This window comes from Podarcis tiliguerta, assembly GCF_965153285.1.
Source record: "Podarcis tiliguerta genome assembly, chromosome: 1".
NCBI lineage: Eukaryota > Metazoa > Chordata > Lepidosauria > Squamata > Lacertidae > Podarcis > Podarcis tiliguerta.
Genome location: NC_139534.1, coordinates 56,417,022 through 56,986,681, shown reverse-complemented (window position 1 = coordinate 56,986,681; position 569,660 = coordinate 56,417,022). Strand labels below are relative to the sequence as shown.

The 569,660-nt window shown below is 44.4% G+C and overlaps 15 protein-coding genes and 6 long non-coding RNA genes across 53 annotated transcripts; 9 read left to right on the top strand and 12 right to left on the bottom strand.

The window, feature by feature from the left end:
- Window positions 1–18,063: 18,063 nt before the first annotated feature.
- LOC310666520 lies at window positions 18,064–59,065 on the bottom strand. The gene is made up of 3 exons (XR_014505946.1): window positions 58,966–59,065; window positions 49,493–49,596; window positions 18,064–18,155 (listed from the first exon to the last, which is right to left on the bottom strand). It is a non-coding gene; the product is annotated as an uncharacterized lncRNA (long non-coding RNA).
- A 3,248-nt stretch (window positions 59,066–62,313) lies between these two features.
- Window positions 62,314–67,423, top strand: LOC310666569. The gene is made up of 2 exons (XR_014505966.1): window positions 62,314–62,416; window positions 66,974–67,423. It is a non-coding gene; the product is annotated as an uncharacterized lncRNA (long non-coding RNA).
- A 28,939-nt stretch (window positions 67,424–96,362) lies between these two features.
- On the top strand, window positions 96,363–321,397 carry SYT7 (synaptotagmin 7). 5 transcript variants are annotated; one of them, XM_083416931.1, is made up of 13 exons: window positions 96,363–97,153; window positions 218,660–218,763; window positions 243,860–243,939; window positions 249,840–249,971; window positions 251,098–251,313; window positions 256,526–256,888; window positions 278,006–278,128; window positions 285,697–285,832; window positions 302,159–302,429; window positions 304,042–304,211; window positions 304,450–304,564; window positions 307,502–307,701; window positions 318,769–321,397. In XM_083416931.1, the coding sequence occupies exons 1-13, from the start codon at window positions 97,126–97,128 to the stop codon at window positions 318,871–318,873; spliced, it is 2,043 nt and encodes a 680-aa protein (XP_083273057.1). In that variant the 5' UTR covers window positions 96,363–97,125; the 3' UTR covers window positions 318,874–321,397. The 5 variants fall into 5 exon arrangements, with proteins under 5 accessions (XP_083273057.1, XP_083273061.1, XP_083273058.1 ...); XM_083416932.1 differs by lacking the exons at window positions 96,363–97,153; window positions 251,098–251,313 and adding an exon at window positions 215,821–215,872; XM_083416933.1 differs by lacking the exons at window positions 96,363–97,153; window positions 251,098–251,313; window positions 256,526–256,888 and adding an exon at window positions 215,821–215,872.
- On the bottom strand, window positions 144,089–146,257 carry LOC310672149. The gene is made up of 3 exons (XR_014508437.1): window positions 145,890–146,257; window positions 144,617–144,690; window positions 144,089–144,481 (listed from the first exon to the last, which is right to left on the bottom strand). It is a non-coding gene; the product is annotated as an uncharacterized lncRNA (long non-coding RNA).
- Window positions 300,233–302,144, bottom strand: LOC310666559. Its single transcript, XR_014505957.1, has 2 exons — window positions 302,024–302,144; window positions 300,233–301,141 (listed from the first exon to the last, which is right to left on the bottom strand). It is a non-coding gene; the product is annotated as an uncharacterized lncRNA (long non-coding RNA).
- Window positions 321,398–323,081: 1,684 nt separating the features above from the next.
- On the bottom strand, window positions 323,082–329,714 carry LOC310666539. Its single transcript, XR_014505952.1, has 2 exons — window positions 323,385–329,714; window positions 323,082–323,324 (listed from the first exon to the last, which is right to left on the bottom strand). It is a non-coding gene; the product is annotated as an uncharacterized lncRNA (long non-coding RNA).
- An 11,672-nt stretch (window positions 329,715–341,386) lies between these two features.
- LRRC10B (leucine rich repeat containing 10B) lies at window positions 341,387–344,213 on the bottom strand. Its single transcript, XM_083417264.1, has one exon. The coding sequence runs from the start codon at window positions 343,544–343,546 to the stop codon at window positions 342,656–342,658; it is 891 nt and encodes a 296-aa protein (XP_083273390.1). The 5' UTR covers window positions 343,547–344,213; the 3' UTR covers window positions 341,387–342,655.
- A 5,123-nt stretch (window positions 344,214–349,336) lies between these two features.
- Window positions 349,337–369,178, bottom strand: SAXO4 (stabilizer of axonemal microtubules 4). The gene is made up of 14 exons (XM_083417016.1): window positions 369,023–369,178; window positions 364,129–364,278; window positions 362,431–362,548; window positions 361,578–361,731; window positions 359,593–359,721; window positions 357,195–357,258; window positions 353,559–353,647; window positions 352,393–352,452; window positions 352,144–352,224; window positions 351,437–351,553; window positions 351,232–351,326; window positions 350,499–350,663; window positions 350,288–350,375; window positions 349,337–349,487 (listed from the first exon to the last, which is right to left on the bottom strand). The coding sequence occupies exons 1-13, from the start codon at window positions 369,096–369,098 to the stop codon at window positions 350,288–350,290; spliced, it is 1,386 nt and encodes a 461-aa protein (XP_083273142.1). The 5' UTR covers window positions 369,099–369,178; the 3' UTR covers window positions 349,337–349,487.
- Window positions 369,179–373,461: 4,283 nt separating this feature from the next.
- SDHAF2 (succinate dehydrogenase complex assembly factor 2) lies at window positions 373,462–377,151 on the bottom strand. Its single transcript, XM_083417372.1, has 4 exons — window positions 376,997–377,151; window positions 376,453–376,658; window positions 375,541–375,650; window positions 373,462–373,751 (listed from the first exon to the last, which is right to left on the bottom strand). The coding sequence occupies exons 1-4, from the start codon at window positions 377,015–377,017 to the stop codon at window positions 373,621–373,623; spliced, it is 468 nt and encodes a 155-aa protein (XP_083273498.1). The 5' UTR covers window positions 377,018–377,151; the 3' UTR covers window positions 373,462–373,620.
- Window positions 377,152–377,244: 93 nt separating this feature from the next.
- CPSF7 (cleavage and polyadenylation specific factor 7) lies at window positions 377,245–399,870 on the top strand. Of its 5 annotated transcripts, none has more exons than XM_083417031.1 (10): window positions 377,245–377,287; window positions 377,801–377,910; window positions 387,466–387,684; window positions 388,605–388,708; window positions 389,939–390,084; window positions 394,187–394,589; window positions 394,998–395,116; window positions 395,205–395,373; window positions 395,561–395,734; window positions 397,901–399,870. In XM_083417031.1, exons 2-9 carry the CDS (start codon window positions 377,857–377,859, stop codon window positions 395,727–395,729), a joined length of 1,383 nt encoding a protein of 460 aa, XP_083273157.1. In that variant the 5' UTR covers window positions 377,245–377,287; window positions 377,801–377,856; the 3' UTR covers window positions 395,730–395,734; window positions 397,901–399,870. The 5 variants fall into 5 exon arrangements, with proteins under 5 accessions (XP_083273157.1, XP_083273159.1, XP_083273156.1 ...); XM_083417033.1 differs by having other exon boundaries at window positions 377,249–377,287; window positions 377,801–378,073; XM_083417030.1 differs by having other exon boundaries at window positions 377,264–377,443.
- LOC310666510 lies at window positions 384,659–386,392 on the top strand. The gene is made up of 2 exons (XR_014505936.1): window positions 384,659–384,782; window positions 385,543–386,392. It is a non-coding gene; the product is annotated as an uncharacterized lncRNA (long non-coding RNA).
- Window positions 391,208–413,834, bottom strand: TMEM216 (transmembrane protein 216). Of its 5 annotated transcripts, XR_014505924.1 has the most exons (6): window positions 413,713–413,834; window positions 412,542–412,643; window positions 412,219–412,311; window positions 411,085–411,286; window positions 409,840–410,017; window positions 408,165–408,233 (listed from the first exon to the last, which is right to left on the bottom strand). XR_014505924.1 is itself a non-coding variant. In XM_083417379.1 (5 exons), the coding sequence occupies exons 1-5, from the start codon at window positions 413,723–413,725 to the stop codon at window positions 410,002–410,004; spliced, it is 426 nt and encodes a 141-aa protein (XP_083273505.1). In that variant the 5' UTR covers window positions 413,726–413,834; the 3' UTR covers window positions 409,375–410,001. The 5 variants fall into 5 exon arrangements, 2 of the variants coding, with proteins under 2 accessions (XP_083273505.1, XP_083273504.1); XR_014505925.1 differs by lacking the exons at window positions 408,165–408,233; window positions 413,713–413,834 and adding an exon at window positions 391,208–393,313 and having other exon boundaries at window positions 412,542–412,680; XR_014505926.1 differs by lacking the exon at window positions 413,713–413,834 and having other exon boundaries at window positions 408,213–408,233; window positions 412,542–412,680.
- Window positions 400,971–409,016, top strand: LOC310666331 (fascin-like). 2 transcript variants are annotated; one of them, XM_083416997.1, is made up of 8 exons: window positions 400,971–401,398; window positions 402,178–402,427; window positions 403,044–403,091; window positions 403,943–404,224; window positions 405,135–405,253; window positions 406,893–407,046; window positions 408,002–408,175; window positions 408,766–409,016. In XM_083416997.1, exons 1-8 carry the CDS (start codon window positions 401,093–401,095, stop codon window positions 408,963–408,965), a joined length of 1,533 nt encoding a protein of 510 aa, XP_083273123.1. In that variant the 5' UTR covers window positions 400,971–401,092; the 3' UTR covers window positions 408,966–409,016. The 2 variants fall into 2 exon arrangements, with proteins under 2 accessions (XP_083273123.1, XP_083273124.1); XM_083416998.1 differs by lacking the exon at window positions 403,044–403,091 and having other exon boundaries at window positions 400,976–401,398.
- A 904-nt stretch (window positions 413,835–414,738) lies between the features above and the next one.
- On the bottom strand, window positions 414,739–423,130 carry TMEM138 (transmembrane protein 138). 4 transcript variants are annotated; one of them, XM_083417335.1, is made up of 5 exons: window positions 423,007–423,130; window positions 420,931–421,181; window positions 419,383–419,554; window positions 415,667–415,742; window positions 414,739–415,440 (listed from the first exon to the last, which is right to left on the bottom strand). In XM_083417335.1, the coding sequence occupies exons 2-5, from the start codon at window positions 421,056–421,058 to the stop codon at window positions 415,328–415,330; spliced, it is 489 nt and encodes a 162-aa protein (XP_083273461.1). In that variant the 5' UTR covers window positions 421,059–421,181; window positions 423,007–423,130; the 3' UTR covers window positions 414,739–415,327. The 4 variants fall into 4 exon arrangements, with proteins under 4 accessions (XP_083273461.1, XP_083273462.1, XP_083273460.1 ...); XM_083417336.1 differs by lacking the exon at window positions 423,007–423,130 and adding an exon at window positions 422,540–422,564; XM_083417334.1 differs by lacking the exon at window positions 423,007–423,130 and adding an exon at window positions 421,750–421,900.
- A 131-nt stretch (window positions 423,131–423,261) lies between these two features.
- Window positions 423,262–431,922, top strand: CYB561A3 (cytochrome b561 family member A3). Of its 8 annotated transcripts, none has more exons than XM_083417183.1 (6): window positions 423,262–423,399; window positions 426,979–427,185; window positions 427,714–427,922; window positions 429,064–429,218; window positions 429,876–430,032; window positions 431,565–431,922. In XM_083417183.1, exons 1-6 carry the CDS (start codon window positions 423,315–423,317, stop codon window positions 431,586–431,588), a joined length of 837 nt encoding a protein of 278 aa, XP_083273309.1. In that variant the 5' UTR covers window positions 423,262–423,314; the 3' UTR covers window positions 431,589–431,922. The 8 variants fall into 8 exon arrangements, with proteins under 8 accessions (XP_083273309.1, XP_083273313.1, XP_083273308.1 ...); XM_083417187.1 differs by having other exon boundaries at window positions 423,385–423,888; XM_083417182.1 differs by lacking the exon at window positions 423,262–423,399 and adding an exon at window positions 423,930–424,203.
- Window positions 431,923–437,183: 5,261 nt separating this feature from the next.
- On the bottom strand, window positions 437,184–451,830 carry TKFC (triokinase and FMN cyclase). Of its 5 annotated transcripts, XM_083416937.1 has the most exons (20): window positions 451,715–451,766; window positions 451,095–451,179; window positions 449,662–449,792; window positions 448,537–448,726; window positions 448,145–448,255; window positions 447,884–448,065; window positions 447,475–447,553; window positions 446,591–446,680; window positions 446,164–446,198; window positions 446,008–446,092; window positions 445,572–445,661; window positions 444,721–444,837; window positions 444,068–444,190; window positions 443,123–443,260; window positions 441,526–441,632; window positions 440,312–440,415; window positions 440,133–440,166; window positions 439,151–439,240; window positions 438,529–438,675; window positions 437,184–437,404 (listed from the first exon to the last, which is right to left on the bottom strand). In XM_083416937.1, exons 4-20 carry the CDS (start codon window positions 448,640–448,642, stop codon window positions 437,363–437,365), a joined length of 1,680 nt encoding a protein of 559 aa, XP_083273063.1. In that variant the 5' UTR covers window positions 448,643–448,726; window positions 449,662–449,792; window positions 451,095–451,179; window positions 451,715–451,766; the 3' UTR covers window positions 437,184–437,362. The 5 variants fall into 5 exon arrangements, 4 of the variants coding, with proteins under 4 accessions (XP_083273063.1, XP_083273062.1, XP_083273065.1 ...); XR_014505873.1 differs by lacking the exon at window positions 449,662–449,792 and having other exon boundaries at window positions 437,184–437,865; window positions 438,132–438,675; window positions 451,715–451,830; XM_083416936.1 differs by lacking the exon at window positions 449,662–449,792 and having other exon boundaries at window positions 451,715–451,830.
- On the top strand, window positions 451,601–475,599 carry DDB1 (damage specific DNA binding protein 1). The gene is made up of 27 exons (XM_083416901.1): window positions 451,601–451,823; window positions 452,039–452,187; window positions 453,371–453,487; window positions 455,005–455,226; window positions 456,973–457,087; window positions 459,314–459,411; window positions 460,193–460,351; window positions 461,089–461,172; window positions 461,377–461,493; window positions 462,463–462,565; window positions 463,136–463,211; window positions 463,309–463,417; window positions 463,707–463,885; window positions 463,967–464,130; window positions 464,217–464,324; window positions 465,624–465,831; window positions 467,388–467,483; window positions 467,669–467,780; window positions 468,441–468,564; window positions 468,777–468,941; window positions 470,054–470,148; window positions 470,278–470,448; window positions 472,244–472,353; window positions 472,470–472,639; window positions 473,119–473,221; window positions 474,550–474,673; window positions 474,903–475,599. Exons 1-27 carry the CDS (start codon window positions 451,763–451,765, stop codon window positions 474,984–474,986), a joined length of 3,423 nt encoding a protein of 1,140 aa, XP_083273027.1. The 5' UTR covers window positions 451,601–451,762; the 3' UTR covers window positions 474,987–475,599.
- A 5,341-nt stretch (window positions 475,600–480,940) lies between these two features.
- On the top strand, window positions 480,941–503,653 carry VWCE (von Willebrand factor C and EGF domains). 4 transcript variants are annotated; one of them, XM_083432182.1, is made up of 20 exons: window positions 480,941–481,283; window positions 482,863–482,957; window positions 485,429–485,518; window positions 488,212–488,340; window positions 488,533–488,649; window positions 488,779–488,895; window positions 489,590–489,718; window positions 490,395–490,861; window positions 490,957–491,050; window positions 491,844–491,926; window positions 492,267–492,354; window positions 494,220–494,305; window positions 495,036–495,153; window positions 495,380–495,445; window positions 496,380–496,472; window positions 497,602–497,684; window positions 499,357–499,447; window positions 499,868–499,950; window positions 500,932–501,037; window positions 501,599–503,653. In XM_083432182.1, exons 1-20 carry the CDS (start codon window positions 481,174–481,176, stop codon window positions 502,357–502,359), a joined length of 3,006 nt encoding a protein of 1,001 aa, XP_083288308.1. In that variant the 5' UTR covers window positions 480,941–481,173; the 3' UTR covers window positions 502,360–503,653. The 4 variants fall into 4 exon arrangements, with proteins under 4 accessions (XP_083288308.1, XP_083288307.1, XP_083288309.1 ...); XM_083432181.1 differs by having other exon boundaries at window positions 495,380–495,465; window positions 496,376–496,472; XM_083432184.1 differs by having other exon boundaries at window positions 481,094–481,283; window positions 482,331–482,957; window positions 495,380–495,465; window positions 496,376–496,472.
- A 963-nt stretch (window positions 503,654–504,616) lies between these two features.
- Window positions 504,617–513,972, bottom strand: LOC310673622 (pepsin A-like). The gene is made up of 9 exons (XM_083432166.1): window positions 513,812–513,972; window positions 513,076–513,232; window positions 511,878–511,995; window positions 510,206–510,324; window positions 508,468–508,667; window positions 507,457–507,573; window positions 507,063–507,198; window positions 505,795–505,887; window positions 504,617–504,901 (listed from the first exon to the last, which is right to left on the bottom strand). The coding sequence occupies exons 1-9, from the start codon at window positions 513,865–513,867 to the stop codon at window positions 504,749–504,751; spliced, it is 1,149 nt and encodes a 382-aa protein (XP_083288292.1). The 5' UTR covers window positions 513,868–513,972; the 3' UTR covers window positions 504,617–504,748.
- Window positions 513,973–520,973: 7,001 nt separating this feature from the next.
- VPS37C (VPS37C subunit of ESCRT-I) lies at window positions 520,974–531,440 on the top strand. 2 transcript variants are annotated; one of them, XM_083455134.1, is made up of 6 exons: window positions 520,974–521,219; window positions 523,471–523,545; window positions 527,388–527,504; window positions 527,602–527,773; window positions 528,351–528,433; window positions 529,126–531,440. In XM_083455134.1, exons 3-6 carry the CDS (start codon window positions 527,409–527,411, stop codon window positions 529,873–529,875), a joined length of 1,101 nt encoding a protein of 366 aa, XP_083311260.1. In that variant the 5' UTR covers window positions 520,974–521,219; window positions 523,471–523,545; window positions 527,388–527,408; the 3' UTR covers window positions 529,876–531,440. The 2 variants fall into 2 exon arrangements, with proteins under 2 accessions (XP_083311260.1, XP_083311261.1); XM_083455135.1 differs by lacking the exon at window positions 520,974–521,219 and adding an exon at window positions 521,307–521,533.
- A 1,391-nt stretch (window positions 531,441–532,831) lies between these two features.
- CD5 (CD5 molecule) lies at window positions 532,832–557,482 on the bottom strand. Of its 2 annotated transcripts, none has more exons than XM_083455111.1 (10): window positions 557,263–557,482; window positions 546,843–546,881; window positions 545,116–545,406; window positions 543,751–543,819; window positions 542,267–542,560; window positions 541,113–541,232; window positions 539,140–539,193; window positions 537,241–537,357; window positions 534,343–534,441; window positions 532,832–533,684 (listed from the first exon to the last, which is right to left on the bottom strand). In XM_083455111.1, exons 1-9 carry the CDS (start codon window positions 557,465–557,467, stop codon window positions 534,353–534,355), a joined length of 1,278 nt encoding a protein of 425 aa, XP_083311237.1. In that variant the 5' UTR covers window positions 557,468–557,482; the 3' UTR covers window positions 532,832–533,684; window positions 534,343–534,352. The 2 variants fall into 2 exon arrangements, with proteins under 2 accessions (XP_083311237.1, XP_083311238.1); XM_083455112.1 differs by having other exon boundaries at window positions 533,548–533,684; window positions 542,342–542,560.
- Between the last annotated feature and the right edge of the window lie 12,178 nt (window positions 557,483–569,660).

The following is a 569,660-nucleotide window of genomic DNA, read 5'->3' as shown; positions in this document are numbered from 1 at the left end:
AGAGGAGGGCAACCAAAATGGTCAAAGGCCTGGAAAAGATGCCTTATGAGGAACGGCTAAGGGAGCTGGGCATGTTTAGCCTGGAGAAGAGGAGGTTAAGGGGTGATATGATAGCCATGTTCAAATATATAAAAGGATGTCACATAGAGGAGGGAGAAAGGTTGTTTTCTGCTGCTCCAGAGAAGCGGACACGGAGCAATGGATCCAAACTACAAGAAAGAAGATTCCACCTAAACATTAGGAAGAACTTCCTGACAGTAAGAGCTGTTCGACAGTGGAATTTGCTGCCAAGGAGTGTGGTGGAGTCTCCTTCTTTAGAGGTCTTTAAGCAGAGGCTTGACAACCATATGTCAGGAGTGCTCTGATGGTGTTTCCTGCTTGGCAGGGGGTTGGACTCGATGGCCCTTGTGGTCTCTTCCAACTCTATGATTCTATGATTCTTTACCACAAGTGTATGAGCCTCAATCTCTATGTGGCTTTCGCCACATGCTTTGTATCCTCCTGGACCAGCTCCAAGGAATGGGAATTAGGGGCCTCTGCTACTGTGGTTCTAATCCTACTTACATGACTAGGCCCAAAGAATAGCATCGGGAGAGTACTACTATTCAGCCTCCCCAATGCTTTGGAATATCTATATGAAACTTTTGGAAGAGGTCACTGGGAAATCTGGGGCATGGCCCATCCCTATAGAAGGAAGAAGCCACCGCCAAAGAAGATTGGTAGAATAATCCAGTGAACTATGCAGGGCACATTAGACAATTTGAAACCCAAAAAGATGTTGGTTTTTTTTCCTTTCTTTTTTCTTTTATATAAGGGGAATGTTGAAAGCATAATCTTGTGAGCTTTGTTGATAGGCTTTTACATTAGTTGAACTTTTAAAAGTCACTTGTAATAAGAAGAAGGTGGTTTAAAATTTAGATTGTTAAGAATATAAGATTTTAAGGACATGCATGAATAAGAGTAAAATAATGGAACCAGGAGGGGGAGTGGAGGGAAGCCAATTAAGATTTATGGCTGAAATTGTGTAAAGTGAATTTATTTGTTTTTTTGTTATTTTTGGAAAATTAATAAAATGTTATCCAAAAAAGAACAACAACACGGAAATCTGGGGCATGGTCCTTTCTGTATGCTGATGATACTCAGCTCTGCTTCTCCACAACATCTGAATCAGGAGACACTGTGCAGTGGGATGGATGAGAGAAAATAAGCCAAGGAAGATGAAGGTGCTGTGCGGGGGGGGGGGGTAACTTAAGACATTTGCCTGCCTTGGATGGGGTTGCAGAAGCAGATATGCCATCTGCGGGTGCTTTGGGATCTAGCAATGTAACTGGAGGCCCAGATGACCTTAATGGCTAGACCAAGGGTAGTCAAACATTTTATACCTACCACCCACTAATGCATCTTTCTTGATGGTAAAATTTCACCAGTGCTTGATGGTGGGAGCGATTCAGTTTGTGTCGTAGAACCCCCTACCACCCACCTAGAATCCTGAAACGCCCACTAGTGGGCGGAAGGGACCAGGTTGACAACCCCTGGGCTAGGACTACCTATTACTAACTTCGGATGGTACAAGAGCATTGACTCTTCCTGGACTAGGATAGCTTGATCACAGTAGTCTTGGCACCCATGATTTCAAGACTGGATTGCTGCCCTGATGCTTGGTCCAGAAACTGCAGTTATTGCAGAACGCTGCAGCACAATTGCTAACAGGAGCAAGGTCCTGTCAGCACGTTGCATTTGCATATTATACCTGGCTCCTGATTTAGATCCTGTGAAAAAGTAAACACACATACACACACAACGTGTCCACAGGAGGGCAACCAAAATGGTCAAAGGCCTGGAAACGATGCCTTATGAGGAACGGCTAAGGGAGCTGGGCATGTTTAGCCTGGAGAAGAGGAGGTTAAGGGGTGATATGATGGCCATGTTCAAATATATAAAAGGATGTCATATAGAGGAGGGAGAAAGGTTGTTTTCTGCTGCTCCAGAGAAGCGGACACGGAGCAATGGATCCAAACTACAAGAAAGAAGATTCCACCTAAACATTAGGAAGAACTTCCTGACAGTAAGAGCTGTTCGACAGTGGAATTTGCTGCCAAGGAGTGTGGTGGAGTCTCCTTCTTTGGAGGTCTTTAAGCAGAGGCTTGACAGCCATATGTCAGGAGTGCTCTGATGATGTTTCCTGCTTGGCAGGGGGTTGGACTCGATGGCCCTTGTGGTCTCTTCCAAATCTATGATTCTATTCTATGATTCTAAATACATTGGGATTACACAAATAAATAACAAATGAAATGAAATATTATTTTACTATTTATTCCTAGAACAGGGGCAGGGGCAGTCCTAAACTCTCTGTTGTAAATAGTGTTAGGAAAAAGGAAGTGCATGTATGTTTCAAGTCAATTTCACATACCGGTATGTGCCAAATTAGGTGGCTTTACTCTGTCTCTCTCTCTCTCTCAACCACCTTCTGTCTCTTAAACTCTCTCAATTTGCAACACAGACCACAATTTGCAACACTTACACAGCTGATGCAAGAATTACCCCAATATATTATATGTAAAGTGCTGCAAATAACGCCCACCCCAAAAAAAAAAATCCTGTACAAATGCTGTGTTGTTATCAATTTGTCACGCATATGAAGATCAGCTCATCTGACTACTAACACAGTATCATCTTAAAGGAAACAAATATGGAAACAGGACTGATTATGCATACCTAATAAATGAGGCCTTGTTTGACATGAGGCTCCCAGAATTCCTCTCAGTGCTGGCTGGTCATTTTCACAGCGGAATGTGAGGCAGTCACAAGACTGCAATGTTGCTTGTCAGTTGAATGGAGTCATGGCCATTTTCGCTAGCAACACAATAGGTTTTTTGCATACTGTTTAGCAAATGAAAATGCTATATTGACTAGAAGAGTCATTTGATTTCTTAATTATTATCTGGTTAGAAAGTTATAATAAAGGTACAGTAACTTATAAAATGTTCCGTTCTTGAAAAATTTCTGCAGTTTCGGTTCTTGAACCTATACAGTGGTACCTCAGGTAAAGTACGGTACTTAATTTGTTCCGGAGCTCCGTTCTTAACCTGAAACTGTTCTTAACCTGAAGCATTACTTTAGCTAATGGGGCCTCCAGCTGCCGCCGCACGATTTCTGTTCTCATCCTGAAGCAAAGTTCTTAACCTGAGGTACTATTTCTGGGTTAGCGGAATCTGTAACCTGAAGCGTATGTACCCTGAAGCATATGTAACCCGAGGTACCACTGTAATGGGTCTTGAACTGATGGTGTCAGGTGGAGCTATTCTGCTTGTACATCACCAGCTAGCTCTGACGAAGAGAGGAAACTGGAGGAAGAACAACCTAATCAACAGAGGGAACCGCCTTCCTTTAGAAAGCTGCAGCAAACCAGATGATACTGACTCCTAAAAAGGATTTCAGAACAGGCTAGCTTGATAGTCTAAGCAACTAGAAAACCAGCTCTTAAATTCCACAGGAGCAGGTGCTGATGCCCCTTTCCCCCTTTTGCATATGTCTGACATTGGTTGTGGCTTTTATTCCTGTTTCACGGATATTATGCCAGCCTTGTATTTAAGCGCTAGCCTGGTAACCATAGGTGACAAGAAATTGCATGCAAGGAAGTGAAGGGGCTGGTAGAAGTAGGAGAGATCATTCTGTTTCTCCTCTGGGCCCAGCACAGAACCAAGTGAGTTGCTAGGGGAGGGAAGACCCCCTACTTTGTACCCAGTATAACAACAACAACAACAACAACAACAACAACATATTTATTATTTATACCCTGCCCATCTGGCTGGGTTTCCCCAGCCACTCTGGGCAGCTTCCAACAAAATATTAAAAATACAATACGACATCAGACATAAAAAAACTTCCTGAAACAAGGCTGCCTTCAGATGTCTTCTAAAAGTCAGATAGTTGTTTATTTCCTTGACATCTGGTGGGAGGGCATTCCACAGGGTGGTCGCCACTACTGAGAAGGCCCTCTGCCTACTTCCCTGTAACTTCGCTTCTTGCAGTAAGGGAACCGCCAGAAGGCCCTCGGAGCTGGACCTCCTAAGTGTCCGGGCTGAATGATGGGAGTGGAGACGTTCCTTCAGGTATAGAAATACAGTGGATTACTGCAGGAGGGGAGGAACACGCTATCATTCCTCTGCCAGTCCCCTGCAGGCTAGTAAGTTTTGTGGCCTTATTTACAATAAGGCTGTGTGTATCATACTATGTAACAGCATAATACAGAGACTATGGTAGAATTTTGTGGTGTACTCAGCCATCAACTGGACCTATGGTGGGGGTCCTTTTTCTGTGCATTGACATAGTAGTTACAACCCAGCCACCTCCTGCTTCCCAAGCTTCTTTGCACTCTTGGTCCACTTTGAATTGTTCCTCATACTGAGACAGGAAAACACATTCAAAAACAAAATGGATACACACAGACACACAAAAACAACAACCTTTAAAACACATTTTAAAATATGGCTGAGACAAAGAACAAATTGGAGAGCTTTGTGAAATGCCTCCCCTCCTGCCAAACAAAGTGTCACCCTCTATAAGAAATCCCCTGTATTTTTATTTTGCCTTTTATATTCCCTCCTCCGCTTTCTACCTTTTGCTTTGAAATGCTCCTTTCCCCTTTAACATCACATTAATAACACCCACAAGTGATGGCGCCAAAACACAATGCAAGCAGCCCAATCCTGTGCATGTCTACACAGGCAGGCAAATCCTATTGAGTTCAATGGAGCTTACTCCCAAGTAAGCATGCTGAAGGCATGCTGGGTGTCACTGCTGAAAATGCCACCTTCACCTGGTTTCTGTGCTAAGAGGCAAGGCTGTATTTGCAGTATGTCCTGACAACACGTTGACATCCATTTGAAGGGCAGCACAAGCACGAGGCTTGCTCTCTGATCGTTCCCGGGAGCATTCTTTAGCCTGCACTGACCTTCACTTAAGGAGGAGCCTGCTTGCCAGTCATCCTCCTTCAAGTCGCGTCTAAAGCTGTCGTGAGCAGGGAGTGGGAGGGGCACGAACCCTCCAGGCTTCCTTAGGACAGCCCAGCTAGCTCAAACTGATGTGTGCCTATTGCATTATTCAGTGGAAACTGGAGCTGAAGTAAAAGCACATTGAAATAGCTCTTGCCTGGCCACTGGGGCCACATTACCAGTGACACTGACTGACTCACTCTCCGAAACACTCCAACTGCCAGTTTTACTTCAGATCATATCTGCCAGTAATTTGATCATGTCTTCTGTGCGCGCGCACATGCACACACGCACACACACACCAACTCTGTGGTTACTTTCCCCATCAGGCTTCTTCATCTTCCCAGCTAGAAAGCTCAGGAGCCCCGTGTCAGCTTATTTCTGGCAGAATAAATCACATTTTTCTTCTTACCAGACATCAGCAGGTGGCAGAGAAATTGGCTGGTGGCACAAAATGATTTCAAGGGAAGGGTACGGAACAGGAAGGCCACAAAGGTTTATTGTGTGTGTGAAAATACATAATCCCCCAGCTCTAATAATTAGGTTCCCTGTAGCTATGTGGCTGATGAGATGCTTTCTTTGTAGGATTTACAGCAGTGATGGGGAACCTACAATCCACGGGTCTAATTAAGCCTGCGAAGCCTCAGAGGTTAGTTCTCCAGTCCATTTTGGGCAAACCTGTACATGCCCTCGATATTTTTGAAGTTGTAAAGCAAAGGTGGGCAACCTGAAGGCAGGGACTGTCTTATTATTAATTTTTTGAGTCCCTCTCTGGGAGTCTTTTCAGGAAAAAGAAATGCTCTAAATAATGAATAAATAGGTATTTGGGTAACAGATGATACAATTAACACCAATGCTAGATCAGCTGTTGGCTCTTTGTGGCCTAATAATGCTGGCTTGTTTACACTAGTGCTTTATTTTACTTTTCATCCACAGTTCATGAGGACATTTCCCTCAAATTAGCCAATAGAGATTGGAACCTCTGCCTGTCTGACAAAGAACAGAAGTTGTGCATTTATGGTGGTCAAGCATTGGGGAAAGAACGGCAGGCTTGATGATGTTGTTGTTGCTGTGCTGCTTTAAAAAGTGTTCTTGTATTTAAACATTTCTAGTAAACCTCAATTTTCATTGAGAGCTGAAGGTGAAGCAGGGAGGGTGTGTGTGTGTGTTACGTTTTATTGAAAATGAGAAATTCACATTTCCACTTTAAAGGAGAGCCAAAGCCACATACAAAACATTTTATGCTGTCTCTACTTTTTGATTCAAATAAATGAAAGTGTGAACGTATTCACATTTTGTCAGAAGCTTCCAGTTTGGTCAATCTTGTAGAGCAGCATAATCATCATCATCATCATCTTTATCTTCATCTTACCCAAGCTACTGTGACTGATGTTATCTTACAAAGCTTTTGACTTGAACTTTCCTCCCTCCCTGCGATGCTTCATAGTAACCCCAAGAGGAAGATTCACTAGGCTTTTGATGCTTTGCCTTGCCTCCTTTTGCTAAGGAGTCTTACTAACTGTACAATCCTAACCCCATTTACCTGGGAGCAAACCCCATTGACTTGCTTCTGAATAGATAGGCTTTCCCTGTAATATATCTCTAGGTGGGAGATTTCTCTTACAGTCAGCTGCCTGCCACCAATCTTAATCTGTTTCTCTGCTGTTGCTGCCCCCTTGTGACTTCTGCCGGGTTTACCAGTAGAAGCCCTTTATATAACTTGTGCTTAAACTGCCATCTCCCCGCCTTCTTCCCATGTTCATAATACAAATGGAACTCAAAACTGGCTCTGTTTTCATCTGCTGCCATGCAGTAACAATGTCCACAGTGTTTAAAGGTGTTCTTAATCATCCATTGTGAAATGACACCAGGTCCAGATCTCTCAAAGCAATCACTGTAGAGTTATAATCCTCCTTATCTCAGTAAATCAACCTTCAGACTTCTGGAGGGTGGTGACATTCAGTGACTAAGATCCAGGCTAGAGGAATTCACCCATGAGGGCAGCCCCACCGTGGGTGAGCAGCACAGCCTCTTGACTATTCTGCCTGCGAAGCCATGCTGGAGGAGGGAGGCACAAGTCACACATTCTGAAAGAGAAGCTTCTGGTTGCCTTTCTCCCTTTCTTGTTTATATCTCCTTATCTCTCTTCCTACATACTTAGGCTGTGTATACCCACCACCTATTTAAAGCACACCCCTCCCCCAAAAAATGAAATTAAAAAATCCTAGGAACCGTAGTTTACCCATTCACATAGCTACAATTCCCAGCACCCATAACAAACTTCAGTTCTCAGGATTATTTGGGTGTGTGTGCTTTAAATGAATGATGCATATGCATCCTAATTTTCCTTAGGAGTTGGGAAAGGGCAGAGCAGGGCAAATGAAATGCCTAAAAGCGCAGTCCTACACAGGTCTACAAAAAGTACATTTTGTTGAATTCAAAGGAACTCGCTTCCTGCTAAGTGGGTATACAGTTGCAGCCTAAAAGAGACAAACAATGGAAGGAGAGTCTCTCCCTCACTCTAGGTATGATTTATCTGGCATCGTCTCCTGGTAGGTGGGGTAGCCCTCATTTTGCAGAGATTTTACTGAGTGGGGGTCCATGTCGCCCATGAAATATCCCAGTGCTCACCAGTGCACACGTGTGTGTGTGTGTGTGTGTGTGTGCGTGCGTGCACACGCATGCACCCACCCACCCACCACAGACCACCAGCTGCTTTTACCATTTCAGCATTTCTCCCCTGGTTTTAAAAAGTATTAGTCCAAACAGTCCTCTTTGAAATTTAACTGGAGACAAGATGCTTTAGGTCAGGACAAAAGAAGACTGCAAATGGGACAGTGTTCTATAAAAAGAAACTTGCTGCTGCTGCTTTTAAGATTTGGTATTGATTTTTCCTTGTGTGTGCTATATCTGTTGTTACGCACAGAGCAAAGCAGGACAGGGAGATGTCTTCAGCATTCTTCTTTGAGACGCTGCCTGCACTGCAGTTCATTAAGCCAGATAAAGATGACTGGATGTGCCAACTCAGGCAGGAATTGGGTAATATTGCCCACTATTTCCTGCCTCACAGTGTAATGGTGCCTTGTGCCTGCTAATTCCCTCAACTGACACATTCAGACATCTTCATCTGGCTTATCTGACACATTTAGATACTATAGGATATAAATTAAACTTGTTCTGCACTGTACTTGACACTCTTTTAAGCAAGAGTGATCAGTAGAGCGGCCTCCATTTGTTCTCAAAACTTGGTTCTGGCAGGAAATGCTACATTATGTCTAGCAGAGGAAATGGGAATCTCAGGCCCAGGGAGACAAATGGGGCCAGATTCTCAGGACACTCCCCTCGGAACACTTCCATTTTGGACATGCTCAGGTGCTACTTGCTTTCACCCTTTAGAGCGCAATCCTACTGCTGTGTTGGTGGAGGAGTTAGGATGGCACGATGTTGCTTCTCTGCCAGCCCCCACCAATTGAAAGGACCATTACTGGAGGGAGTGGGCTCTACTATGGAAGAGGCCCCAGTTGCACCCAGGCAGGTTGGCAGCTACTATTAGAAGTTCTTCTCCCAGCAATAGGAAGCAGGAAGTCCCCAAATGGGATGGGGTGGGGTATTCAATCCTCGAGCCCCTTAGATATGCCAGCCTGGAACTGGTGTAGCAAAGAGTGGGCTGCCTCCCCTTATTTTGCCCTGGCTAGTGAGAGAAGACAGGGCTTGAGATGTGGTGGCAGATGCACCACTCTGCTCTTTCTTGGTTAGGATTCCCCTGTTAGTTGCTCAAGGAACTTTCCGCTGCTGACACATCTTCAGGATGCTTTATAGCCAAAGATGCTATAATCAATGGAAGTGTTCGTTGCTGCTTCTGCCACCTGTTTCCCCCCAGCTGCCTCTTTCCCTTGCAGCTCTATGTCAGTCTGGCTGGCATGTAAACAAAAACTCACAGAACAACAGCCAATCGGAGGATGACACATCATGACAAACGGGTGGGAACAGAAGGGGCTCCTGCAGACTGCAACATGCCACTGGTGCAATAAAACTTCATTAGTGGTAGATTTACGTTGGAGCACCTACGCACCATTCTGCTTTATTCATTGTTCTGTGCTACTTCCCCAGCTTTGATGCACTGTTGCTGTCTGGAGGGGCAACCTCGAGCTATAGCGCAACAAAAGCAGGACATACCCTTTATTCCTTGAGCATATCAGACACAGCATGTGTGACACAAACTGTAGTCTTCTTCTCAGGATGTTCCTGCTCTGTTCATAGGCAATTGCTTGCTTTCTGACAGTGACACATGTAAGGATGGGCGAATCTGTTCATTTCAGTTTCTCTCAATTTCTCATTTTTCCAGTCTTAAATTTGGTTCTCCACATTTCCACATCAGTTTGATGATGATGATTTTTAAAGTCCTCATGCAAATTCACCAGCATTTTGGGTGAATTTCTCTTAATATACATATATTTGTATGCAACTTTGCCTAACATACACATTTTTGCAAGCAATTTTCCTGAATGTAATTAATTTTGGGGTATATTAGAAGAGTTTGGATTTGATATCCCACTTTATCACTACCCGAAGGAGTCTCAAAGCGGCTAACAGTCTCCTTTCCCTTCCTCCCCCACAACAAACACTCTGTGAGGTGAGTGGGGCTGAGAGACTTCAGAGAAGCGTGACTAGCCCAAGGTCACCCAGGAGCTGCATGTGGAGGAGCGGGGACGCGAACCTGGTTCCCCAGATTACGAGTCCACCGCTCTTAAGCACTACACCACATTGGCTCTATGTTATTGTTACCAACATATGCATTTCTAAGGCACATTTTACGCAAGTAAATGGACAAATTGCTTGGTTGGAAAGGTGCACTGCAAAATTCAGAGAAATGCAAATTTTGAAGGACAGTTGCATATTGTTTCAGAAAGCATGTATTGAATAAGTTCACCTTCAAATGCAAACTGAGCCAAATTTCTCCCCTAATCCTAGACACAGGCAATATTTGGATAGTTTTGATCAGGGCGCGAGGTGCAATATGTGTGGATCGTGTTAGTTGGCGGCAAAGGGACATGTAAGCACGTGCAGTACACCAGATGAACTGAGCATTTTCTGTGGGCTCTGCCTCCTGACCTGCAAGGCTCATCCACTTGACCAACCTGGCTCCACTGTGGAACTTGCTTGACCACGTGGATGGAACTTGTAGTATCTCACTGCCTTCGTCTGCTCTCCATCACTAAGGAATGGGAGTAAGGTAAAGGTAAAGGTACCCCTGCCCGTACGGGCCAGTCTTGACAGACTCTAGGGTTGTATGCCCATCTCACTCAAAGAGGCCGGGGGCCAGCGCTGTCCGAAGACACTTCTGGGTCACGTGGCCAGCGTGACATCGCTGCTCTGGCGAGCCAGAGCCGCACACGGAAACGCTGTTTACCTTCCTGCTAATAAGCGGTCCCTATTTATCTACTCGCACCTGAGAGTGCTTTCGAACTGCTAGGTTGGCAGGCGCTGGGACCGAACAACGGGAGCGCACCCCGCCGCGGGGATTCGAACAGCCGACCTTTCGATCGGCAAGCCCTAGGCGCTGAGGCTTTAACCCACAGCACCACCCGCGTCCCTTATCAGGGAAGGGAGGAATGGGAGTAAAATTGTGCAAATGGCTGAGTGATGCAGCTGGGCACCTGGTCGTGCTCTGACTCTTGCGTTTTGATCTTCCCCTAGATTCTCTCAAAGGAGCAACTGGGTATCACTGAGCAGGAGAGAGACAAGCCATAATGGAGCAGGCCCTGCCCCTGAATGAAGGTCACCCGGCAGGCTACAGAGCCACAGCCACCTGCATGTCCTTGCACGACAGAGTGCTTGGTTTTCCTGGCACGTTGGAGCAAAGTTCTGAAATGTAACTGAGCTCAGCCCTGGCGGCACTAATTGTTCAACTTTCAGATTTTGGAGTTTTTTAATCAGCTTGTGCCAACGGGAACAAAATTGCTGCTACCAGCAGAAGTGGTTTTTGTACGCACAGTTCCAGCCTCTCCCCCCCCCCCTTGCCGCCCAACTGCGACTGAAAATCATACTCCATGCATTGACTTAATGTCTCCCTGCAAGCAGCCAGAAACCTTAGCCTTGTGACGCAATTCACGTGGGGTTATTTTGGGGCAGAGATGGAAGCTGTTTATAGAGATGCCTGCAGCCATAAGTCAATTGCAGCTCGCAGATCTGTTGGTCTCTCTGCACCACCTATCAGATTACACATGGCAGGGCAATTGGGGTTGCAAGAGCCAGCACTGGCGTGACGGTCTCTCTGTCTCTCTCAGATATTATCTCTACCAGCTGGTTTGGTAGTTATATTCTCAAAAATGGAGGCAGACTCTTCACACAGTGGCAACATGCAGCACAGAGCCAACAAGAAAAGGGATCTGTCCCCCTTGCATCCACTGGGTTCACCCACTCGAGACAGGTAGCTCTATGCCTCTAAAAATGATATTTGCCAACTAAAATGGAGGCTTCTGTAGCAAAATGCTAATCAGCTTGTAACAGACCTGATGGAACACACTTTTTATTTTTATTTATTTAAAATACACATACACATATATATGTACACACACATTTATACACACACACACACACACGCCCTGCTCTTTTGACTTCACCTTTGAACTTCCTTTTTACCAATCTTCTTGTTTGGGGGGAAGCTTCCTCTTCTGAAATCCAATGTGACCAGGTTGGATTTTCTTGGCAAGCGGCTGTCTACATGTATTTTTAATTTAATAGCACCGTGGTCATTTCACCCAGTTGATTCAACAACCCTTGCATCTCGCACGAGGTCCTGGATGCCACTTGAGGTTAAATCCAGGGAGGCTGTTCCATGTGGCTATTCTAGAGCACAGTATTGGAGGACATCTAGGAAATTTACCTCTTTGTCATAAGCGATGCACATGTCACCAGTCTATGTCAGGGTAATTGAAGTCCCCATTACTGCAACATTTTCTCTTTGGGATGCTACTTTGATTCCACTCTTCCTCTCAACATCTGAAGCATCATTATCTGAAGAAAGGTAGATCTAGACTCTAAATGCATTTCTGTTTTGACCACAAAGACCATCAACATCACAGACAGAGCAAGCAACAGTCCATCTCCACAAAGAGGCTAGCTTTTACTTGTCTCAGATTCACATTAAAATGTTAGACTTCACCTGTAATCTTTGTATTTTGGAACCATCCCACCAAGTGACCAAATATGCCTTCGCTAAGAAATCTGCAATAATCTCTGCACATGCTCTGAAATCCAGGACTCTGTTCAAGCAGGTAGCATGCTGCTAGTTAAGTTAGGCAGACTTTAAATTTTTCATTTGCAAGTATGTGTGTGTGATAGTTGCCTTTTCTATTTTCCTCTTTTTCTCCCTTTTACCAAACAAAGTTCTTCTTCTTTAATACTTGGTATATTTGCCTTCCTGGGTTTAAAACAAAATTTCTCACTAATATCTTTCCCGTGTTCTAAGAGTGCACACAGAACGTGCCCCTTTATGTTCTAAGGATGTGTTTAAAGTTTCCGTAGGGTTTTATGTTTATGCCATGGGCTTTGGTGAAATAAATCAAAAGCATCTTTTTAATATTTTCCTAGAGCTGGGCTGGAGGGAAGGGTCCACTTCAGTAGGGCTTAGAAATACCCTATGCAGCTGGGAATTCCCCCCCCCCCCCAGGTAGGTGAGAGTGCATTGTGATTCTTTTTTAGGAAACATTTGCAAAAATAGAAGAGGTCTGCCAGTAGGGAAAGTCTCCTCCCTTTCCCCCGCTGATCCGTCACAATGTAATTGGGCAATTTGGGCATTGAAGGAAGTTGTCCTCATTCTTTCATGCTCCATGTGTCTCATGTCATATGGGATTATCTCACACACTGTGCAACAATAAGGAGACCAGATTTACAGCATACCTTCCCCTTTTGCTTTCACAGGGTACATCCAGGACAGCTGATCCCTCACATCAGACTCCTTTCCTGAAGCCAAGGGCAGAGCGGGAAGTGCAGGCAGACAGAAGCACCCATTATGGAAATGGGCCGTGCCAGGGGTGTCTCTTGATGTCAGATGCTATGCGACTCAACAGAGGGTAATCAAATCAAACGCTGAATATCTGCTCTCATTAATCAGATGGATTAAAAAAATGCAGACTTGGGGGCAAAAGCATGAATATGGAGATGAATCAGCATAATAGAAGGGGCTGCTCCAGGCCTCATCTTCCTCAGGTCACCAGGAGAGCAGGGAGCAAGGAAGGGCTCTGTGCGGAATGAGCAAGGAGGCTGAAATCATGCCTTGGGCACTGCTAGAGCCTGTGGGGGCCAGGGCTGCTTGTCACGCTAAGGATGCATCTGAGGGGTGAAACAGTCAAACTGGCCTTGATCCTCAGGGTTGCAAATAGCCCATTCCCCCCTCCCCAGCCTTCGCAACCTAATTCTCAAATTAATTATGTGAAATTGGCAGATCTGGTTCAGGCTGGCGTCTACCAAGAACCAGGGACAGTGAAAGGAAGGGGAAGGCTATCTTACTGAGGGGCTATTAGTCCTCACTGCTAGGGCAGCAGGGCTTCGAGACACCATTTTCTGAAGGCAAACGCTCATTAGGACCAGGGTGGGAGGCTATTTTCATCCCAAGAGCCACAAGCCCTTCTGGGCAACCTCTTGGGGGCTGCATGCTAGAGGTGGACAGTTGGAGCAGTGAATATGCACATTCATTGGAGCAATAATATGAATATTACCTTTGTGGAGTAGGCTAGTTTCTGTACACACTCACCCACACCGCTCTCTAGCATCCACCCAAGAGGCATTATTGGAGTTCAAGGACACATTCTAGCCAAGCAAACTCAACAAGGGTGTAAAGCACAGCTGAGCAGGGGGGAGGAGAGTTATATGGAGCTACAAAAACTTGGATGGACACATCTGGCCCCCAAGCCTGAGGTGCCCCCCACTCTACTTTAGGGGGTGGGATTGACCGCTCTCCCATCAACCGGAGGGTGCCCTTTGCGTGGCTGTGCACAGCACCCCATCCCTGAGAACCCTGCTCCCACCTACTCTCTCTCCCCTGCCCCCCCCCCCGCCGGAGCATGAAGCTCTGCCACTGGAGAGGTGGAGCTCTTCGTGTAGTTAAAAGGGGCAGAGCCTACCTGAGAGCGCACAGTCGGCTCCAGAGCTTCACCCTCCCTACCCTCCCTTTGTTTAATGCTCTTTTATTACAGGTTAACTTTTTTTTACAGGTATTCAGGAGCTGCTACGGTCTTAAGATGGTTGCTGTTAAGGGACAGGAAGGAAATACCCTGCATTGGCAAGTTTTGCCTTCCTTGTAGCAGATGTCACAACTTTGGCAGTTTTAGGCCTTGGGCGGAATCCTTTAGTCTATCTTCTCTAAATGGGGGGGGGGGGGGGTTGAAGTGGTGATGCCCCCCCCCAGGGCAGCAATCCCAGGGTTCCCCGTTAAAGGGGCTGAGTCGGAGGGGAGTCACTGGTCATACGCTGAAAGGTTGTCAGTGCACTCCCCAGTGTTGCGGTGAAATGACGGCGGACACTTTGCGTAAACAAATGTCTTCCAGAGCCAGCCCACTTCTCAGACAGACCTGATTACCCTGATGTGCTCCAGATCCCCAGCTGGGGACTGGGAGGGATACACCCTCAATGCCGAGGCCAGGGTCTTCCTACATCTGAAAGTTTAAATAAAGTTGTGGCCAATTTAATCCCATAACACGTTGTCATGCATCATTCATTTCTTCTGGGTGGCTCTTGGGGTTGGGGGTCTCTGCCTGGGCACGCAAAAAACACTGTGACAATCTACGGAGATATTAGTGTAGACTTTCCATTATGCTTTCTTACAGCTGCTGCCCTTCTAGCTTATCATTCCAGGAAGTGTCACCTGTTCTACTAGTTCATCCCAGAGGTTTGCTGGCTCAGACGATCACTGATGGTCCAAATCCTAGAGTGTTCATCCAAAGTAGCACTATGTCTCTTTTTCCATGAGCACAAGGATTCCCCCAACCCTCAGGAGCAGATTTGGGGAGGGTGCAAGAGAGGAACGGGTGTGTGTAATTACGTTGCGCTAACAAAATAAGGGTGTTGGAAACTGCCCATTGCCAACAGAGTCCATTGAAATGTGGGGGTTTTTAAGATAGATTTCCCCCCCTTCTTATCTCTGTAGCATCCATCTCTCCAGCAGCCTGCTTGCAGAGTGGCACCCTTTGAATTTCTCCTGCAGGCTCAGAGAGTGTCCTGGGTCTAAGCTGCTCACGAAAACTGCCCACGGGAGCTACTGCAGGCAGATACAGCGCCATGTCACATCTTGCTGCGGTCTGCACGGCATGCATTGCGTAGCCCACCCTGCTTTGCTGGGTGACTCAGAGGTGGAAGAGAGTGGACATTAATCATTAATCCTCCATTTCCACGGCAGGTTCCTCCAGGGCAGATGTCCTGAATGCAGAATTCAGCAATGGCCGCAAGGTGACCCAGAGTTGCTACTCTCCATACATCTCAATTTTCAGGATCTCTACCTTGCCCTGGCCCACACCATATCTACCAACCCATTTTTTTTCTCTTAGTACATTTGCACTGATATGCACCCCCCCCCCCAAAACCCCCCACCCCTATTGCGTATGTAAGGAGAGATCCAGCAATCCATATAGCCAAACATATGCAGACACCCAAAGCCCACCTGATAACTAGGTGAGGCTAAAAGTCCCATCAGCAGGCACAACCTCTTCAGACCACACCAGCTTCTCCTTCCTACTGTCAACTTATCTGTTGCTGTCCTCCTAACAAATAAAACGCAGAAACCTTGAACCAATAAGGCACTCTGGGTCCTCCTTAGCAGGGTGCTTGTTTATCGTGTGTGGGAAAGGGCCTCGGCTAAGTTCTGTGACACGATTATGGCACCCACATCATTGCCATGGGCTGACTGGCTTCTTTTCTGAGCGATACCATGAGGACGTTGTTCGTACACAATGTCATCTACTGCTTAGGAAGTGGACACGCACACTATGGGTGTGGCTGTCATTGTTGCTATGTTGTTTTCCAGCCATGTGGGCTTTATTATAACAGCTGAAGTTGACACATTCTCAAGATGATAAATTCCGTGCCCAGTACCAAAAATTCTGCACCTGGAATTGTCGAGTTCACACAGTCCTTCTAAAGAACAATTTTTTGGCACTACATTACATTTCCCTTCTATTACAACTGAATCTGATAATGGTGCTGGATCTACTCATTCACTGCAAAACACATCCACAGGTACTGTATTTCAGATTTTCAGTCGGAGTGTAAATATCCAAGAAATTACTGTTCTGAGAACAGCCAGGATCACTTGCAAGGATTGATTCAAACATCCATGACTCCTTGAGAAGTTCCCCAAAATGTCCAGCAGGGGGAGCGTTTAGATTGCTCCTAGTGCTTGGTCTGACACACCAATACTGCAAGCGGCTGCTGCTTCCCATCAAGTAGGAGAGTTTGGGGGACATTATAAAACCCACCAATTTATTTAACCTATTTCCCCAGGGGTTTCCTTTACAACAGTGCCCTAGAGTAGAAAAGGAAAGTTTCACAGAGAAGAAATTATGATTCCAAGTTGCATTTTTCTACCTGCTGTGGCTCACCATTTCCTTTGTTTACCATGGAGTCAAATGCAAAAGAGGCAGGACTCAAGACAGCCACTGGATGCCATTGCCTTTATTATGTGCTCACTATTCTTCCATTGATTTTGAGCACCAGCCTCTCTTGACCTGACTTGATTATATTGAAAAGGCTGGACCCAGGTTTGTGTATTACTGTGTTGAAAACTGAGCCAGTTTGAGCCATGTACATCTCCCAGCTTCAGCCTGTCATTCACCATGCTGTATGCTCAGGAACTCAACAGATCAAAGGTCACAAAATATAATGTTTGGGCAGAGTAAAGCATACGCATCTTCTCCATCTCCGTTGCTCGGTTTGCAGGACTGCTTCCCACCCACCATGCCATGGTCCAACCCCTGGCATGAAACATTTGCATGCTTGAGAAACACCCATCTCACAAAAGCCACCTGTCTGGAAGCACCCTGAAGTCCTCCTTCCTAAGTCCTCCTTCAAACAATGACCCAAATGCACTGCCATTTTGCACATCCTTTCCATAGTGAATAAGATGTTCAATGTATGGCAAGTCTCTCTTTGCTGTACCAGCCTCTGGACTGTCTCACTAACACATTGCCACTAGCAGAGAGAAGAAGGCATGGTCCTTCTTGGGAGACAAGGCTGCACTTTGGGTGTCTTTCCTTCTCCTTTCTTCAGCTCCCTACAAAGTTGTGTTTTCATCATGATGTTGTCACAGCTCTGTTAGAGAGAGCTGAGTTCCCAACACCAATTTTGGTGGGGGTGGGGCAATGTTGCTGTAGAGATTATGAAAAGTAGGTTTCCCGAAAAATAATTTTCTTTGAATGAATAACCTCTAGACAGGGCAGAGCTTGAAGCATGAAAACTGGGAGATGTCGGAGCTTTTATTCCAACATAGCACTTTGCACTTACCCAGCGGATGTTGTCCCTGTGTGAGCAATATGCCTGGAAAGGCCAGGCGTATTTGTAAGAGATTTGGGAAAGTAGAAGCGCAGATAGATGACTAAGGATAAAATGAATATTAGACTTATGTGTATAAGGCCTGACAGCCAGTTAAAAGACTGCTTTAATTAATTTAGCCAATTAATTGATTTAATTAATCAATTAAATGTAAATAAATGTGCAGATGGCTGAAACCTCAACAGAGGTGCCTTTTTGAGATAATGGAGGAAATGCAAGTTAAATTAGAAAGAAACAAAAACTTACCACTCATGGTCAGAAGAAATGGCCATCTCTAATGGGTTCTTTTTCATTCCTCCTTACAGTAGCATATCAGACTCAAACTGGCCTAAAATCAAACAAACGAACAAGTATGCATTGAACTTGCAACCTTCCTGGTTTAAAATGTCTTCCTACTGATTTAAATGGAATAGCCAAGACCTTAAATTATTGCTGGAAATGTCTATGGGAAATCCATTCTGAGCTGGCCCATGCAGGGAAAACAGAAGAGTCTAGGGGTGCTGCTGCCAGTGCACTCTCTCCTCCTTTCCCAGTGATGGAAACATTTGGCACCAGCTCTTATTATGGCAATATTGGATTAAATATGTTTTCCTAGTAGGTGAGGATATTGAGGCTGGGCTGCAAAATAAAGCAATCATTTCATTTTCAGTTGGCATGAATTTAAATAAATTAATATGTTCACATTAGCAATATTTCCCTCTGGATGGTCCAAATGATTTTCAATATCCTACAAAGGGGAGAGCAGAAAAGGACATGTGTGTGTGTGTGTGTAGTGAAGGACTTATAATCAATGCAAAGGGGCAGGATGAAGACAGTTGTGACATAGGAGAGCCAACTGGTCATTTAAAAAACACAATTACTTTTTTAAAAGTGGCACCTTGAGCCCTTCAATCGCAGAAAACCTCCAGTATGAGCAAATTATGAGCACTGGAAGGGTCACTACAGAGTGGGACCCTAGCATGGGGTAGGGGACTTTGCCTTGCTGGTGATCCCAATTTGGATTGTTGCCCCACCCCACCCGGCACTAGCAATTTGCATGGGGGGGGGGGAGAGCTTCCCATTCATTTTAATGGGAGCTTTCTTCCTATACAAGTTGTCAGTGCAAGAAGCCCAGTCTGAATTGGAACCATTTTTTAAAATAATAATAAAAAACCTGACCCCCAATCTAGGGTCTGAAACTGCCCCAAGACCACCAAGTTGGCAATTTGTGTTCAGAAAGGTACAGCTACGGCTCTCATATGTCATCTTCTTTGGCCTGTGATTTGAAGAGCCCTTAAAGCAGCAGCTATGTCAAAAGTCACACCAAGAAAGAAAGAAAGAAAGAAAGAAAAGAAAAGAAAAGAGGCTGTGGCTCCACAGTTTAGTCAGAAGAAAGACTATCTGCCATATGCCTCTTATGAAAGTAGGAGTGTTTGCAACACGCTGTTAGAAGTACTGTATTTCTCATAACAGTTTCCTTGTTTGCTTAGACAAAGGGAAGCAAAATGCACCCAGCTGCGTTCACATATAAAGATCAGCACACACTATCATTAACATGCGTTCAGGACTTCAGGGGCTCCAATTGTCCACAAAAAGATTGCCTTAAGACACCAGCAGCAGAATGTCTCTTCAGCAACCAAAAAGGAGAGTCATAGACACATCAGGCCTGTTGCCCCACACCTACCAGTCCGTCAAGCCACCTTTCTCCCTTCCAGCTTTCCCTCTTGTTTATGCCACAACACTTCCAGGTGCTGTTTCCCCTTCTAGGATGATAGGTGTGGCCAGTTTCAGCAGGAGGCAGAGCAGCTACCCCTAAGCAGCAGGATTACGGGACAGCAACGTCAGCCATTCACAATTTAACCGAGCAGAGCTAGGCCGGGCCATGAGAAAGGAAACATCTCCACCTTTTTGCTGCAAATTGAAGATACAAACTCGTTGAGAAAGAGTCCAGCTGTAGCTGTTTGCAAAGACAAGGTCAGATCTTATGGGATGTATTGCCCATTTTTAAAAAAATGGGTAAATTGACAATGTCTGGAGATAGAACAGAAGAGGCAACCAAAATAGCCAAAGTAACTGGTTTCTTTCCAATAATTTATTCCTTGCTTGTGGGTCAGTGCTATGTTTTTCAGCCTGTGTCAGGGCATACCTTTCTAAAATCATACTTCCTAAACTTGGAATGAGGCTCAGTGTGAACTAAAACAAAAGAAGAGCAATGCTGATCAGGCTCCATCCAGCCTAGGCTTTGCCAATATGGTGCTTTCCAGATGTTTTGGACTACAATTCCCATCAGCTCAGCTGTGCTGGGTGGAACTGATGGAAGTTGTAGCCCAAAACAGCAGGAGGACACCAGATTGGTGAAAAAGGATCTACTCTAGTAACCTGCTTCAAATAGTAGACACCCAGAAGCTTTTGCTTAGCCCACACACAGTGCATGAAAGCTACAGTCATAGTTTAGCAGCCCCAGAAATTGATTCTCAGAGCTATTTTGCCTCTGAACATAGACCCATAGAGCCAGGAGGTACTTCAAATGTCATCTAGTCAAACCCCCATGCAGTAAAACTGCTGCTACAGCATCCAGCCTCTGCTAAAAACCTCTTGAAAGATACTTGGAGTCGAGTGTGGATTTCATGCTCTTTATTCAGCTCAGTGAGGAATGGGAGTTCCACCGAAATGTCTGCTTTATATACATTATTTACACAATGGGCCCCACGTGATTGGCTGATTCCAAGATTCTCCTGCAGGCCAATCTGGTTGAGGATTCACTTCCACCTGGAGTTGGATTGGGTGGCTCCTGCATTCTGGATCCTATTGTTCTAGGACCAATCAGACTGCTGCATTCTGAATCCTATTGTTCTAGGACCAATCTGACTGCTGCATTCTGAATCCTATTGTTCTAGGACCAATCAGACTGCTGCATTTTGGATCCTATTCAACTCAGTACATAACACCTCTACAGAAAGTTGACGACCTTCTGAGCTGATCTGTTCCACTTTTAAGCAGCTTGAGCAATATTTAGTTAAACTCCCCCAATCAAACCTAAAAGTCATTGATAGACCTACCAATCCTACAGGAGTCTAATTACATTTTAAAGTCATCTAACCTAATGGCTGTCACCACACCTTGTAGGAGTGTGAATTCCATAAGTTTAATTGTTCCATAAGTACGTTATGGCCTTCAGACCTCTGGGTATAGGGCGGTATATAGATATAATAAATATAAATAAAAATAAATAATCTTTATTGAATCTATTGTGGACAATTTCTACAGGTAACCCTGAATTCTTATGAGATAACTTAATCAAATTATGAGTTGTGTGAAGGAGATGATTCTCTCTATACATTTTCTTCACACAACACATTTTATTAAGTAATCTTATATGCTACTCATATCTTCTTCCTCTAAACCTGCATTATTTTTGTGCATACCTTCCTACACCTTTTCCAGTTCTCTTTAACAGCCTTCGCATTAAATTTGCCTCTTTACCTGGCCCCCGCCTTGTACACACTGAGACTGCACCCGCATCACGCACTTAAAACACATTTTAAGCACTTTTTCCCCTCCCACGAAGAATCTTTGGAGTTGATGTTTGTTAAAAGCGCTGGGAACTGTAGCATTAAATGTGCTTTAATGGTGTGCATTCAGCTTTGATGTAAATGCTTTCATTGAGCTAGCAACCATGACCGCAAGATCTTTCCTTGGAAAATCACTGCCAGTTCAGGACCTGCCACTGCATATGTGAAGGCTTTCCAGAACGCATCGCTTTATGCTTACATTGAACCTCATCTGCTGCCCATTCACTCAGCTTAGAGAGCTGCTTTGGCATTTCTTCACTGGTTGCTTGGGTTCCCCACCCCACCCCACCCCCATATATATTTTGGGGTTTTATGTTTTAGCACGCGTTTTGGAACCCTGGAGAAATCAAGGACGCAGGGAAACGCCCAGCTTCAAACAGCAGCCCGTGGAGGGCAAGAGGAGTGGCGACGTGGGGCGGAGCTTATGGGCTCTCCCCCGCAGTCTCCTCCCATTGGTTTAGTTAACTGGTTTACAGAGCGCTCGAAAAGGGTTTAAGATTCACGTGAAACTCTGGATTTAGTGGTTTTCCACGCCGGCTTTAGACGGTCGTGTGCATTACAGTAGTGGACTTCCTTCGAAATGTGGTGTTTCTGGCTGGCTGCACCCCAGGGCCCCCCTGCTCACTGGACTTCTGCCCCAGAGCCCTACACAGAGGAAGAGAAACGGGTCTCTTTGCATCTCGTCTGGAAAAAATAATAGCCGAGAAGGAGCAGGCTGCGGACTGATAGGGAAGCTCTAGAGAGGGACTGGTTTTTGCAAATGTGAGGCATGGGATCCGCGACACTTCCGCCTACGATCTCCCCTTCACTTAAAAACAAACAAACCCTTCCCTCCAGCCCCACGGAAGCCGTGTAGGGAAAGGGGCAGTGGAGGGCTGTCTGAGCCCCGCAGCTTGTTGTCGCTTTTGCAGTGCGTGGGGGAATCTGCTCCTTGGGCAATGGTGCTTCCCGGCACTTGAGAGCAACTTGGCAGGCGGAGGGAGCGGGGCGCTAATTACCTTTGTCACCAGCTCCTTTTCTACCCTTAAAGTGAGCAGGAAGCATATAATCTGCCCTGTCAGAGAGGAGGCTGCGGAGGGTGAAAGCCCCGCCCCCGCCCGCCCCCGGCCTCCTGCAGCCCCACATGCCTCCAGTCGCAGGGCTGTCATGGCCAAAACACAGGCTTGGCTGACAACAAACATTGGCGAGGAAAAGCGAGGTGGGCGGGGTGGGGGAGAAGCTGATTAAAGGGGGCGGGGCCGCGTGATTCACAGGATTAACGGGCAGTTTTGAGCTGGAACGGAGAAAAAGCAGCTCTCGGGAGTAGCTGCTGCTGCAGCAGCAGCCCTTAATAGGCAGCTTCTGCCTATGTGGTGCCTGTGGGGTAGGAGTTGTGGGACAAAAGGCTGGAGCCCCAGTCAGAAAAATGAGCAGGCGGGCCCCCCAAGCACAGAATGACCTGTTTATCACATTTTAAGTAAGGGAAGCAATGCCCATTTCCATATAAAGAGGGAGGGAAAGGAAGACCCTTAAATCCAGTCTGAATTGCCTGATTGCATCACTGCCTGCCTAACAAAGTGCCCATGGTGGTAGGTGATTCTGCAAGAGGGACACTTAAATCTCTGGACACTGCGATACATAGTTAAGTCTACAGAGAGCCAGTGTGGCATAATGAGTAGTGCGTTGGCCTTGAGTTGAGGAAACGCTTGTTTAAGCCCCATGCAGACAGAACACTCACTGGGTGACTTTGTGTCTGTCTTTAAAACAAATGCAAAGCTACAGGGAGGCTAGCCATGTTTTTCTGCCCCTGGTGAAGCCTCCAGAGGGGCACCATGGAGGCTTGCAGCCTGTGTGTGTGTGTGTATGTGTGTGTACACAAATGTGTGTGGGGGGTGCCAAACTGGGTTTTGACCCAGGTAGGGGGGAAGCCTAGTTTCGCTCCTGCCAAATACTATGTTCAATGTACCGTATTTTACGTTCTCATTATCTACTTTTATTAGTATGAACAAAAACATGCAGATCAGACAGAATTCTAACTTAGGTAAGATAGGCCCCCATCCTCACTTAGAGACGTCATGTGCATTGTAAAAGTGTCCATCTCATTTGAGTCACTGTCCTCCTGAGGGGCAATGCCCTTAGGTCAAGTGCATTTGATAACGTTATTGTGCTGCAGCCTTCATGACCAAAGTCATGTCTACAAGAAAAAAAACACTTCAGCTTTAACAAATCCTTAGTGTTATGCAGATCGTGTGCCTGGGGAAACACACAGTCTATTCTAGACTATTGTAAAATGGAAATAACTGCACTAACTCAGGAGGGCGCCATGTTGGCTATCCCTGCCCTAGCAAGTAGGTCCAGATCTTTCTGTTGCTTCCTTCGCTGTGATTTCTCCCTCATACACTCAGAGTGTTTATCTTCAGTATTTACCATATTTATTAATAAAACAAATGGATAAGTTTGTTGGGAAACTTATTTCTTAAGTTTGGGGGAAACATATATCTAAAAATAAAATGCTTTAATTGGAATGGAGACTCTAGATTCACCTTGAGTGAATGGTCATTCAGATGGAAAAGATTAAAACCTCTTCCACTTTCTGACCAACAGCTCAAATCCTCTGACCTGAATGTACAAGTAAGAGCTTCTAGATCTGATACTGCAGATGTCCATTCCAGTCATCACTGGCATTTGTCAAGAGCTCACATAGGTCAGCATCATGAAAGTCAATGGTGTAAAAAAGCTGACAATGGCAAGAAGAGCATATGGAGCTATATAGAACTCCTTTATTTCTTCTTCCAAGTGCATTTGTTGAAATTTCACTGGCAGGGCCAAAATAAAATTAGAGGAATAATTCCAAACTTCACGATTGATTTTACGGTCAGTCCTCAGGTATTTTATCCAATGTGCACTTCACAGTCAATTTTAAAGTTATTGTGAGCTACCAATTTGTTACAGTTGCACAGAAAACAAATGAAGTCTTAGATGTATTAGGGTACTGGCAAGTATTAACACAGGGCATTTCCAGAGTGTCACTATTTTTGGGTGGGATTCAATCACACTCTGCCAGAATCAGGTTATGCAATGAAACCCACTTCACCAGAATATCAGACTTCTTGTGATATGGAAAGTGATGCAGAAATGCATTGGAAAGTGGGGGGATATTTGCTTGAAACAATATAATAGAATCATAGAATTGTAGAGTTCCAAGCCTTTTGAGTTGGTGAGGAACATTGAGACAGAGGAAGTAAGAAGGAAGGACAAAGCTAGGAATAGAACCTAGTCCGACCTGAGGCTAGTCTTGTGCAGACCAGGATTCAGAAGTGGACATACAGTAGCTTATGAGTTTGGTGACCACAGTGGAGGGGTTTTCCCCAGAAACAAGGTACCGTACCTAGAGTACCAGCGGGATCCAAATCTCCCTGCCATAGATGCTGAGTACAAAAGGGTATGCTGTGCAAGGACTCCTCCATGTGCATAGTTGGAGTGCAAGTTCCTAACTCTGATGGATGCTAGTGAGTGTCACAAAGGCGTAGCATGGGGGGGGGCACTGGGCGGCACTTACTGCAGGGCCTACAGCACACCTGAGCTACGCGTGTCTCCTGGGAGTGACGCAGTGGCTCAGGCACCTACAGGCTCCACGCTGCCCAAAAGGGCAGCATGGGGCTTGCGTCTGCCCACTGCCTCTCCCTCAGTCGCCCTACAGCGGAAGGGGAGGCAGCAGGTGGACTTCCTGCAGGCTCCTCGTTGCTCAAAAAAGTAACACAGGCCTGCAGAGCGCCAGAGTGAAATGTGGCTCAGGCACTAGGATTCTGGCGTGCCCTGCCCCACCCTACGGTTACCTTGCCCAGTCCCCTATGCGCAGGGCATGCACTACCACGGGTAGCTAGTGCATGCTAGTTACATTGCAGCTAGTTACATTGCTGGAGAGTCAGTAGGTATACCAGTGCCTCAGGCAGGGCCCAAAGTAAGCCGATTAAGGATGTGCCTTGGATGGATTGATTCTGTGAGAGATCAGGTACAGAGGAAGTCATTTGCATTTTCTAGAGGTCTCATACTGCTGTGTATAATTGGCAAGAGTGCCTTCTTATAGATTCATGTAAGCACAGGTCAGAAACACCCAGCAGCTTTCTTGCCTTGCAGGGCAAAGCTCTCGCTTTGCAAACTTTCCCAAACCACTTGGGAGATTTCACAGTCAAGGTGCAAAGGGTATACATTAAATGACAGTGACATGCTCCTCGGTAATAATTGCAGGCTAAGTGTCAAAGGTCTAAATTCTGGCTTCGGGTCTAATGTCTGAGGAATACAGTAGGCCCTAAAACCTCCCTACACTTGATGACCTTCAGATCCTAGTTTCTTCTATACGCAAAAACAAATCTTTTCGCTGCTAAACATCTGTCCTGGCCGAAATGCAGACAGTGATTGAAGATGAGCCAGAAGGTCAAAGACAAGGAACTAATCAGGTATCAAAGCTGAGGACAAAGCGGGAATTAGGATCAAGGCACAATCCTGAAGCCTGCACCAAAGCCTGCACTGACAGAAACACACCAGTGCTCAGGAAGACCTTGTTCTCATGAAAGGCTCAGCTGCAACAGAAAGCTCTTTTATAGTTCTTCCTGTTCAAGCAGGTCCAATGGCCAGCCTGTATAGGCGGGACAAGTCAAAGGCTTGAGGGTACCTAGTTGCCTAGGAAACTGCTTCAACTTTCTGGCTCACTGGGTGTGGGGCAGCCACACACTGATATGAAGGCTCCTAGTTTGAGTCCTGACAGAATTCTCTCAAGCACCCCCATTTTCCCCCCTGCAGGATCCCTCTCATAGCACTATGTGATGGTGCAGGGTTTTCCCATGAGGATAATAAAATGGATGACCCGTTGTCACTGCATGGAGCTTCAGTACTTCCGCTGCTTTCCCCCCCAAGCATTTGTGAATAGTTGTTTATAGTTTGCTGTTGCATTTTAAAACTTGCAATACACTTTGAGCATTAGTAATGGGAAAGTAGGACAGGAATATTTTAAAGATGGGATTTCATAAATATGAGTGTTCATTGGTTCTGCGGGGCACATTAAATACACATGAGGGCACGATCAAATGGCAATATTCACCAAGTGACACGGATGTGGTACAAGTTAAACCATCTCCTGGTACTTTACCACATCAAAAACTGACAAATGACTTGGTCCTAGATCCACCATTTTAGTTGGCTCACTCTCCCACCCCACCTTCCTCCGAGTGCTCCACTGGCATCTTTAAGAAGATGGAATCGTTTTCTTGGAGGGCGTCTCCTCCTCTGTCAAAGCTCTTGAAGGAAACGGATTACTAGAATGAGACATCAGCCCATCTTTCAGTACCTGGGGGTGTCCAAGCCCTCCCTGCCACTGTCAATAACTAGATTCTAAATCTGTCTCTGACTTTTGTGGGGTGGGAGGATTTGCGTCAGTGGGTGACTTTTATAGCTGAGAGACTGGAAAGGGGGAGACTCCTGGAATGTGAAACAGCTGGTGCTTGAGTCATGGGCTAAGGAGGGCCTCCTCACTAGTAGTTTGGAGATGGGGAGCAGGCGGCATTTATTGTAGTCAATTTTGGACACAATGAAGGGTTCGGTGGGTGGACTTGTCACCTTTGCTGGGTGTGGGCAGGAGGCACTTTCCTGGAATTTGCCTATGTAGGTTCCCTGCAATGTTCACTTAGGTAGTGTGCCCCAAGGTATGTCTGGCATGCTGGGGTGGAAAATGTGTGACTCAGAATTTCCCATCCTTTCCCAGTTCTTCCTTTTCTACCAGAATCCAGGAAGCTGTAGTGAGGGTTCAACCTGCAGAGGGCAATCCTCCTCTGAGAAGCACTGCCTTGGGAGATATTTTGAACAGATTTTGGGACAGCACAGGCTATGCTTGGTGGAGAAGAGGGTGGGGGGTTCCATTGCACTAGTGCTTATCCTTGTACTAGTGCAAGAGTTTAATTAAACACCTCCCTATTCAGAGCATTGCTACAGGAGGACTAGCTGGGTTTTTTGCCCTGGGTGAAGCCTCCAGAGGGGCGCCATTGAGGCTCCAAGTCTGTTTGTGTGTGTACGCAAATGTGGGTGGTGGTTTTTGGGGTTTTTTTTTGCCAAATTGGGTCTTTGACCCGGGCAAAATAAAGCCTAATTTGAAGCTGTTGTGCAACAAACCCACTCCCAAATCATACCTTTTGTGATAAGGAAAGTGAAGGGGAAACGCATCAGAAAGTAGGGGATAAGGATTGCTTGATGCAACATCATCTCACCTCCCTGCAAACCCATCAGAAGGAGTAAGTAACAGAAGTTGTCTAATTTCCCTGCAAGCCAATCAGAGTGAATGCTCAATAAACAGGTTGTCTGAAAGCAGTCCCAGTCTCCACGTCCTTTCCTTGCGCAATGCCCCTTAATTTACATAAGTTCTACTAACAGAAAAGGCTGCCTTATATCATTGGTCCATCTATTTCAGTACTGTACATTCTGGCAGCAGCTCTCCAGGGTTTCAAACAAGGAAGCTCTCCCAGCCTATCTGGAGATGCTGGGGATTGAGCCTGGGACCTTCTGCATGCAAAGCAGATGCTCTGTTCTTGAGTTATGGACCTTCTGATTGCAGAACTGAGATCTCCTTGAGGCAGAATTTTTATTTCTCATCCCTCCATTGAGCGCATACAGCCCAGGAACATACGCTGAAATCCTTGTGTTGAAAGATATACAGAGACTTGCTTTAAATGTACATAGAACATTTCTCAGCACCAAAAAAATGTAAGCTGCCTTTAGTGGAGCCTTCTGCTTATTCCCTACCCCCCCCCCACCCCGAGCGAGGCTCATTTGGACTCTTTAAACCCATCCTACCCTATCTCAGCAGCTGTCGTACACTTATCCACCTCGTTAATTTTTAGTGGGCCTGTCTTATTTCGGTATTGTAGCAAAGACTAGAGCAGGGGTCAGCAAACTCTTTCAGCTGTGGGACGGTCCACTGTCCCTCAGATCTTGGGGGGGGGCGGACTCTATTTTGGGGAGGGGACGAACGAATTCCTATGCCCCACAAATAACCCAGAGATGCATTTTAAATAAAGGGACACATTCTACTCATGTAAAAACAGGCTGATTCCCATGCTGATGTCCGCAGGCTGGATTTAGAAAGCGATTGGGCCAGATCCGGCCCCCAGGCCTTAGTTTGCTGCCCATGGACTAGAGGATCCAGCTGGAATCAAGAACCGGCAAAAGAATGAAAGGATGCCCCTCCCAACTTGTGCTCCTAGCCTCAGGTTATTTTCTTTCCCTTCCAGCAGGTATCATATGGAGCCTTTGCACTTCACTAGGAAGAAAACAGGCACATAAGGAGGGTGTGCTTTAAATTAGAAAGATCAGGTACTCTAAATCTGCATGCATGCATGCATTTAGACACCTGGCCACTTTGTACTTGGCTGAAGGAGAAAGGGGTGGTAGATGGTGGGGCAAGGACAGAAAATGAGGGGGAGAGCCTGGTTTGGCAAATGCTGTGACATTTAAAAATAAAGAGAGATGAGTGTTGAAGGTGGGATATCATTGCGTGGGTGTGCAAACGCATTAATTTTTTCCCCTTTGGCCCAATATCGTCATAGAAGCTGCCCTATACTGAGTCAGAACCTTGGTCCATCTAGCTCAGAACTGTCTTCGCCAACAGCCCTACCTGGAGATGCTGGGTGCTGAACATAAGCCCCTCTGCATTCAAAACAGGTGCTCTCCAACTACACTATGACCCTTTCTCTGTCTGGACAGATCTTGCAGGTTTCAAAGCTCCAGCTTGGGGCACACAAAACAGCATACCGGCTTACTGAGCCCCCAGACCAGAGGTCCCCTCCACATCCACCTCAACTAATTCTGCGGTTTGCCAGCAGCATGTGGAGTCGGTGGCTTGCTCTCTCCCACTGCTGCACTCGGCCAGCTCTTCACCCTTTCTCTCCCATCTGTCCTGTGCATCTGTCATTCTGGCTCATGGAAAGCAACAACGGCATCAGCGAGAGTCTGAAGGCATGCACACCTTCACTTTTTCTGTGGCTTTTGAAAGGCTGTACTTTCCACACTGCAGTGGAGTGGGAGATATCAGCAGTTATTCACTCCATGTGGTGTCAGGAGGACATGAAAACTCCTCAGGCTGAATCCACTGTGTTGAAACAAGCAGCCGTTTGCCTCAGTCGATAGATATAAGAGCCATCAGACTTGTGTAGATTGCTGGGACTTGGTTCCAGATCATCCACACTCCAAGCTGCTCATCAGCACCCTGGGATGGGTGGATCTTGAGTGAGTGAGAACTCGTACCTAGCTATAGATCTACGTAGAGGCAATGTGATATAGTGGTCAGCGTGTCAGACTAAGAACGGGGTGTCCCAGGCTCAAATTTACCCACAATCAGGAAGCTCACTGGGTGATGTTGGATCAGTCACAATTACCTTCATCTATAAAATGGGCGCACATGCTCTCTTTCTGAAAGAATGCAAAACTGTTTGCAAGGATGCAGTGTCTGAAGAAGAGAAAAGGCATTCCCTTCGCAGAGGCAGCCAAGCCTCATCCTAATCCAGTTGTACAACACTGACTCTTTGGAGTAGAATAGGAATGTGCATTTCATTGAGAATCTGAATGCTCATCCCCACTCCCAATCTGGCCCGGTTTTTAAATTATTATTATTATTTTCCTGAGAACTGTAATTTGCTATGGTTACTGGGAATTGTAGCTCTCTGAGGGGTAAGATGCAATTCTGTACAATGTGCACAAAGTTCATAGCAAATTAGAAAACTATTTCAAATTAAGTTCCATGGGAGCAAAGGAAAGAAAAAGCACAGAGGTTGAGTCAAAGGCCCATGTGCTTTCAGGCAGGCTACTGCCATTTCCTTTTGGCACAAAGGTTTGTCTAGAAGAGGGGTGAGGAGCCTGTGGTCCTCCAGATGCAGCTGGACTACAACTTCCATCATCACTTACAACTGGCTATGATAGCTGGGGCTGATGGGATCTGGAGTCCAACAACATCCAGAGAAGAACCAGTTCCCCACTTACAATCTAGCAAGGGTTCCTACCTGCATAGAATCTGGGTCAAAAAAGTCTATTGTGTGGTTCATCCCTGCACAGTAGAACTGAGCAGAAGGAAGTTTAAAAAAGGAGTCCTGGTCACACATCACATGAGCAGCCTCCATCCATCTGGACCTTCTGTGTGGAGGAGACAATCTGTGTAGGAAAGAGAACAGAAGTTGGAAAGGGGTGCCGGAAATTATTGAAAAGGGCTTAAACTAGTAGAATAGTTTTATGGGGATGGAAAGCCCTCAAAAGCACTTTCAGGTTATTTTATTTTATTTTATTTTATTGGTCAAACAAAAAAAAGGTTGAATCACTTAACAGCAATAGAAGCGCATCTAATTATCAACAGTAACTTTTTAAAAAATGCTTTCATTAGTTGCCTAAACAAGGATTTAAACCATATATGCAAGCCTAAATTTGTTTGTAGTTTTTATATCCCATCTCTTTTACCCAAATATCGCAGGGTGGGTCACAACTAGGAAAGGGCAACTCTGTTAATTTCAGTTTCTCGGTTTTCCAGTCCTAAGTTCAGATCTCCCCATTTCCACATCAGTTTACAATTTTGTCAAAAAAAGTCCTCAAAGTTAATCAGCATTTTTGTATGAATTTCTCTTACCGTGGGATCTGTTTCCATTATTATGGCATGAGTATGAAGAGAAGATGCTTGCCATAATTTAAAAGAGTGCCTCTCCCAATATCTGATGACCCTTGCCTTGAGACCTGTAGGGAAGACCTGTCCCATAATTTTGTCACCAGGTGTAGCTCACTATGTGGTGACACGGGACAGGGCTTTCTCAGATGTGGCTCCCTGGTTGAGAATATTCTTTCCTGTGCAGCTATCCTCCTTGTTGAAACTTTCTGTTATCAATTTTGAGGTGCAATTGTTCCCATGTTTGAGGGAGATGATTGCTTTCTGGAGCCCAATGGTTAGCATTTTGTTTGCACTGCTCTGGATTTCTCTATAGCTGTAGTTTTATATGAATAATTATTCCACAATATGCCATATTTTATGTTGTATCTTATTTGATTATTTTTGTAAGCCTCCCTGGAATCCCATGAAATGATGGGCATTTAAAAAAATGAAATATCATAATTGATAATGGTGGTGATGATGATTGTGATAATATAGCCTCAGATGTGGTCTGTTTTCCTCGCTATCGGAGTAAAGGAGGCAAGGTTATTTTAAAAAAGCAGTGTTTAGAGTGGCATTTGATTGGAGCACACAGTGGAGTACTAGGAAATGATTGTGGCTTATGTTTTTATTATGGCATAATACTGCTTCTGATCTATGATGTTTGTATTCAGCATTTTATTGGGGTTTTATGCTGTTTTACTTGGCTGTTATGCTTTAAATACTGATAGTTAGATGCCCTGAGGGTCCTATTACAGAGAAAAAGGCAGGCTATAAATAGTTAAATAAACACATGAATAAATAACTTTGAACAAGAATAACCACAATGGTTCTGTTCAGATACTATTAGAGATGGGATATGGTGGTGCATCTACATGTCGTGTCAGTTCTTATAGGGCATTTTTCTGTGAAAATAAGGAGCTTGTTAAGTATGTTGGCTGTATGCATTTAAATGCTGACAAAAATAGGTTTCTTTATAACTTTTGCATTGCATAAATTGGATTGCATTCAGCATTAGTTAAGGGTAGAGCTTAATGGGCACAACTCACTTAGGCCCATTAATTCCAATGGGTCTACTCTGAGCAGGGCTAACATTGACTACAGTGGACAAGCATTGCACCAAGTTAAGGCAGAAAATCTTCTAGATAAGTTATAACTATATCTGTTCTAAATGGAGGGGGAATAAGCATCAAGAAGGATTGGTTTGATGATTTTTTTTGTAGATTTTTTTAAAGGCAGAGCACTGATATGGTATAGAAAAATGAGTTGGCAATTAAGGAATGTTATACTGCACAGGTCAAAGGATATAGGAATAAAGTAAAAATTGCTGAAAGATAAAAGCACCTGGACTGATGCCTAAACTATTACAAAAGGTGAAAGGTTTTGAAGTCACATCAATAAAAGGAAAACATTAAACAGAATGCATGAGGGAGCTCCCTACTGAAGATGCACGATACAGCCAAGGCAAGGAACAAATAATTAATGCATTCTTTGGACTCAGTTTTTCATTAAAAAAAAATATTGACAAGGGTCATACTGGAAGGAAAACGGACATAAGGTGAAGGCAGGGAGGTTAATGCACCTCAAGACCATGCACCCAATATTAGAAATCATGTGGAAATTACAAGAAGTACCTACTATTGCAGAGTGGCAGACGAAGATGATGGACTTTGCAGAGTTGGCCAAACTGACTTTCAGGATCTGAGACCAGGAAGATCAGAATTCCAAAGAGACTGGAGTAAATTCATTGTATATTTGAATGACAATTGCAAAAATTTAAAGACACTAGCAGGATTGGAAAAAAATCCTACAATGAGGACAAATAGTAAAGATTTAAATTGCGTGATTGGATTTGATATGGGATACCTGTTGAAGGGAAGGAAGGAAGTTGTAAGCTCGGCAGAGCAAAAAGGTTATGTTTGTTTGTGTAATGTTGGAAATGTTGTTTAAAGGAAAATAATAAAAAATTATATACAGAATATTAGAAATCATGCAGGATGAGGCTATCAGTAGCTACTAACCATGATGTCTATGCTCTACCTACAGTGTCAAGAGGCAGTGGGTCTCTGAATAGCAGTTGCTGGGGAACACAAACAGGAGAGTGTTATTGAGCTCATAGCCTGCTTGTGGACTTCCCATATGTATCTGCTTAGCTGCTGTGGGGACAGAATGCTTGGCTATAGGCCTTTGATCTGACTGAGCAGGGCTCCCTTGTGTCCTAGAGTTATTGGAATTTACTCCCACAGTAAGTAGGCGCTGCAGTCTTGTATTCTGAGGTTCAGGTACCTTTGACATGTGAACACCAGAAGGTCCACACGAAGGAGCGGGTCCAGCTGTAATAAATCTTTTAAAAATCCAATGGCCCTCTGACGGTACCAGGCAACCAGAAATTTGCTGCTGATATTTTAAGAAAAAGAAAACGAAGGAACCCTAATGACTTCTATAACTGAGTGTTTAAAATTAAACTATGATATGCCAGGTCTAGCATGAATATTAAAGGAAAGAATAATTAAATTTATTACAGAAAAGGGCAAATTGGATATAATGTAGCATATGCTGATCAAAGGCAAGGCAAGCCGGATTACTCTGCTATCCTTCTTGGAGAAGGTGGTTGATGTCTCCCCCACACCCTTTGGTCCAAGGGAAATGCAGTTGATCTAATCAATTTAGATCTTAGTGAAGTATTAGATGCAGTGCCATGTGGGAAATTATTATTGAAATGGGGAATGTTGGCTATTATGCAAGCCATAAAGCAAAAAAAGGAGTAAGGAACTGGTTAAATGGAAGGTTTGTGCTGAAAGGCAAGCCCACAGTTTCTAGAGAGATGAAACAAGTGGAATTTCTCATAAGGGCCTATATTATTGAATACACATTTGTTGCTCAGGGATATGAGATCTGCTGATGACACTAAATTGGGAAGCATTGTCGATACAAATAAAGATTCTGTTATTCAGGTGGAATTGAATGGCCTTGTGACCCGTTGGAAGAATTTTCAATGGAAGGTTTGCCACTGCTTGCATTTTAAGCATTTTTGTTATCTTGACATGTGAACTGGGAAAAAAATAGAAATGAAGGCTTTGGTTAATTACACAAAAATGGATTTGCATTGTCACTGCATTTCTGCTTATGATGGTGGTGAATAATCTTGCACCAGGCCCTGTTAAGACTGCAGTGGTGGTAATATTTGGAATGGAAGCAAATGACCCAGTACCAAAAACCAAAAGAGGAAATGGAAGTCCTCAAAATGGTATTTAAAAAGCCAATCTTTATTTAAATGGCACAGCCCTTATAAAATACTGAAAGCACCAACATATTTGGGTTGAAGGCAAACTTCATCTAATCCTGCGGAAAGCCATCTAATTAGATTTTAATTTGATCCTGACTTGTTTTTAGGAGGTAATTTAATTATTGTTTTATACCAATGTTATATATTTTATGTTAGCCGCCCTGAGCCCGGTTTTGGCCGGGGAGGATGGGATACAAATAAAAGTAGTAATAGTAGTAGTAGTTATTATTATTCATCAGGGGCATTGTCTGGGCTGGACATTTGGAAGAAAAAATAATTTGAAAAAAAGAAGCATTTTTATAGAAGAGAAACGTGAATGATTTCAAGAATGTTTCCTATGAGGAAAGGTTGATATAACTTTGCTATTGTAAAGGTAAAGGTAAAGGGACCCCTGACTGTTAGGTCCAGTCGCGGACGACTCTGGGATTGCGGCGCTCATCTCACTTTGTTGGCCAAGGGAGCCGGCGTACAGCTTCCGGGTCATGTGGCCAGCATGACTAAGCCGCTTCTGGCGAACCAGAGCAGTGCATGGAAACGCCATTTACCTTCCCGCCGGAGCGGTACCTATTTATCTACTTGCACTTTGACGTGCTTTCAAACTGCTAGATTGGCAGGAGCAGGGACTGGGCAACGGGAGCTCACGCTGTCTCAGGGATTTGAACCGCCAACCTTCCAATCGGCAAGCCCTAGGCTCTGTGGTTTAGACCACAGCGCCACCCGCGTCCCTCCCACCACCCATGTCCCTATTGTAGCTCTGCATAAAACAGGCTGAGAGAGAACGTAGCTGAAGGAGTGCCGTCTAAAGTGCAATTGAGGTTAACAGAAATTGTGGGTGCAAAATAATTTTTAAAAGCTTGTCCAAGGTAAAGCCCTCAGACAGGTGGGACAAATGGCACCTCAGCCAAACCCCAAAGAGGCAGTTTCTGTCAGCCATGATGGAGTGTACAGGGATGGGTACATCTCATGAGAGGATGGCTGCCCTCAAAGAATCCTGGGAACTGTAATCTGTTACGGGTTGTGGGAGATGTTAGGAGACCTCTTGCTGCCTTCACAGAGCTACAATTTGCCGAGTGGTTTAACAATCAATCCCACTTCACAGGGAACTCTGGGAACTGTAACTCTGTGAGGGGGTCACCTAACAACTCTCAGAATCCTTATCTAAGGATCCTTTGGAGTAGGTTCTGACCATTTAAAGTGGCACGATGCTGCTTTAAATGTAAAGTGCAGATGGGGGAGTGTCTTTGAGAGCTCAGATATACTGCTGTCAATATTCCTCATGTCTTTCTATTACGCTCCATCCTCCTCTGCCTGCAAATCCTTTGGCAGATCGAGCTCAATTTCATGGGTCTTATGGATTCTCCTGCAACTCCATGTGGGTGGACACGGAGATGCCACAAAAATGGCAGTCTCCCTCCTGCAGCGACACTGGGACACAATATGCTAACTGTTTACAGGGAAAAGACAACTTATGCCCTTATGACAGAAGAGGAGATAGCAAGGTGGAAGGTAGGGGAGAAGATGTATATGAATACAGGTATAAATAAAGGGGTGAGTTGGTGGAGCAGGGGATGCATGAAGAGAGATGGAGATTGGGAAAGTGGTACAGAGAAGGAAAGTAGCTCTTTCTCACCAGCTGTGAGGTTGGCAAAGCATCCCTCCCTCCCACGGAGAGCTAATGGGACTGTACAAGCAAGGCGAAGACCTGGATGGAGTTCTCCCCCCACCTCTCTCCTCTTCATGCCCCAGGCAACATTGACTGCAAATCCCCCTGGCCTGCCAGAAAGGAAACCTTCTCTATCTGTGACTCAAGCAGCAGCTGTTTCGCATTCCAGGAGTCTCCCCCTTCCTTCTCCTTCAGCTATAAAAGTCACCCACTGACGCAAATCCTCCCACCCCCCAAATCTGAGAGACAGATTTAGAATCCTGTTATTGACAGTGACAAGGAGGAACTGGATGCCCCCAAATGCTGGAGATGGGCTGTTGCCTCATTTCACTAATCCCATCCCCAGAGGAAGGAAAATTCCCCAGTCCCACTCTTGGAGCTGAGATGATAAGATTTTCCCAGATGGAGATGGTAGGCAGTGGAGGAGCAATGTGTGATTGATTGATTGATTGATTGACTGACTGACTGATACAGCAGAGGTGCCTGTTGCCCAGTGCTTGGAAAGGATGTTGCATAGAACTGTGCACCGTGGGCTTCTAGCTCTGCTTTAGAGCATGAAAAGTGGTGCACTTCTGGAGACAGTTTTTGAACACATTATTTGATATAATAATGTGTAGATGCTCTAGAATGGAGGCTTTCCCAGAGAAGTATTTATGCATTATACTTATATACTTATAGAAAATGCATCCCACACATTTAACGCTGTTAGGTGACTAGCAGTAGCTAAAAATGACAGGGTTGTGTCTACTCCCTTGGAAAGGTGGTGGACACTCATTCATTGGAGGTTTTAAAGCACAGGTTGGCTGGCCATCCATCCTGGATGCTTTAGCTGAGATTCCTGCACTGCAAGGAAAAGACTAGATGACCCTTGGGGTCCCTTCCAACTCTACAATTCTATTATTCTAATGCTAATCCTGCTCAGAGTAGCCCCAGTGATGTTAATGAGCATGACTCAGAGTATAACTTGGTTGGATACAATGCACAATATCAGAATAAAATGACAGTATCAAACAAAGCACAGCGGAGGCAGGCATATAGCAGATGAGTTTTCAGAGAAAATATGCTCTAGTTGGCAAGGCAAAAGAGACGGGGCCACAGGTCTCTTACCTAATGCTTTTCCTGTAAATCTCTAGTAAACAGCAAGGGAATTCCACATAAAGCACCTGTGGGAATAGTTTCTTGGGGAAAGGATATCTAATCTAATGCATGCATAAGATCAAATAAGCAATAGCAGAGAGGTAGGGAGAATGGGAAACAGGTGCCTGGAGAGATGCAGTTTCCACTTGCTTCCTTGCCTTATTTGTGTTTAGCTCGTCTCCTGATGTGCTGAACCTCTTGCTTTCATTGATTGCGTACAACCTTTGTGAAGGCCTCCTGCTGCTTCATTCTCTCTAGGAAACGGAATCAAAGCTCACTGAAGTCAATGGGAGCTTTTTCATTCCCTTCTGTGGACTTCAGCTCACAGTCCAAATCAATGCAGGTTCATTCTTTCCTCTTGGGTTTCCTGCTTCTCTCCAGTATTTGCATCATTATCAAACCCTGTACTAGAAGAAATATTTGCTGTAAAGATGAAATAGGTATTGGAGGGTGGGTGGAAATCTTGACCGTTGCTTTGCTGATTGAAAATCTTTCACACAGACTTCCAGACTAATCTTTTGAAGGGGACAAGGTGATGTCCTAGCTTTGGAGCAGAACATTATCAATCATGTACAAGTACTTTAGAAATCACAAGCTCTCTTGACCTTTCCAGATAATCAGTTGTAATGCATAAAATTCTCTGCTACTTTATTTGTTGTGCAAAATAAAACCCAGATTGCTTCCTTCTTTCTTTGCAGGGATATTTCATTTCCCTACTTTCAAAATGCAAAAGGTTTGTTGCTGAGAATATATGATTTACCATTCAAGGACCCAGGAAGTGTTTTCAACGGGAGGGTTCAGACAGGTCAATATTCAATTCAAAATGAAATTCAGAAGGGATTCGAAGTGCACTGCAAAGACTCAATTCATAAATAGCATATAGAATAGTATACACACCGTTAAGACCATGTTCATGGAAGACAATCTTTCTTGGCTACAAGCGATCACCAAAGAAGAAAATGACTATGAATAGTATACAAAATGGCATAAGAATTGGAAACAGGACTCAACCTCTTCACTTTCACCTTCCTCTCCACACATTAGAGCTCAGCTCAGCTACTTCTTCAATAGTAAAGCTCTGCTCCCAAGGCATAGCCAGCAAGACGGTGCAGTCAGTTGTTGGGTCCTAGAAAACAGGATGTATTGGAAGACATAGCCTGGCTTGAAACAAGATGGCTCCCTGAAGCATTGGCTCCATTGGCGCCTGAGACTTCTGCTCAATGAGCATTCTCTCCCCTAGAAATATTGAACAGGTTACAGTGCCTGCTTTTAAGACAAAAATGGGCAACCTTACTTTGTTTTCTAAGCCAAGAGATAGACACAGAGAAAAAGCGGGAAAGGAGAGTGAGGAAGGAGACAAGATGGCACTCATTCTTTCTAGAATGATAGAGATTACAGATGAAAATCTTAAAGAACAATTTGCAGCTCAGCTTGCATCACTGAAAGCAGTGTTAATAGATGTATGGCATCTCCATTGGCACACACTAGGGATATGTTTTTGAAATTAATCCACCACTGGTATTTAACCCCAAGTCACTTCTCTTTTGTGGCCTTGGTCTCCTCTCCTGAATGTCCTGGGATGTCAAGTGGTTGGTTCATACAAACACATGTGATGGGACTGTATGGTTACTACAAGTAAAAGGATTCTTGAATCTTTCAGAAAATATATTTCATTACTAACCAAACCATCGAGTTCACCCCATCCCTCGGTTGGCCCAATGAAACCTTTTTGCAACCGAACCCCTAGCCATCACTACTACGGAATTAGTTTCTCACCTGCTAGTGGCAGCCCATGCCATGACTGGGAAATTTTGGTAAGCATTCTCTTAGGGCAATTGGTAGGACAGTTCATGCTACTGGAAATGATTTATTCTAAATTCAGGGCAGCCAGGGAGCAATGTAAAGCTGGAAAGTTTTATGCCACTTGGTTTCACAAACAGGGCAGTCCATGATTATCCTCTTCCTTCTGTTGATAGGTCCCTGTGGTTTCACTGATTGTAGCCTTGTAATGTCTCCTTAGTTGTACACCCAGATGCATCAAAATTATTTATTTAATGTATTGCTGCACTTAGTTATGTGACAATTATTTTCACGATTGCACTATTGCACTATTGGTTTTCTCTTATGCTTTATTCTTTCACTAATTTGTATTACTCTCTACAGTTTTTATCTATATGCAATTATTGTATTATAAAATCAATTTTCAGAATTGCTGAGAAAAAAACAGGCTGCACCTCTCATTCTTCCTTTTCAATAAGGGTTTTTTAGGTTGTGGGGGGAGCTCTAGCTTCTTCCTCCCTCTTCTGGCAAGATAACACAATTCCCTCCAAGTCCCTAATAACTTTTAAAGTTGCATTGGGGTTTTTTTAAAAAAAATGTTATGCCTGTAGTGATTCTGCCCTTCCACTCCATGTTATCACACCTGGGGTGGGTGGGACTCCAGCACATTGGTTTCTCATTGGGTCAATGCAAGTAGGCTAGGCGCATAGCTACTGAAACTACCTTTGAGCAGGGATGCAGAAGCTGTGACCTTCCAGATGTTGTCAGACTACAACTCCCATTAACCCTGATCATTGGGCCAATGAGGGTTTGGCTTCAATGATATCTGAGAGGGAGGTAGTTTTCTCAACCCTGCTATAGGAGGTGCCTTGTATTGCCTGAAATGGCAAATGCAAGCCATGCTGGCAGAGGCTGATGGGAGTTGTAGTTTAGCAACAGTTGCTGGGAATTGCAGGTGGGCAGAGTGCTGCTGCACTCATGTCCAGCTTGCAGGCTTCCCACTGGCATCTGGTCATCAACTGTGAGGACAGGATGCTGGACTAGATGGGCCATTGGCCTGATCCAGCAGGCTCTCCTTATGTTCTTAACATCTGGAGGGCACCAGTTCCCCATCTAAGGCAGGACCCTTAAATTATGCTTATTACATTAGCAGAGCATTTTACATGTTTTTTAAAAAAACTTTCCCCTTTCTCTAGTAAACCGTGGAATGGAGAAACGTATACAACAAAAGAAGAGGGGTAGGGAGTAAATGTGATCTTATGAATATTTACATTATTGACTAAATAAGAAATTAGTCAAACCATTAATCTCAGCAGAAGAAGTGTAGTCAATAATGCAAATGTTCAAGAGAAAGGCTTTGCATAGAACAACATCGGCTTTATGTTACTTTTTTTTAAGGTTGTAACATAGCAAAACTCACTGACTTTTACTGTGTAATGGTCACATCCAACACTTGACAAGGCTAGTTGTTCCCAGATGGTTACATGGACCAAAACGTCTGCATAGATTTCAACCTCATATTCCTAATGGGATGCCCTGCTTTGACACCCAACATTGCACAAAGGGTCATATTCTATGGGCTGAAATTGAACAATTTTTCCTAGAATGGGTGGGAAAGCAGCCCTTGCTGGGGATTAACAAGAAAGTCTCTCAAGTGGGAGCTACTGGGAGGAAATTGCCAGCGACAGAGTTAACAGAAAGCTCTTAATTTACAAGGCTGCTGTTTTGGAGTGCTCCTCCATAGGCAGATATGCTGCAAATCTTGGTTTTATGACTCTTTAGAGGTTTTCTGAATGGACCTTTGGCAGAGAAACAAGTGTGGCAGCACTGAAGTTCACTGGTGGGAGGTGAACCTCAGGCTTGGTGCAAAGCACTTCCTTAATGAGGTGCCTCGCAACCACCTCCTTACACATTCATTGCCTGGGAGACACGTTGCTGGTCAGCTCAGCCCAGTGATCTGCAGCCTTTGAGTAATAACGGATTATTAAAGCTCTCTGAAGTGTCTCGTTTTTCCATTATTGCTCAACTGCAGAGTCATTACCATTTAATAACCGTTAATCCTCTCATTACCGGTTATCGCTGCTCAGTGGGTACTTGGCCATCCCCAAAGCTATACCATACCTGCACCCCCACACCTGATTACATTGCAGAGAATACACATCTGTGCCCCATGGAAAAACCCAGCCCATTGTTCTGGCCCAGCTCTCCCAAAGCAGAAAACAACAAATCTGCCTCATCAGTCTAGAAATGCCAATCTGCCTTAGAAGTTTTCCGCTGTCGTTTTCCGCTTGGGGAGAGATTACACCTTGCTGGATGGGAAAGGGCCCTACAGCTCAGAGTCTGAATCAGCCTACAGCTGATACGTCAGTGCACATCTGCTTTGCCTGTTTAGATTCCTCGCAAACCAGCTCAGAGTTGTGAGCTCAGGCACACATGGTCGTTCAACTTGAGCGCCTGTTTCTCCTGGGCTGTCAGCTCTACGTTCTGCCATTTTACAAAGAACAGCTCTCTATTTGAAGGGCTGTCAGAGGAGAGTCCTCTGTTGGAATGGCTGTCATTCAAACCAAGTGTGGTTTGAAGATAAGGATCCACAAGAAAGAAAAGCCAAAGCCTTCACATTGGCCATGAGCAGTGAGTACCCAGCACACTGAGCAAACACACCAGTGCCTAATCACAGTCTTCACCACCATTCTGAGATACACTGCGTTTCTATTTAAATCCTATCAGTTATATCTATGCATATAAATCAGGATATGTAAATGCTATGCAAATTGGTGTCCTTTTGTGCCCGCTTTTTTGGTGACACGTAAGTGGCCACCTTATTCTTGATTCACCAAACTGAATGCAGCTGACTAGCCACATCAACTGTAGATCTGCCAGGTGCTTGACAACTCCTGCCATGGCCTCATTTTTGTAATACCAGGCAGGTAGCAAAAACAGAAGAAGGATAATAAGCCACTAGTGAGTGGTCATGCATGAAAAGTGAGCTGCACTTCGCTTGGGAGGTTTCCAGTGTGGTGTAGTGCTTAAGAGCAGTGGACTCTTAATCTGGTGAACCGGGTTCGCGTCTCCGCTCCTCCACATGCAGCTGCTGGGTGACCTTGGGCTAGTCACACTTCTCTGAAGTCTCTCAGCCTCACTCACCTCACAGAGTATTTGTTGTGGGGGAGGAAGGGAAAATGAGATTGTTAGCCACTTTGAGACTCCTTAGGGTAGTGATAAAGCAGGATATCAAATCCAAACTCTTCTTCTTCTTCATGTTGCTCAGGCCTGCCCTAGGTTACTGGCATGCAGCTGGACCTCACCAATACTGAGATGGGTACACACAGGCAGAATGGATGGGTGGGTGGATGAAGGAAGGAGCAAGACTGTGCCTGCCAGCCCCACCCACACTACTGGTGTTACTGCTGGCCACCTTCCCCAAGCAGCCACATGTTCAGCTCTAGGGTATGAGTGTAGGGCTCCTCCACACTAGTCCAGGGTCCCCACTCATGTGGCAAAACCCTGCGCACATAAATCTGTATTTGCATAGCCCCCCTCCAAACTAACTCCAAACATGCAACCCCTGGAGGCCATCACCAGTGGGCATGTTGGCATCGAGGGTGCAGCTAGTGGGAACAATATTGTTCTTTCCTCCGTGCATTTGCTGTACATGCAGAGGAAAGCTAAGCCAGAGCAGCTTATGGCCCACGGGGCTATGATTTGGTGGGTCACAAGTTGTGTTTGGCTGGATAAGGCAAGGGGTTTGTGGGTTCCTCACCATGATGCCACCCAACATCACTGATGGCAGCCTGTTCATCTGCCTCTTGCTACAAGTGAACGCAGCAGCCTCTTATCCCCTTGATATTCATGCAACTCTTTGTTGTCTCTCTAATGTGACACTGGAACAATAGCCTAAGTGAAATCCACATAGGCTTTCTGTGCTTCATTCCATTTATCAGCAAGATCAGTGATTACTTTAAGAAGGCTATTAGCTGGCTTTGGCCCAGCCTTTTAAAAAAACATAAAGCCCATTGGCTATGAGAAAAGCCTTTCTCTTGAACATTTGCATTATTGACTATGCTTTTTCTGTGGACAGCTATTTTCTGCTCAGGCTAATTGGTTCGGCTAATTTCTTATTTAGTTCTTAGTGCAAATATATTACAGCGAACTCTCTTTTTTTCTCCTCCCCCTTTCTCCTATGCCTTTCTCCACAGTCCCATGACTTACTAAAGATAGATTTCCACCCCCCCCCCCAAAAAAAACACACACTTGCTTTTTTTAAAAACAAAACAAAACACAAAACCCCTCTCTCGTGTACATTCCAGACAGGCCTTCAGATTTACGTCAATCTCAATGATTCCATTATGCCATCTCTGTGCCTGGTCTGCCAAAAAGCTCTGGCTTCATGAGCTCAGACATATGAATAAGAAGTTCAGACAAGTTCCTGGGCTGGACTTCCTTTTAAATCTCACTCCTTATAACCAGAAGCATTAGTGCAAAAGCATTTTATCCGTATTGGGGGGGGGGGCATTTGTTCATCTGCCCAGATTTTTTGCTGGGCTTACCCTGAAGACTCAAGACTGGTAAATTATGTGTAAATCCCCACTCCCCAAAATAGATAAAATCCAGTAAATAGATCTTGATCCTCATCCCCATTCAGTGCTTAACTCTGGCCCAAAATCAGACTGGTGAGTTTCCAGTGGGAAAAAGACTTCTGTGGTTATATATTCACCTAAAATTGCCCACTGATGCCAGGCAGTGGGTGAGGATTGGCCATGAGACTGGCATTCCTCACAGCGGCTGAAATAATCATCCACGGTCAGTGCAACTGGACACCTTCCAAGGGTCTAGAGGTGGGCATGGGCAGAGGCAAAAGCAGGTGGAACAACAAATGCAGATTTTACCTATGTAATTTGTACACACACTTACACACCCCTCTCTAATCTCTAGCTGGACAAGCAAGAGGCATTATCCGCCTTTTAAATCCACATTCCAGCCTGGCAAAAAGTATATGGGATATGAAACAGAACTAGTCAGAGGTGTGATCAGGGGAAATGGGGTGAGTTTTGTGGGCCAGATAGAGAGGGCTAGAGGACTGAATTTGGCTCCTGTGCATGATGTTCCCCACCCCTACTCTGCGTTCTAAGATGCACATCTAGTTTCAGCAGGAAGCCAGCCAGATGTGCCCTGCTCTCCCCACCCCTCCTCATCCCAGCCCGCAACTGGCTGGCTATTTTCTCCGCAGAAAGAACACTCATTGCTGCCAGCACGACACGAGTGAAGATATGGTTGCTGCCGCCTCAGAGTGAGGGATCCCTCTTCCCATAGTGGTAGCAGCTGTATCACTACTGACTGAAAGCCTTTATGAGTGTGCAAGCATAGATTACAGTATATTCTACTTGCAGGCTTACTGTTCCTAGGGCCAGATCAAGACATTTCAGCACTGGAGGTGAACTACAAAATGGTGCTGCTGCCCCCTGCCAAGGAGGAAGGTGTGAGTGAAGATCTACATCAGGAATGGGGGGGGGGAGAGAATAAAGATCTATGTTAAGGGAAAGGGTGGGAGGAGACCAGAAGCGCTCCTATTGGCGAAAAGGCTGCAAGGCAGGAGCTGCCAAAGAGGTGACAGTTCTGGCCTCCAAGGAGAGTGCCACAGCTGTTGCTGCCACTGCCGCTGGCGGAGGAAGAGGAGTGTGGGGGGAGCACACCGCCCCTGGCAGCACGATCCTAGTGGGGTGCCATCATGACTGTCCCCCTGCCCGTGCTGGGCGCCACGCCCCTGCAGGTGGCACGCCGGCCCTGCCCCCACCTGCTCTCTGCCCCCCCCCCGGTGCCGGAGTATGAAACTCCGCCACTGGCCACTGCAGCAGCAGTAGAGAGCAATGCATTCCTTGGAGGCTAGATCTGCTGCCCTTGTGGATCCTGCCACCAAAGCAACCACCTGACCTTGTGTCATGGGTGGGCCAGCCCTGGCTGTGAACCTGTTGCCACCCCGGAGTGACTATGGACAGGAGGAAGGAAAAAGCTCTGCCATGGCTCCTGTGTGCTCCTTGCTGTAGCGTGATGGCTAGTGGCCGACAGGTCTTTGAAGGCTCCCTTGCTGGTGTATAGTTTTCATACAAGGCTTCTAGTGTGTGGATTCCTGCAGGACAGGAGGCTGCCCTACAGGACACCTGAAGTGCAGTGTGGCTAATGAACAGAAACTAGTGGACTGGATTTTACGCCTGGTTGGTTGTTTCTCAAGCAGTTGCCCAATTTGGCAGTATTTGTCTAACTGGGCATTTCTCCATGAATTTTTAGAATGCCATACCAAGTTTTAAAAGGAATTCCTATAAGGCTGACAGGCAAAACAAGAACAAAGACACAGCATTACCGTAATAGATTTCAGGCGGAAGGCTGTGTTATTCTGTCATAGCAAAAAACAACAGAGTGCTAACGGAATGGGTGACAAACTCTGGGGACACCTCTTCTTTTCTGGCATACAGCAGCCCACTGCTATGTAAATACTGCCACCGCTTCTTATTTTGCAAAGGAATAAATGGTCAGATGCACAGGCAGTTCAAACCCTAGGACCTTAACAGAGTGGATCTGAGCCATAGTAAGCTGTAGCATAAACAAGTCACTAAGCATCTCCAACTGAGCAGCCTGCCTTTGTTTTGCCTTGAGGCTTGAATAATTTTCTTCTCTAACCGGGGAGATGAGATGTGATGAAGTTTCAAGAATCCATGTCCTGGAGGGCTGATTTATTCAGTTACTTGGGCTAGATAGCACATGATGCTAAGTGTGCTGTAGAGGAGGGCTCCAGAAAAATGTGTAAGTGTCTGCCTGTCCCATGTGACGTTATTGTGGGATTTGGAAAGTGTGCATCCTCTGTTGCATTTGCTGCCCCTCCATCACATGGTGAAAAGAACAGCAGCCATTGCTGGCCATCTCTTCCATCATTAAAAGGGACATTACAAATGGGTAACCATTTTAAAAACAAACTTTCTGCAACATATTTCATAGTCAACACTCTGGAAGGAAGAAGGACATTGGCAAAGTTGATATATATGCATTATCATGTGGGGCAACGTGGAGACATGTTCCTAGCTGAATATGACTTAGCACAAAGAGCCCCTTATATCTTCATCTGACTATGTTAGGCAGGTGCACGCCTCTCAAACGTCCATGCTTTGTTGCAACAAAACGCAAGCCTTAGCTTGTCATGTAGTCCAAAACCAAGCTTGCAGTTTGTTTCTCTTCAAACAAACCACAAGTCATAAACTGAGATTTATTCTGACTTACCCCTCATTGTTTGCTTGTGGGGGGAAACAAACCATGAGTCTGGGTATAGACATAACAACAAGCCAAGCCTTGTGGTCCGTTGTTCCCAGCACAGCATGTCCAGGAGTGAAGTGGGGACTTCTGAGCATCGTGTATTAGCACATGACTAATTTGAATTAAACTCCAGTGAAACATTAATTATGGTTTAACATGATGTGCAAACACAGCCTTTGGCATCATCTCTGTGATGGATATTCATTCCTTTTTGTATGCTTCTGAGCCTTTCCATAATAAGAAGGTACTCTGAATTGACTCTTGGTTTGGTGTTTAATGACCCTCTGTGCTTTTCCCTACACCCACCTCTTCCAGTTATTGAATTTCCCACCCGTACATAGTTTTTCTTCTGAATTGGAGCTGCCACAGTTTATTTCTGCCTCTATGGCTCATTTCTTATACACCACATCTCGGGAGTTCAATCACTCCCCAAAAACCACCACTGGAAGCCCATGGACATTTAAATATTTCAGCCTATTACTTGAGGCCAATTTGTTTAACCAAATATTGACCCACAGTATGTCTAGTGCCTGCTACTCTGTGCATATATGATGCAGCAGTTGTAATAACATTTATACACCATTTGACCTAGATGTCCTCTAAATACGCCACATTCCATCATGGAAACACCCTTGTAAGGTAAGCCACTATCTTTATTGCTGATTATTTCATGGGCGAGATGAGATTTGAACCAGGGATTTCCCAGATCACAGTTTAGGCTCTCAGTCGTGACATTTAATTATTGTGTCATTTGATTGTTCTGCCCTGCACCCAGATGGCTATTCAGTGGAACAGGAGGCGAGTAATTTCCCCCACTTGTCTCATTACATATTGTATTCAAAGACATCTGAAGCAACTTCACTTGGGATCAGAACTGCACTATGAACCTGCTCATGGGCTTTTAGCCCTTGAAAATGCTACACTGCTGTGACCATTGTGTGCTGGCCCACTTCTGCAGCAGCATTAGCCCTGTTTGAGCGTTCTGACTAGCCCGGTTACAATCACATGCGTGGGAGAGGGGGAATCACACTTCCTGTCCCCAGTTGTTCTGTCAAATCCTCAGTGCCCAGTCCACACATCTTAAACACATGTAAGTTTTGCAGCAGGGAGCCGCTCTGACTGTCAATATTTCCCACATTATTTAGAAAGATCAGACTATAGATAGATAGCAACATGGTTCCTCCATCAGTACTGCCTGTGTGCATATACATTTTTTGAGAAGGTCACATGAATGCATGGGAGGGCAGGGCACAATCACACACTCCTAAGTAAACATTGATGCGGCTATGTCATCTGTACAGGGCATCTTCTTCAGGCTAATTTAAATTAACAAAGATTCATCCATTACATTATAAGGCCCTGTGTGGATTCTCTGCATAGATCTGGTACAAGCTGTTCTGATCAGAGAGTTAATCAGACAGTAATTATTATGGTAACAGCAGCACCTGGTAGCCCCAGTTGAGACCAGTTCCTCAATCTGCTGCATTCTGCGCAAACACAAATTGACAGCTCTAATGCAGAGACCTTCCTATACAAATAAGCACAAGGCCTTTTGACTGTTCACAACCTACACTATCCATAAAGTCTACCACCATATCATTTACTCTCCCACCTTCTCTCCCCCATATTGCCAATTATAAATATAAAGCATGGTAATGATATTGTCCACAAGGGGAAAACTGAGGTAGAGAAGATTTACAGGATCTAACCAGGAGGATCTAGTGTGTGACACCACTTGGATCACCGCATGGCAGGGTTTGGGTCATGCGAGGGTAGAAGAAAGGACAGGGAAATCAGGGAACAGGAAGAGAAAGTGAGTAACAGAATGGTTGAAGCACCAGCAGTAGTTACCTAGTCCAAAACGAGAAGCAGTAGAGATGAGGTGAATTTTTGAGACTTGGGATATTGCACACTATACTTTTAAAGAACATTCGAAGCACCTTCTTTCCTTCCCTCAAAGAATCTTGGGTACTGTGGTTTATTCCCTCAGAAGTTACAATTCCCAGCAACCCTGAATATACTACAATTTGCAGGATTCCTGGGTGTTTTGTTTTTGTTTTTGCTATTATCTGGTTTGCCTCAGAGAGCAAAATGTATTGGGCTAGCCCTGGGTTCAGAACAAATGCCTCTCCACTTCCATGGCAGAAATCTGGGACTTCGAAGTTACATAGCATGCATGGAGTCCTAGCCCTGTCTTTGCAGCCCCTAACGTGAATGTGGGGCTAAAAAGGGAATGTACAAGTGGAAAGTGGCTAGCAGGAGAGTGGTGTTTAAATCTCCCATCCCCACAATCCTGCTCCCTAAGAATTTTTTTCCTCCTAGCCAGGCTTATTTCCAGTTTCCAGTCTCAGATGGGGGGGAAGAAGACAGGGAAGAGAGTTTGCAAGGGGGAGACTGGTGGACTGAGGCAATGTGTGTAGAGCAACACATGCCTGCCTGCCAGCCGCTTCTCCCCTGCAAACATGGGATTTTGGAATCCCCTCGAGGCATTATGAGGCCATTCTTTTCAGAAGGCACTTGAGGGAAACAATTACCGGTAAACATAAAGGTATTCAGGAGTCTATTAACAGCAGCAAAAATGTTGATTGCAAAAATTTGGGGTGAGCCTTCCCATCCTTCATTGAAGGAATGGCTGCCTAAAACATGGATTCTGATAAAGAGACAACAGTCAATGTTTAGAGGGCTTTTTGGAACTGAATGTTCCCCTTTCCATTGACTTTATGAAGAAAGGGTAGAAATCAATGAGTATGTAAGAGGTTTTCTACATTACAAATAATTTTTATATACTTTGTTGTGATTACACTTTTTAATAAGTTTTTAATGAAGTTAAGAAAGAAAAGAAAAACCTCCATTGGGCTTCACACTCAAACTAATTCTCTTTTTCCTGTTCTTCTTCTCACATGTTGCATATTCTGATGACCAAACACATAAATATCAAAGGGTGCCACACAGTGTCCACTTTATTCATTGCGAATCTCCCACTGGTTTTAATGAGTAGGTCTGCACATTAGATATTGTTATGCATTTCTCAGTCTCTGAACACCATGATGTTTCATGGGTCCCAGCACATGCTGGCTCCTTTGGATTGAAGATCAATGGAGAATGATAGCATTTTGTGATCTAAAGTTGATTTACACCTATGGACAGGCTGAGCATATGATTGGGGGGGGGCAGCTTATACATTAGCAACAGATCCTGCCCTTTCAGGCAGTCTCTGTGACATCGCCTCCAGACATGGTAGAAGAGTGAGCAGAACAACATGCCTCCTTTCAGAAAGCCCTCTAGCTATTTCTGTGCCTCTTCTTGGCCATCTCTTTAGTTATGCAAAGGTCCAGTTTCTTAGCAAAAAGGTTATCTGTCCAGCCCAGCCTGCCAATGCAGTTTGACCTCTTAAACGTCCTCTCCCTCCCTGCAGAATCCAATCCTAAAATATAAAATCACAGGGACTGGAGAGCATCCCCAAATCCCATTTAATCTAAAATCAGTCTTATTAAAATATTAAAGTCCTTAGCCACTATGCACCAGGCAAAACAAAAACAAAACTGAAGCACATAAGCAATTGAAATAACGTCATTGAGGGTGATTACTGGCCTGTGGAACTGGAACAGCTCTGGCAGCAGACACCTCCAGCCATACTAGATCACTTGCTGGTTGAAGCATTGATGGACTCCCGTGTTTTCCTGGTTTTCAACAGGCTAGAAAACAAATTAGTTCCTTTGTGAAACACAGCAGCTCTCTCTGCTTTGTGTTGGACTAAGTGCTTAGAAATATCTTGAAAGAAAAGGTGGCTAATGGCATCTACCTTGCTCTTTCAAAGTTGGCTCACCTTTAGCCCCTTTCAGCGATTTTCCTACCTCAGACAATGCAAGAGTCGCTGCCTTTTGCAAATGCGAAAACAACCAATGATTTAAAGATGCAATTATTTTGCAGGGGGTGGGAGAGAGAGGTGGAGGAGCAGAAAAAATTAATATGAATTAATTTGGAAAGCTAGCAAGATGTGAGAGCTGCCTTTAGCCCCACTAGATTTCACAAGGGGGAGCACTGGGGACTCAATGGAGGCTCCACTCTTCCTCACCTCATGGGGAGGAGTAGGCAGGAGAAGTAGCAGTGCATATGCTCGCCTTTTGCAGAACTTCCATGTCCTCTTCTGTGAACATGCTCTCCTGCTAGGTAGCTTGGGCCATCATTGCCACTTGCTCTGCTAGCTGACCCCCCTCTTCCTTTCTCACACACAAGAAGCTCAGAGCTTGGCCTGCCTCATCCCAGCAAGTCCTCTGCTCTCGAAATGCACTAGCCTAACAACCCTCTAGGACGCGGGTGGTGCTGTGGGTAAAACCTCAGCGCCTAGGACTTGCCGATTGCATGGTCGGCGGTTCGAATCCCCGCGGCGGGGTGCGCTCTTGTTGCTCGGTCCCAGCGCCTGCCAACCTAGCAGTTCGAAAGCACCCTTAAGTGCAAGTAGATAAATAGGGACCGCTTTATAGCGGGAAGGTAAACGGCGTTCTGTGTGCTGCTCTGGTGCCGGTTCACCGGAGCAGCTTCGTCACGCTGGCCACGTGACCCGGAAGTGTCTGCGGACAGTGCTGGCCCCCCGGCCTCTTAAGTGAGATGGGCGCACAACCCTAGAGTCTGTCAAGACTGGCCCGTACGGGAAAGGGGTACCTTTACCTTTACCTTTAACAACCCTCTACTGTTTGCTCCTTTATAGGCCTTTACACCCTCCAAGTCAATGTCTGTTCACAGAAGCATTGTAGCAAACAATAGTCTAGTATGAGGCCTTTACACCCTCCAAGTCAATGTCTGTTCACAGAAACATTCTAGCAAACAATAGTCTAGTATGAGCATGTGGATCCAATCTGATAAGTCACACACACACACACACACACACACACACACACACACACACTTACACACACCACACACACAGAGAGAGAGAGTGGGCAGTAGATTATCACAATTCTAGTTTTTAACTAAGCCTTAAGCAGCCAGAGGCAACCCCTCCATTGCTTACTTGCTAGGTGGCAAACAACACGCAGGCATATTGCACAACACATCTTACATTAGTGAATTAAATTGCTGGACAGGACAGTCCTGCCTTCCAGCAAGCTCCTGAACCATCACCTGACCTAATCACAATGGCCACATTCACACCATACATTTAAAGTACTATGATACCACTTTAAGCAGTCATGGGGTCCCCTCGAGAATTCTGGAAGCTGTAGTTTGTTAAGGGTGCTTCCCTTAGAAATCTAACGAGTGATTTAGCAATCAATCCCTCGTCACTGGAAACTGTCACTCTGGGAGGCCATGAAGCTGCCCTGCCCCAATCAATAAACAAACATGCCCCCTCCTCAACAAAAATATTGGCTATTTCCATGCTGAGATGGGAAGAGGGGCTTCCTAACAACTCTCAGCACCAATTACAAACTACAGCTCTCAGAACTCTTTGGGGCAAGTCATGACTTTAAATGCATGATGAGAAAGTGGCCTTTTTCTTCCAGAGAACACAACCGTGCTCCTCTCCCAGTCACTCCCTGTGCATGGAGAGTGTGCTAAAAAAATACAAGGTCCTAAAAGTTGGATACTAGTACTACCAAGAGCAGGAAAAAAAGGTGTAGTGCTAATCCCTTCCGTGCCAGGGGACACTTGGGCCCACAGTCAACACTCTCGGGGCCACATGAAACCAGTGCTGCTGAAGTGGACATTACATATTTGGAGGAAGGCACCAAAAACATTTTGTGGGAGCTTTATGCATCCCATGGCCTGTAGGTCAGCCACCCTCAGGCCTAGGGCAGTGATGGTTGGAAGGGAAGAGTCAAAAGATCAATCCAATGGCTGATTGGAGAATCTGGCTAGGCCTTGGGCTATGTAATAATCCTTACACTTTCCCTCTTCCTACTCAGTGCTGTCCATTTCACTCTTCTAGGGGCATTGTCTTCATGTTTGCCTCCCATCCCATCATTGCTGTTCATAATTTACCTCCCCCGTCTGCACAAACTGCTTCTCTTAATTTGCCAACATGGGCGCTAATCGTGCATTTGTTCTGCCAAAGCTGGCTGTCTTTCGATCTGGGAAGCAGGGGGTGGGGGAGCAAAACACATGCAGGCTGCAAATGTCTGATGAGACGAGTAGCATACTGAAGCCTCTCCCCTCCTACACGCCCACAATAATCCATGTTCTGTAAATCATACAGGAATCGGAAAACAACAGCAAATCGCTCATGTCTTTGAATAAGCAAACCTCTCAGGACCAAGAGATTCAAATGACAGCCCCTTCTGGGAAAAAGGGAAAGCAAGAGTGGCGACTGACAGTCATTGGCGACTGACAAAGCATTGCCTTTACCTTGGCATTGTTGGGGTACAAAGGGACAGTGCTTTGTACACGCCTTTAGTGGCAAGCCGCCCCCCACCCCACCCCTGCCAAAGCACTAAAGCTCTGGTTAGGGGTGGGGGAGGCTTGGGATTAGATTGAATTCTATTTGAAATCAATGGAAAAACCCCATTGACTTTAATGACCTTTGGATGAAGCACAAAGAGAAGATCAAGGCTGGCCAGTGTAAAGTCAGTAAGCCCATATGGTGACTCTTCCAAGCTTTTAATGTCCCCGGCAACAGAGTCTGTGAACTTAAATCTCCTAAGGTAAGCTCTTGATCCAAAAATAACCTGCCTTACAATGCAAAGGTTTGATCCTGTAAGCCTTTTTCTGACATGAATAATGGCTTGTGGGATCTGACTCTAGAAAAAGGACACCAGGAATGGAGAATAATAGCATGCATCCCATGTGCATTTAAGTTTGAAATATGCCTTCGAATGTTTGCTTATCCTCTTTCAAGTTGCAAACGAGTGGTGGGAATATTTATAGACATACAGAGCGCTACTAGCAATCTGATCTGATGAAGCCAAAAAGATATGAACAGAGTTGTAGGAAGTAGATATCACAGAGGAGGAAAATGTAGCGTTACAGGCCACCCCAATCTCTGCCAGGAGGTAGCAAGAGATTTCAGGGGTCTTGGCACTTAATCAGGTTTGTGTTCAAAGAAACACAAATGAGGCACAGCAGAGATGAGTGCCTTTAAGAAATATGGTTTATTTTATACATATTTTGCACCTGAAGCCTTCAGTGGTGGGGGTGCAGAACATCACACCCCAGGAGTGTCTCTCATTGGCTTGCCTCATAGCTTCGGCAACTTGGGTCCAAAGCAGCAGCCAATCATGGCCCCCTGTCTCTCAGTGCAGCCTCTCCCAGCCAGTGCGCATGGAGTAAGGAAAATAGCCAGGGGCTATCGGATGACTTCTAGTAAAGAGGCAAATACAAAAAGGTAGTGACTGCCACGTGTGAGGCAGCTGCCTTTCCTCAGCACCTGTATTGGGAACTAGGTGGGAAGGATGTGACTTGTCCACCAGGAGGTAATGGAGAAACTAGGGAGACTGGGCATTGTTAAAGTGACAGTTGTGTTTGCACTGCATTCCTCTCCTTAATTGTTGTGAGGGTACGTGAGACACAGAGTGTAAAGCAATTCAACACAGTGAAACAAAGAAGTGATGAAAAGTGGCTCTGGTAAATAATTCTTTTTTTATTTGCAGAAGCTGTTGAGGCAAACTACTGTTGCACGGTCTCTTAATCTCCTCTTCTCTATTCTGGACATGCCCTGTGATATTTTTTAAAGCAGCACATCTTAAGCCACATATTGCAGGTAGGAAAACAGATGCCCAGTCCGTGAAGTACATTTGAACAGGTCCCTGAAGACTTGCTAATGGAATAAATCACTCTGCCTTCCATAGAATATACTTTTAACACGTGGCTCTCAAGCTGCTCGGCCACTTAGTTAAAGCACCTATGATCAAGACTAAGGCAAAGGTAAAGGACCCCTGGATGGTTAAGTCCAGTCAAAGGCTACTATGGGGTTTCAGGCTGGGGGAGCCAGCGGTGGTCCTCGGGCAGCTTTCCGGGTCATGTGGCTAGCATGACTAAACTGCTTCTGGTAAAACGGAACACCATGACGGAAACCAGAGCACATGGAAACGCCACTTACCTTCCTGCCACAGCAGTACCTATTTATCTACTTGCACTGGCGTGCTTTCAAACTGCTAGGTTGACAGGAGCTGGGACAGAGTAACAGGAGCTCACTCTGTTGCGGGGATTCAAGCTGCCGCCCTTCCGATTGACAAGCCCAAGTTGTTTAGACCACAGCACCACCAGTGTCCTTGATCAAGTCTAGAGTGTGGGGGAAGGGGCAGTCCTGTGGTTAAGGCCATGCCTAATCATTTTCCTTAGCTCAGTGGAATGGGTAGTTCTCAGTTCATCTACACTTAAAGGCTAAGGGCAATCACTACGAATGGCATGAGAAGCTATTCCATGGAGCCTTCAATTGTTCCAGCACTGCGGGAACACAAATCTTTCTAGAATCTTTATGCCCATTGAACCCATCCTATAGTTACTGCTACATGCATTTCCCTGGCCTTGGACATTTAAGAGATCCAACAAGCTGATAGCCACTCCTTCTATGGACAGCTCTGTGCTCCTGGTGCCTTCATTATACACCTTTAGGTGCCAGACAAAAATGTTCCTTTTTAACCAGGCCTTTAGTTGATTTGATTGACACCCTATGCCCTTTTAAATTGTGGCGGGTTTTGGGGGGGTTATTGGGTTGTTGCTTTTATTTTGATTATGTATTTTGTGGTTTTATATTTTGATTTTATTCTGTGAACCACCCTGAGATCTCCAGGTATAGGTCGGTATATAAATACTACTACTACTACTACTACTACTAATAATAATAATAATAATAATAACAGGTATTCCAGTCATGCGTTAGATCCCACCAGGTCTCTGAAATACCAAGCACACCATAATGGCATTCATGCATGAGAAACACCATTTTTTCCTGCTTATTTCTCCTAGTTTCCTAACATGATCTATGCAACAATGTGCTGTGCTCCCCTTTCCTTCCTTTCTTAATTTTGATCTGCATGACAACAGGGCTGTTAACCTTGCATTGCATAACTGCAGTCACTTGTTGCTTCTCAGCTTCAGCCAATCAACTGTGCAAGCTTTTCTCTTATATCTCTCAGTGCTGGGTACTCAAGAGAACAGATACCGCATCAACGCATATTGACAGTTCAATTAAAAAAATAAAAAAAGGTTTCCATAGGGTGAGATTAAATACTTACAGAGGGTTTGGTGGGTGGGGCTTGCCTGAAAAATCTCTTCTCTTCCCGCATATATTAACTGCTTTACCTGCTTTTGGGGGGCTCAAAGGCTCAGGACAGACATGACAAGATGTTACATATCTTTTGCTTTATCCTGGCCACAACCAGGTTCAGAAGCAGATGAGGCTGAAATCTACTTGCCTTATTACATGCGGGGAGCTCATAACAACTAGCATACCAAACACAACTGCACACTGCATCACACTGCCACACCCACCCATCCATGTCACCGTTAAAATGTGCCATTGTATAGACAGAATACCTATCTCGCTTTTCCTATTTGTTTGGTTCTTGGTACTGTAAATTTCTTACCTCTAGGAACTTGGCCAATGCCCCTCTGTTTACATAATAAAATGTGTGGGATTTTCAGCAGAACATGGTGAGTGTACTTGATTCTGGGTATGCTGTGATTATGTGCAGGTGCAGGAAAAGCACAAGATGTGGTATCAAGCACAAAATCAACTTCCCAAGAGCCTCAGCTTTCACTGAAGAAGGAAAAAACTAGTTTATTTTAGTCCACTTGTCTGCAAAGATAAACTAGAAAGTGGTAAAGCCTAGTAAAATCTCAGAAAGCAGGCAAGGACTGCTGAATAACATCAACAGTGGCCAAGGGCCACTTCCCCGTAACCAGCTGAAGCAGAACTGTTGTTGTTGATGATGACGACAATGACTAAATTAAAACATAGGAAGTTGCCTTATGCCAGGCTTCATTGTTCTCGAAGCTACAAACATGAGTCTGACCAAACTGCGGGAGGCAGTGGAAGACAGGACTGCCTGGCGTGCTCTGGTCCATGGGGTCACAAAGAGTCGGACACGACTAAACGACTAAACAACAAAATTGTCTATTCTGCCCCTAGCTCTATAGGGTCTCAGGTGGAGGTCTTGCACATCACCTGCTGTCTGACCCTTTTAACTGAAGGTGCCAGGAAATGATCCCAAGATCTACCCCTTTTGAAATCCTTACATTACTACGGTAATCACAGACATTAGTTTTTATTGATGCAGAATTTGAGTTGCCTTGACGCAGAAAGTTGACCTTTTTCAGCACAGGGACACCAGCTTTGAGTATGCTCTCCAGAAATCTTCCCAATACACTATCTGATGTGTGTCCCTCTACTTAAAACATATTTAAATGGGGACCCCGCAGTACAACATAATCAAGAGCATTATTCTTCAAGGTGCAAATCAGTGTCTTCATTGGCCACTGGCGTCTTGCACCCAAAAGTGCACAGTATCCTGAATGTTCTGTCCAGTGACTTCCACTTTTGAGAGCACCAAGTCACGCTTACAGAAGCCCACCCACCCCCAGATGTATGGGAAAGGCTCTATGAACACAGGATCCTAAAACACAGGGAAAGCAGAGGCAGAGTCAACAGGTGTGACCCAACTCATAATTCTTCACTTTTGGAACACAAGAAGATCCCTGCTAGATGAGGCCAAAGGTCCATCTGGTGCAGCATCTGCTGCTTCTAGTGGCAAACCAAACATATGTTTCCATAGCAAAAATGGAAACAACCCAGCCCAAATCAAAGTGAAGAAGCAAATTGTGAAACCAAGCAAGACAAAAAGCAAGAACATCACTACATCTTATGATAGCAAATTCCATAGTTTAACTATGTGCTATGCTCTTGTCTATCCTAAATCTTCCAAAAATTAACTTTTTTTGATGGCCGCAGATTCTATTATGAGAAAAGGAGAAAAGCCTCTCTCATACCCATTTTTCTCTTCATTGTGCATAGTCTTATACACCTCCATCCTGCTGTTCCTCACTCACCTTTTTCCTAAAACCAAAAGCCCCAAGTGTTGAAACCTTTCTTTGTAGGGGAATCCCTCCAACCTTATTATCATTTTCTTTTCCCTCTTCTGAACCTTTTCCAGCTCTACACCATAGATTTATATAGTGACATTATGATATTAGCAGTTTTATATTTAAACCTTTTCCAGCTCTACACCATAGATTTATATAGTGACATTATGATATTAGCAGTTTTATATTTAATCCTTTTCCTAATGATCCCTAATATGGATTTTTTCCCTTTTCACTGCTGCTGTGCACTGGGTAAACATTTTCAACCACCTATCCATAACAACCCCAATATCTCCTTCCTGGTCAATCACCACCATTCATAGGTTCACCAAATGCCTGAACAAAGATAGTGTAATGGTGGTTTCAGTCCTTAGGTTTGAAAGAACCAATTCCAGTTGTTCTACTTAGCTATGTTATCCAAGCGATCAGCTGAAGTTCTTTTGTTTTACTACACTGCCTTAGAAAACCTTGGCCTTTGCACTAGCGCCATGTTTTCTCCCTAGCCTTTCTCCCTTTATTGGACTGCTATTGAATTCTCTATAATGTCAACATTTGCATCCATTTCAGACAAAGTCTAAGCTACTGGGAAGGGAAATTATGGATCTATGAAATCCAGTATTTGGAACTGACTAAATAAATTTAACAGCAGCTGCAGACTGAGAGGAAAATTGAACCGGTTCCTCAGGTAGTATAAATTACAGCTGTATCATGTGCAAGTTTACCCAGGAGTAAGTCCCTCTGAAATAACAGGCCTTCCAAAAACAAAGCTGCAAAGCAATGCACACTTCCTGGAGAGTAAGACCTGTTTAACTCAGTAAAAGATTTCTTAGTTTACAAAAAATATGTGCATTGTCTCTTTTTTCAGTTTACTTTTTCTACAGATCAATTTCATTTGTTGTGATACATTAGTATTACATACAGTGTTAGGTTAGAAAGAAAAGGGGGAAAGAGGTGGAGTGGGAAATGGTGGGTGGGGTGGAGTCGGGTGACAATGCTTCTATTCTTCTACTTAGTGTATGTGTGGGATTTTGTGTCAGCGTCACTTGTGTGGGTTTTCTTACTATTCGCTTGTTTTATTTCTTTGGTGGTGAGAGAGGTTGGGGGTGGCCTAGGGTGTGGTTGGTTGTCTTTGATTGGCTGTAGTGAAATTTGGTTTTTTGTGTGTGTTTTTGGATCAGGTTAGCTGGATTGATTCGTATGATTTTGGTGGATTCTTGTCGTTGTCATGTTGGGCTGTGTATGTTACAAAAGGGGAACCATACCAGGGTGAAGGCATCTTCTTCAATTTGTCACTGTGTCAAAATGAAACATAAGGAAATGTACATAGGGTTGGGAAGCAGGTGTGTGCAGAATTGCAGCCTTTAAGCTGAAGGCAACCATCGGGCAGCTGAATCTGTGTGAAGAAAGGGGATTGTCTGAGTTAGTTAGGCACTCAGTTGCCAGTGCCTCTTACAAAGATCTCCGCAGTTCTTGTGTTGGCTGGGAGCGCAATTCATAGTTGAATGGAAAAAGCAGAGTGGAATAAAGAAACGGGTGGGTTTATTAAGGAAATGTGCAAGGCAGGCGGACACTGATTATTCAGGAGAATGACTGGAAAACAACCCTGAGGCTCTCTGGAGTGTCTTTCTTCAACCTCCAACCAACCAACCAACCCCCCCCCCCCCAGTATGTTATAGTTGAAGGACTTAACACTAATGGACAGAAATGCCACAAATGTGTTTATATTTACTGTGAACGCTTTGGTAAGCAGGCAAGGCTCCCGCTTTCTCCTCAAAAGCAAGACAGAACTAGGCCGAACTGTGCATGTGGCCTAGTGGTCGCCTATCTTTTCACACGGAAAGAAAGAACTGAGGTTTTTGTGGGGTTTCTAGTGCTAAAAATGAGGGGGAAAGTAACCCACAAGCAGGAAATATAGAACAACTGCACGAAGCATTTGAAACCCAGCCTTCTCTTCTGAATAGCTGTGGCTAACTCTCTTTATTTAACATTTCCGCTGCACCCAAGTTCAATCCAGTGCCTTTGCATTTCTATAAAAGAAAAAGAAAAACCTTTTAAGTGATGACAAAGCTCTTCTTGCTCATCAGGGTGCTGTGCTGTGCTCTTCTCCTCAGATCCTTATCCTGAGAGGCCTGCTTCTTTCCTCCCATGTATAGTTAGCTATGTGGGCACCTAATGGCATAAATGACAACAGGTTTGCTACAAGGGGAAGGAGGCAATGCTTAAAGCGGTATATTTTACTACCTGTGGGGTTGGGGAAAGATTTCACTCGTCGGGTAATTGGCAATAGACAAAAGCACCACTCAGAGAGCACCCAAGTGGGTGGGTGGAATTGTTCCAGTCAGTCGGTGCAATCTATTATTTAGAGAGAAGTATCAGAATATGCTAAACTAGCCTTCATAATTAGTTCTTCTGTAGGTTCTCAGCGCGGGCAGCGCTGTGGGTAAAACCTCAGTGCCTAGGACTTGCCGATCGCATGGTCGGCGGTTCGAATCCCCGCGGCGGGGTGCGCTCCCGTCGTTCGGTTCCAGCGCCTGCCAACCTAGCAGTTCGAAAGCACCTCTGGGTGCAAGTAGATAAATAGGGACCGCTTACTAGCGGGAAGCTAAACGGCGTTCCGTGTGCTGCGCTGCCTCGCCAGATGCAGCTTGTCACGCTGGCCACGTGACCCGGAAGTGTCTGCGGACAGCGCTGGCTCCCGGCCTCTTAAGCGAGATGAGCACGCAACCCCAGAGTCGGACACGACTGGCCCGTACGGGCAGGGGTACCTTTACCTTTTAGGTTCTCACGGGCCTCTTACCACAGAAGAGAAGGCTTCCTAAAATGTGACAGTATCTATTTATATGCTCCCCAAAACTAAATTAACCCAGGCTACACACAAACCTATTAAATTCCACCCCCTTCTTTCGCTCTCCGTGATTCCCTCCCCACAGAGGCTCATTGCTTTCCTTTGTGCTGTCCTCTCTATATTTGCCAGCTTCTAGCCCCTGCTGAGCAAGTTGTTAGTCATTATTATCTTCCCCTCAGAATTCATATCTGATACATTTGGAACAGTTCTTCCTGAGACGTATACTGTAAATTGTTTTTGTAGAAAATTATTTCCTGAGGACGAGAGGACTGCCATAGCACAGGAATATATTCTAATCCATGGGTTTCCCATACACAGATGTCATTTGTCTATCTACAGTCTCTCTATTGAAACATCTAGAAAATGAATTCCCTTGGCATGAGATGTAATTTCAAACGTCATATTAGCATGTCTAGATTTGACCCAGGGTAAAAATAAAAAATAAAAATGCCAGTTCTTCTATATTCCTATGCCGTTTTATAAAATTTTTGTCGATTTATAGAAATAGATTTGCAAATTTGTCCCTGAAGTCTACCACATAAATGTGGTTTTTTGGGGGGCGGGGGAGCATGAATTCCCCATGATCACTTCCTTTACCAGCCATATTAAGTTGTTCTGAAAAATGAAAACATTTGTGGTCAGTTACTTCAGCTGGACTAACAGGGATGGTTGGTTGGTTTTGCTAACACTCTTCTATGATTTGGGTAAGTGCATCCAGTTGTGGGGAGCTCCTGCATATAAGCAATAAAAATAACTAGCAGATCATTTTCATGCATTTTATACAAACTCTGCAGTTTTGGATGTAGTCACCAAAATCATGAAATGTAATTTATTTGAGGTGGAAAGGACTTAAAGAAAAGCCCAGAATTTTAGAACAATGGATGTCCTTATCAAGAGGAAAGCATTCTTATTAATCTAAGCAAGTAACCCGTATGATAGTGGTATTTGGGGCAAGTTCTTATTAAAAACTGATAGTATTTTATGCCTTGTTTTTCTTCATTTGAGAGCTACTCAAATTTCTGATTGCTACAGGGCTATACTTTAATGGCTAAATGAATAATAAGAAGAAAAAGACACAAGACTGGTACTTCTGTGAAAATCACAGGGCATTTTTTTTGTTGAATATTGTATTTATTGAGTACTGTATTGTTTATATGTTTTGAAGGCTTGGAAATAAATTGTTATTATCATTTCTGTATTTTATTGGGTGTTACACAAAGGGTACAGGCTGTGTGATTGCACAATTGTCATTCCACCTCTGCCACATTATTCTTTTCTGTTCATAATTACTACAACTCTGCCTTTGTCAGCCCCCATAATAATTATACTGGTATAATTAGCTAGATTCTGTAAAAAATCTCATTCAGAATTGCTTATATTGTTTCATACCTAAGAAGGATTTTGTTCCCATTTCTGAAGATCTTTCAAAATTAATTCCCAGAAATAATGGGTGGCTAGAGTTACAGGGCCTAGTGGAATAAAAGCTGGCTTTGATCAAAAAAGCATCTTTGTAGGATCAAAGTGTTTCTAAGAGGGTATTTCAATATAAGGATTCTTCTAAACTGGAAAAAACACTAAGCATTGATACTGGTTTGTGTTTCAGAGTGGGAAAAACAACAATTCTTATTTAAAACACCCCACTCCATGTGTATATGTTGTCTGCTGAATAGGTTGTAGCTTAAAATCTCATTGAAGAGAAGAAGAGTTTGGATTTGATATCCCGCTTTTCACTCCCCTTCAGGAGTCTCAAAGCGGCTAACATTCTCCTTTCCCTTCCTCCCCCACAACAAACACTCTGTGAGGTGAGTGGGGCTGAGAGACTTCAGAGAAGTGTGACTGGCCCAAGGTCACCCAGCAGCTGCATGTGGAGGAGCAGGGACGCAAACCCGGTTCCCCAGATTACGAGTCCACCACTCTTAACCACTATACTGGCTCTCTCACATTGACTTCCATTGACTTTACATGCTTTTTGCACACTAGCAGGTAGGGAGAGGCTGCTGAACCATATATTTAAAAGATAAAAGGGGAACTATTATGACAATCTTTGACTGTGTACATATTGCCAGCTTAACGTGCAGCAAGGTTGCTGTTGTTGTATTTTCTTCTGCATTTCAAATCCTTCATGCTCCTCTTACATTCCAAGTGTTTCCAAGTCACTTTGTTTGGCTTATGTTTTCAAATCAGATTGAAGCTGGGTTTTTTATGCGGGTGTGTGTGTGTGTGTGTGTGTGCCTCAAAACACAGTATTTTTCAAGAAACTACAGGCTAACGGCATGTTCACAAACCAGCAGTGGAAACACACCAGATGCAGAGTAAATATGAGTGTGTACACAGCTCAAGTTGCTTTTATCTATGACGTATCCCAGACGGTCCAATCCAAATGTTGAGTGCCTGAGACAGCAAATGAAATATTTTTTACTGGCAGATTTCTCTATGTCAAGTGTATACTGTTTTAAATATATATACATATTGTCTCTCATTGGGGTTTTAATTTTTTCTGCTATTTGCTTCCCTTCTAAACTCCTTTAATTCTTTTAATTCCTTTAATTTCCAGGTCCGATAATTTATGATCCTGTTGAAGTCCAGCATCCCTTGTATTTTCCTGCCAATTGACAGTATTTTTCTCTCAACTGTCATGTCCAAGTCTATGAGAGGTATCAATAATAAATAATGATTGAATCCAAGGAACACTTGTTGAGTGCTGCATGCCATCTGCTTATAAATTCCTCATTGGTTCTAAATTTCCCCCAGCCTTTTGTTAATTTGTATTCCTTGAGAGGAATATATTCAGATCTACTATGCTCCAGTAGAGTACCAGTATATAAATCTAATCTGGCTTTCTTTTTCTGTAATTTTACAGACTCATTCCAGTCCTCTGTTGGGCTTGTAAGAAAAATGGATGTCTTTCTGCAGTAATTCCACAACTAGGCAGTTGAACAGAACCGAGATGTTTATTAGAACCAAGCCCATTTCTTGGAGGCCTATGTATAGGGAAGTGTTGTTGTTTTTGGTTATTCTGGACTGAAGATGGGCATAATGAACATATTTAGCAGATGCAGCGCTGGGGTGCAAATATCCACCCAGCGCCCCCAAATTACCACGGATAGTGTTGTGGTGGCCGTAGCTGCGCACCACCAGTTATCCTGGGGGGGGGGGGGACTCTCCCCCATTCCGCTGTGGGAGAGTGATCCTCACAGAGGCTTAGGAGTGAAGTTGCGCCCCTCCCAAGCCTCCGTGGGAGGAGAGCGCAGCTTCCCTCCCAAGCCTCCTCGGGAGGAGAGCGATCCCCGCAGAAGCTTGGGAGGGAAGTTGCATGCCCGCTAGCCTTATGGTTGGCGGGGCGTAGCTGGCTGGCATGCAGTGAAAGGGGAGGCCTCCAGCAAAGCCGCACAGCTCCCCCACTCGCTCGGGCACCCCTGAGGGGCCAGCGCCTTGGTGCAACGCACTACTAAGTCCTATGGGAAAGACGGCTCTGATAATGAAGTCATAGGAGTGCACCACCATGTAAGTAAACAAGTGTGTAATCAAGCAATGTATGTGCATGAGTGACTTGGACCTAAGAGTGCTTGTGGTGGTACTACAGATCTGTGACTGTGGTGATAATACAGTATAGTACTTGCTGCACCATCACGCTGTTAATATCTGGACTGACAAAACAAGCAACCTCCTCCCACCTGCAAACTGACAAGAATCCCCAGAAATGGTTGCGTGAATCAGCTTTCCATGTGGGGGTATGAACTAGACAGAAATGATGGCTCTACACATCAGTTTCCTTTTAATTCTGTTGCTAATGTCGCTGCAGGAGGTGCTGGCTTCAGGAAAGCCAAAATCTCAGCAATAAGTATTTTTAGTTAAAATTGCTCCCAGAGAGACAATGATGCATTTTGCCCTAAGAGCAAAGGTGTGCAAACAGGGCTGTGCAACTAAGGAAAAGAGAGACAGGTTAGCAGCCAGTCAGATAATAGGAAAAGAACAGCGAGGCAATGCAGGAGCAGAAATGATGTGCCTGCTGCCAAGGCAGTGGCAGCCATTAATGTTTTCAATGTTTTCAATGCGAGTCAATAGAAGATAGCAGTTAAGCACATCATAGACCTGTTTAAACAAGAAGCAGAATCAAGATGTAAAGCTTGGGTGTGGATGGGTGGGTTTAAATGATAGAGATTATAATTTACAGCGAGGTATGCGTGTTCTCTCTTCAGGACAAGCAGATGGGCAGCTATATTGTCTTATAAAATAGAATCATAGAATCATAGAGTTGGAAGAGACCACAAGGGTCATCGAGTCCAACCCCCTGCCAAGCAGGAAACACCATCAGAGCACTCCTGACATATGGTTGTCAAGCCTCTGCTTAAAGACCTCCAAAGAAGGAGACTCCACCACACTCCTTGGCAGCAAATTCCACTGTCGAACAGCTCTTACTGTCAGGAAGTTCTTCCTAATGTTTAGGTGGAATCTTCTTTCTTGTAGTTTGGATCCATTGCTCCGTGTCCGCTTCTCTGGAGCAGCAGAAAACAACTTTTCTCCCTCCTCTATGTGACATCCTTTTATATATTTGAACATGGCTATCATATCACCCCTTAACCTCCTCTTCTCCAGGCTAAACATGCCCAGCTCCCTTAGCCGTTCCTCATAAGGCATCGTTTCCAGGCCTTTGTTTGCATGTAGAAAAATAGCACATCAGGGATAAGATTTTTGCCTAACCTTCTCCCTGACATGCTGTTTTCCTGTGTTCACTGGATGGGGTATTTGAGCATTCAAACATACAACCCATCCACCTACAGCCTGATTCTGCTGTGTGTATGGACTGGTCCAGACAGTACCGTATTTTCCGTCCCATAGGACGCACCGGCACATAGGACGCACCTAGTTTTTTTGGGGGGAAATAAAGGGAAAAAAATTTATTTCCCCCCAAAAACCAGGTCGGGGAACAGTGGTATGGCGGCGCTGCACCTCCCAGCTGTCCCCTGAGCTTGTGGGGCTGCCCGATGTCTGCCCGAAGCATGGGACGCTCTGCTTTAGGGCGCCCCGTGCTCCAGGCAAGCAGGCTGCTATCCGCAGCCTGGGGAGCCCTGCGGGAACTCCCGCGGGCTCCCCAGGCTTGCTGATAGCTTCCTGAAGCCTGGAGAGCGAGAGGGGTTGGTGCGCACTGACCCCTCTCACTCTCCAAGCTTCAGTGAAAGCCTGCATTCGCCCCATAGGACGCACACACATTTCCCCTTCATTTTTGGAAGGGAAAAAGTGCGTCCTATAGGGCGAAAAATACGGTAGCAGTAAGAAACCCTCTTGTGCTTTGGAACTAGGTAATCAATGACAGAAAATCCCACTTCACAGCTGCCTGTAATGTCATGTAATATATCAAGTATTACTATGATTTCAAGGCTAGTTGCATTCTGTCAGTCTGGAAACCTGTCAAGGGAATCACCTGAGCTGCTCTTCCTTCCCTGTAGTCTACCTTTCAGTGGTTCCGTAATGTGCTATAATTCTTGTATGTGTACAAGGATCAAGGGCCTCCATATCAGAAACAAGACCTTTAGTAAATGAGAACCCAAGATTGCTCAGTATGGCACCAGCCTGTACTGGCGGAGGAAGAGGGTGCGGGGGATGCGGTCCGCCCTGGGTGTCATCCCTGAGGGGGGGGGTGACATCGCCCCCCCCCCGCCCCCATAGGACACTCACCACAGGCAGCACCGCTCCCATGGGACACTCACAGAGCCTCCCCCGTGGGCGGCTCGCCCCGCCCCTATGTGCACAGCATGTGCGCCGCTCCGGGTGCCAGAGCAGCTAGCTCCGCCTCTGCCAGCTTGTGCAGCAGAAATGCCCTTTAGAAGCTGTGTGGGAGCCACTTCTCCATGAGCAGCTCCCATGAGACTGAATTTTTAAATGACTCAGCCACATGAAACCAGGGTCTTTCCTATAAACCAGCACCTTCAGTTCAGTGGGAATGGCCTATATGATTCCCACTACCATGTTGCTAGGTCTCCCACCCCAAATATTTTGATTGGCATTTTCATAAACTGCTGGGTCTCTTAAAGGCTGTTATTCAAGCATTCTCCCAGCTGCTCATTGACAAGAGGTTACTGTATGCCTTAGAGAACCTCCAAAGAACAGTACAACAGTAGCCCCTAAGGCAATCTCAAGTAGGACTCAAATTATGGGGGGTGGGGAATAGGGGAGCTCTTAAAACCATTCACACCCTGTATCCCTCGATTCCTTCCAGTTTTAGCCAGATCATGCCTCCTCCCTCCCCGTTAGCCTTTTAAAATGGTTGTGAATGAGGCTTCACAACAGAGAATGGGCCCCAGCCCCCTCTGCCCCCCTCTGTAATTTGAGCACTGGCCAAATTGAGAAGGGTAGATGTGGGTAACTGAGGCTGCGGCATTCTGCTCATGAGGATTCTGTCTCAACTTGGAAGTGAGAAGTGAATGGCCCAGAAGAAGCAGAGAGAGGGAAGCTAGACAAGAGAGGCAAAATAAAAATGTAAGGTGCTGCTTGGAAAGAAAGTGTAAGGCAGGTGTGGGGAACCTGTGGCTCTCCAGATGTGACTGAACTACAACTCCCATCAGCCCCAGCAAGCATTGCCAATGGCCTAGGGTGATGAGAGTTGTAGTTCAGCAACACTGGAGGGCCTAAGATTCCCCACTCCTGAGGTAAGACTTTTTACTAATTAGAAATAGGAGCAACAAGTAGCACTGAAAGAGATTCTAGTTAAAGGCCTTATTATTTTGCCTTGATTGATATTTCATTTTCCCTAAACTCCCTCGTTCTGGGAGGTGTTGAGAATTATTCCCCTTTTGTTCCTGTCAGAGGGGAATGAAACACACTCCCAAGGACAGGGCTTTAATTGGGTTTTTCTGCGCGTTTCTTCAGGTTTCATTGTGTTGCTGTTCAGGCAAAGCAACAATTGAACTAACACCTGGCAAGCCAAACCTGACTGGAATGGAGAGGAGGGGAGGTTTCAGCATTCCTGTCATGAAACCATCACGCTGCCTCCCCCATTTCCCAGACAGCCCAGGTGGAAAAAAGCCCTGGAGCCGCTTTGCTCCTTGGATGCTCTGCTCAGCCAGGTTTGAGTGGAGTATTTCTAAGTAGCAGGAGTGCTCTAGGGCATGATGTGCAGGGTTCCACTCAATGTGCTCTCTCTCTCTCTCTCTCTCTCTCTCTCTCTCTCTCTCTTCCCATCCCCAACAGCTCATTATTTCTCCTCCTCCCAGGCAGCGAATGTTATTAAAATAACAGAAGGAGCCCAACTAGAATCATAAAGTGATAATTAACATGAATACTGGACTAGGAGCCACAATGGAAAAGGGAATTAAAGAGGCAGATAAAGGGTGGCAAAACAGCGACAAAAGCTACTGGAAGGTCAGGTGAACAGTAGCACCCTTTCACCCCATCCACTAATGGCCACGCGTCAAAAAAGCCAATGTGGTAATGTTTAGAATGATGGACCAGTACCTGTGAGACCACAGTTCAAATCCCTACTCAGCTGCAAAACTGACTGGGTGATCCCGAACCAGTCACAATCTCCCAGCCTAACCTACCTCACAGGGTTGTTGTGAGGAGAAAAAGCCAAGGGGAAGAGAACTGTGTATGCCACCTTGAGTTCCTTGGACAAAAGATGGTTTAGAAATGTATTAAGAAATAAACAATCCCCTCCAAGTAAAGTTGCCACTTCTTCTGACCTTACTTCCTGTGCCTTTAACCGTAGCTTCAGATGCAAAAAATATTCAGTGACGCTTTACCTGGCGTGGGTGTCAGTTGATGGACATCTGCTTAATGTTCTCAGGCCAGGAGGAGCCAGTGTAAAAACTGGCAACCAGAAGGAAGCCTGGCTGGCCCATGAAATCCTCTTGCAATAAAGATTTGACAGCCAATGCTGCACAGATGGCAATGAGACAGTGCCACTTAGATTGTTCCTAGGCTACAGCACAAGGCTCAACCAGTAGCCCCTCTCTCACATACTCTCATCATAAAATGGTTCCATAAAAAGGTAAGGCAATAACAGCAGAGGACAAATTAGGATTGGCTTAAGATCCAGTCGGTGTGAAGCTGGTTTAAGAAACAATGCATCAAATGGTAGTATTTTAACAACAAAATAAAGGATACGTATACATTTTAGATCAAAACCCCAGGTTTGGAAAGGCAGTGAGCACACAGTACAGTATAAGGAAGTGTGAACACAGCCCAGGCTTTGCTGCCTAGCAGATTGGATTGTCAAACCGAGCACTCCCCAAGTCTATTTATCATCATTGAGTACAACCAGTTTGCTTATTCAAATAAGGTATATTTGATATGGGTATTTGGAAGAAATCTTCTCTTCCTGGTCCTCTTTGACCCATATCAGAAATCTGGAATAGGCAGTATCTGCCCTAGTCCTCCTTTCACCTCATAAGAAGTGATAATTCCCACAAGCACATTGAGGTGTTGAGAATGTAAGTTTAGTGGATCGGTGAAGACTTCAATGTATGATGCAGCTGTCGCATGATTGTTTCACCATGTCTCCGCTTACATAATTGTACACAACACGGTTCACATAATCCTTGTCATCACTTTCAGCAATGCCTGTTTTCTCCTTCTTTGTGCTCAAAGACTGAGTACACATTATACTTTTAAGCACATTCAGAGCACATTTCTCCCCCTCAAAGAATTCTGGGAACTGTAGTTTTTTCAGGGCTGTTGGGAATTGAAAACTTGTGAAGTATAAACGACAATGCCCTGAATTCTTTTTAAGGAAAATAATGTATTTGCAAGTGTGCTTTCAATATATGCTGTAGACACAGCATGACTCAGTCTGGGAACCCACCCTACACTTTACAAGGCCTTGTACATCACAAAACCCACAGCAGCTTCATATATTGATCTGTATTTATTATATTTATCCCCCATCCTGTCTGGCAGGATGAAGAAAGCTTGCAATCAAGTTCATCAATTGATCATCATATCTAACAACATCCTCATATGACTTGAGAAAACAAATGAAGGAAAAATAGCAATAATTACAAGTGGAACCCACAACAAAAAGTTGCCACATGGAGCGCTTTTGTTCTGATCACTCAGTTCAGTTCCCCCTCCCTCTGGATGGTGCTCTTTTGGTTACATAAGCAACAGCACTTACCTCTGAAAACGAAGGAGGAGGAATTATATCTGGTCCCCAAGTAGTCTGCTATCAGGTGGAGGAACTCAATTCCATATCGTAGAACAACACCTAGTGGAGGAGATTGCAGTGGCAACAGTTCATCTTGCCTGTTTATATACCTTTCCAGCTTACAGGTCATCTGGCAGTTTATTTATGCCTCTGAATTTCATTTCCGTCTCATGCCAGGTAACCACTGGACAGCTCTACCAGTGCACTGCCAAGCATCCTCATGCATGCTATGATGAAAAATATATGTGCTTGGGGCTCTGTTGAACTAGGTGTCTTGATTTAGAATGAGGGCATGTAATGACTGGCAATATGAAGAAAAAGGGAGTAGTACAGATGATTAATATGGTGCCCAGTGATGAAAACTGTGATGGTTATAATGAGAGCAAAGTCATCAGTACATGGAAACACAAGGGAGGGGGTGCTTAGATGGGACTCAAATGCTAACAATTTTTGATAAATTAGAGACAGGGACTGAGATCAATTAGATCAACTTCAGCAAGAACATGCGCAACATGATTTATGTGAGGAGAAATATCCATAAGCAGCACATGTATAAAATAGGATGCACTAGTGAGGCAGCCAGCCTGTAGAGATGGGAAGGGATGACAAATTGAAGAGCCCACAATGTGATGCACTCCCAAAAGCCTCAGGCGCCCCATTGGGCTGTATTCACAGGGAAGTCACGTGCACAGCTAGATTGTTTCACTCCCGAGGAAGGAAGGACACAGTTGGAAGCCTTCATTTTTTTAGCACTGTTGTTCAAAAATGAGAAGAGATGAAAGAGGTCAGAGGACAGCAAGGAAAATCATAAAGGCTGTTTAGAGAGCTAAGCCCCCAGAGAAAAGGTTAAGGGAAACCAGTTTAATATTGGCCTTCTGAGGAAAAGGCAGCTGAGGAGATCCAGCTCATATAAAGAGATTGATTCTCACCAGCTGAGGACAGAATGAAAGCGGGGTGGGGAAGAGAAAAAAGGAAATAACTGGCTGAAGCTGCACTTGGGAACACTTAGGTTCAGTTACCAAAATATCAGAGCTTCATCTTGCGTTAAGTCTCAGTAGCCATTGCCAAGCATGGCCTAGGAACGCAGGAAGCTGCCTTCTATTTAGACCATTGGTCTATCTAGCTCAGGACGGTCTACACTGACTGGCAGCAGCTCTCCAGAATTTCAGATGGGGTCACTCTCCCAGCCCTCTGCCACTGAGCTATAGCCCTTCCACAGCTGCTTGCCTAACAAAGTTGAGAGGAATGCTTGTCCAGTCCAAAGAGGCTTTCACGTAACACAGCATTTTAGACCAGCGTTGAAGCATCGCAAAGGGCTGGCAGGAGAAGGAGCCACGAAGGCCGGGGGTGAGGACCTTTTGATTCAGCCAGGCCTTTTAAGTAAATGGTGGGCTCTTACTGTTTCAGTGTGGTTTTTAATGTGAGCTGTAAATTGTTTTATTCCACTCAGGAGAAAGTGTCGTGATGTGTTTTTACGTTTTTGTGGGTTTTAATTATTTGTATTTTAAACATTGTGGTCTGTACTTATTTTCGTAAATAAGTATTTATTGATGGGTGGCCATATACATTTAATAAATAATAATTCTACTTGGTTAATGGATGAAAAAATGGAAAGTCTGCTAAAGGAAGTGGGATGCTTGCCCCCCACAGAGGTCTTTTTTATTGCACATTCATCACAACTTGTGTTCATGATGCTATCGGGGCAGCCACATGCTATCCCACTTTGAATACTGTTTCCACTTGCAAACATTTTGGGGCAGCCACTCTGCTTCATTTTCAGTTAGTGCATATCCTGTAACTTCCTGCTGAAATCCCATAACTTTCTATGCCACAAACATTCCTGTTTATTTCTGCTTTCGTTGGACTGTAGCCCCTCCAGAAAGCAATAATGTGGTAGGAGAAGCCTCACAGAAGAAAAAAAGTGCAGAATAAACCCATCATGAATGCACTACATTATGTCAAGAACATGTTGCAGAATACATCCACAATAAAACATCCATCTGGAGGAGCCATTAAAAGGGTGATCGGCACCCTTCCTTGCAGCCCCCAGGAAGAACATGTCAAAGAACACCGAATCTCCTTGGAAGTGTAAGAACTAGTGAATAAATGTGGCTACTGCTGCAATCCTAAACACCTCGGAGCAGCAGTGGCTAATCTGAGGCCCTACACATACTGTATTGTTGATCTTTAACTCCCATTACCCTGACTATTGGCCAGGCAGGCTGGGGCCAATGGGAATTAGAGTCCAACAACATTTGGACGGTCACAGGTTCTCCATACTTGCAACCCCAGACCCTCCAAGTGTCCCTATTTTCCAGGGACAGTCCCAGATTTACAGAAGCCATCCTTGTTTATTATTTGATCCTGGAATGTCCAGTTTTTCCTTAGGACGTTCCTGTTTTCATTGGATAAATGATGGAGGTTATGCATCCCTAGCTATGCACTGCCTCCCCAGTTGGAGGCAATAATGCTTCTGAATAGCAGTACAGCCGTACCTTGGTTTTCGAATAGCTTAGTTCTTGAACGTTTTGGCTCCCAAACACCGCAAACCCAGATGTGACTGTTTCGGTTTGCAAACTATTTTGGGAAGCCGAACATCTGATGGGGCTTCCGTAGCTTCCAGCTTTCCAGTTGGCTGCAGAAGCTTCCTGCAGCCAATCAGAAGCTACGCTTTGGTTTCCGAACGGATTCTGTTCGGCTTCCAAGGTACAACTGTAGATGGAAACCACAGGAAGGGTGAGTGCTGTTGTACTCAAATTCTGCTTGCAGGTTTCCCATAGGTGTCTAGTTGACCAGTGAGAGAACAGAATGCTGAACTAGATGAATCACTGGCCTGATGCGACTGGCTCTTCTTATGTTCTTAATCCCATTAAAGTAAATGAGATTTCTTCATGAGCACGTACGTTCAGGATTGTGCTGTTAAGGCACTTAATTCTGACTGGATTATCATGCTAGAGTCGTGGGGTTGTGCGGTGGTAAAGTTGCAGTGACTAGATTGAGTGGGATTTAACCAAAATAAAGCAGTATTTGCTTGCTGGATTTCAGGACAATAACTATGGCCAGCTCTAAAGAAAGATATGTTTTATTTTGAATTTATTTATATTTTTTTAATTGATGGAACTATACTCTTAGGATAAAAAAGGTAAAGGACCCCTGGATGGTTAAGCCCAGTCAAAGGCGACTATGGGGTTGCAGCGCTCATCTCACTTTCAGGCCAAGGGAGCTGGCGTTTGTCCGTAGACAGCTTTCCAGGTCATGTGGCCAGCATGACTAAACCACTTCTAGTGCAATGGAACACCATGACGGAAACCAGAACACATGGAAAAGCCACTTACCTTTCTGCTGCAGCGGTCCCTATTTATCTACTTGCGCTGGTGTGCTTTCAAACTGCTAGGTTGGCAGGATCTGGGACAGAGCAACAGGAGCTCACCCCGTTGTGGGGATTCGAACTGCCAACCTTTCGATCGGCAAGCCCAAGAGGCTCAGTGGTTTAGACCACAGCGCCACCCACATCCCACTCTTAGGATATTTAGCCTGTGAAACCAAGTGCCTTGAAGTATGGATGGAGAGATTATTCATCTGGCCACTCCCAGAATGACACACACACACAATTTTGTATGACTGTAGATGAAAGATGGCGACTAGAAAGCGGGAGGATCTGAACCAGCTCGGTTAAAGGTCTATCTGTCTCTTTTCGCATTCCAGCAGCTGCCAGGTGGCTGCTTGTTCACAGAGACTGATTTCTGGAAGAGATAAGCAATCTCATCTGGCATATGTTGTTTCATTTTTGTGCAAATCGCCAGGAACTTAACAGCAGTGGTGGTGTAAGAGTCCTGTTTAGCCAGTCACCCTGTCATCAAATGCTGGTGGTTTACCCTTTTATGGAGAACACACACCTGTGGAATGTGCTGGTCTTTATTAGGGACTTAGATGCTTTTTACAGCATCTGAGGAGTTGTCCACAGCAGCTGTGAAGCTAGACTCAAAGGCATATTTGCCAAGGCGTCATTGGAAGGATACCTTCGCTGTGTCAAAGTGACCACACTGGAGGAAGTCCCAGAGATTAGTACCACAAAACTGACATCAGAGTCACCTGGGGGTGTTAAGGGATGAGGCCTGGCCTGAAATCTGAAACCACAATAATTGCCAATCACCATGAATGTGGATGATCAGCAGCTATGAATTATCCAGAGGGCAAACAGCAAAACTGGCAGCCATCTTGTAAGGTTTGCCTGTCTCAGGAGGCCAATTATTTGGATGTCATATACTGATTCACTTAGCTTTCAGTCTTCTGCAGGAAATGTCATTTGTTTTGTCCTCAAGGCTAGCTTCATATTACTATGAATATGACAACGGAAGGACAGCATGGTAGCAGGGAGGCCTGGAAATAAAGGCTTTTGTACTCAAGATGAGGCAATGTGCAGGTGTGTCCATTGCAACCTGACTCATCTTTATGCTCCTCATTCACAAGTAAGATTGTTTCTTTTAACTACCGATCTAAGTGATGCCACGCAAATAGCCAGCCCATATCTAGCGTAAATAATCAGAACTGGAAAGGAAAAAGGCAATCCAAACCCAAGTTCAGATTCGATTGATGCAAGGAACACCTGTTGGCATTTGAGAAATCGGGGGTGTTCTCCAATATGCGTTTTGGCATGTTCCCTTAAGCCAAACCAGATGCTCAGGGCAGGGGTGCCAACTTGAATAAATGAATAAAATATTGTGGGGCCCAGGTAAGCTCCGCCCTGCATAACTGATCACATGACGCAGGGCACACACACCATATGAATGGGAATGCCCATCAACTTTGTGGGGGCCTGGTCCCCTCAAATATTTTACTGTGGGGGGCCGAAACCCCCACAGTCCTAGGAGTTGGCTCTTATGGCTCGGGTTCACTTTCCAGTCTCTTTGTTAGGTGTTGTTAGTTATGCCCAGGCAAAAAAATAAATAAATCAGAAGAAGCCTTGTCTTGGCTCTAATAAAGTTCTCAGCCCTGTTCCGCTGTGTGTGTTTTTTGTAGAATTATTGCATTTATAAATACGCGAGCATGTTCAGGCAAACAAAGTGAGAGATTGTCTCTGCCATTGGAAGGGTGCGGCGGCAAGGATGATTGATGCTGCCCTTGTAATTAAAATACACGCTGAGCTTTCAGTCATCACCAACACGATTCCTCAAGTGTTAAAGAATATAACAAAGGCTGGCTTCTTTATCAAAAGATGGAAAGAGATGACCATTGCTCCTGCAGATGCTCAGAAATCTTGGGAAGGATGGATCAGGGCGTAACTGCCTGCTGACTCACCACATGGTGTTGTTTGCCATATGTGATTATAGCATTTTTAGGCCACCTTTCAGGGCAGAATCCTCTCAAGGTGGTCTACAACAGCATAAACAAAACTGAAACCATCTAAAGATTTTAAATTACAAAGAATTTAAAATAAAATAAGGATCTTTTAAAATAGAATACAACAAAATTGTTATCAGAAACCATTCACAGAAAGAGAACAAATTAGTAATATAGCCAACAAAATCACATCAGTGAAAAGCCACTAGGAACATTGGTCTTCACCTCCTTTTTGATGGGCCAACTCTGAAAGGACCAGTCATACATCCCTTGGGAGGAAGTTCTACAGAGCAGGAGTCACTACTGAGAAGGCCCTGGCCCTGGTGACACATAGTCTGCAAGTGTCCCGGAAAAAATGGAACACCTTGTTTCCTTGTGCAAGAGCATGACAGCCATTTTGGGTGCTGTGATTTTTCCCTGAAAAAGAATGAGGGCCACAGTCTTGCAGTGCCCAAAAACACACTTTTTTGGGCGCCATGCAAGCATAGCCCCCCAAAAGCACATCTTTTGGGCTCCGTGATCTCACATGGGTCATATGACTTGAGCAGGAGCACGTGCCGGTTTGGGGACTCAAAATGCTGGAGGGTATGTGACTACAAGGTTAATTAATATTAAACTGGGTCTAGCAAGGAAGGTGTCAGTGCTTATCTTAAGGTATGGTAGGTTCATACAGGCACAAGCAGCAGCCTCAGTCTGGTGGGGCAGAGTTCCCTCCTGATACCACTGCAGCAGGGTGGAGTGACAATGAGGTTGGAACTGCAAGGATGCACTGGTGGAGCTAATACGTTGTTTCCTTGGCTGTCTCTCTATCCCACCCCAGATCTGTCCAGGTAAGCTGCAGTGAAACTGGTGCTGGGAGGGTGGCTTTGCAGCTCTGCCACACCAAACTGGCCACCAAGCGACACAAGCCATTCTAAACCACATGTGCTGGTTAAAGCCATCAAATTGAAGTTTAAAGTGGTACCCGCCCATACAATAAGTGGCTGCAGTCTGTTGACAGCTAGTGTTGTGACTTCAGCTAACAATGCACATTCCCTAATCTTTCTTGGCCAGGACATACACAGAATAAACAGACCCTTCCTGATTATGGGATAAGCTGAACCACACATGAGTCTTCCAGGATGTGGCCAGGGGCTCAGTCAGCAGCACTACATTTTGCAGAAGATTCCTTTACATATCAATGGAAAACCTTTATGCATATGGAATCTCAATTTCCTTTTGGAAAATTGTTTGGTCCACATTAGGGTACAAGCTTGCCTTCAAACCATCTGCAGACAACCCCCAATTTGGAGGTTAAGGGCTTTGATCATCTTGACCTAAATCTCTTAACCATCAAGGTTATCCTCGAGTGTACTACACATGTCTCGGTTTCAGATGTTGAAGGCAAGGAAACTTTTCAGTAAGACAATATCACAACACTGTAGCTGTAGGAGCACTGGTATAATTTGCTCCATTGCCGCAACCAACCTTTTCTAGACTTAAAGCATCCTATTCCACACTAGGGACAAGCAGATCTATACCCAGGTTGTCTATGTTTACAGAGGGCTGAGGTTATTAACTTTCCAGGAAGATACCTCACACCAAAGCTGTGCTTGGTTAGGAGGATTTCCGCGACTTGTCATAATGTTTGTTTTCGTCATGAATGGCCCATGACCTCAGAGAAACCTTCAGTTCCTTTATTTATCCCTTATGTCAGCCCACATCCTTGAATATATGTTTGGAGTGTGAGGAAATGACACCAAGTATCCAACCACAATTTCTGCATCTTGTTGTATATTCTATTACAACCTGTTTACACAGTGGGACACGTTGCTGCTGTTAATCATTGACAGATGGCTGCAGGTATTTCCAAGGATTGTGACTGCTGCATTTCCCCCATCTGCTCTTACCATAGAGCAGGGGAAGCCAAGATGGTTGGAACACAACTTGGAATCAAAGAACTGGAAGGGACCACAAAGGTCATCTGCACCAATCTTTTGCCCAACGTGGAGCTCATACCCATGATTGGGAGATTAAGAGTCGCGTGCTCTACCAACTGAGCTAGTCCACCTTGCATATACCTTGACCACAGGTCCTGCTTGCTAGGGATAGGGCGCTACATTGGGTACCCCTGTCATAGACCACCATTCCCCAGTTCACACTAACATTTCTCCTAATGGCCATGCATACCTCTGTGATTATGTGGAGGTTAAAAAGAGAGAGCTGCGTACAGATGAGATGTTGGCATGTAAGTCAGTGTTCTGGTATAAATGCCATGCTGAGGAGAGTGCTGGAGTCTTGCTTATTTGCTTTAAGGACAGTTGTACCTAATGGGTGCAAGAGCCTATCAGTGGTTCCCAACCTTTTTTTGGCCATGTCCCAACTAAGCATCTTTAAAATCCTGGTGCCTGCCCCCTGTGACATATAATTCTTATTATTCAAAAAGTGAATTCCTATTCATCTGGAGGAAGCCTAAAAGGCCATTAACTTGGTCTAAACAAGCTTCCAAATTGCCCCCCTTAAAAATCAAATTGCCCCCCTGTGAGGCGTGTGCCCCCCATTGGGAACCACGGGCCAAGATCAAGGATGGGGGATCTGTGGTGTTACAGACATTGTTGCACTCAGACTCCTGTCATCCCTAACAGCTGTGGTTGATGGGAGTTGGAGTCCAACAACACCTGGAAGGTCATTGGTTTATCATCTCTACACTATGTATTTTTTTCTCAGAGCATTAATAAGCATTTCCCATTGATTTTAGTAAGCTTTGGGTCATCATCACACTTCCTTTAGGAGGTCTCTGAGTATGTGGCTGCAGAGATGCTTTTTTGTGTGCACTGATGGGGAGAATGTGCCTTCCATGCCTGCAATGCAAGAAATGCCCATGGCTCCATTTTACTTACTCTCCTTCTTCTTTACTTGGTATATCATCGTGACATCTGAGGTTGTGCATCTGGCGGAGCTCCCCTACAGAAACAGTGAAAGAAGGAAAAAGTCTGGAGTTGGGCTGTCAGCTAAATCTCTCTTTCACTCTTGTTCTCAGGCTTTGCCAAGCAGAACCAGGATCCAGTGGGCCCACCTAGAGATGATAGCTTGTGGGTTAGCTTCCAGCTTTCTTTCTTTCTTTCTTGGAAGAGTTATTGGTTGCTAGTTGTGCTTTCGGCAGCACATATGTGCTATTTCACTGCTGTAGGTTCAGTTGGCGAGGAGCAGGGAGAGACTTGCTGATGAGAGAATTTTGCAAACTGAGATAATCAACTAAGCAGAGATGACTGTGTTCCCAGGGGCAGTATATGCTCCTGTGCTTCCTCTCTTTAGGCCCCGCAAAAAATGTTCTTCAAAGATCTATATGACTGTTGATGCTGAACCCATGAATTAACCAGTGCTCTGGACAGACAGCTGGAACGAATGAACAAATGAATGGATGGATGGACGGACAGACGGACGGACGGACGCGCGCGCACACACACACACACAAATCCCTCTGATCATGCAAGTTAAACAATGCTTAATTCCATTTAGCCACCAGACCGGTTCTACTCCAAGCAGAGTGTTTGCACAGAAAAGCAAACAAAACGCTTTGTCACAAAGTATGATTCAATTCCCATCCGTAGAGTAGGAAACTCCATAGCCAGGCTTATCCTCCCCTGCATGATGTACATGCTCCCACAGCCATTGGAGGTAGGAGGAATGGGATGTTACATGGCCTACAGGCTAGACAGTGTTCTGCCACACTGGACACAATTCCCTGAGGAAGTACAGGGAGGCAGAAAGGGAGCCAGAAGCTGTCAAATGTCAGCAAATCTTTGGCACAGCTGGACTGAACAGCTCCCTGCCACCAGTGTAAGATCCAGCGCGATGTAGTAGGATTCCAGAAACATGAATGAAATAAACTCTCTCACAATCTGCCTGAGTAGTCACGGACCTTTTTGGTTTGTGCACAGTATCCATACATGCATACAGACAGTATCAGACAAGATTCAAATGTGGTATTGGAGTCATGTGTGCAAAATGTCCTTAGATTGTCCAGCATTCTAGCTTTAAGCAAATAGAGGCACTGGAACTTCACCAAAGGTTTGGAAGAAGCTAACCACAGACTTCCCTGCCTCTCTATACTTTTTGAGTGGGGTGGATATCTCCCCATCTCCACCTACATAGACGCCAACTTCTTGGGGCTCTGGGTGCCCAAGCACCCACAAAATTCCCTATGAGGGGGCGGGTCACCCACATATTTTGGTGCCAGGACCATGCATGCTGCATGGCACCCACAGCCCCGGGCACCCATAGTCGTGGGACCAAGCTGTCACTCCTGTCCATTTCACCTTCATTCTACCTGTTCCGCTGCTGGCTCCTTCCTCCATCCTTTCCATCACCTTCTGTATTCATTGACCCTCCTGTCTGAAGCAACACGTTGGTGTTATTTAGTGCAACCCACTAGACAATTTAAAACTGGCCATGTGACACTCCACCCTCCACCCCGGAAAAAACCTGGAAACATTTCCCAGCCCCAGATATAGCGAGATATGCAAATGAAAAGTATATCCCAGGGTAATTATCTTTCTGAAAAATATTGTGCGCTCAGGAAGCCTTATCTGCATCTGAGTCCCTATCTGAAATTGGAAGCAGCCAACAGTTCTTTCCTTTGCCGTATCTCTTTAGACTGCAAGTTGTTCGGAGCAGGGGCTATCGCCGGCTTCCCGCGTGCGCACCAGAGTGGCATCTAGCACATGCAGCTTACAAATTTGGCTGATTTGGTTGTGTCACCATAATAAAAGTTAATACCAATAAAGGGAACGCTGTAAGTGAATGGATTTACAATGTGCCGAAAAATACCAACAGGGGCTGCTGTGCAAGGATGTCAAAAGTGCTGCGGCAACATCAGCTGATTAAGCTAAATATTACCTTGTGTGCTGCAGGAGGGCGTAATGAAGAGGGGGGATGGGCTGCTTTCGATTCCGCACAGCAGAGAATCTGAACAAAGAGCTAACCCGTTTCTTCTGCTTCCCCAACCCCTTTGGTAATCAGAGGCAGGCAAAACATTCCATTTGTGGCGAAAATTCCTCTCCTTTTCTTCTTCCAACTGCTCGCATTTCTCCCCCTCTTAATAATTGTTAAGTAATAGCACTTTCCATCTCAGAAGCACCGTTCAAATGTTAATGTGTCCATAAGCAGTAGGTGGCTATTGTATTAATTCCTGCCCAAGGAACATTCAACCCACATGGGCTAGATAGCAAGGAAGCCTGATTGCTTACAAAGCTTTCAGAGGTCTCCCCTTTGGCTCCCAGGTCACCGAGTTGGCTGGGAAAGAAGCTTCTGTAAAGAACAGCGAGAAAGTCATGTTGATAAATTATGAACCTCTGCAAATGGCTACACATTATGTGGCTGCAGTCATTAGGGCCTGCAGAAGAGAAGGGTGAATGAGCTGGTATAGAAAGCGGGGCAGGGGCGGGGGGGGGGGAGAGTTGCCCACCCTGACACATCTCTGCTGCAATCCTTCATGTTCTGCTTCTTCCCATTTTCCTTGTCACTCTGCAAGATGCGCTATTATCCTTGCACACTGTACCCAGTTAATGGTGCACATGGTGCGCTCTTCCCATAACTACGGGATAGTTCTTTTTAATGCCAGCTCTGGCGCCAAAGCTACGTGTTCCTTAGCTATATAAAGATCAGGTTATTTTAATGCATCCTCTGTGCATTGAGATGCTTCTGCAGACATGACATTCAGAAACTTTGGCTGGTTTCAGATCCAACCGTGATTCTTCTGACTGGGGCCAGTTAGTCAAAGCATGGATTTCCTCTTTGTACTGCCTTCTTTTCTTCCAGGCTCAATTAAAAATGCCGGTTATTACACTTAAAGCCCTAAAGTAGGGGTGGCTAACCATATTTTTTGCCCAAGGGCTGCTTTCACCCTTTATTTTGTTTTTAATCTGTTGGGAGCTGCCCAGAGTGGCTGGGGAAACACAGCCGGATGGGTGGGGTATAAATAATATTTTATTCATTCATTCATTCATTCATTCATTCATTCATTCCAATGGTGAGTGTGACCAAAATGGGTACACAAAAGCAGACATACATACAGTGCCCCCCAAAAGAGGGGTGCTGTCACTCCTTGGTGACTAGGATGGAGGCAGTTTGCATCTCCATCAGGATGCTGGTCTCTACCCACCTCTTTTTTATTTTTGACATCACTGCCCAAATGAGTTGGGCTTTGGAGGGAATCAGAACAAAATATGCATGAAAGGGGCCTGAGCTCAAGTTGCCAGTGAGTGGAGCTTAGCAGGTTCCTAGCACCCTTCGCTTCCCCCGCTTTCTCTCTCTCTCTCCTGCTTCCTATGCAGAACAAGCAGCTATGTGGCATGGCTCCTAGCCAAAGAAAACCCAAATGACTTGAATATCTCTAAAAGGAAATTTTTACATCTTTGCTGACGCCAAGGCTGCATGATCTTTTTTGTAAAGAAACCAAGTAAAAGTCTTCTTAAAGTCGTTTGGAACCATTTTTCTTCTTCATTTTACTGCCAACGGATGGAGACTTGTTTGCTGTAACTTCTGAAGCTCACTTATTTGCAAAGCTAAGTGTCTGTGATTTATTGTATTCTAAGTATTTGGTGAGGAATGTTTGTTTAAAGGTGGATAAGAGCTGATGTAAACCTAACCAAGTTTTAACGTGCTTGGAGAGATCGCCATTTTGCTAACTCTGCTACGAGAGAGTAAAGAATCTCTCTCCTGAACCCCTTTTCCAACACTTTTCACTATGTTATATTGCAACAGTAATGGCTTTGGGCAATGGAAGCCCACAGGATCCTAAGAGAGATACAGTCCTCTTGCTCCATGAAGCTGAGTGCTGGTTGTGAGCCAGAGCCCAGCTAATGAAGCTGACCAGTGGCTGCAAGGATGTTTGAAAGTCTTTTTGCTTGCCAGTTCACTAATGCGAAAGGTGGATGCAAATTCCTAGAAAAATAAAGGAGCAAGCAGAATTTCTGCCGCTACGTCTCTTCCTGGTATGGAGAGTGCAGCCAAGAGAGAGCTCTTTTAAAATACGGAATTCCCTGGTGTTGTGATGCCTGAACTAAGTGCCATACATAATGTTTAATAGGGGCTGGTCTTCTAAAATGAAAGATAATGATTCTGTTCGGAGGTGGTAATGTTCTGCAACAAGGAGCACTCTTCTGAAACAATGCATAACCTGCAGCATGGTTCACTCCTTTGCCATACTACTGATGTCTTTATGTTCTAGTCTACACCATCCTTTTATGCTTCAAAGCACTCCAGCCTATTAAATTGTTACAGATGCTGGAGAAACGCACTTGATCCAATTGCCTGAAACGTTAATGTTGTAACTCTTCCCTGAATGGGTAGAAAACTGCCTTAAAAAATGAGTTTTTAGTTTGCTTGTTCCAAATTTATTTTTCTTTAAAAGGGGGAAAAAGCAACCATGAACCTGGTAACAGAAAAATCTGGCTTGCTGCGTTTACTTTTATGCCTTTTTAACATGTATACTTTGCCCTAACAAGTAAAGTGAATGTTTAATTCTTAAAATTAAAACTTAATCACATGAAAATGAGTTTATAGCATCCAGGTAAATTATTCCAAGTTTCAGTATGTTTTTTAAAGAGTGTTTTCAGACAACTGCCCTTCCCTTTATAAATTTACTGCTTTGAAATACCCACTGCTTGTTCTCAAACCAGAAGGAAGTTGGGTTTTCAGTGTGTACAGTTTGAAGGAAACTTGGCCAGATAACTGATTTCTGAGTCATCTGACTGTTTGACCGAGAGAGGGGCGAGAGCCCTTAGTAATTATCACTCATTAAAAATTGTCAGAAGCTTCCTGCCTCTTTCCAATCTCTCTTTCCCTGCTTGCCCTCACTTAACATCAAATGGACTGTTCTCAGCCTGCATGTAGCCCTCAGTTGTTGCTTTTTAAAAATGCACACTCACCCCAATTGTCAACCTGATTTTAAACATGTTTAGCCAGGTGCCTGGTCTAGGCATGCAAGAGCATAAGATGGGAGTCAGCTGTTAAGAGTGGCTGCAAGTGTGTGAGGGGGATCCAATTTTGACAGTTCCTCTATGCAAAATAAACAAACAAAACCCTTCCTGGAAATAGAAATGTCTTTTACTGTGCCGATTTTCTATATGCAGAGTTGTTTTTTTAATGGTATTATGATTATGATTGCCATTCAGGGTATCAGGCATGTCATCTACCTGTAGCCTTAAGTGATACAGCCCACTCTGTCATCTCCACATTCTATCACCTCCTTTGACTTTCTGTGTGTCCACTGGGCCTGACATTAGTAGACTTTCTTCCTGGTTAAAGGTCAACCTGGTTTTGAGCCTGTGCAGCACAGCACACCCCTAAGTATGTTTCCTCAGAAGTCAGTCCAGCTGTGCTCCATTATATATACAGTGGTACCTCGGGTTAAGAACTTAATTCGTTCCGGAGGTCCATTCTTAACCTGAAACTGTTCTTAACCTGAGGTACCACTTTAGCTAATGGGGCCTCCTGCTGCTGACGCACTGCCGCTGCACGATTTCTGTGGTAAATTTCTTAACCCAAGGTACTACTTCTGAGTTAGTGGAGTCTGTAACCTGAAGCGTTTGTAACCCGAAGTGTTTGTAACCCGAGGTACCACTGTACTTAGTACAAGTATGACAGCAGCCTTGAAAATTCTTGGTTTTGATTAACTGAGAACCAATGGACCTAGCCCACATTTCAAAGGGTCTCGAGGAAACAGTGAACAGAGACGTTGCAGAGCAGAGGCAAGGCTCTCACAGCCAAAAGATCAACACAAACTGTTTTACCACATCATTGCCATGTGCAAAATGTTGTATGTTAAGGCCAGACCAAAAATGTACTTAGTAGAAGACTGATTTATTTGCTTAGCACCAGGGTCAAAACTAGCCTGTACAAATGGTTAGATTATATTGTACCAGCATACACAGTAACCCTATGGACCTACCTGAAATTTTCTTCATGAAAAGATGATACCTTGTAAAAACCTTCCTAAATCTGCAGGATCAGGCTGGAGGAGCAGATGGGAGATGCTGTGTGGGTGATATTGGGCCAGTTGCTTTCTCACTCAGCATTACCAACCTAGCAACTAGTTTTCAGAGCAGAGCTACACTTCACCTCTGGTGCTAACGGTAATATCTAGCCATCATGACTATTAGCCTTGTCCTCCTTGAATTTGTCCCATTTTCTTTTAAAACCTACCTGCTGCCTCGTGGGACATCTTTGGGACAATAAAAGGCTAAGGAGTACTGTAAACCCTAAACAAATCCAGAGTGGAATCCCTAAGGTGGCTGGATGGCCCCTTGTCTGGGAGTTGGATGGCACCTCCTTCCAGCAACTCCTGCAGCCCAGCTGGTGCCAAATGTATTGCTCTGCTTTCCTTTGGACCACATCAGTAAGGCCAAGAGGGAGGTCTTGTAGTCTGGGAAGCCTAGGACCTCCATACACACTGCCCAGGCTTGCACCCAAGAGGTCGCTAACGCAGCAACAATGTGGGAGGCAGCAGTTATGAGTTACTGGTCTCTGCAGCCACAGCAGGTGCTGTGATTCTCCGGTGGTTTGACTTCATCCTCTGAGACGCACTCCATTGTCTCTCGAGACAGACGGATGCCAACGACGACAACTTTTTTAAAGCCATTCAGATTGGCAGCCATCACTAGGTCTTGTGGGAACGAATTCCACAGTTTTCACTCTGCATCACTGTACAAAGAAATTCTCTCTTTAATCTGTCCTGAAACATTTAACTTTGCTGTATGATCCCAGGTTCTGTTATGATAGAGCAAGAAAGAAAATTCTCTTTCCATTTTCTCCACACCATTCACAGCTCTATCATGCTTCCCTACATACTGTTTTTTCCAAACTGGAAAGCCATTGTAACCTTTCCTCCTAGTGGAGTCGCTCCAGCCCTTTGATCACTTTGGTTGCCTTTTTTCTGCACTATTCCTGGAGGAGTGGGGGCACTTCACACACTCTGTTCACGTAGCACTTTTTGTGTGTGCGCGCACAGGCTTTAGGTGAAGAGTGCCATATGCTCAATCAGCCAGTGTTTAAGAAAGAAGGGGAATCTGTGGTGTAGCAGGAGAATGAATCATAACTGAATAGCTAAAGAGTCAGGATACAGTTAGGAAGCAAGTCAGAATATAGCTGAATATAGTGTTGAGATTCTATGTGGGAGAGAATTAGACCCTGCTCAGAAGTAATGGGAAACCCTTGTTTCCTGCTTTGTAAATGAGACTTGCATCTCCCTGCCCCTCCTCTTTCACACACCAGAAGAGAAGAGTGGAAGCTTCTGTTTCCAGTCTTCCATAAGCCACAGTTCCCTGTGAGGTCCTAACTAAGGGCACTGTGGTTTGCTCAAGGGGTGCAGGACATTTTTTCCCCCAGTTAACAGCTGTATTCCCTTGTGGGTAATATGTTGGGCCTTTTACTGCACCACACACTTTTTTGCCCATTTCCCTACCCAATGGGACTGCTAGGGGAGGCATAAAGTGTTGTTGCTGGCAGTCTGAACTGATCTCTTGCAGAGGTTGTCCACTTTTGGTTTAAAGTCTAGTTAGATAACAAACCAGGACAGCTTACACTAACTAAAATTTAAACAAATAACAAGATAAATCGGAAGCAAAAGCTATACCAGATGAAACAGGAAGGCGCATAGGAGTTCAAGGTTTACTATAACTCACTTGTGTAGTTTAAAAACACATCTTATTACGTCTGAAAACAGTCTTAGATAGAGGAAATATTGAAAAGATAAGATGCCAAAGCTCATAATTTTGTCACAACGTCTATGGCCATGCCCAGATCTTATGTATCAGCCTAAAAGGTCAGTTTTTAAGGGAGCTGAATACCCAAGATACTGTGCTTCAGAGCTGGATGCTTCAGAGAGAGCTGAGCTGATTGGAAAGCTCTCCCCTCTTCACCGCTGCTTCTCCTCGACAAAAGAGTAATAATATCCCTTTCTTCTTTTCATCTTTCACAGGTTTTATCTGTTAAACTGCTCAAACCCTTTTTGGCAAAATAATAAGAGTGAAAAATGGACCATTGGATACATTTTTAAAATTAAAATTGTTTATGTAAGTCTCTCTCTTTTTCATATTCATACACGCCAAGGGCAAAATCTCAGCTCAGTTTAACCTAGCAATTGCTTTGGCACAAATTTCAGTGAGCCATAGTGTAACCTTTGTGCTGGGAGGGAAAATCCATTTCCTGTTAGAATATGTATTTTTTTAAAAACACCCTTACTATAAAAAGCTAGCAACTAATCTTTTCCCACCCCTGTGCACCCACCCCTTCACAAGCACATGCACATGCACACACACACATACACACACACATCATATAGATAGCAACAGGAGAGCTTTGTTTGCACCCTCAGATTTGCCTTGCTGGGTTGCAGCTGCTCCATGTGAATGATTTCCGCTGATGTTAATCAAACTTGTTTGTATGTTACGTGTTTGGAGTGGGTGTTCAAATTCAGTGACATAAAACTCTGAAATAAGGGGACTCACACTGCAGTACAAAGTCAGGAAATGTATAGTTTCGTTAATACTAACCTTGACAACCATCAGTTTAACTCTGTTGTGTGACATGAAGTGCGACAACCACACAAACAGATTGCAATGAGCCAGCTGTTCAGTCTCGGTGCTTATTATTTGTATTATTAGTCACATGCTCAGCCTAACAGTGGCAGGTTGTACCTCAGCTGTAGAGCACATACTTTGAATCCAGAAGGTCCCAAGTTCAATCCTTGCCATATCCATTCCCTGGCATACAGAGGTGTACCCAGGCTCCCTTGCACCCTTGGCAAGGAGATGTTGACCATCCAATGGGCAGACAGGCTCCTAGCCACTCCGAGCCAGAGTGGAGAGGTGCAATTTTGTGCCTTCCTGGATCCACACCCTTGGCAGGGGCTAACCTAAAGAACCCCTAGGTATACCCCTACTGGCATATCTACCGGTAGTTAAAAGCATCGGGTAGCAAGCAACGAGAGAGAGATCTGCCGGAAGACCTGGAGGACTACTGTTTGACTATGGAGAGAGTCCAATGGGTAACACAATATACTTATCCAAAGTGTTGGAGAGTAATTACCCTGTCAAGATGGAACAGCTTTCATTCTGCAGTCACATTAGGGTGATTTAAAGGGATTCCCTTGAAGGTGCACTGGCGTCAGGGATGGACAGCCAGCTGTGGAAATCCTGGAATACCTGGTGCTGCTGGAAAGTTTGTATAGGCGCCAAAGATAGAAATTCATAGTGAAGTAGCTGGGGATTGGAGGGAAAAGAATATATTGGTCTTCCTATTGCCAACTCAGATTTATAGATCATATTCAGTCTAGCCAGCTTCCCAGTTGCAGTCCTGTCAATTCAAAAGGAACGGGCCAAATTCCATATGGCTGACTGCCAGTTCAATCTAGAGCAACAAAAGTTGGGTGGAAAGAAAAGAAAAAGCTGGTTGCCAATTTTGACTTCAAAACACCAAGTAAAATTATGAATATATGTAGCAACATGCTTTCTTTTTGTAATCTTCTGTTGTCTGTTAGCACCGCTGTAGTGTTGAAGGCTGGTTGTGATGATCTTGCTTCTTGCTTTCCGTTATTTTATTTTATCTTTTGTACCAGAGATGGCCCTTGGAAAACAAAGACTTTGTGTACAGAATAACTAGCTTTTGCAAAACTCTCATTTTCCATATCTTCTGGACTATATCTCTAATCATACCCAGCCAGCATAGCTATGCGGCTGGGGTTGATGGGAGTAGTAGCCCCAAAATTCTGGAGGGCGCTAGGTTTGCAAAGGTTGGAGGAGACAGTTGGAGAGGCAGCTTCTGGTGCTCCTATGTAACACAAAATGGCAATGTAGAGACTGTACACTTAGGTGCAAGACCATTGAACACAATGAGGTGAGTAAAAGACTGAACTGCCTATCAATGAAAATCCAAAGCTACTATTCTGTAGACACTATTGCACCCAAATCTCAATTTATTTCGGTGGAACTGAGATGGAGTTCTGTGTATGCCTCACTGTAATGAATGGGTGTTGCTTGGTAGCAGGGCTCAGTGAATTGCCACCCAGCCCAGAATATCAGGCCTCGGTTTTATCTTCATTTTCCAGATTTGCTTAACCAATTCCATCTTCCACATTGCAGGGGAGTCCTATACACACTGTTTGGGAATCAGTCTCAGTGAACTCAGGAGGACTAGCTTCCAAATGGTGAGCATGCATAGGGTTTGACCGTCATGTCGCTATACACCCAACATTTACATCTCCCTCCCATGTAGTGCTAAATGTTTTTGGATCACTGCATTGCATGTTTACTGTCAGCATTTGTATTATTTGGATCGGCAAACAGCATCAGCGAGACAGGTGGAGAATGAAACAAAGCAGTACTTGATGGCTGGCTCTTTCCATGCTTTGGCACTTGGGCCGGAAGGGTTTACAGCTTGACAGGTGCCACTCAGTGAGATGGACTGGAAAAAAGCAGACATTAGCCCTGAGGCTGGAATGAAGCCTGTCACTTTGTTAGATGAGGGAGGGGAAAATTGCCCTTTCTCACCTATAAGCCTTAGGGAATGCTAGCACTCGAATGGGTAGCCACCTAGTGGTGGGAAACCGACACTGCCTGCAGAATTGACCGCACGGACAGACAAGGAAACCTATGAAGTTGGGCGGGGCTTATTTGCATATTTTGCTGCAGGGGTGTTTGAGAAGCAAAGCTGCAAGCGGTGCAGTTAGGCTTTATCAGACTATAGACTTTATCAGCGGAAAACAGATCTCTGTGTGATTAGCAGTAGATAAACAAGGGTTGTTGACTCACAACTGTTTTAAGGCTAGGGACACAACAAAAAAGTCCCCTCCCCTCATCTTCCCCTTTCAAAATTAGCTAAAGAAACCAGGAGTGAAATTCTGTGCGGCAGGATTGTGAGCTGAGCTCAGATACTGCAAAATGAATCCCTGAATGGAGCATGGGCTGAGCCTGTTCCTAACTTCTATGTTTTCCCCAATCCCAAGCCAGAATTTCACTCTGATTGGTGGGTCTCAGGATTCTAGGAAAAACAAAGCCGGCCCCTGCAGCCTGAAATCTGCTCACCCTTAGACTTTATGGTCACCCACACAGTGTCTTTGGATGGCAGTGTGCATTCACTTCAAAATGTGCCATGCCAGCCCTGCTAGATTTGGGACCCTTCTGCTGAGTGGAGCCCTGGGCTTCTGCCCCCAAGTCCTGCCCTGATAGAATCAGTGATAGGGTGACAGCCTTTGTTACCACCATGTAACCGCCTTTCTTTACCGCCTTAACACCATGTAAAACTTTGTTGACTTTTGGCCATATATTTCTTGTTTAGTTCTCAACATTGTACAGATAAAAATTGTACATTAACAAAAGACAACAACATATCCCAATAGTCATTCCCTCCCTCCTAAATGGAATGAGGCAGTATTATTAATTAAATATTCCTGAGGATCATTCTAGTCCAACCCACTGCAATGCAGGAATCTCAACTAGATCATACATGACTAGATCATACATGACAGATGGCCATCTAACCTCAGAGGATGCCACACTGTAGGATTATCAGCTGACCAGGTCATGAAGGAGGGCCAAGTTTCTATAAAGTCATTTGTGTCTTGTTCCCAGAGCTTTCATGTGTTTAGTAGGCTTTTCACTTACTGCTATTGTCCATACTTCCATTTCTACAGAGATAGATGTAGATTTTCCATATTTTTCTAGAATTTGGCTCACTTTCTGTGATTGTGCAAAGTTCCTTAAATGAAGCAGCAGGTGTGGTTAAACCACTTCATCCTGCTCACAAGGTGCTTGGCCAACACTTCTGCCTTGAATTTCTTTCGGGGGTGGGGTGGGTATTCAAAGAATGAACCAACTGGAAGCAGCTGCAATATCAGCAGGAAGCAGAATTATTTGATAAGACCAGTTTTACTCAGAGAACACTTGATGTTATCCTCAGAGGAACACAGTAATCCTGTGCACACATGTAGAGGGCACAGCAGAGGCAAAGATGAGGGACTTTCCTCCTTTTTCATAAATCAAGCCCTAGTTTCCCACCCCAGTAGTTGGTAGCTGCACAGCTTAAGATGCTAATGGTTGCAAACTAGGGACTGTCAGCAAGGCTGTCCTATCAGGGCTTGCTGGAGCATCAGAAGATGCTTTGAGTGCCCTGCTTGAAGAAATTAGACCCATATTGAGATTGTGGCAAAGAATTCCTGGCTCAATTTATTATTTGCAGTCACTGGGCCAAGAAAGGACAATAGTTAGTTGCTCTCTCTCCCGGCAGGGCCTCACCCTTATGATGGGAACTGGTATATATTAATTATATTCAATCCTCTAGATACCGACATGTGTGGAATAAGAAAGAAAGATGGCTGGTGCAAGGCTTTGAGGTCTCTCCAGTGGCAGAAAGTGACCTACCAGAATTTAATTCCCATCATTAAGCAGTTTAGTGAAGTGTAACAACATAGTCTATTAAACCTTATTTATTCTCTTCAGCTGCATGAAGCAGCTGACCCCCTTTTACACCTTTTTCAATTAACAGACCAGATTGCAAAGTAAGTTTAAAAGTATTTACTTACAGTTTCTAGGTCTCAAACATAAGTTTTCCTTATGAGTAGCAATAAAATAATGCAGGTGAAATACCGTAAAAATATGGGAGTTAAGTTGAGGCACGTCTTCTCTATGGCTTGCAGCAAAGAGAGAGAGGAAGAAGAAACAGGCTTTATTCCTTCCTCTCAGGAGAAAAGGGAGTGTGACCTCACAGAGCCAACTCTAGCAATTACAACTCTCTGGTCCTTAACCCCTTTGTATACTAACTAGCAAATATGCACCATATATATGACTTCCAATAAAGAATCCTGGGAACTGTAGTTTGTTAAGGGTGCTGGGAATTATTTGAAGGAAGCCATGTGCTTTAAATATGTGGTGTGTATGCAGTCTAAAAGTAGCAGCCACCTTCCCGGCCCCTACCTCCTTTTCATTCCTGTCTCACTCCACTCGCTCTTTCTTGGACTCTTTCCCTTCCTTCACAACCCCCAGCTTCTCTCCTTCCTATTTTTCCTTACAGTCTTTGTGTCATGATTGCTTTCTTGCAGCCGCCCTCAAGTGATATTGCTGTGTTCCAGCCCATCCCAGATCCAAGCTGTCAACAGGCCAAGTGATCAAACTTGAACCTGTTGAGCCTCATTCATGCTAATGCATCTCTTCTCAGAAGTAAGTCCCATTGAAGTTACCCCCAGGTAAGTGGGTTTTGGAATGCAACCCAAGTCTCTGCACCACCACTTTGCTGACACACATTCTTGTTTTGCGGCCCTGGAATGACCACGTGGACCTCTTGAGTCAGGAGGCATGCGAAGTAAACATTCAGCATTGTTCTTACTTTGACTGCAACCTCACTTGTTTGAGCCCCTTTTCCCATCAAAGACTATTGTACACATAATAACCTGGCTATCATTTGCAAGAGAGTAAGACATGCATTAATCAAAGTCTTAGTAATAGACTCCTCATGTAACAGTTCTCATAATATTAGGGCGAACTGATTCTTCATCATTTCAGGATATCCACACTTTACGGTTTTATTTTGTTTCAACAGGCTTTTACCTAGGTTGCTGGTGTTTTTTCACCAGCCTTTTCTAAACAATGCATTAAATTGCAAGTTTATTATTGCACACCGCCCTGAAATCTATTTGGATGACAGGCACCTTAAAGCTTTAATAAATAAACATTGCTGGCATCAGGGTAAGCAAGACAACCTCTGTACAATGTAAGTTTGAACAAAGCTCAGCTTCCTCCCCACAAGAGCTCACCTTCATGGGTTAAGTTAATTAGCATAAGCAAGAAACATTTCCCAGCACTTTTTGGAACTTAGAAACACCATAGACCCGCAACAGAAAATACCTATTTTTAAGTCTTAATATATGATGCAAATGGAAGCTATTAACATTTCTTAGATTTAACATACCTTAGAGCTTGCCTTCTTCATTGCAGTTGCATCTATTAATGGCTGCCAGTTATCTTGTGTAATCAGCCAAGATCCATGTCTCCTTTCCTTTTTGTTCCCAGCTGATAAAAGAAAAATGTTTCTCTGTCCCTAGATGTATGACCTTCAACTTTGATTCCATTGAATTTAAGCCTGTTTTTATTACACCAGTTCTTCATAAGGTTATCCTGTTCATCCTGCAGAACTTCCTGCTGCTGTTAGCCACCGTTTTTCACCCTGGCTGCATCCTTAGGTCATCATGGGTTAATTATCTTGACATCTGCTTTGTGCATGCAGGTGCTAAAGGACTTTGATATCCAGAACAAATTACAGCATTTTAATGCTTCACACAAGGAGCCTCGTGTGACTGATCCTTGCAAATGACATTGGATGGTGAAAATAATGTTATGGGTTGCAAAGCAGCGGAAATTATGTGCATTTCGGAAGAGCTGTGTGGAGAGTCTGGGGTGAAATGTAGTATAATTTGGCTGTTGCAAGGTGTGTGGGAGTGAAGCCAGTTTATAAAATGTGGTGAAAAGAATGGTGCACTGATTTTCTTACCAATAGTTTAATGAAAGGTTCCCACAAAAAGGACTCATGCACCAGCAATGTGAGCAGGCACCACATGGAGGGTAAAGACTGGGCAAGCTATTCATTTGCCTTCCCCATTTAAACAAGACTGTTTTCTCATAGCCCCAGGGAAGCAAGTAAGATCAATTGGCAAACAAACTTCTATTAAGTGCACTTGCTGGAAATGTTTATACGTTGTTCCTGAAAAATACTGAGTTTGCTGAAACTCCAGCCCAGTGTTTAACAACTCGTGTTATATTAAATGCTCTGTGTGCGCATGTTTGGGCACCTGCTGTGTGTAGCAGAACCTAGCCTGCTCCAGTCCTTCCTGCCTGCCACCCATTTATTGGCATATGGCAAACCTATTTGAGGAAGGAAGGCAGATCATCTGGTTTCAAGCCAGCACAAAAATAAAATATCTGCAGAAAGGGCACCAAATGCTTGTTCCAAACCAGACTGGAAACACAAGATGAAAGAAAGACCCCTACAGTGTGTATGTTTACTTCTAAGAAAAGAGCATATCTCAGTCCATCCTGGTCCACTTTCTATCATTTAACTCCCCCCACTCCCCGACAATGTGAGCTTCTAGGCTGCTTCTATTTGGGGGTGGATTAAAATGTGTTTTAGTGCTCATGTGCAGTAAACACACTTTGCCCCCTGCCACCGTATATAGACTTTTGTGGTAAGGAGAGTGATGGGAAAATTCACTGGAAAGTGTAGCATAACACTTGCTTGATGCAGCACTTCCTAACCTCCTTGCAAATCGGAATGAATGCTCACTAAGCCATTTTGGGGTGTGCAATGTACTTGACCATTTATCTCATTGTATCCTTGCAACAACCTTTATGGATTTGGTTAGTCAGAGAGCTAGTTAGTTAGATAGTGCCTTGGCTGCAACTTCCAGAGGACCAGCTACCTTACTCTGTCACACAGAAATCCACTTCTGGTTTGTCCCCCTCAGCTTTCTTCATTTCAGCAGTAACATTTTTGGAATATGTGTCATTTTTTGCCATTATTTAGCAGTTGGGAGTCAGAGATCATTGCCAATCTACCTTTGGCCCACCACTGACCTAGAAGAACCAAATATACAATGCACAGCTTTTAGGACCTGAAAGAAAAAACACTATATTTCACATTTATCTGTCATGGAAATCCTATGTAGTGCTAATTTTAAAAACCCAACCTCATTCTCTGATTGTGGATCCTTATGCAAACAACACAGCATCACCCCCCACAAGAAGCGAGATATTAGCAGGCTTGGGCAAACCTTAAAGTTTGCAGAGGTACAAAAATGTATGGAAACAAAACTAAGGGGATCTCAACAAGGATTGAGCATGCCCAGTGGGGTTAGGCTCCAGCTTGAGAAAGACACATACTTACTTGGGAGAAAGTCCCTACTGACTTCAATGGGTTTCCCTTGCAGTTAATGTGCACAGAATTGGGCTATAAAGCTATGTACACATAAGTGGTTTGAAACACAGTAAGTTCATCTCCCGCACCCCATGTTTCAAGTTGCATTCTTACATATCTGTACAAACCAGAGAGTGGGCAGAGATGCCTTCACCATTTCCTGATTTGTTTCCCTGCATTAGATCCCAATTTACTGAAGCTATCATCTGCACATGTGCAACAACTGCCTGAAATATACACACCTCAGCTTAACCGCAGCTTCCATTTTCAAGTCGGGTGGAAGCTGGTTTGAAGGAAAGCATGTGAAACAGGAGTATTTCTAAATAAACTATATAATAGATATGGAATGTGGCTAACGTCATGTGTGCTCGACTTCAAACACCAGCAGCAGGAGTACGCTGGAGTCAGAGTACATGGTAATGTGTACACAGCCTCAGCCTATGGAGATAAGAGGGACTGATTTTTGAATAAATATACACAGGACTGGGCTACATACGTACAGTCCTACATACAGGTTCCTTAACTTGAATTGACTTCAGTAGCTTGCATTGACTTTAAACAGATCCACTGTGTGCGGAATTGCAGCCCAAGGGTCCATTCAGACTAGCAGTCTTGTCAGATCTCATTTTAGCTATGTCTTTCACTGCCTCCCCTGCTGTTTCTTGGTACACAGGGCTTTCACCTCCCGGAACCACACAACTAATGGTTTCCCAATGAAAATAATTTGTGCATTTGCACCCATGCTTGCCCACAAACCATCATAAATTTGATGCAGTGTGGTCAGAAATAAAACGAGTGGTGAGGGGAAGTAGCCAGGTTCCAGGGACAAAAAGATGTCATGGTAAAGTGAAAAGAAATTAGGATAATACTGGTCCTGAATTAGGTGTATGGTAGTAGAGCAAATTCAGTGGATGTGGATGTGTTTCATAAAACGACTCCAGCAGTGGAGTGTGGGTGGGGAAATGGCCAAAGAAAGACACGATATACTTTTTTCTGGAGTAGGGGTTACCAGACTGTGGATGACCAGTGGCCTGTGAGCTTCATGCAAATGTTCCACGATATGTCAGTGGATTTGTGGTTCAAGGCAGGAGATGGCGCATTCCCGCCGCTCTATGGAGTTCAAAATGTAAAACAATAAAATACAATATGTATAAGAAATAAAAGAAGCAATTAAAATACAATTAACATCATCCAGCATCCAGCACAGGTGCGTTATAATTGCTACAACAGGCAGGAAAAAAATCATTAAGTGGTCTGCCAAGACCCTCAGCAATTTTCAAGTTTTTCAGGGGGAGGAAACTTTTGAAGACCATCTGCTCTGCATCATGTAGCTTTTGGCCCAATTTCATCCCTGTGGAGGGGAGTCTGGAGTGGCAGGAGAGGAAAGGGTGAGAAATTGGGGGGATGGGGATGACAACCAAAATGGATGGAGCAATGGAAGAAGTGGAAATATCAAGGATAACTGAAGAGTTATCTGTCCCACCCTGAACAGCTCACCAGGCAGGGAAGAAGAAAGAGTGAGAGAATGGGGGGTAGCCCTGTTTATTTCAGATTCTGGGCATGCCCACATGCCACCACCAGTATTTGGCCACTGAGATATAATAATATCCAGTTCCCCAGGGGAAATTCTAGTCCTGGATGGTAAAAACATTATGTACACCTTTTTTTAACACAAACCCTTTCTTATGAAAAGCATGGATGGCTAAACAGTGACTGATTGCAGGATGTGGAGCTGACTGTGACTCATGTGATTATTATTAATTACTGTTTACACAGTGATCAAATCACAAGTTCACATACATTATTTCAGTGCTCTTTTGCTCACTCTGTCAAGTAATCAGTATTGTTATCCCAGTCTCAGGCTGGCAGCATTGGTGGGGCTGCGACTGACAAACAGTGTCTTGTTTAAGGCCACCAGGTGAGTTTTCCGTGGGATAAGCTGGCATGTGAACCGAGCACTAAACGTCCAAGGATACTTGAAATGTGAACCAAGGATCAAAAGGTTAGAGATAAAAGTCTGCAACCTCAGCCAAATGGATCGAAGACAAATTGAAATAAGAGGACTTACTTCCAAACAGAAAGTTCAGAATGGATTGAAACAGAAGTACCAAGGGAATATGGGGGTAAGTCCCCAGTCCTCAAGGCCGCCTTCTCTGCTATGTCGGCTCTCATGGCATTGTACTTTTAACTTGCATGTCAGTTTGTATAGGATGTAGGGCCTGCAGACTGGGTTTCCTTTTGGTTTTGACCGTTTGTTCCCCACCCCCACCCACCCCACTCGAAATGCCTTTGGCGAATGTCAAAGCAGTAGTAAAAGAGAGAGGAAGCCGCGTGTGTTTCTTTGCTCTAGGAATGGTGGCACTGTGTTCAATGCTAACCCAACAGAGAGCGCTAGAATTCATCCATCCACATCAAGGCGCGAAAATCCAGTCCTGGTCTTGACCGAGATTCCGCCCGCCCAGGAAACCTGCTCTTATTATTATGAAGTCTGGGAGACGATGCTTTCTCTTAATTTACTAGAAGAATAAAACAAAAACAAACCCTGAACTGGAGCTGCGTGCGCACTGGAGCAGATTATCGGCTCAAAAGCGAGCTCGCGTTTCCAGTGCTCGTTTCAGCCGCTTAAGCGCAGGGGGAGGGGAGGCTCGATCGGGAATCCACGTCCACAGGAGTGGATCCACCCTAGGTTAGGGCGTGAAAGGGAAATGCAAACCTCCCGGGGAGCAACATGTGTGTCGGGGGGTGTGTGTGGATGAAACTTGATCACAACTGTCTTTGAAGGTCGGCCACTGTGTGTGTGGCGTGGACCACAGGAGAAAGTGGATCTTACCGCTTCCTGGAGCAGCTTTTTCTGGACAGGATGCGACCCATTTTTGGTGTCAACTCCTCCAGAAATGGACGATCGAGACGTTTTGGAGAAGGATCAGACCTGGATTCTACCACCCCTGTTGGGCCGGACTCTCCCCGAGCCACGTTTCCTAGCGCAGTCGAGTCACCCCACTCTCGCTTCCGAGGAAGCTCCCGCCCTTTTCTTTGCTGGAGGCGTGTATGCGCGCAAAACACCTGCTCCGAGGCGCATTTAGCATGCTACTGGTTTACAGAACACCCTCACCCAGCCCCCCTTCCAGTGTAGCAGCAGAAACAATCCCACCCCAACCCTTTCTCTTTCCTTCTTTTAATCGAAGTGCTTTTCGTGTGTGCCATCGGGTGAGCGGGGAGCACGACGGCATCCGCTAAGGACGCGCACGCAATCGAAAGGAGCATCCGTCTCTCGCGCCGCTTGCTGTGGCTTGCCGCTGCTCCGCGCTGCGCCTTGCCAGCCACCCGCCTTGCAATTCCCTCTCCCACCAGCAGCAAGCAGCAAGTGGACGCGAGTTGAGGGGAGGCGAGCGCAAGACGCGCGCGCAATCAGCCTCGCAGGCTCGTGGCGCGCGCGAGACGGAGAGCGCGCGCGCGCACACACCACACACACATCGAGGGGAGGGGAAGGGCTCCGGAGGCTTGGCATGTTCCTGTGTGGACGAGAATCAGTCCGCGAGCCCAGGAGCGGGAGGGCGAGCCCCTGCCACTAAGGCGCCTCCCTCCCTCGCTCCATTCATTCGCCTGCTCTCCTCATGCCGGCGGCTCCCGCTCTTTCGCCGCCCGTCGCCTGGGACTCCAACCTGTTTGTGGAGGTCACTCTTGGGCCGCCAGCAGCCTGTGGCTTCTTCCCTCCGCCGCCTCCTTGCAGCGTCTGATGGTCTTTGCTCCGGGGAGGCGAGTCGGAGCTGGGCAGTGAGCGAGGAGGAAGCAGCAGCAGCAGCAGCAGCAGCCCCGTCGCCCTCGCACGATCTGGGACTTACAAGCCAGGCAGCCATCCCCGCCCCATCTCTCACACCCACCGGCCCCGGAGGGATTTACTTTGTCAGGAGGAGCCCGCGGGGTTGACGCGCCGCCGAGAAGATGTACCTAGACCCTGAGGCGGCCAAAGGTAAGCGCGGAGGAGCCCCCTCTCCCTCGCACGTCGGTCGGGGCAAAGAGGACCGCCGCCCCGCCGCCTGCCTTGTGCAGGCAGCGCCGAGCGCTTGCTCCGGGTTGCGAGTGGGCAGAACCGCCGTCTTTGTGTGAGCGCCTATGTGTCTCTGTGTGTGAAAGAGGCGGAGGTCGCGGCGCTGCTCCGCGCACCTGAAGGAGGAGGAGGAGAAAAGAAGGCGAAGAATGCCCGCGGCTGATTGGGCGGGGAAACGGGGGGAGGGGGGGTCGGCACCTCGCAAGGAGGCAAAGCGGGGGGGGGGCAGGAACGTGTTAGCAGCTGCGGCTCCGGAGGGCGGTGGCGGGAAGCGAGTCCTGAGGCGGCGAGGTCTCTGGTCCGAGGAGCTGAGGGAGGCTGCGCAGGGACTGACAGGGCGCAGCGCGGCTTTTTGGCGGGCGCAGCCTTGAGGGGAACTTCTCGTGATAACCCCGAGGTCGCCTCCTGCTCTTCGGGCACCCGAAGGGGAGGAGGAACCAGCCCCACGGCTGGCGTCGCTTCCGGGGACTGGCGGCGCCTGAGGGGAGCGGGAGGGGGATTCGAGGTGGGACTCTCGAAGGCTGAGCTTGGCGCGAGGCGCCGCCGCTCTCTGCTCGCTTTCCTTCCACGCCTTGCGCCTATTCTTCTCCGCCCCCCACCCCACAACTTAATTCGTGCTCCCCTCCGCCTCTTGCTCCCTCCTTCCGGTCTTCCTTGGACTTCGCGGAGTTTCCCAGTTGCCTCTAGTTCTCCCCCAAAAGTCACTCTCGGGTCGCCGCTTCTCTTCTTCGCCATGAGTCACGAGCCCCTCGGAGCCGCCGCGACCGACGAGGCACCTGCTGTTCCTGCAAGAGAAAGCAATGCAACCTGACCGAAACCGCGGCCCACCGGCTTCCCGGCCGGGCGGGATGAGAGGAGGCTCGCCTGCCTCCCAGACACACGCGCGGGCTTCTCTGGCCGGCAGCAGCAGCACCTTCCTTCCATCAACACGTTTGCTGTCGCCCGTGAACACTTGCTTTTCTGGAGGGAATGTAGCCGGGATGGTTTGTTTTGCTGATCTAACGCGGTAAACAGGCAGCTTTCATGAGCACAGTGTGCACAAATGCGCGCAGCACATACTATATATGTCTCTCTCGCATTTTATATTCTGGAATTGCTACCAAATCAGCTTCTGGCCCTGTACTCACAATAGATGATACAATCCCGCAGGGACATGTGGCATCAAGACTGTGGAAAGCCTACACTTTCTCTGTTGCCTTGTGTGTAGAGAAAAACTGCAGTTCATGTGTATGGGGAGGGTGTGTGTCTTGCCTTTAAGTGACAGCCTTGAACAAGCTCCTTATGGATGTGGCATTGCCTTCAGAGCCTCGGTGCTAGATCAGGCAATGATTTATTAGGATCCAGGAAGATGCCGGATCTGGAATAGTTATTTTCTTCCCCTTCCTAAGCCTGTATGATCATGATAATGCATTGGCCTGATTTCTGAGAGTGTCAAACAACCACTTACATATCTAGCAGAAGCCTAAGGTTTATGCGAGCAAGCAAGAAACCTAACTTAACTTGTGAAAGCAGCATTTATTGTCCCATTCAATTTAATGTAAGTCTCCCACAGTGTGGCCAGAATCTACTTCTCCAGAGGATCTCATGTGATTTCACTGTGACTTAAAAGAAGCTTATTTCTTACCTACTCTGTGTAGTGGCTGAAGCCTGTGTATCTGATACGCTCAGGTGGACAGATATGCCTGCATGATATAGTAGGTAGAATGTGAGACTGGGTCTAGGGGACCCTGGTTCAACCCCTACCTGCCACCCCCAGAGCTCACTTGCTGTGCCAGTCTTGGGCCAATCCATCTACTCTGCCTCACAGATGGGGAAAAAATGGAGGTGGAGGGTGAACCAGATATGCCGCCTTCTTGGCACATCAGAGAAAAGGTAGGATGCAGATGCAATAATAGGTTGCCAACAGCTATAGGTGGAATGCCCTTGTGCCAGGGGAGTGCACCTCTGAATACCAGGTGGTTGGGACAAATGGGAGGGATGTTGATCATGCGGTTTATAAGTTTCCCAGAAGTATCCAACTCGGATGGGGAACCTGTGGCCCACCTGATATTGTTGGACTCCAACTGCCATCAACCACAGCCAGCATGGCCAATGGTCAGGGATGATGGGAACTGTAGCCCAGCAACACTGGGGGGGGGGCAAAGGTTCCCCATCTCTGATCTCTATTGGAAAACATTGCTGGGATAGATGAGCCCACAATGCTCCTCTTATGCTCTAATTTAAAAGTTATATTCAACGGTGAGCCTTAGCGATATCCTGTGACAGACATTACCAGGAGCTAATTGTACAGTACTGCATTTGCAATGTTCTCTCTCTCTTAGTATTTTGAAGGTTGCTGTCTTATTTCTTTCACTTTTGTACAAGTGTAGGTAGGAAGAACACATGGCATCCATCCTCTACCGCATTCACTGTTAATGCCATTAATGTATGCAATCCTCCATTCCAAACAGCTGTATTATTCTCAGCTCAGCTTTCGTAGGCCTCTAAATCCACTTTCCTCTCGAATTAGAAAATAGAAAAGCCAAGATTGCGTGCAGTGCTTCAAGAAAGCATGAAAGTCCACTAAAGAACAGTACCATCAGAATATTTTTCACATTCACCATCCTATTGTCACTAGTTTATTTTTCACAGCTGTACTGTAATCTACAGTATATGAAGCAGAGATGTATATCAAGCTGCCTACTCCTGTTCATGTTTCTTTGCTGAGATACTCCCGTTACTGCAGATCGTGGCACTTAAATTCTTGCTGAATAGATACTTTATTACAGAGGCAGTGTGATGTAGTGGTTAGAGCACTGGTAAGACCTAGGTTCAAATTAGCTCTCATGCCATGAACTTTACAGAGTGACTCTTGGCCACTCACACTCTTTCAGCCTAACCAACCATTATGGGGTTGCTGTGAGGATAAAACTGGGGAGCAGGGGGGAATCGTGTACACTTTCTTGAGTAACTAGCAGGAAGGGCAAGATATAAATGTAATAAATAAATGATAAAGGTCAGCTCTATTATGTGGATTGGGAAAGTTTTGTGCTCTGATAAAGTCACACTCCAGCACTATTCCAGACTTTCATTGCTCCACACCTGTCCACTTTCTTTCTGTTTAGCCCCATCATTAGCATCAAATGAATACTTGCATTTCTGTGATCTTTTTTGAACCCAGCTGCATTAATGAGAGTTTGCCCTTACCCTGCCCCCACCAATGGCCACTTACAAAGGGAGGACACAGCCGCAGCTATTCCACAGCACCAACAAACACCATACAATAACTTCTTAGCATGGCTGTCCCTCTCTCTTCATTTATGACCTTGGTTGAAATGCATGGGCAGCTATTACTTATTAAGAGTCAAGACATTGACCAGACGTGGAGGCCTGGCAAAGGAATTGCTGTGTTGGGTTAAGCCCATAACGCAGTTCTCAGCATTCCATCTACTCACAGCAGCCAGCCAGGTACCTCCAGGGAGGCTCGTGTGCATTACGTTTGTTCATCCTCAGCATTTGGTTGTCAACACATATGCTGCTTTTGAAAGCTGAGATCACTTCTACATCCTAACTGACATACACTTACCCAATTTTTTTAAAAAGGCTTTATGTTGGCAGTTTCTGCGACTTCCCCACCACATCTCATTGACGCACGTCTTCCTTTCCTCTACCAGCATCCTACTAATAGAGCAGCAATAGATGAATGCAACCCCCCCACAATCTGGCACACCTCCAGAATCTTCTGCACCTCCTATTGGCTAAGTAATAACACTACCCTAAGTGTTCCTGCACTTCGTTTTAAAGGAGTGCCATAAAAGCGCCCTTCGTGCCAGGATATTCATCAGACCTAATTGGGACTATTGAGGGGTCCTACTCTGTGGCTCTGTGGGGCAGGACTGCAGCTCAGGGGTAGAGCATCTGCTTTGCATGCAAAAGGTCTTGGGTTCAACCCAAAGCATCTGTAGGTAAAGCTGGAAATGTCTTCTGCTTGAAACCCGGGTGAGCTGCTGCCAGTTAGTGTAGACAATACTGAGGTAGATGGACTACTGGTCTGACTGGTTATAAGGCAGGTTCCTTAAACTCCAGAGCATCTTCACTCTTTGTGCATTTTGCTGTAGTCCATGACTATGTTGTGCAAACATTCCCAATGTGATCATTCTTTGCTACATCCTTGTGGCTATTTGTGAAGTTCCAGAGCTTACTCTATGTGAAATGGCACTTTAGTCCTAAGCATGCTAATTGCATAGGAATGTCCTCCTAGGTATGCTTAGGGGTCACAGTGGAAGTGGCTGAAAATTAAGATCAAACCGTCTTCACAAACATGCTACAAGACTGTATGTATGATGTGATCTGAATAAAAGGAATCATCTGAAACATCCTGTCAATAATAATGGCTAAATCAGAAGCCTGTAGGCTGACCAGTCCTATGCAGTGAGACCCCCAACTGGTTTTTGGAGGAAATACAATGTAATTGGTGTATACAGTGGTACCTCGGGTTACAGACGCTTCAGGTTACAGACTCCACTAACCCAGAAATAGTACCTTGGGTTAAGAACTTTGCTTCAGGATGAGAACAGAAATTGCGCATCGGTGGCGAGGCAGCAGCGGGAGGCCCCATTAGCTAAAGTTGTACCTCAGGTTAAGAACAGACCTCCAGAACGAATTAAGTTCTTAACCCGAGGTACCACTGTACAGGAGAGCAGGATAAGCATTTGCCTAGAGAAATATGGTCGATGTGGCATATGCAGCATGAGACTTCCAGATTACTATGCTGTGGTGTGTTCTGAAAAGCAACAAAATAGGGTTCTGGCTCTGAAAGAATTTGAATCTTCAGTCTGTGAAGATTCAGTGTGAAACAAAATGATGATACAATTCCTCCTCAAAAGGGGGTGGAGGGCTTGAGCGAAGTGCTGTTGTAGCAGGAGTTTGCTAACCCTGTGGCTCTCTGGAAACAGTTTGACTCCAAGTCCCATCAGCCTCAGCCAAAATAGCTAATGGTCAGGGATGGTGGATGTTCTAATTTGAGGAGTCATAGGTTCCCCACACCTGCACTATATCAACAAAACAGCAACAAACTTGCTTGTGGGCAGCATGAAAGTGGGTCTATGATAGTTCAGAAAAAGATGTGAAAGTAGTGTGATTTAGAAAGGATTTTAAAGGAGTTGTTTCTTAATAGTTATGAAAGGAGACAGCTAGGAAGCACCATTCAAAGAAAGCATAAAACGGGGTGGAGCTAAAAGGAGATTAACACGCATGAAGAAAAAGGGGTGTGTGTGTGTGTGTGGAGAAAGTGTTAAAATGTGGAGAGTGGGAACTTGAAGCACATACCATTTAGTTAAAACCCCTCTTCCAGTTTCTGAGACCCCACAAAACAAATGGTTAAAAAAAGGTGAAGATGGTAGTGGCATGACTTAACACTGTTCACAAGGCTTCTGCTTCAAATGGTGTCACTTTGGTGCCTGTGTGGTTTATAAACTGATTAGGTCTCCCTTGGATAAAAGGCACTTTGCTGTGTGATGCATTGTTAATTATGATTAAAGAGAAAACCAAAGTTTAATACAGATACCAGCAGTAAGGGGAAAGATGAAGTTAAATGAGAGGTAAAGGCTAGAGTGTAAAGAAGCTTTTCAGATATGCTGTGTGATTGAATCAAGAAGGGCTATCCCTAAAGGACCTTTTTGGAGAACAAGAAAAGCAGGGAAGGAGACATCTGAACACAAGTTGCCATTAGGCAAACCATTGGATGCTTTCTAAAGTGGTTTCAACATGGCCATGCCAAGTTGCAAAGTGGGCTGGAGACAACAGGTTTAGATGACTGGTTTGCCTTCACCACTGGGTTATGCGGGCTCCAAAAAAGCAGTTAGCTATTGCCCCCAAAGTTATGATTACTGTTTATTATAGACTTACTCACATCGAATGAGAACTTCTTCCATACAATTGAAAACACTGCTCTGCAAGAGCAGCACTTATTAGAAAGGCTTGAAATAAAAGCCACTTCCCAGCGGAAGGCAGATTATACGTTTTCAAATAGTAACTTCCCATGTTGGGTGTGTAACCACTTTGGTTTTTCAGTCCTTTGTACTACCCTACAGAGAAGTGAGGGGAAATTGATCACTCCTGACTTCCCCATAATCTTTTATCAGGTGCCAGAGCCTGGTCAAACACTTCTCTGGTAAGCAGGGTGACACTAATGACCAACTTCCCAAGCAGTTATATGCAGTATGTGGTAAATTACAGAAGTGTTTTCTGTATTCATCATTGAACTGCCCTGATTGTGTGGACAAAAATGTGGTTTAAGGGCAGGCAATGTCTTCATGGATCTTGAGGCTGCAGGGACAGAGGTGTGTGTATTAAGGCTGAATAAGAAGTGGGCTCGCACTGCACAACACACATTGCTCCTCTCTTAGAAGAGGGATAGGCCTGTGGCAGATTGAGCGAATATCAGCTACAGTGGTACCTCGGGTTACATACACTTCAGGTTACATACGCTTCAGGTTACAGACTCTGCTAACCCAGAAACAGTACCTCGGGTTAAGAACTTTGCTTCAGGATGAGAACAGAAATTGTGTGGCGGTGGCGCGGCAGCAGCGGGAGGCCCCATTAACTAAAGTGGCACCTCAGGTTAAGAAAAGCTTCAGGTTAAGAACGGACCTCCAGAACGAATTAAATATGTAACCAGAGGTACCACTGTATTATTATTATTATTATTTTTAGGACAGTGTATGATGGGCCTTATTGTTGCGCTAGCTGCAGAAAATGATGGCAAAATGGCATCTTGTGGTATACCTGATCCTGCTCAAAGGTGCAGGCAATGGGAGTCTGAGGTTCCTACCTCCAAGGGGAAGAGAGACTCCCACTCTTTCACCCCTCTTTTGCTTTCAGTTCAGTGAACTTCCGTTTACTACCGGGGCTAAGAGAATCTGTGGCCATTCCTTGCCAAGGCCACCCTCCTGCTACTTCAAGGGATTGCTCCAGGAAGGGAAGAGTCAGACCCTGTTCCCCATGTGGCAAAGCCCCGTGTGCCCAGAGAGCCTGGCGGTTCCTCGCGAGCCTCTGGGCTCTGCCCTCTCGCTCTGCTTGCTCGCCCTTCGCGGCCTCAAGAGTTGTCTGAGAAGCCCTCGCTCGGCAGCCGAAGAGCAATGCCTCCTCAGGAGGAGAGAAATAAATGAGCACGGCGGCGCCTTCAGGATGTGCGCCTCTTTTCCTCTCGGTCTCCGGGCTGAAGAAAAGGCATGAGTTCTTGATGAGCAAGTGTCGGGGGACTCCGGAGCGAGAGGCTGGGGAGGAAGGCGACGCCTGAAGGCTCGGAGTTGGGCTGGTTAAACATAAGATGAAACAATATCCAAAGGGTTGCAGAAAGAGAGAGAGCCGCTGCTGGGCTTGCGCGGCACACACTCCCTCTCCCGGTGGCGCTGCTCCACTCGTGGGCAAAATTACCCGGGGCGGGGGCGGAGCCTGCGGTGCTGGCGCGGAATGATCGGCCCTCTTTTTGCCTTGCTGAGCGACACGCCCTCTGCCGCTCCCAGCAGCCGCGGCCAACGTGCTCTCTTAGCAGCGGCGGCGCATAGACTCCCCCCCCCCCCCCAGCGCGCGTGTGGACGCACAAACACGGTTGCTCAAAACTGGCTTCCGAGTGACCCCAGCGCTAAAAGCCCTCGCCGCCTTTTGCTACACCCTCCCTCCCTCCGCTTCCTAGTTAAACCCGGATCTCTTTCGTGCTGTTATGTAGAGCTGGTGATGGCGGACCTCAGATCTCGCTCTCCCGCTACGCCCCCTTGCTATTGTTACTCCCCGCTTTCTAATTCCTGGCTGCTAAACTCAACGCCTTGCTCCGCCCCATTGATCGCCGCCTTATCACCACGTTCGGTCTGGGCTCGATCTCTCCCCCCCCCCTTCTCTGAACTAACCGAAGCAAGAGAAAAAGACATTTGCAGGCAGGAATCCTTTTGCCTGGAGCCGGGCAGGAGGAGGCCCCTTGCCTGCACCCGGATATTCCTGGGTGGAACTGTTGCATCACGGAGATTGCCGCCTTTCCCCTTCTCGTCCCTCATCTAGATCCCGCCCACTGGCTGTAAAATTCCTCCGATGCTGCTGCTGCTGTCAGGTGCTCGCTGTCGCCCGGAATAGCTCTCGCGGCGTGGCTCCCCTCCCATTCGCCCCCTCTCCAGCCCGTGCAGCAGGTGAGGTCAGCCTGACAAATTTAAACTCGAGGACGGAGCCGCAGGACGAAGCTCCCACGGCCTCATCCCACCTGGCGCTCAAGCTGCTAGAGAGAGGCAAAGCGACCAGAGAAAGGAAGACAGATGCTGATAATATTGCTGCCACCCCTCAGGCCCCAAGGGATTCGGCTACGATATCTTACGGTGTATTTAACAGCAAAAGAGGGTTGTTGTTTTTTTGGTGGGTTGGTATAAATGCAGGCAAGAAAGTTGCCCTCGAGGGATTGTGTTTTAAAAGCAGCAAACTATGGAAGAGTGGGAGAGCATAAGTGCTATGCTTCGCATCTAGAAGGCGAATGACCAGCTTTGTGAACATCTACTCCCCACGTTAAAAAACAAACTAACATGTGATCTCCATGTTCTCCCTGCTAGTGAGAGATGCCTGGCCATTGTTGGGGAAACAAGATGCTGGACTCGATGGGCTGCTGTTCAGGTCCAGGAAGGCTCCTTCCTTAAGGTCTTAGGATAAGGATGGTGGGGTCAGTTTAAGACTTATGCCAGGAATCTATAGTCCCCATATATGAATGGCTTCAAACATGGTGAGGAGGCCATAGGTGAGAATGTGGGAATGTTGAGGAAGGTAGGAAATAATTTTATATTATCCCTCCTCACTCACACTAGTGAGGAAACAGCAGGGCCCATTCCCTTTGCAACTTATTGGAAGCAAGTTGATGATTCATTAGAATCCTTTAATTAAGCAATCCAGTCTGGCTTGTCCAGTCTGGATTGTTCCTGGTAAGTTTCCCCTTTATTGCCCACTTAAAATAGCAATAACATAACACAGTCTTCTTTAAAAGTAAGAATAAAGTTTTACAAACATTCCGTTCACAGCAGTAATCTGAAGGCAGGCTTTATCTTGTGGTTACAGTGAAAAGGAGTCTGAGCTACATCTCAGACTTCCTTCTTGTGGGCTCCATCCTATCTGAAGGTGGAGCCATGTGCTGGCTAAGAGTCAGGAGAGTCCAAGAGTAAGAGAAACAGAGTAAGAGTCGAAGAGAGAGATAGTTGCATGGCCAGCCCTTTTTATCCGGTCAGCTAGGGTCATGCCCATCTACCTGGCCACACACAGGGAGAAGAAGCTCCGGAGCAGGTATGACAGGAAGTCTTCCCTGTCTGGAGCCACATTCTCCTGTGTGTCCATTTTAGGCAATAGGAAAATGTTATACTTGACTGCTCTAGTAATAATGGCTTGTACTTAATAATGCTTGCCCTCCTGTCCATCTCATGTAGAATTGGATTTTTGTGTCCCCGCCCCCTTAGAAATTCTATAATCACAGTCTTGCACCAACATCTCTTGTCCCAGTTCAGAGTCAGAGGAAGCTGCACACCATTCTGAAGACAGGCTTCAAAATATAAGCCTGCTACATTGATTAAGTTGGGCAAGAGACAGAAGGCCTCAAATGAAATCTACAAGCACTATTCCCTGTCTCCCTCTGCAGCCACCCAGTTTGACCCAAGTCATGCCCTTGTAGTCTTCTAAAAACAATTTATAAGGGGCTGACAAAACACATAAGCAGGGCATTGTCAATATGCCCCCATAACTTGAGCACCGATGCTTCACCAAGTGTGTTGCTCAGGTATGTGCAGAAAATCCAGGATCGCTAGAGAATCTTCACCACCTCTTACCATAGACCATCTTGTGTGTGTCTCTAATAAATGCACAAACTGGTACATATACAACAGAGTAGCAATCAGGTGGAGAGTAACTAGAGACATCAAAGCATTTGTGCAGTATTGGCAGTGGGGTGGGCGTGGATGGACCTGTGGCCTTCCTGATGCTGTTGGACTCCCAACTTTCAGCAAGAAGGAAATCATAATGCAGTGCAAGGAAAGCAGTTTACCAGCCTATTGGGTGCTGCTCATACCAGCATAAAAATGGGTGCTGGGTCTGATGTGGAGCTGCGAGAACCAGATTCAGCTCACTTGGGTGACTTTGAGCAGAGCTTCTATATATGCTGATTGCCTCATGTAAGGAAGATACAGGTATGATGTAACACTGTCGCCTGTGAGCCAGGTGCTCCCCAGCCAAGCTGTTCAACAGTTGAAACACCCACATACACTATGACATCATTGCATCCAACGATTTTGGCTGTTTAAAGTCTGTCTCCCCCTCTCTATCTGAAGAACATAGCAAGTGTCCTACTGGGCAGTGAGAGCTCACACTGGAAGTTGTGTGTAAGGCAGAGGTGACTGTCAGGTTTGATATGAAGGAGTGGGCTGCAAACATTAAGATGGGGCTAGAGAGAAATTGTGGGCTGCTGACTGGCTATCCCTCTTGTATGAAGAATAGTTCAGGTGTTTCCTCTTCTATGGGTACATAGGCTGACCAGCTAATACACATATTTTCATGCCTACAATGGAAAAACTGCCAACTCAAATATTATTAAACAATTATCACAATATGAACTTCCATTTTGGACTATATATATCAATATAACTCGCAGCCAGATTGTCTCCACATTAAGTAAAGTAACAGATGAAATGTTTCTTGCAGCCTAAGTAGGTTGCAAGCTTAAATAACATTTTTTAAAAAAAAGTTTGAATGTGCTATAGAAACAATTAGCCATCATCTCAGGGTTAAGCTTAATAAATTTACTGCCGTGCTATGTTTTAAAGCCCTATAGGAATCAGGGCAACTAACAGCAGCCTCCACCCAGGCTGTCCTTATCTTTGTCACAGCTTCTACCTAAGTCTCTGTGACTCTCCTTAAACTCAGCCCCGTATCTGCCAACTTTAAAAAAGCATGAGTCAGATTACTTCAAACCGTGAGATTTAGATTTATGTCACACACGTCCCCCTTTTTAAAGATAAATGAGGTTCTATTTTTTCCTTGGTTTATGACCATGGCACATGCTGCAGGCATGTTCTCTTTGTAACTATGAAAAGTGGTTTTTTTCCCTTTTAAAAATGTAAGATTCTCATCCCTCAGTTCCAGGATCTCAGAGGTTCTGAAACCTCACGACTCTGCATGTAAAATGGGAAGAGTCAGAATACTATGTCTGTGGTGGAAAAGTACTGTGCCAAAATACGTTTGGAGAGACTTGGGCTAGGTCATCCTTGTTTCAGAGGTGAGGATGCTAGGCAGAGGATCAGTGGCAGTGTTTGTGCCATGGGGGTATTTATTTGTTGCATGAGTGTCTCAGCTTTTCTGCAAGGAGCTCAGGGTGGTGTACATGAGCTTCTCCCTCATTATATCCTCACAAGAAGCCTATGATTGTAGTTTAAGCTGAAAGTTGGTGATTGGGCCAGGGTCAACCTGTGAACTTGGGTGAGCAAAGATTTGAACTTGGGTCTCCCTAGTCCAAAAACCATCAGTCTGCATGCTACATTGCAGGACAGGATGCTTGTTCCCTTGCTGGTTTCATTTTTCCTAAAGTGATGAATCTGCTGTCTAACCTCATGCCGTCACGTATCATGGTGGCATCTGAGCAACCTTTCACCCCATTCCATCTGTTTCCTCTTTGTCCTGATTTATCCTCTTTTCGTTTCTTCCTCTCTGTGCTTTCCTGAGAGTCCTATCTGTGATCAGCATGTTCAGGTTTGCAGGAAGCAGGACAGACGGGTACCCAGGTGAGATTGCCACTGATAATGCAGAATAAGAAGGATGTGAGACAGGAGGGAGAGGTGACCTTGTGTTAAGTTAATCAAGTCTGAGTGGAAAGTGGCCAATCGCGTAAGAGCAGATAAAGCAGGGCTAGTGGAGGAGTCTGAGGAGATGATGGAATAGACATGAAAATGTTCATAGTCTGTGAGGCATTATTGCACCCAGTTGTTTTGTTTTATTTTTACAGCAGCTACATCTGAGTTGGAGTATTATTGGTTTTCATTACTGCATGATATGATTCTGTTGCAAGGGAAGGCGTTTCCAAAAACTGAAGGTGCTCACTTACCAATAGTAATAAATATTTATACACACACAGTACAGCTTAATTACCATGGATGCCATTTCACTAGTTAGTTAAGCTAGTTCTAGAGCAATTATTTCTGTCCATATGCAGAAACAGAAAATGGCTACTCTGTAAAGGTGCAACCCTGCTCCTAGTTACACACATGTAATTCTGATTGAAACTGGTGGAACGTGATGAAGGTGTAAAGGGCTGCAGACTAAGGGTTTGCACTAGTGGCAGGAGTAAAGTTTCAAAAGAACTCTTTCAGTGCCACTGAGGATCTTGTGTCAGAAATGTAGAGAGAAGGTATGCTAGTAGTACACATTCTATTTTTCTTAGTCCAGCTGGTGCTGAACAATCATTAGTTTACAGAGCATGGAAACTACTCTTTGGGATCAGGGATAGAGAATCATATCAGAGGTTCAGAAGAGGTTTGCTAGGAAGAGATGGTTGGCCTTGCTGCTTATATAGGAGAGCGGAGAACTGTATCCAATTAACGTTATGAGCATATGGAAATTATATGCATTCATTGTGAAGAGCAGACATGGAAAAAAAATCCCATTGTGTTGTTGTCAAGACACCTAAAGTTTGATGACCTAGGTGAGAAGAAGCAGAGTCACAAGGCATGGCAATTACTCTGAAGCAGTGTTCTTAAAACCCTGATAACTGAGCTGTATAGAACCTTGATTTTGTGTTGGCACAATGGTATGCAGATGTCCTGCATGTGACAATGAGTGTGATCTGAGAGAGGTAGGCCAAGCTATGCTCCAAGCTCTTTCTGGGGACACACATGGAACAAAGTATAGACCTCATTCATTCATTTTACATTTATATCCTGCCTTTCCATGAAAGGCAAACTCAGTGTGGCTTTACAAAATAGACATTTAGAACATAAAACAAGTTAAAATGCCACCACCATCATAAAAATACACAAATTCGCAGCGGTAACAGCATCATAAAACACATTCAGCAAGCAGCAAATAAAACACATAGTCAGAGACTCTGAGTAAAAAATGCCCACAGGAATAGAATTGGTCTTAATAGCTCATTTAAGAAAAGGCAAAGTGTGTGTTCATGTCAGAGACACCTCTTTTGAGGAAGCTATTCCATCTCTTAGACACTGCAACTGAAACGTGGTCTCGCTTTCATTCCAGTCAACTGTTTTCATTGGCAAAGGGGCCCCTGGAAGCTGAACACAGATCAGATCACATGACAGGATATGATCTTTGAGGAACCCCTGCTCTCCCAGATCAAAGGCAACACTTTGAATTGAGCCCAGAGCTGAATTTTGGCATACTTGGACTGCCTTCAATAGTAGCCCCACATAGCATGCATTGCAGTAGTCCAACCAGGCTGTGGCATGAATGACCAAGGCTAGATCTGATTTCTCCAGAAAAGGACATAGCTGGCAAGTCAGTTGTAGTTGGGTATCAGTGACTACTAGCCATGATGGCTGTGTTTTGCCTCCACAGTGGGATGTTGTAATGCTTCTAAATACCAATTGCTGGAAATGGATAGTGCTCTTGTGCTCAAGTCTAGTTTGCGTGCTTCCCACATGCATCCAGTTGGCCACTGTGAAAACAGAAGGCTAGACTAGATAGGCCACAGGCCTGATCCAGCAGGCTCTTATGTTATTATGAAAAATGCAATCTTTCCCACTAAGTTGTGCATCCATAAACACAATTAGATCCAGGAGTTCCTTCCATTCCCCAAGCTGTAAATGTTTTGCTTCAGGAGGAGTGCAATTCTACCCAATGCTGCCTGAACATCTCTTCTAAGATAATCAGGACCACCAGCCAGCTGTAGCCAGCCAATTGTGGCAAAGGGGTTGTAATTTCATAGTTTGGATCCTCATTTTAATCTTATTTCCATCTAATTCTGTCCAAACTTCAATAGGAACCAGCATTTTTCTTAGTCTTTCGTTGTTACACAGTGACTTCAGTAAATAAATTAGCCTCAGCCCTAGGAACTATAAAATGATACAAATCTGAAGTAAGTAAAGGAACATGTACAAATCAAAATCCTAACCACATGGCAGTAGGGCATCCTTTTGGGAGTAGCTAGCCAGTGAGTGCACACCTTTTCTTATTCTATGGTGTCCTTGATATAGTGGTTCATACCCTCGATTACTTCAGCCTCCCTTTCAACAGGGCTCTCAGCAGTGATCCTCATGGCTTGCTGAGAGTTCTCTACTCAATAGGTCTGAGCTATTGTGAATTTATAACACCCACTCTCAGTTCTTTACATTGGTGGAACAGAAAATACTGAACTGATTGCATTTGGTGTGTGAAACCCTAGTGGTCCAAAGTCTGGTTAAGATTCATTGCCTTCTTTCCCTCAGTCTTATTGGCACGGCATCAGCTACACATGCAATTTAACAGTTATGCTACCACACCTCAGTCTGGGTGGACGCAATGCCTTTCTAATATGGGGAGGGTTAACCACGTGAAATTAACCCACTACTAGGGAAGTCTGAGTGGGTCTGTGGCTATTGACTGGAAGCAGGATGTGAGCAGGCATTTATTCAGAGTAGTGTTTCTGGATATGATTCCCATTAGGATTTGGGCACTTGTCTGGGGGATCAACCCCATGACATAATTTGGTGTGATGATGCAGTATCACATATTAGGTGAACCTGCCCTGTGTGTGTTTATGCACAGTCATAAGTGTGATGGTCCAGGGTTGCAGATCTGTGGCTACATCAAAGGCTACTACTATTTTATTCTGATTGTGTTCCCTAGAGCTGCCCAATCAGAATAAAAAGGAGCTTTTTAGCCAATGAGAAGTCTTCTTATCCTTTTGCTGATTGGAGCCAATCATAGTGACAAGAGGGTGAGTCAGCCATTGAAGATTGGCTCCTGGGATCACTCTGGAGAAAGCACACAGGAAGAAAAGCGAGGAGTTGTTGTTCTGTGTGTGCCTTGTGTTTTCAGTGCTCCGAAGCTACGCATTTAGGAGCACTGAAAACACAAGGCGCTTTAGTTTCAAGAGAATGGTGTGCAAGTTCTTCACAATGGAACTGCAGTGAAAATTCAGCTTGAGTCACTGTGAAATAACCTATTCTGAGCACTCCAAATCATTTGCCCCTGTATGTGCATAGTAAATAGTAGATCTAGCTGAAACACATGGAGTTCTGCATTGATCATTGCAGTGCATCATTATTATTATAATTGCACAATTATATGATTATTGTGTAATCTTAGAAGGCTGTTAATCTTAGAAGGGGGTGTGGCTGTGAGGGGGTGTGGCTATCATGAAGGGGCCCTGCATTTCTGAATTTGCCACTACACTACTGTGCACAGTAGCCAATCAGTTCATGCAATACAAGACAACCACACGGGAAAGTTGTGCTTGCTAGCCAGTTTTCCCTAGATATTTTTTTGTTGCCATAGCACCAGTCACTATTTGAGCAGAACCCAGCCATATTGGTGGCTAAAGATACCAGCGCAAAACAGAAGGGAGAGGTGATGACGGAACACAAGCGAAACAGAAAGGATGTTGGACTGGAATATTTGTTGTATACCAGCATTCCTAAGGTGCTGCCTTCTGGGACAATGAAAGATGCAGAGTTAATTCAGACATTTGAACAGATGCTTCCCCCATCCCACCTGTTTCATGCAAACTATCCCTGTGATTAGGATTGTGTGGAGAAATGCTTGCTTGAATGGGGCTGTGCTTAGCAAGGGCGTAGCTGGGGGGGGGGGCAGCTGCCCTCCTAAATCAATTAAAAATACTTAACTAACTGAGGTTCTGCTGCTCACTCCCCCCACGTGAAGTCGGCCCCACTAACATAAATCCTGGCTATGCCCATAGTGCTTAGGCTATAGCCCCAGCCATTTCCATAATAGTGACATGGGGCAAAATGTTCAGGAACCTGCTAAATTAATCCTGAGAAAAGAGAATGTGTGTGTGGTGTGTATGTTTTTCCTGGTCCTGAGGAATGATCCATATTGGTATTAGACTTCAACTCTCTCTCTCTCTCTCTCTCTCTGTGTGTGTGTGTGTGTGTGTGTAATCAATATTGCATGATTTCCACAATCAGAACTAGCAGCACATAGCTGACTTCCCATGGTAAGCATAATGTTGTTGTGCGTGGCTATCTAATATTGTGTTATGCTGTATTTGCTTCCCTTTGGTTTTTCCCTTCACACCTCTCTGCCATTTCTTAGGGGGATGTGAGCTTGGATGAATTGGGAGCAGGGAAACAGAGAGCACCTCCTCATTCTAAATTTCTCCTCATTAATTTCTAAAAAGAGAGATGCTGGGCCTCAAGCCTTTCTAAAAGCCAAGTCCTTTACTTAGAAGCCCTGCTTTCTAATCCCAGATGCACAGGAGCTGGCTGTAGCTGCTGAGGGATGAGGGAAATGCATTTGGCATTTGCTCAGAGGTGTTTTCATTGCTATTATTGGCCCATGTGTTCCAAGGATGGGTACTGGCATTCAAAACAGGTTTCGAAGCTGAGGCCTTGTTCCAAGTTGAAGCCCTATCCTGGGCTAGATTTTGGTTGCATAGGAATCAGAAAGTGTGCCATACTTTCTGATTATGATTCTCTCTCTCTCTCTCTCACCATGAATGTGTATAAATAATTGAAGGCCTTGGAGGCAGAGTGGGAAAGTGATTTTCAATGCTGCCGAGGTGTGAAAGCTGGTCCAAGGCAGCCAGCAGTCTTTGGCGTTTCCTATCTCACGTCCCAGAATACAGAAACTATTCGGAAGGTTGTTGCTGCAGAAGGACAAGGATCTCACTCCAGAAGAGCCCTGAAGGGATCTTGCTTGCACAGGACATGGCTGAGGGGCCGCCGCCTGCTTTCCCTCCCTCCCTCCCGCTTGCTTTCTCTCCTGCTGTGAAACATACAGAGGGTGAGGGAACTGCATTAAATGTTTAATGAGACCCTGACTGAGCAAAGCTGGAGGAACCACAGTAGGAGAAACTGTTCTCTCCTCTAGGGTCACTGATTTTACACATAGCTCGCTCCATGGCAGCACCAAAAGCCCTTCCCTCATGGGAACGAACACATAACATTGCTGCTTCCTGCAGGACTTACTAGTCACAATGCAAGCAAGTTCCCCAACTCAGGGCTGCAATGAGATTTTAACAATATGCTGATATTACTGTCTGTTGTGAGGCAGCATAGCTCACATATAGGGAGGCTCAACCAGTAATCTGGAGTGATGGTGAGAACTAATATTGATAAGAATAGCAGGTCCCGTATGATCCATGCTAGCAGTGATATGCTACGTTCCTAGGAGTGCTTCATAACAGAGGCAAAGTTCAAGAGAAACAAAAGGGTGAGACACAATACATCTCTCTCTAGGATCTGACTATCCCTCTAAGGCTTCATCTTCTTACTTGAAGGAATAGCGGTCCTTGAACTGACAGCCTCACTGGAGGTTGATCCATTAGGGCAAATGGAGCACTCTTCCCAAAATCCTAGTCAGCCCTCAGCCAACCTCTGCCTGCCTTCCTATTCACCTCTTCCTATTTACAAGCAATCCTTGGGTGGCACTGGCTGCCATCTTCCTCCTCTTGAGTTTCAATGTTGTAGAACTCAGCAGGGAAGAGGATGGGGGCAATATTTCAATTAGTTGGCTCTGTCTGCCAGCGACTCTGTCTCTGTCTGTTGGTGGACTCTGGGCCTTCAATGGGAACCAGTCACTACTTGACAAGCTTGGAGTCAAGTGTATTATTGGTTCTCCAGGTGGAATCTACACACACATATAAAAAATGTTGTGAAAATGCTTTTTTTAAGGAAACATTTTTTAAAATACATTGAATTTGGCATAGCTCACTGTCTCCATCTAGTGTCACATTTGTGTATTACACTTTACAACAAATTTAAAACATTTTATTTGCAGCTGTATAGCTGAGTCCCATGACTTCTTGCACAAATGAATGGGCTCTGGGGAGTGAGAGGTGTCTCACATAGTGGGCTTGGTCCCTTGGGGGAATTGGGATTAGAAGGAGCTGCCTCCTTGGGTCCTAGTTTGAGGGCCATTGGACTGGTAGCAGGGACCACACACCCCTTTTTGCTGCTTGAGATGCAACAGAAACTGCCACCTTGCCCTGCCGCCGCCACCACTTCGCCTGCCTTGCTGCTTCCACCATTGGTGGAGAAGTAGCACTGACATTGTCATCACTTTGGGGTGAGATTTTACATACTCCCAAGATTTCACACAATTAGGGATGCAGCTTCTGCCTTGGGGGCATCTGCCGCCTGAGGCAGCTGCCTCGGTCTTCCTAATGCAGGCATAGGCAAACTCGGCCCTCCCTTCAGTAATTTTGTTTTTAACTGTTGTTCAGTCTTGGGTGCCTTCAGGTAGAAAGGCAGTATAAAAATGAAACACAGTAATAATACTAAGAAGCTGGAGAGAGTTTCACACCAAAAAGGTCACTCTTTGACCTGTGATGAAAACATTTATACATTTATACTGCTGAATAAACAGGAGCCTCAACAAATGCTCTTCAATTACACTCATTTTTGCAATTCTGAATATATCCAAGAGCTGACCTTTAAACCACGTGGGGATTCATGCTCCTGCTCCTATATCTGAAGTGGTGTCCTCAACAGCAGTATTCTGTGCTGCAAAGGAACCTGGGATTGGGCAGTACGGCCACTACACAAGCTGGCCCTGTGTGGAGCAGATAGGTAGATGTGTGCAGAGGAGGGCGACCAAGATGATCAAGGGTCTGGAAACCAAGCCCTATGAGGAACAGTTGAGGGCATTGGGTTTAACCTGGATAAGAGGAGACTAAGAGGAGATATGATAGACATCTTCAAATATCTAAAGGGTTGTCTGTCACATAAGAAGATGGAACAAGCTTCTTTTCTCCTGTCATGGAGAGTAGGGCCCAAGCCAATGGGTTCAAGTTGCAAGAAAGGAGATTCCGACTAAACATCAGGAAGAACTTTCTGATGGTAAGGGTTGTTTGACAATGGAGGAGACTCCCTCAGAAGGTGGTAAATTCTCCTTCCTTGGAGGTTTTTAAGTAGGGGTAGGATGGCCACCCATAAGTGTTTTAGTTGAGATTCCTGCATTGCAATTGATTGGACTAGATGACCCCTAGAGTCCCTTCCAACTCTACAATTCTGTGATTCTATGAATCAATGTACAAGCGAATTAGTATTCTTTGTAGCTCCTGTGTGTCTCTGTCTTCAGTTGGGCCTGGGCTTGGTGTTCATGCTCTCCTCTTGCATTCATGTAAACATTTGTGTTCAGCTGGCTGTTGCATGAATGTAAATGTTCCATTCACATTGCATAATCCTCCAAAATAATGTATTATGAAACATGAGCAAATCAAGCATGCAGTGCTAACTATCCGAACAGCTACCCTGATTTCTGCTTACAACTTGTCTGGCTGTGTGCAGAACTGTGGGTGACTGATCATTCAGTATAGATTGGTTACCCATTAACACACATTAATCATCTTGCCAAACTTGCAGTCAGATTGGATTTTTGCCATTCTTCCAGTGCATGTTAATGAACTGAGTGGGGAAGTAAATTTGGGTTAATGATTGTGAGTATTCACTCAGGTGTGATGTCAGAGAGCCAGGCTGCTTGCTCATGTGGAGTATGCTCTCTCCTTAGTGAGGACTCAGATCAGGGTTATGGCCGTTTTGCAGCCAAGGTAGGCAACCTTTTCCTGTCAAGGGTCCCATCCCCTTTGGAGGGCATAATCTGTGCAGGCCCAACATATATGCAGTGGATGGATCACCCCGTTTTCTTTATTTCCCTCTTTCTGATAACCCCTCTTTCCTCCCTCTTTGTGCCCAGTGGGCTGCCAAGGGATGGGCAGATAACTGTTTCCACAGATTTGAACTGATTGCTTGCAGAGGCTTTTGAAATTAAGCCCAAGGGCCACATGGCTCTATAGGGTTGCAGGTTCCCCACCATGGATTGACAGAATGTAGACCAAGAATTAGGGATTTACAAAGAAGGTGAATTTCAGGCAGCCTCTAGAACTGGGATGCAACAGCAACCACTGTTCTTATTGTTTATTTCAAAGCCAGAACAGAAATGTGAGCTTGTGCTAATAGCATGATGCAAGGCAATAAAGAAGTGTGGTTAGGACACCTAATCCAGAGTAATCTCAGGTAGAATATTTACATTTAAAGAATGATTATTTTAATTAAAAATCAGAACACTGCAGGGCTTAGGCAGAAAGGCACAATAAAATTAAAATGCATTTCCAGATAATTCACTTTGCTTTTTCACTTAATCCTGTTTAAGGCATGCCTTGCTCACATATGTTCACTTACCTTTCCAGAGGTGATTCCAGGATTTAAAGTAGTTACCAGCAGGCCGAACCCCTTGGCAGGATCCCCACCATTAGACAAAGGACACATGGCACCCCAGCCAAATTCAGGATGGGATGCAGTGATCATCGTGAGAATCGAAATGTGTGTTAGAACTCATCTTGTGCTTTCCCCACTCTTTGACACTGAATTGGAACAAATGGAAATTCAGGTTTTCCATGGATTGCTGTTTGTTCTGATTCAGTGGTAAACAGTGTGTTTTTGCAGTGAAAGTGCCAGTGCAAAAAGAAAAAGAAAAAAAGGGGCTAGGACAGGACGCTTTAAAGAGCAAACCTGTGTCTAGAACATGGCACAAATGTCTGGATGAGCCATTAGTTAGCGTGTGTTCATTCAAAGAGCTCCACCAAGATAGCAAAAGGTGTGGAGGGAGAGAGGTCTTTGCTTTTCAGGTCTCTAGGCCAGGGATGGGAAGCATGAGGCCTCCAGGTGTTTCCAGACTCCAGCTCCCATCATCAGTGCCCATTGGCCATGTTAGCTGGGGAAGATGGGAACTGGAGTTCAGCAACACTTGGAAGTCCATAGTTTCCCCAGTCCTGCTTTAGACTCAGTGTAAGTGTCCTAACAAATTACAAGTAAATATAAATGAACCAATCATGGACCTTCATTTGAAACAATAACTTCCAATAACACAGATACATTGGAACAATAACTTCCAATAACACAGATACATAGACAGGAATATACAAATTCTTAATGACAGGGTAGTGACTGCTAGCTGTTACAGAGCCTTAGCTGGTGATATGTATCGCACAGAGTTGGCAAAACTATTCCTGTGTGTTTATGGAGATGATATGATTGTGACTGTGACACAATGTTTCTGTGGTACCCATTGCCGATTTTCTAATGGCTTGCATCTTCATTTTCTGCTTTTCATCAGTGTTTGTATGTCACTTGTGGCCTAGGAAATGGTCTAAGAATGGCCTTGCAAATGGAGGCTGGAAGGGTGGGTGCAGACCCTCCAAGCATCTCTATTTTCCAGGGACAGTCTCAGATTTACAGAAGGCTTTCCGGTTTCTGACTCAGTCCTGAAATGTCCTGCTTTTCTGTAGAATGTCCCAGTTTTCATTGGATAAATGTTGGAGGGTATGGAGTTATGTGACCCCTGAGCCAGGAGATAAGCAACTATACAACTTTTAAAAGATACCTGAAGGCAACCTTGTCTGGAGGTTTTTAATGTTTAATGTTTTATGTTTTATATATGTTGGAAGGTGCCCAGAGTAGCTGGGACAACTTAGTCAGATGGGCAGAATAATAATAATAATAATAATAATAATAATAATAATAATAATAGAATAAAGGTAAGGGACCCCTGACCATTAGGTCCAGTTGTGACCGACTCTGGGGTTGCAGCACTCATCTTGCTTTAGGTAAAGAGTGACCAACTCGTGACCAACTCTGGGGTTGCGGCGCTCATCTCGCTTTAGGTAAAGGGACAATAATGGTATAAAAAGGTAAAGGTAAAGGTACCCCTGCCCGTACGGGCCAGTCGTGTCCAACTCTAGGGTTGCGTGCTCATCTCGCTCTATAGGCCGTGAGCCGGCACCGTCCGAAGACACTTCCGGGTCACGTGGCCAGCGTGACGAGGCTGCAGCTGGCGAGCCAGCACCAGCGCAGCACACGGAAACACCGTTTACCTTCCCGCTATAAAGCGGTACCTATTTATCTACTTGCACTTAGGGGTGCTTTCGAACTGCTAGGTGGGCAGGAGCTGGGACCGAACGACGGGAGCTCACCCCGCCACGGGGATTCGAACTGCCAACCATATGATCAGCAAGTCCTAGGCACTGAGGTTTTACCCACAGCGCCACCTGCGTCCCAATAATAATGGTATAGGACAGGGGTCTGCAACCTTTAAGACAAAAAGAGCCACTTGGACCAGTTTCCGAAGAAAAAACAACAACTGGGAGCCGCAAAACCATTGCGATATTTAAAACAAATATATCTCCGGAGCCGCGATCTGACAGCGGGCGGGAAGGTGACGTTGGGACGGTGCGTGACTAACGCACGCACCGCCCCCATGCGACGTCACAGCCAGTACAGCGCCCGCCACAGTGAGGAGTGTCGGGGCGCACAATGCGCCTCCTCCCCTCGCTAGTATCCGCCCCGGAGCCGCGGCAAAGATGTAAAAGAGCCACATGCGGCTCCGGAGCTGCGGGTTGCAGACCCCTGGTATAGGATGTCCCTATTTTCATTAGAGAAATGTTGGAGGGTATGTGGGTGGTGGACCCCATGGAGAAAAGCAACATGTTTCTTCTTCCCTAAGGCAGTGTTGGCCTTGGCCTATCTAGGTAAGCCAAGCAGCTCTGAAAGACCCTCGATGAACTCTTAATTTCCCTGTACATGCCCCATGTCTCTTAATCCCACATAGCTCTTTATTTATATGCTCTGAACTCCACTGGTTTTTCTTGTCATCCACCTCATTGGCCTGTTCCATGCTAAGTACTTGCAAGCCCCCCTCTTACGATCTGATCCTGCCCCAATGGGAGATATGCTATAAGAAGCAATTGAAGAAAAGGGAAGAAGCCACAGTTCAGGCAGTTATGAGATAATCAGTCCCCAGGTAAAAGTTTTCTCTGAATCCTTATTGAAAGGAGGAACTCACAGGAGGCAGTTACCCTGAAATAATTCCTCTATGCCACACAGTATTTTTCAGAGTTCACTCAATAGTGTGGGGCAATTTGTCAGGTATATAGCTATGAATAACTGTACTTTCAGTGAGGAATATATCTCAAGTCTAGGCCAATGGATCCTGCTCAGTTATACACCTGTGATTTTTTTTTTTAAATAAAAAATTAAGGAATTCTGGTTATTACCCTCCCAGATGAATTACTCATTATTAAAAGTCACATAGGGCAATTGCTTTGTGTAAATCAACTGGTTTATATTCCCATTCTGGAGGTGGGTTTTTTTTGGCGGGGGTGATTTACTATGATAGCTAGATATACTTGTCCTAGAGAATGTCTAATCCCTTTATTTAATCCTGTTAATCTTTGGCTTTGGTGATGAAGCAATCAATTCTGCAGACTAATTATATGTTGTGTGAATAAGTATTTTCTTTTATCAGTTCTGAATTTACCACTTTCCATTTCCATTTAATGTTAATCAACAGTTCTTTAGAGGGTGTTAAAAATCCCTTATTAGGAACAGAGAGTCACTTTGAGGTAATAGCTGTTGCTGTTGAAGCTTTTTAAAGACCAAACAAAGTCACATGCAGAGAGGAAGGAAAGAACAGCCAAGATAAGAAGAGGCAGCTTCTGGCTTTCGTGCTTGGAGTTGGTAAGGGCTAGAGAAAAATCCCTGACAATGCATGTATTACACACAACCTTAGTAGCCACTCAAAACCCCAGCAAGGTCAGACTGAAGCATCATTTTCAAATTGCCTTTTGGTCTCAGCAGTGTTGCAAAAGGAAGTTGGTACAGGCTATTGTATACAGGCTATTATTGAACCAAAGGCAAAGGGGCAGGCAAAAGGCAGGCAGTATGAGGTAGAAAAGATGGAAACAGGGCAGGAAGCAATGAACCAGGAGCTGAGTTATGTGACCATTTGAGGTAGTGAGACGTGGGCTGACTGGATGCAATTTGACTGGTTTTTATTTATAACTCTCTCTCTCTGTGTGTGTGTATATATACATACATACTGCTATGTCATTTAAAAATATTTATTGCAGTTTATAGCAATAAAACAGTACAATAAAAACTATATAAAAAGTTTAAAATATACATCAATTAACCATTGTGAAAATATGCATTCTTAATAGACCCGGCAGAAAAGAATAGTTTTCAGTAGGGCCAATGACATGAAAGACTTGGTTTCTTTTTGTTGTCAATGAGCCTCACCAACTCTGGGAATGACCAGTGACACTCCTGCAGATAATCTCAGTGATACAAGGGTTCAGGCAATCCCTGAGGTACCCTGGACCCAAGTTGGTTTTTTCCTTCCACATGTGAACAAGGCATTTGATTGTCCAGATCCCAGCTTTTCACTATCCACCTGCATTTTGCCATGACATCACTCTGTCCATTCAGGGATGTCTATAGAAAGATGTCTTCTACAGATTCAGACCTTTCAGACTGGTAATGCCTCCAAACTCTCAGTCAGAGGTCTTTTCCAGACCGGTTAAGGTCTTCTATCTAACTGGATCTTAGATAACTGAATCCAGGGCTTTCTGCACGAAGGGAAGAACTGTGGTCATTTCTGAAAGGTACAACATCCTCTCCCCACCCCTACCTTCGACAGCCAGAGGGAAAGACTAGATCTTTAAGGGGTAGTAACTTCTTCAAGATGATGGCTAGCTAGGATGCTTTGTGACATGATAAAAACAGAGGTCTTCTGATGCAATTTCATGACACTCACAGCTTGGGTCCAGAGTGGAAGGCATCAAACTCCATTCACCACTCAACCATCACCTTACTGCCTTTTGGTGAAAACAGCTTTTCAGAAGTGGGTAATGGTGAGGCTTGTAAAATCGTAATACATGTTGTTCAGGAAGGATCTAAGTATTTAATTATATGCATGGTATGTGTGCATGCATGTGTATGAGTGTTCACAGTGAGAGGGCCAACCCCCATGGTGATGATTCTAAATTGTAGACAGGTTTTGTTTTGTCATTTTGGATTGCAGACACCTTAGAAAGTTTTCATTCGGAATTATCCAACACTGAGTATAGTGGGGGCCCATATGTGACTGCAGGCTCTAAATCCTAACATAATGAAAACAGCTAATTTGGCATGCTCTTGTATTCTAATCTGGCAGGTGGCATTTTTCAGATTCAAGAATGAGACATCAATGGGCAAAGCAGTAGTCATGAAATGAAAATATGTCTTTCTTCTGTCTTGCAAAACCTTCTTTAGGGAAGCTGTCAAGTTTGCCTTGTAAAACATTGCTCTAAAAGGACAGGGACCTTGTCCGATGAAAGTTAACTTAGCAGAACAGAGATTTGGAGAATGACTAAAGCGAAAGAAGCAGAGCCATGAAGTTCACCAGTACATTTTCTGATTGAATACTTTGTGTGCTTTTCCATTTATTTGTGTGCACTCCCTGAGAAACATATACATAGAAATGCATGCTAACCTATTTTATATAAGTTTTGGATAACTTGATAAATCTCTTTCATCTACCATATGAACAACATGGCCTTTTCCACCTATCTAGTAGATGAACTGGTGGTCAGTGAATGCTTTGTCCAGCTCATTAGAGTGAATATGTACTGGCCCTCTATTCCTCGTAAAGGGTGGGACCATGCCTTATTAGAGTGCTGTACTATAGATTACCATATTTTTTGCTCTATAACACTCACTCCCCCCCCCCAAAAAAAAGTAAGGGAAAACACCAGTTAGAGAAAAGCTATATCCAGCTTTAGACGTTCAGACACATTCAAGTGCAGAATAGTTTTTAAGATAGAATCCTATATTCCAGGTTCGGAGGTATGCTTGGTCTCTCTCCTGCTGTTTAGCAACACCAAGTTCAATAATGGGTGCCTACCTTCAGTGGCTGACTGATGCTAGCAAGGCAAACGCTATTGGAGGATATTGCCAGGCATCAGCAGAGCACCCAGGGAGAACCAAGCAGCTGTATTGGGTTTTTGAAAAAAAGCCTTTGGGTAGCAGAAGCCCAGCCAGAGCTCCTTGCTGCCGTTGAGTTTTGTGATGAGATACACTGAGGCATTCAATTTCTAGTTATTATATCAATATCCTAGATGGACTCCTAACTCTTTGAGGTTTATTTGAGGATTGAGGGCATCCCAGATGTCCCAAATTATGAAAAGAGAAACAGAGGAACTGTGGGTAGATTGGTGTGAAAGATGAAGTGGAATTAAGACTGATTGTTCCTGTTTCTTGTCTTGGAGAGTACCAGCAGAAATGGGTGTCATACATATGGCCATTTGTAGGCAGAAGCTATAAAACTGTTGCTTAGCCTTGGACTCCACAGTTAATTCAGAACAATCCACAGAGATGTCCAAAGCACTGTTTGGTCTTGCATTTGTTGGCTGAATTTCTATTTATGGGGCCTTAGTATGTGGACAGGGTGCTTCATCATATTTGGTCAACTTATATGTGAATGCTTGACCCTTGTCCTTCATGGCGTATTACATCCAGCAGGAAGGAGACAGCCAGTTGAGGCTAGGAGGTAACAAAGGGGCAGTGGCCTCATTCTTTAAAAGAGCTAGTAGGGCAACAACTTCTGAAACTACATGCCAGTGGCATATGCGCACTTACCAAACAAGGCTGGTGATCAGGTCTAGGTACTCTTGGATGAGACTGATTTTCTGGGTCCATTTCAATCAGGATTTAGGTCTGTGTATGGCACTGAAACTACATTGGTTGCCCTGTGGGATTATCTCTGGTCAGAAGAAATGCTGGAGTATGCAACCCCTTAGTTTTTTTATTTTTGACCCCTCAGTGGCTCTTGGTACCATCAGTCCTGGTATCCTTCTGGAGAGGCTGTCTGAGTTGGGTATGGATAGTATTGCAGATGTTAGATTTCTACTCCCATCTGCCCCAGCCACTAGTGGTCAGGGATGATGGGAGTTGTCCAACAACATCTAGTAAACAGCAGATTCCACATCTCTGTTGTATCCTGTTCATCATCTATATGGAATGCCTATATTCCAGGTTCGGAGGTATGCTTGGTCTCTCTCCTGCTGTTTAGCAACACCAAGTTCAATAATGGGTGCCTACCTTCAGTGGCTGACTGATGCTAGCAAGGCAAACGCTATTGGAGGATATTGCCAGGCATCAGCAGAGCACCCAGGGAGAACCAAGCAGCTGTATTGGGTTTTTGAAAAAAAGCCTTTGGGTAGCAGAAGCCCAGCCAGAGCTCCTTGCTGCCGTTGAGTTTTGTGATGAGATACACTGAGGCATTCAATTTCTAGTTATTATATCAATATCCTAGATGGACTCCTAACTCTTTGAGGTTTATTTGAGGATTGAGGGCATCCCAGATGTCCCAAATTATGAAAAGAGAAACAGAGGAACTGTGGGTAGATTGGTGTGAAAGATGAAGTGGAATTAAGACTGATTGTTCCTGTTTCTTGTCTTGGAGAGTACCAGCAGAAATGGGTGTCATACATATGGCCATTTGTAGGCAGAAGCTATAAAACTGTTGCTTAGCCTTGGACTCCACAGTTAATTCAGAACAATCCACAGAGATGTCCAAAGCACTGTTTGGTCTTGCATTTGTTGGCTGAATTTCTATTTATGGGGCCTTAGTATGTGGACAGGGTGCTTCATCATATTTGGTCAACTTATATGTGAATGCTTGACCCTTGTCCTTCATGGTGTATTACATCCAGCAGGAAGGAGACAGCCAGTTGAGGCTAGGAGGTAACAAAGGGGCAGTGGCCTCATTCTTTAAAAGAGCTAGTAGGGCAACAACTTCTGAAACTACATGCCAGTGGCATATGCGCACTTACCAAACAAGGCTGGTGATCAGGTCTAGGTACTCTTGGATGAGACTGATTTTCTGGGTCCATTTCAATCAGGATTTAGGTCTGTGTATGGCACTGAAACTACATTGGTTGCCCTGTGGGATTATCTCTGGTCAGAAGAAATGCTGGAGTATGCAACCCCTTAGTTTTTTTATTTTTGACCCCTCAGTGGCTCTTGGTACCATCAGTCCTGGTATCCTTCTGGAGAGGCTGTCTGAGTTGGGTATGGATAGTATTGCAGATGTTAGATTTCTACTCCCATCTGCCCCAGCCACTAGTGGTCAGGGATGATGGGAGTTGTCCAACAACATCTAGAAAACAGCAGATTCCACATCTCTGTTGTATCCTGTTCATTATCTATATGGAATGGTTGGATGGGGTTATCCAGTAATTTGTAGCACATTGCCATCAGTATGCGGATTATACACAATTCTATTTCTCTTTTTCATCTAGTCCAGGTAAGATGGTGGGAGTGCTAGACCAGTGGTTGGTTGCAGTAATGGACTGTATGAGGGCTAGCAAACTGAAGCTCAATCCAGACAAGACAGAGACACTGTTTATAGGCGGCTCCTCTGTCCAGTCAAGTGGTATTTTCAACCTGTTCTGGAGAAGGTTGCACTTGAAGGATTACATTCATACTTTAAGGGTGCTCTGATCCATCACTCTCATTAGAGGCACAAATTGCCTCAAGTTACACAGAATGCCTTTCACCAGCTTTGGCTGCCATCCAAACTGCAACTCTGTTTGGATGTAGGTAAATGTACTGTATTCAGTAGTCCATACTCTGGTTGTTCCTACTTCGATTACTGCAACGTGTTGTACATGGGACAGTCTTTGAAGAAGGTTTGGAGACTTCAGTTTGTGCAGAATATGGCTACCAGACCTGGTACTATGGACACATTACACTGGTTCCCCACTTCATTAGATTCTGGTCCATTTCCAGGCCCATGTGCTGGTTTTGATGGATAAAGCCCTGCATAGCTTGTGACCTCAGCACCTAAAGGTTCGCTACTGTTACATACCTACTCCAACCCTAAGAAAATCTACAGAAAACTAGTTCCATGTACCCTGTGGTTCTGAAGTGTGGAGAGTGACCATATGGGAGCAGACCTTATTGATAGTGCCTGTCCCAGCCATGGAATACTCTCATTAGATAAGCTTGACACCCACATAAATGTCTTTTTGACATGTGAATACCTTTTCATCCTCCCAGGTGTTTAATTTTTTTTTAGCATGTCAATATCATTTTAACATTTCTATTATTATTAACTATTCGTGTCTTTGCTGTTCTGATGATTAGTGGGTTTGCCCTGTGAGGTTTTTAAATTCTCTGCATTGTGGTTTTGATGGATTTTAGTGTTGTGCTGTAATTATTATATTTCATTTTCATTTTTTGTTTTTTGGTATTATGGCTATTTTTATTTGTTTGAGTCATTTGTCCCCCAGAAAACCTCAGTCATGGTGTGACTCAGAAATGCAACCAAATAAATATCTCGCCTAATGTTATTAATTCTGTTAAGGAGTATTTCACATGATCTTGTAGAATAGTAGCAATGGTTTTAAACTAAAATGTAGTTTATCACTGAGTGTTTCCACTGCCAGAAGGTGCTCACATATTTTCTGAGCTAATGGTACTGTAGTATCATACAAAACAAATTACCACTGAATTGATGCTACCTTTGTATTTAACTTCTGTAAAGGGAGCATATCCACGATCAATGGCTCTGATTATCACCAGCAATATAACAGTGGTATGTCAGGCGAAGGCTGATTGGCTCCTCTGCAAGTATATCTACAACTAATGGAGAATGTGTCATTCTCGATTGTTGACTTGCCTTTTTATGTATGAGATCAAGCAGTAGATCCTGCTCATATACACTAGTGTCAAAAATTACTGCATTTTAGCTCCTTGAGATGCTAGAATATGTTTTATGGCAGCACTGGGCAAACTTAAGGGTCACAGGATCTACGGTACTTTGTTTTTAAGTGGAACCCTGTGATTCACTAATTGGAGCCAGGTGCAAAAGACATATTCTTAAAATTAAAGAATTATGAGCAGCTAGGAATTTATTTTGATTGCCAGAACTGAATGGAGCTTGTGGTCCTTCATAAATCCACTCCTGGCCCATTCACCTCACCCTCCAAAAAGTTTTTATTCAATTCAGCAATGTAATTGGGGGGGGGGGTCATTATTGTTGTTGCCATTGTTGAAAGTCAGAAATCCTTACTGGTTTGCTGCAAGTCGCCCAGAGATCTACCAGTAGAGTGCAAGTTACCTTATTAAGCAGGGTAAGAAGGGGGAAGCCATCTTACTTATTTGTCCTTGGCATGCTCCAATGAGAGCTTTGCATGCTTCTGTTTTAGTGCCTTAGTACACAACCAGGAAGTTTTGGGACTTGGCACTATGCTTGCAAATGCTATCTTCTCTGGGATTTTGTGAAGTCCAAATGAAGTGCTACCTTCAACAGGAAGTGGACTTCAAATGAGGCCCTTCAACCATGCCAGCTCCACCATAATCCTAATATGGGGAGCTGTGTGGCTTATGAGCCTTGAGTGCAATGGATGAACCTGCCCAAGATGCTAGGTCACCTAACTGCTGGCCAATATTTTTATGGTTAACAAAATTCTTCTTGATTTTTAAACTATTTCCTCCCTCCTACTGTTTTAGCTTTCTGAAGACACCCTTTCTCTCTCACACACTTGCACACTATGATTACAAATAACCCAGCTATCATTTTATCATGGCCAGGGTATATTTGAAGGCTGTTTTTCAGTCCCCTCCTCAGCTTTCTGTTTTCTAAATAGTCTCAGTTTATTTGTTCCTTCCTCAGTTGCTCCCTTATTCTCACTTAGAATCATCTTTGTACATTCTAAATCCTTTAATCTCACTATTGCTCTGCTCTGAGCAGTCTGGGTAAATTTGTGGGTTGTGTCTTTGGAGACCTAGGGCTGACGAATGAGGGCCTGTTTATTAATTTATCTGCAGAGGTTGTCTCTTTCCCCATCTGATTCAGGTGTAATATGCATGCCTTTATGCATACATCGCTCTTCCTGCTCTAAGAAAGGTTTAGCTTTATTGTAGGATCATATACTGCTTATATGGATTTCCTTCTTTATACAGACTTCGGAAAGGGGGCAGAAAAAAAGAGAGAGAAAGGGAGAGACTTCATTTTATCCTTTTCATCATGTTGCACAACAAAAAAAAGAGCTAGAAAGAATTCCGACTAGGCAGAGATGGGCTGCAACATTCTTGGCTGATGGGATATGTGAATATGCTGAGTCTGGCACTATCATTACACCCCTTGGCGACACTGTAATCCATTCCACATACGTAGCTCTGACAGATTTTAATGAAGATTCTTTGGGATCATGCGTGTGTATCTGTAATGCTGTTTTACCTCCTGTGTGTATCGCACAGGCACTGAATCTTAATAAGAGTTTAATTTCTGGAATATACTGAGCATGCGTAAAGATCAATCTGAGTGGTTAAAGAAGTATCTGTTCACTATGCGGTTGGCAGTGTACACATTCAGATCTGAGCCATTTCTCATAGTGGTGGTGGGAAATATTTCTGGTCTAAATAAGTGTGGGAACTGTGGAAAGTTGACCAAGTCACTTTTAATATTTTAGGCATTTAATGTTTAAAAAAAGTGAGCAAGTAAGCAGCAATGATGGCAAGGATTTGCAAGCAATTCACTCTTTCCTTTCCTGTACCAATTTGCTAGCTAGACACAGTACAATCCTATGCATGTTTGTTGCCTAAGAAGAAAATCCCATTGTGAGTTCAATAGGGCTTACTCCTAAGTAAGTATAGATAGGATTGCAGCTATAGAGGCCAACTGCCATCCTTATCCTCATCTAAGGAGTACATACATACATTTTATTTGTATGCCACCTTTCCATTGTTAAAAGCATGTTCAAGGAAGCTTACAACATGAAAAAATATATAATTACAATTAAAACAAAACTAGTCATAAATAATAAATAAAACACATCAAAAAGTGCACAAGCAAATCAAACAATTTTCATATAAATCGTAAGATGATTTATAAATAAAGATACAAAAACAACAACACCCTGCAGAACAATACCCCAATGCAAGAGTCTGTTCAGCAGCCTCAGCTTTTGTAGCTGGAGTCAGTCCAGGGAGCAGGTCTTCTGGGACTCACAGCCAAGATGATCTCTGCCCTCTTCAGCAGCTTCAGCTTATCCAAACCAACAGCTGAACCTTCAAAGCCTGCTCTTTAACCACATGCTAATTTTATCTGATACCTCTGTGGTGGGGGGTGGGGTATAATGTTTGATTAACCAGTAGAGGGCAAGGAGTCAATTCGCTATCCAATTTATTATGGGGCATCCATTAAGTGCTGTGAGATCCTTATCTGGAAATAGCTACAGTTGCTGAAAGGGAAAAGTTCTTCTGTGAAGGGGAATGGGGTTGAATTCTCTGGTAGTACACCATAGTGGCCATAGTGTTTATGCGCCCGTTCCTGTTCTGATTCCAAGAAGCTCCTTCTTTCTTTTCTTGGTTGCCTCGTTGTTTCCCAAGAAATTTGAATCTTGACCGAATTTAACTGAGTGCTTTCAACGAGGCGACCCTCTGGGAAAAGCAGAAGCAGTGAGCGTTGAGAGGCAAGTGCGGTGCTAGGGAGCAGGAGCATGAAAATACCCTCCATTTGCTTCTTTCACAGGAGCAGCTGTAAAAGGCTGCTGTATGGCCCAGTTATTGTCTAATTATATACCACTAAGGGACATGAGAACAATGCTGTGTGCTGGCCTTGCTGGTCTTAGCTCTTCGTTGCCATTCCCAGCCCAGTGTGGCTGACTTCAGAGACTTCAAAGCCCCCCGTGCAAAGAGTCTCCAAGCAAAGAGCAACGGGTTTGTGTTTCTGACTCATCCTGGGCTCCATCCTTCCCCCCTCCTCTGTCCATCCTGCTGTCTGCCAAGCTCACAAGAACATTGATGAGAGGCTCCGCGGTGACCCCTGGCATCGAGCAGCACTTTGAAAATCCTTTTGCGGTTTTCTTAAGTGAAAACTAAAAGGCACCACAAAGTAATGAAGGCTCTGCATGTATATGTCTGTGTTCCTGGAGAGGGGAGTGGCCGTGTGGCCTGGAAAGCCTGATGCCAAGGCCTCTCCTGATGGCCAATGTGGGCAAGATACAAGGTGTTCTAATGAACACTCTCTCTTTCTGCCCTGAAGCAATGGGGAAGCATTGCCCGCAGCTAATGCAGCTGCCTTGCCGTTCTCCCATCACCTCTCTGCCTTGTGCAGCACAGAGGGATTAGGCCGAGGGCCAGTCAAGACACAGAAAGAGCTCACAGACAAGATCCATTGGAATGCTAGCTTGAAATGCATTGCTCACTTATTAGCCTCACGGGAAGGGAAATGGGGTGTGTGTGTGTGTGTGTGTGTGTGTGTGTGTGTATTTTTCACACACCCTTTGAGAATTACAGTCTTGGCAGATTTCACAGCATCAGGGAGAGAAAAAATATCTGAGAATGTCAATTCACAGAGAGCTAAATCACGACTCTTAACTGTGGAAAAGGAACAATCTTCTTCATAGGGACATAGCCTAGTATTTGAACTTGTGGGAGCTTGGGTTGCTGGAAGATCAAGAACAATCATAGCATCACAAATGTACTGAATGATTTACAAATTTATGTAAATCTTATTCTTAAAGTAACTCTGTGAGTTGCTCTCTGGTATTTCCATTTTATGGGTGGGGAACTGAGGCTGGAAGGCTGGATGCAAAACCACTATCTAAGAAGGCATTTTCACCTAGCTTTTCATAGGCACCAGTACGTAGCTCACCAACCTGCCACTTTTTATCCTTTCATCAGTCACGTTATATTGTAATGCACTCAGACATAGGTGGGCACTAAGGCACAAGTGACTTTATGTGGCTTCCAAATCCCCATTTTTCCATCCTGCCATAAGTTCCTTCCACCTTGTTCGTTTGCTTCTTATTTTTCCTGGCTCTTAAAAAGGGTTTCTCCTTATTCCTTATTCTTTTTAGTTTCAGAACAATTGGAAGGGCCAGTATTTTATTTGATAAACATTCTTACATTAGTTTTCATAATTCTGTGGGTTTGGGCATTGCATTTTGGGTAAATGAAAATGGTGGGTGGCCACTGTGGGTGGAAGCTAAACTCGTCTCCCAGTCAGAAGTGGCACTGTAGCCAAACCACTGCTAAAATGGCTGCCTATGGACCTGGTCAGGATGTCAGTAAGGTGGCACATCTGAGTTGGACCAGTGAAGGGCCCATCTAGGCTGCTGGGGCCTTTGGTCAGTGCTGGCCAACCTTTGAGGCTGAATCTGCACTCCACCCATCAATGCATCTGTTTCCCTTTGCAAATGGCCCCTGACAGGATTACTGCTTCAAGGAATGCAGCCCTTGACAGAAAAAAAATGTTGCCCATTCTTTGCACTATGGGATTTTGTGAAGATAATAGTGTTGGCTGTGATGAAGCCTCTGGCAGTGATTGGTTCAGTCACCTGCCTGTCACACAGTGAAGCTGATCCCTCTGAAGGACTTCTGGCAGTGATTAGCTCACTCACGTGCCTGTCACAGAGAGGCTGGGCAGTTCCTGACAGGCACTTGACAGTGATGAGCAGAAGCTCACATATTGATTTGAGATGTAATGAAATATTTGGCTGCAACCCTCCAGTCTCACATATGCTTCAAACTTCCCCCACCCTTGCTTTCTCTCTCTCTCCCCCTCCCCACCCCCCTGATTTCAGGTCTGATTATATTGTCATTCTTTCACCTTGGCAATATATGTTCTTTATTTCCGCCATTTGACATGCTTTTATGTAATATGCCATTACTTGTCATAATTTCAAGTATCCCATCTGTGATCCTTAAAGAAGTTAAGTTTTTCTAGACTTTTTATTTTCAGTATGATGGAAAAAAAACATGAAAAGGCTGGAAGGAAGTAAAGAAACAACAGCAGCCGAAATTTATAAGCTATTTCAACTCTCATTATTTTAAAAATCATGCTAGCAAGGGATGACTCAGATTTTCCTTGTTTGAGGGTAACCGATCCAGAATAAGGACACTGAACAATAAGAGTTTGCTTCTTTAAAGTTTAGGGTTTATAGTCCATTCAGAGCTGTTTAGAATAGGCTGGAGAATGAAGTGCAGGTAATGATAATACGGTTCCTACTTTCTTTTCTCATTTGCATGTGTTAATTAATTTGTTTTACACAAACTTTAAATTTGCCACAAACTTTAAAAAAAAAAAATGCTGGGGAGAGAAGGAATCCAAATGGCAGAAAACTCAGCCAGATGAGTTTTTAAACAATTCAGGTGCCAAGCCTAAATGTGAGTATTCACCAAATATAGCTGCTGTGCTCATGAAAATAATATGCAGATTTGTGTTAACTACCTAAAACTAAAATATGCAGATTTAGCAATAATAATAATAATAATAATATTTATACCCCTCCCATCTGGCTGGGTTTCTCCAGTCACCCTGGGTGGTATACAGCACATATAAAAACATATTAAAACCTCAAACATTAAAAACTTTCTGATACAGAGCTGCTTTCAGATGTCTTCTAAAAGTTGTGTAGCTTTTTATCTCCTTGACATCTGAAGGGAGGTTGTTACACAGGGAGGGCACCATTACTTTGAGGGCCCTCTGCCTGGTTCCTTCCTTCCTTCCAGTATAGCCTTCCACATGGTCATCTGAAGTTGTTATGCAGTTCCCAGCACTAAAAAAGTGCTGCCACCCTTTCACTTTCTATCTACTGCTCTTGCTTCCCTTTTGTAGTACTGGGTCCTGCTTTTTCTTTTTTGATGCACTTTTCATGCTTCTCTCTCTCTCTCTCTCTCTCTCTCTCTCTCTCTCTGGGTTGTGTTGGCTGCCACACCCATTAGCTACCTCCTTCAATCTTCACTGGAGAGCCAGTGTGGTGTAGTGGTTGAGAGCGGTAGTCTTGTAATCTGGGGAACTGGGTTCGCATCTCCGCTCCTCCACATGCAGCTGCTGGGTGACCTTGGGCCAGTCACACTTCCTTGAAGTCTCTCAGCCCCACTCACCTCACAGAGTGTTTGTTGTGGGGGAGGAAGGGAAAGGAGAATGTTAGCCGCTTTGAGACTCCTTAAAGGGAGTGAAAGGCGGGATATCAAATCCAAAGTCTTCTTCTTCTTCCCTGCCTCTGTTCCTGTTGTTTTCTTCCATCGTTTAGCACGCACATTCAATCGGCCTCCTCTTGCTGGTGTTGTGGCTGTTGCGTGGGGCTGCTGTGGCCTGGGGCTGAGCTTCCTGTTCGGCACTCTTTGTTGCAGGGGGTGGCCTGCTTCCTCCCTAGGAGAATGCTGCACGTCCCAGCAATTCCCTTTGGTGAACACATGGCTTACGCAGAGCTGTAGAACAAAGCGCTTTCTTTCTGAAGTGTCCCCCCCAGCTTTGGATATGTATTTGAAGCTACCTGAGCCTTAGTGACAGGTGTTTGAAATTGACCGAAACAGACAAGCGTGAGCTGATTCCATTCTCCCCCGTGAGTCTGTCCCTGTCAGCTTCTGTCTCCCTGTTGTGTCCTCAACAGGCTTAGTCCCCTGGGGTTGGAATGTGCATGTGGTTGGTCCCCCTCCCCTTTTCCCCCCCTGCAAAGGTGCATTCAAGTGGACAGCATCATGCATGAAAGACTACTATCCTGAAAAGAAAGTAGAAAATGTGTGCCACTGGGATAGGACTTACTGAGCATCTTTGGGGACTCATGCCCACTATTCAGGCTTGGTTCCACATTCATAGTGAGCCAAGATAAGCTGCGTCAATCCTGGAGACAGTCATAGTTCATGCAATTTTTCTAGTGAGGTCTTCATTGTGAGAGTAGCATTGTGAGAGTAACTTTCTGCAAGGAAAGTGATGGTAAATTAATGTATTGTAGCAGGAGTACATTTGCAAAATTATTTCTAACATTTGGTTTGTGTTGTTAAATGTAGACATACTACTATATGTGTGTGCATGAGAGAGAGAGAAACTAACAGTGCAACCCTATGCATATGTACTTATTCCCTGGTGAATTGTTCATAGGATTGCACCCTGATAAAACAGGTGTTGGGGGATTATTAATGTTAAGTTTGCCTGTGGTGTCTTTAGTTGAGTATAACTTCTGTCTTTCTTTATGCTCACTGATGAAAAGAACATTGCATACAGGGGTGTGAAAGCTTGTTCTTGGCGTCAGCATGTATGCCTAAGGTGAGGCCTTTTATATACAGTAATTCCTCATGCAATATAGTTTGTGTCAATCTTAACTTTTTACGTGGTTCATTATGGAAGATCACGGCATCAGTACATAAAAGGAGATCCCCATTATGAACTTTATTGGTTGACCCTGGTCTAGTTTTTATCTTGAAGTGTCCTGGAAGGCTTCCTGACCTTCTCATTTACTTTATGTAAAGATCAGCGCAGTAATCTGGTTACCACCAAGCTTAATTAACATATCCTGTAAAAAGAATGGGTTCCAGATAGACTATGCTAAAATAATCTTAGAATTCAGGAAGCAAACAAAGATAACCAGTTTGGCCATTTCTCACTAGGGTTATAGCCCTTCAACTCCCAATTAAGTAGAGTGAACAAAATGGGAAATAGGAGCTTGTAGGAAGAGACAGTAGATGCAGTGATGGCCAAACTTGGCCCTCCAGCTGTTTTGGGACTACAATTCCCATCATCCCTGACCACTGGCCCTGTTAGCTAGGGATGATGGGAGTTGTAGTCCCCAAACAGCTGGAGGGCCAAGTTTGGCCATCACTGCCAAAGCAATATAGGTGTTATGACAAATTACTCATCTAAAAGACTCCCCTTCTCCATAACCAAACATTGGCTCGAAGCAGTACTTAAACCGTGGATTTTCATGATTGGCTAGTTCTTAAAGCTCCAACATGGTCCCCCTTGTCACTCTACAGTCCCAAGGACCAGCCTGATCCTATGCTTCGCTTCAGGGCAGGTATACCCTACTCCCTCCATTTCTTGCTTTGCTTTAGTGACAAATATTACATTCACTTTCTCTTTAGGCTTTTAATAGGGACTGGATCTTTCTTTTGCTCTTTAGATCAAGGTGTGTATGTAATGTGTGTCTCGTTGCCTGCTTATATTTGTAACTTTACTTTCTGAAGAAGCATCTATGTACTTGGTCACTTTCATGTAATAAACCAGTCTTTCTTTATTGCTCTTGTGGGCATAAAGTTAAGGATAAATGCACGTTCATAATGAACACACATTATAACTCTAGCCAAAAGCCCTAAAATTATTGGTAGTGTGTGTAGGAAGGAGTACACATGGGTTCATTCACACACCTTGCACTGCTGTGTATGTGAATTATACCAGTGAATAATAAATTATTATTAGCCCTTCCTAAAATCTAACAGTCTGTGTTAGTTTATTTGGGTTTGTATGTATGACTACAGCACAAAAATGGGTAACTTGTATTAAGTGTACCCATACCGTACAACATATAGAGTTAACCATGTGCTATTATATATGGTTGTAGCAGTGTATATGGTTGCTTTAGGTGTGTACACAAGCTAAACCCATCTGACTGTAAAATCGCCTGTGATCTGAAGCAGCTGAAAGCACCGTGCCTTAATTAGTGTGTTTATTTTTGGGTGTCTCAGTAAAGTCAACACCAAGCAACATGGAGCCTAGTGGTTTCTATTCCCCAGGTGAGATTGCAGCAATGTATGACTAAGACAAGCCTGTTCACAGCAGCTGTGCAAGTTGTGCTGGTTGAAGACTTTTTTTGTTGTTTAGTCGTTTAGTCATGTCTGACTCTTCGTGACCCCATGGACCAGAGCACACCAGTAACATGCATAATTTAAACTGTGTGTGGTGGGTACAGACAAAAGATGGCATTACCTTGTTCCTTAATCCCTCTTTTGCCAATCATTCCTTCTTCCTTGCTATGTATTTAACTGCAAATGCTGATGAATGTATGCCAGGCATCCCCAAACTCGGCCCTCCAGCTGTTTTGGGACTACAACTCCCATCATCCCTGACCAGTGGTCCTCTTAGCTAAGGATGATGGGAGTTGTAGCCCCAAAACAGCTGGAGGGCCGAGTTTGGGGATGCCTGATGTATGCTGTTCTACAGGGGCTCTCAGTGCCGGCTTGGCAATCAGCACATGAACCATGTTTCATTAGATATTTGTGACCAGCATTTACACTGAAAGGAAAGCTAGAAATGTAAGTCCAGGCAGGCTTAGGGTTACCTCTAGGGTTAGGAGGGCAGAAGGTCCAGACATTTCTGCTGTGGGTATGTTGTGACTGCAACATTTGGCTGGTTCTCCAGATACGTACTGACAAGTGACAGTGTCATGGACCAGCAGGAGGATTATTGGCATGGGGCAAGATTCTTCTTGCTTGTTTACACCAGCAAGTCAGCATAAAATCCATTGATGTTAGTGGGGTTGAACTGTTATTGTTGGATCAGGAGAAGCAGTGAGTCAGGCACCCTGGAGACGAAAGATGGAAAATCCTGGAGCTGCATCAGTCCTGTCATGTTAGCCAAGGGATCATGAATAGTTGTCAAGAGACAGGGTTTTCCATTTCCTATTATCTGCTCCAGGGGTTGTGCACAATCATTAGCATCTAGGAACCCCTTTTGGCTGCTATGTTCATCTGCATGTTATTTCCTTTTGTGCATTCTGAACAGCACATCAGTTGCGCTGCCTATGTGAGATTCAGCCCTAGTGCCCATCAACACAATATCCAGGCACATTATACAGTTACAGCAGCAGCTGTGTGGTTGAAGTGTCTGGATTTTGCAGCTACCTTTATAAAGCTTCAAAATTCTCTGTGTTGTAATGTCCTATTAGTGTGAAATTTGGCATAGAGAACCTACCTGGTGAAAGGCATAATCTGACCAACATTCAAAGAAATTGGGTGCAGAATGGCTGTGTTTATAGCTGTGTGTTCTGCTGCAAATGCTGGTGAATGGTTTTCAGCACCACAGGGGGTCTCGGTTCGGTGAAAGTCTGGAAAGCAGCACATGAATCCATGCTTTGTTATGAGAAGCTGTAAAAATGTGTTTACTATTTACATGTTGCGGAAGTTAAAGAGGGTGCTTTAGCTTACAGTGTGAGTGCCCTTTGGTGTATGAGTGAATCTGTAACTCTTCTGTTACTTAAATGGAAGTTTTTTTATTTGTTTTTACCCTAGAATGTGAACACATAACATCAAAGATGGAAAAGGGGACTTCTGTGCAGCTGTGCCATTGTTGTATTGTTCAGGCTATAGTGCTAAGCTGCTTGGGGGGAAAGCGAGGCATCCCTGTTGTGAAATAGAGTCAGGGGCTGTTCTAACTGGGCCAGCATGCTTTTCCGTTCTAGACCTGATGACTTTTAAAGTACAAGAACAGAAATAGTGAAAATATGTGATTTCAAGTGGTTTGTCTATTCTGTAGCCCCACTTTTGACCACCCAAAAGTATATTGGCAAGACAGGTGTTGCCTTTGAAACTAACAGTCAATTATCCATCCTGGATGAAGAATTCTGGCAAACGAACAAAGACAACCCTGATGGGTTGTTCCTGGAGCTGTAAAGCCTATGGAAAACATCTGTTTGACGTGTACCTGCCCTTCAGCTGCTACTGTTCCTTTCATGTGCCAAGTCATAACAAGCAAAACCTACTGATGATAAATGTCTTTTGAGCATCATGACTGCTATTCTTCCTAAACCAGCTTACCTGTGTTAATGATATTTCTCCTGTAGGAAATGAAATTATTACTATAAATAACCCACAGGAATCTTCCATAACAGTCCTAAAGCTACATATCTTTTTGCTGTGTGTCTGCTTGTGTTGGTTTCCTTTAAAAAGACAGGCTATGGTATTCCTCATGGCCTTTGTAACTGAAATCTCAAGGTGCGGCTCAAAGTGGGTGAGAAGTAATCATTCTGATTTCTGCAGGGAATCCAGCTGCAGCAGCTGGCCATATAGACCCCCATTCTTGTTGCTAATTTAGTAATTCAAGACAGGAACTCTGTACTTTTACCTTTACCTTACTTTTGAACCTCTTTATTATCTCAGTTCATGGCAGTGTGTCTATAAATAGCATTTGTTGTTGTTTCTTACACACTTGTTTATGTGTTGATAGTCTTATGTTGCCTAATAGTTTTTCATAACTTTACTTCTGGTTTTGCCACTAAATTCAGCAGCTGTGGCCTGAATCTTAGATGTCTGAAGCGGCGATAGTTCAGATGTTAATTAGGAAAGACATTATTGTTCAGGGATAGTCAACATGGGGCCCTATAGATGTTCTGGACCTGAAGTCATATCATTCCTGAGCATTGATCTGAAGCTGGGGCTGATGTGAGTTGTAGTTCAAAACCTTTGGAAGGCACTACATTGGCTACTGCTGTTAGCCTATAACAGTGGTGGACGTTTTAGATAGCTGCTACACCAAAAGTTAGTCCACTTCAAGCAGGTCTTATCTGTGTCTTACAGAGAAAATAAGTCCTCAAGTGATCCTGATCTAGTAAAGAAATAGCTTTTCAGGAAAAGATATAACTCTCCCCACTCCATTATTAATTTCCCAAAATCAAAACAAAGGTGTGCAGGGCAGTCATGCTGTACATTTATTGGAGGGTGGGTGGGTGCCAGCCTGCTTGAACTTTCTGCTGGCAAGGTGGCTTAAGACAGCACAGCAATACTTAAGCTGCTTTCTAGTAACTTTCTGGTGAGTATAAATTGTGTCCTTAAATCATATTTCTATAGTTAACTGCCAGCTGCTTTGTGGTTTTGCTGCTCAAAAGAAATAACCTGCTTGGGTTGAAAAGGGTGGAGCTGTGTTGCAGAACATAAATGAAGGCTTTGTGATTGTTTTGGAAATTGAACTTGTGGGCAATAAATGGCTCTGTGATTGGGGCAATAAATGGTTCTGTGATTGCAAATCAACTATTTCTTATTTAATCTCAGTTTATTGACAGAGCTGTCTTGTTATATATGAATAACCTTTCTTCTTCTTATTTTTTAAAAAGATATATGAAGGCACCGCTTAAGTTGTTCTTAGCAGCTGCTTATTGGTCTTAATTATCTCTAGTTTTATGTTGGCAGTTTATTTTCGTTTTGATAGGTTGAAAGTTCTGAAATTTTAATTATTTAGTGGTGATTTTTGCATGTCATGTAGTAGGTAATAATTGTAGGTATAATAGTTCAATTACTAATTATTGGTGATTTATTTTGCCATTTTAAAAAGATATTGTCAATTGTGATGAGGAAAGAGAAGAATGGAAAGATCTGAACCTCATGGTATGTTCCCATTTGCAAATTAAAAATTCAGAATGATTCCTTATTAAGACCTTTCATAGAGTTACAGAATTGTAGAGTTGGAAGGGACAACAAGAGTCATCTAGTCCAACCCTCTGCAATGCAGTATTTCCCCCCTCAACGTGGGGCTCAAACCCACGAACCTGAGATTAAGAGTCTCATATTCTACTGACTAGCAAACTCTAACAGGGTCAGCTGAAAGACCATGCTATCTCCAAATGCAAATAAAATTATTTCTGCTTTTAAATAAAAAAGGCTGTTTTTTATTATTTAATAATTTATTTAATACAATTTATATACTGCTTTGAAAAAACCCTCAAAGTGAGTCTCACCACCAAAGTGTTCCCAAGGCTGTTTACAATAAAAAGAAAAGCACAACAATAAAACAAACTATCAGTTCAAACATTAAAACCAGTAGCGATGCAAAAATACATTCAGTACTGTATTAATGCTCCAAGCAGACTCTATAAATCCACCCCCGCTTTAAAAGCTGGGAGAAGATATGAGTTTATACTAAACAATATACAGTGATACCTCAGGTTAAGAAATTAATTTGTTCCGGAGGTCCGTTCTTAACCTGAAACTGTTCTTAACCTGAAGCACCACTTTAGCTAATGGGGCCTCCCGCTGCCACTGTGCGATTTCTGTTCTCATCCTGAAGCAAAGTTCTTAACCCGAGGTACTATTTCTGGATTAGCGGAGTCTGTAACCTGAAGCGTATGTAACCTGAAGTGTCTGTAATCTGAGGTACCTCTGTAAGGGCATCAGTGATGTGGCCACCACTTCTTCCTGGGGGAGGAAATTTCTCAGGTAGGGCCTTCTCAGTAATTGCACCCCATTTCATCTCATGTTCCCACACAATGAGCAGTACTTGCCAGTGGGACATTGAGCAGGGCCCCCTCAGCTGATCTGAGAGCTCAAGCTAGCTAGTACGAGGACAGCTGTTCTGCCACATACCTAGGTCCCAAGTCATTCAGGGCTTTTATAAGTTAAACTTAACATATTAAATTGGGCCTGGTAGCATATAGGCAGCCTGCCAGCCAACATCTGCCCTAAACAGAATAGAGGTTAGATGGCATCACACTGAACTGACAGCCAAGAATCTTAGCTGCAGCATTCTGCACTAGCAGCAGTTTTTGGACCATATTCAAGAGTAGCTCTATGTCAAGGATATAACAGTAATCAGTAGCTGGTTTGGGTAATTATAGCATACAACCACTGTCTGAAGGCTTGACTATTGGAAAACCATGCCCACCTCTTTGCCAGGTTAATTACTTAGGTTCAGACTTTCTAATTTGTGCTCTATGGATGTATGTTTGTAATACCATGTTTACTGATGGGTCAGTTGGCAAAGAAGCTTTCCCATGTGCTGTTCAACATAAAATAAACTTGGTTGGATTGCAAAGTACTATTAGGAGGAATGTGGCACTTTATGGAATATGATATTGGTCCCAATAATCTCCTTCCATCTCTTTAACCATTTAGAGATTACCCTGTAACCTCACAGGCTGATTTCTCTTATCTAGTTATTGCAGCTTCAAAGCAAAATGGAAATTTGGCTCCTAACATGAGAAAGTCACACTTGTTATGTCTCTATTCTTGCTACTCTTATGACCTTAAACTATTTTATTGATTGATTGATTGATTGATTGACTGCCCTTAAGCCAAGAATCAAAGGGTGGTTTACAATATATACAGTAAACACAAAAATACATACCATAGTAACAAACAAACAAAATACCACGCCCACCCACCCACAGTTTAAAAGGCCATAGATTGTTTAAATTAGCCAAAGGCCTGGGTGAAGAGAAATGTTTTCCCCTGGCAGCTAAAGATATGTAATGCAGGTGCCAGGTGAGTCTCCCTGAGGAGAGCATTCCACAAATGGGGAGCCAACACAGAAAGGTCCCGTTCTCATGTTGCTGCCCTCCAGACCTCTTACAGAGGAGGCACAGGAAGAAGGGCTTCAGATGACGATTGCAAGGTCCAGATCAGTTCATATGGGGAGAGGAGGTCCTTGAGGTATTGCAGCCATGAGCCATTTAAGGTTTTATAGGTTTAAACCAGCACTTTGAATTAGTCCTGGAAGCTAATCGGCAGTCCTGCAGTCATGCCAGGATTGGTGTGATATTGCAGTTGAGCATGGGTAAATTATATTTGCCACAGAGTTACACCATACTTATCCAGTCCAAAAAGATCCAGGCAGATGTATGTCTAGCAACCTCAAGAATATAGCCATTTGGTTTTCTAAGAAGTGATTCCCCCTCTCATCTTTCACAGTTATTACAAGAGGCAACTGGACTTTGTTGTTGACGACACAACAGTCATCTTTGTTGTTTAAACTTTTTTAAAAAAAACCAGAATTGGGAATATGGAAAGTACTTTAAAAAATTCTCTTGTGAATGAAAGATCTCTCTATATATTACTAATCGCCTCTGCATTGAAATATGATCTTCAGGAGTATCATCAGGAGCAAAGCTCTGGAAGGCAATACTGAGTTTGATGGACCAGTGGCCTGAAACTGGAAGCAAAAGGTTCCAGTCTCCTCACACCAGAGGGAGCAGAGAGTACCCAAACCCAAAGTTCACTGCTGTGTGTTCTCATTATGGTAAAATATGATTTTGCACGACACCTGAACATAGCCAATACAGTAACTTGAATCCAAACATGATTCTTGTGTCATTGCAAACTTAAGCGGGTGTTGGCTAGATTATATTTGTGTTAAGCTCCCATTACCAGTCTGTTTTTTACTGTAATGTTTTGTTTGAAGAGTCAGTAGCTTACGTAAATTTGACTTGAGTTTCTGAATCATGATACTGGGATTAAAGGCTGTTGAACTTGTGGCCTGGCATGTTTGGAAAAGAGAGTGGAAATGCCAGTTTAGAGATTGTTCCATTTATTCCATACTTACCTTTTAAACTATCTGGAGTACAGAAAGTGATAATTAAATTAGCTGCTTTAGTTGAAGTTGGTGGTAAAATTAGGGCCGCAAATTATGCTTTTAAGTATGAATCTAGTGCCAAGCTTAAAGGTTTACTGTAAAGTTGTGCTCTACATAAATCATGCACTGGGTATGCATTTGGTACGCTATCCTATGCAAAGGTAAACTTAAATTCTTGGCTCATCAAACTCAGCATTGCCTGCCAGCCAGGAGCGTAGGAAGGGGGGTGCGTGGGGTGCAGACCGCCCCGGGTGTCATCCTGAAGGGGGGTGACATTTGGTGCCCCCCTGCGCCGAGACTGGCCCCCGGGGAGGATCGCGCAGCCGTACCGATCAGCCCTGTGGGCAGATCGCCCTGCCCCTTGAGCACAGTGCCCCGCCCACAGGTGCATGGCATGTGTGCCGCTCCAGGTGCCGGAGTACCCAGCTCCGCCACTGCTGCCAGCAGTTCTCCAGAGTTTCAGTCTTTTCCAGCCCTTGCTGGAGCTGCCAGGGACCTTTCACACGGAAAGCATATATCCTCCCACTGAGCTGTGGTACAAAGCACATCAGGACTCACAGTTTTTCTTCTGCTGTGTAGTATTTATTTGTGCATATGCTGATATATTTTGCTTGCATCTCCTTTCATTGCTATGGCCTTTGGCTCACTTGCAAACTGCCACAATTCCCCTGAGCCCAGGAAGAGGCTTCTGCCTTCTTGCTAAAGACTTGATTTCAGGACAGGGCTAAGTGAGCTCTCTCTCTCTCTCTCTCTCTCTCTCTCTCTCTCTGGAAACCACATTCTTTCTGAGAGCTGTTTTTCACCAGGTAGAGCTCGGCAAGGGTCTGCCAGCTTGTGGAACTGTCCAGCAGAAACCAAGAATGTTCAGAGAGTGACCTTCATTTCAACTTGCCAGACACTATCTCATGCCTCTAGCTTTTTCACTTTGGGCCGTGGTCTTGTCATTTATCATCTACTTAACCAGGGAAAGCCTGCCCTTGGGAGGCCTCCAGGGAAAACATGAGTGCTTCAAGAATTAGTACTGGTGCTTCAGGTGATAGCATCCTTTTTCCTGGCATCTGCATGCTTCCTCTTTGCTTGCATTAGTGCTTGGAGGTATTATGATGACATCCCCCAGAAGGGAAGTAGCTGTGAAGAGAACCTCCCTCTTAATGGTCACTTTTGTTCCTATGTTTGGCATTAACCCTGGAACCTTAGCTAAATAGACATGTAGCTATCTGACCATGAAAATTCCTCAGGGGCTCTGCTTTATTTACAAAAGAAAAAGGGGAAAAAGGCTGTTAAAGTTGCCATTTTTACTGTGCTCCACATGGAGTGTGTAGCATTTTGCTGCTGGATCAGTCTTGCCCTGGACTGCTATGAGATGCTGACTGCTTTTGTTCTCTGTTTAACCACAGCTGGCAAGGTGGCAGAGGAAGGGCATGTGGGATAATCACCATTGTGTTTGTTGCTCTCCCCAATAAAGGAAGGTCTTGTCTACAGTGCAGCTAGCATAAATATGCAAGGTATCGGTCTGGGCTGGGCAGGCAGGGCCTTTGTGGGTGGCTTTCTGCCCTCTTCCATTGCTGCTAAATTAGAGGAGAGCTCTATGCAGTGACCTATCCAGTGCAAAAACGGTTCTTTTCGTACTTGAGCGGAGTGCTGAGGAAGAGGACTTTAATTCCTTCCAAACCTTTAATCCGAGTTTTGGAGGGCATTGTTCATGAGAAGCAACCTAGTGAAATTCGAAGTGCCTGAGCCCTTTGCAGGTATGGCCAAGGAACAAAGCAGTCTCTGTGCAAAAATCCACGAAGCAATGGAAGCAAGAAGGAGAAAGTGATGTTCTTTCAGTTCTGCCAGCTCTTCAGAGCAAAAGAGGCAACCTCAAGAATATTCCTCGGCTGGAAGTGAACTAAAGAATGTTTAATGTGCCTATAGGACTTTGGTGAATTTATCATGCTTAAAACAACAACAGTAAGGTTCTTTACAACAACCTTATCAAGCAGGTCACAGGATTCTTATTTCTCAGTTCAAGAATTGAGATTGACTTGCCCAGTACCACAAAAAAATCCATGGCAGAGGTGGGACTTTGTTCTGTGTCTGCCCTCTTCACTATCCACTGGACCTCCGCAAGTGTGGCTAAGACCCCCAGATTTCTAGAAGATTTGAAAAGATCAAGGCAAAATTGCGTCTCCTTCCTGCACATCAAGCTTTGCTATGGAAAGGGCCCTAGAGGAAAGAGAGAACAAGAAACAGTAATTTTGTTTTCAGTGCAAGTGAAAAGGAAAGTGGAAGAAATCAATGTGAGCCTGAGAGCAAAGGTCACAAGCATGACCAAAAGACACAAAACTGCTTTCTATGTACCTGTTAGGATGGGAACAGCTGTTCTTTCAGAGAGGGAGCTATTCTGGTTGAGGAGCCATTCAATAGCCATGCAGCTGCAGGAGAGAGGGAATAATTTATATTAACCATGCCAGGAAACCTTCTTGGGGAGTGAAGAGTGTTGGGAAGACAAGTGGCCAATTATGCTTCAAGAGCTAAGAAATATGTGCAAGATTTCCTTTGGGATTGGGGCAGTGGGGCAGGAGGTGATTAGGTAATGCCTTGGTCCCATTGCAAAGGACTGCATGTGAGCTTTAATCCATAGGGTAGAGAGAAGCATTTAGAGGGGCAAAATGAACCAGGGTTCAGGACTACAACACAATAAGTGGTGCTGATGAAAGAGGCATTTGTGGCGGATGAGGTAAATGTGTATCCCTGGTGGCAATTAAAGGGGCAGAAGTGAGACACCAGTGTGTCCAATTAAAGAGTTAACTCTGCTGTAGGAGCCACCTGCCCTTTATGTCCTCATGGAACAGGAAACACAAATGAGCTTGTTCTAATTATCCCTCTGGCAAACATACACCAGCAAAGAGACAAGAGTGTCTGTCATCTCTGGCCTAACCCAGACTTGTTTCCATGTGGGAGGGAGGGTGTGGAAGGGCTTGTGCCTCTACCAATTGTCTTGAGCTCACGTAAAACGCTTTTTACTTGCCCCTGGGTTTGCAAACCCAGGAGCTGGGAAAGCAAGCTGGAAAAGCTGGTGAATTAAAAGGCAAGGAGACAATGCCAAGGAGACATTGCATGTCTGAAACTAATCCTTGGGTTGTGTGTGTGAGAAAGATCCCTGCTACTCTCTGCATGGCCTTATGCTGGATGGTACTATGTATGGCTTGATGCCCTTGTCACTTAAAACTCTCCTCTTGTCCCAAGAGGTCTCTCTAGTGCTTTTTCTGGAAATCCAAGAGGCTTAGTGACCTGTATTTCTGCCTCAAAATTGAGTTGTGGACATGTCATCTAAAGGTGTATAGAGATAAAAGAAACAGGAAGATTATCTGTTGGAAACTCCCACAAAAACTGTCAGGGGGAAAATATATTTGTAAATATAAAATAAATATATACTGTATTTTTTGCTCCATAAGACGCACCTAGTTTTTAGAGGAGGAAAGGGGAAAAGCCCTGTTTTTTGGGGGGATCAGTTCACAGCTGTGCAGCTTCTTTTGCAAAGGGGAAAAGCCCCTTTTTTGAGGATCAGCTCAAAGTTGTTGAGCTTACTTTGCAAAGGGAAAAAATCCTGTTTTTATGGGGTTCAACTCACAGTTCTGAAGATTCTTTAGGAAAGGAAAGGGAGCCATTTCTACAGTTTCCAGACAGATAATCTAATCAACCAGTCACATGTCGCTGGGGAAACAAATAGCCTCTGCAGAACATTCAACATTGGAGGCCTGGGCAAGGGGGCGGGGCCAGAAAGGGAGCCAGCAATCAACCACACATTCATGCCATAAGACGCACAGACATTTCCCCTTACTTTTTAGGAGGAAAAAAGTGCATTTTATGGAGCGAAAAATACGGTAATAATTATCTCACAGTCCAAATGTTCCAAACACTTGACTGACATAAGTCTTAGCCAACATGGTGTCCTCCAGCTGTCTTTGGACAGCCCTAACCAGCAGGGCCATGCTGGCTGGGGCTGATGGAAATTTTAGTCCAAAACATCTGGAGAGCATCAGGTTGGGAAAGACTGACTTACATTATCTCAGTAATCCCTTAAAACTGCCCTGCAAAGTAAGCCAGTAGTATCCCCAGACTGAAAAGTATGAGAGACCAGCAGATTGTGTAATGTCCCAGTCAATGAGTTTCTGGCTGAGCAGCAGAAATTTGAACATTGGATGCCACAACTCACACACTTTCCCGCCATGCAACTTGCTTGTTTGTGATGCATCATGAGCCCCATCCCTGAGCCATCACCCTTTTGCCTAACTAGAATTGGTATTTCTATATTACATCTGTACCATCGTTGGGCTGTCACACAACCCGGTGTACAAAGTTCAGTAGACAATTATTGTGTCATTTTGCAAGAGGCTTAGTGCAAAATAGATGGCGCCTTGGCCCTTTATTTTAAATCAGATAAATAACATGAACAATGGTTTTAAAGGTCACCTTCCAAATTCTGACTTTCTGAACCCTTGGTTCAATTATTATTATTATTATTATTATTATTATTATTATTATTATGAAGAAGAAGAAGAAGAAGAACAGGCAAGTGGTAGGTCCTCTGTGTGGGGAACACGGAGAAATGCTATTGGGTGACAGAGAAAAGGTGGAACTACTCGACACCTACTTTGCCTCTGTCTTCACCCAAAAGGAAAGTGATGCCGAACCTGGTGATAACAGAGTAAATGATATAAGGAGGGAGCTCCAGCCCAAGTTAGGAAAAGAGGTAGTGAGGGAACACCTAGCTACTTTAAATGAATTCAGATTTCTAGGGCTTAATGAGCTGCATCCAAGGGTACTAAAGGAACCTGTGGATACAATTTCAGAGCCTTTGTCTATTATCTTTGAGAATTCTTGGAGGTCCCTACAGACTTCTAGGTGAGGTCCCTACAGACTGGAGGTGGGCAAATGTTGCCATCTTCAAAAGGGGGGGAAAGGAAGACTCAGGTAACTACTGACCGGTGAGATTGACACTGATACTAGGGAAGGTCCTAGAACAGATAATTCAACAGTTGGTCTGTGAGCATTTAGAAAAGGAAGCTGTGATTCCTAAGACCCAGCATGGGTTTCTCAAAAAGAAGTCATACCATTGATTTATTTTTTTGATGGAGTTACAAACTTGGTGGATCAAGGAAATGCTGTGGACATAGTGTATCTTGATTTCAGTAAGGCTTTTGACAAGGTCACCCATGATATTCACCTGAGGAAGCTGGTAAAAGGTGGGTTGAACGAGGTAACTGTTAGGTGGATTTGTAGCTAGTTGACTGACCCAACCCAAAGAGTACTCATTAATGGTTCCTTGTCATCCTGGAAAAAAGTGACAAGTGGGGTGCCGCAGGGTTCTGTCCTGGGTCCGTTGTTGTTTAATGTCTTTAGAAATGACTTAGATGAAGGAATTGAGGGGATGCTGATCAAATTTGCAGATGACACCAATCTGGAAGGGGTAGCTAATGCCACAGAAGACAGAATCAGAATTCAAAATGACCATAACAGATTGGAGAACTGGGCGCAAGCTAACAAAATGAATCTCAATAGGGACAAATGCAAGGTGCTGCACTTAGACAGGAAGAACCAGATGCACAAATATAGGACGGGGGATACCTGGCTTACTAGCAGTACATGTGAAAAAGATCTAGGGGTCTTGGTGGACCACAAGCTTAACATGAGTCAACAGTGTGATGCAGCAGCAAAAAAAAGCTAATGCTATTCTAGACTGCATCAACAGAAGTATAGTGTCCAGATCAAGGGAAGTAATAGTACCACTCTATTCTGCCGTGGTCAGACCACACCTGGAATATTGTGTCCAATTTTGGGCACTACAGTTTAAGAAGGATGTTGACAAGCTGGAATGTGTGCAGAAGAGGGCAGCCAAGATGATCAAGGGTCTGGAAACTACCAGTAAGCCTTATGAGGAGCGCTTGAAGGAACTGGGTATGTTTAGCCTGGAAAAGAGGAGACCGAGAGGAGATGTATCTTCAGATATCTTAAGGGCTGTCACATGGAGCAGGGAGCATGCTTGTTTTCTCCTGCTCTGGAGGGTAGGACTTGAACCAATGACTTCAAGTTGCAAGAAAGGAGATTCTGACTAAACATTCAGAAAAACTTTCTGACAATAAGAGCTGTTCGGCAGTGGAATAAACTTCCATGAGAGGTGGTGGACTCTCCTTCCTTGGAGGTTTTTAAACAGAGTTTGGAGGGCCATCTGTCATGGATGCTTTAGCTGAGATTCATGCATTGCAGGGGGTTGGACTAGATGACCCTTGGGGACCCTTCCAACTCTAAGATTCTTTGATTCTATGACCTTGTACTGATTCTACTGAGTTTCCTTAGAGAGACTGTTGCGCCAAAAGATCTGCTTTAAAACAGAAACAAACAGCCATAACAGATATTGAGTCAGTGACTTCAATGACCTATGCACGTAATGAGATTGCAAAAGAAGTTGTTGGAATTGGGGTTGAAATAGTGTACTTGCTAGTGTCTATTAAAAGTGGTTTTAAAATGCTTATTGCATACTCACATCAACCGTGAGAGAACTTGCCCAAGGCCACCCAGTGAGCTAGGTTCCCACATGTCCCCATTTCCACATTTTCAGGAAACACCTATGAACAGGAGCATCACGTGTTGAGTCTTCAGCTCAGAGCCATGGTGCACCACAAGATAAATTACATTTGTACGTGGTCGAATGAATAACTAGGCAAGAGACCAAAGCTTAGAATTAAAGAATTTACAGTTTTATTACAGGAGAGCAACATGTAAGTAGTTATGGAAATAAAAGGCTAATTAATATTTACACTGTTTTGCAGCAATGCATATCTGCAGGAGAGCGAGGAACAGAAGTGTAAATATTATTTATTCTGAGAAGGAAGGAGTGGGAAGAAACCTTTCTTCGGGGGTTTGCAGTGAATCACCCTCATTACCAGGACACTGGGGTTGTTTGAGTGGCCAGTTGTGAGGAATGATGGGAGCTCTAGTCCAGCAACACAGTTCCCTGCCCTTGCCTATAGTGACATCGGTGAGTCCTAATATTACTGTCATGGGTGACAGAGCTTCCTCTGTCAGGGCTCTGAGCAGGTCAAATCAGGATGTTCCTGGGATTACTTGATTAGGTTAGAGCTCAGGCCACGAAAGCAGGGTTCTGTGTTTCCCAGAGTTCTGATGCAACTATGCAAAGCTAGAAAGAGGCTGTCTTTGATCAATCTAAATCAAAGCCAGCAATTTCAAACAACAGCCTTCTGGTCCTGAGTGCCTCAAGCCACTGCTTGCTATACCGTTTACAGGCAATATGGGGATTTTCAGAGCCGAGGTGCTTGGGCATACTTAAAATGACAGCAAGACTGAGTGGCTCTGTAACACGTGCATGGCAGAAATCTGAACCCATTTCTCCTGCAACCAGATGAAATATAATAACTCTAAGATACAGGAAGTGAGAGGACAGCAGTTAACTTCAGACATATATTCCAAAATTCTTACAAGTGGAAATGTTGCTATACTACACTGTAGTAAATGATTCCTCAATACTTTTCTTCGAATAAGTATTACTGTAGTTTTGGATTGTGCACATGCAGTGTTCCTAAGGCAATAGAAACCATTATAGTAATACAAAGCACTGCTACATTTCTTAGCCTACCCCATTAAGGTCCGACTCCATCCCATACTTCTATGGGCATGTAGCCCATTGCATTGCTGTAATGTAGGCAAAGACCCAGTTCTGTGAGAGCCAGTGTGGTGCAGTGCTTAAGAGCAGTGGACTCATAATCTGGGGAACCGGGTTCGCGTCTCCGCTCCTCCACATGCAGCTGCTGGGTGACCTTGGGCCAGTCACACTTCTTTGAAGTCTCTCAGCCCCACTCACCTCACAGAGTGTTTGTTGTGGGGGAGGAAGGGAAAGGAGAATGTTAACCACTTTGAGACTCCTTTGGGTAGTGATAAAGCGGGGTATCAAATCCAAACTCCTCCTCCTTCTCGTCTTCTTCTTCTTTGAACCTATTCATTCTTGGATTCACTTTGAATCTGGGGGCATATGTGAAATACAGAGTACAGAATTCAATGATGTGCTGTAATCAGGGGGTTTTCAGCCAAAACTCACCAAAACTCAATTCCAGCACCTCTCAGGTGGGCACCACTGCCATTCTAAGAGAACAAGGGAGGTGTTCATGGTGAGTTCTGGCACCTCTTTTCCTATAAAAATAGCCCTGGCTATAATGACTATTCCACCAGCACAAGCAGTTTTGATTGCCAGACAGAATGATCTCCCGTGTCCTCCCCCCACATGCTGTTTCTGGGGGTTCTCTCAACCACCTGGAGCTGATTGGGGGTGCAGGAGAAGGAGAGGGGGGAAAGACCTGTTGTGCTGGCAGGACTTGTTGCACTGGTTCCTGCCAGCACAGCTGTTCAATTGAATCCCGCCCAGAGACTTGTCATTTCTTCCTAGCCCTTAGAGGTGCCGCCTGAGGTGATGATTATACGGGTGCACTTGCATAAAGCTGATGGTTGTTTTAAATTATTTAGGTGTGTTGGTACAGAGCATATAAAACAACATAAACACAGGTGCACGCACCCATATTCACCAAGTTTATCAGGTACGTGTACAGATACATAAGGTCGATGATAGCAATTTATTTCCCAAACAACTTCTTTTTTTGCCTATGCTCTATTTTCAGTAGTCTCCCCGTACCCCATTTTCACTAGTCTCCAGGGCTGCCAGGAGCCCCAGAAGAAGTATTTTGTTTCCTTTCACACTGTGCTGAGCAGAGTTTGGCTGCTGCGCTTTGTTACTCCTGAGCTAGCACAGGTGTGAAAGATGTGAATTCATAGCACACCAGCTGAAACCTAAAAATATACACAGATTTATTGGGACAAGCTTGGCAAAGAAGGGAGAGGCATTTTGAGGCCCAGAACTTGGCACGCAGCCTCTAAGGCCTTTCAGCATTAAGACATGCTCAAAGTCAAGGCCAGCAGTGAGAAATGGGCAAATCTGGGCTGAAGCAAAATTTTGTTTGAATTTCCCACACTGAAGAAGCTGGGCAGCTTAACATACTGCACAGTCCTGCCGACTCTGCTGCTGGCATACGGTAGTAGCATCAAGTAACCTCAATAAGTATTCAGGTGTATTTGCATCTAATCATAAGTGTCTTAGCATGTGTTAAAAGAGAGCAAAACTAAACTCTAAATAAGGTAACCTAAATCCGACAGAAAAAGAAAACCTGTGACCTGCATAGATTATGCAAATTGCCATGTTCTGTATAATTTATCTTGTTCTTGCTCGTCATTGGAGTGAACAAGGAGCTATAAAGTGCATCAAATCATTGCCCCCTCATGATCGGAAGCTTTGCTCAGCCACCAGCGAAACATCTAGATACTTCCTTTTTTTACAACAAAAGAAAATCTCTGGAAGCTGAACTCTGTATCCTTTAAAACTGAAACATTACCCTAGGCCTAGAACTTATAGCTTTCAGCCCTCTGGGGTAGCTGTAGCTTTCGTAGTGCATTCATTTTCAAAAGTCCATGCAATTATTATGTCATATTATATATATATATATATATATATATATATATATATATATATAGTTTAGTGTGCAAAATGATTTTCTGTCCTGATGGAAAGAGCCAAACCAGGCATGACATGGGAGATCCATAAATAGAAACTTGCATAAATATTGAAATACTTTTATACCAGCCATAGGGAATGGAGGGAGGAGAATGCAATATGGTTTAGAACCATGAGGTTGGAGCTGGAGGGATGGTAGTACTTTTCCATGCTATTTTCTTGATGAAAACTCCCCCAAAGCTTCTATTTGCACTTCTGCGTAAAGCATACAGGTACTCATATAATCACTCTCGGGTTTCGATTGTATGCTTTGGGAGTGCCCTGTGTCATTGTTGCCCATTATATTATGTCAGCATAAAATAATGCCTTTTACAGTACTGCCTTTTTCTTGCCCTTGTCTCCCTACTTCAGTGGCTAGGTTTGGCATTCTCTTACTTCCACTGACTAGGAACAGAACAGCTTAAAGAAACTGAACTCCAAAACTCTAGTCCAGTCTGCCTGTCAACCTAGGAACAGAATAGCTGTGTATTCCTACTATACCCCCATTTTACCCTGACACGGCAGTTCTCAAAGCAAGAAGCTGGCCTCCTTCAAGAGACGCAAGTCCAACCTCCCTTCATGCCTTTATGGTGCAGCACAGCATTCAGAGCAAGCCACAAATTGCTATGGCTTCGTATTCTTTGGTTATCAGGTGGGACAGAAGATGCCCATCACTTTCATTCTGAGGGGGGAAACCAGCTGGTCTGGATCTGTGAAATTTGCTCCCAGAGAGATTTCGCATGTTTTTGGTGGTGGCGGTGAGGTTCTGAATGGGTAGACAATTATGATACATTTTCAGAACCCTTGTACTAGGTGCTGTTGATGAATTTGCTTGTGTACTCCCCAAACAATGAGAAATTTGGGAGTACCCCAGGATGAGAAGACTGGTCACATTTTAAATTGGCACTAGCCAAGGTGCGTGGGGACGCGGGTGGCGCTGTGGGTAAAAGCCTCAGCGCCTAGGGCTTGCCGATCGAAAGGTCGGCGGTTCGAATCCCCGCGGCGGGGTGCGCTCCCGTTGCTCGGTCCCAGCGCCTGCCAACCTAGCAGTTCGAAAGCACCCCCGGGGGCAAGTAGATAAATAGGGACCGCTTACTAACGGGAAGGTAAACGGCATTCCGTGTGCGGCTCTGGCTCGCCAGAGCAGTGATGTCACGCTGGCCACGTGACCCGGAAGTGTCTCCGGACAGCGCTGGCCCCCGGCCTCTTAAGTGAGATGGGCGCACAACCCTAGAGTCTGTCAAGACTGGCCCGTACAGGCAGGGGTACCTTTACCTTTAGCCAAGGTGCAAGTGGGGTTCATTGAGACAAATGCAATTGTGTTACAGATGTATAAATGTTTCTAAATTGCTTTCTGTCTTTTGTTTGCAATGGCAAACAATAAAAATGAAACTCAAAGTATGTTGAATAAGTTTGAATACACACTGCTGTGCCCTTCTGAATGCAGAGAGGCAGAGATTGTTGGGGAAGGAGAGCATGCATCTTCTGGCTTCTGCGTGAGATTTTAGAGAAGCTGTAGCCTTTCCCCCAGTTGCTACTTTCCCCATCCCCATCCCCCCAAAATTAATATCTGATTTAATCTAAATAATTGACACAAATAATTGTCATTTTATAAGTTATTCATCTACATAGCCCAAGTTCTGAGGAGCAGGGACCATTCATTCATTCATTTTGCTTGCTTGCTTGCTTTTTTATTTTATAAGATTTCTATATGAACCTTACCTCCCTTCTACCCAGTAGACTCCATCAGTTAGATCTCCTGCACTGTGGGAAATTATCTGCTCCTGTCTACTGTCTAGTTCCATTACAAGCACTGATTTATGCTGGTGACCCTTAAAGTGAAATCTTGCTCCTTGAGGACATACAGTGAAAAACATTCCTCTTGCAGTTTAACCCATGCCAAGGACTTGACCGCTGCATCCATTTGTCTATAAGTGTGTTACCTGCATAGTGAAAGAATTTGGGGATTGAAAATGATGCAGTGATTATTGCAGGACCTGAGTTGTCCAGTTGTCGGCCTTGTGGGAGCGTGATGGAGAAATTGATTCATTTGACTTTGTTGACGACAGCAACAAGTGCTATAAAACAAATTGCAAGATTACATATTTTGTTATTTGCATGAGCTAAGGATCTGTAATGCTTTCGTTGGTATGATCGCCTGTTTCTAAGCTAGTGGCATGTTGTTGTTACACATATTGTCAGGTGATGTCTCTGTCACTTCTGCCTGAATTTGGGTCATTCCCCCCCCCCCTTCCTTCCTGCCTAAGGGAAGGTTGCTCACTTTGCCCAGTAATCGTTCTGGTATGTCTTGACATTTTGAAAAGTGAAGAAGAAAGTGCCCCGAGTTTTAATCTCTTTCCTGTCACAGCAATTACAGAATTGTCCTTCACTTAGTTTCCATTGAGTCGTGTCTTCTCCTTGCTCCCCCTCCCCGCACCAACACACAAATTTCTTTCTCCCAGTTTGTCATCCCAGTGTCTGTTACTGATGAGGACCTGTCTTTATTCTATGCAGGTAATGTATGTGGAATGGAGTCTCTGTGGAAGATCTTGAACACTCCTGCTTCAAGAGTCCTTTTTCAGCACATTCCCCCAAACGCTGTGTTCTAAGCATTTATACTACATATAGGATTCTGAACACAATCCCATGCGTGTTTACTTGCAAATAAATCCCACTGGGGACTTACTTTTAAGTAAGTCTGCCTAAGATTGATGCCTAATGATTAACTATACAGTGGTACCTCAGGTTACATATGCTTCAGGTTACACACTCTGCTAACCCAGAAATAGTGCTTCAGGTTAAGAACTTTGCTTCAGGATGAGAACAGAAATCGGGCTCTGGCGGCGCGGCGGCAGCAGCAGGAGGCCCCATTAGCTAAAGTGGTGCTTCAGGTTAAGAACAGTTTCAGGTTAAATACCTCTGGAACGAATTAAGTACTTAACCTGAGGTACCACTGTATACTGTTTTGTGCTCATTTCCCAGAGCACAGAACACTTAACAGTATATTTCTGCTGGTTTATAAATGTACAGTTTTCACTCGTATCATGGAAATGCAGAAATGAGTACATGGGCCATTTCAGATATTTAGAGTGTCAGTCCTCATCCGAATATTCAAATTCTCTAAAATTGCTGCTTTTCAGCATTTCTTCCATACACATGGGGCGGAACTGGTTTCCCCACTCACTTGGACAGATGAGTAAAGGCACTTTTTCTACACCAGCTGTTTATTTGTACAAAACGTGGTTGTTATCCCACACTTTCCAATGCAATTATCCTGTCAGTATTCTAACTGCAAAAAGTCTGATAGGAAAAGTGACAGAAAATTGCACTGGGAAGTGTGGGATAAGAACCAAATGGCTGGCTGTGCCATATAACCTCTGCCTGAACATAGTAGCATGAATGCTCAATAAACTATCAGTCTTGAAGTTCCATGAGGTATGCATTCCAAATACCTGGAACAGCCAACTGACCACTATCCCCTTCAGTAACCTGAAAAGAGTACCTTTGCAGAACAACAGATCAGCATGGCTCACAACGGAGGAATTGAACCCCCTGGCAAATTGAGACAGTTACCTTGGAGCTTTCTACCCTGGCAAATGTGCTTGTCCTGTTGTCTGTAGTGGACTCCTTTAAAATTCCCTGCTGCTCAGAAAACAGCCGCTTCATCACACAACAGGGGGCCAGTAGCAATGATTCCACCAGTGGGGAAATTTTAACAAACTGTAAAGCTTGTTCGGCATGATGAAAAGAGCGGCTGAGTTGTTGAAGGTTTCAGGACTGTAATGAGGAAGAAAGGAAGCAAACCTGACTGCCCTGGGAGAGAGGGCGAGGGTGTGTAAAGCCATTCTTACAGAGTTTCTGTGGTTGGTCCTGTGGACTCCTGTTTTAATAGTCCCTTTCCACCACTTTCCACCAAACGTTGTGTGCTCTTCTGCCTTAGGTGAAATGTACACAGGTCCCTTGGTAGGTGGGCAACAGGAGCTGGAGGAAGAAAAGACCCCCAAAGGGTCTTTCTGTGAGGAAACATTCCCTCCAATTGCAAGGTAAAGCTACCACTTTGGCTTCTATTAACCTTTTTAAAAAGACCTTAAAAAAAACACAACCTAGTACAATATTTAAAATTAAAACCTGCCCCTTTAAATACAAGAACTACCTAGTTTCTGTTTTCCTGTGGTGCGTCAAGCAAAGAACTTGTGCATTTTGCCTAAAAACTGAGGACAGACATGGATAATAGCTGCCTTTTAATACCATTGACCATGGTACCCTTCTGGACTGATTCCATGGGATGAGTATTGGTGGCACTGTGCTACAGTGGCTTCATTCCTACTTGTAGGGTCATGTCCAGAGCATAGTATCAGGGGAGTGCTGTCCAGCCAGACAACTGCACTGGTTTCCAGTTTGTGTTTATTCACGAAACCCTAAACAACTTGGTCCCATTAAATATGTTAGGGACCACCTGCTTCTTTATGCTTCACCTTGACTGCTGATATCTCATATACCCCTGAGGTTTAACTGGCCTTTACTAGGAGTCAAACTTTCAGTGTGCCAGGCCCTTCCCTCCCCTGTGGAATTCCTTGCCAACAGAGGATCAGCAGTAGTCATCCCTGCTCACATTCAGACATCGTCTGACTGCTGCAGGGCCGGATTTAGGTTTGATGAGGCCCTAAGCTACTGACGGTAAAGGGGCCCTTTATATGTCCAGCTGTCCTTTGTCAACAACAAATTGTCGCTGTTTTTTGTGTTGAATATATGCTATATGGTAATTTATGGACCTAATAGGTATCTAAAGCCATTTGCACATAGCAAAATATGTATTTTATCAAAGTAATTGTTGAACTGAAATACAATTAAGAAGTACATTAATAGTGAAATTTTTGGGGGGCCCCCAAGAGAGTGGGGCCCTAAGCTATAGCTTGTTTAGCTTATATGTAAATCTGGCACTGGACTGCTGTGTTTTGTTAGTCAGGCCTTTTCAGCTTGAGATACTTTTCCAACCAAATTTTATTGAGATGTTTGATATTCTTCTTGTAGTAATGTGTTTTTAGGTTGTATGCTGCCTTGCGATATTTTATATGAAAGTATTTAAATAAAATACATTTTCCTAATGTGCATTTTTTAAATCATCATGATCTGTGTGAAATCATAACCATAATGTGTATAAGTGGTGATAGGAGAATCTAGGAGAGGAGAGATTATCATATTCATTTTGATGCTGTTTTAGGATATGATTTTAGCACGGATTCTGAGGTCTATATCCATTATCCTGGCCCTGTTGAGCATCTTGGGTTTTCACTGGAATTATTTATAATGGAATTAACAGCTGTTTCCTTGTGTTACAATCACTTTACCCTTACAAGAGTGTTGTTGTTGTTGTTAATTATTATTTATTTAATTTCCATACCGCCCTATACCCGAAGGTCTCAGGGCGGTTCACATAAAATATCAAATACATAAAATCAAAACAGAAACAACCCAATAAAAAAAACCCAAAAGAGCTAGCATTTTAAAAAAGGTATAGGATGTAGATCAAGTCAGGCAAAGGCCTGGTTAAAAAGGAACTAGTATGTTTTCTCCCTAAGCTACAGGGCGACCCCTTTGTCTAGCTTTCTTCTAAAACCACACAAGTATAGTTTCATCTAGATTCCACTTGGGAAAGTTCTGGAACTATGTATAATGTTCCTGGCCTAAAACTGAGGTGCTATAGGAACTGGATAAGTTTCAGTTTAGCAGTGTCTAATTTTGGTCTTCTGGGGCTTTGTGATGTTGGGAGTCCATGATGCTTTGAATGAGATGACAGCAGAATACCGATTAGCTGGGAGAATTGCCCTAGTTCTGCTCTGCAGCTGATATTGGGAAAAATCCTTCCTATGTATGCTTAATGCTTGTTTGCAGAACTGATTATACAGAATCTCCCATCTGCTTTTGGCTTCCATAGGAGCAAACTAGAAACCAGTCTTTGCCTCTAGGGGTTTAACAGGGGCTGCCAAATAGTTCACACAGTAGCTTGATCAGAGGGCTGTATTAGTCTAGTGGTTTCTTTATGGCAGAGGAGGCACACTGAGCCCTTTTTTTCTTTTTTATAGGCATTAATTGACTTTTTATAGGCATTGTAACTAGAATGCAAAGCTCCCTGATGCATATATTATGATGGCCAGAAATAATGTCTATGTTTAAATCTCTGTATCTCACAAACAAGACACTAGCTGTTTTTCCTTAATGACTGTTTATTTGAGAGTGATCCAGCTGTTGTCTGGCACAGGATGTTGGGTCCGCAGAGCACGAAAATTTCTTGTCTAGTAGGTGGTATTGATAAATGCAAACTAAACAGGGGGGGGATACCTTTTACTGGACCAGCTTCTCTTGACGCAGAAGCATTTAAGTCCTCAAATTGCATAGAGCTCTTAATCAGTCAGCTAATTCTGCTGGTTGTTAACATTGTTGCTAACAGGCTGGACACAGACAATTGGTTTTTTTCTCAGAGAGCTGAAGTGCTATTAAAGAGGCATCATGGCCAGAGCATTCATCTTACTATCATATATATTCACAGGTTTTGTAAGTTTTTATAACGCTGCAGAAATCTGCAAAATCTGTTTGACCAGGGATGACAGTGGCACATAAGAATCCACTGTGTGCACTATTGGAAATTATGTCTTTATCATAAAACTCTGTGAAAAGTATTTGCTAGCTGCTAGCCTCAGCTATGTTTCCAGTACACTGGATGAAGATTTCTGTGTAACCCAAAAGCTTTAATGGTTTGATGTAAGTGTTGGCCCTATAAAATATGTCATTTTACCTGTTCTGTACTTCATATTTTGTGGGACTAATGTGACAACAACTGCTTGTATACAAAAACTCTAGGAATCCAATTTAGGACAATGAGGTGATCAGGTTGTCTATATAGAGCTGGCATTATAAGACATTGAACTAATGTAAATCAATGTTAATTTATTTGTACTGATTTGCTCTTTGCAAAGATCCTGCTGTTCACACATTCCAAAAGGGCCCCACACAGTTCACCCAATGTGTTCTGGTATGCCTTCATGCGGAAACCCACATCAAATTCCAGATGAAACCAAACTGGGAAGGGTAGCTAATGCTACCACAGAATCGGGATTCAATATGCCCTTAACAGACTGGAGAACTGGGCCAAAACTAGCAAAATGAATGCCAATAGGGACAAATGTAAGGTTCTACTATTAGACGGGAATAAGTAGCTGCACAAATATAAGATGGGACATCTGGATTGCCACTTAGACATGTGAAAAGGATCTAGGAGTCTGAACATGTCAACAGTGTGATGCAGCTGCAAAAATATGTGAATGTTATTCTAGGCTGAATCAACAGAAGTATATTGTCAAGATCAAAGGAAGTAACAGTCCTGCTGTATTCTGCCTTGGTCAGACCACACCTGGAATACTGTCTCCAGCTCAGGGCACTACAATTTAAAAAGGATATTGACAAGCTGGAATGGGTACAGAGGAAGTGCCCAGGATGATCAAAGGTCTGGAAGCCAAGTCTTATGAGGAATGCTTGAAGGAGCTGGGTATGTTTAGCCTGGAAAAGAGGAGACTGAGAAGAGATATGATAGCCCTCTTCAAATATTTCAAGGGCTGTCACGTGGAAGATGGAGCAAGCTTGCTTTCTCTTGCTTAGGAGGGTAGGTCTCAAACCAATGGATTCAAGTTACAAGAAAGGAGATTCCAACTAAACATCATAAAGAACATTCCGAAAGTAAGAGCTGTTTGGCAGTGGAATGGTCTCCCTCAGGAGGTTGTAGACTCTCCGTCTTTGGAGGTTTTTAAGCAGAGGTTGGGTGCTTTAGCTGAGTCTCCTGTGTTGCAGGGGGTTGGACTAGATGACCCTTGACGTCCCTTCCAACTCTAAAATTCTATGATTCCATGTAAATTAATAAACCAGTATGTCCTTCTTTAATAAACCAGTATCTCTACAAGATGTGCAAACACCCATTTTATTTTTATCTATATCTGTATGTATTAAATCTGTCTGTCTATCTATCCCTGGGCTTTTCAGACATAACAAAAGGTTTCTCTCCAATGAATTAAATAAGCCTGAAAAGACTGTCAGGGATTTCAGTTATGAATTATGTAAGTGCACTACCATACATGCTGAATACGAAGACATTTAAAAAGTATGTTTTTTCCCCTTCCTGAGGATAATTGTGAGTACTTCTACCACAAATATGCACATGTGAACAAGCCATTTTTCAGTCCTTGGCCCTTTAGGAACTGTTCTGTGTTAATGTGCAGCATCCAAGACGACATTGCCTTGATCCCACATGTGAGACAGTAAAATGAATAATCTATACTGATGAAATATGCACACAGGTCGCTGTTGTATCTAGCCAAACTGCAGTAGATTCCCTCCAGGAAAGAATAATAGAGTCTCTGACCAATAATGACATAACACATGAGAACCTAATTGGGTCCCTCTCTGAAAAATGAAGCACCTTGCACATGGTTGCCATACAAATGCTTATTAGCACATTACTCATGGGACTAAATTTGTCTATGCTTGATAAGCAGTTGATACAAAATTGCCACAAGGTGGAATTAGGGGAAAAGGTTTGCCCTAGTTTTTTCTCTAAAATACTGCTGCAGCATTCTAGCATTTGAAAGATAAAAATAATACACTCTGTCACAAATTAGTGGGTTTTTTTTTTTTACATCCACATTGCTTCCATTTTATCCCATTTGGCCTGGTGGTATAAGGTTTCAGAAGACAGAGAATCAATAACAGAAGGCACTGTGAGAGTCAGAGACCTTCAGGTGAGACAGGGACAGAAGAAACGTAGCCATTCTTTTTCTTAAAATGCATTAAAAACAACAACAACCCTCCTGCCTATCCAAGTAGATTGTGTGTTTGTTTTAAAAATTAATACCCCGCCCTTTAGTTCAAGAAAGCTGCAGCAAATCTAAATAGAAAACAGAAGAGTAAGAATGCAACTCAGCTGAAAGCCACAGAACATTGAAGCTGTGTAGCTCTTTTTCACAATGCCTTTCTTATTTGTTAAATGCAGTGATTGCAAACAACATCTAGCTTTTAGCGGTCACGTTCACATCAGGTCTTAGCATTATGGGAGCAAAACTGGCTGGTGCTCAGACTCACACACTTCATGGGTGTGAGGAGGAGATTGAAAGCTTTCACTTTAGAAATCCACTCACTTTTAATGGTCAGGCGGCGTTGCGACCTGGTCATGGCCATGTTTGTGATCTGACACTGACTGGGGAGAATTGCAACCTGCCTGCAGATCAACCAATCATGGGCAGGCTTAGGTGCAGGAATTTCCCAGGGGGAAGGCCCAGTCGGCCAGTGGGCATCACTTGGGTCTGCTCCTGGCGGGGGGATAAACTGAGGCCTGTCCAGGCCTGTCACAACTCTGTGAGGTTAGGCATTGGGTAAGCCTTAGTCTTGGCTGGAGGGGAGGTTGTAGACTTTGCCTGCCCTTCCGGGGTTAAGGCTATCCCATTAAAGGGATCTGTGAGTAGCCCAGATGGGGGCCAGGGCCATAGGACTCCTCCAACTGGGACGTCTTGGGGGATACCCCTATTTGATGTAGGTCATAGCCCCTCCCCAAGTGTGGTTTATCCTTAGATGCACTCCCAGCAGACTGGCTGGGGTGGAATAGATGGCTATACCCAATGCCTATGCCAAACCATTCACATATGTAATCAAAGTTGTGGCCCGTTTGAATGCAATATATATTATTCCTGCATTGCAGGGGATTGGACAAGATGGCCCTTGGGTCCCTTCAAACTCTACAATTCTATGTCACTATGAGATTGTTGTTGTCTTGTCTGGTTATTCATCAGTTGGGGAGCAATGGGGTCATGGTTGCCTTGGCACGCAGCAACAGTTCCCCATGATGTCGAAACTCAGAAGTAATCAGTTTCCTGAAAGTGAAATCTCACCAGAGCCACACTGTCATTAAGTGCTGGCTCAGATGTTACACTAAGCCCACCACTCCGGTTTGTTTCCCTACTAAAGGGTAGAGTGAAGCGGGAGAATGTGAAGTGTGTGTACCAGCATGCAATTTGTTTGCAGACTAATGTGCTTATCTGTAGTTGATGGCCTTTGTGTTGTGTCCAAACTTGGCCATAGGCTCCCCCAAATCAGTTTATACACGATGCCTGGTATGTGGATCATCACATGGGTAACACTCTCTGTGTTGTTATGTTTATATTAAACCAGATCTCGGAGGGCAGGGTGTGGGTACGGACCCAGTATGAAGCTTTAAAAGGGCTCTTTAGATCATAACCATCAACTGCAGGTCTTTAGTGAAAACTGTAAAGTTCTTTCCATGGAGGAAAGCTTTATAAATCAATAATAAGAATAAGAATAAAAGAATAATAAAGCAAAGAACAACATTACACTTTTATAGGTTCAGCCTAAAGGCGGAGGAGGGAGGAGGCAAATGCAACTAAATTCTTCTTTTGTTTTTGTTTTCCTTGACCACTGGACATCTGTTCCTTTCACCAAGCACCTAGGTGAAAGCATAGGCTAAACGCATAAATTGGCCCAGCAGCATGTTTCCTGCACGGTTTCTTCTCTCTTCACCTCACGATGTTTTCCTCCTGTGTATCCGAAGGCCCCAGTAATTATATGGGTTCCCTGAGGTTCTTTAATTGTTTTCCCCAGAGGATCTGATTTTCTTTAATCATGTTGTTGTGTTGTTCATGGGTAAGTTTGTGGGGGTGTCTTCCTCTGCACGGCTGTCTTCAGATCTGGTCTGCCTTTGTATAAGTGAGCTGGATTTTTATTCCCTGGGAGTGTTTTCTCACATGACTTGCCAGAGAGAATTGGTGCCAATTTTAATTTTAATTTGTGGCAGTTTTTCAGGTCATTTTACTCTTCTCTTTCTTGTAACCAGAGGGTGCAGTTCCACAGAGAATTTCGAGAATAAAGCTCACCCGTATTCACCTCTGATAGGTGTGCTTAAAGCCTTTGTAGTGGTGCTCCCTAAGCTGGAAACATATCTTTGCAGTCATGCACACCCCACCATGTGAAATGCTGCTCTTGCCATGTATCATTCTCAAAGCAGCAGGATAGGGGGTCAGGCACGTAAAATGTCTCAACACAGCTTTATTGGATCAGCCCCAGAACATGTTTGCAAAGTCAAGGCTAAGACCCAGAGTGTGTGAAACGGAATATTGATGCTTCTGCATTGGTATCGCCTACTAAAAAAAGAGAGAGGATAACCTCCCAGCCCCTGATAGTACCTTTCTCAGCCAGTGTTGCGCCTCTACAAGGAGAAACAGGATGAAATATAAAATAGAACCCTGCTGTACTTCAACCTGGTCCAGCCCCAAGAGGAAAATATAATATATATCCTTCAACTAGCTTTTGTTTTGTTTTGTTTGTTTGTTTTGTGGACATTGTTTGGTGAAATTGCAGAAGTCAGAATGGGACTGAATATAGTTCTACCACCAGGGACCAAGCAAAGCTCTTGCCCATCCTCATGGCTACCAGGTGTAGTATACATTAGGCACAATCAACAAACATATGGAGATTTTCTTAATTTGCCTTACAGATTGCAGATTTCAACTTCCATGGGTTCTTTTCTTTTCTTTTGCATAAAATATGGATTACCTAGGTACATACTTTTAATTTTTCAGTTTTTTAAAGGAGAGGATATGTGTGCAACATATGTTTGCTGGGGGAGGGCAAGGTTTTGGTGCACTTTTTAATCCGTAAGTGCACAGTGCTTACTGTGGCAGTAACTGCATGCATAGGAAAGCAAGAATAAATGTGCCGGGGAAGACACAAGAAGTTTAAAGCAAATAGTTATTATAAATTCTCCTCTCCCCCTCCATTCCCAGCCACCTGCTTGCAAAGATTTCTGTAAGGATGTGTCTAGGTATGCAGGATGCTGTTTAAAGGAGCACAGAAGAATGAGAGACACTTTTTCAAATGGCATCTAGTTGACTGTGAGCTATGCACTGTGGCAATGACTAGCAAACCCAGTGCTAAGCTTTTGCAGAACTAATGAAGCAGGTAATCCAGTCATCAATAACAGGCAGTAAAAATGGAATTATATTCCACCAAAAGACCAAATAGCATTGAATACTGATGAAAGTGCTACTGAAAAATAATGGCTGTCTCATGCTGTTCAGCTGTTCTGCTGCTCCCCTGCCTCTTTCTGTTCCTCCCAGCCTTTTCACTCACTTGCGCGCTCCCTCTCCTCGCATCTCTGGATAACAGCAGCACCCTTTTGGGTCACTCAAGGACACTGCCTGTGAGTCAGTGCCAGAGACTAGTGCAAAAGGGGGTTCTTCGAAGGAGTTCAAAAGCTTATTGTGCAAGGAATCTAGGCAGGAGTCTGCCAGCTCCGGTCACCTTGCAGTTGGACTTGACTAGTGAGAACCTCATCAGCACCTTGGAAAAGCAGAAAAGTAAAGTGTTCATTCCTTGGGTTTAAAACGATTTTATTGGGGTTTCCATATCCAATTCAACCATTAAGATCCATACATTAAATATTATATAGTAATATGAATATGCATTCATGTTTACTTTTAGTATACTGTAGAGAAACATAATAGGATGTGTAACTCCCTATTACTGTATATCTGCATATGATAGCATTTGCTACTTTTCTGGACTAGTAGAAATCCAAAGAAAGAAAGAGAGAGAAAGAGAGGGGGGGAGAGAGATTGTTGTGTGTGTGTGCGTGCACCCTTTAAAGCAGGAGTTGGGAACTGGATCTGTTCAGCAAGCCAGATCTTTATCACTCCCCTCCCCATTTATCAGGATTTCAAAGCTCCACATAGCTGTCAATCAACATATCATTGGGACTTCAAAGCACCATACACAGCTGTATGCAAGCACTGACAACCAAGGTTTAAAAGGACTAGAGTGGCACAGAACCTGGGAAGAACAGCTTCAGATCCCACAGCTATAGAGCCTGGATGTAGCTAGCCTTTATCTCAGCTAGGGGAGTAGGATTTTAAGCTTATGCTTGGGGGTTGACATCTGCAGAGTGAGCCGTTAAAAAATGTTGTATGATCTAAGTAGCTTCATTTATTCAAGCTTTGTGGCTGATAGCAATTCTTGGCTTCCTCAGAAGGAGGAAAGTCACTCAAAAGAGGGTTCAATGATGAATCTGAAGAGAGGGGGTGGGGAAAATGGAAGATTGTAGCTTCTCAGCTCCACAGTCCTCATCAGCTGTCCAGGTAGCCTTGAAGGCCTGGCATTACAATTAATTTTGCCTTGACATCACCAGGCCACCACTAAATCTGGTGCCCAGGCATGCGGTAGCCTCTGCGAGCTCCCAGAGCCTGCTGTCTTTCACACTCGCACTCTGATTCTGTCTGCTTCAGCAGATAAAAGAAATTTATTGAGAGAGTCAGAGAGGGAAGGGAAGAGAGAATAAACAAGTGCCTTATTTATCATGTGTGCTCGTCTCAATGTGTCCACGTGCACAGTGCCTCTGCCAGAAGCAATTACCATCCAGGGCGAAAAAGCCCAAACTGATGAGAGGATCAGCCTGGTAAATGAATCATGGCATGGTGCTCTGAACCACACTCATGATCTGCCAGCCGAGAGGGATGGAGCTGGAATTTCGGGAGCCCTGCAGAGAAAGGGGCAGGAGCCCACCAGCCACCACCACCACCAATAGTGCCTGAATCCTTGAGAACCGCACAGCCTTTGTCTTTCTGCCATTCTGTCCCCCTTTGCCATGTGCTTTTAAATAATAGTTATTTAAAATATGTTTAGGCCGCCTTTAAGTGCAAAAGCCCTCTCAAGGTGACTTTCAGGACAAAAAGCATGCAGTGAAACACTCAGCGTTCCATTCACACTCTGCCCACTGATCTGCTGTGTCCTCTTCTTTCCCATTCTTCTCCTGCCCTTCTGCCCTTTCTCTTCCACTCCCCACCCCAGCAAGAGCATGAGGCACACTCTGCACATTCCATTTCTAACATGTTTTGAGCATACACCTAAAAATGTGCAGTGTGTCAACAGGGCAAATGCATGCACCAGTGTGCACTCAGTGGAAAACCTAGGTTTACTTCTATGTAATAAAATGTGATACAGATGATGGTCCAGTAACTACACACTGATTGCATCATGCTGGCATGAAGAGGCACACGAGAGCTCTGTATTCCATTCTGCCCAGCCTCCAGGACTCCTTCCTTCTTCTTCTTCTTCTTCTTCTTCTTCTTCTTCTTTGCAGTAGTTTAGGGTGGGAGAAAATGACTGGCCCAAAGTTGGGGAGCTGTATGGCTGAGTGGGGATTTGAACCCTGGTCTCCCATTCTTAACTACTGTACCATACTGGCTTGATGTTGCATGGAAGCAACAGGTAGCTTCCTCAGCCATTATAGATCAAACACCACAGACAGAGCTTTCCTATCTCCTGGCATTCCCTCAAATGCACTACTTTTCCATAGAATCAGTTGGCATGTATTGTTGCCATGCATTGGCTAATGCTCATGCATGTGTGAATCAGCCCTTGCAGCCATCGTTCGGCAGTCTTAAGATTGTTAGGAATAACCCAAACATGAGGATGAGTGCCCTGGTCCGTACCCTTCCCTGTATTGTTTCCATGCATATTCCTTTTCTCCATGTGCCCCAGTTCTCCTTTGCTGTCTGCTGCTATGTCACTTTTCATTTTGCTAGTGAGATGTTATAATGGCATGTGTGACTGTAATCTGTGGCTTAGGACTTGAAGTCATTACTGTCTGTCCTTTGTCACAAGGCTGCACAAGGAGCAGAACAGAGGCATCCCCTCTCTGCTAACAGCTGTCCCCTGGCACAAATCCCATTTTGCCCCTGGCCAGAGCACTTCCAGATGTTGCCCTTTCTCAGCTAGTGAAGACCTTTGCAACACTCTGTTCCCAAAGATTCAGCATCTGAACTGTGCCTACTCGGTGGCTCAGCTTTTCAAAAGGGACCTGTTTCTCTCTGGGGCTTCTAAGACCAAGGCTATTTTTCCTCATCATCTTCCCAGAAGGGTTGTTAACAACCCACTTTGTAAGTCATTTTAAGGTCAGCTTCAATACCGAAACAAACAAAACAAAACCTACAGAAAAATTGCACAAATATTTATTTGTCCGCACATGTATACACAATGGGCAGTGGCTAGTTTTCTTCCCCCTGAAAGATATGAGGGGGGGGGGGAGAGAAACCCTTTTATTGTTGAGCTTCTGCTTGTCATGAAAGGGTCACATCTTTGTGAATTACACTATGTTTTGGTTTTGATTTGTGTTAACACAGCAGCACTTTTTATGCCTGTCTTTCCCCTCCTCTTGGAATTGTTGGCAGCCATTCCAGCCCTGATATATAAATGTACCTACTACAATCACAAATAGTCATTACTGAAATAAAAGGTGTTGTCTACACTATAAAATACATTTAAAACTGTTCTGTGCTGTCATACTTTTCCAAGAATGGGGGGAACTGAACTTTTGTATGGCTGCTGAGACATATGTTAGCAATAGCAGAGTCCTCTATAATTCTCAAGGGTTCCAATGGAAGGAGGAACCACAGCAGTTAAAACAGCTCCTTTTTGCTGCATTAGCTGAGAAAGCTTTTAGTGCAACAAAGAGTAGTGTTCCTCTAAATGTGTGGCAGGAGATGCAGACAAACTCGAGTGCACTTGAGAGCCAGTGTGGTGTAGTGGTTAGGGTGTTAGACTGGGCTTCCGAGGGACCCACTCGGCCACACAGTTCACTTGTGGCAAGTCGCAATCTGTCAGCCTCATCTTCCTCACAGTGTTGTTGAGCCGATGAAATTGGCATGTGGGGGAAAGAGCCATCTAAGCAAGCTGCTCTGAGCTCATTGGAAGACACATGGGGCAAAAATTAAATAGGTAATGGTGACCCAGCACAAAAAGTAAGAGGCATTTTGCCCTCCTCTTTATACTGATGGAAAGTGAAGAAGCTCAGCAGTTGGCCCCATTTTCCATCGGTGCCAGAAGGGTCTGTGCTTTCATCATCATTCATGTGCTCGACTCATACCGTGAAACGTTATGCCACACAGCTGGTAGGCTCACAAGTTGCTGCTGTACTTATTTGTAATCCCGCCCACTTCTCAAATAAAATCTTGGTCTTAGCTTCTTCTAGAACTGGAATGGGGGTCAGTGGTAGATGCTAGGGACCAGCATCTTCTCTAGCTAATTAACTAGTGCTAATTGACTGGAAAAATCATTTAGGATTGTAAAGGCTGGAACATAACTCCCCCACTACACGATCTACCATTCAGTGTTCTTAAGGTGAGAAAGTAGGGCAGAGTCTAATGGGGGCAGACTCAGGGTGGAGCTTCAGGACCTTGTATGGAAATAAAATTCTCATAGCTTCAGGCTTTAAGTTGGCCTGCTCCCCTTATCAAGATCTCTCTGGGGCAGGGGCATTGACTGCAGTGCCACAGAGAAAATTCCAATGGTGATTTCTGGTACTCAAAAATGTGTTTTTGAAGAGACCCCATTGGAACCTACCTTTTGGGAAAGGTAAGAGCAGGGGACTAACCTATGATCAGTTTCCAGCAGAGACTGAACATCCCGCTTATGGGATCATATTGAGAGAAAGGTTATCTCCTAGCCAGTCTGATCTAATTTGTTGTGGTTTTTTTTTTTTTTTTTTTAAAAGAAATCCCAAAACATGAGACTTCTTCAAAGAAACATGCTGTGAACACCCAACACCACGTGGCAATTAGCCTTCAGTAGCTGCAAGTACTGCCAGTTATCTGGGTTAAAGTACGCCGTGGGGAAGTTCTGTGATCTAGTACAACAAAACAATGTCTTCAAACTTCTTCTGCAGAAGGAGAAACGGTGGGATGAAAACTACTCCATTGGGCTGGCCCTCTGGATTCTGGGATTCTGTTGAGCTCTAGCTTCCATTAGCCCCAACCATCCTGGCAAATGGAGTTGAAATCCAGCACACCTGGAGGGCCACAGTTTCCCCATTCCTGTGCGGTGTCTGTCAGGTCAAGGTACGCTTGCCTTGGATGTATGTTCTTATATGTTGCTAGTTTTGGTGCTGCTGAAGCTCAGCAGGAGAGTGAGATAAGTGAAGATTACAGGAGGATCCTAAGACTGACAAAGAGGGAAGTAAAAAGCAGGAACAAGGTCTCCCTGATCGTCCATCCCACCTCTTTCTCCAGCTCCTTTTCTCTATTACCCATAGGTTGGAATTCCCCAACAGACCAGAAAATCTCCTTCTCTTACTTTCCTTCGCCTCTGCTTTAGTTCCTGCTTCTGCCTCTCTTTGCTTGTTTGCATGAGGGAACAGAAGAGGAAGCAGAGGTAGAAACATCACTGGACACCAAAAGTGTTTAATCACAGGGAAATCTAAGAGGTAGATTGCCTTTCTGTGTCCTCTATTTATGTTGGTAGTAGGATGGTCTACATATAGGTTTCAGAGTAAATATATTAAAGTTTACTGCACTTTCTGTCTGTGAATATCTACACACACACACATTTTTGACACTGCTGGCATCCAGCAATGAGCATTTATCAACACACACACACACACAAAGTGAACTATTCAGCCTTACATAGAACACCTTCTGCTTCAAGATATTTACCTATATGGTTGCTCTTTGCATTTGTTGTGCAAATGCCCTGCAAAATGTTCTATAACTTCACAGCAGCCAATGGGAATAAGATCCAGCGCATCATGGTCAAAAGCCCAGTACTTCCACATTGTTACAGTGCTTCTGCACAAAGTTCCCAGGAAATCCAGATCCCCCCCCCCCCCGGGGTCATGACTCAATAAAGGCAGTGGAAAGCCTTGTAAACATAGTAATTCATTGGTGTTAAGTAATTGAATTGTAGGGCTCTTGCAGACCCAGGTTGTAACTTGTAACACATCCCACACTTATGTTAACTTGGATGAGTCACTAGGATGCTGGAGATTTATTAAAACACTCCAATCTCAACTGTTTGAGAGGTAGGACACAGAGGAAAGCCCATAACTCAATGAGTGAGCACCATCTTGCACGTACATGGTCTTTCATTCAATCCCAGCATCTTTATAATATGAAGAATATCAGGCAGCAGGATTGGGACAGATACTTGCTTGAGGATCTTGGGAAGTGATTGATGGACCACTAACGTGACTCAATCTGCCAGCTACTTATGTAACTCACCCAGCAGGGAGGCCAAGCTCTGCCAGCCAGTTTGCTGTTTGCTTACCTTGCTGGTATCAGGCAATGCTGAGAAATTATAGCCTGTGACTTGGCTCAGGCAAGGGCAAGAATTATGGTGCCTCACAGTGCAATGTGGCACCAAACACTATCCACAGGTTCCTGCTTAGAATTTTTCCTAGCTTGGAGTTCCAATAGAAATCCAACGAAAGCTATTGAGTATCCTGCCTGGCCTTCCTGTATACGGAGCATATCTCATGGAAGAACCAGGAACTCTTGCTCCAGTTGCACCACAAACAGGGAGCTGTCCAAATGTGTGCGCTTAAGGACTGTTTCATATAATAGTGCTGTAGGTGTAAACATCTATACCTAAACATGTTGATTGCTAATAAACTTGTAAACATCTCACCAGAGAGCTGGAATAGACCATTTCAGTGATAAAGATGGGTTTCTGGCCATGAGACATCCCGTAATGGTATCTCACTTAAAAGTGCACCTTGGTGCTCTTTCATAACTGGGACGGGTTGGTGCAGGGCAGGGGATCAAGAACAGCAGAGATACCTCTCTTTGTATATCTGCAATGATCTTCCTCATTGTTTCTAGTAAGAATAAGACCCTTGTTTCTAACAGGAAGATAAATCCGGTCCATACCAGGGGAAGTAACCCCTCTAGGTTTAGACAAATATCCTCCCAGCTGACCTCTAATTTGCTTCAGCTCCTCTTCAGCCAGGGGTTGCATTAGAACTTTGCCGTTCCCTGTAATTGATTTTTTCTGTTAATGAACATCCTGGCCTTGGCCCCATTAATACCCATCTGGAGCTCATGGCACAGCTTGGGTGGGGGAGCATGAGCAGAGCAAGAGGCAATCCAAGGCCAATTAGCACAGCTTCATTAAGGCGGGCTGCAGGAGGCATTTTCACACAGCTAGTGGTCAGTAAGTGTCATGGGAACTAGGTGGCTAGCTCAGAGCATTCCTTTGTGCATGCATGTACGTGCATACCTGCAACTGCACAACCCTATGCAGGTGAGACATTGGTTTCCTACTTTGAATCACACGGAGCTAAAGGCAGGAGATCCAGGAAATGCGACAGTGTCACAGTTTGGGGGCAAGGAAGCAAGTAGTCAGATACTCAGCAAGTGTGATTTTTCTCACTGCCCATATTTAAGATGGTTCAGGTTTTAAGACTGACTACTTTTAATTTCTCATTTGGAAAGAAATCACGTCGAGTGGGATAATAAGTGAATGACATGTGGCTGCTGAGCTGAGATCACAGCTAGACCAAAAGCCCATTGGGACTGAGGCAGAGCCACAAAGCCACTGAAGAATAGGTTATAAAGGGTGGTGGTGATGAGAGGGCTATACCTATAAGACAAAACTTTTGCCTGAGAATCTAATAAAGAATGAATCGCGTTCTTTCTTCCAATGAGATTCACGAGGGGCATTTCTGATCTAAAACTAGTCCAGTGTCCAAGCATTGTGCAGCAGAAACCCCTCCCCCGCCTTACCCGCAGCAAGAAAGTGGAGCCAAACACAGGGGGGTGTCAACCTCTGATTTCAGTGTGTGGTCTAGGCATGCATGTTTATGTTTCTTAACGTATGATTGCGTGTGGGTACAATACATGTGAGTGTAAGGGAACTTGTATGTATGTGTGTGGGAGAAAAGGGAGGCATTAATATGCAACTGTGAGGGGAAATATAGTGTCACTTTGGATTCCATAGCCACTGGAGTGTTAAATCCCTGAATTTTGCAAACATTGGTCTACTCCACCATGAAAGCCGAGGAGGCTACTGCCCGCAGACGCCTCCCTCCAGCATTTAAATATTAAAAGACATCACACAAGACAAATGAACGAATGCTCTGTTTTCAGAAATTGCTTTAAATCAGCCATTCCCCCAACTGTGCCCAGTGTGACAGTCTGATTTCTGGTGCTGCTAAAAGGCATAACAATCTTTATTCTACCCCAGATCCTCAATAAGGTAGAGAGGAAGAAGCAGCCTTTTCAGATCATTCTACAGCCGGTGAGGGACAGGCCTGAGAAAATACATTTTGTCCATAACGCAATTCTCGAATGTTAAGGCCAGGCTGTATTCGATCAGAGTGATGCTGTGAGAGCTGGCTGTAAAGTAGTGTTACAGATCCAACTCTCACCTGCCTTTCATCCATCCTTTGATCCATGTGTTCTGTGCCCCCCCCCCACTTCATTACCTCAGCTGTAGAGAGTGCCTCTGTTCTCACAGTCGGGGAGCAGCTTGAGTCATCTCCTTGCTGTCCAGGTTCTGTTGGTTGTGCTGGCTCTTGTGCTTTATTTCTCAGCTGCAACCAGAGGGCAAGGCTGAGATGTGGCACACTTTGTATGGCACCTGTAAGCTTTGAGCAAGTTTGCATTCGTGGGCTTGATGCTCAGAGTTCATGTCAGTAGGCGCAGATTTAAAGCCTATGCATTCCTACCTACTGAAGGCAATAATCAGCACCATGGAGAGCGCTCACTGGGCAAAGAAGAAGAAAATCTAAATGGCTTTCCAGTCAAATGAGGAGACAGCTCCTCTCTTACTATTAGAACAGGCTAGCTTGGCTGGCAACCAGGAGGCAGGTGAGCCACCAGCTCAATACTGTTTTTATTTGTTAAATTTACATCCTGCCTTTCCACCAAATGGTGCTCATGGGCCATTCAGGCAGGACATTCAATAAGATCAAGCTCTTCAGAAAACGCAGCTGAGTTTCAAGCAAGGCGAACCAAAATAGAGCTTTTTGTGAGGAGAGGCAAGGCATGCCCAGATCAAGTTTTCAGGAAACCGTAGATCAACCCCACAAGAACACAGGAAGCTGCCTTAAATGGAGTCAAATCAGTCCGTGTTGGTCAAACATATATTGTTGGTATATGTGCTTCATATAATTGATTTTATTCTAGACAGTTATTCGGAATTCGTATTTTGTCATTTATTGCATTTATGCATTTTTGTGAATTCAGTGCGATGATGATGCTCCTCAGTTATATCTGCATTGTCTTCAGCGGGTAAGACTTCTTTTTGGTGTTGGCCCCAGATTTGGTTCACCTTGTCCTATCTGAGTGTGTGTTAGATCACTATAAAGCATGTAAAGTGAACACGCTGCCGGAAGGTGTGTGTAAAGCATGTGTGCATGTCCTCATTTCTCCACCTAGTGGACAGCAGTGGTATCTACAGCTCTCTGATATGTTAATTGTACCACTTTACCTGCAGTAGCCAAGTGTGATGAGTATGAATAGGGCTCTGTAGTTCCCTCAATCTGATTTGAGCCCTGATTTGGTGATCCAGATCCAGGGGTGGTTCAGATTGACTGTGACCCAATCTAAACTTGTATCTGGATCCAGAAATCCAAATATTGTACCCCCCAGTCACTTGCATTGGGAAACAAAAAAACAAAAAAAAAATCACATAGTACTAACCCTGCCAAATTTCACATAGGTGGCTCCTGCGGTTTGTTGTGTTAGCCACCTTTAAAGTTTGCTTTTTTTCCAAGAAAGAAAGAGAGAATTTGTGCTCTGCTCTGTGTAATATTACACTGTATGTGTGCTGCTTGTACACTGACTGTGCAAGACTTACTGACTCACGTGAGACAAAGAACAAATAACGGACAAAGAAAACAAAACATAGCTGTAAATAAAATGCAAACCTAACCCCCCAAAACTAAGCCAAAAATGGGGGAGGGGGTATAAGACCAGGTAGGATACACACATGGTAGGATACACAGGTAGGATAGGGCTGCTGCTGAAGATGCTATCCCAGTGTCATATTATTCTCCTCTCTCTGGTAATATGTAGAACATTTATTCCATATTGTGACACCAACATATTTTGCATCTACACAATCTATGCACAATGTTATTGTCTGCTGGGAGCTAGAGATGTAAGGACCTGGGGAGAAAATGGGGGGGGGGGGACAGTACCCTCACACATTTCCCCCAGTTTTTTCCAGGGTACTCAGATGTCTGGTGAGAGCAAAGGAATGTATAATATTATTAATTTACATTACTGGGCAACAATGTCCATGTCTACTCAGAAGTAAGTCCTGTTGAATTCAGTGGGGCATACTCCCAAGTAGGTAGGGTTAGAATGGTAGCACTATTGATCTTGTAGACCAGAGAAGGCAAGAGGAGAGTTCAACGTGTGAATGCCATGTTCTGCAGCTTCCTCTGGTTGCATACAATGTGTCGTTCCAGACTTAATGCCAGTATAGGCAGAGTACATCGGTTATTTTGAACACAGAAGGAAGTATTCTTGCAATAATACTTATATTCAGATGAACTACATACAGTTTCCTAGGATATGGCTTCAGCACAATGGGTGCTGCATAAATATGCCATCTATTTCTGATGTGCCCAGCCATTTAAATCTTATGAATTCTGACAAATGTTAGTGCAAGTCATCCCAATTAATTGATGAAATGCTAAGCTGACCAAGGATTACTCATGTCAGTAAGGGTTACAAAATTAGAAGCATTTGTATTCTCCAAACCTTAGCCTTAAAGCTGAGGAGCATTATGTTAGGCAATAGTCTGGGGAGGAATAAGTCTCACCAATTTCAAGAAAGTCTATCTAGAAATGTCTGGGTGCAGAAATAAGCTCTTCTCAGTCACTTACAGGGGAGGGAACAAAGAGAAATTGTCTGGGACAATTTTTATGTACAAACCTATAAATCAGGTGGTACAAATTTAAAACATCCAGTGTGACATTTCTGTTATGCCAGATGTGCCTTACCTTATATGAAGATATTTGCCTTTTAAATCAGGTCCTGGGTGATTTGCTAATGTGTTGCAAGAATGCGCATTTGTGATTACCCTTCTTGCTGTGTTAAGCACAAGCTGAAGCACAGCAGCCACAAGCAACACATTTGCCTTTACTTTGGTAATTGTTATTCCAGTCCAGCCTTGCCAAAATTGTCATGAAGAAGCACCAGTGTTGGGAACAAGCCTATTATCTAGCTCAGCCCAGGATAATAGCGCCGCACTTGAGTTCCAACACATTGAGTGCATCACTTTAGGGTGGGTTATAACATTGCTACTCAAGAAAATGGCTACCTCTGGTGTAGCTTTTTGCAGGGTTATTTTTAAGTCCACGAAAAGTGGCACCTTTGACATGATTGTTTTTCTATGCCCATGCCCATTTGAACAAACTTCCTTAGTGTCCCCAGGATCATTGAAGCAGATGGCATGACAACTAGTATGCAGATAGCAGAAAAGTCACAATGAATCTAGTCCAGCATTGATAAGAACTTACTCTATGCCAATGATGAAGTAAATAAGAAATACTTCACCACTGTTGCATCTTCCCAGTGGAGATTTCTTGAAGGATTCAGGGTCTCACTGGGACAGATCAAAGTGAAAATTGGTTGTCTGCCTTGAAACAATTGCACTTGCTACCATATTGTTTCCACAGATACAATCACAGTGTTTAAAGCCCTTACACTGCTTGGTTCCTGTGTACCTGGCAGACCTCCTCCTCCTCCTTCATAAATGTGCCCACGTTCTATGATTTTCTGTTATGGTGCCCCAGCTGTGGAATATTCAGCCCAAGGACTCACTAGGCATTAACTCTGGTGAATGCATTTTTATTTGGTTGTGTATTTTAATGGTTGTGTAGTTTAATGTAAACTCTTAGATCTGTTTTTATGCTGGAGCTTTATTTGTTTTGCTTTTTAAATTGAGATAATGCTGGTGCTGCTATTTTTAAGTGGTGCTTCTGCACCCAAGTCTTTTGTTTTGCTCTCCCTACAAACACAAAAAGTAATTAGATTATATTATTATTGTCATCATCATTAATTTGTTAATTGCCTTCTACACAATTGTCTCAAGGTGATGTACAATAAAAAAAATAGGCTTTGAATCAAGATTTCTTCACAGTACACAAAATGATACCTGATGTTCTTCATCAAAAGAGTGGCGCTAGCTTAATAAGCAGAGCATTTGCACAAGAAAAAGAGCTGAACTATTGAAGAAATCCATAGGAAGCTGTGATTAAAGAGTCAGAGCTGCTACATAACAGTCATATGCTGTGCTTGGTCATTACCAGAATCATGTTGATTTGACTTGAAGAGTCAAGGTTGTCTTAGACAAGGGAGCCAAGATGAGTGAGATGGACCCTTCCTAGAGCAGTGATGTGTGTTTTTTATTTGTCAAAAGATAGCCTATGAACCCCAGAGAGGTCTTTTGCTAAGACATGATGGCAGTTTTCTTTGACGTTGATATTATTAATGCTTCATGGGAACTGATTTTCTGTATGTGGCTCCCACGTGGATAGGCTAAGATTTCAGTGACCCAGCCACATGTATGGGGAACATATTGCACAGATCTCTTCTATGCAATTGGCACCCTCGTAGTTGCAGTTCCGTGGTTGTAGCCAGTGTGTTTAGCCCTGCGTTCATGCAGCCCCATTCATTATTCCAGCCATACAGGAGTCACTCATGGAAAAGGAACTCCCTTGCGGCTAGGGGAATATTTAACAGGGCCTGTAGCCCTAGTGACTTGGCAGGCCAAGGCTTATGGCTTGCTGTCTCCTGGAACTCATTCCTCATAAGCAGGGATAATCCTTCATTTGAAGTTTGCTGCTTGGCTGCCTTTCTGCAGTCCATGGATCTTGCAAGGGCTCATTTCTTCCCCCCTCTCTTGCTCTCTTTCTCAGATGCACACACACAGGGAATATACTTAAGAAATTGATGCCTACAAGTCAGTTTCACCTTTGTTTGTTAGCTGGAATTTTTACATTCACAGCTATTGGCTGATATGACACTTCTTTTTTGAGCTCTTCCACTCTTAGCAACTGACAGTTTTCCAAAACAATTAGCTTTCTGAGATGACTCCCAACTCCCCACCCCGCCAGGGTTGCTCTCTAGCTAGAGGAGTTGCTCCCACCCTGTTGCCAAAAATATACTGGGGGGAAATCATTCCTGACTATTTCAGACAAAATGTTATATATATAATCTATTTCTAACAGTAGTAAAGTACAGATAGCTGCTATGCATTAGCAAAGCATTAGGCCTGATTTTTACTGCAAAAATAGCATGGACCTAGTATTAAAGTGAATGATTGTTTTGAGAAGCTACCATTAGGTTAGTTGCAGAGAGAAAATAGGCCTACTGCAAGCTATTGCTTTGATTCACAGAGTGGAAATATAAGAGCCATCTAGTCCCTTTCTTGATGCAGTTGGTATCATTTACTTATAAGCCACCCCAGTGAATTAGTTCAGACTACTGGGTGCCTCATGCATAGGACAACAAGTGTCTGTGGAGAAAGTAGCTCCAGATGACTCATGCAAGGAATCAGGAAAAGCAGGAGAAGGCAAAAAGAAATTCCCAACTGATATGACATTGTTGTTGTTGTTTAGTCATTTAGTCGTGTCCAACTCTTCGTGACCCCATGTACCAGAGCACGCCAGGCAGTCCTGTCTTCCACTGCCTCCCGCGGTTTGGTCAGACTCATGCTGGTAGCTTCGAGAACACTGTCCAACCATCTCATCCTTTGTCGTCCCCTTCTCCTTGTGCCCTCAATCTTTCCAAACATCAGGGTCTTTTCCAGGGAGTCTTCTCTTCTCATGAGGTGGCCAAAGTATTAGAGCCTCTACTTCAGGGCTGATTTCCTTAAGAATGGAGAGGCTTGATCTTCTTGCAGTCCATGGGATTCTCAAGATTCTCCTCCAGCACCATAATTCAAAAGCATCAATTCTTCGGCGATCAGCCTTCTTTATGGACCAGCTCTCACTTCCATACATCACTACCAGGAAAAACATGGCTTTAACTATACGGACCTTTGTTGGCAAAGACTTCCTTTCTGAATTCCACATGTGGCAACCAGCCTGACCCTGAGCACAAGCAAAGCCCATCAACTGAATCTTCCCACCCAATATGGCAATAGCCTGTATCTGATTGTGGCAGTCTTTGAAAATATGTAGAATGAAGACTCCTATGAAGCAGAGAACCATTTTCTTGACCCATTGGGTAACAGATATCAGAACAGAAATAATAGCACTTCTGATATGCACAAGAAGGTCTCCAATCCTCTCTATAGGGGAACAGTGCATTCTATTATAAGCGTTCAAATTCTGTTCACTTCTGAGAAAATCTATCACATGTCGGAGGGCGGTAGCTTCTTTTCTTGAATGTAATTGACACAATTTTTTTCATATTTCACAAACTTGGCTAAGTCTGAACTACATTTGGAGGGCATGGTGCACACAGAGTTTTTGCTGTTTTTTAATATTTCACACTGCTATCTTCGAATGTAAAAATTTTGAATATATACTTGAAGAAAGCTTGATTTTGGACTTAGAATGCATGACAGTTCAACCATTCAATGAGCATTGGTTGTTGGAGATTGTTTTTGCTATGAGATCTAGAATCATTTTCCCGCAAGCAAATCTGGGATTCGATTTGAGGAGGTTCTGCCAAGTATCCATAAGCTGTGCAAAAATGCCTCAAGAAAGCACAGATATTTTAGGGGCAATATGGATTTTATCCCTGCTTCAGTGTTTCTAGCTGACTAGCCCATGTCATTCATAGAGTTGTATTCAATAAGTAGACCATGAGAGGAGGAGGGGGGGGGGGGGAGAGAGAGATGCACCATGCCAGTGAAGCCTGCGGAGAAAAAGGAATGAGGAGTATTGCCACATGGTACAAAGAGAAGGAAAATGCCACAAAGCCTTCGGCCAATCTCAGCCCGTAGAAAACACCTTTCCATCTTCAAACAAACTAGATAATTTTATTTCCAATTAATTTAACAGAACATATATCAAATCGTGTGAGGCAGCATTTTGTCACGAAAGTAAATAGAAGACAGATGTCACTTGCTATGAATGGGCTTCACTTAAGCTTTAGTGCGATAGTATATCAGCTAAAGTGTTGATCTCTAGAGAATGACAACATGGGACACATCATTCTTGCTCACCCTGGAGGATTCAATGCAAATCAACTTCGTCTTGTAGAGCCTAAACTGTTTTTCTCCACCACCAAATCAACCAGTATAAGTGGAAATTCAGCCTACAGGCCCACTCATAATACTGAAGTTCGGATTTAGCTAGCTGGTACTATGATGTGTGAACGCTGTGGGGATAGTAACCTCTTCTGCAGCTGAAATCCAGGCTGCACTATTAGCCTGTACCTACTTGCACTGAAGCCACTAGGACTGCTTCTTGTGCATTTCTCCTGTGGGTTCTCATAGCAAGTTACCGTAATCAGATACAGTTTGATTGACATGGCCCACAGCTCTGTTCACCCAAGTAGATATTACTGAACATTATTTATCCTCTGAGCACCTTACATGCTGCACCTTGCTTTCTATCCATAGACTCTGCTTTTGTTCCTGGCTGTGTATAGGAGGGTTCACTATATGATCCTTGAAAGTTCTTAAGGGCCATAGTTCAGTAGCAGAGCACATGCTTTGCATGCAGAAAGTCCCAGGTTCAGTCCTCTCCAGTTAGGGTTTGGAAAGACCCCTGCCCCAAACCCTAGGCAGCTGCTGTACTGAGTTAGCTGGACTGGTGTCCTGAGCTAGCTGGACCAATGATCTGACTCACTATAAGGAAACTGCCTATGTTCCTCATATTCTATGAACTAGCAATGTGTAAGTCAATCTATCTTTCTCATTCTACCTTTTGTCTTTAGTTTCTGTATGGATTATATGTTCTTTTGGGACTGGGACAATATTGCAGCAATTGCTGTGCGGGATATACCTCAAGCTGGGGACTTAGGGACTGTTGTAAATAATACAAATAAAATAGAAATTTTAAAGCAATTGATTAGTGCTAATAGGTTTTGTAGAAGATTTTCTCACAGAGGGATTTGATAAGATCTGAAGCTCTCAATGTTGCAATTTAATCTTCTGGAAAGGAATTTCATGTGATGATCCTGAGCACACCCTGCCATGTGAATACAGTAGATGGTGTTTCTCTCTGTTTCAGTGGTTCCTTGGAGGCAACATGTATGATAACACTGGGGAAGGGGAGGATGACAACACTAAGAGAATGGAACAGGATTTCTGGGAAATCTGGGATTTATCTCTGGCTCTATCAGTTTTGTTATGATCAGCCCCTTTTCATCCGTCTTGGCCTCTGATTTCTTGGATGCTGAGACTATGACATGTGTGAGCATTGCTGGTCCTGATCTTCATCGGATGCTGCTGAGGCATCTTTACATGAGTAGTAATCTCTTATGTATCAATGTGCACTCACCATGTGGCCATGCAATGAAAGTGGCTTGCAAGGAAAGCAGGGAAGTTGTTGAGGTCATGGAGTGTCTTTGGGCTGATAAAAATCTAGGGTCTGATGAGGACTACAACACAAAAGCAGGGAAGGCAGAGCAAAGGAGTTCATCAACTCTGTGTGTAGTGCTTGGCAGGTCAGTGAACAGCATTATTAATTTTGCTTCTGATCTCAGCTTGGCATTTGGGTTAGAAAGAATCTCTTCATTATGATTTGAAGAACCTGATGCTTCGCTGCCATGAAAAAGAAAGGGGGGGAGGGAGCTCTAATTCAGGACCATGGACAGAGCTCAATCTCCTGCCATTTCCCCTATTAGAAGAGGGTGTTCATTTCCATTGTCCTGCCTGCCTTAGAGAGCAGCCTCTGATCAGCACCATGGAGAGTAGAAGAGGGAGGGAGGTAGGGTGGTATCAGAGAGAGAGACAGACAGAGAGAGAAATTTTCCTGTGCTGGTTTTATTGGTTCTCCTGTGCAGAGAGTTTTAGTGAACAGCCCTCACAGCAACTTATCTGGTTTCAGGTTATAAATGTTTAAAATTAAAGGATGGTCCCAATTCCCTTCTAGGCAACAGTTGCTATGTGTGTTTTATACAAAGGCTCCTTATTGCTGAATTCAGTAGTATTTTCTGGTGTGTGTTTTCTTTCTTTAAGAAGACAAATGCATGGCATCTATGTCTGGGGCATCAGCCATGGCAACAACCTGCAGTACAATTATTGCCATGGGGTAGTTTGCTGTGCTCCTTTGTCAGGCAGTTATTTCCATAACTCCACATTTTTGTGGTGGGGGGGGGGAATAGTAAAACATCTGCTGAGACTATCTTACAGCCCATCAACAACAATGTTGAGGCGTTTGAGTGCTTAATAAGGCATTTGTCTGCTTTCTCTCCTCTGCCTCATTATCCTTTCTGGCAAATTGTGTATTCTCCACCACTACCACCTCCAACACACAACACTGTACTTTAATTACTATTTCTCCCATCATCCCACCAACCCATGACACTCTTCTTATACATGAGCGTAGGAGCAGCATGACTGGTTCTTATGTATTCTGTTTCCATCTTGTCTTATCTCCCGGGGATCATTTGAGTTGATATCCACTAGGTGTATGCCTGACTCGCAGGGTGCCTGCACTGTTGAATAGCATAAGGCTCCAGCCAGAGGGATAGGCCCTGGTTCGTTTGGAAGTCCTTTTGTGTTCCATTCCAGGTTGCAGCTGCATCTTAGTTTTCCTCCGGAGACAAATATTAACATTGTTTTTCTGTTAGTGATTACTCTTTTTCTCCAGCTCTCCCCTCCAGTACTGATGGAGCTGACAGATCCATTTACGGCCTCTATTTAGTGCCTTTAAAATACTTTTCTTTTTCAATTACATGCTGCATGTTTTTGCTTCTGATTTATGCTAGGTTCACAAAGGTGGTCATTTTCCTGTCCATTGAGAAGCTAGTGATGCAGAGATGAATTATTAGGGTGGGATGGAGCTATGCAGCTGAGAGTCAAGTGAAAGGCAGCCATGAGGATTAGGTACTGATATCAGTAAGTGCAACTTTAGAAAGACGGTGTGGGTGGGGGGGGGGACAGGCAGGGGGTATTATCAGTATGGCCTCATTTCGGACCTGCTACTTAAAATAAGAACATGAGAACTGTAACCCATGGAATATGATGAGAAGATTGATAATGAAAGACATGCACCCTGTGGCTTATGAGTCACAAAATGCAAGCAGGGAGCACAAAGCACCAATAATTTATTCTGGGGCTTCTGAAATTAAGCGTGTGTGTTCTAGCATGAACCCAGCCCTTTCGCAGCAAGACCAATGCTTCTCCCATATTACACAGGACTTAATTCAAGCCAGAACTGAAGCCTGGATTGTGTTTTCCCCAGTAGGAGTAAGATTTGTAAAGGAATAAAAAGAAAGAGGAGAGTCTTGACTGTGTTCCATGCCTTACTCACGGAGTAACCCAGTAATTTTTGCAGAGACATCAATTGCTTCTTCATTCTGTTCATATATAAATTATGGTACCCATATCAAAATGTGCAAAAAGAATAATAGATCATAAGGATGTTGGTGAGGAGTGTTTGTGACTCGATCAAGGGCTGCATAGAGCATTATAAAACAGGGTTGGAAGTCAGCCTCTGCCCTGAGGCCTTTACCTGGAAGAAAAATGTAAGAAACAACCTAGTTGAAAAGGAAGTAGCCAGCCCTCTGAAACCCACAGAATCTCATGGAAGTCCAAAAATGAATGGCCTAAACTCTATGGGTGGGGTATTAATTACATGCATGGCTATAATCATGCATCAGTGCTTCTGATACACAACCTAGCATTTTGTGCAGAATCTTGATAACTAGATTTTTTCTTTTTTAAATTAGCAGTTCTCTAGCTCTCACAAATTTGAGGTAAAAACACATCAACAATTTCTGATTAATATAGGGCTGACAGGTTATCAGGAACAGTTTGACAGCATCAACAAGCACACACACCCTCCAGTGATTTTTCAGTGACTACTTTGAAAGTGTTCACATATTCAGAAACATATGTTGCTGTTTTTACTTGGTGAGCCACTTCGAGTTTATCTGAAATAAAGAAAAATGGTATATAAATTGTTAAATAAATAAATAAATAAGCAAGCATTATATTCACTCTGAATAAACTTTGCCTTCGGTGACATCACACTGCCAAACGGGATTGGTTACATAATGTTGTGATGTCACATCCTATTTATTGTGTTTCCCTGATAGGCTGAGTTTACCATGAAGTTTACAAAGTCAGGCACTCTAGCTTGGCTGGCAGCTGAAGCACTCGACCAGGTAGCTGCCACTCACAGAATGAGGCCAGGCCACATGAGGAGAGGCCTTATATAGGCCACTCCAAAGTCTTTCCTGGACCCTCCCTCTGGAGCTAGTGGCCATATGGCTTGGGCCAGAAAAGACCATGTTGTAAAGATGTGGACTGATAAACCCATCAAAGGGTTGTTGTTTTTTTTTGGGGGGGGGGTGGGTTGAGCAAAATGGTTCTGGCATCAGGTTCGTGCATGCCCATCAGCAACAGGAGAGGAGCATCAATTGGGACAGCTGCAGAACAGGTAAAACTTTTACCATCTTCCTGCTCTGCCTTTGTTGCTCCTTCTCCTGAAAGAAGAGTAGAGATGCTGGACCATCCCTGGAGAGCTCACCCACTACAGCAGCCGCCCTTGATGCTGGACTTCTTAGTGGGGAGATCTTTAAAAAACTGAAAAAAATCCCAGGTTGATGTCAATGAGTTTTGGGCTTGGTAGGGGTTTGGTATGGGGTAAAAGTTGGGCTAGGTATGCGATAAAAGCTTTCACTTTTATCTGCTACTTAGTGGGTGGGCGTATTTTATTTATTGCTTACATACTTCCAATGCCTTTTATCATGTTTAAGGGGGGCTGGTGTCCCCCCCCATATATTTGTATGGAATATCATTGCATTTCATGATCCCTCCCCCTTTTCTGTGGTATAATGTATTTATGTAAACATATTTTTTCAGTGTAAGTCTCTTGGATAACAGGTGACTAATACGTTTGATAAATAAATAAAGGTTGGCACCTCCCCAAATTAAATAAAGTTGCAAGGGCAGGTTAGGCACCTGCTGTTCTTCACTCCTCCGCAGCACTGAGTTGCCTTTTCTGCCATGAATTCACCATCCCTTCCAACCCAAAATAAGCATAGTGCTGACCTGACAAAGCACTGGTTCTCCCTTGAAGCTTCTCCATCATGGGAAAAAGAGGCAGGAAGGAAACCCATCTCTCATTGTTCTCCCTGCTCCCTTTCTGTTTTTTCTTTCTGACGTTGTTAGCAAGGCACTTAGGCTGGGGGGGGGGGGAGGCGGTGGTGGTACGGCTGCCACTGAGACAGAGCCAACGGCATCAGGAGAACAGACGGGAGCCATTGTCTCCATTTGGTTTCCATAATTTGAGCCGTATTTCAAAATGTCAGAGCCATGCTTGCCTTTCTTCTCTCCCTTTCTTTTCTCTCGTTTTCTTTTCTTCTGCCCCTTAGAAGCATGCACAAAGACATTTTTTAAAAAATCAATTTGGGAACATCTTGCCTTTGGGGAAGAACACTCCCCTCGCAAGCACGCGCTCATGCACACACAAAACTGCTCCGGGCAGAGAACATTACAACTGGCTCTTTCTGCCACTGTTCACTCCACTGCCTGCCGTATGGAACAATAGCGGGAGCCGACTCGGGCATCTGTCACCCAGACTGAAGGTTCCATTTCCAAAACTACCAAGCCATTACGTTCAGTAATGGCAGCCAAGCATGCAGGTGGAAAATGCAGCTCCATGCCTCAGCACCAGAGATCTATAACTGGAGAGTGGGCTGGAGGGAACCTGGTGCCAGCAGAGGGCACTGGAAGCTTGTGTAGATAGTGGGTACAGGAGGCCGGCAATGGCAGCATTGAGTACCATGCCTTTCTGAAAAGTGTCACTGTCCCAGTAGGAACAAGCAAAGTGATTTTTTTGCATTGATGGAGTTTGAGCACACTGAACATGTGATTTCTCAAAGACTATCTGTGGAAGTGGAAATGCCTCCCTAAAAGTAAAAGGAGGCATTTTCTGTTGATGGGGACACGTTCACAAAACCATGCCCGTCATTTGGGGTTGTTTCATTCAGAATAAACAACACACCCTGATACAGAGGCTCATGCACAATATACCTTCGAAACCCATTCATTCCCTCAGAAAATTATGGGCACTGTCCTTTGTTAAGGGTTGCTGGGAATTGTAACACTGTGAGGGGTATTCCTGTGAGGGGAAGAATGTGTTTTGAACATGCTTTAAAAAGTGTGTACACAGCCACAGTTGATATATTGTTAATGTGGATAAGAATCACTACTCTGCCTACATTAGGACACATTGTCAAGGTCACTTAGGCTATTTACAGATATCCTCTCTGAGAATGGAAGGCAAATTGTCATTACCAATGGTACACATGCTAGTTTGCTTTTCCCACTGAACAAACTGTTTTTGACCAGGTGCTTCAAGTGACACCTGGAAAAATCTGTAACCAGATTCTAGAAGCATGACCATGTGTGTGTGAGTGTAATTTTGATACTCTGCCTTTCTTCCAGGGAGCTGGTCCTACTGCCCCATTTTACCTACCCCTGTGAGGTAGGGGAGGTTAAGAGATCGTGACTAGCTTCAACCATTGAGCTTCATCGCTGAGTCACTACACTTATTCTCAATTCCCCTTGTTCTCCATGACTTGGTTCTGCAAAGTAATTTTGAAGATTTTTTAAAATGTGTGATCATATACACATCAACTCAGACCTAAGCCCTATTGAGTCCAATGGGACTCACTCCCAGTTAATTGGGAATGTGATTGCAGCCTGAATTGTTCTGTTTTTATTTAAAAGTTGTTTTTGCATGGTGAAGGACATATGTATATATTCATCTTCACAATAACTCGTGTTGCCTTAATAATAATGCAGTTAAGGATGGTGGTGAAATAATGCAAGATTATCTCCCTCCCACAACAATGACCTACCATTTTCTCAAAGGTTTTCTTATTTAAAAAACTTTATTTTCCTTTGAACAGTATGTGCTCCCCCTCTCTAACACATTCAAGAGCACTTATTTTTTACGGTTGAAATTTCCCTTGTGACTAAACCAGAAATTGCTTGGGGGCTGGGCTAGTCAATTTAACCACTCCATTGACTTGTGTGGGATCTGAGGAAATGACAGCAAGTGGGAACTGAGAAACAGAAATACAAAGCAAATGCAATCTCTAGTACCGCCTACCCCACAGCGCCCCCTACCCACATTATGTTTATATAGTTAACAAACTAACAATCCTTTATTGGGGCTAGCACTATAGTAATGCTAATAGGGAAATTTATTCCCCTTGCCTTAGGAATTAACTGCTTGTACCCAGCCACAAAGTGCACGCTTATATACAGTCCAACAGTGGGGCTATATATAGGATTGTGCTATATGGCTTACTCCAAGGAAAGTGAGCAAAGGACTGCAGTCTTTAGAAGGCTGTCTTATGCATACTTAAAAGGTAAAGGTAAAGGGACCCCTGACTGTTAGGTCCAGTTGTGAACGACTCTGGGGTTGCGGCGCTCATCTCGCTTTACTGGCCAAAGGAGCCGGCGTACTGCTTCCAGGTCATGTGGCCAGCATGACTAGGCTGCTTCTGGCGAACCAAAGCAGCACACGGAAATGCTGTTTACCTTCCCGCCAGAGTGGTACCTATTTATCTACTTGACTTTGATGTGCTTTCGAACTGCTAGGTTGGCAGGAGCTGGGACCAAGCTATGGGACTTCAACTAATGAGTCCCATCAGCAGAAGCTATGCTCAAGGACTTCCACTTGCGCAATGGGGATTTCCCTTCTCCCCTCCTCCTGTGTGCCTCTCACAGTCCCAAAATTAACGGGGGGCGGGGGGCGGTCAGGAGAGCCCTATGCAGGGGGAGGGGAGAGGTGGGAAATCGGTCTATCTGCTTGCCCTGACAGAATGGTCACCTTAGCATGACATTGAATTCCTTCCACAGAGCTGCACTGTTAATGTCTCATAGCCTGCTATCTTATACACTCTTATTTAGAAGTAAGACCTATAATAACTTAGTATAGAATCACACTGTGGTCTGTTATTCTACATGTTTAGACCTCTTTGAATCACACATCAGAGGGGCATTAGAGTGATATAACAGTAGCTTTGTCCCTTCCTTTCAAATGTAGAAATTTGCTTTAAAATGATTTAATCTGGAGCGTTATGAGGACATTTTTGTTGTTGTCATCTGTCAGTCTCTATGTGCTGGTCCCGGGGGTAAGGTACCTTGGGTGTAGCAGAGTCCACACGAAGAGGGGCAAGGTCCGAGGCAGAGTGCCGGGCGGTGAACAGGAACGCTGGAACAGGAGGCTGTGCAGGGAACAGGAACACCGGATGGTCGGGGACAGGAGGCCGAGCAGGGAACAGGAGTACCGGATAGTCAGGAACAGGAGGCCGAGCAGGGATCAGGAACGCAGGAAGGTCCGAAGCCAACAACGACGTTGCTCCCGCAACCTGGGGCCGGGCTGACTGGGCTTTTATCCTCTTCTAAGGCCAGGGGCGGTCCCGGCCCCCAGGAGCCCCGCCTCCTCTGGCCTTAAGGCGAGCACTCCTCCTGGGGGCAACCAGTTCCCTTCGCCTCTCTGCTCTAAACCTCTGCAGATCAGGAGAGGCCGAAGGGTTACTGGGCCCTGGAGGAGGCTCACCTGTGGCCACTGAGTCGTCAAGCCTCTCTGGGGCCAGAAGGGCTTCACCTGGGGCCAGCTCCTGATGCACTGCCACAGGTGCAGGCTCTTCAGCATCTAGGCCTTGCCCCAGTTCAGCCGGCCCTGGAGGCGGGGACTCCTGTGCAGGCCGGGATTCCTCTGTTTCATCCTCCGAATCGGAATCCCAGGCCATCACACCATCCCCCCTCCCAGGCCCCCCCCTCAACCGAGGGTCCGGACCCGGCTTGCCGGGGTACGTCGCATGGAACTCTCGGAGGCAGGCAGGTGCGTGGACGTTGGCCGCAGGTTCCCAGGAACGGTCCTCCGGTCCGTACCCCTTCCAGTCAATGAGATACTGCAGCTTTCCCCTGCGGTATCGGGAGTCCAGGATGCGTTCCACCTCGTACTCAGGCTCTCCCCGAACCAACACTGGCTGCGGTCGGGGACGGTTCGGGTGGAACTCGTCGGGTGGGGCCACCGGACTCAAAAGGGACCTGTGGAAGACCGGGTGAACCTTCAGGGTTGCGGGTAACCGGAGACGAAATGCCACAGGAGAGACTTGGTCTACGATAGGGAACGGGCCGGTGAAGCGGGCGTCCAACTTCCGCGAAGGTCGAGAGGGGTGGAGGTGGCGAGTGGAGAGCCAAACCAGGTCACCGACGCGAAGTTCCGGCCCCACCTGGCGGTGGCGGTCGGCCTGGGCCTTGTACGCTTCCTTGGCCTGGTGCAGTTGCTCCACCAAAAGCTGTTGCTGGGACTGGAGCTCTTGAAGCCACTCCGTCACCGCCGGGACTGCGGATGTCGGCAGCACCTCTGGAAACAGCCGTGGATGATAACCATAACTGGCCTGGAACGGGGTCTGCTGGGTGGACGCATTCACCGCGTTATTGTAGGCGAACTCCGCCAATGCCAGGTGGTCGACCCAGTCATCCTGCTGGTAGCTGCAGTAACACCGGAGGTACTGCTCCAGCACCGCGTTCGCCCGTTCCGTCTGGCCATCGGTCTGTGGGTGATAGGCTGACGAGAGGCAGACCTCCGTCCCGAGGGTCTGGTGTAGTGCTTGCCAGAACCGGGATGTGAACTGAACGCCCCGGTCGGACACCACGCGCTCAGGTAGGCCATGCAGGCGGAAGACATGCTGAAGGTACAGCTGAGCAGTTTCCTTGGCTGTGGGTACAGATGGACAGGGAGCGCAGTGCACCATCTTGGTGAAATGGTCGGAGAAAACCAGAAGGCAGGTACAGCCACGAGACGAGGGTAAGTCCACTACAAAGTCCAACGAAACCGTGTGCCAAGGGTGCGGTGGAACTGGCAATGGCTGAAGTAGGCCGGGGGGTCGCCCGGTAGGTCCCTTAGCGCGCCGGCAGACATCACAACCAGCAACGTAGCGAGCCACGTCAGCCTTCAGGCGGGGCCACCAAAACTCTCGACTGACCAGATGGGTGGTCCGATACCGTCCAAAGTGCCCCGCTGCTGGGGCATCATGGGCCATCCGGAGAACCTCCAGCCGTAGTGGCCCTGGCGGGATGTACAGACGACCGTGGTGCAGCAGAAGGCCCTGATGCAGGACCAGCCCCGGATACTGTGGGCTGGACCCTTCAGCCAGCTCCCGGAGTCGTTCCTGGGCCCAAGCGTCGACCCGCTGCTGTTCCCGCACCCGAACCTGCAGTGGCTGCGCCTCCTGGGTGGCCAGGAATGCAGCCGGAGGTAGGATCGTGGTGGGTTCTGCTTGCTGTACCGTGTCTGCGTTGTCTTCAGGTTTCCGGGACAGGGCATCCGCCTTCTGATTCTGAGAGCTAGGGATGTAGCGGATCCGGAACTGGAACCGGGAAAAGAACAACGCCCACCGGATCTGTCTTTGGTTCAGCTTGCGGGTGGTCTGGAGGTACTCCAGGTTCCGGTGGTCGGTTCGCACCTCCACCGGATGTCGTGCCCCCTCAAGATGGTGGCGCCAGACCTCAAAGGCTACCTTGATGGCCAGTAGTTCCCGCTCCCACACAGTATAGTTACGCTCCGCTGGTAGGAGCTGGCGGGAATAGAAGGCACAGGGTAAGAGTGGCGCTTCAGGACCAATCTGTTGAGACAAGACGGCACCGAGAGCCGTACTGGAAGCGTCGGTCTCCACCACAAAGGGTCGAGAGGGGTCAGGATGTTGTAAGATTGGTGCCCTCTGGAAACAGGCCTTCAACCCCTGAAACGCCTCCTCTGCCTCCTTGTCCCAGGAAAACGGCGTCTTTGGGCGCAGTAGCCGGGTCAACGGGGTGGTGCGATGAGCATAATCAGCGATGAAGGTCCGGTAGTAATTGGCGAACCCCAGGAAACGCTGTAGGTCCTTGCGGTTCCGGGGTGCCGCCCATTCTTGAACCGCTGTCACCTTCCCCGGGTCCATTTGCACCCCATCTGGAGAGAGCCGGTGACCAAGGAAGTCCACAGTCCGCTGATGGAACTCGCACTTGCTGAGCTTTGCGTACAAACGGTGCTCACGCAAGCGCTGCAGCACGGTCCGGACATGTCCCTCATGGCGGGCCGGGTCACGGGAGTAAATCAGTATGTCATCCAAATACACCACCACGTACTTGTCTAACAAGTCCTGAAACACGTGGTTGATGTAGCGTTGAAACACAGCAGGCGCGTTGCACAAACCGAAAGGCATAACCAAATATTCGAACTGCCCGTACCGGGTCCCAAACGCTGTCTTCCACTCATCCCCGGCTCGGATCCGAATCAAGTTGTAGGCCCCCCGGAGGTCCAGCTTGGTGAACACCTGTGCCCCTTGCACCCGCTCCAGCAGCTCCGAGATAAGGGGCAAGGGGTACCGGTCTGGGACGGTAATTTTGTTCAGGGCTCGGTAATCATGGCAAGGGCGGAGTTCCCCACATTTCTTCTTAACAAAAAGCACCGGTGCCGCGGTGGGCGAGGTGGAAGGCCTAATGAACCCACGCTCCAGGTTCTTGCGCAAGAAGTCCTGCAAAGCCTCGCGCTCTGGCTCTGTTAGGGAATATAAGCGACTCACTGGTAAAGGCGCTCCGGGTTGGAGGTCTATGCCGCAGTCAAAAGGCCGATGCGGCGGCAGCTGGTCTGCCCCCCGTTCCTCGAACACGTCCTGGTAGTCCTGGTACACGGCTGGGAGCGTGGGTGCTGCCTCCTCTGAGGGCGCGGACGCCAGCGTTCCGGATTGAGCATGGGAACATGGGACTGGGAAGTGCACGGTCCGTTTGACCCAGTCAATCTGAACGTTGTGGGCTTCCAGCCAGTCCATCCCGAGCACCAGGGGGAAGCGGGGCATAGAGGCAATGTCCAAAGTTCGCAACTCCCGGTGCTGCTGGAGACACAGGACCAGAGGCTGGGTCTCCTGAGTAACGGCACCTGACCGCAGAAGTCGTCCGTCAATCGCTTCCACCTGGACCGGTACTGGCTTGTTCCGAAGTGGCACCTGATGATGGGCGGCAAAAGCAGCGTCCATATAGGAGCGGGTTGCCCCTGAATCTACCAAAGCATGGGTGAGGATCCAGGGCCCACCTGGAGGGTATAAACGTACCGAAACCATAAGATGTTGCAAGTCCATTGGTGCGGGCCCATTCTGTACGGTTTGGGACCCCCGGTAGCTAGGGCCATCAGCTACTGGGGTTGGCGGTTTCCCTGCGGCTGGCGTTTCTCAGGGCAGGACCGAGCGAAGTGTCCACTTCCGCCACAGTAAAGACAGAGATTTCCATCCCGACGCCGCGCCTTCTCTGCGGGGGAAAGGCGTGGCCGCACTGCCCCGAGCTGCATAGGCTCCTCCGTTAAATCAGTTGTGACCGTGGGGCTGCCGGAAAAAGCTGGTGCCGTGAACTGGAAGTGTCGGCGACCCCGGGCCTGACGACGATCCTCCAACCGGTCGTCTATTTGTAGACTCCGTTGAATGAGAGTGTCCAGCGTGGTGGGGCGTTCCATTGTGGCCAACTGGTCCAGTACCTCGTCCGAAAGCCCTTCGAGATACTGGTCCCGCAGTGCCGAGTCATTCCAGGTCAAGTCCTGTGCCAACAGCCGAAACTCCGTGGTATATGTGGCCACCGTGGACTTGCCCTGTTTCAAATGCCGAATCGCCCGGTTGGCTTGACTCTCTTTCTGGGGGTTGCCGAACGCGGCCTCCAAACGATTGCAAAACCCCGTATAGTCTGCCAGCAAGGGGGAGTCTTGCCTGAGTAGCGGCAACGCCCACTTGGCCGCCTGGTCCTTTAACAAGCTAATCAAAAAGTGCACCTTGGTACGGTCGTCAGGAAAGTTCCGGGCTCGCCCCTGAATATACAGTTTGGCCTGGGCCAGGAACATGGGAAAGCTGGCCGGGGCTCCATCAAATTTCTCAGGCAAAGCCACTGGGTACTTGCCCGGAGCCGGGGCGTCGGCCCCAGGAGCCGGTAGGGCTTCCAAGCGTTGCTGAAGTGCCTCAACCGCGTCACTGAGCTGCTGCACGGTGTGAGACAAGGCCTGGTTCTCCTGGGCCAAAGCCACCAGTGCAGCCGCCTGTTCAGCCATGGCCTCTGGCTCTTCCCGAACGCACCCCTACGAAGGGGGAGTGCGGGAGGTGGCGGGAGCAAACTGTGCTGGTCCCGGGGGTAAGGTACCTTGGGTGTAGCAGAGTCCACACGAAGAGGGGCAAGGTCCGAGGCAGAGTGCCGGGCGGTGAACAGGAACGCTGGAACAGGAGGCTGTGCAGGGAACAGGAACACCGGATGGTCGGGGACAGGAGGCCGAGCAGGGAACAGGAGTACCGGATAGTCAGGAACAGGAGGCCGAGCAGGGATCAGGAACGCAGGAAGGTCCGAAGCCAACAACGACGTTGCTCCCGCAACCTGGGGCCGGGCTGACTGGGCTTTTATCCTCTTCTAAGGCCAGGGGCGGTCCCGGCCCCCAGGAGCCCCGCCTCCTCTGGCCTTAAGGCGAGCACTCCTCCTGGGGGCAACCAGTTCCCTTCGCCTCTCTGCTCTAAACCTCTGCAGATCAGGAGAGGCCGAAGGGTTACTGGGCCCTGGAGGAGGCTCACCTGTGGCCACTGAGTCGTCAAGCCTCTCTGGGGCCAGAAGGGCTTCACCTGGGGCCAGCTCCTGATGCACTGCCACAGGTGCAGGCTCTTCAGCATCTAGGCCTTGCCCCAGTTCAGCCGGCCCTGGAGGCGGGGACTCCTGTGCAGGCCGGGATTCCTCTGTTTCATCCTCCGAATCGGAATCCCAGGCCATCACACTCTAGAGACAATGGAGTGTGCTTCTGGGGGGTGAAGCCAAACCTCCTTGGGGCTCAAGCTTGGGCAGTGTGTATTGTATGGAGATCCTGGGCTGCCCATATGACAAGACACCCCTCCCCCCACTCAGCCTTACTGATGTGGTCCAAAGGAAAGCAGAGCATACATTTGGCACCAGCTTGGCTTCAGGAGTTGCCGGGAGGAGGCATGCAAGGCTATCAAAGGGGAAATTTCACTTTGCCTGTTATATCAGGCCATCCAAAATGGGAGCACTTATCACACTTGTTTGAACTCTGCTTTTTGTTTTTAGGAGTAAAAACGTAGTGAGCTGACTATTCATAAAACTTGAGCCCATGGTGTTGGTGGGGACTGTACATTACTACAATTCTGTACCTACTTACTCTCGTATTTTTCCAACTCATGTCGTATTTATCCAACTCATGTCACTGGGAGTTACTTATGAATAACTGATAACTGTTTCCACTCCCTTTTTAAGTAACTCTTCAACAGGCTGTGTAAGCACAAGAATAGTTAATAGTAGGTTAATGGGAACAAATCAATCTGTATTAAGCAGGCTTGCCAACATATTTATTTATTTATTTCATTAAGACATTTATAGCCTACCATTCCTTTCCGGTACTGAACTCCCCATCTGAATATAGCGGCATAGTGTACATTCAGAAGATCACACTTCTTAGAGTTACAAATTAATCTGGAACAACTACCACTATCACCCCTCCAGTTCTCAACTGCTGGCAAGGCTTAGAATCACTACTCTGTTGAGTAGTTCCACAAGGAAGGTCTCAAATTTCACCAGCACCCTTTCCAATGCCAAAATTCAGTGCCCCTCCGCCTCTCTTGCTCTGTTCCAAATTATAGCTGTAGCATCCCCAATGGCACCTCCAAGGTTTCGCATCCAGTTCGACCAAACCAGTTGCACTCCCCTGAATCCTTTTCTGAGTCTAATCAGAAGTCAAATGTGCTTATTTTTTATTCTTTTTTTAAAAGTTCTTTAAACTTTTTTTCTTTTTTTATTCGCTCTCTCCCCCTCCTTCTTTTTCCCCCCTTTATACCTCTTTCTTTGGTCCTTTTCTTTTTGACCTGCTAAGAAAGAGATAAAGAGACAAAAGTTAAATATGGAAACTCGAGTAAGTTAAAGTGATGTTCTGTAATTTTTAAAATTATTGTTAAAGATGGTCAATTGTAATGAACTGATGTAGTAGTTACTGCGGTTTTTGTTTTTGCTTTGTTATTGTTGAATCCTAAATAAAGTATTAAAAAAAAAAGTATCCTTCTCTGAGTCCCTGGCTTCTCGGGAGAAGGAAGCCCCTTTGGGTCCAGCTGGGCTCACTCCTGGATGAGTGATAATAATAATAATTTATTATTTGTTTCCCCAGCCACTCTGGGCGGCTTCCAACAAAGATGAAAAATACACTAAAATGTCACATATTAAAAACTTCCCTGAAGATGTCTTCTGAATGTCAGGTAGTTGTTTATCCCTTTGACATCTGATGGGAGGGCGTTCCACAGGGCGGGCGCCACTACCGAGAAGGCCCTCTGCCTGGTTCCCTGTAACTTGGCCTCTCGCAGTGAGGGAACCACCAGAAGGCCCTCAGTGCTGGACCTCAGTGTCCGGGCAGAACGATGAGGGTGGAGACGCTCCTTCAGATATACTGGACCGAGGCCGTTTAGGGATCCATTAAGTGGCGGTTGGCGGGTAGAGGATTGCCGCCTGAAGCATGCAAAAGGACTTGTCAGGGGAAATCCATTCCTTTACCACTTTTCCGCGGCTGGATGCAAGCAAAGATATTTAGCATACATTGCCAACTCTTATTTACACGATCCCTAGGACCTTCCCGCAATGTGTAATTGGAATAAGCCCTGGGACAGTGTGGCGCATGAGAAAGCTCATACAGGCAACAGGATATAAATCGCTTCATTGTTACCAGTAGGGGTCAGTCAGCTGCTGGGTACTGAGAAGCCAAGCGTGCAAAGCGGAGGAGACCCTGGGAGCTTTTATTAGCAACCTGTTTGATATTTGCAGTTAAGAATGCTCTGCAAGGGGAGATGCAGGTTGCAAATTTCCCTTTGATGGCCCCATTGCCTTAAATCAAAGGCACCAAGTGCCTGCCTGCCTTTTGTCCCATGAGCCTTGTGTTTTGCTGCTGCTACTGCTGCTCCTCCTCCTTCACTCCCCCCTGCCCACAATGCATAAATCAGAGACAGGGACAGCTCCCTCTTTTGTGGCCTTGCTGATAGATGGCTCAGTTAACATGTGCCTGCCTCCCCTCTGGATGTTTACACTTAGCTTCATGAGGAGGAATTAACCAGTAACAAATGCCAGCTTGAAAGGATGGGTATACATAAACAGGAGCAGAAAAGAATATCAGCTCCCACCGGGATCCCTAAGTGCGAGAGGATTAAAGCAGGTGCAAAAAAGCTTGTTGAAACAAAAATGTCTTCAGTTGTTTCCAGAAAGTACAAATACCAGGTGCCTGTCATATCTCAACAGGGATCCTGTTCCTCAGAACAGCCAGGGCCAGATTTAGGTTTGATGAGGCCCTAAGCTGGGGGACACGGGTGGCGCTGTGGGTTAAAGCCTCAGCGCCTAGGGCTTGGTTGCAAGGGCAAAGGTTGGCGGTTCGAATCCCCGCGGCGGGGTGCGCTCCCGCTGTTCGGTCCCAGCGCCTGCCAACCTAGCAGTTCGAAAGCACCCCTGGGGGCAAGTAGATAAATAGGGACCACTTACTAGCGGGAAGGTAAACGGCGTTTCCGTGTGCGGCTCTGGCTCGCCAGAGCAGCGATGTCACGCTGGCCACGTAACCCGGAAGTGTCTTCGGACAGCGCTGGCCCCCGGCCTCTTTGAGTGAGATGGGCGCACAACCCTAGAGTCTGTCAAGACTGGCCCGTACGGGCAGGGGTACCTTTACCTTTACCTTTAAGCTACTGGAGGTAATGGAGCCCTTTATATGTCCAGCTGTCCTTTGTCCACAACAAATTGTCACTGTTTTTTGTGTTGAATATACTGTATGCTATATCAGGCTTCCTCAACCTCGGCCCTCCAGATGTTTTTGGCCTACAACTCCCACGATCCCTGGCTAGCAGGACCAGTGGTCAGAGATGATGGGAAGTGTAATCTCAAAACATCTGGAGGGCCGAGGCTGAGGAAGCCTGTGCTATGTGGTAATTTATGGACCTAATAGGTATCTAATGCCATTTGCCACTGTTGCTGTATGTAGGTTTTATTTTTTTTTATCTTATATTTTGGAAATGTACATCCAGTTTTTTTCCCTTTATTTTTTTTTGGGGGGGGGGCCCAAGAGAGTGGGGCCCTAAGCTATACGTTGTTTAGCTTATACGTTAATCTGGCACTGAGAACAGCCACACTACTACCCTGCTCTTGTGCTACTGTTGAGCGGGCTTCTAATATTTCAGCTCTAGTTATACTGTAGATCAGGGGTGAGGAACCTTAATGGTTCTGTGAGCCAGATCCTTACCTGGAGTGCACCCTCACCTCATTGGCCAACTTTGACTGATGACTGACCAATGGGTTGTCCCACCCACCCAGCAGAATTGTTTGTGCCTCAGCTCCCAAACACCAGCAGCCATTGGGTGCTTGAGAGCCCCTGCACAAATCACATCAGCAGCTCTGCATAGCCATTCTAGCAGCCTTTGGCTTGCCCACCCATCAGCTGATAGGCAGAAGCCAAAGCCTTCTTCCCCTAGCCATTGCACAAGCATATGATGTTAGATATGGGGGAGGGGGCCATGCTTTGGGCGAAACAGTCTCATGGGCCAGATCTGAACCTCTGGTGGGCCAGAGGTTCCTCATCCCTGTTGTAGAGACAGAATCTGAGTCTTCATTTGGCACTGGCAACTGACTCAGTTACCACATGAAAGCTCACTGGGGACATTTTCCTGTCTCTGTGCATAAGGATCATCTGGAAGAGGAAACCAGAGCTATGCATGACAGTGAGAAAGTATTTGAACCAGGTGGCATCCGAGATCAGCTTTGTAGGGGAGTAATGTCCCTATATAGAGCACCTGTTAGCAGGTGCGCCAGTTTTAGAAGAGCTGTCTTTCTGTCTCTGTCTCCCTCTTTCATACAGACAGACACATGCACACCCTGTGTATTAGACTGCATTAAACTTCAAGAGTGCCCATGTCTCTCTGGTCTGTGCACTGGTTCTATGCAATGCATGCCTGAATGTCACACACCATAGAATTCTGAAACCAAACCTTTGCTAATTAGTGAAGTCTTTTGAGGTTGACAGCATGTTTCCCATGGAGAGCAACCACTTGCTCTTACAAAGTGCGGCTGTCCTCATTTTGATGTTCTCAGCCCTGTTAGAGGACTGTTCATTTATTTAAATGATGTACGGTTCATCAAAAAGCTCTGTTAAAGATTCAAGCCCTCCTTGTGACAGAATGAAATAGCTGTTCTTATTGCTTCCTTCTACGTGCCACCATCATGCAGCCAGGCAGCCATCTTCTCTTTTTCTGCACAGCTACTGAAGCCTCTTCCTGCCTACCAGAGCAGAATGGAAAAAAGCACCCCTCATTCCCATGTGGTATGATTATGGTGGCCTTCTGACCAGACCATCCAAATTCCATATGTCCTGTGCATGTTAGTTGTTCAAACAACCTGCCCAGCTTTGTAAATCCCAACCAAATCTCAGGTGAGCAACAGATTCTGTCCTACAGACATATTACCTGTCCATGCCCTGTGCAGTCTTTCCAGTTTGATCCAAATCATATGTATGATTTCCCACACCCCCATATGACAATTTGATAGTGGGAGTGAAGCAGACAAGTGATCACTATCCTATAATGTGCTGCCTAATGTGCTGGCATTCTCTTGAAGGGAATTGTGTGGGCATGGTCAGTGCAACCAGTTGATCAGGAGTGAAAACATAATGTACTTGTGAAAAGCATTTATGCCAACTTCAGGCAATGATACCATAAAGGTTAGGCTGGGCTCAGAGAAGTACTTGGGAGCAGAGCTGGCTCTGGTTCCAATAATTTTCTCCTGAGGATGAATCTAATCTAGGACTTTATGAGATTGGGTTGGGGATAATGTTAATATCAGATCAACATTAGATCCTTCTGCACTATTCAATGATCCTCCTAAATCATAATAATTGTGAATTGAGTTATGATGGACATTTGCTATCTAGGTGGCCAACATACCCCAAGCAGATATGAGGCTGCATCTTCCTCCTACAATTGCTTTGTAGGGTATCTCACTTCCTGGTTTTCTGAACAGGAAAAATGAAATAACTACCTGGGGGAAAAAATAGAAAAGCCAAGGGATGCTGTTTTGCTCCAGCAACTCAGCAACACAATCAAAGCTGCATCTGTGGCCTAAGAACAGCTCTTCTCTGTTCTGGGGACATGGCTACAGGGGTCATTAGAATAATATAGAAGGCCCTTGGGAGGCCTGATCCCTCAGGGCACTGGTTGGAGATGTGTTGACATATCATTTAATGTCGAAGTTGAACAGAGTCTACAGAAAGCTCAAGGGATGAGGCGGATGGCCATGGGCAGCACTCCACATGTCACGGCCAATCAGGTCTCATGTACCAAGTATCCCTGAAGGGCTTTACAGTGAGATAATGTTCAGAAGGTGACATTATGCCCTGAGCAGGAAACTGTTTACAAAACAGACCATGGCAGCTTTCAAGATGGAAGGGTGCCCCAATTGTTTTGTGGATTTGCAATCCCTTTCCATCCCTGCCTTAGCCGTGATGACCCTAACCTACCATTTAGCTGGGAAGCAGAGCAGACTAAATTCTTTCACCCAGTAGTGAATCAATGAGTGCAAGCGAAGTTTGCCTTATCTAAACACTAGCAGTACTATATCCCTGAACGTTTTCGAACTCAATGGTGTGTTCTTGAGGCTACAGGAGGAATCCTGCACAAAGTAGTCAGTCATCTTGCTCTCTGCAGTCAGTGGAGAAAGCACTGCAATAAATGCCAAGCAAATGAGGAAGCTGCTTTTATTGGGCAAAACAAAGATCAAGATGCTGCGTGCAAACTTTTGAGTTACACAGAAATTTTCTTCAGGCATATGTGTTCCAAATGTAGACAGAAAAATTCAAAATAAAGATGGTATTGAGTTGGTGTTGATGTAACGAAGAGGAGTTGTTGTTTTTAAGTGTGGGTGGGTAAACAGTAGGCTGTGATCCACCAGAAACTGGCCAATGGTCCACCCAGTGCTTGTTCATTGCTGAGATTCTAGAAAACAATGCTGAGCCAGGTTGATACACACCAGCAAGACACTTCTGATACTTCGATCTAAGAATGCATATTGCAGGTTACTGAAGACAGATGCCTCTGTTGTGCCTGTGAAGAGATTCTAAGTAAACACTCCGTTGTAAGGGGAAATGTGCAAACTTGTAGATATTATGAGCTAAAGATTTGGGAACAAAGGAGGACTTGGTTTAGGCTTTGGTGACCAAGGGTGGAAGAGGAATAGGTTGAATGTATGCTGAAGCAGGTGTGGATGTAGAGGATCTACAGTAAGATTCAAAGCCTAATCCTATGACAGACTGTACTCAGGTAGCTGCTCATGGGGTTCAGTGTAAGACTCCAAGCACCAGCTTAAATGGATAACCAGTGCATTGTGTCAATGCTGGAACCCAACCCCACCATCTACCATCAGTGCTACTTATTATCATCCTATGTGTGGTGCATCTTTGAGGGAGTCAAGAGAGGATAGAGCAAATATGAATAAGGAAGTGAGTCCATCAGTGAATATTTGCATGTGGTCCAAAGGAGAACTGGAGTGACACTGAATCTACAGCACTGATATGGTAGGAAGGGGAGTGGGAATACAGCAATGGCAAGTAAAACAGGTAGATAAGTCTGCTCCTCCTGACATAAATTAATTAGGGAATGTATTTCCTAGTATGAATTGTCACATTATCTGCAATAAGCACCAGCTTTTTTCTTTTTTTTTGTACCGTAGCAGAAAGTAGTCCCACTGGAATAGGGCCAACTTGATTGTCTGCGTTGTCATGAGACACTGGTTTAAAAAGCAAGCTTTGTATGATCTATTACAAAGCTCCCAAAGAGGAGAGGTGGTAATCATAGCAGGCACAGGAGTGAAATGAGCTCAGCTTCTTTCAAGCAAATTTAAAGTTCACAAATTTCATTGGAAACCTGCAAGCTCACATTGGGCTTCTGCCTACCAACTCATTACCACCCACTGGGATGCTGTCTGGAACAACATTGCAGATTGTGTTATGTTCTGCAAGGTTGATGTGGTGTCTTGGTGACATAACAAGGAGCAGAGTTCAAGAGGTGCAGCTTGATCTCAGTGCACTGTTGTTTCATTGCTCTCTGAAGGTGGGGGAACTTGCAGGAAAATATACCAGCCCCTTACTGAGTTTTCCTTTTTGCACCAACATATGTAAGGCCAATGCAGCCTGTTCTGCGTCAGACTTGCTTGTTTCAGGCGATCTTTCTGATCCTCCCACTTCTAAACCATTCTGTTAGGTTTGCTTTTACTAGTGCATAAGGCTCGTCCAAGTGGGACGCGGGTGGCGCTGTGGGTAAAACCTCAGCGCCTAGGACTTGCCGATCACATGGTCGGTGGTTCGAATCCCCACGGCGGGGTGCGCTCCCATCATTCGGTCCCAGCGCCTGCCAACCTAGCAGTTCGAAAGCACCCCCGGGTGCAAGTAGATAAATAGGGACCGCTTACCAACGGGAAGGTAAACGGCGCTCCGTGTGCTGTACTGGCTCGCCAGATGCAGCGTATCACGCTGGCCACGTGACCCGGAAGTGTCTGCGGACAGCGCTGGCTCCCGGCCTATAGAGTGAGATGAGCGCACAACCCTAGAGTCTGGCAAGACTGGCCCGAACGGGCAGGAGTACCTTTACCTTTTTTAAGGCTCATCCATGCTGGAAAGTATTCAGACAACCAGAAGCAGTGCCTGCCATTGGCATTCCTGATGTTCTGGGGAAGAAGATGTGGTTGAGGAGAAGCAATTGCAATAGGGTAGGATTATCCAGGTATGAAACTCCTCCATCCGTCAGTAATCTTGTGTTACTAAGCCCTCACCCAGGTATTGTGTTAGCAATTCCATGGAGATGGTTGTCATGCCTTGCTTAGTAGTCTTGCAGTAGGAAGGGTTCATAATACTCATCCTAGCTAGTGGAATTGCACTAGATGAATGGTGGTGGGGAACCAGGCGTCCCATGAGCTGCTCAGGGCCTGTCATCCTTATGGTATGTCAGGCAGTTCACTAGTTCATTAGAGAATTCAAGATTCCCAGGTAAGAGCCTTAGGTTAGGCATTAACAAAAGGAAGCTGATATATACACTGGTTTCACTAGGCACCAAATAAGATCTGTAAGGAAAAAAGGAAAACAGATTTAACATTTCAAAGGCTTACAACAATTGCATTCTAAAAAGAGTATGTCTGAAACCATTTTTAAAAGCAATGTTCACAGTTTCGTTAATGTCAAATATACAAGGTTCATATATTTGTAGCTTTCCTTGCAGAGCCTTTTGTGTGAATCCACCCCAATAAGCTCAAGGAAAATGTATGAGGAACTTTATGGCACATTGATTGCCCATCTACTGTTACTATCCTTAGGGGGAAATTCCTGGTCTTTAGCTAATAATTTTTATTCAGAGGTAGCAGCTGTCATTGCTAATGCTGTGCAGAATCTCATAAATGTCTGACCCTTTTGTGAATTCTATTAAACTGTTTTGTCTCCGTAAGAAGGCCTATGAGTGAATTAAATATTAACTCTCATTATTTAATATTTATATTGTGGTAGTGCTTGGGGGCGGCAATTGACACTGAAGAGTGTGGCCAGGCAGAATGACTTGCTAGACTCAGAGCCTGGGCAAACTAACTGATTATTAGTTTCAATTAGAGCTAGGAGGGCTGCAAAAGGATCTAGAAACTTAAGGCAATATCCAGAACCTCGCTATGACTGGCATTCCCTTCTGGACAACCTTCCAAGTGCCGCATACCAGTGGTGGGTGGGGCCAGAGACAGTAGAGGGTGGAGCAACAAATGTACAGTTTCTGTACTCACTCATACATCCTTACCTGTTCAGACAAGCAAGAAGCATTATTAGAGTTCAATGACATATTCCAGCCAGGCAAAAACACTCCGGGTGCAAAGCAGAGCCAGCCAGGGGTGCAGCCTGGGGAGCCAGAATCTGGCTGCATTGAGACCCTTGGCCTGAGGTTCCCCATCCTGGCTATAGTTGCATCCTTCAGGGACTGGACTAGATGACTTCTGAGATACTTTCAACTGTCATTCTATCCTCCCAAAGCACCAAGAGAATAAGAAAGAAATTGAAGACTTTCTCATGAGGAGTGAAGAATGAATGTAAAGATTAATCCCCAAAGTTTTGTACTGGGCAGTTTTGTACACATCAAAGATCCCAGCCTTCCAAAGCAATGGCTGGATCATGAAAGGATGGAAGAGTCGGGAGGCAGGTACCCAAGAGGTTGAGATTGCAAGAGCAGGTCGTAAACCCAGGGAGAGCCTTAGAAAAGCAAAAGCTCAGTCTTGAAGCAATGCACTGCGGTAGAGGCAGCTAACATAAAGAATGCAGAGTTGGTGTGATTTATTTAAAAGGTTACTAACAGCTCAGATCTGTGCATGACTAATCAAAAGTAAGCCCCACTGATTTGAAAAAGCAGAGTACACATTGAAATAAATGTAGTGAAGTTTATTTGTTTAGAACAGGGCTAGCTAAACTGTTTTGGTCTGGGGGCTGTATTTACTCTTGGCCAAGGCTCTGGGAGCTGGAGGATAGGGGTGAGTGTGGCCAGAAGTAGGTTTGGCCTCCTCGTGCACACACAACACAGAGAGAACACACACACATTTACTTATGTATATATACCTACCTACATATGTATAGGCACACAGCTTCCCTTCCTCAGTTGATCCATTCAGAACAGCTGAGGAGGAGGGGTGTATTACATTCCCTCCATGTGTCCCTATTTTCCAGGGACGTCTCTGATTTAGAGAAGCTTCCCAGTTTCTGATTTGATCCCAGAATGTCCTACTTTTCCTTAGGATGCCCCTATTTTCATTGGAGAAATGTTGGAGGGAGTTATCTGACCGCCGAGCCGCCTGAAGACGATTCTGTATAGGGAAGTTTAAAAAAAATGTTTAATGTTCTATTATGTTTTTATTTAGGTTGGAAGCTGCCCAGAGTGTCTGGGGCAACCCAATAAGATGTGTGGGGTATAAATAGTGAAATAATCATTATGGAATGGGACGTCCCTATTTTCATCAGAGAAATGTTGGAGGGCATGTTATTATTCCTCCTTGGTCAAGTGACTGGGGAGAATGTGGTTTGTATTCTCAACAAGGGATTCCAACATCCCTGCTCATCCCAGCACTGTGTCTAATTTTTATTTCTTTTGTTACTGCCACCAAAATCAGTCAGGCTTTGGAGGGCCAGAAAAAAAATCCTTGGGTGGGCTGGATCAGGCCAGCTGTTAGCCATCCCTGCTAACAGTCTCCATGGACTTACAGAGAAACTTACAAATGAGTTTTTAAAAACTGAAAAAAATAAAACCAGTAAAATCATGTCCTTGGCCATTCTGAGGAGAAATCCTTAGCCCCCCCCCCTTAATCCAGAATCCTTCAGTTCCATTTTTCATCCCCCTCCTCACCCGCCTTTTTTGGATCGGTTCTTCTTTCATATCACAACTGAAGAGACAAGAAAGCCAGGGCTGAAAGTGCTTAACCAAAAGAGGAGCTTTGCCTGCTGCTGTGTTTTATATCTGCTTTCTAATATTTTTATATTCACCAGTTATGCGGCAGGCCCATGTCAGTGCTGTGCCTGACACGTTATCATTTGCCTTTTTTTCTACCGCCTCCTTGGTGCATTAAGCAAGAGTCCTTGGCTGCCTGTGCTGAAGCCTGGATCTGTTTCTTGGAAGGCTATAACTAACTCCAAAGCCTATCCGCATGCGAATAGCTTAAATTGTACTTAGCAATGTGCATTTCTTTGTTGTCGTCTGCCCAGTGTGTCACTTGCTGTTTCCTTGTCCAATTTCTGTTCTATTCCAGTTCCATTCTGTTCTGCCACAGTTCTTTTCTTGCTTCTGCTAACCTAAATCATTGGGTCATCAGCAGCATTTGCCACCTCATTGCTCACATCTTTTGCAGACTATTAATAAATATCCCTGACATTGTTTCTCAACTTATGCAAGGCATGTTTGTGTGCGCACAACACACGTATATACTTTACTGATGCACATTCTGATTATTATAGGAAGGGCATACCATTACGGGCATAACCAGGGGGTGCAGGGGATGGTTCCCCCCTAAAGCAAGTAAATAAATTGCATTGCAGATATCGCAGTTCTGCCCAGCATAAAGCCTGCCCCCCTAAAATAAATCCTGGCTACACCCATGAATACCATACATCTATGTTAATTGCTTACATAATTGTAAATAGTCTGCCATAAGTGACAACTAAAAAGGCTACTGTGTGTGCTATCTCACTCTTGCACCAGGCAAATCTGGAACCACTGCCTGCTTGGCACAGAGCCCAAGTGCATTCCTGAGGATTCTGGGGCATGTTTTAGGATGCACACTGAGTTATCAGGTACCATCCTTGGGTAGCTGCCAGGGCCCCAGAACCTTGGCACAGGCTACCACCATATCTTGGAGCCAGTCTACTCCTATGAAAAACGAGTGCCAAACCTTGGAAGCCCATGTGGCTCTTCAACCAGTGCCATTGGTTCTTCTGGGAAACATTCCAATCCTTTCTCTTCCACTGCTTTTTGGCAGCAGTAGGCTGTCTGGAATTGTAGACCGTCTCTTGTTTTCTGATCAGTTGTATTTATAGACTCAAACTCCAGCTGGATTTATGTTTCCTACAAATATTTCCCCAAGTGACCTCCTTTTCTGCCTGGACAGGCACATGATCTGCTCAATATTGGATGTTTGTATGTTCCTGCTGCCTGCCCTGTCTTATATTTGTCTCAGGTTTTTTGGCTAACTAGCCATTGCTTCCTTTCTGAGTTGAGAAGTCCTCTTTTGGTTCAGTAACTGGTTAAGAAAAAGAGAGCAGGAATAAATGGACAGTTCTTCCAAAAGAGGGGTATAGAAAGTGGAGCACCCCAAGTATCATTATTTGGGGCTGTGCTTTTTAACTTGCTTGTAAAGGATTTAGAATGAGTGGTGAGCAAGAGGTATCCAAGTTTGCAGATCATATTAAATTGCTTGGGATGGTTAAAAGAAAAAGGGAGTGTGAAGAGCTCACCAAACTGAGTGAACAGGCAGTAAAATGACAAGTGCAATTCAATGTAAGCAAGCAGAAAATGATGCACATTGGGGCAAACAAAATAAAACAAAACCTTAATTTCATATATATGTTCATGGGGTCTGGACTGGCAGTGAGTGACCAGAAATCAGACTTTGGGGTTATAGTGGATAGTACAGTGACGATGTCATCCCAGTGAGCAGCAGCTGTGAAAAAGAAAAAAATCATGCTAAGGATCATGTGTACATGGGACTCAAGTTCTGCATCTGTTGTGAAGACAAGAATTGGCCATCATACTAGACAGCATTGTCACTGGCAAATTTTGCTTTGGTATGCCAACAGGCATGAAATTGGTCCATTGTTTTTGTTCAACAGCATAAAAAAAGAAAAAGTATATACCCAAAATTCAGGTATACTGGATCTGAGTAATAAAAGAAATTAAGTGAATGATAATGTATGACATACCACTTGATCATTTGGTTAATTTATTAGGTCTATTAAATGAGATTCTGTGAAATGAATATTCTGCTGATGGCAACTAAAATAGGCACTACAGAGATCTGGCATAATGTTTAAGAGTTATCTATAAAAGAATGCTGTACCTAAGTTTGGCATTTGGCATTGAGGATCGCCTGCCAATATCTTCTCCTCTCCCCTTTCCTCCTTCTCTTCCCCATTCCCCCCTTTGGTTACTGCACTGTCTGTTTAGGAAATATGAAAAATGCAGCTTTAGAATGTGGTAAAATAAACTTTGACATATTGCACAAATGCCAAAACTTACCACTGGTGAGACTCAGAAGAGAGATGAAGTAGAAACATTTGCAAATATCACATCCATGTATTCAGATAATTTAATCATAGCTTTGATATAAACATGTATTGCTTTAAAATGCTGGGAAACCTCAAGTTGTGTTTTTTTTAAAGCTAAATTATACTGAAAGAAAGTTGTATGTTCTCCTTAAACATATAGAAATAACAGATTTTTGCCCACCTTCCCCCCCTACTTAATTTTAATCACATGAATATCTCAGGCAACTTAAGCCCTGGGCCCACAATAATACAACCTAGCCTCTAAAGACAGGCATTCAAGCCTCTGCATCCTCTTCCTAATTGCTGGTCTAAATAATCTGTTGTGATATTTAGCTCCAGCTCTGGTAGTAATGGTTTTCTCTGCTCTCTTCCTAGCACTGATGTTAAAATCTCCAGCCTATAATTGCTGGTATCGCCCATAGCATCTTTCTAAAAAGAGGAACACAGCATTGGCCACCCTCCAGTGCCCTAGTAAAGCAGTTGTTTTTAATGATAAATTACACCTTCTTGTCACTGGCCCTGTTACTTTGCTCTGGAAAACCTTCCAAAGACTGATAAATACCATTTGGCCCCAGTGATTTATGAGTGACACCCAGCTTATGGCTGAGGAGGCAGTTTCCTTCACGGTTGCCAAGAAGAATGACCCTTTGGGCAGACATATTTCCAGTTTTACCTGAAGGCAGCAGCTGGGTTTTTTTAAGTCTGTGTGCAAAACCTGATAAAATTCCTATTGGCTATTTTAAGACACTTGACTTGAAGGGAAAAGGAGAGACATTCCCCTCCTGATTTTTTTTTTCTGGTTTCAGATCATTCAGACCTGACTTTTATTTATAACTTCTCACTTTGCAGGAGGCAGGCTAGTTACGGCTGGGCTTTCATGAATGCTCAAGCTGAAGGCATTCAGAGCAGCAGGTATTTGGCCTCTTTGAACAAAATCAGGTCACACGGTCTAAAAAAGTAGCCTGGGAAACAGGCAAACAAGCCATTACTGCTTTCTCCCTTTGTCAGAAGCTGGTTCCCTGACCCAGAATAGATTCCATCACATCTCTGTGCTGCCGATGTTGATCAAGCCAATTCAGTTAAAGAGGTGAAGGGTTGCAAATGGAGGTTCAGGTGGATATAACATTGATTACAGCACCATAAATTGTGCCCGAGCATTTTATTTCTACCTCTTCTCCTGGATGAACTCTCTGTCAATTGCTTCTTTGCATAGATTGATAAAATGCTCACTGCTGTCTTACATCGAGAATATTTTTTAAAATAAACTCTCCATCCCACCCCCTACCCCCCACCCCAGCCTGCTTTTAAAAAAACCTGCCTTAGGTAGCATACTTAGTTTGTAGCTCACAGGGAAGCAAAGATGTGAGCTGGGTTCAGATAATTTCAAAGCAAAGTGCTATGGCCACAAGTCTTCCAGAATCCCAGTGTCAATCCCATTGGTTGATAAAGTGCTTGGAGATCTCCAGTGTATGAAAGAAATGTAAGGTTTTGTTAAAGTGCACACAGCCCTCTTTAGAAATTAGCTGTGGGACTATCCACTAGCTGTATAAAGATCCAAAGGGATGGTTGTTTTGTAATGCAATTTCTAATCATTTGCAAAGAGCGCAGCACATGTGCCCCCTGCTGTCTTCTACTAATTTTAACTGTAAGCTTTTATTATAATAGGACCGAATAAAAATAGCAACTAACATAACACCATACGCTGGAAACATTACAGCACATCGCAGATGTGATGAGAGAATTGTCACATCCCTGCAGGGGAAACGTGGACATGCATAGCACATTAAGTGATAGGTGTCTTGTGAAATGGCCATGCAAATGGGCTCTTGCAGGCTGAGGTAGGCCCCACGGAATGGGACTTACTTCAAGGCAAGTGTGCACAGGATTGCAGTTTAAGCCCCATTAAATGCAGTAGGGCTTACTCCTGAGTATAGGCCTGGTAGGTTCTGAAGCCAGAGGTAATCAGGACCTTGAAATTATTTTTTGTGTTGTGACAGGAAATCATGAACATTAAAATGCTGAGAATGACAGGACAATAGAACTGTAGAGTTGGAAGGGACGTTTTTGATAGCCATCCTCTTATTTTGCTTCAGAAAGCCTTCTGATCTAACAAATACTATGCAACCCCAGGTCCCATCATTGATTTAGCATTGCACAGCACTAAACTGGAAGTAACAGGGAAGTAGCTTGAGTACAACCTGCTGCAGTCTTGTAAATAGCTACTTGCTCGGTCACATGGGCTGAATAAGATTCCACACTCACCCACTCACCCAGTGATCAGGAATATTATGTTTTGAAATGAATCACCCAGAGAGTAAGAAATATTTGTGGGCTAGGACGCGGGTGGCGCTGTGGGTTAAACCTCCCTTCTTTCTGGTGTGGCGGTGTTACTGTGCATATCTTATATCGCTCTGAGCATCTGTACCTTCTAGCCAATAACTGAGTGGCCACTTATAACAGCCTGTGTCTTCATGAGCTGAATTATTAGGTGGTCTGACTCTAAGAGACAGGTGGGTGTTAGAATGACAAGATGCAAAGTCTGGTCCAGTGCCTTTACCTATTAAATATTTGTAATTGTGTAGAAAAGGAAATATAAGCAAGTGCAGCTTTTCTCAGCCCGGCATGACAAGTTGAACTTGCCAAAAAAAATATTCCCCTCATCTACATAGTGTTTTAAAAACACTGGAGTCCTGCCCTCCTTTGCATCCATCTCCTTAGTGGGCATGGCTGGGTTTCAGGCACTATCCCTCACCTTCTCTTTATCGTTGTCTTTTTAAAGTCTTTGCTAACTCAAAGATGCTTGAGGAAATATACTTGCTTAACCAAAATGCTTAGTTTTAATCCCGCAGAGGAACAGTGCTCTGTGCAAGTGTTTGTGCCTTAGTCTCTGTGTCTCGTCTTGCGCTGCCTCATGCTTGGACCCAGGAGATGCAAGTGACTCCCCTTTGCCCCCCCCCCGCCCCTGCAGAGTGTAATAAGCAAGGGCTTCCCCTTCCTGCTGTCTCCTTGGCAGTTAAATTATATAGCCGTCTCCTGCATCGCTACTAATTCTACTCCTTCTCTGAGATGAAGCCTGTAATTTGCAGCGTGGAGGAAAAGGCATTTTGCACTTCCTGCCGATACAGGTGGGAACAATGGACCAGGCAATTGTGAGGCCAGTAACACAAATCCTACAAGCCTTTCAGAGGCATCCATGTATAATATGGGGGGGGGGGGATTGCTCTAGGCCTAACATTCCTCATGAAGCCTGGTAACTTGTGGAAGCTTTGAAGAAACACATGTGCCTTGGTACCTTCATTCTAGGGCAGGCATAGGCAAACTCCGGCCCTCCAGATGTTTGGGACTACAATTCCCATCATCCCTGACCACTGGTCCTGTTAGCTAGGGATGATGGGAATTGTAGTCCCAAACATCTGGAGGACCGGAGTTTGCCTATGTCTGTTCTAGGGGCTATGCTTTACAGACAATCCTCTCTTCTGAGTGCCTGTCTGTGGACAGCCCTTTATTTGAAGGTGTCTTCTGTTTGAGGGCTATTCAGTCCAAGACTGGTTTAAATGTATAAAACCATAAGAGGAAGAAACAGAAGCCTTGAAATTGCTCAATCAACAGTTAGATGCACCTGGCCAGCAGAACGAGCAGGCTCACATGTCACCTGGTGTCTTCCTCACCGTGGTGAGCTCTAATATATTTCTATTCAAATTGTAGCAACCATTTATAAATTTGCATCTATACACATAAATGAGCATTTTCAGATTTCATGCAAATTATTGTCCTCATTTATCCTCTTTGTTGGTGATGCATAGGTGGCCACCCTATGCCATTCTGTTATTACTTTTGACAGTAGTGTAGCCACTATTTTTGAGTAGAAAAACTGCCAAGGTCACAGATTCAGCCTGCCAAACCTTGCCTTCTACAAATACATGTTAACAAATAGATATCAGTTATCATCAATCAGATACCCTGAAGCTAGTTTTTAGCAATTGTTAAATTGCTACTGAGCAAGTGTCCTTCCTTCCCTATAATGGCTTGTATTTAACCTTTTTGTACAGTCTGGAGTGGTAACTGAAAATACTTTAGATAGTGACATCTCCTTCAAGTGGTTTTGAACCAATCAATACCTGAAAATGAAGATTTTCCTCCCATAAATTGGTTGTGATTTCTCCTTGAGAGATGACAGTGGTGGAATTAATTGTTTGGAATCCATCTTCCATGAAGCTGTGAGGAGTATGTGTTTTGGGTTCTGAAGAACGAGGCCTGCCTACAAATGTATTTTTAAACGTCCTAAAGAACTTTTGTTATTTAAGAATCTAGAGTACAAACAGTGCAATCCTATACATGTCTATTCAGAAGTCTTATTGACTTCAGTAGAGCTTACTCCTAGGTAAGCGAATAGAGGATTATATATCTGTTATGATCTCTTTTCCTTAAGTATTTTCCCCACCTCTTGTTTAAGATTATTTGATTTTCCTTGAATTATTAAAAGCACTTGTTCAGTGGCTGCTGCTGTCCATTGGGAATGGGAAAATGGAAGGTAGGAAGGCCATGAGTGGGTGGAACTAGAACCAATGACAGGGGAAGCCAACTAATTCTACTGAGGATAAGGAGGAGGAAACAGTCTGGGGACACCCTCTGGGCTGGTTGCAGGAATCAAGACATTTGCTCCATTTGCACTCATGGACCAGCCCCCACAACTGCTGCTACTGAGCTTTATTATTTCTTTAGTAGATTGAATTCTGAAGCTGGGATCAGTCTGTGATGAGCAAGTATGTAGCTTTTTGGGACATAAATATTTATTCTTTATTGATAACCTTTCTGTTCAGCTGCCTTTCTATAATAAAACATTCAGAGTAGCATACACCGAAATGATAAAAGCATATAAAATCAATAACATAAACATTAAATTGCCAAGGGCCAAATCAAGCAGCAGCACAGCATATTTATTTAAAATGCTAAAATAAAACCCACCCAAACTTTTTTTCCATCAGCCCCCTCATTGAGTCCAGGCCACTGAGCAAACTTTCCATGAGAAGAGCTTTTCACAATGCAGCCTTGCAGGAGAACCTGTCCCTAAGAGGCCACCAAAGTCAAAAGCCTAGACACTGATCTTAGGGCCTGTATACATATATGAGTAGGGAGAGGGGTTTGAATGGGAGACGGTGATCCCTCCCACAGGTGTACTAGACCTAGTGGTATCTCTGCTCTAGATTAAGCAGCAGTGTGTTTTTAAAAGAGCCACATGGCTGCCACTAAGACAACAACTCATGTTTCCTCTTCACCTTTCTCCCCAGTAACACGTAGTAAAACAAAACGGTAAGAGGCAATGTCACTGCACTCCTTCATGGATGCTGCTTATGAGTATGGGGAAATTTTGTGCAATGGTGGCATTTTAATTATCAATCCATTTTATTTCACTATGCATAATGCTGCTGCTTTCAGCATCAGTCATGCATCTCCTGCTCCAGTTATGACTAGTCTCCATGTCTCTTGAGTGTCACCCCAGGGCTGGATCTGAATATAAGAAGGAGGGTAGTTCAACTAGATGTGCCAAAGAAGTCTGGAAACTGTAGTTTGTTAAAGGTGCTGGGAATGGTAGCTTTACAATGAGTGAACTACAGTTCCCAGGGTTCTTGGAGGAAGCCATGTGCTTTAAACGTATGGTGTGGGAATTACAGAATTACCATATCTGCTTCTAAAGCAGCTGTAGGCATATAGAGAATTGGGCAGAGGGGAAATACATCAAGTTTAATTATTAATGTACAATTATTGCACAGATTAATTATTAACAGATATTGAGTGTTATTTATCTAGTGTCACAAGTGAATATTACTGAATGTAGATGGTTATTGAAAGGTTATGCTATGATTTTACACACACACACACACACACACACACTTCTCTCTCAGAGATTTAAAGTAGGGAGTGGATATTCCAAAACCCTAAGAAATGTATTGAGAGTGCCACCAAAGGGATACATGTCAGATCACCCAACATTTTCTACCTAGGCCTCTTAACCAGATTCTTTCACGCTTATCCCATCTAAACTAGGGTTCCTAAACTGTGGATTTGCCAGCACAATGAACACCAACAATGCACACAATAAGTGACAGTGTACCGCTTTCCTGCAGCACGCAAGCAAAACATAATTTGTGAAGCAACCCTCAGATGAATGCTCTACATTGCTGTAATCATTTACTTTAATTTCAAGCAGATTTCCATGGTTTTTTTCAATATCTTTTATGCTGGCTAACCTCTTTAACCTAGCAATTTAACCATCCCTAAAAATAAAAGCTTTTATGTTAATATTGTGATTGTTTTCATCTGAAGAACAGTTTTACAAATGTAAAACCTCACTTTTGTTTTGCTTTTCTTTCATGTGCTATATGTCACATATTTTTAAGGCTGAGCAACCTGGTAGATAATAGAAGTCTTTAGGAAACCCAGGCTCTTGAGTAAGCAAACATTACTCATTCCAAAAAGCCTTTAAACAGGGTACCAAGGGCCTTTCTAAACAATTTGTTTATTGTTCAATAAATGCCTGGTGGTTTGAGAGATCCAGATGCAATGCAAGACAACTTCCAATACAACTTGCTGTCTCTTGGTCTTGGGAAGCTTTTTAACAATATACAAACATAAATCCAAACAATAATTTTTTTTAAAAAAAACAAGTTAAAAGCAAAAAGAAATTGCTCAGTAGACCATTGCGGGGGATGTACTCTTAATTGCCTGCATAGGCCTGGCAGGATAGAAAAGTTTTCAGCAGGCATTTAAAAGTTGATTCAGAAGGTGCCCACCGTCTCTCTCTCTCTCTCTCTCTCTCTCGCACACACACACACACACACACACACTTTAGTTCTGTAATCTCTCCAGCATGTATATTTTCTGTTTGTTTTTAAATCAGGAAAGATATCACTCCTGCAGAAAATATATCCCTAAGGAACTGGAAATTGTTCTATTTCGCGTCATTCAATTGAATTGGATGGGAATTATCAGCCAGGTATTGCTTTAGAATTTCATGTTTAAGGGGGAGTATGTCTGAAAAGATCTCAAATTACATTTGTGATCCAAGTTAACTTATAATGAGGCAATAGTAGAGCTAGTCTGTTGGAGATGCTTTGGCAAGGCACCCAAACTCAGAAAAAGACCCAGTCGCTGATGAGCAAACACGTCACAACTTGCTTCTCCAAAGCTTGTGCTTTGGTGAACATGTAGGATGGGATGGACATACCAAGCCAGACTGTTTGGTTCAGACATAATGGCAAACAATAGTTTTATGCAAGCCAACAAACCAACCATAGCTTCATATTGCTGTTTGTTGCCAGAAAACAGACCATGATTAGATGTTCAAACAAACCACACTAGGACCAAACTTACTATAACTTAGTGTTGTGTGTGTGCTAGTAGTGCATTTGTGAGCCAAACCTATGTAGGATGCCAGTCCATTTCAGCAGGCCTAAATCCTTTGGACCAATAGATGGCAAACAGGGAGAGGGCATGAATGAGAGTAGAAAAACAAATGCATGATGAGAGAAGAATTTCCATTTAATTCTCTCTCCATCCCTTCCCCCTCTCCTTCTCTTTCTTAAATGTTCTTTTGTGAGCCTCTGGGTATTATTATTTTTGTAAAAATGTGTAAGCTGGTTTGAATCTGATCCAAACCTTCAGTATTCTCTTATTGCCAAGAGTTACTCCACAGGTTAATGACATTGTGTAGAGAGAGGTACTTTCTCCCATCAGCTGTGTGCTTGTTGCTTTTGCAGTTAATTGAGCATCTTCTTTTTCATATCAACAAAATGTGGGAACGCTTGATTTGCTCTGGCTGTGCTAGACATTATTTTTCAGACCTCTACTCAAAACCTCTTTAAAAAAAGTTAAATGAATGAAACAAAAATAGTCCTTCAGTTTCTGCTCTTCAAAAGGGATTGCTATATGTTTGGCTGATTCTCGTGCCCTTCTCTGCATTCCTTTCCTTTAGGGTTCCCATACATCCAGAATTTCCCGGACATACCCGGAATACAGCAGTCGGAAACAGTGTCCGGGTGGAAATTGTCATAATGTATGGCAATCCGTGTCAGCGGTGTCGTCGTCGTCCCCCTCCCCCCATTTCCCTTAAAAATAGCTCCAAAATATTCCTTTTTTGCCAACTTTTGTGTCTGGATTTTGAATATGGCAACCCTAGTTTCCTTTTTCTTCAAAGTTTTCCTATGATATTTAAACACTCAACCTACGTATGGGCAAACTGGGCATGCATCCATGGCCCTACCCTTTCATATTAGATGACCCATTCATTTGTTACCACAACAGCATGGTAGACATTGAAAAAATGGATTCTCATGTAATTCTGCTTCACATCATATTGGAAACATACAGAAGCTCGGATTCAAGGAATCACCCAAATTATGGCATTATTTCCCATACCAGTATTAGTAAGCAGAAAGGTGTAGTTCTGATGTAGGATGTTTAAAGCAAATTTGAGGTGGAGGAAGCATGGGCTGAAGTTTATTTCATTCTTAAAACTGTAGTGGACTCGTTTGCAGATTAGACTGGATTAGCACAGTGACTTGCGACAAGCAACTAATGGAAGAACTCCATTTTTTTTTTAATGATGACAATTTGTAATTTATCCATATATGACTAGAGCATAAACTAGAATTCACCCATTTCAAATATTCATATTTGATATTTGAAATTGGAGCAGTTTCAGATATTTGTCCATTGCAATGTGTACCAATGTGGAGAAATGCTACATGTATGTCAATCTATTTATGTTTCCTGCTTTGGAAAAGAGGCCTTATATTGTTGCTTTGTTCGAGGCCAATTCAGCTGTAGCTACTCAGTGACAGGTTCTGAGAGTGGAGTGGGGAATGAAGAGAGACAATCACTTTTAGTATTTATAGACAGGGCCTGGGTCAGGTAAATTAATTTTGATTAGTCTGGGATACATCAGGTTCTGATTGGTTGGGGGTTCTAAGGTGAAGAGGCAGTAGTTACCAGTAACTGTCATTTGATGAAGACAATTTTGAGGGAGATGTGAGGCAGTGCCAGATAAATTTGAGATGAAAATGGATAACCAAGGCTTGAATATTATTTCCTGCTGCTACAACTGTTCTGGTGAAGATCAGAAGAAGGAGCTTTTTGTTGAACTGTGTAAAGACCTTACCAGAATAAGGTTATACAAGCAAGCTTTTTAAAAATCAGCTAAACTGCCCTAGTTGTCAGAAGTACAACTGGATGAGCTTTGGGGCAGGATTCACTTAGCCTAGCGTGCTAGCATGAGCCAATGCAAGAGTTCCCACTGGCGTGATGGGGCTCCCCTCCCCCATTCCACTCTGGGAGATTGGGAGAACCCCCAGAACAGAACATGAGGGGAGGGGAAATCATTCTGTCTGGCAAGCAGAAATCCTTGTGTTGATGGAAAAATCAGAAGAGCATGATATTGAATTCTTCCCTGGACGACAGAGGCAGATTGTACCTAGTAGCTGGACCAAGTTTTGAACAAATTTGGCTGGGTTGGTTTTGGGAATTTGCTTTGAGGTAAAAGACTTTTGGACGCTGGTGTCAACAGATGCATTTTTTTAGTTCTTACAAACTGTTATCAAGCACATTTAGGATCTCAGTGTAAATATCAGTATTCCCTTATGTATGGAATATATCTTCAATAAACAATCTCAGTTAATAGTTCAATCTGTCTCCAAGGTACCGGTTGGCTTTAAAATCATGATGAGTGGCAGTGGGAAAGGGTCACATTGAGGAACTTCGAGTTATTGTGACAGGGAGTCTTATAGATTCGGGAATATAAAAAAAGAAGCACAATTATCTAAACTTGTATTTATAAGAAGTGGAACTGAAGGAACCTGTTCCCCATAACTTACTCTTATCCATTTTATAATGTGTGTCTGTTTCTGGTTAGCAAGGGGGAAGCATAATGGAAATATTGTGTCTAGGGGTAGTATGTCCTATCTTGCCGCTTGAGGTGAAACAGGAAGTAGCACCCTTCCCCCTCTGCCACTGCCTGTACCGCCAACATCAGTGCCTGTTTCTGGCCAGATCTTGCATGCTCCGCAAGATCTCACTGGAAATTGGCGCTGATACCAGAGGCAGAGGCTTCTGCCTCCTGAGGCAATGGCTTCATCCGGCCTAATGGCTGGGCCAGCTCTGATTGTTTCAATACTATTAGGTGAGTTGAAACTGTCTGAGGTTTTGTGTGGGATACCTCCTCCTCTGGCAGAACCCGTTCAGTATGGCCTTTGGGACAGTGCTGTTTAAAAGTGTACTGTGGATCCAAAATGTATGTGGCTTCCCTTTAGTGCATTCATAGTGGAAATAGGTATGTGTTTTCAGTTCCATGGCAGGCTTTGATACAGCATTCAACCCCAGTCCTTGATACTCTTACTATCAGCCCAGGATATCTAGCTATTTTGTTGCTCAGAGCAAGATAACTAAGTGAATTATCAGAACTGAACACAGAACTCTAGGTGAGCCGTATCATTGATGTATATAACCACGTTATTACATTTATAACAATTTTTATTACTCTTGGTTTACTCTTCTGCTTTTTCTTTTCACCTCCAGCTGCGCCTTAAGAAAAAAAAAAGCCAAACCATTAGTTTTTTCATGATAATGCTTCACCTTTTTGCAAGAGAGGTTACTGTTAATTTAGAACACAGAGTTGTGTCTGAGTGGTTTAAAACATTCCTTTCAGTGTCCATTACTTTGAATTTCTATCAGATGCTTTTCATAGTCAGTTGTGCTGCTTTAAGCCCTGAATGTCCTAAAGCACTTCAAGTGGACTGTACAAAGTACAATGCTGACTAAATAAGTGGTGTGTCACCTGCCAATCTCACCAGTTCACCTTTTTTTATTGATTTCTAACCCTATCAAATCACAAAAGCATCACCAGTGGTACAGCCAGGTAATTTAAGACTCTGAACTTGATGGTCTTATGGGTCAACCTCCTCTTTAGGTGTTAATGTGCATTTCTTCACTCACTTGAAAATGTGGTAAGCAAATCCTGCTTAGAGAGATAGGAAGATACTATACTATACAGGCAGTGGCCACTTCTAGTGTCACCCCAACCCATGGCATTCTGCCCCACCCTGCCCTGCCCCCATTCTGCCCTCTTCCAGGTACAAAAGGACCCGCATATCAGTGATCATGCATCAATTGGACACACCTAAAAATGGTCACCTCCTGCACTACAGTGAAATTTTAACTCTTTCTTTGATTGTCCTTGAATCTGCCATCTTCTTCTGACACACCCTTTGAGAATCACTGCTCTAGGTGATAGGAAAAAACCGACATTGCCTCAGAAGAAGGGTTTTAAGCTGAGACATTTTGTGTTACAGAATCTCCTTATGACACACTGTTTCCTAGCACTTGTTGAGGTCCTCTTCACACTTGTTTCTGCTGTTGATGTTGTCCTCCTTTTCTGAATTAGAATCAGTTCCCTTCAGCTCTAAAGGACCTATATTATTAAAAGCATTAGATGTTCCTGACCAAATGACCACTGATTTTAGACGCCTATCATATCATAAACCAAAGATTTAAATTCACTACAGTCTGTTTTTGTTTGCTTCATTTTGTCTGGCTGTGATGAGAATAGCTCTCAACAATTGCTGGAATAATTTCAAAAAATAGGCAACGTTCTGGTGCTGTGATAATTGTTCTATGGAGAGTCATGCAGCTGGAGCGTTATGAAATCATAAAGCACACTAATTATGTTCTATGGTTCTGTGATGCTGTGCAATAAGACTTGCCCTGTAAAAGTTAGGGACAGCTGCTGAATCCCTTTATTACCAGCTGAGACAGCAGAACTGGAAGTATTGGTATGATCTGTCTGCCTGTGGTCTAGCCTGCCATTGAAACTGTCAAGAATTGATAGTCCTTGTTTCTTTTCTTCCCAACACTTTCTCTAGAGTTGGAGGATTTGGTGAACTGGGCCCTCTCTTTCTTTTACCTTTCACTATGGGGCAAACCAAGACATGGATGGTTTAGGTTTATTAGGGGAGAAACCAAGGTAAAAGGGTAGAAGAATAGGCAGGAATTGTGGTTGTTCATTTCATTTCTATACCACTTTATATTTTTAAGGGGAAAAAATCTCACATTTAAACATCAAATAAAACAATCCAGAATAAAGCATTGCTGGTCAACAGGAAACTAAAATATCATCTTAAAGATTTCAAACACTACAAAGGAGGTCAACTAAAAAATGCACATTTAATGCAGCAAAATTAACAAAAAATGTTATCTTAGACATTCCAGAAGAAAACATTATTTAAGGAAGTCAAAGATAAAATACAAATTTAAAACAGCATTATTAACAAGAGAATAAAATATTATCATAAGCATCAAACATATCTGCTTCTGTTGCTGCCAATCCTGCCAATGGTGGCAGCTGGCAGCTGTGGATGCTCTGGCTTGATGACCTGGGCCTGCACAAAGAGGCAGCCAAGAGGGTCTCTGGCCTCTTTTGCAGTCTCAGCCTTTTGCAGCTGGAGTCAGTCAGGGCCCCACCCTCCCAGGCCAGGGGGGGGAAGACTGCAAGGTAAGCTAGGGGAAAGTGCAGTACCAAGGAAACCAAGAGCCTCAACTCTGCTGTGTACTTAAAACTCAGGGAACAGGCCCGTGACCCAAATTTGTATATGCTCATGTATGTGTACGAATACAGTGTAGGCCTCTGAGCAAATTAAACTGGTAAATGACTGAGGTCATCCCAGCGCTGTGCTTTGCATCATACCAGCTGCCATGCAAGCAAAACAAAAAGAGGTTTTAAAAGGGGAAGAAGAGCAGAAACTGCAAAAAACCCACCAGAGCTCAGTCTCCTTGGGTCACCCCCTAACAAGGCCCCTGAGTCTCAGCAAGCCTCTTGATAGCCCCACAAAACTGTTAATAATCCTGTCAGCTTTTTCCTGTTTCCTTTTATTGGAGGCACTTGTACAGCTAACCTGTGGGTTTCTCTTCTCAGGGGCACCCTCTCGTGATGTCCTTCTGGTCTCAGCCATCATCACCATCAGCCTTAGTGTTACCATTGTCCTGTGTGGGATCTGCCAGTGGTGTCAGCGCAAACTGGTAAGTCATAACCGTGTGCAATTGCTATGCTGAAAAGGGAAATGAAACATGTAGAAATACAGGGTCCCTCTGGCTGGAATAGACTGTGGCACAGGATGCAAAGAAGCATGCTTCTGGGGGGTGAGAGTCAAGCAGGAGTTTAATTACAATGCTGGTTGATAATAATAATGGTGTTTTTACGCTGCCCCCAGTCCCTGCTAAATGCTTGGGGCATAACACCAGCAATTAACGTGGGACTGTAGCTCTGTTCCAACAACAGTAATTAACAGATCAGAAGCTATATGTAGGAGAAACCAAACCAAGTAAATGAAGGACTGGAAAGGGGCAAGTATGAAATGGGAAGGGGGGAAACAGGTGGATGGCAGAGAAAAGTAGATCATTGCTGAACCTCAAATATGGAATGGAAAGGAGATGAGGTGGTCACATGCAAAAGAGGACAGGTCTCCTCTTCTCACTTTTAATACCTGTGCAGAAGAGGGCATTTCAGCAGGTATAGCATGTGGGGCAAGCTACACCTGGCTCCCTACCAGTGGTGAGAGTGCCCTGGATGCAGAGTAAACAAAAGTACCGTATTTTTCGCTCTATAACACGCTCCCGACCATAACACACACGTAGTTTTTAGAGGAGGAAAATCCGTAGGCATGCCACCCGTAGGCATTCCCTCCATAACACGCACAGACATTTCCCCTTACTTTTTAGGAGGAAAAAAGTGAGTGTTGTGGTGCAAAAAATACGGTATATTCACAGCATTATTCATGCCACCTGGAGAACAAACGACGGTATCTTGAATTGGAGAAAAGACTAAAATCCTGGTGCTGATTATAGTAGGCAAAAATATTTTGGAATTATGCCTGGTTTTATCGGGATAGGGAGATTCTTTCATGGACCATGTAACCATCAGTTTGTGCCTTCATTTGACTACCCAGACTCTGCTGGCACTTTTCCAGGAATATCAGACCACTTTCAAACATTCTCCATGCATATGCAAACATACACACAGAAATACACCCTGCAGAGGGGACTGACTCAAGTATGTTTTTTGCATGGCTGACAGAATGCATTTCATGGTGAACTTTTTCTTCTTCTTTTTTTAAGCCCACACCCAATATCTTGCTGAAATGTATCATATGCTCTATCACTCCTCCATTCATACTGGTTCACAGAAACAAATGCCTCTTTTCTACATTGGTAATCCCACAAATGAAATCAGCTATGATGTACATTTCCTATTCATTCTGATACTTATGCTGGACTGTCTATGAGTTTATTACATTTCTCTGCAGTTCAGAAAGTGGTAGCATCTATGATCATGGGAATAGCTGTTCTGCATAAAAGTCCTGGGCTGTTGCGAACTTTAGGCAGTTCAGTGTGGAAAAGTAAAAGAGGCTTCTTGTTCATCAAGACCTCATAGAGCAGGGCTGCAGCTGGGTCAAGGCCACATGGTGCAGCCACTTTACCGAAGCTAAGCAGGTTAATATCAGGATGGGAGGTTGCCTGAGAACACTACGTATGTCACCTTGAGCTTCATGTAGAAAGAAAGGCAGAATATAAATGTTCAAAATAAAAATGTAAAAAAGAAGAAGCTTAAAGTTCAGTTCAGATTTGTGGCACGCATGAGCTCTGTTCATGCATTGCTTACATGTAAGGCACTCATATAATCCATCTGGAGTGGGGCTGTTCTCCAGCTACTGTGCATTGAGTGCAGTTTCTGCAAGAGAATCCTTACAGATGAGAAGTTGTACATTAGGGCTTCATATGTTCAGGGCCCTCGTTCGTGCGGGGTTCCTGCTGCTCTCACAGGGCTTCTCTTGCAGACAGCTGCTATTAATGCATGATCGTTGGAAGCAGAGCTAGTGCAGCAATATGGAGCTGGAGCAAAAAGTGCACTCTGGTTTGAAACTGTGAGTGCTGTATACACATGAATAGTTCTATGCAAGGAAACTGAACTACTCCCTTCCATGCCTTATAGGGCACACTGCCCCTGTGGCTGGCAGCTCCTTTCCAGGCAATCCCCGTAGATATATGATTAGGTTACCCTCAGTTGTGCAGGGAATCCAGTTGTCTTCTGTCAAAATTATTCTGCTACATTTTTTTAATTTAATTTTCCAGACTCTTCTGTACATTGAGAAATAACAGTTCTTTTCACCCAGCCTTTAAAAAGATAGTGGAAAATTCCATCTTGCAACGTGAATGGTTCAGTTCCTCTCCCTCTAACCTCATGCAATTTTGTGACCTTTTTTGAATGCCTTAGACTAGAGGCTGCCCTCCCAGCGTGGGAGTAGTTATCTGTTGAATAACGAACCTTTTCACAAACTTTCTTTTTATTTTATATAGTTCATTTTATTAACAGTTTTTAATTTTTTCATAAATGTAACATTTTTGTAAGACCTGAGGCATTGTTAAAACAGCCAAGAAAACTGGAAGGCATGTCTAATCTAATTTATTTTTAATTAAAAAGCAGGGGGCGGGCAGCAGTATCCCAACACAGTAAGCTTATCACTCTCAGCCAATAAGTTTAGAATGTGATGCATGCTGGCTTTTTTTTTATTTTTAAGGTACTTGTGTACAAATGCTATGATTTTTTAAATATTTGTGTACCGCCTTTCTACATTACTGTACTCAAGGCAAATTACAAGCCATAGGAATCACAAAATAGACAATGAAATTCACATGGCCAACTTACAGCAATTCAAACTATAATTCTAACCAACAAAATGGAAGGATCTAATTTATATTTAGCATTACAAGATAATGACAACGCAACATCAGTGTGCAACAAAACAAAATCACTCCCATCAATTGCAACAAATAAACAAGCACAAACAACCATTTCAAGGCCTGTCCACCCTTAGCAGGCAGTCATGCACCCAAACTGCTCTGAATCTGAGAACATAGTGCATTCAACCCCATATAGACTCAGGACCAAGATGATTTTGAATTGACAGGTCTTGGTGCCAGAGCATCAACTTCCCTGTGCTTTTGCCATGGACTCAGCTGTACAAGACCCTGTGATTCCTTTGTTTCAGTTCTGGCCCAAGCAGCTCTCAATGAATCAGAAAGCTGTGAGGTGGGAGGGGCAAGGCAGACAAACTCAGCTTCTAAAGTCCAGATAGTTCCACATCTGCCCTTTCTACCATCATATTTATATCAAGCCTTTTCCCAGGATGCTAAGGGCATCACATAGCAACTTTGTGAAGTAAGCTGAGCCACCAAGTGAGCTTTGAGATCTGTGAGAATGTAAGCCCCTATCTCTCCAGTCTAAATCCAGCCCTTTATCTGCTACACCACACCGGCTCCCTGGTTGTGGCAGGCATTCACTCATCTTCTAACTAATCCATCTGTAGCAGCTTGGTCTCTCTCAAGTCCCAACATAAAAGCCCCACTTCAATGCTAGTGAAGGAAGAAAAGCAGCAAAGATCAAGATCATCAATAAAAGGTGAGAAGTTTGTACCTTTTCAGAAACCCATGTTTGCAAACAACTCTTTGCAAGACCTGGATGTTTGTGGGATTTAAATTTACTGCTACACAGACAGGTTAGATAAGCAAAATATGACAGACGGAAGATAGAGACTGGCAGCGTTAACTAGGGCCTGGATCTTTTTGTGACTGCAAAATCTTTGACTAATTTCCATGCCTGTTGTCAAAATAAAGTATGGATTGAATGGAGTGAAGTAATATATGCATACAGTTGCTCCATTTGGTAGCTCACTGAGCAACAGGCAGGCTAATCTGGTGCATGGCATCTACGTCACTGAAAAGCCCCATAGTACCTCAGATTAAGAACTTTGCTTCAGGATGAGAACAGAAATCGCACGGCGGCATCGGGAGGCCCCATTGGTTGAAGTGGTACCTCAGGTTAAGAACAGATTCAGGTTAAGAATGGACCTCCAGAATGAATTAAGTTCTTAACCCAAGGTACCACTGTATTCTTTAACCGGCTCTTCTTTTCCTTCTCCCTTCATCTTCTCCTTCTTCTCAGCTCATGCAATAGGTCATGGCAGCTCATCTGGAGAAATACTTGTGTCTGTGTTGTGATAAGGAATTTGTCTCTCAGGTGTCCGTGACCTAAGGTTTTGATCACAACTTCCAGCCATCACTTAACGTTCCGCTTCAGTTTGTCTCCCCCCTGCTTGTCTGTTTTAAAGCCAATGGCCTTTGACCATTATTCAGTAGAATACAGCCTCAGGAAATACACATGGCTTCCCCAGCCTCCACTGACCAAGATCTCAGCCCAGAAAGAGTGCAAATGGGACCTGGCTTCTGAAATCTGGGGTGGGTTCCTTTCTATTCTGCCTTTAAATGGAAGTGTGTCCTCAGCACTGATTTCATGTTTAGGGCGGAAAATACACTTGTGAATAAGTCATTTATTATTTTGGCACGATATTTTTGTTGCTATTTGTGTCACCTAATGATAGGTACATGAAGACTTGAAGTGTAAAACCTATTGTTTTACCATCAGCAGAGAAACACTTTCTTGTTTTCTTCTCAGACGAACTGTAGGTCTTCCACATGGAAGCAATTGCTTCATTAATGTGGAGACTCTGGGCCAAACTTGATGGTGAGGCGTTTTTGAATCAGCTTTCTCCAACCTGGGGCCGTCCAGATGTTTTGGACCACAGCTGCCATAATCCCTGGCCAGTGGTGTTGCTGGCTTGAGCTGCTGGGGATTTCAGTAAAAAAATAATACGTGGAGGGCATCAGGTTGGCAGAGGCTGGTTTAAACCAGCATGCATCCAGGTGCATAGAAACAGGAGAGGTGGGTCAATATTCAATTTGGGTCACTTCTGAAAAGCAGAAAATACTGGATTATGTGGACAAATGATATAAGGGAAAGTCTAATGTTCCTAAAAAACACATAGCTAGGTATCTGTTAGCAAAAAATCTCTTATTTAGTAGCAGCCATTGTTTTCCTAACTGGGGGGGGGGGTACTTGTTAGGGATGTATCAGTTACTGTCACACACAAAAAACAACACACAAAGTGAGGCCAGCATACGGAATCAAAAACTCACAATGAGCTCATTATGTAGGCACTGCTGACACTATTTAAATGTTAAATGGTAATAGTAATATTAATACCCTTTGCAGAACACCTTTTGTGCATCAGTGCAACTGTGTGCCACAAAATTTACCCGAGGGGGAAAGAATTCTGCAGACCAATGCAATGCCAGAAATTGCAGCAATTAACTAATCCTAGCATGAATAGCTACTCTAACACTGCTGTGAAACATGAGGTGTTTTCTGCTTGTTATAGAGACCAGTTGGGCTGAATGCAGCATAATGTGCTAACAAGTAACGTGAGAGAGAAGGAACAAGGTGGGTAGTAGGATGGTCCCAGATTCTATATAGGCAAGATTATCTGTGTAAAAGCAAAAAAAATAAAAATCAACAGCTGTAGTGTCTCTTTTGATACTTCAGCAAGTGGAGCCAAGATTCAGTATCATTCAAAGCTGATTAATTTAGCTAGCTATTCATTACATTTATATATCACTTAACAGACCCAAAAGAAGTCCAGAAGCAATTTGCAGGACAATGAAAATGCAAAGTACAAAATGCAATAAGAAAGTCAATATGCAATACAATATAATGCTGTATACAATAAGAAACAGAAAGCAAGTTGAACTTGCATTCGAACAAACACATATAGAATTGCACTGTAGAGCTGCAGTCCTAAGCAAACTTGCTAGGAAAGACATCCCATTTAACTCAGTTAGATTTTCTTCCATTCAAGCATATTTAAGATCAGGCTGTGTTTGTCCCCATATTTCATTCTATGTATTTATTGCAGGGATGCAGGAAAGTGCCTTGTCTAGCTCAGTATTCTCTACACCAACTGGCAGCAACTTCTCTAGGGCCCCAGGCAAAAACCAGGGACACCAGGGATTGAAACAGAGATCTTTTGCATGCAAAACATGTGCTGTACTCACTGAGCTCATTTAACAGTAAAATGGAAAGGCTTAAGTCATATGTTTAGCTTGAAGGAAAACTATACTATCACATTCGAAACCCCTGCATATTCATGTTTTTGTCAGAGATGTCCACATAATGCGGAAAGAGAACCTATAACTAAAGGAGAGAGGGGATGAAAGATCCTCAAAGGATCTCCCATCCTGCCTGGATGACTCATCCCTGTGGCTGGCCAATTCATACGTTAGGGTTGAACTGTACATTTGACAACAGACTCTGTCTGGGAACCTGGCCACACTGCCCAGCAGCTGAAAACTTGGGACTGGGCACAATTTGGGGAGGGAGAAGTGGTGAGCATGGAAGGGGATGCTTAGAAGAAGAAGAAGAAGAGTTTGGATTTGATATCCCGCTTTATCACTACCCTAAGGAGTCTCAAAGCGGCTAACATTCTCCTTTCCCTTCCTCCCCCACAACAAACACTCTGTGAGGTGAGTGGGGCTGAGAGACTTCAACGAAGTGTGACTAGCCCAAGGTCGCCCGGCAGCTGCATGTGGAGGAGCGGGGAATTGGACCCGGTTCACCAGATTATGAGTCCACTGCTCTTAACCACTACATCACACTGGCTCTCTCTTAACCTTTCCATCACGCACCACTTCTTCCCTCATCTGCAACAAGCACACATCTCCCCCTGACTGAGGGAAAGGGGTTCAGGAGAGATGTAGCAAGCATGGAAAGGGTTAAGGAAGTTGCCATCATCATTTATTTGAGATTTCCCAGCTCCGAATCAAGCCCTGCCCCACTGCTTGTCAGGTGCTCAGCAACAGCTAAGGTTCCCAGACCTGGAACCCGCTACTAAACATCTAGTTTGCTTATTAGCTCACAGCTGGAGGCAGTGCTTAGTCTTAGAGAAAAATGCATGAATTGATTGGGAGGGTTTTTTCATACCTCTGTTGTTGATTTCCCAATTATGTTTGTGGGTAGCCTCCAATTCCTTGGACGTGGCATGTGGCGAGGAATCAGGAAGGATTGTTGTTCAAGGCATACAGACATGGGGAAAAGAAAGGGCACCCTCTTTGAATTCTGTGATTTTACATATGAAAACAAAATAACAATCATCTGTTCCTTAGCAGGTCTTAAAATTAGATAAATACAACCTCAGATGAACAATAAGACATAACATATTGCATCATGTCATGATTTACTTAACAGAAATAAAGCCAAAATGGAAAAGCCATGTGTGAAAAACTAAGTACACTTCATGATTCAGTAGCTTGTTGAACCACCTTAAGCAGCAATAACTTGAAGTGCAGTGGTACCTCGGGTTAAGTACTTAATTTGTTCCGGAGGTCCGTTCTTAACCTGAAACTGTTCTTAACCTGAAGTACCACTTTAGCTAATGGGGTCTCCAGCTGCCGCCGCGCCGCCAGAGCATGATTTCTGTTCTCATCCTGAAGCAAAGTGCTTAACCCGAGGTACTGGGTTAGCGGAGTCTGTAACCTGAAGCGTCTGTAACCTGAAGCATATGTAACCCGAGGTACCACTGTACTCAGTTTCTGTAGGACTTTATCAATCTCTCACATTGTTGTGGAGGAATTTTGGCCCACTCTTCTTTCCAATGTTACTTCAATTCATCGAGGTTTGTTGGTATTTGTTTATGCACAGCTCTCTTTCAGGTACCACACAGCATTTCAATTGCGTTGAGGTCTGGACTTTGACTGGGCCATTGCAACACCTTGATTATTTTCTTTTTCAGCCATTCTGCTGTAGATTTGCTAGTGTGCTTGGGGTCCTTGTACTGTTGTGTGCCCCAATTTTGGCCATTGCATGTATAAGGCTGTGGGGGGGGGGGGGGAGAGAAAATATAAGAGTTGTCCAGAGAGGTAAAATAAGGGTTCTTTGCAAGCACTGAGGGTTTGCAACAGCTGGTGATGCTTGCTTTCTGTTGGAGAAAGAGTTTGCCGATCGTGAATCCTGTCAGTGAATGAAGATGTTTCAGCCAGTGAGAGACTCCTGCTGAGTGACGCATCTTCATGGTTGGTTCAGCTTTTATTATTTAGCTTGTTAGGGGTTGTGATAATTGAATGTTTTGCTGGAAATGTTGGTGCAGCATGAAAATAAGTTTTCAAAATAATCTGTGTACAAGTGAAGATCCTAGGGGAGGAGGGGGGGAATAATTGTTTGGGTATTATTATTATTATTATTAATTATATTTTGTTACTGCCGTTGTTATATTTTGCCAACATTCTCCCCTCCTTTTTACTATAAAAATAGAAGTTTCTTTTGATCTTAAGTATCTTCAACCTATTGTTGTATTGCTTACTTCTTTCAATATTTTTATGCATTTGAAGTACCCTTTTATGACTTAGGTAACTCTAACCCACCCAACCAGCCATGCTCCCTGCCCTGCAACTACCATCATTCATGCTTGGAATCCTCTGATTGCATGCATGTAGCCCAATGTCCCTGTCTCTGGCTTCTTAAAAGACATTATGAGCCTGCCATGCTCCAAAAAGGGCCATGAATTTGCAGCATATAATGGAATTTCTCCCCCAACTCCTGCCACCATGACTCCTGTGGTTTCCTGAGGTCACCGTGTCACCACTGCATTCACAAACAGTGTATTTGTTTTAAAACAGTGAGACATACTGTATATTAGTGATGCAGAGCTGTAGCTGGGGGAGGGGGCTAGCCAGGTTTTTTGCCCCAGGTGAAGCCTCCAGAGGGGTGTCATTGATGCTCCCAGCCTGTGTGTGTGTGTGTGTGTGTGTGTGTGTGTGTGTGTTTGTGTGTTCGCAAATGCATGTGGAGGAGATGCCAAACTGGGTCTTTGACCGAAGTGAAATAAAGCCTAGTTTCGTACCGAGCGATGAATGGTGAGTGTCCCTAAACTTGGCTTTGCCCTTTAAGCCAGACCTTACTATTTCACCAAACCAGTATTTTCATTCTCCTGCCCCAGCTGCTACTCCTAACAAGAGTCAACACACCGTCTCACATTCCTTTTCCCAGCACACAGACACAAGTATTGTTACAGATTGTGTTGTTTTCATACAGGTGTGCGGTTCTCAGGTGCTACCCTGCCACCCGCTTGAGGATCTTTTGACCTTGAACCTGAATGCACCTCCGAATTTGGTACCCCAGGGGCTGGTATAGCCTAGGGTTGCCATATTTCAAAAAGTGAAAATCTGGATACAAAATTTCAAAAAGAATAAACATGCAACATGGGTTGCTATGCGGATTTTTAAGCGATTTCCGCTTGGATACTGTTTCTGACTGCTGTATTCTGGCTATGTTCGGGAAATTCCGGACATATGGCGACCGTAGTCAAGAACAAGGAAGATAAATCTCAAGGAATTTTGTTGTCTCAAATGGGTAGTGCAGTGGTTTTCAGCCAGTTTGCTGTGGCACACTGGGGTGCCTTGAATGGTGGTTAGGGGTGCCGCATGCAACACTGGCCTCTGTCTCTCTTTCTTTACCTCCCTCCTCATCTTGTGGCTCTGCCTCCCAAAGGCTTGTGCAGCTGTTTGTTGCATCAGTCATGGCCACAAGCTCCCAAGGTGAATGGTCCTCTGGGGCTGGTCAGGGTGTGCAGGTTGCCAGGAGCTGAGGTGGCCTCGGAATAAGCAAGCAAGCAGGCGAGGGAGTCCAGCCAGCCTATTCACCAGCCCTTATTGTTGGGAATGGACAGACAAGTCCCAGGCCCCTGTGGGGCAGTGTGAGGAGGCATCTCTCTTTGGGGCGGGGTGTGTGTGTTGCAGCTCAGAGACCAGGGGCAGCAGCAGCAGCGGCTGCCTGGAGGATTCTCAAGGAGAGGAGGCTGAGGAAACACTCCACAAGGGAGGGTGTTTGAAAAAGGGTGAGAGGCTGCCAGCTCTGCAGGCAAGGGGTGACATCATTGGGCTTCTGAGACCCACAGAGGTGCTGCAGAAAGAATGTAGTTGGCCAAGAGAGCCATGGACTCAACAAGGTTGAAAACCTCAGGAGTAGTGTATTAGCAAACTTGATGTGAATCAATGTTAAGAGTTTAAAACTAGTAAAAGAGTTAAAATTAATAATTCAAGCTATTGGTTCTAAAATCATGTGTGGAAACACATAGAAAAACTAAGCTGCTTTAAAATTGGTCAGAGAAAGTGAGAGTGGAGGGAGGGAGGGTATTGGCTGAAATGGGGGGGGGGGATGTGACCAACGGAACAAAGGTGGCATCAGAAGGAAAATGGATCCTGGCTAGAGCCACTTGCTTTAGAAAGGGAAGGGAGGTTGCCAGAGGGTTGGGGTAGTGATTTTGTGGAACTTTTGGAAAGCTTTTTGGGCAAGAATCTGAAGAAAGAAAGTGGGTGACTTTGAGGCAACTCTAGGGGACAGGCTGAAGTCAAAGTTTCATTTCTGCAAGAGAGCAGTAGTGGATTCTTGTGGGTGATGAGGGAAAGAGAATGTGAGATTTTGTGGTGTGACAGCCAAGAAAGAAGGCAAGAAAAGAGCACAACCCTAAGAAAAAGAGACCTGATCAGGTTTGAAAGGAGAAGAGGAGAGAGTGTGATGGATCCAATTAAATATTTGCATATATTTAAATGAATTGTATATGCAAACATGGTTACCTTCTCTCTCTCTAGGAGAACTCAGTTCACATCCTACATGTCACCCACATCCATCCTATTCCTCTGTTAAGGTAGTTTCAAACATGCATTTAGTGAATGGAAATCTGCAATTTTGCATGAATTGTAGTCTCTACCACACATATAGGCACACATCTGAAGAAAACAGTTATAGTAATAACATGCCTCAACAGATATCATGCTACTGAAAAACACTAGGCAGCTGCTTTACAGAATCCCCACCCCCCACCCCCGGTAGCAATTCTGTACCCTTCTGCTTTTTAAAATACTGTTTCATTCTTTTACCAAGTTCTGTTAAGGCAATGTACTCAATCTCTGCAACACCAAATATGCCCTGATTCTTAAAAGTAAATACCCCCCCCCCACACACACAGCAAAGCTATCCTATCTACCACTGCAGTAAGGTTAAACCCCAGCCATTACAGTACTGGCATTGGATCAGAACTAGCATGACTTCTGTGGAGCTAAGAATAACATTCAATTTTTAAAAATAATCAGATGAAAAATCCTTTAGCTGCTCCAGACACCCCACATGCCTGGCATTCAGCATCGTGCTGTGGCTTGTTTTCTCTCAAAAAGAAACCTCTCTTGGCTCATCTAGGGATTCAAAACTGGGTCAAGTGCTCCAAAGATGGCAAACCCCCCCCCCCCACCGTTATCAACACTGAAAATGCATTGATAAAAATAAAACTCTGTGGTTTCCTTCTCCCTGAGCACAGGAATATAACATGTTGAACCAGGATCAGTAATAATTAGGATAAATAAATATAGCTGGTATTTAATTTGAAACAGTATCTTGCATCTTAATGCAAGCATTAGCAACATTTCATCTGCCCGGCTTGGAAACTTGCCACACACAGCCAGTCACTTGCTTTCTTGACACCGTTCCCCACTCTCCCTCTTGTCTATATTGGGACTGCCAGCCAGCTTATATCTGGCAACTATCTCACTCCCTCAGAAGAAACCAGGTCCAGCTTCCCAGATTCAGGCTGCTTAGTTTGCCAGTGCCTTACAGAAGATGGGAGGTTGTGTGTGGAATACGTTCATGAGTTAAGCAGCAATATCGCCCCATTAATAAGTAAAGATGCTCATCTGGGAGCCAAATTAATAAAACTGGCTGCCACAGAGTGAGCAAGATGAATTGAAGATTTCGCTGATCAGAGATAAACAGACAACAGCCTTGCCTAGTTCAGATTCATTCCAGTGACTGGCACACCGGGGGCCCCCACACGGGAAAAAAGCCCTCATGGTGACAGGAAAGACAAGCCGCTCCTTTGCTTCCGCCAGATGGAGTAGATAGGGATAAGTGGCTGGGGGAAAATAGATGCTGGCTGGCTGAATGACTTTCTTGACAGGTAGTGGAGCTACAAGGCAGCCATCTTCCCCAAAATTGACTTGGGTATCTTCATTCTTGCTAAGAGAGTGCTTCTGCTGTCTGCTGTTTCTATCCTGCCATGGTTTTCCATTTTGGTTTGCGGAGAGTGTGGGTAGCTTATTAATTAACCCATTACATTTTTATCCTGTCTTTAAGGAGCTCAAAGCAGTGTATCTGGGCCCTGTCCCCACTTCTTATTCTCACTGCAACTATGACATCCAACGGAAGGCAGGGGGGACCAGATTTTGGTGCCGTACAGGGCACTCCTGAAATTTGAGGTGCTAAGGTCCACCACTGCAATAACCCTCAGAGGTAGGTTAGTTTCAGAGCTAGTGGCTGGCCCAAGGTCACCTAATGTGTTTCACAGCTTAGTGAGGAGTTGAACCTGGCTACCTCCAGTCCAAGTCTAAACCACCCATCAACTGCACTAGCTAGTGTGGTATAATGGTTAGAGCATTTGACTAGGCCAGGGTTCAAATCTCCACTCAGCCATGAAGCCCACTGGGTGACCTTGAGCCAGTCTGCAACTCTCAGCCTAAGCTACCTCACAGGGTTGTTGTGAGGAAAAAATGGGGATGAGGAGAGCCATGTACACTATTTGAGCTCCTTGGAGGAAAAGGTGGCATATAAGTGCAATAAACAAACAAACAAACAAACCACACTGAAGGTGTGGCTGAGCTGCAAGAGCAGCATGCGTCTCTCCAAGGTGGTCAGCTGGGTCTGTGTGAGCCAACTAGAGAAGGATAATCTTGTAGGCTTTTTGTGCGGCTTTGGGGAGAGCAGGTTTGCAAACAGATTTCTTTGGTGAAAGCCAGTCTTGCTAGATGCGTGAGAACGTGTGAGGTTTCTGTAGGAGTTGCACAACCCCTTACATTCTCACACCCTTTTGTGTAGAATCATTTGATTTTCCTAAATTCCTGCTTGCCTACCCACCACCAAAAGGCTTATCTAATGATTTATTTTGCTTTTCTTTCACTGTATGTGTGCTGCTCAAGGGAAGACAAGGAGGAAATATAAGAAGGTGGGGAGCTCTCCAGGATTGTGGGAGGGATGAAAAGAATTACAAAAGAAAATATATGCATGCTTGCCCTGTGCTGCCATTTCACAACAATCTCTGAGTCTCTGTGTGAAGTTTTCTAGGCACACTGGCAGCTTTGCAACTTTGGTGAGGGGAGGGATACAGGGAAAGGAGGCAATTGCATCCCAGACCCCAGTAGCAAATGTTGATTATGCATAACTGTGTTTCTGACATAGAATGCCATGCAACAAAATGTTTTCAGTCTAAGTGTGCTGCACAACATCTCTTGCTCCCACTGTTCTCACTCAAGTCATGATACATTATCTTAGCCTACAAACATAGAATTATTGAGTAGGGAGGCACCTTCAAAGGCATCTAGCCCAACTCCCTGCTCAGTGCAGAATACAACTACAGCATTTCTGACAGAAGGTCACCCAGCCCCTGTTTTGCTCAGCTCTCTCAACCATTCATCATAGAACCTCATTTCCAAACCCCCTCAAAGTCTTAGTTATACTCCACAGGAGAGGCTCCAATTTGTCAGTGTCCTTCACTGAATACAGCTGTACCTTGGAAGTCGAACGGAATCCATTCCGGAAATCCATTCAACTTCTGAAATGTTCAACTTCCAAAGCGCAGCTTCTGATTAGCTGCAGGAAGCTCCTGCAGCCAATCAGAAGCCACATAGGCACTGTCGGATGTTTGGCTTCCAAAAGAACGTTTGAAAACTGGAACACTCACTTCTGGTTTTTGATTGTTTGGGAGCCGACACGTACGCGTTCCGGGGCATTTGGGAACCAAGGTGTGACTGTATGGTGCCCAGAATTGGACACAATACTCCAGATGTGGCCTGACCAGCGCAGAATAGTGGAACTATTGCTGCTCATGATCTGGACGCTACAGGCTGGGTTCTGTTAAACAGCTGTGCTAGCAGGAGTTAGTGCAATGTGTCCCACTAGTGCCTTGGGGCTTCAACCCTCTCCTTGCCCCTGTGCCCCCCAAAATCATCTCCAGGTGGTTGGGGGAGCCCCCCAAAACTGCATGGGGGGGATGAGAGCACAGACTGTTACGTCTGACAAACTGAAATGCTTGTGCTGACGGAATGGTCATAATAGTGTGACGTTGAATTCCTCCCTTTGCTTCTTTAATGCAACCTAAGAATGCATGGACATTTTTAGCAGCCACGTCGTGGTGCTGGCTCATGTTCAACTTGTAATAAACTAAGTCATTTAGATCCTTTTCACATATGCTGCTTTCAAGCAAGGTCTCCTCCATCCTATATTTGTGCCTTTGATCTTTATTTTATTTTTGGACCTAATTGTAGGACTTCACATTTATCTCTGTTGAATTTAATCTTGTTGGTTTCGGCCCAATGTTCCAGCCTGTCAAAGTCGTTTTGAATCTTGATTCTGTCTTCTATGGTGTTAGCTATCCCTCCTAGCTGTGTGTCATCTTTAAATTTAATAAGCATCCTCTCTATGCCCTCATTCAAGTCATTTATAGCAATGCTGAATAGCACAGGGCCTAAAAGAGAGCCCTGTGGTTCTCCACTTGAGTCTTCCCCCCCAGGCAGCTGACTTACAGCCATTAATGAGCACTGGCTGGGTTTAGTTGTTCAACCAGCTGTGGCTCCACCTGACATTAATATCATTTAGCCCAAATTCCTCTGTCATTCATCAAGGATCTCATGGATGACTGTCCAGTGCTTTGCTGATTTTGTTTTAAAAATAAACTTTTAAGGTGGCCCTCCATTATCCCTATGTTGCAAATGGTGAGAGGTGCAGAAGCTGATAGGGGTGTCTTCTCTAAAGCAGCATTCCTGTGCTCATTTACTTCAGAGTAAATCCCTTTGATCTCAGTACTTCTGAGCACGCATACCTGGGACTGTCATACACAAAGTGATATTTGAACAAGAGAAACCGCGATTCAAGGTCAATAATAAAAGTATATTGTGTGGAATATACATTTAACCATTATTTGATTCAAACCTGTCTTCATTTATTGGAGTTTTGTGCAATCTTCTTGGTCAGTTCCAGGAAAATCTGGAGGGTATGAAAAATTTGAGCAGAAACTTTAGAGGTTTCCATGAAGCAGTTGCCAAATGAAAATTTGGCGATCTTCTGAAAACCTTTTTGAACTAAGGAAGCATACTAAGCTTGGCTGAAGCCTTTAGTCATGCTAAGAGGTAGGAAGTTCATATCCAAGGTAGGTTTCTCTGTGGATGAGCTCCCACCATCCACCTCGCCATTCCCGTTCTGTTTCTTATATTTTAAGTCAGGGCCACATCTGTTCCCAAGCACCACAGGATCCCTTCCGAAATGAGAGAATTAAATCCAGCAGCTGGCACATATGTCACCTGTTTGGAGCCTCCCAGTGGGGTCTAGAGACGGCAGAAGCAGATGAAAGGTTGCAGGCACTGCAGCCCATTGGTATGCACACACGATAGAGTGCAGGCAGCATGGAATTTTAATGAATGATTATGTTCTTCCATCAAGCTAAATTTAGAACCAAACCCAAGAAGGTGAAACCCTCTCACCTTCTGCCAAAATGTAGATGAATCATGAGCAGCTTGTCCTTAGTCAGCTTCCATCTTGCTCATACTCTTGTCTTCAGCATCAGTGGCTTCCTAGACAGACTGGGGACAGAGGGACCAGTATTCTCAGCAGTGTCTGCCTATTCAGCTGCTGTTTGTTTCTCAGGTGAGACGGCAGGTTCTTTCCTTCCATATAGTACAGTCCAAATTTGACTACGGAGCAAGCCTGAAAACCACCTGCATTCCCATTTAGCAAGAGCTTTTGTAGACATGGAGTAAAGACATTTAGGAAACACATTTTGAACAGTGTATGTGCGAGAGAGAGTTTCTTTATGGACTGCCATTTTAAAATTTAAATAAGAGGCCACAACTGACAGCATGTGACAAGCTCCCTGAGTCCCAGCAGCAAGTACTTTCACGGACCTGAGTGCTTGAAATACCGCCTGAAGATACATCACCCTGGCTGCATTTTCTCAATCCATACTAGAAGATCCACTCCATACTCTCCCAGCTGTCCTGTGAGTAAACAGGTGCATAAATCTGACAGATGCTGCATATTTGGATCTTCAGGAGCCTTTGTGCTAAAGCCCTTCCCCAAATGCTTATGAGGAAATGTGGTGATTGTTAATATTACATGTTGCCAATACCCCTCTCAAGTCCTCCTTTAATGCAAAATATTCTTCTAGTGCAGCATTATGGAGAGGAAAATTAAAATTGTCAGGGACTCAGTCAACAAGAAAGGGAGTAGCTTGGGAAGCATTGTGCATAAGAGGAAGTTGTAACTGGAAGAGCAGCTGGAAGATCTCTGCCACCCTGTGGCAAGTTTTGCATTTCAGCTACCCACATAATCAAGAAGAACACTACTTAATAATATATGGCACATATCAAGGATGTGGAAAAAACAGAAGAGAGGTGGGGGTTATTTTAAAGGGGGGCAAGGTGTGGCAAGGAAAGAGAATGGGAAGGTTTTCAAAGCTGTACTTTCAGTTGCTGTGGGATTTCCATGACATAAGCACATTCTGGGGATTCTCATGTACGCCCCATTCATTTCAATCAGTTGCATGCTAGAGAAATTCCCAGATGATTATGTTGTCTATTGGTGACTAACACAGGTCTTCTCTGCTTGGGGATTTGCTGAGTGTAGCCCATAATAGCTGTTGCGCTTCTTTGCTTCCTGAGTCATGCTGGCCTGAGAGAACCATATAGCTGGGTTACTGACCCAATTGGAGAGAGTCTGCAAGAGACCTCCATTGTTAGGAGTAGTTAGTATGTGTTTGTATTTTGAATCGGCATGTCTAAAGGAGACTGAGTCAGCCCAGAGGATCAAAGGGATTCTTTCCCTTTCATTGCCTTCCCCTGAATCCTCCAGGCCTGCAGTGGAGTTGACTAGATTGCACAAGACATGCAGTTTGTTTTTGCAGGGCATAAACATTCATCTGTCTTTTCTGAAGCCCTGGCACTTCCCAAATTTCTTCCGCAACTTGTCCTCTGTTCACCCTTCTTATCCTGCCTCACATGGATGGTCCCCTAGTCCTGCCTGCATTTATTCCCCAGCACATACACTTGCAGAGACACAACCTATCCAGACTTCTTTTTTCCACAACAGATGGGCTACTGCTATTATACATTTGTTGCACGCAGTACAGACATCTTCCCTTGAGGATGCACTTCTATTGTAGGGATACTTCAGTTTTTCAACACTACATGGACTATTTTCTATCTCGAGGGAAATGCCAGTTTAGGCTGCAGTCATATAACTGGGAGTAAGTATGTCCCACTGAACTCAATGGAATTTTCTCCTTGTTATAGGATTGTACTGTTCTTGTGATTTGCAGAAATGTGTGGACTGTTGTTCTGAACTGCAGTGAAAGAAGTGTGATCACTTTGCCTGCTTCAAGTCTTTATCGTGCGCGTGGGCATTTCTATGAAAGACACTGCTTCTTCTAAAACAAAATGATCTTAATACTACTCAGGAGGTTGCACCATCATCAGGAGATTACAAAACATAAGATCTGGTTCAGCATCCTGTTCTCAAAGTGGCCAAACAGATGCCTGTGGGAAACTGGCAATCAGGACTTGAGCACAAGAGCAGCCTCACTTCCTGTGGTTTCCAGCAACTGATATTCAGAAGTATTACTGACTTTGACCATGGAGGCAGAATGTGGCCATTGTGTCTTCTAGCCATTGATAACCTTATCCTCCATGAATTTGTCCAGTCCTCTTTTAAAGCCATCCAGGTCTGGGGCCATCACGGCTTCCCATGGGAGCAAGTTTACCTGTGCGCAGAGTGAATAAGTACTTTCTTTTATCTGTCCTAAACCTTCCAAGATTCAGCTCTGTTGGATGTCCAGGAATTCTAGTGTTATGTGATTATTCACTTTTCTATCATTGTCGTTTCTTTCTGTAACTTCCTGCAGCTTGGTTGCCATTCCCCACCCTAGTTTGGGCTTCTTCCCACATTACTTGTAAGATCCTAGCCAACCACAGACCACTAAGTGAACGTTATGGCATCATGACACCCAAGCAGAATGCCACTGAGGGCAAATAAAGTGAATTATTTGCTGCCTTGGATGAATTGCCCTCACTGTGAACAAACACAAATTCAAGGAAACGGCTGAAAAAATAACTGAAGCCTTAGTAATTAAATAGTTATAGACTGCCAAAATTGTTAGTGAAAAACATAATATATTTGGCACAGCCTTGAAAATACTGTACACATTTTTTTAAACTTCCTGGCCAAGTCCCCATCTAATATGAAATCAATATTGATGTCAGTAAGGAAGGTTTCCAGATGGTGCAGATCCACACACATCCCAATTCTATGAGTGTTTATACTACCACTTTCTTACTTTGGGGTAGAGCTGTAGCTCAGAGGCAGAAAAATCTGCTCTGCATGCATAAACTCTCAACTAAGTCTCCAGAATCTCTGGGTACGGCTGTGAGAAACTTATCTGGATGGACCAATGATCTATAGGCAGCTTCCTATGCATTCCAGGTAGTTTATTGAGAAACTACTCCACTCACACTTTTTTTGTTGCTGCATCACACTGTTGACTCAAGGTTGTGGTCCACTAAGACCCCAAGATCCTTTTCACTGTGCTACTGGCAATCCAGGTGTCCCCCATCTTTCATTTGTGCAGCTGGTTCTCCTGCCTAAGTGTAGAACCTTACATTTGTCCCTACTGACATTCATTTGGTTAGTTTTGACCACTTCCTCACATTAGAGCTTCTAGGTGCAAGCAGATTTCTGCTTGCTTATAAGACTTTTCCTTCCTCTCCACCCCTAGCAGGCCCTTCACATCTGCTTCTGCGGGTCCTCTAATCTTCTGTAACAGATTTGGGTGCATGTAGGGTGCTGTAGGAGGGAGAGGGAATCTGTTCTGCAAAGACTGTCCATTCTATTGGTGGATGTACACCACTGGATATCATCTCCTGGGTTTTGCTTTTTTCTGATGGAGGAAAGAACATCCATAGCTAATGTTCAAAAAGGACATGACCAGCAGTAAACAAGGTAAAGAGCCAATTGTGTTACTCACATTTTCCTTTGAACATCTGTTATTTTTTTCTGTTGCAGAGCCATAGTTATTGAAACATTGTCTGAATTTCAGAGCAAGTTCTGCCCATGGACATGTGGGCAGTGCAGGGAGTTTTTGCAAAACATTTTTATATCAGGAGTCAATTGATACAAAGAGCTTTGTTTACATGCTTTGTAGGTTGTTATGGACAATGATTACAGTTTCTCTGAATGTGACCATTTTGGAAAATGAAACTTAGAATCTACTCCATTGCTCATTTGCTATGTCATTGCAGAATCCAACTACTTTGACTTTAGCAGGTGGTTGAGGGAGTTAAATAACTCCTGTAGCTTTTCCATTACAGCGAATGGTCTTCTCAAATCTAAGAATGTTTCATTTCATCCATTTGTTCATGTTATACCCCACTTTCTCTCCCAATGGAAACTCATATTTCATACACCTTTTATTTAAAAACAACAACAGCCGAGCCCAAAGTGCCCTGAACTACAGCTGGACATAATGACTGCATTATGGTCTGTTCTTTATTGTTTTAAATCATTCAAAGCTTGTCAGGATTTCTAACTTCCTAGAAGCCCACCTCAGAATCTTGAAATCTCTACAGTTTCTGCCACACTGTGCATGGCTTTCAATGACTGCATAGTCATATGAATGCATCCCATATGGGACTCTGGATCTTCTCAGATATCCAGAGGACCGCAGTGTTCATACATAGCTGATTTTAGAAATCTTCTGATACATTTATTCTAGCACCCTAAACTCCTTGAAACACTTCGTTTCTGTTAGATGGACACTGATCAGGGCTGTGACTTCTGCCTGTCTAAGCAACAAGCAACAACTTTAAGTTGTCATCCTTGCCTTAGAATCTTTTTACCCTCTGATCCCCAAGTTTATTAGATTCTGTTAAAAATATTTAAGATTTTCTGTCTCTTTGGGGTCAGGAAAACAAGTGTTAACTACTTCCCATTACTTAAATACCTATTAAATCACATAACATTTAGAGAGAGAAAATATGTTTGTCAAGGAAGGTAAAAAAAATCTGGGACAATATTTTTTTTAAAAGAAAAATATTTCTAGAGAGGCTTTTTTTAAAGGAGAGTTGTACAGAATTTTTTTTAAGTTCAGTTTCGAACCCAATGCCTAGATTATTAATAATGTGTCGTTACAAAAGGAAGGTGCCTACAAGAGCCCATGGGTAGAGTTTCCATACCTCACCCAAATATGGCAGTCCAACAACTTTGCCCAAAAAAACTCAACAACTTTTCTGTCCAGATTTTCACTGCTTGAAATATGGCAACCCTACCAGGGGTCCCAGGCATACACACAGGGTGTGTGTCCCCTTGGATAATGGAAGAAATGGCACAGAATGTAATGCTTTAAGAAATATGGTTTATTCACCTATTTACACCTTCAGTCTGCATGGAGGAAGTCCATGACTCTTAGAAAGTGGTTTTCCTAGGTAATTAGTTAGTTGTGTTGTTTCAAGTGGAATTACTGAGTTAGACCTCCCAGCCCTTTTGGACTCCATCTCTCAGTGTGAAGGCCTCTACACTGCTCATTCTTGACATCTGATTTTCGATTGGCCTCTGATTCCCAGCACTTCATTCCAAATCTCAATGGAAAGTTGTCTCCCCACACTTCCTCACCAGTCTTATGCTGTTCAAATCGTTTCCCCCCTCAGCCTGTCTTGTATTATTCCCTCCTGTAGTCCCTCCTGTAGTCCCTAATTTAATTTTGCTGCAGCACCGGCATCTGTGGTTGGTACTGTTGCCCTTTGTGGTTGTAATCATTGCCCTTTCACATCTAATCCACAGTCTAAGGAAGAAGGATGCACTGCTTGCATGCCTGAGGCCTTCTGGGTTATGCTGCGCCAGCAGACTTGCACCAAGAGTAGCACAAAAACTGTCTCCCTTCTACACCTGTGTTTTCATTTGCTAATTGTTCACTAATTAGCATTAATTGTCTCTTGCCTGCCCTAGAATCATGAAGCACATTGAGACTGCCATCAGAAATCACAACCAAGCGGCCTTATTATCGAGACCCAATTAGGAACAAAATGCTCACTTCATTATCTTATGACATGCGTTTTGTTTTTTTTTGTTACTGTGAACTTAATTAATTAGAGTTCAATTAATCCTAAAATGGCCTGGCTGTTTCTCCTCTGCTGGGACTGTGATGAAGGGGAGGCAAGGCTAAATTTTGTTCACCTTGAAGAGCATGGAGAAGCACCAAAGCATCTACCTAGTTTCAAGACCCCCAAAGTAGAGGGACTCCCATGGACATCTCTGTTTGCTTGGGAGGCATAAAATGAAATGGAAAAAGTGCATATAGTTTTGTGGCTGCCAGTTTCCAAGCTAGAGGCTTCCCCATGCCTTTAAAATTAACACAAGAACATAAGAAGTCTTTTGTATCAGGCCCATGACCTGTTCTCACAGTGGCCAGCTGGATATCTGTGGGAAACTCAGCTGGTGGAGCATGAGACTCTTAATTTTAGTGTTGTGGGTTTGAGCCCCACATTGGGCAAAAGATTTCTGCATTGCAGGGGGTTGGACTAGATGACCCTTGTGGTCCCTTTCAGCTCTACAATTCTGTGACTCTAAGCACATAAGCAAGACATGAATTGCCACTGAATTAGAGACCAGGCAACAGTGATTTCTCCCTCCCACTTTCACCCTGTCATTTTATCGGTCTCTCACCTGTGGTCAAAGGTGAAGCAGATGAAAGACCTGAGATAAGACAGGTGAGAGAAGGCACTACTGCTGCTGTTTCCTTTTCCAGTTCAGCAGCATGGGGAAAATCTCTGGCTTGCAAATTGGCCACTCCTGAACTTTCTAGCAGTATTACTAATCCAACTGAAAATTAAATCTAAAAAACAAAACAAAAATATAAGTCATACTGACAAATGACAGAATTAGAATAAGAAAGCAATGGACTCCTGATGTGAATCTGAGCATATCATTCAACATATTTTCTATTCACATCAGCAACAATGAGAAAGGAATAACTTTATTTTGTTTAAGAAAGTGACAAATGCTTTCACAATTGCCCAGTCAACATCCAGATCTCTATAAAGAATGTGTCAATGCCAGTGAACCAATTGCTAAGATAATGTTCAATTTTTATGTTCGTTTTTGCAAAGCACTTTTACAAAAGAACACTTTGATCAGCCTGGAGCCTCTGATTGCGCCCCTTAGCTAATAAATATCACTTTACAGGAACCCTATGCTGAGGGAAAATGTGTGGTTAGAAATACCCAACAGGGTTTGGAGGAAGTTGCAACAATAAAATATTAAGAGAACATGTTCCTTCTAGAGGGCAGTTAATTAAATTGCAGTGGCCTGATCTTTGGAAGTGAAAGGCATTCAACAGTTCCCATTGACTTCAGTGTGAACTATGATTAGTCATCTCCACTGAAGCCAAACTTTGATCCCTCGATATAGCCTTACATTACCTAATGCCAGGGACCTAGCTGTTGCCTTGCCTTTATATTTTTGATGCTTCAATGCACAATGCAGGAACTCTATAGTTTTTTTCAAGGCAAAGTACGCTGGAATTGAATGTAGTTGTAAGTTGTCAGATCTGGTGTTCCAGATCTCTAGCTGACAATAATGAAAATGCAGTTTGGGAAGCTTCTAGTTATCTTCTCCCCTCTAATCCAATTCAGTTTTATTGCATAAAAATACTTAAATAACATCAAATGAAATACTAGAGTAAACAATGACTATGGCCAGGTTTGCACATAACACTAAGCTAAACTGTGGCTTAGTGTGAAGCAATCAGTATACTGGTGTGCAGTTAGAAAATCATGTCTACTTCACCTTCCCCAATTCTGCTGCTGTAGCACCACCAAGAACTAAGCCATGATGTGACTTAGTGTTATGTAGTTTGTCTTGCTCCAAACAAGCCACAAGCTGTAACCAAGGTTTGTTCCTGGCTTACAACTCATGGTTTATTTGGGGAAGACAAAGCTTGAGTGTACCTTCACTCATAACACTAAGCTAAATTGGTGGTGTAGGAAGTGGTGCGCAGTGGGTGCAGGCCGCCCCAGGTGTCATCACTGAGGGGGGTCACCGTGGGGCATGCCTGAGCCACACATCTCTCCTGGGGAGTTACACGGTGGCTCAGGCACCTGCAGGCTCCGTGCTGCCTGAAATGGCAACGTGGGGCTTGCGGACTCCGTGGAGGTTCCACGCAGTGTGCTCTGCCCCGGCTTGCCCTGCCCCCGGGTGCAGGATATTTGTGCCGTCCCGGGCACTCGAGCAGCTAGCTACGCCACTGAGCTAAATCATAGTCTCCTGGTAGTGCACACAGTTGTGAGGGAGGAGCAAAGCAGCCAAGTTTTTCTGTGCACTAACCTGCTTCATAACTGGTTTGGCTTAGTGTTGCATGTGAATGACAACTATTAAAAGCATACAAATGCCAATATCTTATTTGATATACTTTATATATCATAGAATCATAGAACTGTAGAGTTGGAAGCACGCATAAGGGTCATCTAAGTCCTACCCCCTGCAATGCAGGAATCTTTTTGTCCAACATGGAGCTTGAACCCATGACCCTGGCAATAAGAATCTCATGCTCCTCCAACTGAGCTATCCTAATGGTTCTGATTTCATTATTTTTAAATGGACCAATACAAGGACATGCAAATAAACACTAGCAGAGAAGAGAAAATATGTTCAAAGCTCTAGAGATAATTGCACACACCAACCCAGTCAACACCATCCCCATTCCTTTATTTCATTCAGTACTCTGTACTGTAGGAATATTTCTGCTTCACTGTGATAAAAAGGGGTGGAGGGAGAAGGAGAAAAACAGGTAGAAGGAAAGAATGTGTTATCTGCATCTGATCTGATTAGATCTCAATAGTGTAATTAGGGAAAGTGTCAAGTCCCCTTTTGTCTGCCCCATGAGAAGTTATTCTGGCACTTTCACATATGACAGAACTGTTCCAGGAGTAGCACAGAAAGGGAACCTTGGACTGCAACTTCTCAGCTATTTTCAGATAGTTGCAAGGGAGATTTCATTTCAGTTTGCTCCGATAGCTGCAGAAGACTCAGTTGACGTTTGTTCCAATTCAGCAGTAAGCAGTGGGTTTTCCCAAGCACAACAGTGGGACCAGAAAAGTACTTGTCGTGCCTGTGATTAGAAATCCCCAAGTATGTGGATGAATCCTGAGTTAAACAGTGTAACCAGATCACTCTGCAGTTTCTTTTTGTCTCCTGCCCTTTGCGTTTTATATTGTATATGTTATATATTGTTACAGGAATTCTAAGGTAACAATATTTTCTCATGCTGCTAAATTATCAGTGTAATTCAATAAAACTGTTTTGATTATTTTTTTAAAAAAAGGAGGGGCTTTGACTTCCAGGTCATCACTTCAATAAATACTTTAAAAATTGAGGATTAAATGGTGGGTGCCTGAGTTTGCTGTACAAGAACACCTAAAATTACCAGTCTTGTACCTTTCCCTCTGGTTAAGTCCATTCTTCATCAGCTGTGGAGCTACTAAATCTACATCATGCCCAGGGCATTTTTGTGATGTATGAAGCTGTCATTGGTGATCACCTCATAGGATCTGTACATTCTGCTCTCATGTTTGGAATCTGTTGATCATTGACAAAGCCCAATACATTTTTGTATTTCTAGTACATATTTCCTTTGTCATCAGATAGATGCAATTCTGGTTTTATGATTTTAGCACTCCTGGTTTGACTTGGTAAATGCTTCTTTAGCTGCTGATAGATTTTATCTACAAAGAGGAAATGCATGTGGAATTAAAGACTAAGTAAAACCATCTTTATACAATACTTTGTTTTCAGCCTTAGCTGTAGCAGATATATTAGTTCACTGCGACTAGCAGAGCATTTTCTCTTACCAAAAACTTCTACGGAGGTCACCCCCATATTACAGTCCACTTATGCAAATTTTCTACTTTCAAAGGGTCTACTGGACAAAGCTGGCCTTTTGTGTTTCCGAACACTAATCACATAGAGTGCCACTGCAAGTGTGACAAGGGGAAGGGACCTACCTAGATCTTTTCCAGTTCTCCTTTCAGAAGCAAAGCTGTTCCTCCCACCAGATAAACCCTTATCCTCACCTTCTCTTTTTCCATTTCATTTCAGGGCAAACGCTATAAAAACTCCTTGGAGACGGTGGGAACTCCAGATTCCAGCCGAGGTCGCAGTGAAAAGAAAGCCATTAAGTAAGTCCCAGGAGGAATTATAGGAGTGAATGGATTGGAGGTGTTTGGATCACAATCACTGCACAATGAAGATATTCATTGGAGATGTGTTGGCTGTTTTGCCTTCAGGCAACCCTGTAACTGAAAAGTCCTAAGCACACGTCACATGTCTCCTCCACTGCCATATTGCTTTAATCCTAAGAATGAATATATATATATATATATATATATATATATATATATATATATATGTCACACCACTGCAGTAGCAGCCAGTGTTAGTAGGGCATGGCTACCCTCCCAACATTGGTATCTCTGCAGCGTACCTGGTCAGGACTGAGTGATGGTGAGGTCAGGGCTGCATAGACCACCAGCGGAAGCACCACATTGTCTCTCCCAGTGTGTCCACACAGCCCCAAGCTCTCCTCTATCTCTCCCCAGATCTCTCCTGATGAGTTGCAGTGGTGCCAGTGTTGGGAGGGCAGCTTTGCAGTACCACCGCACCAGCTGCCACTGCACCACTGTACATGTGTTGTACACATGCAGCTCCTGATACTGCTTCAGTTTGTGTAATTGTTCCTGTATTTTTTGTAAATACCCCACTCTTGTGCATACACCTTTATGTTTTCCAACCAGACAGTAGTCCAAAATGCTCTTGGCACACCTGTAAATATTTATCGTCCCAACATTCATCAGAGTAGCACCACTTCTTTTATTACCCTGAAATTTTTCCCTATTTTACCCTCTCACCATAGCAATCTGACACCTGTAGTCACACCTCCCAAGGCTCAAAACTCCAAGTGCTATCCCTCAAAAAGCAATTCTATCCCTATTACATTTCTGCAAGCCTTCCCCCACCCCCCACATTTACTATTTTATCTGCTTCTTTGACATTTCCCCTGTATTTCAAAACATTTCAGACTCTCTCGTTCCCTATTCCTGTGACGTCAACAGATTCGGACTACCCAAGAGATCAGTACCAAACTGCAGTTCTGCCTTATATGTAGCCATCCACACTTGATATATACCAGTCCAAATAAGAGTTCAGCCTTTCTTCTGTTTCTGGGCACGTGATAAATCTCCTGAATGGAAAAGCAAACCATTTTCTTTCTCCAGGGCTCAGGCGTGTCTGTAGTGTAAAAGTTAGTAAAATCCTCCTGGCCCCTTTTCACTGGGTGAGAAGATAATGATTTTATTTATTATTTATCTCATAAATTTTGTTTATTGCTTGATTGCAAAAACAACAACAACAACTTCAAGGTGGTTATGGATATTCTCTACGTATGTAGATTCCTGAGCCTTAAGACTATGCCCCCACATTTTCAGATTGTGGCAATTGGTTCCAGGCAAAATGCATGGCTGGCTGCATAGTCTTCCTTTAGCCTGAATAAATAAATAAATCCTTTCCTCTGAAACAACTCCAAGTCATTGTGGTCTATGGACTTACTCCAGGTTCCTTTGTGGCTGTGTGTGTTCACACAAAGAAATGACTTGGCAATGAGTTGTGTAGTAGTAAAGTGGCAGACTCAGCAGTGGGACAAACTGTAAACAGCAAATTTGTCCATGCCACTGTGATTTAAGCCCTTCTGGTTATATGAAAATATTCTCTAGCAGGAAGCTGGGGACTAAGCCAAATTCAACATTCCCACCAATTATACGCTGCTCTTCCTTAGCCTGCTGTGGAAGAGTTCTCTTAAGCTTTATCCTTTATCAGCTTTCCGATAATATGATAGGGCCCACCCTTCTCTATAAACACTTCTGGGTCTCTTTCTCCTCACTGTCTTACATAAAGAGTAGGTTTTCCCAACTTTGCCTCACAGGAACCCCTGCTTTTACTTGAATGTTTCTTTCATTGCATTTTCTTGGGACCTTTACGATAAATATTGTTGAGGACCTACTGACATTTGGTTTGAAGGCTAACAGAGGAGAGAGACCTAGAACACTTACTCTCTTTTTTAAAGTAATGTTTGTCACATAACATTTTCTATATATACTTCATCTACATTTGTAACCTAACCCTTGTTAAAATTGTACTTGTTCCCCCAAAATGTTTACAATGTTTCTGGTTTGTTGGCAGGAGATGATTCTGCTCAGCTCCTTGAGCTGGACTTCTTCAAAGTAGATGCTTCCTTCTTTTTGTCCCTGAAGGGTGTGGTGGGTTAAGGGCTATAACATACAACAAAGGGTGTTCTGTGTAGAAAAGATTTATAACCAGATCTTTGTACATGTTAACTTGGACTCAAGGCCACTGATTTCAGTGGGTCTTTCTCCTAAGTAAATGGCATAGGATTAAAGCCTGACAGTGCATTCCTATGCATGGTTACTTGGAAGTAAGCCCCATTGTTTCCAATGGGATTTACTTCCTAGTCAGTGTGTTTAGGATTTTCACCTAGTTACCCAGTGGTTAACTCAGAACTTTCCCTTACAAGCAAGGAAGAGGTGAGCATATCACGGCATTTCAGTACTGCAGTAGCACATGAAGCTGCTGCGCTGAGCAATGTGGTGGAACAAAACCTTTAAGGTGCCTAGGCTATTCCTTTGACTCATCAATGCATCTGTACTCATAGCTCAATTGAAGATGGGTCTCCATTTATTTCTTCCCTTTCTTCCATTTAGTTCTTCCCTTTCTTCTTTCACATTGCAACAATTACTTACGATGAGTTGAGTTTATATGATAGGGATACATCACGTTGGGGTGAAATTTCTCCCACGATTACAATTCCTTGTAGATGCACACCCATCTGGCGAAACTGATATTTTGTCTCATCTTCAGGAATGATTTAAAAACTCACATTTCCCGAGAGCATGATTAAGTATCAGTTTTGCAACATGGCTGGTGTTTTGCCTTCCAGTATGATCATACAAGCTAACCCTCAGTTCCTCGCTGCCATCTGCCTATGCGACTGCCAAGTCAAATTTTCTGCAGTACAGGACACTGCAGAGATTTGGCATTTATTCCAAGGAGTTCAGTGGTGAAGCTGAGATGTTGTGAAATAAGAGAAGTTGATTACATACCATGGAACTATGTGGATCTGGTGAAAGGAGTGTTCCTTCGAAAGTGTGAACATCTGGGACTTTCTGACCTGTATCTCCTCCTGTTTGGTGCTAAGAAACCCAATGGTGTGATGATACGGAGGGCCAAACTGCACAAACTAAATATGTAGCGTTAAGCTGCATGTATGTGTTTTTCCTTTATTTAACAAGTGCGGGAGGAGGGCAATTGTCATCAGGACCACTGCTTGGCAGGGGGTTGGACTCGATGGCCCTTGTGGTCTCTTCCAACTCTATGATTCTATGCACAGAGGTGAAGTTTATTATTTCCTTCTCCAGACACAATCCCAAGGGCAACGCTTCTCTCCCTGTAAGCTTAGAAAGAATATTCCTGTTGTTGCCAGTGGGGGCTTTTGTTCTAAGCCTTATAGCTGCATACAGGGTGCATTTTCATCTTGGACTGTGGTTGTGGAGGGAAGGGTTACCTCACCTTCCTGCATACCATAGTCATTGGGGGACCCAATAAATAAAGAAAAAAAACATATTCATGACTGCTTGCAATGCTGTGCCCTTAAAGTGACATCTAGTTTGACCCCCAAACAGAAAGATTGGTGACATTTCAGTATCTGTGCATTTGTGTTGTGCAAGCATTTATGTGTGATTATTCATATATGTGTGTGTGTGTGTGCGTGCACGCACTGTATGTAGATGTGTGCTTACATCTCATATTTTGCATGAGTGAGTGTGTATGTGTGCACATACTTGCATATAGGTAGATATTGCATCCTTGGATGCACAGACCCATCTGTAGCTTGAGTCTCTGAGTAGCACTGCTTTCCGTTAGCTAAATCCTTAGCAGAACCAGATGTGATGAATACAGAGATCTGGGGTCTTGTTCTTTTATCATAAATGTGTGATACTCACTGTTGTCTCCCTGGTGTCTTTGGGACCTGGCAGGCTGTGTACATTCTGCTCTCACTGGATGGCTATGCCTATGAGTGGGTCAAGATCACCATGATGCAACAGCACTAACCACCACTAAGCATAGTGGAAAGCCTTGGACTCTTCTCTCACATTGCACAGCAGCAGAAGTGTTTCTCTTGCACAGTCCCCTTGCAGCATTACAGGAGGCCTCTATGACACCCCTGATCCCAAGCTCAACAAGGCAAGTGACAGATGAGGAGGAAGGCAGGCAGAGATTCACAGTGGAGAGAGGCTTGCCTCTCCACTTTCCCCACTTCCTTGTAACACTTTTCTTTGTGTTTCCATTCCCTGCGAATGAGCCTTGAGTTCAGGCGCTTGCAGACTGCTGCTATTTTGGGGTGGGATTCAATCACGTCCTGGTAAATTCAGGTTGTGTGAGTATAGTTGATTGCGAAGTTCTGCACAAGAAAATAAGAAGAATGCACTGGAAAGTGTGGGGAAACGCTTTTTGTGAACTCAACGCCCAAGACAAATGCTGAATAAACAGGTCATCTGGGGGAAATGCAGTTACCCTTTATCCCAGGTTTTTCATTTTCTCCTCTTATGTGTCTCAAGAGGCCAGTGGAAAGCCTTTTCATCCTCAAGCCCGGAAGGAGGACAGTTAATGAGCAGCGAATGGACTGCGCACAGAAGTGTACCCTGGAAGGAACCTTTGATGTCTCCAATAAATTTACCAAAGAGCCACTTGACTTCAAAGACCATTGTTGTCAGATCTCAGTCCTGTGAAACAAGTGCTAGGTAGCCATTTGATGAGCTCTAAAATCAGGAGAAGATGGTTTAGTCAGGCTCTATCAGATCATAGAGTGGGAGCCATGGCCTATTTAGAGAATATTGCCAGTGCACAGCCTCTAATTCAAGACAGATCGCCCTCCCTGGCTCCTTCTGCACAACTGAGCAGAAGATCCATGTGAGGACATGCCACATCCCTCAGGCTGCGTGAGGCCCTCTTCTTGATGACAAGCATCCAGAGTCATCTTTATTATTACTTCCCATGCTCCAGGCACACATCCTGGCAGGCATGGGGAAAGGGTTCAGAGGCCGAAGCCTTGCTCAAATTAATTCCCTCCCCGTGATTTTCTTGAATTTCACTTCAATACACGTGAACAAAATCCCATGGTTTTTATACCGCTCATGTGCACCACATTGCTATACACTTGATAGAATTATAACACTCTACTCCAGTGCCTCACAGGAACCATCTTGGTGAGTCGCTCTCCTTAACCTGTCACTCAAGATTCTTTGCTGCTTCTCTGTTACATTTATCTCTAATCTGATGCATGTGTTCTGCACAGAGAACCACTCGGAAGAGATTATATTCTCCCCCTGCAGAAGCAGCAGTAGGTCCTGCCAAAATTTTGGGGTTGGGACAGAAATTACTACTATTTTTTATTTTTGTTTTTTCTAAAAAAATATTTAAAAAAAGATGCTGCCATTGTGCTAGGTGCTATTGCAATCCTTCTCTAGAAGGCTCCATATTAGATGAAGACTGAAAAACGAGTAGTGCACGCAAAATGGCACTGCTTTGTCCTTCCCAGGCGGCAAAGTGGAGGGCCTGAGAAGGCAAGGTGTAAGGCCTTCTGAGGGAAACTTCTTTAACTGCACGCCATATCTCTCTCTCTCTCTCTCTCTCTCTCTCTCTCTCTCTCTCTCTCTTTCTCTCTTTCCACCAGATTCTGGAGGTGCCTGCTCCTGTCTTCCTCCAGCTTTACCTCCTGTTCCCACCTGTCCTTCCGTGTGTGTGTGTGTGTGTGTGTGTGTACACATGTGGGTGTGAGGCACAGAGCTTACCTTCCACAGGAGGAGAAATCACCACTCTGACCTCGCTGTCTCTCATTTGGGGTTTGGTTTTTTTTTTCTCCTTCCTCCCCTCGCAGGAATTTAGATTCTCTCTCTTGTATTTCCCTTTTTTATTTTTATTTTTCTCCCCTCATCACCGGCTGATGTAGTGATCTAGACAGAGACTTTTGGAATAACAATGACAACACAGTGCAGCAGAAATGGAGCTCCTACCCTCCCAAGGAGTTTATACTAAACATATCACCTTACGCCCCGTATGGTGATCCACGACTTTCCCTCAAGTGAGTCTCTCTTTAACTGATTTGATCATATATAGTGAGTATATGCACACCCTTCTTCCAACCTCCCCCTTCCTGCTTTCCCCTTCCCCTTGCCTTCTTCCCCCTTCTACCTCTTCCCTCACACTCCACCCCCTCCCCATGGACAAATGGCCATGGAGACGAGCAACCCCTCCTGCCTTCCCTCCCTCCCTCCCCCTCCCCATCCATTAATTCAGTGGTTCCCAACTACTGGCATTTGCACTGGTACTTGGTATGATAGACTTGCGTGGTTGATGCCCTGGATACCCCTTTTCTCTGGTCCCAGTGCAATATAGTGTTCTTCTGGATTTGTTGGCATCAGGTCAAGCTCCTGACTTTCAGGGTAGGCCTTCCAACCAAGTGGTTGGCTTCTGTACTCTGCTTTAAACCCAATACACACAATAGTGACATAACCAACCCAAATGGAAACAATGGCCAACACTGCCCAAGGCCTTAGAGCCCAATCACAAACTTAGAGCAGTCCTGTTGTTCTGGAGGGGCCTTGGCTCAGACGTTCGGCTTGCTAGGCTTGTACGGTGCTCCCAATGGGTTGAGAACCACTGCCTTAAGCAGCTCACTAAGAGAGGCCGGCACCTTTCCCTCCCTGCCCCCCGCCCCCAGTCCCTTTGGCTCTCCTACCCCTCACACCCCTCCACCTTCTCTGCAGCACAGGACGGGGTTGCCCGTTTTGGTCACCCTCTCAGCGTGTTCTCTGCATCTGCACTGTGTGGTGATGGTGATGGCAGTGGTAAGCTCTCTCACTAACATGGCTTTTCTCTCCCTTCGCCTGCACAGTGCCTCTCCCAATGGCCTTATCCATTGTTCAACCCTTCTTTGTCTATGGAATAAAGTAACTTTTGGCTGCAATCATAACCTCACAACCAAGCCAGGGCTGCCTGCTGTCTTTGCCTGGGACAAAGGCTCTCCTTGGCCCTTTCTTTTGCAGTGCTGATGTCTCTCTTTCTCTCTGTCTGTCTGTCTGTCCCTTGTCTGTCTGTCTCTGTCTCTCTCTTTCTCTCTCTCTCTCTCTTTCTCTTTTTCCCCCCTCCTCTTTGCGTGACCTCCTTCTCACTACCACCGGCCACCTTCCTCTCCTGACGTGCCCCAGTGGCACCTTGTTGTCAGGTGCAAAGCTGGCTGCTTCAGCCACCTCAGGATTGGCTGGGGAGCGGGAAGGACGCCATGGGGAGAGGCAGCAGCTCCGAGAGGACGGCATGAAGAGCAGCGTGTCTGCCCACAGCGAGCCCAGCATTGGGAAGGCGGGGAGAGGTCGATGGCAAACGGTGCAGAGCCACCTAGCAGCAGGGAAGCTCAGCCTATCCAAGTGAGTGAGAGTACATTACAGGCCTGGCCTGGCCTTGTGACGCAGAAGTCCTTGTAGCTAGGGATGGGCTGAGGGCGGGGGCAGGGAGGGGGAGGGGGAGAAACCAAACCCAGCTACCATCTTGGTGTTAGATTCAGGCAGAGCAGAGGAAAGCATAGGTGATGGTTGTGACACCTGATGGAGCAGTCTGCTGTGCCCTGGGATCAGTGAAAAAAGTTCTGTTGTGCAGGAGCAGAGGGTTGTATTACACACACACTCTCTCTCTCTGGCTTCATACGGAAGTAGTTTTGAGCATATGCAAATCAATAAAATAAACAGAATTTTGCCATATGAAAAAGGATTTCACTTTTAGTAAGTGTTATCACTGTGTGATCCTTAGTTGACTAATTTATAATACTAACCAATCAGAGAAGGGACGCAGGTGACACTGGTCTAAACCACAGAGCCTAGGGCTTGCTGATCTGAAGGTTGGTGGTTCGAATCCCCGCATTGGGGTGAGCTCCCATTGCTCGGTCCCTGCTCCTGCCAACCTAGCAGTTTGAAAGCACATCAAAGTGGAAGTAGATAAATAGGTATCGCTCCGGTGGGAAGGTAAACGGCATTTCCATGCCCTGCTCTGGTTTCGCCAGAAGCGGCTTAGTCATGCTGGCCACATGACCCGGAAGCTGTACGCCGGCTCCCTCGGCCAATAAAGCGAGATAATCACCGCATTCCCAGAGTCGTCCGCGACTGGACCTAACAGTCAGGGGTACCTTTAACTTTTAACCAATTAGAGGTTAAAGGCTCAGAAGAAGAGAGCTATGACTCTCTTAGTAGCTTTCAGTGGACTGCCCATCAGTAGATAAGAGCTTCATGCTAGGTTAGGCCAAAGGGCTGACCATAGCAACTGTAGCAGTACCTGCGCTATTAGATGATTCTGAGTAAATTTACTGTGAGCTACAAGGTGATCCTAGTGTGAGCTGTCCAGAAGTGTGAGACCAGAGTGTGATTCATTCCAGACTTTTTTATCTCTCACAGATGCTCCCTGTGTCTTGAGCAGAAAGATCCCATAACTATCTTTATTAGTGAGCTTATCTTCCATTAGGTTTCCAAACAGCTCTTCCTCTTGACCCTACTGAATGAGCATTCCTATGTGGCTTCTCAAAACCGATGTGGACTCAGGAAATGACCGCTAGTTCGTTTGTCCTGTCAGGTGCCTCTTTCCTGACACCTAAGGAGACCAAAAGTCTTAATATTAATTCATATCTAGATTAGTCCTAGACACTGAAGCATTTCCTGACTAAACAAAGTTTTCATTGTGGAGTAAACTAATCTGTCATATACATCCCTCATAATGAAGATTTTTGTGACTGGATTGTCCCTGTATCTGGCATGTGTGTTTTTGTGATGGAGCGCTACTTTGCTTTGTCTGTCTGTCTGAGATAGCCCACCTGTCTGCTTGCACAATAGCCTCGTGATAGGAACTGGAAGTGGGATAAGGTACCCACAGGTATGCCAGAGGGCCAGGTGTAAATGGTACAGTCCCTACAGCACTGGGACTGCTTCCCACAACGCAATTACCCTTGATAGAAATTTATATAGTCTGCTGGCTCCAGGCCTAGGAGAGCCAATTTTAGTTTCCTGTGACTGAGAGGTTGAAAATTGGACTAATTTAGGATTTGATAGAAAACTGAAATGAGGTCACTGCATGTGAAGAAGGCAGTGGCTGGAAAGGTCCATTTCTGCCTCATGCCTGGCAGCAGGGGGGTTGGGCTTAGGGGCTCAGTACATGATCCAAACAAGCTCATTGGTAGCAGATGCATGCAGAGCTACCGGAATAATTTTCCAAGGCAAGAAAAGGGGGGTGTTGGGCTCTTTGCTTATATAGGTTTTCACAAGTCCTTCCTTTCCTTTCCTTTCCTTTCCTTTCTCTTCTCTTTCTCTCTTGCTCTTCCTCCTTTCTCTTCTCTTCTCTTCTCTTCTCTTCTCTTAACACAAAAAGATTCCACCACTTTGCCATTACGTCCCTGGCATCAGCATTTCTTTGCTGTTTTTGGTGGAGGTGGCTTTCAGGTCAGGCCAGCAGCAAGTAAGGAACGCTTGAACCCTTCTGCCACGAGGTCCTGGTTTCTGTGCCTCCTTGGTTAAACCTAAGAACTAGGTTGGCTTTAATTTCTACACAAAGTGGCCTGTGAAATATTTTGGCACAGTCAGCCCCATCTGGCTGCTCTAGAGTGACTGCTGTCAGATGCTGCACCCTGAGAAAGCAGGAGGGCTTGGGGAGAAGCAGAGCTGGGAAACAGTAAGACTGGTGGGTGATTGGCCGCCTGTGCACCTCTCTCCTGTCACATGTTGACACACCTGCCTCAGGGATTGGCCGTTTCTGTGAGATACTCAGACATGAGGCCAGCCATGTCCTTCGGGGGCACACCCAAAGGCATCCTTCAGAGCTTAACCGTTATGCCTTCAACAGCCTGCTTTCTCAGCCATCCTGTTATATTACATGCTTTGTCATTTATTGTACACATCCCTTTCCTGTGCGCTTGTTTTCCCACTCCTAACTCTGGCTTTGGCTCTAACTGCAGGCAGGGCTGTTCAGAAATGGTGTTTTAAAATTTGAAAGGAAGGAAAGCCAATTCTCTACCATGGAAAGGCAAATCAAGCACTCAGAACAAGTTACGCGATTCAGTAAGGTGGATGCAAATCTACACTGTGTACTTGAACTCGGCTTTCTGCTAAAATTTAGAACTTGGGGCAAGGGCAAGAGCAGATGTGGTGGCAGGTAATTGAGAAGCAGGAAGATGATTAAAGGTCACAAGAGAAGGATGGCTAGCTATGCATACCATACTACTATGCCGCCCAGTAATGCCAGTGAGCTTTTAGTTCTAATTCCACTAACATAAAGGCTTATAAAGCATTTCTAAATAAATGAAGGAAAAGGTCCATAAGTCAATGGTAAAGCACATGTTTTATGTGCAGAATATCTCAGGTTCAATCCCCAGTATCTCCAGATAGGGTTGGAGATAGCTCCTATCTGAAACCCTAAACAATAGATGAAACAATAGGGGGACTCAGTATAAGGCAGCTTCCCATGTTCCTAAAAAATGTTCAGGAATCTAAATCCTTTTGATCATATCAAATTCCACCTGGAATTCTGCAAGTGCAGACCAGCAGAAAATGAACAGCCCTGACCATGAGGCCTTTTTTGTGAGTACCTGCATGCCTTCCCTCCTGTCCTTTCATCTAACAGTGTGATCAGCCATGTCTGTTCTTCTCAAGTCTTTGGCTGAATGGTTAGCTAATATCTGCATTGTGTTTCTGAATGTGTGCTCAACCACTTGTTCTGTGTGGTTAGCTGTGGGGCTCTGTCATGTATTTTTGACAGCAATCTGCACTTCTTGTGTTGTCTTTCAAGCCATATGTTCTGTCCTGTGCTTCACTGTCCACAGGCTACAGACCATTCCTACAAGGCTCTCTCAAACATCTGTAGGGGCGTGGCCAGTAACTGTACATCAGGGATACCCAATGTGGTGCCCTCCTGATGCCGTTGGACTACAACTCCCATCATCCCTTCGCATTGGCCAAGCTGGCTGGAACTGATGGGAGACGTCAGCCCAACAGCATCATGAGGGTACCAAAGTAGCTACCTCTGCAGTAAGGCATAGCTATACCAAACTATACATCATGCATCCACTCTCAGGAGGGTAGAGGACACCTCACTGTGATGTACTTCAGTCCTGATTTTGAGGGCAGAACAAGGCATGCATCTTCAAACACAGGTCACACTGAAAAAGTAAGTGATGGCAATTTCAAGTGGAGGTGTGGGAGCTTACTCTTTGCCTCCCCACCCCTCCCCCTCCCCACCTGCTACCATGCAACCCAGCTTCCTTTTTCCTAGCTGTGGTATGAGACCAGAATGAAGCCCAGATAGGAGGAAAGTGGCCTCGGAAGATGGAGGCGCAGTGATGGAATGGACAGATGCCAAAGATGGCAGGGCTCATGCTGTTTTCATAGTTTTGCAGAAAAGAGAATTTCAGCAGGTGTAGCTTTTATGACAAGCTGTTGAAATTCCCTCTTCTGCACAAAAGGACAGAAGCCTTTTGCTCTTTTGCATCTGATCACTCAAAACAGTGTATGGAGGAAAGTTTCAGCACCCCTCTCCCACTCACCTCATCTTCTGGAATCACACACACACACACATTGTGTTGCAGCTGTCTGACAGTGACACATGTTTGAAAACAGAGGCCTGCAACCTTCAAGTTTAGTTCCCTTCTCAAACAGCTCCCCAAATTTCACTGGAATGTTTCATGTGAGAGAAGACAATATGGCAACTTTCAGGAGCATAAATACTGAGAAGTTGTCCACGCCTGGCCTAACAAATCCAAGCCCGACATGGCCATTGTAATTGTTACAACTCCCCCAGTTTGCCACCTTTTAGTGGACAGGTTTCTGTTCCTTTCACTGCTACGTAACAGGCAAAAGTGCAAATCCCAATGCCAACTTTGGCACACAATAGCAGGAAAAGCTACAGCAGTTTCATTTCTGACTACCTTGCAGCTGTTACAGGTGTAGAATCCTGTCTGGAAAAAGTTGGCAACCCTATTAAGTGTAACTATGTGCTCTGGAAGACAAAGTTACCTGTATTCAAGATGAGAGTAGGGAACTGCTACAGCCTCATTTAAAAAATAAAACTTGAGCCCTGGAGCATGCCACCAGCTTGGCCATCAGTGTCCGTGACACCATTCCTAGGACATGTGAGAGTTCCTGTTCCCACGGCCACTTGGGTGAGGTGTGCTGATTCAGACACAGCCAATGGGGAAAGTGGTTGTTGGGTGCGCCGCATGTCACAGGCAGCAGCAGCACAGGCACCAGGGGATTTGCCTTCACAAAGCAGCCTAATTAGTTCGGAAACGAGAGTTGGTGTTCTGAGCCTCCTTACAAGCCAAGGAGCACGGAGAGGAGAAGTCGCTTCGCAAGCGATCTCACACTGAGCTCAAGGACTGACAAGCAAGGAAGGCCGCAAAATGGCTGCAGGGCGGGGGCTCCATGCTGCTGGAGAAGCTGAGGTGCAGCTGCAACCCCAAATGACGGCTTGCTGCTTCCGAAGGTGCCTGGCAGAGAGAGTGCTGTGCTGGGGCATCTTCTCTCTAACTATCTGCTTTTCCTTCCTCCAATTTTGCCCCTTTACCTTCTTCTCCTTTTTCTCCTTTCCCTCGCCCTTCACCTCCCTAAGTTTTGAGGATTCCACCATGTCCACAGCCACTACCCTTGAGTATATCCCCACCTCAGCAGGAGACCCGAAATGCCAGCGCCCGCGCACCCTCATGCGCCAGCAGAGTCTCCAACAGCCACTCAGCCAGCACCAGAAACCCAACCACAGCCAGCCCACCACCAGCCAGAGCCTGGGCCACCTGCAGTCCCACACCACCTCCACCAGTGGCAATCCCCGGGGCTGTCGGAGTGCGCAGTCACGGCAAGGGACCCCTGCTGGCTCCAAGCACAGGACAGGCGGTGGTCGCAGCCGCTCCAATCCTGGGAGCTGGGACCATATGGTGGGGCAGATTCGGAATCGAGGCTTGGATATGAAGTCTTTCCTGTAAGTTGTCTTTCTCTTTTTCTCTCTGCATGTTCTTGCACTTGTTTGTTGCTCCATTAGTTTTGAGCCCTCTGTTGAGACAGGCAGTTGACCCCCCCTGAAGGCTGCAGTGTGTGTGAGACATTCAGCTCGTACTGTCATGCAGCTAGCTCATCACCAGCTGAAGGATCAGCAATCTCCTTCTCCCCTTAGACACCAAACTGTCCAGTTTCACATTCCAAACTCTAATCTTCTTATTTGGATCGGTTCGCATTTCAATGTGAAGCCACCCAATTTGCCCTTCTCGGAACACTTTGCAACCTGAAACACAGCTGTCCTTCAGAATTCATACTTCTCTGGATTTTTTGATGTAATTCTGCCACCCAAAATGTGTACAAAAAAATGTATATTAGGGGAAAGTGTGCAGAAAGTATGCATATATTAGTGAAAGTAGCAAAATGCATGACATTCTGAAAAAATGCTTTAAAAATGTGTGTATTAGAATACAAAATTGGGTACAAAAATGGGTACGTTACAAGAAATGTACACTAAAATGTTGATGAATTTTTAGGAGAACTTCATTTTTAAAAATCACAAATGGATGTGGAAATGTGGCATAATAAGACTGGAAAAATTCAAAGTGAGAAAAACTAAGTGGAGAAATTTGTCTATTCCTAATCTGATATGAGGTGGAGAGAAGGACTAGCTTAACATATAAGGGTCTCCTTCTCTGTCTTCTTCCATGCTGGAATTATTCTAGTAGCCATTGCTTTGTTGGGTTCCTCAGCTTTCTAATTACATACAGTGGAATCTCCAGCTACAACCATTATTTATTTATTTATTTATTTATTTATTTATTTATTTATTTTTCTATAGTGCCCTTCATCCAAGGATCATAGGATGGTTTACAATATAAAAACACAAAAATACACACCATAGTAACCAACAAGAACCATACCACCACCAGCCCCAACACACGCACATTTTAAATGGTCACAGGTTGTCTAATGAGCCAAAGGCCTGGGAGAAGAGGAATATTTCCCCTTGGCACCTAAAGATAAGTAGCAAAGGCACCAGGGAGAGCATTCCACAAGCAGGGAGCCACTGCAGAAAAGACCCGTTCTCATGTGGTCACCTTCTGGACCTCTCACAGAGGAGGCACAAGAAGAAGGGCCTCAGATGATAATTGCAGGGGCTGGGTCAGTTCGTATGGGGAGAGCTGTTCTCTTCTTCATTTAACAAACATAATGGTTCAACTGTTATCCTTTCTGAAAATAAGAACATTTGATGCTATAACGTTTGTTTTGCCCCATGGTCACTTCTGCCATGACACAGCCTGGACCCATGTGCTCTTAGCCCTTGGCACAGTGTAATGGAAATAGATCCTTTATATACAGGGGTCCAGTCTCAGCATAAGGACTGGATTAGATGACCTTCTAATTTCTTCCATTCCACAGCTATGTTAATATTGTAGCCCATGAGTGCAGGTTTCTGCTTCAGCTGAGCAACCGGGGAATGTGGTATGCAAAGTGGGTGAGTGCATCCCATCCCCAAAAGTTCAAATGGAATTTGCAAATGATGGACCCTTGGCCACTTTAGGAGTGTTGAGCAGGGTTTTGAACCCAATTTCCCCACATCCCAACCTAGCGCACAGCCCCCAGCACAAATATTGCCTCTTTACGGGAGAAAGCTGCCTTGAAACATTAAGGAGAGATTTTCTCTTCTTCCGTTCTCCTGCACCGAGGTTTTCTTTACATCACTGCAAAGCTGACAAACCCTCCCAGAAAGAGGTGACTCTTCAGTTCCCCTTCACAAACAGGGGTTTGGTCTTTTTATCCACCAAATCCCTGCCTATCGGTCCTTCAGATCCTCCTTGCTGTGATCTGTAAAGGCAGCTTTGTCAGAGCGGCTTGAAGCGTGTGATTTTTAATCTGTCTTAAATACTTTCCCTGTTGGTGACAGCTTCTAAATTCCAGGCGCCAATGGTTAAGCTGAAGCCTTCACTGTCACCTTATCTAGGAATTTGACAATGTCCCTTACTTCATTGCAGGGGGGGGGGGGATTTTTGCGCTTCTCTTTGCCATAACGTGAGCCAATATTTGCCCGTGCTTGTAGTAATTTTTACAATTAGCCATTCATGTGAATGGTACATAGGGAATTGAAGTTGTGGTGTGCTTAAGCTTCAGGGAGGGCATTATACTCTTCAGTTGGTGGGATTTTTCAGTGCGGCTAAGGAAGTCCATGGTGAGAATTTGGAAGAAGGATAGCTGTGGGCCAGGCACAGCCGCAAGAGATCGTAAGATTCCCAGCTCAACCACAAACTCTTATATATACAAGCACATATGATTAACAGTAAGTTAATTTATTTTAGTTACAGGTAGGTAGCCATGTTGGTCTGCCGTAGTCGAAACAAAAAATTAAAAAATTCCTTCCAGTAGCATCTTAGAGACCAGCTAAGTTTGTTATTGGTATGAGCTTTCGTGTGCACACTTCTTCAGATACACTGAAACAGAAGTCACCAGACCCTTGGGTTCTTATCTCATTATACATGATAAAGCTATTTTTAGCCATCTCACCCCTTGCTTTTTCCTGTAAGACCAATTGCAGTCATTAACAGTCGTCAACAGGTTTACCACACCTATCAGCCAATCACCCATTCCCACCACCCTTCTGAGTAATACCCCTCCCCACCCTCTAACTATATATAAGGGTCTGGTGACTTCTGTTTCAGTGTATCTGAAGAAGTGTGCATGCACACAAAAGCTCATACCAATAACAAACTTAATTGGTCTCCAAGGTGCTACTGGAAGGATTTTTTTTTAATTTTTTTTTTATTTTGAATGCCATTGGTGGTGTGTGTGGTTTCTGCATGGATTTACAAATTACATAGAGCTACACAGAGTGGAATACCACCCAAATAGTTATCTGAGGCAGTGTGTGTGATCAGGGACCTCACAAAAGGGACTATGGACAAATAATTGTTTTTCCTTTAGCATTCTAAGAATGCTAAAGTAAAAGGAAAAACAATTATTTGTCCATAGTCCCTTTTGTGAGGTCCCTGTGATATTTTAAATTAAGCCAAAACCAGGCTAGTCTCATGACATTTTTTGCTACTTCCTCAACCCACATGGGTGTGGCTGCCATCATTTTATCACTAACTCCCAAGCAGGCAAAAGCACTATACTTACTGCTCAGGAATGTTTCCTTGCCTGGCCATTCCTTCTTTGAGAGCATGTGTTTACCAAATCACAGTAATGATAAGGCTACCATGAGTAACATTGGAATAAGGTGAGCCAAATGAATATTGCCTATTTAAAAATTGCATTTAATGGATGAAGAATAAAGTAAAATAAAATTAGAGTTTTTATTTTAAAAACACCATAAAAGTATGTAGAAAGTCAAAACATTGCAAAAGATAGTTTGTTGAGCAGCAGTGCTAAGAAGCTTAGGTAATATTTTCCATTGGTTCAAAAGTCCATGATTAGGATAAAGTGTGCTAAGACAGAGCATCAAAGAAAAATTCAACATGGCTCTAAGCTCACAATAAAGCCAAATAAAGGACAAATAAGTAGGACAAGAGCACATAAGTTTCCTAGAATCTACCACCTGGGATCTTGCTAGGACCGCCTTTTAATTAGCTGAAGGAGCAACATCTCCAGTGTACATGATCCCTTGGGTCCATAACAGGTTGACTCACTTACAGTATGATCCTAACCACACAGAGGTACACATCCTATTGAATTCCATGGGAATTGCTCCTGAGTCAGTTAGTTTAACATTGTAGCCAGGAGTGTCCCAATTACCTCTCAATGCAGGACTTAGAATCTCATTTGAAAAAAGCTCCTCAACACTTTTGCATTTGTAGGTGCACTGGGTTAAAATAAGGAGGATTTAAGTAATTATAAGTTCCAGGAAAGGAGCAGGGAAGAGGTGTGTACTCAACAAAAGTGAAATCATGGCTGCACAGGAGGTCCAAATATCAATAAAAAACTAAGCAAAAGTCATTTATGGAACAGCTCCTTTATAAAAGTTGATGCTAGATAAAACCACTAGTATATTGGTGCTGTTCCCTTACCACTAATGGCGGTTAAGTCGCTTTGATAATACAGTGGTACCTCGGGTTAAGTACTTAATTCGTTCTGGAGGTCCGTTCTTAACCTGAAGCTGTTCTTAACCTGAAGCACCACTTTAGCTTATGGGGCCTCCTCCTGCTGCTGCTGCGCCGCCGGAGCACGATTTCTGTTCTTATCCTGAAGCAAAGTTCTTAACCTGAAGCACTATTTCTGGGTTAGCAGAGTCTGTAACCTGAAGCGTATGTAACCTGAAGCATATGTAACTGTACTCTCCTGAGCTCACAGGGACATGATCAGTTGCTTTTAGCTTCTGTAGCCTTTGGTCATATAGACACTCTCAGTAAGAGTTAATAAACAGTAGTGGTATTCAGCTCAGTGGCGTAGCGTGGGTTGTCAGCACCCGGGGCAAGGCAAGTAATTTGTGCCCACTAACCCGTGGATTTTAGCAGGGGGCAGAGAGCTGCGAGTGCAAGCGCCCCCCCCGATGTTGCGCCCGGTGCGGCCGCCCCCCCTGCACCCCCCACTGATTCAGCTGATGCTATAAAGCCTGCCAAACTGCTGTTGAGCCTGTGGCATCTCTGTGACACAGAAATTAGAAACAATTCAGAGGAAAAAAGCTATGGCTATAAGGATGACAACAGTTTTGGAAGGCAAATTGTATGAGGAAGGGCTGAAGGCAACTGATAAATTTATAGCCTAGTGACAGGAATGTTAGGGAGAGAGGGGGCACGTTATTCAAAAGTATGTTGGAAGAGACTGGGAGTTCCTCAAAAGATTCAGGGAAGATTGGATAATACGCAAGGAGAATTTGCTCCAGGAAATATTTAAGTAAAACACTGGCGGAGCTATAAAAGCAGCTGAGCAATGGAACATGGGCTGCTTAGGAAGGCTGTAGAATTTTACTCTATGGAAGTTTTTAGGGAATAGCTTAGTGGGGACCTCTCAGAGCCAGGTTTTGCTAAGCCAGAGCTAGGCAGTATTTCTTCCAGCCCTATTTATGTGGCTTTGTGGAACCGACAGTTACAGGTGCCACGTAATACTTGTTACACAGTTGTACAAATATTATCTCCTAGCGTGGCAGCACCTACAACTATGGAACTCCTTGCCTGTTGACACCAGGCAGGTGCCTCTGCTGTTCAAGCTCCTGCTTGAAACATTTTTGTTGAGGCAAGCCCATCTAGAACCATAGTTGCTGACATGTTTTAATTTCTTTTACTGTTAATTAAATTATCCTTAATGTTTTTAATTGATTTTAACCATTTTTATTGATAATTTTACTATTTCTTATAAAGCACTTGCTACACTGCAATTAAGCAGTATATAAATTTTGTCAATTAATTAAAATAAGAAATAGCAACTATTCTTCCTTCCTATTTCTGGGCACTAGCTCACATACTCCAGATGTTATCTATTTCTGAATTCTAAGAAGCAGATTTGGGAAGGAAACATTGGTCTTAAGCTGTATGAGGCATCTCCCCTGCTTCTGCACACACACTTCTAAGTTCCTCCTTTTCTTCTCTGCATCCGCAACCAAAGCAAGTAGTATCTGCAGCCCGACTTGAGCTGAGAGTAGAAAGCCTGTTTTGGATTGAACTGACCTCTGTGTAAATGGGACTGTAATGAAATGCTTTGGTCAAAGATCTTCAGTAGTAGATTGCAATGTTTAATTGATTTGTGGTTATATAAATAATTTTGCAGTCTTCAGCTGAAAAGAAAAAACTACAACGATTTATCTGTGCAGTGATTATCATGATTTAATTAGGATCATTATAGTGGCTGAGTTTCCATTTCGCATAAAACTATAGTCAGAAACGGTGGTTTAATGGGAAGAAGCAGTGTGCTTACCATTCTTGGTTTGTTTGGCGGGGCGGAAATCATGACAGGGGCGTCATGCCCATAGAGGCTAGTGGTGTGGGGCGCCGGGGCGCCAAGTTCTGGAGAGCACCAGGGAAGAGGCGGAGGCTGGATGTGGCACCTCCCGGCATCAGCTCGCCGCCCTTGCCCGCCTCGACCATGCCGTGCCGAAGCAGCCCCGCACCCGGAGCCTCTGTCTGCTGTGGCCACCGCTGCACGAAGCGGCCAGCTGAGCCAGGAGGTGCCGCATCCAGCCGCCTCTTCCCTGCTGGACGAGTCGCCCTCCAGCTGCTGCCCACCTCCTCCAGCCCCGCTGGCAGCGCCATCCTCCCTAAAATACTCTGGGAAACGAGGGGGTGTGCCAGAGGGAGCTTTGCACCACGGCGCGGGATATTCTTAAGACAGCCCTGAGGAATGAGCCCAGGTTTGGATGATTAGCCAGATTCTGGCTTATTTGTCTATACTGCAGCAGCAGCAGCAGCAGCAGCTGAGAAGGAGCTTTGCAGGAACTTTAAAGCAAACGATTTTAAACATGAATTATAGTTTACTATAATTCACAGTGGGACGCGGGTGGCGCTGTGGGTTAAACCACAGAGCCTAGGACTTGCCATTCAGAAGGTCGGTGGTTCGAATCCCCGCAATAGGGTGAGCTCCCGTTGCTCGGTCCCTGCTCCTGCCAACCTAGCAGTTTGAAAGCACAACAGAGTGCAAGTAGATAAATAGGTACTGCTCCAGCAGGAAGGTAAACGGTGTTTCCGTGCTCTGCTCTGGTTTGCCAGAAGCAGTTTAGTCATGCTGGTCACATGACTGGAAGCTATACGCCGGCTCCCTCAGTGAATAAAGCGAGATGAGTGCCACAACCTCAGAGTCATCCGCGACTGGACCTAATGGCCAGGGGTACCTTTACCTTTACCTTTATGAATTAATGTAACATGCAAACTCTGTAATTGTTCTTAGACTTGGCACCCAATAAAGATTCCCTGGCGTGGCTTTTACTCACACCTAACTTCTAAAATATTTCCATATTTTTTTCAGCCAGCTTATACTTGTAATTGTTTATTTTATCTATTTGGCCTATTTATAGGCCATTCCATAACAAAAATGTATTTGGGCAGCTAAACAAATACAGTAAACTGTAAAAAACAACTAAGACAAAATGCAACATTAAAGCAATATCCGTTAAGGTCAGCGGGAGTACCCAGTGTGGTGGGGCACTGCCCTCCCAATTGCAGTGCTGCTGCCACTTAGCAGGGCAAGGGTAGGCCTAATTAGGCTAGCCAGGCCTGCCTATTTGTTCTGCAAGGCCATTTTGGCAAAGCCACGCCAACTTGCTCTACATATGACATCATATATGAAATTAGGTGTAAGGTATGTAAACTGATGTACCTCCCTGCTGAAAGGGTTTTGCAGGCAGTTCTATCAACTGATTGGTGGTGCCTGCAAAGCCCTGTTCCTTTGCAAGAGAAAATGATCACAGTGGTGCTTGAAAAAGCAGAGATTTGCTAGTGCCCCCAACCAGCTGATCAAGAGCCCTTTGCCTTTGCCTTTGTATTGGTCACCCGATGTCCTTGTGACCTCACGGCAACCCCACCCACCTGACAGCTTTCAAAGCTACAACATAATTTAAAATTACTAAAACAACAATGAGGTATTTGCCTGGTGCTGAAAGTACATTTGAGTAGGCGTTAGGTGTCAACCTGTGTGGAGAGGCTATTCCACAGCTCTTGAAAGGTCTTACTCTGTAAATATGTGACCTGTATCAAATACACTTATTAGGGTCATCTGAACCTATTTGCAACATTATGCAGTGCATCTGTTGTCTGACTATAGCAAACAGTGGTCCAGATTATGTGGTTGATCAATGGTAGGGCTGTTATAGACATAGCACTGTATTTTAGATAGGTTTGTTACCCTGCCTGCAGTTGTCTCAAAATGCATTACCCAAATGTGTGAATTATACATGTGACCATGAAGCATAATATTTGGGAACTGTAACCCAGAGCTCTCACTGTATACAATGGGGAACATTGCTTTGCACCTTTACTTGCTTTTAATTATTTTGGGGAATTAGCAGAAATCACTGAGTCCCAATTATGAGTTTAAAATTGAAAAATGTTCCTTTGTTTACAGAATTAAATGGTGATCAATGCATTAAATGGTTTTGGGGCTTCAAGTGCCAAACCCAATATTTACAAAAGAGTAATATGTTTAGTTCAAATGTAGAGTGATTAACAGAGGCTGCCCAAACCCGTGTTGCCTGGATCAATCATTTACACTTGTTTATGTGGCAGAGAGGGACGCGGGTGGCGCTGTGGGTTAAACCACAGAGACTAGGACTTGCCGATCAGAAGGTCGGTGGTTCAAATCCCTGCGATGGGGTGAGCTCCCATTGCTCAGTCCCTGCTCCTGCCAACCTAGCAGTTTGAAAGCACATCAAAGTGCAAGTAGATCAATAGGTACCGCTTCGGCGGGAAGGTAAATGGCATTTCCGTGTGCTACTCTGGTTCGCCAGAAGCGGATTAGCCATGCTGGCCACATGACCCGGAAACTGTACGCTGGCTCCCTCGGCCACTAAAGCGAGATGAGTGCCACAACCCCAGAGTCTGTCACAACTGGACTTAATGGTCAGGGTTCCCTTTACCTTTACCTTTATGTGGCAGAGATAGAAACAGGAGGAGGCAGGGAGTCCTATGATTGCTAGTACTGCTCCCTGCTCCTTATAGCGCAATCTGGCAAGTTAAACTGGAGGTCTAAATGCACCAAGAGGGAATGTCCAAATGGAAAGCAGAAGAAGGGTCATATTAAGGAAACTAAGAAAAAGTGAGAAAAGGAAGGGATAAAATCCCAGTAACTACTAAATCCATAGTTTGAATGTTCACATGTTCAGGTGAATGCCTGAACACAGCAATAATTCCTGAGGGGAAGGGATGCTTGAAATAATAGGTGATGGGATCTGACAGAGGTTAGAGGAGGGGCAGGATTCTCTAACAAAAGGTGTTGCTAAGCAGCCAGAGGCATGGGACCTTTTTGGGTTTCCTGATTCAAGACAACTGAATGTCTTTAGGGAGCAACAGGTAAAAGGGCAAGAACCAATAAGGACAACTTGGAACTTGAGTGCCAAGCACAAAACAGTAGCGCTAGATGCTGTTTGGACAAGATGCAAATGGCTGTTGATTAAATGATCAGTGGAGCAGTGCCACTCAGAAGTAGGCTTTTGTTCTTGCCGAGGCTAGTGAGGTGTGTGCCTGTGTTAACTATTGGCAAATAGTGAGGTGCAAATTAAGCATTATCATACATAAAAGAGTTCTCACATTTTTCAATTCCATGCATACAAATAATCTCAGTCAGGTAGGTCAGCCCACTTAAACCAATGTCTGCTTTCTGTGTTGTGCTTGCAGTCCCATACGCATTGCATTGTTACCTGTTGAGCAAAGCTACAAGTATCACCTAATTCTGGGGCACACATGTCCCAGCTGTAACAAGCTCATCAGTAGTAGGTTAGACTAGCTGACTTCTGAATTCATTGCATACTGGTCCTGGTTCTATGAATTCTAATACACTGTCACATTTCTTTAATTTTACACATACACCTTCCTGTTGAGCCACATCACCTGCACCACAGAATATGCCCTAGTTTAAAATGAAAAGATATTCATATGCAGCTTCATAAACCTCTTGCTTGGTTTGTGTGATTCTTGATTTAAAGATGAGTCTCATTTCATCTCTAGAGGATTCCGGACATCTCTGTTTGCACAGCACCATTTGCTTATTTCAGCCTTAATTGGTTGAAAAATGTACCCACAGAATGCGAACTAGCTAATCAGCCCGATTGTTGTTCTTTCTCAAGAAGCCACTTCCTTTTAGTTCCATCACCCTGACCCCACCCCCAGAAAGTCCTTTACATTTTGTTTTGTTTTGTTTTGTTTTCTTGTAAAAACTTGTTTTTACATCACTCCTTGCCTTTTAATGCAAATGCATTTATTAAGGCACACACACACCCCAGGGCCTGTGGGAGGCTGAAATAATGAGGCTGTGTCATCCGTTCAAAGTAGGACTCCGTGGGTGAAAATGTTCACTGTCTGAAGCAAGGATCATAGCTTCCCCCCACTTTTTGTTTAGAATTCTAAAGTGTTGCAAAGTTAACAAAAAGAAAAGGGGGAGCATATAGAAGAAAGGCAAGCAAGTGGAAACCACAATCAGTGCAACTCCAACTTTAGAATTAAGGCTGTGTACACACCAGGGTGTGTTTGTTTCCCATCCACACTAATGGGTGGTTCTTTATCGGAAATATTTGTGCTGAATTTTGTTGTCTCCCCCTACACACACACACACACACACACACATACACACAGAGTTACTACTTCCTTGTCCTCCAGAAGTTTCAGAAACCTAAAGTCCATTGTGGGCATACACACAGTTCTGTTTACCTCTGTGCACAAACCCTTTAAGAAAAAAAAAAAGTTTTGTCTGTGGAATGGTGCTATGAAATACATTCACCAAAGATAAGTTTCAACCATAATTCACAGTGGGGAAAACAACCCTTTTTATATATGAATTAAATACTTCTTTACCAGATTTGAGCAAACAGCAGTTTCAAAAAATAAAAATATATGTTTGTATGTCATACCCAGGCAGAGGGCCAACAGCCCATCAGGGAGTGCCTCACTAGTGCAAAGAATGGCTGGGCAGGCAGAGTCATGGGCATCTCCTGACTGTTCCCACGAACACAGAAGGCCACCATGCAGCTCACAGGAGATTGTAAATGTGGAAGCGCATAAACAGTACATTTCATACCCAAGGCAGGACGGAGAGAGCAATTTGGGGGAAAGGAATCTTGAGACATTGTTTTTCTTTTTCCTTCTGCCATTCTCTTCCCACCTCCTGTTCCTGCAAATGCTGTTTTTCTTTTTTATACAGCTGTTTTGCACAAAAGCAGTTCTGCACAAATCAGCTGGCTTAAAAGTTACTATGCACATGCATTTGGCCACAACTGGTGGCAATAGGTACACCACATCTTTCGTGGAGTTCGTGGAGTCAAAACTGTTAGTTTGTGCTCAGATGATGAGCAAATGGAAGTATGGGGTATGACAATAGACAATGCCCAGCAAAAATTCTCATGCACACTTAAAAAACAAAAATAAAACAGACTACTCACACAGTGTGCTTCAGTGCATCAATGCTTAGATAGCATGCAATTTTGTCGCCCCCCCCCCCCTTGCTATGTTATCCAAGGATTGGGAAAATCCAAATTAAATGGAGAAAAAGTACAGGCTGCCACTTGAAGGGGACACAGGTGGCACTGTGGGTGAAACCACTGTGCCGCTTGGGCTTGCCGATTGAAAGGTTGGTGGTTCGAATCCCCGTGACGGGGTGAGCTCCCGTTGCTTGGTCCCAGCTCCTGCCAACCTAGCAGTTCGAAAGCACGTCAAAGTGCAAGTAGATAAATAGGTACCGCTCCGGCAGGAAGGTAAACGGCGTTTCATAGAATCATAGAATCATAGAATCATAGAATCATAGAGTTGGAAGAGACCACAAGGGTCATCGAGTCCAACCCCCTGCCAAGCAGGAAACACCATCAGAGCACTCCTGACATATGGTTGTCAAGCCTCTGCTTAAAGACCTCCAAAGAAGGAGACTCCACCACACTCCTTGGCAGCAAATTCCACTGTCGAACAGCTCTTACTGTCAGGAAGTTCTTCCTAATGTTTAGGTGGAATCTTCTTTCTTGTAGTTTGTATCCATTGCTCCGTGTCCGCTTCTCTGGAGCAGCAGAAAACAACCTTTCTCCCTCCTCTATGTGACATCCTTTTATATATTTGAACATGGCTATCATATCACCCCTTAACCTCCTCTTCTCCAGGCTAAACATGCCCAGCTCCCTTAGCCGATCCTCATAAGGCATTGTTTCCAGGCCTTTGACCATTTTGGTTGCCCTCCTCTGTACACGTTCTAGTTTGTCAGTGTCCTTCTTGAACTGTGGTGCCCAGAACTGGACACAGTACTCCAGGTGAGGTCTGACCAGAGCAGAATACAGTGGCACTATAACTTCCCTTGATCTAGATGCTATACTCCTATTGATGCAGCCCAGAATTGCATTGGCTTTTTTAGCTGCCGCGTCACACTGTTGGCTCATGTTAAGTTTGTGGTCAACCAAGACTCCTAGATCCTTTTCACATGTACTGCTCTCAAGCCAGGTGTCACCCATCTTGTATTTGTGCCTCTCATTTTTTTTGCCCAAGTGCAATACTTTACATTTCTCCCTGTTAAAATTCATCTTGTTTGTTTTGGCCCAGTTCTCTAATCTGTCAAGGTCGTTTTGAAGTGTGATCCTGTCTTCTGGGGTGTTAGCCACCCCTCCCAGTTTGGTGTCATCTGCAAATTTGATCAGGATGCCCTTGAGTCCATCATCCAAGTCGTTGATAAAGATGTTGAATAAGACCGGGCCCAAGACAGAACCCTGTGGCACCCCACTAGTCACTCTTCTCCAGGATGAAGAGGAACCATTGATGAGCACCCTTTGGGTCCGGTCAGTCAGCCAGTTACAAATCCACTGAGTGGTAGCATAGTCAAGACCGCATTTTACCAGCTTCCGTGCACTGCTCTGGTTTCTCCAGAAGCAGCTTAGTCATGCTGGCCACATGACCCAGAAAAACTGTCTGCGGACAAATACCAGTTCCCTTGGCCTTTAAAGTGAGATGAGCGCCGCAACCCCAGAGTCGTTCACGACTGGACCTAATTGTCAGGGGTCCCTTTACCTTTACCACTTGAATGAGGACTATGCAAAAAACATGCATATTTGGGATGCATTGAATCTATTGTAAACTGCCATGTGGACAGGCCCATGGTCTGTCCACTGCAAAACTAGTGGTATGTGTAACAATTCATTTCTTCAATAAAAACTGATGAAACAGAACTATCTGTCCAGCACCTATCAGACATCTGGCTAGAGATAAGATGCCGCTTCAAGGGCATTAATGAGGTCTAGACAGTACTTTGAGATTTCTGAGGCAGGACCTCAGGTTTTAAATAATAGGGATTATACCCTCTCCCACGTCATGCAGTGGAACTGAGTGGGTTGTTGTGCAGATATAGCTCTTTGGATTACTCAGAAGTAATAGTCACTAAATGGTTTAGAGTAGCTTCCCTTGTCAATCCCAGACTGTTTCATGCCAAGGCCAGCAGGGGCAAGTTTCCCTGAGATTCTTCTTTCTTGCCTTGGTAGGTTTTCATGGTAGGTTCACATGGGCAGAGAGTAATACCTTACCGCCATAAGGGACGCGGGTGGCGCTGTGGTCTAAACCACTGAGCCTCTTGGGCTTGCCAATCTGAAGGCTGGCGGTTTGAATCCCTGCAATGGAATGAGCTCCCGTTGCTCTGTCCCAGCTCCTAAAAACCTAGCAGTTCGAAAACACGCCAGAGCAAGTAGATAAATAGGCACCACTGTGGTGGGAAGGTAAACGGTATTTCCGTGCGCTCTGGTTTCCGTCACGGTGTTCCGTTGCACCAGAAGCGGTTTAGTCATGATGGCCACATGACCCGGAAAGCTGTCTGTGGACAAACGCCTGCTCCCTCGACCTGAAAGCAAGATTAGCACCGCAACCCCGTAGTTGCCTTTGAGTGGACTTAACTTCCAGGGTTCCTTTGCCTTTACCTTTGCCTTTCTGCTGCATTCTTTCCCCTGCACGATTGAGACTCTCCTCCCACAACCAAAAACAAAAACCAGTTGGCATATTATAGTGAGCCTTGCCAATTGGTTCACTGTAGATGGGAATGATGGTGCTCTTATAGAACAGAGGGGCCACCATTCTGAATTCATCACACACATTTGCTAGGCACGCTATTGAAAAGTGACACCATCACGTAGATGTGATTGTCGTCCTTGTAGAACAGAACTTGGAGATGACTGCGTGTTGGCTGGCAGCAAACAGTGCCTACAGAACAGCATTTAAGCTATTTATAGCAGACGTTTTCTTGGTCTCCACAGCTTTTGCTGAGGTCAGTGAAGTGATCTGTGAACAATTGCTGGGCTTTATTTTGAAGCCAAGGAACACAAGACTTGGTGAGCGAGGCTTCTCAGTGTACTACAGACCATGATAGCCCCCGCATTTGCATCCTGCTTCCTCCATATTCACTTTTCATAACATTCCCAGTATCACTTTAGATTTGGAACTTTGGACGTAAGCAAGTGCCTCATGTTCAAAAGCTTATACCATTTAAATATAGTGTACTTAAGAGGGAAGGATTGGTGCTTTGCCTTTACCCTTTGATGTTTCTGGTGGGTTTGGGGGGGGGGTTGCAAAGGGGAAGTGCTGAAGCATGATTCTCCCTTCAGGAGGACTGTACCATTTGGTACCGTGTTAGTAGGGCTATACCATGTGGTATTTCTGAATGCGAAACTCATTGAAGCACCTCCTGAAGTGGACTCTAATCCACAAAAGCTTATGCTTTACAGGGTCACAAGTCTCTGCTGTTTGTGCCACAACAGACTTAACATTGCTACCCCTTTGGAAATCATTAGAAAGAACCACCTTTAACTGGGCAGGGGGGTGGAATAGAGTGGTTCTGTAACAGAAAAATAAATGGGAAAGGAAGCAAACTGTTATCTTGCATGACTGCAAAACCATTTAACCTCAATGCGGATGCGATGAGGAGCTAGCACACTTTGCCATTTTCCTTTCACCCTTCACAAATGAAGGTTCAAAGCAGAGAGGTTGGTCTGCATCTCACACTGCCCTGTAAAGGTCATTTCTACTGGAGTTGACAGTGGTCCCAGAGTCAAATGGGAAGTGACATCTTTAGCCAAAACTTTTTCTTTCTCTAGGCTGCTTTCAACCATTATTCAACAGTAGGGTAGAAACCACCTGGAAATCTGTTAATAATAATAATAATAATAATAATAATAATAATAATAATAATAATAATGTGTTTGTAGCCTATTTATCAGTTTGAAATTCCCAAGGCATACACCAATAATCCTATAGATGAGCAATGTTACAGTGCTATCCTATATGTGTCAATCAAATGCATGTATCATTTAGTTAGTTTAAATTAGTACATTGTTTCAAAAAGAAGTCCTGAAGCAATTTACAATACAAAGCAATAAAATGCAAAATATAAATGTACAACGAAGGATCTATTAAAACAATACAAATGTACTGGAAATGTTCATCCAGAAAAATCATCGAACAACATAAAATAACCAAGAATAATATAAGAATAATATAAGAATAAGCATGAAAAAACAGTCCCAAGGCTGTCCAAGTGCCCAGGAAAATAGAAACACCTTTGTCTGATGCCAGAAGAATGACAGTCAGCACCAAGTGAGCTTCCCTGGAGAGAGCATTCCATAAGTGGGAAGAAGAACTAAGGGGGCTATTACAGAAAAGGCCCTTTCTCTCATTGCCATACGCCAAACATATATTGGAGGCTGCAATCCTATGCATAGGATTTTGCTGTTAGAATAGAAAAAACCAAAATCCTCTAGCGATGTACAACAACATAAAATAAAATATTGAAATAATCAATAAAAAACACAGTTGAAAACTGGTATCAAACATATTTATTAAAAAATAAATAAATCAACACAGTTATAAAACTAAAACACAGGTAACTTCTATACACCTGAATAGGCTCGCCTAGACAAACATGTTTTAAGTAGGCACCTGAAGGAATACAGTGAAGATGCCTGCCTGATGTCAACAGGCAGGGAGCTCCAAATGGTACGTGCTGCCACACTAAAAGATCAATTTCTTACAAGTTCAGAATGAGTGTTAAACAACACCTGTAAAAGTGCCAGTCTAATGGGCACATGTGGGATAAGGCGACCCTACAAGTGAACTGGTCCCAAGCCATTAAGGGCTTTATATACTAACATCTTGAACTTGGCCCAGTAGCAAATAGGCAGAGGTGTTATGTGCTGAGAGGCTCTCGCTCTTCCCCTCAGTTGCTACTGCCTTGCCCTCTGTATATTCTAGAAATGGTGCTCTGGATATACATGCAGGCATTCCCTTAATTGTGCACCTGGACCTTTAAAAAATTGTTTTGTCTGTGGAATGGCACAGCAAAAACCTTCCACCAAAGCATGTTTCACACTAGCCAAAATGGCCTTTTTTTTCCTTTTTAAAATTGAAATGCAAGTTTTCTGACCCACCACATTGGCTCAAACAGATTTTCTTTCCCAAAGTACATGTCTCAGGAGTGCCTTGCCAGGGCAAAGGCTGGTTGACCTGGTGGAAGCACAGGCACCTCTGTTCTGCAGAACCTCCCTCTGAATACAGTAGAGAGCACTTCCTGCCATTTACCATCTAGGCCAAAGAGCAAGGTTGGACCTTCAGCTGTTTGCAACACTTTAAAGCGCCTATCTGGTGTTGCTCCTGCTGCTGCTGCACAGCTAAACACCAAGGCTGGAGAGTGCTTGTTGGGAACTGGATTATTAAGTAATTGTGAGTTTGGGGGCAAATTGCCATGAGTATGCTGATGACATTCGGTTTTGTTTCTCCATAATATCTGAATCAGGAGAATCTGTGTGGGCTCTGGACCAGTGCCTGGATGCAGTGATGGGGTGGATGAGGGGAAATAAGCTGAGCTTGAATCCAGGCAAGGTAGAGGCATTGTGGGTGAGTGGTTCCCATGTCTGAGAAATTTGTCAATTGCCTGTTTTGGGTGGGGTGCACTCTCCTTGAAGGAGCAGTCATGCAGTTCGGGAGTATTTTGGGATTCAGCTTTGTCACTGGAGGCCCAGGGAGCCTCAGAGGCTAGAAGCACCTTTTACCTGTTTTGACAAGGGAGACAGTTTTGACATGGCTGTTCCTGGGCTGGGAGAGCTTGGCCAAAGTAGTTCAGGCATTGGTGACTTCAAGATTGGATGCCTGCAGTGCAATGTGGGGCATTCCTTTCACCTGATATGGAAGCTTCAGGTAGTGCAGAATGCTGCAGCACAGTTGCTGATAAGGGACAACAGATATAGTGCAAATAGTGGGCTTGAGCACTGCCCACAATGTGGATAGGGAAGCATTGAGACAGATTTAAACTTAAAGTGCTCAAGTGTCTGTGAAAGTGCACAGAAGTACGCATGCAAAAATGGGATCTGATTGATTCACATGCACATTAATTCCATCTACACAGTCTACCAACAAAGTACCAGTCTGAAAGCTAGTTAGCCTGCTCCTATTTATGGCCACCCCAGAGCTGGGTCTGAATGCAAAAAGAGTGATGGTTCAGGTAGATTAGACCCTGGATCTATGACAGACATGGGGTGGTTTGCAAAGGGTGTTGGGCATCCAGCTTGCCATCTTGGTCTTTGAAAGAGCAGGTAAAGAGTCAAGGCACTCAGCTGCAATTAAGATGTTCCCTCCCCCCACACACATCTGAGTAGGCTGCTAAAGTTGTTGTTGCTGGCATCTGTCTGTTTCGAGAGACAATGGCATGCGCCTCTGGGGGTGAAGTCAAACCGCTGTGTTAGCAGCACTGAAGTAAACCTCCCCAAGGTACAAGCCTGACCAGTGTGTAGAGGGTGGAGACTATGCTGCCCAGGCAACAAGACCCTCAACAAGACCCTCCTCTTGGCTTCGGTGATGTAGTCCAAAGGAAAGTGGAGCAATACATTTGGCACCAGCTGGGCTGCAGGAGTTAGTGGAAGGAGGCATACAACTGTCTTAGGGACTCCACTCCGGATTTGTGTAGGGCTTACTCCTTAATCTTTTCTCCTGCCAAAGATATCCCACAAGGCAGTGGAGGTTTGGAGCAGAGTCTTCCAATTCCTAGATGGGTTATCTTTCCAGGTTGATGAGACCCATCTGCCCCTCACTTCCCTCTGCAGCATGTGCAGAAGCTGGGCTTATTGATCATTGGACCCACTATTGATCTGTCCGCTCAATCCTCTGGGGAAGTCCCTAACTCCCTGAGGTCTAGCCAGCCAATCAAAGCCTTTCCCAGCGTGTAGCCACTGTCTGATGCTGACAGCTTCCAGGGTTTATGTGAAAGTGTGTAGTTGCATCCATTTAAATACCTGGGTAGTGTTAAATGAGATTATTCTGAGTCCCAACCCATATTATATCCATTTGTTGCAGTAATTTAGACCCTTTGGCTATGAATCCACAATGGCAGAGTCCTGGGAGCAGTCACTAATCTAAGCTGCTACAACTATGGAATGCTGAGTGAAAGCTGAAGGTCATCTTGTCCAGCCAGATTCTATGAATCTCAATACTCCCAACTATTAGTATCATTCAGACCACAGTATGTGAAAAGCAAAGATAATAGACCAGGGTGCATCATGCCAGCTGTGTTTGTATGATCAAGTGAACTTGCATAAAACGAAATGTTCTTCTTTTCAGAGGAGGGGGAACAGATTTCATCTCCCCATGAAAATTACTCTTATGCATGCTCGGCTCAGCCCTTCTGAAAAATCAGGGGAATATTATCGCAGCAAAACTAATTCTTATACTCAATTTCATTTCCATTTATTCACCTGACTTCCTGGCTGTAACAAGCTGACTGCAACCAATCCATCCAGAAATTTCAGGCTATGTTCTGGGATAGAAACAGCTTGAGGAGAGTTGGGTCCAAAAGGCCCAACCATGTCTACTCAGAGGTGCCCTACTGAATTCAGTGGGGCTTAGTCCCAGGGTGATTGCAGCCATAGTAGAGAGCAGGAAAGTGGCCAACTTTTAGCATATAGGCTCAGCTGAAGGACTTCAGTTCTTCAGCACTTCTGCTTCCCAACATTTTGGCTGTCATGGATTATTTCTCTCAATATTGGAGCTTCCACACAATCTTCTTCCTGTTTACAGACTGGGCAAATCAAATGAGGCACAGATAGGCTTAGTCTTTCCTCAAGGTCAGACTGTAAGCTAGCAGCAAGATTTGAGCCAGAACGCAGCAAGCTTCAGGTGGCTTTGTATTTTAATATTGAAGCCAGGCACCTTGTCTGATTACTATCAAAGGGACTATATTATGATCTATTTATTAGACATCCTTCAATCTCTGAGGGAAAAGAGGAAAGAACAGATAATGATGCTCCTACCTGGATATATTTGGTTTCAGCATGCTGCTTGGCCTGTCACAATTCCTGCTATTTCTTGCTCTCTCTCACACTCCACAAACATCGTGCTTATCTGATCTCCCCCCATACATGCAGCTCAACAGCTTCAAATCTAATTACACAGATTCCCTGGCCAGAGCTTTTCCCCCAGCACCTTTTCCAGTCTTATGAGTGCACTGACCCATTCTGAATTCAGAGAAGTGAAAGGTTTCACAAGGCGTGATGAGTAGCGGTGCATGCATGTCAGAGAGCGGGTACATCACACTTTGTTGGGAGAGGCACAGCACTTGAACTGGGGTCGCGGCACTGTTTCTTGTTTGCACCACCCTCAACAGCCTGGGGCCACATAGGGCAGCTGCTTTCAAACAACGGCCAAAAAAAAAAAAAAAAAGACGAAGAAGGAGCTTGTTCCTGTTCAGATCTGAAAATCCCCCAGGCCCTCTGCAGAAATGAGCACAAAGCTGACACAGGTTTATAAGGGTCATGCTTCAAAGTGACTACCTGTGCCCTGCTGGTGGAGTTTCACTCTGCCATGACATCACTCAGTGCAGTCGCAGATGAAATTCGTCCCAAGGATTTAAGCATGTTTCTCCATCCTGTACCACAAGGTGGATGGGGGAACATGGAATTCTCCCAGGAAATCCCTGAACTGAAAGTTGTAACAGTCATTGTCAATTTGCTGTATACCATATTTATTCGAATCTAATGCTCCCCCTTTTTGGCCAAATTACGTTGCAAAAATTAAGGTGTGCATTAGATTCGATGGCACATTTACATTCGCCAGCAAATAGTTGTTGTTGTTTTTTTGTTTCAAGGTTTTGAAAATTGAGGTGTGCATTAGATTCGATGGCGCATTAGACTTGAACAAATACAGTATATTGATTCCCTTAGGGATTCCTCTTGTTCAATACTGATCCACTTTCAAATCAGGCATTAAATAAATGCTCCAGCCACTCTAGCTTGCTGCTTACATTACAGAATTGAAGCTCCAGTCGATATACATCTTGCGGCAAATTTTAAAAAGAAAAGCAGCCCTCCCATTGTTTTTCATTGTCTTCTACAGCTACTGTTGCCCAGTATCAATCACCTGCAATCATTCAATGTTTCTAATCCCATACTAACTCATTTTTGCACAATTCCAACAGCTTCCACATTCAGCAGAAGCTCAGATAGTCTCCTGCTGCAAAGCCATCTTGCTGTTAGTTGCTGAGAACCCCACCACACCTAACGGCTGTACCAACAATCTAGCAGCAAGCTAATATTCTGTGCAACACAGCAGCAAATAGTTCAGCTATTTGTGTGATGCTGCTTTTTCAAACTAGCAACAATGACGCTTCCTGCAGCCATCTTTGGTTTCAAAGAATGATAATCATGAAAAAGTAGTAGCTATGAGATCACTAACCTCCATTCCTTGTTCCTAACCTGTACCATCTTTAAGTACCATCCAGCAATGAGTCACAATTGGTGTTAATTATGTGCATATCACAAAGTCACCAGGCAGTCTTGCCTTCTACACCAAATTTTAGGCACTCCTCATCTTCAGAAGTGTCATCTTAGCTCACCCTCATGCCTCTCATAGCAGCAGCAGCTTCTTGGATCAGTACCTGGGTGTAGTACATGGAATCACTACTTAATGCAGAGGTGAGGTGACGTTAGGTGATATATCCACATCACTGTCTTTCCATGTTAGACACCCACAGTTTCAGGAGAAGACTAACTTCATAATGTTGGTTTATTTTGAAGTTCATATTCGTGTGGTTTATGGATAAATCGATGCCTCTGGAGGCAGATGAAGTTGCTGTTCTATGCAAAAAAAGAGGCCATAATGGCAACCTTGCTTTGTCTCCAGGATATTTGCACATTTAGACACTCCAAGGGCACAGTCTTGTGCAGCCCTTCCTACACAGTATCATGGTGATTCATCTGCTTCCAGTGCTCTCTCTCGCCTCTGAATTGTACCCAGAAAGCCTGAGGATTTAATGCTTTGTACAGCAGATAGATATTAAAAATCTCTTTTCATTGTAGTGCTACGATGCTGTTTTCTCTCCAGTTTCATTTCTTATGCTCTGTTCTTCTTTTTCTCTTTTCTGTCTGTCTGTCGTTTTTCAACCTGCCTACTGCTCACTGAACCTGGGGCCTCATCGCTCCCCTGGCTGGATCCCCTCTGGACAGGGAAGGCCGCATGGTGGTGTTGTCCCTTGTTTTGGGGCTTTCAGAACAGGACGACTTTGCCAATATACCTGATCTTCAAACCACTGGAAACCAACAGAACCAGAACTCTCAGGGGGACAAGAGGTATGAGTAGGAGACAGGGGCTTTCGGCAAGAGGAAAGAAAGCCTCACGAGGGGCTGTCCTTCATGAGAGTTGGAAGGCTGGTGCAGGAAATCAAGGAAGCTCCAGCGTTGGGCCTGGTGCAACATCTAAGCCAGTCTAGCAATATTCTTCCCTCCTGCTTGGAACCTCATTTCCTCCCTGATGGTCAGCTCCCTTTGGGGAAAAATGGCAATTCCTTTCACAAGCGCGTACTCTGGTGGGAATGTATCCTCATATAAACCCTCCCCATTTTACATCTCTTCAGCTCCATCCAGTTCCTTCTCTCTTCCCTGTCCAGTCCAATAGTAAGTGTGTGAGGAGTGTGCAGGGTTGGGCCAATACATTTTGCTCTCTGAGGCAAATAGTATCCAACCCACCCCCACCCCCACCCCACCAAGCTAAAGTGTATAATACCCAAAGCTGAGTGGCACCCAAAGCAGATGATTCCACAAGCGCCTCTCTGCCTTCCTGGCAGTAAAAAGACAATAATAATAAATTAAGGGTGGTGGTCAGGTGGACCCATTGCAATTAATGGACCTAGCTTAGTCGTGTTAATTAATTTCATGATTGCAAACAAAAACCATGTGTAGAATATATCACTGCTGCTGTCAGGTACATAAGATATTTGCCCTGGACTCCATGGCTACCAATATTGTGACTGGCCCCTTTTGGCAGGTCTGGAATTTAGCATTAGGAAGACTAATACGTTGGGGACCCTGATCATAATACGGCCTATCTCAAACTACCTGGGTGCAGCACATCCTTCTCCTGAAGATGCAGTAGGCACACTGACACTCCTAATTCAGAGCTACCCTCAGGACCTGCAGGTTGCTCCCTATGAAGCAAGAATAGTCTCTCCTTCCTTGTTTTCCCCTTCCCATACACTCCCTCACTTGACTAATGGGATCTAACAGGGTCATATTGTGTGACTTACAAAATAGGTTCTCGGAGAGGAAGTGCCTAGCTAGAAGCAGAGGCCTCAAACACTTCCACATGTACGTTAAATTCCATCTTTTAAGGAGAGGAGGTGCGAAGGAGCAGGTTTCACATGATCAGTGCATTAATTAACTGGCACCGTTCTCGCCTGCTGACTATTTTTACCTTGCTGAGGCTATATTTCACTACATATTTTAGCACTTTCCATTTGATCATCCAATTGCATAGTTGATCCTTGCTTTTTCAACCTGCAATTTTAAGTAGTAGCAGGTGAACAAAGAGTCCTATTAGGCCATAACAATTCAGGGGGAGAGGAAGTACCTACGACTGGCACATGCCCATTCTGTGCACATCCCATCTGGGAAAACCCTCTACCTCCTACATAATCAGGCCGCCCCAGTCCCAGCTTGATGAGAACATTCTCTCTTGTAACCAGCTTCAGTAATAAGAAACCTACATGTGTTTATTGCATCCATCACACAATGATTCCCATAATTTCAAGACCAGAAGGAGTTGGGCAAATGGCCACTGTATGTGTAAGGGCAAATGGCCACTGTATGTGTAAGAGATGTTTTGCAGGGATTGGCTCTGAAGAGCCTTTTCCATTTCATATTGTTAGTCTAGAGAGAATCCCACAGAGAAAGAGCTGTGCTTTTGTAAGCTTCTTTCATGGTTAATATGAGGAAATGAAGGCTCTCCAGTTTGCCCAAAGCAGGGGGTTTAGATTATTCTCACTTCTTTTGAAAGCTTGGCCCTCACTGTATATCATTTTCTGGGCCACCGATGGAAGGCTCTTTTCAAACCTAATTAACTTAATTTGGGGCGGGGTTATAAGGGGCACTGCAGTCCAAAGGATGTAGAGGCAGCTGCAAGCCACCCTTCCACACAAAAAACACTCCCTGTGCAACCGTTGAGATTAGGAGACTCTTCCATTGGCACCAAAGGAGTGGCGGGAGGTTGCGATGGGCCAGATGGAGAGGCTCCCAGCTCACATCTGACCCCTGGACTACTAGCTCCCCACTCCTGCTTTAGTACAGGCATGCAACAATTGTCTTTCTAGACTTCCAAGCTTCTATTAACTTCTGTACAGTCACACTGTGGGAGCAGAAAACTCAGAGCTCATACTGAAATTTTTATTATTGTAATCTTGCACTTACGGCTGTCACATACCCTCCAACATTCCCCTGATGAAAATAGGGACCACACCTCTTTTGGTGTCACACAAGTCAGGTGGCTCATGTGAGAGTGCAGCACCAAAAGACACTTTTGGGTGTTGTGTTCTGACTTGCGTGAGAGCGCGGCACCACTGCAAATGCCAGCACCAGCTCATCCCTGGGACATTCTGGAATCAAAGCAGAAGCCAGGATGGCTTTTGTAATTCTAGGAATGTTACCGGAAAATAGGGACGATTGGAGGGTATGTTGTCAGTTTAATCTGGAATGTGTCCTTGTGTCGTGTCTCAACAAATAACTTAATGGAGAAATTTTGGTGCCACAGGCCCGGTCAGACAAGGAAACCTAAACCTAATCCCAAATGTTGTGCAGATCTCATGCAGGATAGCAGAATCAATGGAGATGTAAGGAGATATGAACTGTTCATTTGTCTGTGCCTCAGGAACTCAGCATCTCTCAGAGCTTCCTGTCTTCAGTTCCTGTATCTGATATTTAGGGAAAAAAACACAACTTTCTGAATCAGAAGAAGTCATGGTTACCACCTGCCTTTCTTGTTTTCCTGTGAGGCCCTTGATACTTTACTGAGATTCAGGAAAACAACTTCCCACGTATTAGTTTGGTCCCCCATCTCCTTGGTAATGCATTCAGCTCTGATCGCAAGCTGCTCCACTGGTCACACCATTCCTTTCCAAACCACTGCTCCCCCTCTCTCTGGAGGCTGACAGTGTGGGAAAGAGTGATGTGATCAGCATACCCATCTATGATCAGAGCCTAATGCATTACTAAAGCCTCCTGCGATGGAGCAGTGGGGATCTTGGCAGCTACCACCAGACTCAGTAATGTCTGAATTGGGCATCTGTCTCAAGCTCTGTCTTTCAACCTGTTCCCCTCCCTGCCTTCCTTGTGGAATATTGTCTCTGCTTCTTCCCTCTCCACCTGTGGTCAACTTCTCCCTTGCTTCCTCTGCACACTCGCCATACTGCTTCCCTACGCCTCTCTTCCACATTCTCTTGCCTCTTTTTATTTGCCCGCCTGCCCCCCAGCCACCTTTTCTGCCTGCCTGGCCTATGGAATGTTGATGATTGTACAATGATTGCAGAGGGGCTTGTGATGCAGTCTTTGGGGGCTTGCTGTGAGGGAGGGAGGGGTTGTTCTGGTTGCATTGAAATCCCTTTTACCTCAGTCTCTCCTCTCCTCAGCAGTGATCACACGATGTTCTGCCATCCCATACCCCAATGTAATATATCCTCACCCTCATCCTCCTTGCACTTTCTCCTCTTCCTTCTTCTAGCCTTGCTGCTCTTGTTGCTGCCTGAACTTTCCCCCTTGTCAACCTCGGCAGCTCCAGTCCAGTGCCTTGTTCTCTGTGTGTGGTGGCTGTTCCTCCTCTACGAATCTTTGTGGTTTGTGTGTGTGTGTGTGTGGATGTGTGTGTGTGCATATGGTTGTGTGTTTCTCTCCTGCTACACTTTTCTCCACCCTCTTTCCGTTCCAGCAGGAGGCATCCTGCAGATCCTGGGATGAAAGGCACCCTCTCTTCTTTCTTTCTCTCTCTTCTCTCGCTTCTCTCTCTCTCTCTCTCTCTCTCTTTATTCTGTGACTTCTGCAGCACTCACCAACTCCCAGACAGCCTTGCAGCTGATCCAGTACTCTGGGGTTGCAAAAATAACTCTGGATTTGTCATACCTTCTGACAGTCAATCACACACATACACACACACACACACACATTTGCTCTCACTTTATTTTTAACTTTTTTTTTCTTTTTTTCTTTTTTTGGTCTCCAGCTATTCTGGTCTCCTTTATCTGTGCATGCATGTGCTAGTCTGTATGTCAGTGTACACCCAGCATCTTTGTATGTGTCAGTCTTCCTCAGGGTGTAATCTTTATATCTAGAATTTCCCACCCAAGAGTCTGTCCCTCTGCATGAGCCTGATGCTTGTTGATCTATTTATGTGTATGTGTATTGCTGTATTTATTGATGGGTATCAGTGTGTTTGGATCTTGTGTGTGATGTGTCTGCATGTCAGCGTGCCTGGAGATGCGCATGTAATGAGCCATTACATAAGTCCATTGGCATATGCTCGTCTCTCTCTTTGTGGTTATTATATCATCTTTGTGATATGTCAAGAGGCTATCTGTATATAATCAATGTCTTTGGGTTTTCCATCTTGGTCAGCATCTCCTTTATATTATTTGTCTGCCTCTGAACAATGCGTGTCTGCATTTTTCTTAGGCTTTCCTCCTCCCCCTGCCCCCACATCCTATAGAAAACTTGTGTGAATGAGGTCCAGCTGATCAAATTTAATCCAGAAACTGTCCATTATTGGCAGGTGTCATTCTTATCATGAAGGGCTCCTCTCTGCATCTTTGGAAACCTTGATTTTTCATTTCTGAATGCATGCTGAGAGCCCTCCACATGTGCAGTTAAGCTCAGTGATAGAGCCCTTGCTTTGCATACGAAAGCTTCCAGGCTCAATCCCTGGCAGCTAGCTCCAGTTCAAAGAATCAGGGGGCAGGTGATGAGAAGAAGTCTTCTGCCTGAGGCCCTAGAGAGCCGCTGCTAGTCAGATTAAGCAGTGCTGGGAGAGATGGATGAGTAGTCTGATGTGGTATAAGTCAGCTTTCTATGTCTTTTCAATCTTCAACATGAATGTGCATAGACTGAGAGAGGAGTCTGTCACCACAGTGGTGTGCGCATGCACACACACACATGCACGCATGCACGCACGCACGCACAGAGAAGGCTAGAACGACAAGCTTATGGGCAATTCTTTTTCTTCAGGCCTTTTCATTAGTTACATTGCTGCATGGGGTGGGGAGTGGGACTGTGTGCTGATTTCCTATCCTTTCCTCAACAATAGCTTGACCTATCACTACCCCTGGGCTTTATGACGGAGTGAGAATTTGAGTCTGGCTCTCCCATGTTCAACCCCAACATTCTCACGGCTGCGGTGTGAACAAACTTGCTCTGCCTCCAGCAACCTACAGGCAGTGGTGGAGGAAGGGGGGTGCGGGGGATGTGGGCCACCCCAGGTGTCATCACTGAGGGTGTGTGTGACAAAATGAGTTTGGTTTTTTTTAATTGGGCTTATGAATTTTTTTAGGAGTGACGTGGTGGCTTAGGTGCCTGCAGGTCCTGCACTGCCTGAAACAGCAGTGTGGGACTTGCATCTGCCTACTGCCTCTTTCTCAGCCGCCCTACAACTGAGGGGGAGGCGTCAGAGAGGCTCACCACACCCCCATGTGCGGATTGCCACACCCCCATGGGCAGCTCACCACGACCCCACGGGCAGGGATCGCCCCGCCCCCAGCTGCAGGACACGCCCCCCCACCAGGCACCCGAGCAGCTGGTTACGCCGTTGCCTACAGGAGCTCAGTTCACACTAGGGTGCACATGAACCGCCTCCCACTATGACGATCGTCACTCTGTCATGGAATTCGCACAGAGCTACATTGAAAGAGCGGGTTTCTGAGCCCAAATACTTGCACCACAGCCCACCAGCTGTTCAAGCTAGTAACAAACACACCGCCCAACCGCTCATCATGCTCAATTGCATATTCTAAGCAAAGTACATTCTGTTGGTGTTTCTGGGCTCAGCATCTTCTTCACTTAGACAATTTTGGCTAGATCCAGAAAGGGGCAAATTTCCAGCTTCCCATGCCTGCACCCTCAGTACATGTAACATGGAGTTGTTCCTTGTTTATCTGCATTTTCCTTGTACCCATCCAGACAGGTGGTGTACACACTCTCTTCAGTATCTTTATATATCAGTGTGTGGGCCTTTCTATGCCTGCGTTGTGTGTCCAGCAGTCTGTAATTGTGGCCAGCTGTCTCCTTGTGCATCCATTGCAATATCCTTTCCTTGGGCAAGGAGCAAGTTTATGTCTCTCCTCCTATATGTGCCCTTTCCAGCCTTCTGCTTAATGCCAGCTCCTCTCTCTTCCTCCTGGCTCATGTCTTTCTCTTGGCTTCCTGTAGAGCTCCACCTCCTTATCCTAGGTGTAGCAATTTGCCTGCCCTGGATAATTTGAGCTCCCACATTCTTGTGAGGGAGATCATTGATCTGTTTGTGACTGTGTCGCAAGTGTCAGTTGACATGATGAGACCACTGAAGCAGCCCATATCATGCTTGGATCTTCTGGAGAGCTTGCAATAGCCTTCCTGAAAATTGAAGGGAGAGGCATAAAATCAGGCGTGTTTTGAATGCAGCCATGGAGCTAGGAGTGGAATGTTTTGCTCACAGGACCCTGGAAGAAGGCACATTTGTATGTGTATGCAATAAGACAGTTGCTTCCTTAATCACATTGCTTATTTGTAGCAATGCTGCTGTGGGAACAAAACGGAAACCAATCAATGGAGGGGATTTCCAAGGGTGCTACCACTTATCAATTTCCCTCTGCGTGGTAAATAAAAGTAACTTCTTGAAAAGCAGCTGCCACGTTATGCCCAATATGAAATGGCACCGGGAGGCATAATTGATGACTAGCCAAAACAGCATTCCCCAAGCCTACCTGGCAAAAGATGAGGTGTTGCGGAGTTAATTAACTGTGGCCAAGGTTTGAACTAAAGACCTAACCTGACCCAGGCAGAGTAGCCCCACTCTGCTCTTTCCCTGGGCCCTTGTGAGACATCCCGTCAACACCCAGTGCTCAGTTTCTTGGAAACTCTTCATACACTGAGGCTGGCAGAGAAACCATCTGGTCGTACGTCATTTCAGAAATTGCCTGTCGAGGAAAGCAAACAAAGGTGGTTGCCTCTTTGTGAAAGGGAATGTTTGTATTTGGAGAAGGTTAATGGACTGGAGAGGCAGGAAGAGAGTTTGCAAGAAGTACCAGCACAGACCAGCCTACAACTATGAAGCTTCAGTATGCCCTTTCCAGCTCAATCCCATATGTATTGACACAGCACAGAAATGGTATCTAAATACTCAGAAGGAGAAAGGCATGTAGTTTCATATGGGGTCTTTTGGTGGTGGGGAGATGGTCCATCCAAATGGAAGGGGTGTGTGTATGTGATAATCTTAAAATCAGAACCAGGAAAGACCCTGAGCAAGAATGAAGTGATATGGTGGGTGTTTTATTTATTCATTGAGTGTGACATAGAAAAGGGACAGACCCATCTCCTCACAGGGTTAACAACTTAAATGTCAATAAAGGACAGGGAGAGAGGAGAGAAGGGACAGAAGAAGAGAAGGTTGCTGAGTCCAAAGGCTCGAAATAAACATTGAAAAAGCAAGTACGTAAAGCTGGTTTGGGATTCCACAGGGGTAAGTTGTAGGGGGGATCACAGAAATGAGATGGGTTATCAGACTTGTACTGGAGGTTTAGCCCTCAGTTCTCTAGTTCTGCCACGAGCTATGTTTTTCCTCCTTGTCTTGAATCCTGTATTTCTGTTGTCTCCAAAGCGTATGCATAATGTGCTTCTCCTATCTCTCCCAGGTTGCCCTCTGGTGGCAAAGCGGTAAACACAGCTCCTGTGCCAGGACAGACACAACACGAGGAGTCTGACCATAAAACAGAGCCTCGCTCATCCGTCTCGGACCTTGTAAACTCCCTGACCAGTGAGATGCTGATGGTGAGTGCTATCAGGGTTGCTCAGTATAATAATAATTCACAGTATATATTCCCATAAAGTCTGGAGGAAGCAAGGTCTTTATTCTGGATTAGGCACATCTGACCATATTCCGTTTCTATTTCAAAAGTGTTCTCTCTCTCTCTCTCTCCCACACACACACACACACACACGACAGGAAGATTCAACTAACAAGTCCCACTAGCCTGCACAAGGACTTCTGCTAGTGCAATGGGACCGCCCCCCACTTTCCTCCCCTGTACCCCATCCCAAAATTGGCTTGGGGGTCAGGAGAACCCCCAGAACAGTGCACAAGAGGGAAGGAGGGGATCATTCTATCTAGCAAACTGAAAAGCATTCACTGACAGAATGATTGCCATAGTGCTTCGCAGAATTCCTCCCACTGTGTATATGTGTGTGTTCTAAATGAATTCAGCCTCCACTTCCAGAACAGTGAGGCCGAGACTTAAGACTGGATTTGTCTTAAGTTCTTGTCCTACTCTACACAGATGACTCTGGAATTGGAACTACTTACTGGTTTATTTGCAACATTTTTATACCATCCATTAACAGTAAGTTATCTGACTGTTGTACAATTTTTAAAATATAAAAACACAACATTCAAAAAAGCCAGTGTGGTAAAGTGGTTAGAATATTGGAGTGTAGGGCCTAGGGACCAGGGTTTAAACCCCCATTCAGCCACAAAGGTTACTGGGTGACCTTGGGCCAGTCATCACCTCTTAACCCAGCTCACAGGGTTGTTTTGAGGATAAAATGGCGGTGACACCTTGGAGGGAAGGTAGGATATAAATGTAATAAATAAATGAAATAAAAAAAACCAAATTAAATCTACATCAGAATAAAATCAACAGCACAGAAACAGCATTAACCAAGATATAAAAACAGGGTTTTAAAAATAAAAAAGTGCGGAAGTAAGAAAAGGTCTCCACTGCCGCCAAAAAACTGCAATGTAAGTGCCAGGCAAGCTTCTCTGGGGAAGGCATTGTGCAACCAAAGTGCCATCCTGGTGTTGATTCAGAAAAAGGCCCTCTCCCTAGTGGTCACCCATCTCACTTTATTTGGGAGAGTACCTGAAGAAGAGCCTCTGAAGATGCTCTTAGGATCCAGGCAGGTATACCTGAGAGGAGGTGATCCTTCAGGTAACCTGGCTCCAAGCCATTGAGGTCATTAAATGTTAATACTGGCACTTTCAAGTTGACCCAGAAACAGCCTGGCAGCCAGTGCAGATGGCAAAGTGCCGGTGTAGTAGGAACATATTGGCCAGTCCCTGTTAACAATCTGGCTTCCCTGTTGTGGAACACCTCGAGTTTTTAGTCTGTTTTGTAAGACAGCCTCAGGTAGAATGCATCACAGTAATCTAAGCAAGAAGTTAGTGGAGTGTGAATAAGTGCAGCTAGGCTATTTGAGTTTCAGGCCCAAAGTGCATGAGACGCAGGTAATCCGTGATTGGATCACCCTTTGTTGTTTATTAAACTGCTGTTGGGGTTCCAAATTTGACTGGGGAAGCAGCACAGGGCAAAATATTATCCCTTTCTCCTCAAACCATTTCCCACATCTTAAACCTCACCGCCGAAGCTGCTGTTAGCTCTGCTGAACAGGGGGACATACACTCCCATGAAACACAGACGTTATCTCTGAGAAGGGTCTCCCAGCTTTGTGTCCGAACCCTCCCAGCACCAGCCATTCTGTTTTCATCCAGGGTTACCCAATATTTTAATTTCCTAGATTTTGGGGCTCCCGCTGCTTTGCATCACCATGAGCTGAGCAGGTTCTTACGTTTGCCTTGTTCAAAAATAATAAAAATAAAAAAACCCCTCTCTTGAACTCTTCACTGTATCCTTATTGATTTATTCGGGGGTGGGGGATAATGAAACAAGGTTTCCAGGGTTATACAACGTTCAGACAGATGTGTTTGCATAGGGGATAAAAGCAGTGGAGTGACTAGCAATCCAAATTTAAATCTGTTTTGAACATTGCTAGCTGTGCGTCAGGTCCATTATTGAAATTTGTGGTCAATAAGCTGCTATATTTCAAACATATTAAGGTGAGTTCATGTATTGATTTTCAACAAAGAAAAAGCCTGTTACCTTCCTGCTTGTTTTTCATTTATATATACTTCCCTAACGTAAGAGGCAATGATCTATTATCAGCTGTTCCATAATGATATACTTTATGCATCCAGGTGACCAAATGATAGCTACAATTATTGCACTTGGCCTCTCTATTACACCCCTGTTTTGGCCTGAAAGGTCAAAGAAAAATCCACTCTGGGTTGCTACAAATGGTCTTTTAGTGACTTTGTCATCATTTTAAGAACTCTGCAGAGAAAAGTAAGACTACTTGGCAAGTTTTTGGAAGGAACCATTTCACATGTTATTAAGCTACCATAGCAGCTATTTTTCTCCTTCTCTAGACACCCTTGTGTGTAGTAGGACTCCGAAGCTAGTGTGGAATAGGTAAATGTAAAGGTACCCTTACCCGTACTGGCTAGTCTTGACAGACTCTAGGGTTGTGTGCCCATCTCACTTAAGAGGCCAGGGGCCAGCGCTGTCCGGAGACACTTCCGGGTCACGTGGCCAGCGTGAAAAAGCCGCATCTGGCGAGCCAGCGCAGCACACGGAAACGCCGTTTACCTTCCCGCCAGTAAGCGGTCCCTATTTATCTACTTGCACCCGGAGGTGCTTTCGAACTGCTAGGTTGGCAGGCGCTGGGACCGAGCAACGGGAGCGCACCCCACAGCGGGGATTCGAACCGCCGACCTTTCGATCGGCAAGCCCTAGGCGCTGAGGCTTTTACCCACAGCGCCACCCGCGTCCCAACTAGGAGTGGAATACTCCTAGTTGAAAGATTTGTAAATGGAAGAGACAGATATTGGGTCCAAACTTGTGATCACCCATGAAGCTTACTGGGAGACCTTGGGCAAAGTCCCTGTTTTTTCAGCCTAACCTTCTTCACTAGCTTGCTGTGAAGATAAGATGGTGTGAACTCAATGTTCTGTGCACCAGTCCAAGCTGCTTGGAGAAGTGCGGGATACCAGTGTGCTCCCGCTGATGCTCTTTATACCTTGAAAGTGTTTATTTATGTATTGCCTGTGTCCCTCACTATCCACCCCACTTCTTCCCAGTGGGTCTCCTTATTTCTAGCACCCCCACTCTTCTAGTCTCTGCCCACTTTCCATCAGCTAGTTCCTGTTTGCTGGGAAATATTAATGAGCTGGCCTGCAGATAACACAGCAGGCGTGGAGCTGTCTGCTGGGTTCATTAAATCACAGGCACAGTTGATCCCTGGGATGCAGCCATATGAGGGGCACCCTGAGGCAAGGAGTCAAAGAGGGTCCCATTGCACACATGGAACATTAACTTCTGGACTTTTGCCTTCATAAATGTATCAAGCTTAATTCATAAGTACCTCTCTTTGTGCTCTGTGTCCACTTTAGACAGAAAGTAAATGTATCTGTACGATGATTTTTAATATGTCGGCCAACGTGTATTTATTTATTTATTTGAACCTATTGTTTCTTTGGTCGGTTTTGTTGCCAGACCCCTGGCAATGGTTGAGACTTAGAAAACGGTTCTAGTATTAGATTTCTTTGTCTTTCCATACTGATAGTTTCCTTTGACCATAGTTGGAAGAAGGGCTTTTTAGCTTAGAAAAAAAAGACAAATAACAGAGCAATCCAATTCAAGTTACACCAGCTGATGGGGACAGAGAATCTGGAGGAAAAGCTGCTACTCTGGCCAAACACCAGATGCTTCACTACCCTGGCAAACACTCCAGATGCTATGCTGGTGCATCTGCTGTGGTGGCGAACGCATGTCAGGAAAGTGGCCAAAACAAGGTGGAGTTGTGAGGTAGATGGAGGTGACCACACATTTATGCCATATTCTATACTCCTGTGGCCATGCCTCCATTGATGACACAACTTTACACCCCATCCAGAACTGGTGCAAGAAATTTCCTCCCCACTGATTTCAGTGAAAGGGGAAGACATGTAAAATAACTGCTCTCCCATCAACAAATGCTCCACACACATTGCCATGGCAGAGCACAGAATATGGTTGGACTCGGCGCTCACTCACAGCCTACCGCCACCAGTATAAGCTCATACAAGAATCTCACCTTGAGACTCCAGGCATAGACACCCAACAGCTACCTCCACTCCTATACCTGGAGATGTCAGGACAAAGCACCCCACACAGGTAAGCAAGGAAAGCGGGAAAGCATGCTTCAAGTACAGTACATCTGCTGCATCTGTCTCCTGTGTATTCCCCATCACCACCCTTTTTCAGTCAAGGGCCACATTGCCTTAAGGGAAAATGGTTGGTGGCCCACCTATTGGTAGTAGACAGGCCAAAATTTAGTGGGTGACAAAAAAAAAAGTTGGTGACACCACTTTTTTCTCTCTTTCTGACATCTCTTTTTCTCTCTATAGGTCCCTGTTTCTCCCCTTCACAATCCATTAATTTCTCTCACACAAAAATCCCACCTACCCACTTCTGTGTATACAGGCATGCACCCCATTCATTCACCATCCATATATTCTCTCTTCTATTATCCCTCACAAACATGCACTATCTAACCAAACACCACACCCAACTATCCATCTATACACACAGCCAATCCATATACTTGCCCATTCATTCATTTGTGCGCATGCATACACAAACACACACACACACACACACACACACACAGACCTAAGATCAGTTTTTTTTCTGTTGCTCACCTCTGCACTTTCCTGGTTCACACTCCTAGCCAAATCCATTATCCATCATTATCTCCTCCTTTTTCGTTTTGGCTGGCCTACCCCAGCCCACATTTCAGTCATTCATTCCCCTCTCTGCACCTTTCACCCATTGGTTTCTTCATTATTCCCCTACTTTGTTTTCTCCAGAGGGAAAGAGAGAAACTATCAAATAGGCAGACAGGAAAGCTTCCTGTACTCTGGTTCTCACACTCTGTGGTTGACCATCCAAGCTTGCAATCAGTTAGCTTGCCAGCCTGCCAATCAGTCTCTCTCTCTCTCTCTCTCTCTCCTTGTCCACATTTGAGCATTCTAGATTCAGGTAGGTAGCCGTGTTGGTCTGACGCAGTTGAAATAAAAAAAATAAAAAATAAATAAAAAGTAGCACCTTATAGACCAACTAAGATTGTTCTGGTATAAGCTTTTGTGTGCATGCACACTTCTTCAGATACACTGAAACAGAAGTCACCAGACCCTTATATATAGTGGGAGGGTGGAGTGGGGTATTTCTCAAAAGGGTAGTAGGAGATGGGTGATTGGCTCAAACCATACCCATTGCACCCATTTTGTGTGTGCACATGAAAGCTTATACCAGAACAAACTTAGTTGGTCTATACGGTGCTACTTTTAATTTTTTTTATTTTTATTTTGACATTTGAGCATTGTTTAGTCCACTTCCCCTCCATTTGAATTTGACTGGAGTAGTCCACTCAAGCACATATCTGAATTTGTATATGAGGAGCAACTTCTGTCTTTCTCATTCATACTAGTAGGTGCTCCCTTTTGTGTTTGTCCCTGCCTTCTAATTTGTTGATTCAATTATGCTGCTTAAGTACCGACAGAGCATGTGCACATGCACTTTGTTTTTGAAAATCCCTGCCCCCATCAAGAAGTGCACAAAAGCACCAACATCAGGTGATTGTAAATTCTCAGCACACCTCTCTTTTGCACTTTTCTGGTTTTGTGCAAATATGGGGGATCCAAAGCGAAAAAATCCATTCTGAAGCACATTAGAAATAGTTACAAGCATGGCCCTAAAAGAAAGAAAACCAATTGTAAATTGTGTGGAGCAGTTTGGAGCCCATTTTACTCCAGTTTATTGTATTATCCCTGTTATCAGGTAACCCTGAATTTACACGGGTGATGTGCAGAGGTTTGTGTTGTTGAGGGTATTATCATGCAGACTGTGCAAATTAAATGGAAAGGCAAGCAGCTGCAAACACACAGTAAACTCCAGTGTGGACAAAGTTTCTCTCTTTCTCTCTCTCCTCATGGTGCTTAGATTGCTATGGGCCAAATGAAACCACAGAAGGGCAAAATAGGAGGATGCAAATGGATGAGAGGCCACAAGCCAGGTTGGAAGGCTCCATAAGCCCCAATCCCAACTCCTGCTATATGTGAATTCTTGGTCTTGTCTGAACTATATTGCTGTAACACTCTTTCCCTTCAACAGTGGGGAACAATGTCTCCCACTCACAGGAGGCATTCAACCCCACAAACAGGTAAGCTCTTTGTTGGCAGAAGGCAACCATTGCCACTCTTGACTGATGAGCACCATTGACTTGCAGGATCACAGCTCACAAAGTTCCTCTGCCACCCACACAAGGGATAGATACACGCAGCTGTTGCAGTCCTTTCATCCCCCATATTGAGCGGGGCAGGGAGCCTGAGCACAGGTGGCTACAGGGCACCCTCTGTTTCACTCCCTCACAAGCACATACTGTGCATCCAGGACCAGGGACTATGAGCTCCAGATGCTGACTATTGCTTGATGCTGTCTGTCTCTCTCAGATGCAGGATCCATCTCATACTCTGTTCTCCGCAGGCCACGAGGGAGAAATACCCCATGACCAACGGCAGGGACTGGGATAATGGAGTTGTTAACGTACTTCTCCCAGGCAGGCTCCTGCACTGTTCCAAGCCCTTGCAAGCTCTTTGACAGACAGTTGTGCAACAGGTGAAGGTGTTTCTGGCATGGAGACCCTGTATCTGCCACCCTACTGTCTGCCAAGCCACAGTCCAAGGCACTGGAACCTTGTTGGGCGTCTGCTTGGCAATGTCATCTATGTACCTTTCCCTTTCAGGAGCTCCATCATTCTGGATGCTAATCAATAAAGGCTGTGAGTTTGCCACATGTGGTGCATCTTATTTGAGAGGAGGCATTAGATAGGGCTCCCTTGACCCCTCGCTGCAGGATCTGGCTTTGGGAATGGACTGGGAGCCAGGGAGTTTGCTGGGCGCAGGGAAAGCGGTCTGTGCACTCAGGTTCCCTGGCCTATGAGGGGGCAGACCGCTCAGGAACATGCAGAGATTATGACAGCCTTTGACTTTGCACTACATGCCCAGTGCCATCCAGAAGAACTCCAGTGCAGTTGTTTGTTTCTTAGAGCTGGGTCACACATGCATGTATATCTCTTGACAGCTGTACGCACGCTGCTTTGCGCTTCTTAATTAGGCTATATAAAAAAGGCATCCCTCACATCAAAGATGGGCAATGTGGTGTCATGTGCTTCCCTCTTGTGGTAGAACTAGGAAGAGCTATGCTATAGAAGCAAGGTGCAGTTGCTATAGGGAGGAGCAGGAACCTTGTGATACCTAGCTGAATGTTTGATTCCCTTAAGATGCATGTGGTGCAGGATTGTCACACATGGTGGTGTATACACAGGATTCTTGCCCGTAGGGATTTTGTAAAATGTGATGCAGCCCTAAAGGAAGATAAGGCTATCGATGGCTGTGTTCTACCTTCATGAGCGGAGGCAATATGCCTCTGAATGCTGGGAATCACAAGTGGGGAGAGTGCTGTTGCCCTCAGGTCCTGCTTGCAGGCTTTCCACAGGCATCCGGCTGCCCAGTGTGAATATAGGATGCTGGACTAGATTGGACTTTGGCCTGAACTAGCAGGGCTCTTACAAAGGAAACCTTACAAAGAGCAGCTTTGGGAGCCTTGTGCTCGGAACGTGGCTTCCCCACCCTTGTTCTCAAGCAATCCTATATAAACCACTAAAATAATAAAACACAAATCTAAGGGTGCCTCCAGGCTCAAAATTTTGCGGGAAGGGATTCAAGTCCATACCAATACTTTAGGTTGGTGCAATTCAAGCAGATTAAAGTTCTCTTCTGCCCTAGTGCAGCAAATCCGCTTCTTCTTTAGAAAACCTGGACTTTTTCCCATTTGGGAAGTAAGGGGAAATGCATTTTAAAGTATTGGATGACCCAGTGATTAACAGGAACACCCCACAAGCAGATCAGGTTGAATGCTCACTGTCGTATAACCAACCTGTAAAAAAATCAGAATGAATGCTTAGTAAAGACCAGATCTACTCTAACCACCACAAATGCTTTTGCAATCAAATAAGGATGAGTGCTGAATAAACAGGTCATCTGCAATCAAAAAAAGGTCACCTGGAGCAGCCCTGAATGCTAACATACACATGCACTCCCCAAAGACCCAGTGCTATAAAAATGCCTTAACCTATGTTATGAAGACAGTCTCCCCATGGACCTCATGGGGGTGAGCATGACATAGATGGGATGCCACAACAAAAAAGCACCACACTCAGAAGGTGCCAACCTCACCTGTAACAGGGAAGGCTCCCAGCACAGAACATATTGAGTTAATGCTGGCAAGGGGGCGGGGAGTTCAGTATGAAAGGAAGTCATTTAAGGCAGAGGTTTTCAACCTTTTTGAGTCCACGGCTCCCTTGACCAACTACCTTCTTTCTGCAGCACCCCTGTGGGGCTCAGGAGCCCAGTTATGTCACCCCTTGCCTGCAGAGCCGGCAGCCTCTCACCCTTTTTCAAACACCCTCCCTTGTGGAGTTTTCCCTCAGCCTCCTCTTGTCTCCCCTCCTTGGGAGTCCTCTGGGCAGCTGTTTCTGCTGCCCCTGGTCCCTGAGCTGCTCCCCCTACCCCCAAGAGAGATGCCTCCCAGAAACATCATTTGCCTGCAGAGCTTGTAGCTAGTGCTGCTGTAATAAACAGCTGTGCAAGCCTTTGGGAGGCAGAGACGTGAGAGGGCATCAGAAGGAGAAGAAAGAGGAACAGAGGCCAGTGTTGCCCATGGCACCCCTGACCATCATTCAAGGCACTCCAGGGTGCCACAACACACTGGTTGAAAACCACTGATTTAAGGTCTTATCCACACTTTCTCTTTTCCTGCTGCCTTCCCTGGAAAAAACCACTCTTTAGCACTTGGTCGGAGCAAACAGTAATTCGGTCCGTTCCCCCCCCCCCCCCCCAGATTGCCATTTATTCCAATCTGTTGCTAAAGAGCAGTTTTTCCCTTGGAAAAGAGCAGGGCAAGGGAAAACCACTTGGACTTGTGCCTAGAAAGTGTGGGTCTAGCAGAAAACTTCTTGGAGTCATGCTAATGAGCCCTAAGTTATCCAAGCCCCAAACTATAAAGTGCATTGAAGTTCAACACTAGCACCTTGTATTTGGTACAGAAACAAACTGGCAGCCAATGAAATCTTCATAATTCAGCAATGATAGGAATATTGCAGTGCAGGATTTTTGGATTAGCTGAAGTTTCCAAATTGTCTTCAGATAAACAGGGCTGCATGGTGAGGAATCTTGCAGGTATGCATTCGCTTTCATTGCCACCAAGAGATGTGCAGATTGTTGTGTTTGTAGTGTCCTCTGTAATTCCTCAGAATCCCTGATGCACTTTTCCTTAATCCAGCCTCTTTCCAAGAACTTTGACCCCCATTTTATATAGAACAAGTGACTTTTCCCTGGGCATAGCATCTTACAATCCGCAGAATGTCATTCCTGTTAATATAATTCTTATCTCCTTGCCCTCTGTCTCCTTTTTCCACTCTATCCTTAATCTTCATATTATTCAAGTCCTTGTAGATGGTAATGTTCCAGGCCCCACTGTCAGGAGCACACAGAGTACCAGTGCTAAACAATGCACAACACAATTCAGTTTGGCTTTGTAGTGAATCCCACATGAGGTGTTGTTCACATAACACAGTATCTATCTCAACAACTTGTCTCAAATAGCTGCAGCAGAAAGATGGGGGGAGGAAATGTACCGTATTTTTTGCTCTATAAGACTCACTTTCCCCCTCCTAAAAAGTAAGGGGGAATGTGTGTGCGTCTTACGGAGCGAATGCAGGCTGCGCAGCTATCCCAGAAGCCAGAACAGCAAGAGGGATCACTGCTTTCACTGCGCAGCGACCCGTCTTGCTGTTCTGGCTTCTGAAATTCAGAATATATATTTCCTTGTTTTCCTCCTCCAAAAACTAGGTGCGTCTTGTGGTCTGGTGCATCTTATAGAGCGAAAAATACGGTATTTCCCCCCCTTTCTTTTATTCTCTTTGTGCTCTGTGGACATTGGGGAGAGGGGACCATGCATTTGATCCTTCACTAATAGATTTCAAACATGACTATCACCAGGAGAGAAACTGCCCCAGCGGGTGATGGGTTTCTGCACTTTAAAATCTTAGCTCCTGTAGCCAGAAAGATGGTTAGAGTAGAGCCTGGGACACCAGGATTCAAATCCCCAATCAGCTATGAAACTCACTGGGTGACCTTGGGCCAATCATTGTCTCTTAGCCTAACCTACCTCACAGGGACGTTGTGGAGATAAAATGGGAAGGAGGAGAACCATGTAGGCCACCTTGAGCTCCTTGGATAAAAATGTAATCATGCAGATTTCCATGCACTAAGCAAATTTACGTCAGGCGTTACTGGGGAAGGGCAAGAGGAGGCATTGGCCCCTCCTTGTCTCCCCCCCCCCTCGCAATTCCATATCCTCCAAGATAAAAACAAGAAACGTTATTGTGGATTTGACACATTCATAGTCTAACACGGCCTGAGCATAACATACCACACCACTACCTTCACACCCAGGTGTTCTGAGAGAGCCAGTATTCCTTTTCCTTGAAGCAAATATGGAACAACACACCTTCCATATTGCTCATAATGCAGAAGGCATTAAAAATGTTAGGCCATTTGCATGAAATAATTCCTTCGAATGCATAGAAATGTTCTCATTTCTCCATCATTGGCAAATGAGCTTTAAGCAGGCCTGTACACACCAAAGCTAGGAGGTTGGCCCAACCTGCCACGGCTGAGCCAGACCACAACCACTGCTCCCTACTAGCTGGCGGTCAGGGTTCCTTCTCTGCCTTGGAGCTCTCAAGCTGCAGGTCTGTCTGTCTGAGTCTGGACCTGACAGCCCTGTGGAAGCCAAAGTTAATGGCCTCCTTGTTCTGCTGCTGGCAGGTGAAGACTTTCTTGTTCCAACAGGCTTTGGGGAACTGTTTTTAAGGAAAGGGCTGGTGCTGTGGTGTTTTTATTGTAATGATCTGTTCATTTTAATAGATGTATTGTGTGTATGTGTGTTACTTTTTTTTTTTAATGACTGCTTTTTTCCTATGTTTTTAGCAGTTTCTGTTTTAGCTGCAAGCTGTCTTGAGTCCCTGTCAGGGGAAAGGATGGGATATAAATCTGATGATGATGATGATGATGGCAGGGCCAGTCATACAATAAATGGCACCACAGGCAAGGAGCATCTTTGATGCTCCCTCCATTTCTTCCACTTCTTAAAGCCTTATTTTTTTATAGCATTTATAGTCCATTTCCTGTCTTCTGCGCAATTTACATGCATGATTTATCCCTGTCACATCAGATGATAAATTTGCACACTCTGATCTGTACCATGTGAACTGTTTCTGATATTTGTTTTGCCTCTTGAGTGGATTGTTGAGTAGACTGTCCATGTAAAGTCTCTCTAAAAGTGCAGGTCATGGTTTAATAACTACCCAGCATCTCAAAAAGAGGGTGGAAGATAAGGTTAGAAAATGAGTTAAGCAGGTTTTCTGAAGGGGGTGGCTCTCTGTACCCCCACCCCACCCCCCACCCCGCTGTCCCTCTAGATTGAAGCTGATGCATCTGAGTATCTAATAAGAAAGTGGATCTAGCAGTCTTTGTTCCTTGTGATCCATGAATCTCCGTTTTGATGATTAAGACTCTGGGAGAAGATCTTTTGCCTCCTGAGTAATCAGCAACCCTTCCAGGAACCTAATGGACACCCATCATTCCTACTTCCTTCTTGTCTAAAACTGAGTCCCCCTAACTTTGCTCTTGTGGCCTCATTTCCACCCACGCTCATCCACAGGAGATGCAAAGATCCCAGGGTCCCAAGAACTGTTGCGCTGAGCGAGAGGCAATCCATACTGTCATCCTGGCTCTGGAGGAAGTGGCTTCTGTAACGTGACAGGCAGGCTGTCAGGAAGGATTTATCAAATTGGCCCTCCCCAATCCTGCTGAAGCAAGCACGTGGATCAGAGCCAGGAGCCATTTGAGAGATATCAGGGATGGGAGGAAGCTTAATCCTTCCTGACAGCTCCCTGGAATGCACCAGGCCCTGGGCAAGAAATCCAAGAGAGACTATTTATTCCCTTAAAATGTGTAAAGGATTCAACTTCCTGCTATACTATCATGACATGTTCTCTGGAGAGAAGACAAAATAATCACCTGAGGAGCCTAGAGACCTGATAGGGCAAAGAACATGGAATAACGGAACACCAACAGGAGAATAGTCCCAAAACGCCTTCAGATCTGAGGTCTTCCTCAGTGTAGCAAGCGATTGTCCCATTTGCCCTCTGGCTGAGACCATTTTGAAAGGTTAATTTAAAAAGGGCTTCTGCTTTAGGAAAGGTGTGAAATGTGCAAGCCTGACGGGGGTTGTCACTGCTAACTATATATGCATTTTCTCCTTACTTCAGACCATGTGTATGTCCTTGAGGAAATCTACTAGAGCTAGATAATCAGGCAGCTCCTCAGCTTCTTTCCCTCTCTTCAGCCCAAAGTACACGTTGCAGGAAGAAGGGTGATAGGCACCCCTGTCATGTATATTGGGGAGAATGCATGTGACATTACAGGTCTGTACTTAGAATCATAGAATCATAGAATCATAGAGTTGGAAGAGACCACTTTCTACCCCTTTCCCCATAAGTGGCAGCTAATGAAGTGGAATGTGAAGTGGAGAAATATGTGGTGGTGCTGCATCACTTTAATTGAAAAAAACCCATCACATTACATCTGTGAGATATATTTTGGACCTGAGCTCCTGGCCACTTTTGCTATTGTATGCTTCATATCAATGGTTTCTTCAGTCAATATTGATGTAATGTTTGTTCACAGGCTCCGCCATTTTTGGAACCTACGGAGCTTGCAGTTTTTCTCAAGTAGCTGACTTAACTCCTTTGGAGTGCTACTATTGATTTACAGCAGCCTTGCTGTTGATAGACAGTGTGAAGTTCTTTCGAACTTCTAATGGCACTGTAGATGGGAAAGCATTCCTGGAACATCTAATTCAACAGTCAGTCTGTGAGCATTTAGGAAAAGGATGCTGTGATTACCAAGATCCAGCATGGGTTTCTCAAAAATAAGTCATGCCAGACCAATCTGATTTCTTTTTTTGATGGAATTACAAACTTGGTGGATCAGGGAAATGCTGTGGACATAGTGTATCTTGATTTCAGTAAGGCTTTTGACAAAGTCCCCCATGATATTCTCATGTGGAAGCTGGTGAAATGTGCTTTGAAAGACGTAACTGTTAGGTGGATTTTTAGCTTTTACTATCTTTCATTTTTCTTCCTCCCATTGAAATGGAGGGAAGCTGTTCCTCCTTGAAACACTAAAACAAAATAGTATGCCGCAGATTGCAGGCAAGTCTAATGATTCCTTATTTCCTACTACAAGGGGCTTCTCAGGACAACCCTCTGCATTTGCCAACAGTCCCAGCCAGCAACACCAGGGGAGATGGTGTGTATTTGCCCTATCTACTCATACTCCATTGTCTCCAAACATCTAATTGATTAGGCAGCAGTCTATCCCTTTTGATTATTTCCCGCCATTGGTGAAGCTCGAAGAGCCTTTTTATGTAGGGGACTTTGAACTGGGCGTGGAAATGTGCTGGTGGTTGGTTAAGAATCAGTGTCTTATGCTCTCAACTTCTGCATCGACAGAAGTGTCTACACTATCTTCAGGGGCGTACTTTTGCTTGCCTTTGGATAGTACACATTCATTCAGGAGCCTTTGAAAACAATAGTAGCTGAAGATTTCTTAAAGTCTATCAGAGACGTGAAAAGATTCAGGGCAAGCTGCCAAAAGGGGGTGAGATTTAAAATTGGAAATCATTGACCTTGTTGTGGGAGTCAATACAGACATTTAGTTTCCCTGTGTACTGTGGATTCCAATCTTCTGAAGATGTTGTAACTTTCAACGTGCCTTTAGTTAAACTGAGCAAACATAAAGTGTTTGAGAATCAAATCCTCTCCTCTGCCAGCATCTTATTGCAGACCTTTGGATTCTTGTGCCGGAGCATTGTGAAGCCAGACTGAAGGGAAGAATTGCCTATATTTATTTTATCCTGTTTTTCAGACAAAATTGTTCCCCAAAACAGTTCACATCAACCGGGGGGGGGGGGTGTAAACTAATGAATACTTCTGGAACTCTCATATTGGGTCGTAGTGAGTTAATAATACAGGCTGAAACTATGTTGTTAATAAGACCTCGTCTATGTGCTGCAGCATCCAGAATTGAGGACTCAGCTTGGTACAGAATTCAAATTAACCACATAGAGGTCTTCTATTGAGTAATAAATAATGTAATCCTGCCGCAAGTGACCTTGCTATTTGGTTTTATTCTGCAAATCATTTTCTCATCTGTAAAATAGTTGCAAACCGCAATACTTGCTTCCCTTGGGATTGATCTGAAAGTTGCTACCGGTGCAAAATGCTGCAGCCAGGTTGCTGAGTGGAGGTACACACATATTGCACCTCCGCTGAGAGAACTGCACTGGCTGGCAATCACCTACCAGGCCACATTCAAGGTTTTGTCATTAACATATAAAGCTCTGACCAAGCTCAGGACCACCTGCCCTTGTATGGACCCGTAAGATCACTTACTGTAGATAGTCTAGGGAAATTCTACTCACGGTACCACATACTGAAAAATATCACAGGACAGTGATCCCCAAACAGGCATTTTCTGCTATTGCTCCTGTATTATAGTATTTCCTCTCTGAAAATGCCTTAATAGCTATGTCTTTCCACACTGGATATGCTGGCGAATATCCAACATCCATATGTTGGTGCATATGCATTTTGTTGCTAAAGAATTGGCAGCAATGAAGTCTGGAAAAACAGAGGAGGGCAACAGTTCCTGGATCTTTCAGGCAAGTTGCATATATTTTAAGGGATCATTGTGCCTACATATTTTCTGAAGTCCTCAGCACATTTGTTTATTTGGACTATATGCAGGCAGGTCAGAGTTGTGTTTGTTCACCATCATTTTTCCGACTTTCCGATCCTTTAAATTGACTATTTGTAAGGCTAATCAGAATATTGACGTCTTGTGCCTTCCTTTGCTGTATCTGGATCATTTCTTTATCAGGCAGTTGTCAAACCCCTTCCACCTCTTTGCATGCTGAGCTGCAAGAAAGCTTTTCATCTTGAACGGGAGAAAGTTACAGATTCTGATGCAAGGCCAAAGTGGGAATAAAGCCTCCATGTAACCACTGACCTGAGGGCCTAAATGCAATTAAGTTATTAAATTGAGAAAAGCTTAATTAATGTTAGCAATAAAACAGAATGGCAAGCGCATGGACTGAGTGGGAAAGAGCTGCTGGAGGACTGAAGCTCACGTGCCTCTTGAGAAATGAAGGAAGGAGCAGTCTGTGCAAGCAGCAGCTGCAAATTGTAGCAGCGGTGCTGCAAGCTGCTTGCTTTTTTATGACAGGCCATAGCACATAAACATGGAGATGTGGCATTTCCCAGCCACACTGCCAATATATGGACCTTTGAGAACGGGGAAGCGCTATAGCCTCCTTCATAAATAGAGAACGTGAGACAGGCAAGTTCCTGACTCAGCAGCTGGGGGGGGGGGCGGGGAGGCTTACGTGAAGGCCTGGACAATGTAGAAGCTGGAAGGTGAGATGCATAACAAGGAGGCTGGAGCTGTGGCCGATGGCAGTGGGGTGAAGTATTTCCAAGATGGGGGGCTGCACCCTCCACTAATGAGGAGCAGAATATACTGCTGTTTTCAGTAGAATTCATATTTCCTCTCCCTCAGGCACACTTCTAGTTAGGCCTGTGATTATATAGACCTTGTGCTAACAATATCTCCCCCCCCCCCCAATCTCTCCCCGTGGTAATTTCCCAAAGCCCTTTCCCTTCAAATGCTCACTTACATTGGATAAATGATTTTTCAAGTGCCGTTTCTCACCTGAGGACAGCAGACAGTTTGAAAAGGCCTCGAGCTCTCTGAAGGGAAAGAGGCACAGAGATTCTTTTTCCCCATCAGAGTCACTGGCTAAGATGAAGTGGATTGTAAAGGGAAACGTTCTCTAGCAGTAATTGAACATAAATCCTTTACAGGTAATACATAAACCATGAAAAATTCTTACCAATTACCTAGATTTAATCTGGACCTGGCTTGGAAAATCCCTGTGGGTTTCTCGTGCTTAAAAATGTCCAGATGCAGACAGCGAGCCTCCTTCTGTCCCAGACTCTCATGGCTGCCTCTCTCTGTTTTCTTTTGCTCTACAGCTCTCCCCTGGGTCTGAGGATGATGAGGGACATGACAGTGCCAGCCGAGAAAACCTGGGCCGGATCCAGTTTAGCGTTGGCTACAATTTCCAGGAATCCACCCTAACTGTCAAAATATTGAAAGCTCAAGAGCTACCAGCCAAGGATTTCAGTGGCACAAGTGACCCTTTCGTCAAAATTTACCTCCTACCAGATAAAAAAAATAAGCTGGAGACAAAGGTGAAAAGGAAGAATTTAAACCCACATTGGAATGAGACCTTTCTCTTTGAAGGTATGCAAAATGGTCCAGGTTTAGGGTTCTGGTTATGGAGGCCAAGAATTTGCTCTGGCTTCGGGCAAGTTACTTAACAAATCTGCCGCATGCCTCAGTTCTGTTCCTATTACATGTGGTCATGTTTTCCTTCAATGTCTGATTTCAAGGGCAAGCAATGTTGGTGGTGGCATAGAGCAAAAATGCAGTTGTGCAGAATACAGTACTTGTAGCCAAACAGGAAAAGAGGATAACAGAGCACTAACCCATTTAACCCAGTGCCAGTCTTCTCCTGCAAACAGCTGGGGTCAGTTATCACACTTCACATAATAGGCTAGAAATGCTTCAGCATGTCTGCAGCTGCACATCGAGACTGTTACATTTGAAAGCCACTCATTATGCAGAGAGTCATCACACTCATGTCACAGAGGCTACCAAGAATACAGTACTGACATGAAGATTCTCCCCTTGGTCAGGGTAGTCTATATGAAGAGTAACCTCCAAACGCCTTCACATGAAGGCAGCGCCACTGGTAATATGAAGCTGTGTACATATTCTGGGAATAGGCACCATCTACAGTGATACCAGATTAGTGTCACTTCCCATGTTGCATTTTATTCATGGATATGCATCTGAAACTATGGCCCTTTCCCAAAAATTATAATGTGGCAGAGATTATATCTGTGGCTATGTATGAATGGGACATGGACATGCCCCAGACTATGGGAGCAACTTAAAATTCTTCTCTGCAAGAGTAAATACAGTTATAAATCTTTCCTGCATGTGATTTTTTACATGAAAGCATCTTGTGGGCGCACTCACTCTTTTCAGGTAGTATGAAAATGCCTGGGATGAGGGGCATTGCAAGACATTTCTCTCTCCTCAATACATCTTTAAGGTGCCCTCTTTCACACGAAAAAACCAGGAAGCAGTTCTAAGCAAACAGTCATTTTGACAAATGATGACTTTCAGACTGCACCAGTTCCTTGCACTGTTTTAAGATCACACGAGAATGAGAGGATGCAGACATACCCTAAAGAAAATTGTGATCTGTCAAGTATGGCATCAAGTCATACCATGGTCTATCTATTCCATGGGGCCAGTTTGTGCCATATAACATATCATTCTTCTGCTTTATCTACTGTCTTGCTTCCTGCCAAATCAGATCATGCCCTTAGTCCATCACATTTAATACTCGACCTCAGGGGAATGGCCAGAGCCTTACGCTACCAGAGAGAGGCCAAAAGCCTTCACTAGTGATCTAAGTGCAGTGATGGATAAGGCTGGGATTCCTTCCTGGCCCTTATAGCAGCCAGCCAGTTCCCTGAAGCATTAGGTTTGATTGATGAAGTTGGATTACTACTCACTCATCTGGAATACCTACAAATGTTATTCAAGGCTGCAAGATTGCCCAGAAGCATGGGTTCCTTCACCCATGTATGGCCTGGGCCAGTCATGACCACTTCTCCATTGGCAACCTGTATACAGTGATAGATGCTATCTAATGTGGAAAAGACAGTGCAGCAGAATAACCGTTTTCACTTGCATCTAGGCTTAACGTTGGGGCTCCCTTTACTGTGGTTGCCTGCATGTCGTCTCTCAGCTTTTCATCCGCTCCTTTTGCTTTTGGCAGGTTTCCCATATGAGAAAGTGGTTCAGCGGGTGCTCTATCTACAGGTTCTGGATTATGATCGGTTCAGTCGTAACGATCCTATTGGGGAGGTGTCCATTCCCCTCAACAAAGTGGACTTGACCCAGATGCAGACATTCTGGAAAGAACTAAAGCCCTGCAGTGATGGGAGTGTAAGATCCTTGCTTTGTTTTGAAACAGGGGGCTGATCCAGAATATCCAAGGTTGGCTCAGTGCATGCATGCATTGGGGGCTGGCCGTATATGATTCCTAATTCCATGCGGAATGAGGAAAGCTGGCTAGATCCTGAACAGTCTTGGGGTGGTTTCTGTTCAACGTTTACAGTGGGGAATCGGAGGGGGGGTGATGTTACATAATAATTCCTCTATCTCTGCTAACTCTTCTCTGCAGGGAAGCCGAGGAGAGCTTCTCCTGTCACTTTGCTACAACCCTTCAGCTAACTCCATTGTTGTGAACATTATCAAAGCTCGGAATCTTAAAGCCATGGACATCGGGGGAACATCAGGTATGGGGTTCCGTAGCAGCTCTTCTTATGCAGTGGCAAATAGTCTTAGATTTAAAGCTCTTACTTACTTTGCCAAACCTTTACAAATATGGGCCATCATAAAACATCCATATGGTCTGGCACATTCAGATTACATCCTCAATGTCTATTGTTTCTCGGGATGTTTAAGTATCTTCCCTTGACAAAAGCTGAGGGGAAAACGTTCAGTCAGGCTAACATAAAGGCCCTGCGTTGGACTGGATTTATTAATTTTGAAATATAAGTGATCCTGTTGTCTGTTGTATTTAATCTCTAGAACTTGGGGGAGCAATTTTTATTTACAGCTGATTCAATGCTTTGTATTTCAATGACCCCTAATCTGGTTTGAATATTGCAATAAATATATTGCTCACCTGAATTATACAAGAGTTCCAAGTCAATACCAGCAGATCTAATATTGCTATGTAAGAATTGGAACCATCTGGATTTATAAGAGTCCCTATGTAAGTCAGAAAGCAGACTCGAAGGTTGGCAACAAAAATGGAAATGCAACCAGTATTTTATAGTGCTAGGCCGCATCCAATATTCCATCGTGTGTATACCTAGTTCTGCACACATCGTCTCATACTTGATTGAACTTGGGAGCCCCAGGATATGTCTCAAGAAACTTGAATGTATCTTATCTAAATCACTTTTATATACTTGTATTTGAATTGGGATCCCAAAACGTAGCTGGGACAACACTTGAGGTAAAAGACTTAAAGCAAACCACCAATGACCATTTCCTTAGAGGTCTGTGCACTTACTGGTTTCAAGTAAACCTGGCGAGAATCAGAAGCTGTTTGATTTTCAGGTGTTGTTTGCTTGCTTGCTTGGGGTCTCCTCCCAAAGGAGCCTGTCATGTGTTATGCCCATCATCCCCAGCTGACAGAGAGTGAAAGAACAAATGCCTTCAAACTGACCTGCCTCACCTCCTGGGTAGAGAAACTAGCATAGCCTACTTGACAAAAAACCAAGACAATGTGCAGATGAATATCTTCATTGAATTTCTTCTGATCAATGCTGGAAGATTTATAGAGCTGTGGTTCTTAAACTGAGGGATACTTTAAGTGACCCTTGATCCTACAATGGAAATAACAGAGCATGCTATTGAAGAGAGAGTTTCTGTCTGATGCTGAAAGGGCAACTCACATTTCAGTTTCATTTTTATATGTTAAACAGAAAAGTCCTTCATCTTTTGTGTGCCCATAGGACATGTAATGGAGGCACCTTGCTGAAGCTAAGCAGCTCTGGGCCTGGCCAGGGCACGGGTGGGAGGCTCTCTGAGAACTCAGTGAGAAAAGAATTGTGGAATATTAGTGCAAACGGCTCCAGTGGGTTGGTAATCTGGGGCCTGAATGTGGCCCTCCAGGCCTCTCTTGTCTGGCCCTTGGGACTCTCTCGAGGCCGCCACCTCACCTCAGAGCAGTCCTCCTATGTAACCATCCTTGAGAGTTTTTGCCTGGCTGGGATGTGCCCTTGATCTTTAATAATGCCTCTTGCTTGGATGGATGGATGGATGGATGGATGGATGGATGATAGGGGTGTGCAAGTAAGTACAGAAACTACTGTACTGTACAAAAGTAAAAATGGTATTCATTGTTTTGCCCACTTTTGTATCTGACTTCCCTGCCGTCCAGCCATACACATAGGTCCTCTTCAGGCATGCATATGGCTTTGTTAAATCCTGGCCAGTGTACAAAAAGTGAAGTTTTATTTGCAAATCTGTCAAATATTTTCCTTACAGAGGGCATAAAGACAGACAATGGAGTGGCCTTGGAAGAGCAAGTACATCAGAATAGCAGTGCACATACCATTAGGTTTGAAAACTACTAGAAACTATAGAAGTTTCTTCGTTCTATAATGGGATTGAGATTTCCCTTATTATGGTCTGTACCAGAAGGACAAACTGCTTTCATTCTTTTTGCAGCTTGTAATGGGGGGAATATAAACATATTACTTTCTTGATTTCTCTTACATTTTTTAGTTAGGGTGGGATACCTCCACAAGCGTGTAACACTGTGCAATGTAATAAAATGTTATCACAAGGTACTGTGATTGAATTATGTTTTATTGCTCTTAGATTTTATCTCACTTCTGCAGACTAAATATCGCATACATAAGACTACAGTATCTAATTAGACCGTACCTAATGAGCAGCAAAAGCTTGCTTGATTATTCTCTCTTCTGCATTGAGAAGAATGGAGTTTACGACTTCCATTTACTAGTGAGGAGGCAGGCTTTCTGTCCTGGAAAGCTCTGGAAGCAGAAAACCTGAATGTTTGACCTTGTTTTTTAAACATCCCATAAGCAGTGCTGCGCTGGAATGTGGGAACTCCAGTTAAGAATAAACTTCTCAGCCTGAAGGGTTGGTTGTAGAAGCAAGCAAACTAGAAAGTGTTGTCACCAGCTGTAAAGCTGCTGGTTGTAACAGACTGACATGGCTCTGCTGGTTACCAAGAGACCGCAAAACACCAGGCTGGTATTTGAAGCCTCAAACATAGAACCGAGGACAGCATAGCCCATTCTGCATCAGAATTGGAAAGCTGATTGTAAGTGGCCATTGACAGAAATAACTGGGTAGATTACTTGAATAAACTGGCATAAATGGCTTGGAAAGAACATTAACTGCAGGGCAGTTTAGACTGGGGCATGTAATTTAATAAGTGGCTCATTTCCCACGTGGAAGGCAAGTGAACAGCTGGAACCTTTCCACGTAAATAAAACTGAACCCTGTATTTTTGAAACTGATGTAGGTGCTTCTTTGGGGCAAAAAGAGACAAATGATCCCTTGCTACCCAGTTTTATAATATCTGGAGCCTGGGTACTGGGGTGCTCCTTCTGGGTACCTCTACAACTCCACCTCCCCTCCACAGCAAATTATGTCCCAGTGATGTTATCCTCTTTTTCCTGTGCCAGACCCCTACGTGAAGGTGTGGCTGATGTACAAAGACAAACGGGTGGAGAAGAAGAAGACGGTAGTGATGAAACGGTGCCTGAACCCAGTCTTTAATGAGTCCTTCATCTTCGACATCCCCACAGAGAAGCTGAGGGAAACGACCATTATCATCACTGTCATGGATAAGGACAAGCTCAGCCGGAATGATGTCATTGGAAAGGTGAGTTGTCCTCCCAGTCGAGAAGCTCCCGGAGCCCAGGACAAGACCTTTCCAGCTGGGGTTGGCTGAATCTAGGCAGCAGGTCAGTGGACAGGGAGGTTGTTCCACACATAGCTGTGTATGGAGGGCCACCAGTGACTGGAGCTTGTTTCTGTTCCTGTGTTTATTTCTTCAAAGATTTGTCCACATAAGTAGATTACAAATGAAACTTGAAAGGGAATATTGAAATCCACCCCCACCCCTGGGATCTACTATGTTCTCAAACCATTTAGTAAAGTCAACAGAAATAAAAAATCAGTACAAACCACAAGGGTGGGGAGCATGTTTGCCCATCTGGATTTAAGTTTCACGTCCCTCACGGTTCCTCTTCAGTGATACCCATGAGTGCAGATGTCTTGTTAGTAGTACTATTAATTAGGCAGCGGCAGTAACATGCCAACATAATGCATAGTAGCATTGGCAAAAGCATTAGTTAAAGAAGACATGTCCCTTCCTCCAAGGAGCATACGATCTAAATGCCAACAGTGTGGGGTACTTAAAGAGGAGAAAGGAGATGAGAAAGTCAAGAGAACTAAAGGATGAATGTGAGCAAATGTAGCTAACACCTACTGAGGCTTCATTTCTGTTGGGGATGAGCATTAAGCCAAAGGCCTTGCTTACTGGAGAGGGAGGGAGGGAGGGAAGGAGAAGGTATTGGCACCACATAGTTCTGGGAGAGAGTTCTAGGCAGCATGTTGTGTCCAATGTACTCATTCCATTAGCACAAGGATTTCTCCTTGCACAACCAAATTTTCCTCCTCTCTTCTCTCCCCGCACACATCCTGTGCCCCCCCCCATCTTCCCTGAGGTTGAGGGAACCCCTAAAATAAATTTGGGTGGGTGCAGCAAAGGAAGAGAGGAGGTTCTTGTGCTGACAGCTTTGGATATAGCCTATTAAGTTCATCAGAGGAGAATGGCCATAGTCATTTAAGAAAGCAGGAGGCTTTCAGGTTGCTAAAGGTGGTAGACTTAGAGGAGTGAAAGTTGCATGAGAAATATGGGCAGAAAGGTAGCTGTTGGGGTAGAGAGTTGTGGCTAGGAGAGAGATGCCTCTCACTTGCTTTAGGCTTCAACTATTCTAAAAAAATTGATGATTTCATACACGCGCAGAATGCTGGGGCCAGAAGTGGTTTTGTAATAGTCAGTGGGCAGGTCTGCTTCACATGAAAATATTGTTACACACCCCCTCAATCTCCAAGCAGTGAGAGATTCTAGGGGTACCAGGCGCACTTACCAGGATCTGTGTTTCCTTTTGGAAACCACAGCGGAATCTGTGGTGTCTTTAGGATATATGGTTTATTTACACATATGTACAACTTGCGTCTGCGTGGAGAGAGTGCAAAGCATTTACATCCCAAGAGGGTCCTGTTCCTCTCATTGCTACAGCTTCCAATTCCAAGAGATCCCAAATACCATGTCTGACCCTCTCTGCAGTATAAAAGAGACTGCCCGCCTCATACTCTGCCCCCATCGTCTCCGGCTTTCAAAACTGGCACTTTTTTCCTGTTTGCTTATCTCATCACCCTCTGCAATTCTGGCCCTCCCTCCTTAAACTCTGACCTTTAGTCTCTGCTATCTTTCACCTTAGGGAGGGGCTTTCCCCATTTTCTCTCTGGCCCAGAGAGTCTCCGTTAATGACCTTCTTAAATGGGTTAATGACTCGGCCATTCCCGTGATTATCTCTTGATGGTTCTTCTACCAGATAAAATTATTAGACATGGTAAAATTGGTTTAAACTCCAGTCCCCACTAGGTTCTGAAATTTAGGGGTTTGCTTAAATTCTAACCTTTTACAGAATTCTGATATTTTAGGAGAGCCTATCCCCCCCTCAAACCTATAACACTACAGTGGTACCTTGGGTTAAGTACTTAATTCGTTCCGGAGGTCCGTTCTTAACCTGAAACTGTTCTTAACCTGAAGCACCACTTTCGCTAATGGGTCCTCCCGCTGCTGCTGCGCCGCAGGAGCACGATTTCTGTTCTCATCCTGAAGCAAAGTTCTTGACCCAAGGTCCTATTTCTGGGTTAGCGGAGTCTGTAACCTGAAGCGTATGTAACCCGAGGTACCACTGTATATATCTGGCCAGCAGAGAAAAAGCTAAGTACTCTCCTCCTACTCCATCACCACTTCTTTGCTCTAAATTGCAGCCTCCTGAGGGGGCTTTTCATTTTGAAAAATAAAATAAAATTGGGGACTCGATTATATGCCTTTGTGTGTGGCATGCAATTTACCCCAAAGCAAGCCCAACTGTATTTACCGTAAACTGTGCCTGACAGATGCTTGTCTAACATTCACTTTGACTTTTGAAACTGGAATGTGAAACACAGCGGCTGATCAATCAGTGTGTTTCTGCCAATATGATTTTGGTGGTGCTACGCTTTCATTACCACTGGTTTTCTTCTGTCAAGGGTTTCAGCTACCTTACCTTGGAATAGCAAGTTCCTTATGAAGTACTGAGAAAGAAACACCTAAGTATATAGGTGGATACATCATCAGCACAATCTCGGCTGCATCTAAAGGTCTGAACTCAAAACCCCAAATCAGTAGTCAGAAAACTCAAACGCCTTGATCCTGACCTTTGTGAGTGCTCAGAAGCGATCTGCCTTGTCTCACAAGCTGTCCCATTTTCATTTCACTGGAAACAGCTGGTCCCCCTAGATAAATGAATAAACATACAGATCAACTCCTTTCTTTGAAATGAATGAGAAAACTCTTCTGGGCAGGGTTCTTTTTGCAAGGCACACCTACACAGAAGAGTCTATGAGAGAAAGTCTCATGAAGAAGAAGGGGAAAACCACAAAGCACTTCCTGATAAAGAATTTATTTTGAAACCTGTTGGGCCCTTTTTTTCAATTAAAAAAACCTGCCTTCAGTCTTTTCAAAATAAACTGCCCAAATTGTCATTAAGATGAAGCTGCTCTCTCTCTTTTTTTCCCTTTTGGTGCTGCCTCCCCCCTCCGCTTTCCTAGGCAGAGTTGTTCGCTGTATGCATTTGACCTCCTGTATCCAGAATAGATTGATGGATCCAGGCAAGATGCTGTGATTATGATAAATTATGCAAATTGAATACATTGTCATGTATCTACTTTGCAAGATTTATTCCTGTGGCAAATGTTGCAAGGGTCGCAGGATTTTTACCGGAAAGGAGAGTTGTGTAGGGTGCTGGGATAAAATAGTGATTGGAGATCACAGGGGAGGGCTATGTAAAGTGGAAATATTGTCCTTTAGGCCTTGGAAGCAGCAGCAGCAGCAGCAGCAGCAGCAGGCTCTTTCTCTGGCATCAACTGCTTTTCAGTTATTTCTTTTTAACTTGTACAATTTCTAGGTCTTTCATGCAATTTATAAATAATAGATTGTATGATGATAATGAGACCTATAAATGTACTTTCAGAAAATAAATAAAGCTGAACTCCTGACAGTTCTGAATTAGCTGCTCCCTGATTCTGCATAAAGAAGCCAGGTCCTCTTGTCTACCCCCTCAGAGTATAGCATCAGTTAAATTCCAGAGTATGAATATGTATCATTTGTTGCATAATTCCTGTGCAGGTTCTCTGACTCGTTTACAGCCAACATAAATCACAACACAGGTGATCTGCGTCAATATTATCCAGATAAGGAGTTTCAGGATGATCTTGAGGGAGGTGGAATTCACATGGTGCAATTTACATGGAGAGGACAGCACATGGGAATGACCATGTACTCCACCTTCCCCACAATCATGCTTCCCCACCCTGCCAAACAGCTGAAGGATATTGTTTAGCAGGCAGTGGAGGGGGAGAAATGCAATTTACATGCAGATTATGCATGGCAATTTGCATGTAGGGAGTGGCTTGGGCTCCAGCTGCATTGAAGGTCTTCAGGGGACCAATGTGGGCCACAATTTGCTCCCAAGTGTTTTAAGGAAAAACTAAATGAACAAAGGTTCCCATGTTCCCTGGCAAATATTCAAATGCAAGTACCGTATTTTTCGTCCTATAGGGCGCACCGGCCCATAGGACGCACCTCGTTTTTTTGGGGGGGGGGAATGAATAAAAAAAAATTTTTCCTCCCCCCCAGCTGCGGCTGCCGCCCCAAGCCTTGCGGACACCCACCAGAAGCAAGAGGAGCCCGTGCTTCGGGCGGCAGGCTGCTGCCCGCAAGCCTTGTGAGCCCGTGGGAACTCCCACAGGGCTTGCAAGGCTTGCGGATAGCTTCCTGAAGCCTGGAGAGCAAGAGGGGTCGGTGCGCACCGATGCCTCTCGCTCTCCAGGCTTCAGCGAAAGCCTGCATTCGCCCCATAGGACGCACACACATTTCCCCTTCATTTTTGGAGGGGAAAAAGTGCGTCCTATGGGGCGAAAAATACGGTAGATTGGAGGTACCAGATTAATGTAAATCTAGAACTGACCCTGTGCCTGTGCATCCGTTTCTTCTTCAACAGAGGTCTTTCTAATCATACTGTTGCACAAAAGTTTATTCTGCTGCGCATTCAGTTCTAGCTTAACATATCTTCTGATAGTGCAGTCCTATGCATGTCCCAATGACTTGAATGGGACTCATTCCCAAGCAAGTGTGCATAGGATTGCAGCCTAAATTTGTGGAAATGTTCCGACTTGGCACTTTCAAGATGCAGCTGGCCTCCACCTTAACCGCTGAGCTCCATATGTATGCCAACAGAGTTAACAATTAGACTAGCACAGGGAACAAGTTCTATGCCGTATACATAATCTTTCTTTCCTTCAAAACATTTTTGCTATCCTCATCCCTCTGGAGTATAGAACTTGCTTAGGATAAACTTGAATCTAATGAAACACTATTTATAGTGAGGTATGAAATGAAACTCTTGGATAATTGCAGAGCACTGTAGTATTTTGGCAGTAGTGAAACAGTTCTTATAATGAAACTTCTGGAAGAGAGAGATGAATGAGGATGCATAATGGCTTGGGTCTGGTAATCTTACCATTCTTACTCAGTTGAAGGCTTTGCTGGAGCTGTGTGCATAATTCTGGGCCTGCTTTTCTTATATGCATGGGCTCACACTGAACAGCTTAAGATGCCTTATGCTAACTCAGCCCATCACACCCTCTGTTGGCTGACTGGCAACAGGTATCCAGGGTCTCAGGAAGAGGTATTTCACAAACTCCCTGAGGTGTTTGGGTAGAAACTCAGGCCTTGAACATGCAATGCATTGTGTTCTGCCAGTGAACAATGATTCCGTTCACAAATTTCTCATCAGCTTGCAGTTAGGCTTATCACACAATTCTGTTGGATGTCAGGGTAGAATTTAGGCCCAAACCAGACTTAACACAATTCATTGTTGCCCTGATCAAGCAGTGCCCAAACCCAGTCTTCAATGAGCCCTTCTGATAAGTTCCAGATCAGTACCCTGTTTTGGAGCTGTGCACTGTGGTGCCATTGAAAGGCCTTGGGTTATGTCTTCTGCTTCAAATGGATTTGTTGAGAACGTGGACTGAGTGGACCCAAGGCCAGCTCGAGAAAATTTCTACCTGAGGGGAAATAAAATTTGATGTTTCACCGTTTCATATTCAGAAGCTGATCTGGCTGGCAGTTGTATCTTACTTCTGCGCTGGTGATGTGAACAGCATCTTACATGAGCCAGAGAATAGCAAGCTAGCTTAGCGGGTGCAGGGGCAGGTCACATGACAAACACAGGTCCATCCTCCAACATATTGGTACCACTTCCCCACACCAGAAACACCTGTTACCTGAGGTAGCTGCTTCACTTTGCCAGTCTTGAGTGGATCCATGCAGAATTTGGCACACAGTGAAACCATCATATACCGGTAATTCCTTTGCCACATACCCAAATAACCCCACACATGCCTTGTCATGCTTCAGTCCCCTTCTAGCAGTTATTAGTTCTTATTATTATTAATTAAATTTCTTCTTGTTATTGTTGTGATTATTAGTTAGTTAGTTAGTTGTTAGTTGTAGTGAGTTAGTTGTTGTTAGCTGTTATTATTATTAATTAAATTTCTTGTTGCTAATTTTTTTTTATTAGTTAGTTGTTGTTAGTTATTATTATTATTAATTGAATTTCTGCACCACCCTTCATCGAAGGATCCCATGATGGTTCACAATATAAAAACGCAGAAATACATATCATAATAACATTAAGGCACAGTAAATATGGGATGAGTTTCATGCTGGGTGTCTGGAAAAGCAACTAGAAAACTACACATCATAGTGTTTTACCAGATGTCATTCTGCACCGATTCATTCAACTTGGTCAGTTCTTTGTGATTTGGCTTTTCCTTGGTGAATATCAGTTGGCTCAATTATTTTTAGGAAATATGAAATACAAATTCATGCCAGCTGGCGATCTGGTCTTTTATTTGGAAGTGTAATATTATGCACAGCACTTTAAAAGAAATTAATCAGTTCCAAATCTGATTTACATTAAATATATATAATTCTACTCCCGTTAATATAATGATGACAAATTGATGCAGTGATCTTGTTATTATGTGTGCGCACTGCAGAGTCAATTATTCCCTAATGCAGCACTGTATTAAAACAAGCAATGTGTATTAAATTAAAATCAGCATAATGTGAACCCAACATCAAGAGGATGCAAATGTTAACACAGCAAAATTGTTTTGCAAAAGCAAGCTCAGCCAGATCTCTCAGAATTCAGAAGTCTCCCGTTCAACAACCAAATTTTCCATAGGTTTTCCAGGTTAACTCCACAACAGGGTCCTGGTGCTTCAGTTTCCTGAGGAATGAAAGCAGCCACTTTTTATGCTCAGGGCCCATGCTGCAGAATAGCCTGCCACCCATTCATATTTTTTATGGATTGTTCCTGTTTGCAGAGCTTTGTCCACAGTTAGAAGAAAATCAATGGTGTGCATAGCTCTCCTCCAACTTATGCTGCCATGAGTTAGAATGCCTGAGAAATCTCAAAGGACAATAGTAAATTACTAATGATTAACATACTGAAAATAAGCTGTTTTTCAAAAATGTATAACCTTCATGCCCCCTGCCTAGATAGATATGCCCATGCACATATAAATATATATGAAATCCAAACATAGCAGCTGCGGAGAGAGGAGAGGAGGCAGAAGCTTAGCTCAGAACCTGATGGGGTCACAGCAGTATAGAAATTAAAGTTTCATCTCACTTGTCTTTCTTGCGGGAGAGAGGAAAGCTGTGTTTATGCAGATCACGTAGTCAGTTACTCGCTAAATGGAATGCAGCACCAAGCAAAAGCATCAGGGGTGGAGAACCTCCAGTCGACAGGCCAAATCTGACCCAGCACAGGTCCCAATTTGGCCCCTGAGGCCATTTCCCCATAACTCATATACCTGCCCCACTCCTGAGGTCTTACGGGATGTATTCCTGTGGGGAGCTCAATCAGACAGCTAATTCCTGCAGAAAACAACCTTACACTCAACACTTTGCTGGCAAAGCACCCGTGCTGCAATTCCCAAGCGCCTGTCATCCAGCTATTGGACACTTGGAAAACAGTGCACAATGGACTTAGACAAATGGGAGGGGCAACCCATTTGATGTCCTAATTTGTCCTGCCCACCTGTCAAAGCTGGACCACAGGGGTGGGGACAGATAACAATCTGGCCTACTGGGTCAAAAGGGTTCCCAACCCCTGAAATGTGGAACCAGCTCGAAGAGAACTTGCCAAGAAATTTCAGGCAACTACCGACCAAAGTTCAGAATTACTCACCCTCCTCAACCTCTGCTGCAGCAACGTGATAATAAGGAGTGATTGAATAATTGCCATTATTGTACAACCTCCAATCAAGTTATGAAGTCACATTTCTTTTGAGTGAGAGTCAGGAGGCTCCATTAGTGGATCTGGAAGACAAGACTTCGCTGTCATTGCGGGGGAGAAGCTGACACATGCATCCTCCATAGAAGCAATATAGAAAACTAGGGGATAAAAATAACCAGAGCTGCACAGAGGGATGAACACTTGTTTGCATTGCCACATAACTAATTTTGACACCTCCAACACATTTGTTCAGCAGAAGAGGAATGAAGGGTGGCAGCTGGTGTGGGTGAAAAGCTCCATCAAACAGGGCTGTGCTGTAAGTTTCTCACTGGCAGATGCAAAGCCCAAGGCAGTTTAGTGGGAGTCAGTGGCTGGAGATGACTCTCTCTGCAGGAAACCTCATGCCCAAGTTGGAATACGGGGGCTCTTCTCTTCAGTAGCTGCTTGGGTTACATTACACAGTCTGATGGATTGTACTGTTATCTGAAATGTGTCGCCGGAGGTTAGCATTATTAAAAACAATCTACTGCCATTTCTGGACATGGATAGCCTGGTTACAGCTACCCATGCGTTAGTAGCCTCCCAGCTGGATTATTGCAATGCGCTATGTATGGGGATGGTCCTTGAGGATGGTCCAGAGAGGGCAGCCAGAGTGCTAACGGACATATCTGCACAAGGCCATATTACCCTGGTTCTCAAGGATCTGGACTGGCTGCCTGTTTGTCACTGGGTGAAATTCAAGCTGTTAATACTGAGGTCCAAAGCTCTAAATTGCTTAGGGCCTGGGTATTCAAAGGGGCATCTCTCCCCATATAATCCTGCCCAGGCTTTGAGGGCACTGCCATGTGGGCTCACCAGAGGGCTTCCTTGGCAAGAGCATCCCAAGGGACACCCTCCCCTCTGAGTTTTGGCTAGCAAAAACTTTCATTGGTTCCCCCCCCCCCCCCGAATGAGCCATTTTGTGCCCAAGATATACTTGGCTGTGTATTGAGCGATATATTAAACAGATCAAGATGGGGGCATTTTAAATTATATTTCATTGCTGATTTTATTGTTTATTGAGTTTTACATTGGTGTGGCTTTCCCACAGAGAGCACGTGAGGAGGGGATGGCCTACAAGTTCAGTCAGTCAATCATGCCACTCCTTAAACCCAGTGGATATCAGATGTATCTGTCTGGCCTTCTCAACAGGGGTTCCCCATCAGTTCTCTGTGGTCCTACCAATAGGTATAGGGTGGGAAAACCTGTGGCCCTCCAAAGGCTGTTGGACTCCCATTAGCCCCAACCAGCATGACCAGTGATGGGAGCTGTAGTCTAAGAACATCTGGAAGGTTACAGGTATCGCCACCCCTGTGTTAGATCTTCTTTTACAGCCCTCTGAGCACCCAGTTCCTTGTACCTTGCATGCCTTCATTCTCTCAGCCTTCATTCTCAGGCACTTCAAAGGCCTCGGATTCAGTCTCTAGTAGCACCAGTAATGCAAAGGTTACCAAGTAGCAGGCCTGAGAACCACCGACAGTGATCAGTAGCAATCCAGGTCTAGAGGGATCGTCCGGTTGTTTAGTGTGAGGCAGCTCCTGTTCCTAGCAATAGTCTCAGCTGTGGAGAAAAGAGAGCAGTGCTAAGGGAGTAATGTGTAGGGGCTGAAGCACTGGCTTCAGAGCCAGCCCAAGACATTTTGCTGCCTAAGGCAAAATGCATGATGGCACCTCTCCCCATTTCATGTACAAAAGCCAACCAGACTGGTAGACACTGGTTAAGGGACAGCACCTCCCACTGCCCCTGAACGCAATAAGACTACAGCAGGGCAGGACATGCGGCACACTCCCCGCCCCTCAGTATCTGCTGCCTGAGGCAACTGCCTCACTCTGCCTCATGGTAGGGCCACCTCTGCCTGTATCTTTCACAATGAGCCTCTGCTCTTCTATCCCTTTCCCTCCCGTTGTTGAAATTGAATTATTCCTTTTAAACTTTGCTTATAGGGCTGCTGGGCGCACAGTGTTGGTGAATCCCTAGCTACCCACCACCTTACATTGCCCAGAGATATCTAGACAATTACATCAGAATGCACGTGCTTGCTTCATGGGCGTGTGCCCCAGGTTCCTTAAGTACACAGCAACACCCTGATGATGTGTACCCTTCTCAACCATCACCAGCACAAAATACATGGCAAGCCACCAATACTGTGATAGGGCATGGAGTCTCCTATTGAAATATTGCATACCAAAGAATCACAGAGGCCGTTTATACAGGCATCCCACCCCCACCCCACCCCCACTTTCCTTCATGCAAACACGCCCAAATATGTTTCTGCACACCAAAGAAAGGAAATACGTGAAATGGCACCAGTGCACACAAGCAAGCAATTTCTATGATCATGGATGGTCCAAAAAACTGCAGCTGTGATTATAGAAATTGCTGCTGAGTATGATCACAGGGCTCTTGAGAGCAATTACACAAAGAAAAACATTAGGGAAATGCCTGAGTGAATCGGCCCTTGCTAGATAGCTATAAATGTAAACCTCCACGCAGCCCATGTGGTCTGGGTGACTTCTGCACTCTTCATTGTCTATCCTCCATTCTTCATGCATTGTGCCCCTTTACATTAGGAATCCCTGTATGCCAATATACACAGCTCCAGGTCGGACACAGGGCCAAGCAAAATGTGGCAAGAGCTGCCCTGTTTGTTCATGTAGAAAGCAATGTGTGAGGGTCTAATGCTAATGTCAGCTGAAACCTTCCCAGTCTTACCTCCCCATGGTTCATCGCCCCAGATGCGTTCCCTCAGCCTGGCTTACTTCCAACACCGGAGCTGGGCTAGGAGCTCCAGTGACAGATCTTGAGATGGTTAGGTGCTTGCTGGGTTCAGGTCTCCTTACCTATACATCCTTGATGATGTAAAAAAAATGGACATACACGCCCAATTTATATATGAATGGGTGACAGACATTAAAAAAATGCTTGCTCAAGTTTAACCCTTAAGGTTGGAGGGATTGGATGTGATGTAAATGAGCAGGCTGAACAAAGATAAATGTGGAAGACAGACATGGGAGGAATGTGGAGGGTGTGGGAAGAAGGAGGGTTGCAGTGGAGGTAGGGGAAGTTGTGACTGGTAAAGCTTTAAAAGGGCAGAGGGGAAACCAAAAGGGGGGCGGGGAAATAAAGGACCAGAGGGTCAAGTGGAACCAGCGTTTGATGGAGGAGTTGCAACCAGGAGGTTTCCATTGGAGACAAGTCTTGAACGAAGGTCACTCCTCCTGCTTTCTGACCTGTGTGATTTGTTTCCTCATCCCCCCTAGATCTACCTGTCATGGAAGAGTGGCCCAGGCGAAGTGAAGCACTGGAAGGATATGATTTCACACCCCCGGCAGGCTGTGGCACAGTGGCACCAGCTGAAGGCCTGAGAGGCAGGAGCCGAGGACTCGCTCTGGGTTTCAGTGCACCAAGTCAACATTTACTGGCCACACTCTCACTACTACTTTATGCACAACGGCTGCACCCTGGTCTCCCCCAGGGGGGAAAAGCTTGGGAATGACCACAGGCTAAGGAAGCGAACCTGAAACATGTACTAAACTCTGGGAAAGTGGTATCGGTGCCCAATGTGCTGGCTCAGCAGCGCAGAGCATCACAAGGAGCACCATTAATACCCAACCTCCTGCTTTAGCCTTTCCATCAGACTCCTTATGTAGAAAGAACGAGAGAGAGAGAGAAAGAGAGAGAGACCAGAGCAGAGCAGCCCTCCAGCTGAAGGTGGCCTCAGCACTGATTTGTTTGGATTCACAGTGTAGCAATGGCACAATGGGAGGAGAGGGGTCCGCTACTGCCATACAAGACTTCCTATGAGTTCTTCCAGCCAAAGGCCCATTGGGATGGCACCCTACTCCGCCATAAGAAAGCTAACCCCATCCAGCGGCTGCACTGGCCTGAGAGGGGGCACTGCAAGGAGATCACTTGCTCTGTTTCCATGAGGTGGTTTCGTTATCATTCAATAAAACTTGTAAGAGTAATAAGAATAATATAAATAATAATGCTGGCTAGACCTTTTCCTAGCCAGGCCTCTCTGCAAAGGGGAGAGGAGCCACGGAGCTCCCCTAGCCCCCCTGTGTGTGTGTGTGTTGTGTGTTGTAACTATGCGTGCAGGGCATTCGTGTGTCACTTGTGTTCTCTTTCTCTCGCTCAGCCCTAGACAATTTGTTTCTCTGAGGGGCTTGATTCACTGCCCAGCAGGAATTGAGGGGAAGCTTATGCCATGTGGAAAAGGAGGGGAGCAACAGATTTTGGAGCTTTTGATTGAGAGGAGAGAGGAAAGAGAGGCAAGGAGGCCATTTTCTTAACCATGCTGGAAGCCATGAAACACATGCCACAAGCTAGAGTGTGTGTGGTTGTAACACTAGGGAGAGCCTAACTTTTAATTGCCCTTTTTGTTTGGCAGAGGCAAAGGAGACATACTGAGCAGTCCTGAATTTTTTTTTGGGGGGGGGGCAAGGCAGGAGCCATTCAAACTGACCCCTCTCAACATCCCAATGTGCTTGTCACACATGGCCCCAAGCAACCATCCTACTCTAATGATGCCTCCCCATTTTCTCTCCTCCCCTCAGCCAGCCACATGCACCCTAACCCACCACAGTCTCTCTTGGATTCCAAAGCTTGTTTTCACTCAGTCTGCAGCCCTTCCCTTGGAAACCAGCAAACACACACCTGTGCAATTTCTAGTTAATTAGCCACCTACTTTCTGTACCTTTCTGCATCTATGTTAAAAGAGTTTGCCTAGAAACTGACTTCTCTCATTTGCATTCACACACCCCAAATATAGGTTGCATCAAGAAGATTAGTGCCCATGATGTAGATGGATGTGATTTTTCGGCGAAACCAGTACTTCCCGGAAGTGGCGTTGAGGAATTGACCTTATGATAGCAAAACAACCCTAGTTAAAAGTCTTGGGTTGTCCACGCAGTAACTCCAACTTAAATCTTGGGTTTCTATTTGTCTTTGATGAAATGTTTCATCTCTTCTCTGCTTTTTATTCTTCATTGCCTGATAGGGTACCAGGGAAAAGTCAACTCTCCTAGACATTCGGTCAAAATGGCAAAGAGACCATCTCAAGGCTTCATAGGTGAGAGCAGGGACTAAGGGGCACTGACAAGAAAGATTTGTGTCTGATTCCAGTGCTTCTCTGGATCTTTATCTCAGTCTTCCTACATTTTTCTTGCAAGCGGAGAACAAGGATTAATCTGCACAACCATTTTTGAATGTGTTAAAGGCAACATGTTTTATTTCAGTTACTTGGGAAACACTTTTGGGCTAATCTTTTGAATATATTGACAGGTGTCCTAACCCATTGCATCCTGTGGAGAAGCAATAATCGAAAAGCAAGTCAAGCCAGTTCTCCAGGCCACTGCTCACAAGCACTCTGCACAGCTTTTCTTCTCCCCACCTCAAAGGCTAGAATGTGCCATCGAAAAGGGTCATCTGCATGATTCAGTAGGAGCATGCAGGTCAGTCTTGCACTACGCTGCAGACCTTCTGTGCGTAGGAGGTGAGCAGTGATGTGAATGTGACAAACCATTCATATAATCCATTTGCCATTTCCAAGGCTCAAGCTGCAAGGGGGAAATGATGCTGGGGTAGATAAGGCAGAATGGTTTTGTGGAGAGGGAGCCTCAGTCTGAACGCATATTGAAATACTTGCGGCAGCTATTCGACAGAGCAAAAACCACTCGTAAGACAATTCATTTTGGCTTCGAGGTGTCCTAGGTGAAGGTGTGCAGGGCTGGCGCAGGACAGTTTGTTGCCTGAGGCATAGGACAAGATGGCAGCTCCCTGCATTCAACATCCAGACGCTGACTAGTCCAGTGGCTGAGTCTTTTATATATATATATATTCACAACTAAACATTATCATCACATAAGTATAAAAGAATAAACCACACACACACAAAAAGAAAATAGAAAATAAAACATGTCCACACAATATTAAATCCACATTTTGGGGTTACTCAGATCCCTCGACTTCCCTCTAGCCGCGGCTGAGTCTTAATTCAGCACCTGGGATTGGACAGTGTCCTTCACCATACCAGAGGCAGCAAGCTAGTTGCGAAGGGGGCAGGACGTGTCATGTAACATAAACAGCTCTGTCTTCCAACGTAGGAAAATGGCCAGTTTGAATATGTTTCACCTCCATTTGTTTAGAAGCTGCTACCTTCAAAAGCAGTCTAATGGTGCATCTCACTACAGATGCAAAAACCTCTGCATACTTTTGCGATCTCCATGCACCTTCCTTCCATAGACGGGCTTCAGCGCCTGCCACCTGCTCCATCTCTTCCCAGGTGGAAGGTTTCATGGGGTGATGCCGACTTGTGATGGAGGGCAGTTGCGGCGTTGGAATAGCTTTCTTGGGTCTCCATGAGCACCTGATCTCTGTCTCTGGAGTCACATCATCTTCCTCATCACCAAGTGCAGGAATCTCATCATCAGTCTCCTCCCCTGTGGGAGCGCTGCTGCTTGGACTCTACTCCTCTGCTTCTCCTTGCTGCTCATCATTTGTGCTAAGTGGTGTGACAGTAGAAAACAGATCTGGACATCAATTCAGGAAAGTACTTGTGGGCTTGTGTTTCTTCCTCTGACTCCTCAGAAAAATCTATCTCTTGTCAGCTTTCCTGTGCTCATCAAAATGAACCGCATGTCTTGTGCTGACCTTTCCAGTATTCAAGTTCATCACTTTGTAATATCTGCCTCCAATACCATATCCAAACATAATTGCCTGTTCCTCTCTGGAGTCTTAACTTGTCCCTGTTCTCCATGGGTACAGAGGCATAGGCAATACTGCCAAACACAGGTTTGTGTGATATGTTTGGTACACTTCCATGCCAATGCCCAAAAGGTGTGTGTTCAGCTCCCTTGGTTGGCAGACTGTTCTGGAGATCGATCTTCTTCTCTCTCAATTTGAACATCAAAGTAGTAAGAAACATTTCTGAGTTCCTTTATCTCTCCTGCTTTGCCCATCAGTCTCCCCAGCTGACTCCACTTTATTTCATCCACAGTTTTAACAAAAATGGCATTGCAAGCCTGTTCTCTAATTGACAGAAAGCTGGAACTGAGACATTTTCTGACCTCTTACAATCAAGTGAAAGCCCATTGCTGAAATGAGGGACAGCTTAAGGAAAACAGGATTCATGTGGATATAGATATTTTCACATTCTTCTTAAACAGTCAGCTGAGAATTTATAGATTTAGGCAGATAACTTTGAAAAATGAATATGGAAATGAAAAGACCTCATATATATCAAATGATTACTCATATGGGACAAGATAGATTGTGTTATGGGAAGCAGTGATTGGGGTAACTATCTCAAGAGACACCTAGAAATATATAGGCAATTCAGAGGAATTACGGTCAATGTGGCATTTAACCCCACTTAGAATAGCTAGAATTTATGATACCAGTAATGATGACTGTTGGAAATGCAGCTCAGTTACAGCATATTTAATTCACTATTTGTGGAACTGCCCTGAAGCAAAAACAATACCAGCAGGAAATGATACCTAATATAAGAAGCATGTTGAAACATCCTGTTCAGCTAGACTCAAAATTACTCCTATTAACTTATTTGAAAGACACAGTCCTTAAAGGCAGGGAGAAACTGTTGTTTAATATAATTCTATTCTATTATTATATGAAGTGCTATTTAATATAATACAGTGGTACCTCGGGTTATGAACTTAATTCGTTCTGGAGGTCCGTTCTTAACCCGAAACCGTTCTTAACCTTAGGCACACTTTCGCTAATGGGGCCTCCTGCTGCTGCCGCCGCCCGATTTTGATTCTCATCCTGGGGCAAAGTTCGCAACCTGGAGCAACTACTTCCGGGTTAGTGGAGTTTGTAACCAGAAGTGTTTGGAACCTGAAGGGTTTGTAACCAGAAGTACCACTGTACTATATTTTTACTACAAGGGGTGGTAACATTTGGATTCTCTGCCCCTAGCGCCAACCTTTCTTAAGCCATCTCTGCATGCAAAAGGTTCTATCAATGCTGCTGGGATAGGGTCCTAATGATATTTTTCTTTCCCTGGCCTTGTCATTTTTGTCAGCTGCTTCCAGAGGATTTTGACTTGTTTCCAGTGTTATTTCTACTCAGAATAGATCAATTGAAATTAATGGCCATGGCTAACTTAAGCCTACTCTGCATAGAATGAGCACTGGATACAACCCTATTTGCTTCTAATGTGAGGGCCAAGTGGGCTGTTTACCAGCCAAGCATTATTTCGGTTTTTTGCTCTGGCTGTCCAGGTCACAGGCCTTTCACTTACCCCTTGCTTAGCACAAAGGTAGCTATCATTCCATCCAATGAGAGATTGTTGGGTGGCTGCAGTTTCCCAGTCTACAAAATTGCCCATCTGATATGAACTCCTAAGCCTTGAAATGATATATATGAGGCTGACTGTTACCGACAGCAATCATAATGTAAAGCCTTCTGCTCCAAGTACCATGGCAGATGAGAAATAAAAGCCAGGAAGATGCAAGCATGCTTAAAAGTACCCACTAGGTGGCACTCGTGTTCTATTAACACTGCATCACTGGGCTATCACTGGCTCAACTTGAGTCATGAAAGACCCAATTGACTGCTGGTTTAACAGCCAGCGCAACACTCTTATATGCAAAGTGACAGGAATGTTTCAGGATGACTGATACTGTCAGGAGCGCTGGACTGTTTTGCCACCAAAACTAAATTGTGCATTCTCCAAGTGATTACTGGATGGTAGTAGAAAGGCAGTAGAGTGGATAGAGGCCATTTGGATTGGCAGGAAAATGCAGACACAGGTGGGCAAATGGATAGCAGGATTCTTGGGGTTCCCAAGCTATGGAATAGCAGCTGTGGCATAAGCTAGGCCCCCAAGTGTGGATTTTATGCAAAATTGCCGTGACATGAGTAGCACTTGCATACTAATATTTGTTTGGAAAACTGGGATGAGAAGCTGTCCCTGCCTCCAACCTCTTTCCAGGCAAATCTACCTGAACAGTCCTACTTATCTGCTCCTCCTAAAACCTAGCATGCTCTGCTGCCCCTTCGCATCAATTCTTACACACCCCAGCTTCCCACTATTGCCCTGTATGCGCCTGGCATGGTATTCAATGCTGGTCCTGCGCAGAATAGGCCTACTGATGTTAAGAGACAAGGATAACATGGGCTTATTGAGTTCAATGGGTCTACTTTGAGTAGGGGCTTGAATCCAACCCACACACTCTGCCCACCTTCTTTCACTCTCCTCCAATTGCTCAGATCCTCACGTGTTATGCTACAGACTGACTTACCAATTTCCCCTCTTCTGACCTTCTTCAGTCCTACTGAAAAGTCTTCACGAGCTCTTCCCTTGCCACGAGCCCTCCAGATAATGAACTTCACAACCCTGCTTAGTTGAAGCTCTTTTACGCAGCCATCTTTTTAGGCAGCACATTGCCACTGAATACTACTTGAGTCGAATAGGAGGGATCTGTCCACCAGTGGATAGATTATGAAAGCTCCTTTCTCCTCCAGAGCTTTGTACTTGCCCAGCCAGGCCATTGTACAGAGGAAAGCTCCAATAGGGCATTCAATACCTTCCTTCTGTCCTGGGTCATTAATCCTGTGGAGTGTGAGCCAAACTTCCAGCACTTAAAATCAAATAAAATAGGGCATTCAGCTTCTTCCTCCAAGCAGTTAACCAATGGGTCTGTTCTCTCAGGCTATCCTTGAGCAGGTTGACTGTCATAATATGTATAATAGTTGGGGGGGGGGGTGGAATTTAAGGGTGTTTTATTTTGTTGAGTTAGTCAGTGTGTTACAGTATTTTTTTTCTATATGATGTACAGATGCCTAAATGATATTTCTGGTAGGCACATTTTTATACATGTAACAATACACTGCTGGAAATAAATGAGGCTTGCAGGAATAGGAGAAAAACCCCAGTTAGTTGGGGAAAACTTGGGGGGAAATCAGGGCTCTTATAGAAAATGAGTTGGGGTTTGGCTTTCTTTCTTCTTCTTTTCCCCTCATGGCATTTCTTGGCATCCACTCAGCTGGGCAGGCTTTTTAAAAATCAAAGAGCCCCAAGGAGGTTTTTATATGTTTCTTTATTATCCCATTGTTGAGGAAGAGGGCAGAAGGAGAGAGAGTGAGACATGATTTAGCAATTGACGTTTGTTTAATAGGTAATGTCTTAATGGAGAAATAAAACCAAATTGTATTGAAATGAGAGGGGCCTGCTTTTTTATTTTTGTGCCCCCTCTTGTACAGCTGTCAGCCAATCAGATGCAAAAATAATAATAATAATAGTGGGATATCAGAAACAATGGGGTTTTTAATGCCAAAGCAAACTGGGAAATACATGACATCCTATTTCAGTATTTTATCAGCTCTCTGTTCCAAGACAATGTGAGAACCTTTTTCTCAGCTGCTTCCTAATAAGTCTTCAGTAAAATAATTGTTAAGTCCATCAAGCTATTTATTAATAATGTTTATTATTTATTAATGACTTCTTCTAATGTTAGTGAATTGTGCCCAATTTAATTTTGATGCCATCTTTTGTAAAGGTTTTAACAGGCGATCCACAAAAGGGCATCAGTTTTTGTGTTTTGTTATTAAGTGTGAGAAAAAGGCCATCAAAATCACGAACCATTATTCCCTTTCTTGGATTGAAGCGCTAAAGTGCTTTTATCGGGAAGAAAATCCTCCTCTGTCCCAGTCTAAAATTCACAAAGCAGTTGGGAATTGCTGGTGTTTTCATGTACACTTGGCTTGCCCCAAATAGTCACAAATTGCAGGGCTGTACAAATCACAACAAACTGAATTTGGATCTTCCACATCACGAGAAGCTCACAAGCGTCATTATCTAGTTCGTCATGACATTACAGATCCTTGGTGACATTACAGATTCTGCACTGTGATTATCACTGGAAAGTATAAGCAGCAACGGAAACAGGACACTGACAATTATGGGTGGCAAGTGCTTTATTAATGGGGGAGGAAGTCACACAATGACCATAATAGCAGATAAGATGGCTGGATGACTGGCTTTCCATATAAGCAAAAGCTTACTTGGCATTTTAGGCAGCTGAGTAATCCTGAGAAATTCACTCCTCGTTCTTAAAAAACAGGTTGAAAAAAATTCTATATTAGATGTGCACAACTTTTAACTTGTCAAGCAGAACACAGCTCAGTAGCCTTGAAGGTGACGTGTCAGATAACCCACTGACCAACTCTTGACTTTGCTTTTACAGTCCCAAGCAGCCAGGAGATGTATTGTGCACCTCGTGTGGCATCCATTGCTGGTATTTGGCCTGCTGGATCCCAGGCAGCGCAGGCCTGATATAAGCAGTGACGGATCTGAAAGGACATATATAATAGTTCCCCATTTTGATGCAAGAGTCCAGTTTTCTAGTAACACTGGCTTCTCCCAGATTGTCATTATGCCTATCACACAGAAACCAAATAATTTTATACTGGGAGAAGCTTCCCACCCACCTACTCTACAAGCCAGATTTTATATTGGCTTTGATTGTACTACTTTGGTGGCGCTGACTGATGCTTTTACTTCCATAAACTGCTATGATGCTTTTTATGATTAGCAGACTAGAATTATTTTTAAAAGAGATTTTAGCCTTGTACTGAGCACCTGTGCCAATATCCTGTTTTCGCCTCTGCCCCCAGCCTAACATTACAGTGAAATTATATTCCCTCCTCTTTATCCAAACACAAGCCAGAATGGGAAAGCTGTGGAGCCACCAGATACCTTTCTAGTTTTACCTCATGCTTGCAAGGTAAACACCAGGAAGTTAGCAGAACTCCACAAGCTTATTAACTTTCATATCCAAAACAGAGACAATAAAGCTGGCATTGCAGGGTCCTTTCTTACTATTGTTCTTGTCTTGTTTGTTAATGATCATGAGGTGAGGTGAGCTTCTTGGATTAAAGAGCAAGAGTGACCTTTGAAGTCTGGCACCTGTTCATTTCTACCACATCAGCCTCAAAGTAGAACAAAAAGCTACATGCAGCATTCTCCTCTCCCCAGCAGCATTCAGTATCATGTATTTACTCTGTGTTAGGATGTCACTGTGTGCATTTCACTAAGCCTTCACATCATTGGTGGGTGGAAAGCAGAGAAAAACCAGGGACATTGTGGCATCTCACCAGCAACTGGAGAGGGTCCTTTTTTGTCAACATACCTGCATTCCATGAATTGTGCAGCTTCACTTTCAAGGCTCATGTGGATCTGGCAGGAATGAATGGCTGCAATGGCGTCAGAGTTACTTCTTGCTCTTCAATTCTGCCGTCAGTAGATAGCCGATGAGACTTCAGGATGTATGTAAACTGATGATAGGTGCACGCTTTATGCAAAAGAGCTCGCCAGTGAGGGAAGTCATCTCAAGTGCCGGACAATCTTGTCAAATCCAATCAATCACCATAAAACATTCTTGGCTTCACTTTTTTTAAAAAACAGACAAGTTCAAGATTGATAAATCTGGTAGCACACGACAGGAAACAGAAGTAACCTCGTTTCACATTGCTGACCGGCAGCAATGGTGGCACTGATTGGCTGACAACCGGGGTGGCTTGGTGAGTGGCTTGGTAGAGAACTGGAGCCATACAAATTGACGGGAAGCAATGTGTGTTTGTGTGTAGAGATACAGATAAATACACAAAGCACCGGGATGGTTGGATTCTCTTTCTATCTCTGTCATGGAGCAACTTTCTGGGTTAGTACGCAAACTTCTCATGGCCTCAGTTTGCCCACCTACTGTACAATGGTGATAATAATGCTTCCCTACCTCACAAGGGGATGGTGTGAGGCTTTCAAAATCAGGGCCTTGTACGTGTTAAATAAAGCGGCATTGCACAAGATGTCTCCGTTGATGTCACGGGGCAGAAAGTTCATCAGTCTGTGTAAACGTAGTTCAGACTGATCCCCTAATGCTAGGATAGCCTTTGATTAGAGGTGCTACTACTGACACGCAAAGTATTCTTACCACCATTGGCAAACTGAGCCACTGCTCCAGCCAGCCTCCCTGTGAAGTATTTCCTGCCCCCTCGCCTACCACCACTCCCCCCAAACCAGAAGCGGTTTCTTTTGTACAATTGGAATTTGGAGAGTTGTGTATTCATTTTTAATTCTAGAGCTCTTAGCTGTATCTTGTTCAGGTATCTCTTCTTCATGTGATGATAACCATCTAACATAGTGTGTGCAAACAGAAAAAAGGTGAAAAAAAATATATGACTACACTGTAGACAACTTCTTTCCTAGCAGTGAAGGTGGCAGTCCAGCTAGACTCAGCTGCCACCTCCTTCCTATTGTGTTTGGAGATGTTTAAAACTCATGGAGCAGACATATTTTATAATAAAACCTGATAAAACACACCAAAAAAGGATGGGAAAAATATTACTACTACTGCTACTACTATTACTACTAAGCCAGTGTGATTTCATCATCACTGATGTCTACGAGGTAGGAACGTTTTCTTTGCAGAACCATATTTTTGGAGAACCAGGCCCCTTGTTTTGTAGAGGAGGCCTCCTGGTCTAAATAATAAAGGATAGTAAAATAAGACAACACTTGGCTTTCTCTTTCTGTCATTAAAAAGGGAGCGGGGGAGAAGAATACCATCCTTATGGTTTCCAAAAGGTTAGGTGGGCAACACACTCATTGCTATTGCGGTTGCTAGGTAGTTCCACATGTGTCATAAGCCTCTGCTGGATATTCCCAACAAAGGCACAATTCTAACAGCCTGCACACCAAGACCATTGTGAACATCCAATAAAATAAATATAAAAACATTTGTGGCTGGGTGTTCCCTTGACCTGACCCCCAACCCTCATGCCAGCACTGGAACACTCATCCAGAATATCTTGCTAAAGAGCAACAAGCCCTTGCAGAAAGTCTGCAGCTGTAGATGCTGAAACAAGCTTCTTGGTATACATGGAGAAACTGGCTCTCCCTCTTAGAGGGGGGGGGAATGTACTTGTCCTTTCACAATGATGACCTGTAATTCAGAGGATTTTGTTCCTTGCCAGAACTAGGGATGGATGGATCTGTCTGTTTCAAGTACCTGTCGCTTTCATTCATAAATCCAGTCAATCCCATTTCTACATTAACCTATGGGTGGTTGGTTTTTTGTTTTTAATCACATTTTAAATACTTTCGGGTGCATTTTCTCACATTCTCTAAACAGAAATGCCTTAAAATTCATATTTCTAAACATATTTAAGGCTGAAATGTGGTCCTCCCAAGGGGCAATACAGTGGGGTGGGGATATTATTATTATTATTAATTATTAATTATTATTACATTATTTATTATTTATACCCCGCCCATCTGGCTGGGTTTCCCCAGCCACTCTGGGCAGCTCTCAACAGAATATTAAAAACATCAAACATTAAAAACTTCCCTAAACAGGGCTGCCTTCAGATTTTTTCTAAAAGTCAGATTTCCTTGACATCTGATGGGAGGGCGTTCCACAGGGTGGGCACCACTACCAAGAAGGTCCTCTGCGTGGTTCCCTGTAGCTTCACTTCTCACAGTGAGGGAACTGCCAGAAGGCCCTCGGTGCTGGACCTCAGTTTCCGGGCTGAACGATGGGGGTGGAGATGCTCCTTCAGGTATACTGGGCCGAGGCCGTTTAGGGCTTTAAAGGTCAGCACCAACACTTGGAATTGTGCTCAGAAACGTACTGGGAGCCAATGTAAGTCTTTCAGGACCGGTGTTATATGGTCTCGGCGGCCACTCCCTGTCACCAGTCTAGCTGCCACAATCTGGATTATCTCCCTCTTAAGTGAACAAATATAGAAATCCATCCCTGGAGAGGGAGATCCAACCTCATAAGCTGCCTCAGATCTGTGATCTATGGTTGGGTCTACAACTTTTGGGGGCACCAAAGGAGGTGTTTCAGTCACAGCGGATAGAATAAGCCAGCCCTGGAACTGGCAATGGTTTAGTTTATTATTCTCTCATTTGAATCCATGCTGTGAAACTTAAAAATAACTTCCAAAATCCATACAAAAAAGGAGGGAAGAATGCCCTATCACTACTGTCCACTTTTCCAGTAGGAGCCCAGCACGACCCAAGAAAAAGTGGATTCTCTGTCTTCTGTTCTTCCTTCCCTACCCTCTGCTTTGCCCATGCATTAAATGTATTCTTAATATAGGAAACATATTTTTAAATAATTTTGCTGAGGATTCCATCGCAAAATTTGCTGAAGTGCACAATTCCAAAGGAGCTCTACAGTCCTATCTGCACATTAGTGTGGGAGGCGTGGCTCAAGTCAGTTCATATCAGATTTCAGAAATAATTTATTTCTCAAGCATCCATAGACAGAACTAGGGATGGGGGAGAAATTTGTTTGCATTTTAATGATAACCTAATTCACCCTTCTTAAGTTAATACTTGAATCTCCTAATTTTGCACTGCAGTTTCCCAACCAATGGGTACAAAAACATATATATTAGGAGAAATTCACATTACAGTGCCGATAGATTTTCTTGCTTGCTTTTTTAAAAAAAACAAAAATCACAAATTGCTGCAGAAATAGGAAGAACACAATTTAAGATTGGGAAAATGAGAAACTGAGATAAACCAAAGTTAACAGATTTGTGCATCTCCAGCCCCAACTGACCTGTTGGTTAAAAATTAAGAGTGGATTAGAAGGCAATTCTGGGTAAAACGGGCTTTTCCACATTCAGTCTCACACTCATACAATTTACATAGCCATCTTAGTCAAGTGGTAGTCAGCAGCTGTGTCCAGCCCACTCTGTGGACTTTGCAACTTCTGCAGAACAGATCTACCCTAGGGGCTGGTTATTTGATGATCACAGCCCAGCCAGAGGTGTTTGGGTGACCAGATCCTTCAGAACACAGAAGGAATGTTGCTACAGGAGCAAAACAGTTCTGCTTCTGGGCATGCATGTTAGGGGAAATGGAATGACCAATTCAAGCTCAAACTGCACAGTCTCTCCTTCCTTGAGAGAACTATTCCTTTCCCCTTCCTGTCACTCACCTGCATTGCAAACCCCGCTCGCACTTCACACAAACATACACATACTAAATATTTGCAAATTAAACTTCACTCTCAAACATGTAACTGAACTGAACTTTACTCATGAAAGCTTCTCAAGCTTTTGGCTGACAATGGGGCCTTCTCTGATTTAAGCTCTTGCTGGGGCGATCCTTCAACTGCGGACAAGAGGAACAGATTGAAATGACAGGATCTTCCAAGAAAAATGCCCTCCCCCTTTAGCGTCATTAGCGCAAGACACGAGAATGTGTTGTGGTGTCAAGAACAGATGAACATTTCCTAAGGGGTGGTCTTTAAAACAATGCAGTTGTTTTAAGCAGACTCAACACATGGTTAATCACCCAGAAATGTGACCCAAAGTCATATGCTTTATGGAGCACAGGTGGAATATATAGAACAATGTGTTAGGAAGAAGAGAAGTACAGCTATTGTTGATAGATGAAAAGCCAGTGAAGAGGATGACAAGGTAATTATGCTTTATTATGACATCTGTGCAGCACATGTTAAGCCAAAATTAATCTGCTCCGACAGCTTCTATGAGAAAGGTAAAATAGTCTTCTAACAAAGCACAGGTGAATGAAAACTTACTGTGCTTCCATGAGCAATGGAAAGAGCCCTAGAGAAAAAAGGGGAAGGGGGCTTCCATTGGGTGGATAGGTGCCATTTATTTAGAGAACTTCCTTTCCTTTCCTATGCCTCCCTCAGTATCTCTAACCCCATATGCCTGTTGCAACTAGCTTGCATTTACCTTGCCTATTCTCCTTTAGCAGAAGCTGACAATAGAAGATGGGGTGGTGTTCCCGAAAGAAAAGCATTCAGAGTAGGTAGGTAAGGCTACAATACTATGCTCCCTTATCTGGGAGTGAGCCTTAATGCACTCAGTAGGGCTTTGCTTCTGGGGAAATGTGTAGGATTGTGTTGCAGGAAACTTTATGTAAATATGGATTCAGGTGCCGAATTTGGAGGTGCTGACCGCAGGGTCCGACAGTATTTCTCAGCAGAATTGCAAGCCCAGATCCAGGAGAGTGGGCAAGGGGGGAAAGAGGCAACAAAAGGAGTTGGTGCCAGCAAGTTTGCCAACTGACCACATGCTTCAGAGCAGAAAGGACCAAGGAGGAAAAGAATTGTCTAAAATATTTCTCTCTTAACCCAGCCAGAGTTGGGCAGACTGGTTACTTAATCACAGGTGAAGTGAAACAGCATCCTGATGGCAACAAGATTTGACTTAAAGCTTGCATTAAGAATGCTTGAGAATATGAAACCAATAGTTCATATTCCAGCTGAATATCTCCAGGGGTCTCATTATGTTCATATAGATAGATCCCCCCCCCATGCTTATTTTAAAACCTGAATTCCTGAAACTCTGCAGATATGAATTGAAAATAGCAGCGTGTACCTGCCAATAACAGAAGATATATGTTTATTTTTATTGTACAGCAGTTTCCTTGCAATCTTGCTTTTTTATTTTAAAGGGAATCATTAAGGTTGGGGAAAATTAACCATATTATAGCATCATAGGCCTAAAAGCCAATGTCATGTTTTTTTCTTGTATGAAAGAATACGTGTGTAGAGAAAAGCATGAAAATGTTGCAATGGATGGTGGGAAATGTCCTCCTTTTCCTCTAGCCTATCACATTTACGTCCACTAACAGCTTATTACCTCTGCACATTGCTCATAAGAGCAGAATACGGTTGGTATAATCCTCAAAAGTAAGGAATAATGCTCACATTTCGGTGACAGCATGTCACAGATTCAATCCTTGGCATTGCCAGTTAAAAGGATTTAAGGTAGTGGGGCTGAGAAACACAACTACTTGAGATCTGGAAGAGCCAAAACCACTTCGAGTAAGACACTGCTGGATGAAGCAGTGACCCAACTCAGAAGAAGACTGCTTTACATGGGCTTTAAAGAAGTCCTACGGCACCGGCTAGAATGGTGAATCTGAAATAACAGTCCTGCCACTGGAGAAGTCACTATGATGACTGACCCTTCTCAATTGCAGTCTATGGAACAGACTCCCTTGCCCACCGTTTGGCATCAATGAAGTGGACGATTAGCTGGAATAAGACTGAGAAATATGAAAGACTTAGCAGTCACAGATATGTTGATGTAACTGTGGTGAACCTATGACTGTATACTTTGAAAAAAGGTTCCTTAAAGCTCTCCTTTTGGAATGTAAGTCTTGGGGCATTGGAATGTAAGTCTTTGAAAGATATCTCCTTTTTGCTTGTAAAATCTCTCTTGAAGTCTCCAGGTTGTAACTACTGATACACCTGATATGAAAAATCTAAACTATAAGGCTGTGTGCACACACCATGTTCATGCTGCCCACACAATATTGTACTCATCCAACTAACAGCCTGCACTTTGACCTGCTTGATTCAGATTTTCCTGAAAGAGCTGGGGAAAAGATCAAAGGAAAAGAAAGATCCAACATAAAATCGCATCACTCAAATGTGGATGAACTGAACTGTGTGGAGAGAGAGGGAGAGGGAGAGGGAGAGGGAGAGGGAGAGGGAGAGGGAGAGGGAGAGGGCGCCAGCATGGTGATGTTTTCCTGGGTGCCATCTATTATTTCCATTGGTGAGATGCTCCTCAGTGGGTTGCTGGTAGGGCCAGCCACAATACACCTACATTTTTTTTAAAAAAAGGGTTAACCCATTGTTTTGTGCAAGTCTGATTTATTGAAAACTTGTATTCCACTCCCCCCCCCCCCGCAAAAAATGGCCATGTGCATAGGCAAACAAACACCACAATGGACCTCAGGTCTCTGAAACTCAGGGAGAGGAAAGGGGACAAAAACACAGTGTGAAAGCATGCCATGAAGCACCCTGCAGCAGTATGGATGGGAAAACATTGAGGTACAAGTTCAAATGATAGCACTCTTGTTTGGGCAAATGTGTAAAAAAGTCCACATGGAAAAATAAGATTCATGTTGACTGTGAGCTAAAGCGTCTGCATACCTTCCCTGAAGAAGCAAGAGTATTTTTCTACAAGGAAACCTGACTTTTTGGATGTGTTTGACCAGTGATTATAGTAAGAAAATCGGGTGCAGGAAGGGTGATGCAAACTATCACACCACAACATGTAACAATGCTCAATTGCTCATCTCCATTTTGCCCAACTCCAGCTTGGCTGGAAAGTTGTCTGCTTGAGAAACAGGAGAGAAAAAAAAAAAAGAAAAAAAAGAAAAAGAAAAAAAAGAAGTAGTCAAGAACAGACAATTCTGGCTAAATGAGACAGTGAATCAATTCAGGATATTTCCGAAATCTTATGAAGCTTAATGTAGACGTTTGTGGATCACTATGGCAATACATCCTAAACCAACTACCCAATGTCACTTCCAGATAAAAGATAGGATGCCTCCACTTTTAACCTCCAAGTTAGATGAGCCTTCGAAACAGAACTGCAAGAGGCTTACGCGCCTCTCTCTGATAGCTGGGCACAGATGGTCCACTGACTTCAACAGAGCTGCGGCATCTGAAAGATGTTCCTGTTTATATTCCTTCCTTGCAAAGAGCCATCATGGTCATTTTGTATCATTATATTACATTTGGCATAGCTTAAAATACTCAGTTCACTTTACATTGCCAACTTCCCCCTCCTAAAAAAAGGGTTTTCTTGAAAGGAGGAGTATACCTTCCTCTCTTTCCATCATCTTGGTAGTCTTGTTTACCCAGAGCCCTTCCAAGCCATGCTTTTTCTCAAAGACTTCCTTTCCACTTGGTAGCCTTGGGAGCGCAGTCAGAAAGCACAGATGGAAACAGATGCATTGATACTAAAACAAGATACAAAGCATATCATGCCAGTGATCAAAGAACATTTCCCTGTTTCATTATTATTATTATTATTATTATTTACAATAAAGCCAGCGCTGATGGTTCAAGATGTTCAGATACACAACCAGTTTAAGATTGGTAAGATCTGAATCCCACAATCTGACAGTAGCAAAGCTATCTATGATCTAACTAATCAGAGTTCCTTTTGGGTTTGGGTACATGATCAGTTATCCTGGAACAAAGCCTGCTGAAGTCTATCTAGACTTCAGTCTTCTGCTGCATGTGTTTTTAAAAAAACAAGTTCATGAGGTAAAATGCATACCCTTTACGTTCATCTCAGAATTAGTGATCATAAGTAAAAAGGATGATCATGTGGTAGAAGAGAGGCCAGATCTAGCCACCAAAGCAATTCTATGGGACCCATGGCAGCCCTATCCCTTTTTCGAACAAGTGGGGAAAATGGCCCCCAGTTTCACTCAGAAAGAAAACATCATAGCTGTCAAAAGTTGCGAGAGACAGTTATGCCCCACACTTGTAACACATACTCTATCTCTTTGGGTTTTGTATGGAGCACACTCTCAACTATACCTAAGCACACGTACCTTGTCATTGTAAGAGTCTTAAACATAATTATAAAGCCTGACTTTTAGTGAGCATGCGTAGCTGAGGTGTCATATCTTCATGGCTCCCCCTGAGGTATTTCTACACAAAACAGAATGGGAAGAGGGGTACACCCAGTACTATTTTTCTAGAAAAAGAAGCGCTGGAGCTCACCATGAACGCCTCCCTTGTTCTATTAGAATGGCAATGGTGCCAACCTGAGAGGTGCCGGAACTAAGTTCTGGTAAGTTCTGGCTGGGGAAAAAAGTCATGGGTACACCCTGTAGGAACAGGGAAAACATGGCTCGGTCAAACACAGTACAGAGCAGGGGTACAAGAGCACAAGGGAAAGCCAATAGCAATACTTTTAACAGTTGCTGGATGGCCCAGCTCTGAGACGAAGAATATACTGAGGAGGCCACTCTGTGCAGCACAACACCTAGTCATGCATGATCATGAAGGTGTAACAATCTTTGTACATCATGACAGAATTTAGAATGAGGGACAAGATAGGGGACTGAAAAAGAAAAGCGATAATATTGCTGAAAGAGAGAGAAAAGAGGGTGGGCATAATGACAGCAAAAGTGAGTCATCCTGGAATGAGATGCGGAGACTCCAACATGGATTCCTACAGACTTCTACATGAGCTACTTAGTCACGTTAACATCCAGTACAGTGCATTCCAAAGGTTCACACAAGCTAGAAGAAAAGATCTGTGCTGCCAAAACAATGCCCTGTCAAGACAACAAAGATCAAAACCCGGGACTCTCAAAGAGCTACAACTAAGTGCAAATTCTACTGAATAAACACAGCAGAAGTGCTGCCAACTTCAGATTTTATAATAAGCTTCCCAATATGTGCTTTTCATTCCAATGCCTCACCAGCTGGAATGTGCATGATTTTGAAAGGTTCTTTAAGCTTGGGGGTGGAGAAAAAAAGCACCCAAAAACTATGAAAAATACTGGGGAGAGGAAGAAGAGGAGGAAGAGGAAGGGCGAGAGCGGGAGATCTAAAAATAAAGTGAACCTAGGGATGCAAAACCAAGGAAGTGTTATTTTAGCATTCTCCCACTGATTTTTTTTTTTTTTAATTACACAAACTCCTAACAGAGCCGGGGGAGGGCTTGACTCCCCCATTTCTGGCTTAATAACTCTTGAATGCTAGGCACAGATAACATGAACTTGAGAGTTCAAGGCCCTGTGAATTCTGCAATTCCCAGTATTCCCACAGAATAAAAAGCACTTCAGTACCTGCAAGGCATCAAGCAATGGGAACCAGTATTTTGCAGTTAGCAGGAGGGATTGGGTAATCTCTAGCAGCTGCATCAATATTTCTGGATACAAAGAAAATGCCTCTGTGAAAGAACGAGCCTGGAAAAACAGTTCATGAATAAATCTTCCCTAAAATGCCCAAACCAACTAATTTAAAATGAAAACAAATGAAAACATTTCTCTACTCGCTCACAACATTGTTTGGCCACAGCTTCTCACAAGGACTCAGTGGTACCTCCATCCCAAACAAAGAACTCCAGATCCCAAGGCAATATAAAACAATAGCTTGCTTTGTAACCAAAGCAATGTTATTCTACAACATGAAATGCAAGTCTGCGCTGGAGCACTTTTGTGGAGCCTTTGAAATTGCCTCTACTTACTGCTGCACAGCAAGGCTGAAGAGGCTCTCAAGGTCATTAAAGGAATAGTAACTGCATCAATTAAAATGGGTATAGCACTGTCAAAATGTTAAAAGCACTGGTCATGCATTATTTTTATTTACATGTGCTTTATTATTCTTTATCACTATTGTAAGCACTTTGTGCATTGGGGGAATAAACAATAAATATATTCATTATTATTATCATGATGATGTAATTTTTATTATGGTCTTGAAAAATAGGGGTAGTGCTATTATCCCCCCCTGTTATTAAGCTGAGAGAATGTAGCTTGCCTGCCTCTGGCCACCTAGTGATTTCACCCAATTCCTAGCTCAGGCTCTCTGGCTACCATGTCACCCCAGCTCTCAATCCAGCTCTCTGAATAATCCAGCTCTGACATTCACCCTGCCAAGAATACCTGCTGCCAGGGCTGAACAGTTTTTGCCTTATGAGCAAAGTTGGGTGTAGTTCACCACCCTGGGCATTTCTTGGAAAGATGGCATACAAGTTCTATCTTTTTAATTTCTTCAATTTAGGGAGCTGGGTGAGAGGTGAAATGATGGTAATTATGTCCAGGCATGATTGACGTAATAAAGACTGGAGGATCATGTGACTTGGACAGAATTTGACACTCTGAGCACACTCCGTACTATCAGGCTCACTGTCTTCAGGTGCTCCTGGATTTATTTATCCAAATTTAGACACTCAAGTGAATCCTTGCCTTAAGCTCTATTGCAGCCTTTTCTTTTAAGATCAGCTCAGAATTAATACTTAACAATTTCTACGTTAGGTGCTGTGTTTTCTGTGGGTAAGCCCCTCAAAAGTAGCACAGAAATGTCAACTGGTACAAAACATCACTTCTTACTTTCTGAAGGTCACAAGAAGCATATGACACCCATGATAGACCATCAGCACTGGCTCTTTACTGCCTTACTGGCTAAATTTAGGCTGCAGTCCTATAAACACTTCCCATGGAGTAAATTCCACTGAATTCAAGTGGAGTTTATTTCCAGGTAGGCATGTGCAGGATAACACTGTTAATGTGTTGGGACTTATGAAGCCCTAAACAAACTGGGCCAAACATACCTGACCAACGGCCTCCATCCCTCTGCTTCACTGTAAGCTCCAATAATATTTGGAAGCACCCTCTCAAGTTTAACATTCACAGTACTCACAGAGAGGTGTTCTTAGTGGTTGCCCTTTGTCTGTGGAACACCCCTGAAAACTTAAGGGAGTCTGAGCAAGCATCCTCTCAAAGCAGTGTAAAACATTTTGATTTCACTTGGCTTTGAGTGGCCAGGGACAGTAAGCAACAATAGTTTCAAAAACTGTACTTGGGTTAAAGGGTTTAATATTTTTAAGTGCCTCAAGTGCACACTAGCCATTAAGTCTGGAACTGCCATCATTCATTCATTCACTTTTTACCAATGATCCAGGTCAGCAAACTTTTTCAGCAGGGGGCCGGTCCACTGTCCCTCAGACCTTGTGGGGGGCCGGACTATATTGGGGGGGGGGGTGAACGAATTCCTATTCCCCACAAATAACCCATTTTAAATAAAAGCACACATTCTACTCATGTAAAAACACCAGACAGGCCTCACAAATAACCCAGAGATGCATTTTACATAAAAGGACACATTCTACTCATGTAAAAACACGCTGATTCCTGGACTGTCTGCGGGCTGGATTTAGAAGGTGATTGGGCCAGATACGGCCCCTGGGCCTTAATTTTCCCACCCATGATCCAGATGATGCATTCTACTTCTCTTGTGTTGTCTGTTTCCTCCAGACCTGATTTGTGGTGATTCTCTTCATTTAGAAAAAGGATAATAAAAGAACTCAACACTAGCTTTCTTTCAGCAAGCACAGCTCTATTGAGACTTCTCACACCATTGTGCTTTTAATTAGAAACTTCTTCCTTGCAGCTTTTGCCTCTAATTGCTTACTGTTCAATATGGTCTGGGCATTATTGATTCATTTGCCCTTTAATTAAATCAGTTCCTGCTCCCCACCAGTGGGCATTTTAGATACTGTTTTCCTCCCCTTAATATTTCTTTTACTTTTTTAAATTGCAAAACAGCTCTATTTCAGAAAGAAAGAGAGGAAAACAGATATTAAAGTCCCCAAGCCTGATGGAGGAAAGGCACTGACTGATTAAGGAATAATTCATCAGCAAAGCCAAGGCTCATTTAAAAAAAAAACATAAAGCAACTGGAGATTTAAACTACAAAGTGGAAGCTTCTAATTAAAGTCACATGGGATCTTTGCATAATAGGACTTACTTCTGAGTAAATATCTTCGATATTTGGGACATCATCATAGGGATGGGCATTGCAATTAATATAGTGCTACAGTTAGTACCAGGTATAATTACCACTTTAATTCTGTTTCCAGCTAATTTCAGAAAAGCAATACTGGAGCACCTTTAAATAAAACTAGTATGGATGTAACCAAACATACAAATAAACCCCAATAACATTTAGTCCTCAGAATATCATCCCTTTCTTGCCATTTTGTTGTACTATAAATACTCAGTTGTTTTTCACTGTATGGGCCACACCACACCATTAGTAAAGCTGTTGCCCCTTTCCCCATTGCACCTTCCCATAGCCCTTACGGCTTGGCTACCAAGGATAACATTGCCAAAGGTGGACTGTCCTTAATACCAAAGGAGATGTGTGACATATGACATTAAGGACTTATTTCAAGACTTTTAGAATACTGTATAACATCCTAGAAAGGAAAATTATTAGCTAAAAGGACATAACATTGAAATCAAACTAACAACAGGGCCTTTCATTCTCAAAAGTCATCTGTGGCACACAAACACTTCCCATCAGATGTTGTGATGGGGGTAATTCAGCACTGCGGGCTTGTTAGTAATTATTTCTCAGAGAGAATAATCAAAGGTGTTACCCCAATAAAAACAAGACAACTGCTGAGACTCTTAATGAGAAACAAAAAAGTTTAGGAAACACTGACCTAATTGGAATAGAATGCATAAAGCTCAAACTGGTTCCTGCCAACTCTGCAGTTCGTCAAGACACTATGCAAACCAAGAGTTCAGGCAGAAGCCTATTCACACAATCAGCATGCTGCAGTTACTAACTGTACGATGCTAAAAATGGAAGTGGATTCTGACAATAATTGCCAGTAGTTCAGTGGAGTTCAATTGTAAACAACACCATATTAGCTGTCAGGTGGAAATTCTGCACATGACATTCCCAGGTGTGTAACCACAGATCTAGGGTAATAGATTTATTTAAAGCGGGTTAGGATGATCATGTGGCTGAACTGATAAAGAGTGTGAAAACATTTTGTATGAATCACCTCTCTGAAACCAACCCCAAAGTGACACAGATATTTTGCATTCAGTCTCTTTGCACAACATTCCACAGAAGAGGAATCCTTCCCCCACTCCATCAGAAACTTCAAAACTGGGTGTGGGGGCGGTATATAGGGAAAGAAAAGAGATGGCATAAGTAGCACAATGTTTTGTGGCAGTCAGCCAATGGAAGAGAAATAAACTGTAATAAAATTAGAAGCATAGCATAAACACCCATTGCTTCTCTGAAATTCATTCCAAGACAAAGATGTTAACTTTGGCAATGCTTGGATAGCCATGCCATGCCAACAGAGATATCGAGATTGAGGCTGAACATAGTGGAATTGGTCCAGAGAGGGACTGAAGACAGCTGACGAAGAGGTGTGTGCTGGAGGAGAGAGGAAGGAAAAAAACAGTGGAGAGCAATGGAGGGGAGGAGAACAGCGGGAGGGGGTCAGAAGCAAAGAGGTATCAGGGAGACAGAAAGAGAAGTGCAAAAAACAGTGGAGTGGTTGAAACAGGCAGAGGAAAAAGACTTTTATATACATATATATCTCAACATGAATGCCTGAGAACATTGCTTCCTTTCACCAGGTGTTATAATTTTGTTTACAATACTCTTTAAAAATAGCCCCTGATGCCGCCCAAGAGCTTTGGTCTCCTGCTTTTGGAGAAACCTCCCTGAGAATTTGTGCCCCCCTCCCCACATTCCTTCTTTCTTACTCCCTTCTTAGACATGCTTTTATTGCTTAGATTTAATACAAATCTAGCCCGACAGCCCCCACAAGAATGAACCTGCCACCTTCCGAAATGGGGGGCAAGTCCTGTGGCTGCCACCCATCCACCCAAGACCCACAAGAAGTCTGCAGTGGCCCAGGTCATACCAGTTTTGCTTCTGTGCCCTTTTAAGGGAATAAAAAGTCAGGAAAAGCAGCAGGGCAAGGCACAAGGCTCCTTTCCCACCATACAAAGACTGGAGGCAAAGCTCTTTCCTGGACCGGGAGCTCTCTGCACAAACAAAGCTTTCGCATGAGCTTCTTCTCAAACCTGACAGCTGGACGGAGCAGTCCAAAGGACGTTTCTCTCTCCAAGTCTAATTCCAGTAGTAGGATAAAAAATCCTGGGATGAAAGAAGATGTTACATTCACACACTCAACTCTGTAGCCCTCCAGGGCTCAGAGTTCAAGGTGGGTAAGAATAGGTAGGAAGGGGAGAGAACAAGATGGCTTTATCCTGACTTGTCGAGACTCATTGTAGCATACCAGACAACCAGAAAGGAATCGCCCAAAGATACACCAGACTCTCAGAGCAGCACAGGAAAGTCACTTCAAGTCTTCAGCTGGCAGAATTTTGCAGGAAGCCCAAGGAGGTGATTACTGCCCAGAGAGAGGCAGCTTGTACTTTTCCACCAGGATGTGACCATTGCCCATATCTTGAGCGAGGGTCAAAAGGACTAGCATTTCAAAGATTTGATGCAAGGAAATAATCCATCATGAGAATAATTTTTCCTATGGTGCTTACAAGTTACCCATAGTGCATTACAGCTATATGGGCTAGGGTCAAGCATGGCTCCACATAGAAAAAAGACAGCAAGCCTTTTGATGAGTTGCTGTCATGTGTTCTTTACAAGGGATCACCAAGGTCCCATCAACCTGCCTCAGAGATGGTGGCTCCTCCTGAGCCTAGTGCATGCCCAGCTCCTAATACCCTGTCAAGCAGTAGAGCCAAAAGCCTACCAACATCCATCAGATTTTTATTTTTACAGCAGCAGCCATGTTAATTGTTGTAGCCTTTCATGTCTCCTCTGGAGAACATTCCTGGGCACAGTAACTTCCCTCTCCATCATCCAACATGGAGGAGTCATTTTTCATCTGGGCCTGCAGAACTTCAGACTCATTCTCCTCCTGCTCTTCTTCTTCTTCCTGCTCCCGAAGGGCCTGGAGACGTTCCTCCCTAGCCTCCAGAAACTCCTGAGCCCCTTCGCCCACTACCAGCACTGTGTCAGCCACATTGGGTGGTGCTTCCACTGGATTGTGGTCGTAGGAGAAGAGCCGAAGCTTCCGCAGGTGGCTCAGGTCAGGGAATTCAGTCAGCTTGTTGCGGTCAAGGTCGAGGATGTGAAGCTGCGTCATGCGGAGCAAAGACTTGGGGAACTCCTCAAAGCGGTTCCCATACAGCCAGAGCCCACGAAGTCCCCTCATGCGTGGCAGGCCGTTGGGCAGTGTTTTGAGCCGGTTGTCTCCCATCTGCAAGGACTGCAGCCAAGGCATCTGAAGCAAAACCCGAGGGAAGTGGTACAAGTAGTTGCTCTCGATCCACAGGCAACGGAGAGTGGTGAGCTGGCAGAATTCTGCGGGAAGCCCAAAGAGGCGGTTGCTGCCCAGATAGAGGCGGGTCAGGTTGGGCAGGCGACACAAGGCCTCGGGCACTTCCTCCAGCTTGTTGAAGTCCAGGGCCAGGATACGCAGCTCCTGCAGCCCTTCGATCTCCTCAGGCAGCTCCGTTATCCCCGTGCCACTGATGTACAGCTTCTGCAGGGTGCCCAGGGCACAGACGGGCAAGGGCAGTTTCTTCAAGTGGCGCCCGGAGAGCTCCAGCATCTGATCCCCGCCGCTCAGCTGCTCTTCGGCAGCTGAGGGCAGCCGCTCCTCCCTCCCCGAGGACCCGCCACTGCCCATCCTCATAGCCAAGGCAGGCTGCTGCCAGCAGGACTAAGGCCACTACCTCTGCCCGGTGGGCTCCAAGGAGACATGGCAACCACCGAGGTCCCTGCCCACCACCAGGCTGGCCTGCCGGGGTTAGGACCAGGGCTCGCTGGATGATGGTTCCCCCTGCCAGGGCTGGAACTGATGCTGCCGCCACCTCCTGCTGCTCCTCGTCCCTCAGAACACCTTCCCTGCCCTCGGAGCTGGGCCTCCTCCGGAGTCTGGTGGCGGCCCCCTGCGCTCCTGGGACCTCGAGGGCGGGAGAGGAGCTTCTTGGCGCGTGAGGCGGACGAAACTCCCGCTCCAGAGCTGCTCGCTTGCTTGCCGCCTCTTCTCGCAGCCCACCTTTCCCTCCTCGAGGGCAACCGGGACCGAGCAGCCGCTCCAGCCCTCAGCAGGGACCCCGCTCGCGTGGCCCCGTCGCGCGTCCGTCCAGACAGGCGCTGACCTCGGCCCTCCCGGCTTCTCGCTCCGGGGCTCCCTGCTAGGTCTGAGCTCGGCTCCCACACACACGAGCCCGGCGCCTAGCGACTCGTCGCCATGGAAACCCCCACGCGGGATCGCCCGCCTATGGCAGAGCCCGACGCTTCGGACGGGGCGGGACTACGCTCTCGTTCGCCGCCGCCGCCCCCCTTCCAGCGACACACAGCCTGCGAAGAGTGGAGGAGTTTTTTAAACCAATCCGGCTAACTGAGCTGTGAAGGCGGGGGGGGGGGGGCGGCGAGAAGCCACGCCTCGTGGCCCCGGCCCTCGTGGCTCCGTCTTCTAAAGGGAGGAGGGAGGCGTTCGCGCGAGGGCTCCTTTAACGGCTGCCGGGGTGGCAGGCCCCGCCCCTCGCTCGCCCGCAGCAGCGGCAGCCTCGTCCCGGCTACACACCCCTTTCGGCTCCCTCCTCTCCACGCCCTACAAGCCCCACTCGGCTCCGCCATAGGCAGCGCCGCCTCACACGTGGCTCCCGCCCCTTTAAACTGCTGCGCTAACAGGTGGCAATTCAACAGGTGCAGGTTGGTCGTTGCTCCGACCCCCGCCCCGCCCCCACCCGCGACTAGGAGATGCTGGGCCTGGAGGATATTTGCCCCCCCCCCCCCGGGCGAGGTCCATTTCTGCGTGTGGCGCCCGGAAGGTACAGAAGCCCAGAAGGAGAGTCCCGAGTGAGAGAGGACGAGGCATGGGCGTAACTGGGATTTATTGGGGGTGCAGGCTTTATGTTAGTGCGGGGAGCAGTTATCTGCGATGCAATTGATATTTTTATTATCAGCTGCAGCTGCGCCCCCCCCCCCCGGCTACGCCCATGTGACGAGGGGCTGCAAAAGGGCTGGAGTGGGAAGCAGCAGCAGCAACAACCACCACCACCACAGTGAGGACGACGATCGATTTCTCCTCAGCACCCAAAGTCCACACTGCAAAGCGAAAAGGCTTCCCAGTAATGTTGCTGCCACAGATTCCCTAGAGAGAAGGCGCACACGAGTGTTACTACTGCAGGGTAGCATCTGCTGGTTGGAAACTAACAGCACCCAGTCACATGGGAGCAAGCCCCATTGTGTCCACTGAGGCTTACTTTTGAGTAAGCAGACTTATCAGACTTACTCTTTTTCAAAGAGCTTGATCCTTGTAGCAACTGAAAGATTGCTCTCCACATTTTACAGCTGAGAAACTGAGGGCCCATTGTCACAGCTGCTTGCTGGATGGTATCCACGGCCTGCAGTGATTTGCAGCTGTGGTGCCATGTGCCGAAGTTGTGGTGCAAAAGCCACAAGAGTAGATGCAGAACTCCGCATGAGCTGGTTTTTAAGGCACTGCTGGAAAAAGTAGCTTTTTGCGTACTTCAACAATCTATAAAAAGCGAATCCACACAGACTTCTTGTGCGCATTTGGCACTGATTATCGTATTACGTCAGTTCGTCGCATCTGCTGCTGGAAGTCAGTGCAACAAATACAGTATCAGGTTAGGAGGCAAACCATTAAAAGGTACAACAGTTGTATGAAGACTCTGGCCTCTGGTTATATAAAACCTGTGTTTAGTATAGAAAACACTAGATTTCATTCAGTTAACACACAGAAGTAAGTTTGTGAACCAAGAGCTAAACATTTACATTCAGGCAGCTGAAGACTGGCTATTTAAGTTAGGAGAACTTGCTTCAGGAATCTTGGTGACTTCAGATTTCTAAGCTGTCACATAGAACTGATTATCATGTGAAAAGAATCCCTATGCATGACTGTTCAAAATAATAATATAGATTTGCTCCCTTACATGCCACTGGTTTCTAATCTGGTGCATAGACTAGCAAAGCACCCTAAATCTACACCCTAAATCAGCCTTGAAGTAAACTTTAAGATACAGAAACCCTAATATTAAAGAGGATGTTTAAACACGAGTTATAGGAGTAAATATGTGGCCACATTGTGTAGAAAAGAATTCCTGCACCTGCCTAAAATGCATAAATTACAAATCCCATCCATAAAATAGAGGCTAACGTTTATGATAAATGCAGATTCAGAGGATGAGAAAAATAAGGCTCTTTAAGATGTTGGTCTAGCTCCCATAAAAATGAGCAGTTGTTTTTCCATTAACTTTATTTGCAGGCACATCAGAACCTCAGAGTTCTATACACAGAGTTTGCTTAGCACACAGTCAGATCAGTACTGCCTTATTCCCCATGAACTATATTAATGTATCCCCATTGGTAGGCTTGTTATTTCAGTACCAACTCCCCCTCAGTCATATATCTATATCTCCGTCGTCATGAGTGACACTCGCTCTGAATTATTCTCACTCCAGATGGTTGTAAAGGTGATGGGGATTCTTTTTCCAGAGCTATATGTAGACTTCTCTGCCTTCTGCAGACATAGTTACCAGCTGATGTTGCAGATCTGATCCATATATTCATACCCATTTTAAACTTCCCTCTAGTATAGTAGAGCCCATGGCTAAGTGGTAGAGCATCTGTTTTGCATGGCAAGGATCCCAGGTTAAATTGCCAGCATCTCCAGATGAGGCTGGGAGATACTCCTACCTGCAACCATGGAATGCTGCCACCAGTCCGTGTAGACACTATTGAGCTAGATGGACCAAGTGTAAGGCAGCTTCTATATTTCCTATGTATAGCTAACCATGAAGCAGTAGCCCGTTTTTCAGGAAATTGCCACCATTGTCATCCAGTACACCACATACAGTGGAATGGGGAACCCTTTTGGCCCAGTGTGTCCAGATCTGTACCTCTGCCCCTCCCCCTTGTGCACACATAGCAGCAGCAGCAGCATATGTTATCTAGGCTTCTACAAATGTGGAAGACACTCCTCCCCACAAGTGTGTAGAACAAAACACAATTTGGGACAAGAACCCCCTACTCACTCAAAAGTTGAAGACAAGAAACAGCATGGGCTGACTATCTTCAGAAAATGCAACTAATCCATCTGGGGAAATATAAACACAGATATTCAGTGGGAGGGAGAGAGCAGAGAGGGAGGCTCAGGCAGCACATTAGATATGTAAGAGAACAGCCTAGAAGAGAGTGCAGTTCTGCAGGGTGTACGCAAAGATGAATATGTCAGGGTTATGAAAGAGGGAGGAGATGATCCTCGCGTGCAGGACTCTTCTAGTCATGTGCTGGCTGACAAGTGAGAGGATGACGTTGAAAGCAAAACAAAACCCAAGCCCAGAAATGATCAAATAGCAGAAGGAAATGGTTTTTAAAGGCAAGCTTCTAATGGAGTTAGCCCCGCATAGCTTCACTAGGCAAGGAAAGAGGTGGCATCAGATAACAATCTAAAAATTTCAAAGAAGTTAAACTATGGATGGCTGAGAGAAAGTTTTGGAGCAAAAAGTTAAAAGTAAGGAAACATTTTATTGGCACTCAGAGGCATCAGGCTAATGAAAACCTTTGCTCGCAATATTACAGTCACACCATGAGGCCACAGAGAGAACCCGATAGTACCCTTAATGAACTAAGGATTTAAATTAAATTGCTTTTTTACTGCTTTCTTTTCCCATCCCAAAAGCTGTCCTAAAAGCTATAGCCATGCTAGCTCTTTATATACACACATGCAAAAACCAACCATTCCTTTTGCCCCATTTTTGAATCATCTTGGCTTGCATTAAACTCTTTCATTATCAAGCAACAAATGCATTCCATGCACCAACTAAGTTCAAGGAGAGTTCTATCTAGGGCCTAGGACAACAACATGCTGAGGTGTGTATGTGGCAGAACCATCTCAGTTTCCTCCTAGTTTGAAGAAGAGATCAGACATGCTGTCACATTCCAAGGCACAATGAGAAACTGATCTGATGCCAGATATCATTACGCTGAGCTTAAAGCTGCAACGTGTGTGGTACATTTAAGAGAAGTATTTCTTTTCAGTGTTGGAGCAGCCTGTGCCACCAGCTCATGAAACATTGACTAGGAGTGAAAACTCATCCACAGAGAGAAATGTGAGAAATGGAAAAAGGAAAGCAGTACACTGTGACTCCTATTAATACTGGGCAGAAAACTGAGAACCAGAGCTGAAATGGTGTGCATTGCACCTGAAAGAAAAGAGAAATCAAGGTGTCAGTTCCATGCTGAAAAGGGGAAGGGAGACTGCGTTCATGTAACAGTGAGGGGGGGAGGGTACAGAGTGTGTGTGTGTGTGTGTGTGTGTGTGTGTGTTGTCTTTACTATTCCTGGCCACAGGAGAAATAGGCTTTTCATATGGGCCACACAATTAAAGGATACAGGGAATTCCAGCTCTGCATGCACCTCCCACTACTTCACACCATACAATGCTCCCCAACTGTGTGAATGTTTATTGCACAATGCATGAAAGAAGCTGTACCCTACTAGCTATGTAGGTGGGTGAATTTGTGTTTCACAGTACAAGGACATATGGGAACCTTTACTATATGGTGTTATATCACACCCTGCAGGGGACAAAAGATCCTACTGTTTCAGTGTTCTGTGTGTGTGTTTCTAGCTCTATACCACGATCAAAAAGATAAAATATATTTGCTGCCACAAGGCAAATGTTAACTAGCATACTGAGTATAACATGCTAGTGGTACTGGTATGGGGACATTGTACCAGATACAGCCTGAAATGAGTCTGATTGCAGTCTCAGCAGAGTGACACACAACCTTTATTACACTATAGTTGTTGGGAACTGAAGAAATCCAGTGTATACATAGCAGGGTTGTGGGAAGAGTGATGTACAGTGGTACCTTGGGTTAAGTACTTAATTCGTTCCGGAGGTCCGTTCTTAACCTGAAACTGTTCTTAACCTGAAGCACTACTTTAGCTAATGGGGCCTCCTGCTGCTGCCGCGCTGCCGGAGCACGATTTCTGTTCACATCCTGAAGCAAAGTTCTTAACCCGAGGTAATATTTCTGGGTTAGCAGAGTCTGTAACCTGAAGCGTATGTAACCTGAGGTACCACTGTATATGAAGGAGATATTTGTGCTTTTGCAACACAAGACATTGTGTTTCAAGGTCAAAGCATTCATCCACCCATTGTTAGTGGAATATTTATACCATATACTAATCCTAGGAAGGACAAGTGTAGAGAAGTTTAGAAGTTGAAGAATAAATGTAGTTCCTGGTTCAGAGCATGCATCTGTTTTGGTCTGCCTTACATCTGGCACCTGCACATGAGGCCTCACTATCATCATTCCACCCCAACCCTTCTGTTTCTTCAATCTTCACCAGACTCTTCAAGAAAGTCATATCCATCTCTGCTTCCAGGGGTCTTTCTATATCCATTTAGATGCTGCGCCAGTTCCATTAAACATACCAGCAATATATTGTTTGAATTTATTTAAAACTATACAACCTTTAACAGTAAAATATGAATGATGTGACAGCGCTATCACTGTTGCTCCTTCCTTAGCATGTGGGAGATTGTTCTGAGGCCCAAAGATATCAGTGTGGGGTCCAGTTTGGAACAGAGGCTGTAAAGAGGCAGAAAGACTAAAATCAGTCACTAACCTTAGTCTAAGCTTTAATGTTAGACTAACGTGTGTGTGTAAACGGCATAGAGGTTTTAGTTACAATCAAGCAATATACCAGTTTTGTTGAATAAATAGCCTTAACAGGAAGGTTGATGTTGAAAGGCAGAGAGAATGGAAGTGAAAAATGTTCGCATTTGTCTTCCCCAGCAAAATTAACCCATGGCAAATTTCCAGGACATTTTTGTGTATGGAAAAAGTGCAGTTGGTTCTATGAAATTTTACTTTTCAGAGGAGAAGAAGAAGTGCTGGAGTTGTCTGTATGTATTCCTGGAATTCATCCATAAAACCGTAGGTGTTTCCAGTCTGTCACTATTTTCAGGTGGAATCCAATCATATACCAGAAAATTCAGATTGCATGCATATAGTTGATTGGGAGGTCTTACACAAGAAACCTGCTTCCCCAAAAGATCAGACATTTTACAATAAGAAAAATGATGAGGGAAAATGTTCTGGAAACTGGGATAACAGTTGCTTGGATGCAATGTCATCTAACCTCTCCATGAACACCAGAGTGAAAGCTCATTAAATAACTAATGTTTACTAATCTCCCTGCAAACAAATCAGAATGAGTGCCCAATAAAAAGGCCGTCTGGTTTGATTAAACCTGAGAAGCTCTAGACTCCAGTTTCCAAACAGTGGCCAAATTAAAACAGCATAACACACAATATTGCCCTTTTGACTCTCAGATGCTTGATACTGCTAGCCTACTGTTCAATGATGCAATGGGTTATGTCACTTACTTAGTTGGGCACAGTCGTCTGATGGAGAGCAGCAAAGCGGCGGTCATGGGGAGAATCACGATAGAATGGATCAACTGTTGTAATTGTCCTGAAATGCAGGAGGAGAAAGAATTACAAAAGAAAGGTCAGTTGGAGAAAACAGGGGATTGAAAGAGGAATCATACAGTAAAGGAAGGTCAGAGAAGAAGAGCTACAACAAATCCAAAATTACCTGCCAACATGAGGATGGATTGTCCTCAAGGTCTCTGTGGCATTGGGGTCAGTGCCTAAGTCAGTGGCATGGTTGTTAGTAGCAAAACCACCAGGCTGCTGTGGCTGGATCCCTCCTCGTGTCCAGCCTTCCCTATCCACTCCCTTTGGAATGTTTTCATAAAACCTGAATGAGAGAAAGGATGAATTATTCCATGTGTAGTCGAACTCACCTGCTGCCTCCGTTCTCCCTCAAACAAAATCATATGTGTGTGTATATATCCTGCAAACAATGCACTTCTACAAATATCTGTTTCAGTACACGCCATCCACACAAACAGGCCCAAAAGCTGCGCAAACCTTTGCTGTTCCAGTACTCCCACAATGCACTCTCTAATAGCACATGCTATTTCCAGCGCACTTCCAGGTTGGAGGAGCACCGGAAATAGCTCGTGTGCATGTGCATGGGCCTCCTCCAACCTGGATGTGCACTGGAAATAATGCAAATAACGTGCATGTGCACAAGCTATTTCTGGTGCTCCTCCGATCTGGAAGTGGGCACTGCGCAGCGCAGCGCCGGTAAGAGTGGACACCAGGGGTCACCACAGGCCAGATAAACATGTCCCTCAGCATTATCCGGCCCACAGGCCTTAGTTTGGGGACCCCTGAGATAGGAAAATGGTACCTTAACAACAAGACATAGCCTGGGAATGTTACTTCTCCCAACACAGGTGGCCACCCAGTGTCAAACTTACTTGGAGTTATAGCTAGTCAGGAATCTGTTGGGCAGATCTGGATCATGTGCAGGTGTCACATATTTAAGGTTATTGAGGCTGAATCCTGTTGGTTCCTGCATAGAGAGGTCCATGAAAAGAGTAAGGGTCTAGTACCATAGAAGCAGAGCAAAGTGCCCAACAGATTATGAAGACGTAAGGCCTTGAGACTGTAGTTCAGGCATACCTTGTGACCCACTTGTTCCCGACCTAGAAGATTGTTCTGTGTCTGAGGTTGATGCTGAAGGCCTTGGAACTGAGAGTGGCTCAGGGGACCTGGTGCCTCTACATCTGGTTGAACCGTCTGTGGAGATTGAAGGTCATGAGTGAAGAAACCATTGTGGGCAGTGGCAACCTTGCCTGCCTCCTCACAATCAGTCCATGGGGAGGCAGTGACTGTCAGCTTCTTCCTCCTTTGTCTCAGCCTGCCTGTCATTGGCTCTTGACTACCATCTACTGTTGGCCTCCTGGCCTTCCTCTCCACCAATCCCAACATGCCCCAGCCACCCCAGGTTGTAGGAGTTACTGAAGAAAGGGATGCAACAAGGAAGACTGGGATGGAAATGAGGAAGGTTGTCTGTAAGATAGCCACGGATGGTAGTAAGAGGAACAAGCAGAGACTCAGGAGAGGCTTCTGTTTGCGGACTCTGGCAGTGGAAGACAAATCCCAGAGAAAGCAAGAAAAGGGCCTAAAGAACAAAGGCAGGTAGAAAAATAGGTCAGGGCAGGCAAAGATACATGAAAATGTAGATGAAAGGAAATGAGAGGTGCTGGCAGGGAAAGAGTGGCAGAGACTTCTAGAGAGAGCAGTGAAGGGAGATTGTGTAAGTAGGCAGAGGGAATGTACTAAAGGAAGCAGGACAGGTCTTCTGGTGATAAGGGAGTGTCACTTACTGGGGTACGGCCAAGATTCTGCCGACTGAATCCAGATCCCCTCTCAGAACCCTTTGACAGGACTGGTAGGAACTCATCACCCTGTCGGGAGGGGGACATATTAACGGTGAGTACAGCACATGCAAACAGCCAACAAAAGGAAATACACTAAGGGGGAAATGGCACTTTTGCCTACCGGCAAAGCACATCCCTTCAACTGATTTTACAGGTCTCCACCAGTAACAACCCTATTACAAATGGTCTCCTTACATGTGCAAAGGAAGATGGCAGATAATCTGTCTTGGTAATGCTGACTCCTGGAGCGCTACTCTGCAAAGCAGAAGACAAGTACTGAGACTCAGAGAGAGGAAGGTAGACAAGAGGAAGCACCGGTTCCATTACAGCTTCTACTTGGGAGCAGGCAAGCCTGTCTTAGGAGCAACTAGTTCAGCCTTCCAAGATACTGTGTTGGTTGGAACTGGCAGGAGTTTTTATCCAAAGCACCTGGAAGGAACCAGGTTGGGAAGGGTTGAACTAGTGGTATTTTGTCCTTAATTGCATGGAATCATATTCCTGCTATAGTGAAACTGCAAGGACCTATGGGCTGCACTTGAACATTCATGGCTAAATGTACAGAGAAACTAGATTTGCTTTTGCCTTTAACCTCTCTTAAAAGCAAAGTACCCACAGACCAAGACTCAGGTACAGGAAAAGTGGAACCTGTAACAAAATATTGCAGGGTAGAATGCTCTTGTTCTGGGTTCTTACTAGCTAGCGATCCCCTTCTCCAGGAAACTTCATTCCATTCCTCCCACCCTCAACAGCAAGCATGCCATGCCCACTGAGCACGCACAGTCTTCTTGGTGCTTTTAGGTTTCTGGAAAACCTGGAAGTTCTTCCAAGCCTGCTAGTACCTCTTTTTGGTATGTGCTTGGTGCCTTTTTGGCTACATAAGAATAGGCACTATCACATCATATGAATATATGAAGAGCCTTGCTGGTTCAGGTCAACAGCCCATCTAGTAGGACATCCTGTTCTCACAGTGGCCAGCCAGCTGCCTGTGGGGAGCTCACAAGAAGGACATGAGTGCAATAGCACTCTTCCCACCAGTGATTTCCAGCAACAGCCATTCAGAGGCATACTGCCCCCAACAACGGAGGTAGAACAAAGCCATTGTGGTTAGTAGCCACTTATAGCCCCATCCTCTGTGAATTTGCCTAGCCTTTTAAAGCCATCCATGTTTGTGCCCATCGCTACTTCTCGTGGGGGCAAATTCCTTAGTAAGTGAGGAGCACAGGGGTCAGGAGAGATCGATCCACTGTTCAAACTAACAAGCAACTAGAGCAGAAGCACCATATTCCACTGGGCTCCGCAGCTTAATGCTTAATGTGACCCTCGGCAAGAACAGCAGCATATACAGAGTTTACTGGAGAAACCTGAGATTTGTCCATAATGGGGTTTGCCAGGCAGCCTTCAGTAAAACCAGTCTCTTCTTTGGCTCCAATTGTTTTCTTCTGCAGGAAATCTGTATTGGGGGAGAAGAGAGATGAAGTGATAACATGAGGAAAAGGAGCACACTGAAGAAAGAAGGCAGAAGACTTCTGTAAATAGCAGTGGCGACATAACAGTACAAAAATTAGACAGCAAGCTGTTGGCTGAGGAAGGCAGAGAGCATGGGTAAGATAAGTGGTGAAAAGGTGAGAGCTGTATTTTACCCGGTATTTAGCTCCAAGCATAAAAAGGTGTGTCAAACTAAAAATTCCACACTCTGACCTGCAGAAACATATTTAGCAATTCCATCTCTCCAGAGAAGAACCCACATCTCCTTTCCCTGCATTATATTGCACTTTCCGACTGTGCTACCAGCCAGACCGCTGCACCACATACATTCTCGCTCCTGTTCTTGTAGCGTCTGTTTTTCCTTGCCCATGTGGCCACAACTATTCCTTTTCCATGCATACAGCTTATGCATCACATCCATGCAATAAAATTTGTTGCATAAAAGCTGAGTGGAATCCCTGATATTAGACGCAAGTGGGGGGGTGTCGGTCATTCACAGGTTCTACATGCCAATACTGTAATCACTGGGCTAATGGAGGTGACTAAGTGTTGTTTGTGACTGAAGGGGCATTTTCCCTTTGTGTAATTTTGTGTTTTACCCATGTCAAAAGGGCTGTGCGCTGGTGCTGGCTGTGCTAGAAGATCTGATCCTATCTGAGGGAGCCCTACGGAATGTGGCTAAAGATGTGGCTGTGAATTACTTCCAGCCCACTACGCAGAGAGCCTTGCACATTATGTGTGGCAAAGTGGGTAGACTGGGTTCAGTGATGTTCCTGCTGTCACTGTATGTTGACTGCAGTTTTCTAAAGTCCAAGCATTAGAAATAAATGCTAATGTAGCAATTTTGGCAGTCACTCCCCCCAGCAACACTGTTGATGGACTACGCTGAAATGGCAAAGATGACGGTGAAGATCAGACACCAAGATGATAAAATAATTAGGGGGAGAATTATAAAATACCTTAAAGACAACTGTAGATACTTTAAAAAGTCAGCAGGATTGTTATGACACTTATAATGTAATATGATTTAAGGTAAAAAAAGGAGATAAAATGGATTAGAAAAATGTAATTAGATGCAAAAAAGGGAGGGAATCAGAAAGGGGGGGGGGAGTCCGAGGGATCTAAGTAATCCCAGAAGCACAGAAATTGAAAATGATGTGAATGTATAAGAATATTGTTTAAAAGATGAAAATAAAATATTAAAAGAACAAACACTGTAGGATGGGAAGGGTAGGATCAATTATTATTATTATCATTATTATTACCAGGGCTTTTTTCAGCCGGAACTCACAGGAACTGAGTTCCAGCACCTCTCAGGTGGACACCGTTGCCGTTCTAAGAGAACAAGGGAGGTGGTTCATGGTGAAAAATAGCACTGATTATTACCCACCAATCACTACGACATTTGCCAATGAGACGCCCACACTACCCATGCATGAAAGGCAAGTTGCATGTAGACTGATGCCTTTCATGCATGGGTACCGTGGGAGCATCAGTGGTGAATTTCATAGTGATTGGTGGGCAGTTGCAGCATTGCTGTGGGATTGGAAGCCCTGCTGAATCAACCCAAAGGCCCATCTAGTCCAGCATCTGTTTCTCACAGCAGCCAACCTCTGGAAAGCTCACAAACAGGACAGGAGGGAAAGAGCTTCCTCCTGCTGTCCCCTAGTGGCTGGCATCCAGAGACACACTTCCTTTGCTCCTGGAGGTAATATACAGCCTTCATGAATATAGTAACCACTGAGAGCCTTATCATCTGTTGAGAGTTTTATCCTCCGTAGTTTATAATGACTCAATATATAATCTCACAATACTCAGAAGAAAGTCATTTTGAATTCAGTGGGTTAGTGGAGTTACAATTTCAGCTGTACTCTTGTCTCTATATTATGAAGCAATCTAATGTAGCAAGTGATGATGACCACTATAGAAAATATGGTGATGCCTATATTTTGTCCAATATCAGAGGCAGTATGGCGCTGAATACCACTTACTGGGGATCACAAATGGGAGAGGGCTACTCATGATAGTTCAGCCAGTTGGACAGGTTTGTGGGTTCAAGCCCCATGTTGGGCAAAAGATTCCTGCATTGCAGGGGTTGGACTACATGATCCTCAGGGTCCCTTCCAACTCTGCAGTTCTGTGATTCTATGTTCTGCCTGTGAGCTTCCCATTGGCATCTAGTAGGCTGTGCTAGAATGGAAAGGGCTTTGGTCAGATTCAGCACAGCTGTTACAAAAATGAAAATCTGCAACAGACTAGAAAGAAGGCCTCTGAACTGCAAAATTCCAAAGCAAAAATCAGACGTGTACAGAAAAAACATTCTTTCAGAGAGCTGCATCGATTTTTCACTGCCACCTTGAATGTGAATTTATTTTCAGACATGAGAGTGATTTGTGCATTTATATCTTGCACATGAAATGTGACAAGCTGTCCCAAGAATTCCAAGTTAGACTTCCATTATAAATTCTCTAACCTCCACCCCCCAAGTTGCAGAAGATGACTTAAATGTCAACGTCCCCACAGGAACATTTTTAGAAAAAAAGGCAAAAAACAAATATCCCAATTTACATTGTAATCTAAAAATTTCTGAAGACTGTGGGTGGCAATATTGATATGTGCCGCCGTTAAAAAAAAAGATTTCAGCTGGGAGTTATTTGTGATTTGGATCTAGTCCAGACTACTGCTTTAACTTCCTAAATATGGATTTAAAAGAATTTTAAATTCAAAGAACACGGAGGTGAGAACGACATATTGCAGCATTACATAAATACAGAATAAGAAAACTGGACAAGAATATGCTTCAGGATGCTACCTTTGTGAAAGTGGTACTATATTATATATGGTCTATTTTTAATAGTAAAGTAACAATTTAATGCAGATCTAAGAACACTTAATTTTCTAGTAGATGGTGACCAGCTTCTTTGAATCAAACTGAATCTGTTTCTCGTGTTCCCTTTTTGTTTGAAGACTGCCTATCGCCTGAAAACCATACTGTGCCTGGATACAAAATGAAATATCTAGACTGAACAAACACAAGTGGCTTCTTAACAGAACCACGGACTTCAAGTATCCTTAGAGCAAGGATGGAGAACCTGTGGCCCTCCAGCTCCCATCAGTCCCAGACAGAATAGCCAAAAGTCAGACTGATGTGAATTGTAGTCTGATGGCATCTGGAGGGCCCCAGGTAAGTGTATTGTTTACTTAGATGATACATGTGTGCTTAGTCTTGGGCATAACTCACCAGTCATTACATCCCTGAAAAATGTCACATAAGAAACACAAGAAGCATTTATCACTTTGATGTGATGTCTAGCTGCCTAAATACCCCCTTCTAAACCAATGGTGGGGAACCTTTGGCCCTCCAAATGTTGTTGAATGACAACTCCCATCATCCCTGACCACGATATTGGCAGGTTGATTGTTATGAAGAAGCAGACAGCTCCCTTTCTTATGAGTGGAGTATCAATATTGTGCACGAGGATGAAGCTCTGTCAGCTATGAAGAACAATTACCTGGTTGTCCTGGAATGTTGAAGCGGTACTTTGAGTTGTACTCTGTGGACATGTAGTGAGGTCCCTGCAAATATGCAAACAGCAGTGGAGAGTAAGACCAAATGCTCCAGATGGAGTCTCCTACTTGCCCTGCCAGTAGGGTTTCCAATGCACTGTTCCACATCCATCCTGCTTCTCTGTTTAAGGGCAGACCAATTATTCCTGGGGTAACAGTTCTCAGCTTTCCGAAGTTATCTTGCTCTCTCCCATGACTTTATCATTTATCCTTTACTGATCCTTATGCCTGGAACTCCCACCTCTCTCACTTCCTGCAAACCCTTCCTCAAAGCCTGTGTTTTCTGGGAAGCATTTGGCACAACCCCCTGCTCCCCATACACTAAACTGTAACTAAGACTAAGCAGGCACAATTGGAATAATCTCATATTCTTCCCATGTTTTCCTGTAGCGCCATTTCCCTCCACGTGGTCTATTCTGCCCCCATATGTCAATTTCTACATTTTAAGCAGTGATGTAGGGATACTGGGGGTACAAAACTTTCAGCCTCTTTCAGCCAATGAAGTACCAGGGTAATTGACACAATCCTTCTTGCTCTGATTCAAGCTTTACTACCATTTGTGACGGATTAGCATTGGAGAAGTCAGAGGATAAGGAAAATAATCAAGGAGAGACTTTTCTTTGGTCGGGTTCCTATGCCGCCCTAGCAGTTTGAATAGCAAATGATGTGTGTGTGTGTTGTTTTTTGTTTTTGTTTTTTTGAATTTCTAATTAAAAGCTAAAGATTGCATTTACAAGTTGAACAGCGCTAGTGCCCCACCCATCCTGCCACTGCCACTAGTGTAGCGGTGATGGCAGCAACAGCAGCAGCGACAAGATCTTGTGCAATCTCACAAAAGTCAATTTCATGCAGTCTGCAATATCTTGCAAGAGCACCACAAGATCTCATCGGAACCCACCACCATCTCTGATGCTTTGTGGGCACCACTGCGCAACCTAAGTAAGAGAGGCTTTGACAGGGGATGCTTCAGTGACAGGGTGGCACCTTCCTGTTTCCCTTCAGGCAGCAGAACACCCCTAAATTCAACCTATGCATCCAGCATAAGAATTGCTGAGTTCAATGGAGCTTACTCCAGGTAACTGTGTGTCGGATTGAAGTCATGCTATATGGCTGATCAGGGATGTGAACCCAGGTTTCACCAGCCAAATTCTAACATGTTAACCAATATGCCAGGTATCTTCAACCTTTTCAGTTCCCAGGACCCCCTTTTAATCCAAACTTGCATTTGGGGATCCATTTCTTAAATCTCTAACATATGTTTGCATGGTAGCAGTGCTCCTGTTATGACCCACTTTTGATCAGGCCGTGCCCCATGAATGGGTCCCAACCCACCAGGTAAAGGACCAGTGTGCTATACCATCCCTTGTCAATTCACTATTCTAGGACTGCATTTTATTCTGTCACACTTTCCCCCCTCTCCCATACATACCACCTTAGGATGACACCACGCTTGTTCATAGTTCAATGATTGAAATGTTGAGTGATGACTTGTAGGTGTGAAACAACCTTCACAGATCAAAGAATGCAGACTAGAGCTTTCCTATTAGCTCACATCACCACAGACAATACTTTTCTATGGAGGCAATTCACACCTTCTGGTGCAAGTCATCAAGCAAGGAGACAGGCATATGTGAATCAAGCTTTAGATCAGGAGTGAAAATGAGGACTATGGGAATAAAATCGGATCACTTTCTATATGGAAAGGTACTTGGTTTTGCAGTAACCCAGGGAAGTCAAGCTTTTCCTGCCAATACTTTCACTGTATGCTAAAATATTGGTTTTCAACATGTTTGCTGTGAGCAGCAGTGGAAGCACTATTTTAAAAATATTTTTCCCCATTGCGGATTATGACGACACGAGTAGGGAAAGTCATGCATAAAATGGAAACTCCCCTTTTATTTTACTGCATCTGGTGGTGGATATAAGAGCCAAACCTAGGACCCTGGATTCCACACTGGCCAACCAGATGCCTATGAGAAGCCCAACACCAGGACCTGAGTGCAACAGCACTCTCTCTATTTGTATTTCCCAGCAAATGGTATTGAGAGGCATGCTGTCTCTGATAACTGAGGTAGTACCTAGCCATCAGGACTGGTAGCAGCCATTAACAGCCTTATCCTCCATGGCTTTTTCTAATCTCCTTTTGAGGCTGTCCAATTTGGCAGTCGTCACTACATCTTATACAGTAGGAGCAAGTTCAATAGCTTACGCACTGTGTGAAGAAGCCAGACCTTCTGGCCCTGAGTTCTAATGAAAACTCCCCTTTATACCTCTTCTGTGATCAGGTACTGCCTAAGCTACAGTCAAATGAGGAAGGGCCCATTGAACTAGCAGCTGACTCACATGTCTGGCATGTTCCACATCGACAGAACCTCTTCCATACAACTTGTGCAGGTCAGGGGTATGTTTAGGCTCCAACCCTGTTATAGCTTGGGCTCCCTGGTCTGCTGTGTCAAAATGGACTTTCTTGACCTGCAAAATGAAGCCCAGCTTGCAATTTGGAAAGTTAAGTATGAATACCACAAATACCAGAACTGAAGTGATACTGTTCAGGGCTATTGTTGAGAAAGGAGGGGAAAGAACAGTCAAAAGTGAGCAGGAAAATGCATATATAAAATGCATCTTGTATCTGTCCCCTTCTCAGAAGTGGTAGGGAATCATCATCTTCATGGCTGAGCCCTTGATCACAGCTCTAATTAAAACATTAGGAAGCCAGTGAGGTCAATCAGTGAAGCTACAAGGCTTCATGCTCCCATATCTCATTCTTCATTTTCCTATACACTCCAAACAAAATAATGAGAATTTCAGCTTATGTGTTTCCAACAGAATAAAGGTTTTAATCTTTCCTGTGGCAGTGAATGCCTTGAAAAACATGATTACAGGGGTGGGGGTCTGAAAGCCCACAATATAGAAGGCAAATCAAAAGAGAGACACTATGTTTTTAGTATTCACACAACTGTAAAGCAATTCTGAAATTATAGAGGAACCGGGTTTGGCAGATACTAGGGCTCAGTCCTACTGCGCACTTCCCAAGTCTCAATCCCTCACACAGCTAAACTGTTCTCAACACAGTGTCTGGGTTTCAAAGGAAGCGATCCTTGTTCAAATGCCTCTTTTCTACCACAACATGTTCCACTTGGTATATAGCCCAGGTCACAATCATATTGGCATGCACACACATACACCAGCAGCAGCTCTCCTTAGCTCCATCCTGCACTTAATTAGAACAATTCATTAATGAGTCCCAGTGCTTTAGGTGCAGAACTGCCAACTGGACAATATTTTACTGATATGTCTAGTAAAAGCATAGTCTGGTAGTATATAGGCTTCTGAAAACCCCACTAATCTATCTCAACAAAACCCTAGGCTATCGAGCTTCACCCATGATTACTAGTCTATATAGCAAGCCTCATATGTGACTCAGGAATGTCCGCTATGACTCTCAGAGGCTATGAATGGATCACTAATACTAATGTACACTTATGCACTCCTGCCCCATAACCATCCATATTCCAAACCTTAATTTACTTACATGGTGCCTTGATCTATAAATGTATCACATTACAGCACAACTTTATGGGCATTTACTCAGAAGCAAGTTCTACTGTGTTTAATGGGGCTAGTAAGCATATTTAAACTGAACAGAGTGTGACTTAATTCTGAACACCAGCATTTATGGGATTGCACTGCACCTACTGACTTCTTTCTGGCTCCTTGTACCATCAAAACGTGACTCCTCTTCACATCTTGTATTTCTGAAGCTCTGTTCGTTTTGGATCCTCATATACACTTGCCAGATCACATCAGTTTACACATCCTGGCTTTTGTGTTTTGCCCTGCATCACAGTAGATTCTCTTAGACCTCATGGATATATAGAGAGAAGCCTGGAAATGGAATGACTCCTAAACGCTCAGAATTTAGCCTTGCAAAACATCCTCCTTCCACACATGCACTGCCACAGTTTTGTGTTGATACATCGGATTGAAATTCACAACGCAGGTGATTCATGTATGCATTATCAGTTATGGTAACTATCAGGCACATGGCCCCTTTAAGAGAAAAAGCTATGACCCAGGATGCAGGCTCTTGGAGAGCTGACTCAGAAGGATGGAGAAGCTGCTTGAATAAAGGCCTTGCCACTTGCTAGATGGATGTCAGACTTTGAGCTGCCTCATTGCTGAAGCTCTAAGCTCCAGCCTTCCTGAACTGAAGAAATAGCCCAAGCCATTATTAATGGCACTAGCTGATAATGTTGGCACATTACAAGCATGTTCAATAGCACAACAATCCACCACACAGAGGCAAATCCTAGGTTTGGGATACTTACCTCTTTAGTGGTGGGGAAAGAAAGAGGTTTTTCTCGAACATACCCACTCCCTGGCTGGTGCACACTCCAGGGAAGAGGATATTTCCCATCTGGGAGCTCAAGAGGCTGGAAGTGCTTGGTTGTTGTCGATTCATAATTGTCCTGAAGGAGCTTCCTGGTTTTGGAGAAAAGACTAAGCATGAGAGACATAATAATAATAATAATAATAATAATAATAATAATTAATTAATTTATACTCCACCCATCTGGCTAGGTTTCCCCAGCCACTCTGGGCGGCTTCCAACATAATATTAAAATACAATAGTCTATTAAACATTAAAAGCTTCCTTAAATACACAGCATCTGAACTTAAGAGACACAGTGGATTTTAATCAGGTTATGTTTAGGCATGTTAGAATTGTGCTCTAAAGACAGCCATGCTTTCTATCTCCTAAAGTGATGCGTTAGTCCAGGCAACCCAAAAGATCACTGTCTTTGGCCCTTCCAGTCATCTACACTGCATATGGATACCACGGTGAAGTGCCAAATGCATTTGCCTTGCCATAGACTTTGTTATTGTGCTTTGAGGGAGTACAAGTAAAGCAAATGCAAGCATGTCACTGACTCAGAGGTGACATGAGCATTATGAGGATGTGGTTATGTTTCACAGCTTTCCCCAATCTGGTACCCCCAAAATGCTCTGGGCTACAGCTCCCACCTGCCAGAGCCAGCACAGCCAATCACCAAGGGTGGTAAGAGCTGGAGCCCAAAATGTCTGGAGGGCAGCAGATTGGATGGTATGCAAACCACAAGACAGTTTCCCTCTTCTGATCCATCCCAGTTAATTTCCACAAAGTATACGACCAATACCTACCCCACAGTTGGATTATCTATTTTGTCTAGGCTTGGCTTGTAGTGGACGACGGGACGGTAATTGCTTTTATAACCTGCTCCAGAGTGGATGCTAGTCCGAGGACGAAACCCTGCTTGACCTGGCAAAGGAAAGGGAGACAATGGCAGATTTGTATTGCCTATTTATATCTTCACTTACTTACTGCATTTATAAAGCACTGTTTTCCCACTGCACACTCAATACAGTTTACAATATAAAGTAATAACTAATTGTTGATTCAGGTTGGTAGCCGTGTTGATCTGACGCAGTCAGGGAAAAATAAATTGTCCAGTAGCACCTTATAGACCAACTAAGTTTGTTCTGATATAAGCTTTCATGTGCATGCACCAGAACAAACTTAGTTGGTCTATAAGGTGCTACTGGACAATTTTTTTAAAACAATATTTTTATCTAATTGTCATGACACAGAAGGAAAGAGATGGGGAAGGAAGAGGAAAACCAAGCGAATTTGAGTATACTAACTCTTGCATGATTGGAGCGAGGTGTTACATAATGTTCAGGTGGGATGATCACTACAGCAGAGGAGTGGAGGAGCTACATGGCAGTTGACCCCAACCGAATCAAGAGAGATGCCGTGGGGCAGCTGCAAATAGTGGCTGTTCCAGGAGGACAGGGGCCAAATGATAGTTTGTCTCAGCTAGGCTGATAAAGGGGTCCTCACCTTTTCCCCTAATGCACCAGGTATGATGGCTCCAGATGGAAGCTACTCTGGTAGGAAAAAGGCAAATGGAAATTGGTGCCAGCCAAGCTGACAGAGGAGGCCTCACTGCCATTTCTCTCTCTGCAAAAGCCACTGCAAGAATCAGTTCTGAAGGATGGAAGCTTCATGCATGTTAGAAGGTGGGAAGGGGTGGGGCTTCTCCAAGAACATTCTTGTAATCTTTGGTGCTTTGACCTATGATAATATCTAAGCTTCAAATCGAGGCTGGGTCCTAATGTCAAAAATCCCAACTGCATATTATTTCATAGTCTTATGTTTTATATCTATCCATATTGGCCATAATATTTGTTACATTACAAGTGGGGTTAAAACCCTGCCAATGTTTTATAAACTTTTCGCATTCTTTCTTGGATTTCTTGGCTTCTTGGTCTCTAGGTTTCCCGGTCAGTTTTGCCATTTCAGCAGAGTTTCACAGCTTAGTTTGCCAGTCCTCTCTAGTAGGAACTCTTTCTTCTTTCCATCTCTGGGCTAGTAGCATCCATGCTGCTGTTGTTGCATACATGAAAAGTCTTTTCTGTTCCTTTGGAATGTCGGTACCTCATAAAAAGGCTCCTGTTTTTTTAACAAAAGTTTTCAATTTATTTTGAATGGGTTCCCAACAATCAAGGCTCAAACGTTATTAAATGTTGCACATGATGGGAGCTTGAATCTCATCATTTTATTGTTATTCATGTTTTATACCGTATTTTATACTGCTTTTATAATTAAGTGTTTTAAAGTGTTTTAAATTTGTTGTTAGCCGCCATGAGCCCAGTTTTTGAACCAGGAAGGGCGGGGTATAAATAAATTATTATTATTATTGCAACAACAAGCCTGGGATTGGGATTATGCCTGAACAGCCTACCATCCTTTTGGGCAGTTAACACTTTCCTTTGTTTGATATGACCAAACTAGCCACAGATAATATAAATCCCTTCCCTTATTGAAGATGTCCTTACCATAAGCTGTGCCATAGCTGGTACAGTAGAATTTCATGGGGTCCATACACCCACCAGAGCTAGTTTTTACATAGGGAGAAACAATCCCTAGGGGGAGACGACCCATCTTCTCTGAAGATACAGAGGTGGATTTACTGATGAAAGGTTTCCCTGGAGGAATAGAAATGGAAGATGATTGACCACTAATCATTCTGGATAGCAGGAATGCGGCTCAGCCTCTGGACAAAGAAATCAGTCTGACTTGAAGCAACTGTTCACCTGCATTGTGTGCATGTCTCCTTAGAAACAGTGAGGTCACACACACAGCATTGTGATGTCACAGACTCAGGATTTTTAAAGGGAGCTAATGATACAAACCAGGCCATTCGTGGTCTTAATACATCAGGGTCAGGTCTTAAATGCTCCTTATTGGTTGCAGGTGCACTGTGGCTCAAGTGAAGCAATAGAACCAACTCCTTCCACAAAAATGGAGATACCAGAATATACCATTTTACCTGAAGATTGTAAAAATATTCAACCTTGCTATTCAGTTCCAATTGGCAAGTAAGATACCCTCAGGGAAATCCCTGTTGAAATGGAGGGGAACCACACAAGAGTAGGGTGGCACTTTTCCTTTTTATAGAGGCTTCTAGAGAAAAGCTTCCAGAAGGATTTGAAACACTGAAGATCAAGTAAAATGTTCAGGGATCTCCCAGTACTGGGTGGGTGGGTGGGTGGGTGGGTGTGAGTGTCCTTCCTTCTATGAATCAGGAACCGGTTCGTATGATAGTCCCCACCCCATGCTGTAGCACATGGATTCTGCACACTCCACATAAAGCACTAGCTAATCTGTACCCCTCCCACAATTTCTGCCTGTCCTTTTTCTAGAACTCTTCTATTGCATCTTTCTTGCTGTTCTTCTGCTGTCAATATATGAGTGCTTGCGGTGATTGTAGCACTGCACTATTATCAACATGTTTTCAGTCTAACCACCTCACATTTACAATAATCTGTGAGTGGGAAATTGTTATGCTCCATATTCATTTCCAAACCTCCATTTTGTATCCATTGGTGAGCAGCTGTGAGGAACCACTTTTTCTTATTTTTCCTTCATAAATTCTTTTTTTTGCAAAAATTTTATTAGTTTTTATAATATCAACAACAAACAAAACATAACAAACATAAATCATAACCTTATTGAAAATAACAGTTATTTACTTTGTAAAACGACTTCCTCGTTTCCCCTTAGTTGAATTTCATTGTATATCCTTATAACGGTTTTCCAAATCCCAATTTTAATACCCTTTAAATTAAACATTAGCATCTTTAAATCTTCTCCTTCTTGTATTAGACATATTATTTTATCAGTTAACATAAATACAATCCTAAGCCCATTAAGTATCTGGAAGCTATTTCCAATTATTTTAGCATTTTTCCTTCATAAATTCAACTGCTTTGTTGTGAAGTACCACAGAGAACTTTCCATTTTAATTTTCTCCGCCCTCCCAACACACCTGAAGTGCTATACATGTCTTGACAAAATAAATGGCACCAGTTAATAGGTCAGTTGAGAGACCACCTTACTCCTTGTATATACAGCAGATTATTGTGTTCTGCAGGAGTCTCCCTCAAGTTCCAAAGATCTTAGAATCCCAGTTAACAGTAGCTGAGAGGAAGGCTTTCAATGTTGCTGCCCCTGTTCTGTAGAACAGCATTTCTGTCAAGACATGGCAGAGGCCACTTTTTGCACATTCCAGAAACAATTGAAAATATATTTGTTTTGTTGGGGAAATTTCTCACAGACAATTTAACCAAGCTTTCCCAGCTGGCTGAAGAGGCCTCTCTGCCTTAGATTTAAAAGCAATATGAATGAATACCTATCTCTAAGAGGGTTTTTTTTGCATTGTTAGTTTTAAAAACAATTTTTAGCTGTTTTTATTATATCCTGCATTGCAAGGGGTTGGACTCAAAAGACCTTCAGGGTTCCTTCCAACTCTATGGAAATCCAACACACATTTAGAGCTCATTATTTCCCCCAAGGAATCCTGGGAACTGTAGTTCTTTATGGGTGAACTGCAGCTCTGTGAAATGGAAACTACAGTTCCCAGGGTTCTTTAAGGGAAGCCATGTGTGTGGCATGTGCTTTAAATGCGTGGTGTGCATCTACCCTAAATCATTTTGGCCCACACACATAGGTAATTCGTAAGTAAGTAAATAAATAAATAACCTCCCAGGATGTGGCAAAGCACGGCTGCCACTTGGGCGGGGGAAGGAGGCTCCAACCATCTTCTGCATTTGGAAGCCATGACCAGCAGCTCCACTACTTGGCCAGTCCTGCAGCATCTCACCCACGTGGCGAGGCTCTCCTCTTTGGAGCAAGGCAGGGAGAAGGTGGAGGCAACAACAATAAATGTTGCAGATGACGCCTCCTGCTTTGAAGTATAGCATACACACAGTTTTATTGTGCTTTTGCATGGGTCGTACACTTTGTGTATTGTCTTGATGGGGGGTATGGGATAGAAAATTACTTATTGCCATTCACTGCCCCTTTTGTCAGGGACACTGACGCTAAGATTTTTACCTTCTTAATAAGTTATGTGTCTAGGACACATGCCTTTTTACCATAAGAACTACTGCAAAATTATCAACAGTGGTTACAGACTATTCTGCCCATCTGTCTAGTCTGGCTGCTGGCTCCCATGTTCCCTCCTGGGCAAGGGAAGCCAGGAAACAGGACAGGTGTGCAATAGACCCCTCCTGCCACCATTCCCCAGCCACTCGTATTCAGAACCTTCCTACCTCTGATCCTGAAGACAGGATGGAGCCATCATGACTAGATGCCAATGACAGCCTTATCCTCCATGAATTTATTTAATTCCCTTTTAAAAAACATTAAATCGAGCAGCTATCACTTTGTCTTTTGGTAGTGAATTCCTTAGTTTAACCATACGCAGTATGAAAAATACTCCACTTTCAGAATTAAGAGTCCCAGAATGCTAGGACCATTCTTTGTAAAGCTTGTATTGGCTGCCCCTTTCCCGAGCCTTTTCCCACTCTTCTGTATCCTTTTTTGGGCAAGGCAACCAGAACTGCGCACTGTATTCTAAAGTGTGGACACACCACATATTTGTATGAAGATGTTTCTTTTCGTAACAATGCAAACACTGAATTAGTATTTTCAGGCAGCTGTCTCAACATTTGCACTGAGCATTTCCTGGATGGTCGCCATCAGCTCAGACCCCATCAGCATGTAGGATCTTTTTGCCCCAATGTGCATCACTTTACACATAGGTGGTCATTGTTGTGCCTGGAGTTGGACTAGGACCTCGGACACCAGGCTTGAAAACGCTGCTCAGCCATTAAGCTGACTGGAAGCCACAGCCTCAGAGTCTAACCTACCACACAGGGTCGCTGGGGATAAAATGGGGAGGAATTGATCCATGTACACTATCCTGAGCTCCTTAAGTGGAACTATGGGATATACAGTGGTACCTCAGGTTACATACGCTTCAGGTTACAGACTCCGCTAACCCAGAAATAGTGCTTCAGGTTAAGAACTTTGCTTCAGGATGAGAACAGAAATTGTGCTACGGCGCGCGGCGGCAGCAGGAGGCCCCATTAGCTAAAGTGCTGCTTCAGGTTAAGAACAGTTTCAGGTTAAGTACGAACCTCTGGAACGAATTAAGTACTTAACCTGAGGTACCACTGTAAATGGAATAAATAAATGAACCATTTGCCATTTTAATGCCTATTCAGCCAGTTCCACTTGGAATCCCATTTTGTTTCTATTGACCTGAATAATTTGATGGTCTCAGAAAATAGCCATCATTGTAGGAAACATTGCTGTACACACCAGACATGTTCATACACATATCTGGGAACCCAGCAAGAGAAATTAAATGCTTACATATGTCCTTACATATGCTCTGGTCAGACCTCACCTGGAGTACTGTGTCCAGTTCTGGGCACCACAGTTCAAGAAGGACACTGACAAACTGGAACGTGTCCAGAGGAGGGCAACCAGAATGTTCAAAGGCCTGGAAACGATGCCTTATGAGGAACGGCTAAGGGAGCTGGGCATGTTTAGCCTGGAGAAGAGGAGGTTAAGGGGTGATATGATAGCCATGTTCAAATATATGAAGGGATGCCACATGGAGGAGGGAGAAAGGTTGTTTTCTGCTGCTCCAGAGAAGCGGACACGGAGCAATGGATCCAAACTACAAGAAAGAAGATTCCACCTAAACATTAGGAAGAACTTCCTGACAGTAAGAGCTGTTCGACAGTGGAATTTGCTGCCAAGGAGTGTGGTGGAGTCTCCTTCTTTGGAGGTCTTTAAGCAGAGGCTTGACAACCATATGTCAGGAGTGCTCTGATGGTGTTTCCTGCTTGGCAGGGGGTTGGACTCGATGGCCCTTGTGGTCTCTTCCAACTCTATGATTCTATGATCCTTACATAGGGTTGTGCACAGAGTGTAGGGGAAAGACCTAAATCAGGTATTAAACCACATGACCACATCTAAACAGATTCTCCCAAAACAGCAATTAGCCGTTGCCCCTTATCTTGTCGTTTTTCTAAAAATTAATATTTCTAATCTTCCAAGCACAGAAAAGGGGGCGGGGGAAGGACTATTTAACTTAGGTACAGAAGCATAGTTCAGGGTCAGACCACATGTTTTGTGTCCAAAAGATCTAAAGTTCATTCTCTGGTAGCTCCAACCAAAAAGGGCTTAAGCTTGCAGAGTTGGGGAAATCCTTGGCTAGTCACTTCCAGTCCAAGTTCTGAGCCAGTGCAGTGCAAGGGAGACCAAAGGACACTGCAGAGGTGTTTGTGAGACAACATGAAGCTAAATCCACCATGGACAGCAGCCTGCAGCCACCAACCCCATTTCGCCTCGCGAGGATGACATTGTCCTTACCTGTCCCAACCAACGAGGCACTGCTTGCTGGCTGATGGTAGCAATCAGAACTAGATGTCCAAAAGGAATGAACCATTCATTTATTTAAGGAACTGAAGTTGGGAACTTGACGGACGAATGCAGAAAGCTGAAGTCTAGCAGCATGTAACCTAGCAACCAGCACCTAGCAACTAGCTCGACAACATTGCTCTCCTTCCAATGGCCTTATAGTTCAGAGGGTATTGGGAGCGACTGCAAGGGCCCTGAGCACACATGCCCAATACGTGCATGAAATGGTTCTGATTATTTGGATTCCTAAATATAGCCCTCACGGGGTTGAGGTCTGTGTGTTTCCTGAGCCATTGTCCCATTGTATTCAAGCTGAGCTACTAGATAGGAGCTGGGGAGGTATGCTGCAGTTGAACAAGGTAGAGTCACCAGAATCAGTGCTGCCACCGCCCCCATGTCCGTGAAACACAGAACAGTACCAAGTGGGCAGAAAGGAACATGTGTAAGGCTGCGTGCCTACTAAATGTCTGCAGTCACAGCTGTGCAGTGTAATTCAAGTGTAACTTTAGATGTCCGGCACACAACTCTTGAGAATTTAAGCCTTCGCCACCATTATCCCACCTCCCAATGTTCTGCATTTGTATCTGCAAAATAATATTGAAATGCTATTGTAAAGTCTTAGCAATATGAGTTGTGGGTTTCAGATAGCTCAGTTTTGGTGCTGTGTGATTCTGTTGCTTACCTAGGACTAAAATAAGTGTGTTTGTGTTATATTTTACTCATGTCATTGAATGTGGCATTGCTTGACACAGAATCTCTGCAATCTGAACTCTGACACGGAAGAGAAATCTCTGAGCATACAAAATTAAAGATATGTAAGTTACACATCACTTTTGATCAAGGCTGCATGTGAATATTTAGTACTGAGCAAACATCATGCTTATAATGACACCATGTGGTAGTTTAAAGGTAATGCCATAGACTAGGTGGCTGCAAAGAAACATGTAACCTTAAGCATGACTTTTAAAGTTCTGTGTGGTAAGGGGTGGAGGGGAAACCAACTCTAGGAGGGCCAAGCTGTATTTCAAATTGTCACACAGCTAGCAAGTTTTAATAGGATTTTTTTAATTAAAAAAAAGTACATGACATAAACCATGTTCTGTAGAAACCCCTGGGTGTCTGAAAGTGTTACTTATATGATTATTGAAGAAGTCACTGCTGGACAGAAGAAAAAGTATTTATGTATCCTAGAACAATTTCAAACAACTGTTTTCAAAATACCTGACTTCCAGTAATTGACTGAAAAGTGGAAAAGAGCCTAACAGGGTTAGACACAAGTCACACAGTACTGTTTTCTTCTTTTTGCACCATCAACTTCTAAAAATAGAATAGCGAAAGTTCATTCAGCTAGGAATGCTAGCAGTTGATTGGGTGGAAAAAGGAAATACAAGCAGACTGAATAAACAGTGTATGTTTATGAAAACATTTGCTTTTTTATTTTTAAGTATTTCTCATAAAATTGTCAAATGGAAGGGTGGTCCCCTTTGGAATAAGAAATTTGGAGTGAAGAACCTTGTTTTGTCAGCTAATGGCACACATTTTTGTGTTCTGGGAAATGATTATGTTCTTGTAAGTTAAATTCTACTTTCAGCTTCTAATTTTTTGTTCTCATTTTGTCTATGTTCAGAACTGCCCTGTGATCTTTGAATGAAAGGCACTATAAAAATGTAATAAATCATAGAATCATAGGGTTGGAAGGGGCCCAAGGGTCATCTAGTCCAACCCCCTACAATGCAAAAATCTCAGCTAAAGCATCCATGATAGATGGCCATCCTATCTGTTTAAAAACCTCCAAGGAACAAGAGCCCACCACCTTTCACGGGAGTCTGTTTCACTGCCAAACAGCTCTTACTGCCAGAAAGTTTTTTCAAATGTTTAGTTGGAGATATTCATTGTTTAACATTATATTGTGTACTTCTATATTAAACTTTGGGACGCGGGTGGCGCTGTGGGTAAAACCTCAGCGCCTAGGACTTGCCAATCGCATGGTCGGCGGTTCGAATCCCCGAGGCGGGGTGCGCTCCCGTCGTTCGGTCCCAGCGCCTGCCAACCTAGCAGTTCCAAAGCACCCCCGGGTGCAAGTAGATAAATAGGGACCGCTTACCAGCGGGAAGGTAAACGGCGTTCCGTGTGCTGCGCTGGCTCGCCAGATGCAGCTTGTCACGCTGGCCATGTGACCCGGAAGTGTCTGCGGACAGCGCTGACTCCCGGCCTATAGAGTGAGATGAGCGCACAACCCTAGAGTCTGGCAAGACTGGCCCGTACGGGCAGGGGTACCTTTACCTTTTACCTTATATTAAACTTTGCTTGGTATAGCAAGTGGGTGGGAATTATTCTACATCTGGGGGTGGGGGGAGACAGTGTGAGTATTCACTAACTGCCAAACTCATTAAATTACAACAACTACAAAGGACAGACAGTATCCATTTAATGCAGCAGCTGCCACTATATCAGACGGTAGCAAATGAGGGAAGAGGAGTGAAATGAATAGACACCGATACAGATAGGGTCAGCAGGGAGGAAAACAATAACCATGTGCCACTGGTTTTTACTGACAAGTGCCAGCTAAAACCTTGAGTCCCAAGTTGGATTAAGGTAGTTGCGGACCCTGGTGCAATTTCCAACATATGACTCTCTCCCCCCCCCCCCCCACAAAAAACACATGAAATAAGGTACCACAGAATAGGAGCTGCCGTCCACTCTGTGAAGGAATTAAGCCCCTCTGTGCATCCACTGTCACCGAGTAGCAGTAATCACATCTGCCTGTTGCCAATGATGGAAGAGAAGGAATGTAGGGCCACTCCACTGGGACAGCTGAGAGATCAGAAACTTTTGGCACCTCCTCTCCTTGCATTTTCCCATCCCAGCTGGTCAATAAAGCAACTTGAAAACATGGATTTGAACCAGAGTTTGCTTATTTCCTCCTAGCTCCCTCCACTTCCTTTTGTGTCCTGTATTTTTAGATTGTAAGGCTGAGGGCATATATAGTGATTTTAATGATTTGTAAGCTGCTCTGCGAGCCTTTTCTGGCTGAAGAGGGGGATTAAAAAAATCTTTAAATAAATAATAAACACACACACTGCCAAGGACATAGACGAGGGCAATATGCAAGGACCAAATCTTCCATATGCAGCTTGTTAATGTTGGCCTCATTGATCTACTGAAGATGTACTAGCAAACAGGACCAATATGTACAAGTTCTGGTGGAGCCTTCAACTGATGTCTCAAAATTCCTGCAAAAATATTTGTGGCTAAGAATAAGAAGTCTTCTAGGCTAGGGACACAGGAGTTGTAGCAATTGGACAAAGGCAGTAGCAAATGCAACCTATCAACAGAATGGAAGGAAAGTGATGGGCACATCCAACAGTGCGTAGGCTGACATAGCTGAAAACTGGTAAGTACCATATATCCAGGACAAGACTGCACTTGTGGGGAGGCCTGAGGCAACCTCATTGCTGTCATGTACTGCATGGAGTCAGATCACTGCACCAACTCCAGCATTTGGCTTAAGGAAGGTACCCTCAGCATCTAAGATGTCCAGTAATGAATTACTTATATGGGGTTGCTATCCATTTATTATTGAAAATACACTTATAGCATAAAGAGTACTACAGACTTCCACAAATCTATGATTCTCAATCATTTGATCACCTTTTGGACAGAATCATACAATACAGAAATCTGCCCAGGAATCCTGGAACTGAGCAGAATATAAAATAATACTACAGTTGTAGAAGAATAATGATAATGATAATTTATTATTTATACCCCACCCATCTGGCTGGATTTCCCCAGCCACTCTGGGCGGCTTCCAACTGAATATTAAAAACAATACAGCGTCAGACATTAAAAACTTCCCTAAACAGGGCCGCCTTCAGTTGTCTTTTAAAAGTAAAATAGTTGTTTATTGCCTTGACATCTGCTGGGAGGGTCGTACCTTGGAAGTTGAACAGAATCCGTTCCGGAAGTCCATTCAACTTCTGAAACGTTCAACTTCCAAAGCGCAGCTTCTGACTGGCTTCAGGAAGCTCCTGCAGCCAATTGGAAGCCGCAGAAGCCCCATCAGACGTTTGGCTTCCAAAAGAACATGCGAAAACTGGAACATTCACTTTCAGTTTTCAATCGTTTGGGAGCCGAAACGTTCCAACTCTCAAGGCATTCAGGAGCTGAGGTACAACTGTGATTTGTTATGTATAATTTAACAACCATGTGCATTTCTCAATGAACAAGAAGACGCAACAATGCCTTTTGTTATCAATCACCCTGCAGTCCTATACCAGTGGGATTCCTGAAGTGCATTCTGAGTCAGAAAGGTACTCTGTCAACACTTCTATACCTGTCTTCTCAGAAGTAAGTTGCATTGAATTTAATGGGAGCTATAACCAAGTATCTAAAGGACCGCATCACTGAAGCTTTATTATAGATAAGCAAAGCATGGAAAACAGACCATTCAGGAAATATTTCACAAGAGTGGGACTCAAGAGGCCTAAATACCACAGTGTGTGCTTCTAGGTTTCAAGAATGTATGGCCTTCTCCAGAAACCACAAGATCAGTGTGAAGCTTCAACAAGATACTCAAGATCTGGTTGTTGCAGTCTCTTTTCTCTGTTCTTGTTTTTGGTAAACTCTCTAAGCATCTCCATGACTTCATTTTCAAAGACTTCTGGAGCAGGCTTTGCTTCTTTGGGGAGAAAAAAAAAAAAGACGTGAAACAACAGTATAAGCTGTGCTACCAATGTCTGAAGATTCTGTACACTGAGGTGCCCACCAGATGTTGGATTCCAACTCAACAGTGCCAGCCAACAAAGATAAGAGTTGTAGTCCAGCAAAATCTGGATGAAAACACATTGGCTACCCCAGCTCAAAACTACAGTCTACAGATCTAGTAGGTTTTCAAAGATCTTTTTGTCACTGGACTTAAAATTATTTGTCAAGCCCCATTTCAAAGACATCCCAGTTAGTGTGTTAAGTACAGAAAAGGAAACAAAATGGAATGCTTGCTTTGCAAACAAGCGAAAGACATTTTTTATGTGACAGGGAGCAAGAATGTTTTTGGAACTTCTTGTAAAATGGCAGTGGGAAGTCTCGGCCCGTGGCCCTAATAGGCTGGTGCAGGTCACATGAGGCTGTTGCCCACAACCCACAAGACGTCGTAAGTGAAATGGGGCCGGTATGGGCAAGAAAAGAACAATCAGGAGTTTAAAGTGAGTTCTCTATTATTTCTTTGAAAGAAGGGTTCTCTGTCAGCACCAATCAGCTGATTAATGCAGACAGGGAGCCCTACTGGGAGTCAGTGGCACCCCAAACAGAGCATTTTCCCCTTTGTAGAGAAAAAACAACTAGCTGTTTAGAGCAAACACTTTGAATCCTAATTGCTACCTCCAAATGGACTTCAAAGGTTCCCTGTAATGCTCGTCAGCTGATTGGTGCTGAAAGTGCATCTTCAAAGAAGACTGTTGTATAGTAACCCATTTGAATGTTGATAGGTGTCATTTGATGTATTATGCCATCAGGTGACTGACAGTTGGGTGGTCCCATGCATCTGTCAAAGTTGGCCCGTGGGAAGCAGGGGGAAGTAGAGTATTGGCTTACTGGCCAGATCCAGTTCCCCACCCCTGCCATAAAATATATAATATACAGTGGTACCTCGGGTTACAGACGCTTCAGGTTACAGACGCTGCTAACCCAGAAATAGTACCTCGGGTTAAGAACTTTGCTTCAGGGTGAGAACAGAAATCGCGCAGCAGCGGCACAGCAGCAGCAGGAGGCCCCATTAGCTAAAGTGATGCTTCAGGTTAAGAACAGTTTTAGGTTAAGAACTGACCTCCAGAACGAACCTGAGGTACCACTGTATTATCATTAACTATACAGCAGTTCTGCAACCTAAAACTGTACTTGTTAAGGAGGATGTTAAGTTCTACTAAATTCAAAAAGGGCTTACTGCAAATAAAAATACTTATGTTTTAAAGGTAGAGTATACATTAGTTATACTTTTGATCAACCTGACTGCTAGAGTTGGAATGTTTATATGGTGAACATGACAATTTTTAGACCCTGCTCATAGCTAAAACTGTATTTCGGATTGTCAGTGACAACCTTCTAGGACAATCACACACCTTTTCAGGACAGAGGTCGAAATATTACATGTACTATGCTGCTGTGTGTGGTCCAGAGGGCAGTAACACGAGAACAAGCATTTTCTGTGACGGCTCCCCACTTGTGGAATGTTCTCCCCAAAGGGGCCTGCCTGATGTCTTCATTTACATATCTTTAGGCATCAGTCAAAAACATTCCCATTCTCACAGGCCTTTGGCCTTTTTGACTGTGTGAAGGGAGGTTATTGTTTTTGTCTGCTACTATGTTATATATTTTTATGTTTTTATATTATGAAATGCCCTTCATAAGATACGCCCCCCAAGTCACATAAGAGCCAATAGCAAGTGACCCCAAAATACAGTGTTTTGCTTTACCTGTTGCCCAGTAGTAGATATCCCAATCATTGCTGGGCTCATTAATCAGGCGATCATAAAGATCTAGCTGTTGCTCATTCATTCGATTCAGATTCTCTTTGGCAAAGAAACTATGGGAAACAATAAAACAGCATACTGGGAAAACCAGACTAGGTAGAAAAAAAGATACAGATACCACAATGTAATAAAAATACTACATTCTGGCTATGCAAGTGTCAGAAATTTATGCATACCCATTCAGACAAACAAAAGGCATTATTACAGTTCAAGGTCCAATTCTCTCCAGGCAAAAGCACTGAGGAGCAGGGCCACTGAGGGGTGTGGCCTTTGAAGAAGAGTCCCAGGAGCTGGATAGAGGGTCCCAGAGGGGAGACCACATTCAACCCCAGGTTCCCCTCTACCAGTTCAAGATAAACCAGTGTCTGACTATACCCTTGATAATAAAGAGAAAACAGAATGGACAATCTTCTCCTTTTTCCTCTATAAGCTGATTTTCAGTATTTCATAACAATGCTTCCTAGTGCTGTCCTTGGATAAGGGTATTTCCAAGTGCAAGGAGAGAGCAACATTTCTTTTTTTTTTTTAATGTAGGTTTATAAAATGATGCACACTATGGAGAAAGTAGACAACAATGATTTTGTACTCACTGTTTTTCAGCTAAATTTCCAGTTGCATTTTATAAGTTTAAACTGCCCAGAGAACATACGGTAGTTTCATCATTCTTATCTCTGTTTTATTACACATTATAAAGTGAAATAATAATAATAATAGAAAAATTCTAATAAAAGGGGGGGAGACACCGGAGTGTGGGAATTTTAAAGACTCGATTCTTAATTTCGTTACCAGGAAACAAGTCCAAGTTGAAAGCAACGAGGAGGTTTAGGAAAGGCAGAACAGAAGGCGACGGCTCACCTGAGCAGGAGGCAGTTCTCCAGCATGCCCCTCTTGCGGCTCTCGTACAGCAGCCTCGCGCGCTTCCTCGCCGGGGCTTCGTGGGGCCGAGCCTGCCAAGGCGGCAGAGGGATCTCCAGCAGATCCCGCCCGGAGTCGGAGGGAGAGTCCCCGCGGTAGCAGCACTTCGACGAGCGGAGGGCGCAGGCGGGGAGCAGAAAGAGGCGCTGCGAGACAAACAGGCAGGGAAGCGGCGTAAGGCAACCAAGGGCGGCAGAAGCAGCGTCCGACCCACCACTCCGTTACTACGCGAACGCGCCGGAGCTGCTGCTGGTGCGACGGTTGGGGAGTCGGACTAGGACTCGGGGAGGCCGTGACGCTCAGAGAGTGACCTTGGGGGCCAGTCGCTGCCTCTCAATCTCAGCCTAGCCCGCCTGGCAGGGTTGGTGTTGTGGGGATTAAACCAGGAGGACTAGGCGCTCCACCCTGAGCTCCTTGGAGGAGAAGCGTGGGGCACGAATTCAACAAATGCCTAGATACATAATACACATCTCCCTTTACTCACGCGAACGCTCAACGCCGCCATCCTGGTTTCCTCCGCAGCCGCTCTACCCTTCACGGCCCACCATAGACACAGAGGCCTCTACGGAAGCCTCTCAGCTTCTCCACAACGCATGCGCCCTAAAGCCACCTCTCGGCCTCCCGCGCCCACTTCGGAAAAGCCTCCTACGGAGAGCGGCCTTTTCTGTTTTTGTTTACTCTTGCGCGAGGCGAGCGGCAGAGCAACAAACCGGAAGGGGCGGGGCTCGGCAGGGAGGAAGGGGCGGGACAACGGGAGGAGACGCTGGCTGTAGCGGTGAGAGGAGGAGGGGAGGAGGAGGAGGAGGCGGCCGAGGACGAGGGGGGGTGGGGGTTCGCGCGCGCGTTTTGGGCCTGCCTGGGATTGCTAGGCCTTGAGCAGTATAACGGGCCCCGAGCGGCGCCGGGGAGGCGGCGGAGCTTCGTGGCCGGGGTGAGCGCGGGGGAAGTGGGCAGCGGCGGCGGCGTGTCTCCGTCGCAGCGCGGGAAAAAGGAGGCGATGGCGGGCGCGAGCGTCCAGGCGCGCGCAGCTATGGCGGCCCGCGGAGGAGGGGAGGCGGGGAGGGAGGCGGCGGCGGCCCGGCTCTCGGGTTCTCCGCTGCCGGTGGAAGGTCCCGCCGTCCGAGTGGCACTGAGGCGGCGAGGGGGGCGGGGCCGCCTGCGCGGGATCCTCGGCGGAGCGGGGCTGCGCGGGAACGGGCCTGGGCTCTGCCGGCGGCGGCCGCGTGAGGCGGCGATCTCACTAACCTGCGTCTCCTTCCCCCTTCTCTTTGCTCTGTGACCCCCGCAGTGCGGCTCTTTCTTCTCCCCCCACCCCGGTTCTCTCGGCGGCTCCCCTGGAGAAATATGTCGGAAGGAGTGGACCTCATCGACATCTACGCCGACGAAGAGTTTAACCAGGTGAGCGCGGCTGCGGACCCCGCTGGGTGGGCGTAAGGGCTGCGCCACCGTCTCGGCGGGATGTGGAAGGGCGGCAGGTGAGCGCTAGAAGAAGAGGCGAACTCTCCACGAGCCCCGAAACTTCGGCCCGTGCTGAGGTCTCAAAAGAGAGGTTTGTCCTCAGGTGCGTTGTTAGGCTGCTGGAGCATCCTTTCCTTGCACGGTAGAAATACGAAAATCTCTGTAGAAGCAAATTCCGTTGTGTGAAAAGTTCGTTGAGTGAGAAGTGAATAGTGTTAAATCAGCGTTATAACTGGAGATTTCCTAATAAACTCCTCACATTTGCCAATTGGTGTGAATTGTTTTACTCTACAGGAAAGAAAACCTCATGAACCAAATGAATGCATGTTGGAAGAAATGTTGAATCACTATTTGTGCGTGTGTGTTTTGGAATGTATGAAGGCTTCCTTTTTATAAAAAGAAATAGGAAGTTACAGCATGATAGAAATAGAAAGTAATAGCATGTTAGTCTCCGTAGTCTCTCAAGTGAGACGTGCCTTCCTGGAATCAAGTTAACATAACAGTTGAGGATGCTGAATCTTTTAGAAATATGTAACCTGGGTCAGTGAGCAGACCAAGATGGTTGGTACAGTAGCTCCTGCATGTGATTTAAAGTTACATAGTATTCTGTCCCATTCGCTGCACCACATTGACACAAAAAAATTAAACATGGAAACTGATAGGCAATTACGCAGTTAATCACAGGCAATACTAGCACCTTCATAGGAAAAGATCCTTCAGTTTTGTGCACACATTGCTTGCAGTACATATTCTTTATAGCCTAAAAAGTGAACAGTTAAGTGATGTTAGGGGTGTAGGTAACAGCAACTTTAGTCCACCTTACAGTTCTACTTCCCATGTTTCATGCCTGCTTATACCTAATATTTTTTGTTACAATTATAAATTGGGTCATCTTAGTTATTGAAATGACTGTGTTTAATGGGAGAAAGAAGTGGGAAGACAGGATAACCTTTTCTGTCTGATGTACTAACTTTGTGTGAGAGTGCATTGCACTAGAAATCAAATCTGGTTTGTGGTGTATATTGTTCCCTATTGATTTCAATCCTCAAGGCTTGATTACTGTAGCACGCTTTATGTGGGGCTACCCTTTATTTAGTCCGGAAGCTTCAATTTGTGCAGAATGCAGTGGCCAGACTGCTCAAAGGAGCAACATACAACTGCTGCTGAGGGAGCTGTTGTGGTTGCCTGTTTGTTACCTGCCTAGGTTCAAGGTACTTACATTAATTCACAAAACCCTAAACAGTACAGGCCTTTGCAATACAATTTTTCTCTTTAATGATGTTTTATTGATGCTTTTTGCTGCTATTATTTTTATATGCTGTTAACCACTTTGGTATATTTTGCTGAAAGTGTGGATTATAAATACATAAATAAATAAATAGAAATAAACACCCACATGTGTTTCAAGTGTGTGTTTATGTATTACTTTAAATAGAACATTAAGAAGGCCATGCAATTCCATAAGCAGTAGAACTGGAACCAAACTTACACTGAACAGAATTATACTGTAACCACAGAAACATGGCAACCAGCAGCCAGTTTGTTCATAATAACTCCTTTAGTGGCATTGTTCAGTGGCAGAGCACAACAAATCACGCAGGAGGTCCCAAGAGCAGTCCCTGCCATCTCCAGATAGTGACTGACTGCTGTCTGAAGCCCTGGAGAACCTTTGCCAGTTAATCTAGCAAATACTAAGCTATATGGACAGTGGTCTGACTTGCCTTAAACCAGCACCCCATATTCCCACAAACCTGGGCTGAAGAACATATAGCTCCATATGCTTTAGGGCCCCTCTGCTACCTTCTGTCCTGGGCTGCATGGTTAGTGCTCAGGGATGATGGGCATTGTAGTTAAGCACATCTGGGGGGGGGGGGATCACAGGCTTCCTACATGTGGAGTACTCATAGTCCTTACTCCAGGTAAAGATAAAGCATATAGTTTATATTGCCAAGGTCCCAAGTTTGATCTTGCCACCTCCAAGCATCTCCATTTTGTCCCGTCATTAATTCCTGGTCACACCCATTCTTTCCTGTTGATTTATTTACTACTATGCATAAGTTTCATTTCACAAGGGTTCTAGTTTATGTTCATTATGTATCCCTGTATGTGGTTATAGCACTAGATTGATTGGTGTACAAGAGACGATTAATACCTATATGTCAGCTTTCCTGTATCTTGGTTTGGGATGTGTAGGAACATTTCCTTTTTTGGGTTGACGTTAGGGGTGCCCAGTGCTAATTCCCTCCAATGTCAGGTGTACATTCAGGTGTATTCATGTACATGCCATCTTGCATTCACAACTAGTGCAAAGGCACTTAGCTGTTTTCAGTAATTTTGAATATATGAATGCTGGTGAAGTTGTCGCAACATCACACAGGGTTTCTGCTGCTGCACTAACTGTTTTTTCTGACTGCATGGCTCTAGGTAATGACCACATTTCATCTCTGGGAGCATTGGATGGATGGATGCTTGTCTCTGGAAGGCGTGGGGTGTATGTTAAATGTTCCACTTGATCAGGGAAAATTTATTGTATTCTGCCTATAGTACCCCATTTTTAAATATTCTGTTCCCTATCAAGAGTAAAAGAAGTATAAAACGAGTATGTAATGAATTAATTTTATCTATAAGAGTTTTTCATATTTCTACAATAGTTTTCTAGAGTAAAGGGTTGTTCTTGTAAACTTGGTAATCTGTTCTGGTGAAGGTGTTCTATCCTGAAAAAGTTTTAATTACAACAAATCACTGGTGTAGATGACACCATTATAGCTTTCAGACAAATATGTTTTATATATTTATTTAAAATTCCTAGTTGTGGCAAGAGGAGAAACATAAAATATACTGCAGACCAAACCCTCTTGTTCAGGTATTTGTTACATAATTCAAAAACTTTATATGACTTTTGTGCACATTTATCGTGTGTGCTATGTCTATTTCCTGTAGTATTTCTGCCTACCATACACTTCATTCTGTATACCTTCAGCCACTCTCCTCTTTAATGTGTGCTTACCTAGTCTTCACCCATATTGGCTTGTTCCCCAGTGGATAGATTTAGGCCACATTCGCGGCATACTTTTAAAGTACTATGATACCACTTTAAACTGTCATGGCTTCTCCCAAAGAATTCTGGGAGCTGTCGTTTATTAAGCATGCTGAGAATTGTTAGGAAATCCCCATTCCCCTCACAGAGCTACCACAGTTCCCACAGTGGTTTAACAATCAGCCCCTCTTCATAGGGAACTCTAGGAATTGAAGTTATGGGAAGGGAATAGGAGTCTCCTAACAACTTTCAGCACCTCAAGAGTGCTTTAAATGTATGATTTGAATGTGACCACATCAGTGTACATGGTGAGAAAGAAAGAACAGTATTTAGAGGCCTATAGTTGCTTCTTCATCATGTATTGCCGATGATGTCGTCAGCCACACTTGATCTGTTGCAGGATAAGAAGAATAGTGAAAATGTACTCCCCATTTCTTCACTGTATACATGGATGGAGCTTCCCTGGGGGCAGGTGGGGGGGCGTACTCTGGCTGAGGATAGCAACTTCAACTTGGATGGTGGTGTTTTGTGGTGGGTTACCGTATTTTTCGTTCTATAAGACGCACCAGACCATAAGACGCACCTAGTTTTTGGAGGAGGAAAACAAGGGAAAAAATATTCTGACTCTCAGAAGCCAGAACAACAAGAGGGATCACTACGTAGCGAAAGCAGCGATCCCTCTTGCTCTTCTGGCTTCTGGGATAGCTGTGCAGCCTGCATTCGCTCCATAAGACGCACACACATTTCCCCTTACTTTTTAGGAGGGAAAAAGTGAGTCTTATAGAGCAAAAAATACGGTATTTGCTACTATGTATGGCTTATTCCCCACATTGCTTACCTTTCATGGGAACCTGCTTACTAGTGTGCATCTCCTTTTGTAAGTACAGGAGTTGAACTTCTTAGCTGTTTGTGTACTGAGCAATGAGACAGGCTGCTTCTGGAGAGCCTGAAAACATAGTAAACATTGGGCACCTGCTCTTTCTTCCTTTCTTTTTCTTATTTGAATCTCACCCATAGCCATAGTTGTGACATCTCTGGCTGCTACACAAGTGCAGAGTTGCACCACCACAATGGTTTTGACAGATGTGAGCTATGTGCAGGTGTAAATGTTCCATTTGTGTAGGAGTAGGGCTCCTTTCCATGGTGCAAAACTTGTCAAGTTATCACGTGTTTTCCCCACTATGGATAGCAGGGAACTGTCTTCACATTAGATGCTGAATTCCCAGTTCATGATCTGTCCGACCAGTCTGATCAGGTTGTGTGCATAGAGCTCATATTTACATGTATTCCAGAATAGTTTATGTACTGAGTCTGGTTACGTGTTTGGTGTGTGGCACCTTGTGATTCCATGTGCTTGTTCAAGAGTATGATGATTAGCTATGCTCTTTTTTTCAGTTGGGGCTGTACCTGAACCTCTGCTTGAGGAACATGGGAAGCTGCCTTATACTAAATCAGACCATTTGTCTCAGTAGCTCAGTATAGTCTACAGTGACTAGCAGTGGCTCTCTGAATTTTCAGACGAGGGTATCTCCCAGCCCTATCTGGTATGCCAGAGATTGACCTTTTGATATTCTGCATGCAGTGCTGATGCTCTACCTTTCAGCTATGGCCCAGTCCCAGATCCTCTCTGGAGTGGGTTCTGATGTAATGGATGCTGCTGCCCATGTTATTTCCCCTCGTTTAAGAGTAACTTGGCTCCAATAGCTTTTCAATGGGTTATCTTTATATGCTAACCCTTTCATTTCAGAGTTCTGTCCCTGTGTGTTTTGGCAGGAGGGTTATTCATGCTTGTCTAACGGTGGAGGGTGTGTGCTGTTTCCTATGAGGTAGTATGATGGTTATCAATGTATACTCATGGTCCTTGGATAGAATGCTAATGAGCAACATATTTTTTTCCATTAGTTTCCTTTTCTTCCATCTTAGCAGCATTAGGATTTGCACACCACAACTTCACTAGTGCAGTAGTATTACATGGATGTGGGAATACACCTTTGGACCCAGAGATGCAAAAGTTGCCTGTAAGCTTTCTTGTCCATAAGAGAATCCACTGAAGAACTAGAGAAGACATGACTAAATAACAAGAACAATTGGACCAAGAGCCTGTGAGCTTACTGTATGTAGGGATTCATCTGGAGGCCTTTGTCAACTTAGAGCCTTTTCAGTTGTGGCACACACCTTGTTAAATACCTTACCCAATGAGATCAGTCAGGCCTTCACACTGTTTTTAAGTAGCAGGCAGAAACATGACTCTTTAAGAAGACTTTTGACTGTCTTCTCCCCACTCTCAGTTTAATTTGTTTAATGTTGTGCCTTTATGTGATTTTCAGGAATTACTTATATTCTTCGACCTGGCATGTTAACAATTGCTCATTACCACTATTTTTTAGAATTGCTGCTCTTTTATGTTTTTAGATATTGTATGAAACTTTGTTTTGGAAACCACCCTGATTCCATTTTTTCACCTTAAAGGCAGGTTATAGGTTTTTACAATAAATTAATAGTTGAGCCAAGAATACAGCACTGTGTTCTAGGATCAAGTTTTGGAAATGGAAATCTCAATGTATGGCAGTAGGCTAAAGATTTGATCAAACTTTCAGCAAGCTATTTGTTTCCTCTTCAGATTCGGAGTGCAAACAAGAATGTGTTGCAAATGCAGCTTCATGAAAAATACACATTTGTAGAGAATTCAAAGCCTGTGTTCCATGCAGAAGTAAAGAAGCACATACTATGGCTTGGGTCCAGAGTTCCTGCAGGCAGAACTTCGCTCAATCTGTGCTCCCATTGGAGGAAAGGAAAAGCAATCTCCACTGATGCTTCCTGCGCCCTGAAAAACTGCTCTGAGGCGAGGGTGTTGAGGAAGACCCTTTGGAACCTCATGGGAGGTGGCAGCAGGAGGAAATCAGCAAAAATGGCCATCTCGGCCTCCCTCCAGCAGGAGCCATCCCTTCCACAAATGAAGGGAAACTCTTGATGAAGCCTCATGCATTTAAATTTTGAAGAAAAGGGTCGGGCTTTCCATGGAATTGAGCTTTACTCTGATTGTAAAAAGAAATAAGATAGTCATATTTCAAATTTGAAAAGGGTCCAAAGTAATGAAAAGCAAAGTATGAAGCCGGTGAAATTCCAGCTGCATATTTCCTATACGGAGCTTTTTCTTACTCCAAAAGCTCACTCTGAAAAATGTCTTAACAGTTCCTGATTCACTTGGAAGTACTGTTGTTTAGTCGTGTCTGACTCTTTGTGACCCCATGGACCAGAGCACGCCAGGCACTCCTGTCTTCCACTGCCTCCCGCAGTTTGGTCAAACTCATGTGTGTAGCTTCAAGAACACTATCCAACCATCTCGTCCTCTGTCGTCCCCTTCTCCTTGTGCCCTCCATCTTTCCCAACATCAGGGTCTTTTCCAGGGAGTCTTATCTTCTCATGAGGTGGCCAAAGTATTGGAGCCTCAGCTTCACGATCTGTCCTTCCAGTGAGCACTTAGGGCTGATTTCCTTAAGAACGGAGAGGTTTGATTTTCTTGCAGTCCATGGGACTCTCAGGAGACTCCTCCTGGAAGTACTAGGGTAGGGGTAAAACAAAAATTAACCCCAAATCTCTTCCTATACTGCTAAAAAAGAAATTGTATGCTGTTGTGTCTCTGGTTTACCAATTGCATCTAATGGTCTTGATCCACTTTTTCAAGTTCCAATAAATATTGTTTGGCAAAAAAGGAAAAAATTGAGAGCCATCTAGGATGCAGGGAGAAACTGTGCAAATCATCAATTCTCTATTTGTGGAATTAGAAATGAATAAACTCTGAAATTCCCTCTTGCCTTGAAAAGGGGGATATCAGCATTGTAGTATCAAAAGAATGCAGTTTGAGTCTGAAGAGACACAACGTGTAGCACTGTCTCCTTGGGAACCGTGGCCAGTGGAAAGAATCTCTAGGTGTTGCAGGGAAGTTGCTGAAAATAAATAGGTCTGTATTATTTATTGAGACTATACTGTATAGTGTGTAGGGAAGAACTCTTGTGTCAGGCCTATTGCATGGTTCAATAACTGCCCAGAAATACAGCAAATAAAATAAAAGGTGTTACCTGTGTGAGACATGACCAGATAACCAAGAATGTGCAGGTCATGCTTACATGAATGGCTGCAAACACATTTAACATGATCTTTGGAAGGTTTCAACAGCATCATCAACAGCCACTACCTTTGTTCCTGATGATCCTAATCAGGAAACTACTTTGTAGTATATGTGTGGGTGGTGTTGCTGGATATGCACTGTTTTCTCCTCCCCTGTAGCTTATGTGATTCTGTCTTGGGTTCCTGGAGGCTATTGGGGACATTCTTCTGATGGTGTGGGCTTTTCATTGCCTTGCATTGGCAGTATTTGCTACAAGGCTAGAGTGGCCTTGTGCCTCTACTGTCTTAGTTTAGTTGAAAGTGAGTATCACAAGCTGTACTGTGGTCTTTACTGAGGAAATCTAAATATATTTTTCTTGATGTCAGGAAGCTAACAATAAGTAAGTTTCCAATCTTCTGCTTTGCAGATTTAAGAGGTATCCTAAAAATAGCTTGAAGTGCTGATAGCTTGAAGATGTTGAAGTGACTTGATTTTCCTATCACCCTTTAATATCACTGCTGTTCTTAATTGATAACATTTTGTTTAGTAGTAACTTTTCTTTTTCTTGTGCGTAATATCCATTCATTATTGCAGATTTGTCTCGTTCTACTATGTAAAACTATTTCTGCTGCTAGTAATTTTTTGTAGCATGTACCACTTTCTACTTGAAGACTTCCCAGTATTTGACTTTATAAAGTTTGCTTGAAGCAGGAGCTGCTGTTATGTTTAAAATAACACCCGTTTCTTTTATTCTAGATAATTGGAATGTAACAAGCATATCACTAGTTCTATGAAACCAACAAATGGTTGTGACCTGCATCCCAATATATTTACTTTAATCCAATTTAGCATACTCAGGCTAAAGCCCATTGAAAACTATGTAACAGGCTAACTCTGATTAAAAGTTCGACTGATTTCAGTGGAGTTAAGCACTTCCATATGAAATTAGACAGTGACCATGATCCAGTACATGCCAGAATTCTGATGTTCTTGATAACATAGGCCAAATAGTTGAATTCAGACCCATAACAAATGTTAGAATTTGATTGTTTATATCCTGCAAGAGTTTTTGCAGTCTTGCTAATTTAAAACATTGAAGAATCCTTCAGGTGGGAAGCCATACCTTACAATAATCTGTGAATTACAGTAATAGTAATGTGTATTTGTTTTATTTATTCAATCTATTAGTTGCTTTTTTATCAGAAGAACACAAAGCGACTTTGAGTATATAAACAGACACACATATTAAAACTGGCATAAAGGAAAAGAGGAAAAAATCTGAAAAATAACCCTGGTTTTAAAAGGCAGTGCAAGCTTTATGTTCTAGCTGCCGCTGTGTATACAAATTGGGTCAGATTATGTTGCGTGGGAAGATGAAAAGTTTATATACCACTCTACATAATACTGGATTTTTTATTTTATATATATATATATATATCTACAGTTATATCCCATTGTTACTGAATTCCAGCTTCTAGATAACTTTAGGCTGACAGGAATTATACATGTGTGTGCATAAGGTGCATATTCATGCATTAGAATTCTTTTACGGTGCATTTTTTTAGCTAGCAAAGGATTGCAGTGTGAATCACAGTAGACTATAACTACATTTTCAGAAGACCAGTGAAATATCATTAGAGTTCCAGTATAATTGTTTGCTTCTGATACTGACTCTTTAAATGTTGTGAGGATGAAATAATACTGCATGATACCTAACTCCTCTGAAGAAAAATGTAGAGGCTGATTTCTAGCGGGGTTCAGTATAAATCTTGACACAACCTGATCACCTTTCATGAACAGCCTACAGCATGATACTGCTCAAATAATCCAAAATAGGGAAAGAAACCAAGAGGCCTTTCTGCCAAGTTGAGTGGCCTCTTATAGAGGTTGGTGGTTATGCTATATGTGATAGTCTCCTTCACTGCATATATGCAACAAGGAAATACCGCTCATTGGAGCAGTGAGGAAAATGAGGTGGGTCTGCACGCAGTGTAGATTGGGGGAGGGGGGGATGTAAAAATGTGGTTTGATTACCCAGTCCTCCACAAAGAATGGAGAGGCAAAACGTCTTGTGCAGTAATAGATGGCAGTGAAACATGCATTCTCCTCATCTCAGAGAAAATGATGGGGTGCTTGGGGCTACATGAAATAGCTAGTCCTCTTTGCTCTTCCTTGCAACTAGCAAAAAGAGCATGCTTCTTTTTGAGAAGCAGGTTTTACGTTATTACTTAAATTCTAGAAGTTATTATTTGATATAGGTGTGCTACTATTCTGTGACGAAAAGAACGAATGTGGAGGATTGGCTCTGCTTTGCCTCTGCGTGTGCTCAGTGATATCTTGTGTCTTCTAGGACTCTGAGTTTAGTAATGCTGACCAGATGGATCTATATGACGACGTGCTAGCTGCCAGCTCACAACCTTCTGAAAGTTGCCCTAGCAGCTCCGAGCCACCACCCGAAAACCGGCAAGAGCAGTCTCCTAAGCCAAACAGCAAATCACCTGCTATCCTGTATACCTACAGTGGGCTGCGTAATAAGAGGGCTGCTGTTTATGTAGGCAGCTTCTCTTGGGTGAGTGCGTTCCATAATCGGAGCAGAAAGTAAAGGGCCTAACAAAAACAAAACATTTGTGTGGAAAGGCTGCATCTGCACTTTAATCTTACTACTGTTCTTTAATGTTAATAGAGTATAGTGCCCCATGTGAGTGGGTAGGTTTTATGCTGCTTGCCACCCTCAGTCCTCACAACACATTGGATAAATAACTAGAAGCATTGTTCGTTATGACACATTGCTCTATTTAGGACATTTTTACCCTGCTTTTCTCAAAGACTCAACAGTGGCTTCAAATAAATAAGCTGCAGCAACTGTGGATGAATTTTCTCCAGCAAGTATTCCGTACTATGCTAAAAAGCAGCACATCTCAGAGTTGGAGAATATGATGCTCTTGCATTAGCAGGGTAACTTTTAAGAGAAGAGGATTTAACACATTTAAGATACATCAGAAAATATGATAATAGTAGAATTGAGGCCCTTAAAACGCCATGATACAGACATTTTCACAAAATTTTCTGTAGCTGGCATGAGAGTTTTCTATGAATGAATCTCTTAGTACCTGAGTAAGTCATATTGGGCCTGCTGTGTCATGATTTAGGGTATGTAGACTGATCACTGCCCTAAGTGCATGCAGTTCTTTTGAATACCTGTGGTATGTGTTGGGAAAGGGATTGCTGCTGCTGCTCCTTCAATTACGTAGGTCTGTCTAGAACTTTCATCTTCTAGGAGGATACATGTTCACACATGTACGTGCTCACACATCTGCAGCTCCAAAAGTGACTGTAGTGGGAGGGGTTTAATCAAATGTTCCTTCTTTAGACTATACCAGGAACAATATAGGAGCTTGAGAAGGATGAGTTCTCTTACTAATATAAGATGATGTGGGTTCTCTAAAAGGTTTCAGGTTATAATGTAATTTTCTGCTTCTTCATACATAGTGGACAACTGACCAGCAGCTGACCCGAATAATCCGTTCTGTGGGTGTTTATGATGTGGTGGAACTCAAGTTTGCTGAGAACAGAGCCAATGGCCAGTCCAAAGGGTGAGCACTCCAAGACTGCTTCATAAAAGGACCCATCATGAGGGGCTGTTATTGTGGGAGGAATGATCTAGGGACCAGTGTGGTTGATAACGGTGTGCATATAAGTCTGGTTTTCTTGCTATTTTTTTAAGGTGGCCTTAGAAGTCCTTGTAACTGTCCGGTTTGGATGCCACTCCCTTCAAACTAAATGACTACTTGTTATATGTGATTCACGAAGGCGGTGGGCTCTGTCCAATTCTGCAGAGCGATCCCTTGTCAATGTGCTATTTGCTGCTGCTCTTAATGACAGCTTTAATTTGGAGGGCGTGGAGCTGAAAATTCTGCACTGTTAATGACACTGTGCTTGTGGACAGCGGGGTTGGCCTGAGAAATCAATCAAATCAGGAATGGGAGAACCTTGGGCCTGTGGACCACATCTGGCCGTCAGAGGATTCCCATCCAGCCTCCACAGCCTCTTGTTCTTGGCTCCTGGGCTGGCTGTGGAGGGCAGTGTTAGAAACTGGGATAGGAATACTAGGAGCCATGTGGGTGCCAAACCAAAATGTGTAGTGGGCCATTTTTATTGCTCCCCCCTCCCGACCAGGTAGCCCCACAGCAATAAAAATAAAAATTGCTGCTGGGTGACTCAGGAGGTCTGCAGTGTAGTGTGGCAGCAAAAGACAAGCTACCTCTCTACCCTGCCAAACACCTGGGTCACCTGGCAGCGGGGCAGCAGCAAAAAACAAAGACAGATGGAGATGCTAGGCACCAAAAGTGGCGCCTGGACACCTCTATCAAGTTGCAAAAGGCCAATTGCAAAATGTGACTGGTGCCCGCTAATTTCAAACCCTGGTGGAGCGAGCTCTCTGTCTCCCAAGCTATCACAGAAAGAGGCACAGGAACTTCATCTGGATAAGTACTGCAGTGGGAGATAAAGGGATGAAACCCCTTGCTGGAGGGGGGCACTCCCATAGGAACAAATGGGAGGTTTTCCCTCAATGCATCTGTGTGTATGCGAGAGAGATAAATGTAATGATGTGAGCTCATATGTGTGAGCAGATGAGGATGGGGGGGGGTGAGAGAGGGAGTGGTGTGGCCCTGTCTAATTTTTCCTCCCGTCCCACCCACCAATGCTACATAGCAGTGACATTTTGTAGACCTTGGGTGGGGGAAGATTTCTTGTCTTGGATTAGATGGTTTTCCTTACTAGAAGTTGCTGACAGTCTTCAGTTCTTTTTCCTCTGTGACCAGGTACGCAGAAGTGGTGGTTGCCTCTGAGAACTCCGTCCACAAACTTCTGGAGCTGCTACCAGGGAAGATTCTCAATGGAGATAAAGTGGAAGTGAAGTTGGCTACCCGGCAGAACCTTGCACAGTTTGAGGCTCAGGCTCGAAAAAGTAAGTTTAGATGGGGGTTGCGTTTGCTAAGTAGGGAACAAGGCAGAAATACAGGGCATTGGTTAGGTCTTAGAGAAACCTGAGCAGAGCTTTAAGCCAGAAACAATTTGGATGTGTGTGAATATCCAGGGAGTGTCCATGTATATTTTCTTTTTCTGTTGCTGCTGAGTGACGCCTAAGTAGATTTTATTATCCCCTTCTATGTTGCATGATTTGAGGCACCCTTGAAACTGAATGGGCTTAAGCTCTTGAAGCTGTTATAGCTAGGACCACCCCCGGCTCCTCTCTGAACCTTCTCCAGAATTTGTGGAGCCCTGAAGAGGTAAGGTGCCCTGTATTGGATGCAATGCTCCAGCTGGGGCCTTACCTCTTGGTCATATAATTCATTTATTATTATTTATAAAACATATATCCCACCCTTTCTCCCAAAGGAGCCCAGGGTGGCAAAGGAGAACCATAATAGATGGCCCTGCTTGTCAATTTCTGTGAAAGGTATGCTGTTGTATGTACTATCTGACTTAGTAAGTGGAGAAGAGGACAGTTTCCTCTGTTGTTTGCAGAATTAATCTGGACAGTTAGGATCCACCGTTTTGTATGATCCTGTCATAGTCTCAACTGACTATAGAGTTGCAGCCTTTAGCTTTAGCACAGCTGCGCTTTAATGGCCTCCATGGTCTGCCCTAGAAATTGACTGAATTTCAGTGCAGAAAGTCATGTTGCTCCTATGTCCCTTATCTCCACGGGGTGTCATGGTGCCTGTGGTCCATTTCTCTGTGGTAGGAAGGTCAGTCATTGTTGCTGAATCATAAGATGAAGCAGAGCTGCTTTTAGCCCTCATCAAGCTTTTCCCTGTGAAAAACTGCTTAAAGGGGCTTATCTTATCTTCACTAGGAGGTCGCGCTGGTGAATGGCAACGCCTGACAGTAACCATGGCACGTCACCATTTTTGACAAGGCCTTCGTAAATGACTTCCACCACTTTGTGATTCCTCGCCCAAAGGGCCTGAGAAATACAAATTTGCTGTTTTCAGTAATTTTATTTACACTCTGCCTCTCTCTAACCCCCAAAGTGGCGAACTGTAAAGCAGACAAGCCAGTACGATAAAGAAAAACACATGCACAAGTTAAACGTTTGAAGTTCTCTTTATTGCACTCTCCTATTTATCACAAAGGAAACCTAAAAGTGGCTTCCGTTTGGTGACCATGAAGTGAATTTTTAATGTAATTCAGACACGTGCTGAGTTTGAAATATGAATGTTATTAGATTATCCCAGACTTGCTGTCACCAAGTCTCACGTGGTGATGGTATAACAGATTTCTGTGTCCCTAATTATTGTGTGTCATTGCAATTGTATGATCATGGTTTTTTTCTTTTGAAATGTTTCTCGGCTATATTTGCAATTAATTAATTTTGCCACATTGGGACAAGATCGCAATATGTTTCAAAATCCATCTTCTCAACATGCTCTCCATGGTGTGTTTTTTTAGTTCTTTTGATTATTGATTTCTTTCAATTATGCTTTAGATTCTCTATCTTGAATAAAGGTCTTAATATTTTTAAAAAATAATGTATCAAATCTCATAACATACTATAGTTGAGCTTATTGTACATTAAAATTCCAAATTAAGATGACACAGCTTTTTTTAACTTGGAGTTTTTGAAATAATATATTTTTGCTTTACGCAGACATTGTAAATCTTTGTAAATACTTCCTGTAATGCCCTTCCATATTATTGCCATCTTGGTTTGTGTAAAATAAAGTTGACTCTAAGTACAGTACTTTGGTCAGCATGGCTTGATTATTTCTCTGGGGTCAATAACTCTTCATTGGGAAGAATAAAGGAGTCATGTTTCCAGATTTAGGAAGCTTTCTGACTTTGAGGCCAAGCAACCGGCCTGGTGGAGCAATGGTGGATAGTATTGATTGCCTTCCAGTACTTGGGTATTGTCCCCTTGTTTTTCTAACGTTGCATTTATTAAGAATGTCGATTTTTTAATTGTAGCCAGAAGTATTCATGACAACTGAATCTAGTTTAATTCATTAGTCAGGATCTGCTGATGAATCTAAAACTATATTGCTCTCACAAGGACCATAAGTTTTCTTCCATTCCACAGATAGTTGCTTATTTCAGTTGCTTATTTTATGTAGAAGGAGATGCAGTTTGTATTACAGATTAAGGTTCAGAGACTTCTCTACATCTACATTTTGTATTCTATGAGAATGGAAATGTTGATTATTTTCTGGATGTAGTGGAAAACACTCAGTTTGCAGTAGGTGTTCAGGAAGTAGTTCAGTGACTTAAAAGTAGCAATATGTATATAAGCCTGTTGATATTTGCCTTTATATAAAGCAACGTATACGCATATATTGCAAGGTAGTTGATATTGGCATATTAGGTTTTAATATTTCACTTTATTGAAGAATTCTACTAAAATAACCAAATGTTCTGCTGAGTGTATTCACTAAGCAGTAGGTTCCTGAGGTCATTATTTCAGGGGACAGGGGAGGAGTGGGAGTTAAGCATATCTCCCAAAATTATGGGTCTTGAGGATTCTGTATAATTGTGTAGTGTTAGAATGTTCAGGTTTCCACTCATTAGAATACTTATAATAGGAAAGGAGTAGGGATAACACCATAGCCAATTAGTGATTTTACTGAAGAAGACCATTCTTGCATAATCCAGTGCTTGTATAGTGTTAGCTAGAATTTCAGACACATTTTACATAATTAGTTAAGAGAATTAGCTCAGTGAGAAGGCCATTCATGTACAGTTTTGTGGCTGTTGCCTGCAGTTTTCAGATGGTGGAACAATTGCTTTGTCTGCAGAAGTTTCCATATTTAATCCCTGGCATCGCCATGTAGGGTTGGAAAGAGTCTTCTCTGAAGTCCCAGAGAGCTACTGCCAGTCAGTGTAGAGTATACTGAACAAGATGTGTCGATCACAGAAGCAGAATTGTAAATGTTCTGACTTGGATTAAGTCAACTTCCAAGTTCCTAGGCATCAAATGATAACCCATTTGTGGTGTTACGTTTGCACAGTGGGCTTCCATTAACACACTGAACTCTGTTCATGCAGCATTGGATACAACACCGTCTATTTCAGTTGTCACTGTACCAAAGAGTGGGTTAGTCAAATATTCCCCTTATATTCAGCATGGTTTGATTAATTTTTATGCTGTCTGTCACATTTTCGTTCTTTTCTCTTGAAGCTTCCTGATTTTGCTTTTCCTTAAATGAGAAAGTTCAATACATTTGTCTGTGATAGTATGTGATGTTCTAATCAGTTACATTAAAAATGAATATTTTAATATATCTTTATATATAATATAACATACTGACTATGGCTGAGATGTAAACAACATAGACACCAGTTCCGATTTCCCCTTGGCTATAAGCTCAGTTACTAGGTAATATTAGGTAAGCCACACTTTTTCAGCCTAAACACCTATCTAGAATCTTTGCGATAAAGATCTGTCAAGTAGGATTATTAGCAAGTTTACTGTGCTAATACATAAAGCATTTTGAACACACTATAAGCACTATATGAATGATAAGTATTACTTGAATGCTCAGGCAAAATTTATTTCACTGAAAGTGAACAGTGTAAAATACACTCAAGACATTCTAAGACCATAAATAAAATGTTCTCAGTTCAGTTTGGACACACTGCTATTGTAAATTGTAATTAAAGTTAAGCATTTATTTAGCATGTTATGCTGCCTGTCCATCTGACTCTTAATCAGTGCCTGATACAACTATCTCTGTCAACTCAGCACACAACACTTAAGAGAGCTCTTACAGGTCTCTTGGCCAAGACTGGGAATGCCCAGTTCCAGAGCAGGAAGGTATCTCTCTAGATACCTCAACATTTGCCCAAATCAACCCAAAAATCTGTGTGCACATACCAGTGAAACCCACCTTTTCTCACATGTATGAGATAAGAGTTCTGATATTTGGGCAAGGTGTTATTGCAATTCAGAGGCATGATGGTTGACATGGGTGTACTTACTGGAAAGCGGGGAGAGGGTTATTTTGTCAGAAAACTGACCTACCCAACTGCTACAGTGTTGAGCGCTTTTCCTCTTCTGTGATGTCTGACAGGGGTGCCTCCGAGGGCTCACTCAAGGGATTCCTCCGACTCGGTAGACGGCCGAGCCACTCCGACAGAGAATGCTGTGCCGCCGCCACGCATTGAGAAGCCTCCTGTGTTGCCTTTCTTCAACCGCCCTCCTTCTGCGCTTCCTCTCATGGGGCTGCCACCTCCACCCATACCACCCCCTCCTCTTTCCTCAAGCTTTGGGGTTCCCCCTCCCCCTCCAGGAATCCACTACCAACACCTCATGCCCCCTCCCCCTCGACTTCCTCCACACCTCACTGTGCCACCTCCTGGGGCCGTGCCACCTGCGCTGCACCTCAACCCAGCCTTCTTCCCCCCACCCAATGCAGCAATGGGGCCCCCGCCAGACACCTATAACAAGACCTCTGCAGCATACAACCACAGCAGGTGAGCGCAAGCCCATTCCCAGGAATCTGAGAAGAAAAAAATCCAAACTAAGCAGTGCAAAGAACAGTAGCTAAGCCTCTTGTTTAGCAAGGCTGCAGACCTAATTCTCCAGGGGCTTAGTTATTTTGTTTTTATGCAAAGAGTGATGGTTCGACTAGACATGAAACCACCTTCTTGTTGGTGGTAGAAAATGCCTTGCATAGCTCTAGGGCACGACAGCTGACAACTTGGTTCTTAAAGGATGCTACTTAGTGTCTGCTTTGGGGAGGGGGGCAGTACCTGGTCAACCACACATTGCTGTTTGGAAAGGCCTTGAATTGCCATGTCTATGAATAAGGAACTGTGTCATAGTTCTGCTTGAAGCTGTTTATCCTCTGTGTGTGATGGGTGTGTGTTTGTGTACTACAGCCGGGAACTGGGCCCATTGCCACCTCCTGTCAGTGAAGCTGAATTTGAAGATATCATGAACAGGAATCGAGCAATTTCCAGCAGTGCCATTTCCAAAGCTGTGTCTGGTGCCAGTGCAGGTAACCAGAGCTGGCTTTTGCTACCTCTTGCCATTTCTCGCTCCTGGTCTCATTCTTACCATGCCGCCTTTGCTCTGTTATATTGCAGGGGACTACAGCGATGCCATTGAGACCCTGCTCACAGCCATTGCTGTGATTAAACAGTCACGTGTCGCAAATGATGAGCGGTGTAGAGTCCTCATCTCTTCACTCAAGGATTGTCTTCATGGCATTGAAGCCAAGTCTTACAGCATGGGCACCAGCAGCAGCTCCTCCAGGTGAGCTTCAGGCACAGTTATTGCCAAGTCATCCAGCTACTGTGACTCATGTTGCTGATGGGCGAGTCTCAGTTGTGCTCTGGTCCCCTTCCTGGGCTTTGTACAGCTAGGTAGGAATAAGTGCTTTTGGTAGGGGAAAGGGTCTTGTTACAGCTTGCCAGTAACTAGATACCTCTTTGTTTTCCAGAAAACGGCACCGGTCTCGGGATAGATCACCCAGTCGGTCTCGTGAGAGCAGTAGGAGGCACCGAGACGTCGTCCATAATGAAGATCGGCATGAGGACTATTTCCAGGAAAGAAGCCGGGATCATGAGCGACATAGAGACAGGGACAGAGAAAGAGACCGACATCACTGAGAGAAGTGAGAGATGTTTCCAGGGTGCTTTACCTTTCCCATCCCCTCCAGCCCCCACCCAGTGTATTTTCCTTTCCGAAAAAAGCACCCTTCTCTTCAAGTTGAGTATCATCCCTCTTGTAGATGCTGGCTAGGTAAGGTTGATTTCCCTTATGCTCTGGAAGACTTTCCATGGCATAATCTCACACTTCTCTTCAGTGAGTGGACTGGTCATGCATAGATCTTAAGCTACCAGGGCAAATACATATTGTATTGTGTTCTCCATGCAGTATGTTCTGCTAGGTAAGATTTTTCAAAAATAAGGGAGCTGCCTACTCCCTGATTGACTTGCACTTTGAGTACATGCTTGAACTGTTTATTTTCTCACTTAGGAGATTTATAGTATATTCAGCTGGGCTCGGAATAACTATGTGTCTCAGGGCAACTATGCAACTTTGTTAGGGTACTTTTCCTTATTCCTTGTACTGTGACCAGTGGATTGCCGTATTTTTCGCTCCATAAGAGGCACTTTTTCCTTCCTAAAAAGTAAGGGGAAATGTCTGTGCGTCTTATGGAGCGAGTGTGTGGTCACTGGAGCCGAATTGCCCAGGGGTGAAATGCAGATCATGCTTTTTTTCTTTCTTTTTCTTCTTCTTTTTTTTTTTAAAAGAGGGAAGTGGGTGTTGAAACAAAGCTGCTGATCGGCAAGTGATCAGGAGGGAGATAAGGGACGCTAACAATAAAGGAGGCTGCCTGGGATGGGGGAGGTAAAAGCCCATGGATCCTCAGGATTTTTACATTGGGTCACCCGAAATTCACCATCAGATCACATAGCATGTCCATGGCTACAGCTTGCCCCCCAAAAATCACGCACCCACTGTTTTGTGGGGCTGCAATGGCGCAAAAATGTGGTTACAAAGCACGGATCCACATAGATTCTCAGGATTTTTGCATTGGGCTACCCCAAACTCAGCATCAAATCACATGTTTGTGGCCACAGCATGAACCACAAAAATCATACATCCACTGTTTTGTTCAGAATATTTTTTTCTTGTTTTCCTCCTCTAAAAACTAGGTGCGTCTTACCGAGTGAAAACTACGGTATTTCTGTAGGTTAGAATCAGATGCGTGGTAAATGTGTCAAGGGCCCAGTCTATATATTGCAATAAGTCCTGGTTACTGTGAACTAGTAGCATGCTAATGCAAACTGCTCAGTAGCTGCCAGTTTGCTGCTGCCCTGCCATGAATGACAGCAATAATCTGAACAAGACACAATCCACAAGCCAAAGTTTGTTCTTGACTTACTGACTATTGTTCAAGAGAAACAAGCTGCGATTCCAATGTGCATGTTAATGACAAGCCAATCTCCATGGCTTATTGCTCCCATCCATGCCATGGGAGAAACAAAGTGGGAGTGCTTGGGTAGTTTTGTTTTTACGTTTGTGCAGAAAGCTACTTTCGCCCTTCCTGACTGTATTGATTGTGTCTTAGGCTGTACCTCTGCAAGCATTAAATTCAAATTCAGTCATCATTAGTGTGTTTGATTTATGGAATCCCTGATGAGCCCAGCTATGACTCAAAGACGTAACTATCTCTTTGAAGAGTTTTTACATGTGTTCATGTTTGCTGGTCTTGTTTGCCTCTTTGTAAAGCAAACCAATAAACCCACCAACAAATCCAACTCACTTATATTACTTTGAATTCTCAGACCTAGTATAAGGGAAAGAAATTGCAAAAAAAATAAAATAGTTCAGATCTTTTATTACAAGAGGCGCATCACAGACTAGTATTGGCAGAATAACTTCTCTAACTTGAAAATTAGCCATTTTTTTCCAATGGCAATCTGCCTTGGGTGCCCTGGAATAAAAAGTGGAGTAGAAACTACAAAAATAAGTAAAACATAGCCTTGCAATCTCACCACCCTCTTTGCTTTATGAATGTGACTAGCACCTAAGGTGGCGATGAGTCTGACTTGAGAGTAAGTTTGATTCAGTGGGTAAAGTGCTGAGTCTAGTCCAGTTCAGCCATGAGCTAAGACAGCCCTGTAGCTTTGGTTCCCTATTGCATGTGGAAATAACTGTGACTTCCCCACAGAGTTACAGTCCAGGGTTAATGGGCAAAATTCTCAACATACCTCTTTGAAAGTGCTATAGAACTTACTAGCATTTCCAATTTTGTTTTGTCTCTTTCTAGGAGCGTGGGAAGCATTCAGTGTTTTTATGGACTCTTATCTCCTCTCCTTAATCAAGACTAAAATACGGAGGCTTCTCCACCCCCTCCTTCCCACTGCCCTCTGCTCTTTCCGGACCCCTTGGAAGGGACTTTGCCTGCAGAACTCCATCTGGCACACCATGGTATTGGGACCTGAGCTCTGCCTGTGTGCTGTCGCTGCTGCTTGATGGAGAAGCACTGAATGACTTGGAGGGTGGGAGGGGTTGGTTGTCTGAGCCACCGTGACCAGGGGGCCACTTCAATCCATGGATTCTTGGACCCAAAGAGAATGGTGCTTTCCACAGAGGTCTCTCGCCTCTTTCCTTTCCGTGGCTTTTTTAGGAGCACTGGGGAAGGAGCCCATCCAGCTCGTCTCCTGCGAGAAAAACTGGTGCTTCAGCACAGTATGAGATGTCTGACCCTATTCTCCCCGGAACTCGTGTCCACGATCCACACTGCATTGTTTTCTTAGGCATCGAGGCATCCATTCCTCCTTTTTCCAAAGCAGCTTCAGTCTCGCCCTCCAGCACCGTTGTACACAGCTTAGAAAACAGTATTTCCCTGCTAGGATGGAAGGCAGGCTGGCTGCTGCTTCTTCGGGTGACCCCTTCTTCTCCTTTCCTCCTTTAGTTGCGGGAAAATGTCAGCTCCTTTCTACCTGGCTTCTTCTAGAGGGGCCTGCATTGGTCAACCGGCTCGCAACGTTGAATCTCCCTTAAAAAATAGATCTGGCTACTGCAGGTCCGCTTTCCACTGATTTGCTAACCATTTTCCTCGCTTTGTCTCATGCAATAGCTGCTCCAGTTGTAACTTCTGATGTAAACCTTTGTTTCTGGGGCCAGCCCCTCCCAGATTGCCGCCTTCCTTGTTGTAGAGGAAGTGTTGTGAACGGAGACCATAGAATGGAAAGGGGCAAAGCCAAGCTGGGGCTACCTGGAAGTTACCGAATGCAGCACACCCTAAGCATTTTTTAAATTCTATGTGATGTACTTGTTGAATGTGTTGATTTAAGGTCCAGAGCTTTCCTTGGCCCCTGCCTCCTTTTAAAAGGAGTTCCTTTTTGGAGTGGTTCACTCATGAGTTTGCTTCAGATAGCACCATACCTCACTGATCTCTGGCATGCCAGTCTAGGGAGACGATTAGAGACAGTGGGAGGTGTCTCTTCACACCACCATATTTAGCTGTGTTATGTAATCGTAAGTAGGGTTTCTGGAGCCACTCTAGTCACCAGGCAGCCCTTTGAGACCAGTTGCAGCAAAAACCTGCTTGTTCGGAGCATTATGGGACAAAAGCACCTGCAGAGTTCTTGATTAAGCTCTCATCTTTGAGTTGCAACCCTTCGGGTGTTCATTTTCAGCTTTCATTGCTCCATCCTAGCCTGAGCACCCAGTTACTTAAAATCAAGGTAACATGTTACACCCTGGAATATGCAGTCTCCAGCAACTGGATCTCGGTAGTGAGGCCAAGCATCTGTTGTGTTCATGAACACTTAATGTGATTGTTCAGCTGCATGGTGAAGCCTCCCTTGTAGAAGGACCCTGTTTTGTCTCACAGAACAATGTTGTGGCCTAAGGCGGAAGGGGTGGTGTCTGGCAAAGGATGTTCTTGTGTGATGTGGCACCTCCTTTTGTACTGTTGATCACAGAGGTGCTCAGCTCTAAATGTGGTTTTTTTAAAAAAATAAAACGGGGAAAGTTGTGTAAGCAATGGAGTGACAACTTAAAATGTAAAATATATTAAAAATTGATGATTGGAAAAGTTGCTTTTTACATAATGGACATTTTTAGTTTGTTTTGAAATAATGGAAGTAAGAAAAGAAAGAAATGAAACAACAGAAACATAGCCTTGGTTCCTCTCAACTCACCCACCCCTGTTCTTCGTGATTTGATTTGTTTGTCTTTTTCTGATAGGTTGGAAATTGTGTAATAAACTTGATGATATTGTCAATCTTTTATACTGCATTGTATGGCTTCTTTTCATTTTGTAACTATTTTGAATGCTGGGTGAGCTGTTTTCTGGAATCTCCACTAAATATGAGCGGGGGGCAGGGGGGAGACCTTGATATGGAAAAGAGGATGGCTAGATAAGACAGGTGCCATATTTTGGCTGGGTAGTAGCCCTTGTACAACCATGGTTTTATGTACTGCTAAACTAGTTCCAAACCCACTTTATGTACACAGATTAAAATGATTTTTTAAAAGCTTCTATCTCTCAGTCATCTCCATTTAAAGGGGAGTGTCTGGTAGCAAGCCAAGGAAAGATTTGAGACCCTTGAGAATTTCTGCCATTGTGAAATCAGTACACTGAATGAAGATTCGATGCTCAGCATCATTTTAAGGAGCTCCTTTAAAAAATATTTGCTCTGGAAAACATGAACAGAAATGACAGGTTTCATAAAAAGGGATAAGCATTATGCTGAACAGAGATGGGGAAATGAAGCCATGATGGAAACAGATGAAACTCAAACACTTTGAAAGGGATTGTGCCTTTCACGTGAAATTGAATATTACAGGCAAGGATGCAAGAAGAAGAAGAAGAAGAAGAAGAAGAAGAAGAAGAGTTTGGATTTGATATCCCGCCTTTCACTCCCTTTAAGGAGTCTCAAAGCGGCTCACATTCTCCTTTCCCTTCCTCCCCCACAACAAACACTCTGTGAGGTGAGTGGGGCTGAGAGACTTCAAAGAAGTGTGACTAGCCCAAGGTCACCCAGCAGCTGCATGTGGAGGAGCGGAGACGCGAACCCGGTTCCCCAGATTACGAGACTATCGCTCTTAACCACTACACCACACTGGCTCTCAAGGAAATACAATAGCATATAAGGGCTTTCTGTCTATGGCAGGAAAAGGTTCAGTTACAAGAATATTGTCCTGATTGCTAGTGGCATTCAGTGAAATGTTTCTGGGCATCATAGGCTTGCACAGATGGTTTGTGTTTCACCTTCCTGAAGGTTTGTCATAAAAGGGCATCTGCCTGTGACTGGCGGGTGAGGTGGTAGTACTTTCAGAATGCAGCTTGAGTGGTGAACAGTCTGTGGGAGGGGCTTAATGCTGAGTGGGTGGGTTTACCTGGTTGCTAGGTGATGATTGTGATCTAAGGGACCAGGATTAATCTCAAGTGAGCCCAGATAACTGGTCTGATGAATGGGTACCATTCAAGTCTCTTGTTATTCTCACCATGACATACTCACTAGAATTTGGCCTTGTTAATGCGGCCAACCGGTACCTGACTGCTGAACCTTTCCGTTTCCAGGTGGCAGCCACAGGCAAGCAACTGAAGCCTCGCCAGTTGTGGATACTGCAGTTTGTGAGCCCACAGGGAGCAGGGGCAGCTGGCCCAGGAGAAGGGGCTGGCCAAAAGCTTCACCTGATCAGTGCACTGAAACGCTACTTGGCGGCTGACGCAAATGGAAAAGTCACCTGTGACCAGGACAAACCAGGGCCTCAGACCTTCTTCCTCTTGCATCAGTATCCAGATGGCAAGGTGCTGTCTCTCACCCAGGCACAAGCATCCTATCTCTCAAGTGTAGCTTATGTCCGATATTATCGGGCTGGAATTCTGGACAAAGAGGGTTGGGTGTGGTTGGGTGAGTGAGACGGAGGGCAGAAGGTAGGGAAACAATGCTGAAAGTTGCCTCAATAGGGCCTCAAAACTATGCCGCTATTGCCCAAATGTGGGCCTCTTGTTTTGCTTACAAATGTTTTTTTACAATTAAGAGGCGGAAATGAGGGCAGGATTGAGCTCGATTTGCAGACTAGTTTGCTGTGGTGAGAAGCAGGGTTTTTCTAGATTCTTACAGGTAAGTCCAGGCAGCAGATTCCTGCACTTGACCTGCAGGGCTGTAAAGTGCATCAGGAAGAGTGCAAAATGTCCCTGGACTTTCCTCCCCATGGTCTCCTTGGGAAGCCAGTCACATGAGCCAAAGCTCTTTGCCCCTGTCAGCCAAACAGTATGATAGTCAGCCACTATGGGTTGAAGGGGAGAGAATGTGTCTGAATAGCTTATTTGAGTACCTGTGCTAAGAGTTAGTTGCCTGGTGTATCCTTCAAGGTGCCCTAGCCATGTCCCATGCACAACTGGAAACAACTGTTGCACAATGGAACTTGGGTGATCATGGCAACTCCATAAGCCCAAAGGTGTAACGTAATTGGTGTAATGATACCTGAATTTTATTCTGCCATGTTCTTTGCTCTCATTGAGAGTGTTCCTGCTTTTCTTGTCTTGGGCAATGTAGCTGACCAGACATCCTTCCCTCCCTGCAGGTGTCCTTGCAAAATGAACAGTCCAAGCGCTACCTGGGTGGAGCAGAGGAGAACGTCACTTGCTTTGCCCAGGCTGCCACCGAAACTGAAAAATGGACCCTCCACCTGGCTGTGCACCCCAATGTTGCCATGTACAACCCCAACAGGAAGCGTTATGTGCGGTGTGATGATAAAACGGGGGTGCTGCGCTGTGACCGTGACATGCCCTGGGGAGCTGAATCAGTCATCACTATCTACTATGATTTCAGAGGTGGGTGGTGGCATTTTCCTATTTTGTTTTCAATTGATATGTGCATTTTTCTCTCTAATACTGTAACACACATCTCCCCCCCCCCCTTTGTTGGGGGAGCGTGTTAAAGAAGCAAAACATTCTGCTGTAGGGTTACACACACACACACACTTACAGTAATTCCTGTTGCAGATGAGGACTTATAGCTACCATACTAATAAGAAAGTTGCTTCTTCTGAACTAAGGATTGTTTAAAGTTTTCTGTTACCCTCTCCAACTATGGAGCAGACACCTGGGGTAAGTCTGAACACCTGGAAAGACTTGAGAGATGGAGAAAGTCTGTACTGGTCACAGGCTTTCTCCTCCCACAGTGAGAAAGTTGCTGCTTTATTCTACAGATGTTTGTCTGCTTGTGATTTTACCTGTACATGAGGATTTCTAAGTGCTACAGGTGGGTGGGGTGGCCTGGGAAGGCAGAAAGTGTTTCTAAGTGGAAGGTCTTAATTCAAAAAGTTTGAGTGACACTGCCTTATTTACACATCTCAATCCAAAAGCCACCCAAGCACCTTCTAAGATAGTCCTCTGTTATTGATGTGTGAAAAAGTTCAGTTTGAGTCATTTGCATCTCCTCCAATAGGTCTGGAATCCAATGGTGAGAGAAGGCAATTTTCCCCATACATACCAGGTGAATTCAAATTCTGTTTACCCAAGAAGTCACTGTGGCTGGCAGGAATTTTGATTTCCTTAACATCATTAATTAGCTTGGGTAATTCTTAGAACTACTAATTGCCCTATGCAAGACTTTCTGGTAAGTTAGACACCAGTGCAAACTTTCCAAATAAGACAAGAAAGGGAATTGTCTGTGCAGAGAAGTTTCCAAGTGCAAATCCTCTTTCCTGACCGTATTGATGTTGGAGGTTCCCCACTCTCACACACACACTTTTAAGTGAAATTGCACACTAGGCTAAAGAATCTAATACAGCCAGTTTTTAAAACACACATGTAGTGTGGATAAAGGCGTGTGTTAGTGCAGATGAGAACATGACTTCAATCCTAATCTTAGCCTGCATGTGCCCATGGCACATCTCACTATACCTGGGTTGGGGGTCATGGCCTCTAGCTTTATCAAGCACACACGTAAACCCCCAAAGTAACTATGCAAGAAAAATAGGGTGTAATCTACAAGGAAACAAATGCAGTGTCAGCACCACCAACACTGTACAAAGCTGAGACCCAATGAACATCAACTTGCCTATCAGAACAAAGCACAGGGGGCTGTTTACACACATGTACAAATGATATATGAGATTCTAGGTAAGGGAAATACAATGGGAAATGTTAAGGGCATACAGGAATAGGGAACTCGAAAGGGTTGGTGTTTGGAACTGCAGGCAGGGTGGGCCTGTGTGGCAATTCTGCAGTGAAACAAGCATCAACTCTGATGCTACTTTGTAAGACAATTGATTTGGAGATTGTTTTCCAGGACTAAACATCAAGCTGCTGTCAACCTCTCATTTCTCTCGCCTTTGTCTCCAGCAAAGAAGTATGGATTGAGGAATGGGGCTGGCAAACTGTTGGCTTCCAATGGCTCACTGGTGCCAGATGTTACCCCACAAACGCTGTACTCCCTGGAGGTGCATGGTGGCTTGGTCGCTCTGCGGGATGAGGAGGGAAAGTACTTGACTGGGCGAGAGGGTAGCATGAGAACCGTAAAGATGGACAAACCTGGACGGGAGGAACTCTTCAGCATGGAATCCAGCCCTGCCCAGGTCTCTATACGCTCTTCTTCTACTAACAAGTTCATTTGCTGCAGGCCAGGTAAGTCAGGAGAAAACAGCACTATCTATATTGCATTGCACTTTGTGAAGCCTCTGCAGCTGATTGGCTGATTGAGATGGAATGTTTGTGACCATTCCACCTGCTCAGAAAATGAGGCACAGTGGTAGTCCACATTCTGAGGGGGACCAGAATTCTGATGCTGGGACCTCAGAGGCAAGATGGCTGATAGAGGGTGCAGAAGTAAAGAAGCAGGAAAAGGGCACATACAATTGAAGTAGCAAGGATCCAGTAAGATTACGGTCCCTGAAAAAACCCACAGCATTTCTTATTAAAAGTGGTGTGACAGAAGTGCTAGGGAAGCTTGCACGTGACGTTTTGTGCTCTTAAACCAGCCTGTCTCCAAAGATAAAAAGGTAAAGGTACCCCTGCCCGTACGGGCCAGTCTTGACAGACTCTAGGGTTGTGCGCCCATCTCACTCAAAGAGGCCGGGGGCCAGCGCTGTCCGAAGACACTTCCGGGTCACGTGGCCAGCGTGACATCGTTGCTCTGGCAAGCCAGAGCCGCACATGGAAACGCCGTTTACCTTCCCGCTAGTAAGTGGTCCCTATTTATCTACTTGCACCCGAGAGTGCTTTCGAACTGCTAGGTTGGCAGGCGCTGGGACCGAACAACGGGAGCGCACCCCGCCGCAGGGATTCGAACCGCCGACCTTTCGATCGGCAAGCCCTAGGCGCTGAGGCTTTAACCCACAGCGCCACCCGCGTCCCAGTCTCCAAAGATAGGAAGGTCCAAATGATCCTAGGTCAGTTGACACACAGACAATGCCCCCATTCTCTGCATGACGTTTTCCTCTTTCGATCCACGATCCACTGATTTCAGCCTGCAAGGAGTGGGCAATGGCATATGTAGGAATGCTGACCTAGGGTGTTTCTTCCCTGCCCCCTGCAGGTGCTGATCTCTACGCCAATGCTATGGCTGTCGGCAACACAGAGATCTTCCAGGTGCTGTTTGATGACACCACAAAGAAGGTCTGCTTCCGTAGCCACAGCGGCGCATATATGTCCTTGGTGAGTGTGCCTGCCACGCGTTACGAGGAACAGCAGCGATCAGGCAGGACCTAACTATGTTTCCTAACTACGGAGAAGGATGGCAGCTCGTAGGTGGTAGAGCACCTACTTTGCATGCAGAAAGCCCCAAGCTTTTTTCAGCCACAGTCACTCATTCCAGTCTTGTCCCCAACCTCCTTCCGACTATATTCTACAATGGGCAACACTGAGACTAAGGAGGGAGGAAGCTGACAGGCAGCCCCACCCCACGACTGGTTGTGAGAATGTGGGGACTGATCAAGGGCAGAGTGAGGATGGTAGGGCAGGGCCCCTTTTGCCCAAGTGGATCAGCCTCCACTGGATACATCTGTGCCCAGATTGTGGCGCACCAACTTAATCAGGAATTCTTTTAAATGTGAGCAAGGAGGTGGGTGAGCTGCATCCTCGACACTTGGCTGCGAGCATTCACAAAAATTGTGGCCTGGTTCAAAAAAACAAAACGACTTAAGCTTGAAACTTGATGTAGTAGAGGCTTTGCCACCTCAAGTGTTCACCAACTCTCCCCTGATGAAGAAGATATATCTGCGCTGTGTATGTATTAACACAGAAAGGCAGGCTGCAAATCAAGAGGATAATAATGTAGCAAGCAGGGAACTGATAAAAGGAGGCTTGTTAAATAGCAGAAGATAGCTCTTGGTCCTGGACTTATTTGTTAATGTTAGTAAGGGCTGTTTCAATCCTTTTCCAAAAGATTTTTGTCAACTTTAGTGCGGGTGGGGGGAATTACTCTATTCTACAAAGCAAAGCAGGGTATTATACACAATCCTCCTTGTGGAAAAGTGAAAAATTGTTTTTTGTACACTGAGGATGAAGAACCTGTGGCTCAAATGCCTATTGTCCTTGATCATTGGCTGGCAGTTATTACTCCAACATCTTCAGGGCCTCAGGTTTCTCATCCCTGCCACAGATGAAATATGTAAGAGTGCAGTAGGAATGCACAACTTCCTGAACAACCTCTTCAGAAAAAGCTAACTGCTTAAGCCTGGAGGGCTGGAGACATCTTTTTCAGGTCTGCTATTCACTTACCTGAGAGTAAAACTTGCTGAACTAAATGAAACTTATAAGTAGAGTTGAAGGTGGTCTTCTGGCTGCATTGTTGTTCATGGTGTGCACATACACCATCTGCTATGGACCCTGGTCAGAAATTTTGCAGATTTCTGTTGTGCTTCAAAATCTATACTGCACATCTAACATACCATTTAGAAATCTTATAGTTTGGCTTCAGTCTAGGCTATGGTTCACATAGTGCAACTTGAAGTGTGAAGTCAACAAGAAAGTGGCTTTGAATAAAGCCAAGGTCCACCACCATCCCTAGCTTGCTGATGCTAGAAACTCCAAACTACCCTTTTGGAGGTAACTACTGCTGGACTAACCTCCCTGGTATTGAGATGCTCATGCATTGCTGTACTCTTGTGTTGTGTCACCCACCACAATGGGATTCTCAGTCTTGATGCAGCACCAAATACCTTCCAATGAAAATATATCAACATGGATCTCAGAACGTAGCTGATAAAGGGACTGCTGCAGGAGGTTTCTATCAGACAAAGTAAGCCAAAAACACAAAAAGCACTTTCCAACGAATGCATCCTGTCTTTTGCAGGGTCCTAATGACTGTATTAACAGCAACACCAAACAGGACAGGAATGTCTGGTTCGACATCCAGTACCAAGACCAAAAGGTGTGTCTCCGCATAGCAGACAAGCAAGTGTCCATGCGGCCCAATGGACAGCTCCTGGCAATTCCCAAAGCTGCAGGTACAAACTGGTAGAGAGCTTCTCTTACAAGCACCAGGGCATCAGTGTGGACAGGTGAACACAGCTAGGGTGGGAAGAGAGATTGCACACTGCCAGCTGCAAATTAGCTTTAGGTAATTCTAGGGGAAAGGAATGGAAGCGACAGCCTTCCACTAACTCCCTAGATAGCCCTCTAGAGGAATAATGTGGGGAAAGTCTTTGCACAGAAACCAAGCTGTCCCTGGATATAAAACTGGAACATGGGGAGCCAACCTTAAGCCCATCCTGTGAAATGGCTTTTTAGACACCTCAAGGGCTTCTTGTTGGAAATCAGCAACCAAAACTTTCATAATCTTGCTCTTGCAAGATGGAATGAGTTCTGTTTACACTCCCTTCCTTACGCTTTGGAGTAGCTAACATCACTACAAATACAGCCTGGATGAAAGAGAAAAAAACACCCTAAGACTCACTAAAACACTGCCCCTCTGTGCATATAATCCTGGCCCCCAGAACTGCATACCAAGTAGGTTGACATTGTTTCTGTAATATGATCTGGGAAGCAGTCAGAGAATGAGTTCCAGTTTGGGGGGAACCACCACCAGAAACAGCTGTGCAGTTGTTGTCCATAGTGGTTATTTGAATGAACTTTAGGGCAAATGCCACTGACAGTAGAAATCGGGATAAAACCCAAGGGAAGAACAGTATTTGAAGTCCAAGCCATTAAAAGCTTTCTGTGCCATAAGCAGCACCTTGAATCAAGTAAGAAAGACTAGAGGGAGACATTGTGAATTCTGGGCCCCTGTTACAACACTCAGCCTGGCTTCTCAGTGTGGGGCGATTTCTCCTGATCTTTAGCACTGAAGTTGACTTTCCCTTGGGAGCTGATTGCCTCTTGAGAGCAAAAGGAAGGGTGGCAAAATAGTTCTCTTTGAAAGCCAGGTGCGGCCAATGCTAAAGGTTTCCCTTGTACCTTCAGGGAAGAGTGAAGATTTCCTGCTGGTGCTGGTGAACCGGCCCCTGCTTGTCCTGCACAGTGATGCCGGCTACGTGGGTCTGTGTTCTGACATGAGGAAGTTGGAAGGGAACTGCGTCAGCTATGTTGCCAGCAGCCTGTCGCTCACCGAGGAAGGCTACTACAACTTCCAAGTTGGTTAGTATGTTTCCAGGTGGGACTAAGTATATTCCAAGGGGTTGGGGTCTCCTAGTATCTGTGTTGCGAGAGAAACATGACCTACTCATAAATGGGAGCTGCCATCAAAGGATTTTTATAAAAACAAGCCTAGTTTATACGTAGCCATAAGAGGGAGCCAAAACTTGCTTTCCCAAACCAAAACAATGCAAAAGAGCGCATCATCACTATTTTCCCCCCTTTGCCATTTGTTTTGCTCCATGACCCCTGGACAATAGTTTCCTAGGCCCAATTAAGGATAAACTACTGTTCAGGTTGGATGGCCATCTGCCATGGTTGATTTAGCTGTGATTCCTGTGTTGCAGGGCGTTGGACTAGATGACCCTTGGGTCCCTTCCAACTCTTATTATTCTAGGTGTCGGTCATGTTTTCCCTTTATACATGCTTTCTTTCTAAACCATACCTAGTATTGCCATGACAAGCATATCCTAATTACCTGTGATTCTTTTACCTCGTAAAAGTCGGAGAGATCTAAGAGCTGGTCTTGCCACGCCTCTAACCTTCCCTGACCCTCACCCTTCCTTCCACTAATTCTGCCACTTGACCTGCAGGCAGCAAGTACTGGGCTCTGGATAACGATGGACAAATCTTGGTAAACAGTGACCGTCCCAGCAATTTCACCATCCAGTTTGCATCCTCCAGCTGCCTGATCATCAAAGCACCCAACAACAAGTTTTTTGTGGCTGAGCAAGGAGGCCGACTATGGGCAGGGGCTTCAGACGCATCTGGAGCAACACTGTTCCATTTCTGAGAGCATCTGACCTTGCTCTTCCCACCAATAAACTTTTTCTGTGTGGGCTTACTTCATGCTTATCTCAACTGATGCCCAATTGGCCCATGTGTTAGACCTCTTGGAAATGACCCTTCCTCCGTAGATCCTCCCTCACACAGGGCATACTTGAACTCTAAATGAAAGCTCTGCTACCTACAGCAGACCCAAGCCAGGACCCTTGAATGTGAATTTCCTTATGCAAAAACTTTCTGTGCCCATGAGGTCCCTTCTGAACCGCCTTCATGCAGTTAGGATGATTTGCAAAGCCTCAGTTATCTTAAAGATGTGTACCTCTCTTCACCCCAAGAGGGGTCCCCCATGCTTCTAGGAGCACCACTGTTCTCTCAGTGTACCAATGTTTGTCTGAAGCTCCACATAGCTACAGTAGTTTAAAAATAAATATTTATTCCAAGGATGCAGTAGAAAACCAAGTATCACAAATTGTCAATACACACCAATAACAACACTGATTTGGGGGGAAGGGGCACAAGGCCTGCTGCCCTTATCCCTACCCCCCTTCAGGAAAAGGGCACAGGAGGTAACACAACAATTAGAGAGGATGAGCAAGACTGCCCTCCTGAGTCACTGCACACATGTTAGAGTCTTGAGTTGTTAGAATGTACCACGCTGGGGAATTCAAAGGACACACCAGCTGCAGGCAAAGTCTGATTATTAGGTGGCATTCACTGGCCCATAGTCTTTTGACTTGCGAGCGTCAATTACTCAAGGTACAAAGTTGGAATGGATCAATTGGCGCCCTCCAGGAGGATTGCAAGCTTAGTTAGGGTGGGTGGGTCTGTCATCTCATGAAAACTGTTTCCAGACACTGGAGACCCTGCTAATGGTGCTCTACCTGAATGAGCTTGAAATGAGAAGTTGAGCCGCCTTCTTTCAGCTTATTGGGGGAATTGGACCCACACCTCATCTTGTTCCAGCCACAGAAATGGAGGGTTCATGCAGCCTCTCTCCAATCTGAAGAGCACACGGTTCGATACATTGCAGCCCACAAAGGTTCTCAGTAAGAGTCCAAACTGCAGAAAATAGAGAGCGAAACTTGAAGATCTTAGCAACAGCGACAGCAAATACCTCTGCCTTCTTACCCAATTTACATTGGAACAAACTGAACACCTATTCCAAGGATGGGGAACCTGCAGCCCTCCAGATGTTGGAATCCAACTCCCACCATAGCCAATAGTCAGTGATGATGGAAGTTGTCTAGAAACATCTGGGGAGCCCATGTTCTATTCCATTGATTCCCCTGTTTGAAGAAATAAGCCAACCAACATAAATATATGATAAGCCACCTGTCCAATTTAGCATTACACCACTGAGCCTGAATCAATCAGAAAAAGAACGTCAAACTTGCATGTTCTCCCACAACAGCCAAGGAGGACTTCAGCAGGATTTTATGTTCTCTATTTAATTCTCCTTTTAAAGAATCCTAGCTTAGCATTATGTCTGAGCCAGGAATCCTGGTTTAAAACTCTGGTAAGTACCATAATAAATCAACTTCACACTATGGGTTATGAAGTTGGCTTCTTAAACTGATCAGAGTTACAGTATACCAATTTCCAGAGAGTATAACAGAAAGGCTTGCATTCAACACAGCGCTAAGAAGAAAGATTTCTCCTTGTGCAATTGAGCATATTCCCCACCTGCATGCCCCTTAAATCTGCTCTGGGAATGGCATGGGGCACAGAAGTCCCACTGGGATATATGGTTGAATATTGTCCAGTCTTTGGGGGACATTAAAGGCTAAGCTAACACATTTATTACAGCTTAAGCTAGTCCATGAAAACTTATGTCATAACTAATTTGTTACTTTTTAATGTGCCACAGGACTTTTGTTGTTTTAAACCAGGATTCTTGGTTCCAACATGATGCTAAATAGGGATTTAAAAGTGAAAGTAAATCCTTCCAAGTCCTCCCAGCCATAAAGGAAGAGGATATGGGGACTCTCACACAAGCCTGAAACTTCACTTAGCACTAAACCCAACATTACATGTAAATACAGTCAGTGTCTTAAGAAACAAAATCTAATCAATGCACATAAAAAAATATTTCCCTAAAATACCATAATGGTAGGGAAGTAAAGTACCTGGAGAAGGCAGCCAGAGTGAGAACACCCAGTAACAGCTCCACAGCATAGAAGAGGAGGAGGATAGCATTAAGGATGGCCTCCAGCCGCAGAGCATAAGTCTGCAGCAGCAGATAATAGGCTGCCATCACTGCTGCTGGAAAGGTTAAAGCCAGACTGATAGCAAGTGGCACTTTCCGTTGACAGAGGTTCCCTTTTGAGCCTGCCATACACAGAAAATATGAAAAAGAAAATGCATAGACCTTTTCAGCATAAAAGCCACAATATTTGGAATCTGAGGGCACAAAATGAATAGCTCTACTTTTCAGAGATCAGTTTTCATTTAACTAAGTTAAAAAATTGTCCAGTAGCACCTTCGAGACCAACTAGGTTTGTTCTGGGTATAAGCTTTCGTGTGCATGCACACTTCTTCAGATACACTGAAACAGAAGTCACCAGAACCTTACATATAATGGGAGGTGGAGTGGGGTATTTCTCGGAAGGGTAGTAGGAGATGGGTGATTGACTCAATGGGTATGGTAAATCTGTTGACGACTGAACAATTTTTAAAAAAATAACTTTTAAAAAATATATATATTTATTTCGACTGCATCAGACCAACACGGCTATCTACCTGAATCAAGAATCATTTAACTGAGAATAAGGAATGGGATTTTGCATTTAAGATTTGTACTGTAGTTCATAAGCTAGTCTCAGGTCAGGAAGGACAGTCAGACTGGATGAATGGGATCTCATATTTCCAACCGCATAATGTTGTCTTGCCTCCTACCTACTCCCGAATTAGGCAATGTACCACAGAGCCCCTTTTTCAGCCTTTGGGCATCATTTCATTGGAGGCACCTATTCCAGTTCAGCAGAATAATTAGGAAGGCCTGGAATCATGGGAGTGAAGGCACTGTCAGCAATTTACACTCTGCTCAGCTACTCTACTCTCAAACACCTTTGCTGTTGGAGAAACAGAATTTATCGATGAGTGAACCACCACCACTACCACAACAACTAATTTTATTCATATCCTGCCCATCTGGCTGGGTTTCCCCAGGACTCATCTTTTCAGGTCAAGTGCCATCAAAGATGCTCACAAAATGGCAGGTGAGTGCACTACTCGTAAGAACATTTTTATTGAATACTCACCAAAAAATATCCGGGTCACTTCAATCCCAAGATAGAGAAAAAGCATTATCAGGTCCAAAGCCAAATTGGCAGAGGGGTAGGGCAACAGGAGTCCTAAGTGGGTGCACAAATGGACATATGCATTAAGAGAACAGCAAAGCAACAAACACTGGGACATGGATGGTTCTGAAAAAGGCTGTGAACTCTCAAGCAGCTAGGTGAGAAATAAATAATTTCACTATCCACTTTGTTCTTTCACTTTCTTCAGGTGAGAGCCACAAGGTAAATGCGTAAAAAAACCCTTCTGCAGGCAACCCAAACACATCATCCCTTCAAAGACTCACCTTTATAGACAAATATGAAAATCTCCAGCAGAAAATATGTTGCGTAATACCAGCCATTCAGAAACAGGAGAATCTCCAGAGGGGTGGAGGAGAGCTGGCGATCTAGGAGGTGAAACCAGAACATGATTATCTATGGGGTACACATTTTGTGTTCCACTCTCACCTTCTCTCAAAGAGGAGCAGTACAAACTTTCTTGAGGGACTATATTAGGCTTCATGTACACTTCCTCTTGTCGCCTTGCTTTCCCCCTGCTTTCGAGCTGAATCAGAGCCAATGGCAATTCTGGTTTCCCAGGACTGCCATTTGTTCCAATCTACCCCAAGGTGGGTTTTCCCTCGGAAAGGAGATGGGCAAAGGGTGTGAGTCAAGCAGAAACTGCTGCTAAGAAGCCAAGCAGCAATGAGACAGTCTCAGTTCTAAACTCAGTCAACAGAGACCGGTGCCAGGTGAAGATTGTCAAAATGGAAGCCCTGAGATGACAACAGCCATTAGGGGACGCCAATATTTGTACAGGGCTGGACAAGGGCAGAAAACACAAGCCCTGTGTGCAGCCACTCTCCATTTTGCCTTTCTTGTATTTGCACTGGACGTTGTGAGCTCAAACTTGGGATGCTGCGGCCTCACCAGCTTAGCGTGGAACCTCAGCAAATGGTCTAACATACCTCAGGCAAAGGGAAACCAACCAGCAGCAGAGAATAAAAACCCCAGCCCACCGATCTGAGAACCCCTTGGATGGGTCCAAAACCCGTATTTGGGCACTTTACACTACCAGAGGGTTGCTAAGGGGCAGCCTCCCGCAGGACGTGGCCCCAAGTCTACCACCCTCCTTTGGCAGGATGGTTTTTCTAGGGGAGCTCAGAGCGAGGGTGAGCCAAGAGGCCCGCATCAGGCTCTGGGGACCCGGGAGTCACTTTGCCTCCTTCCCCTTCGCTCCGGCTATTCCTCCCGCCTGGGGAGCGCTTGGCGGGATGCCATCGGATCCCCGCCGTCGCTGCCGGGCTGCAGCCGGAGCCCGGTTCCTGTCCCTGCTGCAGGACTCGGGGTGTCCTGGGAGGTCCTGAGCGAGCGGGGTTGGAATGAAGAAGAGCCGAGCCTTCCACGGGGATCAGTCGCGGTCACGTGACCTCGCAGCCCCCAGGGCCCTAGAACGCTGCCGGGACCCCGACTTACTCCGAGGCGCCATCTTCCATCGCCATGGAAACCGCTACGCAGGAAACCCACTTCCGGCGAAGCTGACGGCACGGAAGCGGGAGAGGGCGGAGTGGCGCGCAGCGTTCGCGGAGGCAGAAAGGTCTGGGTCGGAGAGGAGCGTTAGACCGAATGGACGCAGAGCGGAGCCGCTCTATCCCTGGCCTCTTTGTGCCGGAAGACCCGTTAGAAAGGCAAAAAGCTCCATGCGATACCGGATATCGAACTGCGTCTCTTTGGGGCGGAGGCCCAGATTCCGAGCGGGGACGGCGTCGCCTCGTCTCCATGGTAACCCATGAATTCTACCCTCGCTTCCTCCGCGCGAGTTGTAGAGGCAGGAAATAAACGCAGGGGCTCCGTTCTCTCGCCTTCTGACAAAGAGCGACACCTATTTCTTTGCTTGTTATGTAACGGCCCCGTTTTCCTCCCGCCCTTTTTCCTCACACACAGATTTTTATTTTAGATTTTACAAGTCCCCCCCCCCCCGGGAAGTGGGGACAACATACACACACGCACATCATACAAAGCACCTCGGATTGCTCAGTTCACATGGCCCAAATGGCACCTAGCTCGTATATATCCGAAAATCCACTCCCAAATCCATCACTTAACAAGTTACCCAGCATCACCTCCTGCCCTCGAAAGCTTTATTATTATTCCATCAAAGGCCCACAGCGTTCCACAATTAATTCTACTGTTAGGAGTCCTGACCCACATTTCAGAGTACAAGATTTCCTGGTTATTGCGCTTTAGGAACAAGCTTCTGTTCCCCCTCCGTTTATTTTTTTCTGTGAATTTCATTATCTTACCCTAAACCACACACATGCCAGGCATAACGAAAACATCCATTTGTTTCCTGTATTGGAATGTTGCTAAATTATATGGTTTATTTTTAATATCAACAGCACAACACAGAGAATTGGTGGTAATAAATCAAGCCTTGGAATGGAAAGAACACCCTTTTACACATTAGAGGAAAAACAATAAAGCAAGATCACCACACTATGGTTTCTGAAAAAGAGCCAATTTATTTTCTCACCATTTATAAAAATGCAAGTACAAAAGGGGAATCTAACAAGTCAATGAGAGTACATTTGCTCAGGCTGAAAACTGCAAAGCCAAACCATAGTCTTTATGCCTTGTCACACTGTCAGAGGTACTAGTGAAGGCAGGAATCCTTTTCTGTCACAGGGGAGCTTAGGGCAAGAAAATATTCTCAAGGAGGAAAATGCAGCATTGCTACTCAGTGGGAGTTGTCAGCCAAATCTGTTTGGCACTTCAAATCGTTCCTCAGTAAGGCTGCAGCCAAATCCAGAGTGCAGTTTGCTGAACTGAAAGGAGGATTGTGGAGTGCTTGGAGACTGAGAAGCATATAGTAGCAAGCAGGGTATCCACAAAAGAGCAGTTTCATTGATGAGTAGCCTAATGTGCACAAATGTAGGAAAGGGATGAAGTCATTTGACCACATGAGATTTAGAACTTGACTGCAGGAGACAAATTGTAGTGGGAGGAGGGGAACTTGCTGTAAGATATTGGTAAAATCTCTCTGGACATTCTGGCAAGCTGGCCTCTGCTCCAAATGATTCAGAAGCAGCTGTCAACTGTGCGCTTGTGCAAACTCTTTCCGTAGCCAAAGAGAGTCCTGGTAGAAACGGGGATCTCCCAAGTGCACAGCCGTCCTCTTATAGAAGTAGTAATACAGCACAGCCACTGCAACCAATCAGAAATAAGTCACAAGCCAGCAAGGTCAACACTTGTAGCAACTTTACTGGTTTTCTTACATTCAGCTTCACCATTATCCACCTAGCTACACTCCCCCTGCTCCCTGTCCCATCTACTTTTTGTAGGGAAGCACAGATGGAACCAGCCTCATTGATAATTTTTTAAGCTTTGCTCAGAAGTCATGACACAGAGGAGAAATGAAACAGCCTCGTACCCATTCTCTGGAAAACAAAAAGAGTCTGCAGCCCATCTGTCCACACAAAATAGTTGGAATTTTTCCAGCGGAGGTTCTGTGGGAAAGAAATGTATGAAACGTTAAAGGCAGGAAATAGACTGTTCCTCCCAGAACAACACAAAACAATACCAACCATCCTTTCAGACTTTTTTCAGTGCCCCATCTTTCTACCAAATTCCTTCAGAAACATGGGTCCAATTTTCCTACTCCCAATAATTATTTATAAATTTGGGAAGCAGCAACATTCCTAACACCTTCTCTTGAAAGTTCAGAGATTACTACAATCTCAAATAAACATTCTAGAAACCATGCAACAATCCAGGAGAGTAAGGAAGGCCTGTGGTATCCCATTGATTGGTGTGCCCCCTTCCTACATCCCACTCAGGAAAGCTTCCACATTTTTTCCAAGTATAGTAAACCAGGACTTATGCAATTGTATCTATAAAAATACTTTCACAGATAAAATAAAAACCGAAAGTTGAGCCACATTAAAATTAGACACAATATTTGTTGAGCTTGTTGGGGGAAAAAGTGTAATGATGTTAGTTCCACTACTAGAGAGTTTCCAAAACTCATGTTCCCAGTCATAATAGGCTATTCCAAGTCTTTCTTAACAGTTAGGCAACCAGACACCACGTGGGATGAATGCCAGCACTAGGAGCAGCTCAGGGAGCAAAGAAAGGTTAATCGGATCAGCAGATTTATACAGAACAACCAGACCTATTCTAGCTCTCAACAACTGATCACAGAAAATCCTCTTAAATCCTCCTGCCTCACCAAGCAAGGTTTAGGAAAGCAGTAGTACCCAACTTTCAAGCTAGATTGCTTCATCTAACTTCAAAGATGAGATATTAATTCCCTAAATATCAGATGACAAGATACTGGGACTTAACTACAATGTGTACCATTTTGTCCAGTGTATTCTAGGCAGGTTTACCATTTACAAATAATGGCATGCAATCTTAAAAGAAAGAGTAAAAAAAGAGATGGGGAATGAGAAGGAAAATAGGCACACTAAGTTATTCAAACTGGAAATGAGGTGAGATTGAAATAAATCTATTGTTAGCCTCCGTAAAGCCCTCACTCATCTAAAGAGAGCCAAAGAAATCCATAAGGAGGTACTAGACTATTGAGGCTGTAGATATGAGAAGGTTTTTGCCTTCAGTGCAGTGAATTCATATCAATGCAAGCACTGCTTTGGAATTTAAACATTCTGTTCCAAGAAGCCAAGGGTGCTGTACCACGAACTTTTATGACTCTTTGGCAATATAGCCCATCATCAGTGGTAAGTCATTGCATGTCAATGACACCTGTTCATTGTAGTTGTTTGCTCCACTGAACAAAACTTGGACTGAATTGAAATATGTATCCTTCAGTTAGGCAGTTGGATAGCAAGACACACGAAGAACCAGGAATAAGGACCTCGTTTTTAAATCCAACATCTGTTGATATTTGAAAAGTAAATCACACAGATCATTGCCTATTGCGACAACAGCAAAAATGCTGAGTGCTTACAATGGATCAGGGTGTCAAACAGAAAATACAGTTTGATCAACTAAAAGCTCAGAGACCAAATACACTTCCTGGCCACTGTTCCAAGACAACTTCTGCACAGCTTCCTGACGCTTCCAAATACCCTGGAAACCTACAAATCTTTTGTCCCAAATGCTTCTGCCCTCCTTCCCTTTAATTACCCAAATTACAGTGACCTCTGTTAAACTTCACAAATCTGTCCAGAAAAAAGGTGAATGATATAACAGTTATTAAAGCTCAAGATATGTGATATAGGACAAATGCCCAGGCACACTGCCTAGAAGGACAAGACAAACCTAGGAGATAACTACAGAACCGAGCAAATAGAGTCAGAACAAAGAATATATTGTTCATTCTATGAGATTTCAATGATCCAGTGGGCTCACCCCAATCAACTAATAGCACAACAAGATTCAATGGAATATGGGCTGTGAACAATGCTGCTGACAAGAAACTTACTTATGCAGCCAATGATCAATAAATTAGAGAGGCCACCTTTATACAATATTACAAAATAGTAGTAAGCATACAACATTTCAACTAGACTTCACTAGAACTAGACTAACGTCAGTACTGAGCAATTTAGTGAGTCACATTCCAATACTCCATTTGTGTCCATAGCTGCAGCTGCAAATCAGCATGGGTAGTCATGTAGTCATGACAAAACTGCAGATAAAGTTTGGAAGTCTGCTTAAGAATCAAAGTATAAATTTTCTTGTTGGTTCTTTTGAAAAAGACATCAGCCTTCCTTATTGTTGGGACTGTTTGTTTTTGCTTCTTAAAATAAGAAAGAATTAAAAGATTAAGAAGAGATTCTGCTACAAGCATATTGAGCAGTGTAAAGGGATACAAAGTCTATACATTACATTGAAAAGATGTGAAGGCAGCATGAAGGTGAAATGTTCTGGTGCATGAAGCAACAAGAGAAACCAGGAAATTGGGCGGTGGGGGGAATCTGAAGGAGGAGCTGTTGCCTACACAGCTTCCAAATCATAAAAAGCGCCAGTAAACCAAGTCAAACAAATGTTAATAACCACTCAACTTACACATAATCACATGTAACCAACAAGCTTGCCCTCAGTAAAGACCATAAGAGGGCAACTGTGATGGAGGATGCAATACATTAACTTGGGGTGCTTTGTGTGATTTGCTATCATATGAATACAGTATTAACAAAACGTACAATAGACCACTTAAATGACAGCTTAGGCAATTATTGTAAGGCCAATCATTTTTCATGGATCTCAGACACAGATATATAAAAAGAATAAATTAATGTGAGCAGAAGTCAGTGTAACAAGATGTCCAAAGAAAACAAGAATAATGGAGCACACTGTAAATTATGCTCATCAAGAGCAAAAGAAAAGTATGCTTGTTCAAAAAGATCTTAGAAAAAGAAGTGATTGGTATGTATGCAGGAAGTCCAGGGTGTGATGGTGAAGAACGAAGGACAGCTGAGAAAAACAGAACTGCCCAAAGGGGGGGGGGTACACTGGTCAAAGAAGACTGTAAGGCCTCCTGTATCCAACTAACCCTATCAATAGGAAATTCTAGCTTTAGACTGACAAGATTCTGAAAGGTTGGAAGGTGAATTAACATGCCAAGCCACAATAATATATGGCATTATAACAGTTGCAACAGCTAGGATCCCTTCCAGTTTATCCTGTTTCATCAGACAAGCTTTTAAATGTCTTAAATACTATTTGATTTATCTAATCCAACTCCTTCCCAGGTTTTTATTCCTGGGAACTCCTCAACCAATTCAATGAGACAGTTACTGTTCTACAAATTCTACAAATTATGCACACATTATTTATCACACAGAAGTTGGTACAAAAACCTGAGCTTCTTTTAAAGATATACTAGGTGTTGAAACAAATTTGGAAATCCACAGGTGGTGTTTGCAAGGGATTCCTAGGGTTCAACAGAGAGCACTTCTACTCTTCCACAGCTACCTGTCCTAACCTAACCTGTTAGTTTCTTCTATTCATCCCTGCTCTTGCACAACATTTCTTCCATTTAGCACTACACAGCGCTAAACCTGGGGGGAGCATAAAATAAAGTTTGTTTCAACGTGTGTTTTCTTTGCTTGCACAATTACTCCTATATTCAGAATTTGGGCTTCCGTGATAACCAGTATAAACAATCCTCTCCTGCCTTACCATGACCCAGATGTGGAAGGATATGCTCAAACCAAGGTATGTTGCTGACAAGACAATGGTCCCTTTAAATTTCTGGAACAGAAGATTAACCAGGCCAGCCTGGAAGACGAAGGTATTGAAGAACATGAGGAAGATGATGATGACATTGAAGAGGATGGCAATATCCTGAATGCTGTAAGACAGGCAAACATTTTAATGAGACAGAGATTGATAGATACCTTATACACAGAGGTGTACCTAGGTTCCCCTGCATCCTTGGCAAGGAGCTATATCATCACACACACACACCCTGGTCCCTTGCACAATTGCATTTCTCCACCGAAGCACCCACAGGAGCCTGCATGCTTTGCCCAGACACCCATATTATTGGAAGAGCGCCCCAGGGAGCACACGAACAGGCGAGCAAGTTCCTAGCCACTCCAAGCCAGAGTGGAGAGGCACAATTTTTGTGCACACACTCCAGGCCTGCACCCTTGGCAGGGGCTCAGCTAACCAACTCCTAGGTATGCCCCTGCTTGTGGCTCTCCAATACTACTGGACACCAGCTCTCCCCCACCACCCATGGTCAGAGATAATGGGAGTTGTGGTCCAGCAACTTTTGGGGGCCGCAGACTCCCCACAATTGTGGCTAAAGCCTAGTACTTGGAGAACAAAAAGCAGATTAACATAGCTGCAGAAGTTTTCACTGTCCATGCTGCCAACTGAGACATTAGTCCACCAATTGCAGAGGAAAGGGAACCCCGAAACCCTTGCTAGAAGATTACAATGGAAATAATACCTGCTGCAGCTACCTCTATTCCCCCCCCCCCCTGCTTATCACTCATTCTCATAATCTGGGGGTAGAACTTTATGTAATGGCAACTGAGCTAATAGCTGCTAATACCCACAGAGAAAATATAGAATGAATGGATTATAATAGCACCACCCTTTTAAAAATATCATTCAACACAATATAGCCTATTAACTGCCAATGTTTCAGGAGTAGGGAAAGAATAATAATTTTCTTGGTATCTTTTATTCTACTTCATTGCTCCATTCGTCTCTTCTCTCGCACTCTCTTCTTCCCATTTTCCTGAATGAGAGTGTCCCAAGAAGAGGAGAAACAAACAGAAAGTGCATTCCTGTGCATGTTTACTCAAAAAAGTTCCACTGTGTTCAATGTGGCAAATTCTCTGTAATCCTAAGCACATTTACTATGGATCAAGTCCTCTTGTATACATAAAGGCTTAAACTGCAATTCTATGCACACTTACACAACAGTAAGCATGACTGAAAACAATGGGACTTCCTTCAGAGTCCACATAATATATAAGATTGCACTGTTGCTCCTGAGTAGACATACTAACCATCTCTTCTCCATTCCAAATCACTTATTCAAGCACTAGTCTACAGTTCTATCCAAGGACCTGAAGAGTAACCACGTTTTTGATCCCTACAGCTTATTTAAGCGCTCATAGCAGTGTTGAGCATCTTTTCAGAGACAAATGTATACAAGCCCTTTAAAAAAAAGCAGACAGTGACAAGCACCCACTGTTGTGCCATACTCACATGAAAAGCACAAGCTGGATGACGGGCGCCATGCGCAGCAGCTCCGAGAAGGAGTTGACAAAGAGGTCATAGAACAGCAGTAGGAACTGCAAGGAAAGAACCAGGCTATAGTTGCTGGTTTGGAGCATCTTCCTTGCCTCAGTGTCTGCATCCCAGATGAGAGGGACACCTCATGCTCACACAACAGAGGGATACAAACTTTTTACTCCAGCGCAATCACTCATAGCTCCCTTTGGGCAGAGACCTGAATCCTGCAGAAACACCAGGTGGGGGGAAAGAGGGAGAATAAGGTGAACAACACTTGCAATAATAGCGGGGAGGAGAGGGGCATCACAAATCTGGAGCACACCACACACAATCTAGCACTAGAGAGCAAAGATAAACCAGTCAGAAATACAAACAACGAATAAGAATCCCTTTGTTGAAGTAAGACTGGTTGCACCGTTAACTGCTATTGCCTAACACTGTTCTTAACACTTTTCGGTGATCTAAGAACTTTACTCTTGCTGCCCCTCCGCAGCTTTTCTATTTCTACACAGGGGAAAGCAAAGTACGAGGGTGGGTGGCGAGGGCTGACTGGCCACAGCCACCTCCAAGGGCTGGAAAAGGCGCTTTTTCTTCCTAGGCAACACGGATCAAGCCCTACGGACCTCATCTCCTTGGTGATCAAGATTTCGATCCGGGTACACGCGATCTCGTTCTGTGGGTTCCCAAGCGCCCTCGACCTCACGCTCCCCGTGTTAAGTAACGGGGCACGACAGGTCGCGAAAGATAGGCCCGTCGCTGCTCCAGCTCGCGCTCTTTGCTCCCGGCCCTCACCTGGCGCGGCAGTTGCCCGTTCCCATGGAGACGACGCAGCCACTCAGGGGAGCGTAGGAGGCAGCCTGGCCGGAAGCTGCCGCGCTTGCGGTCACGGTCACAGAGTTGTAAATGACAGAGCGGACGGAGATTCTCGTGGCCCGGGTAGGAAACTTCCGCCCTGCCTCTGGAAGCCATTTATAAAGTCTTCCACGGGGCGGAAGTGAATGCATCTGGGAGAAACCCATGAATCTACAGCGGCTTAGAGGGGACTACTTTTTTTGATGCTTGGTTTTTTTTTAAAAAAATAAAAATTAAAACATGGCCCAGCACACTCGGATCACATTTCACCATCTCTAAATTGTGTGTGTCGGGGTTTGTGGCTTGGAGAGCTGCTTATAACAGCCCTGCAAGGACACTATTAATGGTGCAGGTCAGAAGTAGCACGAACGTTTGCATTTGCAGGTTACAGCAGTCTAGTTCATTTGCCTCTTCATACCACCCTCATCCACTAAACTCCGTAGACCCTACGCTTACACTCGCAAATGTTTACAAGGGTGTGCGCGCGCCTCTCACCTGATACAAGAACCCGAGTTAGAAAGATTATGGACTCCTTTCTTTGCTGCTAATTTTTGCTCGTTATGTGGGCACCTGATTCCCAACTATTACTAGAGTAAAATCTTCCATTTCTCCTTTGATTTCTATGAGCAGCTGAAATTCCGCGTGCAGACGACGGCCGCTGGCGCTCTTTTTCTCTATCTGTGTGATACATAGTGCGGAGGGCGTGTTTTTTGTTTTTGCCTTTATTTACCCTTTGCCGCTGATGTGGCTTTTGAGCTTTTCTTGGTGGGTTATTACCACTTCGGTGCGAAAGAAATAATTCTCCCCTTCCTTCCTTCCCTTCCTTCGGTCTCCTTCAGCACACTTAACTGGAACTTCCAGCTGCTGGAGAGGCATTCCACCATTTGAGGAAATCAATCCGTGTTTACTGCCTCAATTTTTTAAAATGCAGTCGTTCCAGTGAAATCAGACCACCGGAAATCTATTTTTGTTTTGATATCACAGCTACAGAGCGAAATCCTGCAGCGCGATTTCAGCAGATTAAGGGGCACCTAACGCCGCTGCCACTCTACAATAATAACTGACTGGCGTGGAACAGGGAGTTATAGAAAAGGTTGCCAACCTGTCAAAGCTCCTCCTTTGCCTTCAGCTCTTCCTGTGTGACAATCAAAACTTCGTCACGTGACGCGTTTCCTATTAATACACCTGCATACATACCTGCAATATACCTATACCAGCTCAATTTGCCGGGTACTTAGGCATCCAGGAAGTCCCTCATCTGACGCAAGGGAAAACAGTAATGACGGGTGCACCTAGGTACAGGCAGAAGCAAACGAAGAGGCTTGTAAAGCATCCTTAAATGAGAACTTTCCCGGCTCGATTCCCCGCCGTGTTCATGCCCAGCAATATACTGTATAGTACTGTACAGATCTTGCCGAGAAAACTACATTTCCCAGAAACCCGTCGTGGCGTTGGCTGGGCAGTGCCATAAACTGCGCCTAGACAAATCTTGAGTGCCTCCTGTCATGAATAGAGACGATGGAGCTGAAGGGGACTTGGAGCTTTGGAACTACTTTTCCCGGCGCTCCCCGCGATTCAGGCGGAAGCGAGGTGTGAGCTGTTGCTTGTATTTCTCGGTTCTTTGGTGCGTTGTCGCAGCTGGATCGCTAAAGCAAATCTTGACCATTGTGTGCGCGCAATCCCTCTTGCGGCTGTTCCCAGGCGCTTCCCTGCAAGGGGCGATCCCGCTACCCATTTATACGTTATGCTATCTAGCAAGTGTCACTTCCTTATTGCTCCTCATATGTGCTTTAATGGCGCGGTCGGGGGTGTGCACTGGGCAGCAGAACCCGCAGTGCTTGAAACTGCTTGCAAGTTGCTCTCTGGCACTGCTGTGGGTACAGCTTCGCTCGACAGCCTGGATCCAATAGATGTTTCGTGTGCTAGTTGAACAGAGATGCGACCGGGGATCCTGCCGCCCTGCAGGTGCTTCTGGACTCCAGCTCCCATCAGCTTCAGCCACAAGGGGGAGGTGGCCTGGGTGATGGGAGTTGTAGTCTATCAGTATCTGGAGAGTAGCAGGTGCCCCAGTTGTGCAAGGTAACTGTACTGTATGACTGTATGTTGCTTACGAAGGCTGTTGCCGCAGCAAACCAATTTATCGCTTAAATGCCAGCAGCTTTCTTGCGGCAGAGCACTGGACGTCACGGGACTTTGTGCTTTATTGTTAACTTTATGAGGCTGGAGTTGGTTCCGTGTTCAGCACGCATGAGGGAGCAGCCTGAATATGAAACTGACGTTTGCACACTTCTGCGCCTTGCGATATGTTGTCGGCAGCCGCGTTTCACTGCCAGCGTCACCCCGAGAGACTGCCAGCTATAAGTAGTGCCAGCTTAGCATTCTCTCCCATCCAAGGTTTTTTCTTTTTCTTTTTGCACTGGCTGCCGTTATGTTCATGAAACCGAGAGACGGTGAAATTCACGGCTAAAAGACGGAGTAGTTTGTCACAAGTTAAATCTGTTCACCAGTCGATGCCAGAAATTATTCTAATTTAAATATCAACCCACAAGTTCTTAAAGTCCTCCATCTCTTTGGAAGGAAAGGAAAGCAAAAGCAGCAACCACCTGGTGCGATTTTCAAAAGGGACTCTTTGGCATGGTAGTGCATCAGTGTTTATTAGTTATTGCCACAGTGACCATTTTCTGCTCTTCTCTTTGACCCGGGTTATACTTTGCAGTAAAGCTGTAAGACTGTAAGTAAAAAGGTTGATCATAAATATAAATGATTCTAGTCGGGTAGCTGGGTCAAAACATGTTAGCAAAACCATATTTTGAATGAAACATTTCCAAAGTTGGCTGTAGTCTCTATGTATTTCTTTTCTTATCTTACACCTACTTACCCTTGATGTTTACACTTCCTTTCCTAAGGGTGTTTTAATATTTGTTCTAAATCTTTTGATGGGGTTATTGTGTGTGTGTGTGTGTGTGTGTGTGTGTTGTTATGAATTTGTGGGGTGAGAGACACTCTAAATTCCTGGGTCCAATAAAAGTTAGAATTAATCAAGGACTGGGGAGTTAAAACTGCCGAGCACTGAACCACTGAACCACTGAAACATTAACATTAACAGCAGCAACAACAACAATTCTATACTGTCCTTCATCCAAGGATCACAGGGCGGTTTAAAATATAAAAGCACCAAAATGCATGCCATAGTAACAAACAAAAACACAGTAGTTACTCTGTGCTGGACAGCAGAGGGGTGTGAGCCCCTTCTCCTTCTAGAGAGGTAGATAGTAATACAAATGGCCATTTTTCAGTTGCAGTAAGCAAGAGGGAAAATAGTTTTGGTAGGGAAGCAGAGTCTCTGGAGAAAAGGCAGTCACAGCACAATGTGGGCTGACAGTTTGAATCCAGCGTGGCAGCAATGGTAGAAACAGGGCCCTCCTGAACTGTAAAACTCCCCCATATAATTGTGGGAATTGTAGTTTGTAAAGGGTGCTGTGAATTGTAGCTCAGTGAGAGGCAAACTACAATTCCCAAGCTTATTTTGAAGAAGCCATGAGCTTTGAATGTAAATGTATGGTATGGGTGTTACCCCAAACTGAACTGGCAACTTTAAACAAATTTTTGTGGGCTATGCCACCACAGAAACCACACAGGACACAGCTGCTCAGCAGCTTTCACTTTTGCATCAGCACATTTTCCTCTTGGTGTACGTGGTGAGTTAATGGCACAAAAGTTTCAGCAGAGCTCTCCAGTTCATGAGAAGGTGCTAGGAGAAGTTGCCAGCCATCCAAACTGAGAGTCTGGCTGCAGTTAGACAACGAAGAAGAAGAGTTTGGATTTGATATCCCGCCTTTCACTCCCCTTCAGGAGTCTCAAAGCGGCTAACATTCTCCTTTCCCTTCCTCCCCCACAACAAACACTCTGTGAGGTAAGTGGGGCTGAGAGACTTCACAGAAGTGTGACTGGCCCAAGGTCACCCAGCAGCTGCATGTGGAGGAGCGGAGACGCGAACCCGCTTACCCAGATTACGTGACTACCGCTCTTAACCACTACACCACACTGGCTCACAGTGTGTGACCCTAGATTGTCATTCACTTAACTTCCAGCCCACCTTTGCGCTGTGAAGAGCAATGTTTCACTCATTGCCATAGTCTTTTAATGCACACACTCTGCAAGCTTCTCACTTCTGTCTTGAAAGCAGAAGTTGGGATGATCTTGTGACCGTTGTCTCCCTCCAGGACCCAGTGGTTGCAGGTGCAGCATCTGTGCAGGGCTGCTGGGTTGGTAGAAAAAGTCTGTGGTTTGCACCTTTCACTGTGGGGACAGTTCGTAAATAAATTTGAAATCTAACGTGAGGCTATCTCTTTTCTTATGCAATTGACTGCAGTGACCTTTATTTTTGGCTGAAACTCAGCTATGAGTTAGATCAAGTTGGATCCAGTAGTAGCCAATCTAATTTCACTTTATGAGTGCCAGTGTTGCTTACACAAAAGTTTGCCTTGGTTCACAGAAGAGCCTTGGATATCAGAATTGGACATAACACATGGTCTCTGCTGCCTAACTAGATTTAACTAAATTGGAGTTGCATCCTGCCAGATCATATGATCAATTCAGTGTAGGTTCCGGTTCCTGATCAACAACTGTGGGACTGTTTTGTTTCTCTGGAAACTTTCTCTTCAGTAACATGTGTACTCCTTTGGTGTTTCTGTGTGACTTGGCTTTGGGAAGTATGGAATCTTCAGTACCATTTACTTTTAGTAGACAGGGGCTGCAGAAAGTAGAAGCCCCTGCTGACACAGTTGGATATAGTCTGTGAGGTGTGTTATCCCATTGGACAAGCTGCTCATAACTGCCAACCTTGACTTTTGAGAGAATAGTGGTTAGAATGTGAATTGCCTTAACCAGCCTGGGGAAATTCCAGATCTACCTTCCACTTAGCTGTGAAGTTTTGATGTTTCATGGTCTGTGGTGGACATACTATTGAAATCAGTTCCTCCTACCCAGCTTCTGGGACTCCACCCCATTTTGGGTTACAAAACTGTGTGACAGAAAAACAGTTCTCTGCTGAAGGGAGGAAAGCAGAACTAGGTAGTAAGGAAAGGGAGGAGGCAAAAATCTTGCTGGTGCCAGAACCAGCAGATGGTTGGATAGCTTTTACAGCTAGCTGGTTTCTTGCCTTCTCAGGTGTGCTCCCTGTGAACAGGATGATTCCCAGAGTCTCATTCTTGCTGCTCTCAATCCTACTGGGAATTCTGGGGATCTTGTGTGTGGTGTTCACAGTCTACTGGACCCAACACTGGCTTGGTGGCTTTGCCTGGGATGGTTCTTCTCAGATGTTTAACTGGCATCCAGTTTTCATGGTGACAGGCATGTTGGTCTTGACTGGTGCAGGTAAGTGAAAAGAGGATCCAATCCTTTTCTGATTTCCCCTCCTCCTGCCCCAGTAGCAGAACCGATATTAACATCCTATACAGTGGTATCTCAGGTTAAGAACTTAATTCATTCTGGAGGTCTGTTTTTAGCCTGAAACTGTTCTTAACCTGAAGGACCACTTTAGCTAAAGGGGCCTCCCGCTGCCACCGCGCCACTGGAGCACGATTTCTGTTCTCATCCTGAAGCAAAGTTCTTAACCTGAGGTACTATTTCTGAGTTAGCTGAGTCTGTACCTTGAAGCATCTGTAACCTGAGATACCACTGTATCCTTTTAAGTGTGTTTGTGAGGGCGGGGGTTATTTTATTATATATCTTGTGTTTTTATCTGGTGTTTTTATGCTGTGAACCGCCCTGAGATCATTGGCTGAAGGGCAGTATACAAAACAAGCAAACCTGGGAATCAGTGACTTGGCTATTTTGGGGGATGTGGGATGGGTGCCTGAGCTATCTTGGCTCTAGTGACTTCTCCCCCTCTCTCTCCTCCAGCGGTGCTAGTGTATCGCGTGCCCCTCTCCTGGTCGGGGCCCAAACTGCCATGGAAGCTGCTGCATGCAGGACTGACCTTGGCAGCATTCATCCTAATTGTCCTGGGACTTGTGGCTGTCTTTGAATATCACAACAAACAGGGCATTGCCAACATGTACTCCCTCCACAGCTGGCTAGGGCTTGCTGCTGTGCTGCTCTTCTCCTGTCAGGTGGGTAAGAACCTAAGAAGCTGTAGCTTGGTGGCAGAGCACATACTTTGCATCGGGTGTGGGGAACATTCACCCTCCAGATGTTGCTGAACTACACATCTCACCATCCCTGAGTATTGGCCATGCTTGCTAGGGCAAATGGGAGTTGCTGTGCTGCAACATCTGAGGGCCAAACGCCCCCCACCCCTGTTTTACATGCAGAGGGTACTTGGTTCAGTCTCAGTCACTTTTATGTAGGGTCAGAACAGGGGGAAACTTGTCTGAAACCACCGCTTTTAGTGTTCGGGAGGGATACACAAACTTCAGGTTTGTTGGATCTACTTTGGGTTTTTTTTCTTCACAAGAATCCCAAGAGCTACCAACCAGAACTAGGTGCAAAAGACATATTTGGAATTAAATAAGGTGGTTGCCTCCTAGCACAATCTCAGCCCATGAATCACAGTACTGGGAAAGTTGCCATTTATAGATCTAACCTCCTTGAATTCATCGTAATACTTCTAAAAGCAAAGTATTTTGGTGGGTTGTCACCGATGCTTTTTTTCTGGGGGGACACAGGTGTAAGCATACCCCTAAACATTTTGTGAATTTAATTTTGGCCTCATTGAGGGGCAGTATTTCAATATGAATAGGAAAATGAGAGTACTCCTAAACATTTTTTTTTAAAGATAAAAAGCACTGATTGTCACCCACATTGCATAGAAGATATACTTTTGTCTTAAACCTGCTGCCTGACACTTCTTGTATTTTGTGCGAGCGAATAATTTGTTACAGCCACCCTTTTCATAAATATTAGCTTTCCTCCCTCTTGGGTAATCTCGCCCCCCCCCTTTAATCCCTTCACCATGTGCACATGTGGTATTAAAAGTTTGTTTGAAACATTTTATTTATTTTATCTGTAAAAGCGCAGTAGATATTTGAAAAAACTAACCTAAATTGTTCACTGGTGGCTGTCTATCTCTCCCCCGCCCCCAAGCTCTCATAGCTAGTTTGAGATTTTAGATCATGAATATAATAAAACAAATACTTCTGCAAATCTGGTTGCTGCATTACTTGTGCTCAGTCCCTCTGCAGATACCATGCTGAGCCCTTCCTCCAATATAGGTTTCTGAAAAGATCCCAATTTCTTATCTCTTCCATCCAGTGGGCCATGGGCTTTGCTTCTTTCTTGCTGCCTTGGGCTCCCACCTGGTTCCGAGCCTTGTACAAGCCCATCCATGTCTTCTTTGGCTCTGCCATCATCCCTTTAGTTGTGGCCGCCTGCATCTCAGGCATCAATGAGAAGCTTTTCTTCAAACTGTGAGTAGCAAAACAGAGAGGGCTTGATACTGGGAGGAGGAAATAGTCCACGCTAAAAAGACAATGGAGAGTATGTTGCTGGTTATTTACACTGGAGAGAGTTGGCAGTCTTCTGGGGTACAAATAATGAGGGATGAAGAGGAAGCTGCTCAGCCTGGTCCGGATCGATAGCAGTCATTATAAAGTTTGAAAGCAATGATAGCTTTTAGACCAGGAATAAGGAACATATAGTTCAGCAACATTGGGGAAGCCACTGGTTCCCCATCCCTGTTTTAGAAGTACAAAAGGGAAATGTGTCCCTGAGGCAATGGGGAACCTGAGAAGGTGGTTAAGCCACATGTAGCAGCAGCAGACAGGAATGTGGAGCTAGTGTCTGGAGGCTTGTAATGTGAAGATAGTGTTCTGCTCAATAGGTCATTGTACACATTTAACTGAATATAAGATGTGCTCCAGCCTTGAACCCAAATGCATTACTTGGGTGTCTGGGACAGTAGAACGGCTGTTGGAGCAAAGCTACATATGGTGAAAGAGATTACATGGCTTAATATAGATTGTTGGCACTATCCAGATATTTCCTTCTTTATGGGTCTCTGGGGAGGTGTTTGTGGTGCTATTGGCTTTTCATCAAGCATTTTTGCTTTTTGTCTGTACTTTTAGAACAAACACAACCACACCCTACGCTCAGCTTCCTGCAGAGGCATGGTTTGCCAACATATTGGGGATGCTGATCCTGGTCTTTGGGCTACTGGTGCTGTTTGCCCTTGCCATGCCAGTATGGAAGCGTCCAGATGTGAATTGTCAAGATACCCAAGAGGTGGTATTATTATTATTGTTGTTGTTGTTGTTATTATTGACCTTTAAGATTTATTTATTTTACTACAACTATTTCCTGCCTATCCTTCAAGGCATCACACAAGGTTTTCTGTCTCCCCCACTACAATTTATCCTAACAACAACCCTGTGAGGCAGGTTAGGCTAAGAGGGACTGGCCAAAGTCACCCACTGAGCTATGTGGCTGAGAGGGGGTTTGAAGCTGGATCTTCTTGGTCCTAGTCCAGCACTCTAGTCACTATACCATACTGGCTCAAACCCACTGAAGTCTGTTGAGTTTAAATGGTAGTGTGTACTAGCTTGGACAAAGTAGCGGAGGGATGGGGGAAGAATTTTTCAGAAAATGAAACTCTTGTTCAACTGTTGTTAGGATGAGAGCAGCGTATTTTCGCTGTGTACAAACAAGAGTTCCAAGTAGATTTGGTGCATCCCATGTTTACATGTTTTTTTTTTCTGTCATCCACATGATTTTATCCTCCTTCAAGTAGAAACTTGCACCACCTCCCAATGATTCAGATTTATTTGAGACATGATAAGGCAGTATTTGATAATGCAGTAAGGGGGGGAGAATCCAACATAAAACCACATGCTACCCAAATATGAATGTACTAAAGCACATTATGTGAGTGACACCCGTATACATACGTGTGTGATGATGTTTTGCTGGGTGTCATGTTTTCATCATCACCTCTACTTCTGATGACAAGGCTCAATGGGCTTCTGGTGGGGCTGAGTATGACCTCATATATGCTTTTTTCCCCTTTCATTTTTTATTAAAAAATCTGCTGTTTTCTGCAAATCTGGTATATCAGAAAACTTGTATCTATATTTCTTTTAATGGCTGTGCACACGTAAGCAAATACCTGTGCAAATGCTCATAATGGACCGCAGGTGTCCTTAAGTCAGGGAGGGGTTCTACAAAGTACTAATGGGGAAGTACTAATTGAGGAGAGCGGGGACAATAACACATAGTATGAGTATAGCCCATCAAGAACTGACCGATAGTATGGACAGGAGACATTAAACTTCATTAGATTTTGGGTTGTGGGTTTTTTTGTTTTATTTTATACACACACACACATATGCAAAAATGTTCATTGCATACCACCCTAACGAAGGAAAGAACTGAACAGTGGGGCGTATTTTTGAGATTTCATTTTCGATTAATGATAAGACATGTTCCTTGTGGATTAATTATTAGTCTGACTGGCTTCCAAAAGTTCTCTGTCCTCTTCCCCCATAGCCTCCATGGGTTTATATTGCAGAACATTTGTTTTGACAACACAGACATAGAATGACACATGTGTATAGTAGTGGAACTTATCCCTGGCAAAAGGAGCAACAGTATGGGAGCTAAATCCTAGAAACCTGGTCTGGATTTTCTCTGCAAGAGGGCTAGACTGAACATCATAAGCAATAGACAATATGTTCTGAGAGAGTTTAATATCTGAGAGTGAGATAGAAAGCTTGTGGAATCAAGCTTTATTATTTACTTCTGGTGTTCTTTTTCTACAGCCCTTGCTACAGGAGGATAAATGAAGCAGCAAACAGGAAGGATTGTGATCCAGACCTGTGTGGCGGCCTGTTCTCCACTGAGATCTTCAACCGTTCTTGCTTCTGTTTTCAGAGCAAGAGTTGAAACTTTAATTGTGGCACTGAATTGTCTGGCCTTCTGGGTATTTTATTAATTCCCCCCACCCCACCCCACTTGCTCTTGCTCTTGCTGAGTTGCTGAGCTGCTGGAAATCCAGGTATCTCTGAACAATTCATTTCTTAGTTGCTATTGTGCCATTATGACAAGTTCCCAGATTTTTGTACTTCATGGACTTATTAGAAACCTAAATTATCAGATGAAATAAATGATTCCTTCTAATGGTTTTGCTGTTGGATTTGCAGGTGCTTCCACACTAGGTGTTCAGCGTGGAATTGTCATGCTTCAGGCAGTCACTTTTGAATGGGGCATCCATACGGTGCTGACATCCATGTATTGTCCTCCTGTGTTTTCCTGTGACTCTTGTCAGGTATTTGTACATGTTTAATAACAGAAAAACAGCACAATTCCGAAGGTGTCTGCAGCCTTAGCATTACTCATTCATCTTCTTAAAGGGACGGAGTTTCAATGAGTGTGTCCAGATGAGGGTCTCCTACTCTCCCGTTATAAGCAGAATTGCAACTGATTATCCACCTGCCTCTGGTGCTCCAATGCAGTGTCTGCATCTCATTATATTTTGTCCACATGGTGGGCATACCATAACTGTATGGACAAGGTTATAGCCTTCTGTTTCTTCACCTGCTGGTTGGCTGTCACATGTCTTATTTTCCTCACATTTTGAAGCGGGTGCTTCTTAGCACTATTTTAACCTCCTGCTTTGTGTGCCCTTCTGTGTGAATGTGTTTACACAATTAGCACAATTGCAAAAAAACTTAAGAAGTAAAAAAGAGTGCTTGCAGCTTACTTCCAAGTAAACATCATTAGAGATCAGGCTCTAAATCCCGTGGATTTCACTTGAGAATGACTAATCTCTACTTCAGTCAATTTTATAACCAGATCTAATTGGACAATCCAGTGTAGCCAGTTCAACAACCCAGCTAGAAAGCATGCTAAATTGATTCCCCGTCCCCTTGCTTGTTGGTTGCAGTATTTTACCACAGCACAATTGTTAAATGTTTTTAATAGTGTCTGCAGCACAGGGGCTGGAGGATTGTGGCTTTGCAGGATTACTGCTGAAACCTACACCATGGTACTTGGAAGTTAGCACTACTTTATCTTAATGCAGTTTACCAGTAAAATAGCTAACTGAAGTGTGTAGGGAACCTCGTTCTAGGGAACAATTTATTAAGACTGAAATCTGGTAGAAAGGAGTTGGGGTGCAGGACATGAAATGCTTTTTAAACCAGAAGTACATGGCAGGCCTTAGAGAAAGGAGCGGTCATCTCCAACATGTCAGCTACCTTCCTCAGGGAAAACAAATCCCAGTGTGGTTCAGATGTGACTTTTCCTGTGCACAACTGCAAGGAGATTGCTGTGCACTTCTGCTCTTTCCCTCCTTAACAGTAAGAAAAAAGGTGGAAGAAGCAATGGGAAAGCATGGGAGGATTATACTTGGCTTACATCCAGATGCCCTGTAAAACTGCATGGTGGAGGCATACCAAATACACATTAAAAGCTTCAGAGAAGGCATAATGAACACATATACTGAAAGCCTCATAGGGAAGCAGCCAGTGTGTGCCATGATCTATAAGCAAGGACAATAATAATAATAAATTTTTATTTATATCCCGCCCACCCCAGCCGCAGCTGGGCTCAGAGCGGCTAACAACAATATTGCCATTCAATGTACTATTGTTATCTTTCTAGTTGGAGTCATTATATCAACCCCATTCATTTTTTTCACTCATTGTTAGTTTAGCTCTGTAGTTTATTTTGTTGGTAGACACACATACACAGCATATATATTTCTACCATAGGACTCTGGTACACCGTGGTGACTGGTAGGATAGAAAGTTAAAGATAGAGCCAGAGCCACCCTCCTCTCTGCTGAGTTGTACAAGCAATACTGAGACTAAGGCAGCCAGGACCAACTCCTGGACTGGATGCTAAAGTAGGATGGCAGGCATTTGGGGGCAGACTGGGACTGGTGGGGCAGTGCCCTGATTCATACCTCCACTGGTGCTACACGAAGTGTTATGCCTTCCTTTTTTCTTTTCTTTTTTACTTTGTTGCAGCTACCACCTAGTAAGAGTTCCTTAATACATCTGGTTCATCTGTCATTAGAGTCAAAGCAAGGGACACTTTGGCCTTGCTCTCACATGGGGCTACTTCTTGGTGATTCTACATTGGTAGCAGCCAATGCATAATATGTATTGGGATGCCTTGTCTAGTCTGCAGAATGCACACCGCTTTTTCAAGATGTCATGCATTTATGTTTTTATTATATCCTCCTAAATACTTCCTGTAAAGTAAAGGTAAAGGGACCCCTGACCATTAGGTCCAGTCATGGACGGCTCTGGGGTTGTGGTGCTCCACGGCTCTGGGGTTGTGGCTTTACTGGCCAAGGGAGCCGGCGTACAGCTTCCGGGTCATGTGGCCAGCATGACTAAGCCACTTCTGGTGAACCAGAGCAGCACACGGAAACGCCATTTATCTTCCCATTGGAGCGGTACCTATTTATCTACTTGCACTTCATGCTTTCGAACTGCTAGGTTGGCAGGAGCAGGGACCGAGGAACGGGAGCTCACCCTGTTGCGGGGATTCGAACTGCCGACCTTCTGATCAGTGATCTGCTTATTTTTCCAGTAACAAATGATCATAACCTTCTTTTGGGGAGGGGAGCCATTCCACCCTCCCCCCCATGGCAACATGGAATATATAGAGGTACAAATTAGAAAGTGATATTCAGGACGATGTTTGAATTATTCTAGAACTATGTTTTACCACATCCCTTTTTCCAGCATTCTTACTAAACAGCTCATCTTCAACTAGCCTGACATAAGCTGACAAGTCATTATTTAAATTTTTATATAGAAATTTCGATCCTGCCATTCTAGTAACTAGGTATGAGATTAGCTCTCCTAGTTCAAGGCCAAGCATTTATATACTTGTGACTTCTCTTTCTCTGATATATATCTTGTTTTGTTGAGTCACCTCATCTATCATTTTTTGAACTATAAACTATGTACTATAATGTCAGTAGTGTTTGAGGGTGCTTATGAAAGACAGATTGCTTTCTCCACAGTTAACCACATAAAGATTCCCTCCCATACCGAAACAAGCAGTGGGAAATGGTCTCTTCCTGGCTAAGAACTATTTCTTGGCATGAAGCTAAATTTGCACTTGAATAACACTTACTGATATCACCTGATTCAGAGCACTGGTATCTGGCGTAGTTATTCCTAGCATGTGGTGCGTGCTGGTTTTTTTTTTTTTTTTTTTGTAGATTTCAGTCTGTTAGAACTGGTAAAAGGCCATCACAGTCTAATATACGCTGATTGGTGAAATAATTCTCCCCGCCACCCCAGACCCATCCATAAACATACATAATACTCTTTCAGTCATCAACAGCTCCTCCTAAGTCTCATTCTTGCCACCTTTCTAAAACAAGCAATGATTTCTTCTTCTCTTGGTTTCAAATGTGTTTCAGAACTCTTGTACATGCTGCCACTATGTATGAAGCTTATGGCAAACAGTAGAAAATGCTGTTGCTATCTTCAGGGGGAATTGAAAACTAGGTTTGTGCAATTAAAGTTAATTTGATACAGCATGACCACAAACCTTTCCACCCCGAATCATACTTTTGTGATAATGAAAGTAAAAGGGAAAAGCACTGGAAAGGGTGGGATAACACATGCTTGATGCATTGTGCAAGGAAATTGAATGTTCAATACGCAGGTCGTCTGGAGGCAACCTTGGCTAGGTAGGGGTTGGGGCATGCCTAGTCTTCTCTTCTATTCCTAGACAAAATGAAAGGAGGGGAGCAGAGTACTCAGTCTCTTGTCTAAAACTGTTGTTTGGCATTTTTACCTTAAAAGTACTAATAGTGCTTCTGCAGTGTTGCTATTTTGTGGGCGGGGTTGTGCGAGAGCACCAAATTCACTTTTAATGTTTATTATATTTTGAACATTGCCGTATATATCAACATGCTTCCACCCCCAAGTTGGAATTTTTGTGGCAAGAAAAGGAGGAAATGTCCTACAACGTAACACTTGCTTGAGCAACATAGTACAACCTCCTGGCAAACAAATGCTCAGGAACAGTGGATATCATGTAACCTCCCTGCAAACTTTGTACAGAAAGATGTGGATGAATGCTCCATAAAAAGGTGATTTGGAAGCAACATGAGACCAGTATATTGTCTTGCAGTGCAATCCTAACCATGTCTATAGACCATTAAATCCTATAGATCTGAACAGGGATTACTCTTAGGTAAGCAGGGTTAGGATTGAAGCCTTAATGCTGTTTAGAAAGTTCCATTCAGTGATCTGCTTCTTGACAAATGTTATTTGCAAATGTAGTGATTAGCTCCTTAGTATAATTCTAATACCATTTCTCCTTGCCTAGGCAAACCATTCAATATCAGGTAAGCTTTCTATGAAGAAATTGACTGAGTTGCATTATTCCAGTATTTGTCAACTAGATATTAAGCCACTGTTCCCCCTTTTGAGATACAACAGGAAACAGAAGTATAAACTTATCAGGACTGTTGTATGCATGGAAGTAATTTAGCAAGCTAAGAATGAACATTTGAAAAGGTGCAATATTTCTAAGGTCTGAATATTTCTGTTTTCCTACTTGGGTATATATGTGTGCACATCTCATTCTCCTTAGTTACTGCCACTAGTACAAACCTGGTTTATTGAGGACAGTGATTAGCCCAAGTCAAATATGAGCTTATCTATTCCCATGAAACAGTTTTTCTCTACAAAATGTAGTTTCAAAGGAGCATCCTCTTTGTATAGAGGGCTAGGGAACCTCAGGGCTAGGAGCCAAATGGAAGCATCTCCCTTGGCCATGTCTCATCACCAGCCTTGATCCATGCTCTCCTTGAGTGCTTTTCCTAGCTGGAGTGTGTCCTTGAACTAAGATAATGCTTTCTCTTGTTTACCTGGATGGAGAGGGCGTATGGGTAGAAACCTCTGACAATTGTGTGTCCATAACGTAAACAAAATGTGTCCAAAATCCATTGCTCTGCTTACTTTTGCCTCTAGCCGCACCCACCATTAACATACTAACATAAGAAAGGCCTGCTGGATCAGACTGAAGACCCATCTAGTCCAGTGCTGTGGACCTGGGAACAGCCATACTTTCCAGCTTGTGATCCCCAGCCCCTGCTATTCAGAGGCACTATCTCTGATACTGGAGGTATTATGGTCATCATGACTAATAACCATCTTATCCGCCACAGATTTATCTAAATCACAGCTCTCTTCTGTTATGAAAAAAGCCCACCCTGGCTTCATCAGCGGGGTGGCGTCTAGAAACCTCAGTCAGCATAGCTGAGTAACAGATGTACAAACTTCCTGTTTTGTTAAATGTTATCAATGCATGGCTTTAATCAAAGATCTTCAGGAACAGCTCCTAAGTGGGGAGGTATTGCTGCAAAAATTATGAAGCAGCAGAATGACAACACAAGCAACTCCAAAGATAGGACTCTTTATTACAGCCAAATTTCATAAAGTACAAAGTAATGATCACAAAACTAAGAATATAAAGCATAGACCTGTACTTATGCATGGGGTTACAGACACACCAGATACTATTCACTGCAAGGATGCTCTTGAGCCTGAAGTATTAGAAGCAAGGTATTATAAGAACATCATGTTGCCATTCTGAAGCTACTTCGATTCAATGGAGAGCCCTGCACAGGAGAGGAATGGTGATTCAACATTTTAGCAAGTCTTGAATTATGAGCTAAATCAAAGGAAGGAGGTATCACTGCACCCAGGACCCCTCCCAACCAGCTTCTGCCAGTCAGGATGGGCAGTCGAGCAAGAAGCTGGTCACATCATTGTAAGAGTTCTGTCCACATCATCAAGCCATATAAATTGAAATTGACCCCACAGAGTACTGCAATGGGCATCTCAACTAGAGTTGCAGTAACAGTGACATCCAAGGCACTACAGAGCTGTGTGATTTTATCCCCAAAGCATTGTGCAAATGGCTCACAGCATGCTGCCAACTTCTGGTACAACCATACTCTGGAACACACAAAACAATTCTGCTGCATGGCTCTTCAAGGATACAATAGAGGCAGCAGAATAATCTCCCAGCCTGCTTCACTACAACTTAGGTCCGGGGTACCTCAGGGATCGCCTGAACCTTTACAGTGGTGCCTCGCAAGACGAAATTAATTCGTTCTGCGAGTTTTTTCGTCTTGTGAATTTTTTCGTCTTGCGAAGCACCGCTGTGTATTGACGGTTTCCCAGAGGAATGCATTGGCGGTTTAAAAAAAAAAAAGGCGCAAGACTTTTCATCTTGTGAAGCAAGCCCATAGGGAAATCCGTCTTGTGAAGCAACTCAGAAAACGAAAAACTCTTTCGTCTTGTGAGTTTTTTGTCTTCCGAGGCATTCGTCTTGCGAGGTACCACTGTATGAGATTAGCAGCAGGATTGTTCCCTGAGTTGGTGAGGCTCATTTGACAACAATGAGAAACCAAACCCTTAGTGTCATTGGCCTAGTCCTTTGGAATACTCTGCCAAGAGAGTTTCAGCAGGCACCTTCTGTGCCATCTTCTAAATGCCTGCTGAAAACCTTTTTATTTCACCAGGCTTATGCAGACAATTAAGCGTTCATCCTCCACCATGGTTTATTTATGCTTGTTTTTAACTTCTTTTTATTTTAAATTAGTTTTTATATTTGCTTTTTAAATGTAGTTTTTATCTTTTAAATGTTGGAAATCGCTTTGATATGTTTTGGGATTTAGTGGTATATACTTTTATAAATATATACAATAAATTAATCACCACTAAATTAAATTTTAACCTGCAATCCTTCCATCACTGCACGAAGAATAGCTGCAGCTGCTACAGCTCCAGGGTCTGGTCGATTTAGGCGGGATGAGCCAATGTAACTGGCCCTGCCTGCAGCTGCTTCCATATGTTTTGTAGACTCAGCAGCAGCCTCTGCCTCCTGGAGAAAAAAGCAAGACATTATAAGAGGAGAAACAGATACCTATGTGCTCACCATTTGCAAGGAATTAAGAGTAGATAGAATACCACCAAAAGCTTTCATATGCTTCTAAATTTGAAACCATAAGCCCTCATCTGGACACTAGTCCTCCCCATTTCTGTTGTGATGTGATGCCTTTTAGTCCTAATGCTGCAAACAAACCACTTTAGGATTTTGCCTAATGATTTTAAGTGTTTGGTAATTTTTCAGATTGCAGATGGACTACTAGTGAAATTGATACTGTGTGCCTGATAATAAGACTTATGCTGATTGGACAATATGAGAATGCACAGAACTACAGATATGGGACATATACTACATATCTATAACCTGAGAAAACTTGCTTATAGTTCCCTGCTCTCATCTTCCTAAATGATGCAAAAGGGTTTTGTTTGTTTTTTTACACTTTGGGTTGTAGGTACATTAACATACTCACTTCTACAGCTTTGGTCAGAACCTTCAGTGGATTAGTCTGTGGGTTCTTCAGGGCTCTGAGTTGCTCAGCAGCAGCACAGAGTGAATCCAGCTAGCAAAGAGACAAAGAATAATTAAGAGGACAATAGCTCTATCAGGGCTAGTTATGGACAGTCATTATCTTGACACGGATAGTCTCCTATCTGAACCTTGAACACCTGGAAATGTTTGCTGAAACTGAATGTTATGGGAAATATTCCATACATTCTGGACAAGGCAAGTTAATGTTGGTAACTATTGTTTAGATAAATTGTGCTAACTAACACTACACTAATTTGCTAGTGTCAAGTGTCTGGCATATGCAGATGTGTGAAGCATTCTAAAGTAACCATAGTTAAGACTGTAAGCCATGACTGCTAAGTAAAGCCAAAAAATAAGTGGTGTCACTTTTGCCTCGAGCTAGCTCCATGGCAGAAGAAGAAATTTCAGGTGCTTCTCCTGATTTCTTTCCCTTCTCATTCCGCTCTTATGGGACAGCATGACACAGCTCATACCTTCCTGAATTTTGTGTTTTTGCATTCATGGTATCCCATCTGCACCATGTCTCTGAGAGTACTCATTTTCTTCGAGCACAGACCCTCCTTTCTCCATACTTCACATCAAAGCAAGGGTAACAACCTTCCATGGCTGTTCCTTGAAAAACAATGACTAAAGTGTGTCCTTCTATGCCAAACCACAAGTGAGGCAGCATGGCAGTGGGGCAACCCTCAGAAGTGTTATAACACCCCAGAAACAAACTGTCACCAAAAATTCAAAGCCATACCTTTGGAATTTTTGCATCTATGCTGGGATTTACAGTAAATCTGAATTAACAAGGCAACAACTTAAGCATGGCATTATGTAGATATCCCCTAAAATTAGTTCCTGGGACACTGCAGATATGCAGCAAATAGCTGGAATGGAAGGGGCCTTAATGAAGGACAGTGCTAGGGCATATTACTCACCATAGTTCTGTCTCCAGGTGCAGCTCCTCCATACCTGTCAGATGAATACAGTTAGTAGTGTAGGTTCCACATGTGTATCCCTCCCACTGTAGGCAGTCTCACTCATATAGCAAGGATGGAAGTAGCAAGGGAACACATGTATAATTACTCTGCTGTAGTCATGTAAGGGTCACACTCACCGCATCATGGCATCAATACCAGCATCCACAGCCGCTGACCAAGTTGCCAATTCATCACCAGTCCGTAGGGGCTGAGCAGCTGCTGTTAGAAACAGTCCATAGAGCTGTAAGAAAACAAAGTGGTTTCATCTCTGATAAAGTCTAGGGGAATAATACAATAATCAAATGCAGTATTTCTCTTTAGCATATTACAATTTTCTCCTTATCTACTCCTACAGCTTGAGACAGAAAATAGTTTAAAACGCAATAAAATCTAACAAAATAAGCTGAATGGAACTTCTTTTTAGCAATAAGCATCTTAACAAAGAACCTTTTAATAAAGTTTCCATAGTCAAGGTAGTCTAAGAGCTATCAGATCAAAATCAGAATTCAGTGGCCCTAGTAAAACAAATTATTACAGCCCACCCTAGTTCCAAGGCCTATGGCACATCTTTTCTATCTGCGTATCTGCCATGTTGTGAGACTAACGAACCACAAAGGCACCCATTGAGTATCAGACAAAAGGGGATATAAACCTGTGTCTCCATTGTCCAACACCGTTGCTTCATGAATTCCCTTATGTGATAGCTTTTGACCTCTAAACACAACAGAATGAGATGGACTAGAGTCCTGAGGTAGTAAAATGAATTGTAGCACTTCTGACTGTAGGCAAGAGATCACATTTGTGCATCCTCCTCTACACTAAAAACATTTTGTAAGTAGAAATTAGCCTAACTGTACTCCTTTTATGTTAGAACTTCTTTCCAAAATGTGCCCCACCTCCGAAGTAGCACAGTCTATTTTACTACAACCGTCTGTTGCATGAATAGACTACATATTTTTAAGTTATGAGAATATGCCGGTTCTCTGTGTTAGATATTATAATTTAAAAACTTAATTTCTCACCAAAAGAGCATTTATTGATGAGAAAGGGAAACAGTATTGCATTCTAAAGAGTTGCTTGTTGTAGGGCTAGTTTAAGTCTCACAACTAGGAAGCTCCCAGTTTCTCCATCTGAAAGTGTTTAAAATATTCTGATCATCTCCCACCCCGTATCCTAACATGAGCCACATTTTTAGAGAATATGTGTCAGCAGTAAAAATGCTTATTTGCTACTTTTTCCTAACTGTTGCTCCTTCTCCCACTACACACACAAATTCTAGTAGTACCAATCACCCTTACATAAGAGCAAGGAGCAACCTTAAACAGGTTATCCAAATTCTTCTAACACTCACCGCCCCCGAAGAACCCCCCATCTTCTCCAGGAGTAACTTTGCTAGGGCAGAGAGCAGCTGAGAGGGGTACAGTGGTAGAGGTTTTGAATCTACCCATTCCTGGATTGCTGAGGAAACAACCACTCACTGGTTAAAATTGACAATCTCTCATCTGGCTAGGGCCCCTCCAGACTGGTGTTCATTGCAGGTATATTCTGCAATATGTTTTTAAACACGGTAATAGTGCATAAATGGCGGATTTATGCTGCTGTGATGCTTCTCCAATGCTACCACATTACTGATGTCTGGAGAAGCTATCATGCAACAAAAAAGAACAAAAATGAACATTTTAAACATTTGTTAAAAAGAGCTACAGGTTTTCAGCACAGGATATGCACTGATTGGAACTGAAGCAGGATGACCATCCCAAAGTTTGGGACAACTCTATTACGATCAAGAACAGAAATAATCATGAATATACAATAAAAAGGATGTCTGGAGGGGCCCTCACTAATTTTGCAATCAATTGCATTTTTCAACAACATAGGTCCCAAAAAGAGCTAAGCCTATAAAGCAATTCTGCAAATATGTCTCAATTACCGTATTTTTCGCTCTATAGGACGCACCGGCCCATAGGACGCACCTAGTTTTTTTTTGGGGGGGGGGAATAAAGAAAAAAAATTTATCCCCCCCCCCCCAGCCGGAAACTCCTGCAGGGCTCCCCAGGCTGCGGATAGCTTCCCGAAGCGCGGGGCGCTCTGATTCAGTCCGCCCCGCGCTCGGGCAAGCAGGCTGCTATCCGCAGCCTAGGGAGCCCTGCGGGAACTCCCACGGGCTCTCCAGACTTATGGATAGCTTCCTGAAGCCTGGAGAGAGAGAGGGGTTGGTGCGCACCGACCCCTCTCGCTCTCCAAGCTTCAGCGAAAGCCTGCATTCGCCCCATAGGACGCACACACATTTCCCCTTCATTTTTGGAGGAGGAAAAGGCGTCCTATAGGGCGAAAAATACGGTAGTATGGTAATTTGAAGCATCAAGAGAAAAGATCTCAACAACCTTTTTCAGTCAGAGTACATAGTTTTCCAGCACCAACACCTTTTTATCATATTCAATCTATGGCATCACTGAAGAGTCCTTTAAAAGCAGGAAGATTCAGAAAGGCATTTTACGTAGGCCACCAAGTCTACTGTTCCCTCCTGAACCAGAACAAATTTACTACCTTTCAGCGTATTTTTGGCTCTATTTTAGCTTAACAATATTATTATTATGGTATTTTAATTTATTGCCCACCCTTCAACACCCTGGGATGATTTAAAACAATTTAAAGTGCAACATTAAAAACATTTAAAATAACCTACAATCAAAAATACTGCCCAGAGGCTTCATACAGATGTTAAATAGCACAGGGGATAAGATGGAACCCTGTGGATTCCAACACACTTTTTATCAACATATCATCAAACAGCATATATCCATCCAGCTCATATTCTCTCTGATCTTCAGAAAAGTAGTACACCAGTGTCTTTATTCATTTAACTTACAACCCCAAGTCTATAATGGAACACAAGCTGAGGTTATGTGCTCCAAAAATAGCAAAGGAGTTGTCGGAAGAGCACTAACCTCTGGCAGCTCGTGCATGTGTGCTGCCACAGTCTCCATCACCTGCGGCCCGATCTAGATCATTGAGCTCCTCTTGTAGGTTCAGCAGTGTGTTGCACACCTTCTCTAGAACTGCTCTCATGTAGGGCGTGGCTGGTGCTAAATGAAATGGGAATAGCTATTTCATTTCAATAGTGGTAAGGCTCCCAGTTTCACATTTTGTCTTACAGAGCAAGTACTGATGTTGCTATGCATTTCCCTTTCATATAATGTGTGAGTGTAAGGGTAAACTCTATCCAAACATATCACTTTATTAGCAGGCTATTTCAGTTCATGCTGGATTTTTCATCACTTGTTTACTCAGCACCTGATGAAACAGCTGAAAATCTGTAATGATTCAGCTGAAGAGTTCTGTATTTGAAATGAATAAAGTAATATGAAACATTCTGCATGTGATATTTGATCTATGATGGCCCAGTCATGGGTATAAGTCACTTTATGCTGAAGTCATCATGAATATACATGGATTAACTGGTGCAGAAACAGAAAGGCAAGCTCACAGATAAACACATCCAATTGCTTGCATATGCAGAAAGAAACGCTACAAATACTACTACCTAGGAATGTATTATCATTAACTTACAGATGGAGAAACTGGGGTATAAAAAGATTTTTGTTTTCTATGTCATACAGATAATGAGAGAACAAGAGTGAAGCAAAACAGAAGCCAACATTTCTGGCAAAAAGGCATTTACTGTCCTGACCAGCCTTTTGCTCATCCAGTCCTTCAAACAGGACACAATGACTCCTGTTGGTGCTGCTTGTGTCTCCAGATTACGTTCACTCTCAATGCTTCTTGAGAGAAGGGCATTCTGCCATCACAAAGCCAGAATCACAGTCTCAGCAGACAGGATGAATCTGGCAAGAAATTTCTCAGAGAGAGAGAGATGATGCTTCAGCCTGTACCTTTAAATGGAAAAGACTCCTCTTCCTTCTCTTCCTTGGGTGCTACTGACTCTCTCACTCTTTTCTGGCCTGACACATGCACCTTGGCAGGTTGCGACCACGCAACAGCTGTAGTGTCGGAATCTAGAATTTGGAATACAAGACTGTGATATACAATTGCTGATAGTTTCACAACACCATTGGTTCATATCCTGAAGTCATCAACACATGGACTCTTGAAAATCATGAGCATTTTTCTTAGCAGAAGCCACAAAAGTCTGGTTATGAACCCCAAATAACCAAGCCCAACATAACAGAATTGGGCAGTCTGACAAGACAGTACTTATATTATTAATGAGAAGTTCAAATTTATTTATTTTTCAGTTATTGTGCGTCATCACTGGGCTTGTAGCAAGCTGGAGATATTCGGTCAAACTGCATTGGAAATGCTGCCATTTGGATCAAGAGAAATAATGTAATTTGTATTATCTATTTTATCTGTATTGGAAAGATAATGTACTCATTATCAGGAAGAAAATGAGCCTCCAACACGTAATACATATTTTCAAGACATATACCACATACACACACATCCCACACACCCTGATCAGTTAAGTCACAACTTATTTTCAAGTTGCAAATTTGAGAAGAAAACTGGTATCTCAAGAACTCACCAATGAGAGTCAACAGCTCATCATCTACAAGCAAAAGAGTAAGGGAGACACCTGCCATTTCCAGTGCAGTCATAAAGGAGCCAACAAAAACTCGGGCAATGTGGATGCCCCTGCTCTCTGCAGTGATGAAGCAAGAGAAACTAAGAAGCATGATTAGGAACATTACATCTCTGCCAAGGTGGAGCCAGATGGATTTATGAAAGATATTGTGGATTTTTCCCCTGAACATCTGTGTGATCCTCTGATATCATAAAGGTTCTTCTCAATATATCCCCGTCTTGCAGAACATGGCATACTGATGTCCCACAGTGATATAATGTTTGGTGGAGATACACCAAATTAAGCTTCAACGTTCTGCTGTCATATCTGGAACTGTGAAGCTACTGTCCCCAGTAGCTGATTGGTGCCCTGTTTTTTTTAGTGTGTGATTTATTTCATTATATTTCAAGCCATTTGTTCTATGTTTTCTTTTTCTTTCTTTTTTTACACACTGCACCTACTCTTAGCTTGTGGCATACTAGTCTGGACAGCATGTGCTCTACTGCTGAATCATCCCGCCTTGGGTGTTGGAAAAGATGAGTTTTTCTAAAGCTGATCTAATAAGTAAAATGTGATGAGCTTTATCAAACAACTACATATAATCTGCATCGTAAGTATTCTAAACTTCTAGGCATCACTCTAAACATTAAATGCTAGTTTTGCACAATTAAGCATGCTACAAATTCTGTTCTCACCTCAGGCAATCTGGTATTTTACAGGCCTCATTTATGTAATTTTGCATAGTTTTTAATTTTACACAGTGCAGAATTAGACAATCTCACTTAACCAATATTCTAACAAGGGAAACTTACCAAGACAACGCACAGCAGACCCAGCCACTACACTTAATTCAAGGTAGGATAACCCACCCAAATTGTTCACCATCAAGACTACAGAAGCACCTGAAAGCCAAAACAAAGTAAGATTGAAGACTAATCTGCACACTATACTTAATTTGCAAAAGGTGATATAAAAATCTTCTGCATGGCTATTTCTCCACATCTGGGCTAACATCTGGATCTACTGATCAATGACTGCCCAATCACACAGTAAATCTCCATTCCAGCAATTGCTGATATTGTAATAGAAACTCGCTACATGATGTGATTTTACAAGCATTTTTGTATATATTGTACTGTATATATGTTAACAGCTCAGATATAGAAAAATAGCCACAGAAAAAAATATTCCCAGATTCCTCATAATAGAAGGAATATTATATAGGCCAGCCTCAAAATTGTTACTCACCAGACTTGAGTCGCACACGTGAAGCATTGGAGTGACTGGTCATGTGATCCAGCATTATTTTGACAACCTGATCTGCTGATGTTATCTGTGAAGAGGACATGTGTAAGGGGGCAGGGTTGTACTTCTTCATTAGCAAAAAGGTGACAGGCTACTTACCTTCATCCTGCGCACACCTGCTTCACCATGGATTCCTACAGAGAGAGCAAGATAGCAGATATCAGTTATGGCACCTGCCATGACTATCTTCTTTCTAAATAGAAGATGACTGAGTTTAAGGGCAGTAATTGATGAAATCCTAGTCATGCTAGTCAGTGATATATAGCCAGTGAACTCAAGCTACACACAAAAGAAAAATAGTAAAAGAACATATCTGTGCCCTTTAGTGTCTGACTGATAATGGATACCCATGAATCATAGGCGATAGTGCCTCAGACTGACTCCTATGCCTGCAATGATGGAATGGAACTGGTCACAACTAATAACTCAGAGCATGGACAGAGTCCCAAAACAAACAGCATGCAGTCCCAAAGAGATAATGCTCATGAGGACATTCTAAAGAAGTAGATGGAAACACATTCCTCACCTAAGCCTAGCTCAAGTTCATCATCAGCAAGCTGGAAGGTAGGTCTAGATCCAGGAACACTGCAGGGGGTTAGACTAACTCCAAGGGTGCCTGTGCAAAAATAAAATGCCACCTTCCATACAGATGTTTCAGCATCAGTACAAGAAAATAGACAAAAGTGTATGTTCTGCTTATGCCCTGGGTTACAATGCACAACTCTAAATGATACTACAATATTGCAATGTAGTTTTGGATTAAAAGGTGCACTCTTGAGGATCACCTGCTACTTACAGAAACATTATTTGTTCATATTAATTAAACTTATATCAAGCTATCAATGGCTGCTAATCATGATAGCTATTTTACCTGCATTATCAGAGGCAGCATCTTTCTGAATACCAGTTATTAGAGATCATGAGTAGTAGTGTCTTATTGCACCTCTGTTCTGCTTATGGAATTCCCAAAGGCATCTGGTTGGGAACTTAGGGACCACATAGCTGGACAGATAGGTCTTTGATCTGACCCATCAGTGCTCTTCTCAAGTTCTTATACCTCACCTTTTCCTCCAATGACCTGAAGGTGGTGTATATGGTTCTCCCCATTTAATTCTCACAACAATCCTGTGTGGGAGGTTAAACTAGGCGATGGTGAATGCTGAGTCCAAATCTTATACACTAACCACAAAGGTTCAGCCAACCAAATTGGGGCTCTCTTTCTTTCGGGGATCTTTAATTTTAAATCTTCAATACATTCACTGCATGTCAAAACCATAAACCCTATAAAAGACAGCATAATAAATTTAGCCAGCATGACCTTGCTAGACTGCTTGATTTGCCAAGTGTCAAAGAATAATGTAGCCTTTGGCCAGATGCTTATCCCCCAAAGAGAGCTACTTAAACACTTACCCATTGAGTGTGCAACAGTAGTAACCTTGCGAGCAATTGCACTCAGACCACAACCTGCCTCAGACAGAGCCCCAGCTACCTAAACATAAACAACTGTAAGGAAAAATGTTGCTTTGATTTCTCAACAAAAGGATTACAGCAGATTAGCATACTTTCCTTCACTTCATACTACAGGGACAAAGCCAGGTGTGTCAGGACTAAAGGAGAAGAATGGCTGTGTGAAGAATCATGCTTTTATGTGGCTAGGAGTTCAGGCACAATATGCAGGGAGGAATGCCTATGGGCACCTCACACTCTACAACATTCTTAGGCCTCAAAGCATTATTTGCACTTTGGTAATACTACTGTACAGTGGGGTCCTGAGTCAATGACAATGTTGATTCTGAATTTGGGAATGGATGATTCCTACCTTGTGTATTAACACTGTGCCACATAGTCCTCTCCTGCCAGCCTTCTTCTGTTTGGTAAAGGCACAGTCGTCACCAATAACCACCATCTCCACAGAAGCCCCTTCTGCCCGTGCTTGTTCCAATGCCAGCCCAAAGTTCAGACGGTCCCCAGTATAGTTCTTCACTATTAGCAGTGTCCCAACTACAGAAGAGAGATGGTTTGAATTCTGTGATATTGCTCCCTCAAGAGAGATGTTCATCTACCAAAAATGATGCCATACCTGCACCAGCTTGCCTCACAGCCCGAATTGCTGCTAAAATGCTACCCACTGCAGGTGAAGTGAATACTGGACCAGCTACCACTCCAGTGAGCATTCCCTTCCCGATGTACCCTGAGGAAAGAAGACAGGCATGGCGGTATTGCATCTGCTTTGGGAGCATCTTGCTCACACTCTAGTTCTGTGGCTGTTTATCTTAACTCCAATAACTGAATCCTACAGCTGCCAGAACTGTGGCACAAAAGTTTTCAGTTCATGATGTCCAGAAATATGGAATCACAGGTTGTCCTCTTCTCTTTGTATTCATGAAATGCCAGTGTCAAGTGAAGTGAGGGAAACCAGATTGAAACTCTCTCCCCCAGACTCAAAGCTCCCATAACTTTGATCCCACTAACCTGCATGTGCAGGCTCATGTCCTGAACCACCTCCAGAAATAAGTGCCACTTTGCCCCGCAGATTCTCCAAGTCAGCACGTAATGCCACTCTGTGTCCATGCAGCATCTGGAGATGAGGATTACAAGCCACTGTTCCAGCCAATGCATCGTCTGCACAACCCAGAATTGTGTTCACTAGCTTCTTTGAACCCTAGAATAGGAAAACATCACAAAAGTTTCTCATACGCACAGCCTTCCAAATGGAGGTAGTTTCTAGTTCATGATTGTCCAACCAGCTTCAGATACTACAAGTGCTTATAAGCAATTGTACCAGTGATTCATGATTTTCTTGTAATATCTGAAAAAAGAATTATTGCAAGAGACACATGCAAGCTGTGTATAATGCTTGAGCCCATGCATTTCCCATGTCAAACACCTCTGAACAGCAGAGTGAAAAGGCAGAACACAAAAGTAACTAGCACACCCATCCATTAGTATTTGCAATACCACCTGATATTGCTTTCAAAAAATATGAAGATTGGGCCATTCACCTTCCATGCTTTCTGTCATGCCACAGGCAATCATTACATTGGTAGAATTTGTTAGCCATCCACAAAAAAACTGTTCCTCTACATTAGCAGAAAGAGCAGCAGCTGTGAATCAAAACTGAGTTTTATGTAACAATGAAAGCATAATTTTGATACGTTCACTCTTTGTCTAAAGTTGTACCCAATATATTTTCCATTTAACTTTTTGAGACTTCCAGCCTGCTTTATCCTAAAGCATTATTATTACATTGACTTCCACAAACGTCACCAGGTGCACAAATGCAACAAAAACATCTAAAAACACAGAATATAACAGATAAATTTAAAAACAATACTAATTAGACAGCCAAACATGCAGATAGCAGGTGTCTGTCATAGCCTGACAGGAATTCTGTTCCACAGAACAGAGGCAGACACACCAGTTACTGTGCTTCGGAGGTCTTTAGAACATGAAGGCGAAGTAGGTAACAGTATGTTAGTCATTCAACAATATTGTAATTTAGTAGTCATTTGGTCACCTGTAGCAACAAATAACTAATTCCAGGTCATCAAGAGCTGGTCATGCAACTGCAACAGTATTAGTCTGTGACAACATCACCTGGCACTTCTCATATTCCCTCCTAGTCCTAAAGAGTTGCAGACTCTTAATGGCTGAGAAATATCCACATCCAATCTTCAGAATGTTATAGATGCTGCACTTGCTTTTTTGGTTTTTCTTTTAGCTTGGGGCTAGAAAGAAGAACAAAACCATGTGTGCAGCTTTCCTAGTGTTGCTTCATGTTTGTGCAGGTGGCGCATTCTAGAGCAATATCTGGTAGCCACTTCTAAGGCCAGACGGAAGGTAAAAGGGTTTCTTTATGAAGTCTCCACAACATTTTTATGTAACAGACCCTGTAGAAGTAGATATTTCCCTGTAACTCCTGGGTCTTAGACTTAATCTTCTGAAATCATATATACTATGGGCCCCAAAGTCACATCCAGGTAATGAAAAATGGTTCAAATGGTCACAGCGGAGACATAACCCACCAAAAGAAAATGAGGAATTGACAATTTGCTGCCCAAGGAGATGTGTCTGGCTTCCTCCATGCTCACTTTAGGCACCAGGTCAAACTCCTGTTGTTAAACTTTGAGCAAACATTTGGCATGGGTAGTAGCTGAGTTTGGACTCTGGTCCTGATTTTCTGCTTCAGTGCATTTAATTATCTGCTGAGTCTTCTGACTGCATTATTAATTGATAATTATTAGCCAGTGTGCCCTTCAGAGCTCTACAAGTGGGAGCTGCCACAAAATGTTGCAGTGTAGAATATCCCTTTTCAGAGTTTCAGCCAGCTATGCCTTCTTTCAGGATATTCAATCTCCCTGTATTTCTGTCTCCCCCCATCAGTGGGATTCTGTGGCCACTAATCACATGCTCAGTCCTTCCCTCCTCATTGAGTTGTTTAGTTTCCCATCACCCCAATATATTTTCTACTTCTGCAAACCTTCAGGTCCCCACCCCAAGCATTCCGACACCTCTTTTGTTAGCTCCATTGGCTTCACAGTTATTTTGACTGGGCTTCCAACACTCTATATACTTGCTTTATTATTTCTTTGTACCCTAAGCTGTCCTGAATATTCCTGAGTGAACACAAAGGCAGAATGCAAACATTGCAAGGGACCGATACAAAGAGACTGAGGTTTGATTCCCAAGTCACAAGTTGCCCTGTTTCGGAAGCTTTACCTCAGTCCGCAGGGCTTCAGAGACTTAATGGAAGGGACTCTTTCCCTTGCTTTCCAGTGATCGCACAAACACAGCTGACCAAAGCCAGTTCTCTGCTCTGACTGAGGCAGAAACAGTGCAAGGGCAGCAGTGCTGGATCTGAAGCACAGTTTTCTAGCCCAAGTCCCAAACTCAGCCATAGGCTTCATGGGTCAGTTGGGGCCACGCTCAGGCTAGCGCCTACCTCACAGAGGTTTTAAGAGGAGTGGGACAGAAACGCAATAACATCCCTTCCCTCAGCCTCACGGAGACCAGACGTTTCTGGGTCTCACCTGCATGCTGCCCCTCTGGAGCTGCGACTCCGGGCTACCGAGCTCAGCAGGATGCGGCCGAGGCGAGGAGGGACACCTCCTGCTCCTGAGGGAGAGAGAGAGACGGCGGCTGCTCAGGGGCGAGAGGCGAAGTCGCTTCTGGCCACCGTGTGGCTGTCACTACTGCCTTTACGCGCCTCCCTTTTCGAAGGCGAGAGAGACTTCGCCCTGCAATCCAAACTCCGCCTGGCTCACAGCATCAGCCACGCGCGCCCTGCCTGACAAGGGGCGGGGGGGAAGAAGCCGATTGGCTGACGGCAGCGCGAGCTTCGGCAGTTGGCGGTAGCGCGCAGGGCCAGTCACGCTCCGCACGGAGTCAGACGGGAGGGGGTGGGGGAAGTCTCCCCGCCTCCTTTTCTTTTTTTTCGGAGGAGAGTGGTAAGGTTTACACCCCTCTGACCGGAAGAGGGCGCTGCCACTGCCGCGCGCGCCTCAGCAGCCCCTCTCGTCAAATTTCCCGTGGTGCCCGGCGCGGCGCGCGGGCGCTCTGGCGCTTACTCTCTGTTGCCGGAGGTGGTTGGTGGCCCTTGGACACTGTGCTGCCCAGCGCTTCCCCTCCCCGTCCTCCTCCTCCTCCTCACCCCGTCGCCTTCCGCGGGTCTTCAGCAGCCCCGCTCCCCGATACCGCCATGTCGTGCAACTACGTGGTGACGGCACAGAAGCCCACGGCCGTCAACAGCTGCGTCACCGGTAATGGCGGGAGGGGGGTGCCGTGGAAAAAAAGCGGGGGGAGGGGAGGCGCGGGCGGAAGAAGTCGGTTAGGGGGCGGTTAACGGCCCGCGGTGCGTGGAGGGGAAGCCCAAAGCGAGGAGGGCCGCGTGGAGGGGGAGGATCGGCGGCGGCGGGAGGAGCAGCAGCTTCCCCTGCGGCCCCGGCAACTTCGCAATGTTTTGTCTCGGGCCCAGGACACTTCACCTCCGCGGAGGACCTGAACTTGCTCATCGCCAAGAACACCCGCCTGGAGATCTATGTGGTCACTGCGGAAGGGCTGCGGCCCGTCAAGGAGGTGGGCATGTATGGCAAGATCGCCGTCATGGAGCTCTTCCGGCCCAAGGTGAGCTTTGCTCTTAGGGACGAGCTGCGGGCGAATTTTGCACCCAGAGTCTTTTGCTTGTGTCCTGGAGCTGGATGGCCGCAACCAAATACTGTCCTGGCATCGTGGTCCACATGATATTCTCCTTGCAGCTGTTTGTTTGGCTGGCTTGTACCAGCTGTTCAGAGTTGGTGCTTAGTATGCACATTTTAATAGGCTCTGCATCTCCCCATTGTGCAGTGTTACTACTAGCTACAACTTAAAATTCAGAATTAAAAACAGCCAAAACAGAGGGGCCCCTGCCTGCTAGCTGTTTGAACTGCATGTTTTCTTATATTCCAATAATACGCGGGAAGAGTTGTTTCAGTTCTGCTTTGAGGGTGCCTTTGAAAAGCATGTTTGCTTTTATGGTATGACTGTGTCCTCACAACTAGTGACTAGGCTGAATTTGGTACGTAAGGGTGATGTGCTCAATGCCACTTTGCCATGAGCTGATGTGCATTCATGTTTGGTCCGTTCATGTTTAATATAGTTGTGATTGGACTTTGAAGAGTGCTATTTCCAAAGTGGCTTCCTTTTCGTTGCTGCTGAGGAGATCAGTCCTGGGAACTGATTCCACCTTCGACTGATCTCTGGAGGGAGGAGATAGATCTAGCTCTGCCAGCCTGTCAAAGGCTTCAGCAACTACCCTGACTCTACCTAGCCTTCCAGCTAGCCCCAGTAACTCCCTGTTAAAAGGGCAATGCCTTGTGGAACATTGTGGAGCATTTGGGGCAAGATGGATGTCATCCATTAACTGAAGTTTTCCAGGAACCTTAAGAAATGGTGATTGAGTTTTTAGTGGTCTTTCTAATTCACCATGCATCTACCTGGCATCCAAATAAAATTGACAGAACTACACTTTGAATTTCAGGAGGTACTCAGGCTAAAGTCAGTGCAGCTGTTGTCCATCATAGAAAGAAGAAATGCTAAATGGAAAACAAACCACACAATGAAGAGTTTTCAAAGCATTAGTTTACATCACAAGTTTTTTATTTGTATTATAAATTGTAAACTGCTTTGTGTTTCTGTGGGAAAAGTGGAGTGTAAATCTTCTAAATAAACGAAAGGTTAAATATGTTCTCTGGTCCAAGGTGTGGTTGAGGAGGCTTTTTCAGTTGAATCCTTTTTGGCAAGACTTTCTAATTGTATTGTTTCTCCTAAGGGGGAGAGCAAGGATTTGCTCTTTATTCTGACAGCAAAATATAATGCCTGCATCCTTGAATACAAACAAAGTGGGGAGAGCATTGACATTATCACCCGAGCTCATGGCAATGTGCAGGTAAGCGAGGAGATTGACTTAGGACTGCTTAACATTGTTTTGTATTTTTGTGTAACTATAGCCTATATTCCAAAAAGCTAATAGTCCATGTTCAACCTAAGGAACGATGCCATTCAGGTAACCATTCTTGTTGTGCTACATCTAACAATCTGCTGGGTAGATAACTGAACAGGCCATCTCCTTAGCACTTTTCTGTTGGGGTTTGAGTCTTGGTCTCCTTCTACCGATTTACTGTTACAGTGTATTTTCTTTAGATGACTGTCATGTGCTTGTAGCTCTGCTTGTTTACAGCACCACTTGTATAATGTTCATATTTATTTGACTCTTTTTACTCATCCAGCTTTTCATGCTGTCCAAAATCAAACATACATTTTGCTGTCTGATCCCAACAGTCATTATGAACCTGCGGTCTATGACTGAATTCTGTCCTGCAGAAAGCTGATATTTGCACAGTGATGAGTACGTGCAGGAGGGGAAATGGGGGTAGGGCTGTTGCCTTCATTCTGTGCTTGTGGACTTTTTGAAGGTACCTGGTTGGCCACTCATTGGAGCTGGAGAAGGGGGCCAGGGATCATGCCAACACTTGTGTTGTGCTTCTGAGGCTGTTTGAACTCCTTTGCAACTGCTGGGAGAACTGGGACTTGTTTTTGTCATGCTCTGATACGGAGGCATTTGGAGCAGCTTAGACACACACCACAACTTTGTTTTTTGCAGTCTTCAGATAAGTGAAAAATGAATAGAAGATTTTAGCTGCAGTTCATTCATTTTCAGCTTTTTATTCTTGTTATAAAAAAGCACGCTTAGACATTCCATTGCTGCACCCATAACCTAGGTTTAAGGTGTCATTTAGCTTCTAGCTTTCATAGCTCAGTTTCTAACACTAGAAGCCTTCATTGGCCTCCTCAAATCTATTTCAAATTGATATGAGAAAGGGGGGCTTAGTGAAAATTGCCTCCTACTGGGTCAAAGATGCCTCTGCTGGATCAACAAGCCACCTGTGAATGGAAAGACAGCACAGAAATACAGCCCAGTATTTCTTTACAGCATGAGGACAATCTTTACGAGGAGCTGTCATACAGCAGAAGATTCTGCTTGTGTTAAAGGGCAAAGAGCAGACTGGTACTTTTTTCAAATACAGCTAATACAGGGGTAACACAATACAGAATTGGAAAGTACGGACTGAGCATGCACAAACTTACTATATAAAGCATCTAGTTTAACAATGAAAGGCAGAACCCATCATTCATTTGTCACATATTTAAACTGGCAATATTTGTTTGACACTGATTATAAGGCATAGGAATACCAACAGAGAAAATATTAGCGCTGGTAGAAACAGGGTACAGCTGAACAGTGTATGTTGTAGGAAAAACTTTTCAAACTTGAAGTAGAAGAAATCACTAGCTAGTGTACAAAAGCCAATTTGATAGATTTCAGAGAGCTCCATCCTGCACATTTCAATGAAACTGCAACATCAGACATGAAGCTTGCTGAAATGGTTTCCCGTTTTCTTCTAGGATCGAATTGGTCGTCCCTCGGAGACAGGTATAATTGGTATAATTGACCCAGAGTGCAGGATGATAGGACTGCGACTCTATGATGGCCTCTTCAAGGTCATTCCTCTGGAACGGGAAAATAAGGAATTAAAGGCGTTTAACATACGATTGGAGGAGCTGCAGGTCATTGATGTCAAGTTCCTGTATGGGTGCCAGCCTCCAACCATCTGTTTCGTTTACCAGGTACCAGTATTGGGTCTGTGTGTTGTCATGGAAATTGCTGGCAGAGCAAGTGGTGGCCAGTAGTCTCGGAACACTTTTTGATTCAGGGCTATTGCTAATGTCTAGGTTTTTGTATCTGTCAAAGCACACTTGTAAAAAGCAAAACATTTTGTGTGTGTTTGTGATATTATTTTTACAGTTTTTATTATTTGTAGACTGCAAAACTTGTCCCTTTTTATATCGGTATTCTGTTTTCTGCATTACATCATATGATATCATCATCTGTTTTCTGCATTACATCGTATGATATCATCAACTGAATGGCCTGCTTATGTGACAATCCTGCTTTAAAAGCTTTTAATCATGATATTTCTTTTTCCTGTATCAAGTTGGCTTGCTTTATTGTTGTTCAGGCACTTTCTATTCATCTGGGGGTAGGGAGATCCATCTGTGAGACATAACTCCCATCACATGGGTTATTCATAAAATAGCAAGATCTGACAGTATTAATATTTCCAGCTTAGTATAACGATGTTGCTGCCCTATGTCCCAATGAACCATGCATTCTTGTGTAATGGTTGTTAGGCAACATGTCTGCCAACAAACTGTTTAATATAACGTAGCCAATGTTTTTCACAGTAATGAGAGGCATGTGTTTTAGCTCTTCATTCTCGTATAAGGGATTTAAAATTGTTTACAAAAGTGGGATGGGATTTTTTTTAGAGCTGTGTATGGTCCCCCTCATCTGATTTGTCTTATCTGGTGCTTCCAGCTAGCCCTGATCCAGCCCCCAGAAGAAATTGGGAGCCTTTACAGGTTTTAATTTAAGATTGGCTCCTTCTCTTCTTCCCCTTTCCATGCTGAGTTACAATTTAAAATCCTGATAAAACTTTTAGATGGTGTGTGTGTGTGAGAGAGGAAACCCTTGCAAGCTGCATCTCCTGCTCTCCTCATGTTCGCCCAATAAAATATCAGCACATATTTTTCTTGCCTTATTGGTGTAGGTAAGAATCCTTCCCTGTACCCATCCTTGGCTTCAGTGTGTATGTGCCACATAATATTAGAGCTTGGTTTGCTACCATGCCAACTGAAAATGCTTATTCATTGCAGTGAAGTTGGAGCAGAGTTATTTTATTTTTACTTCCACTTGAGATGCCACTGTTTGGTAGACAAAATGTCACATCCTTGTTTAGTTCAGAATAATGACCAGCTCCAGGTTCCATATTCCTTGTCACAAATCTGGATTTTTCAAAACTGTTAGCCAGGAGTGGGTGGGGTGAAATGGATGCTTTTCAGTAAGCACAATTTCAAAGATCCCTTGGACAGGTAGAACTGGTTGTGTGGATCCAAGCCACTGCACTTTAAAAAAAAAAATGTGTTCTTATTATAGAACATAGACATAAAATCATAGAGTTGGAAGGGTCCCCAAGGATCATCTAGTCCAACCCACTGCAATGCAGAGATCCCAACACACAGTCCCTCATCCAATTTGAAACCATACTGGACCCTGTTTAGCTTTGCAAATGTGCTAGCAGTTTTATTGCTGCACCACTAGGACAATGCAGATCACACCAGTGATAGAAAATACACTTAATCCTTTCCAGCAATACCTATATAGAAATGGAAGGTTTTGGTTGAAATAATGAGAACTCAGTTTTGGACCTCCAGACTATGTCCTCCTCAAATTTGCTCCTAAGGGTTGGGGGAACCCTCTGGAACAGATTTATTTGTGCCATTCATGATAATACCTGTTGTTTCCATCTCTAGGATCCCCAGGGCCGGCATGTCAAGACATATGAAGTGTCTTTACGTGAGAAGGAGTTTAACAAGGGACCCTGGAAACAGGAGAATGTGGAGGCTGAAGCCTCCATGGTGATTGCAGGTCAGTTCATCTACGTAAAATATCTTTATCTGTAGATGCTTAAAAATAAGCTTGCAGCTTCCTGCGTATAGAAAAAGCAGCATTTTTTTCTTATTTCAGAAGTCAACTGTGTATACTTCTCAAGAATATTCCCTGTATCTTCTCCTGCAGTCATCTTGTAGCATCTGCTTCCCATTCTCCTGGTGGGATTCATGTTGCAGTGGAGCGTCTTACTTTCCTACTCGCTAATTCTCCATATTTGTTATCTTTTGTGCCCATTACTTCTTGCAGTAGTCAGCCATATATCTCTGTCCTAGTAGGATCTTGTTTCAGCCCTGGTAAATTATCTCTAGCCACTGCTCAGACTTAACAATTTCAGCTGCCTAGAGGTTAAAAAAAAACAGCAGTTGCTTCTTGTATAGCAACCATCAGGTACAATATAATGGGGAAGCTCTGTGCACCAGAGCTTCCAATTTTCTTGATTATGCTGTAGCATCTTTATAATTCAGCCCAAATGAAATCACATAAATCCTGCAATTCATTGAAGTGGCTTATAAGAGCATTGTGTTTTCCCCTCTTGTACAGCTTTGCAAATGATGACATATGGAGCATTAGTCACTGCATTGCTTCTCCTTTCCGGCTCCATGACACTGTAATGGCTTAGCTTCTCTGTCTCCCTCTTTCTCTCTGGGGAACTAGGTTCGCGTCTCCGCTCCTCCACATGCAGCTGCTGGGTGACCTTGGGCTAGTCACACTTCTTTGAAGTCTCTCAGCCTCACAGAGTGTTTGTTGTGGGGGAGGAAGGGAAAGGAGAATGTTAGCCGCTTTGAGACTCCTTAAAGGGAGTGAAAGGCGGGATATCAAATCCAAACTCTTCTTCTTCTTCTTCTCTCTCTCCCTCTTTCTCTCCCTCTCCCGCTCCTCTCTCTGTCTCTGCTTTAAAAAATGTTTATAATGGTTTTCAGATTTGCTTCTCATTTAACAAGAAGTCCAAAAGCAACTAGGCTTTTGAGGCTACAAGAGGGAAGAGAAAATGAGCCATGTGTGGCTGCATCAGCACTACCCAGTATACTTACAGGGCAAACCTGTAAATTGTAACACATGGCTTGTTTTCCTTGTAAGCATAACATAATGGCACATTCTGGTGGGTGTGTGCTTGTTTCAGGATTTGAATGTCTTTATGATTCTATCTCTCTATGGCTTTCTGAGAAACAGAAGAGTGGGTTAGAAAGAGAAGCTTGAGGCTTAGATACTCTGTTTGGTTGCTTACCACAGTACATAAAGGCTCAAACTGCATCCAGTGTCCCCAGGATGCTCTTCAGATTTACCAATGCTTAGGAACATCCCTCTGAGTGCAAAGATCTGAAGAAAACCACATGCCCTAGGATATTGTGGGTGGGACTTGTGCATGTCCACCCCCAGTTTAACCCAGTTTGATCAGCCAACTTCCTAGACAAAGCTACAGAGCCAACTGGATGTGCAAGTTGATAAGAATCTTAAGGATAGATCAGGATATACTGTATTTTTCTGTGTATAAGACTATATTTCCCCCCTATTTTTTTCAAGTTTAAAATTTGGGGGGGGGGGGTCGTCTTATACATGGATAGTGCATATGTGGGATTTCTTCATTTGGAGTCCCAAAAAATAGGGGGCGTGTTATACATGGGGGCATGTTATACATGGAAAAATAGGTTCACCTGGTAGCTTTGTGAGAGGCCTGCAAAGAATATGTAAACTTAATTTATTTTCTTGCCAGCCTATATTTAATGTGGTGTAATAAGGCTGTCCAAAAGTGAATTCAGTTGCAAGATGAAAAACTCATTGTGAAATAACAGCTGCACTTGTTGCTGCTAATAGATATCACTAACATTATGCAACCAGATATATGTTTAGCATGTTGACTTCCTTAAATTCCTCTCTTGGTTTGTTACTTCTCTCTTAGTCCTTGGTGTATGTGTTCACTCTACTTACAAACTGCTTTGTTCCCTTGAAAAAGTGGCTGTCTTTCTGTGGTCAACAGGAGATTCTGTGTGTATCAAACTGCAGTTAGGTGAGAATATAATTAAGTGCACAAAAAGCAGAGATGGGAGGATCCCATACAGAATAAGAAGAAAGGGGGAAGGGAGTTCTTTTATTTATTTACTTACTTACTAGAATCTCTTTTCTTGCTGAATATTCCTTTCTTCTGTTTGTGATGCTTAAAAAGAAAAAAAAATCACGTGCCTGTTCCAAACACATTCCTTACAGTGCCTGAGCCATTTGGAGGGGCTATAATCATTGGACAAGAATCCATCACCTACCACAACGGTGATAAATATTTGGCTATAGCCCCACCCATCATCAAGGTGAGTACATGTTTCTCTTTGAAATATATTTTGTTTAAAGCTGGAAGTACCATCCACTATGTATGTGAATGTGGTATGGTTTACTATATTGGTTACCCCAAAATTGGATGGGGGCATATTTTTATGAACCTACCTGTGTTGAAAGCCTTCTTTCCCATGATTTCTGATAGGCAAGTATTTGCCTATCTTGAATGCTTTGTTTGCCCTCTGAGAGCCCTCTGATCAGTCCATAAAGCACTGCTGTCAATCAAATCAGTTCTCTTTGACTTCTGTGATATGGGCATGTAGCTGGATAGTATGTGATGTTGTCACAATCAGTATGTGATTCCTGATTAAGGAAAGTAGAGGCATTTCCTAACTAAGCAGGAGATAGGGGAATGAATGACAGTGAACATTTTTGAAAAGGGGAAATATTTCCCTTCCCTTTCGCAAAGCACAATTTTCCACACAGAAATGGAAACAGGTGAATTGGCACAGTCTAGATTGTGTAGTTTTAAAGCAGCTTTACAGAACCTTGAAGGGGCAGCATATGCGAGACTCATCAGGTGGTATCTCTGTTGGCAAGTACTCTCTACCAATAATAGCTGTGGTAACACAAGAAGGATAAGACCAGGATATTTTATGTTAAGCGATGCTTTTAGATTTTTCACTTTCTTTAAAGCTTCCCAAATGCTTTAGACGCTGTTTTTAGGAGGAAATCAAAGTATTCAAAGAGCAGTTCAGTGTAAATGCCATCTTGGTTCTCTGAAGAGTTCTAAATAATGCCTCTTTTGTGAAACAGCAAAGTACAATCGTATGTCACAACCGTGTGGATCCAAATGGGTCTCGTTACCTTCTGGGGGACATGGAAGGCCGCCTCTTCATGCTACTACTGGAGAAGGAGGAGCAGATGGATGGTGGCATCAGTCTCAAGGACTTGCGTGTGGAGCTTCTTGGAGAGGTAGTTCTTATTCCTTCCTCCCATTTCTGGGGCATTTGGTGTGAAACAAATTGACAAAGCCATTTGGGCAGTTAAAGTGAAGGTGGAGAAAGAACCCCTAGCAAAGATTGACAGCCTGAATCTTTCTTCAAACACTAATTTTCAGTGCTGTCTCGTAAAGCATTTGCACTCAGCTTGCCCTAAGAAGCAGTGCTGTGTTCAGGTGTTACCTAAAAAATTGTCTTAGAGAATCAATAAATGTAGGATTTCCCTCAGTTGTGACTCTCTGTCTCTGTGAGAGGATTTGTCACAGATCTAATTGTGCTTTCATTTCTTAGTTTTGTTTTATTTATTATAACATTTGTATCCCAGTCTTCCTCAAATGAGCTCTGAGTAGTGTGTTCATCTCACAAAAATCCAGTGAGGTAGATGAGGCCAAGAAAAGAGTCCATGCTTTTCCAAGGCTGTCCACCAAGTTGTATGGTCACGAGGATTTGAATCTTGGTTTCCTCTAGAAGACCTCCAGGTTCTGTCTGCAGCACCACACTAGCTTATGTTTCAGAACCTGATGACTGGCACTTCTTTTCATTTGTTGTAAAATATAAGCAGATTAACAAAGTATTTTTAAAGTTGTATTCCACCTTGAGGGCCCCTTGGGGCAGAACAATAATTTTGAAATACTTTTAATAAGTAGTAATTAACTGCATAAGTAAATGTTTTAAAAAGACTTACTTTTTCTGTATTTTATTCTCAACTAGACATCCATTGCTGAATGCTTGACTTATTTAGATAATGGCGTTGTGTTTGTTGGCTCTCGGCTTGGGGACTCCCAACTTGTGAAGGTAAAATGTAGCCCTCAGTAAACCTGTGAATTTTTCACCCGCAAATAGTTGCTCAGCTGTATTCTACCAGATGTATATTTAAATGCTATGGGAGGGTGAACACTGAATTTATTTCTACCATCTCTTGGAGCTCTGTGTAGTTTTTTGGCAGGCTCTGTTCTATTTTTGTTTTCTTGAGAAATTTAATCTTATTTTCATTCCTAGCTCAACGTAGACAGTAATGAGCAAGGTTCATATGTTGTCGCCATGGAAACCTTCACCAATCTTGGCCCCATTGTGGACATGTGTGTGGTAGATCTTGAAAGGCAAGGCCAAGGGCAGGTAAATTTTGGTTCTTCCCTATGAAATGTCTGACCTCACTAGGAGCGGCGTTTTGTGTACTTTTAAAAATAATGCTGCATTTTAATCTCATCTTTCCTCTTAAGTTATTCAGAGGAATAAATGTGGTCCTCCCTCATTTTATCACCAGAACAACCCTGTATGGTGGGTTAGGTTGATAAACAGCCCATGATCTAGCCCATGATCATCCAGTGGCTAAACAGAACTTTGAACAAGGGTCTGACATGCTATCCTTACGTTGCATGATTTTAGAGGAAACTTTTCCTTTTATTCTCTGTCCTTTGTAAAGGTCTTTGGCTATATACAATAAAAATGGACTTGGCCATGACATGCTATCCAATGGGCATCACAGTGTGCTCATACACCTACTGACGCCCCATGCCCTTCCCAGTTTTTAATTAAAAAAGAATTTTTTTTGGGGGGGGGTCCCTTTGCAGGCAAGGGTTGCCTCCTTTTTTGCCACTTTTTGTTTTTGTTTTAAGGGATCTAGGGGTTTTGGTATGTTTTTTGTATGGTGGTGGTAGGTGAGGAATTTCTGACCATCGTCAGATTTACTTCTGTGAATAGGTGTCTTGTGTGCACATGCCAGTCTCTTAGGTTTCCAAATGTGACTCAGTGCACTGTCTAGTTAATCTGATGATAGATTGAAAATTGTTGCTCCTCTCCAGCCATGAATGTGCTAAAGTAGAGAGACAAATTCAGAGAACTTTAACTTAGCCCCTTAAGTAGTGGGTCCATTTTGGAAATATATTTTATTTCCTACAGTATGGTGGCAGGCTGTAATATTTTGTCTCCCTTCAGAGATTTGCTTAAATGCCTCTCTGGTAGATTGTAGGAAAAGCTTCCTCATCTTCAGGAACTGAATTGGATTAAATGCAATGTCCATTACCCATTTAATATGGCCATTATTAATGTCAGAGTGTTTTAATGGCTGGTCTCTGCTTTCCCCAGCTGGTTACTTGCTCTGGTGCTTTTAAGGAGGGCTCTCTGAGGATCATCCGGAATGGAATTGGGATTCATGAACATGCCAGCATTGATCTCCCAGGGATTAAAGGTGTGTCATCATGATATAAATTAATAATTTGTGGCACTCTCTGAAGTGAGGATAATGCATATAGCTCAAAGTGTTTTGAGCAATATGCCAATGTTGTCACATAGGAAATTTTGTGAATTAGCTTTTCACGCTAAAAAAAAGCAAACACATGATTCTAGCCCTCATGGGTGTCTAGAAAAGATTAGAAAATGGTGGACAAGTGGTTAGTGAAGACTTACAGAGGAGGCTGGCAGGTTTTGGGTAAATAAGATTGTATATTTCAATGCTTTTCTGTTCCTTCTTTCAAGTTGCCTTTCTTTACTCTTCTTTCTTTACCTTCTGTATCATGTTCTTTACCTTTGCTCTGTATTCTGTAGAGGCTAAAATCTTAGATTGGGAGAAGATTACATAATGGTTTGTATAATTTATTCTAGCCTAGAACTGAGAATAGTTGGCACAGGGTAAACACTGTATGGTGCTTTAGAAGTAGTGAGGCAGGAGAACGTGCCGGCTTGGCCCTTCTGAGTTGCGAGATCCCTTGGTCTTTTGTGTTCTCTTCATAAAATATCTTTTTATGTCTCTGCACTGCAGGATTGTGGCCTCTGAGGTCAGACTCACACCGTGAAACTGATAATACCTTAGTGCTGTCTTTTGTGGGGCAAACCAGGTAGGAGAAATGCTGATGTTTTGTAGGGCTGAAAGTGGAGTTGAAAATTTGTATGTCTTTGCTGATAATTTTGACCAGGTCTTCCTACATTTTGCAGGGTTTTGATGTTGAATGGGGAGGAAGTAGAGGAGACTGAATTGACAGGATTTGTGGACGATCAGCAGACCTTTTTCTGTGGCAATGTAGCCCATCAGCAGCTAATCCAGGTAAGAAGCAAGTGTTTCTTGATAAAACCTTTAAAGTAGGAGTGGCTAACTTCCCACCCTCCGGTTGTTGCTGGACTACAGTTCACATTATCTCTATCCATTGGCCGTGCTGGCTGGGCTGAAGGGACCTGAAGGGCAACATCTGGAGGGCAACAAGTTAGCCACCACTGCTTTTAAAGTATGCATCCTATCAGGAGTGAAATATCAGGACTGTGATGCATGGACAGAGGCCTAAAAACAACTTTCCTTTGAGTCAGGAAGAGATACCTGTTTTTGTTTCTTTCTTTAGATAACATCTGCCTCAGTACGGCTTGTCACTCAGGAGCCCAAAGCCCTTGCAAGTGAATGGAAAGAGCCAAATGGGAAGAACATCAGCGTGGCTTCCTGTAACAGCAGTCAAGTGGTGGTGGCTGTGGGGAGAGTGTTGTACTATCTAGAGATCCACCCCCAGGAACTCAAGCAGATAAGGTGCATGTGAACTGCAGCTGGGACATTTTGTGCTGACTCTCTTAGACTCACTGTAATACTGACATGTTTCCTCCTTGTCAGCTGCACAGAGATGGAGCATGAAGTGGCCTGCCTGGACATCACTCCCCTGGGAGACACCAGTGGCATGTCCCCTCTGTGTGCTATTGGCCTTTGGACTGACATCTCAGCCCGTATTCTTAAGCTGCCCTCATTTGACCTCTTACACAAGGAGATGTTGGGAGGAGGTATGAGCGGCTTGTGTGTTTTCTATATTGGGAAAGGCAAATACTGCTAAGGGCAATCTGAACGAACTCTGTTCCACTTTCTGCAGAGATCATCCCACGTTCCATTCTGATGACCACTTTTGAGAATAGCCATTACCTGCTTTGTGCCCTGGGAGATGGGGCTCTCTTCTACTTTGGACTGAACATTGAGACAGGTGAGGTTTTAGGCTCCTCCTCCTCAAACTTTCTTTCTCTGTAACATTTATTTTGAGGGCCAACTTGGATACAACATCCAGAGATTTGTGATCAGGTATGTTGCCGTTGTTATTGAAGGTGACAACTGCTGTCAAACAGTTCAACCATTTCCCTTTACGCCATTTCTGGGTGACCCGGAAACTGCAATTAATCCAGAATACGGCAGCTAGACTGGTGACTGGGAGTGGCCGCCGGGACCACATGACACCAGTCCTGAGAGATCTGCATTGGCTCCCAGTCCGTTTCCAAGCACAATTCAAAGTGTTGGTGCTGACCTTTAAAGCCCTAAACAGCCTCGGTCCTGTATACCTGAAGGAGCGTCTCCACCCCCATCATTCAGCTCGGACACTGAGATCCAGCACTGAGGGCCTTCTGGTGGTTCCCTCATTGCGAGAAGTGAGGTTACAGGGAACCAGACAGAGGGCCTTCTTGGTAGTGGCGCCCGCACTGTGGAACGCCCTCCCTTCAGATGTGAAGGAAATAAGCAGCTATCTTCTTTTTAAAAGACATCTGAAGGCAGCCCTGTTTAGGGAAGTTTTTAATATTTAATGCTGTATTGTTTTTAACACTTGATTGGAAGCCACCCAGAGTGGCTGGGGAAACTTAGCCAGATGGGCGGGGTATAAATAATAAATTATTATTATTATTATTATTATTATTATTATTATTATTATTATTATTATTATTATTTTCAATCATGTACATTAAATCATCCCCAAAATGGTGCATGCCCCGTAGAGCATGCAAATACCAGTACACTATGTGTATGTTGGCCCCAGTGGGGGAAAGAGTCTAAACAAAGAAAGCAGCATGCAGGGAAAGGGTTAACACACACACAACACCCTGACTCTTACCCAGATTCCCTTCTCTCCCACACACTTTTATCTTAAAACAAAGAAACACAGCGGGTGTCTAATTGCAGATGTTCTGTTCCTAGAATCTGGTTTGGCCTTGAGAATAGAACATTTGGGAGATTCTCCCCCAAAAGACTGCAATCTACTCAGGCTATCTATACTGAGAGACTGTTGTCGGCTTCTTTTGGGCAGCTGTTTTAAGGGAATCTTTCTGCTTTCTGTCTGGAATGGATTTCTGTGGGAAGTGAAAAGACACAGTGGTCTTGATACTCTTTAGCCAAGTGAGAGAATTTAGTAGGTTAATCTGCATGTGGTGGACAAACAGCAGTCACACTCCTGCTAGTTGATTTCCCCCCTTGCTTTCTCTTGGTAGGTAACCTCTCATGCTATGCTTTCCCACAACAGGTTTGTTGAGTGATCGTAAGAAAGTGACACTGGGAACCCAGCCCACTGTTTTAAGGACCTTTCGCTCCCTCTCCACCACCAATGTGTTTGCCTGCTCTGACCGCCCGACTGTGATATACAGCAGCAACCACAAACTGGTCTTCTCCAATGTCAATCTTAAGGAGGTGAACTACATGTGCCCTCTCAACTCAGATGGGTACCCTGACAGGTGGGTGTGCTCTGTTTCTCCTCTTTAATTTGCCTATTTTCCACAGAGCATGCACGCTGCCTCCCTGCTCAGTCCTACTTGATATGTGGACATGGCAGTTCCCTTGTGGCTGTTTCAGAGTGAGTATATGGTAGCAATGAACACTGGCAATACACAATCTTCTGGGTCTGCCTGCTTAGACAATATAGAGATCATAAAGCTAGCTTTTTTTGCTTTCAAAATCTGGTATTGAAGCAATAGCAAAATAGCAAAGCAGTCTTCTAAATGATGAGCAAAAAGTAATCCTTTACAACAAAGTTATTCACTTGAGTGTGAAGGAGATGGCTTTTTGATTTCCTGTTCCTTCTCTTCTCCTTTAAACTTCTGATAGGTTCCCCTGCTTTTAAATGAACTGCCTCTGTTTCCTCCCACAGCCAGTTTAAAATATTCAGAAAGCAATTGGAAATTATGCAGTTATTGGGGGGTGTCTTGGATGGATTATTGTTTTGTTTGTTATGTTATGTATTCGTATGCTTTTTTCTTCTTCTGTACACCACCCTGTGATCCTTGGATGAAGGGCCATATAAAAATTTAATAAATAATATCTCCCCCCCCCCCCCGCTCATCAGAGGAACCTTAGTTCACCCCATATTGGAATAAATCACCTGCGTTTTCAACATCTAACTGTATGTTACCCGAAATCATTATTCATCCTATAATACCACTGACTGATTCTGGTGTTTTTTAAATCTTTCATTGTATTCATTCAAGTTGATAAGTAACCAGGAGTGCCTGGTAAGCTACTCCTTAGTGTTTTGCATCATTTATTCTGAAATGGGGCTGATAGTTCATAAACTAATTTTCTTCAGAAGTGGGGAGAATACAGTGATGAGGTAGAACAGGCAATGAGGTTGGTGTTTATGCCTCAGCATTGTGTGTGCATATGTTCTCTTTTTCTGTGGCTTTCCAAAGGAAGTTTTGGAAGCTAAAAAGACGAGTCCTTCAGGTTGAGGGGGAATACTGTTGGGAGAAGAGAAGGAACAAACTTGGTGTCAATACCACAGTCATTCTGCCTTTTCACAATCATCCCCCCTATAACAGGTTTATCTGTCATGGGGAAATGGTGGCCCTTCATATTTTCTTTGATTCATTGACACCAGCCAGCATGACCAGTGGTCAGGGGTAATGGAAGTTGAAGTCCCATATGTTCCGCATCCCTAGTCTGCATTATCAATGCAAGGATTGTCTTCCACTCCCTGCACAACCTTCCTTCCCCTGCCTCTTACTATCCACATGCTATATTTGTTCCTGATGCCTGTGTAGGAAGTCCTTGGTAAAGCAATAAATCTCATTTAACACACATTACTTCTTTTGCTATGATACTTACCTTTTTAACTTACTGCAAGTCTTGGTAGGATAAATACCGACACTGATTCATTTCTTAAACTGTGGGTTATTTTATTGCTTTAGTTAGCTATGTGGATAGGAACCCTAGATTCAAGAGGCCCTATGTGTAGTGGTGGAAGAACAATTTTTTAAATTTAAAGTGAAATGCCTTATTTGTCCTTATTTTGCAGCCTGGCTTTAGCCAACAACAGCACTTTGACCATTGGCACCATTGATGAAATTCAGAAGTTGCACATCCGCACTGTTCCCCTTTATGAGTCACCCAGGTGAGCAAAGCGAGAAAAGAGTATCTCCAGGGGCTCTAATAGAGAGGTTTTAGGGGTGGGATAGGGTGATATCATTTCTGTCTGCATTCCTGTGACAATGTAGAAAGCAGCATAGGTAGGAGTGTATTAGTAGTTGTAGCTTTGTTTCTTCTTGCCTTACCTATGTGTCCCTTTTTGTCATGCAGGAAGATCTGTTATCAAGAAGTATCTCAGTGTTTTGGCGTACTCTCCAGTCGCATTGAAGTTCAGGATGCTAGTGGAGGCACCACTGCACTGAGACCCAGTGCAAGCACCCAGGTGAAAGGAACTTCCTTGCAGATACCTCTCTGCAATATGCCATGCAAGCAGCTGGCATTCGTATCATGATTTCTTGCAGCTACATCAGAGGGAATTTATTTTGCTTAGCATTCTGATCATTCCTGCTTTTGTGAGATTGAGTGCTTTTAGCAGGCTAGTCTTGTCTTTTCCTTGCACAATAGTCTGATTTTGAGTGGAGCTTTTGAATTCAATGTCTCTGTTTTATGTTAGGAACAAATATTTTGAGCTGCCCAACACATTGAGGCACCTCCAGTTATTCAAACTTTGGTCTCCTAGTTTTCTAGTTTCAAAATGTCCTGGGGATCTGCTCATAACTTTACTTAAGTTTCTCCTTTTTATGAGCAGATCCCCAGAGCATTTTGACCCTTCTAGGCTAATTTCCAAGTGCCTCTTCAGTAAACAGGAAACCTGGCAATACAGAGCTGCTGCTTAATTCTCCCGGACCCTTTCCATTGCCTTCTTCCCCTCCAATCCGTATATGGTCCTATTCTTCATATGCTTGGTGAATCTTGATCTCTGATGTATGTTCATGGTCAGAAGGAAAGGATATCCTTGCCTGATTCATTGGGGTTAGGTTGCTACCGTTTCCATGGCCTCCAGAAGTAGTTTGAAAGAGTTCTTCTTCCCTTCATGTTTCAGGCCCTCTCCAGCAGTGTGAGTTCCAGCAAGTTGTTCTCTAGCAGCACAGCCCCACATGAGACCTCATTTGGCGAAGAGGTAGAGGTGCACAACCTACTCATCATAGATCAGCATACATTTGAAGGTAGTCCTCCTCTGCTACTAATTTCCCTTATGAGAAGTCTGCTTTTTGAGAGGCACTTAAGCATGTGAAAAGGGACTGGGAAGGGTAACTTGGAAGCACATGCTGGCATGAGAATGTGCTGAACAGACATTTTTTAAAGTTTCATAGTTACCTATGTCTAACTAGATGCTCCAGCTGAGCTTTCTCTCATTTTTTCACTTTTTTGTCTTCAGTTCTTCATGCTCACCAGTTTCTGCAGAATGAGTATGCACTAAGCCTCGTCTCCTGCAAGCTGGGCAAAGACCCCAACACATATTTTATTGTGGGCACGGCTATGGTGTATCCTGATGAGGCCGAACCAAAGCAGGGGCGTATTGTGGTGTTCCACTATTCTGATGGTAAGAGTTGGAGGTTTGAATCAGATTTTCACATTCCCCCAAGGGGCTTGATGAGCTTGATTGTGATCTCTGCTTCTGCATACTTTTTAAGGCCCTCTGGATATTGCTGTTTTTGCCTGCAGAATTGTCTCTTGCTTATGAGAGGTTTTAGCTTCCAGGGTCTTCTATTGTAAAAGTCTTGGACACGGTTTTCAATGTTATAAGAACTGCCTTAATTGCTTCAAGTGGGGAAAAATAAGCATATCAGGGAAGCCATTTCTTAAATTCACAGCTTCCTGCAATGACATGAATTCATTGCAACTTGTTGCCATTTTTGAGCAGCTTCTTGACCTATCTTGTCTCTCCCAATCGTCAGTAGGGAATACTTTAGGGAGATTGCATGGGTAATACTATTTTAATGTGTTGTTGAGAATAATTTTGAGTGACATGTGTACAAATAAAGTGACAATAGTTATATGCTAACTGTGCCACAGAAGGATTTTTTTTCATCGGAGAAATGAAAGCTGTTGATGAGATTAACTGTGAAGGTGTTATGTTGGACGAAAAAGACAAACAACATATTAAAATCATGAATCTGAATAAAATGTCAAGCACTGTTGTTGATCCTTAGTGACATGCTATTTTAGTGTTGCAAGAGTGAGATAGAACATTCAGAGAGGCAGAGAAATAGCAATCACCGTAGCAGTTCCCATCCCAACAAACACCAATGCCATACAGGGCTAGGCCTCTTCCCACTTCAGAGACCTCATGTTTCTTAATCAGTGAAGTGGAAAGAATTTGGTCTGAGCAATGGAGGAGGCTGCATCTTATGGCACAGACCTTCCTACTCTCACCACTAAACTGTGCCTATAGTGAAACATTAAGCACATGCATTCATGCAGCGCTTCCAAGGCCAGTCTATCATAGAACTGTAGAGTTCGAAGGGACCTTGAGGATTATCTAATCCAACCCCCTGCAATGCAGGAATATGCAGCTGTCCCATTCGGGGATCTAACTTGTAACTTGGTGTTATCAGTACCATAATGCTCTGGCTATAGCTAAGTCTAGCTACTCATTGAGATGTGGGCAGCACATGCCCTTTTTAAGTACTGTTGTATTGATGTGTATCCTAGGTAAATTGCAGAGTCTGGCTGAGAAAGAAGTGAAAGGAGCTGTTTATTCCATGGTGGAATTCAATGGAAAACTTTTAGCTAGCATAAACAGCACGGTAAGGCTTCCAAGAGCTTTTGCATCCATGTCTTTCAGGGCTGGGTTATTTGAGCGGGAGTGCACCTGACCCTGTTGTGATGTCCCTGGCTCTGTCTCAGCTGTGACATACACCTTTCTGTTCTACCAGGTGCGGCTATATGAGTGGACAGCAGAGAAGGAGCTTCGCACCGAATGCAATCATTACAACAACATCATGGCCCTCTACGTGAAGACGAAGGGAGACTTCATCTTAGTTGGAGATCTAATGCGCTCTGTCCTTTTGCTTGCCTATAAGCCCATGGAAGGGAACTTTGAAGAGGTATTGATTATGGTTGTTACCTTATTGAGTACAGCAGTCAAGAGGCCCTCATAAAGAGCTTCAGAAAAGAAAATAACATTTGACAGGAATAGGGGCAGCTTTTCATGTCTTTTGGCCACGGTGTTCTCATGACAGCGCATTAAGGGGAGGAGTTTTGAACTTGACTTGTCAAGCCTACTTGACCAAGGCTGGCCTTATCACTGAGTAGTGTAAGATGTGTGCCTCAGGCTGCAGATGTTTGGATTTCAGTCTTTAAAGGCAACTAAATTGTCAATTTAGTGTGTGCTTATTATTGGAAGGGAGGCATCATATGAACTTTCCACCTCAGGAGCCAAGTATCTTTTTTTTATGAATAATTTTTTATTAACCGACCAATCACATCAAATCAAACCAAATTACATAAATTCCAAATTACACAGCCGAATTTTAAATTTTTGTTGGGGGTACCCATATTTCAAGTTCCGAAGGGATCCAATCAACTTCTTGCTTCTTACTGCTGTTTTAATGTCCACAAATCTAACCTTATGATGTTCACAGTACTATCCAGTCCTTTCTTATTATTTTTCCACATCTCTTCTTGTTATTTTCATATATTTTTCCTTTCTCTTTGTGACCTCCGATAGTCTCCGCAAGCTGGTTAGAACAGTTTGTAATCCTGCGTGGATATTATTTTTTTTATCCAGTAGCCATATCCAGACGTTTTCCATATAACATCACTTCCATACATCAAAACAGTCTTAGTGTCATTAATCTTCACCAATCTGCCTCCTTTCTCAAAACCTCTGAGGAGATTCACTAGGAATGCAGTCTGAAAACAAGTCCGTTCTTCCTCCCGGCTACAAATCCTTTGGCAAGATTTAATTAATCCGAATTAATTGCTGCACCATTCCCAAAAGCTCTCATTGCTTCTCGGTCTCCATAAAGCATACTTTTGGTTAAAGTTTATCTCCACACAGACCTTAATCATCCTGCTTGGGTCAGTTCAACCAACGGTTCTAATGAGGAGGGGTTCTTGTAAATCACATAGAAGGAAAGTAAAAAAGGTCCCCCCCCCCCATTCAGCCCCGTTGTCACCATACCCCGCCTTTGGTGTATCTTCATCGTAAAATATTCCTGTTTCTCCAGCCCGTCGTCTTCTTTCTCAGAGGTCACTTAAATTAGCAGACTTCACTCCCCTTCTTCACTTGAAATATGTGCATTTGCTTCTTTTGTAATTAATTATTCCAAATTGCTGCAACTAGTGCGCGATCAGAGACAGCGTCCAGGAGAGCCGAGGTCCACACGGGGGCATTCTGCCTAGGGCCCTCACCCCCTTCTTTCGAATTAGGGGGTGATTTATGGGCACAGCAGGCAAGGGCAGTGTTCCCCATTCCCTTGGGGCAACAAGGGAGGCTGCCTACTCCCATAACAGCCTCTTAATTACCCCGTGTGGGTCGGAGAGATGGTATTGTCGGCCATCTTCCAATGCACCCCCTAGTGGCCCCCCAGGAGCCAAGTATCTTGGGCTGACTGGCCCTTTCATTTCACCCCATATTCAAGGCTGTTTGGAGTTCAGTACTGGCCACATTTGTGAAATGAATAAATATTTGTGTAAAGATGATTAACAGTAGCTTAGAATTTTCTGCCTGAGGCAGAGATTGGAACCACATACTTACATGCATTCATAAATGCATATACTGCTGAGGCTGGTTTCTTCCACACAAGGTCTTTCTTGATCCTATAGCTACAGTGCAGTTTTGATTGCGCTAGGGACATAATGAATTTCAACAGCAAATGACCTATCCTTCCCTTTTAGATCGCTCGTGACTTTAATCCAAATTGGATGAGTGCTGTGGAAATTTTGGACGATGACAACTTCTTAGGGGCAGAGAATGCATTTAACTTGTTTGTGTGCCAGAAGGACAGGTGAGATGCCTCCCCAAAAGGATGGATTGAAGCAGCATGCATGTGGCAACTACACCTGGGAATTGAGGTGTGGTGGTTGCCCTGTCATTTCTCCTAGCTGATTTTCTGTGTTGCAGTGCTGCCACAACTGATGAAGAGCGCCAGCATCTGCAGGAGTTTGGGCTGTTCCACCTGGGGGAGTTTGTCAATGTCTTCTGTCATGGGTCTCTGGTCATGCAGAATCTGGGCGAAACATCCACACCAACACAGGGCTCGGTCCTTTTTGGCACAGTCAATGGAATGATTGGTAAGGTTATGAAAAATGTCCCATTCACTGTTTGCTGATATGGGGATGGGGTGGGACACTGCTAACTTGGAGTTTTAGTAAAAGGAATTGAAGTAATAGAGACCTTGGGTGAAGAATATACATGCACGTCCTACTATCTGAACACAATGTGTTCCCAGGAAATTGTTCATTTGCATAACAAGCTGATGGTTTCTATTATTTCCTATCGTAACATTTATAATCTGTGATTTGTCTGCTCCCCCTCACTCCCTGGTTTATGTCTCAAACTGCTGTAGCCAACCAGCAAAAGACAAACAAAGGAAAAACTGCTGCCTGTCTAATCCCTCCTGCTCCCTGAATTGTCCGATCTTTCTCCCTTCCTCCCTTGCAGTTCAGCTTTTAAATTAGGCATCCTCCTCAAAGTCCTTAGCTGGAGATTGAAATGATAACTCTTGAATACTGTTTGAAAATATCATTTTAACAGTTGTCCTTCTCCATAGGACTGGTGACTTCGCTGTCAGAAAGCTGGTATAATCTCCTGCTGGATGTGCAGAACCGACTTAACAAAGTCATTAAGAGTGTAGGAAAGATCGAACACTCCTTATATCCTTTTTTTGTCTCACCATCGCCCTATTCATTGTGCAAAATGCTTAAGAATACTATGTCATAAATTCCACGCATATTGAACCTGAGCAGATTCCAGCGTATGGTTAACAGAGTAAAAGAACTTAAACACGTTGCAGGATTCCCCCCAAAATAGACTAGAGGCAATTAATCTTTCATCCAGCAGAGCTTTACTGCTACTGAAGGTAAATGAGCATAATGGTCACAAATCCAATACATTCAGGATTGGCCCTGTCCATAAGAAATCCAGTTGCAGCTGACTTAACTTAAACTTACAATAACTTATAGTAAGACTAAACCTTAACACTAAGTATGCTATATACAGAGCATCACACCAGAAGGAAAGAGAGATAGAAAAGAGTGAAACCCAGGCTCCTACTGGCCTTATCATATAGTCAGCATGACCTTGACAGAAAGAGGTAACAGAACCAGTTTAAGCCAGCTGTACTCAGCTTCTCTGAATAATCATGAACCTTCCTCTTGTTTCTTTCACACCGAGAAGCTCCCAGAACCCTCTTGAATTAATTAGAATAGGAAAGATCTCTACACACCAGATCAGTACTTTCTGTACCAAGAAATGCAAACTGACAAACTGACGCAGTACAAGGATATTTTTAAAAGGCTGGTCCCTGCCTACAGACAACACATAGCAATAAATGAAAGTATGGGGAGGGGAGGAAGGGAAGGGAAGGAGCATGAATGTAATCTGAACCCCAAATGGCCAACACAGTTAAAAGAATGGAAGAGGAGAAAGGAGTTAAAAGAGATGTGTGTCGAAGAGAGAGATCTAAAAGTCTTTCAAAGGAAGATGAACAAAGTGAACATCGCATGACAGGGCAGTCCAAGCATAGATAGCAACCAGAGTTAAAGATGAGGAATGACAAAAAGGAAGCCTTAACTAAGAGAGGAGTGGAGTGCAATGCAATGAATAAGATACATGTAGAAAGACGTTATGTATTTTTTAAAGTAGGGTTATATTTTTTTCTTGATTTTACTATCTTTTTGTATACTGTTTTGAGGTTTGTTTGTTTTTTACAATCAAGCAGTGTATAAACTTTATGAAATAAATAAGATGGTAGCTGCAAAAAGCTTTCTGCAGACCACAGTGATTGGGTATTTAAGGAGTGATACAATCTTTTAGGTGTCCCAATTAATTATAGGAAAGTCAGTTAATGTTACACTGCACCACTTTTGTCATGTGTTTACTCATGCCATTTTTGTTTGTGAAGAGCATGAGAATCTGTAAGAGTTAGTTCTTTTAAGGCTGGTGTTGCCGAATGGTTTGTTTCCTTGATTCATGACTGTACCTGGAGATCATTCCATACAGAACGCAAGACAGAGCCAGCTACAGGATTTATTGATGGAGACTTAATTGAAAGCTTTTTGGACATCAGCCGACCCAAGATGCAAGAAGTTGTGGCTAATCTACAGGTAGGATGGGAAAACTAATCACCTGTTAGAAGTTCTTGGGACAGCCTTTCTCCTTGTTGAGAGGCCATAATGCTGTGCTCACTAGCATGGGAGCAAATACCATTAAACTTGGTGAGCCTTCGTTGTTTTTGTTAGCGTACGTAGCATTGCCCCAATAAGAAACTAAGAAGCGGTATACGCCTTCACTGTTGTTTCCACAGGTGGCTTCTGACGCCTCTTTTTGTTTCAGATTGATGATGGCAGCGGAATGAAGAGGGAAGCCACAGTGGATGACCTGATCAAGATTGTGGAAGAGCTCACCCGTATCCACTAGCTGGATGAGGAGATACTTTGCAGTTCCTTCCTCCGTGCTAGCGTATGGAGTCTTTCCCACCTGCAGCTGGGGTCCCTAGCCAGTTGCCCTGTAACACTTTAGAGGCAGTAGCAACGCGCCTGGGTGAAAGTGGGGAATCTCTCTGAACTGAAGCCATCTCGCTAGGGACTTGTGGATGCAATGTTGGCTGTGGATGACATAAGGCTCTGCTTGGATTCACCAACCCAGTACTGGTCTCAGCCAGTTGTTCCCATTGAGTAACGGCTAGCAGTTGGCAAAGGTGCGCCCCCTACCTAGACTCTTCCCACAGCTCATTCACCGTTGTCTTTTAGTATCTCTTTTGGATTTTTCTTTTTGTTGTTCCTTGTGTTTTGAAGTGGGAGTCTTTTTTTCCTCTTCATCTATTTGGATGGCGTATGGCTAGATGGCTGTGTCTGGTGTTGGGGAGATGGGAGTTGTGCCTGTCTGGGTAGGGAACTCAAGTGGGTCGAAGGCTGCTCTTCCCCTGGGCCTTTCTGCTCATTCAGGGAGAAGGGGCTGGAAAACAAAAACAAAAAAAATTTCTGTTGTTGGTTTTGGAATTTTACCAAATAAAAGTAGTCCAAGAGGAAAAGTTTGGCTCTCATAATCTCCCACACTCTACTTCAGTATCTCTATTAGGCCAGGGGGAGAAAATCTAACATTTCACACGCTTGTAACACATTGCATTGCACACAAGAGCACGGAAGGTCTGGCAAGCTGTCCTTGAGCATTTTACACAGAAAGGTGGAATGTTTTTTTAATTTATTTTTTATTCCATTTCAGCAAGGGTACCTGAGCTATAGATATACAGTGGTACCTCAGGTTAAGTACTTAATTCGTTCCGGAGGTCTGTTTTTAACCTGAAACTGTTCTTAACCTGAAGCACCACTTTAGCTAATGGGGCCTCCCGCTGCCACCTCGCCGCTGAAGCACGATTTCTGTTCTCATCCTGAAGCAAAGTTCTTAACCTGAAGCACTATTTCTGGGTTAGCGGAGTCTGTAACCTGAAGTGTATGTAACCCGAGGTACCACTGTAGAGGTAAAGTTACCTGACCAAACTCTTGCCAGTTTCCTTAAGAAATCCCTTTATTTAGCTGTGTTTCCAAGTGATGCCTACTGCAGTCTTGGATGGCTGATACAACAAGGTCTCATATACAGACAGACTTTGTGTTTGTGGTCAACCTCAGGTGGAAGACATCATTCATTATCTGTTAGCCTGCCATTATATAGAGACCCAAGATACTGCTTTCTGAAACCTTTATTCACACAAGCAAGCAAGAATACTCTGGCAGAAAACGTTTGTTTTCTTTTGAGTGACAGTAATAGTTTTACAACACAGTGTGGCCCTCTATGCACTAGCTGCAAAAAAGAATCTGGAAAAATGAGCTAGATAAAATTTCTATGAATTGTTGTGATTCGTAGTATTAAGGGTACATAACACAAAGATAAAACAAAATACAACACAAAAATGGCAGCCTAACACAGTGTTTAACATTAAGGTTAAGTTGAGGAAATTACAGAAATTTCTAGTATACGTAAATTGAATGTAACATTTTTATTCCCATACAGCAAGAAAGCTGCTTTCAATGAATTAGCACCTATGAATCTGATAAGATCTAAACTGCAGTTGGGTGTCTGGAGGGCCACCTGGTGTTGGCAAATTTATTTTATCAAGCCTCCATAAACTACAATTCTGCATTTATTTTTCCTGCGACACCCAATTCCAGACTTTGTTTCACCAGTTCTCAGACATGAGAGGAGACCTCTCTCCACTTTGGCAACTGCTAAAAGGAATAGGAGTTAGGGTTTGTTTGTTTGTTTGTTTGTGGGCGGGAGGGGGGGTGTCGGCATCTGCAGTCGATCCTCAGAAAACAGAATACTGTAATTAATGTAAAGGTAAAGGGACCCCTGACCATTAGGTCCAGTCGTGACTGACTCTGGGGTTGCAGTGCTCATCTCGCTTTATTGGCCGAGGGAGCCCGCGTACAACTTCCGGGTTATGTGGCCAGCATGACTAAGCCACTTCTGGCGAAACCAGAGCAGCACACGGAAACGCCGTTTACCTTCCCGCCGGAGTGGTACCTATTTATCTACTTGCACTTTGATGTGCTTTCGAACTGCTAGGTTGGCAAGAGCAGGGACCGAGCAACGGGAGCTCACCCCGTCGCGGGGATTCGAACCGCCGACCTTCTGATCAGCAAGTCCTAGCCTCTGTGGTTTAACCCACAGCGCCACCCGCATCCCTGTAATTAATATACAAATAATTAAAATATAAATGACCATGGGAAGAGGCAAATGCACAGGGGCAAATGTCATTACCATCTCCTTAGCTATCAGGTTTCTGCCTTGCTCAGCTTCAGCTGTGTTGTCTGCCACTCTTAAAGACCAAAGTCGCCTCATTATTTTTCCCCTACACACAAAGCTAAGCACAGAGCAGGGGGAACCCTGCTGTCTAGTGGTTTTGCAGCTCTTACCAAAGGATTCTGTGCACTTGTCTTAGGGTACTGTATACTGGAGGAGGGGTGTGTTGTCTCGCATTTGCAGGTGGTGAAATGATGATGTACACTTCCTGTAATGCCCAGCTGAGGGCAGCATGTTTCTTAAACGTCTCACAGCCTATAAAATGGAACAGTTCCCATCACCTGCGATAGCAGGAAGCCATGCCCTGTACAAATTCTTGTGCACTTGATGATTGTGGCCTCTGGCTTCCCATCGCTTCTAAAGAGATGTCAAGACACTGTTGCTGACAGTCTGGCAGACATTTAGCCTCATTATTTATGTTTCATTGTACAATTCTGTTACTAAGATGAGGTGCTAAATCTACTGGTGCCAAAGGTTGCAAGCTTCCCGTAAAACAACGTATCCTTCAAAAGGTTTTCCCTTGGCGCAGGGTGTTTGGAAATGTTTCTTGTATAAGAGATACTGGCCGTGGAACCTTACAACAGAGCTGTAAACCTTCCTGTGTAGCGAATGGCCAAGTTGTTTTATAGTAAGAGTGTTCACAAAGAGCCTGGCTGCACTCCCAGAAGGAATGATTAAGAGATCTGAAACTTCAGTGTTGTTAAGACTATTACAGTCTATTCCCAGCAGTTCTCTTGGTTTGGCCTGTAATAAACTAACAGCATCTCATAGCTTTAACCAGGATGGCTACTTTCTGTTTGCGAGATCTCTGTTCACGTGCACAAACATGCTCACAAGTGAATAAGTTCATGGTTCTCAGATTAGCAAGACAGCTAGGCATACCTCTTGATTCTCCTTACAGTGCTTCATTTTTCATGCTTCTGAAATGGTATGAGATGGGCGGGAACTGCTCCTGGCGAAATGGGGCCATGGTACCACTACCAGGCCAATGCCTAAAAACTTTTATATTAGAGGAGAATTGCCACCAAGTCAACACGCATTAAGATGGCTGTTTGCTTTAATGTAGGGAAGCAGTCATACACATGGTCCCATACCAGCACTCTGAAGTAATATAGCAGCAGGAGAGGGTCTCTCTCCCCATCCCTCCCGCCATTGAATATATAGATTAGCTCCCCATCAGCAAAATCCTTACATGTCCTTTTTCTATGTATGGAGTTGCAGAGTATTGCTCCTACCTAACAGGACCAAATATAGCAATAGTTTTTGGCTTGTAGGTGGCATCCAATAACAGCTAAACAGCCTCCATATTAAGAGGCAGTATACCTCTGAATACTAGCTGCCACTTTGGACAAAACTGGGAGGCAGGGGCTGTTGCTTTCATGCCTTCCTTTGAAGGCTTCACTGAAGCTTCTGGCAGGACACAGCTGGAAAGAGACTAGGCAGACCCTTGGCTTCAACCACCAGGGATCTTTGTGTGTTTTCTTGCTATCATTGTTTGTTCATTCCCTTCTTGAAACCAAGTTACCTGCCTCTCCAGGTACAAAAAGTGCTTGAAGTTGGGGTGCGAGGGGAGAAATAATCACACAGCTGTGCAGCCTGGGCTCCTTTTCAGTCAAAATGTAGCCCAATTGGAAAGCAGCAGTGGCAGCTTTCTGAAGAGATTTCCCCCTCTTTGTTTCCCTTTGGGAGGAACAATGTGACTTGGCAGGATCCACGATGATCAGTGTGGTCAAAGTATAAAGGAAGGGAAGCTGTTTCTCTGTCTAAAGGGCAAGTGTGATTCAGAAAAACAAGGAGGCAATCACTCGCCACTTCAAGGATTCAGTCCTTTTTGGCAGTCATAGGAAGCTTCTTTATTCGGAGTCAGATCATTGCTCCATCTAGCTTAGTATTGTCCACTTGGACTGACGGCATATCTCTTGGGTTTCAGAGAGCCTTACCTGGAGATGCTGGGATTGAACCTGGGATCTTTTACATGCAAAGCAGATGCTCTACCCCTGAGCTATGGGCCTGTCCTATTTCCTAGACCAGCTGTAGGGCATCAGATTGGTGAAGACTGCTTTAAAGCAAAGCCTTCCCTTAATGGGGCATTGCTGGAGAAAGGGGCAAGCAACTTTACTACTCGTTGCCACTGTTTGAAAAATAAAAGGATTATGCAAGTTCTATGGCACAAGAGCACTCGGACACTAATAATGGCTATGCACACATTCCCATTTACTCTGCATCCAGTGTGCTCTCACCATGGATTTGGGAAATAGTGTACAAAAGACATTAGCCACAATCTGCTCTTTCTCCTTTCTTCACTACGTAATTACATTTTCGTGTGTCCCCATCCCACCCACCGCAAACCAACTTCAATCCAACTTGTGGAAAAGAAAAGTCAGTAATGTGTACACAGCCTATGTAGGAAACAAAAAAAATAGAGAGTTTGCAAATCCACAAAATTGCATGGCCATGATGGATGGAAATGGAGTTGCTCATTACCCGGAGTGCCACGGTGTTACCAGGGACACTTGTTCAATCACGCAACACGTGGCATTTGCAAATCACAGGTGAGCTGCCAGCAGGGAGGAAAATCATGCTTGCCCTACGATGTTATTAGAATGCTTGGGGAAATGTGATAGTTCAACAAGTCTGGATTCTGTGCGGCAGCTGTGCAATTACTGAGTCAACACCATGAAAGACACCCATATTGTGACCAGGCCTCCTGCCACGCTAAGTGATCGCTGCTCTATGCATTTGGAATGTGGGTTGACCTAAGCCCCACCCTTGTTTGTTTCCACCACTAGCTTTGAGATGTATTATCTGTGATGTGGCCCATCTTAACAGCTTTGATGAGCTCTACCAAAATTGTGAATGATAGTTATGCCTAGATAGATGAGAAGACAGGCGGGGGTTGTGTAAGTATGTGTGCATGCACAGGTATGTACTTGTGTTGCTAGCTAATCTCAAAGTGGGGGGGGGGCACATGGCATATAGTAACATTTTGGTCGAATTCTGAGACACCTGTTTTGTTTCAGGACACAAGTGAAAATGCAAAGTGACTGGAACCTAAGGCCTTTTGCCCTGTCTTATAATTTTGCTTTTGCTTTGCAGCGCCTCCTTTCTGGGACAGCTCTCCTCCCCCCCCCCAATTTATCACAAGTGGCACCTCTCCGACATTCACCATTTGACACACATGCCTGGCGTTGCCTTGCCCCCTCCCCAAATCCCCAGCCCGCCTTTGGATCTGGCTTGGAACACTTTATCTCCTTCAGCTCCTCTTTGGTGCAGTTGGGAAAGCAGCCCAGAGAGAGAGGGGAGGGGTGGGCGATTCTTGAGCCTTGCCAGATGTGGAAAAGGAGACTCCTACAAGGGGGGGGGGTGGTGGTGGTGAGAGGGGGGGGGGGTAAGCCTCTTCCCAGTCAAACAACAGAGCTGCTGTTTTAGGAATGCTGGATCCTCCCTCCTCATCTCCTCTTGAGGTGCCCCTGCCCCTGAGAGGAGGGGGGAGGCACGCATACACACACACACAGGGCACACAGAGTTTTTTCCAGTCTGTACACATGGGCTGGGGGGGGGGGGAGCTGAGCAATCTGAGCCTGGCTGTGGGGAGGAGGAGTCTGCTCCCAATGCTGCCCCCAGCCTGAGATCATTGATCCCAGCTCCCCTCCCTCTGCCCAGAAGGAGCCCCCAGCCTCATCCTTGGTTGGGGAGGAGAGTCCAGGCAGTTGCCATGCTGTAGTAGAGAGGGGCCTGTGGGGGGAAAAGGAAAGAGCTCTCTTGAAGGGAGCATCTCTGAGGAACTGGGAGAGAGACGCCTGTCATGTTCGCGGAGCTGCTCTTCCAGGCTGCCTGTGTCTCTGTGTTCCTTCAAGGGGCCCAGGGGAGAGTCTACACAGGAAGGAGGAAACTTGCCAACTTCGCCGTGGAGAGGTACCCACCCCCCATACCCATCTCTGTACAGGGGCAGCCAAGTCCCAGACCGCCACACACACACACACATACGCACACCAAAACACACACAGCTACCTCCTGGAGCTTGGCTGCGGGACCTGGAGACCCCCCCTGATCTGGGCCCAAGAGGGGGTTGTTTGTTTGTATCATGTGTAGAGAGACAGCGATTCCTGCCTGAAGGAGTATTTTGCTTCCCTCGAGGTGCCCATCACATTTTTCTTACCTATTTTTGTTCTCTTATGAAGGCTGCAGTGCAGTTGCTCTGCCCCCTTCATACTTTTGCCCCCATCATCTATAAAATTCATGATGTGCCTGAATAGAAGCATAATTCCACGAATTTACTTCTGAACAAAGTTCAGCTTGCACAACCAATGAAGTTGGGATGAAAGGTCGACTGACTGACTGACTGACTGACTGAGGGACTGCATGGATAGGGCAACGGTGTGCCCAAAGTCCTAGTTTGTCTTTTCTTTTTCTTTCAAATGTGGGCTGGTATATATTCTGTGCACCATCACTGACTGACCACCTCTCAGCAGCTGCAGCTTTGCATGCCTGGGAAACCCGGAGTGGCAGGCAAAACTGGAATGTGTACTTGTGGGGAACAATTTAGAGAGACAACCTGCATCAGTACAGATGAGAGAAAGGTGCTGGGGGTGGAAAGCACCCAACCATGTGCAGAGTGATTGTGTGTCTTAGCCCAGAAGGCTGTATACACACTGTTCCTTTAAAGCACATTTGAAGCACATTCTTTCCCTCAAAGAATTCTGGGCACTGTAATTTACCCTCCACAGAGTTACTATGTCCAGCACCCCCCCCCCAAACTACAGTGCCCAGCATTCTTCGAGAGGGGAGGATGTGCTTTGAATGTGCTACCACTGTATAGTGTATATGTTTATCATTACGTTCAGAGTGGTTTCTGTACCTGTGTTTCCACATATCCTGGGCACAGCTTTCTCTCTCTGGGTTCATTCAGGCTTCCTTTTGTGTCTAGGTACAAGTCTGAGTGATGTTCGTGTTTTTGTCCAGGCACTTTCCCTGGGAAAGCCCACATTTTAGAACTGAATCTAAGCAAATGGCAATTTGGTTCTTCCATGGACAAAAGAAAACCGCTCAGAAACAGAGCTTTAAAGTGTGGACCTGCGCAAAAGGAAGTGCGGCTGAGACCTATGTGCCACTGTTCCATCTACTCCTTTTCTTCCCATGTACTTATTCGGGACACTGTGGTTTGTTAAGCATTGCTGGGTATTGTAACTCTGTGAGGGGTAAACTACAACACAACAGTGCCTGGAATCCTTTGATCACCACATATTTAAAGCACATTGCTTCTCTCAAAAAAAAAACTACCTTTGTTGCTAAGGGTCCTGGGAACTGTAGCTCTGTGAGGGGTAAAACTACAGTTCCCAGGATTCTGAGATGTGACCACTGGCAGCCTGAGCATACTGCTAATCTTAGCCCTCCGTAAGCAGGAGGCATGTGTCTCAGTCCTCAAAATAGTGCAGCTTGGAGAGTTACTTTTCACTCCTGGAAATGTCTCAGCCCGTCTCTTTCCTATTCCTAGACGTCGCATCGGACCACATGTTTGCCTCTCTGGTTTTGGAAGCGGATGCTGCCCTGGGTGGATACCATCTCCAGGCAGCGGACAGTGCACCATGCGTAAGTACCTGGAGTTCTTTGGAAGACATCAGCTCTGTATTGTTGCTAAATCTCATTAGTGAACTGAAGAATCTGAATATTGGAAGATTCAAGGCAAGACAAAGCAAATTGCTTCTTCACACAGTGTACAATTAAACAATGGAATTTGCTCCCAGAAAATGTGACGATGGCCACCAAATTAGGGCTCATCCCTACTCCTGTTTGTGCCACAATTTCTAGGCACAGGTCTGAAAGTGCCCCCCCCATCCCACTGTTTCCCTGGAAAAACCTACTGATTACAGCTGAATCCATGGGAAATCTGATTGACATTTGTTCCAATGCAGCGGTAAACAGCGGGGATTCCGAGGAAAGTGGCCGGACAAAAAAAAAAAAGAATACTTTTGACTCCTTGTGTAGAAATTGTGGCACGAATAGGAGTGTGCCCTTGGTGGTGTTTAGAAAGGAATTAGACAAATTCATGGAGGATAAGACTTACTAGCCTTGATGGCTATGTTCTGGAAGCATGGCTATGCTCTTTTGGAGGCAGTACGCTTCCGAGTACCAGTTGCTGGGAATCACAAGTGGAGAGAGTACCATTGCTCTCAGGTTCTCTTTGTGGGCTTCCCACAAATACCTTGGTTGACCACTGTGAGGACAGCATGCCTGACTAGATGGGCCCTGAACCAGCAGGGCTCTTCTTAGGTTGTCAGTTTAGTATCAGATACTAGGCGTACAGCTTTTTAATTAGTTTCAGCAGTCCATTCGCTCATGCAGTTTTGTGAACTGAGGTGGGCTGTGGGGGGATAAGGCAGCTCAGTCATAATTTCCAGCACTTCAGCAAACTAGGAACATAGGAAGCCACTTGATACCAAATCACACTAATGGTCTACCTACACTAGCAGACAATGGTCCACCAAGATTTCAGACAGGAGTCTCTCCAGCCCTACCTGGCTGGAGATGCCAAGAATTGAAACGGGGTCATTCTGCAGGCCAAGCAGATGCTCTTATACCCAAGTTATAGCCTTCCTAGGATTGTTTAGGGGAGGCCACCACTGTTAAGGTGCTGTATAAAACCAATATTAAGTCTGTCCTATATATGTGCTGCAACGGCCATAAAGCTTTCAGGGTCGGTCACATAGCATCATGTACTGTGCTGCACACCTCTACACAGTAGACGTTTCTTGTGTACATGCTGTCGCAGCACCCCATCTTGCAAAGGTTGATTTCCCTAGTCCAGCAGCGCTGGCCCCTAGTGCTGTGCCAATGTGGCGCCCTGCTGCATTTGCTCATAGCAGTGGTGCTCCCTGGCTTAGCTGCTTATTTGCTCGCATGACGACACGTAAGGTCCAGCTGCTGGGTCTTTAGCGGGTTACTACCAGCTGCTCTCATTCATTTCTGGCATCTGGCAATTGGAGATGAGAACATGCTACTCACTAACCGTTCTTGTTAGATGTCACTGTTGGCAAGTGCTGCCAAGTCCAGCCCTAAAAGGAGGGGGTGGGGGCTTCTCTTACCTCCTGCAGAGCAGGCAGCAAGGCTGATGTCACAATGCCCATGCAGACAGCATGGAAGGAAAAGAGATCACTTTTTTTTGTCGCAGGGTGAGGGGATGGGGTGGGGTTTGATAGAAGTCACCCAAATGGCAGCTGGGATTTTCATGCAACAATGAATACAGGCAGCTAGACTGGGCAACTCCTGAATGGGCTGGGAGTTGTAGTTCTGTAAAGGAATCAGTAGGCTCTACCCGAGCATTTTCAGTATGCTCGCAAAACCACAGGTGGCAAGCAAGGAGCTAGGATAGTTGCATTAGTTTAAAACTGGCAAATGGCGGTAGCCTGGAAATGCCTATGGAATAAAAAGATGATGTTTTATTTTTAAAAAGGGCAGTGACTGCTTCAATCCTGTCCTCACTTCCATACCATTGCATACAGTGGGAATTCTTTTTGCATAAATATACACAGGATTTTATTAATGATATTTCTTCTAGATACAGAGAGCGTCATTGACATCCCATTTCTTGGCAGCAAACATTTGTAGTACCTGCTGATTAGATTGTGGTGTTTTTTTTAATGATCAAATGAGGGTGATTTCACATTGTTTATGGAGCATTCGCCCTGATTTGTTTGCAGGGAGAATAGAATGTGCTGGCTGCTTAATGAGAATTAATTATTATTTCTTTTCAGGGAGGCTAGATGATGTTGCCTCCAAGCATTATCCCACATTTTCCACCCAAAAATAGTCACGGCCTGGAAGCATCTTAGTGCCTCCTCCCCATCTAACTCATTCATTTATCTTTAAAGTTCTTCCAAAAAATCCCTTTCCTTACCTGTAATTCTGCTCTGATCTATTGCTAGATCTCTTAACTGGGCTCCTTCCTGCCTGGAATGAGAGTGGTTCTCTTCTACTGCACTGTGGTGGGGTAGAGAGGTGGTGGGATTAAGATCCTAATTTTTTGTCTTTGTTAACTGGTGCTTTCTTGGACCTTCTCGCAGCGCTTTGTTCCTTTGGCTGTGGAAGTGGCTTCTGCATTGCTCCCAATGTCTGCTCCTGCAGGGATGGAGGGCAGGGCATTACATGCCAAGGTAAGGAGAACTTTGTGGGATGATGCCAGTTATTCAGTTTGCTATGTGGACTCCTGTGAGGGCTGGCTGGGAATGTGCAAATCTGTCAGTTTTTGGTTTCTCTGTTTCCCATTCTTCCCATCTTCATTTCTCCTTATTTCCACATCAGCTTGCGATTAATTTTTTAAAAAAGAAGTTTTATTATTATTATTTATTATTTATTGAATTTATATACTGCCCTTCATCCACAGATCTCAGGGCGATTCACAACATAAAATTACAATGTAAAACCCACAAAATACATAGTAAAAATAAGAACAACATTGGAACTTCATTAGAAGTTCCAATGAAAATTCATCAGCACTTTGATGCTGATTTCTCCTAATATACACCTGTTTTGTAAGTTAAACACGGTTTTACTTTCAAACTCTTCCAAGGTCAGATTCATGTGCTTTTCCATAAAGCATTCAGAAAAAAGTTGCACAGGTAGTAAAACTTAGCATAGTTACATAAAGTGGTGAAAGTCCCTATTGGTATAGGAATTCAAGAGTGGCTAATGAGAACTGTGTGGCTGAGCTGGAGCAAGCAGCTCACGCCTCTTCCCATGTTGAGCTTCTCAGGTGGACTGGATGGGAACATTAGGCTTGATTACCTATTTCCCCCCCAAGATAAGGGAAGTGACATAGCTAAACCTGGCAGGACAGCTTACTCTATGCACCTTCGTGCATTAATTAGACTTTGGTTATGAGATGAGTTATCCCACAGCTAATTAGAAGCCTAATTGGAATGGGGGGGGCATGTTGAAGAGTCACATCTGTGAAGGGAAGGATTCTGTGCCCCCCCCGCCCCAAATTGGACTTGGGAAAAATCAAAATAAAATCATGCCTATCCAACTTTACCTTCCAAAAATATCACTGCCCCTCAATCTGATTTGAGGGGGAAAGCAAGGAAAGCGAATGTGTGAGTGATTATGGTTGTGGTGTGTGTCTCTGGATTGCAAATGAGCCCACAGGCCAAAGAAGGCTAGCAGCCCTCGCTCTATTCAGCCCAATGGGTCTACACCAGCAGAAGCTCTGCCTCTCCTTTGCCCAGATCCAGCCTTTAAACATTTTAATGGACCGAGCTAATTGCTAAAATTCCCCTCCTTTCTGGGCATATAAAGCAAGACTTTTGCTGCGAAGGCTTAGTGAAATATCCTTCAAATGTATCTGAGAGTTGGTTGCTTTTAAGGGAAATCAGTTCATGTTATTATTACCTATATTAAGAGCAACACTTAATCAGAACAAGGCTTTTGAAAACATGTTGTAACATTCTGGATGATTTTCAGTTTATGTAATCGTAGGTTTTGCAACAATGGCCATGCAAAGTTTATGATGTTCTTATGTTTTTTGAATGCTGTAGTAGAAGGCAGTGGTTTATTGGTCAAGCAGTGCTTTATTCCACCCCCAATAACAACAAACCTATCAACGGTGCTGCCTCCTTGCTCATACTGGATGCTGGAGCAATCCTCCTCCAGCAATCTGGACAGCCATTGTGGGTTTTCTGAACCCTGCAAGGGCCTCTGACCCTTTCCCTGTAAGAGGCATCCCCCTCAAAGTATCTGGCTTGTGCCCTTCTCACTGTACCTTCAGTGATGCCCTGCCTGGTCCTCCCTTGCTTGCCCTCTTCCACTTCTTTTAGGGCACCTTTGCCTGTTATTTGCCTGTGATTATATAGCCATTGGCAAGAGTAGCAGCTTGGTAAAGTCATAATTTTCCTGTTGGCATCCTGTTTTCTCTGGCAAGAGACAATAAAGTTCTTCCTGACTGATGTGTGTCTTCTCTAAGGCTGCTTATACACCATGTTTTCATAGCACATGTTTCCTCCCAAAAAATTCTGGGAAGGGTAGTTTACCCATCACAAAGCTACAGTTCTCAGCAGCCTTAACAAACCTTAGTTCCCAGGATTCTTTGGGTGGGGAAAAGTGCATTGAATGTGCTTTATGATGTGCAGCAGCCTAAGCCTGCCATGGCACCTGCCTTTTTTCTTGCCTGCCTCTGTCATGGGATGCTCTTTTTTCACATTCTGCTCTTCCTGAAACAAAAGCCCATGCAACTGGGGTTGTGCTCATCTCTGCTTCTGTTGCAAAAGTGCGGCCTTTGGTTAATTTGCTCCTAGTCACCAACTCCAGCATCCTTGGTCAGCTGCTAGGGTCCCAGGGCCCCAACAAGGCCTACTGCTGCACCAACACCAGCCTGCTAGGTCTCTCTTCCCTGGCAGTGTGGAGCCGCCATTTTGACTTCCCACAATGCCTCCAAGATAGTGTCACTCTAGGTCATTTTGGGAAATGCCTGCTGCTGCACACTATGACGTAAATCAGAAGTGGCCTGCCAAGAAGAGCCTCTTACACCTTAGAACAAGCCCTGCTATCTGTCAGTAGGGAGACCCCTGCAATGAAATCAGTTGGATGTTCATTCACAGACAGACTTTGGGGCAGATATCCAAGGCCACACTTAGCAGAATGGGCAGGGGGACACCTTGAGGTTGTCATCTGTTGTGCACACAACAAGTGTTTAAGTCCAGAGTCTACAGTTATCTAAATGTAACACTGAAATTGCCTACCTGCATCTCCCACTCCCCTACCTAATGGTCAGGGTTCCTTCTTGCTTTCTAACCCTCTTTCAGTGAGGGAGTCCCATTCCCCGGCATGAAATTTCTCCTCTCTGTCTTTTCAGACGTTCCTGGTGCCTGTGGAGAGTATGGCTGTGACCTTGCTTGCAATCACGGAGGTTGTCAGGAGGTGGCGCGGGTGTGTCCGCTGGGGTTTTCCATGACTGAGACAGCCAATGGTGTACGCTGTGCAGGTGAGCTGGAAGAGAGGTGTCTTTCTTACATGGAACCAGCAGGGCCTGAAGCCCCTACTCCTAGGGAGATAAGGAGCTTCCTGACTGTGGGCTCTTAGTGCTACTCAGTCATTGCTCTTCCACAGTAAGCTGCACACAGAATTGCAACTGCCTTTTTCATTCATTGACACATGGGAATGTTTCCCCCTGTAGACATCGATGAGTGCCTGAGTGCCTCCTGTGAGGGACTTTGTGTGAACACAGAAGGTGGCTTTGTATGTGAATGTGGCCCAGGAATGCAACTCTCTGCTGACAGACACAGCTGTCAAGGTGAGTGTGATTGGGAATATAGGAGGGGAGAGGGATGGAGCTGGAATATTTTTAGGGAAGATGTCAAAGATGGGTTTATTTTTGTGGGGCAAACGATATCGACATTTGCATCCCTCATTTTGCTCCTAGATACTGATGAGTGCCTAGCAACACCCTGTCAGCACCACTGCAAGAACAGCATGGGCAGCTATCGATGTTCCTGCCATTCCGGCTTCTACCTGCATGGCAACCAGCACTCCTGTGTGGGTAGGTGTCCCTACTTCTGTTGTACAACCTAGCAGAGGAAGGGCTGTAGCTCACTGGCAGAGTATCTGCTTTGCATGCAGAAGATCCCAGTTCAGTACCCAGCATCTCCAGATAAGACTGAGAAAGATCCTTGTCTGAAACCCTGAAGAGTCACAACCCATTGGTGTCTAGACAGTACTGAACTAGATGGAAGAATGGTTTGATTAAATATAAGGCTGCTTCCTGTGTTCTAGAGGTAGGTTACCTCCCTTTGCCAGATACACTAACCCAGCCTGGCTTTTTCCAGAGAAAACCTCCTGCTGCCTCCAGATTAAAAAAATATTTAGTTTGTTAGTTTATTTTATATCTGCCCATCCACTCCCAGTGCCCCGAAGAGACTCTAAGTTGCCCCCTCCCTGGTCATCACATTGATAATTTGATGGGAGTGATGTGAGGGAGCAGCAACCATCAGCTGAGGAGGGAGGCTGTATGTCCCTGTGTGTGTCTCTGTGTTTGCAATCCTCTGGCCAAATACACTTTGCATCAAAGGGGCCTCAAGGCTGGTCCGAGCCCAGCTTTGACCGTGTGGTAATGCACCAGGTCCCTTGCTGTGCGATCCCTTTTCTGACCTTGTATGGCTAAGCAACAGGAATGCTTGTAGAGCCACAAGCTTGAGCCCAACCCAGCCCTGAAGTAAGTGCTGCATCTGGTGCAGATGTGAATGAATGCCGGCGACTCAGTGAGAAGCGAACCTGCCAGCACTCCTGTCACAACACGCTCGGGAGTTTCATATGCAGCTGTCGCCCAGGCTACCGGCTCAGTGTGGACAGAGTGTCCTGTGAAGGTAAAGACCATTTCCATCTTTCCATCCTTCGTCATCTGGGTTGAGTTGCGTTGTTTATGTTGATTGATGTCACAGGCACTGTCCAATAGACACTAGCAGCCGCAATGTAGACTGCCCTCACTGCTCAGGCGGTGGAGTGGAGACTGAGTTGCTCATTTCCAAAAAGAAAATATTACCCTTGGACTGCTGAGAAAACAGCTGCCCACAAGCACACCCAAAGTGCTACCTACAAGAAAGAAATGATTCTTTGCACCACAGGAACAACAATTGTGCACTTCTTGTGATATAAATGGGTTGCCTAGAAAGAGACCATGAGGGATATGCATTCAGCTGCTTGGGAAATGCTTAGGAATACATGTGAGGTACGTCAGGGAGGAGACAGAAGCATGAGGGCCGAGATGGACATTCAAGACTTATGACTCTTCTGTGGTTAAAAAGCTTCACTCTCAAATGGACTTCAACTCTCTTTGCCTATTACTATTACAGTACCTGTTTTTCTGTGGCCAAATGATGTGAGGGTGAGTGTGTACCTGCCACAGTAGCTATAAATATATGAGTGGCTCAGGTGGGGAGCTCCTAAGTGTGCTGGAAAATGCCTTTAATTTTTGATGTGCATCTTCTGGGGATTTTTGAACCTGGCTTTTCTCTCTCCCTCCCTCTTTTCCCTGCAACCCAGGTTTTCCGAAGACCAGCCTGGCCCCGTCTCCCATCTTGCAGTCTCTCCAGCACCCGCCAACTCTCCTGCGCCTTTCTCCGGATTCGGTGGCTCCTGTCGTGCCCCCCAGGGGCTCTGCTCCATCCCGAGCACCCGCTCCCCACATGGCACTCGGGACCCCGCCTTCTCCCCGTCTCCTCCCCATTCTCCCTGTGCTCCCTCCTGCAGCTTCTCCCACCCCTTCATTCCCTCCACCCAGTCCCTCCCTTGGCGCACCCATCTTGCTAAAGACCGCCAGGCCCTCCAGGATGGAGAGCCCACTGCCGCCATCGCTGCTGCGGGAGGAGATGACGACGCTCCTTCCCACAAGTCCTTCTGCTCCAGGGGTTTCCTCCACAGCCCTGCCTTCTGCCTGCTGGCGTGGAGGGACTTTTCATAAGAATGGCAGCCACTGGGTGGAGCCAGGGTGCCTGAACTGCTCCTGTGAGGTGTGTGGTATGTCCCGGGTTCCTAGCTTTCTCCCGCCCTGCCCCTGTGTCAAATGCGCAGCCACCTTTACAGTGACTGTCTTTTCCTTTTGTAGGGCGGGCAAGTGCTGTGTGGAGCAGTGATGTGTGAGGTTGCCTGTTCCCACCCAGTTCCTCCAATGGAGGGGGAGTGCTGTCCTAGCTGCACAGGTGAGAGAAGCGCCCTCAAGATTAAGACTGCATTGATGGGACCGGTTGTGGCACAAGGGGCCTTCCCTACACCTAAATTGGGGACTTTGTCACTACATATTCCACTGTATGCCTCAACCCTCTGAGTTTACCAAGGACAGTCCCTGTTTTCTGGAAGCCGTCCCTGGTTTAAACCACCGGTATCTCTTATTTTGTCCGAATTTTGCCTCTTTGGAGTGGCGTGTTAAAGTTTCGTTAGCCCAAATTTTAAATTTCATCCCGTTCCCCAAGTTTTCTAGAAGCTATTCTTACTTATTTGTTGCTTTTCCCACAAAAGGGGCTCAAAGCAAATTTCAGAGTGGAAAGTGGATGCACCTTTTCCCCTTTCCCAGACAAATGTGAATGCACACACACACACAAGGACATTGAGTTAAAACCACACCATACATTTAAAACATCCCCCGAAGAGTCCTGGGAACTACAAGGGTGCTAGAAATTGCAGCTCTGTGAGGGGTAAATTACAGCTCCCGGGATTTTTCTGGAGGAAACCTTGTGTTTTAAATGCATGGTGTGGATGTGACCTTGGTATGGGGATTTTTATACCCAAAAATATAAAAGAGGAGGGGTACAAACCTATCCTTACTTTCATCTGTGAAATACTGGAGATTATGTGTCATTCGGCCAAATCCTTTTAAAAGTGGCTACATATGTAAGCCAATGAGTGTTTCCTAATCTGGAGTGGCAAAATGAGATGGGACTCACAGAAGGCTCTTCTCCCCTCTGAGGAGAAATTTCACATTCCTGTCTCCCGCAGGCTGTTTCTATTATGGGACCGCCAGAGCTGAGGGGGATGTCTTTTCTCTTTCTGAGGAGAACTGCACAATCTGCGTCTGCCTGGTGAGTATCACAGAGTCCACAGGTGCCAGGGAAGGTGTGTGTGTGTCCCTCAGGTTAGCTTTGAAATGGGCATATTCATCACTTTGTTTGCTACCATTGCTAACCCGCCCTTCATGTGTTGAGCTTCGCGTAATGGTCCTTGCCCTTGCTATGGCATATGAGAATGTCTCAGTTGTGCAGACAACTAGTGACCCAGAAAGCTTTGTGTAGGGCTATCTGAGGGGGCCATTGAGTTATTTTACTCCAGGGGAGGAATAGCCACCTGATTCCTGTGTGTGGCATGTGATCTGCAACTGATTTTACCCGTGACCTTGGCTGAGGGCTCTCTTCTTGATTCCAGGGAGGCAACGTATCCTGTATCTCTCCAGAATGTGCACCCACTCCATGCCCCAGTTCTCTTCAGACCGACTGCTGTCCCTGCCAGCCAGGTAGATAGCTTGCAACATCCTACTTGATGCTCACTCACAAAGCAGACAGGGCCTGAGGGGCACCCTGGGCACTCTCCTCTCCACAGAGAAAGGTGTGGTTTCCTAGGCCGAACGAAGGGTAGTAGAAATGGTGCGAGATCAACTCTTCCAAAGGCCTGGCCTAGACAAACAGGCCACCCTATGTGTAAGGCGCTTGGAACACATATTGAGAAAAATGTTATTATTCTGGGGTAAAGCTGTCTTTGGAACAGCGCTTCACTCTGCTGAGGGAGTGGGTTGCACTGCTGAATGCTCCCTCACAGGGATTGTCAAGAAAGTCTTGCCCAAAAGCCAGGCCAGCATTTTCTGGGGGTTTGGGCATTACTAAAATCCAAGGGTAAAACCAACCACCCAACCCGAGCCAGGAGATCTTAGGCTCTATTCCAAGATGTCCCGATGAGCAAGAGTTGAAGTACCATTCTCTGCTTCTGGGGGCCTCAGGCAAAATAAGCCAAATTACGCAGCAGGGAATGTGAAGATCCAAGGCACGCTGAAATTAAGAGGTTTTAGTAATAATAACCAAAATAGCAGTATTGCATGAAACCCATTACCAAGCGGGAGAAACAGGAAAGGAAAATACTGTTAGAAATAAAGGCCCATTGGGGAAGTCACAAAACAAAAAACAATAAAGCTAGCTAACTTAGTCTAATACATTACTAAAATGAATCCATGATCCTATGCAGAGATGTAATATAGGTGTCAGTCAGGAAGGTGAGGCAAAACTTACAAGACATAGGGTTAACTTTATATTCTTTTGCTTAGTAACCCTCCTGAATCTTCCCAGCCAACTGGAAGTCATTTAAGACTGTAGTTTTCTAGAACCGGGAATCCAGGGTGTACATGTGACTTCACAGCTGTGGAATTTCCCCCAATTACTGAAACCCTGATACAGGCAAGATAACACAAGTCCAATTAATGAGAGTGCTAGCAATTAGCGGGGGTGGGGTGGGGGAATGCTTTCTCATGCTCTTATCATTTTACCCGGAAGTTTGAGTTTCTATTGAACCAAAGTTTATGAACAGGGAAAATACAAGCCCCCTGCCACAATATATTGACAAAGATGAAAATCACATTTAAAGCACATGGCTTTCCCCAGAGAATCCTGAAAACTGTAGCTTGCCTCTCACAGAGCTGCAAGCAACAAGCTTTGAGAGCCTTTCTCCCTGACATTGAGTTTTCTATGTGCAAGGAAGCTTTGATATGGGGGAGCCTGCAACTATGTGGTTCTCCCTGTGCAATGCCACACGTCCTGAGGAAGCAAAAACTTACCCCTCAAGATTACTGACCAGGAGGGACAGCAAAGGACTTACTTATCTGAAACACTTTTATGCTACCTTTCTGTTTTAAAAACTTCCCAAGACTGTTCACAGGAACTCAGCAGAAATAATAATTAGTGCAGCAACACATCTAAGCTTGGTGCTCAACCATCATCAAAGTGGAAGAGCAGCTAACACAGCAAAACCACCAGCATAAAAGTTGAGCATATGAAAAGGACCTAGATCAGGCATAGGCAAACTCGGCCCTCCAGATGTTTTGGGACTACAACTCCCATCATCCCTAGCTAACAGGCCCAGTGGTCAGGGATGATGGGAGTTGTAGTCCCAAAAACATCTGGAGGGCCGAGTTTGCCTATGCCTGTCCTAGATGAACGAATGAAAGGCCTTTTTACCTGGCTCCTAAAAGTAATTTCATGTGGCACTAGGAGAGCCTCACTGAGAGGGAGCATTCCATAAATGGGGCACTGCAGCTGAAGAGAAACCTTACTAACGCTCTTTTCCAGTAGATCTGCCAGAGAATCACTGACATACTCTTGCCTTCCTTTGTAGCTGAGTGCCATTTCCGCGGCCAGACATACCCAGAGGGGGCTGAGTTCAGCCTGGATGGTGATGACTGTACCACCTGTGTGTGCAGGGTAGGTGTTGGCCTAGGCCTCCCTCCATGCTCCTGATCTGAGAGGATTTGCTAGCCATGTCACTCACCATTAGGTGTGTTTGTTGTTCTCTGGAGTACTGGTGATTCTCAGTCACAGTCTCTGGACTCCTTGTAAAATCTCCTTACCTGTTAGACAGAACACAAAACGTTCCCCCCTGTTGCACTGACTTTACATGTCAATTCAGTTGGGAACATGGGAATCTGCCTGATACGGAGTCTGAACCTTGGTCCACCCAGCTCTATACTGCCTGCTCTGACTGACAGCGGCTCTCCGGGGTTTCAGGGAGGACCTTTTCCTAGCCCTACCTGGAGACAGCAGGAATTGAACCTGGGGCCCTCTGCATGCAAGGGAGATGCTCTGCTACGAAGCTACAGGCTTTCTCGAAGATCTTACATGTTTTATGTTGCCCATTGCTTAGCACAGGCCAAGGCTTGGAGTAGCTTTCAGTATAACAAGAGTCATTTTAAACTGCCTTTGTTGCAAACTTTAGTAACACTAGGCAAGGATACTCTTGCTGATGGCCCTTGAGCCCTCTATAGGAAAGGTCTGCAGGGGCATAGTAGAAGATGGTGGTGGGCTTTGTGAAGCCCTGGCGTTGCAGGACCCGATTCCCTTGTTTTGCAAATTTCAGTAAGGAAGAGTTTGTGAACCTCCTATCTTTATCTTTGTAATTACTGTGGGTAACATGTGCCCTCACGTCCTTCCTCAGCAAGGTGAAGTTGAGTGCTCTTTCACTCCTTGTCCCACGCTGGACTGTCCCCGAGATGATTGGCTGTTGGCCCCAGGGCAGTGCTGCTTCACCTGCCGAAAGGCTGCACCCATGACAGGTAAGGAGATCTCAATGGCTGGGGTGTGTTGTTGTGGCATGAGGATGTATATAATTGTAGGCAATGGGTTATCAGATAGGTTTGCCCATGGTACACAGCTTCTGGTGAGCTAAGCATCTTTGTGCTGTACTGTCCCACAATCACACACACCTTGTTTTCCTCTTGCCAAGGTCCCCACTCTGTGCTCACAGCTGCTTCCTTCCATTGTTCCCCTTTTCTTGGCCAGGTTGCTTTGTGGATGACAACGGAGTTGAATTTCCAATTGGACAGATCTGGTCACCGGGTGATCCCTGTGAGTTATGCATCTGCCAGGTGAATGATAACCTGCTCTACTTCATTCAGTTTCAACTTCCCAATCTCCTATTGCAAAAACTATGGTAGCCCTTTGCTGCTGCTGCTGCTGCTGCTGCTGCTGCCCCCACCTTAGCTGAGCCAGGACTAGGAGAATCCAATTGACACTTGGAACAATGTACTGTAGTTCTAACCCCAGTCTCTGTTTGCCTGTGTATGCTGGGATCCTAAGGGGTATAGTTGTGTTCTTGTTGTATGTCACAAAAATTATGAAATTTAGGCTTTGATCTCTCCTGACTGTTTAGGAGGCCAGAAGTGCCTTTTATTTATTAAATAAGTGTGTTCACAGTCCTTAGACAATAAGTGTCACTGAACCCACTGACTTCTTGTATAAGCTGCCATGTGGACCCTTTTTTGGGAGGGGGGGGAGTAGTGGCAAAGAAATGTTTTAAATGAATTAACCTTCACCAGTGATCCTGTGCCTTCCTTCTTGCCATCGCCTCAACCTGTGATCTCTCTGCCTGCCCTATCTTCCCTAGTGCTAATTGCTGACCTGCTGTGATGTCAGAGTGGATCTAGGCAGGCAGAGGTATTATCCTGGCTTCTGTGATTACCATATAATTAGCCAAAGCGATGTCAGAGTAGTTAGTCTATTGAGTGTTAATGGGACTTCAGGCATTGAATTCTAGGATTATAAACAACCTTTGTAGGATGAAACTGTAAAATTATTGCTTACATACCATGGGCTTTCAGGTGTCAAATGTAAAGCAGTTGAACAATTCTGGAACCTTTTATGAAAACTGACACAGGGACAGAAAAGACAGATACCTCTAGGAAATTCAAGTCTCTTCTGGGGTGATATCGATCTATCTGCCTGCAACAGTCCAGCTGTTTGTGCTGTGGGTTTCTGTGAAGTTCTTTTCTGTTGCAGGCAGATGGCTCTGTGAGCTGTAAGAGGACAGAGTGTTTGGAGACATGTCCTCACCCAATCCGGATCCCTGGGCAGTGCTGTCCAGATTGTTCAGCAGGTAAATTCCATCTTCTCAGACAGCTGTTCCCTTCTCAGGGAAATCAGAACACCAGAACCCACAGCCAGAAAACAACTTTTGCTGTTGTGGCTAACTTGCCTGCTTTTCCTTATATTACGTTGCTTATTCTAATTGCAGAATACACATCAGCACAGAGAGCAACTGCAAAACAGTGGGGTCAAAATGCAAGAAGTACAGTCTGTGACAAATATCTTGTCATATATAATGCTTCTTACAGTGCATGTTCATTTGACCCCAAATGTTTTCATATAGAGAAAGAACTGAAAACAGCAGGGCAACAATCAGGAGCAAGGGGGTGGGGTTGTATCTGAAGGCTCCTTGCTTGTTTTGGAACCCTAATTTCCCAGGGATATTAAATGTATGGCAAGTCACCAAAGAAAGAACAAAAGACAAGTTTTGCTGGATGAGGCCAAAGACCCATCTAATCCAGCATCCTGTTCTCACAGTGGCTAACTGGATACCTGTGGGAAGCCCACAAGCGTACTATGCTCCATGAATTGACTTCCATGATTTGGCTGGGAATGGGAATGCAAAGATTGTGTTCTTGTCCCCACTGACCCTCATGTGTTTACCTAACCATAAATCTAATGTCTGAAGAAGACTGCTGCTGTTTGTTGCTGTTTGCATATGTAAGGCCCCATCCACACCATGCATTTAAAGCATCACCACACCACTTTAAAAATGCATGGCTTTATGTCAAGAATCCTAGGAAATGTAGTTTGTTAAGGGTGCTGGGAGTTGTTAGGAGACACCCCCCACCTCCCCCCCACCCTATTCCCTTCACAGATCCACACCTTCCAAAGTGGTTCAATCCCAATAACTCTCAACCCTCTTAACAAACTACAGCTCCCAGGATTCTTTCTGTTAAAAGCTGAATAATGGTGTTTTAAATGTATAGTGTAGATGGGGCCTTGGCTGAAAAAGAGTGATAAGAGTCATGATCCACATTGCCCTATTATATTTTTTATTTTATTTATTAGATTTATATACCACCCTTTGTCAAAAGATCCCAGGGCAGTTCACAAGATAAAAGAATGAGATAAAAGCAGGTTGTTGACGTGACCCAAGTTGACAAACTAAGCGTGTTTTTCTTTTTTCTTGACTGAAGGCTGCACCTATGCAGGAAGGGTCTTTTACAACAATGAGACATTCCCCTCTGTCTTGGACCCCTGCCTAAGCTGCATTTGTTTGGTAAGTTTTCCGCTCCCAGCCTATAAGGAGTGTTCTGTCCTAGTAACAGGTCCTACAGAGCAAGCTTGGGAAACCCGTGACCCTGCCAATGTCACTGGACTACAATTCCCACCACCCCTTACCACTGGCCATGCCGGCTGGGGCTGATGAGAGCTGCAGTCCAATAACAAGGCCACAGTGTTCCCGTGCCTGCTACAGAGCAAGCAAAAATACAGCAACAAACAGCAGCCCTCTTCAAGGCATCAGCGCTCTAAAATGCAAAGGGAGGCCTCCACAGATGCACAAGGCTCACTGCTTCAGACTGTCACCTTCCACAAGTCAGCAGGCAAGTGAGATGGCAACAGGAGAGGTGGAGGTAATGCTCTCACCTGCACTGCCTTTGCACACAGGTTTACTTAACTGTCAATGTAAAGCCCAAAGAAGGCTAAAGTCTTATCTGGGATTGTATAAGGCAGCTTCCCCAGAAAATTAGGCTGTGTATACACAGTATTCCTCTAAAGCGTAATTGAAACACATTATCTCAAAGAATTAAGGGCGCTGTCGTTCGTTATGAATTGCTGGGAAATTTAACAGAATTCTCTGAAGGAAATCATTTTTCAAATGTGCTTTGAAAGTTATAGTGTGTATGCAACCCTAGGCTGCAATCCTATGCCTGCCTATCTGGGAATATAAACCCCAGTTGAACTGAGTAGGGCTTACTTCTGAGGAGACATTTAAAGGGCTGCACTATTAATTTGGAAGGATGTCATGTGTTTATGATATAGAATGTTATATGACTGAAGTTGCTATTAATTTTTTTAATGCATTGGCAGTAAAGATGCTGTCTTTATTGAAATGAATTTGAAAAGCTGATATTGCGTTATTGAGATAATTTGAGATGTTCACCGAATTTGTTTTTTCAAAAACAAAAGCAGAATCTTTCTGCTCCCCCAACCCAACTGCTGCCCAGGCAAGCAACAGGGCTCTGGATGCAGCAGTGCCTCCAACACCAGTGGCGGAGGAAGGGGGTGCGGTGGGTGCGCCCTGGGTGTCATCACTGTGGGGGTGTGTGACAAAATGACAAAAACATGAGTTTTTTAAAAATGGGGCTCAGGAAACTTTTTAGTTCAGTCAACAAATGCAATGAAATGCGGGTGGCACCGGGCGCCACACCACGGGGGCCGGCACTTACCCAGGGCCTGCAGCGTGCCTGAGCCACACATCCCTCCTGGGCGTGGCAGCTTGAGTGCCTGCAGGCTTGGTGCTGCCTGAAACGGCAGCGTGGAGCTTGCATCTGCCCATTGCTTCTCCCTCAGCCACCCTACAGTTGAGGGGGAGGCGGTGGAGAGGCTCCACGCAACTTGCCCTGCCCCCATGGGTTCGTCCCACCCCCGGCTGCAGGACGTGATTGCCGCACAGGGCACCCGAGCAGCTAGCTACGCTGCTGGCTGCCGCAGCCAAGAAGTTGAATTGATCTGTAAAAGGACCAGATAAACAAGTAATAATAAGTGCCAAGGGTTATATAATATGCTCTGTATCCTGAAACAGATTGGCTGGGAGGTTTGAAATGAAAGGCATGGCTCTCTATATTTCTCTGCCATTTAATGCAGGATCTCTCTCTCTCTCTCTCTCTCTCTCTCTCTCTCTCTCTGTGTGTGTGTGTGTGTGTGTGTGTGTGTGTGTGTTCTTATAGCTAGGCTCTGTGGCATGTTCTCCTGTGGACTGTGTTGTCTTTTGTACATACCCTTTCCACCCAGAAGGAGAGTGCTGTCCAGTTTGTCATGGTAAGCATTATGATCTTAGGGCTTTTCCAGATAATAATTTAAAAATTGTTTTGGTTTTTTAAAAAATGAGGGCTAGTTGTGCAATATAGTATCTCCACTAAAACTGAAAATGATATATCAGTCATTAGAATGGTTTTATAGTATTCAGATCAATAGCTGATGGTTTGTTGTCCCATTGCCTTCTAAATTGCACTGGAATGCATTTATATAACTTGTACATTGCAACTGTGCAGCATTAAGTAGCTAGGGCATTCCAGATTTTTGTGATAGTCGCGGTTTAGTGCTAGAGGAAGTAACTGTCCTACTTATGTGTGTGAATACCAACATTCTAATATGTCTGGTTTCTTGTCTCTCTAATCAGACTAGGTGCAATGTCTCTATGGCTAAAATTATATCTGTTGTGCTGTTCTCCTTTTGCAGACTGCAATTACAAAGGGAGGAAAGTGGTGAATGGACACGTCTTTGTACCAGAAGGTGAACCCTGCATTCATTGTACTTGTCAGGTGAGTTGTGAGGCTCTTGGGGGAGGGGGGAGCCTGGGATGGTTTGCAGTTCAAAAGGGTTACATTTCCACTCCCACACTGTTCTCTTGCTCTTCCCATTGTTCTCTATTAGTGCTATTATTATTAGCAGGCCTGGGAATAAAGTTTGGGGGTGTTGAACTGCTGGGCTCCATTAAGGAGATCAGATGGCCTTTAGCAAGACAGCAACCTAGAAAAAGAATAAATGAATGTTCTTTATCTAGAACCCCAAAGCTTGAAAGTATTGTTTTACCTTCTTGGGGAAAAGTTTTTTTCTTTCTTTCCTTCCTGTCTCCTCCTCATTCCCTTGCCAGAAGCATCCACTTACCGTTTTAAACTAACCACAGTTTCTTGTGACACCTGAGCTTGGAACTGTGATTTGTTTAAACCAGAAGCTGATCCTAACATATTTTCACTAACCATTATTTAATCAACATAACAGTTATCCAAGTTATGATGTCACAGAGAACTGTGGTTAGTTTAAAGCCTTCCTCTGTTATGTGAAAGGGGAGGGAACCACACAAGCAAAGGCTCACTGCAACTCATAGATGTGCTGATTGCTAAGATGCCTGATTCATCATCCACTGTCACATGGCTGAAGCTGTTACATCAGCCTCCAGCAGAGGAGGGAAATGAAAGGATGCTTGAGCAGCTGAGAGACCAGCAAGTTTTGACTCCTCCCTTTGAGCTTTTCCAACTCAGCTGGTCATCAGAAAAAAGTTGTGCTTGAGTGTGTGCATCTCCTCCTTTATCCCAACCCACTTTTTTGTGGTGTGTCTTTTTAGATTGTAAGCCTGTGGGCAGGGTTTGTATTGTTTATAGAGATCTGTAAGCTGCTCTGGGAGAAGGTTTTGGCGTTGAGTGGGTTAAAACCCCTTTCAATAAATAAACAGGAAGAAGCCATGATTTCCAGTTTTTGTCTGAACCAGTTCAACCTCTCCTCTGTTGCTTTGTGTCCCTCAGCTTGGAGAGGTGAGTTGTGAGAAGAGGCCCTGTCCAGACACCTGTGCGGAGCCCTTTGGCCCCCCTAGACATTGCTGCCCCGACTGCCATGGTAATGAAGTTCCAGGTAGGGGTGCTCATCGTACCTGCGTTGGGTCTGCCATGTGATTTTGTGTTGTGATATAAATTCATCATTGCCAAATCTCACAGCAGAGAAAATTCTTTCACATTTTGGAAAGAATGCATGTGGGGGTGGTGGCAAACTGGGCCTTTGACCCGGGTGAAATAAAGCCTAGTTCACCTCTGGTGGAGGAAGTGAGGGAGGCTGAGGAGCTAATTCTCCTAATTCCTGGCTGTCTCTTAAATTAATTCCCACCAACCCCAAATTTTTAATCATGTAAATTGTCTCAAAGCTGTCAAGTTTATTGCAATGTGCTTCCAAAGGAAGCAAAGTGTTAGTTGTTCTTCGGTTCTCTCAGAATCAAGAAAGCTCAGAAATTTGCCACCATAGTGTGTGTGTGTGTTTGCATCTCATGGTGTGGTGCAGAATGCGCATTTGTGTTTATGTGCACCTATGGCCCTTGTAGTTCAGAATTTGTGGTCAGTAACCTAGGCCAAAAGCTGAGAGTTTACTGGAATGATTCAGGGCAAGCAGTGCTCAGCCTAGTCTGTGGTTGTTTCACAACAGATGATGTGGCTTCGCTGGAGAAGAGCCTAGCCAATTCTCACTTGGAAGATGGAGAATCAAAGGCAGGCTTGCAAACCTTCCAGAGGCGTTCCATGGACCCAATATCTGAGAGGAACTGCAGCCTCTGCACTCCCATTCCCACACCGGCTTCGCTTGGTCCTGATGTTCATCTTGCGGCAAGTAATGCAACTGCTTGGGAGATCGTGCCAACGAGGCCAACGGCACCAGAGAATGTTGATCTCCATCATACCAGACCAGGAGGTCTCATCAATCTGCGTTTCAATTGGCCACCAAGTGCCAAACCCCCTTCTTTTCGACTAGGCCAATCTGTGACTCCTCAGATAAGATCAGGGTCTCCTTTGCCACTTGCAAATAGGCCAGGAAACCTCAGGCCTTCTCCCACCAGGCCAGGCTCTCTTGGCTCTCTGTTGACTCATCCTCGGCTCCTTTTCCTCATCTCAAGGACTTCTGGGACCCCTGCACCCTCCAATGCAGTTCCTGCCTCCACTCCGCTAACGGTAGCTAACCTCACAGAGTCCACCACCACCTCCTTTCAGCCTTCAGGTACCCACAGCCTTCCTCTGTCACCTCCAACAGAAACACTTTCCCCTTCATCCAGCCGCAGTCCAGACTCTCCTCAGGAACTTCAAGATGGCAGACCCCCCCACACAACAGGTTCACCCATGGACCAGCAAACTTGGGGGAGCAGCCTTGCATTGCCCCCTGGTGGTGAGAATAACCTCCGTGGCACTGCTCCCTAGCTTGAAGGAAAGACCAGGCCTGTTTTTGAACATGAGGAACATAACCACTTTTAACCTCATAGGTGTAGAAGAGGATCTACCAAAAAAAAGGTTGCCACTAGTGGTGTGAGGTGGCCCTGCTGCTACTTACCATTGGCAGGATCTACATTCTCTTTTCTTGAGAGCAGGTCTAATTAGCAGGGGTAGTTATTCAGCCCTAGCTACTGTTGAGATGACAAGGCCTGTTTGTGCTCTTACCTAACCAATGTCTCCTTGGCTGTGGAGCAACATGGGATAATCACCCTCCTTCCCCCCCCCTTTTTTTTGCAATATCAGTATAAAGATTCCAGCACAGCCTTTCTGCCCCTTCAGAAGACAAATATATATATATATGGTAGGACCAAGGACATTTTCTAATTTCACCTCTTCTGCTGTGTTGCAGTACTGGCCACTGCCAGCAAGGGAAGGAATGCCTTGCTTAGTAAATGTTCTCACACCAGGTCTAGCACAGGTATCCTGTTGCTGTTTTTGGACTTATACGAGAACGTCAGTCTTCAGGGATGATAATTTTAAAGGAAAGTTGGCTAGTTTCCATTTCTGGCTTTGATACCAGATCTACTATTGTGTAAGGAGTTCTGAAATTCAGATTACAGTACACAGGAGCTAGATTTATGCAAACACCAAAAACAGACGTTTTGTGGTAGCTAAATGTAAACATATCCCCCCCCCCCGATAGGTAAATTTGCATTTTGAAATTTAAATTTCAACATGAATTTCATTTTCTTTGCTGAAGCATGCCAAACTGGTGGCAGGACAGATTTTGTTTAACTACCTCAGAGAGGTGTCTAATAAGGATGCATCTGTACTGGACATTTGAAACCAGACTAGTTGCCGTGGCTTCCCCCTACCCCGAACTCCGGGGACTGTAATTTTGTGAGGTTGCTAAGAATTCTCTCTTGGTCCCATTATGAAACAGCACTTCTTAAAACTCAATGCTTAGGAATCATGGATGTCAATTATTTTTGGAACATAGTTTGGTAGTTTGGAAAGTAGCCTGCAGCGTGTCCAGTGTAAATCTAATCTCTACAGTCCAGACTTCAGTCTGTATTACTGGTTTTTCTACCTCCTATCAGGCAGCTGGAGATGGATGCATTTTTAACTGAGGCTGTGCATTCTGAATTGCTGGCTTCACATTCTGGTGAATGTTTCCAATGTGGGGGGTGGGAGTGGGAGGCGGCAGTGGCGAGGGAATAAGAGTTTGTTTTTAAAAAATCAACGCTTGTGTCAAATAAATTTAACCTGTGTTTCTTCAAAAGTGCGGTTTTTAGCTTTTAAAAACTAAAGCATTCAAAGTAAAGAGTTTCATATTAAGAATTTCTGCAACATGTAACGTGCTGTGTCAGGTTGGCCTGAATGTATTCTGGGAATTCCAAACTAGGGCTTTGTCATGGCTGTGGAATGATGGAGGAGGTGGATCCAGTCTCTGGCCTGCCCCATGTGGATCTCAGCTGTTAGCACTGGAACCCACCTCTCCTCCCTTGAATCCCAAGGAGACACTTTTTGCCACCAGGTTCTGATCATTGGACCACAGACACCTCAGAGGATCAGGAGAGGAGATATCCCTACAGCTTGAAAACACAGGCCAGAAGAAGTCAATGGCCAGATGCAGCATAGAGTAGGTGAGGCCTCTAGTCAATGAATACCTAGCCCAGGCTATGACATATCTGCTAGTTGCTCCAGGACACTGTATGCTGTGCTTCAGCCACAGGATTATTAGCTGTGGTCCTGAAATCCACATCTAGGTCTCTCTCCAAGGTGCTGATCGTGCCTTGCCTGCCTATCTGCCTGGAACATTGGGGTCACTGATTTCCCCCTTTCTTGGGCCATCATGTATCTTTGGTATCCCCAAGGGCTAAGTCTATGTTTCATGTTCTGTTAACCCATTTCAAGCCAGGGGGAAGCATTCCCTCTGTGCAACAGAACATATCAGAAGTTCAGTGGAATGAAGTTTATCAGAAATGGACAGAGCAAGTTGCTCTGACCGTAAAAAATAGCTCAAGCTCTCACATGGAACTGGTGGACAGAAATTCAAGATAGAGTGATGTTGTGTGTTGTGTTTTAAGTTGCTCAACAGATCTAGCCAGGGAGAGAAGAGTAGAGACCCATGGAAACTAGAAAAGATGAACACGAAAAAGGAAAACCAGCTCCACTTTCTCACTGGTAATACTTAGTTAGATAGGTATGCATTAAGTCTGTGAGGAATGCAAACCAAAATTCATTTGCTTTATATTCTTTTATTCTACTGTTATTAATGTTTCAGCTTATGGGGAGGGAGCATAGTGACTAAATTTAGTCCCAGCAAGTAAAAACAACCTTGAGGGAATCATTTTGCCAATAGATGTTGTCACGTTCATGCCACAGGGGCCAAGCCGACCTGGTTGTTTGCTCTGTCAAAGACACAGTAGTACTCGCGGATGAAGACATCCCCAAGGATCCACAGCTCACCAGACTGAGTAGGAATGCTGATGGACTCAAAGCCACTTGTGCAATAGCCATTTTGGCCCTGAAACAAAGGGAAACAAGATACGGTTAGTGTTGGCTTTTGTGTCACACCACTTGAGTAGCTTCACTGGCATGGGAGACCCTTCAAAGAGCATCTGTGTTGAAGTGAGGTTGGGGGCTGTGTGGGGACTGTCCTGTGATTGATATAAGGAGGGCTTTATGGTTTGTGTCACTCACTGGACACCAGCTGTCTCCCTAGCACACCTTCCTTTCATTCAGCCATGTGTTGCTTGAATGCTTGTGCATTTTATGGAATATGGCATTAGGAGATTCTCCCCCCCCCTCCCCACACCCTGCAGGTTCACACTATACATTTAAAGCATATCCAAGGCACATGGCTTCTCTCAGAGAATCCTGAGGACTGTAATTTCACTATCACAGAGCTACAATTCCCAGTACCCTTAACAAACAACAGTTCCCAGGATTCTTGGGAAGGAAGTCATGTGCTTTAAATGTGCATTGAATGTACTTCAAATGTATGGTGTGGATCTTTCCTAGGTTTGTATTATTGAATTTATATGATATTATTACCCCTTCATGGATCTGATTCCTATCAACTTTTCATAGAATCATAGAACTGTAGAGTTGGAAGGGACATTGAGGGTCATCTAGTCCAACTCCTTGCAATGCAGGAATCTCAACTACATCATCCATGACAGATGGCCATCCAACCTCTGCTTAGAAACCTCCAAGGAAGGAGAATCCACAACCTTCCAAGGAAGTCTGTTCCACTGTCACAGTTCTTCCTATCTGAAAGTCCTTCCTGATGTTTAGTCAGATTCTCCTTTCTTATAACTTGAATCCATTGGTTCGGGTTCTAGCCAGTGGGACTGATTTAATCAGCAGGCTGATCCCTTCAAGAAAATTCCAGGTTAGATGAACCATGACCCTTACCTGGCGAATGTAGGCACTGGCAGGCACAGGGAACTCATAGCCATTGATGGTAAAAACAATGTCAGGTAGGCTGTTCATGGCACTGCAGCTGACCTGATGTGGAGTAGAACAAATAAAAAATAACAAGATTAGCCATGTGGCACTGGGCCTTCAAATGTTGAGAGCAAAAGGAAAAGCCAACAATTAGTCCAAGTGGAAGGGCCCTGGGAAGGACATTAGTTAATACAAATGGGACCTTCAACATAATGTTGCAGTGTGGAGTTCCTACTGTTCAGGATTCCAGCCACTCTGCTTCATTCCACTCCACTCCATCCCTGATTTTCTGCTCCCACCTCAACAATTCAGTGTTCCATAGCCTTCATTGGACTGTATCTGGAGTCCCCCCACCCTCCAGGTTTCCTAAAGATTGTTCTACTTCTGCAAATCTTGGAGGCTCCTCAAGCCTTTCTCTGGTGCATGGGTAGTGCTGTTCTGGCTGACACACACCCTGAACGTTGCCAATAGAGGAAATGATCATGACAGCTCTGGGGTGGGGATGCAGTATAGAAAACAAATAGCACCAATCAAATCATGAGAGCAGGGTTGGAACTGGGCCGCTTGCCACCACAGGCAACATTTGTGCAACCACCTTCTTGCACAACCACCCCATGATAGTGCTAGCTGGCTGGTGTTTGGATTGAAATGACCTTTTCTTTGCAACAGTCTAGTTTGGATCGAAAAGGGAATTTTCCTGCAGCAGAAGATCTTTCTTAGGGAAGCTGTTTGCATTCACCATAACAGTAGCACCCAAGCAACCTTTCTTCTAAAACCCCAGCATCTCATTAATTTTTTAAAAAAACCTCAGACTCACATATATCCATATTTACCCTGCCTTCCAGCCACGAGCAGAAGGTTCTTTGTGCAATGGAGAAAGGTCACAGGAAGGCTGAGGAATAACCAACTTGCCATTCCCCTTTTCTTTCTTCATAATCTGATTTTGGCCTACCTCACAGGTGAGGAACTTGTGGCCCTCTTAATGTTGCTGGTCTACAGCTCCCATCATCCCTGGCCATTGGCCATGCTGGCGGGGGCTGATAGGAGTATGAAGAGCCACATGTTTCCCACTGCTGGCCCACATCAGTGCTTTTTTAAAAACAACAACCACCACCACCCAGGAGTCAGAATTGGCATTGAACTCATCTCTCTCTCCCCGCCTCTCTCTCACACATGCATACTCTCCATCATATCAGTCTCTTTGGTACCTTTGGAAGCCTCCCTTCTTTCCTTACCTCACCGTTGCTTGCACCAATGTAGTACTGAATGTTAGAAATGCCTTGAGGGGGACCAGCCAAGAGGGAGGTACCAGTGTCAACAATAGCTTGGCAGCCGCCGGAACATGCAATAGCCTGGCCATTCATGGTGATGCTGAAGAGAACACAGGTAGGTCAAATGTGACAAAGAGAAAGCAACCTTCATCTTTTTGCCCACAAGGTGCACATGAGGAAATGTGGGAGAAATGCTCTTATGAGATCCACCCATTGCGTGTAAGGTACAACTTTCCATGGCTGCTCTCCCTCCCTCAGCTATTCTATGAATCTCATATGTGTCTTAGTTGATCACATCATATTTTGCACCTCCTTCTTGGTGGCCTCTGATTGAAGTGATGACTGAAGTTGTCGTTACCTGTCCAGAGTAATCTGCCAGTAAGACTCAGAAGAGAGAGGCACCCAGTAGAGGTTCCCGGAATAGTAGGATGAGTCGACACCACCGAACATCACAAAGCTTCCACTCTGGTCATTGCTGAGAAGAAAATGACAACAGAGGACTCTAAGAACCTGCCCAATATAAGGTGGGACTGTTTGTCCACCTAACCCATGACTGTCTTTTCTGACTGGTTGCAACTGTCCAGAATCTCAGGCAGAGAGTCTTTCACATAGCATAGGGTGCTTTCAGATGATCTGTTTATTGAGCATTCATCCTCATTTGCTTGCAGGGAGATTTGATGATGTTGGATATTTAATAAGCATTCATTCCTATTTGTTTGTGGGGAGGATAGATGGCGTTGCATCAAAGCAAGTGTTATCCACACTTTCTACTGCATTTCCCCATCAATTTCCTTATTGCAAATTACTGGTATTCTCCTTATTGATCTTTTGGGGGAAATGGGCTTGTTGCACAAGAGCTCCAAATAAGCTTTCAGTATGTGATTGAATCCACCCCAAAATGCTGGCTGAGACTGATGGGAGTCAGAGTCCAACAACATCAGAAGGGACACAGGTTTGCCATCCATGCTGTTGTAAAGACTATGGTGTCAGAGTAAGTAAAGGGCAACAAGCACTTATAAAAAGTGTTACATCACCACCATCATCATCTATAAGTTGTAATATATTTAGTAGTTGTCTAGTTCTTTGTCCAGCCGAGCCCTAGGTGATGCTTGATATGGAGATGGCTAGCGAGGAATAAAGTCAGCATTCCCAATATTTTAAAAAGACTTGCATGCAGTTTTGTACTTAGACATGAAACTAAATTTGGTATTTGGGTCAAATTTTGGACTTGCTATCCAGCACAGGTTTCCCTGCTGCTGAGTTTCTAGAAACAACCTACTTAGTTCTCATGTCCTCTGTCCATTAGCAATGGGCCCCTGCTGCATCCCTTTGTGGGGAAATGCTCTCAGGTAGCTCATACAGTACTTACGAACTCAGGTAGACGGAAAAGAGATCCTGAGACACCAGACCCTCGCTCATCATGTTGTCAAAGACAGGAGTTGCACCAGAGGAGGCAATGCTGGGGTAAGCCAGACCCAAGATGCCATCAAAGGGGGAATAATAAAGGAAAGTGCCAGGCTCGGTCTCACTCAGGCCAAAGATCTGGTTGGTGACCTCAATACTTCCCACCTATGTGGGAGGGAAGCCACAGTCAGATACATTATGAAATTACATGAAAATATTCCACATCTTAGCTGATGTATGTGGTGGTGGTGGTAGCAGCAGTGATAGGCAGTACTTTTTGTTAACCAGGCAACATAATGAAGGCTAGGGCTGCCGTACATCTAGAATTTCCCAGACATTTGGAATTCGTCCGTCAAAAATGGCGTCTGGGTGGAATTTTCAGAAATCGGTTGAAATGTCTGGGAAAACCCAGGCATATGGCAGCCCATATTGGAAGTGTTGATATTTGGTGAATTTCCAAAGGGGGGGGGGGAGCTTTAAAATTTCTCTCTCTCTCTCTCTGAGATTTTGAAATAAAAGCTCAACAACTTTTGTGTCCAGATTTTTACTTTTTGAAATATAGCAACCCTAATAAAGGCTCTTTTTTTGCTTTTCAGCTGGTGTAATCTTGAGTGTGAGCTGAAACTCCCCTTCTTCAAAGCTCAGCTCATCCACAAATTGGAAACGTAGCCTTAGGTAAGCCACTCTCAGCCTCCTTGCCCTTACTTAACATGGGAATCATAATAGTGGTCTGTTGCAAGGACTGCTATGATATTGGCCTGGCTTGGACCTAATGCTAAACCATAGTTTTAGTACTACATGAGCAATCCTCCTCTGCCATGGAACAAAAGAAGTACTCATTTCCTTTTTTTTAATTACCGGTAACCATTTTGTCATTATTTTCAGACCTGGAACTGCTGATAGCTTAAACTATGGTTTATTGAAGAAGGCCAGGATCAGAAACCATAGTTTGATCTTGGATTATTTAAATAAGCCATCATTTAAATTAACCACATTTTGACACAACAAGTCTGAACCAGGCTCATTTGTGTAGCACTAAACTGATTCTGTTCAAATGGGACCAATGTTTGTGGAGTCCTTTGAAAACCTAGGAAAAGCACTGTGGGTGGAATTCATCATTGTGCTATGGTGAATGTTTTGCAGTTTGCCAGATGGAACGATCTCCCCTCCATCTGTTTTGGGTGTTCTCCCGACCCCTCTCCCCAGAAAAAATGGGGGGGGGGTGCACTGCTGGGCAAGTTGGGGAGGAGGGGGGGAGCCCCATTGTGCAAACAGAAACCCTCAGGCAGATATTGCACTGCCAGGACTCATTAGGTAAATCCTACTCTATATAAACATCCTTTTTCAAAGAACCTTCTGCTAATTGTGCAGGGAATCTAGATAACAGGGAATCTAGCATAGCTAAGTGCAAGCTGTAAAGTATAGAATATGACTTGTAATGCAGATTCTGAAAGGTGTGCCGGCTGAGGCTGATGAGATGCATAGCCCAAAATATATGAGGCTCACCAAGTTGGCAAAGAGTGATGTATTTTAGTTCTATGGTCCCCAGCAGTGCTTTTCTTCTAGAAAAAGAGGTGCCAGTACTGCGTACCCCCAGAAAAAAGCACTGGTTCTCAGTCGGTACTGCTCCTCTTTATCCACCTATGCCCAGTGTTTAGCTTCCAAACTGGCTGCCCATCATTCTTTGTCCCCCAGCAGTTTACCTGGACGGTGTCATAGGCTAGGAATCCAGTCATGCTCCCAGTGCCATATGTGACGGAGACACTCTGGCTGGTAGCCTGGTAGGTGGAGGACTGTTGGGGGTTGAAGCGGTTGTGGTTTGCTGAGAACACAAAGGAGTTAATCCGTGATGTTGTGGCGTTCAGGTTTAACATGTATACAGACGTGAGCTGCCTCAGTACTACAATGTGAAAGCTCTTTCCTCTAACCTCAGCTGAATGGGAGCTGGCTGTGGTTGTGAGGGGAAAACACCTGCCTAGGGGGAATGCTCCTCTCCAGCCGGTTGAGTAGATGCAGAGAGAAATATCCCCTCATGTCACTTCCCCAAATATTAGGGGTGGGGAACCTCCAGGCCCAGGGGCCAAATGCAACCCTCCGGGCCTCTCTGCCTGCCCCTGAGGACTCCTCCTTCCCCATCCCAGGTCATTCCTTTCCCATCCCACACTCCCCAAGGGATTTTGTCTGGCTAGAATGTGTCATTGAAATTTGTTAATGCCTCTTGCTCTGTTGGGTGGCGATTGGAGTGTGTGGTATGTGTGTGAATGGAAACCTCCAATTTTGTATGACTGGAATGACCATTCACCAGTCATGACATGGGCAGCTTTTGTGACCCGGAGTGGGCTTCCCTGACCCACGGGGTCATGCCTGCCAGCTGCTCCAACCCCTGGGCCATCCCCCTAGGCTGTAGGTCATCCAGGTGATGTGCACCATCAGCCAATCGGTTGCAGCCCCGGGGTGGAGCTGGGAACCAGAAAAGGAAGCTGCCGGCAATGCTGGTCAGCCATTCTGGTCAGAGCACCTGGAAGAGTGGTTTGTGGGTTGTTGCTAAATTTTTGCAAGTGGTAGGCATTTTCAGCTGGGGGAATCTTGGCAGCGAGGCTGCGATTTTCGCAGCCTCGGGTGGCGATTTTAGGCCTTGGGCAGAATCCTTTAGTCCATCAATGTGACCAAGGGGTAGTGCAGTAGTGCATCTCTCACACGGTGGCATTATCAGGGCCCAGTTAGAGCGGTTTTATGCTGGGTACCACTGACCATGAGTGCTCGGCGCATGGTCAGAACCCCCATACGGGAGGAGTTGGGGGGCCCAGCCGCATAAACTTATGTTCTGTGGTGTCCCCCTGAACTCCTACCAACCACTGCTCTTCCTTAGTTCCCAGTCGGGGTCAGAGAGGGATACACACCCAATACCTAAGCCAAGGTTCTCCTACATCTGAATTTTAATAAAGTTGTGGCCTAATTTAATCCCATAACATGCTGTGTATGTATCTTCTTATTTGCGGGGCCTGATTTCTGGGGAGGGGGACTGCGACTGGGCTCACAATGTAGTCTCCTTTAGCAGTTGTCTATCCCCTTTTACCTCTGGCCCCACAGACTGCTGACATGAGGCCCCTGAAAAGTTGCCCATGAGAGATTGTGGCCCTCGGGCTGAGAACGGTTCCTTACCCCTGCCATATGTGAAGATAGACCTTGTGTTGTTGTTCCACCTTGATTCCCTTTATTGCCACCTGCCATGGGCTAGTCTAGGCAACTGTCCACTTAAGCCTAATATTAGGGCTGCATTTTGCATGACCACTATGAATATACATTGAGGAAGTGATTGCTAGGCATGGGCTGAAAGGATTATCCAGTCCATTCCCAATTCTAAAGGCTACTTACAGCAGGCTGAGCTGGAGCAGTACACAGAAGGGACCCACAAGTTGGAGGAGCCGGTGTCAAAGAGGACTGTGAACTGCTGTGGTGGAGTACCGATGTAGATGGTGCCAATGTACTCAATCTGTGGGGGGAAGAAAACGGGGTGTTATCATTACTATTGCACCACAGAAGATTCACCTGGAGACAGAAGTTCTTCCTGGTGACCCATTTATTGAGCATCCATTCTGATTGGTTCATTGGAAGCTCATATGACAAGGGTGAAGAACAACTGGTCTGTGGGCCAATCCTGGTCCACCAGGAGTCCAAGCTGGCCCTCAAGACGACTTTCTCCAAACCACAGCCACCTGCCCATCAGCTGACATCACTTGTGACATCATCTGATAGGCATGAGGGCAGGGTTAAATTCCATGTTGGCTGTGCATACATGTTCCCTGTTGGGAACAGGGTGTGTGCAGTTAAATCCTGCTCAGTTTGGCAGGAGTCCATGCAAACCACTTCTGCATTCAGGAAGGGGTTTGCATGGAAACCTTTGCTAAAATGATGCCTGTTCTAAATACATTATACCTCAGATCTAAGGGTGCTTTAGGTCTGCAAAATTGAAGTGGATTAAAGTGCTCCATTGACCTAGAGCAACAAATCTGCTTTTTAAAAAACCTGACTTTTGGCCATTAGAAAAATGATGGGGAAAGTATGGGATGAACAAATTATTAACAGAAAGACATGTAACACCTTGCAAGCAGATCAGGATGAATGTTCATTGTGGTATAACTGCCCCATAAATAAACAGAGCAAATGCTCAATAAAGTCCAGGCATAGTCTAACTACCACATAAGCTTTGTAGACGCAAATCAATATGAATGCTAATAAAAAGGTCATCTGGAGAAGTCCTAAGGGTAGTCTCTGGCAGTGGAACACTAAGTGCCAGGATAGGAGTGCCTCAGTGAAGGATAGAAGTGGCTGAAGAACAAACCAAGGATGCTTAGCAATGGAGATTTGGTGTGGGAATTTTTGGAAGGGATAGATTGGGTTGACTGGTTACCAAGATGTAGGTCCCACTTCTGATCTTCTCTTTTTCAGATTTTAATTTTATACTGAGTGAACCATTTTTGCAAGCACATAATAACCCTGGTCAGTTCCTTCTCTTTACCAAAATTCAGTAATGTATTGTTTCAGTTATAACCTATGAATAAAGAATACTTACATCCATGTAATTCTCCAAGGGCTCAGCGGCATTTGCGTTGCCTTGGCTGGGGAAATACTTTGAGCCCAAGTTGTGAGGATGTTTCTCCAGGTATTTTTCCAGCAGCCCATGTTCTTTAAGGTTTTGCCTCAGGGATTTCCCTTTCCTCAGAGGGACCCTAAACAGCAAAGAGTGAGAAGGGGGAAAAGAAAGAAAGATGGCAAGGTGATAGGAGAAAATATATATTCTAGTTCTTGAAGCTTGCAAAGCAAAGTTTGTTTTAGGACTTTCAGTATTTGCAATGTAGTAGGCCTTGGAGATCCTAGTCAAGAATGGCTTCACCAAGTTTTCTATAGAAAGATGGCACCTCCTACCCTAGGAATGTACAGGGTTTTTGTAGATGGCTAGCTGGCTGAATAGATAAATTTGTTAATGCTTTCTTTAGTTTTTTGGGGTAGAACTGGGACACAGCAAAGGGTTTATGGCTTGCTTGGTATCAGAGACAGAGAGTTTGCTGAAAGAGCTTGTTGAACCAAGTTTAGAGCCTGGTTAGGATATGTGGCCCTCCAGATGTTGTTGGATTCCAGCACCCATCAGTCCCAGTTAGCTTGGCCAATAGTGAAGACTGATGAGAGTTGTATCTAATAAAATCTGGAGGGCTATAGCTTCACCACCCCTGGTTTAAACATAAGGCTGGATGTTTCTGAATCAGAGTGTACCTCCTTTCCTTCAAGAAAGCTGAAACCCCAGTACTTACTTGGTCACCAAGCACTGGGAGAGTGCCACCAAGCCCAGAAGCAAAAGCAACTTCATGATGTCTCCTTTATCCCCAAGCCGCTGATGAAAATGAAATGTGGGTCCCAACTGTAGAGCAACACAGCAGGGTGCTGCTTCTTATATACATGAAGCTCCAAGTCTTTCATATCGTATTTGCAACTCCGATAAGAAATGCAAACCTTCCTGATAAGATTTATTTTTATGTCCTTAAATAAAAGGCTTAGAGAACGTTCCAAGTTCATTCATTTCCATTTGCATTAGGATCTTGACCTAAAAGGGTGCTGAAACTCATGTGACATTAAAACCCATCAGAACACAATGGCAGGTGTCAAGGGCACTTACATAATGCATTGTATTCAACCAAGTCCTACTTAGAGTAGACTGATTGATATACATGGGCCTAAGTTCAGAGTGTATATCAATTCCAATGGACCTACTCTGTGTAGGACTTAGTTTACTAAAAAGAAAATATTTTCTTCTTATAGTACTCAGGACAATAAGCACAAATATGTTTTCTTTAAAAAAACAGAAAATGTAAGGAACTGTATTTTAAATATGCTGTTTAATATTATTTTATATTGTAGCACAGCAGCATAGCTAAAGATCACCTGATAGGTTGAACTCCTAGAAACTGTGGTAAATCCAGTCACTCATCTTTGTTATTCTGGGTGTGTTCAGAACACATAGCAATAAGTTGTCACTGGGAGAATACAACCCCTGCCCCTAAACTAGCATGTTGGTTGCATTTGCAGTAGTACTACGTGGAATCTGGTTGCATGAGTGTAATGGGAGCCAGTTTTATGATGCCATTGATATCATTAGTAGTAAGGCACAAAGCTAGACCCTTTTTCTGCCCATGTGCCATTTTATGAACTTTAAAAAAATAGGAGCCAACTTAAAAAAAAAAATCTAGCCTCCCTTTCAAAGCATTTTTAAAGTACAAGAGTTGTCAAAACTGGCTCAAGACATTTTGCTGTAACTCTCCTGTTCCAGTTACAAAAGTCAACCAGACTAGCTATTAAATCTTACTTCAGCCCTGGTGATGGACACTTTCTGCTGCACTTGAGGGCATCAGTCTATCATAGTTGGTGCAGGAAAGGCCGCTTGATAAACACAGCTCTAGTCATTCCTTGCCTTTAATCATCTGCTGCTTCACTCTGCCTCATGGTAGGGCCAATGCTGTGCATCATTTGAGTTGTGATGGATCTAGATGATACTTCTGCTCTGCATCCATTGCAGAGCAGAAAACATTTTCCCACACTCAAACCAGTGTCCTAACTTTCTGAGAAATAGTGATTTCCCTCTTAGCCTTACAAGTACAATTGTTGCATTTGTGTGTGCTGTGTTGATTTGAATTAAGGTCATTACAGTTTTTCTTTATGCATAGTATTTCATTCCATGAAAATGCATAAAAGAATAAAAATATATATAACAACAAATTTTTAAATGTACAATAAAAGCCATAAATCTCCAGAAAGGTAAGACTGGTGGCAAACCGAGATTTGTTGTAAGGTCATGTGACAGGACAGTTACATATAATCACGTATGGTTATGACTCTGGATGGGGTAATTGCAAGTGAAGTGCTTCGAAGAGTTAGGGTTTTTCCATCAGACACTAAGTCATTGCAAGCATTAGATGACAAACTTTATTTTCCATTAAAGCTATTGCGGTCCCGAACTGGCAGGAACAAGCAAAGCCCCAGAAAATTAAGTGAGTTGCAATGTGGGATAGATGTGTATGAGTTCTCAGGCGACCTTTACTAAAGTTATTGTGTTATTGTGCTGACTGGCCTGATAACTGCCATGCTGCATATCTGCTCCTTATTTATCATAAAATATGAAAATGGCATTGCAAATACTGTTTATCAGCTGTCTCCTGATACTCTTGTGTAGTTTGTTAATTAATGGAATTTAATTTTCATTCTCTGCTTCGGGACATTTAGCAGAGAGACAGAGTAGATTACATAACTCAATAAATTTGTGAAACTGATAAATAGTTACTGTTAGAAATGTTTTAATTTCTTGGCATCTAATGCCTCCAATCCTGTGCATCTCAGGTCACAAACATCAGCTGACCTGGTAAATCTGTATCTAGACTGGGGGTTGGGGAAGATTCTCATGATATAACATTCCTTCATTAAAAAAAGAGAGTAAAGGCTCTGATCAAACAATAAATGCCCCGGAAAAGGGTTGTAATTTAGGCTTCTCCCTGACATGCCAGTTTTCTATGTGTGTGGGTTTAATATTGAGAGTCCCATTTGAAATGGTGCAATCCAAGAAGAGAATGATCACTTCATCTGCTGCTTGAGAAGTAGACCTAGTAATGTTCCTTAGTAATTTGACTCTTCTTCCACTTGCTTGTCTGAAAATGCCCTTGGGTAACTATGAGCCTAGTTGACAGGGCAGGTGTTACAGCTCCTACCTAGATAGAGAACATGCATCAGTTAGATTTTATGGCATTGCCAAAATTGTGACAATGCTAACTTGTCCAACAAGGTCTTATATTAAAATGTGTATATGACGGATGGAAAAGGTGCCACCAGCTCAATCATGTTTAATGTAGTATTAACCCACATTGTTTACATGTTTATTGTTGGACAGCTGTAATCTCCCACTTCTCAGGGCATCCTCAATGTTTGCTTGCTCTCATAGTCCCTTGGTTTGCATGGCCTGGTTTGGTGATGCTTTGTCCCTCCCAAATTCTTCCATTCTAACAGGTACTGCACAACTGAGTGAGCACAATCTATGAGTAGCAACTGCACTTGCTTGTAAAGAGGCTTCTTTTACATTTTCTATTATACTTCTCATGGTAGCTCATCGAGGACATTTGCATTATTGTGCATAAAGTATAAACAAGAGCAAGTGACAGTCAACTTCTGAACCAGAGGATGTGAGCAAGGAAACAGGAGCAGGGAAAAGAGAAATATAATAAGCTCTACCCACATACAAGGGCAAATTAGTAGGATTTCGATCTGGTCAATTTATTTGTGTGTTGCTTCATAAACTGAACTGGGGAAATAAGTGCATTTCCTATTCTTTGTAGTATTGATAGCTGGGGAGAAGAGACACCCATCTCACTCATAACCTCAGCACAGTAGATTGCAGCTTACACCTCTTTACTGAATAAAACAGAGCCGGAAAGCCTACCAGCCAACCTGAAGATGGAGGTGAGATCCCCTTTAGTAACCATAGTGTTAGGTACACTCCAGTTCTTTGGGCAGTGAGAAGTTCCAGGGGTGCAGCCACTCACCCAGGTTTGGTTCATTTTGAAGGAAATGATGCAGGGGGCATATATTATGGCTTTGTATACTTGTTTGCATTTATTTACAAATATTTAAATTGAGCATTGTTGTTGTTGTTTAGTTGTTTAGTCGTGTCTGAATCTTCGTGACCCCATGGACTGGAGCACGCCAGGCACTCCTGTCTTCCACTGCGTCCCGCAGTTTGGTCAAACTCATGTTGGTAACTTCGAGAACTAAACTGAGCATAGGGGGAGGCTAAGCCAGCCAAAATCTACTTCTCCCAAATCATATCTCTTAAGAGACAGCCAGGAATCCAAAATGATTTCCAGAGACCCTGACTCTGTCTGACTCCAAACACAAATTGCAGTCTCCTTTAGTTTTTGTTCACAGGTAAAGGTAAAAGTACCCCTTGACCGTTAGGCCCAGTCGCGGACAACTCTGGGGTTGGGCGCTCATTTCGCTCTATATGCTGAGGGAGCCGGCATTTGTCTGCAGACAGCATCTGGGTCATGTAGCCAGCATGACTAAGCTGCTTCTGGCGAACCAGAGCAGCACACGGAAACACCGTTTACCTATCTATCTACTTGCACTTTGACATGCTTTCAAACTGCTAGGTGGGCAGGAGTTGGGACCGAACAACGGGAGCTTGGCAAGCCCTAGGCTCTGTGGTTTAGACCACAGCGCCACCCGCACCCCTTTGTTCACAGAAACACCCTCATATGGGGAGGGGTAGAGATATCACCCCTCTTTCAGGTATGCTAGAGCCATTATTCCATTAGGCAGAAGGAGGCACATGCCTCAGGCAGCAGGTGTTGGTGGGCAAGGAATGGTAGCAAGGTGTTTGAAGACATACTGTGGCTGTGTATGCATTCAGCTTGCCTCACACCTCCCTGCTGCCTTCAGGTGCTGTGGAGAATGTATCCCATCACTGATGAACTAAGACTTGTCTGGCTTCTGAATGTGAGGAAACGCACAAACGCAGCAAAATAGGCCAGCTGTTGAGATAAATTAGCCACTCTATTCAGTTTTGATAGCAGCACATCACCTGCCACCTAACCAAGGAGATACTTGCCAGAACTACTAAGGTAATCTTCAGCAGTTATTCCGGTTCCTCTCCTGGCCAGACTCCAGAATCATAGAATGAAAGAGTCCCTGAAGGTAGCTCAGTCTAAATTAAATTCTTTACTGGGAATGCTTTAATTTGATTTCCCCAGTAAGATAAGTAAATGAATACCACATTGAGTTTCGTCAAATTGTATTACTTGGAAATAAACTTTCTTGCTTTGTTTGAAGACTGCCAGTGATAAAGTGTCCACCATTAAATTAGCAGTGTTCACTAATGGTTAAAAAACATGCACTTTCTTTCCTATTGGAATTTGGAAGCTAGTCATTGGTTATTGCCACTCCTTTCCCTCTTGATTAGAGAGCACTTTTTAGTACCCAGTATTTTTCCACTGAAGGTATATGGCTATAATCAAGTGACTTCTGAACCTTTTCTCTGTTTTTGATAAACTAAATGGATTTGAGTTCCTTAAATCTTTTGCTTTACATGACCCAAGGCAAGGACTTGAATAATTTTGGCTACTGTAGAAATGTCTGTTAGCATTCTTGCTTTGTTATCACAGGTGGTGCAAGGTGGTTTCCAAACAGCTCCTGGATGTTTGTCCCAATATCTTAACAGTGGTCAATGGAAAGTGTTGCCAGCTAAATGCTAACTACAGCAGGTCATTTGAGCCACATGGAAACACTATATTCGGCATCCTGTTACGGTATGAATATCTAGGGGGTTAACTCTTCCAATGCTAAATACTGTATCCAGCACCATGCAAAAGGCAGGAAACCCAGAACCAGCTCCATACACACTTTGAAAAGTTGGCTATGTGGACTGCATAGCCCATGCTAGTCAATATCAGGTTGGTAGACTGATAGCAGATGACCAGGATGGGCTGCAGCATTCTGCTGCACATACTTTGTGAACTAGCTGTACTGAGAGAGCGGATCCTGCCCCCCAAGCCACTTCCCTTGGCTCACTTCCATTTCTGGGGGAAATGGAACTGCAGGAAAGTAAGCTGTCCAAGGGGGTGGGTTCTGCTCCCCCCCACTCTTGTGCTCCCCTTTTCTTTGAAGAAAAATGAGCTCCACCCCCTCCACTTTGTATGTGCTCACTGACTTGGGTTTAAATAAATGGGTCTGTCATAATCATATGCAATCTGAATCAATCTCCAAATCAGCTCCCTAGATATTCTCTATATGGGGTACGTGTTTGCATGAACTGTGTTCTGCCATGAAACAATTAATTGCTTTCTTACCATGCTCAGATGCCTAGGATGCCTATGACCTTCTCTGGCACAAACCTGCCCATGTATGGAGATCATCAGTGGCCGTGCTCAAATTCATAGGTTAAGTGGGTGACTCCCAGTGACAGACCTTTTTTTGATGCGGCATTCAGTAGTCGCACCTGCCCTGTGGAATGCCCTCCTGGCAGATGTCAAAGAGCTAAACAACTATATAATTTTTCGTAGACATGGATTATCATAATGCATTTTCCTACCTCACCTGTCTCTTAGCACTGGCATAGCTCTAGAGGAAGTATTAAGAAGCAGCTGGGCAGGTTAATAAGCATTTTGTTATTTGTCTTTTACAGCTGAAATACCAAATGGTGGAAGAAGCTATTCACATTAGTATTTTTATCTTATAAAGCTAGTAGATATATGTGTAAAAGCCTCTTAGGGGAAGTCTTATTTTAATGGCTGGTGATTAAAAAATTTAAAAAAAAAAACTGGACACTTGTCCCAAGTACCAGCTTGTTTTTAATACTGTTGTGCTGGAAAGTCATAGAAATTTTTCTTTTATGCAATATAAACTAAAGGTAATTAGTTTTTGCTGTGCAGAAAAACCCCAACAAAACTGAAATCAACTGACACTATTAGCTTGCGTCCAATAAATTTAGTGCATCTACTTGGAGTAGAAATGTGTTGGACACAGCTTCCCATGGTTTAATAACTCAGCCAAGTCATTGTTTTTCTAAATTCATATCAAATCTGGTTTGAGGGAAACACATCAAAACACAGTTTCCTCAGAAACAGCAGGATGGACATTGCTTGTGGCAAATGTTCTTCCCAAGCTAACTGGATGCAGAGTAAATGGGAGTTTCTACACAACTTTTGTGTCCATTGATGTTGTCTCAGCTTAGGGCTTTTTTTCGCCTTCAGGGTTGCTGTACTAATTTAGAGCTGGGGCTGGCACTTGGCTGGCTGCACCTTTTCTTAGCTGATGCTTGTCTTGACAGAAGGGAACTGGAGACTGTTAGGTGGACAGCTCCTGCTGCCCCTTGGACCACATCTGAGCAGAACAGTCGACTTGAAATAAAGTGATGATATGTAAAGAAAGCAAGCGTTTATTTCTAGTTATCTGAAAGAAGAATCGGTTAAAAACCAAACCAAAGCAAGAGGACCACACCTAAGTTGTAGAAATAATGAACCAAGCCAACAGGTGTGCAGAAGATTTGCATTTAATAGACTGTTGAGTTTCCAGTATTGCAAGATGCCTCCTAAGGCGTTTTATGGGTGCCCGCATGGAGAGAAACTAAATAATGCACGAAGGGATCCTATATGGATTTCTGCAGCTCGATGCTTTAAAATAAAATAGAAGACTAATCTAAAGCTATGCCCGAACAGGTTTCAGCTTAGGTAGCAGAGCCTCCCCAAGAGAGCCTATGGAAATATCCGTCGCAACTCCCTGCCACGCGGCCGGGGGGAGGAGACTTTACGTCACGACTCCGCCCCCCCGCCACGTATGACCCGCCCTTTCCTCGACCCCTCGGGGAGGTGCGAGGGCGAGGAAACTCCGCCCACTCTCGCCCCGCGACGGACGCCCCAGCCCGCCGCGCGGCTTCCCCCAGCCGACAAAATGGCCGCGGTGGAGGTGCCGCACGCCGTTCTCATTGGTTCTGCCTGTGGAACATACCACCTCCCCTCCTTTAGGGAGGGGGAGGAATGAACTTCGAGTTAATCCCTCCCTTCTTGGTTCATGAGCGCACACAGTTTCCGGATCTCCACCGGAAGCCGGAAGTACTTCGGCGGCTAGGGATTCCCTCTTCTGTTCCGCTTTTCACTCCCCCCCTCTCCTCCCTCCGGATCATCGCAGGTAAATCGCGACCCTTACGGGAATTTTATCACTTAACCCTTCCTCGCGCCGTCTCGCGAGAAGAGTCGAGCTGCGTCCTCTCGCTTCATTCGAGTGGAGGGTGTGTAGGTGTGAGAGAGGAGTCCTCTGTGCGGGCGGCACCTTCCCCGCCACCTGCTCCCGGTGGGCAGGATCCCACCCCCTGCCCCGTGGATCTGAGCGATGGAGGGTGGTAATCGCTTGGCTTCTGAAATGGCAAGAGAGGGAACTGGGTCCTGTGCTCTTCTGGGAGCCACGCCTTCCCTGAGAGGGGACTCTCCTCCTCCTCCTCTTAGGTATTATGGGATGGTTTGGCTAGGGGCAGCATCCTTTATGCTCAAAGATGTGTGCTTTCTTTACAGCAACACTTTGTAACTTTGTGGGGCGGGATACTCAAGGCACTGAAATCAGATCCTAGTGTGAATCTCTGGCTCAGCTTAAAAGGGAAAGGGACGCTGCTCATTTTCATGTAGCAAATCTGATTGAATGATTGTGTGCCCTTCCCCCCACCCCCTTTTGGCTGCCTCTGAGATTGTGGTTAAAGATGGGGAAAGTTAACTGCGGTACCAGAAATGCATGTGTATAAACTGAATAAATAATAAGTTATCTTTTACTTTTGAACTTTTTGCTTATCGGTTACCTTACCCCCAGGGACGCGGGTGGCGCTGTGGGTAAAACCTCAGCGCCTAGGACTTGCCGATCGCATGGTCGGCGGTTCGAATCCCCGCGGCGGGGTGAGCTCCCGTCTTTCGGTCCCAGCTCCTGCCCACCTAGCAGTTCGAAAGCACCCTTAAGTGCAAGTAGATAAATAGGTACAGCTTTCTAAAGGTAAAGGTAAAGGTACCCCTGCCCGTACGGGCCAGTCTTGACAGACTCTAGGGTTGTGAGCCCATCTCACTCAAAGAGGCCAAGGGCCAGCGCTGTCCGAAGACACTTCCGGGTCACGTGGCCAGCGTGACATTGCTGCTCTGGCGAGCCAGAGCCGCACACAGAAACACCGTTTACCTTCCCGCTAGTAAGCGGTCCCTATTTATCTACTTGCACCCAGGGGTGCTTTCGAACTGCTAGGTTGGCAGGCGCTGGGACTGAACAGCGGGAGCGCACCCCGCCGCGGGGATTCGAACCGCTGACCTTTCGATCGGCAAGCCCTAGGCACTGAGGCTTTAACCCACAGCGCCACCCGCGTCCCTACAGCTTTCTAGCGGGAAGGTAAACGGCATTTCCGTGTGCTGCACTGGTGCCGGCTCGCCAGAGCAGCTTCGTCACGCTGGCCACGTGACCCGGAAGTGTCTTCGGACAGCGCTGGCCCCCGGCCTCTTAAGCGAGATGGGCGCGCAACCCCAGAGTCGGTCGCGACTGGCCCGTACGGGCAGGGGTACCTTTACCTTTTACCTTACCCCCTGGTATACGTTTCCTACTGGCTTTCCAGTGAACAAACATCAACTTCCTCTGTAGCTAGTATTTTCCTTGCAAATCTCATGCTGCCTCACCTGTCATTGACAACTGACCATCTATTGTCTTCCCACTCCTGAATGCAACATAGATATGATTCTGGCAACTTTGTTAGTGCTTTTTAGGTTTTCTTGCTGATAGTTATATTTGTGTCCAGTATTGGCACACAGCAAGGATTCATGCTAATGCTTATTCACATTCTAGACTTACTGGAATGTTCTCTGTTTTTGCCACTTGCAGAGAACAGCTTTGTAGCTGTGACAACCCACGTGGATGACCTGTAAAGACATGTGCAAAGCACAGTTTCCATTATGCTGATGTAATTGAGTCTTGCCTGCATATGTGCACACCTTTCAAGAACTGGCATACATGGGATAAACCGTATAAACAAGTACAAAGATACCCTGGAAAGATGTGGAGTATTTATTTGGTCCAGTCTGCTAACTAACAAATGCTTCCTGGCTGGCCCCCAGAGTTCACTAAGAGACTTGCTAAATAAGAGTGCTTACCTGTGTCATTGAGCACATTACGCATTTTACAGGCAGTTTCATACATTACACAGAGGGGGAAATGATTTGCTACCGAGTGTATGCTCAAGGGGGCGTACACTCAATAGCATCTTAGGTGTACAAGTAAAAATTGAATATGTCTAGTGCCCCCAGCTGCTCAAATTGTGGCACTAATCTTGAAACTAAAATCGCTTTCCCTCCCACAGAAGCACTTAATTCATTGGGTTTTGGAGGCAGGTAGGCTAACAAGGTTGACTTAAATTCTCTTGCAGATACTGATGCAGGATCCTCAGAACCAAACCTGTGAAATGTTTTGCTTCAACAAGAGGTAGAAGAGCTACTACCAGGTAGTAACAGCTTATGATCCTTGCCAGTTTGTTGTTTGTTCCACCTGCTGTGTGCAAATTTTGGTTTAGAAAAGGCTAAAACTATCCAGTCTTAGTATCCAGTGCTCTTGGCGAAATTCAACTGGTGCAGCATGGCATCCATTTTCTCTCCTCCCCCTGTGCTCTCCGCAACTTTCCAAAGCTGATTTGGGATGTGGGGAGGCGGAGGGGATAGGAGAAGAAGCTTCATTGTGCTCACAGGAATATGTTGTGTTGTTGGACCCAGCATTGGATGCCACCCCTTGTGTTGAACAGAATATTTGGAAAATAAGGACCAAACTATTATGTGACAGTGGGAAAAGAGGGGTATTGTTTTGTTGCTGATACATGGGTGGAAGCGCCAGATGGGTTCTGCCGGTGGGCACTGCTGCGTCCTCACTTCCATCATGCCTCACCCCCATTCCATCCTAAAAAGTGTGTTTATATGTGTTGGAAGCTGCCCAGAGTGGCTGGGGCAGCTGAGCCAGATGGGCGGGGCATTGCTGCAGTACTTGCACTGACAGGCATCAAAGTGTGATGTTGAATTCCATCCCTTGTCTTTAACTAGAGTAGATGTGGTGGGACAGCGAGGGGGAGAAACTATGTTTGAAGGATCTGATAAACTGTTGAAAAGTCAGGTGTTAATCTGGACCCATAGGGCTACTGAGTTTGGTTGATCCCAGAATCAGCCACAATGGGCACATGCAATGGGAAACTGTGGCAGTGTGACTAAGTAATCTTTGTAATACATCTTGGCTGACAAGATGATGAGAAAAGCACCACTTGGCAGTCAGCAGATTATGAAGCCCCAACATGACTGCTAGAGATGCTGAGATAGCATTACTCAGACACAGATTATGCTTTCCCTTGGAAAACACCGAGTAAAGAAAGGAAATGGAAAGAGTTGTTCCCACCTCTGATCAGAACAAAAAACAAAGAGTAAGGTGGACTCACTCACTTAACTAAGGAAGGAAAAAGAACCACCAGATCCTTTGATATTAACAGACACTGGTAGCTAGGAACTGTTAAGAAACTTGGAATGAGTTAAAATAATTTATTAATTTCACTCTTAATTTGGCAGTGGGGAGTGACTATAGGTTGATTGGGTGGAATTCAACATCACTCTCATCCAGCTGTACCATCTGCGCAAACATTGCAATTTACTAAATGGAACAATCCTCCCCTTGCTCACTGTTTTGGAGTTCTCCCAACTGGGGCAGAGAGTGGAGGAAAGCCAGAAGTCCTTGTGTCGGGGCTTCCTTCTATGGGGCTGTTAGATGAATTCAGCTGCCTAGAGAGGTTTTTTGCATTGAGTGACTAATAAATCAAATTAACAACAACAAGATACAGTGATATCTCGGGTTACAGACGCTTCAGGTTCCAAACTCCACTAACCCAGAAATAGTATCTCAGGTTAAGAACTTTGCTTCAGAATGAGAACAGAAATCGTGAGGCGGCAGCAGCAGCAGGAGGAGGCCCCAATTAGCTAAAGTGGTACCTCAGGTTAAGAACAGTTTCAGGTTAAGAATGGACCTCCAGAACGAATTAAGTTCTTAACCCGAGGTACCACTGTAATATGAAGTACCGTATTTTTCGCCCTATAGGACGCACTCCCCCCCCCCCCCAAATGAAGGGGAAATGTGTGTGTGTCCTATGGGGCGAACGCAGGCTTTCGCTGAAGGCTGGAGAGCGAGAGGGGTCGGTGCGCACCGACCCCTCTCGCTCTCCAGGCTTCAGGAAGCTATCCGCAAGTCTTGCAAGCCCAGCGGGAGGTCCCGCAGGCTCGCAAGGCTTGCGGGCAGCAGCCTGCAGCCCAAAAGCTCGGGGGACAGCGGGGAGGCGCAGCGCCGCCACCCCGCTATTCCTCGACCTGGTCTGGAGGCTGGCGGGGGGGGGGGGCGGAGAAGCAAGCTTGCTTCTCCCCCCTGCCAGCCCCACAAGCTCGGGGGATAGCGGGAAGGTGGAGCACCGCCACCCCGCTATTCCCCGACCTGATCTGGAAGCTGGCGGAGGGGTGGAGAAGCAAGCTTGCGTCTCTCCCCTGCCAGCCCTACAAGCTCAGGGGATAGCGGGGAGGCGGAGCGCCGCCACCCCGCTATTCCCCGACCTGATCTGGAGGCTGGCGGGGGGGAGCAAGCTTGCTTCTCCCCCCCCCCGCCAGCCCCACAAACTCGGGGGACAGTGGGGCAAGCCGCTGCCCCACGGAGGCTAGAGAGGCTGTCCCTGAAGGCAGAAGAGGGAGACGGAGCGCTCCGTCTCCCTCTTCTAGCTTGGGGATGGCTGCGCAAACCTGGGGGGGAAATAAATTTTCCCTTTATTCCCCCCCCCAAAAAAAAAACTAGGTGCGTCCTATGGGCCGGTGCGTCCTATAGGGCGAAAAATACGGTAATTCTGTGTAAAGTATTTGAGATGATAATTGCTTTATCCCCTGCCCTTGTATTGGGTGTTGTGCCTCCACTTAATTTGTTTCCATTGCAATCCTGAGTTGGTTGCTGATTTGGCCTTACTTAACAGGGGTGATTTTAAATCCTCATTTTCAGAAGAGATTGTTTTTGTATACCCCTTATGCACCCAGTTGGCTTCTGTGCTCCACAGGAGAGAGCCTCCTGCAGATGTTATCTCAGCAGCAAGTCCATTCTTTATAATATAAGAATTGGACCTTTAGTGTGGCAAGAGCTGCCCTTTGGAGCTCACTTCTGTTAAATATAAGACAATTGTCTTTGTGGTGCCTTCTGAAGACCTTTTCTTTTTTGACCAGCTTCATCCAACTCTGTATCTGTGCTGGATGTGAAATTGTTTTTAGATATGCAAGTTGTCTTGAGATACAATCTTGGTTTTGTTGTCGATGCTTTTTACTGTGAAATCACTTTGAGATATTTTATGAGAAGTGATTCATAAAGAGAATCAAATAAATACTTTTAAGCAGACAAGAGCAGTATCTGAATCAGGCCTTGTGCCAACAATTGTGCACTGACTGTTGCTAAATGAGCAGGAAGTATGGAGAGAGAGCTTGCCTAATGCCTCATTGTTCCAAAACAAAGGCGAGCCGTTTTTAGACTAGATATTCAAACAAAGGGAGAGTGAGTTACAGAATGGTTGTGAGTTTCTCAGATACAAATGATATAATATTGTATATACAAATAGTTCATGTGTACACACACACACACACACACACACACACTGTTTTTCTTGATACTGGGTAAGGCAGCATGCTTCTGAATCGGGTGGTTTCTTATGCTTGCTGTTTCCTAATTTTGCATGCTTTCACACATAGAACTTTTCCGTTATTGGGCTGCCTGAGTGTATCTGACACCTAAAGTGATGCAGAGACGTTGCAGATTTCCATGCAGACCCTGCTACTTCGAACAGTGGGGTGGGGATTAGCAGGATGAGGATGGATTACAGAGTTTAAACACAGGGTTATTGTGCAAAGGAACACACTATGTACAAAATGACAATGTCTTAACTGGCACGTGCATGCAGAAAGTGCAACATGCATTGGGCCTTCCCTACTAAATCTGGAAGAAAAATATCATGCATTATTGGGCTAACATTCACATGTGGCAGGTATACTCTTAAATCCAACTTGCCAAAATGAGGGAGGGAGGAATGAGTATGATCGTGGTGTGCCACTGTGCATTGGTTTTGCCTTATGTGGAAACAGAGCTTCTATAAACTAACCATGAAAATGATAGAGTCACCCTGCAGTCATATAAACAGTACATGGGTGGTAAAGACCTTTATTAGCAACACATGAAAGGATTGGAATGCCTAGCATGGGATATAAAATTTGCTAATTACTTGTGCTTTCTCTTTTGACTCAGAGGTATTAATGAGCCTCCTAAATGATGATGGCATTCAGAGACAAGACTGTGGATGAGCTGAAGGAGCTGCAGGACAATTCAGAGGAGATTGAACGCTTGGCACTGGAGTCTAATGAGGTTAGAATACATTAGAATGCATCAGAAGGATTGGACTGGAAGGGGGGGGGGGCTTAAGGGGAGCCACCTTTCCCTAACAATGGCCTGTCTTTATCAGGTTCAGGATGTCCAGTTGGAAAGGGAGATGGCTTTGGCCACAAATCGCAGCCTGGCAGAGCGGAACCTGAAGTTTCAGGAACCCCTCGAAACAGGACGTGCAAACCTCTCAGACAAATATCAAGAACTGCAGAAGCTGGTCGAGCAATGCCAGGAGCAAAAGGCAAAACTGGGTAACGTTTCAGATCTCCTCAGCCCAGGATGGGGCATCAGTAGGCTTCTCTCCCCCCCCCCCCCAATAACTAGATTTACTTCTTGTGATTCCTCTTCTGTGTTGGGATGTATGCAGGCGAACCCTAGGGTTAGCCACTCCTGATCTGGAAATAGCTCCTGTTTCTTGACACCTCTCCCATTGCAAATGTGGATGGTCATCAAGGAGGGAGGGTCAATTATGAGAAAATATTTTGGTTCCCTCTTTTCTGAGCCTTCTAGCTGCCTGAACAGACTGATGGTGCACCATAGTTTCAATGCTATGGATAACCATAGAAAGCGATGTGCCTGTATATAGGCAACAGAGACCTCTGTTCTTCTTCATCTCCCCAACCTTCCTCTCTCAGTTGTGGCTGGATAGTTGTGTGGTGGCAGCTCTGAAAGCAATGGGAGCTGTGCCTTCAGAGGTAGCACTCTTCACGTATATCTGCTTGTGCAGAGTCAAGAACTGACATTGTCACTGAGATGGAGGGAAGGAGACGTGCTTGTTTTGCACGGCATTTTTAATCACCCTTCTTTATTCTTTCCCCATCCCACCAGAAAAATTCTCAGCAGCGATGCAGCCTGGCACCCTGTTAAATCTTCTGGAGGTAGAAGGGCAGAAAATCGAAGAAGAATCTGAGGTTAGCCTATGATTTCAACTCAAGAGGAAACAAGACTCATGTCTGATACTGTTTGTTAATACCGGTGATCTATTCTGAGCTCACCTCTCTCCAGGCTGACCCTCATACACCCAGATGGTCGGCCAGGACTGTGTCACCTCTCCTTTCTCACATCCTAAATTCAAGCCAGCATGAGAACCGTATCATAATGTAGTTCATGTGTTTTGTTTTACTGAGCTTGTTTTATTTGCCAGAGTGGGTGGCCAATCAGCAGCATGGGCCCCATAAACCACGCAAGCGTCAAGAGTTTATGGCACTCCAGTGCGGTGGCAAAAGAGCAAAGGAACCTGACTGAGGCTTAGGTTCTGGCCTGCCCTTGTGTTTGGCTCTCTCTCTGTATTTTACCTTCTTGCTTCCCAGGATGGTAGACTAGATGCAAAACGGTGCCAAGGTACTGAGGGCTGCAAACGCACTTGAGGGGCACTATTTCATATGTGGACTTGTGGGAATCTGGTCACCGTTGTTCTAGAGCAATGGACAAGTTGCCTGAGACAATCCAGTTTCTCTCGCCACCCCCACCCCCTGCCCAGTCTTTTTCACTGTGAGTAGTCATTGGGAGATGGAATGTGCATGCTGTGATGAAGAACGCAGAAGCGAACCTTGTTCCTTACTGCAAATGAAAGCCCTGGTTTAATTGTCTTTTTACATTGCAGATGATGGCTGAAAAGTTCCTGGAGGGCGAAGTGCCTCTGGAGACATTCCTGGAGCAGTTTTCCTCCATGAGGAAGTTGTCCCATCTACGGCGGGTGAAAGTGGAGAAGCTTCAGGAAGTGTTGAGGAAGTCTCAGTCTTCCCAAGAGCCAGCCAGAAGCTCTGCGTTCAACCACCAGCATCCTTCCACGATGCCTTCTGGGCCTGCAAACCAGCAGCCGCAGAATAGCCTGGCTGGGGGACTACCCTATCCTTTACCTTACAGTCTAACCCCTTGCATGCCCACCGGCCCTTCAGCTCACGGAGCTCTCCAGCCAGCTTCTTTTGCAGGAGCACCTGTTATGGTGGGACATGTCACCTCCTCTCAGCCAAGTAGCCAACCCCCATTTCCGACTAGATCACCTTCGGGTCCTGGGTACCCACCTGTCTCTTCTAGCAGTTCATTACCCCAGCCTCAGGTAGGAGACCCATCTGCATCCTCTGGGTACTCTTGGTCTCCCTCCAGAGCACCCCCTTCTGGACCAGGATACCCTCAGCCCCCCGTTAGGGCTCCATCTACAGGACCAGGATACCCACAGTCTCCATTTTTTCCACCAGCGGGAAGGCCCCAGTGCCCTTATCCTACCCAGCCTCCAGTGCCTAGCTACCCCATCCCTTCCCAGCCTCCATATCCCACAGGTCCAAGCCCACCGTTTGGGTATCCACCACCACCGCCCCTGCCCCCTCAGGGCCCTTCTTGGCCAGGATACTAGTCCCCGTTCCCAGACAGTATTCTTTTTCATAGCAGCCTGATGAATTGATTTTTGCTAGCTACTGAAGCCCAAGATGAAAACTTGGGTGCATCCTCTTGAGAGACATACTTCCGTAAGCATTATATTGATGGCATGTATGGTTTGATGCTGTAAGAGTTGGAAAGGAACGGCTGTGTGGGATGGTTCCATTTCCTTAGTATCAGCAGGCAATGACTGTTGGCAGCCTTCAGTGGCCAGCTGTACTGACTAAGCAGTCCGTCCAAGCCATAGTATAAAATACAAATCTAGGCCCAGACACTTAGCTGACGTATACTGGCATTGTTCCAAGTAAGCCGCTTACTGGCCGCAGCTTGGATCTGGTCCTGTGCGTGTGTTGGTGTGCTCATGACTGTGTGTGTTCTTTTCTACTTTACTACATTAGAGTATCTATAATACATAAATAAAATGAATTCTGCTCACTTTATAATTTCCACAAAACTCATGATGGAGAAATCAGGTCAGCATTTCTGATGAGAAGAGCATGTTTTCCAGAAGAGGAATGAATGAATGTATGATTTCTCCTGGCACCAAGAACATTTACTATTTACTAGACAGTAGATAGAAAGCACAGCCCAGCTAACACAAATGGAGAATGAAAAGCTCCCTCACCTAGCCTCAGCTGCAGTCAAATGTCCATCAGTCGGTCTGTGGTGGCCGTTCCCATAGAGGTTAGCTAGTTTGCATGTTCCTTTCCTCTAGTGTGTTTTCATCATGGCTTATTTGTCTTTATCCTCCCTTCTGAGGGTAAACAGTGGATGTATTAGTTGTACTAATAATTAGTATGTGGAAGGTGTGAGCTAGAGGATCTTGGAACGGTTCGTTGAACAATAAGACAGCAAGTTTGACTTTTATAGAAAGTCAAATCGCTCTGCGTTTTTATACATGGGAATAATGGACAAAATGCTATTGTTCCTCTTTCCATTGTTGATTGTAGTTTGCTTCACTGAAGCATGTAGGCCTCTGTGGCTGCCCTTTTTTCCAGTAACCTCTTGGTGGAAGAGAGGACTTTGATAATGAAAGCCTCTCCCTCCTTTGTTTGTTGCCCCACTTCAGTTGACAAGAAGAAACACTGGCTACCAACTGAGGAAACCGAGGGAATCTAATGTTGATCAAAATAGCTTTGCTAAGCACTTTATCCTTTTGCTTGCCCATAATTTATTTTTTAAAAATAGACTACTAATAGATTTGACCCGGTAGAACGCGCCTGGAATTTGATGGAAGCAATTCCATATCTGTGATTAATTATGGTAATAAAACTTGGATGAATTGCACAGAAGCTTATGACTTTTGGAAATGGAGTTGTGGTGATTGATATCTGATATTGATGCTTCTTTTTTGCTTGCTAAACATCTTTCCTTTGACTTCTAGTTTGTGTCAATAAGGCCTTTCACCTTTCATCTCAAAGAGTCATATGTTTCCTTGTCGTATCTGACTGTTTCTTGTGTCTGTGCCCTACTTAAGAGATCCATTTGTGCATCTTTCTTCCCCATGGACTAATAAACTTTGCCCTTCTCAACATCCTTCAACACCATGTTTCCTCTATCTTGTCCATTGCAATTTCTACCATCCATTTGCCCTTTCCTTATTGATGTATTTAGTGTTGTTCAGTTTCGGCATACTGTAATTAACCTCTCATATGGAAGGCACTGACTTTTAACTCTCAGTTCCCCAACTTTGATCTATTAGGTTTATCATCTATACTTGGTTAGACTCTAACCTAACACTAGATCAGAGGTGATATACCTTCTTTGCTCCAAGGGCTGCATGGGCCACATGACAAAAGTGAGTATAGCCGCCCCATACTCTCATACACACTTTTGCATGGACTAGTGCATGTCAACACATACAAGACAAGTGTGATGGGCCTTACCTTTGGCTGCATGCACATAATTTTGCATCACATATTAATACATTTTATGTAGGAGGAGATCTTGGCAGCACTTGCAGAGAATACATTCTGAAAATAGCTGTCCTAGATGCACTAAAATTAGGTCCTGGAGGACTGCATGTGAAAAATTCTGTTTGTAGATAAATATGGACAGTACTCTGAAAACTGACTATAGAAAGTAAAACGACCAGAGCTCTAAGGTGGTTCTTAAAGAGTCTAAAAGCCAGAGTAAGCCTATTTGTTCAATTTTTCTGCTTTCTAAATAAAACTTTTTTTTTGTAATCCCATACAAATCAATGGAGTGGTTAAATGGTCTAGGACAGAACAGGTTTTTTTGTTTAGTCAGTTTCATTCCAAAGGGAAACAACATTTTCATTTTTAACTGCATTTCTAGTCTCAACTTTCTACCTTGGAACTTAAAATCATATGGTTCTCTGCCTTTGTCCTTACAACAACCCTGTCAGATAGCTCAGCTGGAGGCAACACAATGAGCTTCACGGCTGAGTGAAGATATGAACAAAAATCTCTCTACTAATTCAACACACTAACCACTACAGCATGTGTGTAATTACATGTATGGTAATCTTTTAAGATACTAACATCATTTTTTAAATTGCAGAAGTACCTTTATAAAAAAAGTTCTTTGGATCAGGAAGGGGGAATATTATTATTTAGGCACAGAGCATGGCAACTTCCTAAATTATACTGAAGTTCCACAATTATTTATAGGTTTTTACTGTGAGGATCATCATAAGGGGTGACTCTGCACTTCACAAACAATTTCACTGGCAGCTTTCAAACTGCTATCTCACTTTGCAACTGAAAACTTTGAAATGGCTTCTGCATCATTTAAATGTCTAAAATGCCTTTGAAATGTATGTAAGCTTGTATGAATGGGTATTGCATTGACCGGGACGAGAGGCAACTTTGTACAATATGCCAGCCAGCTTTTCGTCTCTGAACTGTGGCCCAACACTTAACCGTCATTGCGTCCAGTCTCAAATACAAAATACACTAAGCTGCTGCCAGTTTGCATGTCTGGTGTGTTCCCTCCTGCTTTTATTATACTTCCAGATATTAAACATGAATATACACAATTTACAAATTAAATTACAGATGCACTCAAGTGCAAAACAAAGAGTTGACATTAAAAACCCACAGCTATACTTGCTCAATTATGACAAATCTATAAACATATAATCCAGTTTAGTCAATAAGACATTAGCTACTAGGGTAAACTGTTGTGCTTGGAAATATTCTTTAAAAAGGAGTCCTGGTTTGTTCAGTAACAACAGCTTTCCCTGGTTTTTGTTTTTGTTTTAATTCATACTTTCCTGTCTTAACTCAGAATGGTTACCTAGCCAATTGCACAATATTGTCAGAAATCTTGCCCAGCTAGTGCTTGCCAGGGACCTTAGCATTTTTTGAGGCAGTCCTAATTTTTGCAATGATCGCCATTGAGAGATCTAGATACAATCTAGCAACATTCACCAACCTTGTGTCCTCTAGCACAGGCTGGGGCTGATGGGAATCGTCCTAAACAACTGCAGGATACAGTATAAGGTTGGCAAAGACCACTACAGCTGAAGTCCAAAGGTCATTATTATAGGCCCTCAAACAGAGAAAACCTAACATAATTCCACTATGAGGTCTGAATATAGAACAACAGTGCGTTGGATGATTTGAGGTAGAGATCCTAATTCCTCTCAGTGCATTGAAAAGGAAGTGCACTGGCTTTGCTATTACATCTCTGTGAAGGTAGAGGAGGTCTATATGGTTGCAGGGAGGATGCTGATGGTATTTCATACTTCTTGGTGTGGGTGGAAAGCTTTTTTCAGTTCTGCTGATCTCAGCTTTTCCTTGTGTTGGATTCTGCCTGTGTCTGCAGGGGAGAACATGAATCCCACAAAATTAATATTTCAATGTTTTAAGAAGTGACAATGCAGTTACTGAAGTTGTAGGATTATATCCTACAGGTTTTGCCTGACACATAGCAAAAGCGCCTGTCTAAACTCTCATTGTTTGCACACACAGCAAAAATCAGTTTTAATTTATGCTATAAAAGGTAAAGGGACCCCTGACCGTTAGGTCCAGTCGGGGACGATTGGGGTTGCGGTGCTTATCTCGCTATATTGGCCGAGGGAGTCGGCGTACAGCTTCTGGGTCATGTGGCTAGCATGACTAAGCCACTTCTGGTCAACCAGAGCAGCGCATGGAAATGCCGTTTACCTTCCCGCCGGAACAGTACCTATTTATCTACTTGCACTTTGACGTGCTTTCGAACTGCTAGGTTGGCAGGAGCAGGGACCGAGGAACGGGAGCTCACCCCATCGTGGGGATTCGAACCATCGACGTTCTGATTGGCAAACCGTAGGCTCTGTGGTTTAACCCACAGCGCCACCCGCGTCCAATTTATGCTATAGACTTGCCCTATTTCTGGTGTTTTCTTTCAACCTAAGGATATACAAAAACTAAACCAAAAAAACAAATAAACAGAGATCAGCTTGGGCGTGAAAGTTTATTGAAATAGGCATGCATACCTTTCAGATTTTACAGCCGTTGTGCAGAACATAAGTCGTAGTCACTGTCAGAAGAGTTGTCTGGGGGGTTGGAAGATCTGTTGCTTGCCCCTTCCAGAGCTGTACCAAATAAATAAATAAAAATACTGTAATGTTTCAAAGGGAATTGCATATTCCAGGGAAATACTAAAATAACGGAGACTAAAGTAGCAGCAGGATATGACATAATACTTTTTGTATTTTGAGGATCTCCCTTTGCATTAGTGTTGTACAAACTCAACAATTGTCTTCATCCAATCACCTTATATTTACCGTATTTTTCGCCCTATAGGACGCACTTTTCCCCCTCCAAAAATGAAGGGGAAATGTGTGTGCGTCCTATGGGGCAAATCAGGCTTTTGCTGAAGCCTGGAGAGCGAGAGGGGTCGGTGCGCACCGACCCCTCTCACTCTCCAGGCTTCAGGAAGCTATCCGCAATCCTTTCAAGCCCGGCGGGAGTTCCCGCGGGCTCGCAAGGCTTGCGGGCAGCAACCTGCAGCCTGAAGCACAGGGCGCCCTCCAGAGGGTGCCCCGTGCTTCGCGCAGGTGTCCGCAAGCCTTGCGAGCCCAGCGGGAGTTCCTGCTGGGCTCGCAAGGCTTGCGGGCAGCAGCCTGCAACCCACAAGCTCGGGGGACAGCGGGGAGGCGGAGCGCCGCCATCCCGCTGTTCCCTGAACTGGTTTGGATTCCCGACCTGGTTTTTGGGGGGAAATAAAGAAAAAAAAATTCCTTTATTTCCCCCCCAAAAAACTAGGTGTGTCCTATGGGCCGGTGCGCCCTATGGGACGAAAAATACGGTATATGTTGCATTTATTTAATAGAGGTCAAGATCTGAACAACAATTCCAACAATTCATCAGCTTTCACCCCAATATACCAGTGCATGCTATTGTTATATTTTTCTAGATAATTGCTCACAATTATGTGAATTGCTTCCTAATACGTGTGTGTGTGTGTGTGTGTGTGTGTGTGTGAGTGAGTGAGTGGTGTTTCCTCTGTATTTTCTGGAGATGTTTTCTTAACAGGGCACTTGCCTGCATGGTAAGAGTCTAAAGTCAACACCGAGTGGGTGGGTGGGGGTTGGGAGTGGAGGAGAAAGGTTTTTGGCAGTTTGAATTTGGGGGCAGACACAGTTTTCAGCTGGAGCTGGTTAAAATTAATACTGAGGCACACTTGTGGTGCAGATCCTCTCTTTGGGAATCTGATGCAGAATTAGTGATGGTGCTGAAAGATCCCTTTTGCTGCCACTATGGTCTCTCTCTCTCTCTGTGTATATATATATATAAAGGGACCCCTGACTATTAGGTCCAGTCGTGGATGACTCTGGGGTTGCAGCGCTCATCTCGCTTTACTGGCCGAGGGAGCTGGCGTACAGCTTCAGGGTCATGTGGCCAGCATGACTAAGCCGCTTCTGGCGAACCAGAGCAGCGCAGGGAAACACTGTTCACCTTCCTGCCAGAGCGGTACCTATTTATCTACTTGCACTTTGACATGCTTTCAAACTGCTAGGTTGGTAGGAGCAGGGACCGAGCAACAGGAGCTCACCCCATTGCGGGGATTCAAACCGCTGACCTTCTGATTGGCAAGTCCTAGGCTCTGTGGTTTAACCCACAGCACCACCCACGTCCTTGTGTATATATACACACACACATTAAAGGATAGAATCATATTTGAGGAGCCCTTGTAGGCCACCTAGCTAAACCTTCAGCTCATTGCTGAAAACCCAGAGCTAGAGCATCCCCAACAGAAGGCTGTCCAATCTGTGCTTGAATACCTCTGGTAAGGGAGAGCCTATCATCCCTGCAGATAATTGGTTCAATTGTGAAACTGTTCTTACTTTAAAGAAGATGTAATATTCCCTCCTGTGAATTAAGCCCAACAGATCTGGTTCTGCCCTCCGGGGCAGCAGAGAACAAGATATTGCAAAGGCATCATATGTCTCCTCATTGGAAGGAAACAATACCTTGCAGCGCTGCCAGTGAACTTCTAATTGCTTGGAGAATTGGGGAGTGTTTAAGACTGTTATCTTTCTATAAGGGCCATCATCTAGGAGAGACTAAAACCCTCTTCTTTCAGAAAATATTTGGTATGCCAAGAGAATGCTTTTGATACTGTCTTCTTGTGTTTTCATTGCTCACTGATAATGGGCTTTGATCCAGAGAATGGCATGCAGTGTTCCATGAGTGCAACAGGGCTTTCTTGACCCTTTCCGGCTACAGCCACTCATTCTCCCCTGAAAAGCCACTCTTAATTGGCTGGGGGTCTCTCCAGCACAGGATGTGTTTGCTACAACAGGCTACTTCTGGGGTGGGAGAAATTGCTGGAAATGGATGTTCCCGCTGCCTGCGTAAGTGGGAGTGTTTTCCATTTGCTTATGCAGATATTTGTATTCAAACCACTGGATTGCCTTGGATCAATCTAATAAACAACTCGCCTTGAGCAATGTAATAATAAAATACGAAGAAGGGTATTGGGGAAACTGAGGTCCACGATGAAGAGACTTTTCCAAGAACATGTGCCAATGGCTGTGCAAAAGGAATGGATGCAGTGTCAAACCATGTGATATTATGTGAGAATGCAGCCTGTGGGTTAACAGCTATACAGCTAAGACTGGAATAACATAAAGCCTCAGGGTCTGGCGTAGAACTGAAAATTATCAGTCATAATACTCTATTGGTTCAGACAGCACATTACACTCACATTTGCCCAGCATCAGCAATATGAATTGTATGTAAACTCATTCAATTTAATACCAAGAGCACCAGCCTGGGCTGCAGTGGGATTGGGGTCCTTTGGAAGTGTGGGAAACCCAGTGGATTTTTAAAGAAAGGACATGTGATACACACTATAGGACTTTAAAACCCCACCTATTGTATGTTACCTGCATAGGGTGAGAGATGAAAGTTTTTCTTCAGGGCTGGATACTTATTCTCTTCCTGAACCTCTTGGCTTTCAGGACATGGCTGGAACGTGACAGAACTGCTGCGATGGAATGAAACTAAATAAAAGCATAATGTGGAATCACTTTCTATCCAGAAAATATCCTAACTTTCAGTTAAATATACATTTTATTGTTTAATGAAAGGAACAGAGTGAATATACAGTGGTACCTCGGGTTAGGTACTTAATTCATTCCGGAGGTCCGTTCTTAACCTGAAACTGTTCTTAACCTGAAGCACCACTTTAGCTAATGGGGCCTCCTGCTGCCGCCATGCCACCGGAGCACTATTTCTGTTCTTATCCTGAAGCAAAGTTCTTAACCCAAGGTACTATTCCTGGGTTAGCAGAGTCTGTAGCCTGAAGCGTATGTAACCTGAATCGTATGTAACCCGAGGTACCACCGTATTAGCTTCCTGGCTTTTGGTTTGTTGCAACAAAAGAAGCTATTTCTTGCCTCTAGAGGGAGTAAATGATCTTACTGTGATCTCTGAAAGATTATCACATATGATCGCATATAATCATCAAAAATCTAATAGTATGGAAGTATGGAAGTTCAAAGGGACGCGGGTGGCGCTGTGGGTTAAAGCCTCAGTGCCTAGGGCTTGCCGATCGAAAGGTCGGTGGTTCGAATCCCCGCGGCGGGGTGCGCTCCCGCTGTTCGGTCCCAGCGCCTGCCAACCTAGCAGTTCGAAAGCACCCCTGGGTGCAAGTAGATAAATAGGGACCGCTTACTAGCGGGAAGGTAAACGGTGTTTCCGTGTGTGGCTCTGGCTCGCCAGAGCAGCGATGTCACGCTGGCCACGTGACCCGGAAGTGTCTTCGGACAGCGCTGGCCCTTGGCCTCTTTGAGTGAAATGGGCGCACAACCCTAGAGTCTGTCAAGACTGGCCCGTACGGGCAGGGGTACCTTTACCTTTACCTTTTATGGAAGTTCAGTGTGCTGCTATGATGTTTCAGACATAAATGTGGAACAATAGAACTGTGATTATTAGACGGGGTCTCTGACCCTAACAGTCGAAGGGGTAAAGAATAAGTGGAGTGTTTATTACAGTATGATAACATCGCTTCTGTAGCTCTGTAATATCACGCTATAATAAAACTCCACATTTTGGCTGTACATAGCAGGAAATGGAAACCCAGATTACACATTACATCATATTTGCTAGGTAGCAAATGATGGTCTGTTACTGAGTCAAGTAACACCAGGTCAGTCTGTCTCAAACCAAACTGCCCAGAGTTGCAAGTTAGACATTCCTGTTAAAACAGTTTATAATGAAAATGTAAAACCTGAAACACCCAGGATGCATGTTCAATAACTCTTTGTCTATTTCATATTAACATTACACAACCTCAAAAGAGGTTCACATGGATTTATTCATATCTTGCATATGTCTTGGGTTGAGAGGTAGCTGGGTTTGTTCTTATCCACTACAGTGGTACTTCAGGTTACAGACTCCGCTAACCTAGAAATAATACCTCGGGTTAAGAACTTTGCTTCAGGATGAGAATATTGTGCTCTGGCAGCGTGGCGGCAGTGGGAGGCCCCATTAGCTAAAGTGGTACCTCAGGTTAAGAACAGTTTCAGGTTAAGAACGGACCTCAGGAACGAATTAAGTTCTTAACCCGAGGTATCACTGTACCTTGTTAATTGGTTCCTTACCAACTGGGTTCATACTGATTTTATGCTGTTTATGTTTCTCTTATGCTCATGGCATAGATATTATATTGCTATTGTTTTAGCTTATTTTGATTGTCTTTTATGGCTTTTATTTTTTGTAAAACAGCATGGAGGCTTGCTTGAAGGACAGTATAAATATGTCACACGTGCGTACATACTTACCATTTTGATTCATTCCATTTGGGCCGATCCACTGATGCTCTCTGTTTTTTGAATCTGTAGTGGGGTAGAGGGAGGGGACGTTTGATAAGTCATTAAGCAAAATAGAGCATAGGCAAAAATAAATACCCTGTGCCAAACTGCATGGCTCTAAAAATGATGTCGTTAAGGCACATTAGCTGTTATGGCTTATATTCTAGGAGTATGGAACCTCCGGACCTTGGGACTCTCACTCGGACATGTCCCCTCTGCTGCTCTTCTGAAGCCCCCCCCCCCATGTTTTTGCCTGGCTGAAATATGCCACTGAACTGTGATAATGCCTCTTGCTTTCCTGGACAGAGAATGGAGAGAAGTGGGTATGTGTAAACGCTAAGGATGGACAAATCTGCCTACTTCAGTTCTCCAAGTTTCTCACTTTCCCAATATTAAATTCAGTGCTCCACATTTCTGCAACAATTTGAGATTATTTTTTTTAATGCTCATGAAATTTTTTAGAACTTTAGTGTGAGTTTCTCCTCTCAAACATATTTTTGTATGCAGTTTAAACAATTATAACCATTTTGCAAGCAATTTCCTGTAACACCATGCATTTCCGTATGTGTTAATTTTACTTAACTATGCATTTTCATGCACATTTTACTCTACATTTTTGTACACATTACTTAGCTGGAAAACTCCTTCGTGGAATTCAGAGAAGGTGAATTTCAAAGGATGGCTGCATTTTGGTTTGCACATTGTTCCACAAAGCGTGAATTTTGAAAGTCTGCCTTTAAACACAAACTGAATCGAATTTCTCCCCCAACCCGAGTAAACAATCTTGGCTTTTGCATGGCAGAAATGTAGGTTGCTGTATGAAGACAAGATTCACACCTGCTGCCTCGCCCATTTTTAACTCTGGCTCTGCGCTCACCGCCGACCCCTGGAAAATTGCCCATGAGAAATATGGCATCTGGACTGAACAGGTTCTCCATTCTGCTGTATGCAGTAAACAAAATAGTGCTGCGGCTGACATATATTCTGCTGCCTTTCACGTCTGGTGAAACAGGTATTTGTACTTGGCTCAACTAGAAGTCACCACTTGTGAGAAGTCAAACAAAAATTAAATCCTTTCCCTTCAGGAATATACCTAGGCCTTAATCAACCTTACCCTGGTTTTTCCCAGAACAATAGAGAAGACAAGAAAGAAAAATTCCAGAGAAAGTAACAGGAAACAAGAACAGAAAGAAATCAATATAGAGAGCTTAGTGCACACAATCACAGAACTAGTGTAGGGCATGACAACGTAGCTAGCATTACAGGAAAATGTTGATTCAGTTAGCATTTAAAGGAGAACCTAATGAATCTGCACGTCCCAAAACAAAATGCAAGCCAAGACACAGCAATCCTTTCAAAATTCACACTTCAAATTTTGCAGAGCAGTTTTCCAGACAAGTAACGTGTACGAAAAGGATTATACTAAGGTAAAGTGTGCATATAAATGCCTGTGCATTAGCTAAAATAACATTTAAAATGTGACTATTCGGCAGAATTGCATACAAACGTCTACATTAGGAAAAAACCGGGGGGAAACCCCATGAAATGTTGATGCATTTTTCTGAGGGCTTTTTAAAATAAATCCACAAACTGTTATGGAAATGCAGAGAACTGAATTTAAGTTTGGGGAAATGAGAAACTTAGAGAAACAGAATGACAGACTCTCCCTGCCCTAATTGTAGTCTTAGACTGGGAACTGGGAACCAGAAAGACCCGGGTGCACATCTCATCTCAGTCCATCAGTGAATAACCTTAACTAAGTCACTCCCTCATGGCCTCAGCGCCCACCCCCCATATGCTTCAGTGCTAAAAGTCACATGGTCATGTTACCCCCACGCCCTGAGGGCTCCCATATGATGGTATGAATAGGTTCTTAGACTGGGGACATTGTTCTACAAAACAGAAGAGCTTCTAGTTTGCCACAACAAAAGAATGCCACTCACATTTCTTCACCAGCTTTTTGTAGGCTGGGGGGACACAGAAAAAGAGGAGGGCAGCTGTGAGGACAAGACCTAGCAGGATTCCCAAGACGGTCTCAGTATTGGACACCCTGGGCTTGGAAACTTGGTCAGGAGAGAGAAGTTGAGATTACATATTATTTCATCCCTAGAGGAAGCTCGTCCTCAGATAAATGTTAGTGCCTCTGACACTTAACAGCAAAACCAGCTGCTCCCTTCCATTCACCGGATTGTGCTCATCTTTTAATCTCATCGTCCATACTAAACCTGTAAATCTTCCAAAATTCATGCCTACTATGCTACAGAAAACTCATACATAGGCTGTGTCTACAACACACGTCTAAAGCACATCCCCTTGTCTCAATAATCCTGGGAACTCTTGTTTGTTAAGGATGCTGGGAACTGCAGCTCTGTAAATTCCCAGGATTCTTTTTGTGTATGAGGGGTGTGTGTGTGTGTGTGCAGCCGAAGTCAATCTTCAGCTTTCAACCTTCACTGCAAACAGCATTCAAATACTATTTACCAACCTCCGTGTTCAGGATAGCAACAGAGTCGTAAAGAAAATGACTGGTATACTTCAAATCTCACTTTCAGAGAGTCCAGGAAATTGCAAGCTACATTTAATCAATCAATCAACCACATGAAATAATGTGGGAAAATGTGGTTGTGGAATTCTGGACTGCACCCCTTCTGGCTGGAGCCATATTTGAGAATGTCCCCCTATGTAAAAACATGTAAAAAGTTAATAAACAGATATTAAACTAATGTATCATAGCAAAAGGCTTAGCCCTGGTGTTCAAGTTGACTATAGTTATTTTATCTAATTAAAAAAATTATATACCACTTGATTACATTAAAACCATTATGTGATTTACTCTCTCTCTCTCTCTCTCTCTCTCTCTCTATATATATATATATGCATGGAGCTTATTAATTGTAAAATGAGGGAATTTAGTATTCTAAAAAAAAATACTATCCTATACTTGCAGTCTGCTAGAATCCAGAATTCTACAACTTCAGCTGATTACAGTTGTGTTTAAAATGTATATCCCCCCCCCCGCAATGCTAAAATGGAATTCCATATAATCCAAATAAGGAAAGCAGAGCATAGGTGTGCTCTTCTAGTCAGCCTTGCCCACCTGAGCATTTAACCAAGGTTATCAAGCACCCTTGTGTCTTGTCAAGACAGCCCAAGCTAAGGTTCCTTTGCTCACACTGCACCGTCGACCAGTGGGCAGGCAACGGATTCCTCCACGCCAAGTCCTTAAGTCCTACTGAAGCGTCACACTTCGCTCCTTGGCAATCCCTGGGTGCTAACCCACTCCACCAGCTTTGCAAAGCCAGGCAAACCATTTCCCAGCGACCTCCAAACTTCAGCTCCGTAGTCCCAGAGCATAAAGAGGTCCCATCTTCTAGCCTTATCCTTGGAGTATCTGTAAGAGAAAGACAGCAGGGAAGTGAGTGTAAGGCACTGTCAAAGTCGTGTGGCAGTACAGTGGTCAACTGCATGAGCTGCAAGCGTCTAGCTTGAATGTGAACTTTATCCCTGAACTCAGTGGTGGCTGGTGCCATTGGGACTGCTATGCTAGGGTGGAAGACAGGGAGTCAACCGCAGGTGAAACCAGAGCCAATGACAGGCAGAGTCCATTCTAGTTTTGTCCCCATCCATCTCCCTGCTGAGTTCTACCAAAGCAATACTGAGACTTAAGGAAGAGGAAGCTGACAGGCAATATAAGACTTACTTCACCGTTGGCTGTATTGCTTTATTTGCCTGAAATAAGACCCAGAAGGATGTCTCCAAACAGGGTGGATGTGTAAGGGAAATGGCATATAACACTGCCCGGCATCATCTCTGATAATACCCATGGTAGGGAAAACATGAGTTCACATACTTTCATGGGCTCTAGTAGCTTTACAAGAAAGATCTTGCGGTCAGGTCATGGTTGATAGTTCAAAAAAGCAAAAACTAGGAAAGCGATGGGAAATAACAGTCAGCATGATGATAACGTTATATAAGTAGATAGCAAGGGATGCTGAATAAAGGACATTGCAAAAGTGGGGAAGGCGCAGCGAAAGACAACCAAAATGATGAATGGTGGGAGCATTCACCTTACAAGGGGAAGTTCAACTGTCGCTGCTTTTACGTTTGGAAGGGAAAATTACATAGGCTGTAATTTACCTGGAACAAAGCCCCATTGAAAGTGGGATTGTCTCATGAGTAAACATGTATACGATAATGACAATGAGAACATTTAGGATGCTGATATTATAAGTATGCATAACGGGGGAAATTGGACGGTGAAGGGCTTTTCTTCCTTATGATACTTGAACTTTGGGTCATCCAATTAAACTGACTGGCAGCTAGTTCAGGACAGATAAAAGAAAGCAGTCCTTCACACAACACATCATTAATGTATGGACTCTACCGCTACTGAATACGGCTACGCTATCTAGTTTAGATGGTTTTAAAGGGGATTAGACAAAGGCATGGAAGAGAGGTCTATTGACAGTTATTAGAAAGGAAAACTAATTTTTAAAATCACAATTATGATTTCTGTAGCTTTGATCACTTGCAGCAGAATCAATAAAGAGTTGGGGGATTTGTGCTTCTTAGTTTTCTTACCAGTGGGTTTTAAGGAGGTCACGAAAGGTGCTGTTGTTGGCTGTGATGCTGTTGAGGTTTCCAGGGGATCTGAAATGATCAATGCAACCAAAGGGATGAGAAGAAAAAAGAGCTATAGCTTTTTAGAGAAGGATCGCACAGGGGGGAATGGGGAGTGAGTTTATCCAGTATTGCTACAGGCAAGAGCCAAGAGCAGCCTTCTATAGATAGGTTTCCCCTTTGGTTCAAACTGAACCACATGTGAAAACTTGCAGAGTGAGTTTTTTCAGAGCTTGTGCCAGCACGGAAAAAAGGTGAAACTTGTACTGGACTGTGCTAAATTCTATGTAAGGTGGCCAGGTAGGCATGGCCAAAAATGTGGATTTGTATCACCGATAAAAGAGGACACCAATCTGCATAAAATTTGCATATAAGTGTATAGATGCAAAATTATGAAAATTTACTAAAATTTAAAATAGAAATACACAGTATTTTTCCGTGTTTAAGACTAGGTTTTTTTACCAAAAAAAATAGGTTTAAAATTGGGGCTCGTCTTATACACAGATAGTGCTGAGGGGTGTTTTCTTAATTTGGAGTCCATAAAAATAGGGGGCGTCTTATATATAGGGGCGTCTTATACACGGAAAAATACAGTAAAAGGGGGGAAGGCACAAGGTGCCTTGTTGGCCTGCTCAGGGGCCTGATCAGGTCTTAGTAACTGTTGGCTAGCAACTTGATGGCTCCTGATCTCCCTTGTTAAATCAGACTTGGACTGGGCAGCCCACAAGTGGATGATATTTTTAAATAGAGGATTGTCCCCTGACAGCCTTTCAAAGCAGAGGACCTTCCTCTGTAGAGTAGCCCCCCAGTATGTAAATTGTACTGCGGTAAGCCGTGTTCATATTTAGAGGCAGGTCCATCTGCCTTCTCGGGGGAGTGTGGGAAGAAGAACTATTGCTGTTGTTTAGGGCTGCCACACAACCAGACATTACCAGGATTTCAAAGGCAGAAATGACGTCTGGGAGGGTTTTTCGAAATGCGGTGCTTTGTCCTGGATCTTAGGCAAGAAGATCGTGCTTAGGGTTTTGTCTAAAAAAAAGCTCAACAACTTTCAGGGTGTCCTGGTTTTTGCTTTTAGAAATCTGGAACCCTACTGTTGTTCAGATGGCTGACTGCATTTAGTGGCTTTAGGTCTCAAATGTGTCTCTATCATAAAACAGTTTACATTCAAGTAGAAGGTTAGTCTGCTCTTAGTGGAAGCCAGAGAACACCTCTGAATCTCTAGTGCAATGGGAAGGCGCTTCCAAAACACCCCCCACTGCTCTTCTATGTCACACTTGTTTTGCCCAAAGAGAGAATGCAAGCAGGAAGGAGTGTTTTACCTACCTTGACAAACCAAGGCCAAATGGGAAGTGCAATTGGATTCTTGCTGGGCGCAGTCCTCCAGGGCCGTCTCATTTCCCTGGCAGCCCAACACGAGTGCCTCTTGTTTCTGCGGTTCTTCGGCAAACGGCTGCAGCAGTCCAAAGGGAAAACCGCAGCCAAGCTGTTTACAGGCAAGGTCTGCATTCTGCTGTGTCCAACCTGTGCTACAAATGCTCTTCCATTTGCCTTTGAGATAAATCTCCAACAACCCAGAACACTTGGAGCTGGTACCGCTGAGCCTCACAGCCCATTCTGTTGGGGAAAGACTAAGATACTGAAGACATCCAGGCAAAACCATCAAACATAGCATCACCCCCTGCACCATTCTCCCTCCTCTTGGGGCGGCTGATCAATTTTGCTTCCACACAGCAGTTTATTGTGGGCTCATACGATAAGGTTACCAGACGTGCCAATTTCTCGGGGACAGTCCCCGGATTTACAAATCAGTCCCCATACAAAATCCATTGATGTTGAAAAGTGTCCCCGGATACATTGAAAAAAATCTGGTAACCTTATCATACGAGCAAGTTTAGCACAGCAACAACATCTTCATCAAAATGCTATCTTGTCTGGTATTATTTCCCTGTGCAATCCAATTTTGCCGCTTCCATGGAAAATACAAAACTTTAGAAAAAACGTACCAGTGGAAACAGTAAATCCAGATTAAATTGTGGTGATGGGGAGGTATGGGATGGCATTATGATGAAGATGCCATGTGGATGCTGCCCAAAACTAGAATGCAAGCCTTGCCTTTGACACCTGAAATATATATGCTTGAATTCAATGTGGCGCTGTGTCACTCATTTCATAAGTGGAACAGTTTCCGCGTGTCCAACAGGATTTTCCCCCTCTTGCCCACCCCTGTTCCCTTCCTAAATCTGTTACGGGGTTTCTCCTAACCCTCTGGAACAGGGCACATACTGGGAAAGGAGGGGGGAAGTCCTGTGCAAGATGAAATACAGTGGTACCTCAGGTTACATACGCTTCAGGTTACAGATGCTTCAGGTTACAGACTCCGCTAACCCAGAAATAGTACCTCAGGTTAAGAACTTTGCTTCAGGATAAGAACAAAAATCATGCTCCAGTGGCGCAGCGGCAGCGGGAGGCCCCATTAGTTAAAGAGGTGCTTCAGGTTAAGAATAGTTTCAAGTTAAGAACGGACCTCTGGAACGAATTAAGTACTTAACCTGAGGTACCACTGTACCCTATTATTTTGATGGTAAATTGTTTTAACTGTTTTCTGTATTTACACTGGTGTAATGCGCCCTGGGACCTTATGATGAACGACAGATAAGAAACCTAATTCTGATAGTTATTCATAATAATAATAATAATAATAATAATAATAGCAAAAATAACAATAATAGTCAGCAGCACTGAGTCCACAATACACTGCCATGTTGAAGCAAAGACTTATGTCTCATGATCATGGCTTAACTCCCCCCCACTGAAATAAATGCAATTTAAATGTGCTTAATTTTGGAGGCCTTGTGCCCTTTCTTATGAAGAAACATGGAAACTAAATATCAGTTGGGACATGGCGCAGCATAAGGCAGAAACTGACCTGGCTATGCACCATCTTTATAGGTATAAATCATGAAAATGGAATCAGTGTGGTGAAGTAGAATCCTATGCATGTCTACTCACAAATGCATTTCACTGTGTTCGATTGAATAAGAAGTACTGACCTTTAGGGCTTTCACTTTGTCCGTCATCACAAGTGACCACTGCAAATAAAGGAACAAAGTAAAAACCAACCAACCAACCAACCAACCAACCAACCAACCATAAAGTGGGGGAGACGCCCATAAGCTGTGTGTGAGTGCAAAGCAGATGGGAGAATTTCCAGATTCATCGCCCGACAGGTGCATACGCTCACACCACATGGCGCATGGCTCTTGAGAATCTTTCTACAGCTTTTTCAAGACGTGCTGAAGGAACTGAAATGAGAAAGGGCCCCTAGAAAAGCCCCCGCCCCAACACACTGAACACAAGGTCCTTGGGATTTTGGTGGAACAGGCATCCCCCCCACTTGTGTGTGATTGACTTACGCATGACCACATCTACGCAAGCGATGGGAAATAAATAATTCCATTCTTAACCTGAAATGGCAGAAGAGAGCTGGAAAGCCCTCATAAGTCACAAGGAAACCCTTCCCAGAGCCTGAAGAGGATGTCAGTGAGCCAAAGGTCTAGAAAAAGAAAAGACTCCAAGGGTTCCAAAATGGCAGCCGGGAGCTCTCGCTGCTACTACGCTATGCCGTTGGGTGGGAAGCTTATGTACTGCCGTGGGCTCCCATCGCACATTTCGCTTACGTGCATGGAGGCCTGGAATGTAACCCCCATGTAAGTGGGGAGTTGCCTGTACATAGCGACACATCCATCAGTTAAATATGTCAGAGTCTGCTATGTTTATATGTTAACCAATCTAGCTCACCCTAAAGCCGTTCCATCCCTGATGCTCACCATGGAAAAACCTCTTACACCAACTATCAGCTGCCAGTCAGCAAAATGCAAATAAAGAAGGGGGTGAAATCATATGCCCCCTGTGAGTCTGCTGGTCCCCCGTGGCTGCGTTTTGATATGTGAGGGGGTAAAGGCATTCTTTCTGTGTTACACCATAACTACCAGAGGCCTACGGAGGAAAGGCTTAGAGCAGATCTTGTGAATCTGGGCTGCAGCGAGAACATAAAACTGATGTTGTCCAAAATAATAATTTACACTGCAAATGCTTTTCACCCTCCTCTTACCTCGAGCTCATTAAGAAAACCTGTTCAGGTAAATGAATATGGTAAAGAGGTATTTGCAGATGCTGAGAGGAGGGCACCAGCAACTGCAGGCCTTCCCAGTTGTTCCTTCTGCCACACACTGTTTCCTGCATTATCTGAATGAACGTGCTTCCTTCACGTGGGAAGGGGGACACGGCGCCATTGCTAGTGCAGAAGGAAGATTTAGCTGCTAGTCCAGTCGGCTTTTGTAAGTAGAATGGGGAGGGCAGGGGAGGGAGAGATCTTGTCATTTGCCTCAGGCAGCAAAATGTATTGGGCCAGCCCTGAATGCCATTGAAGATTCTGGTTGATGTAATATGACCAGGGCTCCCCCCCCCCCAGCTGGAACTCACTGCAACTCAATTCTGGGACCTCTGAGGTGGACACCATTGCCATTCTAAGAGAATGAGGGATGTGTTCATGGTGAGTTCCGGCACTTCTTTTTCTAGAAAAACAGCACTGAATAGGACTATTTCTACACACCACTTTCTTGAGCGTAATGAATATCTGAGTATTGTAAATATGGAAGAAATAGATGCCAGAAATGCAACGACAGCAGTAGCAGCAACAACACATTTTGACAAATGTAGTTTTTACATGGGAATTGCAGACTTGATGAAAGCCACTTTAAGCATAATGTGTAAAAATGCCCTGAGTCTATGAAGTAGATGAGCTGTGCTTGAAAACCATAAAACCCACTGGGAAAGCCTATCCACAGGCTCCTTTGACATTAAAGAGAAAAGTGCAAAAGAACAAATTTATGTTGTTCCTATTCATTCCAAATGAACATGTGCAGGAGATATTCCTTACAAATGCAAATTAGGCCCTTTGTCTCCTTCTGATTACCACACCAATTACCATCTTTTCTTACTGTTCTCAGAAGAACAATTTGATTAAGCGGAATTTTGATGTACACCGAGAGTAGTGAATAATAATTAAAGATACGGGTTAAGGGCTCAAGTTAGATTTCTGCTGAGCTCAGTGGAACTGTCCCGATTTGTACCAAGGGAATTTTCTCTCCCCGTTAGACCTGACAATTAAGCATGAAACATAATTACACCTCTACTTTTAACCACCTTGCTTTTTTCCTCCATTTACACAAATCCATGCAACCATTTCGGCAAGGATTGTACTCGCATGAACGTATCCAATATGTTTTACATTTTCACATCTGTAGGTGCATGCAACAAACATGTTTGCAAGGTTTAACTCTAGCTCCCTGACAATTGTGCATGTGCTGGCATGGCTTTGCCTAGGCAGGTCCTGAACCTCACTGCCTCCTGCATCTGCCATCAAGTGTCTACTGATATTCTGAATGGGCGATGATCTCGGCACCATCCAGGCTTTGTTTACTGTATTGTTTTAAAAGGCCAGTTGCATGGAAGCTCATTGCATGAATGTGATTTGTGCATATGTGTGTGTGCATGTGTTGTTTAGTTAGCTGCCACAGGGAAGCTTCAGCAGCATCAGGATCATGCAGGGTAGGACGAGGAAGTTTAACCCTTTCTCTCACTGCTGTGGTCCTTGACAAAATTTGCCTCTCCGAAGCTGCTATTTGCATTTCAAGGGAAGCTCCAATTGGCATCATTAGAGGTTTTCCTTGAAATGCATACAACACCTTAGGAGTGGGAATTTTGGAAAGAGAAAGAGCCAGACTTTCTCCCTCCAGCTTCTAGGGATGAGAGGCTGCCCAGCTTTCCTATTAGTTGCTATTTGTAGAACAAACAAGGTGTGCATTAATTACAATAAAAAATCAAGGCCATCTCCTGTTTAGCCTGCAGGCATCCCAGCTTGCCTCTTTCCCCTCAGCCGATAACCACATTACTTCTTACTAGGGAAGGGCAAAACTGTTAATTTCATTTTCTCAAACTTTCTCATTTTTCCCAATCTCAAATTCAGTTCTTCATATTTCCCCATCAATTTGCATTGACGTCTGCATGAAAATTCACGAGAAATCATGCCCATTTCTCCCAGCATACACATTTTCACATTACACTTTGCCTAATATACGCACTTTTACAAAGCAATTTCCTCTAATATAATGCATTTTTATTGTTATTTCCCCTTTTATCCACACTTTGCCATAGTGATATGCATTTGTATACATATTACGTGGCTGGGCAGCTGAATTGCAAAATTCAGAGAAGCGCAAATTTTGAAGGATGGCAGAGGTTTTGTTAGCATATGGCTGCAAAAAGCGCAAATTTGGTAGTTTCACCTCTAAATGTGAACTGAATTGAATTTATCTCACATTCCTAATTGTTCATTACGCATTTATTCTCTGGCCGCACCCGCACTGAAGCAACTCAGAGTGACAGAATGAAACAATCCTGACAGAATCATTAGAGTTAGCTTGAAAGAATGACAGCAGCCACTGAAGTGAAATTCACCGCAGAGATCCAAGTTCCTGATGGATCGTTTAACTTCATTTTTAATTTTCAAAGCAGCCACAGGAGCCTCCAATTTTTATCAAAGCAGCGGTTTAACCCTTTCTGTGCCTGTAGCATTTCTCTCAAACTAAATGCCTCCTCCCTCAGAGCTGATGTTAACTGGGGTGTGTGAGGATATAGATACCTAACGACAGTATTTTTATCAGGGAGCCAACATAGATGAAAGTGTTAAACACACCTCCCACTGCCTCTGCTGCCTTAAAATTAAAAATAAATATAAACTAGAAGATCTAATCTGGAACCCCCTGCACATCACTTCAGCTTTGACTCTGAGTAGGAATTTGAACATTCCTTTCCCTCCACCCGAATCCAATTATATTATCCCCTGCACTGAGTAGTGCGGCATCACACTTTTATAAGGAAGACCCATTTTTGGCAGGCACACCAATGCCGTAATATTGCTATGTCCAGCAAACTTGTAATGTCTGGATAATATTCAAATATGTGTGCCTTCTTGGAGTCCTTGATAGGTCCAGGGCTCTCTTGAAAACAGGGACAAGAGAGATGGAAATGTATGACTGGAGGGGAAATGTGCTCCATATTATAGGTTTGGGTTGGGTTGAGGGAGTCTACATGGACTGAAACTCTGGGCACAACTCTGGGCACACCAGGATTACAACTAGGAACCATACACACTGATTTCAGTGTATCTGGTCCTCAAATTAATATTTATGGCAGCTGTTCTACACACACTTACCCAGAAACCCTGTTACTTCTGAGCAGATACCCAAAAGTTTGTTCTGTGAGTGGACATGCATTGAGGTGGGCTAAAAAAAACAAAAAACCAGAGCTTCCCTCCCCAAAAAACCATACTAAAGCTTTTAGCATACAGCGGACAGGAACCCCAATTTAGGTCATGGCCATGATGCTGGGGGGTGGTGGGGATTTAAACATTTCCCCCCTGCACTTTCCCAACTAGAAGCCCCCTCCCACAGGCCCGGCAGGGAATAACAGTCCCCATGAGACACATAGCAGCTGGGGGCAGGATTTTAATTGGGAAAACGCCACAGGAGACGAAAGGTTATCCTGCACCTCCCGCAGCACCATAGTCTTGAGCCAAACTGAGGGTCTCATGACTGCTATTCATCAGCTGAAACCCTGCGAGAGAGTGTGTCTCCACATGACCTGTTTATTGAGAATTAATCCTGATTGGTTTGCTAAGAGGTTAGATGGGCATTGGTTACTTAATGATCATCAATTCTGATTTCTTTTGATGAATCTGTCAAATTCAGTTTCTTTCAGTTTCTCTCATTTCCCCGCATTTCCCCATCTGTTTGCATTTTTAAAAATAAAGCCTTCAAGAAAGTTTGTTAGCATTTTAGTGCCTATTTTTCCTAAAATACACATTTTTGTATACAGTTCTGCTTGCAAGGCAATTCCCCTACCCTTATATAATACATTATTGTATGTTACTTTCACTAATATAGACATTTTCATGCAAACTTTACCCCAACATATTCATGCTTGTAAACATTATGCATTGTAGAATTCAGAGAACTGTGGATTTTGAAGAATGGCTGTGGTTCAGTTCGTGTATTATTTAGGAAAGTGCGAATTCGGCAGATTTGCCTGTGAATGCAAACTGAATTGAAATGCTCCCTCTTTGCCAACACCCTGCCCTCTCTCTCTCACTTTTCTTCACCAGCCTCCTGAGTTTCAAATACCCCCTCCCATAGCCACTGTTTCATAAGGGAAAAAATAACTGTCCATAGAGCCAGGTAAAATGTCTTTAGAGGCTGAGCACTCACTTGCTGTGTGCTGCACCAGACAGGCAGCCTTTTACAAAAGCCAGGGTGGGTCCATGACAAGACAGTTGAGATACATTTTAGTCTAGCCACCCATTCCCCTGTAAGAATATCCTTCCATAGTTTTACAAACCTTTGCTTTTTATTCTTTGTTATAAAGAATATTCAGCCAGCTTGGACTTGAAAGACAAGACCTGCAAACATTTGGGAAATGAAATAAAATGATGCATTTTCAGAGTGCCACACGCACCTTTGTGGCAGGGATGGGGGAGGCACATCTTTCCTGTTTGCTTTTTGTATTTGTTTACAGCTATATCCAACAGCACCAGAAGTGCTAACTGTTTTTTTTAAAAAACAACAACAACATTAAAATGAAAGGAACTTTATCAGAACATGCTTGGAAAGAAACTAGATTTAAGTCATAATGCTTAGCTCCCATTTACTTTTAATCATCACATATCAGGGCCGGCCCACCTATGTGGCAAGATGAGGCGGTCACCTCAGGTGGCAAGATGCAGAGGGGCAGCGGATCCAAGGAATGCATCATTGGCTGCCACTGCTGTGGTGGCAGCAACAGCTGTGGCGTGCTCCTTGGAGGCCGAATCTGCCACCTCCTTGGCAGCCCCCCTCTCAATGCCACCTCTACAGCAGCATCTTGGCAAATAGGAGGCATGACTGATCTCCTCCCACCTTGGTTTCTGATGCAGATCTTTATTACCCCGCTTGTTCCTGATGTGGATCTTCAATCAGCCATTCTTCCCTGGTCAGGGATGGGCAGTGAGAATGCCATTTTGTGGTTCGCCTCAAGGGGCCAAATATCTTGGGCAGGCCCTGTCACATATACAGTGGTACCTAGGGCTACAGACGCTTCAGGTTACAGACGCATCAGTTACAGACTCTGCTAACCCAGAAATAGTACCTCGGGTTAAGAACTTTGCTTCAGGATGAGAACAGAAATCACGCAGCGGCGGTGCTGTGGCAGTCGGAGGCCCCATTAGCTAAAGTGGTACCTCAAGTTAAGAACAATTTCAGGTTGAGAACGGACCTCCAGAACGAATTAAGTTCTTAACCTGAGGTATCACTATATGACACTTTCAACACGCAAAACGTTTAATGTTCCTTATGAAATTCAACATCTTTTTAAACCACCCTGTGAGGGTCATCATTTTCATTCTCCTTTTACATTTGGAGAGTTGAGGCTGAGACAAAGTGGCTTGTCTAGAGCTGGTCAGTGACCCAAGAACAGCAGCAAAGTTAATCCATCTCCCGAGGTCAAATGCCAACATGCTGTGCCCTGAATCATTCTGAATTACCCAGGCAGAGTACCCCAGAGGGCCCTGAAATAATTGCGCATTGTGTGAACATCCTCTTAATTGCTGTAAACAACAAGGGCACAATACTATGATGTCCACTGTCACTTGAAAACAAAAGCCAGACTCGTATCTCTTAAATGTGATTTCTCATATTATGCACCATTATTGCCTGAAACTCCTCAGAATGGTCCCTTAACACAAGCCCAGTCATTCCTGGAGACTCTTGGGTTATCTATGACTATTATTATTAAATTTATTACCTGTCCTTCTCTGGCAGGTCCCAGGGCAGGCTGAAACAATTTAAAATTCAGAACTAAAAACAATCAGAGCAAATTACAGTTGATTCCCAGTTAATCATTGGACATTTTACCTGATTGCAACTAGGGTCCTCTCCAAACTGTCACTGTTTTATGGGAGGGTTTCAATCATGTATCAGCAAATTTAGGTTTTTGAAGTTAAAGTAGACTAAAGTGCTATAGTGCTGCAACCCCATACCTTCCAATATTTCTCTGATGAAAACAGGGACGTCCTAATCAATAACAATAACAATAACAATGACAATTTTATTATTTATACCCCGTCCATCTGACTGCATTGCCCCAGCCACTGTGAACGGCTTCCAACATTTATAAAACAAACAACACATTGAAAAACCTCCCTATACAGGGCTGCCTTTAGATGTCTTCTAAAGGTTGTACAGTTCCTTATCTCCTTGGCTTGGAGGTTGCATAACTCCATACCCTCCAATGAAAATAGGAACGTCCTACCATACCCACCAACATGTCTCCAATGAAAATAGGGACATCTTTAGGAAAAGGGGGGCATTTCAGGATCAGATCAGAAACTGGGACAGCTTCTGTAAATCCGGGACTGTCCCAGGAAAATAGGGACACTTGGAGGATCTGCAAACCCACTTTTTAAAACAGACTCTACACGGTAAGGATATTGTGTGACAATGCACAAGAAAGTGTGGGATAACAATCGATTGGTGGTAAGTCACGTAACCTCTGAGCAAACCACTCAGAATGAATGCTCAGTAAACAGCAATGACTTCTGTGCAAGCTTACTGCAAGCAAATGAAGCTAAATGTTCAATAAACAACTCATCTGGAGGCATCACAGAACACAAACCTCAAAACATATTTATCTAGAGAAAGCTGCACTGGGAAAGTTTTTATTATCTTACACTATTAATGCCCTGGCATGGGTGACATCTATCATTATCATCAGATAATATTTTCAGGTTATATATATATTCTATGCACCGCATGTTACAAGGGATACTGTGGGACAGGGACCGCTAGCCTAGTAGTGTGAAATAAACATTATGTAAAGTAAAGTAAATGTACTAAACTAGCGGCAGGCCACGGCAAATTTATACAAATACATAAACATTGCATAGTAATGCAGAATTACAGCACTGTTGGTATGCTCAGAACAATTTAGAATCTGCAAGCATCCATATACGCTCCCCAATGCAATCTCTCCCATTTTAAACAATTCGAGGTGAACTGATTTTGTCCCCTGAACTTGATTTTCCAGTGGCAGCCTACTATCAGCCTTCCATCCATCTTCAACATCCAGGTAATACTTCTTTATTACATCAATCAATCTATCCATATCTTTACTCGTAGCTAGAAGAATTGGCATTGTATTGCACTAAAATAAAGCAAAAATATTCTGCTAGCATTGACAGTCCCCCTTGATAATATAAAGTTCACTATCTCTAGTTGAATGAAAACGTAACAAGGGTAGACAGATAAAAAGAGCCTTGATCGTGTTCAGGCACAATGGAGAAGGGAGCAGCAGAAGGAAGGTTTGGAGTTCAGAATGAACCGCTTGCTGGTCCAAATGATGAGCAATAGTTCCACCATCAGACTTTTACCCAAGCTGCTAATTCAGATGTAGCAATGCTTAGGTCCCTCTGCCCCACAATCACAGTGGAAGTGCATTTGCAGCACTCATACAGGACTGTGTGTGCAAGGGCTTCCTTCCACACTTTAACCTCACTTGCTAAAGTGGAGTGGCATCTGCTCTTATTTAGGATCCTGGGCTTGGTTTGAAATGCTTTGCTTTTCTCCTAGAAAACAGGTTGGTTTGCATCTGAGCATATTTTGCCCTCAGATACATAAGATATGGGATTTATTTCCTTTTTTATATATTTATGAAATTATTGCTCTGACCGAAGAGAGGAGGCAGTTGAGACAATCAGTGCTAAGAAATATTAAATCAGGGGCCAGCAAACTTTTTCAGCAGGGGGCTGGTCCACTGTCCCTCAGACCTTGTGGGGGCCGGACTATATTTTGAAAAAACAACAACAATGAACGAATTCCTATGCCCCACTAAAAACCCAGAGACACATTTTAAATGAAAACACACATTCTACTCATGTAAAAACACTAGGCAGGGCCCACAAATAACCCAGAGATGCATTTTAAATAAAAGGACACATTCTACTCATGTAAAAACACGCTGATTCCCGGACCATCCACGGGCCGGATTTAGAAGGTGATTGGGTTGGCCCCTGCCCCTGGGCCTTAGTTTGCCTACCCATGTATTAAATAATATATAGAGGGTGCATCATCTCAGTTCTGCAGGATCAAAGCCACTGCCACTAACAGCAGTGCTAGACCTTGATGCACGGTTGTAGCAAAATGCAATAACAAAAAGAAAGCACCATTTTGTCTGAAAAAGCCTGGAATAAAAGGTAAGAAGAGCATGAGACTCCTAATCTCAGGGTTGTGGGTTGAAGCTCTATGTTGAGCAAAATATTCCTATATTGCAGGGGGTTGGACTAGATGACCCTTGTGGTCCCATCCAATTCTATGATACTAAGATTCTAAGTAGCCGTATTAATACAAGTGGTGAAATCAGCATTGAGAGCAAGCAAGAACAAGCAATATCAGTTTGAAAGGTTTATGCTGATTTGGCCCCGGGTCTAAATTGGTACTGGGAAAATGAGATGTAATCGAGCTGAGAATCTGTCTGCCTGCTGACAATAAAGACTTCATAAAAGCAGAGATATATTTGGGGTGAGTTACACTGGCCCACCATGGCCTTATATTGAAGTCTCTTGCAGCAGCTGCTTAGATAACAAGCAGTTTATATAACATCAGTTAAGAAAATACATTTTGACAGTAAAAATAGACAAAAGAATAAGTAGCAAGTCAGTCTCCAAAATTTGTTAAACGTGCAGGTAATGCACCTCACTAAAGCAACCTAAAAGCCCAAATGGAAAGCCTTCAATAACCTTCCATAAACTGTGAGGGGATTTGCCAGGTACTCTACTCTAAGGAGCGAGTGTCAAAGAAAGCACACACAGACACACCCGGACAGAGAAAGCCCACCGTCCATCTGCCCTTGACCATAATTACATGAACGAAGGAACACATTATAGAGAAAGCTCTGGAGATCACAGTGCATGGGGGAGAACATAAGGGAGAATGTTCCTTCAGATAATCTGGGCCTAGGCCAATATTAGCATTGGCATCCACTGGCCGCCTTTACCCAGCCAGCCCGTTTTGTTGACAGATGCTCTGTTGATCAGGGACATCTGAATGCCCCTCCAAGGGTTGTGACATTTCTGAATGCACTCCAGAAGCAAGAGAGCTACATCAGAACTCTTATAATTTATACAGGACTTTCCCCAAAATGCTCAAAATGCTTCACATGCACAAACTCAAAAATCCTGTATTATTTTATCATCATTTATAAAGATTCTGGGGAGGCGGGGGGAATGGACTGTGGCTTGTTTAAAGCCAACCAGTGAGTTTACAACTCTGCTGAGTTTTGAACCATTCCTTCCATGGAATAGCCTTTGATAGCACTACTCACCCCATATCCCCACCAACGTCAATGGGACAAAGGCTAGAAGATGTTTGAATTTCATCGGCACGTTGCTCCTCGTCCGACAATATACAGGCAGCACTTTCGTGTTCCTGCCCTGATGCTTCTCTGCTACCTGCTCTAGGCAAAGGGAGGGGTTGGGGAGGAAGGCAGTGTACTTTCTCCCCGTCCTGATGTGGTTTTTCTGCGTCATGTCTCAGTTGCTTAAACTGTGCTTTCTGTACCAGTCTTCTCTCTTTATCCTTCAGAGTCCTAGAGCTGCTCCCCAGAATCTTTATAAAACACCTGGCCACAAAAAATACAACAACAATAATACTAATAATAATCCCCACTTGCTTCTGCATAGGGATGGGTGATCTCTCAATTTCAGTTTCTCTTGGTTTCTCCTTTTTCCAGCATTACATATCCACATTTCTGTATCCGTTTGCGATACTTTTAAAATTCCCCCTAAGATACACTTTCTTCGCATGCAGTTTTGCCTGAAATAAACTTACTTTTTTGGGGGGGCAAACAATCTCCCCTAATGTAATGTAATGTGTGTGTGTAATGTGTGTATTCACTAACATTAATTTGTATGCCTACTTTCCCCTAATACCGTATACCCATTTTTGTACACATTATTTGGTTGAAGAACTGCGTCACATAATTGGGAGAAGTGTGCCTTTGGAAAGACAACTGTGTTTCTGTTTGCGTGTTACTTTGGAAAGTGAAGATTAGGCCATTTGCATTAGAAGTTGAAATGGATACTATTTCTCGCCACCTCTGCTTCCACAGCAGGCACTGGAACCGACGGAGGGAGTCTCTCAAAGTAGAGTGAGGGGACAGAGAGAGCGACAGAGAAACACCCATGCCATATAACTTACTGCTTATCCTCAGAAGCAGAGGTACTACCCTGGTCTGGAAGGAACTTGGTGTCATTTGGTGTCGAGGACTGAGGGGTGGAAGGTGTTTGGCAATCCTCTTTGGTGTTCACTTGAGGCCTCACTGAGTATGTATTAGAGTCTGGCAAAGCTTTCATCCTGCCACATGTGCAGCAATAAATTCAATTGGCCACTTTTCGCTAGCATAGCAGTGTGGTGCTGCTAGGTGACTATCTAACAGTTAAACCAAGGTGAAAGGCAGGCTGCTCACTAATTCTGGTTGCCACGGAAACTAGTCAGATTTAGGATCACTGACTGGCTAGTAATTTTAAAATTCTAGTACCTGCATGGAGTCTGAGTGGTTTTTGCTAGATGTGCAGGCACAGCCCAGTGCAAAAGCAGTCTGTAAACAACTGTTGCAGAATCGTTATTAATCACCTGTGTTCCTGAGCATACCATCTGCACAGCCTTGACACCACTCTCCGATGAAGCTCTACAGAGACTCCTCAACTGTTTTGCACAAGCCTGCAGGGAGTTTGGCCTCACCATCAGCCTGATGAAGACCAACATCCTGGGTCAGGACGTCGTCAGCACTCCATGCTCTGGTGACCAGACACTTGAAGTGGTACATGATTTCTCTACCTGGACTCCACCCTAACCAGCAGCCCCTCCATCGACGCTGAGCTGGACAAGCAAGGCAGCTACGGCAATGGCTTGCCTCTCCCAAAGGGTATGGGAGAATGTGATGCTAACATCCAATACAGTGGTGCCTCGCAATACGAAATTAATTCGTTCTGCGAGTTTTTTCGTCTTGTGAATTTTTCGTCTTGCGAAGCACGGATATGCATTGACGGTTTCCCATAGGAATGCATTGACCGTTTTAAGAAAAAGGCGCAATATGTTTTCATCTTGCGAAGCAAGCCCATAGGGAAATTCGTCTTGCGAAGCAACTCAAAAAACAAAAAACTCTTTCGTCTTGCGAGGCATTCATCTTGCGAGGCATTCGTCTTGCGAGGTACCACTGTACCAAGATAAAGGTCTGCTAGGCTTGTGTGTGGAACACTCTGCATTGTGGTAGTGAGACGTGGGCAACTTACAAACACACATATACCTTACTGCTTATCCTCAAAAGCAGAGGTACTACACCAGCCAGCATGGTGAATAGGATCATGGGGGTTGTAGTCTACCAACATTTGGAAGGCATCGCCCATGGCTACCTGACTTAGACTGCAATAAAATGTTGCAGTGTGGAGTGCTTCTCTTTAGTATTCCAGCCAATCAGCCATGCCTCCTTCCAGGATACTCCATTCCATTCCCTCCTCCTTTGGGTTTTCTGTTTTCTTTCTTTCCCACCTCAGTAGTCAGGAGTCTGTTGAAGTGAGCATGTTCAACCATCGCTGGCCTGATTTGATTCCCCCCCCTCCAGGCCCCCCCATAAGTTTCTTTGTCCTTCTGCAAACCTTGAAACTACCCCAAACTCACTGAAGCCTTCCTTTCTTGTGGATGCTGCCATCTTGGCTACATAAGGCTTGGCAACTGCCTTTGAACATTGCAAATAGAGGGCATTAGGATGATGATAACCTGATTTATATGCTTCATGCTGAACTGGTTTAGCTGATAGCAGTAATTTTAGTTTCTCCATGACATGCATGTTATTTGTTCTTTAACCACTGAATTACTGTATCCGTGCTTGTTCATTGACTTCCTGATTCCTTAGCTCCACAATAAAACATCCGGAAGCGTGTTAACTTTTGGCTGAAACCCACACTGTCAAGCTTTCAACACCCATCCAGGGAAGTATTGTAAATGAGGTACATTATAATAGGTCAGTATTTTCATGATGTAGACTCCTCTAGAGTCAATGGGGCATGTCTCGCCTGGCAGGTGCTCGTGGTCTACAGCTATTACAGTTCACGCTTACTTAACATCAGCTTGGAATCTGGCAAATAATATCCACAAAGGAGGCAGCCTAAGCAATAACATTGATGTGGTTGTTGCATAAAACTAGGCCTTGCCTGACAGAAATAACTGCCTTTGTTTCAATAATAGCCTACCACTTCCTGTGCCTGTTTTGGGTTTCTGACAATTTTTTTTTTTCATTTTTGGCTCCTTCTATATTTACTCTCTTGTTATCTCTGTCTGTGGTCTCTGTTTGAGGTGAGAAAGTTTTCTGCTCCGAGCGACAGGAAATTTGCAGGCAACACTCAGTTGGGGGCAGGTTACCTTCCCGCCCAACGGTGCAGAGCTGACTCGAGGCTCATACACCCAGCAGCCTCTCTCTGTCTCTCATCAGGAAGGTGAAGCTGCAAATGCATGCATGAAAATCAAAACTGTTATCAGCACAAAGCTGCGTACGGAGTCTAGGCCATTGCTGAAATGATGTGCACCAGCTGGGTTAGCTTAATCTTGATAATAACACGCTAAGCCCTGCAATTCAGCTCTTGAAAGGTTACCGGGGCGTTGCTGCTGACATCCCTTTCAAGTTATTGTTGCCTTAGATGCAATCAAAGTTTCTATCCTGTTGAAAGCCTGAAGGTGAGCCTCAGATAGTGGAGGATCATGGGACCATCTTGAGAGTTGGTGTTTCTGGAAAAGCTTGAAGATTTTATTAAACACAGCAGGCTCTGTCATATCCATCTGGCCACAGAACATGTAGAAGCATACCCATGGCGCCATTTTAGAAGCTGGTGAGATTAGAGCCCAAGAGTGGCATATTTTGGGAAACTGTTGATCTTGCCTGTATTGTCTTCATAATTCACCACCTGTGGTGGAACAGCCTGAGATTTACAGTCTGAAGAGGGACATGTCAAAAGCAGCATTTATTGTTTGTTTATTACATTTATACCCCACATTTTCTCCAAGGAGCTCAAGATGCTGGTTCTCACCCTCCTCATTTAATCCCCACAACAACCTTGTGAGGTAGGGTAGATTAGACTAGGAGGAATATACCAGCCCCCAAGGATACTCAGTGAGCTTCATGGATTTGAACTCAGGTCATCCCAAGCATCAGATTCTTGTCCATAACAATGGCACCCCTCACCCGAAGGATCCTGGGAAATGTAGTTTATCCCTCACAGAACTAAAATTTGCAGCACTTCTAGCGAACTAGGGTTCCTAGGATTCTTTGGAGGAAGCCAAGTGCTTTATAAGTGTGGTATGGATTTGACCTCATTGTCTCCTGAAGCAGTTCATGTCAGTACAAAAGGAAAGGCAGGCAAACCAATGCAGCTAAAAAGACACAGAAGGGAAGGAGAAGGGAAGGAAAAGGTAGAGTGGAGGGTCCTTAAAGGTCAGAACAAAGGTCAGAACAGCATGATCTCCAGTTGGGGCCGGGTTGATCTTCCCTTCCTTGAATAACAACAGGTGGCTTATTTTCCTTTGGCCGATAAATATATTTCTATTGGCTTAGGAAGGATATCCTAGTCATCAGAAAACAACATAAGGTCTTTGGGCATCTTAAAGCTGAACTATTATCATTACGGCATAAACATTATGGACTCTAGTCTACTTCATCAGATGCCTGAAGTGTAATTCATGGGGCATGGGCGTGTTTGGGATGGGTGAAGAGATGTGAGATCAGAACAAAGTACAATTCAAAAAGAAGAGGCGATTACCTAAAAGCAAAATAATTACCGTGACCAATTAACAAGGCAGTGCTGGAGATAACACAAACATCCTGGCCTTGGTCAGCTAATTAACACATACAGTGTGATAAAAAAAAAAATCCATAATCATTATTGATTCAAGCTGCAGGGGAGCTTGAATCAGTTGCCTAGTAAATTCTAATTCAGCGCTTTCATACTGGAGTTTCCCTTTCCCTCACGGAGCTACAATTCCCATAGTTCCCTGGGAAGAGGGACTGTTAAACCACTCAGAATTGCAGCTTTGTGAGGGGGAATACAGATCTCCTGACAACTCTCAGCACCCTTAACAAACTACAGTTCCCAGGATTATTATTTTTTTTGGGGGGGGGGGGGGAAACTGACTGTTCAATGCGGTATAATACTACTTTAAATGTATAGTGCATATGGAGCCAAACTGCTAAATTGAATACAGTACCTACTTTAAAAACGGTAGTTATTGTCAGTGGCTCTTTGATGCAGCAAAAGTCTTTCCATATATTTTACTGCCTTTTATCTTCTACTTTTACCAGGTTGGTGATTTTGTTTGTTTGTTTGTTTGTGATGTTGTTGTTGTTGGTAAAAAGGTAAAGGTAAAGGGACCCCTGACCGTTAGGTCCAGTCGTGACCGACTCTGGGGTTGTGGCGCTCATCTCACTTTATTGGCCAAGGGAGCCGACGTACAGCTTCCGGGTCATGTGGCCAGCATGACTAAGCCACTTCTGGCGAACCAGAGCAGCACACGGAAACACCGTTCACCTTCCCGCCGGAGCGGTACCTATTTATCTACTTGCACTTTGACATGCTTTTGAACTGCTAGGTTGGCAGGAGCAGGGACCAAGCAACGGGAGCTCACCCCGTTGCGGGGATTCGAACCGCCGACCTTCTGATCGGCAAGTCCCAGGCTTGCCACCCACGTCCCTAGTGCCACCCACGTCCCTGTTGTTGTTAGTATTTGTACCTAAACATTGATATTTACAAAATACAGTACACCTATTCCCAGATCATAAAAATATAAAGAGTACTATGCATATAAGTCATAACTACGTTCAGTGGGGTTTGCCCCTAGTAAGTGTGTGCATAGGATCACAGTGTTGGTGCCACCCACCTACAGAGGCACAGTGCTTCCCACCCCCTCTATTTCCAACTGTCTCACTCTTAGGAATGGCCAAGGGGCAGGGGGTGTTTCCTCAAAGCAAGGCATTCTGGGTGAGATGGAAACTGCCTGTGCTTTGGTTTGCCATGGTAGTTAATAATGAGTTTGAACGTAGAATAAATTGTAATGGGAGGAGGAGAAGGAGGGGATGGCAACAAGAGAAAGGAGGACTGAAACAGAAGGAGGAGGAGTGGCGGGTAGAAACAGCACAGCTGCCTGCCTTAGGCGGCAGAATCTCATGCACCAGCCCTGATCTTGAGCTGTTGATAGTTTAATTATTTCCTGTGACACAAAAGGAAATTTGTTTGTGTGAGGCTTGCATGTTTTACATGCAGAACAGAAGAAGAGGTCACGAGCTGCCGACTGATTCCCCAGATGGAGAAACAAAGTGAGAGTTTGCTGTTGATCTGTCAGCAAGGGTGCTTTGTGATATGCAGATGCTCAGAGCTGCCTCTGGCTCCCAGTGCCTGAGCAGATGGGAAATGGCATCTCTGAGGGATTCCAGTGAGGCAAATTACATTTGGATGTTGCAGGCTGGCGATCTGAACCTCTCTGTTTCCCTTCCTTAGCTTCAGATTCCTCCATCAAAGCAAATTGGGCTGCAACCCTGACAGCAGCTTCCCCCATGGCTGATTTATCACAGTTGAGGGAAACTGTGTGTGTGTGTCTGTTGTGGAGAGCTCTCTCAAGGGAGAGATCCCAAGAAGCACAGAACCTTCTCCACTCCACAAAGCTGGGATGAGGAACCTGTGGCCTGTGGCCTTGGCCTAATTTCACGAGGCTCTAATTCCATGTGGTGCACAGCGATGGGCTAGCAGACAGAGAAGGAGGCCTTGTTTGCTTGCCACATCAAGCCAAGATATGGCATACTAGAACTGCATGGACTTGTTGGCTTCCATAACCCGGCCATCTTATTCCTGTGTCACACCAAGCTAATGTTGTAGTCAGTTGTGAGTACCGGGAATTGTAGCTCTGCAGGTGCGAAACTACAGTTCCCTGGATTCTTTCAAGGGGAAGTCATGAGCTTCAAATGCACGCTGAATGTCCTTTAAATATAGGATGTGGCTGTGCCCTACGTTTTGCATCAGGGCAGCAGCAGAAAACACCATTTTATTTCTGTAGCCATGATGGTGACAAAATCTCAGTACTATAGTTTAAAATGTGAAACTAACTCCACTTGTCCAGCAATCTTTCCTTTCCTTTCCTCTCTCATATCAGGGTTGGCAAACTGTTTTTGTTGTTGTTGTTTTTTGCTGTAATGTATCAGAAATGTAGAAGCTTTAAGTGTGGAATGGCAGTGGAAAAAGAGAAATATTGTGTGCTTTACAGCAGAATGTAAGCAGCTGGCCATTGAAAGCCCCATCAAGCACTGTTATTAAGTCAAACTTCTAAAATTACCTAGCAGCTTGGCGATGGGTGTGGTTCTGATAAATTCTACTGTTTCCATGTAACCTGAATGCTCTTTGCAATATCAGGAAGGAAGTGGATCACATCCACAGCTAGTAGAAATCAAAGATGATGTGTTTAAATACAGCTTCGTTATTTACAGTCAACGCTGCACCTTTCAACCCATGGGCTTCCCTATGGAGGAAGACTTGAGATAAAACACATTTTTTTGGCAGCCCTATGCTGTGGCAGCTATTGTGTTGACCTGTGCCTCCATCCTTCTCAATTGTTCCCACTGTTGGTTTCTTTACAAATACATTCATACCTCCACTTACGTATCCCTCCGGTTACGTAAACTTCGGGATACGTAAGCGGCAAACCCGGAAGTATATTTCTGGGTTTTTGCCGTGCACACATGCGCAGAAGCACTCTACCACTTCATGCGTGTGTGCGAGGAAGCGGTCCCTCCGGTTGCCTCGGGATCTGACCGGAGCTCCGGAATGGATCCTGTCCGCAACTGGAGGTACCACTGTATAGACAACTGTATAGACAACCTGAGCCTATGATGGAGGGGCTCATGGCATTAACACCCCAAGAAGTCCTTCCTTCTCCCATAGCCGCAGCCTTGGAGTCAGGCAGAAATCAAGGATGTCTCTCGTTCACAGGCTTCAGCCTGCCTCCTGCTTCTAGCCCAGCTCTCTCAAAGAACTCTGGTTTTTGTCCTTCTAACTACCAGCTGGTGGGGGCGGGGGGAGTACCCTTTTGTCCTCTGGCACAGAGCCACGTCTTTTGTTACCTGAATGGCCCATACTTATGGGGCCACTACCAAGCTGGCCTGGCTATTCCACCAGTTGAATCCTTGCTGGATCCAGGAATGAGAAGGGACTCGGGCATACAGCCTAATGCCCCCACAAACTCACAACAATATCCATGTATAACATTATTGGGGAAATTAATGTAATTCTCCTAAGCCCACCGTGACACCCCCCCTCCCCAACTTCATTGCTCATGCTACCTGCTTTATTTGAGAGTCCTGCGTTGCAGGGGCCTGCACTTGACCCTCGGAGTCCCTTCCATTTCTACAATTCCGTGATTCTGTTTCAAGGTTGTGCTCCACTTGCTGCCACCTTGGTCAGTCAAGTGGCCATTAAATACAGTTCCAGATAAATCCAAAGACTAACTAGGGAAAAATGAAAGAATTAAGTTTAAATCAGGGGTTAAACTCCAAACAAACAAGAGTCCTGAACATTAAATAAATACATACTGCCTGTCATGGATCTTATGTCATTACCTACACCCAGCTTAGATGGTCCTTACTCTTGGACATTGTATTTAGGGTTGCATTGTTATTGCCTAAGAGTTAAGGTAAACATCTGTTTTTATATTGGATTGTGTTTTATTGATCTGGTGCTCATTGAAATCTGAATCCATTTTTCAAAACCTTGCAATGCAACCTCCTTCTTCTACATCGTGTGCATGGGGAACCTTTCTCAGCTGCCTCTGCTGTATTATTTGTGTGGCATTAAGTGGAATAATTTTTAACAGCCCCTTTATTCTATCCCTCCTGCATTCTCAAATAAGATTTTCCTTTTCATTCCTTTGGCTGAAACTAAATTTAGAACCAGCTGCAGTGTTTCTAATGAAATCCAGTGGGGTCGCCAGGGCGACGGCTGATCATAAATCATTTCAATGACAGAGCAACCCAGGAAAAATCTAAATAGGCAGAAATATGTCCTATTTGTAGTCCAAACCTTCCTGTATTCAGTGGGGGAAGACTGTGCATTAAGGTCCCAATCCCTCAGGGCCTCTCTGAAGTTTCTTTCAAATCTTTGCCTCGTATTGACCTGCAGACTTGAAGTAACATTTGTGGGTGCCAGATTTCCAGTGGGGGCTATCTAATCAGCATTTGCTCTGCTTTGTTTGTAGGGATGTTAGATGATGTTACATCACATCAAGAGTTATCCCACACTTTCCTGTGCATTTCCCTTATCACAGGAAGTCTGAGCCTTTGGGGAAGCGGGTTTGTTGTACAAGGCCTGCCAATCAACAATAATTGCCCAACCTGCATTTGCAGGCATGAGCTGATCACATTTGATTCTTTTACTCTGAATTGTGAGCTGGAATCATGTCAACCAAACAATCACCTGGTGCTGGTTTAATCCAAAGCCTTTTGGAGATTGCACCACATGAAGAGCCATCCCAAATTGCAGAGGTCACAGAAATGGCTCCTAAGGCGTCGAAAGAGCATAGGAATCTCCCATGCTGACATGGACTTTAGTTGCCAGATGGAGGCAGACAGAGCTCTGCTCATTTACTGCTCTGTTTCCCAGTTAGTAATCAGCTCGGAGAGACAGACACATAATGACTGATGAGTGTTTGTGACACCGTTGACCTCATTGAATTTTCTGCATTGTTAAATTGCAGGCACGTTGCTAGCTCTGGGCCCTTGGGTGCACTTTATTGATCCTCTCAGCTCTTGGGGTGGGGAAAGTGGTTCATGCCATACAAACTGCACAAAGGGTCCTGGGGCTCTCAGGCAACAAAGTCGGCAGAATTGGAGCTGGGAGCAGATCAACTGACATGCATGCTTTTGGTCACAGAAGCGCATTTTCTAGAGAAGAGGACATGTTCTTCATCACAGCTTCTGCCAGGATGTGGATTCCTGCTGCTTCTGTATCTCTTGCAGCAATCTGTGTTTATTCCTATAGACTTATTTCGTACCATTTCTAGGGCTCAAGGCAGTCTATAATATTTCCTTGGCATATTTATCACTAAAGACCTTTTTTGGGGGTGGTGAAGTCACTATTCTATTGTTACAGAGAGGAAATGGAGGCCAAACAATACTGGTTTGCCCACTCATAAGCCCTTTCTTGTCATGACAAACTGGTTATTTAATTGCTGGCCAGTGCCGAGATTTTTAGCTTGATCTAGCTCTAGCTGCATGTACCGTGGAACCTCGGTTTTCGAATGTAATCCGTTCCGGAGGTCTGCTTGACTTCCAAAATGTTCAAAAACCGAGGCTGCAAAGTCAAAGGGGGGGGGGGGAATGAAAAATGCATCTCAGAAGCCATTCGACTTCTGAGCTGCGTTCGAAAACGGAAGCATTCACTTCCAGGTTTCAGGCTTCCGAAATGTTCGGCAGCTGAGACGTTTGAAAACAGAGGTTTGTCTGTAGTTACATATGATTAGTTGGGACAGAATGTGGATGGGGGTGTGCTTTCAAACCTGGGGTGGCCACATATCTTTCTTAACAGAGAACAACTCTCCATATGAAGGAGTCCTTAGTTTGAAGTAAAGCTGTTGGGCTCTTGAAGTCTTCCACCCTCCATTTGCAAGGAGAGAAATTGGGGAACCATTTCATCAAATTTCTCCAACAGTTTCTCGGGGTGGGGATCCCCATCTGCAGTGGCAGTTGCACAGCTTCTTTCTTTTTTCCTGTTTTGTTTATTTGCTTTGCTTTGCTGCCATTGCAAGCAACAGCTAGAACAACTGGGTTGGCACCCTGGCCATTGTTTTGCATCCCCCACAATCCCTTGGACATTGTTCCAGGGCACCGGGGTGGGGTGGGGGAGAAAATGGTATCCACCAAAAATTAACGATTGCATACCCTCCAACATTCCTCCGATGAAAATAGTGACATGCTAAGGAAAAATGGGACATTCCAGGGTGAAATCAGAAACTGGGACAGCTTTTGTAAATCTGGGACTGTCCCTGGACAGTAAGGAGACTTAGAGTGTCTGTGACTGAGAAGAATTTGAGAAAATGCTGCGAAGTGTTCTTCTTTTTCAAGGGGGTGAGGAAAAGAAAAATACCAGAACTTTTCTTAGAAAACTACACCTCCAGGCAGGACTGGGATAGGCTCGTGCATGAAACGTTGAAGAGCCACTGCCAGTTATAACACTGTGCAAGATGTTCCGACTCAGTATAAGGTGTCTTCCTATGTTCCTGGATCTAATGAGAAATGTCAGCTCAGCTATCATTTGAAGGGCTGTACAACCCAGGTCCGGTTGAAAGATACAGAACAATAAGAAGTGAGAAGGTCTTGGAGTTGAACATCAGCAGTAATCCCCTGGACAGCAAACCGAGCAGGCACACAGGTCACCTGCTCAGTCTTCTCCGCTATGTTGAGCTGTACGTATTTATAAATTATTAAATAATTAGGCATTCCTAAATTTTCATCCATAAGTATAAATTAACAAATGCAAATCTATGTTATCTTTGCCCCCTTTTTTAGTGGTGCATTTCTTCTTCTTTTTTGATGATATCTAAATGGCCATCTTATGCATACCCCATTAAAAATTATAAAATGTGGATGGACAACGTCTCTGTCTGAATGTGCATCTGAATTTTGACCATCTGCATGGCAATATCCTCAGTAGGATGTGATTTTTTTGGATGCATATTACATTCCACAACTGCCCCAGCTATGCAACTAGACTTGATTGGATCGAGGCAAGGGAAGCATCAGCTTGTTGCATCAATTTTGCACCTTTCTACAAAGGGGTGTAATATATATGTATATTCCATTTCTGAAATCTATTTCCATTTACTATATGGTCTGGGTTTTTTGTTTTGTTTTAAAATTACAAGCTAAGAGCTAAGGCAAGATACGAACTGGGGATTTTGCAGCTGACACGCTTAAGGCGCTATGTTGCACTAGTGCTAGTATTTACTGTGTGGGAACTTCATCACCTTCTTCTGAATCTGAAACCATTTCTACTTATTGTTGTAGCAGAACTGCCCCTGAAATTTACAAGGAGCTTTTTCTTTCAGCTTCAGGTCCCTTGAATGCAACATGCTCATTAACATGCGCTGGTTGGAATCAGAGTCAGGGTAACCATTTGCAGGAGTTGTTTCTGAATGATTCCAGTGATTTATCCTAACTGAAGCTCTGGCCTGCTGCTACATGGACTTGCTTGTTAATCTCGTCAGCCTGAATTGCTCACTTACAGCCAGTGCACACAAAACAAACATCTGTCACCACCAGGAGACCACTTTCAAATGGCTCTTTGCGGCACCTGCTTCCTTCTGGGCGACTGCTTGTGTACAGAGGTTGGTTCGCCACAGGGGATGAAATATCTGAACGGTCGCAAAAGCAGGCATGAAAACCTAAAAATCCCTGTGTCAGGGCACTGCAAAAGTAGGGAGGGAGGCATTCCTCCTAAGGCCCAACAGGGAAATATGTTCCATTCAGATAAGGTCAGGAATACTGATGCTCCAGAATACCTGCGTCTTAAAAAAATTATTTAAAAAATTAAACTGCAGCACTTACAATTTATCATGGTGGTAATGGTGGACTGAAACAAAATGGCTCCCATGATCAGGGAAGGAGCAACTGAATGAGAGTGGGAAACCGCCCACCAG

What these genes read in the sequence shown, in the direction of transcription:
- SYT7 (XM_083416931.1), top strand. Translation starts at nt 97,126, where the DNA reads ATGTACCTAGACCCTGAGGCGGCCAAAG. An exon ending in AGTGAAAAGAAAGCCATTAA is followed by an intron (nt 243,940 to 249,839) that starts GTAAGTCCCAGG and finishes CGGCTGATGTAG; the next exon opens with TGATCTAGACAGAGACTTTT. An exon ending in AACTCTCAGGGGGACAAGAG is followed by an intron (nt 278,129 to 285,696) that starts GTATGAGTAGGA and finishes TATCTCTCCCAG; the next exon opens with GTTGCCCTCTGGTGGCAAAG.
- LRRC10B (XM_083417264.1), bottom strand. Translation starts at nt 343,546, where the DNA reads ATGAGGATGGGCAGTGGCGGGTCCTCGGGGAGGGAGGAGCGGCTGCCC.
- SAXO4 (XM_083417016.1), bottom strand. Translation starts at nt 369,098, where the DNA reads ATGGTTCATTCCTTTTGGACATCTAGTTCTGATTGCTACCATCAGCCA. An exon ending in CTTTCCCCACCACTAAAGAG is followed by an intron (nt 359,722 to 361,577) that starts GTAAGTATCCCA and finishes TTCATTTTGCAG; the next exon opens with GTCAAGAAAGTCCATTTTGA. An exon ending in CAACATTCCAGGACAACCAG is followed by an intron (nt 353,648 to 357,194) that starts GTAATTGTTCTT and finishes CCCCCAATACAG; the next exon opens with ATTTCCTGCAGAAGAAAACA.
- SDHAF2 (XM_083417372.1), bottom strand. Translation starts at nt 377,017, where the DNA reads ATGGCGGCGTTGAGCGTTCGC. An exon ending in TGGCGGCGTTGAGCGTTCGC is followed by an intron (nt 376,659 to 376,996) that starts GTGAGTAAAGGG and finishes TTTGTCTCGCAG; the next exon opens with CGCCTCTTTCTGCTCCCCGC. An exon ending in GAGAACTGCCTCCTGCTCAG is followed by an intron (nt 375,651 to 376,452) that starts GTGAGCCGTCGC and finishes TGTTTCCCATAG; the next exon opens with TTTCTTTGCCAAAGAGAATC.
- CPSF7 (XM_083417031.1), top strand. Translation starts at nt 377,857, where the DNA reads ATGTCGGAAGGAGTGGACCTCATCGACATCTACGCCGACGAAGAGTTT. An exon ending in TGAGGCTCAGGCTCGAAAAA is followed by an intron (nt 390,085 to 394,186) that starts GTAAGTTTAGAT and finishes GATGTCTGACAG; the next exon opens with GGGTGCCTCCGAGGGCTCAC. An exon ending in ACCAGCAGCAGCTCCTCCAG is followed by an intron (nt 395,374 to 395,560) that starts GTGAGCTTCAGG and finishes TTTGTTTTCCAG; the next exon opens with AAAACGGCACCGGTCTCGGG.
- LOC310666331 (XM_083416997.1), top strand. Translation starts at nt 401,093, where the DNA reads ATGACATACTCACTAGAATTTGGCCTTGTTAATGCGGCCAACCGGTAC. An exon ending in GTTCATTTGCTGCAGGCCAG is followed by an intron (nt 404,225 to 405,134) that starts GTAAGTCAGGAG and finishes TGCCCCCTGCAG; the next exon opens with GTGCTGATCTCTACGCCAAT. An exon ending in GCGGCGCATATATGTCCTTG is followed by an intron (nt 405,254 to 406,892) that starts GTGAGTGTGCCT and finishes TGTCTTTTGCAG; the next exon opens with GGTCCTAATGACTGTATTAA.
- TMEM216 (XM_083417378.1), bottom strand. Translation starts at nt 412,665, where the DNA reads ATGTTCTGGTTTCACCTCCTAGATCGCCAGCTCTCCTCCACCCCTCTG. An exon ending in TTTCATATTTGTCTATAAAG is followed by an intron (nt 412,312 to 412,541) that starts GTGAGTCTTTGA and finishes GCACCCACTTAG; the next exon opens with GACTCCTGTTGCCCTACCCC. An exon ending in AGTGACCCGGATATTTTTTG is followed by an intron (nt 411,287 to 412,218) that starts GTGAGTATTCAA and finishes TGTGTATGGCAG; the next exon opens with GCTCAAAAGGGAACCTCTGT.
- TMEM138 (XM_083417335.1), bottom strand. Translation starts at nt 421,058, where the DNA reads ATGCTCCAAACCAGCAACTATAGCCTGGTTCTTTCCTTGCAGTTCCTA. An exon ending in ATCCAGCTTGTGCTTTTCAT is followed by an intron (nt 419,555 to 420,930) that starts GTGAGTATGGCA and finishes CCTGTCTTACAG; the next exon opens with CATTCAGGATATTGCCATCC. An exon ending in CCTTCCACATCTGGGTCATG is followed by an intron (nt 415,743 to 419,382) that starts GTAAGGCAGGAG and finishes TCTTTCCCACAG; the next exon opens with AACCTCCGCTGGAAAAATTC.
- CYB561A3 (XM_083417181.1), top strand. Translation starts at nt 426,753, where the DNA reads ATGGTCTGTGGTGGACATACTATTGAAATCAGTTCCTCCTACCCAGCT. An exon ending in GTTGGTCTTGACTGGTGCAG is followed by an intron (nt 427,186 to 427,713) that starts GTAAGTGAAAAG and finishes TCTCTCCTCCAG; the next exon opens with CGGTGCTAGTGTATCGCGTG. An exon ending in GAGAAGCTTTTCTTCAAACT is followed by an intron (nt 429,219 to 429,875) that starts GTGAGTAGCAAA and finishes CTGTACTTTTAG; the next exon opens with AACAAACACAACCACACCCT.
- DDB1 (XM_083416901.1), top strand. Translation starts at nt 451,763, where the DNA reads ATGTCGTGCAACTACGTGGTGACGGCACAGAAGCCCACGGCCGTCAAC. An exon ending in CCCCTTTATGAGTCACCCAG is followed by an intron (nt 467,484 to 467,668) that starts GTGAGCAAAGCG and finishes TTTGTCATGCAG; the next exon opens with GAAGATCTGTTATCAAGAAG. An exon ending in TAGCTAGCATAAACAGCACG is followed by an intron (nt 470,149 to 470,277) that starts GTAAGGCTTCCA and finishes CTGTTCTACCAG; the next exon opens with GTGCGGCTATATGAGTGGAC.
- TKFC (XM_083416936.1), bottom strand. Translation starts at nt 451,764, where the DNA reads ATGGCGGTATCGGGGAGCGGGGCTGCTGAAGACCCGCGGAAGGCGACG. An exon ending in GTCTGCTGTGCGTTGTCTTG is followed by an intron (nt 444,838 to 445,571) that starts GTAAGTTTCCCT and finishes TCATCACTGCAG; the next exon opens with AGAGCAGGGGCATCCACATT. An exon ending in TGGGGGGTTCTTCGGGGGCG is followed by an intron (nt 440,416 to 441,525) that starts GTGAGTGTTAGA and finishes GTTTTCTTACAG; the next exon opens with CTCTATGGACTGTTTCTAAC.
- VWCE (XM_083432181.1), top strand. Translation starts at nt 481,174, where the DNA reads ATGTTCGCGGAGCTGCTCTTCCAGGCTGCCTGTGTCTCTGTGTTCCTT. An exon ending in GTGCTGTCCTAGCTGCACAG is followed by an intron (nt 491,051 to 491,843) that starts GTGAGAGAAGCG and finishes TGTCTCCCGCAG; the next exon opens with GCTGTTTCTATTATGGGACC. An exon ending in AAAGGCTGCACCCATGACAG is followed by an intron (nt 495,154 to 495,379) that starts GTAAGGAGATCT and finishes TTTCTTGGCCAG; the next exon opens with GTTGCTTTGTGGATGACAAC.
- LOC310673622 (XM_083432166.1), bottom strand. Translation starts at nt 513,867, where the DNA reads ATGAAGTTGCTTTTGCTTCTGGGCTTGGTGGCACTCTCCCAGTGCTTG. An exon ending in TAGCCTATGACACCGTCCAG is followed by an intron (nt 508,668 to 510,205) that starts GTAAACTGCTGG and finishes CCTCCCACATAG; the next exon opens with GTGGGAAGTATTGAGGTCAC. An exon ending in TTTTCCGTCTACCTGAGTTC is followed by an intron (nt 507,574 to 508,467) that starts GTAAGTACTGTA and finishes TTTTCTTCTCAG; the next exon opens with CAATGACCAGAGTGGAAGCT.
- VPS37C (XM_083455134.1), top strand. Translation starts at nt 527,409, where the DNA reads ATGATGATGGCATTCAGAGACAAGACTGTGGATGAGCTGAAGGAGCTG. An exon ending in TGGCACTGGAGTCTAATGAG is followed by an intron (nt 527,505 to 527,601) that starts GTTAGAATACAT and finishes TGTCTTTATCAG; the next exon opens with GTTCAGGATGTCCAGTTGGA. An exon ending in AAATCGAAGAAGAATCTGAG is followed by an intron (nt 528,434 to 529,125) that starts GTTAGCCTATGA and finishes TTTACATTGCAG; the next exon opens with ATGATGGCTGAAAAGTTCCT.
- CD5 (XM_083455111.1), bottom strand. Translation starts at nt 557,467, where the DNA reads ATGACGCAGAAAAACCACATCAGGACGGGGAGAAAGTACACTGCCTTC. An exon ending in GACGTTGGTGGGGATATGGG is followed by an intron (nt 546,882 to 557,262) that starts GTGAGTAGTGCT and finishes CTTTATTTGCAG; the next exon opens with TGGTCACTTGTGATGACGGA. An exon ending in AAATGGAATGAATCAAAATG is followed by an intron (nt 537,358 to 539,139) that starts GTAAGTATGTAC and finishes GCTTTTATTTAG; the next exon opens with TTTCATTCCATCGCAGCAGT.